The 472,172-nt window shown below is 37.4% G+C and overlaps 2 protein-coding genes across 7 annotated transcripts; one reads left to right on the top strand and one right to left on the bottom strand.

Annotated features, from left to right (window-relative positions):
* The first annotated feature begins 36,658 nt into the window (after positions 1–36,658).
* On the top strand, positions 36,659–435,554 carry CACNA2D3 (calcium voltage-gated channel auxiliary subunit alpha2delta 3). Of its 6 annotated transcripts, XM_032120749.1 has the most exons (39): positions 36,670–37,433; positions 38,040–38,121; positions 120,012–120,128; positions 158,217–158,276; positions 193,530–193,692; positions 211,323–211,454; positions 212,805–212,865; positions 212,952–213,102; positions 221,542–221,616; positions 232,501–232,590; positions 236,253–236,366; positions 285,835–285,913; positions 294,291–294,424; positions 316,232–316,249; positions 323,051–323,122; positions 323,881–323,961; positions 327,533–327,607; positions 338,062–338,145; positions 343,210–343,281; positions 343,511–343,572; positions 345,427–345,494; positions 347,229–347,274; positions 347,427–347,524; positions 348,351–348,444; positions 350,040–350,135; positions 351,287–351,408; positions 351,979–352,059; positions 388,987–389,091; positions 391,101–391,162; positions 392,717–392,761; positions 396,090–396,152; positions 398,701–398,771; positions 407,283–407,358; positions 410,820–410,872; positions 412,395–412,450; positions 415,805–415,916; positions 431,659–431,771; positions 432,521–432,603; positions 433,428–435,554. In XM_032120749.1, exons 1-39 carry the CDS (start codon positions 37,315–37,317, stop codon positions 433,518–433,520), a joined length of 3,378 nt encoding a protein of 1,125 aa, XP_031976640.1. In that variant the 5' UTR covers positions 36,670–37,314; the 3' UTR covers positions 433,521–435,554. The 6 variants fall into 6 exon arrangements, 5 of the variants coding, with proteins under 5 accessions (XP_031976644.1, XP_031976640.1, XP_031976641.1 ...); XM_032120750.1 differs by lacking the exon at positions 316,232–316,249; XM_032120751.1 differs by lacking the exon at positions 388,987–389,091 and having other exon boundaries at positions 36,672–37,433.
* LRTM1 (leucine rich repeats and transmembrane domains 1) lies at positions 364,508–370,348 on the bottom strand. Its single transcript, XM_032120754.1, has 3 exons — positions 369,887–370,348; positions 367,818–368,414; positions 364,508–365,038 (listed from the first exon to the last, which is right to left on the bottom strand). Exons 1-3 carry the CDS (start codon positions 369,891–369,893, stop codon positions 364,605–364,607), a joined length of 1,038 nt encoding a protein of 345 aa, XP_031976645.1. The 5' UTR covers positions 369,894–370,348; the 3' UTR covers positions 364,508–364,604.
* Positions 435,555–472,172: the final 36,618 nt, after the last annotated feature.

Genomic DNA, 472,172 nt, shown 5'->3' with positions numbered 1-472,172 from the left:
GTGCCTTGGTGGTGACGACTCAAAGCCAGAAATGGTGAGCCCTATACGTGTCTTGCCACAGGAGCAGTAAGTCAGACTCACAACTCTCCCTGACTGGGAGGATGCAAATGTGGTTGTGGATTCAGGGACAGGCTGCTACCAATAAATATAAGATCAACTGCTGCAGTAGATCTTCCTGGTACTTAATTCCACAGAGATGAAGAGACTTTCCAGATTTCATAATATTTGGTTTCCCCAAACCATGTCAAGATTGGGCTTGTAACATTTACATATGGATGTATGAAGGTCTATAGCAGGTATAACTACATTTGCAAATTCAGTCTAAAAACCGTAGACATAGTTATTTAAAAGTCAAATGTTATGACAGATCACCACAAAAAAAGCTCCATAGAAGTCAAAATCAAGGCTAAGAAGTATTTAATATTTGATATAAATAATGTTTATTTAATGTATTATAAACATTTGCTTTAATTTAATATATTATAAACATTTGCAAGAATTTTTTTGTGGCTTTAACAAAAATATTCTTGCAGGGCCATTCCCTAAATATCCATCACGAATCTTTATACTAATGAGAGTACATATGAGTAACTCTGTTCTCATTATCTTTGGTTATCATGCACTAATATTGCAAGTTGGAGGTGTAGACCCAAGCTCAGTTTTTAAGAGTATAATGACTACTATTTATATACAGTTGTACATACAATATCAGTTGCATTTAGACTCAAGCAAGATATGATTCTATGATCGAGACAAAGGCAATTATTTTGTTTTAGTGAAAAATTTAGAAGGCTGCCTTGAGCTGACTGGAATTCTTCTGTTTAAGATGCCAAAGAATTTTATCTAATTCTCTTCAAACAGCTTAGTTCTGCCCAGGTTAGAAACTAATTTACTATTTTGTTCAAACCTTGAAACTACAGTGGTTCTGTTTTGCACGTTCTTTTCCTTGCTTTTTTCCTCTTTCCTTTGAGGGATGGAAGTCTTTTCGTCTGCTGCTAAGCAATGAATGACACTGATAAAACTTGGCTATTTTCAATAAAGTAGAACAAGGACAATTTGAGTAAAGGATATCTTATGCTAGTCAAAATGCTCAAGGACAGCAGAGAAGGGGAAAGAAACTGGGTGATAGAAGGAATTCAGACTAAAAACACTGTTTTTAGGGGAAGTCCAATTCCTCTGCAAGTCTGAAATTAGAAATGTGTGTTGTACTGAGAAATTAGCAGTAAGAAAGGTGGACAATCTAACAAAACTGTAATAAAATGGTTTGACAAGGTCAAATATCTTGATTTAATGCTGCTTGAAATATCTCTAAAGTACTTAAGTGAAGCTGTGTGCAAATCTGAAATCACTTCAGTCCCACAGAGAAGGTTTTACAGTGAAATAAAGATCAGCCAGTGGGAGAAAGCACATCATGGAGAGCATGTATAGATCTCAGTTATGGATTTTTATGGCTGGAACATGTAGTAAGTGCTAAGAGGACTTGATAAAAAGGAACCCTGTCAATAGATGTTCTCAGTTCCCAAGCTGGTTTTGCACGACTGGCTCCAATGGCTATTACAGTCAAACACTTTCAGGTGTTTGGGCTGAACCTGAAATCCACTGATGCAGCACTTAACTGAATTCTGTCACAGGTGTTCATGCATTTAAATGCAGACCTTCACCCAACAGCTTCCACCTGTGTTCACTCCTGGGCCAGTCACTCTCTTTTTGTGCTTGTACAAAAGCTTAATGCTGTTACTGCATGTGTTTTTCATTCCAACATAAACATGAAATAATAAGTATTTTGCACTGTCATATGATTGTGCTCCCAAGAAATTTCAAAAAAATGTATTGAAATGGTTAATGTGTGTCTACCCTGAGCAGCAGAGTATAATGCTGTGAATGCCAGGCTGATAACTCTTTATTGAGCAGGACATAGCCAAGGTTTAGTTTCCACAATCTGAACTCCTTGTCAAGACCAACGACCTTGCAGCATGTCAGTAGAGCTGCATAAAAGACCTGGGGGACATCTCAGATGGTACTTTAGACTGGGAGTTGTTTCTCTGTCTGCCTGGTGCTCAGAATGCTTTGGATACTTGGGTTTCTCTTGGACAGTCCTGGGATTAAATCACAATATTGACGTGAGTAAGTAGACACAAATCCTTGTTTTGCCTAATTTGATGACAAGAAATTGTAAGAAATGTCAGATTGCGGTGTCTGTGTTTTCTTTCAGGATTTCCTTGCAAACAGAGGTAAACTGTGTAACCAAAAGAGAGGCTTTGGGGCTTGGTATCTTGGAAAGAGGAAAGTGTTTGTCTTTGGACACCTTAGTGCATAAAACTCAGAGGGATTTCTTCAGTTTAGGGTTTCCTCAAATACAAAAAGCTTCTTTCTCCAAGCTGGCCCCTCTTACCAATACTGTGTTTGCAAAGCAGTTGAAGGCATCTGTGCTAAATGCACCCCAGTTCTCAGCTCCTTCCAGGCCACCAAAGCAATTTGATTTTGATTCATTACTTCAGTGAAGACAATGCCCAATGACTTTGCCAATGTAATCCTGGTTTGCAACAGCAGAGGACATGAGTACTAAAATATACCAGTGTGAAAAAGAAGGGAAATGGATATAAAATAAACTCAACTATATATTTAACAAACATTACCTGTTGATTTGTGCCACTCATCTGGAGCACCTTTGGAATATCTTCCAAGTCTAGGGCTTGTAGAAATTATGAAATAAAAGCTGAAATGACTCTTAAGATCTGGTTGAATTAATTCCCATTTATGTTATTGTTTATCCTTCAAGGAGTTAGATTTTGGATACAAATGGAAATACCCTTGCTGCTATGCCTGACTAGATGCAGAAGGCAAACTAAAACTAAAATACATTAAAAAGAAGGAAGGATTTCCAAGATCTTCCCTCTCAGATGATTTACTGGCCAAAAGGAAGAGAAATAATATGGGAGATTTAATTCCTCAGTAACTTCTGTCTCTGCCTTCTGTCCTGTGACACGTGGTAGGTGTAGGCTTCTAACACTCTGGTCTGCAGTATCTCCTGAGGAACCAAAGACTACACAGCCTTCTGTCAGAAATTGAGGGTGGACTAGTGTAGCATGTGCACCCCTTTCATCTGGCTCAGATCAATCCCTCACTCATCCCTGAGTGTCTCTCTCTTTTCTTTGGTCAAATATTTTATCAGTGTTTACATCAAAGTACCTGAATATCATACTTTTACAAATATTTTCCAAGGATGGGTTTAAAATTATGGTCACTGATATTATAGGTCTCTTGTGTTTCATGAAGTGGGTAAGACTAACAGCGATTTAATCAGATCTTTCTTTCCTTCTGCATCAGTTTGCACAGAGATAGTTCCCATCTGTGCATCTTTTCTTTTTGCCTTAGGGAATTTAGCAGGAAACCTAGTGCACATTCAAACAGTGCAGCATAGTTTAGTGATTTGTATTCTGGTCACATCATAAATAATCCTCCCAATGCTTGTTCCAATATATAGTAAACACATTTGGGAAAAATACACACAACTGTGTTGAGTGGAGTTGATTTGGGATCACTAAAGTAGTATTAAACCAGCATGGTTTTAGTTCCTTCTTCTTGAAATTTTAACCATGTGAGAGATTGAGATTTCTAAAACTCTCTGATATAAATAATGAAAACTAATATTTCTTTTACTTGAATAGTCAATCATTGTTTTGGATAATGTAAATTAATTTAATGTCTTGTCTTTGTGCTTTGCAAGCACACACAGAAGCTGTACAATGAAACAGCAAAGCAGAATCAAATGCTTGAACACATTTAGAAAAGACAAATACCTTGTTCAGAACAACAGCCAGAGCTGAACAGTGAAATTCTCAGTACTTTTGAAAAGCAAGGCTGTTAACAAAGAATTTTAAATTTTTTTCCAGGAGCTTTAATTACAGGTAGGTGTTTTTGATGTCAAACATATTAGTTGAGCAGAGAGTAAAGTAAGTCAGAGGTGGTTAAATGAAGATTCCTTATGCTATCATGGGCCTAGCCAGCTAAACAGCTAAAATATCTGTACCTGAATATCTTGAGAGAAATGTGAAAGCTGCTGTAACCTAATTCCTTCCTTTCACATCCTGCTCCAGATGAAAGACTCAGTCATGTTTCCAATACCATGTACTTGTTACCAGCACAATGTGGCTTCCTATCTACTCACTTGCCCTGAACACTCTTTTACCCTTGTTCCTCTGAATATCTTGATTTATGAGGAATTTGCAAGGGTATAAAATCCCTGAAATGCCGAAGATGTTTTTCAGTTGCTGAAGGCTGCTTAGGCTCTTAGAAATCAACTTCTTACTTTAAAAAAAGCTGGGAAAATGTCTGTTACCTCCAAGGTATGTTGCAATTACGTGTGCTGTACATGGTAATTATTTTAATGCCTAATAAAAAATAGAAATGTAAATTAATATATGAAGAAGACAAGGCAGCATGGGGCAGACAGCAAGGCTGCTGCAAGACTGAGTAGTCCTGAATTCAAACCAAGGGTGGATGGAATCTCTGCTTTATAGACAAAAAAATTTTTTTTTTGAGTCAGAACATTACAAAAACATCTCATCTATGGTTCTGTTCAATGGATGAACAGTATTTTTGCACAGTCATTTTCAATATTTAAACTCCATTGGAAGTCCTTCTGTGCAGGGCAGGTCTCTTCTAAAATCCATGGCAAAATTTTGAAAAAAAAAACCCCAAAGAATCTTTAGAGCAAATATGTTGTTCTAAAACCAGACATCCATAGATATGTGTGGATACAAAAATGCTGCTAGCAAGGATTTTCTTGCTATTTTCTAAGCCTGTGAGAGACTTTTCTCTCTCACAGAAGAGGTAGCACAGTTATGGAAACAACCAAACACCTGCAACCTTGAAAAGTCTTGTTTATGGTACAGTAGAAAAGTATTTTGACAATGGATGTTTTAGGATTTTAGCCAATCACCCCAAGGGGTGGCTGATCCTTTGTCCAATTAGACTATGAAGAAAAAAGTCCATAAAAGAGTTTGTAAAATAATTAAATAAATCAATCTTGCTGCACAGTTCCTGCCTGCTGGATCTTCTCTCCTCCTCCCTACGGCTGCGGGACACGGTGAAATACCCTAGGGTTGCAGTAATAGTTGTGTTCCATTTTTGGTTAACTGACTTTTCATTAATAAAAGTTCCTCTAGCCTTTTTTAGTTTTTTTTAGTGTTTTACGTTTATTTGTTCACAGAATTATTTAATTTCTTAATTGTGCTACTTATTTGGGGTAGATTTCAAGGACGAGATTTCAGACTACACATCCAGGTGATTTCACTAACCCACCTTATCTGCTTAGTTTTCTCCATGGAATTATTTTTCTGGATGTATTTTAAGTGATGTGGAATTAAAAAGGGACTAAATAGCTCTTTGTTCTGGCATTGTATTGATCAAGTATACTTCTTTTTCCTCTGGGTCTTACCAAGGACTAAGCTGTAAATAATAATATATACTCATTTTAAGATGGCCATTACTGCCATGGAATTTGACATAATTTTGAATTTTATTTAGTTGGTTGAGGAATGAAAGGAGAACAAAGAAGAAGTAAAGAGGCTCAGGCTTGAATAACTCCCAATGCCTCTTGGCAGGTGAAATATTCAAGTGTGTAACAGAATCATAGAACAGTTCATAATGGAATGGACCTTTAAAGATCATCTAGTCCAAAGCCCCTGCCATGGGCAGAGCCATCTTTTAGTAGAGTAGATTGATAGATGTAAACACTTTTTGATGTTTAAGGTCTTGCTTTAGTGGTTCTGGCAGTTGCATTTGGAAGACTGAGCCTTATTATGGGTCATAGCCGTGGCTTTGGGCAGGTGATTGTTCTCTGACCTTTTCCTCACAGACATGCATCTCTCTAGATCTAAATAAACTAGTTAACTCTTGCATTTCCTTTACAATAAGCCTCAGAAAAAAAAGGAAACTTTTATTCTGTAAGGTGGCCAGCATTCACTAACACAATAAGAGAAGCTTGTTTTAATTAGGAGAGAACTGTGCAAGATTTAGGGTAAGAAATCCATGTAAACTTGTGCTTAGGCAACTGGTAAAGTTGCTTAACGTGCACATGTTGCACAGCAAGGCTGCTTATTCAAGACAGGAGACCTGAATGCTGCTGAAATATTAGGAGCTGTGTATTGTGTGTTTATACGGGGAATTCAGTGCTGGCAGCAATAATGGCTTCAGATATTTTAATTAGAACACCTGCAACAGAAAAAAAATTAGAATTTACTTAGTTTATTTGGACTTGATTTGTATTTATTATCCATTTTTAGCACTTCCTATTATCACCATTTCTTGTTGTGATAGTCCACGTTCTTGAGCTCAGAGTACTCGTGTCTGTGACAGTAGTGCCTAGGGACCAACACAAATCAAGGGTAATGGTAGAGATAATGTATTTTGATATTTTATCATACATAACAGTTGTCTGTCTCTGCTGCCAAAGCACCTCATCTGTCTCTTCTGTTAGATGTAAATTTTTTTTTTTAATAAAGAAATAGGAGTGATCTAATTCTGTGGGACAGTCAAATTACATTTCTCCAGAGTCATAAAATAAAGAACTATTAAAACAAAATCATCACCTAAAGAAAAAATAATATTAAAAAGGTTTTTTTAAACAATAACAATTTTGCATTGTTGTAGATCATGGAAACAGTAATTCCTGAAGGTTAATGGGTTATTTCTTGGGTACTTACAGTAGCACATTGACTTAACAAGGAGATATTTACATTAAGTTCAAGTGCACCTTACAGCAAAAATTGCAGAGATGAAATCTGTAGTAAATAACTCTAGATAAGTATGAACTAGTAAACCTTTTAACAAGTTTTATGCAGTTTAAAAAACACCACCACACGCACCTGGTCCTCATTGGGTTCATTGTTATTGTCCCCAGCTGGGACCAATCATGAGATTCAGGTGCTTTGGGAACACCAGCCCACATTATAAGAGATGAGGCTGGCTGTGAAGGAAGAGGTGGAAGGGAAGAAAAAGCTGGAGAGGAGAGAATGTGGAGTGCACTACTAAGGAGTTGTTGGAGTTCATCCTGTTAAGTCTTCTTACTATAAGACAGATGTGGGGCCTGTGAGTTGGGTAAGTAAAAGTTCTTATCCTTATCTGCAGTCCACCTGACTTCTGTTCATCTTGCTTTTGTGTTGTTTTTTTTTTCTAGTAAAACAGCTTTTCTTAAATTTTATTTGTCTTTCTTGCATGTGCCTTTATGTTCATTACCATCTCTAATATGCTTTGGAAAGCCATGGATAGGTATTATACCCATCACTTCCCCACAAAAGTGTACAAAAAATTTCTTGCTCATAATGTTATCGTGTAAAACAGAAATGTCTTAGGCCCATTTGGCTTGTAAATCTTGTCTGAGTTCTCTTGCAGCTCTCAGTAGTTTCTGCTCGTCAGGGTGCTCATGGTGGTATCACTGGCTAGTATTGCTCTGAATTTTAAGGGTCTGATTAACACTGCCTGGTAATTAAGGAATTGAGCAGTAAGGTTTTAATATGTGCTGGTTCAAGCCCATAAGTAGGATACTTTGAAAAGCAAATATGCTTTCTATGGGATTTTGTCCTATAAAGTTGAAGCTTTGCAAGTGTTTAAAAAAAATCCAAAAAACTTACTGAAAAAAAACCCCTCAAAACATAAGCCCCATGTGATCTCGTGGCAGAAGATGGTTCAACTGCAGTATAAGCAAGTTAGGATAGGCTAACAATCTTTGTTCCCTAATATTTCCATTCTGGTGCAGAAATTCTTATTTCTAAATTGAACAAACTCTATGTGGTTGTGTGCTATGAGAAACCTCCAGTAATGCATCTCTGCTGCATATAATGTCAAGGCTTTGTAATTTGCAGAACAGAACTGTAGGCTAGTGACAAGGGGAGGCATGGGAAGGTATTCTGAGTTTTCATAAATGCACAGAAATGCAGTCTTCTCACTTTAGCCACAAATCAGGTGTTACCCCCTAGGCTTCTCCTCTAGAATTACAGATAGACTGAGAATCTGTGGGCTGCTTTTAAAGGGTACGAAAAGTAACTCCTGTCAGTAAACTTGTATTTGCCATATGGGGACTCTAGTTGAAAACAGCTGAAAATGACTGATCTAAACAATAATGCGCTTGTGTGAGCTTCCTCTGTAACTTCATAACCTCTTGTGCACTGTCTGGCTTGGATCAGAATCCCGGAGGGGATTTTGTCCTTCTCCTTCTGTGTAACATTCGTGCTGAATCCTGTAAGTGTTTATTTTCTGACTTAGCAGTCAATGCCCTTCTGGTCTCCAAAATCAGTTGTGAGACCTTTTTGTTCCTCCTTTACAAGCTTTTGTATGGTACGTGTGCTCTGGAGGTCTAGGTGCCTATCCACGTGGTTATGTGGTTACTTCCTTGGAGTTCTGATATGAAAAGCTTGCCTTGCAATTAGTGGTAATGACTTTTGCACAGTGGCATCTTGCTTGAATACGTCACTCAAGATTTAAGAACTGAAGTTAAGCTTTGGTTGTTTACAGGAATCTCTCTTGCGCTGGTATGGAGATGAGCGTTTTTCACTCCCTTTTGTGATGTTTAGTAAGTTTGCAGTTGGATATGCAAATATCTGAATTCCAAGTGTTAGATAACTTCAGTGGTATAACAACTTCAAGTTCATAACAAGCCATCCAATTTAGCTGGTGCAGAAGCTCTTTTCTCCCCTCATCCCCATGCTAATTATGTCTCCTTCTAGAAAGATCTATTCTAGTTTGGGTCCTACTGATGTGGCAATTCAGCCTGGATTGCTGCATTATTGTTATGTTCAGTTAATATCTTCTAACTTTGTACTGCTGAATCACCCTAGCTCATCTTGGAGTGTCTTTGCTTGTGATCAGGTGGTTTAGTGACCTTGGTACCTACAAGACTCTGTGTAGCTGTAAGAAATACGATGTTAAATAGATGTTAAAGGTTCTTCAGAACAAAGCTGTAAAGCTGTGACTCACTGAGCAATACAGACTGGACAAAGAAAAGGTTTTGAAAACAAAGAAGATTTAATAATACCTTCTTTATGCCTGGCATTTCACTCCAGTCCTCAGATGAATACGACTTACCTTTGGCATCCCTTGCCCAGTCCTCTTGGGGCCCAAATTACAATCTGCTTGCTGCAGCCTCTGTGAGATTGCTGCAGCTGACAGCTGCAGAACTCAGCACTGGCCAGTGAGCCAACAGCAGTGAGTTTGCAGACGTGCTTGTGCTCTGCCTGTCTTATGCAAACTTAAAATAAAATTCTGTGGGCAGATGATACTGGTAGTGACTGAGTTTACACATATCTGCTTTTAGTATGTCAGGTAAATGCATCCATATGCAGATTTAATAATCTATTAAAAAAAAAAGTGATGCTGCTTGCGTCTTGTTTTCCCTTGCCCTTTTATTGTCATCTCTTTTATTTTCTGTTATATGAAAGAATAACTTGGGGGGATGATGTGGGGGAGACAAACAGGAAAAGTGTGAATTTTTTTTTAAGTTATGGCAATATCTTTAGGAGTACATGTTAACATATTTCACTGTCTTAATGTCAACAAAGAAAATGCCATGTACTGCTAGGACTGTAATGTAGGGCATGGAGACTCTGCTGTGTTTAATTTTAAGACTAGAAATAAAAGTAAAGATATTTTTTATTTGCTAGTGAAACCATCCAGTTCTGTTCAACAGTTAGGAAGTAACTGGTGAAAAGACATCTTCAAGACCTCTTAAGTACATGAAATTCTTGTCCACTATGTACAAGTGCTTATACACATCTGTGTTTGTGAAAACAGAATTTCATAATATAACTTGGTTTTTCTTTATAAATCTCATCATTTCATATCACAGGAAGTTTGGGGGAAGAAAAGCTTAAGGATATGGTAAGGTGGAAGTACTGATGGGACTCTAGTATGTATTCATCATAGTCATAGAAGGGTGTTTTTGGGTTTTTTGGTGAAACATCACTTTTTTTTTTCCCCCCCCTAAGTTATCTTAATTATTTTTGCTTTCTCTCCAAATTTTAGAGAAAAAATGATTGAATATAGTTAGATATGTATAGATGACATTTAATTTTTTAGAAATTAAATATTTCTTTACAAAGAGGGGTGGTTTAAAGAAGCCTTTTGGTGGTGCAGAAATATGCATTAATGATAGTGAAAGTCAAGGTTTATTCTTAATCTTTATTTCTATCCTTCCTCATCACTGTAGTACTTTCACCTAAAATGAGAAATTGATGTGTTTCTCATTTTGGTATCTTTGTAGATGTTACACAAAAAGTATATCTGTTCAAATACTTAATCTTTGGTGTATCTGGCTGTATATTCTTCAAAGCTTTGTTAGCTGCTCTTTTAAATGATTCAATAGTGTGTTATTTCTTTGTGTAGCAAAGCTTGTAGTAAAATGTCTGTTAATTTCAATCTAGAGCCTGTTTTGGACTCTTTAATTGGAGCCTAATTGGAACACTTTGGAAGCTGTATGCATTTTGAATGACACCCTTTCCTTGGTGCACTGACTCCTGTCCTACATGGAGCTTTTTCTTCTCCCTGCTGGTTAGACAATCTATACTGATGAATGGTTTCAGTCTTCATTTAAAAATAAGTAATTCCTGTCTGTTGCCTGTGTTTGGGTTTTCTGGGTTCTCTAAGTAATTTTTTGATGTATTTCTATTATACTGGAATTCTGTACTCAATTTCAAATGAGTCCAGAAGAACAAAGCCTAAAACAATCGAGTTTAATAAAAGAAAAACCCTCCTCATGGTGATCAGTAAAGCACAAAGGTGATGTTTATCTGTAGGAGCACCAGATGCATGGGCACTACTGATCAACTTTAAGGGTGGCTCATTCTTTTTTTGAAATATCATCTCCTTTTTTGATTGACCCTCTACTACTCAGAAACCAATGGTGACACTGGACATGTCTAAATTGTAGATAATAACCCACCTGGAGCATAACCAGCAATTCTAAGAATTAGATTGAATAATATGCTTCAAACCTATGGATTTTCTTGGATGACTGTATTGGGAAATTTATCAAGTCCTCTTTTTTAAGGTTGATCTTCAGTGCTTGTGATTCTGGAAATGTATAAACCACAGGCATCCCTGACTTTTCAATTACAAAGCAATAAAATACTTTTGTTCTACTTCAGGGCTTGAATATTGTGTGTGTGCTGAAAGCATGGCGAGCTGTTTTGTTGAAGGAACTTTTGGATTGCTTGAAAAGAAAACAGGAAATATTGATAAATGCAGTGAAACTTTGCCGACTGAATCTTTATATTTAAAAATAATGCAGCAAGCCCTGTAGTGGTGGAACCATTAGCTGGCCTTTTCATGAATCATCAGATTTTGTGGAGCAGGGTAATACTTTCCCAGGTGCAGAAATGACTAGCTAGTTTTATTCCATTGTTTCTAATTTTTTGCCATACAGAAAATACTCCTTAATTTTTAACTTTTTTTATAAGTGGTGGTCTATGGACCAATATTAACCATAGCTAAAAAATAATTTTAATGTTTTTCTTGAAATGGAAGAGGGAAAGTGTTATAAGCTGTAATTTTCTTTGAAAAGGAAGTAGGTTAAAAAGGTTACAATATGCTCTTTTATTGTCACTCATGAAAGCTAAGCTGTTACTGGTAGTTATGTGAGAAATCATGTTTTAGTTTGGCAAACATTATTATCAGTTTGTTGAGGCTTTGCAGAATTTTTTTCTGGGTCATAATTAACATCTTGGCAACCTTGAACATATATAGCTTCATTTTTATTTTTGTGCATATTTTTAAAATAAAAGTATCATCTGCAGTGCTGGTATCCTGCTTAGCTTTAATATAGACCTGGGAGGTGCACACAGACATCTCACATTTTGCTGGTGGGTAAATATCTTTGCTCTTACAGTACTTATGAGAAATTTCTCCTTGTTAGAGTTCTGTGACTAAAAGTTGGGGTTTACTTCCTTAACAAGGAATTGTAAGAAAAAGAATGAAGACAAAAAAGGCTGGGGAAAAGAATTAAGGCATTTCTTCTAATGTCTTTGGGGGATTTCTCAAGACTAATATGTGAAAATCACTTATAATAAACAGTGCCTTTTGTAAAGCTCTGTGCTCTTGGACCTGCAAGTATCAGCCCAGGTGTGCTTCCCATTCAGTTAAACAATGTGTGCTTGAAATGGCTCCTAATGCAGGGAGGAGAGCAACGGCCAAAAACTGTAATGCATTATTTCAGAGCTCCCATGGCTGCTGTTATTGATATAACTTTTACAAATTCTGCTATGTGTACAGCTTTATACTATTAACACCACCTACTCAATATTCCTGTTTATAATAAGTCTGTATACTGTGATAGGTGATAACAGGCCTGTGTTCCTTCACAGAAAGCAATTGTGAGGTGGTTTTGTCTGGGAAGATGTGCATCATTTATGTAATTGGTTAATATATGGAAACTACAGTCTTACACCAAGAACTGGATTGGTATAAGTTGAATTATGCAAGACCCCACGTCAATTAAATTAAGATAGTTAGATCTAAACTATAAATGGCCAGTACAAAACAAAAAAAATCCCAAACAAATATTATAGTAATATTTTATGCTAATTCCTTGGAACTAATGATTGAAAACAGAGTTTGCAGATGGCACTGAAACAGAAAGAACAAATATTGAGCAATGCAACTAGACATGAGGAGGTTTTTGTTCATAAGCACCATGTGTGAAGTGGACTGTTCATTTGATACAACTGCAAGAGCAGATGCTGAAAATGTCTCTCTATTATGGCATTATCACAATGAAACCATATTTTTAGTCTTGGTGTGTGCAAATGACTTGCATATTAATAATTATAATTTGTATCATGGTGAATTATTACAATACACAATCCTCATGTTCCTGCAGCACCCACAAATTTTTAGTTCTATTGGAAGTAATGTATTAGCCCTGCTTGAAATTTTACAAGGCAAAAAGCCCCTTGTCATTCGGAGAGATGATTCTAATTTGCATGAATTCTGTTCTTTAGTTCCATGTGTTATTTGTTCACATGTTGAAGTTTTATTTCTTAAATCCACAAAGACAAAGGAATTAAGGACTTTCAACCAATCAAAAAATTTTTAATATATTTTGTTTTGAGTGCAATTAAACTGTATAATTTGTGTTTAAGTGCCTGAGGATAAAAAAATCCTTGATCCACTCTGGGTATTTTCACTTGCTATAACTCAGTGGCATTGTGCAGATCTTCTGCTGGGTGGCTTTTTTGTTTAACTGCTTGATATAAGATAATCATTTATAAACTAACAGCTTCTGGAACTATCACTTGCTCGTCTGACTTCTTGAAGCTTGCCTATGTTTTCAAATTCTCGTATTGCTGTCACTCACAAAAACAGCAGAACTGATGTTGTCTATTAATTTTCTCTTTTGCATATACTACTATGTTCTATATAAAAATGCTATATAAAAATAGTCTTACTTATAGAACACTTGTTCTGTAAATAGCCATTTGTTCTTTGACTGGAATAGGTGCTGTTCCAAACTTTGCCAGTTCATTTGAGGTCTAGAGTAAGGCTTTAAGGTAAGCTGAATGACATCCTGAAATGCATCAGTGATTTCTATGTTAAATGTGCAAGGCAATATTAAAACAAGAGCTGGCACCTTCTGACCTCCCTTATGCAGCTGAATTAACAGTTTAAATGAAATAGATTTACCATTAGTGTCAGTCTTGGAGCTGGAGGCAATGGGTCACAACACTCTGTATCTGCCTTGCAGAAAGAGAGAGGAAAAACATTGATATTGAAAAATTGCATTTAAATTTCTGCATGTGGCAGTCTGAAAAGAACTAAACAAACTCAAACACAGTGTAAGTGCTGTGGGGCATAGGTTACCAAAGTGACTTTTTTTTGTCCATTACTTACACAGAAAATGAAGCCAAGGGAATTGGTTGCTTATCTTGTTTTTCTTCCAGCAGCAGTTTTGAGTTTCTCTTATGCCTGCCTTTGTTTTGTACTCTGTAGAGATTCTTCCCAAGTAAAATGGTTCTGAGTTTTCAATAAGGCTTGCCTCTGCTTCTGAGACTACTGCTGTTCAAAAATGAATGCACCTAGTAATTTTTATCACTACTGTCTTAAATCTGAACTCAAAGTTAACTGCTCTTAAATTAGTAATTCCACCACAGACTTGAAGAGTCTTTTTGGAGTTATGAATAAGTGAAAGTGGCAGGAGATGAAGTGTGGGTTTGTGTTTGGAGATAACAGCACTAACTTTATTTCTTGCACTCCCAGGTTTTGGGTCCTTGCTCCTAAATTCTGTTTCCCATTTTGCACAAATTGTAGACCTCTGTTCGGAGGTCTTTAAGTTGGTGATAAAAATTTCTGCCTGAATAAGATATCTGTGATATTTTCCCCCCACTGAGTGTTATGAGAATGTAATTGGGGCTATTAAAATAAATTAGATTGCATTTTCAATTAAAGTTTCTATTTTGAAAACTCAATAGCTCCAGTGTCCTTTTGAATGATTACAGAAGCTACTTGTTTGATGTTTCTTTAGTGGTATCAGCTGTAGGGAACAGTTCAGGATAAATCTCAACCACCTCCCTTGCCCAAGAAGGGGACACTAAGCCACCATTTGATGGAAAAATGAAGCATGTTGTGTTATGCAGTTGCTCTGTAACAACAGGAAGCATGTGCTGCTTCAGATACCGTTGAGGTGTGAAGCGATGTGACTTGTGCTGCCTGGTTTTGCCTTTCCCTGCTCCCTTTTTTAAATTTTGCCCTTGATTTTTAGTGGTATGTCACCTGTCCAGCAGGCACTAGTTCTCAGTTCAGTGACCTCTAATAGATTCTTGTTTTAGCAGCCCTATCTAAAATTAAGAAAAAGGTTTCAAAATATGGTGACAGTGCAAATGGAAAGTACTGATTTTTGTTTATATTTCTTAATGCTCTTTGTGATGAGGGTGCTGAAATATGTTAAAGAAACCCCAGTGACAAGCACATGTTAACAATACAGTGGATCACTAAGCTTTTTCTAATGGTACAGATTGTCAGTGATTACTGAATTTTCTGGCTCCTGCTGCTTTCAATGATTCCTGCTTTGTGTTATCAAGGGTCAGGAGAAAATGGTGGTGTTTCTTTTGTGTTGCTGAACAAATTGCCATGTTTCTTGACTTCTGAAATTAAATAGTTTTGAATTTGGTTATTTTTTTCTTCATCTCTTCTTATTCAACTTCTTTTGCACAGTAGTTTGAATTCCCATTAGAGAAAAGAACGTTCATAACAGGCTTTCAACTTCCCAGCGCTTGCAAGGCAATCATTAATGGAGGTATTCTGATATACTTCTTTCCATGACAGCCTTAAGCTGCAGCCACAAATGGCTTTTCAGATTTATTTGAACTCTTGTCTTTAGATTTCATGTTTTTGATGAATGGATGCAGCCTTTAGAGTTTCTAAATGTGTTGGGCATATGAAAACATATTCAAGGTCTCTTCTTAAGTGAAAAGAGAGTAAAGCCCATAAATAAACCATCAGAGCATTGCCTTCAGAGACATGTCACACCTGTTGTAGAATTAATATTCTGAAACTTCATAATGTCAGACTGTTTTTGGAAAGATTCTTCCTAATGAAGAGAAAAAAATAAAAGAAAAATAAGGAAGCAAAAAATATCACTTCAAAGGGCTCCTTGCCTGATTGAGTTGGGGTGAAAAAATGACTTGATGGCTTTGATCCTTCCATCAAATGAAACAACATGAGAAAGGAGGGGGGAGGGAAATGTGTGGCTTTGCAGAGTAATGTCATGCTATCAGCAAGGACCACTAAAGATGTTTATTGGCTTCAGCAGACGGTATCATAATACAAAAGAACTTTCAGTAACTGAAGGGCTACTGATTTCCTCTGCATTAAATTTTGGTGGCAGAGCATTAATAAATCAACTGTAGTTATCTAACCAACAGTAGGTGAGTGGAGATAGATTCAGCATTACTCTCCAAAGAATAAGGGCTGTCTACTATGCAAGGCTTATTTCCAGTATAAACAAACATTGTATTAAATAAATATAAACATATTTGTCTAAATATGCTGTGAATATTTTATGCATAGCTCCTACTGGGTAAGGAAAAAAAAAATCTATCAGACCTAAAGTCTGAATTTCATTCAAGAAAAATGCTACAATTTCCATATCTGCCACCAAATTTGAGCTAAGTTTTACTGAGAGCAAATGTGGGGGGAAAAGGGATTGAACTTGGACATCTGGCTGATCTTTTAGATCCTGTATTTACCATTTAGGATATTCATGAAACAATTGAGGGCTTTGAGGACGGATGGGTTGTAGGAAGGATAACAACATGAATTGGTTGGGAGAGGAACCCCTTGGTGCTGAGTGGTGTCAGGAGCTGGCAGCTGTCACAGGAGGGGTGTCAGCACAGGGTGTGAATGCTCAGAGCTCTGGCAAGAGAGCCACGGGCAGTGAGCAGGGAAAATGCTTCCTGTTGCTTAGTTCTTGCTGTCTTCAGGGAAATGGGACTTTCTACTGTCTCACTAAAGATGGGCAGGGTTGCATCAGGACATATTTGGCTCTGTCATCAGTTTTCCCTGGAAACAATCATCTCAGGATTCTGTACTTGTTCCTGGCCCAGGAAGAGTTATTTCTGTTCTCTGATGTTGTGATTGTGAGTTGCTTTTGAAGCCAAGCTTTGCAGCTGACCTTTCAAATTTGAAGTGCTATCTCCTGTAGCAGAATACAACACTCCATTTTCCAAGTAATACTGGAGCATTCAAGGTCTGCTTTTTCTATTTTGAGACTGTTTTTCTAACCTTCTTTTTAGTCTTCCATAAAGATGATAGAAAATGGGGGGAAAGAGAATAGTAGCAAATGCTTTTAAAAAATTCAAAGAAATAGCAATGCAGAATTCTTTTTTAATGCATAGTCAGATCTAGGCACAATTGCTTTCTTGTCATCTTTATTGTGAGGCTGTAATAAATAATAAAGTTGTATGCACTAATTCTGTACAGGTTGATGTAAAGTATAAACAGCTGCTGTTGGGTATTTCAATCTCATTTTACTTACTCCCTTTAGTGAAAATGCTGACCTAGAACTTGTTCTCTCTGACTGGAGCAGTGCTGCTTCTACTCCACTACCTACATCTGATAGTGATCAGTGGCAGCTGTGTTGGAAAAAAAGTGGGATAAAAAAGTCTATAGTGGGAATTTAGAGAACAGCTTTTGCATTTGGAGAACATTTCTGTATATGATGGTGTGGTAAGAAACAAAAGAAGACCCTTAGGGGGTCAAGTAGCAAAAATGTGGTCCCATGCCAAACAATAAAACATTGATTGGAAAACTAAAATAATTTGTGAAAGACCCGTTTCTCGGATGATGGTAAACTTTTTTTTTTACAATCCAGTTAATATTTAGCTAAAACTAATGCATAATTGGTACATTCTGCAATCAAAATTGGGGTATAATATCAAGAATCAATTCTTTAGCACTTTCAGAGGTTGGTCCTGGTAACATACCAATTTGACTCATTGTAAGTAAGGTAATAGTTATGTCGTTACCTGCTCTGGGAACATTTCACATGCTGACTCAGTTACTTGTCTGAAAGACATAAGAGTGAATAACTGTGTTTTCCTGCATTATGTGGGTACAGGATGTACAGGACATGCAGGCCTGCAAGCGTAGGCTGGTACAGTTTGTGGTTAGGGCTGTGAGTTGTGTTTTGAACATACAAAACACTTTCATTGATGTCAGGGTGTTGTTTTGGAAATGGGTATTGACTTTATAGCCTGTTACTGTAACACTTAAGATGAATTGAATGCGAATTATTACTCTATTGGGTCGGAAATGGTGGCGGCTGGTTTGGAGTGGAAAGCAATTGTAGCCAGTTCTCACCAAGTCAGGCATCTGAAGTGCTAGATGCTTTTGAAAACTCTAACAGATGTCTAGCTCTATTTTTAGATTCTTGAACAACATTCTGGAATCTGGTCTGAAAAAGCTGAAAACCTCCTGTAGATAGCACTAGGGTTTTCCTGGTAGGTTCAGGTACAAAGATTATCTGTTTTATTAACATATTTTCTGTGAGTGCTTTGTAAGAGTTGCAGGATGTTTTACTTGTGAGATCACCAGATACTTACTGTTCACTGAAAAAGGTCCTTTTTCATGGCATTGATGGGATATAAACACTCATTAAAGTGATTTCTGATTTTACATTCATTTTTACCTTTGGTGCCATCATCAACAGCTCTGGTTCCTCCTGCATGTTACCTGTCCAGGCTATGTGTACCTTCTTTGAGTAAAAAGTAGGTCTTTATTTTCATCATGATGGAAGTGTGAACCTTAGAGCCTCAGACAATTTTCTTCCCTTGTCAGCTCTTTCCGTGAGCATCGTGTGAGGCTTTTTGCATTCTTTTTTCTACAAGAAAAAATAACTAGGGTATATTCAGAAATGTTTATCTGAACTTGTTTTTAAAATTTAATCAAAATACACTTCAATCTAGGTTTTCTTAATATGCTAGAAACTTCAGATAGAATGTCTTATCATCTTTGTCCAGGACCAGAAAGATCTTGTTACAGAATCACAGAATACGCTGAGTTGGATGGGACCCACAAGGATCGTTGAGTCCAACTCCTGGCCCTGCACAGAACCATTCCCAAGAGTCACACCCTGTGCCTGAGAGTATTTTTCAAATGCTGTTTGAGCTTCGTCAGGCTTGGTGCTGTGACCACTGCTCTGGGGAGTCTGTTTCAGTGCCCAACCACCTCTGGGTTAAGAAACTTTCTCAAATATCCAACCTAAACTCCCCTGATACAACTTCAGACCATTCGCCTGGGTTCTGTCACTGGCCACTAGAAAAGAGTTGTGAGTCTGTTCACTTTCTGTATATTTTGGTCAGCAGAGATTTGAAGAGAAATTCTGGAATGAGGGTAAAAGTGCCAAGTATCCATAGTGTAAATGTAGGGGAGTGAGTATTTCAAACTGTGGTTGTAACTCCCAAGCCTTTTTACTTAACTCTATTATCTGCTTTCCTATTGAGAGTTTCTCAAAATAATTTCTGTACTTGATCTTCCCATAGATGCTCTTGGTTATGTTTAGGGACTAAGAGTCATTAGGTGACTGCTGTGAGACTTCTGTTGTTCTGGTGCAGGGGTGTTTTTCATTTTTCTCTTAATTCACGCAGAAAGTGGTAAGGAATAACTGAGGAAGTACTTACAGAATAATTTGGGAAGTGGTTTTTGCAGATACATTATTTGCTTCTTTTATTGAAACTCCTTTTTGGGACGTGAAAGAAGGCTTATCAGAGAAATGGAAAATTTCTGGGCCTTGGCATGTGGTGACTCTGACCTTTATGATGACATTGATTGATGTTCTGGATGACACTCTCCAGAACACTCTGCCAAGAAACCTTGGCCATTGTTCCCCAGAAGAAAAAGCCAGAAGAAAACGTGGGGGTTGGGTTGAAGCAGTGAGCTTGGTTAGCCAAGAGAATGCCCTGAAGCTGCTGCACACCTCTGTGTTGGGGGCTCAAAGTTTTGGGCCCTCAGTGATGTCTGTACTACAGTAATTATTTGTTTTAAGCTCTTTTGATGAGAGAATAACAAAATAATTATCTGTTTATCCAGACAGATCACTTGAGCATCTGTGGGGGGGATGAGGCCTTCAAGTGAGCTGCTCTTCAGCATCTGTTTCCATCTTATTGGCCCTACACGTTTACTTGTTAACTTGTTTAAATTCTATCCCACCACTACTGTTGGCCATTCAGATGTGCTGCTACCTGGGCTTCTTGTTCTGAGTAGAATAAGTGGTTTACCCATGGGGAATAAAGCCTGGATTAGTGCAACTTGTCTTGAGCATGGCCTGAGCTCTGGATGCAACTGTGGTGTTCTTACCAGGTTACCACCAAAGCACACTTCTAGGGATACCCCTGGCTGTTAATTCCCCATGATCTCTTGTAAAGCTGGTGCACAGTTGCATGGCCAGAAATTTGATGCCTTATTCAAAAAGAGCAGAGTTATTGTGTGATGTGGAGAAGGCATAGACAAATCTAAGGCAAATTGCCTGGCTGATGTGTTATCTGATGTTAGCAGGTTGCTCCTGAGCAGAAATCAAGAGTTAATGACTGTGCTACACACAGGTTTGTGGTATCAAGGTTTAAAGAGCTCTAGAACTCTTTTTTTTAGGAAGACATTTCCTTAACTGCAAATGATTCTTTATTAAAAGTAGCAGAGATTCTTCTTGTGTTTTGTTTTCAGTTTCTACTGGGTTTCTCTGTAGTGTTTGAAGCACTGTGTTGCTTGAGTGCTTTACTGTGGAGACAGTTTAATGGTTCAACTGCATTTTGGTTCTGTGGAAACGTGGGAGTCTGGGAAAAGGAAAAATCATTTAGTCCTATTAAAAGTGTTTTCCGTAAATGTTTACTGCATTGTACAAAAGCTGGCCTCCTCTAGTAAGAGACCAGGGCTTTTCTCTACCTTTACTTCTAATAATGCCAGGGGAATGTTGAGGCAGTCTTCATAAATAAAAATGGATTATGGTTACAGTAGATGGAGGTCCTTTTGAGTGTCCTTTGTTCAGCAGCTTTCAATAACATGAAGCCACAGTTTATGGTCCTAGCTTGTTTTTTTTTTTTAATAGAAATTCTGTCATTATACAGTTTAATAAAGCTAAATCAGAGTCCACAAAATGGCAAGTGAACCATTAGAATGAATATTATATATGGAAAAGTATGTATATAACCCAGTAAAACCCAAACTGGCTATATATCCTTAAAACCACAACAAGCTGGTGTCAAATAATCTGTACTCCTCCCCTTTGGCTTGCTCATTATGTAGGAAGAATCTGATTTACAAGCTGTGCTTTTAACCAGCTGATTTCTAAATGTCTTGCAGTGTAATATTTTATGCTTGTGACTGTTTGCAAGACTTACAGTGAATGAGAGTCTTTACAGGTTGTTAAAAGTATATAATGGATTTTGTGTTTCATATTTTAGAAGGAATTTTCCCAATATAGCATGTGAAACTAACAGCTTGGTAGTTAAATAATCTGTAAGGAGCTCAGTGTGTTGGGTGGTGATTTGTGGGCTGGGTTTTTTTGTAGCTGTAGTAAACAAAGAAGATCTGAAACAGACTGAAATGGGGAGGAGCATGTGGATGATAATGGATCAAAGCTTTTGCAAAATAGTGTTTATTTTCCAAATATGTTCTCTGAACACATCATCTCAGCAGAAAAGGGAAAAATGTACAATGTACAGCAGGAAAAAGTGACCAAAAGTGTAGGTCAAGGGCAGATTATTTGATAAGTTAAGTAGCACATAAGAAAAGCAGAGAAGAATCTTGCACCAAAAGAGGAGTGATGGATCCAGAGGTTAATAAAACAATCCGAGGCCTGACATGTAGGAAATCTGGTAGGAATGATGTAGTTGGTTTAGTGAAAACCAGAACTTTGAGCATGTCTTGTGCCGTGTGCTGAGCCAGGTGATGATATAGACTCACCCTGGCAGAAAGCATTTAAGTGAAGTTCAGCTGCTACTGGCTCTTGAGAGCTGCTGTTACTCTGTGTTGACTCCTTTCCCTCAATCCTGACAGGTTGTTCCTCTCTGCACGAGGAATTTGCAGAGAAGTGTGGAACTGTGTTTCGCTTCAATGCCCGGTGGTGGGGATTTTGTTGGGCAACTGGTCTAGTAAATATTTCTTAATCTGCCCAGTATACACCATCAGGAAAGAGAGATTTTTTGTGCACAAAAGCCAGACACGGCTCTCCAAACCAGCCTGTAGCACAGATGGGCACTTGGCATGGAGGCAGTGATGTTTAACGGGTGAATTCGTATCCTGGAGACTTGAATGCCCTTTCCCAAAAGGTTCATATGGTATAATTTTTTTGTTTTTTTTTTTTTTCCCCATGCTGGGAGGGGGGGATGGTCAGGGAACAGGCTGCGGTGCCTCCCTGAGGGCCTGTGTGCTACTGTTCTCTTGGTGCATTACTAGATCTACTGTGCAGGGATGGGTGCTGGCTGGAACATGGGTGTGCACTGCACTGTTCCTGTGTTTAACAGGATTGTCCTACACTGCACAGCATTTCCTTTCTCATTCACTCACAGAATAGGTGTGAAAACATCTACAAAGCATGCATTCTCTGAGTCTTCAGTCCCAAAAGTTTGAAATAAATCACAGGTAGTGTGAGGAAAGAATAACTTGTCTTTCTAGGCAAGTCCTGGAAGACTACTAATATCTCAGTTACAGAACAAATATAATGACAGGGCACAGACTAAAAGCTGAAATCCACTAAAAAGAATCAAATAGCTTTTTTTTTAGTGTGCTGTTTTGCTTGGATTTTTACCTTGTAATGGCAAGTTTTCCAGCAGTAAAGGTCTTTTCAGTTGGTGGCTTCAAAGCCTTGCAAGTTTTAAATAATATTTCCTTTTCATTGATATGTGAACTCCTGCTTGCACAATAATGTTTACCACAAGTAGCTGTGTATTGCTCTCCCACTCCTGGTTCATGTATTTAATGTGAACTGAGAGGTTATTCTATATCTTCTGTAGTCTCATTCTAGAATAATTCCATTCTGAAGGGACTCAGCTGTTGAAACTAGAAAGTACAGTCTATTTCTGACTAGTAAGTAATACGCTTCTCTTGATTTGAAGGTTTACCAGCCTGCTCCTTAGAGACTGACACATTTGATTCATCTCCTGTGAGCGTATAACTCTTCCTAGTACCACTGTTTGCCACTTTGAAATTTAATTAACTCATAGTTGCCAAGTTTTTTTTAAAGTAGCCTACGGCTTCGGCTAAGAAGCACGTAAAATATGCTCTGCTAATGCCACCTGCTGATGCTGAGAGTACATATCTGCCTGCAGTTTCAGTTTATGCAAAGTTTTTATATGCCATTCTGTATACATGTAATGAATAACTTCTCATGTGCTTTGCCAGAGTGTTATTTTAGATCCATAATAATGAATTATTTCTGGCTCTTACTCCTTTGTGTAGTAATTTCACTTTAGCTCTAGTCCGACTCATAAAATGTAGTTCTGGTTGCTAAAGCAAAGAAAAGGACCCAACTTAGTCCTTGTTCTCACTGTTCTGTACTAGTTCCATGCGCAGTTAAACTGCAGACCTAAAATAAGCCATTCCCTGCATTTTTATAAAACGTGTCTTACTGTCTCAAAAATTTCATGTGTCTGGGAAGGTACAAACTCTTGGGCTTGTGTGTGACACAGGGCAGCTGGGCTTCATTTTTCTGCCCCAACTTCTTTCCATCTTTCTCTGTTGCAGAGAACTCGTGTACAAAGTGACCCTGGTGATCAGGATCACAGGGGTGGTAAAAAAACCCCCTTGTGCTGGAAAAAGTCTTTACTTTTCTGACTGAGGGCAGGCAGGCCAGCCAACAGCACCAAGAGACAGGCTGCACTTACACTGCCCACTTTTTGAATGTGTTTAGCAGCAGATTATTTTTGTTTTAAGCCTTTTTGAGTTTGGTTTTCCCTCCTTGCACAGTTCAGTAGGATGCAAACAACTGAAATAATCGAGTGGTAGAATTACATTGTGTCAACCTGTACATAAACAGTAATTGAGTGGTTTTGAACGGGACTGTGCAAAAGCAGGGGAACACTTTGGAAGTTTAAGTTACTGAAAACCTGCTTTTCACATTGCCTTCCACTAAGCACATGGCTTGGGAGTTGGAGAGGGAGAATTGTGATAGACTAGAACATGTCAGGCATGAGCTTAAACTGCTCAAACAGAGCTAATACCACTTCAGGGGGAAAAAAAAAAAAGCTGAGCTATTAGCACCATTAATTTATTTCTACAGTAGCATCTCCTCAGGTCTGACAGAAAGCTCTGCCTGTTTTGCATCTGCTTGTTTCAGCCACAATCATTTCCTTCACCTTTATAATTATGGAGATAGCTGAAACAAGGTCTACTTCTTGTGTTTGGTGGGATTTAAAAATATTTGTTATTTATGGTTATTTTTTTCTCTGGTCAGTCTTGTGTGTTCTGTTCTTCCTCTCATAGGACTCATTTCTTTAGCTCATCTGATTCAAGTAGCTGTCATCAAAATAATAAACAATTTTATGTTTATATATCCTTTTTTTCACTGTGTGTTTTTACTCTGAGTTGCAAATGTCCCAAATTTCTCTTTACTCATAAGAGAAGAACTGATCTCGCTCTCTTTCTCTCTGTGTGGATGTTGGGGCAGATATCTTTGCCTGCCCTCAGGCACTGTGCTCCAGCCCTGTGGGGCAGTCCATTTATTGTTTTGACATCTTGGCTCTTATTTCCCATGGCTGCAACAAAATTCTGTTCCTGTAGAATGTAATTTCTTTTGATTGTTCTTCGTTGTTCTTGCTCCATGTTAGTTTTTTCACAATTTACAGTGACAAAAATATTTGGACTCCTGACTCTTCTTATACATTATCTCAGAAATACTTGTCTTATGGTTTAAAGTACAAAACTGAGTCAGGGCCTCTGCCTGGCATGGTACAAACCTCTTCATCAAATGCAATAGTCTCTCATATAGATGGCCTTCCTATGCAGAAAGGTGAGTTTATTTAAAAGGGATGTTGAAGCTTCTTGTATTATTCTTTGTGTACTTATGAAAGTGAAAAATATCACTGACCAAAAATGCGTCTTGAGCTTAATTTGTCTTTTCTTCTGTAAAATAGTAATTTACTTTGTCGGCTATTTTTTGAGAAAAATGGATTTTTTTTTTTTTTTAGCTGAAGATGTTAAGAACAAAAATGAACTTTTATGTTAGTAGACAAGTGCTTATCTGTAAGTTAAATTCTAAAGATCTCTTAATCCCTGAAAAAGGAGCAGCAAAGGAAAGAACGACTGATGAATTGAAGCTGTTTACCTTGTGTTTGCAGGGGATTTGAGAAGGTGATTCTGACGTATTTTAATTTTTTGAAATCGTTGCTGCAGCAATGTTTTTCTATTTTAGTTTTGGATGATGCATGTGTGCATAGAACCAAGAGCATAAGTTTCTGAGTTTAAAAGTCCCTGGTTGCAGCTGCTTGATCTCCACTTTGCTTTGGACTCTAGAACTTGTCTTAACTTGACAAGTGCTTAACTTGACAAGTGCTTAACTTGTCTACCTGCCTCTTATCCTCTTGTCCATCCCACATGCCTCTGAAGAGGACTGTGAAATGGTGTAGCAGCAGTTGAATATAGTTGTTAAAGGCAATGTAAAGAGAAAGACTCTTGCTTTAGCACAGCAGGAGTCTGTATGTTGTGCAGAGCTGCTGCACTCACATAACTACCATGCAAAGATCATGTCATTTTAAAACACCATCATAAAGGAAAACAGTCCTAAATGATGGACCTTGCTAATACTGAAATTAGTAGTAGAATTAAGAAATGTTACAAAAGGTCCAAATGTACCGGGTTTTGCTTTTGAGTCTAACAGGGGTTGATTACTGTTGTATTGGAGCACTTAGGAACAGTCTCATTCTGATGAGTCAAATGAAGGGGTTATGTAGTTTCCCAATATTTAATTTTAAGGAGCAAGGCTCAAAAATGTGGTACAGAGGAAACTATATCTGATCTGCAAGTACTCCCTAATGAATGATACTTTATGTATGAATGTGCTATCAGCTGTCCAAGATATAGTAAAAATGTGCATATCCCAATATGACAATGTTCAGATGTGTGGAAAAATCAATCCAATTCCTTCTAGTCCAGAAACCAGAGTCCAGTTTGCTGGCTGATTTTGCAGGCATTTTTGAATGCTGCATGCTTACCAACAGAAGGCTCACCCAGCCTTACTTAGCCCGTGAACTCTGAACTCAGTAAGTAGAGCAGACTTTTCGTCTGTCCAGTTCTCATTAAATTTTAAAATACATATGCAGATTTGTGGTGTCAGCGAAGAAAAGGATTTCTCCTGGCAGGATTCAACTTAAGGACTTTGTGCTCTAGGATAACCCTGCTTGAGCAGGGAGGTTGGACCACTGTGGTCCTTTCTAGCCTGACTCATTTTGTGGCTCCAGGACTTCAGTACCTGTGCTGGTAGATTGCTACTTCAACTCTGACTGTGGTGTTATTTATATAACACAATATCTATTAGCCAGGAGCTGAGGGCTCTGCTCCAGTGAAGGTGGATTTAAGTGTGTTCTTAATCTGTAAAGCTTATGATGATCATTGTCACAGCACTTTCAGCACAAAGGGTTTCCCTGCCCACAACAAAAAACTCTCAAGCTCATTGCACATCTCTTCCTAAACTCTTGCTGAGCCTTGACAGTCTGGCACAATGGCAGATTCTGCAGCTGGTTTCCTTTAATGAACTGGAAATGGCATTACACGGGTGCAGGCTCAGTGTTAACCCGTGATTGATGTGTTATTTCACCAGGTAACTTCCTCTGTGCGTGTGTTAGTGCAGAACAGACACATTCCACTGCACACAATGGGCTCATTCTTCACTAGATAAATATAATGTGAGTAATTGCAGTTCATTATGTAAATACCTCTGTATGAGACTTTTATGGAGTAGTAATGGATTTTGCAGAATATTTTTCTCCTACATAGAATGCTGTTTTTTAAAACAATGTAACAGTGACCGTCAGGAAGGAGGCTCTAAACCTGCAACTTTAGAACATTTTGTTATAACTTAGTCTAACTTGGATTGAAGAGAACAATCCTGAATATACAAACATCTTACTATGTACTACTGAAATATAAAAGGCTATTTGATGTGATAACTGTATTGTTATTTTTCTATTTATTAAGCATCTGCAACACAGAAGGTTAACGAGGGTGGAATTTAAAAGGAAATTAAATAAAGGGAAAGAGAAAGGAGGTTTAAGATGAAGAAGAGCGGAAATTGAGGTCTAAAGGCACGATTGCTTGTGGTAGTATTGGAAAAATGTCTAACACATAGGAAGCCTCTTCGTAAATCCTAAATTTATAGGGTTTATTTTAAATATTTATCTCCCTGCATGTGTGTATGTTAGTACTGGTACAGAGATAACAAATATTTCAATATAATAATAGAAGAGCATTCCAGTGTGAAAAATAGGAACAGATCTTCTGTTGGTGAAGGATCATTAAGAATGATTTCATTCATATTAAAGAACTAAAAGATATCCCTGTTAACCTGATATTATGTTTTTTGACAGTATCCCATCTTATATTTAACTGTAGCTTTCTGCCTAAATTTTGCATTCTGGCATGTAGAAAAAAGCCCCAGTCAAATGAAAAGAAGAACTGGCCACTCTTGTGCCTCAGATTGCAGTGGGGTTTTTTTTAATGAAGCTTTTCTACTTGGAATAATACAGAATGCCCCTTGTTTCAGGGCAATAAAAATGGAATGAGTGAAAATCTTATCTTTTATTTCTGTTGGATTACTCTGTTTTGTAAATGGAGGAGAGAGTCTTTGGTCCTTACATTGATGGATAACACCAAGATGCAGTCATGTCAGTCAGCTCTGTGAAAAAAGGTTGCCCAAGTTTGTGAAGACAGATCTTTCTGTCATGTCCTGGTGGATTCCAGCCAATACTGTAACATATCTGGAGGGCCCTGACAGGCTTCCAATCTAACAATGTCCCTAAAATATCGATGCATACAGAACGGAAGCCTTTGTGTGTTTCTGCTGTAGCTGAGTTCCCTGCATACTGAACAAAAACTGTTAATGGGGAAAATAGTTTCAACAGACTTAGGAAACCAGCTCAAGTCTATAAATGAGTGAAAGGAAAAGCCAGATAACGCAGCTGCTCTATGTAATGGCTAGCCTGTCTTCAAACAACTCAACTGTGAAATGATGCAAACCTTGAGATTATTACTTTTCCCCGTTGGCAATTTGTATTCTTGAACAGCGTGTGCTCTACTGTATTTCAGTCTCAGGATGGGGGTGGCAGGATGCTGGGGGGGTGCATACTGTGCTGGTTGTGGTAAATAAGGGTAATTAGGGCACTCGATTTTTGAAAATAAATCCCTAGTCCCTTCATCTACAATCCTTCAAAATGCATAACACCAGCTCTCTGGGTAGCACAGCTAAGGCAAGATGCCCAGAAAGATGACATGTGTTGTCTTCAACTGCTGCAGTTCCCTGGTCTAACTGCTTCAAGAAATATGTAACTGCTGCTCTAAAAAGTGCTCCTTGAAGTGTCGGCGGTTGTCAGATCTGGCTCTCGCTGCCAGCAGCCTGTGGGATCAGGTGGTACCTGGGGTGCAGTGAAAGAGCTCAGCTTGGCTAAAGGGCTGTAGTTGACTCTGTGCATCAGTAGGTTAAAGACTGGGCACGTACTGACTGTATCCAGAATAACGAAATGTTGTCTTGGGAAACTGAAGATTTTTATTTACTCGAATTGAGAGAGCTTATCTCTTCAGTGCTCTGCAGTTTCTCAGCTGTGTGTTATGACTGTCTTGCTTTGCCTGGGAGTAATTAGTTTGGTTCAGCAAACCTACCAGACTACTAGGACAAAACTGTTAGAAAGAAGTGCCACTGAACTGTTGCAGTTTTCCTTGGCAACAAAAACATCATAGTATTGCTTTCCCTTGATAACTATAAAAGGCCTGACTTTAGATTTTGAAGCTTGAAGCAAAGTAAGACGCTTCCTAGAGTAGCTGCTTGGGAGGAGGATTTTAAGCAGTGTGAGTAGAGACACCTCAGGTGCAGATTCCCTGGTGGGAAGTAATGCCCCAGGGGATCAGCAGTGCACTGGTGAGTGGGTCAGGGGGCTCAGGGGGTCATGGATGGCAGTGGTGCCCTCAGGGCTTGTGGCTGTGCCACTTGATTACGAGGCAAGTGTGACAGGAGCATGGGGCATCACTTCAGGAAGGCCTTTCATAGAGTTCCTGCTCTGGAGAGTGAGCAGCTTTTGCAGTTCAGGTTTATGGTAATTTGAGAGAGAACTGAGCACAAGCTGTGATTTAGGGGACTTTCTCTTCTCCAGCAACATGTAGGAATCAGAAGGGATGTCTAGGATGAAACAGCCTTCACTACATTGGTTTAGGATGAAATTTGTTTATTTAGGATGAAGGCATGGAATTTCAGGGTCCAAGTAGCTGGAAAGCTGTTTAGGAAATTTGTGTTTTTCATGAGAAAATGGGTGGTACTTTCTGTGGTTTGGAAAAGTGGGGCTTGCAATAGATAAAGGTGAGAACTGAAAATAGAAACACACAGCAGTGGAAAACAAAATGGTGGGGAAATAAATGTATTGGAGGAAAAATAAGGAGCCTTAGTTTACAAGTACCAAATTATATATCAGGTTGTATAATGCTCAGGGGAAGCTCTTGGGGTCCAATGTCTTTCCTATGTTCTTCTTGTCTATCTTTTTTGTAAGTATTGACAAGATGTCCTGTTGCTTGTTTTTTCCTCAGCAGTCCTCAGCTAATTCTGAAAAATACCAGTTTGAGAAAAGTTAAGAAGTTCTTCCGCTATTGAAATGGAGACAATTATTTCTAGTAATGGCTGAGAGATGGAAGCTGAGAACTGCACAAACTTTTATTCTTTTTGAGGTCATTGGTAAATGGACAAGTACAAGAAAAACCCCTTTGGATTAAGAGGTGGTGTCACTGGCCTTTGCTCAAACGTTGTATTGAATCTATTATCTAAATCTAGTTTATTGGTCTCAACTGAAGATTAAGAAAAAGTGTTTTCATGGCATAAAACAACCCTGAACCAAACCAACCTCCCAAAAAACCCCAGCCCTCAAACACACAAAATCTTGGAGTAGGAAAACATGTGGTAATAAGTTTGACTCAGAACTTTTCTTCATTTTCTGTATTTTTAAAATAAAATTCATCTAGTATAGTGTGCTTACAAGTAAAATTGTAGTATAAACTGGCATTTGGGTGGTGATTTTTTCCTTTTCTTTTTATGGATAGGAAGGATGACTATATTATGGCCTGAACCTGTTAGTATTAATGTTTAAAATGGAGTGATGCATTAAAAAGTAATAAGCACAGCAGTCTGAGTGTGTCTGTTGCAATGTTAGTGACACTATGATGGATTAACAGCCTGTAAAATAGAAATGCATGCTTTGGCAAATATTTTACCTAACACTTATTAGTATATTTATAGGTATCAATTTTGCTTTTACTTTGCATCTTTTAAGCATAATCATGCTTTAATATATTTTAAAAACCCACCATCCTATAAATTTGCTATTTTTCTGCAGGTGAAACTGTGAACTTTCCATGATATGTAATGTCAAGTTCTATTATTAAAGTAGAAGTAGAGTTTGAGCATTATACACAAGACAGAATTTGAAACACCAGAATAAGAGACTATCTTGTAGTTTTGGTGTTTTTTCTGGTGGTAGGGTATTTTGTGTGATATTGGAATCATTCATTGTGCCCAAGTCCACGTTTCCCCTTTATTACAGAAGTGCCCTAGTAATAGATTGTTTCATCTGTCTGCAGCAGCCAGGTTTCAATTAAAGCTCACCAGAACAAGCAGGCACTTGCACTGGTGGAAAAAAAATGCAATCTTAAATTTGGTTCTTACCCGAGGTGACAGTAACCACTTAAGAAGTGAAACTTGATTTGCATAAACCAGCAACTCTTAAAAAGGTTTTATCAGGTTGCTATTGTGACCTTAAGACAAATAATGACTTAAACTCTTCTTGAAGTTAAATCAATTTCAAACTCTGAAAAGTTAAGAAATTTATTTAGTACTTCCTCGTATTATTTTAGACCTTTTTGACACCTGTTTGCCTTTTGGTAGTTCCTGGTGGCCTTTCTCTGCAATTGTGATCAGATATGTAAATCTAATAACCTCACAGGACACTTTATTCTGTTGATGTGTATTATTTTTCCTTATGCAACATTTTAATGGAATTCAGTACCACAGTGTGTTACTTTTTAATACATACATAATTTCTAATCTGAGGTAACTTTCCTTTTGAGATAACTTTGATTTTCAGGATCAGTCAATGTTCACAATAAATGAAAAAGGCTCAACAAAGTGATAGAGCAGAGGTGGATCACAGGTTAGCAACTGCTGCCATGGAATTATACAAAATTCATTTTCTGTAACATCAAGAAGCAGCACTGTGGTGAATATCAGATCAAGAAACTGGCAGTTTAGTCAAGACTTCATAAAAGTCACATTCCCACCACAAAATTCATACTTGTGATGCAGGAATTAATTGGAGAGTGACAGAGTTATGGGCCTCTGAAGTACCTTATGGCTTTATGTTATCACCTGACATGGCACTGTTTCTTGGATCAAAAGTCATGCTATATTTTCCACTTGGCAATAAGGATATTATTTTGAAAAGAATTGAATGCCAGTCTAAAGTTTGCAGGTTCCTTTCAGCTGAGTGGTTGGAAACTTGACCTTCCTGATGACAGGGAGTCCACAGATGTCACTTCATCTCTTGCTGCAAAAGGTGCTCCTTTGACAGTGGTTGCTCAGCACCATTGCTTCTCCCTCCCCCCTAAAATACATAATTTTTGGCACTTAGTGTTTGTGTCACCAACCCTGCCAAGATCTGAAGTAAAGGCAATGCCTTTTCTGGCCCTTGAAGTCTACACTTAGGGTTGTAACAAGGGTCCCCTCACATTACAGATGTGACCGGGGGGCTCATTCAAGAGTGTAGACAGTAATAGATTCATGCTGAAATATGTTGTGACCTCTAGTCTTCCTTTTTTTTTTTTTTTTTTATTGTCAGAGAAAGAATGCTAAATAGGTTAGTTTCTATGGCATTCTGTCCATTATATCAGAGCTCTTAATTACAGTTTCTCATTTTTAAGTCCTATCTTCGGTTTGCAGGTATTTTGAATGTATTGAAAGCATTAGCATTTACAACCTAGCACCAGCTTTGGGAGTAAAAAAATGGTTTATTTGCTTAGAGAAGAGTTCATTTCCCAGCATGAAACACTTGAAAGAAACCAAAGGCAGACTTTGTGTTAATAGTTGAAAATTCAAAATAAATGAAGCTTATGTAAAATGGCAGTAACAGACTAGAGCTACAGTGGACTGCTGAAATTGGATTTGGGTAGCTATAAACATAATTAGCTTAAAGCATTCTAGCTTGCCATGCAGTGTGAGCTCTCATAGGCTGGGATGTGATAATGCTTTGCTCTTTTGCATTTTAGCTCCTTGTGGAGATTCAAAAGCCAGCTGATCTTGGGCTTTGTGGAAGCTAAATTAACCACGCGTTCCTTGGGGGGTTATGGCAAACTGTGAGGTTTATTGGGTGTTGAAGTGTACTAAAGACAACGTGACAGTAACCTAAAATGCTGTACTCCCAACATACTAATTAGGATTGTATATTAGTATTTTTAAAAATCTTTAGAGATTTGTATTTCTAGTCGTGTAAATGATTGATTATATGTAACCATTGGTTATGTATGCCCTTAATGCTCTCATGGATGAAATACTAGTGCTTGATTTGACCTGAACATATATAAAACAGAGATGATAATATTGCATATGAAATACTGATGTGGTTCAGAATTTCTGTAGCATTTTTGTTTCTCCAAAACACTAGCTCATGCCCATTATGTGGCGCTGAGTTCATTTAAGACAACGAGTAATGCTACTTGACCTCAATCTTTATTGGAAGTGGGTTGGAATCAGTCGATAACTTGGCATTCCCACACCAGTGGAACACTTAGATTTATACACACGAGACCTCCATAGAATTATAGGAATAAGTGTACACATGTTTAGCCTCTCCCAAACAGGCCTGATGTGCAGTCTCCTGCTCTTCCTCAGATGTACAGATCGCTTAAAACAAGTGGGCCTGTGTTCTCACAGCAGGCAAACACTACTTGACGAGTGCTTCCACTGTTGGGTTGTTTCCAAATAATAAATTCAGAACCTTCAGATTTTGCCTTTCATCTGACAATCTCAAGCTTGGCAAAGCTGAGATAGCTTTTGTTATGCCTCTACTTCTCCTGTTTCCATTTTCCATGTGTAAGTGTATGTGAAACATTGCACAGAAGTAAGAGAAAGTTGCATGCAGTTGTTAAAGGTTGGAAGGATTTTCACCATGGGACATTTCATTAAATTGTTTATTGTGTAAAGTGGCTCTACAACCTTTCTCTTCCCTCTTTATCCTCTCACGGCCTTTATTTAAGGGAAAATTTTTTAAATGAAGTATTTCAAACAAGGGGAGGAATGGACAATTTAGTCTGTTAAATAAAAAAAAATCACAGTGTAGAAAACATCTGAGGATTATAATCTTAGCATTTAGAATTGCAGAGGAGTACAGTACAAAGTAGGTATTAACACCACATCATGCAAAGTAGTTAAGACTTTTCTGTTTTTGCAGTATCTGAATCTTCTAATATATGTGGAATATAGATAAACTGACATAATTTCTTTCTTGTATTCTTTTTAAAATATTAATTTCCAGTGGAGGTGGCTTACATCTTCTTCATTTATTACTTCAGTTTAGAACTCATTGTAGATAAGCCCCCGAAAAAAGAAATGCAATAAACATTTGTGTTAATTATATAATTTCCTCCTACTCTTCTCCCCTGCACTGTATGTTCTCTTCTCTGTATGCCTCTCGATTGACTTTTATTAGGGTTTGGTACATGTCTAATCAGAGACCTCAAAGTACACTCTGGTGCAAATGTGGCCTTGTTTCTGTGCCCTTTCTTAAGTGTAAATATATCTGGAGGTAGAAGAAAGGAACAATGGGATGAATTCATCAGGTAGTTATTATGTGTATTTATATATGGGACTTTCCCCTAGTCTGTAGTCTCTGCTTTGGCCTTTGTGTCAAATCTCATATTACCCTTTGCCCTTGGCCTGGAATTTTTGTTTGTTTATTTGTGGGTTGGTTTGAGTGTTTTTTGGTTTTCCTCCAATCCCTTGGTTATTTTCTTCAATGTGGTCCTCCAAAAAACCTTTGGGGATTCATCAAGCTCCTCTGCCCTGTCTGTGACTTTCTATTACAACATTTGATTCACATATCCAAGTTTTATTTCTGCTTTCATGGGGAAAACAGCTTCTTTCACTTTCTGTGAGATACTGAAATGCACCATTGTGCTTGATCATCAAGGGCACAGCAGAAAATTAGTTGCCATTTTTATGCCTTAAAAATGGGAGGCCAGGAGCAGGGAGATGCAACTTAATACACCTGTATGGGGAGCTCTACTTCAGAGACCAGTGGCATGCGAGAAACTTACCTGTGCTTTCTGCTGAGATGCACTTTGGTTTCAGAATGTACATTTGCTATGTGCATAAATGCTTTCCTTCTCTGGTCAGTTATCTGTGCATACACTTTTCTAGTGGGACCAGAAATTATTCCAGATTCAGCAGTTGTCTATAACAGCATAAGGACATGATAGAAATGCCACATTACTTCCAAAAGATAAATTCATCACTATGCTTCTCTGAAGCTTGGCTTTCTTCTGCCTTTTCTCCAGGACATCACAAGGTTGTAGCAAATAATGAAACACATTTCTCTATCCCCAGTAAAAAGAACTGAAACCTTCAGCAGAACCTACCGCTTTTTTTCTCTGTATTTTCCTTGGTCCTTCCTTATGCATACCCACTTAGGGGAAGTTTCTGCATCCTTATGGGAACAACATGAGACAAATGCTAACATGAATTTTGAATCTGGTGTCAGGGCTGCAGTGATCTGCATACCAAGAATAGTCAGTAGCGGTCAGGCCAGGACACAGCTGCAGATAGATGGTGGTGTCACCTGTAGTGGTTTGTGTGTGTTATGGTTCAGGCTTGCTGTCCATTCACTGAATGGTCATGACGAGCTGATTTCCTGCATGGACATACCCACGGTGCATTAATGAAAGGTGCTGAAAGCACTCTGTGATGTAGTACAGACTTTTGTGTTATAAGTATTTGTTAACACAAAAGGAGCTTGTTCTTTCAAGCAAAAATTTCTTTTCCAAGTGAATTTAGTTTCTTAGACTAGCAATAGTACAAATACAATTTTTGTATTAGACAAATGGGAGTGCCCAGTTTTGCACACACCAGATGCATAAACTGTAGGTCTGATATAGTATTGAATGCATGATAAATGTCAACAAAGTCAGGGTTTGTTGAGTGACTTTATCATTATTGGTGGGCTGAATACACGTTAAATTTTGCTGGCCTCTCGAACACAGACATATTGTGTGTGCTTTCAAAAAGTTATTAGGGCTTTCACTAATGCTTTGAAAAATGAAGGCATTACCTGTTATCAGTGCACTGTGTTGGCTTGAAGCAGATAAGGATCTTTGTTAATGTAAGAACTGTTTGAATCTCACAAAATGAGCTTTTGAATTTACTGCCTGACAGTGTTTAGCATGTAAAAGGAAGTAAACAGCACAAGTATTAAGACAATCAACCACTTGTTTCATTCCTGGCTTTGGGAAGATGCCATTATTTATGTAATCTGTTCAAAGGAGCACATAATTGATGATATACTGTTAGTCAGCCATGCGCATTTTTACATTTCTGCCTGTAGGTAAGCTGAAAACCTGGTGACATGGAAGCACGTTTAAAACACTGTTTAGAAAATCCGCAGTAACAGCACAGATAACAGGACTTTCAAAACAATTGAGTAATACACATAATACACAAAATAGGTGTTCCTTTTGAACCTTTATTGCCTTTTATGAATGTAATAGTACAGAGAGAAATATGATCTATTTACTGTTCCCGGTGGGGATGGCTGGTGGGTGGTGAAAGTTGCAGGGTGCTGTGCCACTGTTCTGCACAGTTCCCCTGTTAGTCTTTCTATCTTTAAACTTCTTGTTTCTTCTGAGAAAGCAGGAAGCTTTTGTCAGCCAGGTATTGAATAGAGGTTTTGATATTTAAAGCAAACTGTTCAGTGCTCTTAGTGATGTTAATGGGGAAAGAAACACAGGTACTACATCTCAAGCTTTAAGACAGAAAATGTTAAGAACAGTGTACAAAGGCAGAGTGAATATTTTGAGGTGTTAATTCTAACTACAGAGAGAAGAAACTAGAATTCTGGAGCGGACACTGGAGCTATATTGTAGGATGCAAGGATGACTCAGCCCATGCTCAGATCATGGTCTTGCCATACTTATTTACATTAAAGTTCAGTTGCTATTTTAAGTCTGTGCATTTAGTGGAGAAGAAGGTGAGAAAAAAGCAGAGGGAGAAGAATAAAAGCAAAAGGAGGGGGAGGGTAGATTTTAAAATGCAACAACAACAAAAATACCTGGACCAATCCCTCCTACTCCGCACGCTGCTCTCTCAGTGGAGGAGCTTGTAATCCTATATTTCCTATATCAAGAGGATTCTTCTATGAGCACAAATTAATAATTTACTCATCGGCTGGAGTCAGCCCGCATTGATTTACTTATGCTGCATAGGTAAATCTTTTCATTCATAAGCCTTTGCTGGTCCTGAGCTCTCGGAGAGTGACTCGCTGCAGTGCTCCGGCGTGGGAGGAAGCAGCAAACGTGCCTTTATGCACAAGGACGTGCTCCCTATGACTCAATTAAATGTGTGCGAGCCTGACCTAAAGCCGGGGCTCGCTCCGGGAAGCCGCCGCTGCCGCTCCTGGGCGATGCTCCCTGGGCAGGGACCGCCGCTCTCCTCCCTCCGCCCGCCCCGGTGCGGCGCCGTGGCCGGGATGCTCCCGGCACCGCACAGCGCTGAGCTCCGAGCAGCCTTCGCCTCTCTGGGCTGTGTGACAGACAGATGCTTGTCATGCAGCGGTGCCCTGCCTGAATCGTTCTCCGGTGGGTGTGCACGGCCCCACGCCCCCGCCCCTGACAGCCCTGCCGAGCCCTCCCAAGCTCAGCCCCCGGCAATGTGCAGCGCTCTCTTCTCGCCTTCCTGGAAGGGCTCAACTCCACTTTCAGCTCCTCCAGACTTTCTCTGCTTTTGCCGTACCCTCCCTCTGGTCCAGCTCCTCCTGTGCCTGCCTCTCTGTCTCGGCGCTATCCCGTTAAAAGGCTGCTGCTCCTGCTCCGCTGAACCAATGCACTGGCTGGCTTGATCTGGGATGAAGGCTGGAGGTTATCGGCGAGGGAAAGGACAACTCTAGGCAGCTTTCCATTTGCAAAGTGAGCAGTAATTGCAAGAAGACAGCCTCCCCAGTTGGAATCAATAGTCTGCTTTCTTGCTGCTAAGGGCACTTTGGAGCAGCAGTAGGTCACTGAAGTAACTTCAGCACACTGCTGACTGCGGAGTTGTAAAGAACTACATGCAAGTGGCTGCAGTAGTGCTGGAAAACGCTTTGCTGTTACCAGGGACACAATAGTTTTCAAGTCATTAGAGCTTCGCTTCTGGTCCGCTCCTTCCATTACATAGAGAGGGTCATTCTTTGGAGGAATGAGGATGGAGCTGTGAATTTTTCTTTTCCAGTGTTGTTCTAGTGGAAGGGACTAAGAGTGGGGGAAAAGAGGCTTTTAGAAGCAAAACCCCACTGCTGCTGAACTCGGCTTCACTTGAATTTCCCCAAATCCTTCCAGGCACAGGGAGGCACAATGCCAGAGAACCTGAATCTTCTTCGGGCTTTTGGGGGTTTTTTCTTTATCTTCTGGACAGCTTTTAACACAGCCTTAGTGGATGTGGTTGGATCGGAGCAGCAGATCCCCTTGTCTGTGTAAGTGCTTTCATGCTATTCCTCTCAGGACCATGTTCAAGGATGAGAACTTGGCTGCTCAAGTTCTCCTGTTTTTGTATTGCCGATATTTGACTGTTCCAGGGCACCTTTGCTCCTCTGTTAGCTGTGTTTAAAGTGGTTGTCTCCAAGGCACCTGGCACTACTTTGATTTTATTGTGGGAGCATGTGTTGGTGGAGTGTGTAGCCACTGAGTTTTAAGTGCTTGTATTTACTGAAATTGATGCTGTTAACTCTTTCTCATGTGGGAATTTATCATTCAGAAGTGTTTTGCCATTTTATCTGCTGTTTTCCTTTCAATGCATATTTCATGTTGTGCCAAAGCATGTTCCTGTACAAGTTAATTCCTTAAATTTTAATGGTGCAGGTTGGTACTTTCATATCAGAGGCCTTACCTTAGCACAGGGTCTAGTTTGTGCTTATACTTGTACGGCTTCACTGATCTTTTGCTGTGCTTAGGTTCCTTAGTGAGCTCTCTAATGCAAAATTGCTCAGATCCTCCCGAGCAGCTGAAGCTGTTACAGTCTCTGTTGCTTGCTATGACATGTGTATTACATTTCTTCCTGTCTCTTTTTTTTTTCATCACAGTGTAAAGCTCTGGGCCTCAGCATTTGGTGGAGAGATCAAATCTATTGCAGCCAAATACTCAGGTTCCCAGCTCCTTCAGAAGGTAAGGATTTCTTCAGTTGTAGTAAGGAAGGTATTAGCAGAGAAAATGGAGGCAGATTTAATTTTTTAAATGAACAGGAAAGCAGTGCTGTATGTGCTTTTGTACAAGTTCTATTTTTGTATTGCATACTAGTCCCTGATGACTCTTTGCATTGCACTGCACTGTCTGTAGAGTCCTTGCTTAACCTGATATTTTTCTGTTTGGATGACTTTCTTTTTTCATTGGAAAGTAAACTCCAACACTTATTTCTTGTAGCCTAGGCTTCAGCCCAGGTTGCGGGTGTTTAGTCTGGTTGCTGCATTGTGATGATGATGATGATGTTTCTGTGCAGAAACAGCTGTTTCTTGTGAAAAATGTTAACTTCATTCGAGGAGCAGAATTAGTGCATATTGTATTATTTTCACCCTGGGCTGTATGTACACAATTCACTGTATCAGGAGAAGGTGGCTGTACTGTTGTTTGTCATCTCTGCAGTTTTTACAATCCCATTATTCCCCCAATCATCTCAACCCAGTGCTGAGATGTATTACATCATTACAGATAAAAGGAATGAATGTGGTTATCTTCTTGCTCAGCTGCACAGCTGGGTAATAAGGTAGTGAAGTATAGCAAAAACTTGAGAAATTGGTATAAGTCTACATAATTGGGGGAGAGGGTAATGAAAAAGCAGATTTGAGTGTTAGGCATATATCAAAGACTCTGTTTAATTTAAATATGCAACCTATAGTAAACTTCTGTATTGTAGACAATTTATTTTTACAACAGTTGCAGAAAAAAGACACTAAGAGGAATATCTTAGATTGAGACTTATTTTCGGGCATTTAGCATGTGATTCTCAAAATGCAATATGTAAATGGAAAAACATTGAGACATTTACTGATTAAAAGCACTCATTCAACCCATATATTAAATTTCTGCTGATTTTTGTAGACATGATTTTTAGTTCTGAGTAACACTAATTTTATTTTGTCTGTTTGTGAAGGAAATTATTCCTTGAGCTTGTAGCATTTATTTCAAAAGGCTTATATATGTGTGAAATTATATAACAGTACATGTAGCAGCTGAAATAAAAAGCTCGTGCTATCCTTTAAAATGAAAGCAACTGGATTTAGTAGTTACTAAAGACATACGAGTTCTTTAGCAGTTTCTGTCTTTTCAGATTTGTATACCCAGGACTGTAAAACACAGATTTCAATAAGTGAAAATACAGAGCTATTAAGAAAAAAATATTTGCAGTCTCTTACTAACTCTCAAGGCCTTTAAATGGCTCCACTTCAAGATGTTGGGCAAACTTTCATTTTATTCTGAAAATCTGAGCACTCAATATTTACTATATTTCCAGCTCTCATTCTTTAAAGTCTGTGTAGTCTTACATTCAGTGTTTTTTATGAACACCTTAAATTCATAAAGCAGATGGAGCTTTCAGTTTTGATTAGTTGGTAATCAAGTATTATTAAAAAGCTTTGCTTTTTTTTTACTTGTTTGTTAGGGCCTTATATCTTTATTTAACTTTGGAGCTGTTCCATGCGCAGCCATTTTTGCGCAAAAATGGCTTTAGAAATGAATCCTACCAGTACTGAGCCCAACTCTTGCTGGAAGAATATGGAATGTACCCTGTTTGGAATCATGCTAAAATCCACAAAGAATCACTATGGAATCCTTAATCCTCCTTCTCTTCCTCATAGTAGATGCTGCTGTCATCCCTTCTGTAATGTATTTTTTCCCTCTGAAGTAGCAAGATTGCTTCCTATTGGTTGTTATAATTGTAGGTAATTGGAAGCTATTCATTTTACCTTTTCATCAGCATCCTTTCTGTTTCACTAACCAGTCTGTGCTCCTGTTTTTGAAGGTGGACAGTGTATGTTCTTTCCAAGCTATTTTGTTTTTCTTTCTTGCTTATATTATGATATTATTGAATGAGAGAGAAAAGACAAAACGCAGGTTTGACAGGTATTTAGAGCACTTTTATTCCTCTGTCACATAGTCTATTGTTTTTTTTTCTTTTTTTCTTCCTTCTGGTTACAGTAGTTTTTATAATACGTCTGTTGCTTTTTCTTTTATTTGGAATTCCAAATGTCTCTGTCCATTTAAGCTTGCTATATCCTGGTGTTGATTGTGGCAAATAAGCCTGGATGACAGGACTTTAGCATGTATTTTTTTGTATTGTTATAAAGAATATTTTTTTCTGTTAGCTTTTGTGAATAGAAACATACCAAACTTCAAGATCTGCAAGTATTTTCAACACGCAAAGTCAGTGACAGAGGTTGTCACAGCAGTTAAGGAGGTGATAACACAGGAGGGCTCTAAGTACAAATGCCTTTTTTTCCCCACCCCCTCCCTCCCCACTAGTCAGGCATCAAGAATATATTTGGTATTTACTGTGAGCTCTGGGTGATCAGAATCCATGTCATTTTAAAGTCAAGATTCCACTTTTAGAAACAGTGAGACTTCTGATATTACCGGAGGAGCCCACATTTCCTGATTATGAATTAAGCATCCTTAAACAAGTGAAGATATAAAATGTGTGTATGATTATGGACCTGGACAGTATAGGTTCCTCAACTGTCAACTGCTTTGGAGTGCCACAGGCTTGCTACATGAAAAATTAATGTAAATGTTACTTGATTCATTTTGTCAGCACACACAGTGAGTGCAGCGTTCAAAGGGATGTGCTCGCAGTCTAGGCATGACTGATAGTCTCTACTGCCCAAATGTTTTGCACATTAAGAGTCATTTGACCCACACTAAAATTTCATTGAGGAAATTATTCATGTGAGATACTCAGTAAAGAAATTTTTTCCAGGTTACAGTTGTGAATATTGATGGAGTTATTGTGATTTTTAAGGTCTTGCAGTACTGTGAACATCAAAAGGGTGACCAGCACTGGTGTCCTCTTGAATTTGTAAAAGACGTTTAAGAATATTTCTGTTGCTTTTTGAAAGTATTTTTTTTTTAAAAAAAAACCCCCTCTGCTTCCCATATCTTAATTGAATGTTTCATTATTTTATTTCATTATGATAATCTTATCTAATTATTTTGTTTTGCCTCCTAGACATATCTGGGATATATGACTTTTCCCAAAACTGACTTTAGATGAAATACAGATGCTGCAAATTGCTTGGAAAATAATAGTTCAGTAAATAATTTCAGAAATTATGATAAGGTTTTAAGCAAAATTGGCACTTAAAAAATGTTCTACTCCTTGCTTTTAAAGGGGTGGAAGACCATTAAATGTACAAGAAAACATCCAGAAGCAAATAGGACAGCATTATTCCTAATCTGTCTGATTTCTGGCGGTTTTACAGTTGTCACATAGATTTGGAGAGGCTTCTTGATGCTGTAGAGATATTCATACTCTTCACCTACTTAGCAAATACTGTTGGGGCCTAAGAATTGACTCAGATTTTAATTCTCTCTTAGGTGTTGTTTTTTTTCCTTAGGCTGTCAAAAGACATCTGCCTTATTTGAATGTTGACATTTTAGCTATTTTTCTTTAGTAATCACTCTGCGTTTAGTGGGTCCTGTACTGAATGTGAGTGTAGCCCACTGGCAAAGCCAGGCTTCAAATATAGTTTGCAAAGCAAGGGTTAGGCGCCAGGAACATATTCACTTCAGCTGCTGCAATTAGAATTTTGGAGAACAGGCTTTGGGGAATGCTGTTGTTATACAGTAAAGCTCTTCTTAAATCAGTGCAGCGTGGTCTGTGCTTCCTCAGGGTCCTTTTGATGAGACTACTCTTTTTTTTTTAATATTCTGAGCTTTGATAATTCTTCATTTGCTCCTGAATGCAAATGTAGGAACGGTTTCCAGGTGAAAATATCCTTAATTTCTTGGTCCTTCCACAAAGGTTTCTTCCTGACAAGAAGCTTGTTTAAGGCTCCCTCAGAGTCTCCTTATGTAAGTTGTCTGCTGGAGCCCTCAGTGTTATGTAAGGCACTGCCTGCTTTGGTCTGAAGCAGTTTGGAGTCCGCATCTGCCTGCTCCTTTCAACAAATCCTTCATCGTGTTGGGAGTTCTCAAATCATTTTTTTTCTCAGAGCAGGGTTTTCAGTCAGGAAAGCATTCCTGTTTTTAAAGATGCAGAATTGCATTTTATCTCCCTGAAGAGGAGGGGGTGCTGTATCTTGGTAGTTTCTTGCAATTGTGGAAATGTCAGTGCAAAACTAATATAACGGGGTGATTTAGATCAATTAGCATTCAGCTGGTGGATCTGATTCATACAGTACATCTATCTTTAGTTTAAATTGTATAATAGTGACTTTAATCTCAGGCAAGTTTAGTCCAATCATCTTGACATTAATTGCCTTTCTTTTATTCAGCCTTATGTTGGTTTTGGTTTTTGTAGGCTGCTTCTTTGCTCGAGACACTGCAACCACTGCTTTGAAGGAAGGGTCAAGTAGGACTGAGACATGCAGGTTAAAGGATAGGCATAGACTGACTTTTTGGATATCAATTTAAAATTTTTTCAGCTGAGCAATCTTAGAACTGCAAAAATAATACTGGTTATTTTTTCCCATCAAAAATGGGGAAAAATTATCAATAAAATCTGTACACATGAGACTGTAAATCAAAAAAGACAAAAACCCAATCAAAAGAAATACTGCTGCCCCCTGCAAAAAAATCTAAACCAGCAGCAACAACCCCCTTCTTCCCACCAACCAAACCTGACACCTACCCCAAAGCCCAAATTTGAAACCCCACCAGCCAGGTAATGGTGCAGAGCTTACCAAAAACTGTATTCAGAGTTAATTCATTATAATTTGAACTCCTGAAGTCTGGTATTTGTAAAATGTGTCTCCTAGCACTGACTTGAAATCAAACCTTAGAAAAGAAATATACACCTGAGAATCTTAAACCAGTGTAATTCTGATGATTAAGGCAAACGATGTTTTGGAACTTGCAGAGCTTGAGTCTCCATCCCCTTTAATTCCTACAATCCTAGATATTTGGGATACATGAATGACGAGATTATTATCCATGCCAGACTAGGTACAGAGCATTTCAGTGTGTTTTGAAGTATTTGATGTTATCTGCAGACATAAAGATGTAAATTCTTCTGGATAGATACTTTAATTTTGTTCAAGAATAAAAAAATCAAACACATTGATATGCTACGAATGTATTTGGTGGGAAAACCTGCTGGGTCCCATACTAATTTTCAGATAGCATGTTGATCTGTAGAGGAAAAGATCAGTCTTATCAAACTTTGAATACTTTCTTCTCTCTTCGTCCATAACAAAAAATAGCTGGGCTTACTTTTTTTGTAATAAAGTTCTGCCTTTTCTGGAGGTATTGGAAAAGTTTTTTTCTCTTCAGTGAAGTTAGAACTGCACTTTGAATGATCTGTGATTTGTGCTCTCCTGTTTGAATGTTATGGCAGGAGTAATAATTTTTTTGGTGTTGGTAATGGTTTTAAAATGTAGTCAAATCAGCTTGTATATCAAACATCATGTTTTAGATGTCACTTGGTCTAAAAGGAGAAAGCCATGCTGAATTCATGTTTTGCTTCCATCAGCACTCTCTATTTTGCAGTATTTTTGGTATCTTTCTGGGTTTTGCAAGCAGAGTGTGGTCCTCTCACTTGTATTATTGAAAGTAAAAAAGTTCTGTTGTTAGCATGTAAGAGGCATATGAGATGGCTTTAGTAAGTTCATGATGTGTGCATCACACTTCCAGTAATGTCTTTTAAGACGGACATTTTTGTGCAGACAATTCACCTGGAAAACATCAGATCTTGAAAGGAAGAGAATGCTAATTCCCTTGCTAAATGCATTTATGGTTGTTTGTTTTCACATCCTGTATTGGAAAATGCTTACGTTTCAATGTTAAAGAAGCTGCTCTCCATGCAAATTATCTTGACAGTGAAGGTATGTAGAGCATGAATAGATGCTGTATTGTAGTGGTGATTCACTCTTAAGCAACTGTTAATCAATACTCCACACTTTCAAATGTCATTACTGTTCTGTAGGGGAGAGTTTTTCGTTGCGGATAATAAACGCTAACACATTTTACAACACAAATTATATATTGATAGGGTAGATGGTATTCTAGTTTCTGTAGAAGCTTCACTGACACATTTTAATGAAATACAATGATTAATGTGTTGTTCTTGTGAAGTTCCATTTTGCTTTTTTAACATATAATATTTTTGCAAAATTACATGGATGCTTTTTATGAGCCTGTTTAGCATCCACCAAGTTAATTTGTGTAAAGCTGAAGTACTTTTTTTGAGTGTATGATAAAATTATTGCAAGATTTGTATTTAAAAAGAAGTCTTGGCAAAAAAACTTCTTTTAAAATCATAGTTGTAAAGAAGTTGGTAAGAGTCTTGGTAGCCTTTCCAGAAGTGATTAATTCCAGAGACAGATAATTTCTGAAAATATCCTGCTCTCAGGTCTCCCAGGACATTCCAGGTGAAGTTTCACATGTAGTAAATGATAATCAGTGCACTGGCTTTAAACACAGTGATATAAGACGTGAGGGGATTGCTGTTGCTCAAGACACTCGTTCACATACGAGCGTGTGGATGCTGCATCCAGTGTATCAAAAAACAGGGCAATATAAATTCTTTCTTTATATCCATGGTAGATGAACAAGAACCAGGTTTTAAACACAAGCATTAACTTTTTTCCTAAAATCAATTAATTTTTAAAATTTTTTATTTTATTGAGAGAAAGCCCTGGCATAGTGTGGAACTCCTGCAGGTTCACTGTTCAGAACAGGTTCCTGGCCATTTGATAGACTTTGTTGAACTGCCTTATGTTAGGAAGATGAGCTACATCCTTTATTTTGGACTATCATCAGTAACAGTAATTGTACTTCTCTGATGTCTGTATCTATGCACTATTAATCTTTGTGCCTGCATCTCCTTAAGGCATAGCTGGGGTGTCCTTCAATTTTCACAGCAGAAACAGGTTATAAAACACAGTTGTCATTGCTGTACAGGGTAGCCAGGCTGGATGAAGACTTGCTGGTTTTCCTTTCTCCTTATAAGCACACAAGCAAATGATCTTATTAAAATATCATTATAGAGGAATAAATATATCAACTATAATAGACTAAACTTGTTGGAAAAAGATGTTGACTGCTCACATCATCTTTTGTTGGGCTTCAGGTCTGATAACCACATAAGATATCAGCAGGGTGAGGTTTTCAAGGTGTTCCAATGTTCTTATGTTAAGTGTAACTATGAAGTACATACTGGAACCTCAGTGGGCCTTGTAACATACTGGGATGTCCCGGTGAGAAAGAAGGAAAAGATCAGATGTAAACTCCTGGTTTATTCCTTGTGTACCTGCCACAGGTTCTAGTGCTTTGTTATCAAAAATTGTTGATACTTGTTGAAGTTTATTCTTTGCTGTTGTTATTCTTGAGAAGAATTTTCCTGAAGCATTACTTGCACAGAAGTTTTGCTTCTTTAGGTAGAGCCTGGTTGGTTGGTTGGATGGAGTCTTCAAAGCATATAGGTTCTTGCAGTAATTCTTCATGAAAAGAGAGTTTGACAGGTGATTTCTTCTAACCATGCTTTCTGTCATTTCCTGAAAGACCTGTAAAGAGTTAAACTAATACATTTCACTGAGGTGATAAAAAAAATTTATAAAGTCTTAGAAGGTGTTTTCTTTGTCAAAGTACCTGCTCCTACTCATGTGTTGCTTTTATTTTTCTTAACTTGACATATTTTATTGTTGTCTGTTTCTCTCCCTGTCTCTTTTTGAACCACCTTATTTATCTTTCATTTTAATCTTTGTTTTTAAATGGGCATATTTTCTAGAGAGAAATGTTTTCTTTTGAGCCTGATGCCAAATGTTTTGCATAAATAATTTTATAGTACAGGAGGCACTTAGAGATAGTTATTGCTATTTATCCTTCAAACTAGGTTGAGATCTTAGAGCACCAAGGTTAAGGAAGCAAAAGATGAAGGAAAAAGTTGTTCTCAGGTCCATTAACAAACCAAACTATAAGATGGCCTAATCTACGTCACAAGATTGGGGACATAAAGTGAGAAGTGTATGTATACAATTGATTCAGAATATCAGGGTTTAATGTGTGGATCCTGTTGACTGTTGATCAGTTAAGTTTCTCATATGTTTGACTGACAGTAACTACCTCAAAGCATTCCTATTAGTTTTTAGGAAAGGGTAGAAGAGCTTCTAATAGCCTCATAAAATATTTCTCCTTCCTGCACTCAAAATGTAGATTTGACAGGCTTCCCTGAATTTTGTGTGGGTGATGGGTTATATGTCCTGTTGACACCATTCCTCTACAATGTGCAAGTTGAGTGGATTTCCTTTGCTTAGTGGCGTTCTGAATACGGTGATACTGAATTAAAAAATTCTAATTATACTCTAAGGATTGAGACTTTTGTGTTTGACACTAATGACTCCACAAAACTGGTTCTGGAAAACAACACTCATCATCCCCTCTATAGAAAGTCTTCCTGTCTTCCACTGTGGAACTCTGTTTTTCATTATTTCTGGAATCAGGTAATGATTAATTCTGGAACAGGATTTAGAAGGTCTTTTAATTTGGATTCCTGTTCAAAGTGGGATCAAAGCTAAAAATCAGTGCAGATTTCTTGGGTCTTTGATCTTCAAAATCTTCAAGGACAGCAGTACCTTTTTGGTTCCAATGTTGTCTCTAGTCTGGACAAGAAATTACTTGAGCTGGAACTTCCCATTTCAATTTGACTGCTGAGTGTTGCTTCTACCTCCATAAACATCATTAGTTCATCATCTTCATAATCTCCTGGAAGGCAAGGAAAGGCACAGCACTTTGTCATGACAGGCATCTCTGAGGCCCTGGTCATAGTCAATATTGTGGAATTTTTTAGTTGCTTCATCAGGTCTCAACACTTTTTCTGACCTATTATTTTAAAATAGTTCTCAGCAGCTTTATAGACTCTTAAACTGAGCTCTCTGCTGTTTGATATTCAGGTGGGCTTTTTACCACTCACAATAGGAATATGTAACTGTTCTCATAATTATGAAGTCTCAAGAGTAATTTCCACTTAGCTGATTGCATGAATAGGAGAAGACTTTTTAATTTGTCATGGTAACACAGGAATTTATTTTCTAATCTAGGGCTAAGACAAGCCATTTAGCTCCCAGTTGCTCTATTAGCCATTTCTTTTACTATCTTTATCACCCCCAGTATCTTAAGTGAACTTAGTGTTGTACAGAAATAGTCTGTCAGCTGGCAGAAGGTTTTATGTCTTATTGTCTATTTTTACTTTATTCTACAGTAGCTGTCAAGGGATTTCTTTGTGCTTTTATACACAAACAAGGATTTGACTTGCTTTCCTAAAAAGCTGGAATCAAAATTATGCAGTCATAATATCTGCAGCCTGTTAGGTAAAAGCACTGTGAAAATGCTATTTGGAATGCATTATGAAAACCCTGGTCAGGCCCCCAGTGCTCCCATTGTTCCTCCAGGTCCCATTTTAATGTTTGGCTATTCAATATACTTTGAAGATTTTGTGTCAAGCCATCTGAAATTGCTAACTTTCAAAACACACACACACAAAAAAATTCTACATGCTATGGATATTAAAATTTGATGTGTTGGGAACACATCATTGGTCACAAAATTAGATAATTATCTTCTAAAGTAACAAAGCTTCAAAGATAAAAAGCAGGAACATTCAAACTTTGGCTTTACCTTGAAGCTAAATGTCTATCATCTTCTGACAGCTGTATGAAATGCATGAGTGCCGAGCTGTTTGGACACGATGCTATCATATTACATTAATAGCAATTTTCACTGATAATGAAAACTCGTAGGAGGCTAAAAGCAAAGCCTTAGATTATGACTTGCAGCCATTGACTATCTGCATCCAGCAGATTTATTACCCCCTACACACACTGTGCCTTTTATAATGTTTTCTGCCGTTTCTTCATCAAAGTACAACAAGAAAGCTATTATAGATGGCATGAAACAAAAAAATCTGGGTACTCACTTCACATTTCAGACTTCTACTCTCATTACAAACTGCAATGCAGTTTTGCAGTAAAAGTGGGGATGAATCCTGGCATTCCCCTGAAATTTCCCATGAAAACCTTTGGGAGTGGGAGAAGAGTGTGAATGCAAGAAAACTGGAGAATTTCTGTTGGTCAAATCTAATTTTCTATGTATAGATATATCTGGCTTTTATCCTGGGGCTGTGATAATCGTTTCTTGATGGTCTGCTTAAGTCCTGTAATCGTGGTGGCCAAAATCAGTGCAGTCCTTAAGCACAATGCTAATTTAACCTGTACTGTCTCACAGACAAATCTGGTGCAGGCAGTGGTGGTAGGATTTCACAGAGACTGCCAGAAACCTTAAACTGAAAATTAAAGCTGCAAGCAGAATTCCCCCCTCTCCCCAGCTGAGGCATCTTTTCCTAATTTTCTGTGTAAAATGGGCCTAGTAATAGTTTTTCTCTCAAATTTTAAAACTTTGAGATTAGTTAGAATTAGGAGCAATGTTTCATTCTAGAGTGTTTAGCATATAGAGAGCATTGGCTGGTGAAGAACACCCTTAGCATAAGGATATGGAAATAGTGGGAAGTGGAATGGAATGGATCAGCTCTGAGAGCTACAAAGCATTAATTTTAACACACTGTTTAAATATAACTTGCACTACTGAAAAGATAAATGGTTTCCTGTAACAGTCCTGAATAACTACAAAATTGATAGAAACTCGCTTATTCTTGTTGTTGATATTTGGTGTCTGTAGCTGGCAATAAATCTCCATATGGTATTGCACTGGCAAGTGAAATTGAACCCTTTTTTTGTCAGAGGATGAATCCCTCCTGTGCTTTGAATACAAGGTGATATGCTCTGCTGATATCAGAAAGTAATTTTCAAATTTGCAAACCTTTTCTTCTTTCCCTTATAACTTTTTCCATGCTGGTGCTTCCTTATTATCCACTTTCCGCATAACTACAGTTCTGCACTACTTTTTCCTGTCTATATCCTTCAGACTTTTTCTGACCTATTCTGGTTTTCTTCCAAGTAAGATCCAACCAATAAGATTCTCATTAGAGTCTAATTCACAATTATTAAATGCAGCTAAATTGGGAATTGAGCAATTTTATTTATCATTTTATGAGTATCTGATTATTTCTGTCTATATTTCAACTACCATAGAAATTTATTTTCATGTGTTCTTTGTCACTCTCTCCTTCTCTTTACTCCCACTTGTTTATAGCCATTGCTCTTTTCCTTTGGAAATTTTTGCCATTAATGTCATTTTTCTGTTCCTTTAGCAGCTGTAATCATAATGCTGGAGTAAGGATCTGGTCACCTGAGAAAATGGAGCAGAAATAAAATGAGTAATAGCTTAGTAATAGTTTTACACCTAAGAAGAGGGGAAGGTTATGTAAATACAGAGGTTGTTAAAATATTTTCATTAAATTATGAACCCTTAAAAGGAAGAATAAATAGGTTAAGATCTATTGGTGCCCTTTATTCATTGTGAATGTCTCTGGAAAGAGAGGGTGGTTATATCCCCAGTAAGAGCCAATGTACTTGGCTGTGCCTTGGCTGGTGTGTGTGGGAAATGGGGAGAGGTGGGGCAGAATTCTCTCAAAACCAAAGGGAGGTTCTGTCATTGAGGGGGGAGGCAAGTTTTGCAGAAAGGAGTCAGCATCAGGAAGCTACTGCAGGCTCAAAAACCAGCTAAAGGTGAGAACAGGGACACATAAAAGTGGTAGAATGAAGAGGAATAGAACACATTGGGAGCAAAGGAGCAGAACGACTGAAGAATGTTATTTTTTTTTCCTCTATATTTTAATACAGTTGGAGAATAAAGACATTTGTATGAAATGCAGGCAATATCTGTATTCTGGTGGTTATTTTTGACAAATCTATTAAATAGCATTCATAGTAAAAATATGTAAGTCACAGAAGGTCAAGCTTACTATTTTTGAAATGCATGAGTACCCCATGATTTAAAACTTGGCTAAGATCTTAATCTTAGCTAAGAACTAAAAATAAAAAGAAATTATGTGCTAAGAAATGTAAGTTTTAATTCAAGAAAGGCATCTGAAATTAAACTGAGTTTAGTAATGACATTATTCTGACTTTTCTATTTTGCTTTTCAGATGCTTAAAATTGGAATGCTTAAACATTTGAAAAAAAATTGCAGTTTGTTTTGCTGAAGTCCTTTATTCTGTACAACCCAAGTGTAATAGGAATATAGTTCAGCCACCTTCATAAATTGGCACTGCTTCTGTCCAGTCCACCTTAAGCACGTTATTAATATAGATATATAGTTGTTTGGTAGAACTTCCTCAGCATTGCAAGATGTCTAGGGAATTTTGTCTGAAAAAGGATGGCAGAACACAGCATTATATGAGGGATTGGGACCTATTCTTATGTGTTGGAATAATTCAAACATTAGTGTATAGAATTACTCATGTAGACCATATTAATCTGATAAGCATACTGCTTATTTATCTTGGTTTTTAAATATACAGGAGTTGAATTACTGAGAGCTCTAATTATTCTGAACATAATTTGTCAGACAAAACCAGCTGCTAACTCAGCTCTTCTCAGGAATCTTTAGTAAAATGCACGACCTGAATAATAGTGTCTTGAAAAGTACAGAATTCCCATTCTTCACACAAATCCTCTCTGCCTCTTGGGTATCTTCCTCTCCAGAGTATAGTAAAAGCCTAGGATTTTCTGATGTGACTGAAAGGACAACAAATCCAGGCAGACTCTGCTGTGGCTTGCATTACTTGAACTTCACTCATTCACAGCAAATTTCTCAACCTTACAGAACAACTCTAAGTTGGCAGAGATGATTCTTTCCTGTCTTGGCTGAAATGTTATGTTCATTGTCTAGTGCATTGAGCTGAATTAAATAATACTCCTGCTTTCAAAGCGTTCAAAAAACCTACAGTTCTAGTTTTCCCCTGACCTGGTGATTAACCTTATGCAATTCAGTTCTGATTTGTCTTCTTCCATGGGTATAAAGATGTGAAAAGTTTTGCTTTCTGTCTGCAGTCTAAAAAGGTTTTGATGGCAGCTTGCATGCAAAATTTGCTTCTGCAGGGTGTGTTTTGATAGGTGTGGTGCTCTTTGTTTTGTAAGTTTGGTTTTGTTTTAATAAAATGGGGTCAAATATCACAAGTAGATATGGATGAATGATTGATCTGGTTGACAGAACAGGTCAATTATCTGTAACTTGGCATATATAGCAATGATGTCAAGAAAAAGGACCATCTATATGGCATTTATAGCATCTGTTTCCAAAGGCTTTAGGAGCTTGAATGAAAACAAAGTGTGTGCAGGATTAATGTTATTATTTCAATCTCATTTGAAAGTAAACTAATTACCATAACATTTGAATGCACAACAGTTCAGGGTCGATTGAGGCAAATGCAGATGGGAGTCACTTCTCTTGCTGATGTGAGTGGCACCTCTGCAGCAGACTTGTGCCTGAAGTAAGGTCATTTTTTGGTAGCTTTTAATGAAAAGTTCTTGCCTAAAGTGTTGTGTAGCTCAATTATTGTCAAAGAATAGCAGATCCTCTGTTGAGGATCTAGAGCTAAAATCATCACTGCTGATGAGAAATGTTGTAAAGAAGAAAAGTGAACAAAAGAATTGCTGTTAACTGGCAGGTAGTTAAGGCAGAAAAAAATTTCCACATATATCTAGAATATATGAGCAGGTCTGTATCTACTGTGACTGTAGGCTGCCTTGCAAGCCTTTAAACCAGTTCTTGTAATGCTGACTATTGTATAAACTGCAAAAGGATTGGATGAGCAATCTGGTAGTTTTCTTTTATATTCACAATAGTCGTACACAGTAATGAGACTGTTATCTGTAATGAAACCATATTCTCTTGGAAAAGAAGTGGAGAAGGTTTGAGGGGGTAATGTTCTTTAGACTAGAAAAATGTTATGGTTTAAATATGAAGAATAATTATAAATCTTCTTGATGGCTTCACATTAAGTCAAGCTGTAATTTATTTTACTGCAAAAGTGTATGTACTTTGCTAATTTCTACTTTTTCTCCTTGGTGTGGGTAGGAGGTTAGAATGGAAAGATGGATTTTGTTTCTTTGTTTAGTTGTCTAAAAGTGACTGGAATAGAATCCCATTTCTTGTAGGGGAACAATAAAATAAGGTTCTCTCACCTACTGATTTCAGAATATGCACTTAGTTCTTCTGTTCATTGCCTCCCACAGGAGCTGGCAATCCTTCTTTGAGCCCAATCTTCTCTGTCCTTGTGTCACGTATAAGAAGTTGCTTTTTTCTCTTTTTAATGAGTGGCTTGATATACAACATAAATATCTTTGGCTTAAGCATTTATTTTTATTCTCCTTTCTACATGTAATTTCCTTCCCCTCACAAATCCTGTCCTTGCTTCTGACTTGTGATATTTGATAATTGGTTTTTTCATAGTACAGTTTGTTTAATCCTGTTTTCAGACTTACTCCTGTGTATTAACTTAAAATTTTTAATGTACATACACATCTAGTAAAGCTGTTAGTACCTTCTCAGCTGTTGGAAATATCCCAATACCTATCTCTGAAGAAGTATAAAAGCTCACCTTGAGGTACATAAAATTATAGAATCATTTAGATGGGAAAAGACCTTTAAGATCATGGAGTCCAACTGTTAATCCAGCACTGCCCAGTCCACCACTGACCCATGTCCCCAAGTGCCACATCCACATGGTTTTCAAATCCCTGCAGGGGTGATGACTCCACCACTTCCCTGGGCAGTCTGTTCCAGGGCTTGACCATCCTTTTGGTGAAGAAATTTTTCCTAATATCCAGTCTAAATCTCCCGTGGTGCAACTTGAGCTGTTTCCTTTTGCCCTGTCACTTATTAACGCAGACCTCCCTGTCTCTGCCAGTGTCATTCAGCCTCCTAAATGCCCCTTGGTTTTGACTGCATTTAGTCTAGAACTTCTCCTTGGCTGTAGGATGTGATTTTGTTTGGAAAGTGTAAATTATTCTCTGCTTGTTCATTGTGCATGGAACAGCTCAAGGTCGTGATTTGCTATAGTTGCAGAAAGAAACTGATCCAGTTGGCTGTTTTTTAAATGGCAACCACCTTCATTTAAAGAGAAAGTGTTTATAGGATTTTACAATTGCAGGCTAACTACTGTGCTAGAAAGGGATAACAATAGTATTTGTGTAGTTTTATGCCTCTTTTTTTGATTGCATGTTTAAAGTTCCGTTTTTAGGACTATTTACCTGTTCCACCTTTTCCTTCATTGCTCTTGATAGATTTTACAAGATATGTTATATATATTTATATACACATAATCATATGCCATCTTCAAAAAAAACTCCCCAAAAATCTCAGAAAACCTTGTATTACCTTTGACTGTATTATGTAGCTGTATGAAGCATTATGAGGTTAGGTAAAAAAAGATATAGAGCCATTTTAATACACCTTATTGTCTGAGATGGGGAAATTTATCACTGAGGAGTTACCTACTGTGTTGTCTGTTCTTTGTTTACTCTGTCTAAATAGTCCTTAAAAATCATATAGTAGAATTGTGATATAATTCCAAGTCTGGATAAGGTTTACAGGGTAAAGTTTTTTATTTTTTATAGCATGGTTATCCAGGAGAACAACAAAAAGGCTGATAAGGAAAAAAGCACCTGTACAAATTCCCTCTCTCCCCTGTATTTATTATACATTCAAAGGTTGCTCTACCTGTGCAGAGATAAAAATACCCAAGCATTGCAACAAGATGTTGTATTGCAGGTGGTGTTTGTCCAGGCATGAAAAAACCCTCCCTTACTCTGGTTTTCTGAACTGTGGAGAAGTTGCAAACAGAGATTTACTTTGTTGTGTTACATAAGTATTAGCAGTTGTCAATTATAAAATAGAGAGGTAAAGGAGGAAGACAGTAGGTGAAGTTGGGTACCATTGTTCATTGTCCTAAACAAACCAAGTCTCTTGTCTGATGATCTAAGAGCAAGATTTAATTGGATTTTTTTTGTTAAGATATCCTATGGATTCTTTCTTGACCTTTAAAAGAAAAAAATCTTTGACATATAAAAGTGTCTTTTGTGACTTCCTTACCATAAAGTTGTTGCATACTTGTAAATGAAAACCAAAAAAAATAAAAAGATAAGCAACACCCCCAAGGACATCTGATTTCCCTAGAGCATTCTGTGAATGAGATCTTAGCTTTACCTGGTTATTTTTTGGTGTGTGTTTATTTTGCTTGAGGTTTACTTTTGTTTTTACCCAAAGTTTTGTAAGCTATTGGAGGAAGTAGCAATTTGGTACTTAAACCAATGTAGAAGTGGTATTTTAGTAGTGCTTGGCTATTGTCTGGGAAACTGCATAGCCCAGAGCTGCTGCTATGTCAGGTGTCTAGGAGTAAAGAGCACTAATAAATATAAATCCTAAAAACAATCACTAGTGTATTTTGTGTGTCAGGGGGGTATAGGTATAAAAAGCTCTCACTTTTTTTGGTGCAGTTAAACAAATTCGAAGTAAACCAGAAAACTGTTAAGTGAACTTGACTTGTGGAATCACCTTACTGCTAAGGTTGGGTGTATAGCTGACCTCAGAGGAAAAGTAGTGGAAAGGAAAAGAGCTGGAAATGAAGGAGTTTGCACATTGGCCTGGGAGCCAGGTGTAGAGACAGGTGTATCATGGGTTACCATGTCTTGTCCTGAATCTGCTGAGCTGCCTTCTGAGGAGTCTCTGCTGCAAATGCTTTTGAAAAAGAATAGAAAGCAACTGCTCAAGGGGAAGTAATTATTGATTAAAACCTTAATAAAATTAAGATTAAAGTTTTAATCAAAGGGGGATTTTTTTATGATATATTCCCATATCCCATATTTTTTGATATGTGCTGCCTACTGTGTACCAGGCATGTAGACAAATGTGTTTCTGAAGATCAGTGTGGCTTGGGTGCTCATTCCCTCAGCTTTCCTTTTCTGGAACTGGGAATGGCAGCACAGTAAGACAACATGAGGTGTTTATCCCTTTGTCTAGGCATAATTCAATCCTTTTTTTTTTTTTTCTTCCACTCTCCAAAGGAAAATGTCTTCCTCTTGTAAACAGTTGGCTTTTAGTTAGTTGGCTGATACCAAAAGATAAACAGCAAAAGAGCCAGAGGGTATTGAGTCACACTGGGAATCCTGGTTGTACTGGCTAATAGTCCCAGCAAAGAATCTTTGGGGTACATCTCTGAATCCAGGCCACACTTTTTCTATGAGCATATCCTTGCCTAGACTTCATTGAGTTTAAGACTTCATACCTGGAATTGAATTGATGACAATCTCCTCCTCCCCCCACCCACTTCAGCCCTGCTTCTTTGTGGGTGAGCAGCCTGAAAAATTCCTGTATTCACATTCCACTCTCTTATGTGTTTTCCTACTGAACTTTTCTCATCTGGGTGGGATAATAAGCAATAAAGGGTTATTAACAAACAAATTAGAACAGTTGCAAATAGGCAGAATATTGCTTTGTACAGACTGATCAATATTTCATTTTTCTACCATCTTATTAATCTATTTGGGCTGTTCAGGACAATTTGTCCCCCTCCTCCTAGTATAAGAGGATGCAAATGATTCCACCCTTCAGAAGGTTCTGTTTAACCAGTGGCATGTGAAATTTTTAGCTGATCTATCTTGATCTTTTAAGAATACACCCTTCAGCGTTCCTGCAGTTGCCTAAACATGTTGCATCTATGCTATTGGGTTTTTTTTTTTCACACAATAAACATGGTCAACACAAAAAACCAACCCAAATCTCATGAAATTCTCTTACCTGTCTGGGATTTATTACCATCAGGAATAATTAAAACATGAGAACATTCAGGTAAGCTTTGACTTGCAGTAACTCTTTGTATGCTTCTGTCTTCAGGAGTGCTCAGCCTAAAGTGGGGATTTTCCAGTTCCATCTAATTTCATGTGTTATGGGTACTTTATTTCATCAAGTCAGGAGAAGCATTTTAATCTCCTGACACTCTGCCACAAGGGAAGGTGTTTCAGGGAAATGTTACCTGTTACACTGTTACAGCAGACAAAGAAAAAAATCATACTGGATCCATAATAAGGTTTTATTAGCTTGACCTATTTAGTAGTTTTTCTTCCTTTTTGTGACTATTTCTGTAATACAGATTAGGAGAAGTGTCAGTTTTTCACTGTGAAAATGGTAAAGCAATTACACAGACCTTTAAGGCATTGTATTTTGAAGTTTTATGTTTAATGCAAGACTTTCTTGTAAGCTTAAAAAAATGGGAAGGAATTTCAGAAGTATTTTGAGAATGGTCTGGGATTTTTCTGGGGAGCTTTTTTGTTGCGTTTACTGTTTTTTGTCACAGGATGGCAGCATGAGTAAGACCCTAAGAAGGTATAGCAGGGAGTCCTTTTTAATATATTTTAAAGATTTGTACAGGGTTAGATTTGGTGTCCTTCAAAGGGAGACATCAGCTATAATTTTGCATCCTAAAGACTGAGTAACTAAGTTTGCAATGCCAGTGCATCATCTTATGACCTGGAGAGCAAACTATGAAGGGATGAAGTGGAAAAGCTTCTCATTTGAAAGATAAAGTTTCCATTCAGATCAGGATTTTGAATAGTATAACTTTTATACATTGGCCTTTTATTTTCCGGATTAGAATCCAGGATTCATTTTTAGCAGGCTTGTATATGACTTGGAAATTTTTCCTTTTTGTTACTGGACTAACAACTTTTGGCTTGTCAGAGTATTTCATAAAACATATACCTGAGGCTAAACCAAATGCCTGGATCCCTAAACCCTGATGAATTTTAGCTATCAGAACTTTGTAGGCCAAACCCACTTTTAAAATGAGTTATTTGATCATTGGTTTAACCAGGTCCTGGGGAAGATCTCTGACAAAATGACTGCTTTTGCAAGACAGCTACTACTACCAGACATCCCCCTGTCAAGTGCAGTGCTTGTGTCTCAAAAATCTCATCTGGGAAAGCACCTGCTTTTCAGATTAAGTGGTTCTTGAACATGCACATGTGCTCTGATTTGTGCAAAATTATGGTTCAATTTTTCTTGTCACCCATTGCCTTTATTCTCAAAACTCTTTGCTTAAAAAGGTAGAATACAACAGGAGGAAACCCGACTTCTATTTGTGACCTAATGCTTTTACATTTTACTTCTGATGCTCAGATCTAAACTCTCCAAATTTTACAGCCTTAGTTTCCCCTGAATTATATTCTCTGATAGTTTTGTGTCCTGCTCCACTGTTATATTTAAGAGTTTTATAACTGAAGATTCAGACTTTCAATACTTGTTCCAACATTGAGAGAGATGAAGAAAAATCTTTTTTGCCTAAAAACTGTCTGCATGGTAGACTGAAGTCTTCACTCTCTTTCCATAGATTAATTCAGTATAAAGACCATAGGATGTATTTTCATGACCAAGGGCTAAGCCTTGGAGGTTTATGGCTCGGGTACAGAGAGCAGTCTGGGTTCAGATAAGAAGCAAGAAATTTCAGTCTGAAATAAACCCAGTATGAGCCATCATATTATTACAACTTATAGCTATTAGTAGTAAAGGTAGAATGGTGAGAGGCAATAGATGGACATCCACTTATTTAAGTTTTTTTCTGTAGGAAGAAGTATTGTTATTATAGGGCATGGTCAATAGAGGGGGGGATGTTAGCCCTCCTGTGAGGTTTGGGTGGTCCATGTGCTGTTGTGTCACTTGGTGTGATTCTGACTATGTAGTCTCTCTTTCCCTGTAGACTTCTTTCATATTGGATCTTAATTTGCCTCTGCAGATAATTCTGCTATAAACCACTTAGGGTTGTCATATCCTCTCACATAAAGCTACATCAACCACAAAGCCAACAATGTCTTTGATCGCTTCTGTGGTGTTTATTAGTCACTTTCCTTTCAGGAATTTCTGGGCCCTTTTGAAAGCTTCAAAGAATTCTACTCCAATCCTGCATCAAACCAAGACACCCTTCAGCTGAAGAGGGCTCTGTATTATCCCTCCAGATGCCATTGGTGCTGGTTCTGAGTCTACAGAGGAGCTCATGAACAGCAGTGTAGTGCTTTTCTGCTGCTGCTGGGGAGCTAAGCAAACTTATGCTGTAGTGCTCCCAGCTGCCAGTAATTTTAGAGGCTTTAAGTATAATGCTCACTATGCAGATTTACATTTACAAATTCTATTACTTTGTCCATTTTATTCTGTGAGTGGTTTGTGTCCTTCCTATTCATTTTTCTGTGTATCGAGTGTTATTTCAGCTCTAATTTGTTTGACATTCTTGCTAGTAGTATATTTGTATTCACAGAAAAGCATGTGAACAATTTCATCTATTGATGCTGTACAATGTGCCTATTAGATATACAAGTAGCAGTTGAATATATCCCCCGACCATTGTTAGGCCTCTTCAAATGATAATGTGCCCACGTTCCTCTGTGAGGCTGATGCAGCATAAGAATGAGTCTGCAATCTTCAAGAACCTGTATGTTGTGCTAGCAGTGACCAGAAATTGAAAGTAATTACTTCCATTACTTATGCAGTGAATAGCAGGGAATATGTGTAGTTTCATTATGTTCATTAGTTTTACTTGTAGATTGCAGCCATTAGCAAATCACAGCATTGCAGTTCACGCAGCTCAGTTGGGGAGCTCATCCCTTTCCTGTGGGCATCATGAGCAGAAATAGAGTGAAGAGTTTTTGGTCATTCCCCACATCTTTCTACATGAAGTGTGGAATCAGCCAGAGAGTGACTTTTAAAATCTCTAGTTATTCTACACCAGCTCCTTCACTAAATATGCCTTTGTAGAGTGATACTTACTATGCAATGATAAAAATACATACACAAATCTTCTTATTGGCCTCTTTTTACAGAGCTATTTCTGCATATTTGGAAGAAGTATCAGCATAAGGAGATTTGCTTTCAAAGCCCAGGAAAGAGAAATTATGCTTATTTTGTCCTTTTTGGTTAAAGGTTCTAATAGTAATAAGTGATATTACATAAAGGGATCTCAGTGTAGCATAACCAGAGAGCTGTCAAGTCCACGTTCTAAGATCCCCTTGAAGGCAAGAATTAAGAAAGACAACTTGTTAACATTTATTTCCTGAGCTGAATTTTAGGCAAGTCTATGTCTCTTACAGAAGTAACTGTACAGAGCAGTGAGCATGTGGGTGTTCTCAGCAGGATCACAGCAATCTCACCAAAAAATAGTAATGAAACAAGAAGGAAAACAAGTATCTGCTAGTAATGCATACCCTTGTGAATGAGCTGCTTGATATAAATAGCTCAAATGCATCACAGTTGCAAAATGGAGCAAGATCATCCTAAATGGAATGTTAATTGGGCAGCTTCTTTAGGCTTGTGTAGCTTCTCACTCTTCAGAGAGAACTGGGGAAATTCATGATGCAGAGTTCTTGAAATGTCTGCTTTGACGTGGTTCTGGCTTAATACATTCAATAGATAAGATAAACTTAATAGAGAAGGCAAGCTCATGGGTGGCTGAATATGAGACTTTGTCGTGCTATTTTGGTGTGACAGCATTTTTGAAGCGTTTGTGGACTTCAAGAAATAAAGTGAGTAGAAATCATGTGGCTTCTTTGCATCAGGCTTTTTAATTTTCTGTCAAACTCGGAATTTGCTTGAGCAAAATGTTATTTGGTTTGAATTACTGAAACAGCATGCTCAGCTAGTCATAAAAAGAAAAAGGTGCAGTAGGTCCTTGCTGTGTTGTTGAGAGTAGTAGCACATCCCTGTTAACTACTGGATAAATGATCTGAAGTGTAGAGGTGAATGCAAGTTCTGTGCATGAATAGAGTCTGTACTGAACATCTTTTATTCCAAAGGGCAAGCCCAAGGCTGGAAAAGTTGCTTCTTGGTACCATGTGTCTGTGTGTCCCAAGGACCCCTGGCAGGATTCTTTTATCATGTTTCTTCACCCATATATTCTATGAGGGATTGCAGCACTAAATTGTTATACTTTGCACTCAATGCTATTAATCTTAAGTGTGCTATCTAACTTATTCTGGGTTATTAGCTGTTAACCTTGAAAACCAGTGAATAAAAAAATGAAAAGTATCCTGATGCCAAGCATTCTTTCTTGAAAATGCAGTGCCTGGATTCAGTAAATGTCATTAACAACAGAAAGGAGGCAATACCAGTTAAAGCATTGGTTTAGATCACCTGTTATGTAGTAAACAATGTAAATGGTAATATCATACAATTTGGGAGCTTGAAGGATTATCTTCCCGGCTTTTTTTTGTTTCCTCATCCTCACTCACACACACCAAGATACTCTGGGGTTTAGTCAGCAGGTGGACCTCCCCCACACACTCACCATTCTCTTTGTTTATCATAGTATTGTAGCTGGGATTCTGGAAATTAAATGTCTACTGAATTCATCAGGCTGTTAGGAAAAGGACTATTGACTCTTATGTGTGTTGCTTAGTTGTGGGTACAGAAATAATTTAGCATTGTCATTATCAACCTTCACAATTTTCTTAGGAAAGAATGAATAAAGGTTATGTGCACCTGACTTGCCTACTGATTCAAAGTATGATGGGGTATTCTGATAAGATAATTGATTTCTTAATATGGCTGATAATTGAAAAGGGGAACTCTTCAAACAAGATGGGCTTTGCATTAAAAGAAGTGCTTTATTATGTATAATTTTAATTATTTTACACTTCTATCTTTTCAAAGTAACTTTTACTGAGGTTTTTATTTAAACCTAGAGGCTGCTTTTTTAAAACAAAGTTTAAATTTGGTGTTATGATTATTTTTGTTTTAAATTAAAATCTTGAATTTAAGAGGTCTTGTGTTTTCTCTATTTGTTGTTTAATTTCTGTCAAACTGTGTAATATCTTTTACATAATTTAAGTTCCGAAACTCATGATCGTGTGAGTCTTTCAGTTACAGGATGTGTAACTGTACTGGAATAACTGCATAATGGAATAGTAACTCTGAGCTTACAGTCTTTCAATATGTGAGAAAAAAGGAATGTTTGAAGGGCAGGGGGGTTTTGTTTCTCTACTTTGGAGGAGTAGGAAATGTGATATAAGAGGTTCAAGTACGGTGCTACATCCCACACCCCCATCCATTATTTCTGTCCCCTCATGAGAATGCACTTTCTTGGCTACTTCTTGTCATTCTGTATTCTGTCTCGAGACAGAAAAATAGCAAATCTCTTGGCTGGTGTTATGGCAGTGATTGCAGTTGGTGGACACCAGCTTCAGCTGGAAGGATTTTGTAACAGTTATTTATTTAGGGTTATTAAATTTTTTCCTTATCTGTTTTGTGGATATGGGCACACTAATGTTTATGAAGTACTTTCTGAAAATTGAGGGAAGGTGTTTGAAAAGCATAAAGCAGAGCCTTTCTCCTGTTCTCTGCCATAGTCTTCAAAAGGGATTAAATTTAAAAGCAGCCTGGTAGGATCAGTTCTGGGAAAGTAGCACGGGGTTTCAGCTCATTTCACATGGCTCAAAACTGGGGAGAGGCTTTTCAAATCAGTTGAATTTGCAGAGCCAGGCTTAGCCATATTTGTTTGCTGTCTTTTGTACCAGGCCATAAAGTTTTCTTTCACCACAGAGAGTTGACATTCTATTTCATATTTTGCAGTATACAGAAGGGTCTGTTACCACTAATAACTAAACTCCAACTTTTCGCACAATGTCATTCTCCTGGAAAGTTGTCTTTAATGGCTACCATTCCATTTCTGTAAAGCAATTTTTTTTGTTGTTTCTGAATACATTATATCCCCACAGAACAGCCTGATGGTGTGGGGGGCTGAGAAGCCCCCCAAGATGACCTGGGAGTTATTACTGTTTTGCCCTCTTTGGAAAGAAGCTTTTGGTGTGCTCTAGGCCTAGTATTGTGTACATTATAGAGGAAGTTAGTGGTTTAAGGTTTTTCAAGCAACAGCAGGACTAAATTTAGAGAACATTTTATGTAGAATATTATGGAAAGAAAACGGATTTTGAAGTACAGGGTTGGGATTTCTATAAATCGTGCCCCTCCTCCCCCACCCCAATTCTGGTGAGAGCTATGGGTCTGCTATAAAATGGTTTCTTTTGTAAGAAGGAAACTACTATTGCTCAGAAAGGTTTTTACCTTTCAGGATTCCTATTTGCCATGAAGTCAGAGCCCTTCCAGGATAGGCACTACAGGAGGAAAAGAGGTTTTCACTTAATAGTCATTGGTGAACCCAAGGAAAAGTGACTCTGCAGGGCAGAGTACAGGCTGTTCATTTGGCTTATCCTGTTTGTGGGTGTTCTTCACTTGCTAATGGAATCTATTCTTTCTGACAATATTTATATATTTTAATATAGGCAAAATATGTAATGATGTTATATATAAAGAAAGATGTTTGGACATCTGAGGAAAACATTGTAAGAATTACAGATAGTGCTGGACAAAATTTAATGCAAGCAACCTTTTGTATGGTACAGATAACTCTGCCAGGGATAAGTTTTCAAAGTATTTCTCTGGTTTCTCTTCAAGATGGAAAGAGCTTCAAAGGCACTTCTTTAGCAGGACTTCCTAAAATTTATCTTGCATCAATTGGGAACTTCCCCCCAAATATTATTCTTCTCCAAAATGTAGTTACACCACTTTATCCTATTTTTGTTCTTTGTGTTGTGTATTGGAAATGGATAAAGCTTGCAGTGTTTGATTAAAATGAGCAAATATGTGCTGGGGCAAAAGTTTTTTAAACTTTTAATGGTATGTGTGCAAGGAATGCTGCAGCTGAAACATCTGAGGGCTCTTACCAGGCCATCAGGTTGAGACTTTGAGAAGCCCTGCACAATTTTAGTAGTTCTTAGGACAATCACTTGTTACTTTGTTTTTGCCTTTCTTAAACCAAACTGTTTTCGTTTAAAAAAGAAAATGTGTTGATTTCCCTTTTTCCTAGTCACTTGAGGTAATGTTTTCATTTTTTTCTTAAATTTTAACATGTAATCTCTGTCAAAGAGCAGGGAAGTGTCCATGCTACTGAGACAGCAGCACAGCTTAAAGCAGCAGTTACCCAGAGCTGCTGTCTGTTTTCAGGCTTACATCTTCAGCTGTATCAGCCATTGAATTTGAGTGGTACCATGGAAATACAGGACTGCTTGCACAAATCAGACATTCTGTATTCAGTCACAATCACAGTGCTTTTGTCCTGTTCTGGTCCCAGCTTCATATTATCAGTTGTTCTTAGTTCTTTATTGTCTGCTCTAGAAGTGAGATCCATTCAGATGTTGACCATGTGCAGAAAAGAATCAGGCTTGTTTTATGTAATATTTTAAATCCTTTGCTATTTTTTCTGGATTCAAGATATGCCTCTATAGAAATGGAAATAAGGCCTAGCAACTGAGTGGTATTGTGGAGTGAGTTCCATCAGCTGCATGAGCAAGTAAATGAGAAGATGAAAGAATTTGAAATGAGCTTAAAAATATCTCTTCCTATTACTTTGTCCCTTCTAATTTTTGAAATCTTTCATATTTTATATTTAAAAATTGAATTGAAACAGTACTTTTCCTGAGGATGGTATACTTTAGTGGATTCTTAAATTTGAAAGATTTAAAAGGCAGATGTTTTTCTTTTGTGAGCTTAAGATTACTCTTGAAAGCAATAACTCCTTCAAGGAATATTGTTAAATGGATAATAGTCATGTGACCAGGAGCAATTTTAAATGTGCAGTTGGTTATATGCTTTACAATTGAAAAGGAGAATAATACAGAAATTTTGCAATCTGCCAATATATCCTAATGCATTCAGTATGACCTAATTCATATAGCTACAGTTTCTTAGAGTCCAGGAGTTTGATGAGAAATCAGAATTGCAGTTGTTTGGCGAAATCTCAGTGTTTGCTTTCTAACACCAAGTTGAATCTTGCAGGCTTTGTAATACAAACACTGCTGAGTTCAGCAAATGACACTGTCAGTCTTGATCTCTGCATTCTTATAAAAAAGCATATCTATTTTACAGCAAAACAGTGAGTTTGGTGGTGCAACTGGGTCCTGTAGAATTGTGCTTTGTGCAGAGTGGAAGTCAAAATTGAAAAAGAGGACAGTAGGAATTGCTGGGAATGGAAGAGAAAGAAACCAATTATTATGTTAGGCTATTAATGCATGTTGTACTAAAATCTTGATTAAAATATGCAGGGCTGATCTTCCATCCCAAAAAGGTTTCAGTAGGATGAGAAAAGGTAGACACAAATCTTTAATATGCTGAAATGTACAAGACACCTTTGCAGGGTGAAATTAAGACCAGCATACAAAAGAAGGGAAAGGAGAGAAAGAAGAGTTTGAAAGCTGTGTAAAATCACTGATGACAGGAAAGAAGTGATCAAGAAATTGTTCAGTTTCTTTTAACAAAGGAGTTGTTGAGCATCATATGAAATTCAGTTAAAAGTTTTGATATAAAGGAGGTGCTGTTTTCATTAGACATAGTTAATCTATGCAATTAATTGTCATGGGATATTATAAATGACAAAGTATAAATAAATTCAAAAAGCAATTGAGCAAGTGCACAGAGGAAAGGTTTACCAAAGAGCATTAAAAATTACATGGATGCAGATGTTACTTTTATCTTGAAGTTCTTACATCACAGATTTTTAATGCCTGGGAGAATATATGTGGTGCATATTAACACCTACTCCTTTCCTCTTTTATAGCATTTAAGCACCTGCTGCTGGACAATGTAGCAGTGAATATTGTGTTCATCCAGTGTGTCTATTCTTGTGTCTAAAATGATTATTGTAGGCTACATAAAGCATACCTTGTTCATTTATGCTAATTATGGGTGACAGCATAAATCGTGGTGGCTTCAGGGAGATGAAGTTTAGGCATAACTTCCTGTGCTGAACAGAAACCATTTCAGATGTGTCATTGGAGCTCTTGAGGATCACCTGGCTGTTTTGCTTTCCATTATAGTCGTGTTTTGTGTGTTATTTCCTTGTTGAATACAGTGTGTGGCTCCAGCTTGGTATTGTGAGTTTTGGTACCACTCTAGGAGAAGTAATCTCTGATCTCTGCACGCTAGGCTAAAGGAATGATTTATTTACAGTGTTTATTTCTTGAACTGGAGGTGGCATCTTTGGTACGCATAAAAGACAGACAATAAAACAGTTGACAACAATATCAACTACACCAAACTGTTTCTTACTGCTGGTTCCTCACGTAATTTGCTGTGTCACTGTAGATTATATTTGCTAGTTCAATCACTTTTACATTCCTTGATAAAATAATTTGTTAGTGTGACTATTTAGAAAGGTCAATTAAAATTACTTAGCCCAGAGAAATCAATTTACATCAGAAAAATTGTTTGAAGACACCATTAATTGCCTGATTCACTGACAAAACTGGATATGCAGTTAGATTTGAACTCCAGATTCAGGCACCTCCATCTACAATGAACTTGTACTTTTAAGTTATGAATGCTGAAGCATATGAAAGACTTAATGAGTTAGGAGTTCCATGGCTGAATGTTTGCTCTTGTGCCATTTCACTTCAGTTCCTTCTTATTTATTCCTTTCAGTTATTTTCTTTTGTTGTAAAACAGCTAAAAAGAAAATTAGAAACATAACATGTCATAATAAATAAATCTTTACTACATAGTCAGCATAACTTGCATTCTGTTGCTCTAAATAAACTGTTCAGCTGATTAGGTATCAGTGGCTTTGTGTTTTGTCTTTGCAGCTAAAATAGCAGAAATGGGCACAGCTAAAATTAATTTTAAAAGAATACTTTACAATATGTGCACCTCTGTCTCACCTCTTTTAGCCCTTGTTAATGGTGAAGAGCAGTAAATCAACTTGAAATTGGGCCGAACTGACACCTACAATACTTATGCCGTGCTTATTGTGTGAGAAACTAACTGTAGTATCATTAATCAAGCTGTCAGGTACAATGTGAAAGTCCTATGTTCATTACATAAAGAGGAACTCCACGAAGAAATGGAACCCCTGTGATGAATAGACACTGGACACCAATTATTGTGGTGCTATTAATCATTACAACCAAAGTTAACACCGACTGGGGACTGTGAACTTAAACCTCTGTGGGGAAGAAATGCACATATGCTCACATTCATATATATGATTTTGTGAGCTTTATAATGTTAAACATTCGTTTGATGAGATGAAAATTGAAGTGAATGTTGCCAAGTTAACTTAGAAACACTTCCAAAGGCAAGTATGATGGATGAGGAATGTTCTTGCCACGCATGCTCTGGGAGCACATGAATTACACTGACGGTCGCTGCCTCTCACTGTCTTCCTTGTGAGCTTGGATGTTATTTCTCGGAAAGATTTCTCCTATTTAACCTGAACAAGATTGTCTTGTTTCTGGAGTTGAAAAGTTTCTCATTGTATGAGAATATGAAAATGATACACTTGTGAAGGACAGGAATGGAGTGTAATACGTAAAGAACGTGTTCCCACTGATAGGAGGAGAAGTCCTTGCACATCTATGTAATGAATATCTGTGATTGAAGTATCTAAGAAATTTTTTCCTTGGAATGCAGACATCCTCCTTATTTACAATTTTTCCCATGAGTTTCTGTAAGTAGTTCTGTGGCAGGTACTTTCTGGGGGTCTTATTCCTACTTCCTGTAATTCCTGAAGCTTTCTGTCTGAAATCAAAGTGGCTTAATGAATTTGGTGCAAGTGGGAAAAAAGCAAACCCCAACACTGTCTGCAGTGGATCTCAAAGTAATTCACTGTAGCACCACTGCAAAGCAACATCTATTGTTGAAATGATGTGTAACATGGAAAGTGTATGCTCTACTTGAGGCTGCAAAAAATAATTCACAGTCAAGTTGAAGATTTTTCAGAACATGCTGTGAAACCATTAGTTTTTGTGGAAAATAGAGACTTTGCTATGGAGTAAAAACTGTACAAAATGGTTTTGATCCTATATGTATTTGAAAGCTCTTAATGACATTATTGACTTTCCAAAATAGTATTTCTTTTAGTGTTATGTCTTTTACTCCAGCATTAACTTTTGAAAGCCATTCTTTTGTGTTGATTCTCTTCTCTGGAATAATTTTCATTAATTTCAGGTGTTTTGAACACTAAATAGATGTAGTTATTTGGGTGATCAGTGGCACAAACTAAATAGTGAGATTTAAACTCTTCAGTTAATCTGCTTCATCCTTCTCTTCCATTTTCATAGGTAACTCTCTGAGCTGTGGCAGAAATCTGAAGTTCATTTTTACCCTGATGTGTAAGAGAACTGTACTCTGCTATTCTCTTTTTTTAAACAGGATTTGACTGGAAACCCTGTCTTCTGCTTTGCTTGGGCTTTTCAAATTATCACTTGAATGCTAAAGAGTTTTCAGAATTTTTTGTCCTTTTTCCAGGCTGCTGAGAGGAAATGATGCCATCTCAATGTTTCACTGCAGAGAGGAAATGAACTGCACGAGGCCACTTTCTGTACAATCATCACAGAACATTCAATCAGAATTAATTGCTAAAATTATATAATTATAGCTGCACTGAATGAGACTAGACCACAGCATCTGTTCCAGTCCCAACTGCATTTACTCTTGCTTTTGGGGGAAAAGTGCAAACTAGGATATAGCCTTTTCTGTGCCATTTTATGAATAGCTAAATAAAACAGTGGTTTGTTTAACGGGAGACTTTGAAGTGAAATAGATATTTTAAAACCACTGTATGGTAATAACATTAGCAAAAGAGGAGAACAATTATCACCTAAATAATTAATTAAATCCTGAAGGGCTTTTAGGTTTGGTTTTCTTACCTAATGGTAAACTATCTGAAGAATTGTCACAAAAGAAAACAGTAACTTACATGGAAATTCTCTGTATTGTGAGTCCAAGTAAATTAATATTGTGTTTATGATGGTATGAGAAACAGTAAGTTTATCTCTAAATATCAACCAATTGTTAGAAGGGAGAGATTTACTGCTTTTGACAAAGCAGGAAGAGGAACTGAAGCTTCAAAATACACAGTGAGAAAGGCAAAAGCCACATTTGAGTTCCTTGCTTGTGTGACTGATCTTGGCGTCCTGTCCATTGCATTTACTTCTAGGCTACTGCTAAGCAGTCAGGAAATATTTCCTTTTTTGCCAGTCCTAAGCCATCAAAACCAACAGTCCCCTTAAAACAAGAGATGGGCTTGAATAGAGAGAGAACCAGTACATTCCATCTCCTTGCTCCACTAGTTTTTAATCTTGAAGTTGACCAACTTTCAGAATTTACTCTAAAATCATGAAGTTGGTATAGATACTTTTTCATCAGAACTCAGTTTATATGTAATAACTTTTCCCCCAGAAAATAAGTCTTTAAAAAGGCATCAAACAGCGTGAGATTTGCAATTGTGAATAAGGAAATTTAGCAGACACTGTTCTGCTATGGAAATTCTAGGAGTTCAGGGTTATAACAGAGCATTTATTAAAGTTAATTTACTGTCAAACATTTCAGAAAACTTAGATACATCAAACTGACAAAGAAAATAAGAGTTATATTCCAAACTAAAAAGTATTTGTGTGTGTATTTCACAAACACACAATTCATAAATTTTGTTCCTTGGTATCTCATACTTTTTGAGAAATCTAGTAGCATGTCACTGAATGCTTGCTGTTCTGTTGAAGTCACTAGTTTTGAGCATGTTTTTTGCACATATTAGATTTGTTAATACAGTCTGATTTAAATGCTGTCTTCCCTAAAACAACCAGGCAGCATGTGTGAAGCTGTCATCTAACACAAAATATCAACTAAAAACTGCTGCATCAGTTCTGTAAGTTCATTTACTGCTCTGTCTTTTCTAAGAAGGCAGGGTTAGGGTTTTTTTTGTATTTCACACATATAATAAATGTTGACAATATTTATCAAAAACTTTTTATTAAATGAGACAGAGATAAAATTGGATTTTGTGATAAGAGGAGCACTCAAACAATCTCATTTAGAATGTATAGCCTTTTTTGCAGTGCCAGTCTGCAGAGCTGTTTGGTGATGAGTTCTGGTTATATGAACAAAATATTTTACTGACTGAATTGTTAATGTGCTTAATTTCCAGCAGCCTTTGCAGATGCATGGAAGCATATTGTGATAATTGCTAAAATGACATTTTAACATACTTTCTTGTTTCAAAATTCATTTTATGTTCAAGTGCTAACTTCTCTCTCCACTCTGAGTGAGACCACATTTATTTATGACCAGCTGTTGTTTTACAACAACACAAACTGAAGTCAGAAATTAATACCAAGGTGATGAATAAACCAGAGGTTTAATATAGTAATAATATTTCTATGTATTTCTTTCCTAGTTCTAACAAGTATACCTGGATATGTGTGTTTGGTTTCCATCTGAGGGATGAAGTCATATGAAATTGGATTTTATTTGGACTGGAAAAACCGACAGTAGGCATTTCTACTGGGAAAGTGATTCTTCAGGAAGCTGAAGATAGATGTAGGCCTTTGACTTTATAAAATGCCATGATGGAAAAATGCAATTTGTATTGTTTTACGTGTAGTAACTTAGGTGTTGGCAGTTTTATTTGGGTCATACGTAGGAGCTTCAGATGAAATATACAGATTACAGGAAGTATTTTCTGCATTGTGGATATTTAGTAGTTGAACTTCAGATGTAGCTTCTTAATTGACATTGACAATTAAAGGGAATACAAGCAAGGAAGTGTTAAGGAACTGCTTACAACTAACTGGGATTTTTGTGCTGGTTGAGATTCGTGGCTGAAAGATATTCCGATGAAAGCCCTGCTATGGCATTATGTGTGGTTAAATTACACAGTGTCAGCCAAGCAGTACTGCCTTCAACAGTATCCCTATAAATTACCTTTATGCTCTTTGCTCTGAGTGTCTTTGGAGCATCTGTATTTATATGCTGCTCTCTGCTCTCAAGGGCCCTTGCTTCATAATGAGGGTGCAGCTCTCTTCACATGGTATTTGATGTAGGCATGATTACAGACAGGATACAGAAGGTTCATATAATTTGCTTTATTTATTCTGCTGCTGAAGATACCTATTTCCATTTTAAAGGTATCCTTCTGTGGTTTCTTTATGGAGACTTAAAGACTTCAGTAAGAAAGTGTAATTACAATTTCTTTCCAATTCAAACAGTGGTTTTCCAGTTGGTGGGGGGGCTTTTTTCAACATTTGTGTCTGGTGGTTGTTACATGCCAACATTCCCATGTTTATATTTAACTGGGTTGAATTCAGGTCTCCTTGACCTGGGGTTTTAACCCACTGGAGATGGTGGCTTTAGCCTTAAAGAACTTTATTGGTTAACTTCAAAGGAAAAATTTACGGTGTTGAGTAGCAGGAAAAGTAGGAACAGGGAATGTCAGGATAATTAGCAGGCCATCCTTGTTCATGCATCCTTTTTGTAACCAGAACAGGTTGCGCAAGGAAGGTCTTCTCCATCCTGCTGAGCTGCTGCTGAGGCCTTGCCTTCTGTTGAGTTGCTGATCTGTCATTGGGGGGTTTGCTCAGCAACGTTCTGGTGCCCTGTTCTTTGCAGTCTGAGTTGTGTTAAAGTGACCTGTTTGCACTTAAGCTTGGAAGAAACTGAGATGAGAGTTGGAAAGCACTGGTATTTCACTTTTTCACGGTCTCTCAACATACAGGTAAATAGAAAAGAAAAATCTATTCTGACAATTTGCACTGGCTTTTTTTTTTAAAGCTAGTTTAGGTGGTTGGGCTAGTGATGTAAGGTGAAAGAAGCAGCAGTTCTTGAAATAGTTCTTGTAGGCTGTTCACTTCATAGGAGATATGTAAAGTGCTACTATTTGGAACACGAGTCTTAACAAAAGGATCACACAAGAAGATATGCTGTAATTAAAGTGAAACATTCTAACTACTTTTCACAACTAAAAACCTTTCTTTTGAAGGGTGAAAGGATGAAATAAGACTGAGGTGAGCGAACAAATATGTGGCTGTGGTGTGTATTGGTGTTTATTATACCTGCATAGGGAATAAAAGTAATCTAAACAAATTAACATAAATGTGCTTGAAAACGACAGAAAATCCTACTGAATGTGCTCCATGGTGTGCTCAATGTAAGCTTCTTGGAGATCTCAAAGATAGCACTTGTTAAGATGTGTGAAATTAGATCACTTAATTTAGCTGCCTAGTGCCCTTGATTTCTGTGACAAAGTATTGTCTTGATTTCAACTGAATCATTAATATAAAACTTTATATTTGAGTACATACATTCCACAATGTGGGAATTGTGTTAAAAAGTCCTGGGCATGTACAACCCTAAAAATCATATAAAGAGGTAAAGTGCTCAGTGTTTTGAAAGATTCTGCTTCTGTTATTTTGAGTATGTGTTAAACACATTGCAAAAGTTAAAAAAACCTCCCAAACAAACAGGGAAGTGAGCTGCAAAACACTAATCCTTGTTTTATGCACAGATTGTATACTGTATTCTGTATTCTTAGTGACAGGGAAGGCACAAGCTACAGGTGTGGCTGATTGGTTTGGTGTAGTTGTATTACAGTGTTTCTTAATTCTGGGGAGATGTATTTGTGATGAATTCAAGTTTTCTGTTATTAGAAAATGCACAAGTTTCAGAAGAGTTTAAGTAATTTCAGATTTAACAGGCAAAAATAGAAAATAATTGAAAGATTAGAGGGAAAACCATATTACCTGTCTTTGGCTGTGTGTATGCTGCCATTTATTGGGAATTGGGAGCTGCCAGTGTGGAAGGAAGGAGCTGGGACAGTGGTGATTCAAGTAAAGAAGCAAACAAAAGCACCCTGAGCCTGGACAACACCAGAACTCACATTTCTGCTGTGCCAAGGTAACTGTAGTGGTTTCACTGTAATGGTGGGTGATTTCTTGAAAATGTTAGCAAAGAGAACGCTTTTGAGATGTTAATTTGCTCTTATGCAAATTAACCTGTCAGTGGCACAGTGAGTGTGGAAGACCCAACTTCTTTTCCTAGAGTGGTTCCTATGGTTTCGGAGGTATGCTTGCTCAGTTGGGAAGATATGAATATTTATGCTATACAAAAACCCCTCATCTGTGTTGCAGTTTCTATGATTTTTATTTAATTTTACGTTAAAAGATGTCATTTCTATCCATTGCATAGGTAAATGACTTCATCAGCAGTCATTTTATGCGTGCAAGAGCTGGCCTGATTTACAGAATGCTAAACACAGATGGGTTTGTTCCTAATGCTCTCTAGTAGCTACTGTAGGAACGAGTGCACAGTATATGCCTAATACATTATTTACTGAAGATAAATGCCAGACATGATTATGGTAAATTAGACCTTTTGAATTATTTATGAGACTCAGTGCTAAATGTTTTTCTCCTCCTTGTGTTACTATAAAAGCTGTTATATAATTGTTGGTAAACACTTTTTTTGTTAATTATTCAAGATACAGGAAATAAAATGTTTGGTTAAGTGAATCTGTTACTCACTTAAAGCCATCTGTTGTTTTTTTGGTTTTTTTTCCAAATTTATTTCAACATTTATCTCTGCCTTCTGAGGTAAAAAATTAGTGTGTTATCAGATAACATTCCTTGTCGTCCTGTTGTCACCTAGATGGAGAAACTGAAAAGCAGAGTGCTTTTTAAATTATTATTACTTTTTTTAACCATCACACTTCACTTACTAGTACTTCCTAATACCTGAGTGGAAATATGTTCCATGATGAGTGGCTATTCTCAATTGAATGGATTTGTTCCTAAACTTGGGTATTATAGTTTGTGCCCTGACTTGTACAATGATTGCCCTCTTTTCTACTGAAATATTTGAGTTTCTGAGGAAAGCAGGTCTGTGCACTACTGGCATAACATTTGTATGTTCCAATCTCTAATTGCTTCATTACAAACACCAAATAAAAAAAAAAAAATCTGAACCTGAATTAAGTATTCTATACAAGGAATTCCTCCTCCAGCCATTTTAATGTTTGCAGAGTTCTTTTTTCTTTTTCTAATTATATTTTGAAATTGAAATTCTAAGATGCTGCTGTTCCCAAAGGCCAAATGAACATAATCTATTTGACAGCAGACTGGCTTTTGGCAGCAAGGAACACACTGAAAATGTGGCCATATACATATTTTTTCAGTTTTTATTTAGCATGCAAAATATATTTCCCGTGCTGTGAGAGTACTTCTGCACCAGTTTAAAGCTATGCTGGCAATTATGTGTTAAAGTCTCATTCTGCATTTTTCACAGAGAAAATGCCCACTTATTCCAACTGGAGCATCTTTGGAGCAATTCATATTTATTTTGATTTATTTTCTCTATTATTTTTTCACTCAGTTGGGATAGCAAAGCTCACTGTCTTGTAATTTGGGCATCACATTAGAATCTGCTGTGAAACAGCAGTTCTTAGATGTGGACATGTCATGTGGTTATGGGAGAATTAATTCCAGGAAGATTTTCTCCATGCTTTGTGTGTGCCTTATGAAATACCTCGTTGAACTGAGAGGTATGAATGGAGAAATGCTGAAAACATATTCAAGACTGTTCTGTAATATGTGCCCAGTTCCCACTCACCATATTTCTGAGTCTGGAAGAGAAAACAGTGAATTAGTGGAAGGTGGAGAAAGTTTGGTTAGGAAATTCTAGGGATAATACACTTCTGCCATCATGCATTTCTTACTAGTCTTTCTTATCACATTAAGAACCAGACAACTTTCTTATCAACTGGGGTATTTTAGAAAGCTGTTACCACTTCTTTCTTCCAGTGGATTAACTTTCTCCCCCCCCCATACTTCTCTCCTGGATTCAGCAAGAAAAATGAAATACTATTTTATGTAACATTTTACTGACAAGTATGTTTTGAATTGTTTCATTTCCCTCTATTTTTAAAGCATTACGAGAATAGTTGTTTGTGTTTGTTTTTTTTCTGGAAAGGTTATTCTTCTGTAAAAGGAGAATGGATAATTCAGACCCACATCTAAGCTATACATTTGTTTCAGGAAAGCTTTTGTAAGTAATGTTAATACACTTAATGCCTTTTCTTCCATTAAAGGGGTAAAGTGCCAAACGCTTAGCACTTAAATCTGGGAGGAAAAATGGAAATCAGAAGCTTTAATTTAAATTAATTTGGCTTTAAGATAAATTTCGACATGGGTCCAAATTCTGTTTGGTCTTTCCCCCTGTAAACTGACAAGTGAAAGGAAGCAGCTCCAGTGTGGTTTGGCCTAATCCTGTGTGCACATTTCTTCAGAGAGTGCTGTTCCATGAGTGAGTCAAGAGGAGCTGGTTGAATACATGCTGAGCAATGATTTATGTTTCTCCTCTACCCATTTACCAAAGGAATAGAAGAAGAACAGATAACGATTTGTCCATGCATATTCACATCACTTGACCTATTCAAATTTTTTCATTCCCTGTGATCTTTTCATAAATGCAGGAACTTGAATTTCAGATGTGATTAAAAAGAATAGTTATAAACCCTGAGTTAATATACAATAGAGAACAAAATACCTGCAAGGCTATAGAAAATATTTCATATCAATCCTGAAAAGCAAATTCAGCTAGTCAGGGTTAAAAGCTGGTGCTAGTGAGGTACTAATTAGCGTTAGTAAAAAAAAATGAATGCACTGTAATGGATAGAGCAGTGAATTTCAGTTTCAAATGGTGTAATGGCCTGTTTATTATCTCTAACATTGATAGGTATCAAAGTCTAAAGATTCTGTGCCAGCTTTTACATGCAATTTCTTAATTTCTATTTTCAAGCTAGATGTAACTGTGGGGCTGGTGTGGGTGCAAGTAGTGAAATAGGTGTCAGAAATTTCTGGTGATGACCTTTGAAGGAGATATATTGAAATGTTACTAAGATATAAAAAATGCAGCTGAATGCTATTGCCCCAAGTTTCTCTGAATTTCATGCCAGATGTGCTTAATTTACTGGAAAAAAATAAAAATGGGGTTTGCGGCTATTTGCTTTCCTCAGTTTGTGGCCTTTCTTTCTTAAACAAGAGTTTTGTGCAAAATCACTGTCTTTATAGTTTCACTGGTAGGTTCATAAAAAGTATGAATTCAAATGATTTCTAGATTTTCACTCTGCAGTTAGCTGTAGGAAAAAGCTGAAAAAAAATCCTGTTATAAATGAAATATTCTGAGCATTAAATCAGTTTAGAAATCCATACTGTATTTTAAGAGAATTAGTTACATTTCACTATTTGCTTATTAGAATTCATACTTTGTTATAAAAATTATTTTGGAAAATGTCCCCATTTGTTCTGTTTATATTTTGATCCTATGAAGAAAAGTTAAGTGTAACTTTTCATAACATTTTTTTCCCCTTTGCATTCTATCAAATGCAATTAAATATGGCCCCTCCGTTTTCTCCTAATTCACTGGCAGCCTGCAGTTTTCTGTTAAACAATTAGTGTAATGATTTATCTAGAGGGAAAGCTCAAATGTTTAGAAGGTACATTAGCTGGAAAATTATTTTAAAACTAAATGGTGAAGCAATGCATCCAGAGGGCATGAGGATTCAAAACACCACCAATGAATATTTACAGTGAGGTTTGTAAACTAAACAGCCATCAATATTTACAGGTTCAGACAAATGGTGATTTATTGTACATGGTTAACTTGTGCTTTAGCAGAAGCCCAGTTGCCAAGACCAAAAGTAACTCCATGCGCCATTTGTTTGAAATAAGACAAATTTTTGCGGCTGAAAATAACAGAAATGTCTTCAAGGAGCTGGATTGCCTGTCTCTAGCTTGAAAAAAACCAATCAACCAAACCCACCACATGCTAAAAAAACCTCCTAAAATGAAACAAACTCAAACTAACCAATCAACAACCCCAAAAGACCAAAACCCAGGAACTGTGTGTAGTGTGATACCGAGGATCACTCATGAGATGCTGATGATTCTCAACTTTCTTATATTTAACAAGATGCTGCAGGTACACCCAGCATGCTGTGTATTTGGAAACACAGGTATTAATGGCTAGCAACAGAATAACAAGAGTTTTAAATGGAAAAAATCATCACAGTGTAGTGGAATACTATTTACTTGGTAGTGGCAATCCTGCCTACCCCAAGGGGTTAACATCTTTACACCCCCAGCCCCCCTAGGAGTACATCAATAACGCACTTAAAATTCATTACTGGTAATTTTATCATTGGTAGCCATTTACTGTGCTTTAATGGGAGCGTTGATAAGAGCCTGCCTGCAGATGATAACAGACTTTCCCCTTTCCCATTCCCGTGGCCATAATCACGGCTGTGTTTGTTTACTTGCAGCTCGAGGAGTCTCAGCCGAATTAAGGAGCTGGCTGTGCCGTGCCCCTGGAGCTGAGCAGCAGCTCCCGCCCACAGCCCCAATCCAGCTGTTATTCCACAAGCTGACTGCAGGAATTAAGAGTTAGCTCTCAGTGTTCCCCAAATCCTAGGGAAAAAAAAATGGCTTTAGAAGCATCCTGTTAGCACAGAAATGATTTGGCAATGAGTGGAGCTGGGTACTTTAAAAAAAAAACCCGCTTTGCCAAGGGTGTTTTGCCTGTAGAGCAGCATAAAATTAATTTTATGAAAAAACCAAATTGTTTTGCTAGATATCTAATTTTTTTCCTAATGTGGTGATTTCCACCTGCTCAAGGAGACTGGCTCAGGCAGATGATAGCCTACAGAGTCACCAAAATCCCGAGTATCCCTTTGCTGACTGCAGGTGTGGTGCCCATTGGCTGCTGTGTAGGGAGGATGATGAGGGCTGCTGGAAGCACAGGTAGCAGCAGCTCTTTGTGTCCCTGGTGCTCCATCCATCTTTTCCTAAGGAAGGAATGAACTTCCTGCTTCCCTTGCAGTCCATGTAGCAAAACCTGTTCCTTGTCATATGGGGCCCTTCCTTGGCAGACAAATGACTGGCTTCTGCATTTTTGTGGTAGGCAGAAAAGGTGTTTAAGAAAGATGAGTTAGACACAGAGTTCTGCTTCAATAGTGGCTTCTGCTGGCTGTTGCAGGAAAAATTGTTCTGGGTCTTTTATTGCTCTGAGTCCTTAATGCCTCAAAGTTTTAAGCAAGTGCTACTGGATAGTGGACTCTGTTTAGCTCTGGAAAATACTGAGTTTTTCCTTATCTGATATTCAAGCACAAGCTTGGAACTGGCATCAAGAAGGGTGATTCCCATGCAGAGCCTGAGAACCCAGTAGAACTGAGGGCAGCCTGGTTGTGACTCTACTAACTCGCTGTTTCAGGACTTTTTTAGCTGCTCCCAGTGTATTTTTGTATGGTGGTAAAGCCTGCCTTTGGCTATTTTTGAGGGTTCATTTGTGTTTTGGCTATATCAGAGTATAAAGTATATGTCAGTATACTGTCAAAATTACTGCATGTATCATATATTATCTGATCTTGATTAATTTAATTTAGTGTGTCAAAGTGCCAGTGTAAACAAATCTCTAGATGTATTTGGAATGCTTCCTCTCTTCAATGAGAGGAAAATTGGGACTGCTGTGTATTAAATTCTGTTTCATAAGCAGTCATGGAAATGCACAATTTTCTGAACATAAACAGTCCCATTGGCCCCAGCAGAAATGTTTAAAGTGACTAAACTGATTAAGAGCTGACTGATGTAACTGGAAGGCTACAGTCACTACAAAGCTCTGTGCTTGGTCCCCAAAAACCTAGTGGCAAGCACGGTCAGCTCTGTGAGATCATCTGTTTTGGGCATCTGAAGCCATTACAGTATTAAGCAAATTGTAGATTAACCTAAATTCAAAAAATCTAAGATATTTGAAAAAAATATTTGTACTATAGAAACAGGGATCACTCTGACAAGACTCATCAAGTGCCCTGGAGTTGAATACTGATGAGAATATATGTGGAAAACGCGCACAGCCTATCATGAGGAACAGGAACACGAGAAAGAAGAGACAAGATCTTTCCTACTATGTCTTGAACTGATTCCAAAAAAATGAGCCTATTATAGAATTGCCTTTGGGGTTTATCAACTGTGTGTTTTAATGTCCATATAACTGTGGAAATGCAAAAGGAAAAAAATATAAAACCTGAATCTTTTTAGGAAGATCCATCTCAGGCTTCTCAGATTTCTTCAGTGTGCTCAGCTTTTCACAACTGATCAGTGGCCTGAGTGAAATTGGCTGTACATGCAGTACCAGAGCAATGCCAGACAGAACTGGGTCTCTGTACCAGTGGGCACTGCTGGACCTTTAACATCAGACAACTCTTGGAAGTGTTGTTATGGAGCAGGTTGAAACCTGCAGAAAGAAGCTGCTGGTGATAAAACACTATCTGCAAGGAGACTTGTAGGGAGAGTAGGATGAATAAAAAATACTATCATGTTCATGTAAAATGTGTTCAAATAGAAACACCACTGCCTTTTTTTTTTAAACTTAGATTTTCACTAAAACATTATCAGTGATGCAGTGGTAGCATTTGAAGATTCTCTAAAATGATGCTTGATATTTTTAGCAATGTGCAATGTTTTCCTTAATCCATTTTAATAGGATTTACAATCCTTTTTTTTGATAAGAAGCTTCAAGCCTTTCTGAATCTTCACTAAAGCAATAATTGTGGTTGTATGAATCTGGCTTACAGTCCCTTGATGCAATTTATATACATTCCTACCAAGGGAAATATCCCTACACAATATTTCTAGTATAGACCACATCTGTTGTAAATAAGTGGTCTTTTGTAGGGGTTTATAGTTAGCTCATTTTCTATATATTTGTCTTATTTCCTTAGAGAGTTGATTTAAGAACATTTTGAGATTCATCAGTATATAAAATTCATTTCCAGGGCTAAAACACCAGAACCGGATCCTGTTCAGACCTCTTTGTTGTGTCTCACATAATGAAGTGTTAGCCAAATATTTTCTTTAACCATTAACTTCTTTTTAATCTGCTTAATCTGGTGTGAGCACACAGTCTCCTTTCAACCCAGGTGACTGGACCACATCCAGACTCATCCCAGCAGTGAAATCAGATGAAATTGGACCAATTTAGAAATAAGGCACAGAATCAACAGTCCTGATGATCAGATTTGCACAGTACATAAACTGGCAATTGTTATATAGAGGTATTAGCACAAATATGCTCTCAGTATGATGGAAAACTATCCTAACCACCTGGTTATGTAAGTTGATCTCAGCACATTCCTTTTTACACAGTTTGCTTGGTGTAGAAAATAGGTTTTTTTAAGGAAGGATTAGTAGTAGTTATTATTTAAAGAAAAGATTTTGCACCTTTTTGCTCACAAAGAGGATTATATTTAAGATATCTGACTTGACCTGATTTTCCCACATGGGAAAAGCAAGCATTCTTTTCCTGAAATGCTGTGAAGGTGTCATTGGCCCTTCATCCACATAGGACAACCTTGGTCTAAATGATAAGTCCTGTAGAGTTTTGCATAGAGCCTGCTGGAATTATGTTTAGAATCTTGAATAGTATTCTCTTTATATGCTTATTTCTCCTTATCCCCTTAAATGTTTTTACCCTGTTCTATCTGAGAAAAACATAAAGTGCATCACAACTGAGCTTTCCTTATTAGCTGATTAAAATCTTAGGTTTTTGTTATTGTCTCTGTCAAAGTTGATCATTGATAGCATCAGAAGAGTAAAAGCAGAGAATTTATTACAACTATCTGCTTCCTCTGAAATGCACTAAGTAGCAGAGACAGAGGCTTTGGAACAGCAGTAGTGCAAGAAAAAGATATGGTAATTACAGTGGTGATATTTTATAAAACTACTTTCTGCTATTATTTTCTGCATATCCTTGGGCTCAAAAAGCACTGAGATGAATGTCATTAAAGACAGTGTATTCCCAGCTGTGCCAAGTACAGTGTTCAAGAAATTCCTCCTGTGCCTTTTGAAAAGTGTTTCAACTTGTATAAAATCTATTTACAGAAAGGATGAACCAGAAGAGAGAGTGGGGAAAATACTTTGGGGAAAAAAAGATTGTAAACAGAAATGAATACATGTTTTCCAAAGAATTTTGTAATATCTTCAAGGTAAATACAATAGTTCAGATAGAAAAGATTTCAGTGTCTACTCTGAAACCAGGGCTCTACTCTGTCCCCCTCACCCTATTTATCCATTTTATGGGAAAAGTTAAGTGGGTCATCACTGGGAGAGGTTTTTTTGATTCTGGAATCTGTAAAGTGCATTCTTGTATTGTAGGTCACTGAAAAAAAATAGAAATTTCCTGTGTACCCTTTGTCATATTCACTGTTGAGCTCTACTCACACAAATGTTGGGTACCTGAGATACAGTTTTTTTTTTAGTTTATGCCATGTTTAGGTTCTGGGATTGCCAGATGTCTGATATAAATGAATTTTATTGCACATTTAGGTAAATCCAGTCTCAGTATATTGTGAGGGTGCTTTAAAATATTTTTCTTACAGACTGTAGAAGAGACTACAGATGTTTGGCCTCATTAAATGTGTGTTAGTTGAGAATGGCCTGTGTGAATGGATAACCTGGCATTGTATTGTCTCAATAGAATTCCCTTTTTGCAAAGGAAGGAGTTCTAGATTGTCACTGCACAAAAGTTTCTAGTTTTCACAGTTATAATATTGTATATCAATTACTTTTTAATGTGCTATTTATCCACTTTGTAGAATTCTATAGTCAAATGATTTAATTCGCCATCCTGTTTAAAATTCACAAATTGAATAATTGCAGAATATAAACCAGTGTTGAATTGGATAAGTTTGGTTTAAAAGGTCTATCTCTATTTCGTACTCCCCACGATTACTGAAAAGTGTTTCAGAAAAGGTAAATGCCGAGAAATCCCAAATTTTGAAACAATAGAATTGCAGTCAATTCAGCGTCCATCCCCACCCCCATCCCAGAGCCAGAATAAACCTGAATAAATGGGATTGCAGGATTCTATTGGGAAGGCAATTAATCCCCTGAGAGAGAGAGGGAGATCTATTAATATGCAAATGAAGATCATGACACGGTCAGCATATTTTAAAGGGTTTTGTGTCACTGACAGGCGTTTCCATTGGAACAAAGCAATTTTCAAGAATTTACAGGAAAATGAAGTTCTGAAAAAAGGGGTTTATAGAGGATGATACTTTCAGAAGTGCCTCTTTGTCACTTGTTTTTGACTGAAGATGCAGCAGTACAGGCACCAAAGCAGGCAGTGCTGGCAGCTGGGGACACCTTCACCCCTGGACACTTCAGTACCCTGGCATTGGAGCTTAAATGTTTTCTCCAGGTGTCGTTTCTTTGTCCCTCACAAACAGACTGTCAAGGCAGGGCACAGATCATGCACTGTTCCTAGGGTCAGTGCATTTCTAGTCAGCTGTGGGAAGGAGGAGCCATCAGTGCAGAGATGCTCAAGACATTTGCAGTCCATGTAAGAGGCAGTGCAGCAGACAGGGCAGGCACCTGCTGAGGGTTTTGGCTGGCACTGGCATTGCCTTATTCCTCTGCTCTCTTCCATCCTCTCTGTGTTCTCTTCTGCCCTGGACTTTAGCTTCTCCTCCTGGATGATTCCTGCCCCATACCCTCTTTTTCTGTCTTTGCAGAGTGCCTTTCCTCTGTATTGCATGTCTTGCCCCTTATTTTCATCCAGACATTTTAGGCAAACATTCTTCTTCCCCCAAATATGTGAGCCAGAACATGGGCATCAACTGCCTTTAGAGAGTGTTTGACCCCCAGCTCTTGAGAACATCAGTGTTACTGTGAGTCTGTCTTCCAAAATCACCAAAATATTCTTAGTCTAGGCTGTTGTGAAGGGGCTCTGATGTATTCTGACAGTTCAACCTTCTCTTTACAAATTCCACTGAAGGGAAGTGGTCTCTCTGTGTTATTTTTGGTTAGGCTGGAGGCCACCAGCTCTTTGCTGAAACCGTCTCATGTCTCCCCTCTCTATCTCCTATGCAGTGAGGGTAGCAGAGGTGCTTTTAGCTGATGGCTTTCCTAAAAGGAGCCATCTCCTTTCTCCAGGATCTGGCTCCCAGCTGTTGGGAGGCTCAGTTGTGTTGGTCAAGGACCCACCCTGCTGGCACAATGCTGGAGTGTGGTGCTGGGGAGCGAGCACTGGCTGGAGAACCTGGGATTTAGAGGTAAATTTGGAATGTGCATTGGGAGTGCTGAACTAAAAATCATTGAGGAAGCATTCAAAATTATTTTAAAGTGCTGGATCTAATGCTTACAGACCAAGAGTCAGAGCAGGCCCTTTGATAGATAAGCGACCCTTATACCTTTACAAATAAGTGATACATACATAAGAGACCCTCTAAGGGTAGGAGAAAATAGAGTTACTAGTGGTCATTTAAAAGACTTTAACCTACTTAAAATCTTTGTGAAAACAAACACATAGTTGTGGGATGTTATATTTTTTTTTGTTTGTAAATTTATTTTATATTTATGGTTCCAAGCCACTTTCTGAAAAGCAAGGGAAAAATTTACTGTGTGCAGCTGAAGAGGTATGAAAGACATTATTTTTGTACAGAGAATCCCAGAGCTTCCAGGAAGCATGGTAAAGCAGGAAGTAATAGCATACGAAGGATTTTAAGTTGAGAGATTAAAGAAAATAGCCATTTTGTGCTGTGATACACAAGTAGTAATAGTTTTGCTCATAATAAAACACTTTTTGCTACAATAGCACTGGAAGAAACTCATTACATTTTAAATTCTTCAGAGAAAATGTCATGAGACAGTGAAATGTTGAGGTTGTGCAAATTAGCAGTGGAAAATAGTTTGTCAACCCAATTTTATGATTATAGTAGTTAAAAAAGATATTTTCATGATAGCCTGCAGCCTACATTGGGACTAGGGTCTCAAGAGAAAAGACACCAATATTTAAAATATCTCTGACTTTTTATCTTGAAAATAAGGGAGGTGCTGAGAAACTATTGGGTATCCAAAAGTGCTTGATCCAATATAATGGTCTGTGAATTTGTGTAAAATGCATTGGGCTAATTATTAGGGGCTTACAAAAATCTTGGGTGTGATACAACGTACTTAGTGTGCTTGTTTTGTAGGTAAGACATAGCATTTATTTTCAAATCCTCAGAAGTTGGAGAGCATCTTTGAAATGCTATTCATAAAAATCAGTTTTTAGGGGGAAAAAATTCTTCCCTGTGAGACTGGTGAGGCCCTGGCACAGGGTGCCCAGAGGAGCTGTGGCTGCCCCATCCCTGGAAGTGTCCAAGGCCAGGCTGGATGGGGCTTGGAGCCACCTGGGATAGTGGAAGGTGTCCCTGCCCATGGAATGGGCGTTGGAACAAGATTATCTTTAAGGTCCCTTTCAACCCAAACCATTCTATGATTTTTAAAACAATGCATGACAAATACAAAAGATTTTATTTTACTTCCCCTTAATGCTTGTCTTTCGATTTTTTTTTTTCTTTGCTTTGCTGTTTAACTCATATTTTGGTATGAAATGACAATTTTGTGACATAACATAGTTCAATAATATTCAGCCATATCTAGTTGAGGAATATCACTTATTTAATATGCTATTTAATGAACATTTGCCACTATTCCTATGTTTTATAAAAGGAGCAGAGGTATTTTAGTTTATCAAACAATGAAAATGTAAGAAGGAAGAAAAAGTCATTTGAATTATAATGAAGTGGTATAAAATTCACAGTACATTAGTTTTCATCTGTGGGATCTTATAATGAGTATTATTCTGCCAGGCTAGAAATTAATGTTGTGAGGAACTCCCCTCAAGTGCTTTGTGATATTTCATATCTTTTCACTGTGTTAACCATTGTAGGGTTTGACCCTGAGTTCCCAAATGTATCTCATTAACACAGAGATTTCTGCTTTAGTTTAAATAATAAAATCATTGTAGCTGATTTTCTCTATCAGTTTGTCAGTGGGATGGAAATCTCTAAACCTCTACTTTCTACAAAAGTACCTCGAGAGCACCAATACTTGCCAAAGAACCTTTTGTTGACGTTTTGTGTGGTATTGTACAAGTATAACAATTTCAAGTTGCATTTTTTGCAGTCCTATCAGCACAAAACTATTTCACAGAACTGGAAGACAGTACCCAGAAAACAAAGCACTGTCAGGTTGCACATTAAGTGTTGGATTTGAAGAGCACAGAGCCTTTTTTTGGCCACTTTTACATTCTCGGATTAGTTGTGCATGTTGTCTTTTGAAACTGAAGATACAACCCATTTACTTCTGTGCAGGTTGTTGAAGGCTCTTTTTGTGAAAGTCACAATTAATTGTGGGAGATGATCTCAGTGAGTAGAATCAAAACACTAAGCATTTCTTTTTCAAACCAAAGATGCAAAGGCAAGTGTTTTTAGGGGTGTATTTTCTTAAGAGGTTTATAGGAATGCATAGGATGCAGCTTTTGCTTTTATTCACACTAAGTTTCAGCTGTTGGAATTAGTGTCTGGTGTTCTGAGGTTGAGCTAATGATTCAGATCTACATCTGGAGTTATAAAATGTTGCTGCATCCATAGAAATGTTTCCTTGATGTAAAACATTAGAACTGAATAGAAATAAAATAGCAATTAAATATAATAATTTTGCATAAAAAGCATCATCACAATTGCAAAATTGCACATTTGAAACCTTAATTTGTGAGATTGAGAGACCATCCTGTGCACTGGAAGTCACTGATCTCATGAAGAAAGTTAAGTTTACATCATAAAGTGTTTGTATATGCAAGCTAAAATGCTTTTGCTTTCGAAACTGTAAATTGAGTTTCTCTTAGTTTACAAGTGCTTGAGTTTGTCAGATAAATTGTTTTTCTTAGCATAACTTGTCCATTTGTTATTTCCCTGAGGGTTTTTTTTTTTCTTAATTTTTAAAGACAAAACCTCAAACAGATTCTTGTGTTTCCAGTTGTAAACATCCTTGGGGGGGTGGGTGGATCTGAACAGTTGCTGCAGTTGTGAGCACTTTGTCTTTGGGGCTGATGGCGGTGGTCCATGGTTTGAGAGTGTGCTGAGACTAGAAAAACAGATAAATGGGATGTTGCCTGAGCATTAAAGCTACTGTGCTGCTTCTGCTGGGAGACTCTGGTCTCTGTCTGCCCTTCTTCAGCTGCCCTGGTCCCTCCCAAATCTTTCCATCCCCTTTCTGGCAGTGCTGATGCTGTTGGTAATGATCTCAGTAGCCACTACTTAAGAGCTCTGCAGTTTTCATCTTCCAGTGTAAACTTTGGTAAAGTAACAAAGTAAAATGCTTCTCATAATCCAAGAAAGTGAAAGGAGAAGCTCTTCCCATATTACTAACATGAAGTATCTCTGTGAAAACAAGCACACTACAGACTGTTTTCTTGTCCTTCAAGAATATCAACAGCTTTGACAGCAAACAATGGTTCTAATAGAAAAGATCAAGCTAAACATGGGGGTTGCTGTCTTTTTCTCCTACTCAGACTTGGATTTTGTTTCCTCTTTGTACCCAGGAGATTATTAATCCAGTAATGGTATAATGTCCTAAAAATGCAAAGTATTAAATTCTTGCATTTTCAGAATTTTTTTAAAGTTAAAATTCAAACTCTGAGCTGCTCCTGGACTCCACTTCTGTTTCCCAATTGGCATCTGTATTTCCTTTCCAAAATGAAAGGACAAGAAGGGCATAACTCCTCTTGACCCAAGCTATAGTAATTTATTTATCCACTGGACTGAGAAGTCTACTCTTTTTATAACTTCTGTAATATAAATAACAATACTGGCAACAAATCTGAGGGAGAATGAAAATCAAACTTTTCACACTGTGTGTGCTTTATTGAGCAATTTTTACTTCTTTGTTTTAGAACATCTCAGAGTTCAATTGTGTATAGTTACATGAGGGCAATGAAAAGACAATTGCAGCCCCAGAAGTCTGCAGTCTAAATATAGCAGGAGAGAGAACAGCTGGACACTGCAGCAGCACAGGCGCTCTAGGAACGAGGGAAATAATTGTGATTGCTGTAATAAGGGGTGGTCACAGCACACCAGCTGTCTCACCAACATGAAGCAAAGCTTCAACTGGATCAGGTATTCATGAGTTTAGCTTCTCTGGTTTACTGTCCTGAGGCTTGCAAGTGAATTTCTTACTTGTCAGAGGGGTAAATTTTTAGTGGCTGAAATAACTAGAGAATGTATCTTGGCGATGTGGTTGAGAAGAGACTGAAGATAAGAGGATGACAACAAACAAAACTGTTTGTGTGTCTTTAGAAGAGCTGTGACATTCTTCGAACTAGTTGAGTTAACCTTAATTTATGCTTCATGGTAACACGTGGTAAAAACTGGAACTGGAGAGATTTATAGTAAAATGTAAGGGAACAGCTTATTTGACATAACGCTCTGGGTATGGGAGGATTAAAAATGCTTTGCAGACAAAGCTTTCTTGCCATTCATGGTTCAGTTTGCAGTGCAGTGCTTACAGGTTCCTTGATTGACCATGTTCTATACAATTGATGCTGGAATAGAGTATATTTGTCTATGTCAGATGAAGGCTAAATTTAGTACTGAATTAGTCTGATTCTCTGTCTCCCCTGTCTGCTCTGCAAACATCCATATGTAATCAGAGTTAAATACATTGCAGAGCCATATCTTCTGTGTTATGCTGAGCAATTATTAGTTTTCTCTTTCACACTTTTTGAGGCAATTTTTGTATAGCAGATGAACAAGACTTGTACATCCAGTGTATAGCACCAGGTACACCTGCTAACTACTCCTGCTAGCGTTTACCTTTAAGCATGTTGTTTATTTACTATTAGTTTAGTAGTTTAATGACATCAATGAGTAAAATGCCTTAAATAGTATGATTGCATGTCTAATTAGGCATTTGGATGAAGAAATCTAGTAGCCTTTTGAAAGCACAGACACTTCAATCTCATGTCTGCAAATAGTGTTGCATACCCAGTCTTACAGAAGTATTATTTTCTTTCCTTTCAAATAACTCTGATTCAACATACAAGAAAAAAAAAATTTGTGGCAAGTGCACAGTGGAAGACAAATGGAATGTGAGGTGTTTATACATATATATATTTTGTATATATTTTTATATATAAGGACAAGATATTTCAGCTTTAAATCCTTGAATTCCTTCTGATAAGTCTCATGCCTTAAAAATGAACATTTGAAAATGATTTTATAAGTGTTAATAAATTATTTGTTTATTCTAATATTGTACAGGGAAAGGTGTAAGACATTAACATGAGTATTCACAGTATATATCCTGAATTACAATGTTTGCTTCTCTCGAACTAGAAACTGCAAAGACTTCATGTGACTGTAGGGATAAAAAGCAGAGCAGTTAACTGCTACAAGCTATTTCCACTGAAGACTTATTTTCCTCTTGTAAGTCAAAGCAAGCAGGACTGCAGATCCCAGTGAAGTGTGAATTCCACGGAATCTACAGCTTCCTAATGCACCTCTCCTTTAACCAAAAGGAGGAAAGTAGGAACATTGTGGTAAAGGACAAGATCTTGATGGACTGAGATTTCTCATGATGTGGCTGACTTTGGAGGGTAACGTGTTTCATTCCTAATACTTTTGACAAGTTTCATGAAAAAAACCATTGTTGTTAATATGGAATATCAGGCTATGACTGCTTGAGCATGTGTTACTGCTATCCTGAATTCTTAACTTTTTGTACTGATTGCAGTAAGAAAATGAATAAAGATAAGGCTTCTACTGTAAACTTTCAGGTGTTTTCAATTTTAATTTCACTGGGTTTGCTACTGAGTATTTTTCAATGAATTTCAAAGTGCTCTGGCATTTGAGAACAACTGGAGGAAAAAAGTATGTTGCCCTTTATTGCACAACAGTAATTCTGCACTTTTGCTTAGGTTTATATTTGCATTGAAAGAAATGTTAACGCTTGCATTAAAAGCTGGACCATTCTGAAACTGCAAATGCACTGTAAATAGGAGAGAAAGATTTTATAACTTAGACAGAAAAGGTAGAAATGGCTTTGAAATTGCAGATACACTGAAGAGGTGAAGCTTCCAAACTGAAATTGTATTGACATTTAGCAGTGGAGCAATGGGCTTGCATCATGATTTGTTTTTATATAAGCAAATTTTAAAATAATTTCTTGGAATCTTTCTTCTTAAGTTGGATTTTATGACTGCCTTATTCATAAAGTTTCTTAATAACTGAAAAGTAATTAATAGAATGAGCAGATCTGCCCAAACCTTATACAAAACTTCAGCAGGTCCAATGAAAATGTATGAACTGAGGCGATCATCTTTATTAGATGCTTGATTTATGAGGAAACTAACATCATCCTAGCAGGCAGTTTAAGAAGATAAAAATGTGTATTTTATGGTAATTCTTTTATTAAAACCCTAAAAATAATTTTTTGCCCCTCTTTATTGGTTTGGAAAAAAGTTGTTTCCCCCTAGTTTAATGTGCTGTCCTTAAAAAGGTAGAGGTTTCTGTTAGGATCGAGAGAAATGGAAAACTAGAGGATGGTGTTAATCATATTTCAGGGCAGAATAAAATATTGCACATCTTCATCATTTTTCTGCATAAAACTTTTAATAGGTTTCAGTCTCTTGTAACTGCGATCAATATCTGACAGCTGTATTTACTGCATGCACTTCTAATTCATTTTCATAGGGGTAGACTATAAAATCTGCATATCTCCTCCATTCAGCAGGTTTTTCCAACAAGGCTTGCTCCATGCATATGAAGCAAGAATCCTTGAAAAAAAACCACAAAAACATAACGTTCTTTGCACTTGTTAGTATAAATATACTTTAAAAAAAATGAGTGTCTTAAATTCTATTTTAAGTCTGCCAAAAGTGCATTAACCAGACTGACAGGAGCAGAGATGCTACAGAACTTAATGCTGGTTCCAATATTTGGCTAATCACGTGTGCAGCCTCAGCACCGGCAAATAGTTAAGAGAGTGGTTTGTATTTCCAATGCAATTATAGGTAGGTTTCTGTGCATGTACTATGTGTTACTTACACACAGAGTAGCTGCTCTGCCTTTCATCTCCGTGTTTCTGATAGAGAGAAACCTGGTTGCAATAGTAAATGTTTATGTAAAAACACATACTTGTTTGAATACAGTTCATTTTGCTGACTTTAATCGTGATTGTAGTGTAAAATGCTGGTGGCATTGCATTTTAGTATTGGTGTGTGTATGTTTAAATAATAAATTAGTTTTTTAATATTCAGGCTTTATATCTTACCTTGGTTCTTGGAATATTGGTCATCCATTCAAAATCTCTCTTGCCCCTTTGTCCCTCTCTGGTATACCTGGACATACGTAACAAGATCACGAAATATATTTTTACTATGATGTAGCAGGGTCACACTTGCTGAGCCAAGCATTTAAGCTTTTACCACAGCTTGGTTCTCATATAAGTGACATTTTATGTCCATTTTACAAGAGATTAAATTTGCTCTGCTTTCTGTCAGAGAACTGTTGGGTCTCACAGTGCTTGCAGTCGTAGTGCCAGCAAATTTCTCAGTTTTGAAAGTTGCTTATGCCATGGCTGAGCAGAGATGTGTCACACATCCTGCCTAGCTGTAACAACATGATGTGTTTATTACAACACAGAGTTGTGTTGTGTCTCCAGCCTCAAGGAAGCAGTTTTCACCAACGCCATTCTTGCAGTGATGTGGATTTTCTTCTGTATGTAATAGGCTGCTGTTTAGTCAGCATGAAATCCAAATCAGCAGTTGGTGTAAGTGTGCCTGTGTCCAGAGGGACTGTCATTAAACAAAGGTTAAATCAAAATGTTGTGGGAAGAGAAGACTGCAATGATTAAACATTGTCTGTTTTGTCCAAAGCAATAATACAAAACTGAATCTATATAACATGAAATTCATAGAACCAAGGCAATCAATTGGAATAATATTTCATCCAAAATGTCTAAGAATTCTTAAATAGTTTTCTGGCTATTTGTCACAAATTCTGCCTGTCTGTGCATAGACCATAGGTGAGAGTTTCTCAGAGCATATGCTTTGATATGTTACAGGAGACTTGAGAAAGCTCAGGAGTTTCTGTTGGTTTGGATTGCTCCATGTTGGTAAAATTTTCAGGTAGGAAAACATAAATAAGTTGTCTGTAACCTACTTAAAAGCCTTGTTTTAAGCTGAACTGCAGTCCAGCAGGAGGTTTTACCACTAGCAAATTGTCTCTAAGCATTAACTATCTATAGAGATTTCTGGCCCTTTGAAATGAGCCCAAACTGGAATCATCATAGCAGAAAGAGTTGCTTCAAATCTATAGAAACAAACTGAATTCCTTTGCCAGTTTTTAGTGAAGGTGGCTTATGATCATAGTAAAATGTTATGATAATTGCAAATTACTAAAACTGTCTCTCCTTGCTTGATGACATTTTCTGTCTTTATCAATAATAAATTCCACTGTCAACAGTCTAATGATTATTAATATGTAGTTTTAAATGATAGTGTTATAAACAATGCAGAGAAGTTAGATGTGAGTTTTTTCCCTTCAGTTTATCAAGCAACTATCTCACTGGCATTTTAAAATTCTTTTTTAAAGACATGATTTGTTGAAATAGAATGGACTAGTTCAGTGTTAATAGTGGCACACAGGCATCATTAGCTATTTCACAGTCAGCTATTTTCAGAGGGCAAGGGTTTTATGACATTTCATTCACCAGCTGTGCATAGCGTTTGCACAAGGAAGGTTTCTAAAACAGATAACATTATGATGAATTAAAATTATAAATTATGAAGACATAAGGATTTATGCCCTGAGCACAGAACATGCATTTGGTTTAGAGGCGATCTGCATCCATGGGAGTTTTTCTGTAGGTTCTAAGTGACTTATAATTTATAGTTATCTCACAAACGCTCTTTACTTTATTATTTTGAAAACATACTGTCATAAAAATTTACTTGCACTTTCAGAATACACAATTCTGTTTAGGCTGCTTTTATTCCTGGGCTTATAGTAGCTGGTACTGCTATACTCTGTACCCTTGGCACAGAATAAATATGTTTGTATAGAGAGCATGGCAGAAAACCACCTGTTCTCTAAAGATGTGTAATCTGCTTTGTCTGATTTTGTTTTCTGGGTTCCTGATGGTAGTTTTTTATCTTGATTTTTTTTAAGTTTTAGGCATACTACTTGGAGAAGATTTTTCCCAAGCTTTTCTGTTTTGAAGGCAGCAAGATGTACAGTAACAGTACAAACTGCTGGTCATTCATCCTTGTGATGGAAGGGTTAAAGTGTGTCAGTGCACGTTAGGAAGTTATTATTTATCAGAAGTGGTTTGGTAGTATCTGGCTGTTAAAATTCTTTTGTGATTAAACTTTACAGAACTGTGACAGTTGTAGTGTCAGGTGGCTCATGCACTAAGATTTCTTGAGCTTTAAGATGCTGCATTTGACAGACTTTGCCAGCTGTTAATCCAGGAAATGATTAAAGCATCTTGGATGAGTGTAGATAAACTTTCTGATGATATCATTAGTGTGGAAATGTAATCCCCTTGAGGAAAAGAACCATGGCAGCATTAGTGACATGGAATGATGTACTACACAGCTTAGAGGGTATAAATAGACAATATAGAGAAAAATGTTTAGCTATCTAAAGACTTAAAATATTTGATGTTCTCACTCTGTTGGTATTCATGGAGAGCCCTGGATTATAGAGCCTGATCCTAAACATAGGGTGGTAAAAAGGAAATTTTTTCTTGTCTTCAGTGGGATGTGAAACAGGTCATATATAAGCTCCTGGAGTTTCCTCGTTGCTGTCAATGACAGACTAAATATGGGCTCTTATTTAATACAATAATTGTTCCTTGTTGTTCTTACTCTGCAAAATTTCATTTCTTTTGCCCTAAGCATCCTTGCTTCAAAATGTTCCATATTATTAAGTCTGGTTCTGAGGCCTTCAAGGATTTGTAAAAGATACTCTTAGCAATTAAAACTAAATTGAAGCAATTTCACCCTGAAGTCAGAATTCAACCATGATGTTTTCAAGTTTTAGTTTACCTTTTCATCTGAGATACTCAAATATTTATGCTAACCTTATCAGGAAAATAATTTTAAAAAATTCTTCCAGACGACTGTTATTTCCTATGCTGCTGCTTTCCCCGTGAGGATACTGTGGCATTGAACTCAGCCTCTGTGTTTAGCCAGAGCAAAAGTGGAATGTTTAAGGTCGACTGCTGTATCAGGTTCTGGGAAATCTATTATCAGGCAGAACATTTCACACTTCAGTAAACTCCATATTAATTACGTTGATGGTACATGAATACCAAAAGAAAGTGAGCGTAATTAATGCTACTTCAGCAAACATCAGAGGAAATATTAGTGATTTCCAATTGATGATAATGTTAATGTATAAAAGTATTTTATTAGAAATGGTGTAATGCTGTCTCTTGCAATGCCTGTGTAATGGGCCAGTATATTAATTTAAACGTGTTTTTATTGGCACTTTAAGATTATGTCAGCATGCAAATGTATTTTAATATAGTCTTAATTACTTGCAGTTCCCTTGCAGGACAGTTTAGGTGTGAGGACAGACAAATCTGAAATGAAATAGGAACATGTGTGAAGATATTGGAAGACAGCAAATCTGCTACCTTAGACTTGTGGCGGGCAGACTTTGGCTTCTTTAGGAGACTGGCTGATACAGTTCCTTGGAAGGCATTCCTGAAGGGCAAGGAAGTCCAGGAAGGCTAGGCATTCTTCAAGAAGGAAATCTTAAAGGCACAGGAGCTGGCTGAGCCCATGTGCCAAAAGATGAGCAGGTGGGGAAGACTGTCCTGGTTGAACAGTGAGCTTTGGCTGGAATGTAGGAAAATAAATAGAGGGTTTATGACCTTTGGAAAATGGGGTAGGGAACTCAGGAAATCTGCAGGGATGTCATGAGGTTATGCAGGGAGAAAATTGATGGGTCAAATCCTAATCTGACTACTGTCATAAAGATAATTAAAGAATGTTTCTGTAAGGATGTTGATGACAAAAAGGGGAGCCTAAGGAGAATCTCCAACCTTTACTGGATGTGGGGAAAACCACGGTGACTAAGTATGAGGAAAAGGCTGAAGTACTGAATGTCTTCTTTGCCTGTCTTTAACAGTAAGACCAGTTGTTCTCCAGGTACCCAGACCCCTGAGCTGGAATGGAAGACTGGGGAACAGAGCGAAGCCCCCATAATCCAAGGGGAAATGGTCAGCAACCTCCCACACCACCGAAACAGGGTCCAGGTGAGACCCACCCAAGGGTATTGGGGAGCTTGTGGAAGCACTCATCGGGCCACTTTACATTACTTATCAGTGACTGGAGAGGGCCCAGTTGGCAAATGTGATGCCCATCTACAAGACAGGTAGGAGTGAGGATCCCAGGAAGGTCAGGCTTGTCAGTGTGACCTTGGAGCCAGGGTAGGTCATGGAGCAGATCATCTTAAGTGCCCCCACATGGCAGGTACAGGACAACCAGGGATCAGGCCCAATCAGTGTGGGTCAGTTTATGCAACACAACCTGATCTCCTTCTGTGACAAGGCAACCCCTTAGTGGATGAGGTAGTGGTTGTTGTCTGTCTGGACTTCAGGAAAGCCTTTGACACCATTTCCTGCAGAATTCTGGAGAAGCTGGCTGCTCTCGGCTAGGGGGGGTGTACTCTTTGCTGCGTGAAATACTGGCTGGGTTGCTGGGCCCGGAGAGTACTGGGGAATGGAGTTACATCCAGCTGGGGCTGGTCACCAGTGGTGTTCCCCTGGGATCTGTAGTGGGGCCAGTCATTTATCAGTGATCTAATGAGGGGGCTGATGGTAGCTCAGTCAGTTGCAGATGACTCCAGGATGCGTAGGAATGTTGTTTTTCTGGAGGACAGGAAGGCTCTGCAGAGGGGTCTGGTGAAAGGTCTGGAGCACAAATCTCATGAGGAGCAGCTGAGGGAGCTGGGGGTGTTTAGCCTGAAGAAAAGGAAACTCAGGGGGGACCTTATGGCTCTCTACAGCTACCTGACAGGAGGGTATAGCCCAGGGGGGGTTGTTATTTTATCTTCTCTCACGTAACTAGTGACAGGATGAGAGGAAATGCCTTTGAGTTGTGCCGTGGGAGGTTTAGAAGGGATATCAGGAAAAACTTCTTCACTAAAAGGGCTCCAAAGTTCCCTGGGAGCAGGCTGCCCAGGGAAAAGGTGGAGTCCCCATCCCCGGAGGTATTTATAAGATGGGTAGATGTGGTACTGAGGGACGTGGGCTTGTGGTGGATTGGACAGTGCTGGGTTAATGGTTGGACTTGATGACATTAAAGGTGTTTTCCAACCTAAACTATTCTATGATTCTCTGTCTTCTAGGGTTTATAGTGCAGCATTAAGAGCTGATGCTATTTCAAAACACCATCTGTAATTCAGTGACATTTACACAAAAATATGCCATTAATGGTATTATGCCTTCTATTGCTTACAATAGAAGCCATAATGAATTCCACCCTGCCTATTGTAGAGTACTGTAAGAGCAGCCACTGTAAAACAAGCTGTCGGTATCCAAAATGCAGTTTCTCACCCAGAAACAATGTAATAAGAAAAATAATTAGATTCTGTGATTAGCAGAACACAGTGAAATTATATAAGGTGGTTTTGAATCTTTTTGCAGATGTTAGCACTTTATAAATTTGCATTGGAATCTTATTTCAGCCAGTAAGACTGACTTTCAAGCAACAGTAAGCAGGGTATAGTTAACCACTGAAGCAGAAATCTAGAGTCAATGAGTAATTATTAAGAGCTTTCCAGAATATTAGCTGTTTCAGTAGCTGCAGTGATGGAATAGTCTATTAGATATTTCTGTTTCTGGCAACTCCTGAGAATTGATTCTGATACGAAACAATGAGCCATTTTGATCAATACTGTAATTACTCTTATTGATGGATTGTTTTACAATGATAGTCATCATTGCAATGTGTCTGCTCAGGAGGCATCAGGGCTGTCCGCTGCATGCAGTAATGCACCACAAATATCGGATTCAAATCAACACACTATTGAGACTGGGCTGACAAGCGTGAAATTAATTGTTCCACTTCATGTAAGGCCTGCATTCTTCTTTTGAGAGAGTAATTTGTTGCTGTGTGTAGCCTGGGAACAGTACAGCTTCGGTGCCATGTTAGGTGTGGCTTTCTTGGTCTTTGTCTTTTCCCTGCAAGATCAGTTCTTTTACCCTTTTTAAGCATAATCAAAGGAATTTGTGACTCAAGGGCTCTGACAAAGTTCATATTCTTTCAAGTTTTTGAGGATGGAGTTGCACACCTTGGTAAGAGAAAAATAGGCTTTATCATCCAAGCTATTGGAAGGTTTTAAAATACAGGAGTAGCACTGAGGCAAGGAAATTCACAATCATTGCATATGAAAGTATAGCAGAACAAGATAATGTTTAAAAACATTATCAAACTGGTTGGTTTTTTGGTGTTTATTTTCTTTTCATCTGAAATGTTGCATCATTACTACTGTGGTTTATTTAATGGATATTCATACTAAAAATGTTATCTTCAAAGTGCCTTAGTGGAAAAAGGGACTACGTTCAGGAGCGAAAACATTTAGAAACATAAATATAGATGTACTGTGCCACACCACTATGGTTTATTGATGGTTGGTTGGACAAATGGCTTATTAATTAATGGAGAGTAAGTAATTAATTTATTGCGATAATGAAGTGACAGTTATTAGTACAGTTCCCAAAATCCTGTTGCCCTTACGCTTGTGTGTTTCTACTTTGAGGATGTTAACTTTCAGCTTTAGGTTTCTTAAAAGAGTATCCATGCTGTTAAAATACTTAAAGGTTTTTAACTTTATCCTATTCTGCTTTGTCATTTTCTACTCTTTTGTGTAAGCTTTTCTCTCTCAAAGGAAAAGCCAGGGTTGTTTATTGCCAACTGGCATGGTGTGTGTGCACCCATGCATGTTTAATTTTACTGCATCTGTGTAAATTCTAACAAAATAAATTCATAGCTGGCATGAGTATACTGGTTTGAATATGGAAAATATAGAAATAGCTGTGGAAATCAATGGAAATTTCTCAATCTACTATTCTGTCTAATAGAGTCAGACTTAAATGTTTGAGGATGATGCTAATTATTTTTGTTTTGAACAGCTGAGAACAAACTTCTTGCAGGAGTGAAGAGCCCAGCACAGAGTCCCTGATTAATTTTCATAAATATAAAGGCTCCTGTCAGTTATTGAAAAATCCTGTGCCTAGAGCTGCTGTTCTCTCAGCAGCACAGGAGACTGTCAGTCTTTTAAAACTGCTTATCTGGTTGACCGTGGTGGGTTTTTCATGATGGCAATTTCAGGGCTTTAGAGATAGTTTGTGTAAAGTGATGGTGCTGAGAGGGTTTTACTTCTGAAGGGACATGTTCATTCTGTTCGTGTTACAACTGCTTTCTTACATTCTTCCCAGGGAATCTTTCAGTGATGGAACACTACCAACAGGTTTTTAGCATACCCTAAGCAGATGCACAGAAGATTTATTTTTCAAGAATATTGCTTAGCAGACAAACATTTGCTTCTTGCCCAAAAAAAGCTGTTGAAGGGCTCAAGTTATACTCTGACAGCTTTTATCACACTGATATCAGGCCTCAACCATGCCCCGTGTTTCACATTTGTGTCACATCTTAGAGAATCACAGAATGGTTTGGGTTGGAAGGAACCTTAAAAATCATTCAGTTCCAATGGCCTTGCCATGGGCAGGGACACCTCCCACTGGCCCAGGTTGCCCCAAGCACTGTCCAGCCTGGGCTGGCCTTGTGCTTTAGTGCTGAGCAGTGGCACAGTAACACACAGGGCTTGTCTCATCTATTGCCTATCAAAATTCTCAGGCACTGATAATCTCAGTATCATCTGTCCATTATCAGTATCAGCAAATGTCCCACATCCTGTGTCTTGCTGAACCACTCTGACCTCACCTTGTACCATTTAGGTGTTAGTAGTGCGTATCAGCAAGGCCAAAGAATTAAGTACTATTTAGAAGTGGAAAAAGTGGTTTGTTTAAATCTACTTTCCTACATGGAAAGAAATTTTTTGAGTTGTATAAAATAGCAGAAAAAAAAATTTCAAATCTTTAATGAAATATTTGGCTCAAGATTTGCCCTGTGCTAATTGAGAGGATTTTTTTTTAAACTTGTTTGGATGTTTGGTTCTTTTCTGCCTGAACCAGTTGAAGTTTATGCTGTCATCTGAATTTCAAATTGTATTTCCAGGATGCAGGCATGAATCAAACACACATGAAGGAAGCCCAGGGCCACTTGTGGCCCAACTCTAGCAAATACAAAAAGCCTGTCAGGGAGAGTGAGCCTTGTGCTCTCTTTTTCTCATGTATCTGTGCTGCAGTAGTCAGCAGGGAACTTATGCTTTTAAATATATCTTGAGACAAAACTTTTGAATTTCAATTGATTTTTAAATTTTATTATAAAATTCACATTTATATCTCTATCAAAAATCATGCACAGAAGTTTGCGCACAAAATTGATCAATGATAGTGGTTCTTCCATGAATTAAAAAGAAGGAAAACACCTTCCCCCTAAACACCAAACTTTTCTTTTTTTGAAATTCATTATTTTTTTTTTTGAGATTTGACTTGTTCTTTGAAATTGTTTTTTGCAATGAACTCACTGAAATCTAGCATTTATTTTTAATTCATCCCTAATCTAAACACACAACAAAGCTCTTTGCTGAAGATAGATCATGCCAGAAAAACTGAAATGTACCAGACAGTTCTCTAGGTCAGAAACTCAACTGCTACTTGCTTTTCAAAATATGACAGATATTTTATTGATCTGTGTCCTTCTTAATTACCATAATCCTGTCTGCTTTATTGCTATTAAGGTGTGTGATCTGTGATCACTCAAGTTTAATTTTATCTAGGGTATCAAATATAATACACCCTCAGCCACTTGCAGTTTTAAGATTGTTTCTACATGTATCAATTTTTGAGGTTGTTTTATTAAATTGCAAGGAGAAGAAATTCAAAAGCTTGCTTTCTTGATAGATGCTTAGTTTGATAGAAGTTTAGTTTCTTGTAGGATAGAAAGCAATACAAAGAAGTAAAAGACAATCAAAGTGCATTGTTTGCTTTTAGAGACAAAGGAGGGAGTACTGCAGGGCAGAATTGCAGGTAGGTCGGACCAGGCATCCTGAAGTGTGTTGCTGTTGCCCCACACATGTAGGTAACAGCTGCTTATCCTCACACTGGACAGCTTCACCTGAGCCAGAGATTTTCTGGGCAGAGAACATAATCCCCCTGCTTGAATGTCAAGTAATGCTTTCCATTTCTGAATGGCAGAAACGTATTTCTTTGTTGAAATTCTCTGAGATGCTCAATTTTGGTGGGTCTTGTACTTGAACAGTGTTCCACAGCTGGTTTGCTACTTCAGGTTTCTCTTTTGTGTAAGGTTTTGTGCTGGTGTGTGTGTGGAGCAGTTGAAACACCTAGGTGTTTTTTCAGTATTGTTTTAAAAATGAAAGATTGTATTAGCTTATGACTAAACATCCATATGTGCAATTTTAACAAAAACTGGTTATTTCTTTTCCAAAAATTAAAATCAAACCAAATTTAGATGAAAAAAACCAAAACTTATTTTTTGAGCCCTAGTAGGCAAATGTATTTACCTTCATGCTGATTTTTAAAAGGAAAAAAGTATTAAAATGTATTAAAGTATTAAAATTTCCATTTATTTAATGATGTTTGCTACGTAAAAATTCTGTTATAATTTGTAGCTAGGGTTAATGTAACAACTGTCAGGAAAATATTCACGCAAACTTTCATGTGATAAATCTCCCAATATTTTGTAGGCTTAACTAGTCATTGATCCTTTTTATTTGCTAACTTTTCATATCTATTCTATAGTGAAGTCTATGTATTTTTCTGCTTAACATTATAAGAACGAAAATATTACATGAAGCTGGAATTGTGAGAGGTTGTTTCATTTGTGTGATGTCCAAATCTTACCAATAATTTGAAGAAAAAAAGAAGGAAGGAAGAAAGCTCTGTCCAAGAGCTTTGCCAGGTGTACCTTGGTTTCTTTTCCCTCTGCATTGTTATACTGCAGCTGAAATCTATTTTGCACTTTGTTGCACAGTGGAAATTCATCCTTCTTGCATAAAAAATCTGCCTACTTGGAGCAGGTTGCCTTAAAAAAATAAAGGAAGGAAGCAGCTATGAAGAAAAACACACAGCTGAATACTTCTGAGTGAGAAATACTTGGACAGAGGGAGGTTTGTGGCTATTGACACCTTGGATCTGGTACAGTTATGAACCCGAGTGTGTTATTGAAACTGAACCAAATGCTGCCTTTAGAACCAGAAATTTGTCTCCATTCCCAACAGACACATTTGAAGTAGCCAGTGCTCAGTATATAAATGCTTTGATCGGATTAGCAGATTTGAGGATTAAGTTTGTTTCAGAACTGGAAATCACTTTTGCTAAAAAACACATATGCCTATATATGTATGCTAGTTTTCAGAAATTCTCATTTCTTTCCTTATTTAGACTTTAATCCTGGATAATATAAGTGTAGGCACATATAATGCATTGTATGATTAAAACCTGTGAGAAATATGGATAAAAATTCTGCTTTCATTCACTTGAGTCACCGGTCCTAAAACTGCCTCTCACAAGTACTAGTTATTCATCTGCCATGGTCACAAAATACCCCATGTCAGCTGACAATTGTCTGCCTAAAGCTTAGTCTATAAGTAGGAATTACTTCCCCTGCCCCCCCACCCTCTTTCTCTATGCATTTGGGGAATAAAGCTGAAGTGACTTAATTTCAAAAATCAGAAAATCTGGAGTGCTTGCTGAAAGCAATTGGGCACGTTAGCACTGTAAAATCTAATGGACACTGGAGTGTTCTGCTGGCATTTGGTCTGTCCACAGTAGGAATTAGTTTTTCTCCCTGTTTTGTTCCAGGGCTTTGTCCTTGGGCTCTCTCTAAGATGGGCTGTGGGCACTGGCATGCTGCAGATCCCAGCTGGGAGTACTTTTATCCTGTGTGCACCGTGCTGAGACCAAAGCCCTCAAAGGCATCAGTGCAGGTGGTGCGTGCCCAAAGCACTCAAGACAGACCCTCAGCTTTATGCTAGAAAGCTCCTGGATGGATTTTCTGAGTCAGAGCTAATAGATTGTATAACCTGTCAGGAGCAAAGGAGGTGGAGCACAACTGCAGGAGGGAGCTGCTGGGCAGCTGGGTCAGGTGTGAGCAGCCGGGGTGTGCTCGGATCTCTGCAGACTGACCAGGGGTGAGGGCTCCTTGCCTTGCTCTGACCCAGCAAGACAGCAGGGACAAAACTGTCTTAGCTGTCTTGCCACCATGAGAGCCCCCCAGCAGACCTGCCTGGAGTGCTCTCAGGGCTGCTTTTGGATGTGGGATGAACTCCTGCAGGTGGAACAGGTGCAGTTATGGTGAAGTGGAGCCCATTCAGCAGCTGTGAGAGCCTGGATAGAATGATAATTCTCTGTGCCCCAGAAGTATTTTGAGATTTTATATGTCTTTATTTTTATCCTCCTGCTTCAGTTTACCATTGAACATTCCTGAATCAGATTGATTTATATCTGGATAACTGAAGGAAAGGCATATAATCTACTGTTCTGCTCTATATCAGTTGAAAATCTTTAATTCCTTCATGGACTTAGTGTCAGACCTGAAAATAATAATGCAACAGGTTCTAGTGTGTGTGTATAAATATATATACTGCATTACGTATCTGTAGTTTCAAAAATAGCTCAAAACTGAGACTTCACCATTTCTCCTTTTTTGTGGGAGAGCATAAAGATTTAGTGCATGAAATGGACAATTTACACTGGAAGTTTGAGAAAAGAGATAAAAACTGTATGTGGAAATGACTCTGGTTGGTGTGGTTTGAAAAGCAGCCATTGTGCCTGTGCATGAATTTGTTTCCAACAAAAAAGTTTCAGTGGTAGGTTTATGGAGCAGGCATGGTAACCAAATTGTTGTGGTAAAGTGTAGTCACTCTGGATCTGGATCAGTACTCCACAGAGTAAATAGAGATGAATTTCTGTATACAGATGACTGAAATGTCAAGCTAGAATTTAAAGATTCTCTATTTTCAGTGGTTTTTCGAAGAGAAGATGGGTTTGGTGCACTTTCAGACTTGTAGCCCTCAAACAAAATTGAGAGGGCTGGAACCACTGTAGGAACTGGAGGCACAGTATCAGCTCCGAAAAAGGAACATGTTATTCAGTAGGGATTTTTAATTGTTGGGTGAATTCTTAAAATAGTACTAAAACTGATTTTTATGTTTTGATTAAATAGAACACAAATCTGAAATACATAGTTCAATGAAGGATTCTTACAGTATTGTATTTTTAGATTAATAGAAATTGATGACAGCATTTAAGTCAAATTACTGTCCTCTGGCTATAAGATTTTATAAGAAAACTGTGTTTTGAAACCTCTCACCTTTTTCATAAACTGCAGTAAGTAAAAGCTTCAGATGGGGTCAATTAAATTCTAAAGGTTTAGCAAATAAAACTAATATTAAATACTCCTGTTATCCCTTAGTGAAGTGCTATGAAATACTGTTTGCTGCAGTACTTCTGCAGGTTTGGGGCTTCATGTAGATCACTCACAGCATATATTTGGTTGCAGTAGCATTTTTCTCTTTGTATTATATTGCATTTGGATTGCATATAAGTCTGATTCTTGCTGCTGCTTGAATTACAGATTATTATATTTCATACTACTTTGACTGTTGTGGATTTTTTTTTTTTATTTCCTGCTGTCTACATAGGTTTTAAAGTGTAAGATCTTTCTCTGGCAACTGCTTCTCCTGTGATTACTGTTTGCACAAGCAGGAGCTGCACTGATGGCAGTTTGATCAAATAGGTGAAGGAGGGTTTCCAGGAATGTATCATGCACTGTACGCAAATTTCTTTTAGTTTAAAATTATTTAGAACACTTGCATACAATACATAAAGCAATTCCCCTCAGATTTATGGGGGAAAAAAAAGCCCTAAAAAAAGATTCATCCACTCCTACCTGAGGGTTTTTTTGGGCTAATTAAATGCCTTTTTTTCAGGTCCCTTCCCCTCTCCCCCCACATTAGCATTATGAAACAGGTTAGTAAGTCACGGTTTCTTTCAAGCTATTTTAATAACATTAACTTTACTTTGGTACCTCATTTTCACAGAGGTTTTTTGTTGTGGTTAATAAAAAAGTTTGATCTGTTGATATTGTGGCTTGATTTGGTAGATGATGTGAATATTTTGTCCCCTTTTGGTTTGTTTATTGTAACTTCCAAGAAACTGAATATAGACACTTTGTGTTTCTGAATGGGAAATTGAAGCAGAAGCAAATAGTTTGTGTGGAACTCTCTGTATTATTTTTGGACAAGAGAAATCTGACATACAAGAAAATTGCTTATGCAGTTAGATTTTGTTGTTTCTCCATTGGGATGGATTACACACTCAGCTTCAGAACAAAAGAAATGATGATTTATGCAGTACATAATGGTCCAGGGGTAATGAGTGTGTCAGTGCATGCTTTGTGAAAACGAAATTTAGGGAACCATAATGTATAGAATAAACAGTGACAACTGTGAATTTGAGACCCGTAATTCCACCGAGGAGTTCCGAGCATGACATAAACTTCAAATGTGAAGCTTGTCTGGTTTCTGGTGCTCCATCACTGGAGCTCAGAAGAAGAATTAATTCCCGTTCAAGGTCCTTAATTCCAAATTCATGTGATTTTCTTTTCCTGTTCAACACATGAACCTCACCTTCTTTACCATTTTAAGCAGAGTGTCCCCACGTCTTTCTATCATGACATCTGTCGTGCTCCTGGCATGTTCCTTCTTTCTTGCAAGCTTATGGATAGGCGCAATAACACCTTTCATTTTCTACTACTGCCTACTGACATCTCAGCTGTACATGGAATGGTTTTATTGTTGTCTTTTGTTTAAATGTCCAAAGTCGCTTATTAGTCAGGTTTAAAATCTATGACCTTGGGTTTGATAAAAGCTCTTAGCTTGATACATATATGCTTTTATGGAGTTTAAGGAGAGAATAAGTGTGTTGTGGTTCTAACTGCAATTAATTTCTTGGGGAGTTGTGCAGCTTTTAAATAAATAGTTGGAAAATATTTTTTTATGCAATTCATTTCTTAAGAGTTCCTTGGGGAAAATAAAAGGGGATTTATAAGGAAAACTGTTGTTTTTATTTTTAAGTGATATAAAGTACTTGTGATGCTTTATGATACACATTTATCATAGCCTGAAAAGTGGATAACTTTTGACAAATTGAATAAGAGATTCTGTGCATAAGCATTTCATGGAAGATAAAGATTTTGTTACATTTGTTTCAACGTCTCAGTTCTTCAGAATCACAGGTACTGTGTGCTTCTGCTACATAAAGAGTGGGGATTCTTAGGCTGTGTATGTTTCTCTTGCATGTGAATTATGAAAAGTACATTTTATTTCATCAGATTCAAGTCTTAATCAAAATTCTGTATTCTTTCAATTTTTTAAACATTTTATATACACAGAGTGTATGTGCTGAAACTATAGTAATGTATTAAAAAAAACCAAATACTTGTGCTTTTATATTAGGTTTGAAGATTGCTAGCTGTTTTTTAGCAATAAATGTAGTAAGCCTTTGTCTTTTATGCAGATACAGTACAGATGACACAAATATTATTGCTGGAATGGCATTACTATTGATTTTTTTATTACTGTAGTTCCTAGAATTTTTGGTGTTTGGGATCCCACAATGCAAACTGATGCCAAGGCTTCAGAACAGAAACTTAGTCCTGAAACAAATTGTTCTTGGGGCTGAACTACTGGGGCCTTTCACAGATTTTTGTTTTCTTCCTGATTTGCAAGACTAAGCCAGAGAGCAAGGTGAAGCTGACCATGGCAATATTGTTATCTGTGTTTAATACCTTGAGAAGAGAAGCACCAAGTAATTAAGTGACTAATTCAAGGTTATGCAAAACTCTGTGGCAAAGCTGGGATTTGAGCCCAGCTCTTTCAAGCCCAAGGTTAATATCTCAACCACCAGACCGTTCTTCCTCTAAGAGCGTAGCTTTCATTTTAACCCAAAATTTCACTTATGCTAATTTTACTGCAAAACCAAAATCCCTTTGACTTAAATTTTCCGTAGTTACTCTTAAGTAATGAGGGACTTAAAAACTGCTTCTGCAAAGCCTATTATTAAGGTGTATTTATTGGTAAAATGACTGATATTTGAAAACATGTTTAAGCTTAAATAGTAAGACTTTTTATGCTTTCTGTGAGTTTTTCTTTCCTTTGCCATCTAATATTATGGATCATTTTATTATTTACTGTAACTGTTGCTGGAAACTAGAGAGATTGTGTCTATCTCAGCAAGATTTCAACTACAAAGCAGAGTTTCGTTATATTTCTTCTCTCTCAATATATATTTATGAAATGGAAGCTGAATTCTGAAGGAATTATTAATAATGTGACAGTTCAATGTTCTAAAATTTCAAGCCACTCTAGAGGGACAATTGACATCAGACTTGATTTATATTGTAGCTCTCACTTTAAAGAATTAAAAGTATAGTATTCAAGACAAAAAAATGAAGTATGAGTGCATGCTGCCTGTCTCGAAGATGTTTTATCATAGAACAAAATGATGATTTCTTCTAATGCAGCTTGTGGGACTCCACCTGGAATAATATGGGAGTTGTTTTACAGTTTAGCCCTGAAAAAAAGGTGACAAGCCAGGACCAGTAACTGGAAGAACAGCAAATAATTAGGAGTGTAATCATGGGTGCTATAAATAATTGGGAAAGAAATGGAATATTAAAGAAGTCTGAAGTATATCTAATATGTGCTGCTTTAGGAGAAAAGTGAGCCTTTTATTTGCCAAAATATTTTCAAGGGAACTCAATTTTCAGATACAGCTTCAATGATCTGGTTTGTTAAGATACCAACAGGGCTAGAGATAAATGTAATGGTGCTTTTGGATATTTATTCATTCTTACTCAGTTTGCTCTGTGCTATATGCTAATACCTGGTCCTCTCAAACTAATTCAGAAGATCTTGTAAATATTTTAGTGAACAGACAAATAATGTATTTAAAATGTTTATACATCTTATCTATACAAAGATACTGAAGAACGATAACAATTTTGGTATCAAACTATTCCTGAAACACAAATTTAATTTATTTAATGAGTGAAGAAATGAAGACACAGACAAGTTAAAACAATTCCACCAGAAGGCTGCTGCAGTGCAGGGAAGACAGCTGCAGTGCTCAGGAGATTTGTGTTGTCTTCCCAATTGTCATTTAGCAAGTGCTTTGTTCTGACTCAGTGTACTGTGCAAAAAGAGGACCTATTTATCCTTTCTCCTGGTCCAGATATATAACCTTTAAACCCACCTCTACCTTCTTACACCGGAAGGGAATCATTGCATTTTTACGGAAAATATGCAAAACTAGGCTCTAAGAGTCATGGAATTGTATATATTTTCTAAATTTATTGATCCTCTCATATGCTGTTAACTGATGTTATTTAGAAATTGGATAACTGAAGAATTCCAAGGAAAGTCAGAGATGACCAGCTGATTATGACCTTTACTTATTTGTTGTTATAAAATTGGTAAAATGTTTCTACTTGTTACTGAAATTATTATCTGGAAACAAAGACTTCTTCTGGGCAGGGTTATAGCCACTGCATGCTAATTAATGGAACAAAGGGGTGAAGATTACAGAAGCAATAACAGTAACATATCCAGGAACAGTTGCACTGGGACATTATCTTCCTGTCAGCTGTGCTGCTGTGTGTGCTTTGGCACGTCTCCTCTTGTCATCCCACTGTAACCAGAGACTTTTACAAGGGCCTCACAGAAACACACCTCGTTCTGTCCATGTGGCTTTTCTCTTCCAGAAGAAATCCTACCCACTGGGTCAGCAGAAACAGATGAGGAGAAGAAAATAATCTAGTGCTGGTATTAGTGTGATGCCAATGGTTCACCAAGAGGGATAGAGGATGGGTGATTTCTTTAACCACTAATTGTGAAAGAAACATTTTAGGGTGAAGTGATTCACTCCTCAAAAATATATGGAGGCAATTTGAGTGTGCTCAATCTGTTCTGGCAGGAGATCCTAATGTAGAGAGGAGATATTTTATCAGCTATCAGGGTCATCAAAGAGTTCTAAATCCGGTAACTGATAGTCACTTTTTACTGGGAAGCATGGCAGTATGACAAATGGTTAGTTTGCTGAAGAATGTTTTAATTTCTAGTACTGAGTACCAGAGATCAGACATTCTTAGCATATTCTCTAGATATTCTGCATTTTCTTCAATTTCTACTCCACTGTTTTATTTAGCAATATTGTCTTGTCAGGGCTTCTGGTGGCTCTTTTTTAGTTTATCCTATCTCACACCTTGAGGCATCTAAAGCCTGGTTTTTAGACAGCTACTTAAGCAAATTGGGTTCATGTGATTTTGCTACTTGTTGTTTTGGGAATAAGTTTCTGCCACCCACAAATCTCTCCTAAAGTGATCACCAAACACTCCTCATTTGAACCAAGAATATAAACAGGCTGGGGTTTGATTGGAATATTCACATGCTTATTTCTTGACTTTTTTTCAAATGCAGTATTGACAGAAAATCTGTAAAACTGACAGGAATCAGTGGTGAGAGAGGAAGAGTCTTCTTCAGCTGGGGACTAGGAACCTCCTGAAACAGCAGCATGACTTAAATCTGAGGGCATTCTAACCAGCTCAGAGTTTTAGACAGCCTGTGGGTGCAGCTGCTCATCTGTAAAGTTTTGGACCTTATTCCTGAAATAAAAATTCATAAGGTATCATGGTTTTGAAAGCACGGTTGTGTTACTAAAATCAGATGGTTAAAAGGGAACTTTATTTTGAACGAATTAAAGGCAACCTTTTTTATTAATTCTTTAAAGGCACTGAAGAACAATCCTGATTTTGTCACTGAAACAAAACCGTTGATTTGCTTGATGATGGACACTAAAAGAGTGGGTGAATATAAAGTTGGTTTTATTATGCCATTGAGTTTTTAATTATCAGAACCCTTCCCTGTGATACTGTCACAGGAATACAAGCTTTTTCAGGGTCAGGAATTTCTATGCAGACATTGAAAGTAAATATAAAATAAATGAATAGCTCTATATAACAGGTTATGTGATGATGGTACAAGTTAGAATTCTAGAGCAAGAAAAAATGCGTGTAGTGCAACCCATGATTAAAATGGTCCTTGTGAATTGTTTTCAGACTGTGTTTAAAAAAAAATTGTAGGTGGTGCTCTATTAAAGTCTTTAAAGATATCTTGCATCTTTTGCCAGTGGCTATTATGCATCCAGGCACCTCAGGAACAAAGAAATGACAGAGAAATGGATGGCCTGGGTTTAACTAAGTAGGTGATGGTACAGATGAGGCCTGATAAGCTTAACACTCCATCTCTGTGCTGCCACCGTGGTTTGCAAGGAGATTAGAACTGTCTGACTGTGAGGAGGGCAAGCTCCACAAATTCACTCATACATGGCAGTTCTGTAATGAGGTGATACTTCATTCCTTAAACTACTGAACTAGAACTGCACAAACAGATGTGTGCCTCTGGCAGTGCTGTGCATGCGGCACAGGCTCCGTTGTGCCTCCAAATGCAAACACAATGATGTCCACTTGCCACAGTTATATTTTATTGCTCTGTACTGTTCTTTGTTTGTAATAATAAGGGACAAATTATGTTGTGAAAAAGGGAAAGTAAATTTAAGGGAGTTTGTAATGCAGGGTAGAGTTTGAAGAGGATCTAAATAATGATTATAATTTTCAGTAGGTTAACATGACAAAATTTGGTGTTGGAAATTTAGAACACCCTTCCCTTTGTTATTTGTATTATGTTGTTTCACAACAAAACTTCCAGAAAGCTCACAAGATGGAGATGTGGCCCCACTTTGAGTGTTTTACATAGGGAAGAGCTCAAGGTTAGCTCAGGCTCAGAACTCAGCTTTTCTGCGTTTGAGAGCAGCAATTTTGCAGAACTGCGGAGGGATGTGGAATGACCGCAGAGACCCTAATTCACACAGAGTTATCTCTGTGTGCTAACTTGTTCTGCCTGCTTCAATAGCACCACTTGTGATTTTAACTTCAGTGTACGTTAATTACTCTGCTGCTTAGAGGCCTGAATGCAGTTCACCAAGGTCATTGCTTTGTGGTGTGCACAGAGGAATTTATCAGTAAGTTGCCTCGCAGTGACCTGTGATTGTGGTGCCTTTGTTTGATGTTCTGAGGTTTAGTGAAATTGTGTATTTTTATTAAGCAATGAAACAGTAGCAATCTGCTGAAGGCATTTTGCTGAACATTGTCATGAAGAGTATATTTTAAAAATGAAAACTTTAATTTCCATATCTGTGAAAATGCACCATTAATTATAGCAGCCTAAGATTTACTTTGTACCAAAAATGGTACTTAGAAGAACTTTAAAATAATGAGTATTAAAAATTTGTTCTTTAGAAAACAACAGCACTCTCTTTAAAACCAGAGAACCAGGAACTTTATCACCTAGAAGCTTTCTGGTCCAGAGACAGTCCATCAGATTAACAGGGCCTCCAAATATTTTTTATTTCCTGAGAAGTGGATGCCTCTATTAGATGTTGATCACTTAAACCTTGTCTTTTTTTAATTGCAAAGAAAGGGCATTATTTAATTACCTAGTGGAGCTGAATCAAAAAAACTAAGCTGCAGCATAAGCAAAAGTAGTTTTCAGTGATAAGACTTTCCATTATGGCATATTGAACCATACAAGGCTTAGAACATTTCTACAGGTACATTCACTAGGAGAGTATTTGTGCTGCAGAAATGTAATTTCAGGCATTGATCATTTATACTAACGAACAACCCAACCAGAACAAGATCAAGAAGCAAACTTTCAAATTGCAGTACTTGAAAATATCAGCTGGTATGTGAATATGCTCCCAAAAACACAAGCTGTTTTCTCTGAATATGTGCAAACAAAGTAATATTTCTTTTTAGTGCTCTAAACATATGAACAGAAAAGATACAGTAAGGAGATAACAATATGTGTTCATTTTCTAATTAACAATTTCTATGTGATTACCGTGTTCTTCTGCTTGTTTCCTCTCATGTGTAAAGGGAGCAAAAGTAAATTAATTACCATTAGCCTGAAGGAGAGCACACTGTATTCTTTACAACTTCATTTTATCGATTTGGCTGTTATTCATGGCTTCTATTCTCTCCTATGCAAATTGATGCATCTTTAATTCATAGATACATTATCATTAATAGTGGTTTATTGACCAAGCAAAACAAAGCTGTTATTGGGTCCTTTCTAGTGCCAAAGCTCTGGACTTTTCCTGATAAATGTATTAGTTTGTGCAGTCTATTACAGACTCTGGAGTTAGATGGTTTATTCCTATACACTGTGGTGATGATCTGTTGTGGTGCTATAGGTAATATGCTTTTCTTTTTTTTGTGAGATGAACTCTGTTGTTAATGTAGTGAATTCCTAAATTACAGAAAACCCTTTCTGGTCCTTTTGAGAATCAGAAAAAAGCTGAATAAGCACCTCCATGTTTGTGTATGTATTTTCCAGCTAACCGAACATAAGAAACTCTCTAAGTAATAGAAAAAAGAATGTCCCCTGCATTTTAACTTGAAATAGGTTTGGTTCAGATTTAATTTGGGCAAATTTCTTTTAAGTTTTCAAAAACAGCACTAAACTGATGGTTTGTTGAAATGCTTCCAATCTGATCAGATACTGACATGTAGGTACACGAAAATCTACTTCAGCTTGGTAGCCAAATTATTTTATTTAGTTTTGTAGGATTTTTGAGAGAGGAATAAAAGGTTTGTAACATGAGCATGAGACTATACAAATTTCTGAGTAGAGGGTCTGAATTGGGTTTGTTTTTGATGATAGGTTTTGATGAAGGTGATATCATTAGACAGCTATGTACACTTAAAAAAAATGTCTTGTGTTTTCAGTTTCAGGGGGAAATAAGGACAGAGATTGGGGCTGCTGTAGTTCAGTCCTCTCTGCAACATTTTAAATTGTTTGGGGTTTATTTACTCTTTACAGTGATGTTTGGGAATACCTACGTGTGGGTACATTATGGTACAAAGGCTACTATTCTCTAGATTATTCATCCAATTTTCATAAAAAAACCCAAAACAACCAACTGAAACAAAACAAAAACCCCCCAAACAAACTAACAAAACGCCCTCTCCAAAAAGCCAAACTAAACTTAAAAAAAACCCAAAAAAAAGAAAGAGAAAACAAACTCAAGCAAGAGCTGCAAACAAAACTCTGGCGGGGATTCTGATGCACAGGACTTTTCCTTAATGAGATTTCAAGCATCATTTTTAAAAGTGTGAGAGATAAAAAACAGAGAGGGGAAAAACATATTTAGAGCCAGCATGCCAGAGGCCAATCCAAGACTATGTGCATCGTAGCTAAATGGTCCAAAGAGAAAAGGATCTGTGCAAGTTCTGCTGTGTACAGAGCATTAGTTTCTATCATATTCCAGTCTTTTGAAGGCAGTTATTAAATATTGGATTAAGGGTGGTTTGGCAGTTGAACTTTAACCCTGCACTTTTCCTTGCCTGTTCACCAGTTTGTTTTATGAAGCTTTGAAGGAAATCACGATGAAGATACCGCTCTCCATAAGTGTAGGAAAGGCCCTTCTATGCTCTTGTGAAGTTTTATAAGTGACTGGAAATCACATATGGAAGTGAAAAGCATTAGCTTGTGTGGCAAAACCACAAATATGTTTTCACACTACCAGGCAGTGCCAAATGCTATAGTTTGGTTTCCAAATCTTTTTTTTTTTTCTTTTTATGGGTAACTTGCTGAATTCTTCTCGAGACATCTGCACTCAGACCACATGCAGGTGGTCTGATTTTCAGAGAAGCTGAGAATAGACTGATGTTGCTGGCTTTGATGTGACTGAAGGGAGTTTAGATTTTTGAAGACATAATAATTTTTAGTATTCAGTGGTGAGATGAAGAATTGGGAGGCTAAATTTAGGTGCCCAAGTTCAGATATGCAGATGTTATGCTTTTTCTTGTTATTACAAGTCCCCTTTGATCAGCGTGTTCTGACACCTGTCTGAAACCCTAAATCAATATAAATACTTTCATCAGGTGTGTACAGAAAAGTGCAATGATGACACAGAACTGGAGGGATCAATGCCATGTCCTTCAGAGTGACAAACAATGAAATATGAAGCTCATTTAAGAGATAATGTTGATGGTACCATACAATGCAAAGGGTAAAGGTTTAGAGGAAGTATCCAAGCAGACAAATGTTCGTGATAGAGAACATTGCAAAACATAATTTGTGTCCTGAGAAGATTGTGGGTTTTTTCCTGAGGAAAAAACTCATTAACTATTCTTAAAAGCAGTGCTTTTGGACCTTCTCAAAAGGCACGGATATTGCTAAGCAAAGGTTTGTCTTGGAACACATTTCTTTTTTTTTCTTCCTACATTCCACTTTGTTTCAAGTTTTCTTGGCTGCTCATTTTATTTTATTGCTCATTTAGGGGAAACCATGAAGGATGGGAAGACAATTGTGAAATTTTTCTTCGATGGAAAATAAGTGATATCTAATAAAAATCTATAGAAATAACAAAACCCAGAGTAAGAGCTGGGTGTAAGGCAGGCATAGGTCGAGGGGGAACAATAAGGAGGGAAAAAGACATGCAGTGATAAGAGGAGTGTAAAGAAATAAAAAAACATTACCAGAATGTCTGATTGAAAAAATTAGGTTGTGATTGTATCCTGTGATCTTACAGCACAAAACAAGCTGTCTCTTTTGGTTGCTTTTGTTTCCAGTAACCATAGAGGCTTTTGAAGAAGACTAATGCAGTTTTGTGTACAAAAGCAAATGTTGTAGCATCTCATCCCTGCTGAGAATTGGTGATGGTAGTGAGTTGTCAGGTTCCCTAATTCTGAATTTTCAGTGGCTTATTCTAAGTGTCCAGGGCGAAAGGATTGCATTGTCAGATTCCTTCAGTGCTTTGTGAGGAGCAGATTAGTTGTATGTGCTTTTAATATACTTGCTTTCACCTGAAAATATAGTGATGGCTTTGCCTTGGATGAACATGCTCTCTGGGTCATGATTAATTCTGCAGATTTATGTTGATAGATGTTTTGTTCCTCATGTAAAGCAGTTCATGTGAAATACTGTAGTGAGTTTTCAAAAGTATCAAGAACAACCTTACGGAAAAAGGAGACTCCAGGGCAGTTCCAGAACGTTCTTTTTCAGTTTAAATGTGGGCTTTATGTTCCTTTCTAAAATAGAAGCAAAGGTATGCGTAATTGTATAGACAGCTTCTGTGAAATATATTTCCAAAGCAGCTTTTAATAGCCTTTGTTAACTGGCTCTTAAAACATCCTTGCTGGCCTGTGGGAGATGTTTCAGATGTCTAAGAGAATTTGCAAGACAATAGTTTGCTTTTTCAGCTATTTTGAATTATGATTAAGCTCATATTTGGGAAAGCTGGTGAGGTGACCCTCCTGTAAAAGGAGCCCCAAGTGCCCTCGGTCTCTGGAGGCAGCAGCCAGGCAAACCTTCCCAAACATTTGTTACTCTGGTTAGCCCTGAACAAAACAACTCTGGTAAAGATGGGAATGTATTCCCAACTTCTGTTTGCTTGGAATTAGGTTGCCTAACTAGTTATTTGGATCACCCACTTGTGGTGATTTTTTTTTTTTTCAACTAGCTACTTCGAGTAAAAATTACAATACTGAATTAATCTTAGAGAGCAAGCATTTAAACTTCCTGGCGTGTGTTTCCTTACATTTTATTTACTAGATGTTATAGTTTATGCATCATCAATGACACTGCTTTTTAAAAATTTTATTTGTGATGAAAAGTACTCTGTGGTAGAGTAGCTTTTATCTTTCCCCACTAGATCAGCTGTTTTAACCATGCTTGTATTGAAGACTCTTGCCATTAATGCTGTTTATGTGGTATCTCTGGTTATATAGATGTTATATATGTATATGGATAGATATATACATATCTAGTTGTGAAAGGTTCAAGGAGACACCCTGTGTGGCCTTTCACAGATGGGGCAGAGGAATATTGCTAAATCAGGAGTTGGGTTGTTTGGTTTTGGGTATCATTCAGCTTAATGCTTTAATGGATTTGGTTTTGTAGCATTTACATATAGCCATGAGGTAAAAATAGGTCAGAAGTAAATATTTTTGTAAAGATTAAATATGCTGGGGGTATAGTGCCCTTGCACTGATTTCAATGTGTAAATTATTTTGCAAGGAAAGCAGTAACTATCCTTGTCAAGTCTGCTGATGATAACTAATTTCCCAGGATCGCTGACCTTTGGCTATAATTTACCAGGTACAACACTGAGTAGCTAATCACAGTAAAGCAATATGCAAAAAATATTCGAATATTTTGTATTTTAAAGTGTATTTTGTGAACTAACCCAACTGGACTTTGAGGCAACAGAAGTTCCTCAGACACAAGTGTGTGCAGGAGTCAAATGTGACAGGCTAATCCAGAGCTCCTTGGAGTCATTTGATGAAGTGAGTGAGAATTTCTCTGCAGAAAATGAGTGTGCCATCACACTGGGCATTGCTGATGGCTTTCATCAACACAGAGAGGTTCAGGAAAGGTTAATAGGAGTGTGTAATGTGGTGTAACACAAACTCTCAATTACTAAGGAGTTCTCTAATGTCAAGGTGAGGAGAGGTGTGCTGTTGTGACTCATCTTGCCATGCAGATCAAGAGGAAGTTAACAAAGTTGGCTGTGGTTTATTGAGCAGGGTGTTGGAAGAATAACCAAGAGAGTTTATTCTCTTTGTACTTCTGAACTGTCGTGTGACATTGGGCACATCACTGAATTTAGGCATAGCCCAATATCCTCTTCTACATGGAGATTTTGATAGATACATGCTTTATAAAGTCTTTGAAGCTTTGTGGATGAAAAATTTTATACCAGGTCTGAACTAAAATAATTTTGTTCAACAACAGCAACAAAAAAATCATAGTTGTTTATTTTGTTAAGGGCTTTAAAGCAGCTCCACTAAATGAATGCATTTTAGTGCCAGGAGGACCAGATAACAGCATAACAGTGTCACTCTAATAAAACCACCCCACCACAGGGTCAGTGCAATAATGGGAAAATACAAAATCTTTTAGGGATAAGAGATTCACAGATGAGTCTGTTGAAGGAGTACACCATCTGTATTTGATATGTCTGCTGCAGTAGTGCCATCTGAGTACCCTTCTGCTCAATGGAAAAGCTCCGACTCCCACTCACACGCACATGTGATGCTGGAGAAGGCTTTTTATTTGGCTTCCAGTCAGGATTATTCCAGCAGTGCACACATAGTTAGTGACCCCTCAGCTCTAATGAAGCATTCAGAGGCTGTGCTGTATAATTTTAAATCTTCTACTGGGAATTGCTCTGCCATCTCCCACACGCACACGGGATGTGTGCTGGTAGAGTACAGCACTGCAAGAGCTCCTGCCACATAAAGTTCTAGCTGTCACTGGTTTTGTCCCATCAGTTTGAATGTGACTATTGTCTTATAAAATGCTGTGATAAATTTTCCAGATGAATAGTAATTAATAGTCTTTATTTTGATTTAAAAGCCCAAAGCCATATTTTGCTGTACTCTCTGCTCTGTGCATAGATGCTTTAATTTCAACACATCTGTTAACGGGGTAAGGCAGAAACTATGAGCAACAAATGAGACGTTTTCAGTTTGCTCCACGTATATTGCAGGTTTTGGGTTCTATAATTTAAAAAGCCCACAAAACATAAACCTATACAAAGTGCAAAGAGAAAGACGTGTTTTAAAAACACCCTGAATAAATTACATTTAAAAAAAAAAAATTTGCGGTTGTGCAAAAAAAATACATGTAAAAATAATTATCCATTAAGAGGAGCAAAGAGAAATGGAGAGCCTTAATGTTAGATTGCAATGAAGAACAGATTATTGAAAGAAAAAATAATTTCTTTATGCATAGAAAAGTAGTTTATTATCAACCCTCTGATCCCTACAATTTAAAAGAATTTGATGTAAAAATTCAAGGCTACTTAAATTAGGAAACTCAACTTGAGTGACAAAGTCATGCATTTAGGGGTAAAGAATTAAGTCAGAACTGTGGCATAACTTTTAACTGTAACTAAAGAAACTGCTTTAAGAGCTGCAAACTCTATCAGCTGCAAGCTTTTTGCAGCCTTGCAGTCTCATTCTTTGATTACATCTGATTGCTGGGGCATCTCAAATAGAGAATCAAAACGATTCTAAGTTTATTAACTCCTATGGCCCTTCAGTCTAGCACTTTCTCTCTGAAGGGAGTCACTGTTAGGACTTGTGTGGCAGAGGGAGTGAAGCAAGTCTGAACCGTTCAACCACTGCACAGCACAGCCTTTCTACTGGGCCAGAGATATTAATTGAAATCAAAAGTTTGTGATTTAATCAAAAGTGTATGTTTCTGCAATCTCATTTTACATGTGTAATGTTGAGGCTTGAACATCTGAAAGTGATTTTTTGAAAATGGCATAGAGTAAACATACTTTTTTTTTTCATGGAAACAATGGATAGATTGGATATTTGATCTGTCATTTGCATGCTGGTTCTGCTTTTCCATTATAAAACATAAAATGTATATATGCATATATAGTTTTAACATGACGAAACCTTTCAAGCAGCAACTTTTGTGAAGTGTGTGCACTACAGCTACAAAAGCACCTCAGAGGCAAGTAACAGTTCCAAATATACAACACTGAGAGATCACTTTTAAAGTATTTTAATATATAAATTCCTGTTGAATTCCTTTCTTTAATCAGGATGGTAGTGGTATTTACTGGCTCTGAAAATCCCAGGGAGTGGGAAGAAATTTCATCATAAATGGGTGTAGTGCTCTGCAGATGTGCAAAGCAACCAGAGCCTTGTCGAAAGACTGAGACTAAGGACTCTGTGCACACTTGTAAGTAACTTGAAATGTTTTTTTACACAGCATAAATGTGAATATCTTGATTTTGATAAAACTTGATAGAAGTAAATATAAGTAGGAACACAAAGACCATATTTCTCTTTAGCTTAAAAACAAGGAGAAAAAATTCAAGCTGTAGCTGACAGTCTTGTTTCAAGAGTGGACTTCTCCTGCCTTGGTCACTCAAACTCTGTGGGTTTTGGTGTGGTTTAACTTTGGTTTTGTTTGTTTGAGGGGGTTCTTTGGTATTTTTCTCTTAGCACTTTTTGGTTTGCGTGTGTTTGTGTTGCTCTTTCAGTGCCAAATATTTGGATTGCATTAAACACTTCTGACCTGAGTTTTGTACAGATTGCTTTTTGGTTTGTTATTTCTAGATGATCATTTACTAAGGAAAAACCCCTACACCTAAACCAGTGAAAAGCATTAAGAGTTCTGACAGTGAAATACTGTCTGTCTTTCCCCGGTGCTTATGTGAAATGATCTGGCAAAACAGATACTGAAGAAATAATGTATTTTTTTGTGGGCTTTCTCAAATGATAAATGGTCTTGTGTCTCTAGAGAATTTCTTACCAAATGCTGATTTTTGCAAGCAGACAGAATCAGCATTTCAAGTATTTTTTTTTATAATGCAGCAAATCGGAAGTTGTATCTGCTTCATCTTCTAGACAAGTGGAAATTCAATTATCAAAAGAAATTTCCAACTATGACTCTAGTATTTCATACTCTTTTTTATGAGTCAATTGTTTATAGCAAAGTTAGAGCTGTTTTCTCTCCTTTTAACAACTATACATATGTATAACTGCCTGTGTTAAAAATGATGAGAATTATCAGTATCTCTTAATGAAGTAAAATTATGGAATATTGAAAAAAACCTGAGGGTTGAATTTTTTTAATAAAACAAAACAACAACTTTATCATCAGCTTCATCATTTTTACAGGGAAGGGAAATGTCAGTTTTAGGCATTGCTTGTATGACCACCTTCATAGTAGCAGTACAACAAGGTAGTTTGCAAGTCTGGAGTATAAAGGTGAGCCTGGCCCAAGAGCTTGTTTTTTTCACCACTCTCTGATACCATTTTGTTTAACTGGAACAATAGTGCCATGCTGCTTTCTCAAGATTACATCAAAATAAAATAATTTCATTTAAAATCAAATTTATTTCAAATGGACTATGTCTTTGCTGTTTAATTTATTTAAACTAAACCCAAATTTAACATGTAAAAATGTAGTGGTGGGGAAATGATGAGGGCCTGGAGGTCAGACAGCTTCTGCAGTGGAAGGCAGAGAATGCAGTATTAATGATGGCCTTTGTTGTGGTTTTATTGTGGTTTTGTCTTTTTGCACTATCTCGTGTGATTCATGATATGTATCTAGCATTGATAGTTATTATAAAATCAGCTGCTTTCTAGATGGAATCTAAATCTCAAGCATCCTGCAGAGTGAGCACTGAGAGCAAGGGCACAGACACACCCAGGTTAGGCTGGCACCTCTCCCCTCCAGGCACAAGGAGAGCAAAAACAGCCGGAAGTTTTTTCCAACCACATAGTTTTCCTGTTTTGGAACATTCCAAAGATGGCTGAAAAAATGATAGAAGTGCTTTTTTTATGGCAATGAAATTCTGAGTATAAAATACATATTACATAAACCTCTTGGTTGTCAGGGTCTTGCAGACCAAGTAAGATCTCCTAGGTCTGTTGCAAATGTTCTTGAAGGTTTCCAGCAACTGAGTTGCACCATGCAAGATGTGAGGTCTTTTTAGGTAGATCTTAAATAATATCCTCTGTTTCCTCCAATTTATTCTTTTGAGTTGGAACTTTGGCATTTGAATTATGAAAAAATGAGTTTATTTACTATGAACAGGCATAATTATAAGATCATAAATTACAAGTTAAGAAATCATTCACATCTATTTTGAGTGCAAGTTATTTTTAATGTTCAAAAGCACCAGTTACTCAAAATTGAGAAGTGTGGCTTTTTAATATGCTTTCACAAGAGCCTAACAGACCATGTGGTAGGATTCTGTGTGCCTAGAAAATGATGTGGATTTCTACAGTGCCGTTCAGTTTTCCGGCAAACACAGTGAATAATTGCCTGGTTTTCTTCACTTGATGGCAAAGCTTAAATCAATAAATCTGATGACCTGAAAGCTGTCTCTTCAAGTGATGCATTTTAGAATACTTTCTAAGAACTCAAAGGTCAAGTCCAAAGGAAACATTTTTATCAGAGGGTGATATGTTGAACATGATCTGTGCAGCTGGAAAGAAGTTATTCCAATTTGTGATTGATTTGTTTTAAATTCTCCAAAGCTTCAAATCCCGTGGGATGTGGACAGACTTTGATATCATTAATTTAGTGGCAGTGTTTTCAATTTAATGATCATTAACTGCATTTTATCACGGTATTTGTTGCAATAGCATTTACCTCTCTTTTCTGTGTTCCTTGCTGTGTTCTTATATTTCTGTTGTTCTTATATTCCCTGCTCTCCAGTGAATAAAAAAGAAAAATGCATTTTTCTATTTTAGAAAAATCACTTTTATCTCTAGTAATGACATAAATGGACTTCAAGAGTTGAAATCAGAACTCTGTTGATGGTATCTAAGTGCAGATCAAAGAGGTGAAAAAACCCAAATCTCCTCTCCTGCCTTGAGGGAGCAAAGTGAAAGAGGTCTGTTTGAGGTTTCTTAGGTTGCTAGACTGTTATAAAGACTCAGACTAGAGACTTGTAACAGGAAATAGTGTGGAAAAATGAAATTAATTCTGAAGTTACATAATATTAAAAAATTGCCCTAAATATTTACTGACAACTTTGTATTTGTAACTTTGTTTTGAAATTGCCTGGAAATTATGTTTTAGTAAATATTGTTTCATTATCAAAACATTCACACAAGTTTTTGCAGACAAGTGTGAAGTTTAAAGGAAGTCCAAAGAGTCATTCTGCCTTGAAAATTAGTTTTGTTGGGGGAAATGGGTACAACATGTGCAGGCATTCTCTTAACAAAAGAGTGTTTTCTTGCATCACATGACAGGTCCTGACTTACTCACTGTTTTGAACATTTTAGTGTTCATCCAGGTGCTTCGAAACACTGTTTTTGATCATCTTATTCTTCATTGTCTCTCTGGAGTTATATAAGAATCATCATTCTGCAGGCAAATTTTCATGATTAATCTTTTTAATAATACCATTTCTCTGTATCGACTCAAATACCGTAGGTTGTCCCCAGAGTCTGCTGTAGAGGCTTGGAAGATATTTTTGGCACACGGGGCTAAAACTGGCAGGAGACAGGTGTCCTTTTCTCCTCCCTCACAGTGTCATGGAGGTGCAGGTCTGTGATTAAGTGAAGGGTTTGGTGATGGGCAGTGATTAGTTCAACACACCCGTGCATGTTTTAGAGGGGGAGAAGCAAACAATCACTGCAGTGAAAACCAACAGTTCTTAGAGTTCAGTGTGCAGTAGAATAACGTGGGAAAGAAGGATGTTCTCAGCATTAAATTCTTTCTAATAAATAATTCTTACAAAGCTTCCTTGTAAACACTGATAAGGAAAAAGGTATTGATACGCAGAAAATAGAGGATAAAAATTGTTTTGAATATATTTTTAGTGCTTAGGAATTCTGGGAGCTATTCACATTGTGAAACGAGGCAATGCTCGTCCATATTGGATAAAAGGTGCTTTTATGTTTGTGTTTGGATGAAGGCTCGTGTTCATGTGGTTTGTTTAGGCTTTTCTTTGCGTGAAAAGTTCAGCATGCCTAGATAAGCTTATAGAGTAAGTATTTAAAATGTAAGCATTGCAAAAAGCTTGTGAAATAGGCATCTACAGGAAGATCAGCTGAGGAGGAGATTTCTAGGTTGCTAAGGCACAGGGATTGCCAATCATAGTAGTGTTTTTACATGATTTTTGGAGGAGATACAAGGGTTTTTGGCTACTTTTTTTTGGCTCTTGTTTAGTTGTGGGGAGGAGTAATTTAAACCTTGTGAAAGGGAGTTATCGTTTTCCTACAGTGCATGAGATAAATATTTTTATTAGTTTTTAAATGGAGTTCTGGTTCTAATCCAGTTGTTCTCTCCCCATGACAGCATGTTGGCACAAAGCAGCCTGCTGTCACACAAATAAACATCAAATAAACGAAGAAAGTCAGCAAAAGTGTAATATAAAACGAATAATTAGTTGTCAAAATTTCAGTTGGTTCCCTGCAAGTAACTTTTCCCTATTTTCCTTTCCTTCCAGAAATACAAAGAATATGAGAAGGATGTTGCAATAGAAGAAATTGATGGCCTTCAACTTGTGAAAAAGTTAGCAAAGAATATGGAAGAAATGTTTCATAAGAAGTCTGAAGCCGTACGGGTAAGCAGCAGATCAATCTGCTATTTCCTCCTATGATGTAAAACTATGTAATTTAGGCTCTGCTCTGAAGGCTGTACTAGCAATTGAAGGTGCTGAAGTGGAAATGCTAAAGCATTCAGAAGTGTTTTAGGATCACTGTTCAAGAGAATAGATTTAAATTATTTATACCCTCAATAGATAAATGTAAGAGTGTGCAACAAGATTTGGACTACCAATTTCCAATATGAGTTTGTAAAGTATCACTTGTGTGCAGTAAAACCTAACTGCATATGGTTAAAATGTTAGATTTTAAATTATCCAACCAAAGCAGACTTAATTTCAGTGCTCGCTATTATAAAAATAGTATTGCAGGGAAATGTCTGAGTTCATTAACTGTCCTCTAGTTCAGAAAAAGATGCAAACTCTTCAAATGGGACTAAATCCATAATTCCTTCAATTGTGGTAAGTGCTACATCACTCTTCAGGCAGGCAGCTTATTAAGTAACTAGATCTGTACATCTGTAAGTTTTTGTGCTTTTTTCTCTTTTTTTTGTTTGTTTTTTCAATCTCCATTCTGATCCTCCTTTTGTAGTAGCTTTGGTGTCTATCAGACATACCATAAAACCAAGAAAAATTCAGACTTTCATGTTTCTTTTTATCAAACACGAGTTTGTTGTAACACGTGTGTTCTGAAGAATAACAAATCTGCCTGTTGTAGTTTTCCTTTTGCATTATTCTTTTCTAGAAAATGAGGTGACTGCCTGAAACAATATTTCCTTTTGCATCCCCTCTGTCAGCAAACTCACAGGACATTATGGTGATGCTGTTTACCATCAGCTGCTCTATTTCAGCCAGATTTATCTGCTCAATTGAGTTGAAGATCTTCATGTCTCCATTGCAGAGCTGGAGGTATCACCTGAGGACAGGGATTCCTTTTGTGTAATTGAGGATACAATTCCTCCTTCAGCCTTGTGCTATTTGTTATGGTGCAAAAGGAAGGAAAGAATTTGGCTACATTTTAGAGGTTGAATTTTCAGGGCTGGCAGTGAAGTAAAACATATTTCAGCTTGTAAAACTGAGCACACTTGGCAAGGAAGCGGAGAAAGACAATAAACATGGAACCCTGCAATGCTATTTTTACAGTGTGTTTTTCAGAGGAAAAACTACACTTTAATATGTGTGCAACAGCTTCCAGAAGCCTGAAGAATATTGACTTGGGGAAGGGGGAGGACTCTTTTCCTTGTTTCTTAGCAGAGGAAACTGCTCCCCTGGGATCATAATGTGAACAAAGCATTCTTGGAGCAGCACTTGTTTAGAACGAGAAGTGACCAGCGAGCTGCACACTTGGCTGGGGAGGGAATAGAATTCCATCAGTGAGGAGTGCTGGTGGGGAAGAGCAGTTTGTGTCTCAATTAGAGCTTCATAACAAATGTTTAGAACAGAGGTTTGGCCTCTTCATGCAGACTGTTTTTATCAAAGGAAGGAAAAATACAGGATCGATATAGACCACCATGCTCTGAGTAAAAACGAGCCCAAATTCTGTGAAGTTAAACCACGCATGTAATCTTGAGTGAATGGATTTTAGTGCTGGAAAAAGTGACTGAAATCCAGAGCCTTCTTTGGAAGGTTTCCATCTTTGGAAAGGAAGCTAAAAACATGGTTTGGACAGGGTTACTTCTCTTAAAAATTTATCTGTTTAGTGTACTTTCCAATGAAATCATTAATTTTTGCATAATTATATAAATTGGTCCATGCTAGAGATGTAATGAGTGACTTGTTCTGCTCTGGTAATAAGTAGTGCTTAGTAATTTGCATCCTGAGAAGTACAAAATCCTTTGGTACAGTGCAGGTTTTGCATAGGTTTCATCCTTGATATATCACAACTTATTTCCCCCTTATATCTGGAGAGGTGAGATGGGAATTAGAAAACTCCTGTGGACTTAAGACCTCTGTTCCATCCTGATACTGGATCATCTTGTCTCTAAAATAGTAGAATTTTGACATACGTTTTTGATGGAAACTTGTGCAAGATCACTGAAGCGTAGAATTCAGAGTAATATGTCAGATATATTGGTGGTAATGGTGGAGGAAGTACTAAATGAAGAATACCTTTCAAAATATCTCTTAGCCTTAGAAATAATGGGGACACGATCATGAGGGCTCAAATCCAAGGACTCAGAAAATGTGTTCCAATGTTATCTCAAATTGTTACTCTACACCAGTCCTTGAATTAGCCTTGAGTAGACATCAAAATCCATGGTTGATTAGAGTGTTTTATCCAAAAGCATTTTCAGTTAAACACGCTTCTTCAGGTTATAGCAGATGTAGCACTCTGTGACAAATGTTCAGAAATTCATAGTACAGAAAATGTTTGATTTGTAGAAAAGGCCAAGAAGACGACCTGGAATTATAAAAATAGGATGGTTTGGAAAGGCCTCTGGTTTTGCCTTTTTTTTTTTTCTTTTGTTGTTGTGGTTTTGCTTGATGCTTTCAAACATATGAACTTGTTTGAAGCTACTAATCACATTTGAACTGTCTTTTCCCTCCTCTCCCTTAATATTCTGGATGAATTTTTATCTTTCTCTCTCATCGCTTTTCATAGTGATTAGTTGGCTCAGTGTGATTTTTATCGTATTCATCCCCTGTTTGAATTACCATTCAGTATGCAATTATTCTATCACAGAATGTCCTATTTTTGTTCTGTCAGATACATAAGATAAATGGAAAACTGAAAGTACTAAACCAATTATATAACCTTTTGTCAACTACTCACTGATGGAAACCCTTGCAAGCAACATTTTTTCCCCCCTCCTTCTCCCCAGTGTTCACTATTTACCTTGGGTTTATATCAGTTCAGGGTATTCCTGTTAACTGTTTCCTTCCCAATGCTGCCCTTCTTGACTGAATTTCAGGCAGGCAACTTCATATTTTATTTTGAAGTATTTGTGGCATGAATCAACTTAAAATCCCTGAGCAGCGGTTTTGATTCAATGCTGCTGATGTTTTGTTTCTATCTGTGACAAAGGTAAATGTAACCATTTACTTTTAAGATTATGATGCTTGAGATGGAAAAAATCTTACTGCCCGTAAGGTGACAGACATGGAAGTGTTTCCTGCACTGTTCAGCGGTTGTTTTAATTTTTACAACCAAACACAAATAATCCCTTTGAGACCCTTGTGTGGTCTGCTGTCACTCGTGGTATTACTGCAGTTGTTTTTCCTGGACTTTTAGTGATTTCACTCATAAGAAGTTTGCTTGATCAGTCTTAATGTTACCCATGATTTTTTTAAATACAATTTTTAGAAGGTTTTCTGATATTTTAGTGACTCTACTAACTTGAAGCTGAACAGGCACAAAGCACTGTGACATAATGCTCAGTAAAAAATGACTGTGGCAACAAACTTGATACTGAGAAAGAGGTGGAGTTAAAATTGTTCATTTGGTTCTTTTACTTTTCCTAGTTACTGGCATAATGGGAAAAAATTCGAAGAAGCCTAGAGAGAAGTGAAAAAGAAAGCAAAATGAAAGATAAGCAAATTATTAGGGAATATTCAAAAAGCTATTATTATAACTTTAGCTGTGCACTAAAATTTCGATTTTTGTTAATATTTCTTTGCAAATAAAGAGATCCTATAAAAATGGTGGTTGATCCACTGGTAAGATGGCAAATCAAGTGTTAAGGATGGTTTTTCTTTAAGGCAACTACCCTTGCTGCAGTGGAAAATGCAAATAAGAGGCTTCTCTTTATTAACTTTTCCTACTATAGATACCTGGAGTTCATTGTGAAGCTGATTCTCATTATAACTGTACTGTGAAAAGTAATTGCTGTTATACAGTAATTCAATTTCAGTGCATTCATGCATCAGTAAACCAGTGGGGTTTATCTAGAGAAACCTGGGCCTCTAAAGCTTTTTATCATGAAATTCCACATGCAGACAAATGTTCTTCCAAGGAGTAGAATATCAGCATTTACATTTAACAAACATCTGCAGTGAAGAGAAATGGATTTTTTTCCACTGATGATTTTTACGCCAGTCTTTAAGCTTTTTTCAGATGCTATTAGGATGATACTGTTTATGCACAGTTAAAGTAATGTATGTGTTCGAAATGTTAGTGCTTGGTCATGTGCATACATGGTGGCACATTTTAGTATGCACGTGTATATTTGTGTGGGTACAGATTTTAGGTGTGTGTTTTGGGGTTTATATGTGCAATATCAACAGATGCAATTTCCTATTGTTTTTCTGCATGTATATGTACATATATACATAGGCAAAGTGTTAAACAGCACGTACTGCATTTAGATGTTTCCAAGCAAATACAGGTAAATTGGTGTCCTGATCAATACATTGATTTTTATTTAAAATGCTGTGTTAGTGAGTGCAAAATGAACTTGATTTGATGAACACAAAGATCGTGGCAAGTATTTCAAAGCTGAGAGTGAAAGTTCTCAAAGAGAGGAATTTTTTTTTTTTTATTTAGAGCACTACAGAATATTTCCATAGAGTGTATGAAATCTCAATTAAAAAATCATACTGAATGTTGTAGTCAATGATTGTAGCTTTAATTTACAAACCACCTCCAAATACTTTACTCTTTCCTTTAGTGTACTTGGAATTCAACTCATTTTTAGTGTGCAACTTAGTTCATCCCCATTCAAGGCAATAGTGAAGAATATTCCAGGTGAATCTTACACTGATTTCTTTTTTTTTTTTTTTTTTTTTTTTGAGACTGCTTTAAATATGCACTGGATTGTATGCCCACTGTGTATTTTATTGCACTTTATTTTCATTCTGATTTTCTATGACTTTTGTCAAGGCTAGATTGGGACTGGCATTCTTGAGAAGAGAAGCAAACAATCATCCATATTTTATATCCATATAATCTAACAGAAATAGATCTTAAATGTCAAAACTCATTACTTTTCTAGGCTCACTATTTCAAAGATAGCATAAACTAAGTTCCCTCATTGAGCTATTTGCATCTGCAGAATTAGAAGGAAAATGAATATCAATGTGCACTCTTTACTACTGCAGCTCAATGGGGACTGTACTGACCCCTGATTTTTTTTTTATAAATATAGTAAGAAAGGGTTTTTTTAAATCAGCAGATGGAAATGAAAAAAAAAAAAGAACCTCAGCATTAAATTTATAAAATTACTGAGGGAAAAAATTATAAATGGTTGTGGGTGGAAGGAAATTATGGTGAATCAACCCAGTATCACTATAAATAGTTTTAAATGACAGAATAAAGACATAATGAATAAAGGAGAGATGGCTACAGTTGTGTTAATTACTGCTAGCAAATTAAAGGTTTTCAGCAATATTTTTGTGTTCACATTTAGTATTTTAACTGTAACTGTTGCTAGTTAATTTTGCTGTCATTTAAACTTGCTCATAGTTTTACTCGTCTGCTTCTTGTGTCAGTAAAAATTTGTGTTCTTGAAAGCATTAAGAGCTTTATTTTTACTGTTTTGCAAATTAGAATACATTGGAAAATGAAAAGATGGTTAGCAATGCACTGACAGTGGAGTATTTAATAGCATAATGCATGACCTTGATAGTCATAATTTGGAGAATATTTAAAGGCACAGTAAATATTTTTCTTTATTGCCCTTGGGCTTGAGGATTGTTCTTGGTAAATGTGTAGAATTTAGGATATTCAACAAACGAAGAATTGGCAAACCTATTGTAGTGTGGATCAACTAGATACCACATTGCTGCTTTGCTTTTTAGTTCTTTGAGTTTGCCAAGAAATTTGTGCATTTATAAAGAGATACTGCTATGAATTCTGAAAGAGGGGAAAAAGTCTAATTTTATTGGAGTGTGGGTGAGCTTCTTTTCTCCTTAACCTTCATTCCCATCCCATAGCTGTGGTGAGAGAGCTCAGAGTGTTCTCAGGTGCATTTGCTGGTAAACAAGAGGAATGAATGAAAAAGGTACAAGCAGTTTACCTCATACCCACCCTGTGTGGGCAATGGAATAAATATGGAATAGATGGGTTTAATGGAAGTTTTTCTGTCTGTAGACCTCTCTGAATCATAGCATGGAGCCCAAGTGCGTTGATGAAATATTTAACTCTCATATGTCCTAAAACCCAGGTTAGCTGAGTTGTCAGGAAGCTGTCCTTTGAAACAGGTACTGGTAGGGGGGAAGAGGTGAAAGATGAAAAAACTCAGTGGGAGAGAATGAAAAGAAAACCAGTGAAAACTTCAGGGAGATGTTTCAGGTGATATGTGTTAGTCAAGATTTCCAGGGAGTCATGTGCAGCATCCAGGAGCTCTTGCCCCCCGATGCATCACTGCTGCAGCACACTCTGCTATGGCCTTGCAAACGTGGAGCTTTCGTTGTCTTGGTACATTTTGAAATAGATATTTACAAAAAAGTAAAGCAACTTGGACCATCCTTGTATTTATTCTGTCTTTAAAACTCTGGCATGTTTGCATGCTAAAAGAAAAAAAAAAGAGTCCATGGTCTAGTCAGTCTTAGGAAATTTAGTGAATTTCTTTAAGTTCAAATTTAGAAAAAAGGAAAAGTACCCATAAGACAAAAAGGAGGAACATTAAGACTTGTAGAGAAAGCTTCAAAGCATTTGCTGCTGGAGACAATTATGATGGTCTCATCTCCAGTGCCAAGAAAAGAAGTAAAAAGTATTTAAAGATAGTGCATTCAACTATAGAGCATTTATCTGAAAATACAGCGAGGAAATCCAGCCACTTCACAGATTAGTTCCTGTATGAGGCTTCATTGCAAAAGTATGTAACGTTCACTTTTTGCAATCAACATAAAATAGTTTTTCAGACAGCAGGAAGAAAACAGTAAAGTAGTGTTAGAAGAATGAAGTAGGATAAATTAGCCTAATTTATCCTTCTGTCTTATCAGTGTTTTAGGGTATTAACATATTTTAGTACTTTACATTAACATTAATTATTTTAACAAAATTAGTCATGTTGTCCAAATTTCTGCTCAATGTGGGATTTAAACTAGTCACTTCAAATAGTAATGTTTTAATTAAAACTTAATTTCAGTTGCACAACTATCATCTTCTCAATTTTCAATTATAATTCTGATCTCATGTTGTAAACACGTATCATCGAATCTATTTTTTTGAATTATAAAAATGAATACTTGTACTTTTATATCATACAGAAATGATAGATGTTCAGTGTAATATCAGTTTTAGAGGGTTTATTGATACCTATTTTTAAATGATTATAAATATTCTCATGAGAAAATGCACTATAACTTGCCGCTCATGTAACATTAGCCTGTTTTCCAAAACCTTGTGTTCATTTGATTTAATGCTTAGATAACAAAAAAAGGTCTCTTCCTTTAGAGAATGCTCAGCTTGCAGCCATGCAGAGCAGGTTTCCAAGCTGCTGCCTCCTTTTTCCATTCCATGAATGATGCCAGCCTCCTCTGTCTGTGGAGCGTGAGGGAGCACCAGGAGCAGCAGTGAGGAGGAGCCTGTTAATAGCTTTCTTGGAGGGATTTAATGAATGGTCATTTATCAATATTTTGAGGAGGAGAGAGACTATCATCTCTGTGTGATTCTTCATTTTGAAGTGCTCAGAAGCATTTCAATGAAAAGAGGTGTAGAGAGAATTCATTACTGTTTTTTACAAACATTAACTCTTCCCTCTACTCTGTGGTGGAGTTTCCAGTGGGGCTGTGTCAGGTGTGTTGGCTCAGCCTGACCTACCACTGGAGCACTGTTGCAAGAGAAAAGCCTCCTACACAGATAACTGAGGGCAAATACCCCATTTATCCTCTTCACTCCCACCTTCCTTGAGTTTGACTTTAGTGTAATTAGGTAGGAAGAGGCCTGCTTGATCTAAACCACTTCCAGCTTAGTTAATTTTTTATGTCTCTAACAGCTGATTGTGTATTCCAACATGCCCAGCACTGATCAGCATGTTTCCTTTCTCTCTCACCTTTTGGATTTTTAACACCTATTGGTTCAAAAGTTGTTCTGCCTCATCTTATTTTCTCTGGACACTACAGTTTCTTTTATCTTCTAATTTGAATAGAATTATACTTTATTGGTTTATACAATAAACCCGCCATGCTCCTTCTCCCAGATGAACAGTTTCTTTAATGCTGGAGAACTGCACAGACTCTAGCACTGTGCTTTTTAAACTCACAGGGCACTCTGATCTGAGCTGCTGATGAGGGTGGGGGTAAAGAAACTCTTCAGCAGCACTGAATTTCAGGCGGTCACAATTTCTGCTGGAGTTAAATCAGAACATCAAGATTATCACTACTTGGCGGTATGTGAAACAGTTTTGGGAGACAAAAGCAGACCAAGAGTGAGATAAGATGCTTCTGTTTTCTTTTTCCTGGGAAAGCAAGGGCTTGTTTTGAGAGTGAGTTAATAAAAAAAAATAGTTAATATGTTCTTGTTTTGAACTGTATTTTAACAACTGTCTGAAATACAACTTCAGTAAAACATCAGATTTGATGGTGTAACTAGAATTTCAAATGTTTAAAGCTAATCTTCCTCTTAATGAAAACCAAGAAAAGGGCTCAAGTTTCATTTGCTAAAGTTAGACTTCTGGATTGTCCTAGCCTGTACTTTTATGTGCTTGTAAGTTGGCCACGGCTCTTGGAGAGCTCTCCCTTCTGGCTTCCACAGGTGCTTCCTCCCCTCTCCTTTCTTTTTTACTTTTGCTCCACTGAGCTATGGCAAAGCTGTGCAGAATGGTCTGAGAATTTTAAGACCAAAGAATTATCTGGTGCAGAAACCCTAAAACAAAAAGCTAAGAGGCTTCCTTTCCCTTAGATTAATTAGGATCTTGCTCATTGCATGAAATGAAAAATACTTGCAATAGGGCCCAGGAAGGAGATGGGAGACAGGAATGAGTTAGACAATATGATGGACCCTGCTGTTTCTTATTTCCTCATGGGAGTGGAGGCGGTGACTTAGAACTATATCGAACCATCTTTGCATTTGGATGATTTTTAAACTCTGGTGACTGCAGCTGTTTAGGGAAATTGTCTAATTACTTACAGATCACTTTGGGTCTGATATTTTGTGTGGGCTAAATGTGCTCTGCTGTTGTGTAAATGTGCTGTGCAAGAGGGTGAGAATCTCCTCTCCTGCTTGTAGGTGATCAGTGCCTTATGTATGGTGACTGCAGAAAGCTGAGCTCCTGGCTCAAACCGTGGGTGTCTGAGCAAAAGGGTTTCAAATTAATGACCTGAATCTCTAGAGCTTCAGTAAAATATAAACAAGACTTTCATTTTCCTAGGGAATAAGGTGAGGTAGCTCACACATAGCACATATTGATGGATAGATTTGGGGCTTTTGCTGGGCAAAAGGACATCATCCCAGGAACAACATAAACCCACTGCAACCTGAGTCTCATAGTGCTCAAATCCTGTAGTGCTTCAGTCGGCGACACTGGTGATCAAGCAGCTTTAGGGCTGACAGGAGGGGTGGAAAGACTCTTACTAAAACAACATCCTTTGATCAATTTAACTGCCTGATCAAATTATGTTTAAAATTAAAATTTTAATGGATTTCAAATTACTTCCAAAGATGGACTCTGAATGTGAGGTATCACAAAAATGTCTAGGCACTGCTTTCCATGTACACAGCCAAAAGCATCTTAATGCACTTATGTTGCAGATTTAGGATTTGTGACAGGAACAGCTGAGGCCCACAACTCTGGCAAAAACTGCAGCGTGCTTGGGTGAGAGCAGGTGCAGAGCCTGACCCCTGGGCTGGAGTTTGCTTTTCAGTTTTGTGGAGACACAAAGTTCAAAACCGCAGGGGAGGGGAGCAGAAGTGTGAACTTTGATTTAGTCGTATTTTATGTGTGGAAGGAAGAATATTGTGTAGCTCATGTTGTCCTAATCACTGTGTCATTTGGTGCTGGGGCCAAGGTAGGAAAGAGTGCAGTCATTTATTTCCGGAGCATCTTGATTTTAGTGCCATGTAATTATGCCTTTGGTATGTTTTAAAATTAGTTGCAGTGAAGGGAACAAACAATAAATTATAGAGTACGCTTTTTAATTTCTTTTACCTCCATATAAATAGATACACAGCCATGTATTCTTGGTCCAATTGCATTTCTCTGTCATTTAAGCTAGCGCAGCATATCTTGGATGATTGCTTCTATCCGTGCTGTGCAAGTACTCCAGGAGGACAAATTGTTTGAGTAAATCATAACAAAAAAGGTGTTTCATGTAAGAAATAACCAGTTCCAAACTAATACTATAAATTGAAATTTTATTGATTAGTCTGGGGACTTTTTATTACAAAGTTTAAATTATAGCAATCATTGTGGCACAAAGCACTACAGAAATGCTACGTTATAGAAAAATCTTGTGCCCTGTATTTTCAATGGGTCATTTAAGAGCAATGGAAATATTATATGTAAGCAAAAAGGAAAGAACTGCTCTGTACCTGTGAGTCTTTGTTTTAAAAAGAAGCTGGAACTGGAGAAGCAAGGTATGCTGCAGCAAAAGGCACGAGCTGTGTGAAGAAACAGAGTTAGGGAGCATTTGGAGATTTCATGTTAGCCTCACATCACCCTTGCCAGGTGTATCAGAACATGGACTATACACTACAGCTTCCCCAGAAGGATTACAGGGCAACTTTCTATACATCAGAAAAAAATTGGGGACATTTGAAGTTAATTCTTAAGTGTAAGGATAAAACATTGTTTAAAACCACTGTAACTGGTAAACCTTTGGTACAGGTAGGGAGCATGTTAAGGGAGAACCCTGGTAAACATCTTTATTTGCTGGTTTATACCTCAGTTTCTTTCATCAGTGGAGTTTCTGGTTTTGATACTCTTGGGGCTAGCACAATGCAGGGATTGTCTCCTTTTTAACACACTGAGCAGCTAGAATAACATCTGCAATTAAAAAAGATTGGCTTATATTACAATTTTCCATTATATTGAAAAAAAAAAGAGTTTTGTCAGTAAAATCATACTTTTATCAGTCATTTCCCATAACTTGTAGTGAGACAGTAATTTAGCACTTTGTAAATGTGCCAGAAAATTAGTAATTCTTGAGTCATTAATTTTGTATTTATCTTAATTGTGTTACATCTATGGATAAATATCCATGGAGTTTCACTTTTTTCCACGGAAAAAAATATTACTATGGTGTTATTTTTGAGATGGGTTTAAGAAGAATAAATTGTTTTATTTTAATGCAAATATTTTTGCCATATAAAAATGGAAATTTTACCTTGATTTTTGAATTAAGCAACTTTCAATTAAATGTCATTATGAATTGTTTTAGAAATGGGGATACTTATTTTCCTTTTGCTTCTAGATAACTCCATGCTCATGATCTAGAAATTAAATCCCTAACCTCTTGATCTTTGTTTTTGATTGAAGTTCAATAAGGAATTGGGTAAATTCATAAAAGATGAGTCCATAGGTGGCCACTTAATATACTACCTTTAAATCAGGAAGCCCGTAAAACACTGATTGCCATAAGCTGAAATTGTTTACTGAGGAAACAGCCAAAGGCTTGTGTCCTATTTCTCAAGTTCTTTTCTCCAGCAATCACTGCTGGCCACTGCTGGAGAGAGGTTGGGAGCTCTCTTTTGTCTCTCTGCTGGTACTCATTGCTGAGATTCTATTAAGAACTCAAAGAGCTGAACTTAAAAAGTTATTGGATGCATGCCAGGTTTTTGAAAGACCAGGTAGTTTGAGCTTATGACACAGTTCCTTGGGTGTTGCTATATTCTTATTTTAAAAATGATATGTTATTTGAAAAAATGCTGCATGCTTATGGTTTTTTCTTCTCCTCATCTCTCCCCTTGTTTTCTGAGCTCGAAGAGTGAATCATGCAGGTGGCACTGGCCAGGCTGCTCTGTGCAAACCCAAAGCAACGTTCAGGAGAAACTCAGACCTTTGCATGATAAAAGTGAAACAAAAATCCCTCAGAACTAGATCAACACAACCCCAAAATATAAAAAAAATAATTAACAAAACCTCAGAGAGATGCCTTGGGTTTTATTTTCTGTCTTCTCTTTAGATGTTGAAACAGCTCTGTTACATGTGAATTTTGATGGACGTGAGCAGATAGAAAAGAGGAATATTTTACTGCAGTAATAATCAAATATTGTTCACTTCTTTCAGCCTCTACATCTCTGTGGGAACAGAGGCAGTATCCTACATTCTGTTCCCAGCTGCATGTGGCAGTTTTGAACTTTTCCCCAGTACCTCGTCCTCCACTGAAGGACACGATTAATTGGGAGAAATACATTTTATTACCTCATTTTTCTCCTGATGGTTATAATGCAATATATCAAATAAACACTCCAATGAATGGCTTGCCGTTTTTCATGGCTAAGGAGAAGGTCTGTGTGGTTGGGAAGCTGCAGCAATGGAGATTAGTTAATTATTTTAGGCAATTCCAAGTGACAGTGCGCACCAAAGGGATTATCAGTGCCTTGATAGACTTTTTGAAGTCAGAAGCTATTGTAACTCTTGCTTTTGGAGTTTCATTGAAATTATTTAATTACCTTGGTTCTTTCTTTTTTCTTTGTTTTTTTTTTTTAAAGCATATGTTCTCATTAAAAAATCCTATAACGTTCCTGATCACTGTTTTGTATCTTTTGTACTGAAATCTGAGGCAATTAATTTACTTGTTCCATGCTATATCAATACTGTCTGACACTTTCTTCCCATATCCTGTGTGGTCTGGCTGTCTCCCTGCCAACATTTGATACTTTTAAAAGAATTTCTCCTGCTTTTCTGATATTTTATTAGATGTTTTAATTTTGCTTCTTGGTTTTCTTCCCTCTTTAGATTCAGTCCTTTGTAAATTATGTTTCCTTGATGATGGTTAAGTCTGCTTTGCGCTGCTGGGTTACTCATCGTGTGGTGCTTCATCTTACATTCTGCTCTGTTTATCCACTGCCTTGCCCTGGAGATATTTTTAAACTATGATGGTGCTTTTTTTTCCTTTCACCCATAATTAAACAAATTATTTATCTTTGCCATTGTGAAATGAATGAAATCAACATTGACCTGGTTTCACCTTTCTACTGTACATTTATCAACGTAACCCATCTGATTAGACTTCATTGCAAGCATATAAGGAAAACACAAAGGGCTTATTTTGTGATTGACCTGAGGTGAAATTCCAGAAAAATTTTTCATTTCTCTCGTCTGAGTGTGCTAAAGAACTGATGGCTGAAAGCCTTTATGGTGCGCTCTGCTTTCAGTGCATGAGTTTGCAGGACAGGTACTTTTCCTTGGAAGAGACAAAGACAAGGGGAACTTTACAGCTGTCAAGAACAATGAAAGAGACAAAAGGTCACAAGATACATTGTGGGTATAAAGGAAGGATTTATTTTGAAGGTAAGGGTTTGAAACAAGACTTCTAATCTTTCAGAACACTAGAAATGATGACTGAAATGAAACCAGTTAAATTAATCAATAGTAGCTAAAGCTACTTGGATTTTCTTCTCCAAAATACTCAAGACAAAGGCATAGTAGTTTGGTTTAGTCTAATTTGGTAGAATTAGTTTTTAGAATTTAGTTAAATTTGGTAGGATTAGCTTTTATATTTTTTGATCCCCTAAAAGATCCACCAAGAAATTTGCAATGATTCCAGCCTCTCCTCCTATCTAGAACCAGGTTACTTTATTTTTGCATTCTATCAATACAAATTTTAAACATTAATAACTTAACAGCTGTGCTACCACATCTGAAAAGCTTTGGTGCAACAAGTCACTTATTATGAAGAAATATTAAGAATCACTGTGTTGTAGGAACTGAAGGAAGAGTAGAGGAGTTTATTAGAATATCTTAAAAGATTAATTAGCTAGTGACCAGATTTCAAGTCAGTTTTTTCATGCAGTTATAACCCAGATTGGGTTTTACAAGACTTCTTTATGTATATATATGCAATAAGAGTGGAAAAAGTGAGATAATGTAGTGGTGTCATCATAATCTCTGATGATACAATCAGGTGATGGCACAGAAAAGGATGTGGTTTTATTACAGTACCAGCAGAGATATACAGCATACTTTAAAAATGATTAAAAAGTAAAGTACAAAACAATGGCTTTTATATTATATGTTCTTAAAACGTTTTTATGGCACATATTATTGTGACAATCTGTAGGCATACATGTTTTTACTGCTAGTAGCTCATTAGAGTGTGGCAGGTAAAGGAGAAACATTATCTTCTGTAATTGCAAAATCGTGAAAGTCCAGCTGCCCCTGTTGAGGATTCCCCTAGTTAAAGGGATATAGGATATAGTCAATACAAACTCTAGGTTTCCTAAATGGCATAACTAAAATGCTTCATCTAACATGGCAGAGCTAAGACAAACATAGAAGCCTTTCATATATTGTGCATGAATGAATGAAGTCTTAAATAGCTTCGTTCTGCAGCAGAGAAGATGAGAATTGTGGTGTAATGTGTTGCTTCCTGCCATAGACACAAATTGATCTTGCATTATTCTGATTATGCTGTACAGAAGGACTCAGGAGGATGCTCAACATTTCAGGTGTAAATATATCGTTGTTCCAAAATTCAGAGACTTGGCATTTAGAAGTAGGCACAAACACTGTACATTTCTTCCAGGTGCAGGAAGTGCAGGGCGGATGCTTCATTGGCATACTCCTAAATTTCCTGTGCTCCCATACAAGATAAATCCATGCTGTTCATGCAAATCTTACAAGACTGGGACCCTTGTGGGTGCTGATGTGGATGCTATACTTGATTTCTGGTTAATTTTAATTTGTTGATGTCAAAGTCTTCCAAGGTAGTTACAGGGCAAGATAAACTTGTAGAGGTTCACTCATTGCAATCCTGTAAAAGTTTAAAGCTCTGATGTAGAAAAACTTGTGATGCCATATATAAAATTTAGTCAAATTAAAAAAAAGAAATTAAGTGTCTTTTCTTTATATCACATAAAATGCTTTTTTGTGATATCATTGTTGCTGGTATAAAGGAAAACACCTTGGAGAGTAAATTTGGCTGCTTCTCCTTTCAATCTATGTGTGTGGTGACAAAAATAATTTAGTGTAAAAACCTGTTTAATTCCCTGCATTCAGTCTGTCGGAGTTAACATTGACTGAGCCATTGCAGTATGGACCTTTGTCTAAACAGAAATTATTAGCACCAGCAACTGATTTCACGGAGGGCTTAGACCAGCCTGCAACATCACGTGAATTACTGCTAATGGGACTGAATTTAAGAAAGTGTTTTTCAGGAGAAATGTCTTCTTTGTCTGTTATAAATGTCTGTTATTTGTTTCCCCTTATTTGTGTTACAAAGCACTAATGCTTTAAAAAGTGAAATGAGTAAGTGCTATGGTGGTTTTTATTCCAGAAATTAATTGCACTGCAATCCACAGTGGCTGAACATTTAATTTCACACCAAAGTAAATGAACATAAAATTAAACCCTGGATGAAATTTTATTCAGTCTGATTTCAGTATTAGTTTCTTATAATGGTTTTTGGGATACAAACAAGTATAACCTACTGGCATGAAAAGTGCCTATAAAATTTAACAAAAACACAAAGTAGTTAATAGACTTTTTGTTGGTGTAAGATTTCATTTTGTTGTTGGTTTTATTTTATTTCAATTTTTCCTTCAAAAAGGGCATTTAAAACTTGATGTTTTCTCCTGTGCACTTCTGCTTCTTTTGAAAATACAGCCTTCCTTTACTAGTAGTTAACTTTTCTTATGCTGTTTATTTATGAAGAGTTGAGAAGAGAAAAATTAAGCATCACTTTTATTCCTCTCTCTAAATGCTGTAGTATTAGTCAGCTGGTTTAGACTTCATCATATATGAATTAGATGATGAAAATAATTTTAACATGTGTTTTTTTTGTGCAGTAATTGTAACGAAATTAAAATAGCTAGGAAAATGAACAATTGCTTGAACTAGAATAAAAAGAAAAATGTGAGTGAACACCTTTAATTTGCAATGTTGCATTTCACTTGCCTGCGCTCACTTTTACACAGCTGCCAATATCTTTCCAAATGTTTTACATATTATCACATTTATGGTTAAAAGCTGTGAAATTGTTCCCTTTTCCCTTTCTCTCACTGGGGAATTTGAGTACTCTGAGCCAAAATTAGCATTTGGGTCATTACAAAGACATTGCTGATATTGTATTTCATACTTAATGAATCTTTATTGGCATCTGGGTCTAACCTTGACTCTGCTTAGTGAATCATAACTTGGCAGTCTGAGTAGCTGCTCCACTGTCCTATCAAATTCCAGGAGAGATAATTTGGTCTTTCCCACAATTTCATGATAACACGCAGTATTGTGATTTTTAAAAAGAATAATCATAAAATAATACTGAACACAAAATAAAACTTCAATGTCAAATTTATGTTAGATTTAAACTTTGTAAACTTAATATGATCATATTGTTAGTAAAGGTAATGTTCTCATCTCTTGTAATGTTCTGCTAAAACCAAGCTTCTCCGTCTCATAATCCCTAAAGATCTCAAGGCTTGGTATGAACCTCAGAATTTTCAATCCATGCAATTATTTTTTAGGAGAAGAGAATAGAGAAATTCAAATGTCCCCTATGTGCAACAACTGAAAAGGAGCTCATTTCCGTGTCTTAACCTTTCGTATCTTAATGCAGATCTGGAGAGCTCCCCATCCCCCTTATGGGGCGTGGGAAGCCCTTTCAGTGCTTCAGGTGTCTTAACCAGAGCTCTCTCCTGTAGCTGCTTCTCCTCCTTGCCCAGGAATGCTAGATGGCACTTTCAGTATTTCTGTTCAAATTCCTTTTCATCTCAAATAGAAAAAAAAATTTGAAAAATGCTGGGATTCTGAATTAATAGATAGAAGAGTTAGATATGTTCTTAAAAGGTGAAAAACACTGAGAAAAATCACATTTTTATGTAAGTAGAAACTCAGAGAAGACATTTGGAACCCTAGAACACAGATTACTACTTTTTATCAGAAACCGTGTATGTTTCTAGCAGCTGAGGTCAAATGACATTGTGATGTGTAGTGACTGGGATCAGGAATTGTCATAAGCTTTCACTTGGTGGTGGCCAAGGTCTCATGGTCCAGGCAAGAGGTGCAGCAGGAGCAGCCACCTGGCTCAGGCTTTTACCCTTCAGGCTCCATCACATCCCATTTGAGACCCCAAAGCCTCACCCACAGTTTGGTAGCTGCATTCATGTTTATACTGAGGCTTTTCACCTTGTGCTTTTGGGTGTGATAAAGACCCCTGAGAACTCTCTCACTTCTGTGTGAGCTGTTTGCCAATACCATAATTCACAGCACAGCTGCAACTTCAGCAGTGCACGGTTCAGGTCTTAGGAAAGCAATAGGGGACTTTAAAAGCTCAGAGGAGAGAAGCAAAGGCAATTGCAGATTTGAATGTCTTTGTTGCAAGAGGATTCCATGCATGTGAATTTTTCATTCTTGAGAAAAAGCGAGCTGAGGGTGAGAGTCAGTAACACCACAAATGGTGGGGAGGATTGGACAGCGAGCAGCTGCTCTGTTTTCCAGTGCGGTGCCTAAGGGAGGCTGCTTAGCTCTTGTGAAGTCCCAGAGCTGCTGACTGGAAACTTGGCAGGGTTTCCTGGAGCTCCTGGAGCATTATCATATATACTGGGTGGTGACTTTGTACTTTACTTCCTTGGATTTTTTTCTTTTGGCCACTTCTGAGACTGAATTCTGGTCTAGATGGGCTCTGTGATCTGAATGCACACATCCGCTCCCAGGTGTAGGAAGGGAATTCCAGCCCAGCTCTGGAGTGGTTAGAGCATGAAAAGGACAGACTCAGCTTTCTGTGTAGAAGGGTAATTAAACTAAACTGAAGAACATTTCAGTGCTCAACAACTTCTCTTGCAGGGATGGTGTTTTTTAAGGTCAGCTCAAATCCAGAATTCATCTATCCAAATAAGAGTTTATGAATGCAGTTACCCAGATCTTTGTCTGTCGTGTATTCAGAGGTCTCTCTCACTTGTACCAGACATGGCCGCCTCTCCTTGCAAACACACACACAACAGCCTGACAAGTTTTAAATCTAGCTTTGAAATTTTTGAAAAACAGCTTTGTGCTTTTTGTTTCTATTTGAAATCAAGCTCTATTTCTAAACCTGAGGGCCATTTAATTTTTTTTAGTTTTGATGTATGTGCAGCTCTTGTACTGATAGTTTTGAGGGTTCATAAAGATCCATTTTTTCTTCCTCAGAAACTTGCCTTTGGCAAGAGACACTGTTGCAAAGTGGTCCCCAAGCAGTGTTTTGGATCTCTTTCTCATTTTAGCAGTTAATCTGAATTTTGCCATAGGGCATACCTAGTATTTCTGCTCTGTGGATGTTCTTCACAATTCAGAATATGTCATGATAGGTACAGTGTGATATAGGAAAAGGTTGAGAGCAAGAGATTTTGTGGGATGTAGGTGAAGTGTGGAACACTGCAATCGAGAGAGAATATTCAAATGTCTCACTTAAACTGTCAGGCAAAGTAGATATGCAGTGAATGCATATGTTCTGAGAATATCAAATCTGCTCATGTGCTACCTTCAAAGAGATACTTTGAAATAGGAATTGCAGCTGAAATTAATTCTGTATGGCACTTTCCCCATCTTCTGGAATTGGCATTAAATTTGCCTAAGAACAAGACAAAAACTAGGCAGACATATAGAGAGCTTCTGGAAATGGTAAAATTCTCACTGGAATTGTGAAACAGTAAAATTAGTAATAAGATTTGGTGTATCCTTTAATTTTAATACTTCTGTCTACTTTATCTGGAAGTCACTTAATTAAAAAAGAAGGAAAGGAACACCACGAAGGCATGTATTAATTTTGGGGTAAGCTATGTGAAATCTGTCAATCTGAGTTCACCATATCTCTGAGATTCATTTTCTTTGGATTTGAAAATAAACCTTAAACCTCAAGGATGAAGTGCCACTATGGCTCATTTCATTACTTCCAGCAGACAATAAACCAGCTCAGAATTGGCATTGCCCCCACAGCCGTGCCCCTTTCCCCAGTGGCCTTCTGTGGAGGGAGGCTTGTGAGCAGAGGTCTCTCTCATTCCTGTAGCCCTCTTATGCCCAGGAAGGATCTACAGATCTTTGCACTCGCTCTCTGGCTGGTCCCTGATAATTCCATGAATGCAAATACAGAGATGTACCTGGGATATTATTCTTCCTGCGTTTTAATAAGCAAAGCATGCTATTCCTAAACCTCCCTCCTCCCCAGTGCACTTTCTCTGACACCTGAAGGAGCAGCTTGTTTGATTTCGTTTTCCTCTCTCTGCAGTCAGGCTGTAGACACAGCAAGCTTTGTGGTTTTTCTCTTGGACTGAAGGACAGAATTAATTGGCTTTGAAGTTTCCAAATCTGTGTTTCTGAAGAAGAGATTTACAATGAGCGACTGTGAAAGGAAGCCTCTGTGGAAGCCAAATCGCTCTGAAACCAGAGCAGAGCTGGCTGGGTCAGATGCCTGCTCTAAAATCCTCTGTTAGCACTTGATGTGAAATTGAAATTGGAATGATTTCCGTGTCTCTGATGGAACTGGCTTCTCTCATGCTGCTCAAGCATCTGTGCAGATGATGATTTTGTCCTGGTATCTCTTAGAAAGTACTCTGAAATCTAAGAGTATTTATTTGCTTATTACCTTCTTAGGGAACCAAAATGAACGAAGCAACACCAACACCACTGAATTCTCCAAAAAGACTTAGCAGCAGTGGCTGTGCTCAGACCTGATCCCCTCGTGCCAGGAGCTGCCCAGCCCTGGTGATACAGAACTCTGCTGCACATCAGGAAAATTCCTTCCCTGTAACCCTACATAAGTTGGGAACTTGTAAAAACCGAAAATTTGAATAATTTTTGAGAAAGTGGTATTAAGTTTGGCTTTCTTGAGTGATGTTTAATCAGCAGGCAATATGAATAATGGCAAGGGACTTATTCTCTTGATCCCAGAGCAACAGGGTTCTTGGTGGTTTTGTCTAGTGGCCCCAAATTTCTAAATCTTGATTTACCAGAGGATGAGTTTGAACTTCTTGAATGAATGTGTGTTGTTGTTGACCACTTTCTACTTGCCCTCTAAACTCTTGGAATGGCAAAATCTGGGTTCTACTGGATACCATTCCCAAGATCCCTGACTGAATTCCTTACCTGGGGACCCTGGAAAAAATATCTTTCAAATTGCTGTGGGCGACTTGCAAATGGATGTGGATGAATATGTGATTCCATTGTGAAGAGCATCGTTAACGGCCTCATTTCCGTGGCGCAGTGGAACGTTCCCCGGTAAAAGCCTGTGGGAGGTAGGGTTATCTTTCACAGGAGTAGAATGGATTCTAACAGGAATGCACAGCAAATAACCTCAAAAAAATTTCCTTTTGGTCACCAAATGCAAAGCACGTTCCTTCTTTCTTGCTCTCTCCACTGTAAGCAATATAGGATAAAAAGTGTATGAATGACTGAAAAGTCACAATTAAAGATCAACACCTTCTCAGGTAACATTACTAAAATTAAAAAGCAATAGTGCATGTTTATCATCTTTTTGGACAAGGAAAGGCGTTTATTTGTGACAAGTTGGAGATTGGTGCACTGCTGACTCTCCTGTGTGGTGTCAGGTGTGGTAAAACACCCTGAGTCAGGTTTGAGGTGTTCAATTCAAGCTTATCCATAATGGAAAGCAAGCTAGCTTGCTAGTAATTAACACCTCTTGTAGTTTTGGGTTTTTTAAAGACAAATTAGTCAGTAGATGTAAAATTCTCATTCTTACAGTTGCTCAAAAATCTATGCTGTAATAATATTAACATATGGCTTGAAAATGCAAAGTTCCTCAGCATTTGAATTTTTAGAGTAAAGCTTTTTTAAAAAATTGCCTTAAAATCATGAGCAAAGACAAAGTAGACTGAAAAAAATAGACTTTCTGATTTCAAAATGGGAAGTGAGGTGAAGAATCTGTGGTGTTTCATAATGTAAATGTGTTAATTGCTAGATGCACGTTAGTTGGAAATGTTTCTAATATTTGATTTGGTTTTAACATGAAAGAATTTCAAAATTTATAATGTTTTAGACAATATTAATTGAAGTGGAAGCAAATCTTTGTAAAATCTGTTAAATGAGCTGAGAACTAAATGACTCCAAGCTATTTTGGGGATGTAAATAGTTAGACATCTCAACAGAGAAAACCACATATTTTTTCAAGGTTTGATCTTTATACGTAAACAATGTTTGAACATAGCTGTTGCCACACAGTATTCAAGAATTTAATACTGCAATGTAAGGTGGCTGAACAGCTCATTTTGTGCAGTATAACCAGAATACCTGCAGTAAACAATGAGCTGTCTTACAGTGTTAAGATCTCTTTTTTTAGCCTTTTAACTGTTGAACCTGAAACAAAACACTATCTATTTCAAAGAAGTGATACTTCCAAATAAATTTTAGCTCTAGATGTATTAAACCCAAAAGACAAAAAAAAAAGCCCCCAAAACTGAAGCTTATTTCTTAATTTCTGAGGCGAAGTAATGTAATGCAAAAAGAGAGGCTTTGCACTGTGTTTCAGGGAAGGTGACTATCCTACCAAGGTTATTAGAGAATTATGCATTTCACCTTTCAAGTGTTATCTGGCACTGCCACTATGGCTTATCATTAGCATATCCTTTGATACTTCCATGGTATCAGGAAAGACATAAACGTAAACCAAAATAGAGAAGGGACTCATAAACAAAACAATATTGTTACTATGTTGGCTCACTTAGGTAAATTTTTCTTTACTTTTTCTGCAGTCTCCTAAAATGGAGATAAAATTGTTTTAAGAACAGTCCAAACTTGTATCACAATGTAAATGATTTGGGAAATGAGCCCAAGCCAGTGTAGTCTGCATAAATGAAAGTGTCATCTGTGAAACTGCTTATGAGGGTGGGACAGACAATGGTCAGAAATAATAATATTGGGGTTTCTATTAGCTTCTAACCTAGCTGTCTTCTTCAAAACCATTATTTAAAGTAGGTTTGTTCCACTGATTCAGAAGTAGCTTTAAAGACAAAATAACTGCCTGGTGAAATCCTGTGGGACAGTAACTTTCTTCTTTTGGAGGTTGCCCTCTCTGTATGGGGCTGGAATAAACAGGGTAGGGCTGGAGTTGCAGTTTCCCCTGCGTGTTTCTTTGCAGATGGTAAAAGTGAATGTATACAACACATGTATAAAAAAATAAAATCAAGACATTGTGCTATTCTTCCATTTACCTTGCCTCAGCAGACAGCTAAGAGTGATGGTGGTCAGCACAACTTTTGTTCCAAAATGGGATCTGAATTAATCAATACCCATATTTATACATGGGAGTGTTCCGTTGCGGTACTTACAGCTACTGTACTATTTTATTACTCTACAAGGATTTATCCTCTGTTGCTTTGCTGTTTCTGTTAATGAGGAACTGAAATATTTTCCTAGATATATCAGTGGAGATCCCTGGGGTTCAATGCCTGCTTTTGGAAATCCCTACTGAATGTCTGAAGAAGAAAGCAATATCCCAACTTTTAAAAATTGAGGATTTAATTGCCATTTGCACGGTCTGCTACACATTCGTGTAATAAAATTGACCTTGCAAGTTTTATTGGTGTATGACTTAGCCATCATTCATACTTAAAGATTCACGGGAAACATCTTACACATTTTTATTTTAATATTGTTTGGCAAAGAGTTCAAACACCTATTGGAAAAAGACTTAACTTGAGCAGAGTAAGCAGCATATGCAAAACAACTCCTCAAAATCCCCAAACAACCATAATTTCCCCCTCCCTCCACCCCGAAAAATGTCTCCCAAAATTCAACACCAAAAGGAATTTAGAGTTGAGGCTGCCAAGACAATACTGCTTTACACCCCTAAGCCCAGCCTTTATACCTAAGAGTTCTAAAAAAATGTTTTTCTTTACTTCCTCAGTCAGTTGAAAACTATCAAGGCCGAGGGTATTGCAGACATTAACCCTGACCACCAGGACATGATTTTGAAAAGACTGGAAATGGCACATTCTTCAGCAAGCCGTGTAATACGTGCAGTGGGAGCATGGCAGTCCCCACATGGAAGTCCTGCTGACAGCAGCAAAATAGTTTTTTAAGCAGCATGTACTGTTATCCTGCTCCAAAGAGCTGTGAATTGTGTGGTGTGGAAGCCTGGAAGCCTGTACCATATCCCTCCTCCATCTGTGCAGGATGGCTATGGTGCCAGACAGGTAGTAGACTCTGCTGTGCTCTGCTACCCTTCATCTGCTTTCATGACTCCCACTAGTAAAAGCAGAATTATACTGCTGAAATTCAGTTAAATCAATGAAATTCCATATGGCACAGGGTTAGTCACTTGTTTTCAATGCAGCCTTTAAAGGGGGCGAGCTTTTAATTTTGATGATATTTAGGTTCTTAAAATCAAGAGTATAATGCAGTTGAAGTCCCTGGTTTTAATAGATTATATGTGTTTAATACAATTAAAAAGCTAGCAGCAACACAAAAAACAACAACAAAAAAACCCCTCTGACATTTGTAGAAGAAAGATGTGTTTTTGACATGCTGGAAATGTAACTGATTTTGAAAACAGCATTTTAAGGTAAAGTTTCAAAATTCTATTCTCCAGTGCAAGACTAGTTTTCTGTGAAACAAGATTACTTTTTAAAAATTTTTAATAGAGCATATACATTTTTTAATGTTTGAAAATTTTCTCCAAGCTCAAACCAACCAAATGCCCCTATAAAGCGTTTGACTTCCTTTCCCCGTCTTGTTCTTGGTAATTCAGTGCCAAGATTACTCACACCTGGTGCTTTTGTTTCTCCTTAGTATTCTGATTGCCTCTTGAAGCTCTTCACAGTTTCATTCTTCTACAAATGGCTCAGCTGTCTGGAAAAAGGCCGATTGCTTTTGTGAATTTCAGCATTGAGAAGCTCAGTAAAATACTCTTTTGATCTTTCTATAATTGTTTTAACAAAAATATATCTGCATTTCTGTGTTCATTCTTTAACTTAGATTTCTTCACGTATTGAAGTTGCAAATTAATCTTGCTCTATCAGTGTTATCTACGTTCGTCTTCTCAGCTGTTCTGCATGAGTTCTGGCTTTTACATTTTCTGGTGAAAATAAAAACTTGGATAATTTTTTTCCCCCCATGCTGCTGATGTACAAGCTTTTCTCAGGTCCTCTGTTGTCCTGTTTTGGCCCTTCCTTTGTCCTCTGTATTACTGATTACCTTTTGATCTCTCAGCATATTTCACACTCACGGCATGTTTCATTTGCCATGAGTATTTTCTGGAACCTCTAAGGAGTCTTCTAAAGCCTCAAACCATTCTTGAATTCTTCCCCAAGAGTTTCTGTCCATGTTTTAGGAGAATTCCACCTGTATGCTTTTGCGTTTCTCAGATGGAATCCAAGCATTCCATACTTTCTGTTAATTTATTTATTTCAGTAATTCTCTTGCCTTGCTCTATCAAGATGGTAGTTGTGACACACTGCTGGTTGGTGATTCCACCATCCCCGATTTTTTTTGCATCAGGTACACAGCCCAATATAAAAATCTTTCTGCTGAATCCCTGAGAGTATATCCTTTGTGCTGTATGATGGAATCCGGTTTTACTCCTTTTTATTTCAACTACTAAAGAAGCCCCAGCACTCAAAATATAATGAAAAATCCTCGTTTCCAAGGTTAACCATTGAAAAAATAGGATACTGGTTAAGGTTGGCAGTAGATTATTTATATTCTGATACAGTTTTAAACTATTTAATAATTTTTCTTTAGAACTTCTGACCTAATGAATAGAGCGGACTTGCTCAAAGGTTTAATCAGTGCTGCATGGGGAAATAAATTGTGCATTAAAAAAAAAAAATCATATTTTTATATTTTAAACAAACAAGTTTTCCTATGTAATATTCAACTTTATGTGCCAGGGCTATCTACTCAGAATGTCCTCCAGAAAAAAACCCCCTAGGTCTGATTTCTCTGATTCTATGCTAAGAAACCTTGTATGCAGCAATCCTAAAAGTTGGAATTTTTTCATGCTGGCTGAAGTTAAACCCAATGTTTTGTTCTTCACTTTGCTGGATATAAGATGCTAAAATAATGTAATAAAGATGTTCACTAGAATAGTATAATTTACATAAGAAAACTGTTTTTTTTTTTCTTTTGTTACAGACTATTGCCAAAAGGTGGCAGTCTTTGTCCCCAAAATCCTGCGCTCTCTAGGAAATGTTACGTATGGCAAACATAATTTATTCCTAGGTACACCAGATAATAAAAATTACTTTTTAAGTAGACACAGAGGGTAAAACCTCCTACACTTTGAAGTTTAAGTGGGACATAGCTATAGTTATATTTTATTTTGATAGTGGAATGTTAAATAACAAAGCTTGGAAGGGAGCAGTGATGGGGAAAGAGCACTTCACAAGTAGTCTGCTGAAGAGCAAGAACTGCTTAGGTCTCAGATTTGGTTAGTGCCTGAAGTGCTTCATCTTTTGGAGATGCTGTTAGGAGCTGATGCTTTAGATCAGTAGCTTGCTGTGCTCATCAATCAACCCGATGAAATTAATAGAAACAATCCACTTCCGTTTAAATTCACGTTCAAGTTGTTGATTTTTCTTTACAAGTGATTCAGTTAGATCCAAGCAAAGCACAGATTGCTTTCTTACAAATTAGCCTAAAAAAGGCAATTGATGATAAATGATAACCTTGCTAAATATATGCAAAAATTTGGCTGTACGTTTTTTTGTTTTAAATTGTAGTTCTTTTGTTGTTGTGGTTTATTTTTATAGTGAGAGTTGCTCAGGCTGTGGGGGGAGGATGGACTTTTTGGCAGGGCTCTGTTAGACCTGTAGTAAAGCAAGGGCTTCCTCTACTTAGCTGAGGAAATACCTGAGTAGTCCAGAAAGTGTTCAAAAGTTAATAACATGCCAAGATCTATTATTGAGTTAAAAGTGAGGAAAATTAAGTCATTTTAGGAGAACTTACCAGTGTTATACTTTGAATTCAGAAGTGTGGCAGGCAAATTTCTTGTCACCAATTGAAGAGCATGGAAGGAGTGTAAACTGAGCTGCACCTTGAGTTTATTATATATGCAATATCTCTCTATTACTCTCTGCCTAATTTTCTGAATCTCTCTCGTGAGGTTTTTCAGTCAATGGTTATCTCAGATCTTCTGCCAATAGTTACAATAGACTGAGACATTTTCAGATGAAAGAAGTCATTGCTCTGTCTTTTTAAAAAATTTATGGCTATTTATTGGTACTTACATTATTGAGGTCTTATATAATTTATATGGATTATGTGAGATATCAGAAATAGAAAAAATCCAGTTGGTGAGAACTCATTCTGAGCCATTTAAGTGTTACACAGAAGTGTTCTCCATTTCAATTTGCTCTTTATTTCTTCAAGGGCCTATGATGAAAGCCTAATTACTGAGCATGTTTGACTCATCTCTGTGTCCTGGTGTAGTGAAAACATTAATTATAAAGGTTTGGTCATAGAAAATACCTTTCATTTCATCTTCTTTTCACTAGAAATATAGAATGGTTTGGGTTGGAAGGAACATGAAAGATCATCTTGTTCTACCCCCTTCCATGGGCAGGGACACCTTCTACTATCCCAGGTTGCTCCCAGCCCCGTCCAACCTGGCCTTGGACTCTTCCAGGGATGCAGCAGCCCCAGCTTCTCTGGGCACCCTGTGCCAGGGCCTCACCATCCTCACAGAGAAATATTTCTTCTTGATATCTAATCTAAACTTGCTGCCTTTCAGTTTGAGGCCATTACCCCTTGTCCCATCACTATATGCCCTTGCACAAAATCTTTTTCCAGCTCTCCTGTAGCCCCTCTAGGTACTTTAGCATTACACGTTTTTCATGACAGATATTGCAAATCACTTTATTCAATTTATTACTTTGGAATGGGTTGTAACTGTTAAAAGGGCACAAAAGACCCTTTTAAAAAGCTAAATCTAATATATAAGTCTTTGAGAGGTTGCCCAACAGATTTAATAACCAATAGATGATGGATTTTAGAATCTAACGCTGCACAAACACACCAGGTCTATCATAAGCCCCTTTCAGTGGTACCAGTGGGGTTTCATGAAGGTCCGATCCAAGACTGGCCCTGAGTGTTTGTTTAAGGTATGTCCTGCTATCACCCCACAAACCCCTGGCTGGAGGAACAATCCCCCATTCTCATCCCTGCCTTTGGCCATGCTGTTGCCATGCCAAGGACAGATTTATTGAGGTGTGCAAAGTCAAGGTGTTCACAGAGGCTCCAGCCTGCAAAGTGAAGGCAGTTTCACAGAATAAGGATTTAATTAAAGGGAAGCCTAGTTCCATATGGATCCACAGAGTTAGCTTAGATCTTTCCATTCTCCTATTATTTCTGTGATTCTCCATTAGTGTGTGAGTTTTAGATTGAACAACCACAGAAGGCAAGGAGCATCAATGGCTATAGATCTTTATGGCCTCATGGTTTGTTCATGGAAAATTGGTGTTTTGCACATGTTTCTCAGGGTCGAGTCAACTGAGACTTAAAACTGCTTGTAGCAACCGTAATGATCTCAGCGTTCTGGTTTTTCCCCCTTTGTTAGCACTTGGAGCACATTTGCTGGTTGTAGATAAATGGATGGTGGGAGAACCTGTGGTGGTGGGTGAGGGATTTCAGCCAGTAGAGGAAGCCAGCAGTGGGGGTGGTTCACAATTCTCCTACAGTCCAAGATAATGGGAAACTATTGTTATAATTTACTCACTGCCTCTGCAAACTTAAGTGAATAGCTTTTTTTAAGCTTGGTTGCAATCTTGGTTGTTACTTTTTGAACCTGCAGGCGTTGGCTAGCTCTGTGAAGACTCTTATTGTTCCCAGGTGCATTTTAGAAGCACTTTGAGAGTCAAGAGAAAAAAATTAATAAAAAAATGAGAGTATTCTATGAAATTACTTCCCTAGGTCATACCAAAATCTAGAGGTGTGTCAAACTTAATGGAAAGTATGTGCTGCATTGCATATTTTACTTAGTTTTCCAAATAAATCTGCATACAATAATTAAATGGTGAATGTTTCAATTGATAAAAACTAATTAAGAGGTGAAAGTATAGCAATCTTTTAGTCACTAGGAGAATACAAGTTACAAGACTCTTCTTAATAAGGAACAAAACACCCCCTGGATTTGAACTCATTACCTTTACAAAGCAAAGCAGATAAGGTTTTGATTATGCAATGCAGCTTTTCCTTTGGGTTTGGGAATTTGCAATTTTCCATTAATTACAAGGACAGTTTAATATTGTTCTTAAATAGTTTGAAAAATAATATTATTACCAAAAAAAAAAAATTTATAAAAATAATTAATGAATAGATGGGATGGAGTCTATACACGAATACAGACTTGCCAATCTGTATATATCATCTGGGACTTCAGCATTAATCCATAGGGTACCAGCAAAACCTTTTAGATACATGGAACTGATGTCCAGTTACTAAGTCTGGACAAGTGTCCACACCGGAAAGTTTTTCCAAAATGTCCAAAACCAGAGAGTTTCAACATAGCCCATATTTCTTTTTTGTACTAGACTAGCCAGAATATACAAAACTATGAAAAGACTGAATTATCACTTAATCTGAAAGTTGATTTTATAATTATTTCCAACATTCTCAGAAACCAAGTCTCCAGAACTATAAAGTATGGTTCGGGAGACCAAAGAAGCTTGGAATTTTATCTTTGAACTTCATCTTTTTACAAGAGAGAAACCAGGGGAAATGCATTGGTTTACTCTTTTAAACATAATACTGATGTTCTTTTCATTAAGACTCTGTAGCACTTCTGTTCTTGGGAACCAGCTCTTGAAATTGGCAGGGCTGGGGCCTTGACACAAGGTTTTCTTTGAAATTCTGTTCCAGCTGGATCAAGTTTTTAGCATTTGGAAACTCCACACATGGAACTCCACACATATGGCCATTAGAAATGTATCACAGCAAGACTGTCTGCAAGTGAGATCCTTTAAAGTTCTTTACACTGTGAATTTTCAGTACTGGGTTGAACAAGACTTTCCCCCACCTGGATCATTACTTTCTTATTGCTTGAGCCAGCAGCAGGCAGGGGAAACTGTGTCTTTCTCTCCTGAGGCACTGTCAGTGCATCCATGTGCCTTCTGGACTCAGGAGAGAGTTTTCATCTCTCTGTGCTCACATTAGGGCACTGGAAAATGGGAGGGTCAGCAGCCAAGTGGATCTGTTGATGGGTTTAGGAGAGGCTGAGGAAGGTACTGCCCCAAAGAGCAGAGACTGGAGAAGAATGAGATGGTCTAAAGAGACAAAGGAAACAGAATTGGACTGTGTTATGCAAGATATTCTAGATGTGCTTAATGAGAGTGCAAAAGGAATAGGGAAAATTGGAAATGGAAGTTGGCAGAGCGAGGAATTGGTAGGGGCCTAGAAAAGACTGGTCATGAACGTGCTTGACAGTGTGAACACCAAAGCTATTTTGAAGAAAGAATAATTGGTAGGCACTACAGAAGAAGTGGAGAATATTATGAAAAATTTAAAAGTGGAGTTTGGGACACCTAATGTGATGTTAATAAGCTCAGAATATGGAGACAGGGGTAGGAAAGAAATAGGAGTGTAGGTCTAGGGCTGTGCTTAGTAAGGAAAGGAGCAGAACTAAGCCATGGCTATGTTTGAAGGCAGAATTTGGTATGTGCTAGTATTGAATCCATGCCTGTTTAAGCTGAAAGGTAACACTGGATTTCTAAGTCTTGGGTGAATGCTTGCAAAATCCACTACTGATCCATCTAGAAATGGATATCAGGAGCTTGCTACACATCTTCACAATAATGCTCTATTTGCCTCAATATCTATCCTAGAGAGTTCTACTTGCAAGAGGAAGTTGGGAAGGTTTTAGTCGAAAACTCAGTTTCATTTTCCTTTCAGTTTTTTAAAATTTTCCCTTTCAGTTAATCTATTGGCAATTGACATCCTGACCCTGTGAGAATTAAAAACCAGTTCAATGGAAATTGCATTTCTTGGTGTGAAAGAGAAGACAAGGCTCTGTGCCTTGTGATCAAGTGCTGGGCTAGACAATGGAAGTAAGTCCCTGCGAACTCTGGAACTGACCTTTGTTTTGAGTAATAAGTCTTCAGGGATTTTTCTGCTGTTATGTGACAGTAATCTGGTTGGAAACTGAAAGGAGGACAGTATATCATGACTGGTTTGGTTGAACAAGGCCACAAATTGCAAGATGAATTTGAATTAACTTGGGGGATTGAGCCTTAGTGCAGAGGTGAGGAAAAAGCTGAGTGAGGGAACAAAGCAAAGACAATTTATTGCACTTGGTCTGCCTAAATGTAAACAGAACAGAAACACCTCGACTTGTCCCAGGACTGCTGTCAGGAAAAAGCATTGCTTCAGGTGTCCTTTCCCTTATTGAGTGAACATGGGAATGTTTCCATTTCTCTTGAGCTCATTTGTTTTGTGCATACGGTGTGGGATTCGTGTCCCTTAGCTTCAACCACATAAATTTAAACATCTAGCAAAGAAATGAGTGAAGGAAAAGTTCCAAAGGTCTTGCTGTCTTTTATGAGCTATTTTAGAATGGGACATGCAGCACCTTTGGAGTTTTCTGCCTCTGCATATGAAGGGTGTTTAGGTAACTTCAGTGGAGAGGTGATTAACTTTGAAATAGATGAGGTTAGGTGAGAGAAATCCAACCAACAGAGAATTTTGCATTAAAAGAATTTACATGAAAACAGTTATCCCAAATGTTTCTCAAGTAAGATCTGCCAAGCATCCAGCAGTGGTGCTGAGAGCTGTCAGAGCTGAGGGAAGGCTATTTTTGCTCAACCATGTATGTCCTCACTGGCCTCAAATGCAGAACAGACAGTCTGTCATTATCCAAGCAGGAGAGTGATTGTGACAGTCAGGTAAAGAGTATGACCTGTGGCACCTTAAATGTGTGAAAAAGATTAATAAATCAGATGTTTTAATCTAGTGGTTTCCACATACAGGAGGGGAAAAAGGGTCATAATGACACATACAAGTTAGTGTTGACAATATATTTAAAGGTGTGTGTAAACAGGTGGGTGCTTGGACTCACAGGCCTGCTTCCCTTGCTTTTGAAAGGTGTTTTACAAAGTAACATTTTGATTAGATTTTAAAATTTATGTGGAAGAGAACAATGCACTGGTTGTGAATTATTCATTGAAAGCAGAACTTGACAAATTGTATTGCCATGTTGCAAGCGAAATTAAAAGGATGCATAAAGGTATTTCCAGAGAATTACACAACCTTGGGTGGATTCGTGGTTGGTGCAAAATGCAGAAGAATCTTCCTCTTGGCCCTGAGGCAGGAGAGGTGGTGGCTGAAGGAGCTGGTTGTTACTGTATCCCAGTCAGACAAATCACATTTTAAATATCCCTGGAACAGCTCTAAGTTGTGTCTGCAGCCGAACTGACTCCTTGATGTCTGGGACTTACAGAATTAAAAGTATGGAATAAAACCCTATCTAACACCTCATTCTGCTCTGTGCTAGACATAATAACATGGTAGGAGCAGATTTGATAATCTGCATATTTTATATCTGATATATTGGCTTTGTGCAGCCTTTTGAGCACTAAAGAACTTGGTACAAGACAAATGTGTTATCTTCTTCATATGGAGCCTTCCTTCCATGCCCTAGCAGTCTCCAGATGCCATAATTAAATATAGTGTTGGCCTAGTTAAGTAGAAATGCATCTAATTACTCCAGGATTGTCTCAGCCACTGTTAGGCAATGTGTGAATTTCATGTACTTTAATCCATTTACAGTTTCATTTCTGTTTGTCCAGCACTGTGCCAAGCTGAACTCTTGTTGCTTCAAAAAAACCAGCTAGCACTCTAACAACAATCAACCTGAATATCTGCCAGTTTTGAATGAATATAAGTGGATAATTGAAGTTATTTGCGATAATTGCATATGCTAAGCTTTTAATTTATTTTTATCCTTTATTTGTAATTTCTGCTTTGATTGTGCTTTGCTGCACTTAGTGTGGCTGAGCATTGTCTGGCTGGGTTGCAGTGGAATTTGATAGTAGTCCTAGAGCAGGCAGTTTTTGTATGGCATTAGTTGCAAGATTGATTTCTATCTTAAGCCACAAGCACTAGGAAATCGAATATCAAGATAACAGGCACTAAATAATTTTTGGTGCACCTTAGTCACAGCAACAGCAATTTTAGTGATAAAATTTCCTAGAAAATACCTCACAGCTGAGGAGAACAACCCAAGGAATAAAATATGCTGCTGGGCTTTCTGAAAAGAGGAAACTTCTGTGTGTTTGTGTGTCCCTGTGCTCAGGGATTAAACCAGCCAAACTGCCAGTCTGGTGTCATTGCCCTGTCAAAAACCTCGTGTGTTTCTGACAGGAGCAAATGTTCCTCCAAGGTCAGCATCTGTGTCTGATGCTTCTCCATGCATTGTGGCAAACACTTATGCAAAGCTTTTTGTGATAAAACACCGAGATTTGGAAGCCTGTTTGCACATTGGGCATTCATTGCTATCTGATGGGTATGGGCTTGGGAAATAACACTGAGACAGAGGAACAGCATCAAATACTCTCTCTTGGCTTCTTTGCCTTCTCCACTAAATGAGATGTGAAAGGAGCAAACCCCAGAACTCCGAGGGAAGTAAGGAGGACCTGCAGCAGAATTAGCACCATGCCAGAATATTACCTAAGCTCACTTAATGCTAATAAATCTTGTTCTTTCTCAAAACAGCCCGAACTTGTCAGAAGTTTTCAAGCACCTGCAGCCTTACAGATTTTCTGGAGAGGAAAACCCCTTTTTCACGTCAGAAATGAACCCCAAAATGGGGAAGTCATAGGAAGGTACCTGGGCAATGTTTCTAAAGTTTAGTGCCCTATTGCTGAGTGCTCCCACATGCATGGCGTGGGCTTCTCACAGAGAGGCCAGTGAAGAAAATTGCTCTGATAATGGAAACACAATCTCGTTTCTCTCCCAGGAATACTTTCAACTGCTGAACTATGTTTAAATAGTTATCTGGCAGCACTTTAGGGAATATTTTTGGCATGTTCACAGCTCAATTACTGTAAAATTTGATTGGAAATTAGGCATGCAAATCAATAGTAGGGTTATTAAAATTGCACTGAATATTTCACCTGAAGAAGGGTAACTATTTGTAGTTATAAGTATTTTCTGTATACAGAAAACTGATGTTTCAGTGTACAGAAGGCTGCTAGTTTTTGGTTGGTAATGTACTAGAAATCTTGCTACAAAATATGAAAGAAATAAAGTTTTAAAAACAGGCATAGGTTTTCCTTTCTTGTTATCTGCTGTTTTTCTTAACAAAGTTCATTATATTTGATTAAGATAGAAATCTTGGTTACAGTTCCATACATAGGAGTCAGAGGGACAAACCTGTTAAAGTTACACAAATTATTGTTACTATTTTTTCTTCCAAAACACATCTCAAATCAACCTCAAAGTCATATTCAATTTTTTTAGGAACCTCAAACAGATCTGATGCCAAGGCAAATAATGAGAAAGTTCTTTGGGGTTCAGGGCTATTTTTTGTAGTTAGTTGAATGCATTTGATGCTGGAATATAAGACCAGCCTACAGGTTTATCTACATTTCTTTAATAACTGTGATATCCCAGTGCCTTTTTTGAAATGAAAAGTTATTATATTGATATTATGGGACATACACTATTTATGTTTTGGACTGAGATGGTACCAGTACCTAGCTGACACTAGTTATAATTAAATTAGAGCCATCTTCTATCCTTTTTTTTGTGATTTGTAGCAGTCTGGTTTGCAGAAGAGCAATTTTGAGAAGTATTTCTGGTTTTATGTGTTGCAGTTGGTTCATCTTAGAAAAATAGAGAGGAAACAATGCAATATAAATTTTTCTTTAAGATTTCATAGCTAAAAAGAGAGAAGAGCATAACTTCACTCAGCATTTATGGATAAAGATTAGTAACCCTCCACAGTTTAGGAGTTCAGAAACTGTTTCAAATTTGGTTATGCTTATGAATTTATTTAATCTAACTTCAGAATGGGATTCTAATGAAAGAGAATCATTAAGAAGTAATCTAAAACCTTTAAAAAGTGCACGAAAAGAGAAAATATCTCAGAAGCTAAAATAACTACCCTATCCTCTGGATGTTTGTGTGATGTGTTTTTCTTAAAAATGTTATTTACATCTTTTATTTTCACCTTTCTTTCCATTTCTGTTCCTTTTCCCTCTTTTTGTTGGATTCTTTTTCCCCCTCACTCATTCTGTTTCACCTTTCCTTTGCTATCCCTATAACAACCTAACTTCAAAGAGAATTTATCTGGGAATATCAGTTCACTGAAATTATAATATAATTTGTCAAGAAAATTACCCAATTCAGAGATAGCTCAGTGATTTATTAAAAAAAATACTGTGAGGTAACAAACAAATTTTCATCTCTCAGCTTTTTCTATGTTGTTTGTGATATCAGTACCACTGAATATACCAAATATAGACCTTCTGGTTTGGTGAACATTTGAGGTTTTTTGTGGATATGTTATTTGTTCATCTTTTGCTTCATGCCCTGTTTTTATCCAGGTTCCATTGTGATATTCTGGGCCAGGCAGTTCACCTTTCTCATGTTTATGTGTATTGGGAAAGTTCTAAGGATTCGTTCCTTAACTGGGGGAACCTCAAGAGAGCTGTGTGTTAGAGCCTTATAATTGCTTTATCTAAAGATTATGTGCTGCCCTTGACCTGCCTGCCCATGTGCACATAGACAGTTTTCCACATTTAGGACTAAATTCTTCTGAAAACAATCTAGAATGGTGTAGTTGTACCAATTCTCACTCTGTGTTCATAATTCATTGCATGTAAGTACACGCAGAGAACTCACAATTCCCTTCAGGATAACCACAGCTTGGGAAGCATTTACTTGCTACAGCAAGGATTTGAGAGTGTGGTTACTCAAATGAAAATATATTGGCAATTGTATTAAGAGTGTCATTATGAACTGTTAAGCTAAAATTGCTAATCATGCTAATGTTGAGAATTATTGCTAGATAACTGCTCAATCATTAAAATATTTTAAAAGGGGTTTTTTGCCTCCATATAAAAATGTTGCAGTATTACATGTGGTTTTTATATTTTTGCCTGCAGAGTGCTAAGGAATTTTTTCCATCATGCTTCATCCCTTTGGGGACTTCTTTAAAAAAAAATCCAATCAAAAACTCCCCTCAAAACACAACAAAAACCCATGAAACATTTGCATTCAATTTCTTCATTCTGATATAATTTGTGTATATCCACTAATATGTCATTTTGTGGAGTTGGGCTTATTATTGGCTTCCCTTTTCTGTAACTGTCCCAGATTTCTCATGGTCTCCTTCATAATGGTGTTGAGATACTTAAAGCAAATTGTGGTTAAAGACTGATACATAGAAAATGCAGCATATGCTTGTATTGTTTTCATTTCATGTACCAAACGTTTAATTTTTTATTTAGCTTTGTGAGGGCAATGCATAAAATATGCTTACATATTTGCTCCTACAGCTTCAAGGAAAAATTCCTATCAGTAGACAGTTCACTTCTTTGTCATTGAGTTTCTTGTAGAGAATGTTGCTGAAACGTACATTAAAAAAAGTAACAAGTGAAATCTTAATGAATAATTCAATAAAATACCAAGCATTTTCATTTCTGAGCTGCCCTTGTTACCAGATGTTTCTACTATTACCCGTCTTATGCTTCTCTAGTTATTTCTTACATGTGCAGATAAATCTTAGTTTAGATTTATTTCACTGAGGCAAAAATGTAATTGAAACACATTGGGATCAATACAAACTATATAAGAAGCCATGAATTATTTTTCAGCCCGCCAGGTACTAATATCTAATATCACTGGTATCTCATGAAATACAATAATAATTTTTCTTTTGATGAGTAAGTAAATATTTCAGCACAGAAAGAAAAACCATGGTTTTCTTTTTCTTATGAAAAATTCTTTTCAGTATGAAGAATTTTTTTGATCTTTTACTTTTTTTCTCTCAAACTCATCAGTCATGAACTTTTGTATCAGGTGAGCACAGAGTAGTAATACACCTATGGCTTTATTATAAAGGACAACACATCTGCAGTAATGCATTGAATTAGAGTAGTTGTTCTACATAAAAGGCCTTTTCCATACTTGAAAAACAAGGGCTAAATTTGTAAAATCCTTTCAGCAGGCCACTAGCATGCTAAATAAAGATGGGCTTCTGAGAATGTTCAAATGTGTATGAATTTGTTTCAGCTTCTGTAAGGTTTCCCCCTCAGAGGAGTAAATTTGTGTTACTTCCCTTTCTAGGCTCTAAAGACAAAAATTTAGTGGCTCAAATGAACGTTCATTAATGTTTCACATTGCAAGGTCTGTTCTTAGTACTGTTCAAATAGTACAGGAGTAGTGGGAACAGCTGCACAGAAGTTCACTGTTTCCTCTGAAATATTTTTCCACGGATCCCCCTCCTGCAACAGATTGGGAAGCATTGTTATTGATGGGTTCTTTTACCCCTGTACGTGGGAAGGTGAGCTTGGACATTTTGCCAGTTCAGTTCTGGTTTGATTTGCCCAGCACTGGAACCGTCTCAGTTCAGTTCCAGTTTGGGTCAAAAGGGTTTGCTGTGACCAGCTGGGTTTTCATGGGACAAGATGTTTAAAGCTGGAACCAGTCAAATGTCAGGGATGTACTCCCAGCACAGGGCTCAGGGAAGGTGGCCCTTTGCTGGGCTTTGTCAGCCAAGGTATCAAGAGTGTTTCTAGTTTGTAATCTCATGTTTGAGATTGTAATTCTGCACCAAAGAAGAGGTCTGGAGAGCCTCCCCACAGGGTGTGCAGGGAGGGGCAGAAGCCCAGCAGAGGGCCCAGGGTTTTGGGGCTTGTGCTTGCTGTGGGTAGTGGAAGGTGGGATGGAGCAGTGAAGGAAGGCTGGGAATTGCCACTGCTCCTCAGACCCTGCTGAGCACAAACCCTCCCTGCAGCCCCTGTGGCTCTGCTTAAACTGTCAGTGTTCTGCTCAACCATTTTTCTGCATTGGCAACTAGAAATATTTTTCTTGGTTCAGTTTCCATTATAGTTCGAGCTGTATAGCAATCAATATGAATTCTGATTTCATTTTGATTTATATCCAAAGAGTTGATAAATGTGCAAACTGTTATGAAAAGGGGGAAAAAAATGTGTGCACGGCTGCCCACTCTGTGTATCGTTAATGAGAGTCTGGACCTCACTTTGTGATGTAAAATATTTGAAAAATATCTATGTGCACCAGTGCACATTCAGCAAAGAATATAAAAGTCATGTACAGAGTATTTGTTTGATTTTGGGATGTACATATATGAATGTTCAGGTAGATTAAATAAAAAGTAGGAGTTCCTCCCATGGCTAAAATACTCTGAAGTATAAAGAACCCTGAGTAAAACCTAAGAAAGGGTATAATGTCATTTCCCAACAGAATATCTGCAGCAAACCCCTCTACGAATTAAATGATTTGGGTAGCTGTGTTTTGGTGCAACCCTGTTTTTTTCCTGTCAGATGATAACGGTGGAGAACAATAACTACTACAGGGAACTCTGGATATTGCTAAGAGGGTAAAACCACTAGAGAATTGCTGCCATTGAGTAAATGTTACTTCTGTAATTGAAGAAAAATCTTGTGGTAATGTACCGTGTTAAGGTAGTATTTCATATGCTCAGTAAAAAAACCTAGTCTCTATTTTTCTTATCATTTATAGCTGATGTGTAATTTAGAAACTCATTTTTATGTCAGTTTCTTGAAATCAAGTGTGTTTGAAATACCTATTTTAATGTTAAGGAAGATTTGAAAAGGGCTGCTATATGCAAAATAAAGTCCAGCGTGAAATAAACTTTATTTTTTTCTCTCAAAAATCATTTCAGAATGGGAGCTGCAGGAAGCTGAGCACTGATGGGAAAAGTGACCTTTTTATTTCTTTATTTATTAATAGTTGAGCAGTTGTAACAGTTTTGTACCACCAGCTGTGGATACTGGGGCTTTAAGAAACTTTTTAAAAAAAAATCTGTATCATTTATTTGTATCCAATGAAGTATGAGAGCAGATGGATTGCACAATGCTCAAAAAAATCTCTGCTTTTGTACCAGGTTATAAAATTGTTATCCATTATTTCAAAAACACACCTTTTTTTATTTTTTTTCCAGCGCCTTGTTGAAGCTGCAGAAGATGCTTACCTGAAACATGAATTTGATGCTGACTTACAGGTAGTAAATAATTACTTTCGTGACTGTTTTTCATCAGAGTATATATAATGGTTTATACAATAGCTTGCTTGAAGAGCTGCTGTAGAAAGCCAAGCATGTGAGTAATAGAAGGATGCTGATTACAGAAAATGGAATTAATGAAGGCTGTCTCAGTATTTTGACAGGTTATGTACTTAGCGCTTGTGTGTTGGGACACCAAGCAGGTGGATTTTACTCTTTCAGAGATTTCATTTAAACTCCCTTGCATATTTGAGCAGGTCACAATTTTAAGCACAGCAGTTAGCCTCGTGTTGTGTCGCTGCAGTGTGCTGGTAAGGAATTGCTCTGCAGAGAGGCGAGTTTGCACATGGGGTGGGACCCACAGGGACGGGATTAAGTATGACCTTGATTTGTGCAAGTGCTCTGTGTTTGGATCTGTGTCTAGAGCAGACAATGGTTTTCCTCTTTCCTAGGAGCCCTTAGAGCTGCACCACTGTTGTGTGTTGCCTTTAGGAATAACACGGGAGGGAGCAGCACCGTGGCAGCTCACAGCTAAAAATGTTTAAAAGAAAAGCCTTTGCCTGAATAAGACGCATAATTTAAAAAAAAAAAAGGCTGATTTTAGAAACCGAGTAATTTAACCCGACATTGAAAGTTTAACAGAAAGTCTTACTCGGTGCTTAGATGAGTAAATACCTCCTTACCTTTAATTGAATTCCTATATCCGTGGTTCCTTGAATGCCATGTTAGGTGGAGTTTTGTCTACTTTGCCTCTACCTAGTTTTAATTTTAAAACTTTCTGTGAATGTTTGCCATAAGTCTATTTAAATTTTAAGCTTAAAGAATTAAAGGAAACAGAGGCTTTTTCCATAGATATTTTCCCATACGTGTATCTAAGAAATAAACAGATCTGTTAAGTTCTGTTTTCAGATTTTGCCATGGTTACTTCCTCGAATCAAAACCACTTTATTTTAATGAAAATATGATGCAAATTACTGATTTCTCTGCAGAAAGAAAAAATAGAGTAAACTTATCAGAGCCAAGCGTAAAAAAATTGAGTTTAGAAGGCTGTAATACTAAGATCTGTCAGCCCAGGTTCGAGTAAGGATGAAATGAGCACAGTGAAAATGATAATTCACATTATTGTTGTATATTCGAGGAGTGCTGGGTTCTGTATTCAAGTGCTTTAGAGTTCTATTACTCTCCAGCCTTGCAGAGGTGTGCTGTGTTTCATTTTGTTGAACTTTAAGCCTTGGAGAAATAGGAACTATTGTCTGAATAAATCAGAAATGCACTTCATAGAAGATGTTTTAGAGGGCTACTGTAAATGCTTCTTCACTGCAGGACAGTTCTCACTTTGACAAAGTCCTTTTTTTTTGCCGGGGCTCTGCGATATTAACACTTTCAGGAAGCCAGTTAAAAGCCATTTGTGTCAGCAGCATTAACAGGACAATCAAATCTTTGTGTGGAGCTCTGTTGTTTATTACTGTCACGGTCCATTAAAGCTAATCAATTGTTAATCTTGGTTTCAGCGACCCCTTTGCAACCCTTGCTGGGTGATTGTTGTTCTTTATCAAAAATCTCGTAATACCATCTGCTCAGTATAAAGTAATGGCCGGGATGATTTGATAGTGTACATTCAAGTGGAGGGGAACAGAAGGCTTATATAATGTACAGTGTATACAATTCTGCTATCAAAGAGGAATTTTTTGGCATTTGTATTGCTTAGGCTGACGTGTGGAAGATGGGATTAAATGCTTTCAATTAGTGATATGTGATATAGCACCAGCCTGTGGTCTTTGTGCTCAGATATTCTGGAAATTCAGAAAGCCCATAAAGGAAGTAGTTTTGCTTTTTTTTGTCCAACATCACCTTCTGTGTCTTGAGGACAGCATAGATAGTATTGTTTTAGTACATAAAAATGATAAAGGGGGGAAATAAAATTGTATTAATATTTTTATTGACTGTAGAAAAACACCAACTTAAAGAAAATAATAACTGTGAGGGTTCACCTTTCAGACTGCTGGTATTCTCTTCAGCAATGCTGAAACTGTATTACTTGGGTAGACTAGACTCGATCCCTTCTGGGGCATTTTTCTTAGTAACATTATTAGCTTTGTCCTTAGTTATCCAATAGGTATTCTAATCAATATACTGTAATTCTGTGTAATGGTCTAAGCACTCAACTATCTATCCCTGGACTGAATCTATTGGCACCACCAACCTTGTAGTTAAAAAATAAAATTCCAAGAGAATTGAAAGGAATAAATCAAAATGTTTGATGTGATGTTTAACTCATCAGCATCATACATTGCATATTTGAGTAATGGCCCAACTATGAATCAATGAAAACAGTCTTTAAAGATTTAACCTGCAATATTTGGGGTTTGGGTGATTCTTTTTTTTGTTTAGGGATATGAGGTTATAAGGTAATAACCATCTAAATGCTACTTACATTTGAGTCTCAGTCCAAGGTTTTCTTACCTCATGGATATGGGTGTAAGTCATTCTGTGTTATTAAATACTATTTTCAAGTTTATAAGTGGAATTTCTTTAGTCATGCCTAATGTATTTGGGGATGTAAACTAAGTTACCATTTGTATTACTGCAGCAAGTTGCCCTGTCACAATATATTCACAGGTGTAAAGAATTGCTCCTCTCACTTCTTCCTTTATGTGGGAATGTCTGTGCTCACCTTTGTTTAAAATGAAGCCATCTCCCTGATTTTGAGACTTTAACATGATGGAAAAGCCCCCGGCAAAGAGGTCAACTGCCAAACTCATATACCCAGCAGGAATATTGGCTGTTGCATGTTTTGAAGTGATCCTAAAATTATCCTTTAGTTTTCTTGGCATAGCTATTTGCCAGAGAAAAATTTTTGGAGAAAGATAATAAAGAGAGTGACATCTTCTGATAGGAGATGATCTTTAAAAAAAAAAAAAAAAAAAAAAATCAAGTAATTTATAATTATTGTGAACTGAAATTTGGCCTCCTAATCTTTTACTACCTCTGTGCTTGGGTGTGTGTTTCCTAAGATGTGAACTGCCTTGTTATGGCTCACAGAAACACTGTGGGGGATTTGGTGTTCAGACCCATGAAGAGGGTCTGAAGTGGAAACCTCTTCCCTGGATCTGTCATGTACCTAAAAATTTGTCACATATGCAGCTGATACAACCACAGAGGTGTTTAGAGGCTCTCTCCTCCCACCACTTTTCCTCAAACCACTGGAAACTGGACAGATTTTGAAGGGTAAAAATGCACCAATGTGGTAGGCAGCTGCTGCTCTCCTGCAGTGGGTGGCAAAGCACCCTCAGCCTGCAGCCACGGGGCTGGGGTGGCTCCTGAGCCCTGGGCACACTGTGCCATCCATGTGACTGTAACTGAGCTCTGTGCACACAAACCTGTGCTGTCACCAACTGGACAGAGGGAGGGAAGGATCCCTCTCACAGGGCCGGAGCATTTCTGGGTTTCCATAATCTCAGGAGGTGGGTGCTCAGCGGTGGAGCTGGTGCTGGAGTTCTCAATGCGGCAGTAAAAATAACTTGTGCTTTGTTTCTTATAAACAAAAAAACCCCATCAGTCTTAGAACAAAGATTTATAATACTTAGTTCCTATCCAGTTTTCATACTTCTGACCCCAATGACAGGAGGAAGTCATATAAAATTTTGTCATGACTACTTGTTCATTTGCTGACTGATTTCACTACAAATACACATCCACAGGGTTGTTCTTTTATTTTCTCTGTGTTAATTAAGTTCATTAGTTCATTTTCTTTATATTCCTGCTGAGTTTTCTCTGCATGTGTGTGATGTGATGATAAAAAACAAGGTTATTTCTTTCTACTAGAATCAAAGCTGGTGCACAGTTGATGCACTGGAATTACCAGGTTTTCTGATTGTTGTAGTTTTACTTCCTGCATAAGATAGGAGAGATTCAAGTGCCAATATGTTAAGATGTTTGACCTAATTTCAGTTTTATGTCCAAAGACTAGAAGAGGATTAATCAAATGGTTTTTAGGAAAAGATTACTTTCTTTTAAGAATACTCTTAAAGTTAATTTAGTGGGATAAAAAAGGAATACTGGTATAAGGCTGTTTTTCATTATTCATTTTTCTAAGATCTATACCATATGGCTGACCTGCAAGGAAAAGGTCTGCAAAACTATACCAGAATTAGGTACCTGTCTGCCAGATTTTGCTGTCTGTTAACTCCAAATTGCATTTTGTGTCCTTGAAAAATCACATCCTTACTCTCAGACTATGTGTGTTGGCTACATAAAAAATCTTGTGAAATCAGCAGATGGAGAGTTAAGGGGTTTCCAGTGGTTTACACATGTGAACAATGTACTTTTTAATGCATATTTTAAAAATCTACAAAAAGTAAGACTTCAGATGTTTAGGAGAAAGCACAAATAGTAAAAGAGGGCTGAGGAACACAATTAGTCCAGTTCATGGGGTTTACAGCTTCTGGGTCTAATCCAACTGTTACTATTACTCAATAGTTTATTGTTCAAGGAGAGCTACCTGACTTTTACTAACTGTGAAATTTAGCTGTTAGCTATAGGGCTTAAATATAGATATAAAATTATAACTTAAATTGCTGCTACTTTTAAAAAAATCTGACCTAACTATTTATTTAGTATAATGATACCAGGCAAAAAATTATAATGATGGATTGTTAAATGCTTAGTGATTGAATCAAAATTTAAACAAATAGATGATAATTACATTGACATCAGGTACTGGAAAATACAAGGAACAGCTATTCCACATAATCTTATTAAACTCCTATTATAACACACGCATTACTTTTATGTTAGTATTTCAGACAAGTCTGTTTGCGTATTTATTATCTCGCTAATATCGTATGAGGCACATGATAAATAGATTTACAGTCTGTTAACATTTTTCTGGTTGTTAGAATAATGTCTTCTATTCTGAAGTCAGCTCTTGAAGGGTCCTGAACATCCACAATGGGAAGGGAAGCCTGTTGGACTTCAAGCACTTGTAACCAATAATTGAAATTACTTTTTTTTAAAGTATATTTAAAATAACACTGCAGCGTCTGAAGGTTGATGTTCTTCATGGATTGTTTATCCAAGCTGCTTATTTTCTAAATCAGAAATCAGTCTGTCTAAACTCTGAGCCTGGAAACAGCCTGAATTCCTTTTTAGACTTTTGCTGGTCCAAGTGCTCTCAGCTCTGTTTGGGTGGAATGTGGACCCTGGAGCTGGAGCTTGAGATAAGGCAAGAGGAGAAAGAGTTCACACCAATCTAAACTGTAAACTTCTTGAGGCCCTGCACAACTCCTGTAGAAGTAGCTGCAGAGCACTACCATTCATTTATTTGTAAGATCTGCCTCTGGAGCTCTTTCCTGAGGTGCCTCACACAGGATCTGCTCTCAATGGGTTTGTCCCTATCTCACTTTGACACTCGGGGTCTCTGTGGTTTTGTTCATGCAGCTGGAGGCACAGTTTGGATGTAGGTAGGATGGAGAAATGCTGCCAGCACCTGCAGAGGTGTGGTTCTTATTCTGAATAGTTTGAATTTTTCCATACTGGTCAAAGGGGAGATCAAGGAAAGGCAGTAAGCATAGAATTCAGAATGTCCTTAAAAACCAACTGCATCACCAAAGGCCCAAACTGTTAAGAATTACAGTGCAGTTTGATGGCTAAAAGGAAAGAAAAAATGTACAGAAACCTGTGTCTAGTGAGCTAACGAACTACAAGGCACAACAGGCCACATTTAAATCATAAAAGCATCTGTTAGAGTTTTTATTTGGTGTTAGCTTTGCCTTTGGTATTTTTTTCTTTCATAAAATGCTTCAATTTTTTTTCTGAAAGAGATAAAAGCTTTGTCTTTGCGTTCTTAATTTTCTATTATTCTTGTTGATTTCTGTGATCTCAAATTAAGGACTTCTCAACTGCTCTAATATTGCAACAAATTGATTTTCAGATTTTTAGTCCTTTCAGTTCAGAGCATTTTAGCTTGTCTACTCTTTCTTATTTATTTGCTGAGATTGGCAGGAGGAAAACTGAAATGACTATGAAACTATCACGACATCAGTGAATTCAGATGTAACTGGTTAAAAAATGCAGTAGAAATCATGCACAAAGTAATCTTCAGAGGAAGACTTCCACTTGGCCTTCACTCTGCATGCATGGCAGGGATTAAGTATCAGAATGAGAGTACAGAGAAAGAGGGGCCATGAACCTTTTTGGTTATTTTAATTTCAAAGCTTTTATGTCTTCTGCCTCTGTTGCAAGTGAAAAGAAAAGGAGAAACAAGGTTCTGTGAAGCCAGGCTAGCAATATTTTAGCTCATCTTCTAATGATGAATGACTTCATTATTTTTTTGCACTTTGGAGTTTTGTAATTTGGGGTTTTTTGAGCACTGAGGGAATATTTTTTATGTTTTAAGACAATTATGATCAGTGGATAATTTCTATTACTTTTCCTTCCACACATTTATCTTGCTAAGAACGATGTTCTCTTACTACAAACAAATCAAATGTCAATAACTAGAGTGATTTTATTTTTGTTTGTTTGTAATTTCTGTTGACAAGGAGTGACTTTGAGCACAGAAGAGCGGAGTTTAACTTGCTATCTCAGAAGCAGAGATGCAGGAGAGATGATTCTTCAGCAATTTTGTAATTTTGGTGCTGCTTTGCCTTATATGAGGGACCCATCCAAAAAGAACAGTAATTCTCTGCCTGTCTGGTTCAATAGCTGCCCTGTCTACCCAGGGCTTGACAGCAGAGGAACCGGCAGCTCTGCTCTGAATTTGTTGCTGCAAATAACGTGCTTCTGCTTCTGAGGAACTTTGGCACAGATTTGTGGAGATTGCTTCTCCCTGCAGTTACAGGACTTGTCCTGTTGGTACCCTTAAGCCAGAAGTAGTTTCCAGACATTTCTGGATTTATTCTTGCCAGCTTCTCCCGTAACAGCAGTCTCTAACTGAAGCGTGTGAGGTGTGTGCTGAAGAACACTCTATAAATTCAGTTCTACCCATCAAATATGGACACAGTGTTTTTTGCCTGGTGATACCTGCTGTAAATAATTACAGAAATCTGAAACCTCGAGTTGTCAAAGAACTGTATGACTGGGCTGATAATGCTGTTTTCCTGAGGTTTTGGTATTTATGCATTTATTTGGCCCTTTATTATGTTTGCTTGCTACCAGAAATGAGAAGGAAATAGCTTTCTCATTCCATGAGTGTTTTCAAAATTTCAAGTTCTCTGATTAAACATTGAGATATCCCAAAGGTTTTCTTGAGCAAGAGAAACCTCAGCTTCGGAACAACTCATGATCACATAGGTGGGGCTCTCAGGATATGAGCAGCTTGTTCAAGTTGCTTCTCTAGTGAATATTAAATTATTTGTACTATGTGAAATAATTTAGCAGAAGAGTTAGTGAGACACTCAGCTCAGAAAAGCCTGATGGATGGGGCAGTCATTTTGGATCTCAGAGGCTCTAGTCTGAGTGTCTCTCCTACTTGATTCAGAGGATAGCTCTGAACTGCAGTATAAATCTTTTCCTCTCTGGCAGAATTCTGCAAAAAAGAAATGTGTTTTCCAAAACTAAGAAGATTAACAGGTCACATCTAACAGCACCAATGAGACGGAACAGAAAGTATTTACATACAGATAGTACCTCTACAGTTTTTCCTTTCCCGTTCTCAGGTCATTAGGTATCTCCTGGTTGCTTTTTTAAAGCTCTTTTTATGCATCTTATAAGTATTAGAGACATGTTTAAAAGAGCTAAAACTTAGATTCTTGCATATTCACACAACTCATGGGTTTTATAAATAAAACAAATTCTGTTTAGAATAGTGATAAAACAATTTGTTGTTTGCAACATGGAATTCTTTCATTTATTGTCTTTGCAAGGCAATTCTTTAGCTTATGCTGATAGAACAGACAGAGGAATAAACAGGTATTGTTCAAATAAGGGGATAATGATGTACCAGAAGAACCAGTCACATGAATACAGATATGTTCATTTTCAAGCAGGTGATAGGGAGGAAAAGAAAAAGGAGAGACCGTATGAAATGAACGTTTAGCAGAAAATCAATAACAGCCTTAAAACTAGAGTGAAATTTGTCATATCAAACTGGGAGGGAGTGTAAGCTTGCAAGAATTTTTACCTGAGATTCCAAAACAATTTACTCTTTCAAAATGCTCACCATTCCTTCCAAGATTGCCCAAACCAGAATAGCTCCTGCCAATGCTTTTGCCTTTCTACGCAGTCAGAATAGCCTGTGTACCATGCATGCCACAGTTTACAACTGAGCAGCTGGAGGCTTTCCTGCATTTCAAAGCAGACTGTCCTTTGGGAAGAGGTGATCCCACCCCACCCCAGGCCCCTGCTCCAGTAGGCGGAACAGGTTAAACGGCACAAACTTTGTTTTTTGAAAGAAAGGATGTGGAGGGTACAGAAGAAAGCAGAAACACTTCAGAAAAAGGTTAGGTGTCAGAAGACTGTAAAGTGCAGGGAAGAAGGCTGGAGAAGCAGAAATACCCAAATAATGTGTAAGGCAAAGCTGTTAAGTGTTAATATCTTAGTGTTTCAAGAGTCCTGACAGTAATCTTTTTGCAAGTCTCTCTAAGAGCCATTACCTTTGCTTATAGTGAGGCTAAAATGGAGAAACCATTTTCAACTGCTTAAAAAAAAAACCCTTTGGAGAGAGCAGAAGAGTAGGTAACATTCAAATAAAATTTTAAAACAAGTTTCGGAGAAGTCAAGCAAAACAAGTATGCACAGAGTGAGGGAGAAATGCTGCATAGATGAGGAAAAAAGATCACAAGGTTATTGAAAAACATACACTCCTTGAGATTGCTGTAAACCTTAGAGAACTTGGCTTATCGTTCTCAGAGCAGACAGAGATGATGTGTTTAATAACGTGTCTCTCGTAGATGTTTATGGGCCTATCAATTTCCAATTCTAACCAACCAAGAGAGCAGCTAAAGAGCCAGAGAAATGACACACAAGGTGAAGTTAGAGTTGCCAGTGCTTAATGTTTGGCATAGTGGTGGTAGCAGACAGGAATTTGGCATTGAAATTCATTTCATAGTAGGCAGTTTTTTGACTTCTTTTGTTCACACTTGTGGCCTTGAAAGTAGTGGACATTCCCCTCTCACAGAAAAAAAATAAAAACAGCTTGTCACCTTCTGAAAATGCTTTTTAATTAGCTTTTAGCTTTGTGCTGCAGACAAGGTCAGCAGAACTCAGCCGTGTGCCTTTGCCCTGCCCTCAGCACTGAGCAGGGTTCACACTGGGAGTCAGATTTACTCCTTCATTCCCAGTCCTGTCGAGATCTCAGAGAAGGTTTTAACAAAATGACTCTCCTTGGTTTAAGTGATGCCAAAGGCAAGTGACAGATCTGAGGAGTTTGATTCTATCAAAATTCATTTTGAAAAATGCTGCTCTGGCTTAGCTTTCCTTTCTCCATGGGTATTCAGTACATATCAGGCAGCACAAGGAGGAGGTGTGCACAGTGTCTGTTGTTTTCTGGTTTGTTAAGTCTTCTACAAAGGCACACAGAGGCTATCATCAAAGCTGTGTCTGAGATGTGTGCTCTGCCAGGATCATGTGTGTTCTGAGTTCTCTGGAAAGTATATTTAAAAAACAAGATCTATTAGAAGCCTCTATTTAATTCAGTATGTACTTGTAATTATATCAGAAATTAATGCAGGTACCAAATGTTGAAAGATGTTGAGGTGCTTAGGGGAACAGGCAGTGCTGGAGTTAATGCTTTTATTTATAAGGCTCATTGGTCAGTGATACTGAGCTCTCCTCCAGGAAAAAAAGATCCTTAATTCACTCTTACAAAATTCAATGCCCTATTGTTCTCACTTTTCTGAAGTCACTGTTTATAACACTGCTCTCCTCTCCCCTCTGAGGAATAATATAATTTATTGGAGCAGTTCATTCATAGTCTATGTGATATCTATCTTTTGGGACAGAGATACCTTTTGCATGATGTACACACTGTTAACTTCAAACTCTTCCTGTTTGCTTTATGTGCAAGGGTTCGTAATCAGGAATATTTATGCATCCTGGTACCCAGTTGTGCTGTGCTTGCTGTTTTCTGCTCTTCATAGAAAATTAAACTTTTTTTCTTTTTGGCTCACACCTACCTGAAAAGCAAAAGATTTGAGAATATTACCCAATGGATTTATGATTACTAGGCAGATAGCCAGTAATAAGCAGTGATATCTGATACTACAGCCCAGACATTCTCTGCTTTTTTCCACCTTTTTCCTATTATCTCTAGGTTTAATAAACTATAAATGGGAGACATAAATGGCAGACCATCTTTTCTCTTTTTGTGCCTTTTTTTTTTTTTTCTTTGGAGGTGCTTGGTGATGAGATTAAGTTAAGGGTCATATATTCTTCCAGCCTAGTATTTAGGAATAGGCAAATTATTGAAAAGGGTGGAAGTGATCTAGGCTTATTCATTTTTGTGGGAGAGCAGCTTTTTTTGCTGCACAACAATCATTTTAAATGGAAATAACAGTGTTATAGATAAAGATTTAATGAATATATATGAGAAAGGCACGATAGGAGTCACTAAGCAGTTCAGGGCTTCAGATGAGGTCACGTTTCTGACTCATGTAGTATGAAAGTGAGTAAATCTTAGATGATCATAGTAGAAATATTTCCAGGGTATTGTACATACTGCTTATTGTAGGAAAAAAAATTATTTTCTTGCCTCTGGCTTATAAGAAAGGTATTGAGTGAAAACCAGCTGCATTTGTACCTTAACGTTTCTATTGCATGTATTGTTTCTTTGTTTCTGGATCTCACATAATTGCTGACTACGAAATTAAAATACCAAGCTCATTATTTCAATCCTGAAATATAACTTGCTTTAGACTTATGCTTTTGTCTCTAATTGTAGTGTCCATGTGTTGAGCTTCATTAACTTGGAACAGAAGGAGCCCCCAATTTTGTGTTAAAGTTAATTAAACCTGGAAATGGTTATTGTTTGAAAATTTTCTGGGTTCAAGTAGGTTATTTTGCCTCTGTCTCTATTTTCATGCATCATTTAATCAGTTGTGGTTTGTCAATTCATAATATACAGGATTTTTCTGGTTTCAGTGAACTGTGGGGTATTTTAATCATAAAAATGTGCTTGCATGTTTAATTAATGGGTAGTTGGAAGCTTCTCTTTGTGAATAGTCACTGGTGACTTAAACTCAGATTTTTAAAAAATTATTTGGAAAAACAAAAGTAATTATTTTTCCATGAATAACAGGTGGCAGCACAACACACAATAGACACATTGATGTCAAGGGCCACAGTTAATGGCTTTCAGGTCTTTTTAATATAAAAATTGAAGATTTCAAAATTTGACAAATCTGTGATGTCTAAAACCTTCAGACTTAGAAACACAGCCTTCTGAGCTGTACTCCAGATAGACTTGTGACCATGACTGAGAGTATAAATTAAATATGGATATTTAAATGCATGTATAGTTCAGTACTTATGCTTTAATCATTTTGTTCAAAGTTCTGCAATTCAGCCTTAAGTATATTGTATAATGTGCACATCTTTATCACTGCTTTTGTGGGTTATGCTGTGGGAGATGTCCTCCTTAAAAAATACTCCAAAAAAGCCTCTTAGTGAGAGACCACGTATAAGATCGGGCCGTGGGTTTTGCTCAACAAAGGTCAATGGCTAAGTACATAAACAGATGAAATAAAAAATTGAAGATGTACTTTGGGAAAAGCTTGGAAAAAAGCCTTGAAAAATCCTTTCTCTTCCTTGAAAAATCATATGGCCAAGTTTAAATGAGTTTTGTTTGTGATTCATTAAAAAAGAAAAAAACCCCAAAACTTAAATAACAGTAGTTTTATTTAATGCTACTTTTCATTCCTTTTATACTTCAGATTTAAACTATCAGCTGTTTAGCTAAAGCTTTTGGACTATTCAGTTGAGATGTAAAAAACTCCAAGGATTTGAGATCTTATTCTGTGTCCAGTTAGCTGTTTGGAATGAGGAGCATGTGTTTGGAGAAATATTGCTGTGCCTCCAAAAGGTGCCAATCAGAGATACTAGTGAAAGGTTTAATGGGCATTCTGTGCTGTGTGAAGCTCCTGCTGACAAAGTCAGCTCAAGAGCTTTCAGCATCATATGCAGACCAGAATTTTGCAGCAACGAAGAGGTGAGTAGAGGAGGATGTGCAGTGTTGGAAGGGAGCCGTGGAGGTTTTGGGTGTAGGGCTGGCAAAGGCCCAGCTGGTTGACAGCAAGGTGAGGAGATTTGGCACAATTTTTATGGCTTGTGGAAGCTTATGCTGGATTTGTGGTGGGGTGTTTTTTTTGTTTGTTTGTTTGGTTTTTTTTTTTGTGTTTTTTTTTTTTTTTTTGTGTTTTTTTTTTTTTTTTTTTTTTTTTTTGTTGGTTTTTTTTCGGTTTTTTTTGCATGGAATTGTGATGAGGTTAAATGGTCTGGACAGAGGCCATCCGAGGTTATGTGGGAGGTTTTGGAGGCTGCCAGGTCTTTCCAAGCCTTTCTGCCCAGCCCAGTGGCCTTGCTGTCATTGCACAGTTCTGAACTGCTCTCCATGGTCTTCTCTCCTTTCAGTCACACTCCCTTCCTCACCAGGAGGTCTGGCTCAACTCCCCCCTCTCCTACTGCAAATTCTGCCCCATGGCAGAAGCAGCAGAGGGCTGGGCGAGGCAGGCTGGGGACCTGCTGTGGGAAGGTGCTGCCCTAACTCATCCTCACTGCCTTGCCACTGGAGCACAGTCGGCTGCCCTGGACTGTCTGGCCTGGATTCCACACAGCCCTGGCTGCTGATTGATCACATCTTACTCAGGACCTGGCACAGAAGGCCAGGCAACACTTCACGTCCCTGTGTCTTTCCCCATCACAAGTGTCACATCATCTAATGCAGCCATTTAGGAGCTGGGGATCCAGTTGTTTCCTGCACTTGGGAAATGAATAGTCCCACAGGTATCATGGTGTTGGTGCCACAGATTAATGCTGGGGTAGAGGTGTTCAAAGTTAAGTGCAAATCTCTCAGTAAAAGGGCAAATCCTACGTTGTGTTCTGAAAATTCCCCTCATTTTTACTGACATTCCCCTACTGGTAAATATCAATTGAGTTAGCCCTCTAAAACTCAAATGATTATTTTACTCCTAGAAAGACCTAAATTTCCAGGCTTTAACTACATGTAAAATGTCAATAATATGAAAAGGCACAGTAAGGAGGTGAAATACAAGATGATATTGTTGTGAGAAATTACTCAATTTCTATATCTGTTCCCATTCCCTACTCTGTTTCAGCTCTTAGAATTGCAATTTTCTGCAGATTTTATGGGACCTGTATTCATTGGGATCTATTACAGGTTACAGAATGAGAAATCTCTTAAAGATTAATTGAAATTCAGAAAATAAGGATGTGTAGTATGTACTATAAAACCGCTTGAATCCCCAAATATTTTTTCATTTTTGATCTAAGTTCTGCACTGAGCTCCTTACAATAGCAGCCCTAAAAGTACCCACACGAAACTCCATAGATAAATGAACTTCCTTTTTTAAAAATTTACTTCCTTGGTAAATATCTTGCTGTGTATTTCCTCCAAATCATTCCCAGTCCTTGACCTTTGTACATTCTGGCAGCACCAGTGTTCCTCTTGAGCAGGGGTTGCTGGGCTTGTGGAGAAATAGAACAACACAGATTTTCACCTCATCTTCCTGTTTTCCCTCTGTGTCTGAGAAGATAAAACTGAGAGGTGAGATTGTTGTCAAGGCTAAAGCATTAGGGAGATTCCTTGGAAAGAGAGCAATGACTGACACAAGGAGGAGACAGAGGGGTTTTAATCAAGGACCCCTTGCACTCCTGGCAATGCAGGTTTTACTTGCTGGCTTTCACTTTAACGTACAGCAGCACTGGGGACTGGTTGGAGTGAAAGCTGTTCAGCCTTGGTGGCTTTTTCTCCATTCATGGGTGAGCTTTCTTTCCTCCCACCCCTAATGTTTCAGCATTGTTCCATTCATGCTCTCCCAAGATTTTCAGCTCATCTTCCTGTTTTCCCCTCTGTGAGAAGACAAAACCAAGAGGTGGGATTGTTGTCCAGGCCAAAAGAGTTTGCTTGGATTCAGTTTTATCTTAGCTGGGTGACTCAACTGTGTCACTTGTGTAAACCAGGAGAGCCCCTGGTGTGTCAGGATAAATCAAGGGAGAGAGAGGAGGAGATACAAAGGATGTGGGATACAAAACTACTTCATTTCCTGCCTTGCCCTTACTTTTCGGACTGCAGCTCAGCTCTTCTTTGACTGATAAAGCATTTCTGCAGTCACAAATCCCCTGTGCACAGAGGATGTTCCTGATGGTTGCATCAGCTCTTGCCTTGGTTTCCTGGCTCCCCAGGAGCACTCAGCCGTGTGCAGGCACCTCTGCTTCGGTCTCCAGATAAGCCCTGACATTAACTGGTGAATTTGGGGAGCATTGCCTCAGGTGGTGTGTGAGGGAACTCCAGAAGGACAATATAAAACCTGTGTTTTCTGATTTGGACTTTACTGTGCCCTAAACAGTGACATCACTGTATATACACACAAATATATAATGATGAATCCAGCAAATGCAGTCTTGCTCGTTGGCTGGAAAATACATGCTCCAGGCCCAGATTTAATAGGAACTTTCATATTCCATTCTTGGAATATAAAGCCAGCATTTTTGTCTATTTTGACTTTTGCATTAATAAAATGAGGTCAGGAAATCTGTTAAAGTTTATCTTTAAAAATGTTTCCAACCCAGTCACCTTGTTTTAAAAATCATTTCCGTTTGTTATCTGCACATTTAAGTAGATTGTGTTTCCCCGTGATTGAGTCTCTGAAGGAAAGCACTAACAGATTCCTGTAATTGATTATACTTTAATGATACATAATGGCAAGTTCTGTTTTCCATTATTGTTACCCTACACGCTGAACTGTAACTGCTGCGATACCAGAATGTATATTGATATGCAATTGATTTAGTAACATTTTACCAGTTGAAATGTCCTGCATTAACTAAAACCATGTCTCCACTTCTTCAACAAAAGTGGCCATTCACACATCCAGGGCAGGTATTGTACAAATCTCTGCGGATGGTCAGTTCCTCCTCATTGCAGCTGGCAAAGGACAGCGCTGCTGGGGAGCGCTGCAATCACTGGCTCTGGCTTTCATGGGTGATTGCAGATGGGAGTTGGCTGCTCTTACGTTTCCAGTGTTTCACTAATTACATTCTTTTTGATTGTCCTTTTCCAACAAGTGATCCACCGCTTCTCCCTCCTCCTCCCACCCCCGCAAACTCTTGATGGCGAATAAAGCGATCGATGCTCCGAAAGTGTTGCTTATCTCCCTGATTGGTATTACCTAATTATTTATGGGTGTCCCCTGACTGTATAAATCTCCTCCCTTGTGTTTAGATGGAAAACTCCAGAGCAGGCATGACTTTGCACGCCTGCATGTGATGGTGTGTGCTGCACCCGAGCCCTGTTCCGCGACTCACACTCCTGCCAGCTGTTTGCTCGCACAAATAAATGGCGCAATTCTGTTGCCACTTAGCTGGACTGTAACCCTCGGGCATACGGCCTGTCCTAACAGAAAGGTCACAGGGAAGTTCTGCTGGGTGATCCAGCACACAGGGCTGGCTTATGTGGGAAAAACAAATTTTGAAAAGCTAGTTTAAATGTGGTGTTTTGCAGATGCTGCAAAAAGCCATAGAGCTTTTGGCTTCTCAATAATCACAGAATATGGAAACGTAATAGCTAGAACATTATAATGATGTAAAATTGGTGATGTTCAAAACACTGGATAGAAACACACAGGCAAGGTACTGACTGAGGCTTTGCTTTTGCCTTCATTTTTAATTTTCTTTACTGAGAAGAGGATGGTACTTAAAGCTTGCAATGCTGGCAAGTTGTGCCAACAAATCTCATTTATTTTATTGTTAGTCAACAGCTATATCACCAAAATACTTTATTTTCTAGGAATTTAAATCTTAGCTTTCCCATTTCACCATATTAAGCCAGTATGACCTTTGATAACCAAAATTCAGGGAAAAAAAAAGCCAAAAAACTCCTGTTTGGACTTGGTGAATGTCAATGTCTGGCAGAATCAAAGTACTTTCTAAAAATCTGCAATAATTTTTTATTTCAGTTTTACAAATGAAAATCTAGCTTTGAATTTTGCTTTAAATTTCACTTTTAATTCTGAAAACTAAAAAAAGAAAGTCACTCCTGAAATAAATAGACACTTTGGTAAATTGAGCTCAAACATAATGACTTGCCACCACACAGATTTTTTTGTTTATTCTCTGCTACATACATTTTGTAATGTTTTAAATTACATCACTGTGTATATATATATTAACATTCAACGCTTGGACTCTGTTAAATATGTTAAATATTAGTTTAATGGCATTGTGTCTGACACTGATTACAATTCAAATCCTCCTTGCATGCTGTTCTGCTGATAGTAATAGCAGCATTTGTAATGTTCAGTCATTGCCATTTGAGTCATAAACAATAATATCAATTAATATATACTTATGCTCGTGTCGTTACTCTGTGCAGGGATTAATAGAGAAATTATTTTTACTATCAGAAAACCATTTCAAAGAGATAAGAACTGCAAATGCAAAGCAGATTAGGTTACTGAAATGGCCTTTACAGCGGTGGTATTTGAAAGTTTGTAGTCTCTCACAGCAGTTTTGGAATATAATACACAATTTAATTTCCTGTATATTTATGTTGTAGAGGAACAGTTTTTGGACTGTGAAGGATAATTTATGCTCTACTGCAATGTATTCTTAGCTCAACCCCACATTGCAAAAGAAACCTCTACACATTTCTTTAATTTAAGAAGCATGAGCTCCTAATTAGTTATACATAGACAATGGTGGATTTTTCTAACTGCAAAATGATTAATAATACATAATTAAAATGGAACCTGGATCAAAAACTCATCAAGTCTCCCTAATGCCATAATACTGTACCCTTTCCCCAGGCAAGTGATCCTCCCTCAGGGGATCTGAATGACTCTCTGGAAATATGTTCCTGCAAATACACTGTCTACTCTCATAAAGAACTTTCAAAATTTTCAGTTGGGGAACTTCTTTTTGATGTTTTCGTATTAAAAATATGTAATTCATTAGAGTATTAAGTAAATTTTGGAAAATATGGCCAAACATGTATACAAGGTATGAATGGTCTCTGTTAATGTGCTTTGTAACTGGAAATCAGGGGTAAGTAAACAAGTACACATGAAGAACAAACCAGTATTAGTTCTGTAGCTTTACTGAACATTTTCTTATAGAGCCTACAATTTATTCCTGCCAGATTAAAACAAAAAATCCCACCTACTTGCCTCTAAGTAAAGTTGCTAACAAAGTGCCGATAAACCCAGAATAAAATCTCTTTACTTTATTCCTTTACGTGTTAACCTCCTCACCCCCCCCATTCCCCAATTTTGCTATCAAGGACTCACCAGATACTCAATTACAGCGCAGAGGGTTGGAATGAACACCTCAGAAAAGCAGGTGTGGGCTGTGTCCCAGCCGTTCAATGGAACAAGCACCGTAACGTTGGGAGCCACTAGATGCCACTCTTGTCTCATCCCAGTACAAGTCTGAGAGTATTTATGGTTGTTTAAAAAAACCCAACTGTGCCCTCTCACCTCCAAAGTCCCTTTAAAGATGTTTCTTTGGTATTTCAGATATTTTGCCTTTTTCTCCTTAATTAAAGTTACAATACGACCCTATTGTTTATAGTTTTCCTTCCCCCTGCTATAATGCTACATTTGTTTATAAATATTTTAAAGCTATCCCTAGACAATATTTTTGTTGCTGGACTCTTGCATAGCTGTGTTGTGCTATGTCTCATTTTTCTCTTTGGGTGGAATTCACAAACTTCTGACATAAGTATTCATCTATGTTTGATTGATTTCACAGCCACTTATGGTATAAGCTCTTTTTTTTTTAATTCTCCAAAGAACTTAACCTTTGAGGTTTTTTTTTTTTTCTATACCAGATGCAGTAGGAATCTCTTGAACTTGTACATTCAGATTTTGTCACTGATGACCTCTTTACTACATTTGTCATGGCATTTCCATGGGAGCTGCTTGACTGTAGATTCCCCAATTTTCAGGATGCTCTCAGCCAGGTAATTGATGAAGAATAGCTGTAAAAATGTTCAGGTTATGTAAGACAGTAGAGGAAAACAAACAAAAAAATAAAGTAATCCCTACAACCTTCAACATAACAAAATTGTAATGCTCTATCTGCACAGTAGTAAACTTAAATTTCTTCTGCTGGTAAGACTGAAACTGTTCTCTTGTTTGTATGAATTTGGTATAGACTTTGTGATTTTAATAATGTTTTCCATGCAGAATCAAATACTCTTATTCAGTTTTAAATGTACATATGAGATGACTTCTATGTACTGTAAACTACCTGTATGGCAGCCAGAGCTGATGAAGTCACTTGCCTGTAAGATAGTATATATTTGGTAAGTAGCCTGCAAAATCTTGTGAATAGCATGGCTGAATAATGATGAAAGACTATAGGCATATAAAGGCCTCCTGCACGTTCAATTAAGTTAGATTCAGATTTAGATCTGAGTATTTCCTTGCACACATGGAATGCTGTGTATTAATAGAAAAAGGCAGATGGATAGATCCATGGAGAAAGTCTTTTGTACCCTGCTTAGTTTCTTAGAGGTGAGGATTGTTGGTGAGGCTCTGTGGACAGAAATGTGATTTTGGAACATCAAAATGTGAGAATAGAGGGAAAAGATGTTTGTGCGTAAAAATGTGTCAGTAAGAAGGAGATTGGATTATTTAAATAAAGTAGAGCTACCTTTTTTGAGAGTTGATAGACTATACGCAGATAAAAACTATTATTCTGTTCTTTTTAAGAAAAACCCAAAACTATCAGTGGTTTATGGAATTAACAACCACACTACACGCAGACCAAAGTCCAGAGCTGAGGTTGCCTGTGGAACCTTATTGCTTCCATATCTCTGAATAATAACTGTGCAACTTGAAAGTTCCCTTTTTGTCATTTGCAATGGAATGATTTAATTTATTTAAGTTTCTGTGATGAACGCTTAATGCCTTACACATGTAGGGAAGGGTATAGTCCGTGACTCAGCGCCTGAGTCTGTAACTACAGCCTGTCTGCACTGCTGCAGACTGCTTTTTGTGGTCATTAGCAAAGGCTGACCACTCTGTTTGTATACAATGTCTTGACCATGCAATTGTTGAAGGGCAAGTTTAGGGATGTGGTTAAATTAGTCTGTAATTTTATTAACTCGCTTGGGACCATAGCAGTTATTTATTAAAGGTCCCTCTGTAGTTCTGTTCTCCTCTATCAGATCTTTCCTTTGTAATCTCTTCCCAATAAGCTTCCTATTACTTCCCTTTTCCTATGAATATTTAAGTGCTGGTGGTGAAAAGAGAGTCTTTGTACCAGCTTTTCTGAAGCACATCCTCATGTGGTGTATCTGGAGAATATAAACCCCTTACAGAGCTATATTGGCTCACAGAAATGGGAGGAAGCATTGAGTTTCCTTCTCCCCAGGGGACAATGGCTGGCAGTTCCCTTTGTCAAGAGTAATCCCATGCCCTTGCTTGGAGAGCTCCCTGTCAAGGGTTTGCAGATGCCAGTTTTGCTCAAGACCCACCACCTGAAGGAGCAGCAGCTCCTGGGATGTACACACACCCTCTCTCACCCCACGGCAGCTCCCTCACACCTCATCCATCTCACCTCTTGAGCTTCCTGAGGTGTCCAGCTCCCATGGGAGCCCTACACCCCACAGTGTCCATCGTCACCTCTCCCAGCAGCTGGAGCCCAAGGACAGCACACCTCTTGTGTCTGCTGTTGTCACTAAAATAAAGAAGTGTGACTATCCAGTACAGTTTTCCTCTCTGTGGTGATCTTCAAGTGATGTCTCCTCACCGTGATGTGGGCAAGTTGCCAATGTCAGGAAATGTCTTGTCACAGAAATGACCTTGCTCGTTCCACCTTTGGAGTAGCTACAAAGGAGAAGGGGCAGACTCTGCTATAGCTCTTCCAATCCTGTAATTGCATCACAACTCCTGCAATGGTTCTTGCAGTCTGGAGAAGTGCAGGCACAGGCTGGGCCTGGAAGCAGAACGAGTTGCCTGCAGGGCGGGGCTGGCTTGGTGGTGTTGAGCCTGGATCTGCAGCAGGGGCCTCGCCAGCGCTGGGGTGTTCCTCATGGGAAACCTCGGGCACAACTTGTATGGAGCCCCAGGGTGGGAGAAGACTGTGCCATACAGGGATGAAAGGATGTCTGTTGTCATAGTGGGGGCGCTGTGCATATTTTTCCCCCTAATTAACTAGGGCTTTTTCCCTCTCTTCCAATATTAAGTCAGGATGTTTTCCTCAGATGTAGAAGGGCAGACATTTTGAAGGAAATTAGTTTTAATCTAATAAAGTCTGTTCCAAGACAGACTTTGCAGTAAGCATAACCTTTTATAAATAAAGCTGAATATAGTACAAAACTCTGACTTGAAGAGAAGAAGGGAGAGTACATGAACGAATGGGTTTTTTTGAGTAAATACTGGGACAAGGAGGTTTAGTCCCCCATTAGTGGAGATATATAACTCAGAGGCCAGTAAGTGCCAGATAAATATGGACTAAAAATAAAAACAAGTTTGGTTAAGAGACAGATTTTATTTCCAGAGTTTTTACACCCCTTCGTATGTTGAACCTCGTTAAAAATAGTTACTACAGAATGAAAACAATAAAATAATTGATGAGCTTATGGATATAATCAGCGAGCTATATGTTTTTTAGCTGACACAAATAACCTAGCTAGAAAATGATTAGGGAGAATTTATATTAAAGTCAACACAATTATACTTACTATCAGAGTAGGAAGTTGTGATCAGAATTAGGAATGTGTTATGAGAACTTTTAGTGTTATGATATGTCATTTATAATATAATTTGTTTATTCATGGAGTTTTTTTCAGTTTTCAAGAAGAATGCTTCTTTTTATGGAATCACAGAGCAGCAAACTGCAGAAGAAATGGGTAGCTCAGGACAGTTTAATGGGAGCCTTGTAACTTACTATTGGGTAAAATGATCAGAAAAACCTGAGTCCAGTTTTTCTGGGACATCCTTTGTGGTGCTGTAAGGTGCTGTCTCCGAGGTCAGCCCCGGGGCCATGAGGAAGTTTTGGCTGGGGGTTTGATAGCAGGTGATCTGTGTAGGATAAGGCTGCCTCCAAAGTCATAGGCTCTCATCATAATAATTCTGATTAATTCAGGCACAGTCCTGTGTAGGCAAGGTAACACAACTTCCAGCTCACTTTTTCAGTCTCTGAATTAAGAGTTGCTACCCTGGGTTGTGCTGTACAGCATAGTTATCCTTAGTCACAGCAGAGGTCACACCAAATGTAAACATAAATGTAAGGTTTGAGAATGAGTCTTAAATATGTAAGTCACCCAGGCATTTATTTTTTCCATTTCACTTATCTTTTCAGGAGGTATGTGGAATTTTGGGCACAGTAGGACTAAATTGATAATTCCTTTTCCCATGTTTTATTCCCTATATCACGTTTTTCCTCTGTCATCTTGCTTTCACTTAATTTTAATTTTAGCATGGTGAAATATGCACCAAATTCAGAAACTGAGCATACACTAGGAATGTGTTATTCTTGCTTATTGCAGGTAAGTAAACACCAGTGAAGGCACATGCTTGCCAGCCCTTTGTAAACCTTATGCTAGAACTTGTGGAACCATGCCAAGCATTGATGGACTTCAGCTATCGTTAAAAGTTAAATTTCCATCAGATTTTTTCTAAGGTTCACAGAACTCTTCAAGCAAATTTGAGCCTTACGGCAGTAGTCTAAGGGTTGATTTATTGTTGTGTATCAAACTCTAAAATGGTTTGGGTTTCATGTTTTCAGCATTACAAGTAAACTTGGGAGCTCTGATCCTGATGCAGAGCTCGGTGCAAAGTCCAGAGTGAGCCAGAGTAGAAATCAAAACTGATTCTTCTCAAACCATGCAGATGAAACCTGCAGATTTTTTCCTAGAAGTCTGTACTATGTGCCTTTCAAAGGACTGATAATAGCTTGTTCTTATTTTACAAATATAGGCAGATAAGAGTTGGCAAACATTCTTGTGAGAATGAAATGGGAAAGAGAATGAAGGGAAATAGGTACGAAGAAGCTGTGAGCCAACCAGCCCCAGAACCCTACTGTGAAATGATATGACTAAAATATGTGCATGGTAAATAGTGTGACATTGAAAAATGAAACATTCAATACTGCAGCCAGAGGAGGAAAATGCCAGCTCCCAAAATTGAGTTCTGGCAGTATGTTCAGAGGGCTGAATAGGCATATGCTTGATTGCAGTTTGGGTGGAGAGAAAGGAGATTCACAGAGCTCTATTTCAGTTCTTTCTTTATTTTCCCACACTATGAATTAATCACATCTAATACTAATTATATACTTGCAACATTCTGAATTCCTGCATAAACTGGGGAAAAATGTGGGGATGTTTCCAAGACTGGAGCAGCCCTAACAATGAATCCCTCCATGTGCTTTTGCAACTGTTTGCTGTGCGTCATTTTCAAACCCAGTTATGTTCTGCAGATTTACTCTTCTGTACTTTGATGGTGATTTACGCTCCAAGGGAAGCAGTTGGGTGAAACCATGTCTCAGAAATATAGAAGCTTAATATAAATAAATTAAACACAGGCTCTTGATTTCAGTGAATCACAGCCTTTTGACGTTTATAATTTCAACACATGATTGTCCCCAGCTACTCAGCCTCTGTGACTCATGGTGATGCTTCAGCTATTGGCTTGATAGAAAATGTGAAATGTGAGGTTGGGGTTTTTTAGCTATTCTAGGATGCTAAAAGATCTGGATCCACACAAGTGGGATGAATGCAAACATAGTAACAGCATGTTAGTAAACTGTCTAATCACTCTGAATTAGTGATGCCCTGATTATCTTGCCTGCAACCTTTAGGTCAAACGAAGAGTTTTCTCCAGGCTTTGAGATACAGGCAGGTGATTATATTGTCACTGCTAAAAACAGAAGCACGGCCTGACTACAGAGGTGAAGTTATTTCAGGAGGTAAATCTGAGGGAGAGAAACTTTTCATGTTGCTAGTGTTGCTCTTGCCTGGAGTTAAAAGTGTTATGCAAGATACTGTGGGAAGGTTTCATCCAAAGGGAGCCTGTCAGGGAGCTGAAGAGGTGTGATCAGGAGGTGCAGGTGCTGCACCCAGGAATGGCAAGTTTGAACAGCTCAGTGTCACTGTGGCTGCTCAGGCAGGGACTCTGGAGTGCTGCTCTGTGTTGTTCAGGTGGGAAATGTCAGAGAGGGGATCTGAGGGCACAGAAGAACCAGTGATGCTTTGAGGGGCAGGTAACGCTGTGGGGAGATTTTCATCAGGCAGTTTCTGTTCTGCAGGTACGACAAATGTGATAATTCCCATCTTGCTGCTGAGGAATCAAGACTCATCTCTCTCTCATGAGAGATACACAGTGATGATTTTTGGTTTTTTTTCCTGCATTTTTAACAAAGTGATAAAGAACTGTATCTAATGAAAAATTGAATAAGTTTCAGCAATATTTTGTTGCAGAAATATGTAGATAAGCTTGAATTTCTGATTTGAAGTAAAAGAATTTGCTTTTGAGGGGAGGAAAGATTGAAGTGGGAGGAAAGATTTTGAGTTTCAGAAACAAGATTAAAATTTCCCAACTTCATTAACCTACTAAATTGCAGTTAATAGCAGAGACTGAATTAGTAAGACTCCAGTGAGGCTGGTGTAAGAATTAAAAGTAGGAATTTTATCATTTTTATCCAATTTTCTGAATTTCTTACCTCTAGTGGCCTAGAGATAGATATGTTTACTGCTTCAGTTTCATCTGCATTTTTTATAAGCCAGATTTAAGAAAAGCAGAAAAAGACAAAGAATGAATAGAATAAGAAAAAATGAAAGGTGAAGCTCCTCACCTGCCATCTTACAGCACTTCAGCAGGTCTGCCCAGTGTGGTGAGGTGTACAAAGGCTGTCTTTGGAAGTACTCTAGAGGTTTGAGAAATAAGAATATCAGGGCTAATCAGGAAAAAACATCAGTGAAATAATCTTGCTCCTTTCCATGGAGAACTGTAAAGCTGGCTGCATTTTCAGGACTGTTTTCTCTTTTGCTATTTGTTAATATTTGCTTGACAGAGTCTTGCCCTACAGAAATTACTATGAGGCTCAGGTAGGAGAAACCCCAACTTCACACCTGAACTTTGTCTGGACAATGCCAGTGTTGTGCATTAATACTTTGAGCTGGGAGCACAAGAAAATGTGTTGATTTTATGGGTCATGAACTCTCAGCACTCTGATCTCTTTCTGAATGTCCTTAGTGCAGACCTGGCAGGTGATTTGCTCTTTGGCCACTGCTCTCAAGAATGCCTGGGTGCTGAACTCTGCCAGAGCAACTGCTGTGGAGAAGCACTAAAAACCAGACTTATTTCACCTTCTCTGGCACAGTCATACACAGGATTTGGGGGTGGGTATTAAAATGTGCAGATGCAAACCCTCCTAATTCTTCTGTGCATAAAAGTGGTATTGTATAAGATTTACTTCTTAGTTATGTATATGCCCTAAGATAAAGGGACAGCTATTATTTTCAGCTGCAGCACCAACCATTCACATCAAAGTCTCTGCATAGCTGTAACAGAGGTGAGAAGCTTTTTTTAATTGAATACGTTCCTTCAAATATTTATGGCTTGTCACTGTCTAACTGAACCCAAGATGCTGACAAATATGCAAGTCATTTGTAAAGCAGTTAAAGTACAGGATATATATAAGTAGAGACATTCTTCTGATTAGAAAATAATCTTGTATTAATAATAAGTCTTCCTGTTGTAAAATTCTTTCTAAATACAGTAATATTCCAAATGGGAATTAGAGATATTTTAGGGATGACATTTCATTATTTCCAATCAGCTTTACTATAAACAAACCCTGCAAATTTTCAGTGTCAGCATATAGCTCAGGTAAAACTAAGCTCATATTTGTGCTCTGAGTACCTGAATGTTTGCTGAGGATTTATCCATGGCATATTTCTGTTTCAGGATGATGTGTGTTACATTAGGTGTTTGAAATGGCATCCATTAGCATAAGCCCTTCTGTGAAAATATTTTTGTCGCTAAAGTTTATAGGTCTGGTTTAGGTCTCTATGTTTGTTTAAACTACAGATCAGTAAAAGGCTGAGATGTGCATTATGTTTCAGGGTTTCTCCAGGATATGTTGTATGTATTGTTGTTCAGATCCTTGTGTGGTCCAGCCATGCCATATACTATTTCAAGAAAATAGCTAATGACAAGCTATTGCTTAATGAAGTGCTTTCATGGCACCTTATTTAGGAGGGAGGATCTTTTTTCTGGCAGTTGGACGCTTTTGTAACAATATCTACTGTAATTTTTCCCTTGGAATCCACACAGAGTAAGTCATCTGTGCAGCAAACTTATGTTGGGGAAGCCTGAATTAATAACCTCTGGGTCAGCTTCACGAATTTCTCATTATTCCAAATACCTTTTCCTGTTGGCTAAGCCTTTTGTTCAAGATGACACAGAATTGCAGTGGTTACAGATGGCTTATGACCTGGAAAAGGCTGTTGGTAATACAGGTACATTTTGTCGCACATTTAAAATGAAGCAAGCACGGAAGTAAAAGTCATTAAATGTAGTAATTATCCATGAAAATAACAATTAAAAACAGTAAATATGTTTATATTTTTATGAATATTGCTTTAGCATTGGCAATAAGCTCAGAGCCAACATATTCAAAACTGATAAATCTCTTTTATAAGGGAGTATGTTCTAGTAGCACTAATCTTTATTTCTACAATAAGCATTTAAAGGCAATGTAGGATTTTCCTGCCAATCATGATTAAGAAATTTCTATAATAGTTTTACATTCAACTCTTCTCCTTCAATGTGGACAAATGCAGTGGAATTTATATATCTCTATGTCATGTTTTCCATTGAGAAGATAGTAAAAATTAAGAAAAAGTGTTATTTGTCCTTAAAGATGCCATTCTTCAGATGATGTTCTGACAACAAAAGTTGCATGCTCTTAGATAAGCATCTGATAGGATTGAGGGATTCTTCATGCTTTTTGTTATATGAGCATTTCAGATTCATTCGTGTCTGAATGATACTGTGTTCTCTCTCATTATTTTCAATTTATCCTTTACCAGAGACACAGGAAGGGAGCAGTGAAATAGGAAATTAGGTTGTTTAGAGAAAGTAAGAGAGCTACAAAATGTTTTTTAAACTGTTTAGATGGCTAAGAGGCCCCTATGTGTGTGATCTTTCCTGCTGAGCTGAGGGGAATGCATAAATACAAGATGTACCCAGTCTGGACTGCTGCTGTCTGCTGGGGACTTCCTCAGCTCTCAGCAGATGCTTCACGCAAAGCCCATCCTAGGAATGTTTCTTGGATTCTTCGGAGTCTTTGGGAGATGTTATCTCTCTCCCTTCTTGAACCTGAACTTCCAGTCCTTGTAAACAAGACAGAGCAGCAAGCTGGATTGTTGGGGAGATGATTATAAAGCTACCAGTTATGCTGTCCCCCAGATGGGTTTCAAACTGGAAATTTGCTTCTGGTTGCCTTAATTTGCCTGATCTGCTTTTCTAAAAGTGTTTATCTGTTTTAATTTAGAATAGATAAAATTGTCACACGAACTAGAGCTGGAACATGGAAATGGTGGTAGTGTTTCTGAAAATCTGTCATTTCTTCAGCTGCATTCACAGAGTCTCACACTATGCTCTGGTTTGACCATAACTCTGTGTGTAGGATTCCAATAGCAACACAGTGCACAGCTCAGTGAGTGTCCCAGTAAATTGTTCTGTGAGTACCTGAGAATTTAATATAGTGAAGAAATAGTTGTCCAGACTCCAGATAGTTTCATGATGTTGCTCTGACAAGTTCAGTTTATGTAATGTGTTCTTCTATTGCTGCTGTTATATTTTTCATTGTTGGTCTGTCTTTGCTTGATGTGAAAAATAGGTAGAAGTTGAAAACATAAAAGAGACCGTTTTCATATTTCATGATCTTAACTGTTGGGCTCTACCACTCATTTATTCGCACAAATTCAGGATGGGAATAGTGTGCAGATGTTCATTTTACCCACACAGGTATTTTGCAATATCCAAGATCTTAACTTGCCCCTCTTTCCACCCTCCCTTGTCTCCCAGCTCTCTCCCAGGGCAAATAAAAACTAGTATTTGATGTAAACCTGCCTCAGCTGGTTTATGTGGATTCTGAGTTTCTGTATCTAGGACTCATGCTTGCTGAATAGAGTCAAGAAAAAACTTAGTGTGTGACATGAAAAAGTATTTTCTGTGTGTCTTTTTTTAAAACTTTATTTATGCAATTAATACAAAGCAAAATGGTAAAGAATAAGAGAAGTGTACATGCATACTCTTTGTGATACTCTGCGAGATGTTTTTAAACACTTCAGACTTATTTTATGAATAAAATAGATGCCATTGTCCTTCCCCCCTTACTCTAGAGACACATGTTTCTTTATTAAATTAACTCATCATCATGGTTTTGTTATTTCAACTGTGGGCTTAGTTGACCAAATTTCTATATTGCTTGAGAGAGTCATTAATCATTTGAAGAGGATTTGTATATGTTCGGTTGCTCAACATCTCATCTCTCACTTTTACTCCCAAATAAATTCAATAACGTTGCACGTGTTCTTTTGCTTTCCTTTTTGTAGTCAATAATATTAATTTAACCTCCTGTGTGTTAGTGGGTGGTTGGGAGTAACAAAACAAAGATGGGATTGTAGTGAGCACCATGAAATTCTGTTCTGTTCTAATTCTTCACCATTTAATTATTTTGATTATCCCCAGTTGGTCTGAAAAAAATAAATCTGGTAAAGTACATGTTTAATACATCATTCGGAGCCACGGTTAGTGTTCAGATGTTGCCTGCTGGATTCAAACTGCTTGTTGCTTTCTGTATTTTTGGGAACAGTTATTAACCCCCAGGCCAGCACAAGGTTATCCAGGTTGTCCTGTCCCTGAGCATGTCATGTCGGGGAGGCTGCACAGTCCTCGCTGAGCACAGAGCAGCAATATATGTGTGGTTTAGACTGAAGAGTCTGGGTTAAAGTTGCTTCTCATGGGAGACAGAGAAGATGCAGGGCTTCGGAAATATTTTTTTTCTTCCTGCTTGGAAGTAGGAATGAGGCACTTAGGGCATATGATTGTAGAAAGGCACAGAGAAGTCACATAACGTCTCCACCGATAATTAGAAGCAGCCTTGAGGTTGTCATCAACCTGAATGTGTCAGATGAGCTGAACATGCAAAGAACAGCACTGATTTCACTTTAAAAGTTTTTGTCTTATCTGTAGAATAGTTTGCTTTTCTATCTCTATAGCACGTTTTAAAATGTATGGATGGTGGTTTTTTAATGTTCTGCATAGAACACCATTCACTGGTTACCTTGTGGCAAAGTGAAAAACATCGGAATATATTAGTGCATTGATTTTGAAGCAAGTCTGCCATTTTGCTCTTCTCTTTTATAGTGTTATTTTGCAGAAGTTGTTGATCCTTCTTGTTCATTAGCTTGGTATTAGCCGTAGGGCTTTCAAGAGAAATGGAGAAATCCTGTGGTTCTAGCTAGTAATAAAAATGGTATTAAAATGAATTAAAATCTTGCAGATTTTTTGCATCTGTAATGATACCCATATGGTATAATTTGTTTAAGAAGGCCAGCCCCATAACACTGGTTTGGGGAATATTTGAGTTAGTGGAATTTAGAAGAAAGACATCCTGACAACCTGTTGGCGTGTGTTTTGCTCAAAGTATTCTGCGTCTCTGATTTGGCCACACTTATATCAGTGGGATACTACTTCAAATCTAAAAATAAAATCAGACATAGTAAAGGTTTTAATGCTCTGAAAATATTATGACTCTAATCATGGTTTACTGTATAATGTTTTTTCTTGGTTTTCCTAGTTTGAAAAGGAAGACTCAGCCCTGCCGCAGGATGGAAGTAATTGCAAACTTGATACAAATGTGTTCAAAAATGTTTTAACATCCCCAAGCCTTCAGAATTACCTATTAGTCTTCCCTTGTTTTCTTTGATCTTGCACAGTTTGTCCTTTTGGAGTGAAAAATTTTAGGCTAATTGCTGCTTCTTCCAAAGTATTGTTTACATAAAGCCCAACAAACCTCTCATGTTTATTAGTAAGAAAACGGAGCCTTTTAGTCGTGTATTTCTGAAATGGAAGCATAAGTGTAGAGCTCTCTTCCAAGGCCATCATGGCCAAGGGAGCTCTGCCTGTGCTGAGGCCAAAGTGGAAGAGCAAGGGGAGCTGAGAAGGGGCTGCCCCAGCCCCAGTAGTGTTCCTGTCATGCTCACACAGCAGTATGTGCAAGACATGATAAGCCTTATCAGAGTCACGCTACCATACTGGTAGATTTTCCAGGTTGGGGATTTTTGCCTTTTCACCCTTTCCCAGTGTTTGACTATAACTAGGGCACAGACTTTCTGGGATTGGGGGTAACTTTGTGGGTTTGAAATGCTCAACCTTCAAAAATGCACAGACTCTACAATTATTGTGTGCTGGTTGCAAGATGATTCGCTTAAACCATGAAAGTCTTGTTTAAAGTTGCTCTAGAAATTTTCAGTAAGTTGCTTCCGTGCTTTTCTGCATCTCTAGGAGCACAATCCATAGCTCTGAACCCGCTCATCCATGCAACTGGAATCTTTTTAACCTACACCCACTGGGAAATGGGAAAAATTATGATATCACCAGAGTAGGGATTTGTTGTGTTCTTTAGCAGGAAGTATTCCTTGGAGGTTTCTTATGGGTGTGAAAATGAACACACTGAGCATCTGCTCTTCTAGACCCAATAAAAGTGTTAGATATCCAGTAAGGCTTGTCAAGGTGTCCAAAATATTAAACTGAAAGCCTGTAACATAAGTGCTTTCTCCTTCCTTGTTTTATTTACTAAATTTGAGTGACCAAAGAGTTTTCATTCAGTCTTGTGACAAAGAGGAGACTCTTGAGAGCTTTTGCATGCAAAAGTAAATATTTTTGAAGTTATTTATCTGTAAAGTAAAAGGAGGCTTCATCTGAAACTTGTAACCTAAAGTGATGTTTTTTAACTTTAATGGATGATTTCAAATAGCCATCATAATTACTTTATACATTCAGTGAATCAGTTAATCCTTACAAGTCTGAGACCTTGATGTGTTATCAATTTACCGCTGTAATAGATTTTATACTATAATGAAGTATTATTTATTTATCCTCTTTTACAGCAATTTTAATAAGGTAATCATATTGGGAAGGAATGTATAGCCTGAGGAAAGGTCATCTTAATTTGATTGTGTAGATCAGTTGTTTTTTCAAGGATGCAAGTAATGTTTCTGTACTACTTCCATAATTAAAGGGGGACTGATGACAACTTTTCAAATCCCAGGTGTTTTTTGAGTCTTGCTGCTGAATAAAGACATAAAAAAGAGGGGGAAAAGGTGCTGGATGTTCCTACAGAGGAACAAGGAGGAACCTTCAGAAAATAACTGGAAATTATGAAGATTGTATCTTACGACAAGAGATGCTCTTTTCTCAAACTTAAAAGCTTTTCAAAATTCAGAAGTTTTTATTGAATGAGCCACTTTGCTTTTATGGCCTTTTATATTTACTTGCTAAACAGACCAAGTGATCAAATACAAGAGCTTTCATCATATGCTTCAAAACATAGATTCTCCTTACTGGACAACAGTCAGAAGAGATATTTTTGAGCCTTGGAAACAGACATGCACTCAGATGTTTGCCTCTTTCACACGAGTACCAGAAGGGGGACCAGTCTCCCCAGTGTGTTTGTAGTAGGACAGCCTCCCTCAGAGTGGATAACTTTTCTCATTTTACTTTTCACATGTCATGAATCTTTCTGTTTTCCTAAGGGATCTGTCCTATTTGTCAGTCTTGAGAAAATAAACTTCTTTTCTTTTTTGTTTAAACTCTGATGATAATAGCTATTTTGTGCAACTATTGTAGATGTTTCAAATATTGTGCATTTCTATCTGGCTGTGCTATTTCATGCTAGATTTTGCTTTCCCCTTAATTTTCCATGTTATTTGCTGCTACTTCATTTTCTCTCTGATGCTCTAGCATTTTTAGGCTCAATGTAAATGCCATAAACTTCCCTTAATTTAATATCTTTCAGATACATTTAACTTTCACTTTAGATGAGCTGCAAAGCTACAGAAACACTGTGAAAATCGTTCTTGAGTAGTTAGGAATTATCAGTGTAATCCCAATATTGTTCTAATGCTGGCTCCTTAGTGCAAATCATCTCCATTTGCACCTTCCTGGTCCTCATTTCTCTGTGAATGAGACTTTTTTTTGCTGTCTTGGTAAAAATAATTTCTATAGATTAGAAAAAAAAAGAATCAAACTAAAATTGTGGCTTGCATTCTTTCATGCTGGTAAAAACCAAAAGACTTCACCTTAAAATGCAATGAAAAAAACTGATACATGTTTACTCTTATGTGCCAAGTACTCTCTAAGTTGCAAAGGCAGTTTGCATTAGGCTGTATCTTTTAAGTTGAATAGTAAACATTTATATTTAAATAAATATGCTGTTTACATTCTTAACAAATATTTAATAAAATACTTAGGCATCACTAGATATCTATTTACAGAATGATAAATATAAAAGGCAATATAGAACATCAGTCTTGTACCACACTTTGTACAATATTACAATTATGCAAGATGCGTGCAATACTTTTCGATATTACACCTAAGGTACTGAAATTTTGTTTTAGATAAGTATCCATTGTAAGCAATGTCCTTGTTTAGCTGAGACATTGTGCCAAAATAAGTGGCTAAGCTGGAATAGAGAACTTTGAAGTTTCCTTCTTACCTTGCAGATCAGTTCTCGCCTCCAAACTACCCGTGTGGTTCTCATTGCAGGCCACAAAATTTGCACTTCTCCAGTTTTCCTATTATATATTTTGAACAAATTAATTTTTGTTGTAATTAACATACATCTTTGGCAGCTATCCTAAGCGATCACATAGCAGACACTTTTTTATTGTGGCTGAAAGTATCTTTTGTTTTAAAACAAACTTGCCTTTGCCTGTCAGCATGAATGAGGCTGTAAAGCAATTTTGTGATCAATTCTGTAACAGCCCCATAAGTCTGTCTCTGTCTCCTGTGATTACAGGGCATGGCAGAGCAGCCCAGGGTTCTGTGGACTGTCAACAATAGGATTCTTTGGGGTGTCTCAAATATGGTCAGCTCCTTGCTGGGGCAGAATGGTCCAGTTCTTGTTCTCTGGGCACTGATCCCTTTATATTGGCTTTCACTAGGAAAACCTTCTTTACAGGGATAAAACCAAAAACTGAGATTCCTATTTGCCTTATTGTCTGATTATTGTGCTACAGTGTAGGCTTTCAAAAGGTCAGATCAAACATACAGGATGATGCAGATACTGCAAAGGGATGTACAAACAAAAAACCCCAGTGTGTTTACTTGAGCAAATCTAAATGCACAAAAGTATAAAAGTTGATTTTTAGTTCTAACAACTCATATAACAGCTGACATGAAGATTTCCATGCTCACCTGCAGGTCTCTAGGTATGGCTGGAGTAAACTCATCTGTTGGACAAGTCGCAGTAGAGATGAGTCTACTCCTAATCTCGATAATTATCTTGTTTATTAGACTAATAACTTTCTGGCGTGTTATACTGTGTGCACTCAGAACTCACCTAGTTATATCAAAGACTGACCTCCACTGACAAGATTAAATTGAAGTCATTTTCTCTAAGAGCTTAGGTAGAGTATTTGTGTTGTCAGCAAACAGGACTTTATCCTTTTTCCCTTGGGCTTTATCTCAAATGCAGTGTTAGAATGCCAGATGGATTTACTTTAATATTTTTTCTCCAATTTTTAATATTCTTTCTATCACCTTTCAGCTGTCACACTCAATAATTTCCTTGGAAAGGAAAAGCCCAAAAGAAGCCATTGTATAACAGCTCGGCTTCAATGACGATCTTTTTCAGTTGTACTTTTGAGCTGCATAAATTACCTGATGTTTAATCCTTAGAACTTGCAGGACTGTCTTAAAAATACTACTTTTGTGGGCTTTTTGCTTGCAAAAAAGCCTTTAACAAACCCAAGCCAACTCCCCCTCCCCCCTGATCAAACAGAAAAAAAACCAAAACTAAACAGGAAAATATTAATCATCTGCAATAGCATAAGGACTACTTTATGCTACAATTGGCTTAACCCCCCCCCCAACATAAACCATATTATTGCGTATACACTGGTAGAACTGAGAAGAGAAAATACAGACTCAGACCAATAAATCAATGAATACTAAATCAACTGAAGAAACAATCAGTCCTAAATACCCTTAATTGCAAAATAAGTAGTTTCTTTTTTTCCTTTTTTTTTTTTTTTCCAATATAGCAGATTTTAGTACTTGGCTAGCTTTGCCACTTGCAGAACTTGATGAAAGAGGTTGCCTACTAATTAACTTTTTTGGGAAAGGAAAAAGCCCAATGAATGAAATGAAATAATGTTTTTTCAGAGTTGATTTCAAGTATATTCTGATATCCTTATTTGAAATTTGTCCATTTCTCCTTCCATTTACAAAGTATTATAAAAAACCATGGACAAGTAAAATTTACATCCTTGAATTCACTAAGTCTGGATGTGAGTTACCATAGAAATTATTGCATGATACATACCTTCAGTTCAAGAACAGTATCTTGCTGCATATTCTAGTACTGAATACTTTATCCTCAAATGTAATCTTTTACCTAAAGCATAATACTTGAATAAAACTTTTTTTTATCAAGTCAGATTAGTTTCTGTTAAGCTGCGTTTTAAATACTGACCTGCCTCAGTCTTTGTTATATGATTTATGGTATGTGGAACCCTGAGGTTGTCCGGATATTTTGGTTATACATGGAAGTTCCTCAAAACCCAACATGAGCTCCTTTTTATTCTACTTTCATTTAAAATCCAAACTGTGGGTTGGTCATTTTGAGAAACCAAAAGCTAAAAGTGCAGGACAAAGAAAGCTGCTCTCCAAGTAAGCTTCCATTGAAGGTACTGTTTGAATAATTAATCCTTTTAGTGGAAGTGTATAGGTTGTAAGATTTTAATGGGCTCTTGATTAGTAGAATGAGTTGCAGGTCACACTAAGAAGGAGTGCTTGTGAAAAGCCTTGGAAGTTTTTGTATTTGCTGGTCTGTTTTAGTTTTGCAAATAGTATAATATATTTTTTCTTGTACAAGTTGTGTAAACGTATACCACCTGTGAAAGCACAGATTTATGTTTAAATATTATGTGCATTTATTCTCAAATGGATATTAGGACAGGGGCTCACATTTAAATTAATGTGATTCTTCAAAGACACTAAACTTTGGCCTCTTCCAATTAGGAAACACATCACAAACTGTTGTCAAGGGTTAAGGTGTTTAAGAGGTTAAAAAGGAGTCTGTACTGTTTGTTGTTTTCAAAGCTTAGTAAAATTTCTGGTTAAACTAGGTCATAAAGAAATCAGTATTTTTATCTAAATTGCCTTTGCTTATCTGGTTATAGTTCTGTACAAAACAGGCCAATAGTCTTCAGGAATCTTTAACAGGCAGTCGATAATTTCTTGTTCAAAATAAGTCCCTGCTAAGTTTATATGTCCATATTAAAGTATGCATAATTTACAAGGCCAACTATGATGTACATTTCTAAAATTCAGTATAAAGCAAATAATTTTAGGAAATGTCAGTCAGTACATATCAAGTACACATCTACAGCTGTAGTTAATACTCCTGTGAAGAAAAACACTTAGTTTTTCAGGGATTAAGTTCAGCACTAATAGCAGTTCTTGATCTGGTGGAAATAAGCTAAAAAGAGATCATAATTAGGTAATCATCCAGAAAAATATTTAAATCTAGAAAGCTGTGTATTAAAAATAGTACATATACTGTTTATGATTAGGGCTTTTCTTGGACTTCCCTTAATATTTTCAGGGCAGTCAGAAACAAGAGGGGTTTTTCTTGAGATGTATTGATAAATCTGTTTTTATAAATGTACCTGTATGAAGAGTATAGAGGGAATCTGAGGGTAAAAATTTCTTGTTCTGCTCTTCTAGCTGGAGACGTTAATCAGTGGATTCATAGATGTGTTAAACCATTCAAACCCCATTTTTATGCTGAATGTGCATTCTGAATAGAGATTGTGGGTTTCTGTTGCAGTATGAATACTTCAACGCTGTGCTTATAAACGAACGAGATGAAGAAGGAAACTATCTAGAGCTGGGGAAGGAGTTCATTCTGGTGCCAAACGACCACTTCAATAACTTGCCTGTGAACATCAGTCTGAGTGATGTCCAGGTACCCACCAATATGTACAATAAGGGTAAGAAAAGAGCTGCTTTATTTTGTCATTCCATTGGTGAAACAAAAGCACACCCTTGCTTAAAAATGAAGCTGTTGATTAACTGTGTGGTATCTCTCTTTTCCAGTTGGCCATAACACTGAAATTTCTGTGGAAGAATGTTTTAAGTATGACAGTTCTGTAATATCTTTTGTTCTGTGGCAATTTAGCAGTTTAATGAGGTTAATGATTTGCATATGAGGCTTGCATGAGTTCTGCCATGGAGTATGGCAGAATATGCTTATTTTAGTGGATTATTTTCCAGAGTTTTCGAATCATTTGAACAGAGCTTACATTGTCACTTACTGGTTGTATTCCATCTTTGCTGAGATCTAGAATTGTCTTTGAAAGATATAGGAGAGTTGGAGGGGAATACTTTGTTAAATTTATTCTTTCAAACTCCTTTGTAGCAGTATATGTTCTATTCTAGCTCTATATGCACAAACTCTGCTGGGAGCTTTCAGACAATATTAAAAAGGAATATTTTCTACTCCCCTATTTGGCATAAGTGCTGCATAGATCATAGCACTAGCAACCAGCAACATTAGGTATTAGAAGTGATAGACTTCAGTCTAAAAATTGGGAATGTAAACTAAACTCAGATATACATTTACTCATTTTCCTTTTGCCATTTCCCTTTAATTAGACAGCAGAAATTTGTATTTTTCCAGTGCTTATGAAGCACCTATCTATTTATTTTTCTTAAGCCAGTAATAAAAGAAAAATTAAGAAGGAAAGCGCCAAAGTTTCCTAACAATGTCTACAGTATATTTGTCATTGGTCTGTAGAAAGCTGCCTAATCTCATTATCTGGTTCCTCTTCTGTGTTTTAACTATACTAAAAGACATCTAAAAGGACATTAAGTGCTTTCCTCTTAATACATTCCAGGCTAGCAATTGTGGTAATCATGCAAGGATATTGTGTAATCACAAATGCAAGGCAAATTAATTCAGATAAATTGGTCTGGTAAGAGAAGTAGTGAATATGAGAGCTTCTTTTCGAAGTTAGGATTCTGACTTGAGAATCCTGAGAAGCTGAAACTCCTACAATAAAGTCTTAAACTAGGGATGAAAAAATAAATCTTCCTAGAGAGTATTTGAAAGGCTGTGAAATTATTAATGCAGGATGTTTTGAAATACTTGGAAAATGCTTAAAACTTCTAAAGATACCAAAATGCTTTTTTTGTGCAAGTGCTGATATTTATTGAATCCAGCTTGTCTATAAATTAATTCATTTCAGAATTGCTAAGGAGGAAAAAGAAAAGGTTTGTGAAGGAATATAGAGGTCAGGCAACTGTGCTTTTCTGGAGAAGGAAATTATCCTGAGTAGTTAGTGACAGCAGTAGAACTAAAGAACCTTCAGGTATGTCATACATGCTACTACTGTGCATAGAATGCATTTTATATGCTGATTACTTATTGTTAGAAGCCAAAGTCAAAGGGCTTGCTGCATCTTGCTTTGGCTTCTCATACAGGGATTTTATATGCAGATGGGGAAGATAGAGCTCTGTGATGATTCCTGGTTTTACTTTGTCTAATTCAGGCCATACAAAATTGTCGCTTTATGCAGCTGCAGGAAAAAAACACATTTTTTAATCATTTAAATGTATTCCAACTGCAGAAATCTGGTTTGTTACTGGCATTTTCCTTGCACATGGACATAATAATCTTTGTTTGGAGTCTGTCAATGTCTGGAAGTGATCCTCTTGCCAAGAAGAGAAGTATACTTAAATTTTTTGTTGCCCAGTTCTGTAATGCAGAGGGGTGATAACAAGTTAATTAAATCCTAACCTGAGGGTACAGGCAGTAGATATTGATAGGTTTACAACCAAGTGTCTGCACAATACCATTTCTCTATAAAGGGCCTGTTGTTCATTTCCAGGTTATGTTTTATTTTATTGAATTACTAGGGAAATCCACAGCCCAAACTCACAGCTGAAAACAGACAAGTGTGATCACTGAATCGTTCAACACAGGACTCTTGAGTTGACATAGAAAAAAAGAACTCTATTTGTAAGCTAAAGCTAATTCTAAACTTTTTCCTTAATTTTGGTTTTTTTTTTTTTATTTGTACAGATATTGATAATTTGTAATGGGTTCAGAGAAGAGTCACAGGACTCATCAAAGAATCAACAAATGTGCCGTGGACTGAGACCACAGGAGCTCAGTTCATTTAGCTTATTCAAGAGATGATTAAAGGCTTAATTAGTTGTTCTGTAGTTAATTACTAATACCAGGCTCTATAATCTGGTTGCCAAAGATTGCAGAAATCCAGTGGCTGAGATCAGGTTCCATTATTTTGCAAATTGCACAACTGCCGGCTCAGTTAAGCTTTGGGAAAAGTTTTGGTCGGGAAAAGTTTTGGCCCAGCTGCAGAATCACTGATGTTCACAGTCCCTAACTGGGCACCAAATGAGATTGGCTTAAAAATTTTGGCACATAACCATATTGCTATTCTTTATATACCTTCTGGCTCTTTCAGCCTCTCCATAGAAAAGCTTAAAAATATTGATGGCAACAACAGGATTAAATCATTCTTGTTCTAAGGAAATCTTCAAGTTTGGAATCCGAAAATAAAGAGCAAAACCAAATTTCATTACAATTATGATGAAATCAAGAAAACTAAAATATAATAAATATCCAATCTATGATATTAAAATTTAGCATGGAAAATTTTGAAAAGGAAAATGAGAGCCAGTAAAAAAGTCTGCTGATCTAATTTGTAAGCATACACTAGTGCCATCTTGGAGTACAGAGTTCCTGCACCTACTATAATGTAGAGGGAAAGGCAAACTAATGAATTTAATAAAGAATCAAGCTTTGTAATTACAATACTCTTGATCATCACTGTAAAATATAAAAAGCTGATCTGGTTATTGATGTGCTTTTATACTTTTCATTCCCCTCTCCTGCACACCCTCGTTCCCTGCGTTCTCGATATCTTACAGTGGACAGCCATTAATGTTAAAAATATAAATATTACTGATCTTTGGACTATAAAGCCTATGCAATTCAGAAAAATAATATTTCGGTATTCTTATAATGTTCACACACTGAAGGAATTCAGAACAAAGAAAAATGGATGATTCTGCTTTACAGTTAAATGTATTTACCTGTGTGTCCGTAGAGCCCTCTCAGGTTTAGGACATTTTGTAGAAAAACTGGTGGTCTGTTTAAACTGCAGAACATTCTTCTGGAACTGGCCTCCTTCATTCTTCCTGAAAATGACTGCAGGTTATAATGTTTTACTTTTGAAATGTTTAAGCACACATTGGGAATCTAAATCTGTCACTGCATTCTATTTCTTCTCTTTGAACACAAAGTGTCCTCATTACCTACAGCCTCATTGCCCACAGCCACAGGATTTGCAAGGCAGTATCTTTTTAAACAATGAAGAATTAATCAATTAATTAATTGTTTTGTGATAACTGTCTTAGCAAGCAGTAGCTCTTCCATCCACAAACTTGGCAATTATCAACTGTGTATAGATTTCTGACAGAAAGAAGGGAAAATGTTCTTAGTGAGTTAGTCATATACAAATATTCACAGAGGGAAAAAGAAGGGGAGAATTAAGGTATGTCTTTCATGTTAGAAGGAAAGCTTAATTTTTGAATGTACAGAATCAATCTGAATCCAGTTTGGGCAATGCAAAGGCAGAAGTCCAGGTGTATATAAGGTACAGTCTCATTCAGCTGCTGGGGTCTTTTATTAAAAAAAATTTACATGGGTTATATAGATGAGAACAAAATGAGTTCTCACAGGTCTTGTTTTTATGTCTTCCTATTAATTTATAATGTAAATGATTTGGGATGTGCTCCTGTCTTGGACATGTCTTGCATATATACTTCCACAGCTACACATTCCTAAGAAACTCAGATATAACTTCTTACATGTCAATCAGATTATTTTAAACAACTATTGTGGAAGAGATTAGTAATAATAAAAACAAGATTAAAAATTTAAAGTTTGTATAGTTTCAGCATTTGATTTATTGCTTTCTGAGATGTCAGTAGTATATTTAGAAGAATCTAAGAACGTGACATATAATTAAAAAGTAGAACTTGGAATGTGGTCTAGGCTTTCTGGCAGCCATCCATGGCAAGCATGGCAGTAAGATTGCCACCAAGACTCTATAACAGATTTATGTACACAAGGAGATGATAAAAGAAGACTCAAAACTGATATTGCAGATGCTGACAGTATATAAAAGTAAAAGAAAACTAGAGTAGCATTTTACCTTTTGTCAGTATGAGAATATAGGTAGCCAAGATCCCACATTCTTTGTCCAAAGTATGTGCTCTATCTGGCATGAAGAACCTCCTCCAGTTGTTTTTGTTTTTTTCTTTTCCTAAATCTGTCACCTCATATTTATCCCTACTTGTGGACAGCAATGACATATTTTCTGCTATTGAGTTTTCACTCAGCAGTTTTTCTATGGAAGAGGCTTATGAATACCAGGATAAATGTGGTTTTCAGAGGAATGTAGATGAAAACCAAAGCCGAGGTGCAGGTCAATGTGTCTTGGTGAGCTGTGCTTAGACAGTTCTACGTTATGGCACCTGTTGAAAAGCAAAGCCTAGCATGGTACAGTACCAGAGGTGACACACAGCAGGATCTCATCCACTCATGGTAGCTTTGCATAAAATCTAGGAAACACATGAGGAAATATATTGTCTCAATATTAACTGAAAACAGCCCCAGGTTTTGAGAATTTGCAGTTGGTCTTTGTTTATATGACAAGGTAAGATTTACATTTGTAGAAAGGGGAGGAGCCCAGATTATCTTCTTTACAATGATTCAAAAATATCAGGATGCAAGCCCTTCTTGTCTTTTAACCTTTCTCAGTGTTATAGTTTCTTCACAGTAAGAAATTTAGAACTGAAGAGAGACTTCTGTGACTGAGAGCTTTTTCATGTATGAAATTATTATTTGTTTCTAAACCTCTTGTATTTCATAAAATCTTATGATAGCTCTGCTTCCATATTTGGTCTAAGATTGAGATTTTGGACTAAAATCTTACACATCCAAAGACAACCTTTCTCAGTGTTCTTAAACATAGAAACACCTTTTAGAATGAGCCAAGTTTGACTTTCCTCACTGGGTATTTTGATAGAAGTAGGGTAAGAGTGACCATATGTAAATCGGTCTAGCAGCCCTGGGCAGTATCTCTGAGGTGTGGTGGAGGAGGTAGAAAAATGCCAGTAGAGGTGGATTGGAGAAAGGATAATTTCTTTGTTTGGATCAGATCAGATGCAGCTTGAGAAGCATGTTTGATTTTGCCTTTAAAAAAAAACAACTGAGAGAACAAAGTGAAACAATTTATCTTGGCCATAGAAGGGAAGTAGGCTTATATAAGTTGATTTAAAGTAATGGGAGGTTTTTCCTTTGTTGTCATTTCTAGTTTACTGAATATATAATCTTGTTTTATTTGCTCAGTTTTATAATGGAGAAATAATTCCTAGAGGATAAACCTTCATCCCATTAACACAGCTGACAGTGCAATTAAGTGCATCCTACAGCTTTGCAAGACTTATTTATCCACTGAACTTTTTGTACTTATTAGAACTCATTGAGCAGAGAGTCCAAACTTAACTACTGGATAGAAAACCCTGGATTTTCCAATTTTAAATACTCTTAATTTTCTTAAGTGTATTTTTCTTTCATCATTAGTGAATGTCTGAGGAAAAGACGTATGTATATAGACATATATGAAAGTATATATCTTTATATCTAGATGTATATGTATGTATCTCCTGTGTGGTGGAGAGTGGTGCAGTCTGTTCTCACACCAAAGGATGTTGACATATATGTGTGATTCACTGCAGTATTGCAGGAAATATTATGGACATAAGATAGTTTTGTGACCACGGTTCTGCAACTAAGTTGTGAAGTCCTGCATCAGAAGAATTTTAATTTAAGCTGCAGCACAAGGTTAATGTCTCTATTTTCCTCCCCATGAAGAGACAGATGACAGCTCTACACTGCTGTCCATTTGTACAGCACACAGCAGTTCACTTCTGAGGGCCAGGATAATACTGTCACCAGTATTTTAGTGCTTGCCCGTTTTCCCAGTTAGTTTCTGCTGAGATTCCATTGTACAGCCTGAGGCACAGCTTCTCACTTTAAGCTCTGTGACTATTGAAGCGTTTCAGAGCTGGCTCAGCAGTCTGGTCTCTTCAGCACAGCCCCAAGTGCCACTGTCACACACAGAGTTACGTTTTCATGGTCCTGAAATTCAACACGTGCTCAGCTACTGTGCTCTGTGTGGGGGGATTGAAGCCTGAGCTTCTGGATTCTGTGGAACTGACATCTGTATCTTTTAGCTTGGGCTTTTTTGGGTGAATATCACAGAAGCTCTTAAATGCCAGTCAGAGGTGAACACACAGCAGTGCCACGCTGGTACAAATGAATAGACTTGTTCTGAACAGACTCAGTTTTGGAAATATTTCTTCCTGGGTTGATTTACAGTGATGTCAGTTCAAATTAGTTTGAACACTGAAACGTCCACTCCTGCCATGGAACTTTGTGAAAAGTATTGAATTCACTGTCTTTGAAGTGCCCAAGATGAAATGTTGATTGGTGTGTGGAAAAGTGGGATGTAGTGGGCAATGCACAAAAGGACCATATTAACTTGTCCATGTGCAGTGAGGTCTACAATAATAACTCTCTTTCATACATGGCTTTCTGAGTACCTTCCTGCTTTCCGTTGTTGTTCAAGCTGAATTGAAATACCAGTGTCTGGGCATGTGCAGAGGGTTATTCATGTGCATTTCCTCTTTTTAGAAACCTGATATTGATAACTGCCTCACCTAAAAGACATTAGACTGCTTCAGGGAGGATGTTTGCTCTCTGCAGGGAGAAGAAAATATGTTAGAATCAATTAGCGAATCTAATAATGATATGTCAAAATAAAGCATAAAATTTCCTCAGAAATGTTGGGTCTGGAAAGTTACTCTCCAGCTTTCATTATACTGGAGAATGGGGCTTATACTAATGAACAATGTTTCATTTTTTTCCTTATATGAATGCCTTTTAAACTCGGGAAGTTACATGAACTTTTAGCACAGTGCTTATACTGATTTCTTTTTAATGTTGACATGATTTATACTGAATACATTTCTCAGCATTTACCTACAACTTTTTCCAACATTTCATCATGTCTACTACTATAAATGAGTGAATCTTCACATCCTTTCTTACATCTAGCAAATTATATTTCATAGTACAGCCATGTGATTTGGAATTATGTTACGGATTTCATGTCATGTTTTTGTGAATTTTGTAATTGAGTCTTCATTCCCTACTATAATGTATTTCAGAGGGGAGCAACTGAACAATATGGCTTAAGTATAATCATAACTGACTGCTGAAAACCTCTCCTTAATGACAGTTCCCTCTTTCCTACCCCTGACATTAGAACGTGATCCGTGCATTCTGCCTGTTGCTGTTTTGGCACTAGGGAGGATTTTTCTTATCAGATTGGCTGTCTTTGGCAAAAACCTATCAGCAGCCCACTGGTTGGTTAGTTTATAAAATCTCTGCTATCATAAACTGCCAGGTGCCTCAGTAAATTACTTTTACATTTTTTCATCATTGGGCCTGGTTCTCTGTTAAGTTAGGAAATGCATTTATATTACAGGAAAGACTTTTTTTAAGGCAGCTGGAGAACAGTTTGTGCATTGTAAGGTGAAAAACTATTTGCTCCAAATCCTTTTTTTGATTGAGATTGAAAAAAGAAAAAAAAATCAAACAAAAAAACCACTGGATTACAGATTGTGAGGTATCTATCTACCCAGGTATATTTAGATAATGAAGTAGAAGCCTTCGTGCAAGATGTTGCTTTGTCTTTACTGACAGAACAGACAGAATCAAGACAGAAAATAAAATTTGATGATCAATTATACAGTCTGAAGTTAATCTGCTGCTTTGAAAAATAAAAGCAATAATATAAATTTTAACTTAGAGAAGTCTGTCTTAACTGTCTTCCGTTTGTTCTTCTCATCCTGATACTGTGATAGAGCTGCTGTTCTGGAGTTTTTGAAGTACAGGAAGCAATTTTATCAGTGCTTTCCATAACTGCAGAGTTTTTCAGTGATGGATGCTGAAGTCTCTGAATATTTTCAAGCGTTTCTGTCAACAGGAGATATGGTTTATGTCAACTCAACTAACAAACATAAGGCACACAATATGTTGCTGAGAGTCTCAAACTGTGTAAATCAAGCTGTAAAAATCTATGTTTGTAAAAACTGGTTCGGGACTGTAAAATACACTTTAAAGTTCAATAATAAGTAAAAAGATAAGTCTTCATTAATAATATTCTAAATGAATTTTTCCTTAATACCACACTTATACTAATTCCGTGTCAATGGATTTGGAATGCATTCAAATATTAACAAACATTTTGACTCTGTAGCCGTGATCACTCTGCATAAATATGGGTTTATAAAAAAAGTGATTAAAAAGTATCTTAGCTCTTAAGGTATATTTGGACTTCACTTATTTTGAAGACAAGATGACTATGAGTATTTTCCTATAGATTTAAATTCAATTCTTATCGTTGCTCTAGTTTCTACAACTCAGTTCCTTTCCTCAGGTTTCTTTACAAGGTTGCAATACTGTGTTGCAGAAAGAGGCTTTATCTTTTTGTCTTACAGCTTTGCTCATGACATGATTCTTTGCAGCACATGTGCACTGTTTTTTGTGCCTCTCTTTGTCTCTGTTATTTCACTGGCTGTTGAAAGTATAGATTTTTTCATGTGACTTAAACCTTTGTTTAAAAGCTCTCTGTTAGGATTATAGTTATTACTGCTTTGGGAAGTTGGCAATCAATTACTTTGTGCTCTTTTATTGTTTTGTGGATTGTAGATTGTGGCATAGTTTGGGTTGGAAGAGACCTTTAAAGGTCATCTACTCCAATTCCTATGCAATGAGCAGGGACAGTTTCACCCAGATCATGGTGCTCAGAGCCTGAGCTGGAATGTTTCCAGTGACAGGACATCAACAAACTCTGAGTAACCTGTTCCAGTGCCTCACCAACTTTATAAAAAATTTCTTCCTTGTATCTAGTCTGAACCCACTATCTTAACTTAAACCTTTTATCTCTTGTTCTATAGCAAGATAGTTGATATTTTCTTGCAATTACTTCCATCTTTCATCTCTTTCCACCTTTATAATCACCATTACTTTTAAAATTATTTACCAACAACATGAATGGAGTACAACTTTGAATAATTCTGAACTCAATGTCTTTAGTACAAAAGACATCAGGCATAGCCTATGCTTTTCTGCTTACCTTATTGGCTTCTTGAATGCTGAAAACATTGCAAAAGGAGACCTTGGACTTAAGACTTCACAAATATTCTTTAACTTTTGCTTGAACAGTTTAGAGACTGGTAAAGAATATTACCTGTGTCAAATGGCATTTCCATTGCATGATGCTCACTGCATGTTAAAAATGAGTTTATGCACTACAAGTCAATAAATGCAGACTCTAATCAAAAGTTTTGCTTGCACAGGAAAAAAATTCTGCTGCATGTAATAGAGCCTTCTCTAAGAGATATTGAAATGTGATGAACCACAACCGTTTTTTGATTAAGTGAGGTTTTTTCAATTTGATACTTAAAAAGAGCTATGAATATCATTCAGTCATACTTTCCTATCAATGCCTTCCAACTGGCTGCCAAAATCGAGATTACCTATTTTCTAGAATATTAGAACCAAAAAAAAAATCATTTCTCAAGTGATGCAGAACGATTATAATCTGCAGCTAGCACATGTGCAAAATCATTTTCCTGTAAGGTGTGAAATTAAGAAATAAAATATTGTCTGTCGCTGTCGTATATGATTTTATGGACTTTGCTTCTGAAAATTCAACATCCTGGAGTTATTATTTAAATAATCATGGTCACATACTGTCCTGGACCACATATTTATATTTTGAAATCATTCCCCTGGATTGTTTGTCTTCACATTTTAAGATCTTTAGGACAGGGTTTGCACTCTCTTCCTAACACTGGACATTGTTTAATTTAAAAGGAGCTTTCTTAGTCCAACTGATTTAATCAAGATTTCAGAGAATATCCTATCTTCCCATATTTCTTTGTTTTAACTCTTGTTGCCTGTTGGACAGAGATGCACAGACTTCTCTGCTTCTTCCATCTGGTTTTGCTTAAATTCTGCCTCAAATCTGATTGCCAGAGTTTACTCAGGCTGCTGCTTTGTTCTTGAAAAGGGCTTTAGCTTCACAGATTTTTTTTTTTTTTTTTAAATTTTATTTTCCCTCTCAAGCCTCTGTCTTTAATAGCAAGCCTTTTGGAAATGTTGGCATCGCCACACAAGATGTGCACTGTGCTTTATTTCTGCTGTGTTCTAGTCTGTCTCTGGCTGGGGATCTAATCTGTGTGTTTCTGATACATCCTCATCACCATGGCAACTCGATGTCAGATCCAGGCTACATGGAAACGTGCAGTATTTCCTTTCGAAAGCCCTACTCTCTCCCACTCTGGATCCAGCAGCTGTTGCTTAGTTACTCAGAGTTGGGCTTTGCCTTTTGACAAATGCAGGCCAATGAATGTTTGTTACTGAACGCTCTCTCAGGTACAACATTAAGAGGCTTTTTGACCTGGCACACCTCTGTCAATCATGATGCCATCCCTACTTCCTTGTTGCTTTTAAGGACAAGAAAGTGACAATAATCCTGGGTTTCTGAAAACATTTAGGAGTGAAAATGCATTAATTAAATGGGTGTCTGGCAAAGTAAAAACTGTAAGTTTACTATGTAGTGGAGAAGATTGACATTTGACAAAGAAAAATAGTAGTTTATCTAAAGATACATATTATTCATTTTGTCTACTGTTTTCAAATACTGTAATAATTTGTTTTTTCATACTGCTTCATAACACTGACCCTTTGATTTTTCTTGGGCATGTGTTGTGTGAAGAGGAGAAAAGGCAGCTTGCTTTTCTGGTTGAGCATTAGTGCGCTTGACTAGGATATAAACTCTTTCAAAATACTGTTTGGCTAAAAACTTACAAAGACATTTTCACACTATACTTTGTTTATTTAGGTGTCTTGCAGCTTTTATTTGGCACATTCCTGAAGGAGCAAATAGTGTTTAAGAATACATAGTGGATTTTGTAATGTACTCATCCCAAGTACATTTGTACATCTGCTCAATGTTTTTAGTACTATCTTAAGAGGCTTTCGAACCAGCTGAACATTTTCATATCTTGTATGAGTAAAACTTCCATTTTACTCAAATTTTGCAAACAGTCTTTTATGCAAGGAAGTGCTACACAAGGACTATAAAATCACAAGAGAAGTAAGGGTCTTGATTTGAGAGGATAAGAGCTGGTGACCTGCCACAGTAGTAGATAACTGTCCCATTATATCCACTACTTGTACGTTCATACTGTGTTGGTGCTCCCAGGAATGGAGCAGTAGAGGTTTCATTTATTATAGCCCAGTACAACTGTGATGCATTTTACCTGCTAAAACATTTTCTCTAAGTGTTCTCATGCCTCCATTTGCTGTATGCAAGAGGCATGGTGTGTTGCTAAACACAGGATGACTTTAGAACCTCCTGCAAGGCATTATTTGTTGGTCCCAACTGCACTGTGCAATTAAGTCAGCCTGCTTCTGAAACTCTGTGGCTCTGAATATCTGTGCAATAAGAATCAGATATTGTGAAATGCCAGTTAACAGGTTTTGTCTTGTGTTTCAAACAGCTTTTGTAAAGACTGGTGCACAGATCTGTCCCTGAGAAATTTCTGTAAGGATGACTGTTATTTCCAAGACTGTGCCTTGCCTTTGTCATACATCACTTTGGCAATAGCGCTGATAAAATTGTCCCTTTTGGTATGTTATGCATTAAATATTTTACAGCAAAGTTGGCTGGGTTTAGCAGCAGTCACATTTGCTTTCTTTTCCCCTAATTTGCAGTGTGTTCCACTGGCTTCTTCTACTGCTAGCTGTGACACTTTTCCTGCTCTGTCACTTGCCAGAGGTTTGAATTTCCTCACTGCTGGTAGTTACTCTTCCATCAAACTGTGCAGAAATTTCTCCTTGCCATGTGTCAGAACTGGCTCCTTTTTTTTTTTGCAGTACTCATGGCTAATTTTGCTTCTGTGATGAAAATGCAGTAGATGTAAGACCTCTGTTCAATTTGCTTAATTCCTACATTCTCAGAATTTGTTTTCTCTTTTCCACTTGGAAAGGCATTTCTATCAATGGTTTTTCATTTTGTTCACCCTTTCTCCCAGTCACACCCTGGCATTTTAGAGTTCTGTGGTGTGGTATTTTCTTACAATCCTTTCACATTTCACAGTCCTCAATTTGTATCATGCAAAAGTGTGGAAATGAGTATCTCTCACTGAAAATATCCTGCAGAAATATCCTGCTATCTGCAGTAATGTGAATTTATTTAGTCAGGATTACTTCAGGGTTTTGACTTCAGCTCTCAGCTCAAGGCAGTTGCTGGGTGGACAATCCCATTTGTTTAAAGCATGCTAGAGACAGGTCTGACTGCCCCATATACCTGCTCGTGGGACAACAGCTCTCCTAAAGCAGCATCTTTCTAGCTCATCCTGGGATGCCCTTGACTTCTGCTCTGAGTTACTCCTTTAATTTAAAACAGAAGGTAATATTCTCTTTTCATAGATGGTGCCTATTTGCTGTTTCCAGAGCTTTGCTCTAACCTGCCCACTGGTCAGCCCACACACTGGTTGTTCTAGCTGTTATGTCTAAGAAGTTAAGGAAAGTTCAGCCAGACCAGTACCAAATGGGTGAAGTGGGCTCAAGTCTTCACTGATTTGCTCTGGGACATTTTCTATAGCTAGCGAGATGGCAAACCTTTAGGAGAGAGAAATTAATCTCTATCCCAGAATGCTGCTAGTGAGGAGGTTGCAGCTGTAATTCTGGCTTTCAAAGGAACTAAAATTGAATCTCAGTCCATCTTGTTCATCCAAAAAAAAAAAAAAAATTACAAAAAAACCCCACAAAAAGAACACTATTCCCCCCCACCATAAAACAATGCAAAGCATCACCCAAATGGACTCATGAAACTCAGCATAAAAATAAACACATCTGGCCATACTCCAGTTTTTCTGCTGCCACTTCAAAGGAGAAGGGTAAAGTTATTAGGGAAATGTAAGATGAAGGCACTAAATGCCTATTGCTATACCTTTATACAGTCACGTTCTTGAAGTCTTTACCATCCCATATTCTTGCAAGGAGGGAATGGGATTTCTCACATTGGTGAACAGTTCCAGGCACATGAAGCAAAATGGACAAACACCTTCTTTTATGTCTGCAAATGGCCAGATGCTTTGATCTGTGAGCTGATGCATCCACATTACCCTGGAGTCAGAGAGAGGGGAAGAAAGAGAAAAAAGTGAAGGCAGTTGCCAAAACTGGCAACCAGCCCCAGCTCTTGAATACACTGGACCACCCTGAAAAGCATTCATATTAGTGTTGAGTAGTGTAATTATTAGATTGTTGGTATATGTCCCAGCAAAGTATGTGATTTTGTTATTCTTTAAAATATGACCAGACTAAATATGTTGTCAATGTCATAAAAACTAAGCTAATATTGTTGCTATCTCTGAGCCAGAAGAGTGCTGGATTTTGCATTCCTCTTCTGGTGCTTGGACCCGTAGGCTGTGCTTGCATTGCTTCATGGTATGACAGAACTGCTCTGCAATTTAGGGCTGCCCTCAAGGCTCTCAGATATTACAGGAAGGAAGATCATTTTCAATGCCAGCATCTTTGACAGCATTCAGGGGGAAAGTAATGATTATATCATAAAAGTAATAGAATAGGGGGAAAAGACTAAGGATCATTAATAACTTTTATTTTCTTGTTGATAAAGCAGAATATGGCAAGAAAGAGAAGTATTCCACACTTTCTTCATAGTTACTGAGTTCTCCGGTGCTTGCACTTATTTTATGTAAAAATTGCTGCAATAATTAGAATGCAAAATGGTTTGTGTAGGTATTAGTTTCATTCCACAGATTTAGCATACTCTAGATTCTTTGATGGATTCTGTGAAAAGTAATAAAAAAAAAATAGTTACCTTTGGCTGTTGCACATCTTTTCGTCTGTGCACCTTCCTTGCCTTTGTTGAGACTTCAGTCCTTTTCGGGCCAGCAGGATCTATGACAGCCACTTAACTGCTACATGCATTTCTGCTGGTCTTTGGCAATCCTGTTTCAGTTTCCTGTCACTGTACCTATTTTCCTGGAGGCTAGTTTTATGTTAAATGTCAGCAAAAACAGGTAACAGCTACACAAACAATGGCGGAGCAAAATCTCATATAATTGCAAGCCAGGCCATCTAAAAACAAGGGAAAGGGAATATTTTAATTATATTTCATCTACCAGGAAGCAAAAGAAGAAATTATTTTTCAAGAACTGTGGTGAAAGCTATTTACATTTATTATCTTTGAGCCCCATAGCATCACATGAATGATTTTGCATTTATATTAAGCTTTACCTTTTATTTTTTTTTTCCTCCCTCACCAAATTTCTTAATATTCACAAGGATTAATTTACCACTCCTGACATTTAACTATCTGGGGGATGCAGTTGACATTCACCAGTAATTGAAAAACTTAACAATACTGTTTCTAAATGAAGTACTGGGGGAATTTAAACAATTTAGTGTAATTACTAAAATTGGAAATTGCCCAGAACAACAAGTTTAACATACAGGTTATTAGATGATGAGAGTGTAAAATTTTAATGAGGACATGGGGTCAGAAACTCAGTTGTATTTGGGATAGTGCATGTGGACAGAGATGCACCCACATAGCAGAATTATAAAGTTCAGAACAAAGATCTCCAGTTTGAAATCCTTCTGCCTGAAGTACAGCAGCCAGTACAGACTCACCATTTCCAGGTCTGCTGCTTTATACTGTGGCTATATTTTTCCCTTACACCACTTTTCCTGGTATTCCGAGGACCAAAATGACCAAACTGTAGCCCTGTTTGCTTTTTTTATTAAGGTGGTTGATGCATAAATCATAACTTGATATACTGTGAAGAGAACAGCCAGCAATACAGACATGCAGGGTGTGGGAAGGCAGTGAATGGTCACCACCTTTTGTTTTGAAGGAACACAGTGAGCATAGGTCACATTTTAATTGTGACCTCTTATTAAAAATGCCTGCTTTTATGCTCCTTTCAGCTAAAAAAAAAAAAAAATCTCTTAGTTTCAGAGTCACTGGATTAATGTTTAGAGTGATCAGCAGTTGGATGATTAGTGTTGTCAGCCTCATGCAGAATATAGACTCTGCCAGTTTCATTCAGGGAAAATTTCCTGATTTTATTTCCATGGAGCTCTCTAGTCTGTAATACAGATATATAAACATGTAAAGTGGCTCTTCACAGATGGTCTAAAAAAAGTAATCCAAAATATCCATGGATATTTCAATATGATTTTTAAAAAGTGATTTATATCTGTATTTTTTGAATATACAAATATATTTTTTATATGCTACTGGAAGGACTTCAATTCAGAACTTAAGAGGTGAAAGACTAAAGTTTTTCCATGACCTTATGGAACTGGAATGTATATAGAATTCAAAGAAAATAGTCATTGGGTTGGGAGGTAGAGGGTTCTGCTCACATGAGTGGTATTAGAGCACAGATTCATTAGGAAAGGACATTAAAAATTAGGCTCTGAGGAATCTAGGATAGGAGACATCCAGTGAATCGATAAAACTGTAAAATATGAAGGTACAATGTGCAGCCTGGGAATGAGATCCAAATATAAGTTGCTAAGAAGCACTGCAGTTTATTTTAAATATAAATTAATATAGAATTATTCAGTTTGATTTGTTTGGCTTTTCACTAATCCTGATGACTGAAGGACATATAAGGAGCTTATAGCCCTCTAGAGGCTTGAGACATGGTTCCTTCTCTTTTCCTCTAAACAGACTTTTCTAGCAACACCAGGTAAAGTAAAAGAACAAAACCCAAAACCAACCCTCTGAACTTGGTTGCTCTTTTCAAAGATGAATTAAACTTATCACCTTATCTCAGGATGGTGATGCTGAGTCAACAGTGCCACTGCAATTTTTAGTGATTTGGATATTCCATATGCTTCCATCAATGAAGCACAGGAGCAGAATGTCTAAATGCTGAACAACGGGCTGATATTTTGGAGTGCTGAAATAGGAGCATATTTTTACAAACCGAGGATAGATCTCAGTCTTGAGAGTTGATTTGTGATGGTTTGGTCACAGCTCATTACTGGGGTAACTACAGACTGGGAAACAGTGGATTTTACCAGTTGGACAATGGATTTTGCCAGATAGGAAGAGCTGAAGTAGGAAGAAGCTGAAGCTCTTGGACCAGTGACATCAGTTTGTCTGATATGTGTCTGGTTGGGCAGATTTTAAGTGTATATTTCATCCTCCAGAGTAATAAGTAACTTCACGTATTTTAAAAACAGCATCTGTTTTGTTGACCTTGCTTTTTCAGCATTTCAACTATATAAAACTAAACATTTAGGTGAAAGCAATATGCAAAGTTGTGTAGCTGAGACATTTCCCTTTTGCTGCTGTTTTTCTTGATGAATGCAAGGGAAGATAACAATTTGCCTTTTTTCCACTCCATTAAAATCACATTTGAAGCAGTCTTCTGAAATCAGTAGAGCAACATTATTTTGCAAGCTAATGGCTGCTTTATTTCAAATGCTTGAGCAAATGTTACTGTGTATTCATGTATGCACACTTTTGCAAATTAAATAATACATCTGTGATTTCAGTTCTGTTTTTTCCTTTCTATTCTGCTGACTTCACATAAGACTGAACTGGGAGTATCCTGTATCTTAATTGTTTCTCATCTTTCAAAATTCACGGTTTGAAATCCAGTAACTTTCTAAGACGTGCTCATTGATTTCTCATTTCCCACTATTGAACCAATTCTGTAGCTTAAAAACATACTTGGGCAGCCTGGGGTTTTAGGGATTGATAGATGGGGATGTCTTAAACAGAACAGTTTCAACATCAAGGATTTGCTTCGTAGTTCTCTTTCTATTGGAGTAAAAATGGATTGGGTAATTGTTGTGGAATGTGGGTTCAATGTGTTCCAAGTAACAAGTAGTGGTATTTGTCATGAGATGTTGTGTTTTTATGCATATCATAATTCAAGTGTGAAATAAAAGGTATTTCACTTTTGTTCCAACATGAAAACTTCCAAACTTTACCAAGCTGAATGTTTAAAAAAAAAATAAACTGTTGCTATGAGATAGTCCATGCATTTACAAAAGGTACATTGAGTAAATAATCTACATTAGGTTGACTTATTTATGTTCTTCTGAATGAGCAATGTGGTGGTTCAAGATAGATGCTCTAAAGAGCAGTTTTAACTTATCTAAAAAGCTGTACCTGGTGTCTCTGCTCTAGTTTAGCCATACACCTGATATTTATGTGAACCATTTATTTTGGATCACTTATTTGACAAAGGAAACTAAAAACATTCTATGACAGTTTTCAGTCAATAGATTTTTGGGTATTAAATAAGATGAACATGATTGAGTTCATGGGATTCTCCTCAGATAAATCACTTTTAATTGTGTGTGTGTGTGTTCTTTTTTTTTTTTTTTTCCCAGATCCAGCTATTGTAAATGGAGTTTATTGGTCAGAATCTTTAAATAAGGTTTTTGTGGATAACTTTGATCGTGACCCTTCTCTCATCTGGCAGTACTTTGGAAGTGCAAAAGGATTTTTCAGGCAATATCCAGGTAGGAAGAACAGAAGTTCTTAAAATACAATGAAGACTGCATTGAATATTGTCACAAATCCTGGCTGCTACAGATACTTGCAGGTTTGGTTTCTCTTCATCTAGCTCTCAGAGAGATTTCCAATGAATATTTTGAAAATTTTGAGGTTCTTCTACCAATTGCCATTTCGAGGTGAAGCCCTCATGACAACTCACGTACTCATAAGTATTTCTATTCAGATAGACATATACACACGTGAAAAACAACTTTTAAACAGACTGTGAGGAAAGAGGGCAAAAGGATTAGGCCCTTCATATAGTAACAAGTTTAAATTATGTGCTCTATTTATGCACACAGTAAAACTTCATTATAATTTGTTGTTCTCTTCTTAAACTTCCACTTAACCTGGTATATTTACATTAAAAGATCTTAAAAACTTGTTTTAAAGTTTATTTTTACACCAGTTGTAATTAAATGCAAACACATCACTTGTATTATTTCTATAGAAATAGGTTAAAACATGTATTGCTGCCTATTAAGTTTTATGTTTAGTCCTATACCAAATTTACCACATTATAATAAACTGTGAAGTTAAATAAACTGATTCTCAGGTTCTGTAACTTTGAATCAGGCTCATAGTGGGTATTGTTCCTTTGGCTGATGTATTAACAACCCATGTTTTTCTAAGTCTTAAGTTTAAGCAAGTTCACTATAAGCCTGTATGTCTGAAAGTGGCTGAGAGTAATGGCTGCTACATCTGTGTTAGTTTTAGATTATATTTCAGTTCCCAAGCTCCATGATATTTCAAATATTAGTCCTTATTTTCAAGGCTGTGTCTTGTTTTGTGGTAGAAAACGAGTGTAAATAGCAGGAAGAATTTTTTTTTTTCTTGGAGATATTTTTGTCATATTTTTTCTGACCCACAACCAGGAGATATTATCTCTTCATAGTGATGTGAGTGAAAATTCAGAGTACGACCTGTGGGTGAAGCAGGTAGTGTAACAGGAGCTGCTGGAGGCGGCCGTGGGTAGGAAGTGCTCAGGGTTTGGAAGGGACTTTGCAAGATATGATAAAGCTTGCCAGCACCAGACCAAGTATGACAAGAGTTTTGTGAAAGTAGTAAAATGGACATAGTAGGCCTGAAGAGGTTTTCACCTTCAGTGAAAGGAGTGAGCGGAAAAAATTATTTCAGTTTTTCTATTTAATTAAAATTTTTTCCCCCCAGTATTTCCTATGTTATAATGGCAGTGCCTGTTAGATTAAAGACTTAAACCCCATTAACTGCTACTTAGCCCCAATATCATAGATACATTTCAAACAGGTATTGTGAAAATGTAATTTAATATTTTACTATCATTTTTTTTTAAACAGGAATTAAATGGGAACCTGATGAGAATGGAGTCATTGCATTTGACTGCAGAAACAGAAAGTGGTAGGCAACAGATGACTACCAGTGTTTAAGAAATTTGAAAGGATAAAAAATTCTGTATTTCAAAGAAGTTTTCTCTTTTGTCTCAGGTACATCCAGGCAGCAACTTCTCCAAAAGATGTGGTAATTTTAGTGGATGTCAGTGGCAGTATGAAAGGGCTCCGCTTGACTATTGCAAAACAGACAGTTTCATCTATTTTGGATACCCTTGGAGATGATGACTTCTTCAATATAATTGCCGTGAGCGATTCAAGATTTACTTTTTCTTACTACTATTTTTCTTCCATCATTTCTTGCTATCAGTCATGTTTTCTTTCACACAGGTAACTTGAAAAATGTTGCAGACAGGTGATGGATAAGATGACATCTGGTCCCATTGGACAGACACTCTGTTTTTTTGGTGCAAGGTTCTTCAAGTGTCAGAGATGTCAGACTGTTTGTCTATGACTTGCAATTTGAAACCCCTTAAACAAGTAGTCTTCGTTCTGGGGTTGCAAAAAGTAGTAATATGGTTTTGGTTTTTTTTTAGTTTGCTTGAACTTTCTAAATTATCTTAACTTTTAACTTTGGGATGTGTCTGCCTTCCCCCTGCCTTTCCCCCTCAGCTTCTGCAATACAGTGCAAATTGCAAAATGGGGAAAATAGAAGAATTAATAGATTCAGGTTTTAGCTTTTGCTGAGACTTGCATGGCATGCAAGACATAACTCCTCACAGTGCTGACATAACTGCTCAATGTGCATGTTTCCCTTAGTGGGGATCTGAAATCTATGTATGTTTAAGTTGTGTAGAGGGGTTGCTGGTGTTTACTAACAGTGAGAAATCAGATCATCAGGACTCCTCTTGTGCATGGTAGTGAGTTTTCCATGGTACAGGTACAAATTTTAAAGCTATTACGAGAAGCTGGTTTTACTATACTTGAAAGTAATGGGATTATTCTTGTAGCTAAGGAAGACTTCAGCAAGTCCAAAACTGACATCAGAGCTATGATTTGCAGGGGAAGAAAGGGAGGAGGAATTGCTTGTTATATAAATTTTCTTTTGCTGGTATTCTCTTGCTAATACTTTATAAATAAATGGCTTCCTCCAATGTTTAAATGTCTTCAACTTCTTGAATATAAGGAAGATTTTGGCCCTTTTTTTTACTACAAGTGAAGTGTCCTTTGTGTATTAAATTAAATGACCCCAGAGACACGAGCGAAAATCGAGATGGTGTAGAATATGAAGGTTTTGTGCATGAAATATATGTACATATACTGTATTTTTAACGTATGGAAACCAGTCTGGACTATCTTTCATATTAATCTCCTTGCATGATAATTGCATAATTAGCAGAAACTCACGTTATATATAGATATAATTACATACTGTATCAAAAAAAGATTTACTGTCCTTAAAAAAAAAGTGATTAACTGTAATCTAAATAACTTCTGGAAGTTGAAAGAATGTTTCAACTAGAGTAATTACTAAGATGCCTGACCAGCCAATTTTTGGTGTATAATCTCTCTTTGTCAGTAGTTGCAACAGTAACTGTGAATTACGTAGGAAATAAAAAGAAAAGTTGGCTTTTTAAGTGAAAATTTTACTTTGGGAAAATCAAAAGGCTCATCTATAACAAAAAATGTAAAAACATACATAGCTTGAATCCAAACTAATGATTTTGCCTAAGTAACACAGTGGAAATACTGTGCAAATACTTTTTAAAAAAGCAAGTATGAAAAAACTAATTGTCAATTTAAAGTTCATTTGAAAATGAACTGAGCTGTGGGTAAAACAGCATCGAGTCACAGAATTTTGGTCATAACTTTTTGCCAAATTACACAAGCTTCTGATCACTGATTTAGTGTTGAGAAAGGGAAAGACTCACCCACCTGAGCCGTCCCTCCCTGTTTCCCAGGAGGAACTTGTTTCCAGCACCTCCCTGGGGCCAGTCCCAGCACCTTTGCTGCCCTTCCAGTCGCTCCTCTCTCAGGCTGAGGAGCAGGAGCACCTGAGGTGGCCGAGCCAAGGGCTGGTTTCCAGCAGCAGCTCTGTCTTTGCAGCTTCTCACTGTCTCTCCTCACTGGTCCTCCTTGTTGTCCCTTCAGCCCGGGTCGCCCATGGCCACAGTCCCTCAGGGGTGTCCCCACCTCAGCCTGGCTCCCTCAGTGCTGTCCTCACCCCAGTGTGGGTCACCTGCAGCCCCTGGTGGCCAGCAGCACACTCCTTTCACCATGACATTTTCCCAGCTGTGTTTCCAGATGTTTCCAGCTGCTGATGGCTCCTTCCAGGTGCTGCCTGTGTGGGGGCATTGCAGCCCTCCTGCAGCGCTTGGCTAGTATCAGAAATTCTGAATTTTTAGAAACAAACTGAATCACTGTTGTAATTACAGCATTTGTCTGAGGTAATTTTTTGCTCTGTAGGTTCTCTCCTCTCTAGAACCTGTTTTAGGGTGGATATATGTGTGTTTGTTTAAATAAGTAGAACTAGCAATGGAGAATGTGTTTTTATGCTTACTAGCACAGCTGTTTGCTTTCATTAGGACATTGATGTGCAAATGTGAACCTGAAGGTATTCCCATTGAAAGAGGTACCACAGAAATGCAGGGGGAACAAGGAGAGCATGACAGGAGTGGCAGTGAGGGGGTAAAGCACTGTCCTGTTGCCTTGGAGTTCTCCTGCAGGAAGAGTTTGTGGGGAGTTGTTTTGTACTAAGACACAGAATCATAGAATGTGCTGAGTTAGAAGGGATCCATTGGCATCATCAAGTCCATTTCCTGGTCCTGCACAGGACACCACAAGAATCCCACCATGTGCCTGAGAATGTTGTCCAAATATTGCTTGAACTCTGTCAGGCTTGGTGTTGTGACCACTGCCCTAGGGAGCCTGTTCCACTCTTCAACCACCCTCTGGGTGAAAAACCTTTTCCTGGTATATAATCTAAACCTCCCATGAACCAGTTTTGTCTTGCTGTCCCACAAGGCAAAAAAAAATAACAATGTAAAGGAACAACAAAATTGTTTTCTTGAAAATGTAACAAACTAGCTAGAGAGACCTGTGCTGTGAAGAAGGGAGTGGGCCTTTCATTGAGGAATGGCACAGGTAGGCTGGGGCAGAACCATGAACTGCTTTCAAAATGTGGTGTGTGAAAGACACAGAGAGGGGACACGGTGAAGCCAGTCACTGTGATCTGCATTGTCTGCAGAAATTGCTCCCAAAGCATTGCTTTGACCAAGTGCCAGCAGGGCAAATGAAATTTGTCAAGAGCAGAGAAGATGTTTCAGTGATCAAAACATGAGACAACAAAGCCCACACAAGAGGCTGCTTGGTGTGAAAGCACTGAAAATCCCATACAGCTTTTATCTATAGACAAATGTTTGAGTGAGATTATATCTTCCTCTTTGTAATTCAGACACAGCCTGCCGATGTGACAGCAGTTTCATTTGAAGGTACATACACATATGTCAGTCCAAGAAATCCCCTTTGTAACACAGATCTGTGCTCGTACAGCAAACCTCTGTCTCCAGAGCTGTCCAGCTGTGCAGTGCATGCAAAAATAGACCTGCTGTGCTCACATGGTGGAGGCTGAACCTTCTCACAGCACACGGCTGATCCTGGCTCAGACCGACTGCTCTGAAAGGCAACTCCAAATTGTTTCTCTGTGAGGACTCCTGGGGATCTGGAAGTCTCAGACAAATGGTCAAGTACTTCCCTCTCTCCCCAGACCAAAATTTGAGGTGGAGTAGGAGCTTTATTTCTGTGGGAAATCTGGACAAACTATGTATACTTAGCATACTTAGATGAAGCAAAATTTTGAGCCTGAATGACTGTGACTGTCAGGAGGGCTTTATTATGCACAGTGATTAACAGAACGAATACACACATGTATTTCTGTATACCTTTATGTCTCTATATATTTATATATCAGAAAGCAGAATTCAGTGCAGGTTTTTCCAGAGAATAAACATAAAAGGATAATGTTAAAGATCGTTTTAGCTTTCATGGTTAGCTTGTTGCAATATCCATCTGAAATTGATGGACAAGATGATTGAATTGCAAAAAAATTATTGAAATATAAGAGCAATTATTATGTGCTGCCTGTGTTAAAATTTAAGGTCAGTTCACTGGTGCATGAACAGAGATATCTGCAATAATAAGAGAAAAGGCATATTTTTCCAATTCACTTTGAAGTACAATTCCAAGTCAAGCATTAAATTAACAATATTATCATAAAATGAGTACTAAATTTTCCAAATGCTGAAATTCTTTAAATGCTTTTATACAAACTCTACATGGAATTAGCAAAATATTAACAGAGCCAAGAATGTTAAATTAATTTTACTGCTTTAGACACACCCTTTTAGCAAAATTGATTAGAATAAAAATATTTTTTTATTCAAAAAAGCACAGTAGTATAGCTCCCTGTATTAATATGTAGAATTTTCCAATATGGTCTCCTCTTTTTTTTTTTTTTTTTTTTTTTTTTTTTTAATTCCTACAGAATAGAGCATGGATAAATTTACTTTTCAGCCTGCCTGAATAATCAGATTCTGTAGAGCTGATGTGTGAGCAGGCTGACAAAGAGAGGCAGCCAAAATGAACCTCCATGTGAAGTCTTGGAGCAGTGGGCTGTGCCTGTGCGCCACTTGTTGGGCACAGTAAACTATGGGAACATCAATTCCTTTGGTTCCTTTTCTGGATTGACTTCCTAGGCTGGGCTGAATTGGATATTTGAGTATGCTTTAATATAATGTGAAATATTTTACCTGTGTATTGTTGCACAATAGATTAAATTCACAAAATGTGAATTTAATCTATTTCTGTGGCCCTTGCTCCAGGCAGCTTTTTAAATATGACAAAGAGGAAATATGGCAAATGCTAAGGAAAATGTATACTACTGGTGTAGGTGTGCTTAAACCATATATATCTCATTTTCAGAATATGAATAGTATCTTATTATAGAATGTAGGCCAGCAGCTCTCTAAATAACTATATGGTTTCTCTAAGTCCACATTTTAGCCCACTTACATTTTTATGCCTGTTGTGCAAAGAAATAAGTAGAGGGACAAAATAATGTGAACTAATAAAACAGATAACTATAACTATGCAAATAAAATAATAAATATCAATGTAATTACATATTTAAATTACAACAGTAGACCAAGGTTTTCAAGGAGCTCAGAAAGGAAGGTAATTAATTTTTACCTCCCTTCCCTCAGCAAAACACAGGCTATTCCCAGCTGTTGTGCAGGTATCAGCTCTCCCAGCTGTCACAGCTATCACATGCAAAGATGTCACATGCCAGGGTACGGAGGAATGGGACTGTGTAACACTAGGAAATGTGAGAAAACAGTGTAATGCAAGAATTCTTGAAAAGCCAAAAGCAGGCTTTCACTGAGATAAATTAACAATATATCTATACTGGGCATTTCTGGTGAAGTCAGCAGTTGTTAATCAGATCAGGAAGTTATTTCACTAACTACAAAATTTTGAATGTCTGAAAAACTGCAGGACTAAGTCCAAATTACTGATGAGGTAGTGGGGACATGGAGGAGGGGAGAATTTCTCCACTTTTTGCACTTTCTTTTAACTGTGCCAGATCTTTAAAGGCATCGCCAATATCACTGTAAAACACCCTAGGACAAGGGCAAAGAAATCAAATAAATGCTATGAAGCACAAGTTAGGTGTTTTACTAGAAGGTGGCAGTTGTACTAAAGATCTTATCAAGTGGATCTGCAAATTTAATGCTCGAATTTATGCTTGAATGCTTTCACATGTTACATCAGAATTCCAGTTTTCATGGGTTTAGGCAGATGCTCTTTTAGGAATTTCATTAGGAACTGAAAGAATTCTATTCAGTAAGTTTCTCCATCTCTTTATATTTGAGATTTTAAAAAATGATTAGAAAGTGTATCCAATTAGGAAAGAGATAAAAACTAAAATAGATCCTTAAAATGCAGCCTTGGAAGAATTCAAACCATGAGAAACTTCTATACCTTGCCATATAAAGATTTTTCTTACTGTGCTTTCATTGTATCTGCACAGTAGATGCACAACACAGAGAACACTTCCAAGTTATGCCCCTTATCTTAGAATATCATTACATAAAATATTCCTTTAAGTGTGTTGGCACCATCCAGCTGCTTCTGCCATACATACCACATTGCTTAACATATTTTCTGATAGTAATAATCAGATTATTATCAGGGTGATTTATACGCCACAGTTGGAAATAGTGTCACAATGTGTCTGGGTTTCAGAAGGATCAATATCTACTTTTGCTATGCAATTGTTCTGTCTATGAGAGAATGAAAACTTTTAATTACACTGTTTTGAAGCAGGTTGCTTTAAAAGGTGAAGTGACTTGAAGCATGACCTCTGTGAAAGTGTGAGCATCCTTTATCCTTCACAGCTGTGTAACACTAAAGGCTTAGTGGGAAACTACTGGGAATCTCTCTGGCTTGTGAAGCAGCTGCAGTGTCTGTGAAGAGCCTGATGGCATGAGTTACTCAAAATAGCAGTTAAACCTTACAGAAATCTAGTGGACAGAAATTACAGCTATTTAGATGCAAGGTCTGATAGAGTAGGAAGTTGTTTCATCTCTTTGCTGGTGGCGGTAGACCTTTAAAAAAATGTGGTGGTACTGAAACATTAGGAAACCTTGAGTTTACTTTCACACAGGTGTTTGAGACATTGCCTGAGACAGGTAGGCTTTAGCATTTTACTGCACGTTGGCCAGTTGCAGACACTGTGCCTGCTATAGGGATGCATGCTCTTGTGGTTTTCAGTGACAGCTATAGAAACCAAGCTAAGAACAGGCTTAACTGGAAAGTATCTTGACTAAAAAACATATCGAGAAAAACCTGTGTACGAACAGGAAAAACCTTGGGAGTAGGGGCTGGTCTACCCCAGTCTGGTACAGATTTTCAGTATTTTATTTTTTAAAATAGAATGGAGTAGGGTCTTGACTTTGGACTATAATAAGAGATGCTGTGTAGATTTGGCATTATTATTTTGCAATGACTCTCAGGAGATAGATTGGAAAGCAGTCTGAAGAGAGAAACTACAGGGGAAAGTGCAACATTTGTCAGATCAATAAATGTTATGAGACTGAGATGCACATGAGACTCTCAGTGACTCTAAACTGTTCTAGAAGCCTCTGCCTTGTATTTTGTGTAACCTTTGGAACAGTACTAAAGTCCACTTGCTCTCATATATTGAAATAACATTGATAGCAATAAAATAATTAGGCAAGCTTGCAAATCTGCTGCAGAAATTGTGTAAATATCTTTCAAGCATTTTTGCTTGTTTCTATATAAACAGTTCCTATGTTGATGCTGATATAAATCATCTGTATATCCAGCAATAGTAAGTTACTCTGGATTTTTATTCCCTTATAGCTGAGGACTGAGTCTGGCAGAGTGCCTCAAGAATAACTTCATGCAGTTCAAATTAAATACTCTTCCCTATGCAAGAGTAATTATGTGGTGATGAATGTGTTGAGTGGTGCACTGCTGGAATGAATGGTGACGACAGGTGTCCGAACTGGATCACGTTGCAGGGGTCTGTGGTGTAGAGAAAGGCGTGGTGTTAAATTGAGGAGAGTAGAGCAAATTTGGAGCTACAGGCAGAGAGAGACAGTGAGAATTCACAGTGACAGAGACCCCGTCTAAGCTTTTTGTTATGAGTCATTCGTTGTAGGGCTTTCCTTATTCCCACTGAGGTGGAGGAAGAAAGGAGTAAATGCTTACATTAATTAAATGAAATGTTTACCCTGGTTGTTTTTGTGTTGTTTACCGTGGGTGTTTTGATTCACTTAATCCTTTATGGAAGGGTGAAACCACCTAAAGCCTAGATGCAAAGACCTCACAATTTGATCTGTGATAACTTGTAAAGTTATCTACTTCTAAAGTGGAATAAATTAGCAGGAGAAAGAATCAAGTTAAGGCTCTATCTAGACAACGATTTGTTGAAGGTACTGCTTTATTAATATGACCTGTATTGAAAGGTTTAAGAGATTTAAGCAAGTCCAAATTTCAATCAATCATCCATTAGTGTTCAAGTTCTACTGACTGCAGGTTAGACTTCATTGTTTTTAATGCTTAGGATGCTTCTGAATGTAGGACTGGGCAGTCTAACCTACACCTTGTGAGCAAAACAGATAATTCCTTCAAGATCTGTCACATATTCATGACTGTGTATAATAGCCACTCTGCTTGACTGAAATTTTGAAAATTGTCAGTCATTTACAGGACTGATTCAACTTACAGGTTTTTTTGGTATAGGTGTTCCAGTAGTAACCTTTTAAAATGTTACACAGTGCCACAAATATTTGTCAGGAATATTTTTATACCTAGCAAAGAATTGGGAGTTCTGTTTGTGATGTATGAAATATGATATCTTAATACTATCCAGATTTCAATTTGAGAGATATTTTTGCCAGCTAGTTGTATATAGTACCCTTAAATCCACCTGAGTTTTGGCATCCATTCAGTGCTCCTTTAGGAGTTTAAACCTCTGAAAAATTAAGAATCATGTAAAAGGAAAAGAAATACCACCGCTAGTTCTTAAAAATGAACAAAATGCTTTTGTTCTTGCTTTCTGTGCATGTTTCATTCACTGTAGTTCTAAGTCATTAAATTGACTTGTATCTTCCAAGCTTTTAATTAAATTTTTCATCATACTTTGTATTTCTCTCTGTAGTATAATGAAGAACTCCACTACGTAGAGCCGTGCCTGAATGGAACATTAGTTCAAGCAGACAGAGCCAACAAAGAGGTAAGGAATGAAAGTTACAAAACAGTGGAGAGCTGGGATGCAGTGGGTAACAATGTGCTATAATGATCTTTTCCTAGTACAATGCATTCCATTATTAAAATTTATTAATTATTCTACTCATGCCGGTTCAAAGGAATTTTATGTGACTCAGTGGAAAGAAAGAAATAATCTCCTAGTCAATTTGGTTGAATAAACTTAATGGAAAATTGCAGGAGTCATTGAAAATATACTAATTAGTTATTAACCGTTAATAAAGTTTGGTCATTATTTTAAGTAAAATATTTCAACCACTTTAAATTGAACCATGATTCTGTTAACAAAAATTACTGAGGAAGAGATTGCATTCTTAACTCAAAGTAACACTGAAGTTGAAACAAAATATCCAAGCTAATGTAATACTACAAGAAAGAAGAATTTAACGTTCCAGACAGGTCTGTCAATGTAATAATGCACTCATTTGAGAACATTTTGTGAAAATGTTCAGATTAGTTACATCCTGCTGGAATTTTTTAGGGAAAAACACTCATTACAGTGACTACAGTGCAAATTTTATTTGAAGAGAAATTGTGGTATGAATCTGCAGTGTGAAGTTTAGTTTATTGCCTGACAGTTTTCTGCAGTGGTTCTGTGCAGGCATTGCTCTAACACTCTTTAGGAGCTGAGGTAAGATTGTTTATGCTGTTATGAAATAAGGTGGTTGAACAGCCCCATGATTCTTGTAGAGGGGAAGACCTGTAGAGGGATTCTTGTAGAGGGAAAGCCACCTCTGTTATTGTAGAGCTTCCTCCTTGCTAAGGCTTCCTCTCTTCTTAAAGTGGTTTCTCCATCTGCCCTGAGTCTTGCCTGTGGCTGGAGAGGGCAGCAGTCATATGTCTTTCCTTAAGTAGTTCTCTGTTTTTACTGAAGGCAATCAGAGGAGTTTCAGCTCAGCCCTGAATTCTGCTTAACACCCAGTGTGATAGTTCATTTGTGCTCAAGTGGTCAACGATCTCTTGCAGGAAGTGGAAAATCCAGCTCTGAAAACACACTTTGAAGTGTGTCAGTGCTCGGTCTCTGTATGTTTACCAAGACAAAATTATTTCTGATCTTGTTATGCTGACCTCTACTCCACTGTATTACTCCCAAGAGTTCTTTGCATTTTATCTATGTCCTACAGAAATTATTCTTCATGGGCTGCTTCTTTGATATACTTGATATTTACCACTGTAGATATCTAAATATCATTTGGTTGCTATGTGGGCATGAATGGTTTTTAATAATTTGCTGTTGAAGTCCCTTATTTGTGAATTGTGATTTTCTAAATGAGCACTTTATTGTGGGTGCATCAAATGAGCCACATGAAATCTGTGCAAGTTCTAGATGCAGATCTGAAGATTCAAATGTATTGTCCAGATGTCCTGTCTGGAATTAATCCCACAGTTAACCTTTCCATCATTCTGCAACTGATCAAAATGCAGATTACCCCACATCCATATGTTACTTAATGTCAGATTTGTTTTAATTTAATTGATCAGAAAGGTTTTATGCCACCCAGATGATGCTCAGATTTTATGAACAGTGCTCAATTTTTCAAAATAGTTAAGTAGAAGTTCATATTCTGTTTTTCAGAATAAACATTGATATAATTTCTGGTTAACGAAATGATTTTATTTATTTATTTACAGAGTAATTTTGTACTTTGTCTATAAATTGAATAATATATGCAAAATTTGGGGAAATAATTAAATATTACCTTTTTTCTAGTTATTCATATAAGTGAGCTAGTTAATGTTCTTTCCTTGAAAGGCCAGAACTGGAGAAAAAACTTGAGATAAATAGCATGTAATAATTTGGTGCATTCGTATATACCATGACTTTGCCAATCTTCATTTCTTTCTTATATGTGAGCTTTTATGTTCTTATATCATTTTTCTAGATACTGTAATGAGGTTAAAAATTTATCTGCCTAAACACTAGAAGGCACAAAAGTTCCATTGTCCTGAATATAGCTCAGAGTACAAAGCAAAGATTGTCCAAGGAGGCGGGCAGCCACTTAATCTTACATGAGTAATTCAGTTATCATGGTCCTGAACTCAGTTAAAAGCAGCCTTCTGAAATATCTGATACTGTTCTAAGATGTGATACTGTGTGATTTCACTGTACTGACACAGCAAATTTACCTGGGAGCCTCATCAAAAACTCACTGAATCAATTGGAAAAGTTTCTTTTGAATTCATAGTTTTTTGGCCAGGCCCACAGAAAAAAGATGTCTTAAAATGCTGTTTGTGTGCACATTCCAAAAGTTGTCCAGAGAATTTAGCGGTTTTTGGAACTCATCATAAGTATTCAACCATTTGGGTTATAACTTTTATTTCTGTGAGTCTCACAGATACACCAGACTTCTCCTGTAGTTAATTTAATTTCTGTAATTGCCATGGGTCCATTGTAATATCAGAAAAAAAGTAGACAAAATTACACTTTCTCAACCATTCTTACAAGGGAAATACTCCTTTGCACGTTCACTGTTAATAATAACTTTTTCTTTTCTTTTTTTTTTTTAAATGATAAAAAACCCAAGAAAAATATCAAGACAAACACTGTGTTCTGTAGCTTCTCCAAGCAGTCATTATCAGCATGTGACCATGTTTCTGTACTGGTAAAGTAGAGCAGGAGATTGACAGGCAAAGTTTTGATATAATCTATTGTTTCAGTTTACATATGTCTGTCTACACATGCCTGATTTTTTGGAATTCCAACATAGGTCTGAAAAAGTAGCTATATACTTGGTTCAGAGCTTTCTATCCTTCATTTTCATGTCAAGTGTTCACCTCAGTTAAATGGGAGCAAGGATGACCACATCTGTTGCTACCAGTATAAGCTTGATTAGCAATAAAACAAACACAAGCATTCAAAAAAAGTTAGAATGCTTTTTTTCTTTGGCTGGGAAATATCTATTCCCAAATTATAACTTTGAATAGAAACAATTAAAATTTACTCTAATGGTATTCCATATTGCTATCGTTTTCTTTTATGTGGAAAGAGGAGATGTATGATGCTGATGATTGCAGGGACTGAGTTTTTAACTGTTCACTCCACCACTCTTATGTTTCTATTCATAATCCTGACCTTTCTTAAGACACCTATCACTTAATGTAGTGTTGTGGCTGGAAACATGCATGGAACCAGCTTTACCAAACTATCAGTTTATACTGAATAAACTTGAATCTCTACCATTTTGCCATTTTGGGAGTATATTTCTCTCTCTTTTTTTTTTTTTTTAACCATAATACATGAGTGTCAATATAAAAAATCCCATTAAATGACCATTAAGGAAAAAACATACATGATGTACACGGATGCACACCCCAGTTCTTTCTAACTGCATCTTGCTAGGTTCATCTGACATCACTTGTACCAAATAAAGACAGTTCTTAGAAGCAGAGATAAGAAATTACTTTGAGATATTTGGAGCTTTTATTCTCATGAGGAAAGCAGCTGTCTCCATAACTCTCCATAACAATTGCTCTCACAGGGTCAGTACCCCAGTCTATATTTTTCTTGAAAGTATTTATTGGAGAGCTACTTTGGTGTCTTTCTGCCGGGCTCAGATGTTTTCAAATGGAATCTTTCCACTCTGAGGGTGTTACTTAAACATGATGAATGTCATTCTTTGGATTGCGTTTAATCTCTAGACTTTAACAAAACAAAGAAGCAGAGAATCCAGAAGATTAGCTGTCCTTATCACTTGCACTTCTTTTGTAGTGAGCTAAAGGGCAAACCAGGCTTCTAAGCAGAATAAATAGGGTTAAATTATACTAACTTGGGGCAGCTGGGCTATGGCTGGGTGTGGGGAGAGACCAGGTCCTCTGTTTTAGGGAGAGATGAGTGTGATGTTTGCTCCTGCTGAAAGGGTTCTGTGGTGCCAGCACAAGAGGCTGCCCTGCTCATCCCGAGCCCCTGCCCAGCCACAGCCTTGGCTTTCCAAGGCTCAGGCATGAGTGGATCCTGAGTTTGCCACCCGCAGCAGCCTCCTGCCTCAGGCAGCTGGGCTATAGCCAGAGCTGCTCTGTTCCCATGCACAGCCTATCTAGGTAAGGCGAAACCTGGGAGCATCTTCAGGGAATGGAGAATAAGGATCTTTTTTGTAGGCTACAGGAAACAGCTTTAGCCTCAGGGCTTAGAGCAGCCTGGGAAATGAGTGCTTCTTAGTAGTGTTGGTGCTGAATATTCAGTGGGATTACGGGTAGCAAATGAACATGCTCTTTCTTTCACATTCAGCGATGTGTTGCAGGAACTCTTACCCATAATGTTCAGGGAATGTAAGGGGCTTCCACAGCGCCAGACTTTCAGAAAATTCAATTAGTCTTATAAAACAAGGAAAAAAGAAAAGCTGTCTGGTTTATACATTTTCTCATTGAAACACTTACTCTTGATCCCTTCCCCACCTCTTCTCTTTTTGGGACGGAAACAATATTGTAAACACAGTGTTAATTCCACACATTGGCTCTAGAGCACTTACCATTGTTTTCTGGACCACAGTGTGGGAACTACTCACCTAAAAAAAAAAAAAAAAAAAAACCACTCTCATTAAAGTATGAAAAAGCATTTAAAGCATTGTAGCTCTCTTATATCCTCTCCTTGGTGACACTCTCCTTTCAGTAATGTATCTTAGTTTCCTGTTGCAAGCACCAGGAAAGATATTATGAAGCCAATTCCTGTTTCATCCCCCTCCTTTCATTTTTCTCTGTCTTTCAGGTAAGAACATGTACCTGACATTAGAGTAAATCTGTACAAAATACACACAGAGGAAGGAAGCCGCCTTTCTCTTGGAATAACATCTCAGTTGTTACTGATGAAACTGCATGCTTTTCCTCTAGAATGTGCAGTCTTTATTCCATTTGCATCTTTACTTAAATTAAGAGTTAAGATTCAACTGGAATCTCTGAACTGAACTCTCTTATCACAGCTATTTTTAAGTAAGCAGTGAAAAGTCAGACTTCTTAATTTATATGATAATGGAGCTCAAGTTATCCAAAGATTCTTGATCCTGCATCGTTTTGTTAAGTAAAGAGAGCAGTCAGACAGAAAAGAAAATATAGCATGAGTACTTTTACCTTTGTAGTGTTCAGCCTTGCTAAATGAAGGTTTTGAAGACTGGTACAAGTTTCATAGTGATTGGTGTAGTGAAAGCAGAAATTTTTTTTGAACAAGCCTCATCATACCTGTTAGGGGTTACTCGATCAAGACCACTCCCTTGTTAAAGCACCAATAAATGTCCAGAGTATTACAGTAGCTTTTTGAGTGACATCAAACACATTTAGGATAATTAAGCATTTTAAAGTTTAACACATCCATGTGTTTTTGCGATGGGAAAGGAGAGAAGGTTGGAGAAAATAGGTTTTCAGCCCTGAATCTCTAGCATGTAACATGCTTTTCTTTAAGAAAGTGTGGAGATGCTTTGAAAGAAGTAATGGTTCTAAGCATCTAGACCTCTTCCCTGCCAGCTTAAAGAACAGCCAAGTAATGCAGTCTTGAGTTGGAAATCCTCATTTATTTTTTTTTGCTGCTAGCAACAACCTACAAGGAGGAGATGCTAGTACAATTTGTATAATATGTTTAGACATTTCCACATGATTTGAGCAAGTTGTTCTACTACTTTTTTGCAAAACTGCTCATTCTTTAAGTGCTTGTTTTTTGTAGCTTTCAGAGCAATGAAGATCTAATTGAACCATGAATTTCTGTCAGGTACGACTTCAGAAAACATTCTTCTTTTCAGAAACCTTATTCAATGGAGTTTGCTTGATGTATTTATAAAAGACAAAGTTACAGCTTCAAATATGACAGTGATGTGAGTGGTGTTAATATATGTGCCGCCAGTTTTACTAAGATACACAGTAAGCATCCCAGTACTAGATTTTTTCCAAGACAAAGTGTTTCAGCTTTCATTTTACAATAGAAGAATACAGTAATTTGTTTTAGGAATAATTATATTGTCAGGTGATATGGCAGGTGTCAGAGTGTCTCCACTTATTTCTAAAAGTTTTTACAGCCTAGCAATTGTCGTAAATTTTTGTGTTGGCACATACCTGCAGGGAAGTTCAGTTTAGATGTGTGGATATTTTAAGCTATCCCTAATTCGCGGAACTAGCTTTAAGTTTCGTTTATCACAAAATTTAAATCTGTAATTACATTGGGTAGCATAACTGAGGTTGAAATTAATCTGTGATCCTAAATGAGGTTTAATAATATAGAATATGCAAGGTATATTTGAATTTTACCAGACTATTTTATAATTTGGCATTAGAGTTAAACAGCTGCTACCTTGAAGTGTATCAATTTGCTATACACAAATTTAAAAAAGAGTGGGAAATAGTTCAGACACTATTCTGTCACCGTCTGCACTTTCTCCACAAATTACAAACATGTGGAACTGCCTATTTTAATACCAGTTTTCTTGGGCCAAGAGGTTTTCATCTTTGAGAAACTCCATGTTACAATTTACCTACCCCGAAGGAATCGGATGACAATCTGATTTAATGTAACTCCAGATCTGAAGTAACAATATTACAATATACATTCCTCTTTTATATGTTTTTTTAATGTGCTATATGTGGGTTGAGGACATTTCTCTGTAAATGTTTCCAGATGAAATATATCATCTTCTAGATGCGCAGATAGGCACAGTAACTCCAAACTAAATCAAGAACTTACCCCAGTGTAAATTCGAATGACAGAAATAGACAGATGTAGAGTATAACTTCCAAAAAGCTTTTATTTTTCTATGCAATTACCAGAAATTAAATAACCAGAAGACTGATTCAGCAAAGAAGCTGAGTGAAATTGCCAGTTAGAGGTTGGTAAATACGAATTTTGCATATTGAATTTTATTTAAGCAAATTACTTTTGCGTATTTATCTATCTATCTCTGTCAGATCTCAAAAAAAAAAAATTCAATTGCATTGCTTAGCTGTTAAAAACCCCAAAATAGTAAAGTCTTACTGAAGTCTACTCTTATTTTAAAACTGTCAAGCTGTTATAGACCCTCAAAATTTTCAGTAAGCCCCTGACCACTGAAATTTGGTCTGACATTTTCTATTGCAGTAACTAATTTACTTAAGAAGAAATTGGTTTTAATCTGAGTATATTGAATCTTGGGCTCTTTGTTCAGCATTGTTTTTATGATGATTTTTTTCCCAGAAAACCCCCTTTTCCAACATAACGTGTTGGGGGTTGGATAATCATCACCAGCAAGCTAACCTCTAAATGCCCTGACAAAGGGTTTGGAAGGGGGGGGGGGGGTGATGCCTAAATGCATTTTACGTTTACATTTATCTGTCAGTACGTGTGGGTAAACTTTCCCATGACACACAAGTGAACATCACTCTCCCACCTCACACAGGCCTTCTGATTGCTGCTTTTTCTTTCCTGGTTTGTGTGCTGATGTAGTCCATCTTCACAAATCTGATAAATCTTTGCCAAGTACGTCCCAGGACCATTTGGAGTTACAGCAAGTGTGGATAGGCAAGGGAAGTGATTCTAGAAGCAGCCAAGACTTGCAGTAAAGCTGACAAGGAAACCTAGAGGAATGCTGAACCCATTAATGATGCTTTTCTGTAGGAAGCTTAACCTTGTCAGACAACTAATAGTGAATATCATGCTTTTCCAGTGTAACTGTATAACCTCTGCTGCATGTATTTGTTGTGAACTCTTCCTTTTTGGAACCAGTGGAAAATGCTTTATTCATTGGCTTGAATCCATGGTCCTGTGCCCCGTCTAATTTGCATATTCCTACTCATCATAAGTGATACCTTATTTTCAGTAAACATAAGTAGGTTCTAATAAAATGTTTGTGCAGGGTACTGGGACTCCTGTGTGGCATATTGGCTTAACAAGAATGAAATAAAACTTTGTTGTTTGTAAAAAAAATTAAACTCAATTAACTAATTCTGAAGCCCTAAAGCAAAAACCAGTAATTTTTAAAATGGATTCTTTTTTTCTAGCTAAGTGGGAAGAGTGGAGATGGGGACTTGATTTGGTCACTTTACAACAGTAAGCTTGCTATTGGTTTCCTTCTATTTTGTCAGTGCCAGAGAGATATAATATAAAGGGAAACAGGTTTCCAGGACATCCAGGAGAGGGATCTTCTATAAACCATAGCAAGCTCAGCTTACTGAGTGATATATCTCTATTTGTGTGGATTTAGGTAGTGTTCTCATGTTAAAATGCATTAAAACACCCTGTGAGGTCTTGTAGACTGTGTGCCAATTAAAAGGTGAGCCAAGCTCACTGTTGTGACAAGCTTTATCATGATGCTGGGGAAAAAAACCATTGGTATAATTCTGCAGATGTTTGCTACAGTAAACACGGGTGCCAGGCATTTGGGATTGCCTTAGCTGGCAGCTTCTGTGATTTTTTTTGTGTTTGTCTGAGATGGGCTGATTGTTACAGCTCTTACCTGGCATTGGAGAATTGAAACTTGGTTCTCTGTGTTAATGTATCATTACCTGCTTTCAGATGTGTTTGTTTCCTCAGATGTCGAATGAAGATGGCTGCACTTTGGTTTTTTCCTTTTTTTTTTTTTTTCTTGTTTGGAAAGGATAAAACTTTGAGGGTTATGGGGTATTCCTATATTACTGTAAAGGAGGCCGAAGAATTTCCCTGATGGTTGTTCAGACACTGAACTCTGTTGTTTGCTTGGAAGGTGACCACTTTCCATTTGCTTCCAGAATATAAAAATTTGTTACCTTGTGATCATTTTCTAATCTCAATAAACCTTGTGAGGCCATTAGAACAGCCTCTAAGATAAGAGATCAGTAAAAGGAGTTGCCTTGAAATTTCCTGAGAATTGCCACCAAATTAGTAAATTATTCTTCAGGTTTTCTGTGGGCTAGATAAATCCGTGTCTCATTTTGGCTACAAGTTTGATAGCTTCTGCCATGAAGGAAAAATTCAGTTTCACAGTTTTCTGGCCTTCATCTTGGAAGAGTTTTTAAATTGCCTGCAATGACCTGAAATCAGGAAAGGAAAATCAAAATCAAATTCTTGCCTGCATTCAGATTGCCCCTCTACCTCCCTAACTTCTCCTGTGTTCTGAATCATGAAAGGTGCTCTGAATATGTGTCAACTCTCAAGCACAGATTTGCTGAAATAAATTTCTTAACTTGAATTATTTAAATTCAGTAACTTTTAAATCCTAGTAAATCAAAAGTAGGAAACTGAGAAAAGAGCAAAACGTGAGTTGCTACCATATTTTGAGACACAATTTTACCTGATCCCCAAAGTATGAAAACTGTAATCATCTAACCAAGTATGATCCCAAATCCTTACAATTGTTCCTTAAACTGTGAGACTAGAAAAGGGAAATACACCAGGTTGTACCAAAAATGCTTTCAACAACCTCATTATAAGAGAAATTCCAAGTTCAATCAGGATAATTGTTTATGGATTTATCCTCTTGTTCAGTTATGCCAAAGCCATATGCAACAGTGGTGTGATTTTAATGTGCTGTTACTTGAAGAGTAACTGTCCCATGACACGCAGAATATGAAGGACATAAAAACCATCCTGGGTTTCTTCTCATTAAAGTTCTGGAAGACTTCATCCTGATTTACCTGCACATGTGGATTTGTATCCTCATTCTCTTCAGCTCATGTCTTTCAGATTCTTCTGGATGATCACAGACACCTCCCCAGCTGACACACTTCCGTGCTTCCTCACACAACTTCAGTGGGGATCTGACCCTGTAATTTTGTAATCAGACATCAATGTCTGATTGTCATAATTGTGTGCCTAATTTGCATTCAGAATTACCAGGATTATGCATGTCAATTAGGTATATGAGTCTACAAATAGATATTGCATATTCTGGTATTTGCACACGGAAATTAAGCATACAGTTCCCCGGGAATGTTTGTGCACACAGTTGGACATATACCCAAGTCAAACCCTGGGAAATTCAGATATTAGTCTACAAGGGCTCCAAAATGATAGCAGGAAGAGACTGAGATAAACCAGTTTATTACTAAAAAGAGCTTTTTAAGTTGTAAAGGTGAAGTATGCTTTTTGAGTCACTAAGAGCAGGAGGCTCCTGCTTCTTGAGATGTTTGGTTTCTGAAAGTTATTGAAAGTGGAATTCAGGTGGTTTTTATCTCATTCTGAAATCACATATTCTTTTTTTTAAACTGATATTTCATTGGTATATTTCTTGCCCTGACATGTTTTTCTCTACTTGCTGGATTGAAATACCCTTTTCTGTTTTGTAGTGCTTTTGTGCTTTTTAGCCACTTGTGAAGACTGAAATAACACTTCACAAAAACACTGCCTCCCCTGCTATTTCCCACCACACAGATCTTCATTTTCTTCTTACAAATTAATAGGCCTGTATTCCTGTGTAGAATAGTTTTTTATAAATCTAATATTAGTATTGACACTGATAAACTGCATTTATACTGCAATGACCTAATGATTACAGTCTAGCATCTTCTAGAGCTATGTACTCTCAAGGCTAAATTTCAGAGAGAACTGGTTTTTTTTAAGTATCAGACACTAAAAACCTAGAGGGAACATAGTTACAAATTATATGAAATTACTATATGAAGTGAAAAGAAAACATGAAGATCTCTAAATAGAAAACAAACAAAAAACCAAAGCAAAATTATTTGATTGAATAAGTAGCCAAAAAGGTATCTTGTGATGCCTTTGCCTTATTATTGTACTAACACAATCTTAGTTTAGTGTTACTTAGAGACAAAAAGGATTAACTGGGAATTGCTTTTTTAATTTGTGTATGTGGTCATTTAAGTCTAAGAAATAAGTCTAAAGTATTCAGAAATCCTTAACCATTGACCTTGACATGTCTGTCGTAACAACATTCTGACAAATGAAACTTCCTTGTTCATATTTCAGCATTTCAGGGAACACCTTGACAAACTTTTTGCAAAAGGAATTGGAATGCTGGACATTGCTTTAAATGAAGCTTTCAACATGCTCAATGAAGTAAGTTCACACTTTCCAGCTTTTTTTTCTTTTTCACCTCCTTCTTGTTTTCCCTTTTTTCAACTGAGTTTATATTTGTGAAAATGTTTTAAAATGTTTCCTTAAGTCTAATCATTTATTTTGAGGAAAAAATATTAAAGTGTGTTAGTCTGCTGGAACATGAAAAAATCTCAACTAAATATCAAAGTGTCTTTTGATTGAAGGATGTACCTTGGAAATAAGAGCTCAAACCCAAATATTCTCCAAAAGTGTGTGACTTGACAAGTGCGCCTGCCTTTATGCTGTGTGATCATAGATTAATTAATGGTTTTAATTCCTGTGTATTCAACTTGAAGGGCAATATTGATTGATTCTTTTCCAGGCATAAAATCCTAAAATGAAAAAAGAAGTATCTTTTTCCACCCACTGCTCATGTGTTCAGTTAGACAGTGTGGAGCTAATGCCTTCATGTGGTGCATGCCAAAATTGACAATGGGAAAAGGTGCATGAAGCAAAGGACACTGTAGGCTGTTTGTAGAGGTTTTATTAAAAATTGTGGGCACCAAATAGAGTCTTGGGAACCAGAAGCACAGTATGAATGCCTCAGTGCAAGAGATGTTCTATGCTAGTCCTCCAAATCTATGTAAACTGAAAAAACCCCACACTGCAGGAATGAATGAGATCTGAAATGAGATCTGTTGCTTTGGTTTAAAATCTGTGAGGTAACTGAAGTTATAATGATGAATGTGGTATAAAAATCTCATTAGATAAACTGATAGTTTTGAGAATAAACGGGTCTGACATCCCATGTGCTGTATTGTACCCACAATGAGAGATCTGTAAGACCATGATGGACTATGCTACATGTATGTTCAGCTCTCTTTAAGGTGCTGCATTGATTGCTCTTATTTATACTTAAAAAGGAAGTGTAATAGGTTCAATCTTTCTTTCATATAAACTTCCAGAAATGCCAACATAAAAATCTTTTCCATTTTATATAGGCATATCTGCAAAGTCTCTGGGAGCTTCAATTAAGCAGCCTAGGCCAGAGAAAAAGCTGCTAAATCTCCCCTTAGGAGACTACAGCAAACCATTTTCCACTTTGCCTACAGGATGTGACCTTTATGTGCCAGAAGCCTATTCTTTGAATTATAGGTTAACTAAGGATGTCTTTTATACATTTAAAAAAAAAAAAAAAAGCGGGTGAATGGGGAGGGAGAAGGAGCGGGTGGTGTAGGAAAGGAAAAAAAATAGAGAAAGCTTTGTGTTACACAAATAGTCTGTTAAGATTCTGGTTGGATTTTAGAACGGTTCAGGGGTTGCACTAATTAAACTCAGTCAATTTTGCCTTGCAATTACTTTTCAGTATTTGCTATGGTTGTCAAGACTTGAAGATGGTTGATACTGATATCTTTGAAAAGCACGTTTAAAAATCCACTTCCAAATTCTTTCCAATCATCAATTTAGGCAGTGTACATTATACAGGGTAAGAATACAGAAGTGCTTGGTACAGTAGTTAGGCACCTACTGTGTCATGTGACAACTGCAATTAAATCTTTTGGTGACAAACGTGCTCTTTGCAGTGATTACCTTTAAAAAAAATCATAGCCAATTAAATAAAATTCTGTGACATTTCAAAGACTGTTAATCACAACCAAATGCTGTAAATGTCAGGATGCATTGAAATTTTTGCTGCTAACTGATGAATCACTGAGTTAATTGTAGTTCATCATAAACCCCTTGTCATTGTTATTATTATGGAAAACACTTTCATCACTCTTGCTATTCAATAAAATTAAAAGTTTTAGACAAATATGAGAAGATATTACTCATCAAAGTATTTGAATTTAATCTCATTCTTCAAAATATTCAGATAGCTATGTAGAATAATGCAGATGCATACAGAGTGGTATTTTAAAATAAATATACAAAGGCATTTCCCCTTCATTAATTTCTCTTTTAAGATACCTTGCCACTTTCAATATATATTGTCCATGTGAGGAAGATATCCCTAGACAAAGCAACTTCACCTTTATGAGAAAATACTGGCTCTAAGACCATGAATGAATCCAACTTTGATAGTTCTGGTTAAGACTGGAAAACCTGTCATGACTGGAGAATTTTAAGGACTGACTGCCTTGAAATTTCACAGGGAAGAGTTTTCACCCAGGCAGTGATCACAATACAGTTAACTCTGTAAATCCACATTAGCTGCCCTTTAAACAGAGTGTTTCTGTTAATGTTTGCTGAGTTTCCTCTTTGACGAAAAAGAAGCTGATCTTGAGGAGAGATGCAGGTGATAGAAATGGTTGTTGAAAGTGGGTGTGATTACTCAGATACAAAAATGTGAAGGCAGAAGAAACAGAGGACTTCTGGAACCCACCATCTACCCTTTTGTACTGCTGGCATTTCTATAAAGATGAAATTTTTAGGAGAACTTTTTTAGAAAAAGTGGGTTTTAGGGTTTTGGAAAAACAGTGAATAAGTAAGGGTGAATAGACTGTGGAAAGCACAAAAGACAGAGCTATTGCTAGTCCAAATCAAACCAGAATACTGCGAATAATTTTTCATGAATGCAGGACCTGTCAGCCTCCCTGCAAAGTAATTCACCTGTGAACGTAGGTACTGCTTTTTAAAAGGGACCACCCTATTCTGGGGCACAGCAAGGCTGCTGAGGTGGGACAAGGTAATTCTTGCTTGGCTTTTTCAGCATCAAGAGAGGGGTGATAGAATGGGCCTCGTCTGACCTTGAATTTGATAATGTAGATGAAAACTACAAGAAAATATTTGTAATATCCCATTTATTGACCTTTTCATAGATTTCTTTAAAGTGTTAGTACAGAGGAATTAAAAATCAAATAATTTTACAACTTTGCTTTTTTTTGCTAAAAGATGGATGTTTCACCAAAGTTCCTTGAATGTATAAGGTAATACACAGACAAGAACCTATTCTGCAACCAAAGCAAATGGAGACACATGGACTTAAAGTCAGAGCACCAACTCCAGAATAAAGAGATCAAAGCTCATATTATGACTCAGCCCAACGTGTTTGCTCTTTGACAGGAGAAAATTCCATTTGTGTAACAAAGCTTTCTTTGCATACACCAAAGGATTGCTGATTGCTGTCTGAGAACCTGTGCTCAAGTACTGCTCCTCAGCAGCTTGAATTGCTTATATGTACTCATTTTGGGTAATAGGAGAATCTCCGAATATATAAATACAAACTGGGTTCTCCCAGATAAATATTTTAAGGAAAATAGCATATAGAATGTAATCCTGAGTGAATATGAATGAATGCCCTATGAATAGTCATATGTCTCTCTATGAGTTGTGTATCTCCTGTGCTTCGCAGAAAAATCATCATTCATTACTTCTTTTTGTGTAACTTGTTCTTTTAAAATGATATTTAAATCAAAGCAAACCCCATAGATGCATCAATACTTATCATCTATCAAAACCAGGGGAATACCATTTCAATTTTAGTAGAACTATATTTATATATGTTTCTTATTTTTCAATTCACCAAGATCATAATATCTTTGATAAAATGCTTTCAGCCTGAATATTTTCGACTTCCTCTAAGGATGCTAGAGATTTGACAAAATCCATGTTTATCCAGTGTGATCCTATCTATCTTCATTTAACAGGAATGTGCTGTTTCTAATGATTGTTTCCTTTTGCAGTTCAATCACACAGGACAAGGAAGCATTTGCAGCCAAGCCATAATGTTGATCACTGATGGAGCTGTGGACACATATGACACAATATTTGCAAAATACAATTGGCCAGACAGAAAAGTAAGTATGTTATCACCTTTCCTGAATGGAAACCCCAAAGCTTTCATAAGGAGTCTAAAGTGTATGTCTACTGAAAAGTCAGTAACGATCTTGCTAATGATCTAAAGATGATTTTGGATCACTAATAGAAAAATGATGCTTATATGGTATTGCTTGAGGATAGGAGATGGTCTTTTACTGTGGTAATGAACTTAGGCTAATAAGATATAAAGGCATTATTTCCCTCCAGGTTACATTTTTGAGCATTATATAATCATTCCCCTGAGACACATCATTAAACATGAAAAAATTTTTCTTCTTTCTCCCAAAATACACAATAATAATTCAATGCTTTTTCAAGCTAAAGATAGGTGTTTGCTGCAGACGGTGAATGGCACACTATGACAGGAGAAAGAGCAGATGTAGTACTCAGTATTTTTAATTTCTTCATTTGGCAGAGTGAGGGATAGAGCTGGCAGTTGGTAAGATTTTATTAAAAATGTATTTGGCTCTATTGATCTGTATAAAGAAATTTGCCCAGAGTTAAATTACCTTGTTTCATAACACGTGGAAGTTTCACAGTAGGGCAGAAATGCCTGGAATTTTCCTGATGAGTAAGCTCTACTGGGCCTTGTGTCTGTATGCAAAATAACTTTCTTCTAAGTTTTTTCTTTTGCTAAAGCAAGTTTTGGGACTATTTTAGGAAGTTTTTGTTGTTCTTTGCCATGTTATATATGCCTGTGGAAGTAACAGCCACCCTTTTTGAAGTGCAATTTGAGCAAGTAATAGATTAACATGACTGTGTTGCATAGGGTTCTGTATTCTGTGGAAAAAAGTAGTTGTTTTAATTTGCAGCTTTTAGTCATGTTTCTTTATTATAAAATTCTGTTTTCTTAGTGACTTTGTTAGCTCTGTTTTATGCAAACATAGTATTGTTCCACTGGACAGAAGGCCTAAAAGCCAAAAGTTTTGTGGCCAGTCCTTCCTCTCTTACTCAATGGGATATCATCTAATTAAAGTTGTTGAGTCCTCAAATACTCCATGAGAACATTTTACTTCATCTAGCAAAAACTGGTGTCTAAGGAGATTCACAGAATCCCTGAGAAGGATGCGCCTCTGATGTGCTGTATTTTCCTATACTTTGGAGTTAGTTCCTCTCTTAAGGAGAAGAGACCGTGGGGAAACTCTTATCGTAAGAAATCAGCAAGGAAAGAATTCTCTGAAAGAGTCAGCTAAGTATTTTCACAAAAAAAAGTGTTGTATATCTTTCATGTGCCAATCCACAGCTCTATCTGAGATAACAATGCTCAGCACAGCTGTTGCAATAAGCAGAAGGTTTCCATTGAGAATAATTCTGTAAAGGCCTACATGAAGAGTCCTGCCTTGTTTAACAAGGATGTGGTGTCTGGGGAGTAGCTTTTAGTTAATATGCAATATCCTACTCAGTTCTTCTAAAACTATTTAGTGTAGCCTTGTAAATTTTATATTAAGAAACATGTATGGAAAAAAAAATCCAATTGGTTTTTCCTCTTTTCAGCCTGAAATGTGTATGAAAAATGTAAAAGATTTCCATATGTATGCTTTAATGCATTAGAGCTTTGAATGACTTTGTTGGATTTGTTATTCTAGAAAGGAACACTTATTGTAAATGCAATATCTTACATATTTGCAGTGTCAGTGTGCCTAGAAATTATGCATGCCATGCACTTGAAATTCACTGCCTTTGCATTACGCCATCTTTATTCTCTCCAAAGCTGTTTTTTACATTTATAAATAACACCTTTGAACTGCTTGATAGTTTTCTTTTCATGTGCATTTTTTGTTCCCTATTATCTATGCATTGCCCTGCCATTTTATAATTTATGTTTTTCCTGCATTTTCATACTGGGGTGGACAGTGATGGAAAAGGTAATCGCTCTAATTGAGGTAAATTCTGAAGTTTCTGTTTACTTCAATTACCTGATCAGCAAAGTACCAATTTCAGTTTTAGTTGATCTAATGTTAGATAATGGCAAATGGTTTGTAATTAGTTGCAGCAGAAACATCTTGTTCTCTTATAGAAAGGAAAAAAATTCTTCATACGACTGTGAAGACTTGAAAGGTTTGTCAATGAGAATCTGTAAAAATAGAGAGCAAAATACAAACTGCCAGGATGTAAACAATTCATATTTTCTTCCTTTTTCCAAACCATTTATATCTTTGCAAAAGATAGTCTTAAAAATATATATATACACTATATAAACAGGGAAAAGAGCACTTTATTATGTATTATTGGAGATATATTCTGTCTAACAGCTGATTAAAAACTCATCTTCCTTCTGATAATGCATTAAAATCAAATTGTGTTGCAATTATTAGGAAAGGGAATAAAATGGCTCCAATTAAATCCCCAAAGTAGCTTAAATTAAGCAATTGAATTTTTTGGGGGAAATCAGCCTGATTTTTTGTATGAACTAGGAAATTATGACCATCAAAAGACTATTAAAATTATCTTTTGGACTGTTTTCTTGAAAGAAGTAATGCTTTCATTTTACTGGGATTTTTTATGAGTCTCTATCTCCCTCAGAAAAAAAAAAAAAAAAAAAACAAAAACAAACCCCAAAACATTTCCAACATTTCCTCATGTTTACTTAATATCTTCTGCTACTTAAAATGTAAATCTAGTAGATGCTATTTTTATCACGCACTATATTTTATTATATGGCTAGTTGTTAACAACTATTTCCTTTTTTTTTATGAGGCCATACGTGCAACCTTGCACCTTAAGGAGCTGATTCTCACTCATTAGAAAAGAGTTTGTGCTATAGACATAATTTTTCTTGTTCATGAAACTTACATTCAGTACTTTCAATTTCCTGTAATTCATTCAAGGCAACTCTGCCATGTGAAGTACCAAAAAGGGAACAATTAATCTCCAAGGGTAAATAAATCTACACATCTCATATAAAAGCCCAGATTTTCATCACGTAGCAGAAATCAGTGTTTACAAGGAACAGTACCAAGGAAGTGTGTGTTTACAATGACAGATATAATTTAGTTGCAATAATTTTATTTTTTTTTAAGATACCCTATTTCAGGAGAAAGCCTTTTAAGTCTCAAAATATCTTTTTGATGTCCCTTGTACCAGAGTCATGCTTTTATTCTGCTATTGCTCCTACTATGAGATCCAAACGCATTACTGGAAACCAAGCAAAATACTGCACTTAGGTACCTATTTCTCTAGGTTCTTATTCTAATTCTACCCATGAAAAGCCATGGGTAGGGGAGGCAGGAAGACAGGTGTGACTACATGAAAAGATAACGCTTCAGGTCTGCTCCCAGAAGATAGTACCACTAATGACCTTTTCTTAAATAAAACTGTCCTACTTCCTTTCTACTGGAAAATTCCAACAATAACTAACAGAAAATTCCAGGAAGATTAATCTTGTAAATGTTGCTGAAATGTTTTAGCCCACCAAAAAATGAAATTATGATGAGATTAGAGATACTAACAGCGCTTCAAACTTTGTCAGGTTCTCAGCTGGAAGCCATTTTAGTCACTAATTGAAAATTAGTAATCTTGGAACAGAAAGTATCTACTTAAATATTATTGAACATATTTTGTCATTTAAAAATTACTATTCTCAGTATGTTGTGATATTGCAAAGGAAAATAAAGCAGTAAACTGTTTTGTATGAATGTGTGAGGAAAAAATTTTAAACCCTATTAACTCACTGGCAACTCCATGAAATCTCATGATGTTTTGTCCTCCACTGGCTAAAATGACCCAGTGCCTGCATATTTGAGGGTCTTTTTCTCTCCTCCACTTCCCTATTGTTTTTATGTGCCTGTCAAGTTCTATATTTCTACAAAACCTGTCTACTCATTGTTTTGGAGAAGTCCAAAAGCATTTCTTCCACAACCATGATTGAGAGCAGAGTCTAAAATCGCACTGAGATCAAAGGGAAATCTGCATTTCAGTTTGGATACAGAATTTTAGAATTTTTTTCTCATAGGGATTAATGCAGCACTCAGGTGGTCAAGGAAGATGTCAACTTTGTGACCTTTCATGACTTATGAGAGCCAGAAAGAGATATTCTGCTCCCTTGGCCTGAGAGGTCTTTGCTTCATGATATTGTAAATGAAAATGTAAAATCTGGAAAAGAAAGCAAAAGCATCATTGAATCATTTGAACTTTATCCTTCCCTTTGGGTGGGTCTTTGAGTCTGAAAATCATTTGCTTCCATAATTATCTGAAATACCTATATGCTATGGTAGATATATGCAAAACCAGAAGCACTAATTCCTAAGTCATGTCAAAAGGAAACCAAAATCCCACCTAAAGTTTCCTCATTTTCTAAAATCAAATCCAGCTAGAGATTCTGGGATAAAAATACCTCTGTATCCAGTTACCTTGTTAGTTATTCTGCAGCCTTTCTTTTTCTGGGCAAGTAACAGGGCATAGAACTTCATCTGTCTGTCTCCTGTTATTCTGAGGGCTCTGGGTAGAATTGGGTGGCACAGAAAATTTTTCATTATGCTTATGAACAATTACAACAAGGCAGAGATTTAAGATGGTTTCTATGACTGCTAAGACTTCAAGTGGGGTGAATATAAAGCATAATTGCGATAACATCTTTATTCCAATTGCTAAATGATTATGATGTAGAAATACCTAACAGCCAGTGCTACCCGTGTCTTAATGGAACTGTTGAAATTACAATATAAATAGTTCCATGACTTTTAAGTGTTTATACCTGCTCTTACATCTGCTTTATAGGAAAAAATTCACAGTCTGGCATGTCTGGACCTATATACAGTACTTAAAATTATAATTGAATCCAGAGAGCAGCACCTTAAATTTTGCTAGATTTAGATTTGATTTCATAATAGAATACTAGATTTGCAGACAGTAATAATCAGTCAACAGCTCCTTAGTTATGTGGCACTTTTATGCATACCTTTACAGGATCAATATTTATAGTAAATTTAATAATATACGGGTTTCTTAAATATTTAAGAAAACACCTGGTCATTCCTGGTGAGAACTGGTCACTTGGTCACTAAAGATCTTAATTTCAATCTGCTCATTTATGTTAGAGATCTGTGAAATAAATATTTACTTTTAATGGTTCTGCTTTTTTTGTTTTTTTTTTTTTTTGTTTTTTTTTTTTTTTAAACTATCAATCTATTTAGTGAGTTTATTTAGTGATCCAAAATCTATTGGCTTCAATTGCATATATGAAATAAATGTCTGAGCTTTGAGTATGTGTAAAATTCCCCAAACATTTAGATTCTGCCACAGGACAGGAAAGGAGGCTTGCCTTACCCTCCTTTAGAAAAGGAAGATGTAAACATGGCATGTTTTCATTTTCTTTGTCTGAAAACCATCCTAAAGAAATCAATGGGTGCTGTGAAAGGCTACAAGAGAACGGGCGGCTGCATCATGGCATCGCAGTGGTGGCAAATCATCTTTCTGTCCATGTCTGCCATCCACAAGGTTACAAACCTTTCTGCAAATCTTTAACCAAGTCTGTAGGAATGTGGCAGTGTTGGCAACACAGAACATCAGTACAGCAAATTGAATGTCTCGTGTGCAGTCCTGTCTGGATGTTATTAAATAGATTTTTTTTTCTGAAAAGTCTGACGTACTTTGGAGGCGGATGTCACGACTGCTGCACGAACCCGGTGCTTTATTACTGGTTATCTCAAGAACAAAAGACACTTTATAGGCCTTTCAAGTTATGACATAACTTACATGAATTACTTATCGTTTTAGGCACTCCTGTAGTATGATGAAAGATGGGGTATGAGATCAAACAGAAGTTTTTGATTTCAGGATAAAGAGAAACAACTCCTCACAGCTAGATTCCTGCCCCAAGTGTGATTTTATTTGGGAAAAAAAAAAGTTTAATGAAGGTTTTATTGCGCCTTATTACTTCTCCTCTTAGAGAGAAAAATAGGACCTGTTTCAGTGAATATTTCTTTTGGTCAAAACAAACATAATTTCTACAAGTTTGTCGCTAGTATTTTTACTTGAATTTTTAATATGACACTCAAAGCAGTTAAGATCTCTTTTTCAGTCTATTGTCGATTTAATTTGCCATGAAGAAACTTATCCTGCAGTGTTTAAACCGAAAAAATGGAGAGATGTTTTTTGTGAAGATAAGGGTAATTAAATATTATCCTCAGGGTATATGGGGACTGCCAGAGGAGGGATTACTACCTCTTGTGTACAGTCACTTGGCTAGAATCATGGAAGGGCTAATGCTTTCTGAATGTTTGAAGAATTTTAAATGGAATGATAATTTATACACAATGTAAATGCATGTTCAAAGTGCCCTTGCCATGCTAATATTTGTCATATAATCAGAAATAGATACAAAAGTAAATTAGCCATGAGTCATACAGAGCACCTTATAAGCAAGGGCCAGTCTAAATGGAGAATAATCCACAATCTGAAACAGGTTGACCAAAGCACTCTTTGGGAACTCATGGGTATCAATAACAAAAATCATTCCTTTTCCTTGTAAAAAAAGAAGTTAACTTTTATGTAGTATGTAGACAGAGAGAGATCCAAAAGTTGAGATAAAATAAGTGTCCATAAAAAGTGTCTAGATGACTACAAGTAATCACTATTTGCATCTGGCACAAAACTCCTTGACACTGAAATATATGTCTGGTGGCCATAGAGAGACTAAAATATAATAATTAAATATCATAATAAGAAGCTGATATATTATGGATTCTGCTTACTAAAAAAAAAACCAAACAACCAAATCTTCTCCTGATATTTTATGTGCTGTGAGCTCTTAGTTGTTAAAAACTAAGTTGTTATGCCAGAAGCAAGACAGTTAAAGTAGGCATGGTAATTGCACGAACATGCCTATTTTCTTCTGTGGACTATGTCTATTTTGAGGTAATGTTTTTTTGTGAAGAATTGTGTCATCTGCTTAAGGAAATGGTGAGATCATTTATTTCTTGAACTTCTTTAACAGCATAATAAAAACTGTATTTCAGTTTGTGTGGTTTAAACTGAGCAATGCTGCAGTTATCCTAAAAGCCAGGATCCAGTTTATAGACTGTTTTTAATTCTCTTTATAATGTATGCATCTTCTTAAACACTACAGACAGAAAAGAGATGTTGAAAGTTGTCAGAGCTGTTCTATTTTAGGTGAATATCAACAGTCTCTGTAAAATATCAGGAATGCATATTGTACTTGTGAGTGATCCAGCACCTAAAAGGTGACCATAGATGCATATATAAAACCCATTTGGTTGCATTTCACCATAAAGGGATAATACAGTACTCCAAACAATTATTTTGGATTAATATAATTTAAAAAATAAGTATAGATAGTAAAAGAAAGTTAAGGTTATGTTGGATTGAATGCCTTCTTAAATTACCTGTTTAAAGTATGCCTTTTAGAAAGAGTTGAAATAATGCGATTTTGTATTAAATGTAACATTACAGACAAGAGTCATGGTGAAAACTAAGTTGGTACAAGAGATAAAATGCAGGTTATGTTCACTCATCTCTGGTTCCTCCACCAATAGCCTGAAATAGGATATAATAGACCTACAAACTTGCTTAATAGGTACTTTCTGATCTGTAGAGCACAAGTTACTAAGTGAAAACTTTTCACTGACTTTACAAACAGGGAAGAGTGAAAATTTCACGTGTATTTTGGAGTAAGTTTTAAAAACTGTACTTGTGATGTTTTAGGCCTGTTATAACCCTATTTTTTTTTAAATAAAGGATTAAGTTTGAATCAAAACCAGTATGGTGTAGTGAACAAGAACTTTAATAGGATTAAAGACTTTTTTATGGTTAAGGGGAATGGCCTCAGTCTGGTGCAGAAGTACAAGTAGAGGAGACAGTGCAATTGTGAGGCTTAAACAGGAAAATGGGTTACTGCATCTTTTCCTAACCCATAGGTCAGATTCACTGCTAGTGTGGGTGAGGTATGGCAATTCCAACAGCCTGTATGCAATTGGCAAGTACTCTGGAAAACTGTGAACCACACAAAAAACCCCCCTGTTTTCAGATATTTTCATCTGAGTTCTGAACTATACTTCTACCTAGTTTTTATGATCAATTCTTAGTTCATTCCTGTATCACTTTTCCCTTAATGAAATCTTCATAAACTCCTATTTTCTATAACTCTCACTGTATTAAAATAAGCCATAGTGTGTTGTTTCACTACACAGGGAAACTTTAACTTCTGTTGGATATTTACATTAAGTTGAGAAGGTTGGTAAATTGCATGTTTAAATATCAAATCTCAGGAGATGTTTGGAAAGGGAATGTTACAAAGAGAGGAAGTTAAATGTTTGGTATAGTATTCTCTTGCTGGCATCCCATTACATACAGCAAAAGGTATTTCTTGCTCATTTCACTCTGAGAGGCCAAATTCTGCTGGTTTGGAAGTACAACAGACGTTGTTTATATGAAATTATTATTCATATATACTATTTTCCCAGAGTACCTCTGTTATCCTTCGTGGTGTCTGGCTGTAGAACAATCCCTCAATGCATGCACATATATCAAGGCAGTACGAAAGATTCCTTCCATGCAGGGGCTCATATATGTCTAGTTTAGTATTCATTTCAGTGAAACACTTACATATGTGAGTTATTACATCCCTGCTAACCAAAGCAATGGATTCAGGCATACATTAAAGTGCTTTACTGAATTAAGAACTAAACAAGTTATCCAAACAATCCCATCTTTAGAACTCTGTTGTGGGTCTGCTGATTCTTTCTGAGTGGTTGAATCTTTAACTTTGTTAGTGGTTATGAGTTTTATAGAGTATCCATTTAGAGAGCACTGTTTGTTTATCTCACTGTATTTATACCTACTTTTTCTAAACTGGCATAACAGCATTAACTGCATTTTGAGACTTCTGCGAAACATGGCAGCCTCCATAGACTTAACTTTTGTGTTCTGTTCCCATGTGCAGACATCTGCTACAAAACTGATAAAAAGCTATTCTTTTCCATGAGGTTCTAAATTCCATCATCCCATAATCCTCTCTACTACCCTTACCATAATTGTCTCTGTGCAGAACTGACAGAATGGGATTTGCACATCTGAATAAATATGTTCTCTTTCTGTGGGATATCATTTGTGCACTGATTTCAGTTCAGTCACAGAGGTTTCCCTTACGAGTTCTTGAAAGCTTTTTGCTGGATTTTAACACTGAAGCTGATTTTAGTGCATTGTTAGAAGACAGAAATCTTTATTCTTCCATCTTACATCATTAGACATATCTTGAAAAAAACATGAAGGATTTTGAATCATCTGGGACTTGATATTGAAGAAGGCTTTAAAATCCGTTGCAGTAGTAAAGTGTATATGCCAATGACTGCTGTTCAGCATGTTATTATGAAAATAGGAGCAGGTATAAATATTTATAAAACATTTTGAAATACATGTTATATGGAGGTTCATAAAATAGAACACCTACAGAGCCTGGACAATTCAAGGCAGGAGCCACTTAAGGGTTTGTTTTCATGGAAAATTGTTTCTCAAGTTTTACTGTCAAGTTCCTTAGCTCTTATGTTTCAATGGGATCTGGAAATATTCAGCAACTTCTGGAAACATTTTTATGTTCCTATCTCCTGTTTTAAAAATAAGCAGAAACGAGTTATCCCTGTATGAGGAAAAGCATTGCCACAAACCCCCTTAGAAGGACAACTACTCTCTGTTGTCACCATACCTAAAGGAAAATTTGGAAGTTTGCATCAATGGAGACAATAAACTAATCTGCTAGGAAAGCTGGGCAATCCTCTTGGCAAGAATAAAATATGATGGGGTTATAAAATAAAGTAATTTTTCTAAGAGTTTTCAATCAAATCATTCAGTATTTTTGCTTCTGATGAAGGAGAATTCTTTGGGTTTTTAATAATGTCTAAAGTAGTATCGGATATTGTCAGTTTCTCTGTTTTTTTAGCTGATTTAATAATACAAGATAGTAGTACAACCATGAAGAAGATTTCCTAAGTATAAAAAGCAAAAGATAGAACAATACTGGCCATTCTATAATCATATCTCAGTCTAAATCTTTAAATATTGCTAAAATAAAATCCTAGGCAGTTTGTCTACTGTATTAATTTAACCTCCAAGAGTGAAATTGAGTGTACGTTTATTGAGTTTGCTCTTACTGTGAAAAATAAATGGCTGAATTTTTCATAAAATGAGAGTTTTGTCTAAATACTGAAACATCTGTGGTAGGGATGGGTGAAAACTGTAAACATTTGCTTTGGCCAAGTTTACATCATGTTTAGGGAGTGAGTTTTCATAAAATATTCATGCCATCAGGTTTTATAGGCACAAAAATTCATGGAAGATGAAATTCAACCGGTGTGCAAAAGCGACACTGGTTAGCTATCTTTCTGCCCATCCAATTCTTGCCACTTGCAATTGAAAAATACTCCCTCATGAGTCCCCAGTTTGTGGGAGCACCACTCGTGCAGCCTTCTTGTGGTTGTACTGCTGGAAATTTTGAGTGGGAACCACAGAATATGTCTAGAGAATATGGTTAGTCTGAGATTCCCATTGATTCCTAGTGTAGAATTTGAGTCTGATCTTATCGTTTGTATTGTCCTGAAAAGGTGTAAACAACCCACCTTTCAGAAATTACTCTGGACTTTTACTGAGACTAAGTTCTGTTCCTGTGCTGTGCGGTCAGCACTGCTTGCATTTGTTCTGTGCCATGTTGGGAACACAGGCAGCAGCAGGGCCATGCCTGGTGATTCAGGCAGGGAATTACAAGGGTATAAACGTGTCTCCTCATAGATTTGGTGGGTTCTACTCATCAGAGGTGTTCAGAGTGCTTTAAGTACAGTGTTTCTGTGTCTGCTGGGCCCATATTTGGGACATCCAGTATCTGAGCTGGCTGTGCCTTGCCTTAGCAGCAGATCTGTGCTCTTGGCTGTGCTGTCTCGGGCACCACACACTGCCTGAGATTTGATCAATACATCAATACTGTGTGTTCAGCTCTCCTGGACGAACTTTTTAGAAAATAGCTCTAAGTAGAGATCAATAGTAATTGTCTTTTCTCTTTGTCTCCTACACAGGGGGCAATATTTGCCAAGACAAAAGCTCCTGTTAGCTGCCTTGTGAAATAAGTTTTCCTTTTCTTTGCTGGAGGTGGTTTATAGTACTGTCTTGTGCTATATTATTCAAAATAATGTCAAAATGGGAGTTATGTTCTATTCTGGGGCTATGTCCCTGACTTATCACTGATTCCATGATGAGAAGTACCTACAGTATTTATATGCAAATGGAACTGTTTAGAATTTTTTTGAAAAGGGTGACAGAACTGAGCCCATAATAGAAACTTACCAGTATTACTTACAAACGATTTTAACAAAAAATTACATCAGTATACTTCTAATAACTATGACAGTAATTTTCAAAAAAATATTTTGATACACTGAAGCAATCAAACCCAAGTATGTAGAAAATATTCAAATGTGTATACAAACAGCATGAGAAAAGTGTGAGTACAGTTTTTAGCACCATATCTGATAATACTGAATTTTTGGCTAAAAATTTTACTGGCTAAGTACATTTTGACATATGGCACCCCGTTTTGAAACTAACTGTTTTATTTAGGCTGACCTAAATTCTCCTTAAAAGGCCATGTATGGGAACCAGAGATGAGCCAGACATCTGAGGATGCCTTTGTGGTATGTCATGTTTGTGCCATTTCAGACAGAAAAATGCACTTGGCTCTGAATTTGTGTTCAGCAAGCAATAATTAATAAGCCATTGGACCATCAGTATAATTGGTGGGTGCTTCCCTATGGTTTTTACATATGTTATATACAATATTCAGTTGTATGCAAAGGTGAATATCAAAATGAGGTCTTTGTGCTCTGCTTGCATTAGCAATAGGAAATGATAAATAAAATTTTCAAAATCATTGCTTGGTTCATAATAAAATCCTCACATGCCTTCCCCAAGTTAGTAGACATGGCTAGACTGAGGTCAGGCCATTTTTGGTCACATAGCAGCAAGGATGTACAGAATGTCTTTTCATCCTGCTGCCCCTTCACAGCCTTCACAAAAGTAGCTGAAAATGGTGTCTCTTCTCCCAGGCCAGCAGATGACAGTCATTAATCATTGACAACCACTCTGAACATCCTTCTCAGTTGACAGATATTGAACCTTTAAGGGCATTAGTAAACTCCTTTTCTGAATCCCTCCATCAAGCTCCTGAATCCATAGAGAGTACTCTGGTAAGTATCGTGCCATTCTGCACCAGAACAACTTTTAGATGCGCTCTTCCAGAGACTCCCTTCCATAGCTACTCAGAATTACCTTTGATGATAACTGGTTAGCAGGGATGGACAGGATCTGTGCACAATGTAAACCACCAGGGGCTCTCAGGGAAAGGAGAGGAATTCAGCAGAAAAGTGCTCATGTTGTGTAAATAACCACACTGAGGAGGGGGGGCGGAAATTTGAACTTGAGTTCGGCTCTAAGGTTGTGACGTCGCCATCTCCCATGGATTTTCATAGCTCATTTTTCATTAGATACCTTTCCATCATTTAGTGAGAAATAGATGAGTACACCCCTGGTTTAGTTATGATTTAGTTTGCTGCTTTTTAAATGTTGGAACATTTAATAGCCATAAGAGAATATTAATGTAAACCAAGCCACATAAGTATGTTACAAATCCTACTAATGAACTTTATTTTTTCTACTGATGTACAGATTTAACCTTTCCAAAAGAAAGTGTCCTTTCCTCCTTTCTCCAAAGTGACTTATTAAAGGGTTGTTGAGTAGCAAACGAACCTGGAGTTGACTCCCACATTAATATTTAATCAAGTGTTAACAGCACTACAGTGTCTACATGATCCAGAGCTACTCACAGGAGTTGTGCCAGTATGAAGTGTACTTGCCCTCTGAGTGAGGCTGGGTTATGAAATTAGAAGCATAGGCAAGATTACCATGCCATCATAACCAGGTATCTTTGTACTTTTATTTTTCTCAATTAATTTTGCTGATTTAATAATGAAAAGTTCTATGTGGGTTCAGTTGTCTGAGTAGGACTGCTCAGATTGTGATATATTTCCCACTGGAGAAGTTTCTTTTGTGTCATAGCTCCTTGCAAAAAGTTTTCGGAAACAGCATTCTGAAAGGAGATTTTTAAAAATTAGTCTATACTGTGCATGTATGTCTCTAAGTTTTGGAAGAGGTACATGAAAAATTAATAAGATTTTAGAAGGAACTTTTGTACAACAGTGTAATTTTATAGCTAGATGTTTTCATTTGTTCCTCAATGTGTTGATTGAATGTAAACATAATGTGCTACATTCTTTCTGAACATGCAGAAGAGTCTTTACTATGGGTGCAGATCTGGACCCAGTTTTAAGTTGTGCCATGTTTTAGTTATTTTGTGTTTGTGTAATTTTGGGTTTTGTTATTGTTGTTAGGGGTTTTTGTTTTGGTTGTTGTTTGTTTCATTGATTTAAATATCTGAGGAATCTGTAACTGATAGAAACACAGGATCCTAGGGGCTGGACTGTGGAAGCCTCTCCAGCTCCTCGTGCCCACGTTTTAAGCCCTTTGTCAGTGGAATATTAAACTATTCCTGTGCTGCTGAAGTGCTCTTTACATGCTCTCAGTGTGGATTAAGTAGCTGGTGCATTCTGTTCAAATAATGCCTGTACTTCATGGCAGACACAAACAAGCAGTTCTAGTGCTTCTTTGACACATTTTTGTTGTCATAAACAGTTGTAATATTTTAGGAGTGTTGTACTGCCCTAATTACGAAAGCAGGCGAGATCCGTGATAAAAATGGAAGAGAATCTGGACTGCCTAACAAAATGCAGGGCTTAAAAAAATCTAGAACATTCTGCTGTTGGACAGGGAATTGTCTCCCTTCAAGGTAACTGGAATCTTAATTTCTTTATCCTTTAAGTATCTTTACCCTTTATTTATAAGTCTGGATCATAATGTCAACATTAAATAGAATCTGAGAGATGCTAATATTTTATCATATTTATCAATTCCACTGCATTTCACCTGTCAGCAATGTACAAATTTCAGGAAAAAATGGAAGAGATTCTTTTATGTCAACATGTCATTGGCAAATCTCTTACCTTTTTTTCCTACAACTGCCACACTCAGTGCTGCTTGTATGACAGAAGCTGTTAATAAATTAGGCCCCGAGCCTCTTGATGGCAGTGTATTTCCTTCTCGTGTTCATAGGCTTTACAGAACATTTATGTCTCATTACAGCCAGTACAGCAGTTTATGCCCTAATAAATCAAGGGAGCTTTGCAGAGATGATCTTGACAGTAATGAATCTTTCTGTTGGCATTTCCACTTCACAGACACAAATAATGAAGCAAAACTGCCCCATCTGGCCATTCAGTAAGAGTCAAATCACAGCGGGAAGCTGTTTTCTCAAGCATGACAAAGGTCATTGTGTGCAGCAGGAGTGAGTGATAGCAGGTTGTGCTGTGAGTGACAGTGTAGAATGAAGCCATTTGTGAGCTTTTATCATTATAATTAAATTTATTAGCTGTGCTGCCAAGACTCAACCCGCCCTTCTACCAAGTCTGTGTGCTCTTGCATCAAAAGCTGCCTTAACTGATTCCTACAGCTTATTTGGAGAGCTGTGGGTTGGTTATTGCTCAGGAATTGATTTCATCAGCTCAATCAGCCAGTGAAGTGGTATTGTTAAAGTCTCTCACAGTCATATTTTTTTTTATAAATTTCTGAAAATGTATTGCCTTGAAAGAGGAAAATCTGTCAAAATATGCTGTACACTAGTTGTAAATGAATAGACATACCAGGTTCACTCTGCTTTAGGAACATATGGTAGAAATGCAGGACATGTCATCTCAGATTGGCCAGTAGGCCCACTGAGCCTTCTGTGTAGCCTCTGGCAGTATGTGAGCAGGTGATCTTTCCACCTGTTCTAAAATCCTCAGTTCTTGGATCTGATATTGTTGTTATACTATTCATTTGTTAATAAAGTCATTGCAGCACAGAACTTGGATACACACCAAGAAACCTTGAAGGGTTTTTTCTGGGGCCCTTTACAGAGCATCGTCCCCATTCTGTTTTCCACAGCTCAACATTAAACAGTATCCCCCAGCATCTCTATTTTAAAGCATATTTCTCTCATTTTGATCTTTTCCTGCTTGATATCACTGTTAGGTCTGATTTCTTCCTTTGGTAAGATAAAGTACTTTGTCCTGAGTTAGTCTGGGTTTTTAACACTGCATCAAACAGAATTGAAAATAGGGTCTTCTGTCAGAGAGGATTTTGGGGCTGCTTTAACTAATTTTTTCTTTTTATTTATTTATTTCCCCCTTCTATTTCATGCCCTCTTCCTTCCTTTTCAGAGTGTGTTAGTCCTGCACACGTGGTGCGTGGTTGTGGCTTGCTGACATTCCCAGCAGAGCCACCACGCGTCACTGAGGAGATATTACCCAGTTCCCTGCATGGCTCGGTGCTCCTCGTGTTCTGGGTTTGCACAAGGAATAATTCAAGGGTCTGTAGGTGCATACAGTCACTGCTCTGCCTTGAATTTTTTTGAGTTCTGAAACGCTGTTGTTTCTGTAGGTGTAAGTCAGCAGGAAATTTGGTGTCAATTTACATGTGGCAATTCTCCACCTTCAGTACATGTTTGTACTGCGAACTACAGGTGTACTTACAGGCCACATATTTAGGGATTTCTCATCCTTTTCAGGAATGCAGGTATCCATTCTGTATTAACAACATGTCACAACAAGGATTTTTTATTTGGAAAGCCTAAAAGCTATTTTTTCCAGCTGATATTTTACAAGGGTTATGTTGCATGGTGAGAATGCAATACCCTGAGTACAAACCTGCCCAGAATATAGACACAGTCACAGGCTTGTGGGAAGTACCAAGTGTTTTGTAATAACCACATGCACTAACTTTTATTTTAAAGAATGTTAATAAGTAAATTGAAGGAATAATTACTTTTCAATGACATTGAGGTGCCAGGTGGATGACATTTGTCAGCAACGACATCTAAGAATGAGAAGGTAAGGTTTATATTTACAATTCAGACAGGAAATGCTAAATTCCCTTACAGAAGAAACTGAAATTTTAAAAGAATTTTTTTTTTTTTCAGTTGAGAGAAAAGTAGATGGGAATGAACATACAACAGCAAGTGCTGTAATCCTTCTCTAACTTGTGTTAAGACTCCTGGTGCAGGTGGTGAAATCAGTAATCTCTTTTGTGAAAGAGGAGCTGGTGTTCCAAGAAAATACTGGAGGTGGCATACTTGGTGTTATAGACTGAATAAGGTGCTGCACCAGTAATAATGTTGGAGATCTCTCTCCTTTCCACCTTTGGTTGCAAACTTTGCTGTGCCTTCATCACCTCTGTCCTGAGCTCTTTCATCCTGTTCTACCCCTGAACTCCCCAATGCCTGGGATTCTTCTCTTCCTGCTGCTGTGTGTTGGAATCTTGTTTCTACCTGGCACAATTGCACATTGGTGTTTCTCCCTGTCTCTCCTCATATTGTGTCTATTTGAGAAGTCTTTTCTGATTCAGGCCATCATTCTTTTTTTTTTTTTTTTTTTTTTTTTTTTTTTTGGCTAAAAATCTGTTGGTTTCTTGTTTGTTTTTCTTTTTCCCCAAAGACCTCCAACAATCATATCTCTATTCAGATTTATTCAAATTCATTCCAAAACAAAGTCATTATTTTGCTGTATAGAGGAAGATTAAGTGCTGAAGTTCCTCTTTATCAGCAGCATACAAATTTTCCCAATGGATACAAGCATTGAAAAGCTTCAGGCAACTTTCTTGCTCTTTAAGAACAAGAATCAAATGTACAAACCCTAGGCTATTTGTATGCTTTTCCTGTTCTATCCTTTCTTTTTTTTTTTTTTTTCCCTTTTCTTTCCATACATGAAGACTGACAAGTTAAAAGATTATAGCTTTCAACTGCAGTCTTGACAGATATTTATCTGTGGCTTTTATTTTATCTGTCTTGTGATGGGAGTCACTACAAAATTTCAATACCTTGCCAACATCTGTGAAATGCAGGGAAGGAAAAATACTTTTGCAGTTTTTGTGTCATAACAACAATTTTGATTGCTGTTATCCAAGCTACTTTTTGTACTACAGCATCACTTCAATCTACTTTTTCTTACATTCATGTGTTTTTATCCACTGAGTGCTAATGTGCTGGCCTGTGTGAAATGTATGGAATTGGTGCTGCTTCTTCCATCAGCTGTGATGGTTATGAAGTTTCTTTGTAAATTCAGTTATTCTTTTTCTTAGTTCTTCCACTTTCAAAGTTGAAAGGAAGCCTCAAAGAAAGAACATAAAATCAATGTTTCATCAATTCCTTTGGTTTATATCTTTTCTGGCTTTCACCAAAGTATTGCCATTTGTTGACTCGATTTCTGAGTGAGAAATGCATTTCCTTTAAAAAATGATGGGCTGGTACCTTAGAGAAAGGCATATTTCTAACTACAGCTTTTAAATTTTACTGTCTCTAAGAGTATTTCAAATCAAAGCACTTCTCCTTTTTATCTTTCATCATATTGTATCTTATAGTCAGTACAGATCTAGTTCAGCCGATCTGTCTCCAAGACTCACTGGCCTAGAATCAGAGATGAACATATTTTGCTTTCTCTGGTGTGATGTGGCAAGAATAAATTTGACCTCTGAAGATTTTACATTTTTAAATCTACACTTTTTATGTTTAGAGGGTTTTGCCACATGCCTGTGACTCTCAGCTATAATAGAGATCTCTTTAGCTACCATTCCATTTGCAGCTTAGACCAATCTAAGGCTATGGTGCCATTATTATGTGTACCACACAAGAATGTACAAATAATGCAGAGTACTTTGGGAGTCTAAAGTATAATGGATGCTCTTTATTATGTTGTTACTCATGGTGGTCTATGGTTTTGAAAAGAAAAATTGTCTACTGGTAAAGTAAATAATGTTCATGTTTGACTTAAGAAAATGTTATGTGTGGCTGTTGCACTAGGCTGCTTTCTGCTGTAAGACCTGAAAGTAAAAATAGTAAATTTTTTTTGTTACTGGGAGATATATTTTCAGATGTGTTAAAGGAACTGTTTGGGAATTGCCTAGTGAAGTAACTAAGAAATGGTAGAGTAAAATTAGCCAAAGCTGCAAGTGTTTTCAGGAATACATGAAAGTGATTGTGGGAGAGAGACTCACTAAATTTAGATTATTTGCTGTTCTGACCAGTTTCTGTCTTGGATGTTTTTAATTGACAGCGTCTAATTCCAGACCACGTATAGTCCCCTTTATTCCTCACAAGAGATACAGGAGATATATCCCTAGAAACACCCAGGTGCATTCAAGATCAGCTGTGAGGGTGCAAGTATGGTGCTCTCAGATGTTGGGAAAATGACACACTCACACCTGATTTTTCTGGGCATGTTTGGTAACGTGCCTCAAACTATGCTGAACATTAGTAGTAAATGCTAGACTAAATTTACATACTAACTGGAGTGCATACTGGTTTCACAAGCCAAATTGTTTTTCAGTTCAAAGATAATATTTCCATTTAAATTAGTAGGATTTGTACAATATGACCTTCTGAAAGAGGTTTATACCATACTAATCTCTGTTATGAAATGTTAGTCTTAATATTTTAGTTGTTTTAAATATGCATTGGTTTAAGTGGGTCTTTATTAGCAGTATTTATTCCAAGTTAGAAAAGTGGATGTCTAACAAAACTCTCACTGTGACAATGTTTGCAAATGTATGCAAAGATTTTCACAACAGCAGTGTATTTTTGTATATTCTATTTAAAGTGCCTGCTGGCAGGAAAACCTTTCTGGGAGATCAGGATGTCAGTTTTCCTTCCCTCAGCAACAAATACCCCATCGAAAAGTGCAACTAAAACATGCATTGGTATAACACAAGTTCTGAACATGGTTTGAGGATATTAGGTTAATCACACTGGATCGTGGAGAAATTTCCATGTTCAGAGGTCTTTTTAGTATATATTTGTGATGTTCTTTACATTATGGTGTACTTAAGACATCTAAAAAACCACAGTAGCTTCAATCAATTTTACTTTCCAGCTGGCAAGAAAATTAGTATTAGGAAAACAGTAATTGCAATTAAGCTAAGATCAAATTATGACTAATTTGAAATATTGGCAACCTAAAAATATTTCTCCCTTTCCATGTTTAAATGTCATGATATCTACATTATATGCTCTTCTTACAGTTCAATAATTTGTATTTCCTTGAGAAAAACTAAATTTATTTGCTTCTACTTCTTCTAGGATAGAGAAAATACAAATACAGAATCCTTGAGATGAGTGTAGATTTGGCAGTCTTGAAATGCAGAAATGTTCCATTAAATTTGTAAATTGAGTTTGGGCTGTGGAATCAAGTATCCAAATCATCAAGTATTAGTATATAATGCTGCTATTATAATTTCTCTGAAGTGGGATTTAGATTATTTGGGATATTTTTTCTCTTTTTACTGCATTTTTTTAAAAATTTCTTTTATATATTTTGTCAAGTCAAAGAGATTTCTTATGACTTTTAAAAATCCTTTTATCCCAAGAGAAATTATTAAAAAATCCTGAAAACCTCTCAAAATTCATGGAACATTAAATAATTCCCTCAGTATTATCAACAATTGAGTAAACTGTTACAGGTAGGAGGCTTGTGCTTCCTTTATGCCAGGTCCCATCTATCTGTGGGTGTTTTAGGTGTATTGCCTGATAGTTGGAGCAGATGGGGTACTCTGCTGGTTTGGTTTTTCATCCTACCACCCTACTTTAGCAAGTTTCTGCAAGCATCCAAGTCCTTTGTTTCCCATTTCTGACTGGCCCTGTATTCTCTGAGCTGTCACTTGAATATGCCCTCAGAGAGGTAAAGAGTTTTTGGAAAAATTGCCTGATCTGTAGAGCAATTCTACAAAGATACCTGGAATAAAAAGGAAGAGGATGCATGTCTTGTACTGTGGTATTCAGCTGAAAAAGCTTCCTTGGTGATTACCACTAGAATATTTCTGAAAGCAAACTTTATGCAGAACTGATGCTCATAATCTCTGGTTCAAAGCATATATTAAAATAACATTAATAGAAGTTAATACACTAAGGCAAATGCACGCTTGCATATCAGAGGGATTACTGCTGCATCTAATTAGAACAGCTTTTAAAAATTTTAATCTATTAATAAATTACTTTGCATGCACATTAAGATGTTAATATTCATATTTGATTTGATTTTCAGTTGTTAATACACATAAAGCTTTTTTTTTTTAAATTGATTGCAGGAGATGACTATGTCTGAATCTCACCATTAATTAATTAAAGCATTAGTTTAATTAATAGAAGTAAAATTGCTCTTGTTACCTATACAGGAAAACTTTCAGAGTGCTTTTTCACATCTGTTCTCTTGCGTGTTTTTTCAGACCAAACACTTTTGTTCCAGACTTCTTATTTTTAGGTGAGTTTTTTTTTTTGCTTTTCATTTATAGACCTTCATGATCACCAAGAGTGATGCGTGCTAAAGGGAAAAATTAAACTGAGCAATAAATAAGGCAGTATGTACATTAGAAGATCACACTAGCATATAAAATCCATCAGCCTTTCTTTTATGTGACCTGTAAATGGGTAATTCTCCCCTTGGGACCCAAGTGAAAATACTCAGGATGCAACCCAGGCAAGTCCTCTCAATAATGTAAAAGTATCTGCCATAACAGATGTGCAGGTTCTGCCATTTGTCCTCCTACATCAGAGTAAGTTGGAAATGTGATTGGATTAGTTCATATGAAAGGAAGGTGGATACTTGCCATCTCCTTTACCTGTTAGTGCAGGTGAGCATTTGTGAAGTCATTGCACTTTGTAGAGAGCAAGACTCTTAAGGCATTCTGTTGACGCTTCTCTTTGTAAGTGGTATCTTCTCATCTTATACAAGTTTAGGGAAAGTTTTATGCACAAAAAGTTTTGCACCTTAGTCCGCTTTTGTTGCAAACTGGTGTGGCTCCAATTTCTCTTGGATTACATCCCCTGCAAGAGACAGACATTTAATTTAACACTGGAATTATGACTGCAGTCATAAAACAAAATAAAGGAGGAACCCATCCCAGGCCCTTGAAACACAGTCCATTTGCTGTGAAATAACACATGGATACAGCATCCTTCTTGTATTAGATCTTTTCACACAAGAGCATTATCTTTTATCTTCCATCTGTAAGGCTCATGAAGAAATGCCTAAATAGGGAAGTCCTCAAACCCTTTCCATTTTCCTCAAGTTTTGGACCCGAGGGTGCACACAGGAGTGGTAACACCCACAGATGTCAGCAGGCTGAAGTGTCACTGTGCAGTGTGAGAATCTTGAATATGGCTTTGAGCACTGTTATGCAGTAAAAGCCAAGTCTGGAAAGCTGCTGGTTCTTAGTGCGTAGCCTTACCTTACATTTCGAACTGATTTCTACGATGCTTGGCTGGCTTTGGAATACAGAGCACAGGCTTAACCATAAAGTGTGTTCCCAATGTGCAAGGAAGGTCTTGAAAGAAAGTAAATAGAATTTTTTGATGTTTTTTTGTTGAGTATGCAAAGCTTCACTCCATGTAATGTAATTTATCAACAGCTGCACCTTACTGCTTCAAGTTTTGATCGGCTTTTTAAAACAGTTCAGATATCTCTGCATCTGTTTAGGAATCAGAAGCCAAAAGTACACCAGATAAGGCTGTGACACAGTGTTGACTTACCCTTATTCCTTTTTCCTAAAAAATTCACTTCCCTCTGCTGCATCAGAAAGGAGTGAGAGGAGTTTTCCCCACCAGCCTGTTGGAACCCTGGGCTAACATTACCCACAGACAGTCTTTCCCAGCTGTCCTGTGCAGAACAGTTAAGATGGTGTTTGGGAATTATGAATGCTTAACATGTCCACAGATGTGCACAGTGGCTAATTAGTCCTTTCATGTGCATTTAGTGGCATTTTTAAAAACTCTCAGGAATTCTACACAGTGGATACTGTTTTTGAGAGTCACAATGTCACTTATGTGTACCTTTAGGTACCTTTGGAAAGCAGTTCTTAATTCAGAGTGGGAAATCTTATTCTTCCATCTTTCTCTTGTAAATCAAATGAAAAAAACCCCTTTCTTTTCATAACATATAATTATGATACTGACGCATTTTTAACTACAAATATTTTGAATTTCTGCAGCTTCACAGTTTCTGCATACTTTAGAATTTTTTAGAACATAATGTATTAATTGACAGCAGTGCATTTTCTATTCTTTTTGCAAAATCATCAAACTACAGAGAAAAATCCTGTACCTTATGTCATGCTGTTTTAATAATATACATGTATTTGAATATTGAAAGTTTCTTTGGCTTGTGGGCTGGTTTGGTGTTTATCTCAATCTACTGTGTAGGAAGCTACACATTAAAATTAATAGTAAATATATGTGTGCCATTAGATGTGCTAGAAATTGACTGGAGTGGCAGTACAAAAGTTGAAAGGGAAGTGTTGAAATGTGAAAAGAGGGAGAGAAGAATCCAAAAAGGGGAATAAGAGAGTCATCATGACTATTAGGAAAGGATTGAACGTAGAGTCATCACTTTGTTGACAATGAGAGATCCAGGAAGGAATTCCACTCAAGCTGTCCCATCTGTGCAGCATTAACAAGAGAAAAGGCAAGAAACATAAAGGAAGATGCATTAAAAAAAAAGGACTTTTATTTTTACTTAAATGTGTGTGTTTCTGGGAAAATCAGTGCACTGCATGCCCTCTGTCCTCTGCCACTGCAGATTTCAGAGAGCAAAAGCAGTGCTTGAAAATGACTTTTTGTCCCTTTCTATGTGAAACCGAGCGTGAGCAAAAAGAAATGAGAGATCTCATAAAGTTTAAATAGTTTGGTGAGAGGGATGTGGTGTAGGGTACAGCTCCTTTTTATGTGTTTCTCAATAAGCATGAGGTTTGCAACAATAATATTATCAGTGCCAACAGCTTCAAAGAGCTCCCTTCTGCCTGTTCTCCATTTTACTGTGGCCAGACTTCACTTCATCCTGATGGAGAGCAAGCCATCAGTGTCTATTTTTTTCATCTATAAACTAGAGAATTATTTAAAGAAAATGGTACTAACTGGCCATTACTAAGCTACTATTCGTAGGCATTTATTAGAAATTGCTTGTTAGTAATTGTATTTGTTAATAATTAGCTGATATTTTTAAAGAAATTTGAGCAGTTTAAGGTTTGATAACATGTAAAGGACTTATTCTGTGGGGCAGCACAAATTTGTAGTTCTTCAAGGAAAACCTACTTGAATATTTACCTTTGTCTCACAGTTAGCTGGACTGTGTGGCATAGAATGGAAAGAGTTTTTTTACAGCTCAGTTCTTCCCTTTGGCAACGGAGGAGGTTAGAGTCACATTTTTTATTTGTGGATTCACATATTTTCCTATTCTTAATGGCAATTTTTCTTAGTAGGAGCAAAATGGAGCTTAAGTGAATAGCAGAAAAATGTTTTCCTGCATTGGCAAATATTATTTCTTCATTGATAAAGTAAAAAACCATTTATTTAATGCTATAGATTTAATAGCTTAGTTTTCCATGTAATGCTGTACTGTGACAAAGAAACAGAATTTGGTAACTTACAGTATTGCATTTACTTTGACATTGTCACGTTTCATTGAGTAATTTCTATAGAAACTGTTACATCCATAATGTATTAACTGTAGCTTTGCCATCTACTGAAAATGAGAATTTATTACTGTGTTCATTCTAGTCTTGCTGGAGCCTGGGGTGGGTATAAGCAAATAAAAAATGAGGTATCAGGAACTCAACAAATGGAACACCAGAGGAATACATAAATTATTTTCAATGGTTTCTTGTATTACAAATTCAAGAAGGGAGAAGTTAAATTTTGACACACACAGGTTTTGGGGACATGGGATAGACTCAAGGATGAGTCAGAACTTATCTTGCCTTTGGGAATACTGAAGGGAATGGCTGTCTTATCTAAAAAGAAGAGAATGCAACAGTATTTATCTGTTTTCATAATCTTTCTACTCACTTTATTGCTATATTTGCTGGTGAAATTTTGTCAAGGATCCCCAATCCTTCTAGTAATTTTTTGAGGATTTTACTTGTAATTTTTAATATACATAAAAAATTGAATATATATAAAAATATTCAAATATATAGATATGAAAAATATTTTTTATTTAGGAAATGCAAACCTTTTCTAGTTCTCCACAGCAGACAAATTTACTTGTTTCTCTAATACTTTTGTGTTGTTCCTAAGTTAAAATAATGCATTCAATTCTTGTGGTAGATATTGTTTTATTGTCATATACCGAAAAATAATATCAGGTTTACAACCATCCAAAAGCAGCATATTCTTGTCAGTAGCCTGATTTGAAGTGTCACACTGCAGCTGTTCCTGTATTAGCCTAAATTTGCTTAGTTTCATGAGTGAGGTGCTCAGAGTTGAAAGAACAGGCTGCTTGTTGCCTATGGATGCAAAGTTCCTCCTTTCTGTACAACACTTGGAACACTGCTCACTGTCAAAGAATTTCTCAATTTGTATTTGTTCTTCATTAGTTTATAGTGTTACAATTATATTCAGGGCAAACATATGTTGTATTTGGCCTACCATCATTCTTTGTCATGTTTCTGATTTTGTCTGTTTGATATATATGCAGTTTTATAAAGAGAAACATATTTATACTGATGGTAAAAATCAAATGCTTCAAATTTTAACAGGGATGTCAAAATTAAAACTAGAATGAAATGCTCTGGTTCTGAATGTCACATAGAAAATTGACTTCTTTAAAAGAGCACTGGAATTCATCAATTAAACCTATATTCTCTGTACAACTGAAGATTTGTGCATATTACACATTTTTATTAGAAGCATTTTTCTCTTTAGGCTTTTATGATAAACTTAACAAAATACATCTTCTAAATGTTCTAAAATATCTTCTAAATGTTTTGATTGCCATTGAAATTTTCATAGTTGACCAGATGATAGTGATAATAATGAATGTCTGTTCAGTTTTATGGACTGTTTGTATCTGAAGCCCTCAAAAAGCCTTTTTTTTTTTTTTTAAATTTCTGACTTATGGATAGAGAAAATACATTACAGAGAGTTAGTAATTCATGATGTTTAAAATTCATGAAGGGGCAATATAGCCAGGATCCCATTCCACTTGTAATGACTAGGCAATAATAGTAGAGGTAGAGGTACAACCCAGCTGCAGCTTTGGTTACAGAGCAAAGAAAACTCTCCAGGAGACAGTGTAGATGTTTAAGTGCATTACTCAGAAGTAGCTTCCTGGAACTCTTTGTACTTAAGTGGTTTTGATTATAAAGTTTGCTGAACCCTGCAGCCTAATGGACCCCCATTAACACTGGCAATTTCCAGTCCCAAGGGATCAGGCACATGCGCAAAAGTGATTCTCTGGTGGCCACAACAACAGTAGAGAGCAGAGAGAACACTCAGGAGGGATGGCATTCCCTCCTGAGTGGGATAACTTGGGATAGCTGCGGTTATGGAGGAACTCTGCTTAATTGCTGTCCTACCCAAGCAAGCCAGGTGCTCCTCTGACCCCTGAGAGAATGTGGCACTGCCTGCTGCAGCTACAGGTCACACATTTATCTTTATCTGCTGCTTCCCTGTCATGGCAACGACGCCGCTCCAAATCCTTGTGGCATGCCATGACATTTTCGAAGTTCAGGAGAGAACCTGGGGTGCTTTCTGAGGGTACAAGCAATGGCAACACTGCAGGCAGGCAGTGCAGGGCAGCTTGAAAGCCTCCTGCCCTGGCAGAGCTGGGAGTGTTACATCAGGTGTTGAAGAGTTGGTGCAGATCCCGTGGGGAGCCTGGGGCTGACTCAGCTGCTCTGCATTTGTACTTCTACAGTGTCTTTGCTATTACTGTGCTTTGACCCTGCTAGATTAAAAAGTACTGGAGTATTTCTGTATTTTCTGTTAGCTCCTTCTACTCTGCCTGAAGCATAAATCTGCCCTGATCCTTTCTTGACTGTTAGATTGACTTTTCACTGGAAAAGAAGGCAGCTGCAGTGGGTAGATGACAAAGAGATAGGTGACTTTCTGTTGACTTCTCAAAACCCAGTAACAGGTTCTGATTGAGCCCAAAGACTTTAATAGGGTATTCCTGTCAGTTTTCAGTATTTTGAATTTTCTGCAAAGCTTGATTTATTTTTATTTAATTGTTTAGGTTTTGAGGGTTCGTGTATTTTATTAATTTATAGCAGTAATGAGTTGGCGGCCAGAGCAGGCACAGGTCTCACTCCTTTAGCATGGAGTGTGGCACTGGGGTTCTCCCTGCCACAGCTGCATGCTGCTGCTCTCTCTAGCTGATTTATCTTCCATTCCTCTGCATTGCTTCAGCCCAGTCTGAGCCCATGTCAGTGAACAGGGTAAACTCGAGCAAGCCAGGCTTGTGAGGAGACTGTCAGGCATTTGATGATCAGCTCAGAATACCTTGTAATGCTCTCTGGTCAGCACCTTGTGTTCTTTCAGCAGCCTTGAGCATGTTCAGCTGCCAGGGTATTGATTGGGCAGTTTCCACTGGCTACTGTAAGTGCTGTGATATTGCAATTTCCAGCTTCTGTTTTTCTGCTGTCATTTAGAAAACTGCACATAGTCCAGATTGAGATTTTATGGTCTGCTGCCCCCTTGGACAGTTTATTTCTATTTTGATGGAGAAAACCTTTGAAAATGACTGTAATCTAGAAAGTATATAGTTGGTGCATGGCAATGATGCTATCACAGTAAGTGAAAAATTGTTAGGGGTCACTGCTCTCTTGATAATGGATAAAAATAATGCAAACTTGCACAGGGCAGAGGAAAAGCAAATATCCTGAACTGCATATAATAGATCAGAACATTTCACTGGTATGTTAATGCAGAGCTCAAGTTTTACATCACATGCTTGACATTTTGAAGGAGTAAGAGGGCAGAAGGAAGTGCCTGTGTTAGTCCTTATCAGTTGTTGATGGGGAGCCTTACCCTGCAAGAACTTTGCTCATAAAGGGTGGAGGGAGAACAGCCATTCTAGTGGCTCCCTGAAATACATGGACAGGAGACTGATTAAAAGGTTTATGTGATAATAAAATTATAGTAGGAGATTTTTCAAACCTAATGTTCTTGTGATTGGATGAAAAGTAGTTTTGGCTAATTCTTCAATCTGTAAATTGGTCAGCAGGTAAATATTGTCACTGAAACAAGCAGTGTTTTGTCACATTGGGAAGGCGGGATGAAGATGTGAAGGGGTTTACAGTGGTAAGAAGTGTTGTAAAGGCAGGTAATTTTCAACATTTGTGGGTTTGCTCATGCTGTTATGTACTAAGCTTTTACTCAGCCTTCAAATTATGTTTCTGTTTTGTTTTGTTTTTTTTTTTTTGCAAACTTCAAACTCTTTCTTATGTAAAGTTACAAAAAAAGAGGAAAAATAGTGGCTCTTTATCTTTCATGTGACTTTTACATACTTGGTTTTTAAACTTTTTTATTCATACTAGTTGTACTTAAGTAGTTATTAAATATTTACATATGTTTTTTGCTTAAAAGACATTATTCAGAAATTAAGAACCCTTTATACTAGATGTTATTCAAAAATCATGGCTCACTAATCCAAAATGAGCTGAAGATATATCTTAAAAGATACTGCTGCATTGCTGCAGTCAATGGAAGATCACCCAATGTTCACATATTAATGTCCACTGTAAATTTAATTAATTAGCAAGTAATTTGCAGAGAAATACAATTACTGTTCATTAATTACTCATGATTATGAACAACCATTATGCAGCATATATTAAATACAAACCCAGGTGCAGTTGCTGCAGTTTTAACTTTCCTTTTATTTATCTTTTGACATTGTTTCTGTTTTATGTCAGGATGCAGCTGTGATCCTGAAAAGGCTTCAGTATGGGCTCAGCTTTGTGCGCTGGGAGTATTCTGAGAGTCTTCTGTGAAAAGCATTTTAATTTGTGACCTTGTCTGTTTACGTGTATTTGAGTTTACCACTTCCATAAGTAATTTCACTGAGTCCTGACACCTTTTATCCTTACTGCCCTCATGAACTGCCTAAATTTTATTTGAGCTCAGGGTGCCTAGAAATCAAGTCTGGCACCACATACTCATGATGGAAGGACAGTAATAGGGGAAATAATTTGAATCTTCCACATTAAATAATTTTTAAAAGTAATATTGTGGCATTTACGAACCTTTTGGATAAAACTTTGTGTCAGGAGACTGTGAATTTCTCATTAGCTCATGTATCACTAGCAGTTTGACCTCATGATGGGATGAAGGCACTGGGAGATGTATCCCTCAGGATGCAGGGATTGCATCAGAAAGTGATGCAGGATCTGGGATCTTTTTCTGCTTCACCAGCTGCCCAGCATATGGAGTATCTGAGGCCATCTTAAGGCCTTTTTCTGCTTGTTCTTTGCAGGGAAAAATAAAATCAGAAAAGGGTATGTGTTGTTTCTGCCTAATTTTTGAAAGAGGGTGAAAAACCAGGCACATAGCAGGCATATATAGCTCAGTGGCCTTAAACTATGCCTGAAAAGTCTTCCTGGATGAAGAGACAGGAAGGACTAGGAGGTGAATTTGGGTTTGTACAATGTATTTGTGAAAAAATTCCAGGAGATTAAATGAAGTATTTGTCTATATCTGTGCAAAATCTCAGGACCCGTGTTTATGAATTCTGATATAAAGAACTGTTCCCACTGTGTCTAAAGAAAGCACTGTTAGTCAATATTTGGAATTAATTATTTGCTATAATAGATGTATTTGCCAACTAGAAAAGGAGTTTCTACTTTGCAGAAAGTTTCCTAGCTTTTTTTGTCTTTTAGTGATCCATTTCCTGCAAAAGATTCCGTGGAGATCTATCTATATATTTACCTAAACTTATCTGGGAACCTGCAACCACAACCTACAGATTTTTAGGGAAATATCTCATTCAGGTTCCCCTGTGATACACTGTGACTGTGATCTACCTTGTAAGGTCAAATAAAAAATTTATCAGGAGAGTTTGTGGTGAGGATCATGGTTCATGAAAAGCTTCACACCATTCACTTTATGTGTTCTGCTCTCTGGCTTCACCCAGAAGAGTTTTGTAAGTTTTGTGGATTGCAAACACTCTATACATTACATCTGCTCCACGCTTAAAACACAGAATATTTGAACAAATAAAAGGTATTGAATATCCTGGCTTAGAAATGAGATCTTCTGAATTCTCTTCCTGCCCTGTTTTCAGGGCAACAGACTGCTTAGAGACTTTGAGCTTTTGCATATCTTGGCTTTTTTTTTAAACGGAGGGATGAATAAATCCACAAAACTTGCACTTTTTTGCAGTTCTGTCTGCATAAATTCATTTTATTTAACTTCTTTGTACCCCAGTCGAATGGGCAGCATCTGCAGTGTCTGACCTGCTGCCCATGAAATGGCACATGCAGGCTGTGCCAGTGCAGCCAAAGTTTTGCATGCAAGTTTTAATATACTGTGGAAATGCATAAATAGTTGGCTGTAGAGTTTAGATTAGTGGCCCATTTGATTCTGAGATCTCTACAGCTACCAGAGACAAAAACCACCACAAAAAATAACAAAAATAAACCTGACACTGAATGGATAAACCTGAACAAAATGTCTTTGATTGGAGCATTTGGGATAGCTGCCAGGCTGGACTTTGAGATGTTTATAATGGGTTAGGTGTTGATTGAGGAGAGGAGCATGAAAGGTATGGTTTTAGCACCCCCAACCTATGCTAAAATATGCAAGGAGGTGGGGACTGCTGTTTGGACAGGGGACAGATCAATTAAATCTTTTAGGTCAGGATGCTTTAAAATGCAAGTTTGTAAGTTAAGATATAACCTAAACATTTTAATCACAGGAGATTCTGAAGTTTTATCCAGCTGGTGAGTTCTTGGTGGGGAGTCAACATTGAAACAGACTCTCCCAGATCTTCAGCAATTCATTTCTTTTCACCCTTGTAGCTTTTGAACAGGTTGAGTATTTAAAATTCTTTCTCCCCTGCTAATTAGAGACCATAAGGAGATGTGGTGATGAAGCTTTTCTTTCCATTTCAGATCAGACACAGTTTGATTTATTCAAAGACATTTTGAATCCTTTTAATAAAATAAATAAATCCTGACAAAATGTCACTGTTGAATTGTAATCTTAACTAAGAATACAATTTTACCATTCTGGTTTTCAAACTCCCAAACAAAATTAAAAGTTAAAAATGGCTTTTTATAGAAAGAAAGGTATAGACACTGACAAAGGAAAAACCAAGAGTAGATGCATTATTACTTGTAGCCCTTGGAGATGAACAAATTCCCTGTTTCAGTGGTTTTATCAAACAGTGAAACCTGGACTAAAAATCAGCTGTTACCCATTTTATTTGCAAGTGGCTCTGCTGTCAGTAAATTAAAGCAAGTTCTTAAATTAAACTTTTGACCAATGGATATTTTTATATGCAAATATTGCATGGTTTGCTAGATGGGAAAAGTGGCATGGAACAGGAGTGATGATTTTATTCCTGAAGAAATAAAGTAAAATTTGACATGAAAATGTACACTTGAAAAATTATTGCTTGCTTTGCTTTATCCTATCAGCATACTTTAAATTTTGATCATCTTGCTTTGGAATATCTTTTGGAAACTAAATTTCTTTTTTTGAGAATTGTAATTTTGGCTGCAAGTTTTATTCCTAAAAGACCTTAGGACATTTGAGTAGTTTTCTAATGTGAGACATATTGTACTGTTGTTATTTTCCTATTTAGAGGTTTGGTTTTTTCTGAAGTTTTGTGCTGTGCCATCCAGGTCAGCACAGCAAGCAATTAAGCAGATAAATAATTCTACTAAGTAGTCAAGAGCAGAAATATCATGAATGCCAACAGAGAGTTACCTCAGTGGAAAAAACAGGCTTCAGCAAGGTGAGACAATAGAGCTCGTGTAAAAACAGAGATGAAGAAAGGGTCTGTTCTGATAAACATAAATCAGAGTACAGCAATTGCTATTCTGTGTGGGTAAAAAGTGGTAATAATTTTAGTAGAATGGGCTGGACAGAAACAAAGTTGTAAAGCAGTGAGCAGGATGAGATTGAACAGTCTCCTTTGAGATCCTGGAAATAAACAAAAGACTGAAAAATGGGTGAAAAGTCAGTAGAATTAAGGATTTCTTTTTAAGAGTTTGGAATAAAAATGCCACATATTCATACAAACAGGTGGTAAGCTCAATTCTGCTTTATTAGACAGCTTAAAGGCTAAAATAGCCCTATAAAATTCAATGGAAATAAAATTTACCAGCTAAATTATCAATGCTGAAAACAAATTTCAGTAAGAAAGTAACATGTATCCATGACTGTTTGCTTAAAATAGCTGGCAAAACCATAGAACACACAATAATTTTAATTTTTATATAGCAAATTCACATATAGGTTCACTGGTCAGTACTGAGTACCAGCATCTAGGCACAGGTCAGGCAAAAATTCAAACACTGAAGTACTTTTCTCTTTTGATATTTTCATTTGCTTAAATCCTTTCAAGTGAAACTGTTTTTTAATTGTTCTGTGAAGAATGTTGGCATCTTAATTTAAAAAAAAATGGTTATTTAAAAAAACCCATTAGTTATTATTTTGGTTTTATTTAGCATGCATGAAAGTGGATCAATGTTAGCATGGAGTGAGCCAGAAATAGTACCAACTACTTAACATATATTTCTCTCTTGTAGTGTCATATACAGTAGTGTTCATACCACATGCTGCTCTGATAGTCACAAACATTCCTGGTAGACACAAATTCCGTTTTTTCATATCATTCTTTGTTTCTGTGGCGTTTAGTAAGAATGTGTATTCATATAAAAAGACATCCCCAAATGGGAAAATTAGCTCTTCACTTACTGAGTCACTGTGAATAGGATATTTGGCAGACCTGTGCAGACACTTTCTGTACATTACCAGCAGAAAAAGGAACAGATTTCAGGCCTTTGAATCCCAGATCCCTGCATTATTCTTTATTGTCTGGGTGTCAGTTTTCTGAGTGGTGTAAATTCAACCAGTATTTCCTGAGGCAAAATGTCGATGAATTCATCTATCCAATTATTGGGCCTTCTGTAAATTTGTTATTACATTTTTATTATATAGGTAATAGTAAAATGCCTTGGGCATCCTTGCACAAAATAGCTAAACCAATATTAAGCTGCCAGCAGAACAGCAAACTCTTTTCCTGTGTGTGTGTATTTGAGGAACTCGCTTTGCTCAAAGTCTCCGTAATAAGATGGCTCTTCTATTATGTTTTTATGAAGGTCATTGGTTCTGGACAATTTCCAAGAGATGGTGGAATAAGAGTTTCTAATGGAAAATGCTTTATTGCAAACCTCTTTTGAATTAAGGTCAGGGCAGCTTCAACACTCGTACAAGTGGAGTAATCCTAATGAGACTCTCAAGTAGACATTGTTCAAATTATTGGGATTGAAAGATTCAACCTTCATTTTGAAGTTAATGTAGAAACTATATTCTGTATTGCCCTGTACTGTTGAACTGAGTCAAGATACTTTTCTGTGTGGAATATGTTGCCATAACCTGATTTTGAGAAAATGAGCGATGGTAGGAAGGGTAACATCTGAGACAAATGCTTGCAATTCCCTGGCTAGTTGCCCAAGCAGAAAGCTTCTTGGGATCAGCTGCTGGTTCCAGGGCAGCTGGGGGTGTTGGTACAGCCCCTGTGTCAGTAATGTGTAAAACAAGCATAGGAATACACACTGCATGAGAAGGGAAGAGATCCTTTTCAGTACATAAGCTGAATTCTTCCTTGAAGTGTACTGGCATCATGTGAGTTTTCTCCTGATTCAACATCAGCCAGCAAACTGTCAGCCTTGTCCTAATCTCCCTCTGACAGTGGCCCAGATAATCAATAGCGCTGGCTGGCTGAGGAGAGACTTGAGACGGCTGACTGAGATTAATGGCTCCATATGCACAATCACAACAAATAAGGGAAAGTATTTTAGAAGTCCATGTGCAGCTCCCCTGCAGTACTAACATTTTCGGGATGTTTAGAGACCTCTTGTACATCTCTTGTCTTAGGAATGCATTGAATTTTGTTTTACACTTATATACTTATCTATTTCTAGTGATGCTTTCGGAAAAACGTTACTTGAGGAAATTTGCTGTTATGGGAAATTACAGAATTCTAGGAACATACCCCATCTTAGAAAATGTCTGACAGTGAATAACAGATACACCACACAACACTGAAAGATGAAGTTAAGAGTTAGGAACAGGAACACTGTAGGAGAAGGCACTTGGCAGTAAAAGCTCTTTAATAGTTTTCTAGGAAAAAAAAAAAAAGGTTTTGGAAAGGGCTTGCAGATTAGTGTGTGGCTTGTATTTGCAGTAAGTGTTACCTGAATATGGTGGGTGCTTCATGTCCTCTCTAAACTGCATCCATAGGGCTGTTGGGTTGATCTGAAAATGAAATCTAAAGTGTCAAAATTGGCAGCTATAAACTGAGGGATGACAGTGTGTGTGCTATCTGTCTCAAATGAATGCACTGTTATTTGAAAGTTGTATTTATTCTTCTGTGAGATTCCTGTACCTGAGTGAGCTTTATACGTGTTCTGGTTCAGAAAAATACCGTGCCTCTATCTCATTTATTGGATTTCAGCATGGTGGAGCTCTTGTAGGTAGCTTAAAAAGATATGAAGTTTTATTAAAGTGGATAATCTTCAAGTAAACTTTTTTTTTACTTTGAATAAATAAATAAAAATTAGTTGTCTAGAAAAATCTGAGAAAACAAATTCTGATTTCAGTGACTGTAATGGTACCATAATTATGTGCTTCACTTCAGCAGTATGGCTGACATCAGAGGAAATGTTACAAGGACTAAATAATAAAGGTGCTTTTCTGTCCAGGGCCTCCCTTCCTCTTTTTTCCAGGGAACATGTGGGGGAATTTGCAAGTATATCTCATACCTTTGTAGCACAGAGAGCACCACAGCCTAAGTGAGGCAGTATTGAGAAGTGTCTTTTAATAAGAATTTGAATGAGTTTTTTGGAATTTCACTTGCAGGTATTCTTATCCTCATACCTTCCAAGGAGATTAAACTGATAAGATCAGCATTTGTACTCGGAATTAAGTTTCTATGTATGGGTTTATGCAAGAATAGCTGTTGTTCTCAGTTCAGATATCTTTATTTCAGATCAGTGTTTAAATATAGCAGTCATCAAATGCTGTGCATGATGGTGACAGGGAACAGTACTCACACCAAATGTTTTTCCTGTGGTGGGAAAGGCAGTGGCCAACCCAAAGGAATTGTGGAGTTGGACACAAGAACAAGAAGGGGATGATGGACAGATTGGCAAGCAATTTTAATGGAGCTACATTTGTTTTCTTGCTCTGGCATCAGCCTGGATTCCTGGAGTTTCATTGCCCCCAGCTGGCCATTCCTTTTCCTCTGGTACCCACCCACATTTCTTGTCTCTCCGGGCTCAAGAAGGGTGCAGGATCCATCTTGGGGAATCCACCCTCCCTCTGTGCCAGCTGTCCCTACTGCAGGGCCCCTGGCACTGCTGGACCCTCAGGTTCAGCTGGGCAGAGATTTAATTCCATGTGTTCAATGTTGTCTGGCTTAATTAACCTAATTCTACCTTTGATTGAACAACCCCTTTTTCTCTTTTGACTGTCTCAATAAAAGGTTGAATAAAATCTGTCTTAATTTATTGCACACTAGTTTTCCCTTCCCAGAGGCACACTTTTTAGAGAAAGCTTGCGTGCCCACATGTTCTGTTCTCTCTTCCGTGTTTTTGTGTTTGCCTGTTGCTCTCATTTTATATGAAGTCATGTGTAGGTATGATGTATATATGTATAACATAGATAATAAAATATGATTTTAGGCTCATATCTTGACTTCCTAAGCTTTACTATTATTGCATTTCGTTTGTGTTTCAGTTGGACACTGTGTCCCTGTGTTGCCTGACATTGCATTAATTATGTTTATTCTTCTCTTCACACTAAGAGCTCTCAATGTCTCATTTTCAATCCAGTTTACAGTTTTTGCAACTGTGTCCTTTACAGTTCTCAGAAGTACTCTCTTCCTTCTGCTGTAAGATACTTTATTCTTTAATCTTGTCTTTGTCTTTTCTTCCAGCTTTGATTCTTTGTCTTCTCTTCTTGGCACTGAGGGCATTACTTTGTTCTTTTTGTCTTTACATTCCTACTCCAAGAGTCTCTTACTTTTTTTTCAGCACTAAGCACCTGCATATTAATGTTAATGTTAATATCAATATTAATATTAAAAAGTTACAGATTGATAAGGGGGTTTTTAGCTATTTTAAATGACTCCATGTGTTAAAAATGTTCTAGAGTTTGGAATTGCTGATTTGATTTTAGATTTTGTAATGGGCATTGTGATGGAGGCAGCAAAATGTCAGAATAGGGGGCTTTTTGAATAGATTCAGTTATTCTCCAGAAAGGATTACTGTAAGGAAAAATGAATATGTGTAGCATGTCAGGAAGATTTTTAAGAAATCACTTGGTGTCAAAAATCCTTCTGCAAAACAAATTCTTTTTATCCTTTAAATTTGTTCCCCATTTTTCACCACTAACTTAACTTTCCTGTGTTTCCTAATGTCAAATGCAAGTTCAATAGGAGTATGCTGATGCTCAGTGTCCTCATTTTGGTTCTCAGTTCTCCTTCTTCCCATGTTTCTCTAAAAGAAGGAGGAGGAAGCCCTTTGTTTAGGCTACATGTTTTAAGAATGAAGAGTGTTTATAGAGTATTCATCTGTTTTTTCTTCTCCATGATACATATGGTGACATCACTGCATACTTTTATATGGTGTGGACAATGCAAAACCAGCAGTGAAAATGGAGAGAGCAAACAGATCATGTTTTTATAATTAACTACAGGACTTAGAGCATAGCTTGTGAGTCACGTTAGAGAAAAAAGCTTACTTAGCTCTGAGCCCAGAGGAAGGACCTCGCTAGGCTGTTTTTCATATTTAGTGTCCACAGTAGTTCAAGTCTTCATCCTTTATTCTCTCTAATATCAGGTTTAAAAGAGTCAAAGTATTTCTTTGCAAACACCTCAACTGCTGTTGTTGATGTTTAACAAATATCAGAACAATGATGAATTCAAATTGACAGGTGAAACCCCTCGATGTTTTGTTAACCACAGTACCTGGAGTCACCACTAGGTAAAATCCTTAAATGAGTTGTTCAGGATGCAGTCAGAGAAGAACGATGAAGCAAACCTGCTTTTTGTATTCAACTAAGATACCCATTATGTTACAATGTCTGTAGCCTTATGTAAAATGTGTTTTATTGTTGGATGACATTCTCAGTGAAAGTGCTTTTAAATTTACCTAGGATAGCTAATGGTAAGTAGTAAAACCCCATTTCTTGTGTACATGCAGGGTTCCTGCTTTATCACAGACCTTTCTAACTGTCTCAGGCCCTGCACTACACACCAAGTCCAGCCATAGCTTTTTTCCATGTCTGCTTTTCACAGGTAGAGCTGAATAACCACCTCCCTTGCATTCACATCAAGTATGTATTGCCATTTCCTTCAGCCACATCCAGCAAGTGTTTGATATTTGCTGTTATTGCTGTATTTTGGCATTTTTGACCCACAGTGAATTTGTGATTCTATCAGAAATCTAAATCTTTTTCTGGTGCTCCACTAAGTTCTTCCTCATCTTTCATCCATGCATTAGAACTTTCCCTCCTAATGATAGACTTATTTGACACAAATTTAATCCTGTTAATTTCAGACTGTTTCCCTTGCTCCCAAATACTATTTTGAATCTAGTTCTGTATTCCAGGGGGAAGAATGACTTCCAGCTTCATGTCATTTGACAAACTTTTAAGGGTTCTCTTTAGTCAGTCATTTAAATCCTGAATCAAATTATTAAATTGCACTTTCTACTGGCCAGATCTTTTCCCCCTCTACCAAATTCTCTTCCTAACATGACAATAATAAATCCACTTTGAGAGCACAGCTGTCTGAGAAGTGCATTCACCTTATGTTCATTTCATTAGGCTTGGAGTCCTTAGAGGGAAACAACATCACTGAGCACATAATATGCTGTGGCATTTTTTTTATCAGGCCCAATTGGAAGCTCTTAGGGATGGTATGCTGCCTATGAGTCCAAGATTGGGGAGGATCACTGTACTTCTCCTAAAAAATACTTAGAGAATTTAATCAGGATATTTTTCTCCTCCTCTTTTCACCCACCTGAGTAGTACAAAAGGCACTTGTTTTTAAAGGAAATAAGATTGGTTAAACAGAATTACTCTTAAATTGATGTTGGCTGTTTCTTCCCACATTATTGTGTTGTATTTGATTGAATTAATTGTTTAATCACTTTTTCTAGTGTCTTTTTGGGTCGTAAAATCTGGGAAGTTATATTCAGATTTTTTCCTTGGTTTTGAAAATACTTAAAAATAAATTTTGCTTTTCTTGTCCTTGGTGTTTCCCTTGTTACCCACAGATCTTAAAAAATATTCACTGATATTTTAAAGATTAATTTGATTAGTTTCTCCAACACTTCAAGGAAAATTTTATCAGGCTTCATTGATTTAAACATGTATTACTTATCTACCATTTTTTTCCAAATATGACCTCAGCTCCTAATCCCACAGTTAAAAATGCTTGTGTCATAGTAACTACTCAAATTAAACTGTCTGGTGAAGGCTGAAATAAATAAACCTTTGACTAATTTAACCTTCTCTACAGTTGGGTTCTGTACAATTCTTGTTAGGATTTGCTTGCACACACATTTTGTTATGGCTTGGGCTTCACGTGTACTTCCTGACCAAAGCAAATGTTTTTGACTGTAAAAATTTGAATTTAGATTATGGTCCTAGATCCAAGGTGTCCTCTGGCCAAGTAGTCCTGATTAGTAAAGAGAAACTTGGCATTGGCCCCTATTATTCCAATGTATATATTCTACTGGCATGGTGCTTTTCAAGTCAGCTGGGTTACAGTCATGGTTTATAAACCATTTAAAAGTGTGGCCTATGAACCACAGCATCCTAGAGTATTTTAGAATACAGTTAACTCTTACAGAACACAGTTCTTATATGATTTAGTGTTTTAAAGATAACACCTAGTATCCTCAGTTTCTTGTGGAAGTGAGTTGGCAGCCTGCGTGGGTTAAGGCAAAAAATGTGATGGTCTCTTTTTGACTCTGCAAGTCTGTGTGAATTCTCTGCAAGCATAATTTTCAGTTCTGTTGCCTCAAATAGTGTGCTTAATGTCACACTGCACACTTTTGGAGAGCAGGAAATGCAGTTAAACTTTCTGCATTAAACTCAAGTAGAGTTGTTTCGAAAAATCCGCTGTCCTGTCTGTCGTGTGAATTCTCCTCTTTCATGTGATTCCTCTGAATTTACCTGCTTTGCAGAAGAAAATCAGAATTTTTCCAAGGTTAGACAAATTGGAAGAAATAAATCATAAGGTCAAAAGACCATGCACTTACCTTTAGCCTATAAATGATGCTGCAAATTTTCGTGACCTGGTTAAATTCAAGGGTTAAACAAAGTGCTGTACACTGTTTCTGTACACTGTCTTTACACATTTGTTCTGTATCCATGGACTTATTTTAATGTAAATAGTCACCTCGACAGCTGTGTCCCCTTAAGCACATTTTATTTAGCAGCTGGGTTTACACGTCACTTGGCAGCCACGGATTTTCAATTTTTCCCTGTGCCAAGGGGGCAGCTGGAATAATTTGAGTGCTCATTAATTTGGGAGAAATATGAGCTGCAAGTCAGACAACATGAGTCTTCTGTATGGTGTTGTACAAGGATAAGCGGATCAGGGTAGAAGCAATTTGCCCTGTCCCAAGGGGGTCTTCGTTTTTTAATAAGCTGGTTATGAAAATTCTATTTCTTTGCAGTTTAAAGAGTCTAATTAGAGCCTGTAATTTCTCTCGTATAACTGGAGTGGATGAAGGTTAACATTAGGCCTCCAGAGTCTTTTCACATTCATTTACAGACTTAAATCAGGTAATAGTTTGTAGCTAATTAGAATGGTGTATTAAATATTTAGTTTGACTTCGTTTAACTGTGAGAACACATGGATGCTGTAGGGCTACAAAAATTATAAATTAGAGGTACATTTAATTTTAATCAAAGATGAACTTAAAGGCATAGTGATTTTCATACTGACTGGTATACTGTGACAGTCTGAGCAGCAATTGCCTTCAGTTAGTTAAAATGTCAAGATAAAGGAATTTCACATCTATTTTATGTTCTTGCTGTAGCACTTTGAAGGTTCAAACAATTCATGGTATATATACATAGTGTCTGAAGGATTAAATATTTTTCGGCATAGAAGACAGTTTTTATGTAAAATCTCATTTATTTTTCTATCCACTAACTCAGATTTCAGGAAGATTTTCTTAAAGAAGTTGTAGTGTTTCTACTCACAGGAAGCCCAACAATAAACACACATTCCTACCAGAGTTTGCCAAACAGTGGGTCTGCTGTTCTATCAGAGCAGCATCTGCATTTACAGCTTCTTCTGCTTTTGGCTGATTTTGTATTTCAAGGAACAAGTAAAGTAATCTTAAATTCTATCCACAACCTTTTTCCTGTTCTTGTAAGTCTTCAGTTTTATTTTCAGGCACACGGTGTAAATCTTGGGGCTGTCCTGTGCAAGCCCAGGGGTTGGACTTTGATAATCCTTGTGGATCCCTTCCAACTCATATTCTATGGTTCTATTCTATCCACAATTTGCAAAACTCTTTGCATTCTCTGAGTAGACCTCATACAGTTTTCTGTGCTACATTATGACAATCTTCCTGTTGCAAGTTGGATTCTTAGGACCTGAACCTTTTGCCACTGAACTTAGTATAACACCTATCATAAAATTCAGCTGTACAGAACCAAATGTAGGCTTACAAAGTGGAGCTCAGCACCACACTGACTTCTACCTAAAACGGTTGGTTCACAGCACAGGCCAGGGGGATTTACATCTCCTTGTAGTGAAGGAAAACTTGCTCAGTTCAAGCTTGCATGAAAAAAGACAGATATCCTGAGTCAGGAAATACAGAAGCTCACTTCAATACAATTATGTGAAGCTTCTACAAAAAGGATCATATTTTATTAATTTTAGTAATGCCTCTTGGTCAGAGTGGCCATGGTTTGAATTTCTCTGGCTTTATTTTAATGATTTTTTTCTTTGTGTGAAATGTATTCTACAAAGAAATTTTGTTGATTAAATATAGAGCATCCAACTACTGCTACACACCTGCATGATGCAAAATGACATTGCACAGATATAGTTGTGATGTACTAGAGAGCCCAGAAGGAACTTACACCTTTTAAAATGATCCTTCTACACTCTGATGTCTACCAAACAGCACTTACATTCTGTTAACTTTTATCTGGTGAGATTTTTGATGCCTTTTTACCACTTTGCAGAACCCATACATATTTCCAGTGGGAACTGTGTGTGCTAGTTCCCTTGACTATGAGTACCTTGGTGCTACTGCCTGTTTGCTTGTGTGTTAATCCCATTGTAGTTTAGACTGGATCCTCAACTGCTCATCTTCCCAACCTTTCCCACAGTTCCAGTGAGCTGATTTCTTGTCCCATAAACTGAGTGCAGCTCCCTTTTTCTTGCCTGAAGGGTCACTTATATCCTCAGCAATTGGTCTGGAGAGCAGAGGAGTCCCTTGTTCATTTGTGAACACAGCTGTAGGTCTAAAACTGGAATACCAAAAGTGGTGAAATACTTCAAATTGAAAAGGGAAGAATCTTGATAAAGTGAAAAGGTGAAAAAATAAGTGAAACAAAATAAAGAAGAAATATATTGTATATTTTTCAGAGAAAAAAAGAGAAAGACAAAAGGTGTCTTTAACCTCAAAATAGTCAAACCTTTCTGACTATCAGCTTGTTCAGGCCTCAGATTCTTGGCCCATGATCTGTAGCTTTAATCTCGAGTTTCCTCTCCAGCATTTTTTGAATGCTAGAAACTCCATTACAGATTGGTAGAAAATCAGTGATAAAACTTCTAAATATCACCTTATTTTCTTACACTGCTTTCCCAGTTGCCAATTTTTATAAAATGGTTTATGACTGCAATAATCCCCTCAAAATCAGCTGTTATGGGAGATAATAGCTGGTTGTCAGAGCATTAACCACCCTTGACTTCACTTTGGGCCTTTATGTAACAAAAGAATGAACTGATGGTAAAGTTGCCAGGTGTATTAAATTATGTGATGAATTATAGAGACTCTGTAGTGGGGATTAGTGTCCAAAAGAGACTAGTGGAGATTGCCAAACCCATTATCTGATAGGACTGCAGGCTGGACAAAATCCCAAGGGTGAAAGGCCAGTGCTTTATCCATTATGTCATCTTATAATCTGTGTCTGCACCATGCACAGTGAAGTACACTATAAATGAGTTACCATTGTTCTATGTTACATCCTGGAACTGTGCAATAGCAGAAGTGGAGACGTTGGCAGTATTTGGTTACTTAGAATTTAGTCTGATTTTGATCTTTTCTCATGGATTCTTGCATAAAAAATTAGTTGATATGCAGGAAAGTTGAGTAGAGTAGTAGCAGAAATTGTATGAGCCTGCTTTTTTCACAGGAGCTTCAGTTAGATCCAAGAAAGTTGGTTATGTCATGGCTTCTGCTCTAATCCCTTCCCCTTCTCCTCATTCAGACAAATTAATTTGTTTAGGCTGCTATTTTGCATTTAAGGAAGAAAATGTATGTTCTACATTTCAGCAAATCCTCCAGGATTTTGAAGAACGTCAATATTAGGTATAGTTGAATTATGCTTGAGGAGTTCGTGTAGGCTTGGCTTGTTACACTTTTGTAATGACTGACCTGGAATCTCGCATATCAGGAAAGGAATCAAAGATTTCCTTTGCTTTTCAGATGATAGCATAGAATTTGTTCCTAGCTCCAATAAATCTCTTTCATTTTACTTTGAAAGATTAATATTGTTATGACAGAAAACTAATGTCAGGTAATTCTTGAAAAAAAGGGTGAGTTAAAATTTTCTTCTCCCTCTATACCCCATGTAGTTGAAGACATTGTACCATGGCTGGAGGTACCAGTGGAATGACATAAAAAGTAAAACTCAGGGAAATATTTCTAAAATAGTTCTTCAGTAATAATGTGTAGTATTTACACAATATTCGGTGGTGCTATATAAAGATTTTATTCACACTCTCTCTGTATATCTGAAATATTTATAGTACAACCCATCGGGCTCAAAGTAGTTTGTTATAGCTTGTACAGAAAGTAAAAGTTACATTGAAGGCAGCAAGTTGGTTTGGGATAATCTCAGGTTTTTGGGAGTTTTTGCAGTGTAGTCTTTGGGACATTTAATATTCACAAAATCTGTGAAAATTGTCTTTGCTGAATTAACTTGTTAAACTGCTGGGAAGAATGTAGTACGTTCAAGTTGCATGCTGTTGTATCACGCTTAGTACATCATTGGTTGCCTATTTGACATCATTTACAAGTGCAGCACACCAAGCAGGAAAGAGAACTAGAAAGTATTGGATGCTTATTAGACATTTTTGTGGGTTTTTTTGTTTTGCTTTTAAATACCATCTCTGAAGTGGTTATTTCATACAACCTATTTTCTCTGCCACAACTTTTTATATTGTTTATTGTTAAGCTGCTGCTGTGCTGTTTGTGCCACCTGTGAAGGAACTGATCTTATTCAGTGCTGTGTGACCAATAATCCAGGATGTGTAAAACAGCTACAACTTGTGCCCCATGTAAAAAAACCTGTCCTGTTTTTTCACAGCCATGTCAACCATCAGACCCTTGTAGGGAAACCATAAGCCCTGTGCTAATAAGCCTTGAGTTGGACACTTTCTCATCACCTGCTCTGTCCTTGCACAGTGTAAAACAGCATAATCCCATCTCTCCCTGCTAGCAATATTTCTTATGTATTGAGTGAATTTTCACAGTGGGAAATGATTCTTTGTAAATCGGCAAAGTATGTCAGCACATTTTCAGGGCTAGAAGAAATATCCTCACTTGATGTGTGACGTAAAACCTGTGGCTTGTTTGAATTTTCCAAATGCTCCTCACAGGTGAGTGTGACACAGTGCTGCTGTCCCCTGACCACAAGGGATTAACTGCAGCATCCATTTCCTTTTCTTCTCCATAAATTTTCTGAGGTAGGTCTATGCTAAGAGCTGTTGGGGATGTGGGTGTTTGGGGAAGCAGGGCTCAGCTTTTCCTTTGTTGCAGTTTTTGCTTACAACATCTTGTTTTCCAGTGAAGTAGACGTTTTAATTATTTGGGGTTGGTTTTTGCTAACTGTCCCATCAGTTTTTAGGGTACAACACATGGAGTTTCAATATCACTATAATACAAAATATTGTTATAAAATTGTCTGGGTACAGTGTGCAATTGCAGGAAGGAAAAAACACGAGGAAATGTATAAATGTAAACTTTCCCAAAAGAGGTATTTTGAATACTACAGGAGAAAAATTAACAATGAAGAACCTTTTACTGAGTAACTTAACATTTAAGGATTCAGTTTCATGAGGTAATGTCTTCAATTTCATGGCTTCCTTGCACTGAGTGAACTGTAAGTTGAGGCTTTCAGCACTTCACAGGGCAAAGGTCTCTAACAGGACAGAAGATATTGAGGTAGTGCTGTCTTTACATCACAAGGCTTTGCACCCCTTCATTTAGAGCATCATCTTCATGGAAATTCCAGACAACTTATCAATGCAAATAGATCCTCAAGTTGTTTGTTTTGGGGCTTTCTTTAATTACTTTATAATAAAAAATGCACTAAAGTAGAAAAAGCTATGAAGACATTTAGAGATGAAATTTCCAGAGTGACTTCATATTTCTCTTTTCCCATGCCTGTTCATTGCCCTGTATGTTATGCCCTTTGCAACAACCAGAAGCACTAAATACGCTTGGAATTCGTGTTTATTTTTGGATTGATCTGTGTGTGTATTGGTTAAAGTTAGAACCTATAATACATCTCACATTGATACGTTTCACAAGTTCAACATTTTTCCCTTTTCAGATTTGGTAAGGTTTCTTGTGCAAAGGCCTGGGGCCTGTTCAGATTTTTTTTATTGTGAATCTTACTGATTGTGATGAGTGAATCTGGTATGACTCTGAGAATCCTTTATGGCTGCATCCAGACTGCTCCTCACAGGCGAATATGGGGTTGGGCCATGTGCTTAACACAGGGACCAACTGCAGCATCAATTCCTCCTTTTCCCACTGTTGTCTTCTGAGGTGGGGTGTGCAAAAGGATTCTGGAGAGAGGGGACTAGGAGGATGAGATTATGTGAAGAGTGATATTGAAGACTAATCTGGAAGTGGTGACCAGCATGGTGTAATGTTGGGCAGGAAGCATGAGATGCCTAGGAAAAGCTATCTTGAGGGCTCTCACCTTGAGAGCCCTTGTAAGAGATTAATTATTTTTTGTGAGGCTGCTTAGGAGTTCAGACAATCACTCAGTCTCACGTTGATCCATTGTTCCCAGTTAGACCATTTGCTCCTCTATGCAGAGAATAGCTGAGGTGTTCCTGGACCACCACAGCTTATAACTATGCGAACTTGAATTTTGTCTCTATATCCCAGTTAAATCCCGTAGCTATTGCCACAGGACTATTTTTATTTCTTGCTGAGCCAGAAAGGAAAGACTATTTTGCTGAAGGTGTCCATGAAATAGTTTGCAGCTGCAAGCAGAAGTCCCATTTCCCCTCCCACACAGTATTTTAAGTTTCTGGAAATACTATTTTACCAGCTGTTTGGCATGAAGATATGAATTCACAGTTCCAATGTGTAGAATCTTGCAGATTGACTTGTCTTGCTTAACAGAGATGGAAGAAAGTCCCTATTCTCTTCCTACGCTGCCAGTTTAATGAAGTTTCAGAGGTGAGGACAGTTCAGGGACTGCAGATTAGCCCACACATAATGGATGAAACTGTTAAGTGGATATTTCAGATGAAGTGGTTAGCATTGAAATAGCTGTCATTTTAGTCATCATTCTTAGGTTTCCTCACTAATGGTTGAATGTACGCATCTCTGAGATTTTATATAAACCTTCTGTCTGGAGTTTAAAGGTTCAAACTTCAGAATATTCTCTGGCTGTAAAAGCAAGAAACTTACTAACAATACTCTTATTTTTCAAAATTTGAGGAGCTGCAACAAAGAGTAGATAGCAACCCCTTACATAGTCCAAACCATGATCTGTGCCTAGGTAAGGCAAGAAGAATTTGAAAAACCAGAGACTGGAAAACCAGAGAGAAAGCAAGATAAAAATATTGATAATGCCTGCAGTTGTATGTCTGCTTTTGATTTAGGTGTTTTACTCGGTGTAAGATTTGTGTCCAGTTTTGTCTGCACTACTGAGCTTGGAGGTTTGATGCCTTAATATTGGTTAACTCTGCTGTGTAGATGGGAATAGTTGCCAACAAAGCTTGCGACACCTGCTTGTGACCTGACTGCACAGTCGTGCACACAGAAGCTGGCCATCATAAAATGCACCATTGAAATTAGTTGGTTGCATATTATCAATTTGGTTCCACAGTTCAGAACCATTGGAGCTTATGCAATAATCTTTTAGTAAGAAGAGGAACTGAATGACATCCTTTCCAGGAAGTGACCCTTCCAGGTCAGGAATGGGGCATAACATAATGGTAACATATGGGAGGTTTCCACAGCTGCTGTTTTAAAGATAATTAAAATACATCAATCTCAAATGGTATTCTTTGCCATTCAACATTTGCTTCAGAAAAATATGAAGTGAGAAAGTCACAAGTTCTATTAAGTTTCTAGTTCCATTGTCCTTTCAGTTTCTTTGATATTGCTATGGAGCTCTCACTCCATATTCTGTGAACATTGGCTTAAAAATAGCAGTCTGTGGCACCTACTGTGCAGAAACAGCAAGTATAATTGAAAAGATTGAAGTTTTTGCTCTTGGAGTAAGCTTTCCTTTGTGTTCAGTGAGTCTGACATCTACAATTTTCAGTTTTGTAGATAGGATATAAAAATTCAAGACTAGTACATCTGCCTGAGAATATTTTCTTTCTCCACACCTAACAGTTCATGATAAGCCTTAATATAGTTGATATAATACTTTGCAGGTCAGGCACAGAAAATATTTTTATTTAGGTGTCTCTTTCAAGTATCTTGTAGAGCTTTAAAAATTACCCATCTCTTTCTGCCATACGTTTTTTGCCAGAGGTACTTACACCCTCTGATGCAGATTCCTTCTCTGATGGAAGTGGTCTCTTGATTCAATCACAGCACTCGGATATTCAAAGGTGTTTTTCTCATTTGGCTTATACTCAGTTAGCCAGAGCATATGTAGACTATGTAAATGTTGTTACTGGATCTTCTGGGATTGGCCCATAACAACTTTGAATTTATTCAGTCTGCCTTGACTGAAACATTCTCTCCATATGGATTCAAAGGAATTTTTAGGCCTAACATTATGCTGTACCATAAGATACCAACATAGGTGTATCAATGTGTGTCTATATAGTGTAAATACCTATTAAAGCTCATAATTTCTATTTTTTTATTTTCTTCAAGGTCAAATACAAACAGAATGAGACAGACACACCTTATACTTCCTCATCAATTATTAATTCTAGAGATTTCAATCATATGCCTCAATACTATACATATTTATCAGCAGACTACACAATATTAGTGTTATATGTGGGTTGTTTGAGTAAAATAAACATTTCATGCAATCATTTTGCAGAGCAGGACTGATTTGACACACTTTCCATTCAGTTACCTCACATAAAACAAGTAGAAAATTTGGTGGTCACTATTAACAGCTTTACCTACCAACATATATCTTGCCTGGGATCTGAGAATATGGGTTGTTATTAAATCTGGTCCCCAATGTCTAATCAATGTACAATGACAATTTCACTGGTTATTATGATGCTGTGTGTCCTGTTTTGCACCATACATAGCCCATCACTGCACAGGTCTCATCCATGGACAGCAGTTGAAGTAGTCTGAATTTATCTTCCCAAATTAATGTAATAGTTCTATAATACTGAGTTTGTTATATTTTTATGTATCTGGAGTAAACATATGGCCACAGTAACTTTTTTATTGGTGTTAAACATCCTGAATTATCACATAGAATACCTATGCAGAAGAACAAAAGTAGTATGAAAGGTGTGTAGAACCAAGCCTGTTCTGAAAAATGGGATTTAGAGTTTAGACTTATTCATGCAAGTTTCAGTCCTAATAATTTATTACCTAAGTCACTGCTGTGGTCTCTGAAAGCAGAAAATAATATGCCAAGCCTTTGTTTTATAAGAATGGGCTGCCCAGGGAGATGTGGAGTCACTGTCCCTGAGTGTTTAAGAAAAGACTGAATGTGGCACTCAGTGCCATGGTCTGATTGACAAGGTGGTGTCAGGTCATAGGTTGGACTCAGTGATCTCAAAGGTCTTTTCCAACCTAGTTAATTCTGTGATTCTGCCATACTTGTGCAGTGTATGGTTAATGCTTTTCACTACAAGCTCACAGTGAATTAAGTTTATGCTGATGGGTTCAATGAACTGAGCAAATGAAACTTTTGGAAGTAGAGAAATAATCAGAATTTTTTTCCATCAGAACTGATCTTGAGGATTTTTCTCAAAATTTTCAATGAAGTATTAAACAATATTTGAAACACCTATTAATGTGTCTCTAGGATCAGTGTAGAAGGAAAAATTTAAAGTATCAGTGGCTTTAATTTTAACTGAAATACCTTCCTGTGACCCTGTCATGGCTATTTTCTTACAATACTACTATAAATAATAAGTCACTCTATTGATTCATGAGAAATATAGAAAGGGTATTTTAAAATTATAATGTCACTTATATTTCACTGTATAAAAGACTTTTTACTTTATGCTGACAGTAGTAAACATAATTTGTATAACATGTACCATGGAAAGTGTGTAGAGAAAAATACTCAATGCCTTGGGACAGGGAAGGAAACAGCAGTTAATAAATTTGGATCACTCATCTTCTAGCTCTCTGTTTGATAGATTCCTTTATTTTTTCAAGTAATTACAATTATCAGTATTTTTATCATGATTAAAATATTTTCTAGCAAAACTGCTAGATAATAAGTAAACTAGATGTAGAAAGTATATTCAGTGTAAAATCATTAAAATCCTTACAATGGATATCACAGAGACAGCTCATTCCTCATGATGATCCATGTTACCAGTTTGCTGAAATTTTATTTTTTGTAGGCTATTTTGCTGCCTGTGCCTGTTATCATGCTTACTGCTCATCTGTTTAGATAAGGCTGGTCTCCTTTTATTAGGAACACAGTCTAGTTTGATTCTTTATAGATTAAAGCAGATCATTAAATATAAATCTCTCAGAGTATTCAGTCTCATCATAGGCTATTTTCAAGCATCATTTGCAGGAAGATAAAATGTGACATTGATTTATGCTGTATTTTGAGAGTATAAATCTCACTGTGCACTTTTATGTGTCTTTGCAGAATAAAGAATTTCTTTATTAATGCTTTTCATAGCAATCAACAAAATATTAAAGCACCATTCTTTTGTTTAATGTTGTGTTCTTTAGAGCCTTAGAGTGGGACTATGCAGACTGTTGGACTCAAACTTGCAACACTACACCATCACTGTGTAGACTTTTTAAACCATATAAATCATGATTCAGTTCTGTGTGTATTTTATGTTTGAGAGACTGGGAAAAGTTTTGTCACTGGAATCTGCTCTCTAGGCATGATGATACCACAAATGTATGTATGCCTAAAAACAGGATGTGGCCATTAAGAAAATGAGTAAAAGGGCAGTGAGAGAATATAGTGTCACAACTGGCAGTAAAGAGGGAGAGTTTCAGAGTGTTTTAAAACTACTTCTGTAGGGAACAAAAAAACCTTATGGGAGTTTAGTATAAAGTTGATTTATTCCACAAATAATATCATTTGTGAAGGAGGAAAAATGCTAATGGGAAAAATGATAAGGGTTTTTTTTTAAATTTGAAAATTAATTAAATGATATTAAAATGCTGCCTCTGGGTACCTGTGTCTGTGTTGACAATGACATTGCATCATATGAACCTTAAAAGCTGAGGGGAATTTGCTTGCCTGGTGTTGCAGATTCTTTATCTACAGGAGTATTTGCTAATTGAGTGCCTCTTCCCCAACATCATAGCAATTTTCTGAATTCATAAGTCCAGAATAGGTTTGTCTGAAATATACCATTTTGTACTCCAATGGTTTTAGTTTATTCTTAATTACACATTAACCATAACTGTAGTTAAAGGTCAGATATTAAACACATTCAAAAAGATCAACCATCCTATTACACAGAAAAAAAGCAACCTTTTTTTCAGGAAGACATTACTGGCAGAAATATTTTTTTTTAACCTACTGTGCTGCTTAACCAGTAATACTTTCTTAGAAGGGGTGTATCCTGTGAATTACATACCTGTATCTGAAGTTCCACTGGATATGTTTTAAATGCAGTATTAATTGATTTATCTTTTGCATTTTACTTTCAGGTCCGCATTTTTACCTATCTGATTGGAAGAGAAGCTGCATTTGCTGATAACCTGAAGTGGATGGCCTGTGCTAACAAAGGTTCGTTAACCTTCCTCTGTGGAAGCCTTGTTTCCAAAACCCCACTGCTGAGCCTTCCTGCACATCTGACCCTTCTACAGATATGGTGTTGCTGACAGCTACTCACCGAGGATGGGTCGTTTTCTTTTCCCCAGAAAATGAAAAGACTTAATTGTCTTGTAACATACAATTTAAAGAGCAAAAAACCCCAATTTGAAATTTTCTTCTTTAAAATATTTATGAAGCTTTTAAACTATGTGATCTTAAATTTTTGTTCAGAGAACAAACTAATTTCAAAGCACTTGTTCTCTTCTATCTGTTATTACTCAGAGTGAGTTTGGTTTCTAAGAACATTGGGTACAAGTTCTGTTGAGTTAGGCATGGTATGTAAAACACCAGACATCCTGTCCCTCGAGGAACTGACAGTGTAATTGAAAAAAACTGGTTTATATCCTTTAAGGAAAAGAGCATTAAAACATTTAAGATGCTGACTTGCTGGAGTAAAAGGATTGAGTAGTATAAGTAAGAATGATTCAGGAAAAAAACAGCCCCAAACTCCAATTAATCTTCAGGTTTTCCTTTTTCTTTCCTCTTGGAAAAAAAATAAAAGTTCTTTTTTCCATTGTGCCACATTACATTATGATGAATTGCATCAGGTGCTATCCATTTAGTCATTATTTCTCTAACTACTGTTATGTCCAGCTGATGGAAATTACTCAGTTTGAAGTCTTGTCTTAATCAGCTAACATTACACCATAATTTAGTTTAAATAATAGTATAAGAATCCTTTGAAGCATCTTTTTTGAAGACAATTTAATCAACAAAATCTTTTAACTTTTTAGCCCAGCTCCACAAATTCATAAAGATCTAAGTACAGCAACTCAGAAATTAGGACCAGGCAATGGAAGCTGCCTTAGCAGATCATCTGGTCCACGTCTTCCTTATTCCCAGAGGGGAAAAGTGGTCACCTTTGTCATTCTTCAGGACTACTTTGTTCTTTTCAGAGCCATGGTTCTTTGAGTCAAGAGTCTTACTCATATGAATCAACTAAACAGCTTAATGACTGTTACTTCTAAAAATTTATTTCCCTCTCAGTTTAATAGTTACAATACCTGCTCTCTGATAGCTTATAATGTAAAAATATTCTGCCACTAATCAGTAATTAAATATTTTTTTTTTAGCTTTGAAAATCACAATAGGAAACAGCATGTCATGGCCAGACAGTACAGATTTAGATTTTTCCTTCGAGTTTTCAGTTACAGCTTGTCCATTTTATTTCAGTGAAATGAGGGATTACAGCACAACAGATGAGGAGTGTAGTCAAGCTGGTCTAAAGATTGGCTGAATAGCAGGACTGTAGTTTACTCCTTGCATGGGTGGGCCGAAATATGTTGTTGTCACTGAGGGTGAATGACCCTAAAATCAATTTTCCTTGCAGTGATTTTCCTCTTGGAAGCACAACATAGATTAAGGCTATTTGCAGGGTTTCCAGCTGACTGGGCTGTGGACAGCAGCCCTTTCCTTCAAAATGGGTCACAGGGGAAATTCACACCACCTTGCAAAACTTCTTTAGCTTCTAGGTTCTGATTGTGAAACCTTGAAAAACCCCAAATATGTTTTTCTGTTACATTTTTCCATATAAGTAGGACATATCTAGAGGGAGTTTGCTTAATGAAGCAAAACAAACCATTTTAAATACATTAAAACATTCAAAATCCCCAAAATCCCTCCAGAGTGGTTTGTGAAGTTTGCAGTGATTTACTCTTCTGCATCATAAGCAAGTGCACATCAAGGAAAACAAGATATACTAAGATTGTGAAGTGAACAAAGGTGAAAATTTCCTGGTGACTAGTGTGCATGTGCCAGATGTCAGCAGTAACATCCTGAACTTAGAAGTGACAGGCACTACCTTTCCCTCAGCATCACTTCCAGCAGAAAGCTGTAGAGATAAAGATGGGAGTTAATGCATTACTGGCTAACAAAACAGCTGGGATTAATTTTTTTTTCCCCAGTAAAATTCACTGTTACATTAGTAATTTGACAGCTTCTGTTTTTCTTGCTTGGTTTTTTAAAACATTTTGTTATGGGTCATCACTGTGGTTGGCATATTATAAAATGAACAAAGGACTGGATTCATCAGTACAAAGGAGCAGAGGCTGAGAAAGCAACGCAGATAAAAATGCTTCGTGTATCAGAGAGCTGATAGTGGCTCCAGCTCAGGCAGAGGACAGATCAGCCCTGAGGCAGGTTGTGCCCCAGCTGGAGCAGTTGATAGACTATTGTATTAGCAGAGGAGAGTTCTGTGCAGGAAGCTCCCATCACATCCATTCCCATTATTAGCATGACCCCAGCCCCTCCTGCACTGGGGGCTCTGGGGTGGCAGGCAGCCAGTTACCGAGCCTGTTCACCTGCTCCAGAGGCCTCCTCTGTGGGGAAAGGGGGAAACCTCCATGGGAGTTTTACAGCTGCACTGAAACAATGAATTCACTCCTTAGTCCCTACCCAGAGGGTTTTTTAATTCTGATATTTCATTAGTTGCAAGAGTATTGCATCTCTTTTGCGCAGCGCCCAGGAAACGAAAGTACTGCACTCCGTGCAAAAATCAGTTTGGAGGCATTTTGAAAAGTTATCAGTCTAATGGTGGACATTTTAGAGAAAAACAAGCCATCCAGAAAGCATTGCAGGGACTGTGCAATGGGGAAAGACAGCCCACATGCAGAGCATAAGTGTCTGTCTTTTACCACATTATTATATATCTCTCATGCTTGTCATTACCAAATCTTACCCATTTCCTTCACAAACTTTTTCCTGCTGGGGAGGGGAAAAAGGTAGTGCTGACTGTGAGGGGGCTCTGAGGTGGCATAATTCACACACCAGGGAGCTGAGAAGCAGTGTTGCAGTGGGGATCCTGCAACACGCATATATCAAACCAGGAGTCCCGTGGAAAGGAAATATATATGGACAGACAGATTCTTGCTAGATGTTTCAGAGATGTTTATTTCTCCAGCCGCATGGCCGGAGCTCTGCCGAGGAACTGTTCCAGTCACGGGACCAAGGGTCCTTCTGCCCGCGCAGGGAACACAAACCAACCAATGGGAACGAGGCTGAGCAGGGACAGGGAAACCCCGTGTCTGTGCCCTCAGGGCCCCTCTCCCAGGACAACATGGCAGGGGAGGGACCCCAACACCTCACCCGTTTTATTTTAATAAAAGGAGAATGAAAACAACTGGATAAACATAACAAGAACAGTTTCAAAACAAAACAAGCCACCCTCCTGAGTCTTTAAATGTCCAAACAGATTCTCTGGAACATCTTAGGGCTGACAGAAGGGAGACAGAATTCTCTGAGCATGCTTTGTGGGGAAACTGAGGCAGGAGAGGGTTTAACTTCTTCCCTCCCCCTTTTCATCCCCCACTCGGCATTGGAAAGGGATTTTTGGGGAAACAACTGGCAAAAGCATGGTTTTGTGAGGGAAACCATGGATGAAAAAATGGATTGGGAATACACTGGGGGTAATAGGACATAGGGTAAAAGGGAAAGGTGGGATTAGGAAAGGGAAACTGTAGGGGGGGCTTACAATGGAGATATTGTCTAACATGACTACGATTTTTTGCATATATACTGCCTTTTACAGAAACACCATCAGGCCCAGTGACCTGCGATGCTTGTAACCCTTTTCTCCCTAGTACAATATTAAATTCCACCACCTCTCCATCTCCCAAGCTTGGGATGCATTTTTCAGGGTTATTCTTTTTAATAGCAGTTCTATGCATGAATATGTCTTGCTGGCTGTCACACCTTGTTATAAAACCATAATTTTGCTTAACATTATACCATTTTACTATCCCTAAGGTCTTAGTTACTATGATCTTTTTCCGAGTGGCTGCTGTTTTCTGTCTCGCTGCGTCTTTGCTCTCTCCTTCGGTCGCTCCCGTGTTGGAATTGTCGGGGCTGCTGGTGCCTGCGCGCTCTTCCCGGGGTCGCGTTCGGGGCTGCGCGGGCCGGGCCGGGCCGCGCCGCTCAGTTCTCCGTGCGTCGCCTCCTCTGGTCGCAGCTTCGCTGCCAATGCCGGGCGCTGCACCCACGTCTCGGCCGGGCCCCCGAGCGACGACCCCCCCCGCGCCCTGCTCCAGCGCGCGTCTCGGCTGGGCGCGGCTCCGCTCCACCGCCGCTGCCGCCCGCCGCCGCCCGCGCGCCTCCCCTCTCGGTCGGGCGTTCCCGGGGCTCGCTCCACCACGCGCTGCGCAGGACCGGGCGGGCACCGCCGGGTCCCGCCGCTCCTCGCTCCGCCACCGACACTGCGGCTCGCGTGGCTCCGCCCGCACGCGGGAACTGCCTCGCTGCTGCTCGCAGAGCGCTCGGCGCACGTGGCCTGGGCCGCACAGTCCCTGAGCCAGGCTTCCCTTCACCAGGACACAGCTGACATTGCTCAGCAGTCTCGGTAACTAAATAATATTCACGAAAATATTCTTCCATCGGCATATATTTTGACTCAAATATTAACTGTGTCCAAACGGTTTTCCAAAAGCCCTTGGTAAGAATTAAATCCCAAGAAACATAGAAAAAGTTCTTAAGCAACCATGCCAGGAAGTGTTTCAGTTCTTTCTGAGCTTGAATCAAGCTAAAATTTACAAATCGTTGTTCAAGAATCGTTTTAAGTTTAAGATAAATGTCCATATGCGGCTCTGAGAGCCAAGAGTCTTCCCACGGTTCCTCCATAGTTTAGATACGGAATAGCAAAGCAAAACCAAGAAGAGGAATCCAAAGTTTCCAGGGTTTACTCACACAAATCAGTCGCTTAGGGATCGGGGATCGTTCTGCCCGCATTCTCCACCATTTGTTGCAGTGGGGATCCTGCAACACGCATATATCAAACCAGGAGTCCCGTGGAAAGGAAATATATATGGACAGACAGATTCTTGCTAGATGTTTCAGAGATGTTTATTTCTCCAGCCGCATGGCCGGAGCTCTGCCGAGGAACTGTTCCAGTCACGGGACCAAGGGTCCTTCTGCCCGCGCAGGGAACACAAACCAACCCATGGGAACGAGGCTGAGCAGGGGCAGGGAAGCCCCGTGTCTGTGCCCTCAGGGCCCCTCTCCCAGGGCTACACGGCGGGGGAGGGACCTCAACAAAGCAGGTGTTGGAATGCAAAAATTTAAGCTTGGTTTATTGCTGCTATTGCTGACATGGCCCCAGCAGCTGCGCTCAAGGACTTCAGAGCAAGTCTTTATCTGGTGGTTAAACCTCGGTATAGGAACAGTAAGGGTTTTAATTCCATGGGGTATCTCTGCCCTCTAGATAAGAGATGTAAACTTAGCAGTGTAGGAAGGTAATTCTTGTGAGTTACATATAGCTGGAAATATGTGAATAGTCAAACCCCTTAAATTTAAAGTAAAAAATAACTAAAAGCATGTTACCTAATGTTGTTCCTAGCTATAATATAGTAAATTTGGCAGGGTTTTCCCATTAGGAGAAGATTGAAAAATATTTTCACTTGTCTTTGAAACCTTTATTTCTTTACTAAGTTTACACAAAATTAATTCATACTTACTGTCTCTTTTAGTCTTAGGAAATTAGGCTAAAAACTGTTTTTTTCTATTGTGCAGCTTAGAAATATGATTTGCAATACCACAACAAGGAACGAATCTTTTGTCTGTAACATGCTGCCTGGAGGCTTTTTCAATTGTGATATGGCAACATTCTCAGAATTGCTGCAAAGAGAAATACCTAAAGTAATACCTATCCATATGAAGAACAGTTACAAATAACTGCTCAGATGGGTGTCTCTGCTCAGGTTGACTGCACCTGGTCCACAGGGGTCTCTCCTGAAGGAATGAAAAGAAGAAAATTTGGCAGTACCAGTGTCTTGTAACATGTGCAAACTTGTATGGCACAACACTAAATTGTTTCAGATTGGATCCTGTTTTCTTTTTTTTCTTTTTTTTTTTCTTTTTTTTTTCTTTTTTTGAGTAATTTAGCTAAATTTTTTCACTTGAAATTGTGACATAAAAACATTTGTGGAGACAGTCAGAAAGAATGCTCATTGTACAGCAATGCATTTGTTATCTCAGAGGTAATTTATAGGCTGTGATTACAGAATTTTCCAGGCATAGACATCCAGAAGCTTCTTAAATGAGTCTTAAAGGTTTTGCTTTTAATGAAGTATGAAAATTAAAAGAGTTAACTGATTGTGGTTCTGAAGTGTATGGGTAACAAAGTACTGCTTGGTTAAAAAAGTTTTTTCTATCACCTTAGATACAATACAAAGTTTTTCAAGTAGTTAATCTCCTCTGACTTTGCAGACATTATAATATCACTTTATATATATATAAATTATATATATGACATAATATGCTCATATATATTAAGTATATGAGTGCAGGTGTGATCCTATTGTTCACTGGATGCTATTCAGTGCCAACAGATCTCTGCTTCAAATGTAATTCTGAAAAGAGCCATATCAAAATTCAGTCACTCGGAACTGCTTTGGAAAATGTTGGTCATACCTGTAAAATGGGTGATCCACACAGTTTTGCAGTATTTTGAATCCCTGATTAAAAGCCTTATAAACCACAGTGTGTATATATATAATTATTATATAAATTATATATATATGTGTATATATAAAATTTAGGAGGTTTTCTATGTGTATAGCTTATGTTGGCCAATAAACATATTTTGACGATGTATTGACATTTTCACTAAATTAAAAGGACCAAAGACTGAAGTGCTGCTCTTTACTCATATGACAGAAAAACCCATACTTTGGGGTCCTAAAATTGGAGCAAGCAGCATTTCAGAAAGAGTAATATATACATTGCTTTTCTCATGAGTATCCTACTGATTCAAGAAAGTAGACTATAGTTTGGAGGTTTTTTAACCATAAACATAGAATTCTGCTTCCTCAAGTACAGGTTTCCTAATTAAACTTATGTCAGTCCTTTTACTCTGTGGCTGAAAAAGCTTTCAGAACCACAAGACAAATAATAGCACTTTTCTGAAGCAGGAGGTAAACCTTAATAGTATGTGTAGTAGTCAATTAAAAGCCTCACAAAATACTGGACTTAATAAAAAAAATAAAATATCAAATAAATAAAATTCCTTAAGCAGAATATTGAATATATTAAGAGCATAATAATACTATATTATGAGTAAGAATGCTGTACTAAGAATATTTGAGAACATCTACATTCAGATTAGGTTAAAAAGCACAACCAACCCAGCACTTCTGCTTTTTATTTTTAAGTTGAAGATATGCATTAGGCTACTACTATGACTTGTTTCATTTTATAGATCTTTGCTATAAAGTCTCTTCTTTCACTGTGCCTTAATTTACACACAGATGAAACATGTGCAGAAACATCCATTTTGTAGTGTATGAATTATGAGCCAATGTATTGATTCAGAAAGTTCTAGATTCGGACAGACCACCCTTACAGTCTTGCCAAAATTGGCCCCATCTACAAAAATACAGCTCAAAAGTTCTTTGCAGCTGCCATGTTTTCTGCTGAAGCTTAATAAAGCTTAATATTCCAGCTCCACAGAAGTTGTGATCTTGTCAAATGATTAAAATTGTAGTGAGGCCTCTTTCATGTTGGTCTTTTCTCATTAATGCAAAGTAAATGAAGGCAAGTGATGCATTTAAATAAGGCCTGATGAAATTTTAGCCTTGAAATTTGTCAGTCCTTCATCACTCTTGCATGATGTTGGCTCCAGATGCCAAGTTTGTGATGTATAAAGATACTTGACATCTAAGCACTCCAAAGGGAGTGGTGACAGCTCAAATAGCTGAGGCCTCTGCTGCTCTCAGTGCTGTCAGGTTGGAGGAGATGCTTTAAAGGATTAAAAAGGCTGTGATCACCTAACCAAACAATTCTAGTTGTAGTCTATATTTTCTGTGACCTGTCATATTTGTAAATTACATAATGCCTTTTTTTTTAATCACATTCTGTAGGGATGAGTGTTTCAGAGCACACGCAACTACTGTTCTGTTACTGTGGTTCTACTCCATCACCTTTCTTGAAACTGGACAAAGTGGGTGAGATATAGGTGGACAAATACCAGTTCTAAATTTTAAAGCAGGCAGCATTAAAAGTAAAAAGCCCAAACCATTAAACAAAAAAAGTGGTCTGGAAATAAAAGCTTAGTAGAGACTGCAGTGGTTTGTAGTGATGTTGGAAACCCTGTCCTTGAGGGCTGGCCAAAGGTTTCACAGATGTCTGTTTTCACCAGTTATTACTGTTTGAGGCTGCTTCTGACGAAACATTCCTCTTTTACATTTTTTCTTTGGAAATAAGCAGAAAACATGAACAGACATAAACCACATCATACTCTTTCTTGAAAACTTCCTTAATTTGTTCTCTCTGGTTTATAACTTGGAACTGTGTGTTTTCACAGGGTTTTTTACTCAGATCTCTACCTTGGCTGATGTGCAAGAGAATGTTATGGAATATCTCCATGTTCTCAGCCGACCAAAGGTCATTGACCAGGAGCACGACGTAGTGTGGACTGAAGCATACATTGACAGCACTGTAAGTCTGCATGATAAAGTAAAAATACTGTGGTAGAAACACTCATTGCAAATCTTCTTTCTGTCACTGGAATGTGCTAACTCAGTGTAAGAATTGGGATTTTATACCTTTATGCTACAAGCAAATAATTCAACATTACTGAACTTCAGCAGATATTTATATATTGTGATTACATAGAAAATACTGAAACAAACTTAAGTTACAGAATAATTTTAAATTTTATGACTTCCAAACCTACATTTCTTTTATAAATAGAAAATGGGCATTGAAAATATATTGATTATATTGAGTAACCATTTTTTCTATATGTTTTAAAACATGTCAATGAATATATGGGTATAAACACATAGACTGACAACACTTTTAGTGTAGAAAGGTGAGTCAACTTCCAGGGGTCAACTGTGATATCTTGGGAAAGAATATTGAGAAGATTCTGCCTTTTAAAGTATATTGAATGGGTGATATGTTAAAATAATTGTCATAAATATCCAATTTAACTTGACATCCTTGTGAAGTATTTTGAGTTAAAGCACAATTTTCTATTATGCAGTGACTGAGCTCTTGTGATACTTCTGTAGCATGTGTGGCAAATCATCAGATTTGCAGGTAAAGGTTGTTCATTTTCATGGATTGGTCTAAACTAGAGTTTTATCTATTCTCTTTTTCTTGTTATATTTCCTTTGTTCTCATTAAAATATTTTGTTTAGCATATTATCCCTAGAGCAAGAGTTTGTACAAATGTCTGCCATTTAGTACAGGAGATGCCAAATATTCAATATAATGGATAGAAGATCACAAATTACTCATGACACAGATGTTTCTTTCTGTTTTAAAATTTTGCTTGATAGGCAGGGTGGGAGAATCTCACCAATTTCACTCTGATATTTGGTGGGTTTTGTTTGTTTTGAGTCTCTGTTGATTCTAGATGGTTCAGTCTTAAATCTATACAAAACCACCCTGGGAATAGAGCTTTTATTTAATTTTCACAATTGTTTAGGCCTTCTCTAGTCTTCAGTTGTGGCTATTGGTAATGTAAAATAAATACTTAAACTGCAGTTATAATGGAGAAACAAAAAATTAATTGCTTTAGAAGGAATTAACTTATCTCTGTTTCATTTTTAAAAATAATGTATTAATCCAGTCTCCTCTTTGTTGTCTTTTTTTTATTGAAACATAAGATGAGATGAACAGAAAATGTGTTATTACTGTGCTTTCTAGGCATCCCACTAAATGGGGAGGTGACCAGGAGAATCCTGTTCTCATTCACTTTTTTTTTTAAACACTTGAGGCAATCAGTGTTTGCATATTGAAGGGAGTTTGTGTAGTTGCTAGAGGAAGCTACTCAGGTAAGTGGTGTCTTAATGCAACTCTCTGCCTATGAATTGTTCGCTAAAAGTGTTTCAAACAAAATCTTCCTCCTTTCTCAACACCAAGTCATCCCCTTTACCCACCAACAAAGTACAAATTACTGTCTCAGATTTGATATGACACTTTACTCTTTCTTTCGCCTGTTAATCTATATTTATTTCCTCGATCTTTGCAGGGAGAGAAACACTCATAAAAGTTGGTCTAACTTTCAGTGATTCTCCTGTAGGTTATGGAAAGGCTAAGGAAAATTAACAGCTTAATGTTGTGTGAAATAGTAAGTGAGCCCAGCAGGGGCGACTAAATGCAAGGGAACTTAAGAACACTAGAGGGAGTGTGGAGAGGGAATCTTGAGAAAACCGGAAAATCAAAGACAATGGAAATGTTACAATCTTGAATAATAGAACTGCTTAAATCCAAACAAAAGGTCTTTTCATGCAGTCAAAATACTTCCAGGTTCTTCTCTTTATCTTCTCTTGTTTTCCTACTCTCTTGACTAAACTAATCAATGTCACTGTGCACACACAAATATACATATATATATATATATACACACACACACACGTGCACTCATGTACATAGATGCACACGTCTATTTTAAGTGTATGAAAACTTCATTCAGGACCCTAATGGGTGGGATTCTATAAGAAAAGATTGAAAAATAAAATACCGTGATCTGCTTAGTTTCAAACTACCTTTTTCCTCCCTCCTTGATCATTCTTCCTACAAAAAAAAAAAAAAACAAAAACCAAACCCAAACATGCAAAGGAACAAGATAAATTAGGGTAGTCACATACAAAACTTGAAAATATGAATGAAGGGAACATTTTACCAAACCAGGCTTGCTTCTGCCTCAGCTAAAGCTGCCTGAGTGTTATTTTCAGAGACAGATGCCCTGGCCATCTCTAGTGCTTTCAGACTGGAAGTGCTGTTAAAATAATCCTCTCCATCCCATAACTTGTTGATTTTCACAGTTGGTGCGGCTGCTGCTTGGATCTTTCCTGGCTAGAAACATCAGTGCATTTCCAGATAGTTTAAATGTTCTTATCACCAATGGTGTCTGAACAGCCAGGGTTAGATTCCCAGGGCTATATTTACAAAGTTGCACTCAGTGTCACTGTGCCCTAAAGGCATGGAATATAACCAAATATCAGAGCTAATTGGCCAGCTGTGCTGTTTCTGAGCAAGCAACATTAGGCTGGACCGTACTAAGATCCAGACAGAAAGAAGCTGGACAATAATAATCTTAGGACACAAAACATTTCCCCTGTTACCCCAGACTGTTCTCATCCAGTATTTGTCCAGGACAAAGTCATCTGTGAAAGCCAGAAGTTAGTTCATTAAGTGTTTGATACCATTTAGGAATATTCCTGGAAGAATTTTGCTGTTCAAACAAGTAATCTAATTCCTGCGTCTGTTCACCTTTCCTGTAAGAGGATGTCTGCAAAATGTTCATACAGCTGCCTCTTCAGCATGGCTTTGGCACTCCTGATGAGCTTCACATACCATTAGAAAAAACACTACCTTTATAGAAGTGGAAATCTCTGGCAAGATGTTATATGCAGAAAACATGACATGGAACAACCTGAATGTGTGTCAGGGCTGTGTGTCCTTTGGCACTGTCAGGATTGAGAGCTGATGTAAAGCAAGTGAGATGAGGCCTCTCTGGTGACTCCTTGGTTCCCTTTTGCCTGTCCCTAGACTTTTTTCTCTCCCCAGCATTTCGTGTCTGTCTGAAATGGTAACTAGTCAGCTCCATTTCTTTTACCCTTCATCAGAAAATCCGTCACATTTCCTTAAACCCAGGATTTCATGTTGGAAAGGTTATTATCACTGTGTAAAGCCTCCTTTCTTTCAAAACCAGGACTTTTGACATAGGAGTGATACAATCTTAAGTGTCACTGGCTGTCGGAGAAACAACAGATTTCTGAAATAATTTGAATTCAGATCTGTGGGGGACTGGAATGATTGTACTTGGTTCAGGCATTCACTTGGGAAACAGTCTTTAGAGGCTTATTATTATCTTGGGCTAATTCTAAAGCCAGCTTCACAATAGCTGGGAATGCTACTCCTGTAATAGTCCAGTAGCTTAAGTGCTGCCAATACCTTCAGGCTAAAATGTTGGAATTGAAGTATATGATATATACCAGCCAGCCTCTGAAACTTCTGGTTCAGAGTCCTCTGATTCCAAATTCCCCACCTTTCTTTAGACTTGTTCTCTTTTCCATTTGTACTTCTCTACTCAGCAGTCTGATACACACTACGAGTGGGTGAGCTTTGTTCAATCTGTGGAACTCTGTGAGAAAGGGTGTTTGGGCTGTCAAGAGTGAGGGGCCAGGTAGAATATTCTTAATTGTGGAGTTTAATAGGAGAAGAAACTGTCTTGCTGCCTGTTCCTGTTCAGCTGTGCAGCCCAGAGGTGCTGTAGGGAATAGCTCCAAAGGTTGCAGATGGGATACGTGGGCCCTAGACGGTGGGGTCTGGACATCACTGCAACAGAACATCCTCAGTATAACTTTTCTGCTCAAAAATGGGTCACATTTGGATCTGATATCACTCCTTCAACATTGCTAAGGCCCACAAGCATGTAATGATTCAGAAAATAAAATAACCTAATGGATGCTTAAAAAAGAAAAAAGAGATTTCTAAGTGACAGCTTTCAAATGTGAGCAGAAAAGAATTCTAGAACTATCATAGTATTTCAGGGAGGAAACAGTTTTAAAGTAGTCAACGACTTCTTTTAGCCATGTATGCATCTATAGGGAGTCAATAAAAGTGAGTATTTTGGAAGGAAAAGGAATACAGGCTGGGCATCAGAATATTAAAGTGCAGCAATGGATAGAGGTCATCTCTTGGTATTGCAGATTATCATCTGTAGACCACAGAAGCCTTTATCTCATTCTTATGGTCACATTTGGAATGTGACAAAACATTGCTTTTTTTTCCCTGCAGGAAATAAAAAAAGACTGGTCTGGCCCCTGAGTTCCCACTGTTTAAAAGCTTGTGATTGAGAGTTTGTTTATTGGTGTGTCCTATTTGGCCTACTTGGACCTTTGTTGAATCTTCCTGGTGGAATTTGTTTCTCATAAGTGTACCTGAATATATCCTCTGGATCTAATGTACCATTGAGTTCATCTCCCCCAGGCTGCTGGTCTCAAGCTGTGAGCAGGTTCAGACAAACACCACATTGGCTCTGTTCAGTTTCCAATCAGAGGAGTTCTTTGCTTAAAAAGAGCAAATTACTGTTTCACTGAATATTTTGAGATGACTGTCTGGTGCTCCAGAATTTAAGAGTTCTTTCAAAACAGCAGTGTTCTGAGTCATTACAGGTCATGATTTGTCATAATATGAATGGTGAGTGTTTTTGCTCTTTGTAATTTTCTTCCATGTTAAGAGTACCATCTGTTGATTCTTCATTTGCATTATCCCCACATTATCACAGACATACATTCCATTATGGATTTTAGTTCAATTCTAGTTCAGTTCTACAGCTGCTGCTGTATATATGTGTATTTATATATATATATATATATACACACTTAGGTTTTTGTCGTTTCTTTCTTTTTTTGAAGGAGGTATTTTTTTTGGAAGTATTTCCTGATCAAGAGACTGATGCTGTCCTAGGAAGGCAACCTGTCCAAGAACCTTATTTCTCCTAATGCAGCAGCAAATTGAGATAGCTCCACCGAAGTAAAGCCTTTAATAACTCTTTCTGAAAAGCTTATGATGGGTCTTACAACTACATTATTATATATATAATAAAAAAATTAAATTTATTCATCTTCATCCTTTAAAAAAAAAATCAAGTACTATGTAGGCATTCTTTTTAATTTGATCCAGATTCTTTGCAGAAATGCAGCAGGAACTATAGGAAGCTCGTGCCTCTCCGTTGTCACAACAGAATCCAAGTATTTTGTGTATGGAAATTTAAATTCTAGGATACATTTCTTCTGACAGAGGAGAATTATGAACCAGTTCCACAGAGGTAATATATATTTTATATATATGCACACACACACACACACAAATATATATATATATATATATATAATGGACAGAATTATAACAGAAGGTCCTCCAGACTGAAAGCTGTTATGCTGGCATATTTTTCTATTCAGGACTTTCTGGTGAGGCATTAAAATGCTGTTTAGTGCTTCTTCCACTCACACAGTTTTCTTCGTGTTCAATGCACAGAAGAGCTTTTATGAAGTAACAAAAATAAAATAGTACCCCATTTCCACTAGTTTCTATTCCCAGAGATATCTTCAAATACTTTTGGTGGCACAGGTTAATTGTGCTATTATTATAAGTGGATATATTTCGCATTTTTATCATGGTAAATTGTTCCCTGGGCCTCTATTTCAAAAAAGAAACTTCTAGATTGTATTACTGGTAGGCATTAAACTGCATCAGTGTGTTCAGAGTGTTCACATACATCTAAAGTAAGTAAATATTGGTAATCACTGCAGAGCTGAAAGTCAGCAAGTGTTATTAATCAGCAAAGAAAATTTGCACACAGTAATTTTAATTCTGTTTTTTTAATAAACCAAAAATAGAAATCTGTGTTCTTTTTTTCTCCAATCCCACTTTGGATTTGGTTACATGCTCTAACCTTCCCTTTGTGGCCAGCATCTCTTAATCTCTAAGAATTTACAACTCTTTATCAGAGAATGTCATCACCTCCAACTGCTTCTGAGGTTCCCATGGGAACTTCCTTTTCTTGCTTTGACATTTGAAAGAATTGGGTTAGGGAAGAAAAAATCCCATGCATGAATATCAGGCCTTCCATCAGGTAGGCTTGTTCATAAAACAAGGGTCTTCAAGCTCTGCTTTGTCTCCTACAGATCTCAGTGGTCTTTTGAAGGTTCTGATATGGGAGATAAGTAGAAAGTAGCCCAGGGAATGCCTTCCTATCAGCACTTCAGTTTGGATTCATTTCCCTGGAAGAGTAGAGCAGTTCTGACCATTTCACCTTGAAGCTTCCATGGGAGCACGACTGCAGTTCAGAGCTGCAGGAGTGACAGTGTCTGCACTGGGACCTCGTAGGTCTGGGACAGTGCTTGAGCCACTGACAGTGCTGATCACTGCAGCCACTTGTGCACACAGTAAAAGCAGGTTATGCACACATTTATAGGTAGGTGCAACATCTCTTTATGCTGATTATGATGATGATTAGTGCACTGTCTGTGAAAATCTTCACTGACAGTCTCGTAAAAAAAAAAAGAAAGCATTTGGGCTAAGGCTTTTATGAGTTCTGTGGCCCAAAATTTTCAGTTGCCATAATAAGCACTCTCATTTTCTGCCAAACAATTCTAATGTGTTTGTTTTACTGCTGGATCTTGAATAAATGAATTATCATGAAACACATGAGCTGTTTCAAATTCAGTAAGATCTCTGTCTACTGTCAAAACACAGTGAGTGCTGGAGATAGTCAATGAATGAACCTCTAAACTGAATAGAATTCATGCACTCCAATTGTCTTTCAGATGCAGCTCAAAACAACAATGGATGTTGTTCTTGAGTGTTAGAAAATGCGCATCTGATTTACTCCTGCTCAGCAGCAGGGTGCTCATCAATGCAGGGAATGTTGTGCCATTTATATTTGTGCTTAGATCCAACATTCACACACCAAGACAAGAGTCTGGGTGTAGTGTGTTCCAATAAAGCACAAAAAATCGAGACCCAGAAATCAAAACTGAGGCATGAACAGGAAAGTAAAGCCCATAAGGACCTAGTGGGTTTATGGATACTTAAAATAAGAATGATTAGTGCATTGTTCCATGCAAACACAGTACATGTAAATAAGGCTTCATCCCAGGGAGCACCTATGCATGTGCATGTATGGAAGAATGTGTATCTTTCTGCTTTTTGAAGGAAACTGCTTCTTTTGATAAATCACGTTTGTTTTCCTCCACTGCTAATGCTGGAACTTACAGTATTAGGGCAATTATCAATGATTGCATTAGGCAAAGACTATTACTACAGAGAGCTAATTGCTAGTTGTCAAAGTCACAGAAAAACTGTTGTAAGGAAATAGCAATACTTAATGAATTAACACTTTTCATGTGCATTGCTCTATATGGTATTTACACTGTAAAATGGTATATATGATACATCAAAAAGATGTTTAAAACATCAAAACCAAAAACAAAAGTCCTACACTTAAAGAGCAACATAAAATTTCCTGCTGGGGATGTGGAACATGGAATGCCATCTGTATTATATGGCACTGAGAAAACTGATTATGTTTGGACCTCTATTTCATAGCAGATGGGTTCATTAAATTTAATAGCCTCCAGAGCCTTTAGAAACAGTGTTAAAAACATGTGGAACATGCTGAGACACTTCACTTCTCGCCCCACAGTCATTATAACTCTGGCACAGACTATAAATATTGCACTACTTTATTTCCATTGAATCGGATTACTATTATAATTATTTTTCATAGTGTACATTTACATGAGAAATGCAGAATGCAAATTGTTCTTCTTCGAACTTTGAGATATGCAGTTGATGTCTTTAAATGCATTTTACAGTTCTTTGCACTTGCAGGCTTTTATACAGAACTTATTTTTATCTTCTTCCTGCGACATCAGCAAGCAGCTGTAATGCCACAGCAAAGCTGGGTCTTAAGCAGCTCTGCTCCCAGTGTGGTGCAAATAAGACAAGCATTAGGTTAAACCATTGAAGGGAAATCAGAGGAGTGTTACATCTTGGGTTTTAGCTATATATTGCTAAAATATTCTCTTTTCTAGTATTTTATTATTTTGTATGATAGGGTAACTACAGTTTGACCTTGGTCTCTGTTCATCTTTTATCACTGGATGAAAGAGAGATTAAATATCTATTTTTGAATCAGATTAGTTTCTACAAAAATATTGCTTTAAACAAAGTAAAACCTCATCTCTTTTTGAAATAGTCTCAGTATTTGATAGATAAAGGATTATTTTACTATTTAGTTATTTATTTTAAATAATACTTCCAGTGAGAACAAGGAAGTTTTACCATGCTTAAGTGCTTGGACACCTGTTGAACCTTATTCCACATCTTCATTTACTACACGTTCTGATGTTTAAGCTAAATTACGGTTGAAGAAATTGTCATCCTTGATCAGGATTTTTTTCAAAAAATAACTCAGTTTCCCAATAACCATATCAGCTTGTTCCTGTTCAATGTAATTATCTTCGCTTTCCACTTCCTTTCCTGCAGAATGCTGTGACTACCCACACTGTCTTTTACTGTTTTTCTAAGGTCACTCTTGTTTTTAGGTTGTATTGACTGTTTTAATGTGGATTTTCTCCTTCCTCATATCACTGACTTCAGCTCCAATTTTGCCACCGACCATTGCTGATATTATTATCATGACCTGGCAGTTTTAATAAATCACTAAAGCCCTACTGCAGTAGATGATGGATGATTACAGGATTAAATAATGATTGCTTCCTCATATCATTTATGTTTAAAGTAATAGGTAAGGATCACCAGTTGCTTAGAAAGGGCAGAGAGTGAAAGGACATAGGAAGACAGGGTAGGTCAATGCAATGATTGATTACTGGTCTTTCAAACTGCAGTGTCCACTTCTATGGATTTCCCACACAACTGCCTAGGTCTCAAGAATCATGGAGTTCTTGCTTGTGTTTGGTTGAACTTGATTTTATGTAATTCTATTAGGAAGAAATTTTCCTGCATATCCAATCTAAACCTTCCCAGGTCCAACATAAGGCTGTTTCCTCTTGTCCTGTTACTTGTTACCTGGGAGAAGAGCCCAACCCTCACCTGGCTACAATCTCCTTTCAGGTGTTGTAGAGCCATAAGGTCCCTCCTGAGCCTCCTTTTCTCCAGGCTAAACACCCCCAGCTACTCCCAAGGAGACTTGTGCTCCAGCCCCTTCCCCAGCTCTGCTGCCCTTCTCTGGACACACTTCAGCACCTCAGTGTCTTTTGTGTAGTGAGGGGCCCAAAACTGAACCCAGGGCTTGAGCTGTGGCCTCAACAGTGCCCATAACAGGGGAACAGTCACTGCCCTGATGCTACTGGCCACACTATTGCTGATACATCCAGGATGCCACTGGGCTTCTTGGCCACCTGGGCACATGCTGGCTCATGTTCAGCTTTTGACCAACACCGTGATGTCCTTTTCCACTGGGCAGCTTTCTAGCCCTTCTGCCCCAAGCCTAGAGTGCTGTGTGGGGTTTTTGTGGCCCAAGTGCAGGAATCAGCACTTGACCTTGTTGAACTTCACACAACTGGCCTCAGCCCATCAATCCATCCTGCCCAGATCCCTCTGCAGAGTCCTGCTGCCCTCCAGCAGATCAGTGCTCGCACCCAACCTGGTTTCACCTGCAAACTGACTGAGGGTGCCCTCAATCCCCTCACCCAGAGCATTGATAGAGACATTAAACAAGACTGGCCCTAGTACTGATCCCAGGGGAACACCACTGGTGACCAGCTGCCAGCTGGATGTAACTCCATGCCCCATCACTCCCTGGGCCCAGTCATCCAGCCAGCTTTTTACCCAGCAAACAGCACACCTGTCCAAGCCATGAGCAGCCAGCTTCTCCTGGAGCATGCTGCAGGAAACAGTGTCAAAGGCTTTCCCTCAGTGACCCTTGCTCCAGAGAGGTGTCATATTTTGTAACTTCCAGTCAACTGGGTCCTCCCTGGTTAGCCAGGACTGCTGATAAACGATTGAAACTGGCTTCTGATATGAAAACTGATTGGATGTACTTGGAAAAGAATCCTCAGGATTACAAAAGTCAGTAGGTTTCACCTGCTGGATGTTCTCCCACCAGTAACTATGTACAAATTACAAAGAATTGCTCTGCTGTTGAATTTGATTAACAGGCATATTCATGCCAAAAGGGTATTGGTCCCATTTGCAGACACCTGCACACTAGAGATAGAGCAGCTTGGGACTATTTCCAGCTGGGATCTGCCAAGGACTTACAGTGCCTTTGACTAAGAGGGCAGAAAATGCTTTTCATTTTCACCTTGTTTCACAGGGAATTTTCTGGTTTTCTTGTGACACGGAAATAAGATCAAAAGGTGACAAGTTACTAACTAGAGAAAAATTTGTTTCTACATCCCTACATGCTAGGGTGAACCCAGCATTTAGGAGGACATGTCTATCCTGAGTGGAAATATGTATTTAAAGACATTCACAACTGATAACTGTCCATTTTTGATCTTACTGCCTCTACTCTGAGTGAAATTGAGTTAATTATAAGGAAACTGTAGGTATTTTTGTTAGATATATTACATTTTTCCAGTATGTTTTTGGTTTTAGTTTTCACATAACAGATTTTTTAGGGTAAATGATAATGTAGGAAAGCAACAAATTTAGTACTAAGTTCCATCCTTTGATCTCATATTTATCATTCCTTGACTTTCTGGAAGAAAGAGGGCAGTGAAGATGAAATGTAATTTATCTGCACTGCTGGAGTAAAAAACCTGCAATAATAAGAAAGGCTTATTAAATTATTGGTGCTATTAGCTTTGCTGCAGTGGCAGAATTCAGTGCAGAAAAGGAGAAGAAGAACAGAGAATAAAAGGAAATAATCTCTTTTGTCTGTTGTACTGCAGATATGGAAGTCTTTAGTTATAGCTCTTCTTTTTGTATAATCGGGAGTTTTCACATACAACTCAATCATGTGCACAGTAAGTATAAACGTTAAAGTTCATGTTTATCACAGTCATTATGACTAATATTTTCTTTGAAGTTAGTAATTTGCACAGAAACTATTTAGAAATATACTCTATTCTACAAGGAACAACAGGATGTTTCTTACTGATGTTCTTACAGCTCGACAAGAAGTTATTCAGCCTTGGTCCACATCACTGTATTTTGTCAGATCAGATCTTTCCAAGCAGGCATTTCCATGTAAGATTAGTTTTAAGATGATCTATCTGGTTGGTAAATGATCTTCAGCAACATCAGTACCATCAGGAGGAAGTTTAGAACTCATAAATATTTTTTCTGGAATATTTTCTCTGGAATTCATAGCATCCATTTCACCTGCCCTGATGTCAGTTTTTTTGAGGGAGGAAAATGTATTCACCCTAAATATTAGTTTACATTTGCTAGTTCTAGGAAAATCATTTAAATGTGCAAGGACTCTCTAGTAAGAGTTGCCACGAGGACTCTGCATTGCATTTAAGGATTTTTACAGAATAGGATTTTTGGGTTTTTTTACGCTACCTTTTATTTAGTGGCACATCAATGCTACGACATCCCACACATTAGAAAGTGTATACTAATACCAAAAAACAGCACAACTTACAGAGCTTTCTAATATCTTTTTGTTCTGTTGCAGCCAATGAACTCTGAATAACAATAAAGGCCTCAGATTTCTATGTTGACAGGTTTATTCCAGAAAACTGTCCAAAAAAAGTAAAAGTAAACTACCTAAGTCAGATATATGATTCTATTCCATATGGGTTACATTTATTGATTATTATTCTTCCTTATTTTACTCTCTAGTAAATCAGTAGTATCTCTACTTATTTATCTGGTGTTACACTGATGTAAACCAGAACACATATTCATTGTGTCAGTTAAAAAATTTTAAAAGATCTTAGTTTAAGGTGCTTGGATTATACTTCTGTTGACTGAGGGAACATTCTAACATTTTGTATTAAAGCCTTAAAACCTCAGAAACTTGAGTTACAGTGAACAACAAACTGTGTTTATAGGAGAAACAAGTTAAACCTTCCTTGCCTCTTTCACCTCGTCCTTTCTGTGTTACAGATTTAGTTTAAGAAAATGAAGATCGAGTGAAATCTGCTTTTGCAATAATCAGGGGGTTTATGTTCATGAAATTTTTGTTGTGTACTGCAAGATGAGGATATTTATCCCATTTTAGGTTCCAGTATGTCTAAAAACTACCTAGTGTCTGCAAACAGCTCTAGCACTGAGACAGGTGAAAGAATTTTGAGATCTTTTCTAGAGAGTTCTTGTAGTGAAGTAGGAGTAAGGTTTTCCTGACCTGCTGGATAATGCAATAAGGGAGAAGAGTGGCAAAGGTGATGGGTAACTTTGTCTTGTGCCAAAACTCTTTCCTTGAACTAGATTTCACGTGTATTAAAAAATGAAAAACTGCATATTTGAATGTAACTTAGATCATCAAGAAACACTCTCAAATTTTTGATCTTCCAACAAATCAGAGCCTTATTATTGGCCATCAGGCCACATGGGCCTTTGAGAAGCTTAGAACTTTCAAGATGTGCAGAGTAACAACACAAAACTTCTCCCAAAACAAAACATCAAGAGAATTGCATCTCTTTCTACAGAGTGAGTGAATCTTTATAGAACCTGATGAATTCATCCTGCAGTATGAAGAGTTCATAAAATGCTCTGTGTCTGTTTCAATAAAATGTAGCTATAAAATCTCAGTGTGAAACTAGAATGGTGAGATGCATTAGCTATGTGCTTGTTAGAAGGGTATGAAGACAGAATCTAGTCCTCAAAACACAACGAGGGGACAGGATGCAGCCATTTTGTCATTTATAATGGTAGCACCAGCCACATCTGTGGCACCAACCTCCCCACAAGAGGATAGAAAAATTTCATAGAAAAAAGAATCTATTTTTAGATTAGGAGCTTATCCAACTAAGAGGTTTCACAATGTTAAATGATAGAGTATTTTCTAAGAATTCTTTTTCTTAATTCTTTGTTTTAGCATATGGTTTAAAAATAATGCTTTCAACAGTTAGAGACTTAAAACTGCCTCCTGATCTTGTACATCTCTTTAGATAATAAAATCAGTTGCTTTGCTTAGGTATGTGAACCTGAAACCACACGTTTCTAATTTGGAAACCACATCGTGGTTACCTTGCTACTAGAGCATAGTGTTTTAGCATAATGTTAATTTATTTCCAAACATATATTGCACATTTGATTTTCAAATTTTTATACAAAACCTTGACAAAAATTTTTATGGAGATTTGTTCCTGGATTTGGGGAGTATCCCTCTTCCCTGACAGAGCAGAACAGCACTTTAAACATCTACCTGAGCTCAGTGCCTGGGATTCATGTAGTACTTTTATGCAGTGGTATTGCATATAATTTGTTCCTTCTTTTTCTTTATGCTTCATCTGAACTGTTGCAGATGTGTCTTGAGATGAACTCATCAGTATTCACCCCTTCCAGAGGCAAATTGATAAACAAGAGAAAAGGCGATTGTCTTTGAAAGGGAATGAAACTTTTTGAAAGGTTTGAAACTTTTTATTTAATTGTTGTGCATAAGCTGCCTTTCCTGCTGGTTTCTGGTGCTCTTGATCTATTATCATATCTGTGGATTTCTTCTTCTCAGTAAATGAAATGATCCTAACATTTTTGTGCAGCCTTTCTTCCTTTGAAATCATCTCCTGTTGTTTATCAGCTCAAATGATCTTATGAGCGTATGGTGTCTATCTTGTTCTGCCCTCCAGCCTCCTGCTCCATACAGAGCAGTTCTGGGCCATTGCTTACTGACATTGCCTTCAAGGTGTTTCATGATAGCTAAATACAAAATCCATACAAAAGTTCTGCTCATTCAGAAGCGATTAATGGGCGAGAAATAAACCCCAGTAAAATCCAATAATTATTCTGAATGTATTTGTTAGGCAACTAAGAGGATTGTTCCCTCTAAAAATGTCCAATATTTTAGTTCTAAAAGATAATTGGTTCCAGTACTTAGAGCTCTGTACTGGTTCCAGCCTTTGCATCAAACATCTAGAAACAACTAGTTAATTTCAAAATATTTTTGGAAGGACTTGTTTTGAAGCAAGTAAGAGAAAAGAGTAAGTCCTGTTAATTACAACCTCCCCTCCTCCAAACCCAGCTCCATTTTCCTTTGCTTTGATATTCCTAGAATCTTTTGCAGCACAGATTCATTTCTTACAAGATCAATTTAGTAGTCCTCTAGTTATCAAAAGCAGATAGAGTACTTTAATTGTAGACACAGTCTTATTGATGAGATTCTCTGTGATTATTTTTTCCTCATGCCTTCTTCTGGTCATGTTCTTGTATGCTGAATTTCAGACACATGAAATCAATCATTTTTCTATTTTTCCCCATCTGTTGTGTGCTAGACATTTCATGGTGGTTTTGCAGGTGCCTTGTTTTGTCCTGGTATTAGCTAAAGCTTTCCTTTTTCAATTAATAAATCACTGATTTCATCATAAACTGAAAAAAACCCCAATAACTTCCACAATAAGAAGCTTAAATGAAGAGAATGGAAAGCAAAATCATATTGAATTCAATTTTGCATATAAGTTTTGTCAGTCCACTGATGTCAGGGCAACTTTTTACAGAATACAAATATTTTTCTCATTAACCTTGAATCCTTGACACAAAATTATGTGTGAACTTTAAAATGGGTCAGTTTTGTCTTGATATTTGTAAATAGTGTCCCCTGCAAACAAGAAAATATTTGCTTCTACAGGAGCTTGACATAAGTAGCTTCCTGTCTGTTTCGTCACTGCACATTTTGTGGTCATAGTCCAAAATGCTGTGAACTTGAAATGGTGCTGTATGCATGTGAATGTCAGCAAAAGATGCCTCTTTATTAAATGCAACACCCATGAGGTAAAACTGAATTTCTGGTATGAACTGTACTTGATTCAAAGTTTCAGTCATAAAAACCTTTTGTCACAGTAGAAACCTTCACTCCTGTGAGGTTGTGAACACCCACTACAGCAAAGGAGAAATGATCTTGGGTTTTTAAGAGCCCTAAAAGACACAGATTGTTTGTGACAGCAGGGGAGAGGGACAGAGAACAATGGAATAGAAAACAAGCCTTGATACACCTTCCACTGCCTCTGGCTGAGCAGTCACAGAAGAAATGGTATTATTTTGTGAAAAAAAGATGGAGAAAAACCAATGGTTTGGGATAATTTAACTATATATGTTCTTATAGCCATTCCCTTCTTAGACTGTGCTGGAGTATTGCAAAACAGAGTACAGAACAACACATCTCTTTAGACATTTAATACAATCAGAGTAACATGTTAGAAATCACAAACACAATTAGTAAATCTGATTTTTAGAAGATATTCTGGCTTGCTTAACATGTTCATTAGATCAAATACACTTTCAATTATCTTCAGAAAGGAGTTATCTTTAGATGTTGGTCTTACATTGATATGTAGAGCAAGTAAGATTCAATATAGTGCAAGATCAAAACTCCACTAAACTCATTGCAGGATCCTCATTGACTCTAACAGTTATTGTGTGATGCTCTTGTTTGGGTTGGTTTCGAGGCCAGTGTCAATTTTACTGTGAGAGAAAGAGGATGTGTGACTGGGTCCTAAGAGGATTTATGATCAAGAAATGATTTTTTGTTTCTAGGACTGCCAAAGAATCTGCCCTTTTTCCAAATGTGGAAGGGACTCTATGTGAGAATAGAAAAACAAATGAATGTGTGTATATGCACTTATCTTCTGAGGTTGATTCTTTTTTTTTCCTTCCTTCTCTTCCTCCCTTTCCTTTTTTTGTGAGAGTTAAAAAGACTAGATATACAAATTTTAGTATAAATTGTATCCCTTCGTGTCAGTGATGTGTATTTTACAACCATGAGTTTTGTTTAGAGTTGTCAATATTTAGAAAAATATTCTGATTCCATGCATGGATGTTTGCACAGTTTTTTATTAGGAAGGAAATATCTAATATGTAGCAGATAAGAGAACAGTTGTATCAGTAATTTATATAGGGAAATATAGATGTAGTAATGTTTATACAGAATGTATGTTTGCATATATAAGCAGAATTAACTATGGACAAATATTTTGTGTTTAGAAGTATTAAGTTAATGGTGTAATAATGAAAATAGGACTCTCTCCCTTTGCACACACAAGTATGAGACCAAAATTTTGATCATGGTGTGTGGAATGCTCATGAAGCGTCTGATTCATTAATTGGTTCTGCTACTTTGATTTGTAGCCATGTGGTTTATCCATACAATTAGCATAATTCTTAAAAAAAAAAAAAAAAAATAAAGTTCCCAACCAAACTTTGCATTTAAAGTCATTTGGGTTAATTTAAGTATAGCCTTCCCTGTAAATATTTTGTATTCATTAGAAAGGCAGAATGGCTTGTTTGTACGAATAAAAGAATCACAGGTACAGACTCACAGAATAAATGAGTATGGATTTCTTTTCTGTTAATTTCCACATGAAGTTCAGAGTGCAGATGCAGGCAGATATGACTTAAATAACTGTTTTAAAAGTTGAGAATATTTAGATCTTTTTTTGTGCTGATTCTCATTTTAAAAACATGATTACTAGGCTGCTTAAGGAATTTTTCAGTCATTAGCATTAATAAGCATTTAATGTATTTTAGAAAATGTGTCGAATCTTCAATGAGTGGAGCCATTTCATCACAAAGTTCTTAAGTGTCTGTAAATTTTTTTTTGCTATTTCTTAATTCCAATCCGATGCCTTTATAGCTGCTGTGTGTTCTCTTTTTCATATTTCACAGGAGCTAACTTCTTTCTTTTCTGTCAACTATAGGAATTCTTTTTAAAGAGAGAACTAGAATTGTAATTTTCATCTATGTTTTATGACTCTCTTCTCCATAGCAACATTTAAATTTCCTCTGATGAGTGTACTTTGCATGCGGAGCACAATCTATCCTTGACTAAAATGATGTAGTTACTGAAAAATATGTGGTAGCACAGTAAAACAATTATGTGAACAATGAAGGATTTGGTGTTAAATCCCTTGAAAAATCAAGTGCATTTCCTTAGAGATGTCATCCTAGTAAGCTGCAGGTTAATGTCACTCTTTTAATATTTATACTGAAATCTTAACGACAGGAATATCCTGGTAGGAGGCTGAATTTTATTTCTTCCTCTGTGTGTGCATGTAATTTTTTATGATGCCTGTAGTACTTAGTTGGGGGGGAACAAGTGCATAGATTGCAAAAGAAAAATCATCAAAATCATAAGATTTAAGTGCTGTATCTTATAGCAACTAAGTAGATTTTAAAGCAGAAAGTTTACCTTTTCTGCTCAAAACCAAGAATTGGAATATGCTTTCTATTCTTTCCCAAGTTTTTACTATTGGTGGGAAGAGCTGAGGAAACCTGCTAGCAAAGTATGAAATGCTTTGCATTTTCTACATGTTTGCCACAGCACTTGATATGTTTCCTGAAAAAGTACCTTTAAAAAGTGAAAGTTCTAATCCGTACACCCAATGTCAAATAAAGAGCCAGTATGTGACACGGATGGGATGACTCTGAACATTAAAAACACCATAACTTTAGGAATGCATTAAGGTTAAACTTAGTGCAGCCCAGAAAGTATTTATAGAAATACCTGTACCATCAAAACCATATCCAGACTTGCTGATTATTTACTGGCATGTTTGCAGTTATTTCCTATTGATTTGTATTGCATCTGATTTTGGAACAATCAAGTCAGTAGGGCTGTTTTTCTGCAACTGGTGACTTTTAAAAGCTTGGCAGGAGAAGAGGACTGTGGAAATGAGGTCAGTGAATGTAAAATAAGAGGGTTTTTTCACTTTTTTATGTTTTAACATACGTAAATTGCAATAGTATACTTTTTATAACAATAACTCCACTAAATCATTAGAAAAATAGAAATGGAAAGTTAATATAATAAATGTTATTTTTGTTTCTTTAGTAAGAGAAGCCATGGTTTTTGATGTAGTAAGAAACTACTAAATATAATTTACTCTTGCAGAAGATTTTTTTGCTATTCTTCAAACAAACGTAAGACTGAATTCGGATCCAACAGAACAAGAAGTTTATAATTCTACTGAGTTTTCCTTTAAAACTTCTAAACTCGGTTTCTTGGAAATCTAGGACATGCAGCTACATAATGTTTTGAATCAATTTGAAACAGCTCTAAAATATTTTAACAATGCATGACCTTTTTCTTTTCAATTATCATGACATCATTTACAAAATCATCTTTATGAACTTATTTTGATACGGGTGAAAGGAGATAGACTTTTATGGGGTACATATCAGAACTACTGGTCTTATAACTTTTTCCTTCTTCTTCTAAAGACAGTATTCCAGATCTCTGGGGTTTTGTTTGGTTCAATCATATTGGTCTCACAGGTATCTGATCCAAAAAATAGTGCACAATCCTTGATGTTGGATCCCTTTTCCTGTCTTGGGGTTTTCTACCACGTCAGTAGTGTCTAATTTTTCTTTTTCTGGTAATACCAAACACATTTCCATGAAGGGCTCAAAACAATGCTAGATTATTTGCAAATGTGGAAAGCATGACACTGTGTGCAACAACACTATTGAAAAACCTCCTGCAGTTATTTATTCTGTGTTACATTGTGTGATGGGACCCCAAGTTGACCTGCATCTAGAAGTGGAATTCTCAACATGTCTCACTGGCATCAAGCATATTGTGAACCTCAGGGGGCCTGCAGTTTCTGAGAGTAATTTTTTACAATACAAAATAGAATAAGAAAATGTGTTTAGTAAAGAATTTTTTTTTTGTTTTCTGGTTAAAAGGAGGTTGAAAAAAAAGTAATGCTACATTTTTTACCTGTGTTCTTGCAAGGCCCCATGCTTTAATCTTGCTCTTCAATCTAAGAATTTTTTTAGGTTGCAACGAAATCTGCATGGTTCCATCAGCATCCCTAAGACTGCTTTTGTACTTCAGAAAATCCTCTTAGGTTTCCCCTGATGCTTGCAGGCTCCTGTCCCTGTTGTAGCTGGCTGTACAGCAAAGGTCTCTTCCCAAGCAGTTTTGTGGAACAAGGTCCAATTTCCTTCAGAGGGCTCCTCCTGACCCACAACTGGATCAACCAGGAGCCAGCAAACGGCCAGGTGTCCTCCCTGCACTTCAGCCACAATAATTGTAACAAAAACTGCTTTACCCAGATGGCAAACCTGGAGCAAGTAAACCAGATCTATGCACTGTATCACACTAATCATGTGTATTGTTTAGGGACGAGCACATGGGGGAGGAAGAGACACTAATGGAAAACAAATAGGAACAGGAGGCACTTTGGTGTGGCTGGAGCTGAATGAAAGCACCAAAAGGGCACAGTTCACCAGGGGTGTGGGTAGAATAGGAATACCTGCAGTGCTGGAGGGCCAGGGAAAGATCACACAGTTTGCTGCAAAGCTGCCTCTTGGCAGGGTATGAAGCAAACCACAGGAATCAGAGGTACCTGTTGGCTTTTACACACAGACAGGCAGCTCTTACACTGTTCAATAAAGGGTCAGACCAGAGGGCTATCACTGCTAATGTTAGGAAAATTATTTCTTTCCTATGGCCTCCCAGAAGGGGTAATGTCAGACAAAACTCCACAGTTTGTTTCAAAGGAATTTGTAGCAAATATTAAACGGAATTGCTGACATATAGGACCTTGTAACAGGCAAGTGTCAAATCAGCAACAGGATGAAAATTTATCTGATGGGAAAAAGACAGATTTTTTTAATTTTTTTTTTTTTTTTTTTAAATTGAGTAAAGACCTTGAACCTGGATTTTTAAGCTTAGGTGAAATGTGTCAAGAATTCCAGCCCAGGAAAAAGCATTATGGTCTTGTCTGCTGACTTTATTATTCCTAAGCAGGGTTGTGACTGCTAATATTTAAGAGAATGGAAATATTCTTGATTTTATAAAAGGCTGTAAATTGGATTGACTAACTGAATTCAGCAGCAGATAATACAGAACTCTAGTTGGTAAATGGTTAGTAATGTACTCTTGACAATAATCTGAATAAAAGCAAAAGAGATCACTTTGTATATAAAAGTGCAAAGCATCTAGTTTGTGTGGCAGTTATTAATAAGTAATCCTCACTTCAATCCATCTGACTATAACTCCTTCACTTGGAAAAACTTGACCAAACTTCTGGCAAAACTTTTGGCAAATTTAAAAAAAAGTCATATTACAACTTTCTCCTCTTGTTTGAATGTAAAAAAGAAAATGTTTCCCCTTCTCAGAGTCAAAATAATTAACTAGTCAAAGACTAACAAGTAGTTAAACTTTCAGAAAGGCTTTAAACTGCTCTAACCTGTTATACACGATTTAGGTCATGTAGTTACAATTCACAGGTATACGCAATTTCTGCAGCAACCCTTTTATACTGTTCAATACAGTAATTTATTAAAAAAACCAGGCTTTTTTAGAAACACATACTTTAATATGATCTTGGTTTGTAGTTTGGTATTGGATCAGTGCAGTTTTAGGATGAAGGAATTTTACTTCCAGCAATTCTTTGTGCCATGAATTTTGTTATATTTTATGTTGTGGAAGTGGAGGAACTGTGGCTGCTTGCTCCCAATATTTGTGAATTAGAGATCATGTGACAGTTCTGTTCCATGACATATACCACGTGGATATCAGCTTTTAGCAGAGAACTGTGTGCAAGTTGTTGTTTTTCTTTTTCTATTTGTTTTCATTCAGAGGAAGGGCAAAAGGTCAGTCAGAAGCTCACTAGAAATCTTGAAGGTCTTTTTGCATTTGGCATCGATTCACCTGCCTGTTTCTGTGTTCTGCTGATGTCTTTAAAGAAAAAATTTGTGTTGGAGAAACAAATTTTCGGAGGCAGACTTAGCACAAGGCTAAACTGCTGCGTCAGTGAATTTCTCCACAAGTGTGGAGTAAGAGGAGAAGAATTCAGAAAAAGGGAAAACTGTATTGTGCCTGTAACAGTTTGGTTTTCTGACTTCCTCCACTACAATGGGTTTTCTTTTCTCTGAAGTGAAAACAGAACCCATCTTTCAACTCTTGATAAATAAGGTCTTTTATACGTGATGGAGTCTGCTGCCTGCTCTCAATGCCTTTATACGTGAGTTGTTGCTTACAGTAAATACTGTGCACACAACCAGGTATGGCTACTCTTGTCTAGTAACATCTGTGTGGTACAAATATGCATATATGCATAAACACTTGCATTTGATTTGCATATATGCACATATAATCATACTCGTGTTTACAGCACAGAAATGTATTGTTCTATGCATATATTATTGTATATTATGCATGTATTGTAATCTGTTTGCATAAGCAGTTACTAACTTTCTATTCCCATTTTGTTTTTCTTTCCTCTCTCATGGAGGATACAACCTTCTACTTTAGTATGATAATCTTCTCTTAATGTCAGTTTCATTTAAAACTAAAAGTGTCTTTATGTTGAATTATATTTGTGTACAGGAAGATGGAACTACTTCACAGTTCAGTTGTGATACCATATCTGATGAGAAAACAATCCCTTTCTTGGTGTGGTAGTATTTAACAAATTGCACGGTGCTTTTGTGATACCTAGTAGAGAAGATGTCAAATCATAAAGTCACTTAATAAGTCCTCAATAAGTTGAATCAATTGGCAATGTAAACCTAGTTCCTCTAGTTTCTTTCCTTTTCACTTTGTTTTTATATTATGTCTGTGCTTTTATTAATACGGCACCTAAAGTAGCAGTTCAAATTAATTTAATGTATAATTGCTTGTTCTGTTTTGTTGTTTTCCAGCTCCCTCAGGCACAAAAGGTAAAATATTTTAATCAAATCCTAGTCATTCCAAGTAGTCACCAGTGCTTCACGTTTCCATGGTGGTGTGAGTGCGGTACAGTTGGTGATCAGTGAAACTCTTCACTGTCACGGGGTCTCTGAGGCGGGCACAGGAAGGTACCTGGCTTTGAGCCCAGCTGAGGTACCTGCTGAGAGCAGCCCTTCAAACATATGAGCTATTTTAACATGCCAGGCATCTAGTAGCCTACAACTTGGAAACGACAGGGAGGCTATTTTGTCAACAATTTGAAATAATAGTAGGGATTAAAAAAAAACCCCACTCCATTACTCCATGTGAAATATTTTGGGATCTGTTGTAGAGACTGCAGAACCCATGGCATAGCTGGTACCCTTTCACTGCTCCCCACTGTATCTACCAACACACCCCTGAACGCATTCAACATTTGACTTCTCTAACAGGTTGCATACTTTTCATATAATGTGCTCTTGCCTTTAAACCACTTCTGCATCGATATGGTGTTACCAGAGCCAGCACTGCACATCAGGACAACACAGTCAGTGTGGCAAAGTTAAGAACTGCTTGATGCCTGTTGCATCATCCTTATATATTTCACAAACATAATCGAGGCTTCTAGAAACTAGAAAGTCTAGGTGGTGTTTTGTGCTTTTGGTAAAAAACTATTAAAATGATAAAAAGGAATAGAATGTGCTGGAAAATGGCAACACTCACTTGTCCAAGTCGTTCTTATTGTTCTTGGTAAAGCACCTTCAATAAGAAATGTCATAGCAACTAGTCAGTTTGACATCACTTTTATTCATGGATGATGATAAAAGTTCACTTTTTAATGAAAGCTATAAGTGAGGTGATCTTTCACTTAATAGTTTTTGAAGAATAGTGAGGGCATCCACAGAACTTAGAACTTCACTAATGTGTCTCAGCCACTTTTTAGTTTAAAAGCAAGAAATACGAGGATGGGAGGTTTTATTGTTATGATACTATGTGTATTTGAAATTTCCTTGCTCGTGGAGCTCGGAAAATTCTATTTCAAACCTGCAGGTAATATAACACTGCACTATATCCACAGTTTGTTCTTGCTTTGAGAGTTGCAGAACATGGTACCAAAAGACATCGGCTTTGTTTGGGTTTTTTTTTTTTTTTTCTTCTTGAAATAGATGGTTTCAAGAAATATTTTGTGTACAGCTTTCTGGAAAAGTAGAAGGACCAAAAGGCTAGACGAGCTAACTTTAGCTTTTTCATTTTCACCCGCTTGTCTAAACATTTGTGCCAAATGCTTCTCTTAACAGTTTGCAGAAAGAAGAGAGAGTTAAACCCTAATGTGCTGGTGCAGAAGGTACAACCAGTCAGGCTGTTTGTCAGGTTGTGCCATGTGGTACTATATTACCTGTTCTGATGGCCACAATTCTGAGCTATTAAATAATATTCTGGTAAAAATTACTCAAGTTTGAGGTTAGCAAAAAACAACACAATTTTCATAAATGGTCAAAATTGCCAATTTTCAGTGTGTTAGCCCCTACATCAAGCAAATGCAGTACTAAAGCCACATATTTTTATATGCATTCATAACTAACCACAGTCTAGTTGACTGTGTATTACTTTTGTACAGAGAAAGAAGAGAGGGGTGGGAAGGAAGGAATGAGATGGGGAGGGGGGACAGGTACAAATAATCCTCCAGGGATTTTGATAACTTCAGGCAAGAAATATGCCTTCTAATAAGCATGGCCTGACAGCTTATGAACAAACCAGGAGAATCTCTCTTGCTCTCTGCAAGGTGAAGGGAAGCAGCACAGGGCTGGTGCATGCCTTTATGAATGACTTAGTCACTGTTTTGCCATATGGTGTCTGAACTTGTACTGTATTTTTGTTGGAATCTGTGTATCATCTTGCAAATGTTTTCTCTATAAACATTTCAAACAGTCATGTCTCTCTAAACTTGTTCACTTTAATCTTTGAGTGATCTGAAAGAAAAATGTGGCATTTCAAGTTTACCTTTTTTATTTCATATCTATTATAAATAGTTCACCATCTTGATGAAATGTGTTTTCTCTTATATGTGGGACATTTTGACTTCAGACTTTTCAGTGTTTAGTCAGTGTTCCGTGGTGATTAGCTATTGATTTTGAAGACCTGTAGCTTTTCAACTGTCTACAGCAGTTAAATAGCAATTAAACCTGTTGCTCTTATGCTGTCCGCTCTTAGTCAAACTGGTGCAAATTCAGAATTGGAGAGCAGGTGAAATGAAGAACGATGAGTTTAAGGTGGATGTATCTGTTTCACCATGATATTTGTCTTGAAAAGATCCTTGTGATATACTCCATACTTAAATAGAAAATACCACAAAACCAAATCAAACCAACCGCCCACCCAACCAGCCAAAAAAAACCACCACCAAAAAAACTCACCTGAATTTCAGGCAACAGAGACACTGATTTAATATGGTTATGTTACTTTCAGAACCAAATAAGTCTAGGAAGAGTTAATGTGTCTAAAAGGAAGAACTACTGCCAGGCAAATGAAACAAATTCTTATGAATTTTACTTGTCCTCTGTGTTTCTTTTATGCATGTTTTTAGGTAGCAATCCCACAGGGCTGTGAAAATAGCACTAAGATAAAAAAATAACTCAAATTTACCACTTTTCAAATTTGTTCATTTTGATTTCCAAAATGACCTTTATCTTTGATACAGTTACATAAAATAGCTTTTTGTATGCATTGAAGAGCAAAAGCCATTTTTCCTTAATAGTTCAAAAAGGTGTTTTGTTTCCTAGTATGAAAGCTTTACTTGCTTTTTTGAGCAAACACAGCAGGATTCAAAAGCTTTTGCCTTACTCCTGCTGTGATGTTTTGTTCTACTTAGTTTGAGTGAAGAGGTAGAAGTGAATAAATTAGGCACACAAATCAGAAGCAGAGAGTTGTGTTTAGGAACACTTGAGAATTTTTTTTTAATGATTCTCTCATGAGTGGAACCATATTTCCTCCATACAGAAATTTTTTGATGATATTTTTTGCCCAAAAGTTCCCGATGGCTTTCTTCTCTCTTTCTCTGTTATCCTTAACTTCTGTAAGTAGTGCTGTGCCCTCCTTATATCTTGATGCTATTGTCTTTCAGCCTTTTGGGAGCATCATTTATCATTCCCTGCATCGTTTACCTTATACTTTGAAGGGTTGAATTAACTGTCACTAGGAACAGAAAATAGAAAATTTGCAAAGCTGCTGTTTCATTGAAGCATATGACTAGTGATTTTAGAACTTTTATGAAATTATGGTAGTTAAGTTGAATCTAATGGAGTACAAAATAGTCATAAACAGTTTGATTTAGCATTCCTTTGGATCTATTTCCTCCTCATGAGATGCTATTGTCTTTCATTTTTGTAATGAATATTTGATTTCCATTCAGAAAACCATGTTAAAATTTTCACTTACATGTTAATTGCAATCTTTAGTTTCCAAATTTCTCTCTCACATTCCTCAACATGCAAGCTGACTTTTAATGACATTTTTGAATCAGCAGTTTACAAACTCCAAGTAACTATTTTACAATATAGGGGGTTTTTTTCATTTACTTTATGTGCTAAACACAGAAATGCCTCTTTAACTTAAGACACACAGGTTCCTATATTGTCCCAGACCATAACTTGAGTCTATGCCAAGATAATAGCTATTCGTTATTATTTAGTCCATATAAAACACAAATTCCAATTCTCTGATGCTTCCAACCTGCCTCATTACATACATACATAAAAGTGCAGTGGTCACAGAAGACAACACGTTGTGAAGCAAATATACAGAGTGGGCAAAGGAAGAAGGTGGGTGGGTTGGGCAGGTGTGTCAGAAATTCTGGACTTCCTACTGTAACTCTTCTTGACAATACACTCCCAAGGAAGATATTCCAGGGATGTTTCTCAGATTCCTCTTTCCACAATGGAAGCACCTAAGAAAATGTTTTTACTCTTTCCTGTGTATGTGTGTCTGGTTTAATTCTGGAGCCTGCCTTGCTCTTTGCCCTGAGAGATGGATGCTAGTGCTGGATGCGAGGCTAAACTCAAAGTGGCTTGACTCTTAAGAGGATGGTTTTTTTTGTTGTTGTTTGGGAAGATCTGCTTGGGTTTGTTCTAAGGGGGGTAACTGTGTACAGTGAGGAATTAAAAGGCAAACTGTTGTAGTTAAGTTATTTCTTTAAAGGAGTTTCTCTCCAATTATAAATCTGTTATTGCTAGGCACTAGAGAGCTGTACCTTTTTCAGAGAGCAAGTTCTGTTTCTTTATTCTAAACAACCAAGAGACATTTAACCTGGAAATGCATTTTTTCCTCAGTCTTGAGGCTTATTTTCTTTTAAAGGTTTGTTATTTTTTGCTAAACATTTTATCAAACTGAGTGTCCATAGCCCTTGGGTAGTTTCCCACCTAAAACCGTTACCACCACGTCTTTTCAATAGAAAAACGTTCTGGGGCAAATCACTGATGCTGTCTCTTTCATTCATCATTCTACACTAGATAGTAACTACAGTCTGATGAGCAGTGACTCAGTAAAATGTTGCAAATATGAGTCCCTGCTCATCCAGTTATTTGCTGACTCCACTTATGGAAGTGGCCAACAACCTCTCCATCTGCCAAACAAATAAAAAATCAAACAGGCTGGATTATACAGTTGCAATTCTATAGAAATTATTGCAGCAGCCAACTCTAGTTGGTACTTGTAGATAACAAAATTACAGGGCAATCACTCTTGTCTACTTCCATAGTCAGTTTTGAGAGTTAATGAGCAGTTCTTTCAATATTTCCCAGGAATCCCAGACTGTGGAGGGTTTTTTTCTCCATGTAAAGAATTTCAAACACCCTAAAACTTTACTGAGAGTACCTTGGCTTTATCCTATCTATTAAATTATTTTTAGTAATATCTTGAGAGTGAGAAGACTCGTAAATTAATACTGTCCTGGTACCTGACAAAAACATGATGTCAGAGAACAGCTACCCTGGGCAATCATATAAAATCTCTAAGTGCTCCAAAATGTCACCTCGTAATCAGCAGAATTCTTTTCCACTTCCTGGGCTCCTCTCCACACAAATCATGTCAGTGTGCTTGACTCTACTACTCTGGCCAAGGAGCAGAAATTCCTACATTGGTTTGTCTGCATTTGAGTTTCAAGTGCAACCTTTGAACCCACAATGTTATGTCAAGTTTTTGGGTTTTTTTCTTGTTTGTTTAATAGCTTACTATTCCTTGATAGATCAAGGGTTATATTAGGGTTAGAATTATCTCTTCTTGCTAACAAGGAAAACAAACAAAAAAAAAGGAAATATGATCATGAGTTCGTTCCGCCTCATATCCCCAGTGATTCCTTATCAGATGTAAACCTTCTTGACTCTAAATCCCATTTGTGTTCCTGTTTAATGTCTGCAAACATTCCTTCTCACCGTGAGATAGTGCCATGCCTCAGGAAATATACTTGTTTGGGAAACTGAAAATCCTCCTGAAGAAGATTGGGAGCTGCAAGACATGTAATTATCTAGATTTTGTTTGTCTGATTTGTTAATGTGATATAGGCTTCATAAGTTATCTTTACTTTTCATAAAGTATCTTTTATAATGTAGGACTTGTTTTCTGAAAATGTGGCGAGCCAATTGCTATTGCTTCATTATAAGAAAACCTTTGTAAGCACAAACAAAACAAAAAAATAATTGCAAAAATTCTAAAAGGAGAAAAAAAAGGATTAGAAGTTCTACCTGAGTGCAGAAAACATGATACAGACGCCAGAGTGGTAGGAGAATGTCACAGTCACAACTGGGCACGACTGGCACCTACGGTATCGCTCAGCAAGATCACCCCTACTGCTGCATCCATTCGGCTGAACACAGAAAAGCAGAATTTGTGTTCTACAGCATCTCCCCTTGAGATCATAACTGTCTGTGTAACACTTCCAAATGTTGGATAAACTTCTTCAGCTTTAAACATCTGCCCCTGGGGACAGAAAAGGTTGAGCAGTAACTCTCCACCTCCTGCTTGAGTTGCCTTTCACACGTGGCGGGTGAAGATCTACAGGCACAGAGCAGTGCTGGTCTGGAGCACCCCAGTCAGTGTCTGCTCAGGGCAGAGGTTCAGTCTGGCCAGAGGGTGTGAACAGGGAGGAGACACAATCTGATCACTCTCACTGTCCTGTGGCCAGTGATAAACATCCTACATGTTTCTCTTCAATGGAACCAAGGTCAGGAGAGCTGTTTTCTCCCTAAACTGAAAAAATACATTGAAACCTGATGTGCAGAATCAAATAATGCTTCATGGCACCTCTTTGCCCAGCAAACTGGAACTGGCTGGAGCAAAGATGCTCCTGGGATCCTTGCTGGCTGCCATCCTTCGTGCCACTGTGTGAGCTGAGGAGATCTCAGTCTGGACCACAACAAAGTTCATACAGCTCGTGACCTCTTTCTCTTTTCTGGGAGAAAACAGCCCGAGGCAACTTCGGCAGAACTGACACTGGGAGGCATGTGGAGCAGAGCTCCAGCTGCTTTGCTGCTGCCCTTGCTGCTTCCACAGCCCACATCCCAGCCCCTTCTCTCTCCCGTGGCACACTGCAGTAGGAGTGAGGATGAGGGATCCTTCCTGGCACTGGAGGGGCTGGGATGGACAGAGCTGGTTCAGTTGACATGGGGCTGGGGCTGGGCTGAGCTGCACTGACTGCAGGTCCAACTACATCAGTGTCATTTGGATAAACTGCCTTATCTCATTTAAAATGGAAATAATGCAATTGTATGTCTGTAATGGTTCCTTAGTTCTCAGAGACAGTATTTCTTTTTCAAATGTAGCTTGCTGATGATCAGGGATTGGTGTTGATGACAACTGTTGCCATGCCAGTATTTAGTAAGCAAAATGAGACTGTAAGTACTCAGATTATTTCTGTCATGTGATAATGGTGTGACTGACGTGAAGTTGCTTTCAGGGATCTAATAACATTTTAGCCAACCCCCAAATTTTTTCTTCTCTTCCTGTTATGTTGTCTGCAGTCAGTATCCCTTTATTAGCACAAAAATGTGGACAGATAGTCCCAAATATCTATACTCTAGAAACCGTGGTAAAATGATGAAACCCTATATCTAAGAGAAAATCTTAGATGGCACTTGGCCTTAGGGCTTTCTTACTTCTGTATTACTTTTTTATAGCAAATAATCTATATAATTTTCCCCTTTGCACTGGTATAACTCAGAATTTAATTACTTTTATGTATATTATCTATATATGTGTTTATCTTTAATAATTTAACAGATTATTAAGGAAAGTTAAGTGTACTTTCCCCTTAATGCTTCATCTTTCTCTTTTGTTTATCAGGAGAAATTGGGAAAGAAGGGAGGAACATATTTTTAACAGTAGTTTTTAATTTAAAACATTTGCATGTGAAAGATTTCGGTAGAGGGACTCACCCTTTTCTAGGTGAACTGTAAATAAAGCAGAAAGGAGCAATGTTATTGATTTAATTACTGCTTGATCAGCTGACTTGTACCAGTGTCTGCCTTCCCCACTTTTAAAATAATTGGTGTGTTATCTATTCACTTCTGCAGTGTAGCTGCAAGGTGAAATAAGTGGTGAGAATGTTTATTATTATTGTGGTTCTGAGTGCATCTTTTATTGTTCTTTTCAGAGGTCTAAAGGGATTCTCCTGGGAGTAGTCGGCACAGATGTTCCAGTTAAAGAGCTTTTAAAAACTATTCCAAAATACAAGGTAATATACAGATGGTGTATATATATAATGTCTATTCAGTATAATGCCTAAAATATAACATAATTAATTTAATATGTTGTTATTGTTTGTACTTACATGGCTCCATTATTTCACCCATTTTCCTCAAGAATTTTAGCTCTGTAGTGTCTGAGATCAAGTGCCATTTTTAAAACCTAAGTTAAACTATGGCCTGATTTTCACGTTTTTGTTGATCAGTGTGGTCTAGAGGGTAATGTTAAATATTGTCCATATTAAAATGAATGAAGTTATGAAATCAATGAAGTTATCAGACCATGAAATACAGCCAGAACATGAGGCAAAATAACAAAAAAAATCGTGCTTAAAAATGGCATTGCTTTGCATGAAAACACTTTAGGCTTCCTGTTTGTGTATAATGCTTCCTGTTGCAGGTGACTCCACAGTGATATCAGAACACAGTGCCAGAGGCACTGCTGCTCAGGATAAGTTACAGGGAACACTCTTAGTGCACAAATCACCAAAGTTTACCAACAGCAACTTATATTATACTTTTGTGTACGCAGATATAATGAATCTGTAGAAGAAAGAGGAGAAAGGAGCAAAATTAGCTCCTTTGCAAAATTTGGAGCAATGGAAAAAATGTTTGGAGCTGCCTGTAAGGATCTGTGAGGAGAGCTGATGACTTAAGAGGCCTCCCAGAAACAAAGACTAGACAGGAGTAAAAGAATAAAAGTAGGTATTTATTTGAAAGGCCTTCAAAGATACACCCTGGGGACTCTGAAGCTATTCTGAAAATGGACCCCAAGATGGACCCCCGGTCACGAGTTCTTCACCCTTTTATAGGTTTGGTTCATTTGCATATCAGGGTCAGTTCTCCAGTTAAAGCCTCAGTTTTCCCCTCAGCTTATCCCCCCACCCCCTTAGCGGCTCTTTGGCTTATGCTTTTGGCCTAGGACACTCTTGGTGTCCTTGGAAAGCAGGGCCAGAGAGGCTTTGTTATGTCTACCTAGCATGAGAGAGCAGAAATTAACAGGCTACAAGAAACTTCAGAGTCACACACCAAGCAGTACGGAATTTGAAAAATATAAAGGTTAAAACCTAAGGCACCAGAGCAAGGTTCATTTGTAGTGAGAAGGAAGAACAATGTTGTGGTATCTGCAGAAATAAAAGCTTGGCTGTGCATGGCTGGATAGGAAAAGCCGAATAACAGTGATGTTACTCCTAAATAATCTGTAAGATTTGGACATAGTCTGAATATAAGAACCTGGAGAGAGTGGGAGGCCTGAATAACAGGCATTGCAACAGAGTGAGACTGACTCAGAAAAGGAGAAGTTTTTTTAAGAATTAGTTTTCTGTGGAATTAATATATGATCCTCCTGCTGAATATTAGACTTTTTATTTGAAGGTATGTTTTATATTGCAGGATGTACTGCAAGAGAGGATTATTACAGGAGGCACCAATATCATGCAATGCAGTTGGGTTAGTGAGATCACTTGAGTTATAACTTCCAGTCCCACATGCCATAAACAAAGCCTGTACAATTGCAAGACCATAATCACCCCTGGGACCCATTCCTGCAGAGGCAACACGTGACAAAAAATTCACACAGGGATATAAAATGATTGGTTGGAAATAGAAGTCTGCTGGCCTGGAATTCTTTCAGCTTGGATGAGGTGAATTTTATGCTGAGGAAGATGAATAATAGCAATAAGCTATTATCAGCTGTTGTTATCTTGGCTAAACTTCCCCAGATGTCAGTGGCAGTTTCTCCTGAATAAGGTAGGGTTGGATTTGGTAATACTTGACTTCCATGTGACGTTTTACAACAGCTAGAAAAAGGTGGGTTTTTTTCTGACTCTGTGATTTAGAGACAGAATTCAATGTTTAAAATGGCAGTGCTGCTGTAAGTGTCTCAGACACTGCAGAGACCATGCAATTTCCCACATCGCACAGAACATGATAAAATACTACCCTCGGATCTGTGTAGGCCTCAAACAGGCAAATGCTTTTTTCCTGTGAGTTATACCACCCACATTTGTTTCCTTACCTGACTTCCATTGCCTGGATGTCATTCTGCAGTTATCAACACAGGCAATTGTACTTGAGATCTGATATTTAGCCAACAGCTTGATTCCCTTGTCACGCTATAATAGTTAAAATGTGTCCACTGTTATTATTTTGGTTATCCCTCCTTTATGAAGAGATGCCAAGAATATATCACCTTCTATTGCTCTCACTGAAGTTTATTGCTATAGGAAGACCACTAATTTATGAAACCATCTCCTGTGTGGCAGCTATAGTTGACCATATACAATCATTCACACAGAGACACTATAAATTAGCCTGGAATGTTTTACCTGTGACTTTTCTGTAATATTGTTCTCTGGTTTATACTTACAGAAAATTAAAGAAGCCAAAAGACTTACTCTCCTTTTTGCCTCTTAGAAAGGATTCTGAATTTTCAGCTGTTCTCAAGTTACTTAGTGTCAGACAAATTCCTAAAGACCCACTTCAGCAAAGCATTTAAGAATGCACTCAAGTAAAATAAAAAGATTTATTAGTAAGAACTGTAAAGTAAATATCAAAGCAAGATAGTGTGAGAAAGTTCCATTTTTTTTTGTTTGGTATTTAATACCTCAGTGTATTGAGATGCTTAATAAAAATACACAGGATATTATATTGTCTGAAGAACTGAAAAAAATGGGTAAGGAAGGATAGGAAGATTTGCTCTGCATGGCAAAAGATACGTAGTAAACCTGTAGAAAAATCTACATTAGTAGCAAGTTTATGCTAAGAAGGGATGTTTGAATGACCACATCAAGGGTTTGGAGGTACATTTATTACATTCAGTGGATGCAATCAACTGTGTAATAAGCATATTGTTAAACAGACCAGTATTTCTATTTAAATAAGTACAATGCTAAATTTGGACACTCTCAGGCCTCATCAAGCATTTCATTGCTCTCATGGAATCTCCCACAGTTCCACTCGGTACAAAGATGTAAACTAAGAGGAAATTCCTTAGCAGAAATAGCTGCCTTCAGTGTCTCCAGCTGAACTGGAATTAACAGAGAGCCTTTAAGGTAGGAAGATGTAAATATCACATGTGACAGGTCACCGTTGCTTGCTGTAGCTGCCCTTTCCTTATCTTTAAGTGCTACTTTAACAACAAGTGAAGAAAGCTGTGCACTCCTGGGAATAGGGGAATTTATAAAATCCCAGTATCTCTTTGCCCTGGCACTTGTTCCGTGTATGCCACATGCTGTGGCATCTCGTATATAGGTATATTACATATGTGTGTATATATATATATATATATATATATTAACTCTAGCACACAAAGGAACAAATGCCCTGGATAGCAGAGTTGTGGGACAGTTTAAAACCATGCTGTATGCTGAATTCATCACAATGACAGCTTCTCATTTGCTCCAAATGTCAAGGATCTTTGCCTCTGTTATAGCAAAACACTGTGTGGATAAGGGCTGTGATTGCCAGCTGCCCTGGATAGCCAAATTATTGCCTGAGTTCTGTTTACAGATTTACTGGAGACCATGCTGATTAGTATTTCTTTCTCATTTACTTTTACAGTTAGGTATTCATGGATATGCTTTTGCAATTACAAACAATGGATATATTTTGACTCACCCAGAACTCAGGCCTTTGGTAAGAATGCTATTTATTGATCTATTTTATTTAGCTGTATGTGTTGCATTTGTTTTTTTCTTAGTGTGAATAAACTTCATTGAAAATTAAGTACAATAGACAAGATACGTTATATTGTTTCATAACCCATCCTAGTTCTTAGTAAATTTACCTCTAGAAGGAACACTTAGCATGAAAAAACCCCAAGGAAAATAAATATACATGTTGTTTCTACAAAAGATGCAGACCTCCATTACTGCAAAATAGCAAAGCCAAAAATTGCTATAATTATGTTCACTTTACATTGAAATGGAATTTTGGAATGCTCTAGTGCTGTGTAATAACCCCTATTTTTCATGCTAAAGTGTTAAGGTTAATTTAATATATGTGCAGAAATTTCAATAAAGCATATTTTTAAGCAAAATAGGAACACTAGGGATTTTCTGTACTAAAAGAGAAATAGCAGCAAATTTTACCTTTAGTTTCCCTTATCATCTTGTTTGCATTAATCACAGCAAGAAAAATAAAGTTACTGTTATGCAATTGTTTATCAAGTTAACACCCCAGAGGCCTGGTGCATTCCTGGTTGCATCATTGTTTAGGAACAGCACTTCCAAGTGTTCCATCACCACTGACTCCCAGCAAAGCACGGGTATTAATAGTTCCACTGCTGTATCCACATGGCTGCCACATGTGCTTCTCATGCAGGCACTCCAAGCAACGTCCAATTTCAACAATATTTCAGCAGAAATCAGAAATATTAACTGGGTGGATAATTTAATTTGAAAATAAAATTATTGACAAGCATGATTCATTAAGCCATTAGCATATCTGAAGCCTTCGTCCAGCAAAAGAATTTGTCTTTCCAAGGTTTGGGCTAGCAATTAGGCACTAAATCAACATTTGTATTTGCACTTAGTTCAGTTTTTAACTGGAGTAGAGCTTATGGTAAGTGCAACAAGGAAGCTTCAGTGGGTAAATCTGGCATCCCAGGTTTGCAAGCCATAGGAATATATTTGAAAGTTCTCTCTCTACATCGCAAGGATTTGATAACTCATGTCTTTTTGCTGTAGTGTCCCTTTCTCTTCTGGCAAATTACTTATTTCAAAATTATTAGTATTTATCCACTGTAAAATAAATATTTTATAAAACAGAAAGTGATGAAGTCCAGGAACTGTGGATAGCTCTAAGTTAGGCTGACAGAGGGTGTTACCCTCTTCCTAATTTCTGATGTTTTGCTCTGGTGAGGCAAAAGTGGTTTCCTCTTACTATCCCTCACCAAATGTACATCCTGAAGGCACTTACTTCATTACCTTATACAATAGACTCTCTTTTTTAAATCAAAATATTGGGCAGTAGCCCATAAGCTGTCAGCTAGGGGAACTCATTGCGATATACTCATGGTCTGTTCATTTCAGGTTTTTAGCAGAGTCATTTTTACCTCTGGGTTCTGTCAGTGGTGGGTAATGAGAGTCTCCTGTTGACTTCAGTGGAGTTTTTGAGAGTGAAGTGATTGCTGGCCTGGGCCCTTGGTTTAATATTACAGGCCAAATCCTGATACCATTGTAAGATTCCATGAAATTTGTGACAATAACTATGTGAAAATAGGCCTGTAGATCTGGAATTAGCCAATTCACTAAAGATACTAGCTAAAATTATTTGTGTCTTAGAGTTACAGTCAAGCCTCGTTGATTACTGACTTGATCCACGCTGGATTGTCCTGTTATTATATTTTCCAGCAGTGATGTAAAACTAGAATATTACTGAACTCCTGAGATCCTAACCCCATATCTATTAGTTCTGAAGCTGATGTACTGCTTTTTAAGGAATTGTCTTCTGGGACACAGAGCAGAGAGGCAGGATAGCAAACAGCACAGAATGCTTCCTGTTGCACCAGATTTCTATCTACCACCGAGCAGTGTATGTAATCATTAAGCTGGCTACATTTTTGTGCTGATTATTCTATTGGGTTTATATTTAAAAATGTTTTTCATGGAGATTTCATCTCTTGTTTCTTCTGCTGGCTTTTTGAGTAAACTTGGCTTTCGGTGAGGATGACAGGTTGGGTGGTCGTGGGACGGACTGCCGGAAGGAGAGGAAGGTGCACCCCGAATCCTCGGTGGGTGCTGGCAGAGGCTGCGGCTGTTGCTGGAGCAGCCCCCGGAGCGCAGCGCTGGCTGCGAGCTGGCCCCAGCCACTGTCCCACAGAGCGACCAGAAAGAACTTTTTGGTCCCGTTCTTTACAAGGCACTGGTAGGGCGATGAGTGCTGACAAACGAGTCCATGAAGCACGGCAGTGGGGAGCGAGGGGTCCCTCGGGAGCGGCTCCGGGAGGACGCGAGGCCGCTCCATGCGGGGCGCTCCCCCGCGGGGTCCGAGCGCCCGCGGCTGCAGCGCGGGGCCGTGGCCGGGAGGTGGCGCCGCAGCTCCGCCCAGGGGCGCGGGGGCGGCGCTGCCCCGGCCCCGCAGCGCATTCCCGGGAAAGCCGCGCCGCTCGCCCGCCTCGTGGGCTTCACAGCCTTTTTTTTTCCTTTCTATTTTCTTAATTTATTTTAATTCTTTTTCCCTTTTTTCCTTTTCCCCTCCTCCTCCCCCCCCCCTTTTTCTTTTGTCACATAGCTGAGGAGTACCCATTGCACACTTTTCTGTATTATGCCTTTTTTAAGTCTCCTTTCCTACCAAGAATACATCAGTGGGAACTCCAGATGGGAAAAATACTTTTTTTTTTTTTTTTTTTTTTTTTTTAATATTACCGTATCACAATGCTCCTATGGGCTGAGTTTGACTAAAAGTCTATATTTTTACAGAGCGGTATTTTATGTTCCAAGAGAAAACATTTTCAGCTGTATCATGTTATTTGGAATATTATATTCCGTTGAAAACCACTACCTACTTCCAATTAAAAAAAGAATCAATTGTTTGGGAGATCAAAAGTGGATTTTTAGATTTTTCCTAACTTGGTGTCTGAGGCTCCTTACCCATGTTGAAACATGGACATGAGGAACACAGTTTTCCTCTGTTGCGATTATGGCAGATTTAATCTGCTTTTCAGGAGCCTCTTAACACTTGTGGTGTGTGCCAGGTGTTACACCATTAGGTTTTAAAATGAAAATATGTCATGGTGATGATGTTACAGTTTGGCAAAGAAAAGAGTTTACTGAATGTAAAGGAAGAATGAGAAACAAGGGGTAAATACTTTTTTCCTGCCCTTAAAAACAACCACCACATTAATTGTGGCTGACTGTTCATTACTGTAACTGTCACTCTGCAGCCTGTTAAAGGTTGGTGCCAGAGGAAAATTGCTTTCTTAGGGAAGTGTAGTGGGATTGCAAAGAAATTAAGGAATGTCCCTGGAAGATGAGTGTCTGCCACAGTCACAGATCACCACCCTTGCAAACCTTGTCTGGTGTGTTAGGGGTTTGTGCTGCTGCCTCTCAGCCCTAATGTTTGTCTGGTTTTCAACAAATAATAGCAAGGTTGCTACCAGTTTTTGTGAAGTCTGTGGCTTTTTTGATTCATGGTTAGCAACAGGATTTGTATTTTTGTTCAGGGAGTGGAACAGGGGTGGTTTTTTTCAGTAATTACTAGGTTCATTTAGGGTAGAATACTCAGAGCTCCTGAACAAGGAGGCTGAGTTTCTTAATTAAAGAAAATATGCCTTTAAAGATAAATGCATATGTTCTGGAATAAAATTGCATCTTTTGTTTGCATTCTACCATTTTTTAAATAAATCAAGGTTAAAAATGTGTTCTGATTTATGAATTAATCTAATATCATCCCTGCTTACTATAGATTTTGTAGTGTTTCTGGGTTTAAATCAAAACCCACTATCTCTGAGAAGATTGAGACATTTATTCTTACTCTCAATATAAGCTCTGGAAGGCTTGTAATGTGGGGTTTATGAATGGCTGTTTGTGAATGCTCTTATCATTGTAAATGAATTCAATGAATGCCTTGTTTTCTATACAGGGATGTACATCTTTCATTTGATCAGGCTTGACTGGGAAAGTGACATCTAGAAATCAAAGCCTCTCATATTACAATGCCTTCCCCAAAATATATTGGTGGTTCAGGTGCCTGAGTAAGTTACCATTTCACCCTTAGAATGTGGACAGTCACCGTGCATTATATTAATCTAAACGACCTGGAGTGTTTGAAGATTCTAGATCAGTATTAAGTCTTTTGTAGCTGTAAATTTTGAGAAAATTTGTTTCTCTTCATATAGAAAAACACAGAAACCCAAGTGTCAGGGGAAACATTAATGCCCCACTTAAGCAGTGTTAGCCTTTCAGAAGCAGCAAATCTCATTTCTCTCTGGGGAGTCCTGCCTGGAACGTAAGATAACCTACACTTACCCTTGCTTTATTCATTGACTCCGTAAAACTCTACAGCTGTAGCTGACAGCAGAATATTTAAATGATTTGAACAGCGTAAATGCCTCACGTTCATTTAAATAACTGAAGAATTCAATCACTTGAATGCCAATGATTATTCCTATTGGAGTTTACATTTCAAAAAAGACAGCCCATCTGAATCCCTGTGAGAGCATTAAATTGCTATCTAATTAGAAGTGCAAAATTACATATATTTAAAAGATAATTAAAGGTTTGAAGGCTGTTGAATAACTGGTTGTACATATAAATGAATCACTGAAAATTTGTTAGCAATATGTGAAGCTTTCTTTCATTGTTTGCTTTTAGCTTTGAAGTTAGGTATAACTGAGCTCAAGGGTTTAAGTCTGGTAGTATTAAGATAAAGGCAGATGTTTTTAATTATTTCTACTCAAACCCCAAATAATTATAAGCAGCTGCCAGTTTTACATAATCCCAAATGATAAATCCTGAGAATGCAAATAAAATCCCAAATAGAGGGGTTGTTTTCTTCAGTGGAGTAAATCACATCCATGTTTCTGTGATAATTGACTGCAACCCACCTGAGAACGTGAGCTCAGCCCATGAACTCCTTGGCCAGGCTCAAGGTGTGGGAGTTAAAGCTGGTATTTTGTATCGACTTTTACTTCACCCTGTATATTTCCATATTGCTTTATCATTTTAAACATTACTGCACCATTTCAAAAGCAAACACATGTTAGGAGGGTAAGTAGTCAGAGTTAGTTAAATACATGTGGCAGAAGAACTATGTTCTATTGTTTTGCTAGAGGGTTCTCCTGTGTACATGGCACATCTAATAGTTCCTACTTTTTCTCTGCCTGGAAACTTAGAATTAAATTATTCTCTTTTTCCTAGCAAATGACATGGCTCCTGTTTTCAGCTTTTCTCTGCCGTATTTCTGCAAATTTTATGGTGCAGCAATTTTTCACTGCCATCTGGCATGGAGAATCAATCCAAAATAACTGGTTTCTACTACCAACCATGACCTAGGAACTTCTGGATTAACATCTTAAATATTAGGCTGGTCATGAAAATCTGTTTTCGGACAGGGAAGTTGTTTTTCCTAAGAGAATCAAGGTGTTACCTTTTTTAATATTAAACTAAGGAGGTGTGTATAGAGAGAAACCTTGTTTTTGACTGAGCACCTATTAGTGTTCTACAGATTCAAGGCTAAGTGTAGGTCAATAAGAGATCATTTGAGGTTGCAAACTGGATGGAAACTGTGAAATTAAAGTATCACAAATGACAAACCAGGATCATGTGAGCAGAGAAAAAAGTATTCCAAATGAAATAAAGAGCTTAAAGGCCAAGCAGTAGTGATTTAGATTAAGATGCTGCTTCTCACGTATCCCCAGGCAGAATGTTTTGGGGCTAAGCAGCACGTGGTGAATGAAAGCTCAGTCACTGGGGGTGATGTCATGTTATCAGGTTATTAGCAGGCAAAGCAGGGAAGGCGATTTTTCACTACTATTGTTGATTTGTTTGTTTGGGGGGTTTTTGTTGGTTTTGTATGTTTGTATTGGGTTTTTTATGTTTTGGGGTTTTTTTTTGTTGTTGTTTTCTTTTCTTGTTGTTGTATTTTGGTGGGGCTGTTTGTTTGTTTGTGTTTGGGGTTTTTTTTACATCAAGCTTTCCCCTTGCACAGTCCCCGCAGTGGGAGCAGTGGGACAGAGCAGCAGCTTGTGCTGGGAGGGCTGGTGAAGGTCTTGGAGGTTGCATTGACCATGGGAAGTCAGGTCCAAAGCAGTTTCCACCCCAAGAGCTGCAGGCTTTGCTTGACAGTCAAAGTCACCCCAGACAACAAATAAGTGGTAACTTTACTGTGCAGAGTCTGAGAGAAGAGAGGGAGCTGAATAACTGCCCAGACCAGGGAATTGCAATAAACACAGTGCACACAATCTCTGTCTATTTAAAACTGTGTGGAAAAAGGTGTTATTTTAGTTAATTATGCTTTTCCTCTGATATTTGTTCATTCAAGCTTTCCTATCAGACTTTGTAGATAAGAATACCTTTGCAGGATGGCTTAGTGCAAGCTACAGTTATAGAAACAATTATATTGTGTATTTTATTATGTAGAATTCAAGCTCAGCAAAATATATTTGCATATGTTCATTTGTCTCCTCTAAACAAAAGAAAAAGGGGTCATTCTCAAAGCCTGATGAGATTAATACCTTCTCCAAATTTTGAAGTGCTAATTCAAAACGATGAAACTTCATTGAATGATGCTATGTTTTAAATTAGGAGGAGTTTTTTCAGTACCTAATTCCTTACTTTTGCACATATTAGTAGTTTGGCAATGGAGAGCTATTCCTTGAAATGGTTTTACCTCTCTAGGTTTTGGTTGCTCTTTAGTAGGTACTTTCTTACTACAATATTTTCTCACAGATGATTCCACATTGTGGCCTGGAAAGTTCACTAAAATCTAGTGATGCTTCCAAGGCTGTTATCACAGCAACTTCCTCTCTCCTACCTCCCCGTTATCCAGACAGAGCACGTCTGAGAAATTCCAATCACCTTAGACCCAAGATTGCAGCTGTTAGGATGCAGCTTGCTCTGTCCTTGATCGGATTACTACACTCTGACTCTATAAACATGTGTCTGGTCATATTCAATGCAGATGGTTTGGGACTGCTTGTGTTAAAAAAAAAAAAAAATTAAAGCAAAGAGTTTAATAATGGCACATGTAAATGGTTGTGTACAGGGTGGTGAAAAAACATGGTTCAGTCTTTAAGCAACACACGTCACACGTTGTTTGAATCATCCAGTGCTGTAAGAGTCAGTCTCAAACAAAAGATACTGAGTGAGATAAAGCTCATTCTAATGGAAAAACCAAATCCTGTGTTTTTCTCACAAACAATAAGTTAGAACCATCCTGCTGTTTTGGGCGAACCAAAAGTTGCTTCTTTTGCAGTCCAGATATTTAACACTTTTCAGTATCATTTTTTTTCCCTCCCAGGGGTTAACTGCTATATAATATGACCTCACATTTTATACTAGCCAAAGATTAACAGCACACATTTTAAATCTAGCTCTTTTTCTCCTGTACTTAAATCAGAGTAATTTGGAAGAATTCCTAGTTTCTATCTTTCCCAATGGGTCCTTAATGATTTTTTTTCAATGCTTTATAGTAATCTCGCAGATGGGTTTGGCTTCAGGCTTCAATCAGTATTTTATACTTTACCCAGGAGCCTCAGAGATAAAAGGTTAGATTAGGTTTGCTACCAGGGAAGAAGATACAGATGAATGCAATTTTTAAAACCTGGGGCATTGCTTCAATGTCCAGGAATAACTTTTACTATGAAACTAATTAAGCAATAAAACTAGAAAGAAGCTAGAGAAGAATGGGCATTTCAAGATTACATTTATGAAGTATTTTGTATCTGATCTGCTTGCACTGACGTTTGATGCCCTGGTTACATAAGCATAATGTAAATTTACTGCTTGGAATAAGGTGATATCTTCATGAAGATTATGTACAAATAAGTTTTGTATCCCACCCTTCCTGCAGGTTGGTTTTGTTTTGTCTGCTGTCCTTTTCTGAACTATATCAATCTGTTCTTATTGAATTACTGTGCAGGCAGTTAAACAGTAGCCCCTAAAGTGTAATTGCTGAATAAGGGGTCAGACATCTCAATACCTTGTAAGTTCCTATCCTAAATACCTTTAAATACATTTGCAGCTCCTTTGAATCCTTATAGAGCCTAACTCTTGCTTGACCATTATGAATTTTTATGACATGAATGCTTCTGATTCTTTTCTGCAGAACTTTGGATTTTTATCCAGCCCTTCATTTGTTTGCTTTTGGTTTTTGCTCCCTGAGTGCAAGGTGTGGAATCCATATGATTAAAGTAAACCCTATAATCAGTATGATGCAAATGGTTTGCCTTGGGTTTGAAGCCTACTTCTGTCAGACACACAAGATCAACTTTTCTTGGCCTAAGCAAGGATTTGCACGTCTGAGAATGCAGTATAGCCCAGAAGCTCTTCAACATCTGTGAGGGAGGATGTAATTAAACATTGGAATCAGTACAGGAGCTGTTTGCTCTGCTCAGATGATGCCAGCTAATGTCTTTGCAACACTGTTCAGCTCTCAGTATTTCAGAGCTTGACTGTAACCATTTCTGTACTAGAATGACTGCATCAGATCAAAGATTTATTTCGTTAATTGGTGCAGCCACAGAGAATAGATGTAGTTATTCCCTGTAAAGATTAAAGATAATATTGATATAGCTGCAGCCATAATGAAAGGCTTGCAAAACACAGCTACAGAAATCAAGCCCTGGTAATGAATGGGATGTTATCCTCTCATATGTTCTTGTGAGATTTAATTATATTGGCTGCAATTTTTGTGCTTCAGTATTTGGGTACAGTTATGTCTCTGGCTGTCAGGGCTGACAGGTAGCAAGAATTAATTGTAGAACTGAGCTGCCAGAATTCAAAGTCCGGTGTATAGGCATGTACTGAAAGCAGAAGTTCTTTACATCTCCCTACCCATCTGTTGAATAGTTGTAGGTGAGAAGTAGACAACCCTCTTAAAAGAATAGTGGATTTTAGCAGAGGGCAAGAAAAGCACATGAAACACTTTTCAGTAGCATCTGCATCGCTTCTCAAAACTTACACCAACAGAGTTTCTGGGATTTTTTTTATTCAAAAGAATGAGAATTGACTCGGGATTTTATCCCACAGAATTTCCTAAAGGAACTGTCTGTAAGAAAAATTGGAGTATCCAATTTCTTCTGAGTAAAAATTAAAGAAGCTCAGTGAAGCCAATGCTAGGAGAAATTTTACAGTGCTACCAGTATCTCAGAATCTCTTTGTGTTTATGATGCTATACTCAATATTTTTAAAGGTTTTCTGTTCAGGAAGATTTATGTTGTTCCTATTTTTAAGTATTGTGGTTTACAAAAGCAACTGTGGGATTTATATGAGAATTTTTAATTCAGGGAGGGAAAAGTCAGGATGGGAGCAACCTTCTTAATGCTCAGACAGCAAGGTTTTCCCTTGGTCTTTCTGTACTCTGCAGAACATGATTGAAAGTGCCCACGCCACTGGTTGTGGTGATGAATTGCTTGTCTCAAACACTGACAGGTTTGGTTTATGGTGTAGGTGGTCCTGGCCTGAGCAATGAGAATCAACCATATCTATATTGCTTTGCAGGTACAGTTTGTCTCCTTCTCTGATGCTGCTGAGGAGTCACAAAAGCAATCTGGGGATATTTCACAGCATCCCAATATCTCCTGTCATACTTCATAAAAAGACTTGTGGTTTCTCTTGATAAAAGACCAGATTTCACCTTATGCTAATCCTCTCCCAATTTTAATTTTTTTTCAAATGTAGTTTCCTAATTTTACTTAACTGGTCAGGATCTTTCTTCACAGGTCTTCCTAAATACTTTTTTCTTCCCCAGAGCCAGGTTTGTGTGGTTACACTAATAGGCTGATTTTGAATGTTCAGCAGAGGGCAGAATTTCCCACGTTATAAACACCTCGGTGTCAAATTAATTTGTCACAAGAATGTTTATTTTAAATGTGCGATTTACAGCGTAACAGTGAGTAGTGATAAAATCCCCTACATTATCATTAGTAGTATGTTACTTTCCCCCTTGTAGATAAAATGAGGTATCAGCAAATGTTAACACCATACTTCCCAAAGACTTGCATCTTATCTTGTTTGAAGTGAAATGGGTAAACATTTTGTTGATAAGATTACAGTAAATATAACTTCCTGTACAGCTGAAAGAGCCAGTTGGAGCTATTTAACATAAACTGCAAGATCCAAGGTCTCATGTATTTTCCATATGAGAAGAAGAAGTTACGACAGCTGAGTTTGACCTCCCTGTGTGTCCATCAAGAAAAGCTCTGCATCATGGCAAGAGGTTATGCAAATAATCATGTGATGTAGGTTTTTAGTTCACAGGGAACACTGATGCAGCAGTATGGTGCGCTTTGTGTGAATTAAGCTACTTACAGCTGAGTGTATTGTTTACCGTCAGCATGCATTCAGAAACTTTTTAAATATTCTGATGCAAAAATTGTTGTGCAAATAAAACAGGATGTGCTAAATATTTCACCTTTTTTATACCAGTATGAAGAGGGGAAGAAACGAAGAAAGCCCAACTACAGTAGTGTGGATCTTTCTGAGGTTGAGTGGGAAGACAGAGATGATGTGGTAAGTGACGTGTTGCTTTAAAACCCTGTCAGAAGACATTGTTGCATCCCACTACTGTACCTGGAAACTGTTTAAGTAGTCATTAGAGAGGCCACCTGACTGCTCTCAGGAAGGGAAGGACAATAGTCCCTTTTATTTCGTTCAGAATTTTATAACTGTTTTGTATTGCTTCTTCCGTACATATGCCTATACCACAAACACAGACTCTTTGTATTTTTGGTAAAACTCATCACCTTTGCAGTCTCCATACATCCCATTGTGTATTTGTGCTGGATAGCAAATATAGCCCTAGAAACAGGAATATAATGTCTCCTTAGAGCTGGCCCAGACAACCGCTGAAACTCAGAAATGAGTTGATCTTCTTTCCATGACATCCTTCTTTCCTTAATGGAAGTAATGGGGGGTGTTTTACTTAATGTACAAAGTCAAAAAATGAATAAACAAAATTGGATTCTTTGACCTGTGTGCAGAGCAGAGTTTCACTCCAAACTCTAATTTCAGACACATGGGTAGCTGCAGGAGCATAAATTCTGTGTCTATCACACAATGCTTTCCATTAACCTCATTTTTCAGTACTCCATCTACCCTGTAGTTCACTCTTTATCTTACTCTTTCTTACCTTTCAGGCTTAGCCTTTTTGCAGTACTGTTTCAAAAGCTTTCCTTATGTCCATGGCTTAACCTTTGCCTGTTCTTTCTGTCACTTCCTCAATAAATCTGATTTGTTAGGCATGATTCGTTTTGTGTGAATCTGTGCTGACTGTCCCTAATTAAATCGTAACTTTCCAGGTGTTCGTCTTTCTGTCCCATAATTTAGTTTTTCCCATAAGGTCCTGCCTGCCAAAGTCACGACTAGCATGTCTGTATTTTTCATAGATGTCTCCTCGATCCCTTCTCAAATATCAGTCCTGTGTTAGCTTCTCTCAAGTCCCTCTACCTCTGCTTTTCCAGAGAGGTTTGAATACATCCACTGAAGGTTCCCATATTTACTTTGTCATGTCCTTCCGAAATCTGGGATGGATCACGTACAGCAGCCCCTGGAGTCTTGTCAGTCTTCAGATGTCCTAATTTCTTGATCCCTGTTCTGACATAAGTCTATATTTTCTTTCTCCCTTACAAAATATATATCTTGCATTCCTCTCTCTCTCCACCCCCTTTGTGAATAGTGAAACAGTTCATTTACGTTTTAAGCAACGTCTGTTTCACCAGGTGATAGATTGTCCTCAGCCTCTCCTCAGAGGCCATTTCACTTCCTAGGTTGAAGTTTTCTGTTGGAGTGCACACACAAACTTTTTCAACGTTTTTATAGCTTTGTGTCATTTTCCGTGCACACACTATTTAAGGTTTCCTCATAAGATTTTCATATATTGTAGCAGCTTTCTGCAGTCTTGGCAATCTCATTGGCCTCATGTTTTATACCCTGCTTTTCCTCTTATCTTTGATCAGTGTTACTCAACCAGTTTCTCTACTAATGACCTTTTAAAATTTCCTCTTTCCTTTCAAATGTTATTGCTGTGCTTACACACAGATTTTAAACCTTCATGATTTTTCTTCTTGTTATTTCTCTTTGGTTTGTCTTCTTTTTTTCTTTATATTTCTTCCATTATTTCTTCTGTTTGGTTTTCACATTTTTAATCCCTCGTTTTTAATCTTATATCTTAGTAGAAGTTAATCTTATAACTTAGTAGAAGTTCAGTGGTTTAGATAATGGAATATTGAGCTATCTTGGTGACATTGAAAATCAAGTTTTATTTGTAGTTGAGATCCTATCTGAGTACACATGAAAGTCCAGATTCAGCTCTCTCTAAGTACTGCCTTTGACTGACACCCCTAAGCTGCGTCACTTTTTCTGAAAATTTCTAACAAAAATTGAGTTTTGTCTGTCTTAAGGGTGCAAAATTTTTATTTCACATTTTGATGAAAATATATGCATACATTACATCTGAATCTTTTCCTTTCGCCTATAAAACACATTTCTTAAAAATGAATTTTTGATTGTAAAACAGAAACAAGCTACATGTGGCTCTGCTTCACCCAAGGCCTTGGATTTGATGTTCTTGATTTTTTCCAAGCTTGGGTAGTAAAGCATTGTTTATTCAACTGCAGAGCAAAAGAATTAATGTATTCATATGGCTGCTTTTAATAACATAGACTACTACTGGTATATTTTTCTCCCATGAAACACTTATGTAGAAGCTGATTAAGACATTTTCTTACTTTTTGCCACATTAATTTAATGGTTACATAGTTTTCCAAGAATATAGAATGATCTCATACTACAGCAGTGAAACTGAGTTGCTAGGAATTGATTGAAAGATATTTTGTTGAAGGAGCAATAATGCTTATTACTCTGAGAAGTGAAGACATAGGTTTTCTCCAGTGATCCAATAAGGAAAAGGTGGCCACACTAAGGTTAGAATTTTTTTCACCACGAAATATTGTTGTCATAAATATATCAGCTCATTTTCCAGGTTAACAATACCTGCTATCTTGCTGTTAAGACACTTTATTAGAAACAGAAATTTCAGCATGAGCTTGTTAAGTTAGCAGTGTCTTCCAGCAAAGTTTGCAAATACACAGTACCAAAGAGGAGGAGTTTCAATTTGGACAGAAACCTTTTTCTCATTAACTTACTTAAAATGGTTCTATTATAATTTCTAGCTGAATGAAATATTTTTTTCCCAAATAAAGAAAGACCATGAATGAAGGTTTTGGGGCTTCAAGCCAACTGAGGCAGTACCTATTTTATGCATTTGAGGAGGGAGAGGAAACTACAGAAGAGCTGAGAAACCGGATTACAAAGCCAAGAAATGCAATCACAGCAAGCAGAAAAAAAAAAAAAAAAAAAAAAAGACTAAAACTCTAAATCCTACATGCAGACTTGATCTTAAACACTACTGAGAATTTGGAGATCCTTTTAGTAAATCTATGACTTGCCTGAGGCTTGTGGGAGGAATGGGTCTTAGACAACTGCAGGCACCAATAGGAGAAAAATGAAAACCATGTTAAAGATAAATGGAACTGTTCTGTAAATGTTAGAAAGTAGATGGTTAATTAAGACCAGCTCTCCAAGTCCAAAACCACAAAACTTAAAATAGGAAACTATTTCCAGAATTGCCTATTATGTATTGTTAAAAAAAAATCTACAGTAAAATATATGGTTTATTTTATATATGCCTCCAGCTAAAAATTATTCTTTTACACTCATTGACAGAAGAGTAAAACTGTTAATTCAAATCTAGATGCCCTAGAATTAAATTTAAAGAGCTGCAAAGTTTGCAGTTTTTGATAGGTCAACCATGATCAACTTGTTTGTGAGATATTTCACTGGCAAGTTTGGTCATTCTCTTTTCCCTCCATACTGACTCAGGAAGCCTGCAGAGTGCACTGATATGTCTTGTCTTCACAAATTCTCATTAAACCTCGACTGAATTGCTCAATCTGGCATGAGGCACTGTAGAACAGGAGATGCTTATTCAGCAAGAACATGATGTTCAAAATTGTGTTCAGATAGATAAGCAATAGAAGAGGCATAAAAATCTCATTTTGTCAATATTTTCCAGCATTTTAAATGCTGCATTGATTAGTAACAGTGCAATTTTCAAATTGTAATAAGGATTACAGCTTCAAAAGATCTATAGGTGCTTTTTCCCATAACAAGTAAAATAACTCACCTCTTCCATTAGTAAATCTAAGAGTGTTCAAATGAAATATTTCCATTTATGGATGGTGTAACTGTTAAACAGCAACCTTTTTATTTCTTCCCTGAAGTCCTGAACTGATAGGTAGACAAAGTCAAAATCCTAAGGCTGAGGATTTCTCAAAAAACATATCTTGTCTTTCTTCAGTTTCAGCCCAGAGACCCTGACCTCAGACCAGTTGTGCTGGGGTGGCCTGTCCTCATCCCTGGGGACACTGCTGGTCATGTTGGCTTACAGACCCGGGAGATGGTTGTGGGGTTTATTACTCCTTTTTGTCATCATGGCACGTTCACCTAAGAGAGAGGCTGTGTGTCCTTTGGGAGGAAGACTCTTCTTTCCTAGGGAGCAACAAGGTGTGCTAGGGGAAGAGTTTTTAGGGATGATGGGCCAGGGACTTTGCAGCTCCCAGGTTTGGGAGTGTGTACCTCATGCAGAGAAAAAAGTGTTTGTGGTGATCTAAAAAGTAACAGATTTAACTTGCAGAGAAGCAGGTAAATCATTATGTATAAACCCTTTTCCATTTGTTTTCTGTTTTCCCTAGCTTCCCTGAATTTTTTGCTTATAAAGCAATGAAATATGTTTTTGAAGGGGATTTAAAATGTCTTTTGGACGACTCTGAGAGGGAGAGGTCCAGGCCAATTGTTAAAGTTGTGACTGACCTAGGGCTTGCACTACAGCGCTAAAGTTTATTACCTTGCAAAGGGTGCCTGGACACCAATGGGCAACCAGAGGGAATTGCAGAGCACTCTAGCTGTGTGTTTCCACTGAATTATGTTACTGATCAAATATCATTTGGGCTGTCATCTGGTTTTTGTGGGCTAATGTTAATTTTTGATGCAGTTAGGATGAAGTTTCTGGTGCTTGTTAAGGATGCAGTCCAATGTAGGTTCTTAAACAGAATAAATAGTGTAAGATAAGTGGGGTTTTCTCCTTTTTTTTTTCTTTCTTATTATCTGTGTCATAGTTGATGTATTTAAACACTGGGCCCTGGTCTAACCAGCTAAATCCAGCTGGGAGGCTAGTTCTTGCCTTCCCATGCAGGAACTGCGGAATAGTAGTCAGTTACACTGTTCATCCCAAATAAAATCCAGATTACTACACATAAAACTATTTTACTATGAAGGATGCTGAGAGCTCCTATCTTATGTACCTTAGCTTAAAATTGTATGGCAGGAGCCTTGGCCTATACAGAAACTAATAAAATCTGTGAATGAGTTCCTCAGTTTGTAGTAAAACTATGGAAAACGAAGAAATTAAGAAAATTGAGTACTACTTAGGCTAAATGGGTGTACTGGAGAGCTCAGAGATAAAAGGATTACAGAAAATGCAAATAAAGGAATTGACACACATTTCCTTCATTTCAGCTCCGAAATGCAATGGTGAACCGGAAAACAGGAAAATTCTCCATGGAAGTGAAGAAGACAGTGGACAAAGGGGTACAATGTCTAAAATATTATTCCAACTAAATTTAAAGCAAACAGATAATTTTTAAAATTATTTTTAAGGTTGCTATAAATATGGTTCCCTGCAGTATATATTTTTTCGCTCACTGGATGTAAACATTGCTTCTAATTTTGTCAGTGACTGACCACTTGATTTTTTTATACATTTCTTATAGCAAACTAACTTCTTCCCCTCTCCCTTTCTGACTTGTTCTGAATCTAGAAGCGGGTACTGGTGATGACAAATGACTACTATTACACAGACATCAAGGGTACTCCATTCAGGTAGAGCCGGCCATAATAAATGCATGTTTCATCTGACTCATTGGATTTGTGCTTATACAGAGCTTGTGAACTCATTAAAAGCTCATCAGCAAAAGCTGACAGTGAAATATCCCTGGACAATGCTGGAAACTGCAAGGAATAGGAGCCTACCAGCATTCCTTTCAGCTTTTCCAGGGATGGAAAGTTTGTGCAAGCTCACACAGGCAAACTCACAGTGTTTGTCATGGCTTACGTTTCATTGAAAAAATATTCAGTTGAGGTTTACATTGAACGAAAGGCTTTCGCAGGTACTTGGAGAGCTATAAATACTATAATCCATTTAAGTAACTGCATCTTGAGCCCCATTTTATTTTTTTTTTCCCCACAACAAGAATGTAATGTAAAATGAGATAGTATTTCACTTCCAATTTGAGGTTTGGATGTTTTCTTTCTCTGAACTACCTTCAGTGTATTTGTATAACTAAAACCGAGTAAGTCGGCAATTTTGGCATGCATATGAGGAGTAAAAAAAAAGAAAGGAAAAGAAAAACGGGTAGTCACTTTAAAAATGCTCATATTTGAACTAGAAATAACCCACTAACTGTACCTTGCACTTAAGGTAGGAGTTTGGCAGTTGTGATACTCAACTGAAATTTTCTTCAATGGAACAGTTTCACATAACCTGAGCTACATTACCCCACAGAGAAATTATAAGCACATTTCTCTGACCTCTAATGCATGTTAAAATTTACTCATGGGTGCTATTACTCAGTGGGTTTTTTGCTTGGTTTATATTTTGTGGAGTTTTTTGTGGTTGCTGTTTGTTTTTCTTGTTTGTTTGTTTATTTGTTTTTCTTTGGCACTGACACTCTTGCACTATTAAGAAAACAGAAATGGGGCTACATACATGCCTGTAGTGCCAGTTATGGTGCTAAGGACAGAAATATAGTTAGGAAAACAGTTCTGGTTTTTCCAACATGTTATGTATCTAGTTTTGGGTTGTTGTACAGGTTTAGGACAACTGCAGGGGTACCACTTATTAAAATATACAATGTAGTGTCAAAGATGTTTAGTGTTCAGCCCTTTCCCAGACTGAGCTGTTCATTGCAGCTTGTGTGCTCTTGGATTTGTTGCCTCTACGTGTCCTTCAAGTATCAGCCCATGCATTTGCAGTCTTGCTGATTGCCAGCAGATTCCTAGCCCAGGATAATCCCCTTCAATGAATGAGTGAATGCCACAAGGTATTCCACGTTTTTGTTCAATAGCAAGAGGCATGGGATCCCCCAGCCTCTTCATTAAACTTGGATGTTTTAAATGGTAGACTGAAAACCAGACCAAAACACAGCATATAACTGTTGAGAATTTATGAAACTGAAGTCAATACAAAAGAGCTATACTAACTAAAAATATGAAACACAGAAAAAATTTGTCCAGGAGGAGACACATTTGAAATTCTTTTCTTCTCAGTAGCTTCATCAATTCCCACATTTCTGTAGTTTCTCAACAGCTTAGCTGATTTACAAAAAATACCTCCTTCATTGTAAGGCCATGAACATGTTCAAGGCTCAGCTGAAGAAATCTCATGCTGGGTGAACAGCAGTGAGCTAAGAGGGGCTCATTTATTAGTTTGCCAGGGAATAATGGTTTACTGCACCTCTAAGCACACATAAATACAGCCAATTGTTGCAGGCACATCAGAACTGAGACATCATTGAAGCAACTAATTAAACAATAAATATAATTGGTGAGGGTTTGGAAACAAACAGTTTTAAGTTAATCATAGTACACGAGCTGGAAACGTTCAAAATGAAAATAGCTCTGAATGTCTGCTGTTTGTCTCACAGATTTCAAGGTCTGCTTTATTTCTCTGCACAGTTTAGGTGTGGCTCTCTCTAGAGGACATGGAAAATACTTCTTCAGAGGGAACGTAACTGTAGAAGAAGGTAAGGTACCTACCTTCTCATGTGGCTTACACAGTAGTTTTATTGTTGATTTGGTAGTTCCTAAAGCTTGTACATTAGTCTGCAGATTCCATAAGGGAATTAGATTTTTCTTTTTTTCTTTTTTCTTTAAAGATCTTTTGCTTCACAGGATTTTAAGCATACTCAGACTGTTTGTGAATCTTCTTTAAATGGAATCATCTTCCATCCTCCTCTCTCAATGTTCCAGAGAAAAACTCATGGCCAATGTTAATAATTTGTGGTGTTTTCTGAATGAAGTAACAACTAACACAGTAATGGCTATTGGTTTTGTTCACAGACTATACATTGTGAAATCTTTCACAGCACAACTGTTTTGTACATTATCTACAAGGATTTACATGTTTATAATAGCAGTAGAGGTACCCAGGGAATGACCTGTTCTTTGGTTTTGCTTAAATCCCCAACTAAATGAATGGAGGAGTCAACTGTGTGTGGTGATAAAATTGTTCAGCAAGAAAGTTTCTGAAGATGAAGGAAGTGTGGAGGCATTTCAGCAGGTTGAAGGGAGGGTTGAAAATTTTAGAAGCTGCTGAACAAAAGCTGTTTCAGTAGAGGAAAGCTTTCAGATTTTATGCTGAAGTCTCTATTTCTGGTTCTTCTTCTTGTTTTGTCAGTGATGTTAAGACAGTTAATTTGTTCAGGGCTTTGTTCCTTGGCTGTATTTTGGGGCATGAATATGTTCTTGTCCTCAGGAGAGGTATAAAAAGAAGTTCATTGAGGTTCAAGTACCTGCACAGCAAGTACAAAAAAGGGCACAGCATGAGGCTTGGAGCTACTCATTCCCTAGACTGTTCCAAACATACCTCTCACTGATGTTCTTTAATCCAGCCACACATCTCAGCCAGTCTGAGTCCCAGATGCAGCCCCAGAAATGTTAACATAACCATAACTAACTGTTCCTTCTCTCCCACTCTTACCTTCACTGATTCTCTCTCACTTCACCTCACTGTCCTCCCCAGGGACCACAGTTCTAATTCCTGTTTTGGCTTCCCTGCCTGCCTTAGTCACTGTTGCTCTGTCCTTGTTCGTTGTGTACTCTGGGGGGTTAAACCCAGATGCCTACTGAACCCTATTTGCTTATTGTCTATTGATAAATGTTTTAAGAGTTTTTAAAATTGCCAAAGTACATTTTTATTGTGCTATATAACTAATGATATAGTTCTTATTTACAGGCATTTGTGTGACCTGTTAGTACAAAAAACCTTTTCTGAATGATCCCATAAATTGCTGTTTGTGTTCATGGGCTGTGTGCTTAGGTTTTGAGGGAATTGTTCTTAATGATTTTTTTCTTTATTAGAGAAGGAGAACAACTCCCATGAAATGAAAAGTGTGTATTTTAGCATACAGAACTTTACTGGCCAAAGAGAATGAGGGAATATGAACAGGAGTCTGTTCCCATTTTGCATTTGTCTTTGCTCAAATTTCCTTCTAAACTTTAAATATATTATGTGAATAACTCATATAAGTTAAACATATCAGCACAAAAATTTTTTTCTTACCTTTTCAGTTTTAGATCTGATTAAACTAGTTTTGCTAGTCTGTTAGACCCTAAAGTATATTAAACAGTTTACTGTGATTTATTTCATTATGGTAATAATGCACTTTCCAAGAAGGGTTTATGTTATGGAGTGTATGCAAATAACCATCTGTTACCCAGACTTCTCCCTAAATAACCCATTATTATTCCTGTTACAGGTTTACATGATTTAGAACACCCTGATGTATCTTTAGCAGATGAATGGTAAGCCTTAAATAAAGCATGAAATTAGTGTCTATTACCCTTCTCGGTTTCATATTGTTTGTGCTTGCAGAGCCCAATCCTTTATGTTCAAAGACAAAGAGAGATCATGCTTGTACAGATAACTTTTTATTGTTTTGACAACGTGTTCACAGGTCCTATTGCAACACTGACTTACACCCTGAGCACCGGCAGATGACTCAGCTAGAAGCAATTAAACGCTACCTCACAGGAAAAGAGCCCCTGCTCCAATGCAAGTATTTTGTTAGACATGGATCTGCAGCCCAGCTAAAAACTGTCATACTTAACCTTCTACAAAATGCAAAGCTACTCAATTTAACCAGCGAGGATTTGAGATAGGATTGCTTAGCTGATGTTGCTTTGCAATTTCAATTGGTTTTGAGCTTTTTCCAGGGTATCAATAAAGATATTATTATTTATTAGTATTAATTATGCATTATTAGTAGTAGCAGTATTAATTATGATACAAATTTCCGACTTTTACAGTGAACTATGTGCCTGTACCAAACATTCAAGTTTCTGTTCAGATAATGTAGCTGTACTATGCAAAATTATCACTCCGTGAGGTTTTATAAAGTGAACAGGACTGATCTGAATCAATCCTCGGATCACACTTCTAAAGAATTTACCAGATATTTCATGGGTATTTTAGGGAGGATGTGTAGGCAATTAGCATTTCTGAACTGCAAAGCAGAATAAAAAATTCAGATAGGTGCATATTCTGTATGTTTGCAGAAATGCAGAGCTTTTTGTGAGTGTTACTAGATGTAACCTTATGGCACATGCAGACATGAGCATTAAATAGTATATTCATGAATGAGTTACATGAAGTGCAGGATCATTGTTTGATTTTTAATCTAGAATTGTTGCCAATGCAATGAAATTGTGGCGGAAAAACTGCATTGTGGTAAAATTCCATGTAATATAACATAGTAAACACTTCATAGTGCAAAATGTTTGAAAGCACATCACAGATAAAATATAGCAAAATGTAAGAAAAGCCTGCTGTTTGATCTTTATACGCCCATACATTTACTGCTTTTATTGTATTGTAATAGGTGATAAAGAATTGATCCAGGAAGTTTTGTTTGATGCAGTTGTGAGTGCACCAATTGAAGCCTATTGGACCAGTCTAGCATTGAATAAATCAGAGTAAGTGATCTTTGTGTCCATCATTATGTATCAGTCATGGGTGTATTTTTAATAGTTACATTAAGGAATTGGTGGAATGTTTAACAAATCCTGATATACATAAAAATATTATACTATCTCTTTGATGCTAAATACCACCAAGTTTGAGTTCAATCTGAAGTGTTTATCTTGCATTGTATGTCATGAGGATTAGCTGAAAGGTTACCCAATTTCCACACTAAAACCAGTGACATTGTACACTAACTGCAACTTACAGTTCTGTGTATTTTTAACAAAGGGTACTTGAAAAATTTAATGCAAAATTTACCAAAATTATTGATGCAATTGGTATTTTGCCTCAGAATAAGTTAAATATAGAAAAACTTGCACTGATAAATAATTTCTTTAATCCTCGATTTGTTTATTTTCCAGAACTACCTGGGATCTAGGTTTCTGTTAGGGAGAATCAGGACATTAACCAGTCCTTTTCAGAGTTTATATATACTTTACTAATTTATGCTATGATGTACTAACGTGTTAAGTAACAAGTTTTTATCCATGTTATACAGGTGTTAATCTTCACAGTTTGCATGAAATACTGTGGTTGAAAGGCAATTCTGGAGATTATCCTGTTTAGATTTTGCTAAATTTCAACCATTTTATAAAAGATGAACGAAAAATACGTTGCTGTACTGCATATACTCATATTGAATGAATAAAAGCAGCATGATAAGATCTGGTTCATCAAAGAGTTATCCAGCCTTCTCTGAGAAGATAATGATAAGAATTTGTTGCATGCTAACATACTGTGGACATCGAGAGGTGTAAGGTGTCTTTGAATCCTCCTACACAATGAAATAACAGATCCAGTAAACACAAGGACAGCTGTGGAATGATGCCAGTGGGAGACTTTTGATGCCCTTTCAGATTCTGACTTTGCTTCATTCTGTCTCATTAATGTGAAACAATAAAATGGCTTTTGTCCCTGGCTTTGTGGTAATGGGACTGAAGTTCTTGCAGTCACACAAGAATTAATTTTAAAATAGTTTGGTACTGATAACAGTGAAGCAGCAGAGTTCTGTCTGAGATATCTGGCACGTTTTTTTCTCGAGTTCTAAAGGCTAAAGCCTGTCCTAAGTTTGACTCTCAGCTACCTGTTTTAAATATGTTTGCTTACCTGAGCAATAGTAACACCTATGACTTGAAGCAAAAATATACCACAGAAATATTGCACGGACTGGGAGCAAGATCTGGAATTCCTGCCCATCTCAGAATCACTGTGTGTCAGTGGTTATTAAATAGTTTGTATATAGCTATGCCACACCTCTTTATTCTATGGCTTCTATGTAAACTCTCCCTAAAAATCCTGCAAAATTTATTGTGTTTGGCTTTTTAGGGATTCTCATTCTAAACAGCATTTTTACATTGCATACTATTCAAAACCCAGATGACTATAACTTAAAAAACAACATTTAAGAGTAAATCAATAAATAAGGAAACTATGCTCTCAATAATCTCTCAAAAACCTCTACCCTTGTGCTTTCTGTGACAGCAATGCAGCTTTATCTGTTTACTGTCTGAAGCATTATCTTTGCTTGTGTTCTGCACTGTTTCAGAAACTCTGACAAGGGAGTGGAAGTTGCCTTCCTTGGGACACGGACTGGACTCTCTCGTATCAACCTGTTTGTGGGCCCAGAGCAGCTGACAAACCAGTAAGTAACAAACTGTGCCTGACAGCCAGATAAGAAAAGAGAGAAAGAGTTGTTTGTTTTTATGCAGTCCATCTACTGTTTCTTCACACAGAACCAGTTAGAAAGATTTCCTAGGATTCCTTAAATTCTTTCTTTGACTGGAACTTTTGGAACAATGAACTATTTTACAACTGTAGCCCATAAATTTGCTTTCCCTGCACAGACACTCCCAGCCTCACATCTCTCTTATTCAGAGCAGAATTATGGATATGCTACACCTTTTACTACACCACCTGAAAACAAATACCTGTAGGCTTTTTCAGGGATTTTGCATCATTGTTGTGGAAAATATTTTTGGTGTTTAAAGAAAGCCAAGTGACAGAATTGGACTGGGTGAAAGAGTGACCAGGAGACCCCATCATATAAGAGTTTCCCATTTTCCTTGCAGAACATGTAGTCTAGTGGAGGTATTATGCTTGTGGAAGAGCATCCGTGTTTGATTTTTTTATGATAAACTAAGTTTATTGCATGAAAACCTCTATGGTGCTTATCTGAGGACAAATATTTTTGCACAAGTAGGTGACATCAACAGCACTACAGTTTGTTATCCAGACAGAAAACCAGAACAATAGTGTGGACACTGTATTTGCTCTTGGCATAAATTTTCCTCTGTCAACATTCCCTGAAATTACTAAGGAATAAAGAATTTAGTTGTCCACTACCACCCCCTACACAGTATTTTGAACTTAGGCTGTAAAATTACCCTTTTTTTCACTACTCAAGAGTGACTGCCAGTGGCAACAGACTACCAAATCTCCAGTGCCTTTTCCACCTTGTGCAGCTCACAGTTCTTATACTGTGCTGAAAGAAAAAGGCTTTTTAGACTAAGCATTTTTATTTGTACACATCAATAAAAACAATTTTAGTGGTACTTAGAGGTACTGGGTTTTAGTACTTTTAATGTCTTTCACAACAAAAGTTATTGTGTGTCACAAACAATTATTAGTGACTCGATTTAACTCTTTTGTTGAACAAACGGTATTAGAAAAATTGTCCCAAACCATTTTCTTTGTAAAAGGCTGCATTTTGTTTTGTCTTGTCTTTCAAAGCTAGAAACTATAGTGTGCCATGCAACAAAAAACAATTGTTTTCTTTCTCTCTCTTTTCTCAAGAGATTTCCTGACAGCTGAAGATAAGGAGAACATTTTTAATGCTGACCATTTTCCACTCTGGTACAGAAGAGCTGCTGAACAAATACCTGGGAGCTTTGTCTATTCAATACCATTCAGCACAGGTCTATAATTTTGTCATTCCCTAAATTCTGAGCCATGCATGGTGCTGAAAGGATTCCAAGTGTGCCAGTATGGAGTGAGCTTTGTAGCTAATCTCAAATATTGATCTGAAATAGGCGTTGAAATTTGCAGCTACTTCACTGGTCCTTTGACCAGGTGTGTCTTTTATGGGGCTGCAAGTAAAACCCCAAGATGTGGTGTAACACTTTTCATTTAATATTTGCACAGGAACAACTACATTTTAACAGATATTTTAAGCAAGGAAAGTCGAACAGAATAAATGTCCACGTTATTGAGAAGCCCTACCAGCTGTCACCTTTGCTGCCTTTTAGCAGAGGAGACAAAACCTGATGACTCATTTCAGTGTTTTAAGCTTGTTTTTGGGATGCTGGGGAATTTAAAATGGCGGTGCCAGTGTGTTCTGTGCATACATAGAGATCATGATGTTCCCTGTTTTGTTTTCTGAACACTGTATCCATATAGGCTGTTATCTAAAACCAGGGAAAAACCCTTCAATTTCCTCATTTTGCAATATATTGTTTCAATTTTTTTCCCCTTACTACACCCCACAGAAACTGCCAACAAGAGCAATGTGGTGACAGCCAGTACTGCTATTCAGCTTCTGGATGACAGGAAATCTCCAGTGGTTGCAGGTACAATTGTTGTTGTTTATTTGTTTTGTTAATTTTTTAAAATCAGTTTTTTAAAATCTTCACTTTCTCTTTTGGGTTAGTAGGTATTTAATGTAAATATCCAATCTTTTAAGAAGAGAGAGGGAAGGATGCAGTTGCACCTATAAGATATAATTGGATGACTAAGTGTGGAGAGCATTTAAAGCTTCCTCCCCCAAGAATTTGATCCTTTATTAATTGACTCTCAAACCTCTCTGTGAGCTACTGAGTTTGACTTTATGGAAATAACCATTTCCGTATGGCAATTTTGGTAGACACAATTCTATACTATCATAAATCAGATTGTATTATGACAAGGAAAAAGAAGTATAAGAAAGGACTATCTGATTTGTAAATGTTCCACCCAGGCTTCAACTTTGAAAATTCTGTGCTATAACAGGATTGTTTTATAACAGGATACAATGTGGTGATTTTTGTCTAGATTATCACAGATGTGATTTGTTCAGAGCATAGAAATTGAACAACAAAGCTCTGCTGTCTGTCAGCCAAGAGTATAACAGTACCTGAAGACTAAAAGGTGAAGTGTGACAACTACAGAATAGAGATAAAACCCAGAGATTTAAAAACGGGAGTAATTAATTTTGAAATTATTGGATGTTCCTCACTCAAGTTCAGATGCTTATCTGACCAGTTTTTCTCTGGTTCCCAGTGGTTACTGACTCTGAAGAAGGAAAGAATTTATTATGCCAGAAACCAAGCTCTCTTATCTCAGGAAAAATTAAATATCTGCCACACAAAGCAGGAACCACCTTATTTTTCTCATATTAAAAATACTATTAAAAATGCAGTGAATATAATACTGAGAGAGCAAGAATGTGCCAGAAAAATGGGAAATCTCAAATCTGTTTCCTCAAACACAGAATAGACACTGATAAAAAAAGATTTTAGGTCAATAGGAAAGCAGCTTTCTGACTCCAATCCACAAGATACATTCATCACAAATTATTGAACTCTTCTATATAACACGCCAGGAAATCCTAATTTTGACTTCATACTCCTGTTAAAGCATAAAATAACATTTATAAACTAATGTAAATGCAGACACCTGCAAATTGCTGAAGATGTAATTTAATTTTCACTACGATGAAGAAGTGAAGTGTCATGTTATTTCTAGAATGCTCTGTTGTTTGGAGTTAGCAAAAGGTTCATCACACAGTTTTCCATCATCTCTAAAATGCATAGGGTTAATAGACATCCTTATATTTATTCTTTTCTCACCAGTATTTGCAATTTTTTTTTTACTTTGAGAAGGTATGACACATAATTACTTCCAATACACTTTCAAAAAGCTTTGGGTTTTTTTGGTTTTTAGTAATTGTAAAAGAGAAAAGCAGGTGTTGCTTCCCTTCCCCCAATAATTCTGTTTAGTACTGAACATTTGAAATTGCTTGGATCCCATATTTTCTATCTAAAATAAACACAGGCTCTTGAAAGTTTTTAATGCCAAAGCACATAGAAGATTTCCATGGTATCTGTAAAAGCATTATGCCATGAAATATAAGAGCAGTGTAACTACTTCTGAAGCATATCGGTGGTTTTTTATTTCTATTTCTGTAAACTTTAAAAATGTTGTGATAGATATTTTGTTTACTGTATGAAACACTTTAAAGGGTTTTTTTCTTTTAAAGTATCACTCACCCAGCTACAGCCACTCAGAGACAAACAAGTATATGCACTGTTCTTGTTCTCCTTAAGTTTAAGATAATGAATGTGACTTGTCAGTCCTATTTTCTCTCAGAACACTTTCAAGAAAGCACCCAGCATCTGGTTCAATTTTTAGGTTTTGTTATAAGGCTGACAATATTCTGTGTTAAGCAAAATGGATTTGGAGGCAGAAACTGGAGCAGTGATAAATGGGAGAAGTTTGAAGTTTTTATTAGCCAGACTTAGGAGACTAAAGTAAGATTATGGGTAACGTTTTCAAATACCTCCACTGGAGTTCAAATTTGGCCAAAACATCTCATTTTAATTTGTGTGAAGTAAGTATTCCTTATCCCCATTTGGTCTGAGTAGATTACAGAAAGCAGCAGGACGGGATACACATTTCATGTTAAATCACTCTTTTCCCTAGAGGGATTTGACTGAAAACTAAGCTGTGCCAGAATGTTGTTTATTTCAGATCACTACAAGAGTTTAAATCTGGCACAAAGAAACTAGAACATTGTTATAAAATGTTATTTCTGCCCACAAGAGGGGAAAAAAGGAACAAAACCAGCTCTTACTGCAAAATTCTTAGACTGGGTTTGATTTTGTTTTGGGGTTGGGTTTTTTGTTGTTGTTTTTTTGTATGTAGTCAGATTTTTTTGTTTGTTGTTGGGGTTTTTGGGTTTCTTGTTTAGAAACCCATCACTTATAACAGATGTCATATAAAAGTCTAAGGCTTATTGAAAATAGCAAAGACTCAACTGTATAAAATAGGCAAAAAATCCTGAAGCCAGTAATTCTGCAGACTCTTACTACAGAATAATTCAGTGTGGCTGCTGTTTCACCATCTGTACCTACTAATACCAGTTCCCTGTCAGAATTCTTGGCAAAAAGCCCCTGTAATTTGTTTCTAAAACCTCTCCTGCTTCTTGCAATTGAGATTGTGATTTTTTGCTTGGTGGGTTTTTTTTTTTACTTGAATAAATGCAAATTTCTATAGAAGGTGTGTAGATAAATCTTTAATATAAGTGTAGTATTATCATATTTATTATTGTTTATACAGCATTCAGTTTAGTTGCAGGAGGGAAGTGACAGTAGTACTGCATCAGGATTTCCAGGATTGCCCCGGGATTATAGTAAGCACGAGATGTCACTGAGATGATTTGTTACTGAATCAGTCTCATGTTTATTGAAGGGTGAGACAGAAGAGTCATTACAAACAGCGTCTCTGATATCAAAGGCAGTAGTTACAGTAACAGAAGCAGTAGGCCGGTGTACTAGTTTGAAAACAAACCAGTGGGAGGCACCAAGTCAGAATAACAATTTAATGGGGAAATTAAAGAAAAGGAAAAAAAACTGAAAGAAAACACTGGTTCAAACTGACAGAGTCAAGATACAACCTGACTCCCTATTAGGCAGGGTGGTGGCTGCAGTCCTCTGAAGTGGTGCTCCCGTAGAAAGGGCCTGCTCTTCCTCAGAAGGTCCAGTGGTGGCTGTGTAGCTCCTGTCCTCTGGAAATCCAGTGGAAAGGGTTGTCTCTGGTGTTCAGAGTCTCAGATTATATCCACGATGGGATGCTTGGTTCCTCCCTCTGGGTGGAGCATCTCACAATGGGGTAATGAGTCATGAGGCCAAGTGTTGATTAGGCTCATTAACAGAAGATAGTCCGGAGGGAGTTATCTCTGAGTCAGGCGGCAGGACAATGATGGGCCATTAACAGAAAGATAGTCTGGGGGGAGGAGGCAAGGAAACACTGCCCCACCTGATATCAACAGCTCCTGAGGATGGTAATAGAATACACTGCAACCCAGGAGAGCCGGGCAGCTGCAGCAGGTACAGATACCAGGTAGCAGCAACTCAGAGAGGTAGCAACAGCTTGCTGGAGAAGCGGCAGCCTGCCTCGCTATGTGTCTACAAGGCTTTTTATAACTTTTTGAGCCAATAAGCAAATGCCACAAAGCTTGCTACACATTTGTACCAATCACCACTGAATAATTTTGCCGCAGTGTGTGCTTTCTTATCCAGTAAACACATTGCTATTATAGCCTATTGCACAAGCTTATACTAATACATCTTAACTTTCTAGGAAACTTTACTATAAACCCCAGTATTAAACTCAAAACTCTTTACTCTTTTATTTATCACTATTATTTCTTGTATAAAGTATATTTTTACTACATTTCTACTCTTATAAGGCCTATTTATTTCAAAACTACAAAACTGCGTTCACCAAGGCTGCAAATCGAAATATGTATCCATTTCTATCTACTCAAGCACAATGTCCTTTATGTATTCTGTCAGCACCTGTGGGCTCTCTGTGAGAGAGCTCCCTGCAGCTTCATTTCCCACAGTACTGCAGGCAGGGTTTTCTTTAGATTTGAACACATTTATGTTCAAAATTACCTTAGCTGCGTGTTTTCCGTGACTGTGTCTTCTAAATCAAGTTTACATTGAAATGATGAGCATCTTCAAACTGCCCCTGTTACAAAGTGGAGTAAAAGATGGAGTTTTTTTCTTCTCAACAAGATCTAAAAATAGGAGAATGATCCCCCACCCCAGTCTTGAAATTTAGTGAGATTCCTGGAATATGAGTATTCCTCTGGGTGACAAAGATGAAGCTAATATAGGATATCCAAAGTTAGATAGTGATCTAGCTATTAAAATTGAGGAAAGTTAAGATGGAACAGTCTCTTACAATGCTCATGTGAAGGGCAGTACATTTCTGCTAAATGTTGATAGAATTCAGCATTCCAGTCTTGTATTCTTTGAGTTAAATTATTTCAGCTCCTTTATTTGGATGTCGATTTTCAAGCAGCAAACATATGGGCATCTGGATAAGGGCAGGATAGGATTTCTATGTGCTATGTACATGTTTATTTCCATTTTTTGGCAAGAGATGATGGTTTCATCAGTATGATTTTGTCAAAAAAATTATTAAAGGTACTGCTCACCTAGACAGTTCTGAACAAGATATGGGGATGGAAGCAAGCAAACAAGAGCCATCATGGAGCAAAGCAGGGTCTAAAAACTGAAAACTTGCTCTCTCTTGAGATTTTGAGAGTGTTGACAAAATATGTGAACACTCATAAAGGCAATTCCGTGTAGGGGCATTTTAGTTCAAAAGCTGCAGTACAATATAGGACCTTAAAAACTCCTCTTGTTGAAAGAGACCATTGCAGTTCACAGAAAACATGAAAATTAGCCCCTTGGTATGCTTAATTAAAGATAACAGAACCGACATAATCTTCTTAGGGAAAAAAAATAGTAAAGAATGCTGAAGAAAATGTCTGATGAAAATTGCCCTGTCTTCTTAAGTTTTCTTCGTTGAACAAGCAGAACCTGGGTTTCAAGCCTCATTGGAAAAGTCCATAGCAGGGGTTAGTAAAAAGCTCTGGACACTGAGTCGGAGGAATGAAGGATTAAATCATACACAGGCAAAGTATTTAGTCTCACAGTCATTGGAAATTTAGAATTTGAAGGAGATGAGGAGAAATGGTCCATTTTTTTTTTCAATACAAGGCTGCTTAAAAAAGCTGAAATTATGTACAATTTTCCTTAATCCTTCTTTGCCTCTTTTTTTGTGCAGACTAGTCAAGTACATGAATTGTAGAGGCTGGAATTGATCTCTTAAGATCATCTAGTCCAATCCTACTGGAGTAGATCTTGAGAGAATCTGCACTAGAGCTGACTACCCAGAACTGTGTCCAGTCAGATCTTAAATGCTTCCCAAGTGGAGAGGCCATGTCCTCTCTGGGTGTGTTATATTAGATGTAAATAGATATAAAAATCAGGTGGGGTTTTTTACTGTTTCCACCAATTGTTGAAAATGTAGAATTGCAAAAAAGTTTTGTTTCTGTGGTACTTAAGTACAAGGAAGGAATATCTAAGAAGTATTCTCTGCCTTTTTTTTTTTAATATGGTCAGTTTTGTGTTGGACTTCCTATTTATCAAAGTTGAAATTAGAAAATAGAAAACACTAAATGAGCCCTCCTTGCACATGCTCTTCTGTGACCTGTCAAATCAAATCAAGTAATAGCTTAATTTGTTTGTTTTAAAAAGATAAAAATCTTTACCAGTACATCAGACCTGTAGTTTCTGAAAACAAGCATGTCCTCAATGCTTTATGTCAGCATAACTGGAACAGTAGAGTAAGAGAAGCTCACTGTAGCTAAATTATTGAGAAACGAAAGTACTCCTGTTCTGTGAAGATGAAGGCATGTTTACAGTCATTTTCTATCAAAGAAGGATGATTGTCTGGCATGTGCATTCAAGTGTTGCCATAGCTCTGTGAATCTACCCTGACTCAGTCTTTCTGCTTAAGCTGCACTAATTTATATATATATATATTTAACTATACATATAGTTAAACATATATATAGCTAAATATAAACTGAAATATATTTAAAATATAATAAGCAATCTTTTATATCCAGGTGTAGGAGGTGTTACTGAAACTGAAGCAAAGGCAGTCCTCTTCTGTTCACTGACAGTGGGATTTTAAATGTTCTTACCAAAAATACTCATTATGCAAACAAGAACACTATGTTTTATTCTCCCAAAGAAATTTTTCCAAGTAGTGCCATGATCCAGTATTTAACTTGTCCAGTATTTAACTTTTCAAACTTGATCCTTTATTTTTATAACCAGCCCATCTACAAATCCAAGGATTTTTCTCCAAACCCTGGTTAAAGAGATATTTTTTACAAGTTACCTCATCCATCATTTTCTTTGTTCTCCCTTTTATATAACTTTAGAACCCAACTTTAGTATAACAATACTCACTTATTTCATGTTAAATATTCCTAGCCAGGATGCTAAAAGGCCTCAGATAATTTGAATGACACAGCTTTAAGGTTTAGCATCTCCTTCTAGTTTTGTATCCATAAGCTAAGCTAAGGAATAGTAAGGACTCAATCACTGATTTGTTAAAAATGGCACACAATTTTGAATGCCTCTATTCTGGCCAGAGGAAAGTGGCCCTGATGATCCTGCTGTTTGATATTCAAACTGTGCCTTGAAATTAGGAAAGATCCAAAATCTCATCACTTTTGAAATACAAATCAGTCATATTGAGGTTGGTCACACTTCAGGTTTTCATTCTTCCTGTTTAGATCAAACTCTACAGAACAACAATTTAAAAGGAAAATTTGTGAATATATCAGTTTTCAAGTAAGTGAGACTTCTGCTGAGCTAGGCTCTAAGGAAGATGCTTTTAAAATTTCATGGAGGGAAATGTGCACCTTGTAGCTGAAAATATGTGCCTTTGTGACACAAAAATTATGGTTTTCACCCATTTTCCCTTTTTTTTGGTGTGTTAATGTTTGTATAAATGTGACCTCAACATTTCATCCAGGGTTTTCTTTAGATGAATTTAAATGGGGTTTGCATGCGCATCTCTTTTTTAACAAAGAGACTCTCAGTTCCTTAATCAAAAGTAATTTGAACTATTAGTATTTCTAGAAGTGGCACATACTGTAAAAGTTTTACAAATACTGAAATCTGCTGATGTTACAGTCATGCATAGAGCAAATACATCTGCTCTATACTTCTTGGACTTTTTTTTTTCCCATTTTTTCTCACAGGTATTGCTTTCATATTATTATTTTTGTTAAGAACATTCAGGCAAATGTCAATGCCATATACTGTCCTTAAAATTTATGATGCCATCTGTAAAATTGCAATTTAATATGAAGGCCTAAGGGAAAATGAATATGTCCTCATGATGACACACCAACCAAATTTTTGAGGGATTCTAAAACAGATGTTTTCCTTGTCAGGCAAGAGAGTGATTTACCTAATCTTTACTCCCCATTATAAGCCACAGAATATTATATTCAACAGTAGCATTTAGCAAATCCCTCAAAATGTTTTTCATGCTTTGGTAGAAAATGACAGCTTTATGTTTTTCCAGAGTTTCTTGTTTACTTTGAATATTGTTTTTGTGTTCATAAATCTAATATTGGTATACAGACTAATGTTTTCATCTTTAGAAAAACTGAGATGTGTATTTGTAGAGTCTAACACTAAGCAGCTCACATGGAGCCATTGCTTGGGAAAGATGGTTTGCAGGGAAGGTGTGGAGAGAGGTAAACTCCTCCCCAGAATGCTTTGGAGCATATGGTGTAAGTCCTGTCCCTTTCTTTTGGCTGAACAGGGAAGCTGAAATTAGTGACATATTCACAATGCAGACATTTACATTCATTTCCATTTGCTCTCAGTTCATTTCACCATACAGAATCAGCGTGTGGAACAGTTGAATAGTGGTTTTGGTTTTTTTGAGGTAGTTTTCTGCTAGTGTTGAGAATTTAACCTCTATTTATCTAATTCTTGGCTGTCCTCACCACTTGTTCTTAGAGAATCTAGGACTTTGACAGATGTATTACAAGAGTATCCCAACATGTTTAGTATCAATATGTGTAGTAAATGGCACAGAGCGTCTGCTCTTTGCTTCTGCACTTCTGCCTTGCTGTGGGGATTTGTTGGTTGGTTGGTCGGGTTTAATACTATGTAATTTGTGGAGGAGGAAGATCCTTGTGATCTAATACCAGCCAGATTCCAGGGGCATTTTGCTAAATAATTCTGCTGCCAGCAAAAAAAAATCCCTGATTGCAGAACAAGGCAGCAGATGAGCTGTTGGGTCCTTTGGATAACTTCAAATAATGTTGTGCAAGGATGAAGCTGCAATCATATATATGATTAAATTGCTATCATTTTAAGTACTGAGGATTGACTAATTTATTTTCCCTCCAGTAGACTACATTTCCAAATATTAGCAGTGTTTTCTCATGTGTTGTATCTTGAAATGAGGATGACAGCCTTTGCAAAACAGTTGAGCACATAGAGTACATAGCCCTAAAACATTGAGGGATCCCTCTTCAATCAGTACGAGAGAGCAACCACAGCTTCCACTGGAGAGAGATGTGAAGTTTGTAGTTGTTGGTTTCTTTATTCTGACCTTCTAATTCCTACACTTTCTCCCCTGTTGTGCTTTATTGTGACTGGTGTTGCTGCCTGTTTCCCCCCTGATCTGGGGAACATTCAGCCACACTTCAGGTAATATAAACTCAGGACATACCAAGACTCTGAAGATTCTTGTTACTGTGCCACTTTTGGCCAAATTAAAAGATCCAGGTTGTAAAAGTAGGCATCCTTTCTGGATGCTTGACTAAAGCCTGTGTGTCCTTGACTCCTGGACAGCAAAGGTAGATTGTTGTAACGGTCATCATTTTCCTGTTAATTGTTAATGATAGAAAAGCTATGTGTAGTGTCATTAATTGTGCTACTTTGATATTCAAGAAGAGGGATCCATATTTTGTTAGGACATTGTATTACTAGAGAATAATGAAGCTGACTTTTGACTTTTTGCAAGCTCTGAATGGAAAGACAAATATGGCAAGCAATTATGTTTCAGTTTAAACTTCATGTTTTTCAATATAAATGCTATTGGTCATTTTCTGTAAAGAACATGGGTGTCCTGTAGTATTCAATTTTTGTCCTAAAATGAAATTTTAGAAAGTTTTTCTGGAACAAAACAATATAGCAAGCCTATATATGAAAGACAGGAATGCAGCAATATATGTGCTTTCCCTGTCTTTATAAATGCCTTGCAGACTAGTGCGTCCTCATATTTTGTTGACTTTGAGGAGGAAGAGTGTTTTTCACAGAGATTAGAAAAAAAATACTGTGCTTACTTTAATACTCTCATGAGATTGATGGAAGGACAACAAAGCTTTCTCAGGAACATTTATCTGAAAAATAAATCTGTGCAGACAAATAATTTCAGTGGCAGATGGCCATTGCTAAGCTTTATAAATTAAGGGCAGTACTGTGGGGATTCCCTATATTCAGTCTTCCACTTGTTGTCAATAATTTTTATAGAAAACAAATTGGAGCTTTTATCTCTGTTTTCAGTAATTGAGAATTCTGTTTCCTCTGCTGAAAAATAAATATTTTACCTTTATTAAGTAATTGAATCAATACTTTTCTCTGTTCCTTTTCTGCTATTACCTTATCATCAGAAATGACTGGAATTTGTTAATTGCAAACACTTTTACCATGGTAACCGTGATATAACCGTCTTATAAACCTTAAATGAAAAATTTCCCTGGGATTTTTGGGGTGGTTTTTTTTTTTTCCTTTGGCAAACAGCAAGTTAGAAAGTATAGAAATAGATTTTGTATGGATTGGCTCGCTCTGTTCCCACAGCAGAGGGAAGTAATGGAAATAATTAATACTTTGCTTTCTGGCAGAACTTTATATCAATTTACAGCCTTGTGTGTGCATGAAAATCCCTAAAGCATCTTCAATGTGACTCAGAATGAGTTTCTTTAAATGTTGTTGTGCCCTTCATTGGCTCTTCCTCACCTTTTTCTTTTTTCCTTCTTCTTCTTTTATTTTTTTTAAAATTTATATATGAATAATGATACAATGAGGAAAGCCTGGAAGGTTTTTGGTGCTACGACTGTTTTTTTAAGGACTAGGAAGATGTTCTGGGTTATTCCTGACTAGGAAATATCAAGTCAATTCTTGTTTTTCTTTTGCTTGAAAATATCAGAAGTGTGAAGTGACTTGTGATGGGAGCTGCGCTGCTGTGTCTGAGCCTGTTAGAAACACTGTGGGTGAAATCTCTCTTGAAGCTGAAGGTTTATTAACTTCCCTCTCACAATCTACACTTTGAGTACAACTGCGCTCAGTTTAGGTTGTCACTGTGGAAAGACAGTGATTTGGCATGGCCCCAAACTCATTTTTGGGCCCATGGGCAACAAGATCCAATCCTGTTTTACTTCAGTCTTCTGTATCTGAAAAACTGTGTTTTGCTTTGCAAAATATTATGGCAGTAAGTGGATAAAAGAGTAAAAAATGTAGATTGACATATTTAAATGACTTAGTTCTGAAAGTAGATTAGGTTATTCATTAAGCTTCACCAAATATTTACAAGGAAAAAAAAGTAAACATCAAGAGATCAAAGAGCCTGAATACAAATATTCTACATATTAGGATATTTTAAAAAATATAAATATTCTAAAAATGTTGTGCTGATGATGTCTCAGCTGAAGCAATGTGCCTAGTCTAGGGTACAGCATTTTAAACAAAATGTAAAGAACTGAAAATGTTCCAGGGAATGCAGAAGGAAAAAAAGTCTGGAGAATGTGGTCTTGCAGGAAGAATTTGAAACAGCTTGGTTTATTTAGTTCAGGACAGAGAAGAATGAACAGAGCCTAATAATGATATGAAGTACTTAGCAGTTGAAAAAAAAAAAAGAAAAAAAAAGAACAGACAGTAATTGATTGTTTTCAATGTCTGCTAGATTTAGATTAAGACTGAGATGCTTAATTTTCTCTGGACATGAAAGCAACTGCAGATGCAGGAATGAGCTTTAATATTTGGGTTGCAATTATTACTAAGTAGATAAGAGCAGGGGTTAGGTGACTCCTGCCATAGAGCCCATTACTCAGTTGAGGCTGTTATTGGAACAGCTACAGAGCTTGATCTCGGAATCCATCTGTTGGAAGGAGAGTGCAGGTCTCCAAATGCCACAACACAGCTTCCCCTTTCCCTTACTGCAGATTGTTCCATGGACTTTTTCCTCAAGACTATAAAAATTGGTGATTTCTGCATTGGCTACCTGGACAGGTCTTTATCCCCGTCACTGGAGAGAGTTAGGGGACACATGAGACATCTGTTCAAAATAGCCAAAAATTTATTTTATCTAGTCTTGGGAAAGGTGAATAGAGTTCCTGATCTCTGTTGGTTGCCTTAAAATAATTTCTAAGAACCATTAAAAGACCTACCTCTGCACACTCAAAATATTCTTTGAATTCTAAACTTAGGATATTCAAATGGTTCTGGCCCTGATTTCCTCTGACGGCAAAACAGCTCTGCAGAGAGTAAGGATGGACCCTTGAGTGAATCTAGCTGAATGTTCCCTCTGTTTTTATCCTCCTACTGAAGGGCAGCACTGTGATGGGAGCTGCATCTGCAGTCATGGCATTTGCAAAATGGGGCACTTTGTGTGAGGATTTGGGAATAAGTGGCTACAGAAAAGTGTGTAGCAAGCCTGTAAGCCAGCAGGATATCAGGTAGTGTCTTCAGATATGCTCTGTGTAATCCTTTCAGGGCCTCTATCCAAAGCAGTGTAGCATTTCTTCCTTCAGCATTTTCTCAGCTCTCTTCTTTCTTCCCTACTAAGTAATTAAAAAATTATATACAGTAGTTAACAAGGTGCTTCCTACTTTCTAAATTAGGAAATGAATGGAATGTTTAATTGCCACTTCCTAGGACATATTGGAAGATTGAAAATACATTTTTGGAAATGCTTTTAACACATTTATGTTATCAGGGGCAGTGCATAGACTGGCTGGTCTGAAAATTGCTTGTGAATTGTGTACATCTTAGATAGTAATTTGTACTCTCTAATTTAAGAGAGTACAAATTTAGATAAACTAATTTAGATGACTCTTTTCTGTTTTTCTTTGCAGAACATCACTCCTGTCAGCCACTGACTGTAGGTGCACCATAGGTCATATCTTGGTCTAATACTGCATCAAGAATTAGTAAAGGCTGGTAAAACACTTTAAAGTGGCTACATCATGATTTCGTGATCTCAAACGCTCAGCCCTAGATAGTGGTTTTGGAATACACATGCATAAAATATAAATAAACTTATGTTCTATATAAAGTCTTAGTAGATATTCCAAGCAATATATATATATTTACATTTTTAAAAGTATGAAAAAGGAAAAAAAAAAAATAAGAGAGACAGAAGAACCCCAGTAAGTTCTATTAAAACAATGCTATTTAGATTCCAGGCTTTTCAACTGCGGTGAGGGCTTTATTTTCAAGAAGCCAAAGACAGAAGCAACTCAAGCCAAGGAAGTCTCAAAAGGCTCTTTTTCCTCGGGAATCCCAGGCTGCCTGACCGGGGCCAAATGTTCTTTGTGGCATTTGGCCGTAATTGCAGCATAAGCACAGCCATAAACAGCAGCTGCCAGCATCATCAGACACACGATTCCACACACGACCCCGGTGATGACCACGGTGGCGATGGCGTGGCGCAAGCTGACGGGCCTTGGCTTGGGCTTGGGCTCGCAGCTGGCACGGCCACTGTCCCCAAACTCAGCGTGGTGGCTGTGCTTCAGTGAGCTCCGGTGCTCGAAGCCGTGGTGGTGGCTGCTGGACAGGGGCACGTGAGCTGTCCTCAGAGGACAGGCCCCAAAGAGCTCGTAGGGAACTTTGAGGAGGTCCTTCCCCTTCCGAATCCCTGGTGCTGAGCAGATAATGCCATCGCTTATTCCTCCTGGAAGAAAAGAAATTGTCTCAATATTTGACAGTTTCAGAATTACTTTAATGTAAAATTAACATTAGCCTGAAGTAAATTTATCATCAGTTTCAACTTCATACTTTTAAAGATTTGTAACTATATTTTAAATGCTTTTGTTCATTTAGGTGAGTGGTGAGATTATTACACTTCAAAACTCACATAAGAGCGTTTTCAAGAAGCAGTTCATCAGGAATTAGGTTATCTATGTTTTTACGGGTGTGAGAGTGAAAAACAATGGTGGTAGAAAAAGAAGAACTGTCATAGATAAAGAAAGAGGTATTGTTGACAGCAAATTCAGTTTGTTCAAATTCCTACCACTGCTAACTTTTATAGAGAGAAATGGAAACCATGTATTTAGAAAACGTTTTGCACTTGATTGAAATATCCCATGAAATCATCATTGTTCTGACATCATACGTTAACTGTAGCAGGGCAAAGAGAAAGCTCAGTAAATTGTACGTACCCATGAGTGGTCTTTTGAAGCAAGGCTTGCAGGAAGAAAATATACAGAGGTATAAAGGAGTTGAGATTAATCAATCTATTACTCTGCTGGATTTCAAGATTGCTTAGAGCCAGCTTCCCAAAGGAGGTTTTTAGTACAATGGGAAGAGAAGCAGGAATCCACAGGCCTGGTAAATCACATGGTTGTTCCTCAGTGTGTAGGGGAAAATACACCAAACATAGCCTTTCAGGTACCTGACTAGTCAGAGCACAGGGCTTTAGGGGTGTGGTGTGTCAAGGAGTCCACAAGGCCAAAATCAATGTTTACATATTTTAAAATATTAACTAATCAAATCAACTGAATTTTCTTTCTCTTCTCTATCCAAAATAATTCACCTTTCAGCTAAATCCAGGCACAGAAATTTTCATCCTGAAAAGACTTTGAGGGAGTAGTGGATACAGACAGAGCCAAGCTGAAATCTGGAGACTACTCCACAAATAATGTTGACATTCCAAGACAGATTTGAGCATAGCAGGTCTCTTGGTCTTTAACAGTGAAACCTGAAGCATGGTTCCAGACATCTTCAATGTGTTGTTTTGAATATGGATATAGATAAAACCTCCAAATCCTTCAACTCTTATTGTTTCATGGTTTTAAGTAACTAAATGTGTGTGCTTGGAATAGAACCCTGGTGTTCCTCCTGAACTGAAGCATTCTCTGCAATTTTCTGTGAGTATGCATGAAATGTCAGTTGTCTGAGATGGATTCAGCTAACAATACTCAAATATTTTGGACTTATATTGCTTTGTTATGACATGCAAGAAATACCTGCAGCCACTCAAAAGTTTCATCATATGTGTGTCATATGAGTAGTGGGAAACATTAATGTGCAATTTAACTAGTTTTTCTTCATGTGATTCAGGCAAGTAATTTTAGGGAAATACAAACACAGAACAGAACATAGTACTTGGGCTTTCTTTAAAGCTTGTTGCTAAAATGAATTTGTAAGTTCCATGTCACTTCATTTAATTAATCTGTACAATGTTCAGTAAGATGGAAGGGCATCACTGAACAACATTGTTTTTTGAAATAAATGACATTATTTATGCTGCTGGCAGAGTAAATAAGACAATCTGATATGTTTATCTTGGATCATTACATTCTTCTGCACAGAGAAGTCAACCCCTGCTGAATTTCCAGCATAATAGAAAACCTGTGGTAAAATGATATTTTACCTGTTCAAGTTATTAAGATTTTATTGTTAACCTTTTGTCTTTTCTAAAAGGTGGCTTATAGTAGTGAATTTACCTCACCCAAAGATTACACCAGGACTAATTGTGTCCCTGCATGGCCAGTATGGTTTTCCAGCTGGCCTGCAAAGTTCTGATCCCTGCAAAAGGCAGTCCATCAGTCGTAGGCCACACGGATCATCTCCACATCTCCTCTGCTGCAACAGGCTCCACACCACTTTGGTACACAGACAGGTAATCAGTAGTTTGGTCACATGCAAGCATCAAAGCCTGATTTAGAAAAAAGAAAATTGCTGTTTCGAATTCTCAGTCTGAATATACCTCCTGGGAGAAATAAATTAATTTCTTTTTATACTTAATTCCTTTAGAATTAAATCATGTTATCTTTCTCACAGCATAACTCATGAATATATTTAAAACCAGCTGTGACCAAAATACTGAGACTACTAATTATAAATTTCACTTTTGCATATGTGATGCCATTAGACATTTCTGTCAGGAAATTGCCAATGAATTGAGTACCTCCTCTGGTTAACAACAAATTAGGAAGTGATACTAGTTATTCTGAAAATATTAAAGTGATAATTGATAGAAAAACAAGAATCCTGAGTTCTCTAAAGTTTAATCAGTGCGGATATCTGTCTTGTTGTTTGCCATCATGCAACAGGTAAAAAGCTTTTAAACAGCAGGTTGGTTTCCAGCAAAAACGTATTGGTAGAATTAAAACAAGGGTACGTGCAAAAGTGTACTTGTTTTACATATAGAAGTGGGTATATATGAATCCACACACTACAGAACACACCTATACCTGCTGTATGGTTGTGTGTGTGTCCTTGCTCTTTCTCTGGGCACTAATATGAAGCCCCTCTCTGATTCCAGTTTGTCACCTGTGTTTATAGAAGCACTTACATTCTGACCTATGCATAAGAATATAGTTTACTGTGTTTGTTTGAGGAAGTGACCTACGGTGTGGGGTAAATTTTTAAGCCATAGAAGTGAAGATCAGTTAGATGCTGGGTAAATGTTCTCACGTACACTAGATGTAATGAGAAAAATTCCTTACCTCTGTATAGAAAACTCTCCAGCCACAGTTTCAGGCCAAAGATATTACAATTGCATTGCCAGGGATTATCTTTGAAGAGAACCACTTTCAGGTTTGGAAGTGACTCCAGCAGAATTCTTTCCATTTTCTGAAGTTTGTTATGCTTCACAGAGAGCAATGTTATATTCCCTGTGCTGTTTCCAAACGTCTCAGGCAAACGAATAATGCTGTTGGATGACAAGTCCAGTTCTTTTAGGTGAGGGAGGAAACTGAAAGTCTTGTTTTCTATATAATGCATCAAATTTCTGGTTAGGTTTAAAACCTGCAGATATCGTAGTTTTTGGAAAGCACCAGGTGCCACACTTGAGAGAGAATTATTGGACAAGTCTAAGATTTTGAGCAGCGGTGTTGCAGTGAATGCATTTTGGTTGATTCTCCAGATACGGTTATTCTGCAACTGTAGTATCTGAATTTCAGGAGGTAAATGGGCAGGAATTTCAGTAAATCCTCTATTCTTGCAGTCTGCAGTCTTTGAAGCTGTGTGGCAGAGGCATTTGTTGGGGCAGCCATGAGCTGTGTGTGCCAAGGAGATGACACTCCAAGCCAAAAGCCAGTTACCTGTGTCACAAGTGAAAGAAGATTTAAAATTAGTTTAAAATGTTTGGGTTTTGGCAATATACAGGCCACAAACACAGCCAGAAGGTACACAGCTCTTTATAATGATAAACATTAATGTAGATACCACAGAGTGAATTTCTTTTATAATAAGTTAGTAAATTACAGATACTGTTGAGGTACTTCTGTAATGCAGAATGAAGATAATGCTACCATGGTCTTAAAATGAAGTACTTCCCATAGCTTTATCTTAAGTACAAATGGTTTTCAGGAGGAATTGCCATCAGCAGAGCGGTGATGTTTGAAGGGAATGTGACAGTTTCTAAAATTATTAAATTGAAATGTCTCTCTTTCTGTGGTAGTAACAACTTTAAGACATCCTTTGTCAGAAGAATTACAAGCAGAACTTCTATTTTACTAATATTACTGCCTAGAAGAACTGAGTCAATGTACCATCAAAAGAATTACAAGCTTCACAGACATAGCTATAAAAGCTATTAGCAGTACTGTTTTAGCAATCCAGATTCTGTAAGTTTCTCCTTTAAAATATCTGTTTATTCTTTTTGCTTTAATTCCCTTCTCTGCATGCCAGCTGTACTTCCCATAGATACAGGTTTCTACACAATCAACAGACATTTATCAACAAGATTCTGAAAATATAAATTAGCTGACAGGAGTCTAATTAGTTACTTAGTAATATTTAGTATTTATAATTATCTGCTACTCCCTGATGTTCAGGTGGTTTTAAATGAAAAAAAATAATATTTTTTACCTTTTATGTCTTGCTAATCTTTTATCTTTTATGTCTTGAAAACAAGGTACTACGTAAAAGCTATGCTTATATAAGCTGTGCTTATATGCATATAATGAATTTTTTTTTTTTAATTGGATGGTGTTGAATAATTAGATTTTCTTTGACTAGAGAGAGTCAGAATGATGAATCCTCTTATTATTGCTTTTGAGATGCCTGAAATAATTTTTACTATTTACTTTTTCAAAATGCAAAACATTTTAGTTAGCTGTTACTTGAAACCTTTGGAAAATAAAGTACTTGCTGTTTATTGACTTACAGAGATTGAATGTGAATTACTGACAGTGAATACCATATTGATGGAATAATGTATGATTATAGTATGAAATATGATAAATGCATAAAAGAAAGTTGTATTTTGAGACTACAGTCTAAGGCACAAGCTGTTCTATAATTTTCACTCAGAAATGAAATATTTATATTAAAATTATACATAACCTTCTGCAATACTGAATTTTGCATCATAGAATTCACTTGAAAGAATCCAGCATTCCTGCAAGCAAGGTAAGCAATACTTTCAGTTCATTACACTGTTCTGCAACAGTTGGCTTCAGAAACTGAGGCACAGCTTCCAATGTAGAGGTAAAATAAACACTTGCTTGGCAAGGAAATGCTTCTCAAACAGAAAAATGGCATTATTAATCTGAATGGTTCAGTATCTCACCTTTCATTCTGCTTTGTTTGTTCTTCCCCTGGCAGAAGATTCAGTTCAGATTTCTGATGTAGAACAGTAACAGACACTGTTCTGATTCCCACTTCAGATCTGTAATGTGCTCATCCAGCTTCCTTTTTTTGAGTTTTTTTTCAGGTGGTATCTGTGACTTATGTAAAAGTTTCTACTCAGTTATTCTATCAGCCTTTGATATTTTGCTTAATCACAATCTTCTCCCCTCTCCCTCCTTTATGACTCTCAGAGACTAACTCTGCCTCTTAATCACTCAACAAGGCTTGCAAGCAGTGTCTGTCCAGCTCTGACTGGACAGCTGTAACATACAAATAATGACCTGAGAGCGTCGCCTCTTCAATATATTTAATCTCCAACAAAAGCAAAGCACAAAAATAAAGCTGCCTTTTTTATATCCAGCATGGTTTCTGAATTCTGCTGGATTATTAGCCGGGCTGTGTCAATTTTTGCAAGATCTGAACATGGATTTTGATTATCCTGGGCTGTGACTGGAGGCAGTGGAGTGTATAATATCACCACAAATAGTCCTGTGGGTTGATGACATGGTTTTGACAGTGCCCTTGTTTGCTCTTCTAAGCTTATTCATCTGATATCCATTAGTTGTGCTGACAGGATTTTATTGCATGGGAATACAGGACTAGTGGCTCCTTCCATGAAAATGGCACTCATCCTGGTATAGTCACCATGAGTATTGAACAAATTAATTTATTTTCAAAGATATTGGAAAGATGTAGCAGATGATACTGAAATCGTACTTTGTGTGCGTGGTGCCTTGACTTGTTTCTTTGTTATTTCTTCGGTAGAACTCATACTGTGCTATATACACTAATAAAAGGATTAATGACTTGTGACTGTGAAGGAACTCAAAGGTGTTGAAAGGAATGAGAGATCTGGTATATAATTGAGTCTTTCCAGGCTATATGATCACTCCATCTGTGAGCTGTCCTATGGAGAGGGAAGTTGTGCATTCAAAATCTTTCAGACCTAAAATACAGCTTTCTTGTGTACAAATTCTGCTTTTAGGAGCTTTTGAAAAGATCACATAAAGTTCACTTTCTAGCTCAAAATTTGTATGCTATAGGCAATGCTATAAAAGGAGTACTAGAAAAATCAGATCATAAGGTCTAAACTGCTGTTGAAAGCAGGGTCTTTACCAGAGGGTATCCAGTGTCAAGTTGAGACTTTGATATTTCCAGTAACAGAGATTCCATCACTTCTCTGGGCAACCTTCTCCAACGTGTTACTGTCCTCAGAATCAATATTTTTTTCTTGCATCCAGTTAGTGTTTTCCTTGGAGCAGCTGGTGTCCTTCACCTCTTGTCCTGTCACTGTGAGTCCTTGTGAAAAGAGTAACCCCATCTTCTCCATAGGTACCTTTCGGTTTCCAAAAGTCTGTGCTGAGCTCTCTGCCCCCTTGGCTCACAGGGGAGAGCTGTGCCTGTCAGTATCATGTGCTTCTCTCAGTTGTTTCTGACACCAGTCAGGATACCCAAAGGAACAGTGGATACTTGTGAACAGTGAAGGAGAACGTAGGAAAACTGTCATTCTGTAAAGTAAACATGATTGTTCATCTTGAGGATCCCAGGATTACTGCTGTGAGTGGCAGACCTTACTACCCTTGACATTGTCCTGATAAGGGATAAGGCCTGGGATTTAGTGTAGAGGAACACTACAGATGAAGATAACCTGGTTCCACAGTCATCCTGGTTAACCCCAACTTTACAAAAAAGGGGAGAGAAGCTTAAAGATCATCTGTACTGTACTTTAAGTTAATGTCAGGTTAAGGCAAAAAGCTTTTTTAACTTTTGTAGCTTGATACATTTATTTGCTATTTCAATGACACGTCTTAAATAATACCTGTGAATCATTTTAGTGAAGACACAACTAAATATAAAAAAGGGCTGTTATAAAATAGCATCTTCCTTAGAAGTTGTAGCCACCTTAGCTATGGATACTCTTGCAAAGAATAAAGTTAGGTCAGGTACTGGTTGCTTGAGATGACATCCCTCTCCCCTTGCAGTATCTCATCCCTTGTATCAGTGGCAGCTTTTTTCATGACTCTTGATTTTGTTGCAGGAGGTAATAGCTATTAGATCATTGTTTTGTTGTAAGATGTTTTTAAATTCTGTTTGGTATCTAAAATTTTATTTTGACTTATGAATTCAAAATGTTTCTTTTTTAAGTTATTTTTCCATTTTAACTAATATTTGCTGACCAGATGGGTATGCAAGATCCCACTGCAGTTTATTTCATGTAACAGTGGGCTTAAAGAATGTGTTTTATCTGACTCTCCTGTTTTAGGTAAGTCTTTGCAACTATAATTGTATTATTTTTAGTATGCACCCTGTTTCAGAGATGTTCATAGGAGAAGGTCACTAAAGTTAAGCACTGTGGGAGGTTCAGTTCCAGCAATAATGCAGAGGTTGTTTTATTTATTCAGAATCATGAATAAGAAGTTACTACTTTTTAAAAAAATCTTCATGCTGGGTTCAGATTTGGAAACATATGATTAAATCTATCAATTTGCTTTTCATGTAGATGTGGCTATTTTTTCCCTATATTGAGAACTCTGAATGAACATGTTTTGTAAACAGAAGTTTCCCCAACCTATAATCCATGTCCCATTCCCATTTATTCAGAATAATACTTTGGTTGTGACAGAGAAGTCTGATGTGGTGAAAATTATAGTCATGTCACAGGTAGAGATTTGCCAGAAACAGGATAACCATGAAACCTACTCTACTTCTGGCCTTTTGAACCACCAGCAGGATTCTTTTCAGTTGTCTGATGTGGTGCAGCAACTGTTATTGCAGCCTCTTAAATTAGCCTCTGCCTTGTTGTAGCAAGGTATGTTTCCCATTGCAAATAGCAAGAGAGCTCCATGAACTAATATCTGATCCCTGTTGGCTGAGGGGGGGCAGGTCTGTCTTTGCTTTGCCAGCAAGCTCTTTGTTGCAGCAATTACTGCCATCTGCTTTAAAGGAGTTGTATGTGTAAGAATCATCTCTTTTACAAAAGAGCATTATGTTAATTAAACTCTAGCAGAATGGAAACAATTTAAATATTTCAAATATTTAAAAGCTACAGGATTTGGATTCCACTGCGTTGTATATCGAGTCCAGGCAGACATGATTATATTAAAAAATGTTCCCAAGACCACAGCAGACAAATCCTATACATACTCTTTATTAGATTTATTTTCCTTATGCTTTTAAATGGGAAGGAATTAAAACTGAGATACTTTCAGGGAAATGGCATGTGCTTTCTCTTTGCTAATGTGTGTCTTCAGATTGGTAAAACACCTAAGCTCTTGCTCAAGACCCTAGATGGAACTTCGGGCAATGCAAACTCCTCTTCATTTGGTTCAGGACAAAGAAAAAAATTCATATTTGTTGGTGAAACAGCCCATACCTCTGTTTGTTAAAATTCTTCCCCTTTAACTGGCACTAAAAAAGTACAGTAGTGCATGGTGGAGAAAGGTTGTGCTCTTTCCCATGAGTCACAATGTAGTGCAAACAAAGGTGACAGAGCCAAAGAGACCCTGGAGTTCCCCATGCTTTTCTGTTTACAAGGGCATTCCTTGTTCTCTGAGAGCTCAGGGCTCCCTCAACTTTTTCCTGGCAGGGTACTAGGTTTTCAAAAGTTGACAAATCTTAGAGGAAGGCCCTGGATCCTACTTCTGCCTGCTTTTCACAATAGAAGTGTAAGCCAATGGAGCAAACTAAATTTGACTCGAGGAAGATTTATACCTTAAAAAGCTGGCCGTATTTTCCAGAGAAGTGGGCTTACAGGTTTCTTCAGACATCCTTTGCTTAGATAGGATGAGAAGAGAGTAATATCAGCTAGAAATTAATAATATCAAATGCTGGTTATGACACAGCATAAGGAGGCACCATTATTTCCATAATTTTCTTTGTGTCTGAGTTGTTATGAGTTAGTTGACGGTGTCCCTTTCAGGAGGGAAGTAACATTGTGCAGCTCTAGAAACAAGAAACCAGTCAGAGAGTTGTGATTTTGTACAGGGGAAGACCCCAGTTTTCTTTTTTCCAGTGGCTTGTTTTGCCTTACTTGGATACATCTGGTACTTGTTTGTGCAGTCTGTAATTAATCTATGAAATGCATTGTTGGAAGTTATCCTTGGGCCAGAAGATTAGTAGGATTCATATATAATCTGGAGCCATAGTTACCTCATGGGGCAAAAAAAAATAATTTAGGAGGGATATAAACTTTCACTCTTAAGGGCTTTAATCAACCACTAATGACACAACTTAATGGAGAAAAACCTTTCCCTGTGGGCAGTTTTTTTCCATAATTGTTATTTATGGGAATTTTTACACCTTCCTCTGACACCTCTAGGAGAGGCCAGTGTATGAGATGTAAAAGTAGATGAGATGAACTGGAACATGCTGCATTCCAGGTGGAGATTTACAGTGGGGGAAGGGATGGCTGGACAGCCTGGCAGTGGCAGGAAGCTGCTGGCTGGGGAGGTGTGAGCTGCTGTGTCCCAAGCCCCATGGGAGAGCCAGGCTGAGCACCTTCTCTGTCTATCCCCACACTACCATTCTGATCTGGACTGGAAAATTCTTTCAATATTCATATCCAGGTCTGGATCCAGGTCTGTTCATAATCTATAAACAACTATTTGTGTCAGTCCTTTGTCCGCAGTTTGTTTCTTATTTTTTTTCCTTTTCAAAGAAGTGATGCAAGATTTTCAATCCACTGGGTTGTGCAGTCAGCAATTTATTGTGGTATTACAACTCTAATATAATGCTGTTAGAAGTTAGTGTGGCATGTACTCTTTTCACCATAACTAAATGACAAGAAATATATGAAGGTGAGAAGGCTTAGTTGGAAAATGCTGGAACATCAGCCTTACAGAGTGCTTTGGTAGAAAAATTACCAGGATGGATGCAAAGCCTTCAGAGTGAGGAGAAGCACAGGGAGTAAAGATGCTGGACCTCTTTACCTTGATTGCAAGTTAGATGAAGTTATAGCAAGGATAAGATTAAGTGTCAGCAGAGTATTTGTTCCATTACAAATAGCAGTGGGGGGTGCAGAGTCAATTTTCAATCATTTCCTAACTAATGTCAACCACCTGTTATACATGCTGAGCATCTATAGATAGAATGTATCTCTAGTAAGAGTAAATTAATGAACTCATTGTGCCATTACTGCAAATAGAAAAAAGAAATCTCTTGACATCAAGTTAAGAGAAATGAAAGAAATAAAACAGGCGAGAAAAAACACATGTAAAAATAAGGACAGGTGTACTCTTTGCTTTATCTTGACACTTTAGATGCTTTTTGTCCTCTCTGAAGCATGTTAAAATACTATCTATTATTGCTATTTTTCTAGATAGCTTATTCTTCAACAAAGTTTTTTCTAAGCTTTTACTTAGTGATTTTGTTTCCTTTTTATATTTAATGAGAATTTCTGTTCATGGTCACAGCTCACCCTGGACTCAAACGTAAGACCAGAATATAAATCTCCTGTGCATTCAGAGTGGTTGATTTACTAGGGCAGCTCTTGTTAGAATTGGAAGGATTTTTTTGAACAACATCTGTAAAAGGGTTTTGAAATGTTCACAGTGTATGAAGAAATATTTTAAAGTGCAGTAAATGTTTCTTAAACTGCTGCTCACCAATTGTGCTACAACGTAGAACTCCTACTTCATTGATTCCTTTTGTGCTTTTAAGGCAAATTGTAGCAGTTCAGTAAAACTCACTGTTAAATGTTGGGAACTCCTGTGTTTATGGGCTCAAAAGGACTCTTTCTCTTTGCCCTAGTAGTTGCTTGAACACAGAAACTTGCAGAAGCAGTGATGACATTTGCTGCAGTAAAAAATCAAATAGTTAAACCTCTGTAATTCTTGCAACACTTTGGAAATATCCACAGGAGGCTTTTTTGGCTATTTTTTTTTCATTAATTTAGCAAGATACTAAATAACCTGACATTAAAATTACGCAGCTGATAAACATTAAATACATAATTTTGGTGGATTTAAACAATCAGTAGAAATAGAAGTATTGTGTTGGATTGGGAGCAACGTGCTCAGTAGGTTTGGATTCAGGCTGTGATGGACCATTTCCCTTGGGTGATGTTTTGCTACAAGAGAAAAGAGCTGTAACTCCTGAAAGGATCACAATTGTCATGCAGCAGGTGGAGTGTGAAGGACCAGCTCCACTAAAATGTGCACATTCCCATACTGTGCTCTCCCCAGTACTGGTGTAGCAGCTGTAACCAGCAGAGCTCTGAGCAGGATCGATGAATGTCCCTGTTTGTTGCTTACATTTCACAGGTGGAGTAGGGATATTGTAAACTTTTCCCATATGGCTCCAGTGAGCAAGAGCGACCCAAATACCTTTACCTGCTTCCACTGTTCTTCCTTTCAGTAGCAGATAGGTTTTACAAAGCAGTGCATGGTTTGCTGCTTTTCCAGTCTTTTGTTCTCTCTGGATTTCTGTGTCATCTCTACTGCTTGAACTGCTGCAGCTGCAGGCACCAACAGTCCTCTGACAGCATCCTAGAGATTCCATAGCATGGTGTTATCCTTTTCTCCCCCTCCACTTTTTAATCTGTCAGCAGGTTTTAAACACCAAGGATGTTTTAAAAATACCTTTTTTCTCCACAGAGTGTTTTAAATGAAGTAACAGGGTAAGTCAGGTATATAGATAGACTTCTCATCCCTCAGGTTTAGTTAGTTCTGCTGTTTTCAGACATGGTAAATCCCTGGGAAACTTAGCTGCTATACAGGATGATGCTTCTGTTTAGAATTTGTAAAATAGGCCACTGAGAGGACTTTTGTTTAAAAAATAAAAAGAAAATACTCTTTCAGAGGGAATTTTATTAATGAGAATTACAATACTGGAAAATCTGCTATAGATTAGTGAAGATCAGTAACAGTGTATCCAAATGGAACTGGTTGGATAATTAGATTCATTTAATAGGTACTGAAATTTAAACCTCTTGATCCCTCTGACGTAAACATAACTCTTAAAAGTTGTGGAACTTGATTCTAAAAGTTTAATGTGGGAGAGAAACACTGGGACAATGACTACAGGTTTCAGATACGCTGGGAGGAAACGTATTCAGGAGTTAAACAACAGGCATTCAAATAAAGAAAAAAAATAAGAAAAAGAACAAGCCCCAAAAGTGTAGCTATGACATATAAAAAGAAGCTTTAATAAAACCCTGATTATGTAGGTGGCAGCTTATGTGAGCAGTATTGAAGCAACATGACTGGGATAACCAAGTGACAAGTAAGGGATAGTAAAGACTGAAATCATTAAGGAACATCATGTTTTCACTATTCTTACACTCTTTTTACCTGTTCTGTATCATGTCTGTTTTGGCTATCTGTTCTTCTGTATGCCTGTTTTGGTTTCTTATTTTCATGCTGAGAATCCCCAAAGATCCTCATTTTATGATTTCTCCTCTCATTAATAGAATTTTTTTTTTCAATACTGATTGAAATTTATAAGGTATATGCAGTGTATGATTGTCTTTTCTTGATTTGGTGAAAAGGAAAATTATTTACCGAGTTTTAACACATCTTTTAGGAGGATCATACTAAATGGCTGACAGGCTGTCTGCTAAGTAAGAAAGAAAATTTTTAGTAAGATTGGTATAAATTATGAGGTCCTGACAGTCTTAACACTGAGCTGTGCCTCGTTTTTGTTTGTACTACCTAAAGTTATTGCTAAACTTTTAACTGTGCCTTCTGTTTTACTGTCCCCTAAAGTGCTGAAGGATGAACTTTTTCTCAAGCATGTGCACTAGTTGAGAGGATAAAAATTTTAAAACATTTGGAGTGCTTGTGAGAAAATAAATTTTAAAAAAGTACAGCATAAAAGTAGATTATTATCTCTAAGTTTCAGACAATATTTAAATGTTGATCTCATCTTTTTGTCTTTCATGTTTATATCTCACTTCTGTATCAACACTGGGTGATGCTGAAGTATAGAGATAATGCTTATTATCATTTGATACAATGCCTTTTAATCCAAAACCACTTCTATTTTACTATTCTTTAATTTATGGTGGGATCTCAAAAGTACTCAACTTAGATGAGCTTTCTATGTCCATAAAGCTATAGCTGTCTTAAGCAAAAAGGGCGTGTTTTCATCTTTATTTGCTTTTATTTCCTTCTGCAGTCTGTTTTTTCAGAGCATAATGGCAGGCCTGAGCTTGGTTACTCATATACTGGCAGAGATTTTTTATCCTTTTCCCTTTTCAAAATGACAGTGTCCATTTTCTCTCGTCTCTGTGTTTCAGCAGAGTTAGAATAGATTAATTCAAAGAACAGCACTTTTGAGTTCTCTCTTCTTAAAGTGCTCTTTGGGAGACATGGGCTAGCTGCTTTTAGGAGGTGAAGTTATGCATCATGTGCCTACTTTAGTAAAATAATAATTCCATACCTTGAGTTTTTTTGGTGTCATTAAGATCTTAAATGGTTTTCACTAGTTACTGCTACAAGCTTCTGTTCTATAAACTGGTTAGAAAGAAGGAAGAGCAGAACACTCTGTAATTTGTAGTTTGTGATGATTTGGAGATGTTATGTTCAAACATGGGCACTTAAGTGAACATTTGTATTTCAAGCAATTGTAGTACAGGCTTTTCCTTGGATTCTAAACACTCTCTACTTTTCTACGTGCCATCAGCTGGTCATACTTTTATGTAGTCCCTTTCTTAGCTTTGGAGTTAAGGGATACCTGTTTTAGAACTTCTGCAGACTTTCTTAAGTTGAAAATGTGAAAAAGTTTTGTGAAAGAATTGAGTTACCTAATGCTTGATTTTCTGTAATACTTTGTCCAAATGGAACTTGGGGTGAAATAAGTCATGTAGAACCACATTTCGGTTGTCATAGTACAGTGCAGATTTAAATTTAAAAAGTAAAAAGCCCTGTTTATCTCCAGTCCTCTTCACTGTATTGTCACAGCACTTTTGCTAAGGTGTCTCTTGCAGCTTTAAGTATTCCTAATTAGGATTTTGGGCCTGGTTCTTCTCCTAAAATCTTAGGGAAATGTATGATTAAACTCAGCAGAGATAAGATCAAGTACAATTTCCCCCTTTCCATCAACAAAGGATTTGAACTGCAAGTGTGAGCACAGCACATCCTTTCTGGTGTTCTGAATAAGAATATTATAAAATGGTGAACAAAATAGATGACTCAAAGTTTCAAAACCTTTTACACCTTTTTGGACAGATAATGGCACCTTGTCAGACTTGGGTTTCTAGTGCTCTTGTTAGGTTAAACTTGTGGGGAAAAAAGTCACTCTGAAGAGTTTAGTTCCTATTTATAGGGTATCTTTAGACCAGGAACAGCCCTAAGCCTTCAGTGCTTCAGACCCTGGACCCACCTTGTCTTCATAGGCAGATGTTCTCTGATGGAAGTGTTACAGAAGTCCAGATTCCGTGGGATAATTTCCTTATATATTAATATTATAAAACATGAGCAATGTTGTCATTTTATAAAGGAGATTATTTTATGCATAGAAGACCAGTTAACACATTTTAAGCAATGGTAGTGCTGATATTTCCTGTCTTTCAGAGATGGGCTGAACAATGGAGGGTTTCCCATGGTAGAAGCATTGCTGTAAACATTTCTTCTGGTAATGTAATTAGGAAGTATTGGCTCCAGTTAATGTAACTTAAACAAAACCTGTTGTCCTCGGCAAACCTGTTAAACAGGCATAGCCTTGTCTTAAAAGAAAAGAGGGACATATAATGTTTCCGTGGAAACTCAGTTAAAATTCTGATTTGTGGATATGAGCATAATCAGCACTACAATCTAAACTCATTGAATTAAATGAAAAAGAGTCTTAGTTGTGAAGTCAACACAGTATAAAATATCTCTACACATGCAAGAGCCAGAGCCTCCCACCCCTATAGATGCTTTCTATTTGCACTTTAAAAAAAAGTAAAGCAGGGAAATTTGTGCAAGGCCCTTCTCTTTTTGCCTTCTATGGCCATTTGTGCAATTTTTAACACAAAAATGGATATAAGAATATAAAATAAATCTGTTTAAATATACTTTATTGGAGTTTGTTATAATTTGCTGTATCGCTAATGTGTGGTTTTGATTTCCTTTTCTTTTAAATGAAAGTAAGAAGAGTTGTTCCTTTAGTGTAGGACATATCAGCCCTGTACTGTGAGAGAATGGAGAATATACTGTTTGCTTCCATTATAGATGTGCTGAGAAGATTTATAAATTCTGGAAAAAACCTCTAGCATCCCTTTGTAAAACAGCAGAAAAACATGGAATTGATTGAATTGGTGCTAATTAGAAAATTAAATATGTTTTATAAATGTGTTATAGCAGAACTTCCAGGAGAACCTTCGCCATTTAGAAATGTCTACATTTTGGAAAGTGGTATTTCAAAGTTATTTTGATGCCTAGGAAGGTGATAGAGACTTCAGAATAACATTTACTGGTGGCAGTGTGAAATAAGTGCTTCTGGAAAGCCCATCAGAGTCAGCGTGAACAGCTATAAAAACTTTCCTTGTAAGTCAATAATAGGCTTGACTCTACAACAGCACAATCTCTGGAAAGTCCTGCCAAAAGTCCTCTCTTTGAGCAGAGTTTTGAGGGGTTTTTTTGTGTTCTCCAGAGCTCCATTCTGGAAGGGGCTTCATGTTCTTTTCCTGTGCTGGGCATCCCTTAACTCTCACAGACTCCAGTGAGCACTCAGCAGTGCTCAACACCTTCCAGGGAAAAGCCTCAGCTGAATTTGCACCTACAAGGCAATGTATTAGAAAAAGAAGCTATTTTGCGTGATAAATCCTTAGTTTAATGTATAATCAGACAGCTCTCTTTGAGAAACCTTCCCGATTCATTTCAAAGTTATTACATTAAAGAGGATTACATTTGGTGCCCATTATATTGATTTCACCTCAAAACTTACCAATTTATACTTCTAAAATATGCCTTAAGGCTGTACTGACAGCTAAATCCTACTAATCATTAGTATATAAATTGTAATAGACTACTTGTTGAAGCATCTGGATAGCAGTTTATATGAAGTAAGTATGGTCCATTTGTACTTTTATTGTGAAAATCACATCAGCACTTACACTATTTCCAGAAGTTAATAACTCACCCAGAGAAGTTCACTTATGGCCATAAATTGGCACACAGATCTCAGGCAATGCAGACGTTTTATTAAAAAGTTTAAAAGTCTGACAGTGCCTTTTAATTTTATCAGTCTCAACATTTTTTGAAAGCCTTATTTCTTTGGGTTTTTTTTTTTTCTTGATGTATCAATTAAAAACATTTATTAAGTTTGTATTTGGTCATAAGTTAGTCAATATCTTGTTCTTTGTATTTTGTGGCTTTAAGGAGGTGATTTCATCTCTGTCTAATGAAGCAAATAAGCTCTTGGCTAATTTTCAGCAACATGAAAACACCTCTTAATACGTGAATAGTCACCAGATCAGACCTTAGCAACCATTCCTGCTGACACCTCTGCAGGCTTATGTAGCAATTCTGAAGATGTTGACTTCTTATTTTTCCTGAAATCTGGTAAGTAGACAAGTAAAATAGAAAGCTGTCACCCCACCTCTGATTGCTTGGCCTCTTGGATGACATTAGCTGTTTTTCAGTTCATGGGCATGAACTTCTGCACATTAGATGAGGCAAAAGATAAATTATTCTCCCCAATACAGGTCATTGCTAAGAGGTATAGTTAACATTTCTTGGCAATCTTTCAAAATCGTGGCAATAAAATGTTCTTATGAAATAAAGTTAAGTAAACGTGAAAATGTTCAGATTACAGCCACTGTTAACCCATAGTTTCAGAAACTGACTTTCAAGTGAAATGTATGTAATACACTGCGCACATCTTGAAAGATGGTATTTCTTTTTACTTAAGACATAAAAATTAGAGTATGAAAAAGAAGAAAATTGCTATTTCAGTACACTGAAAAATCTCAGTGTTATTAATTTAAGATTGCTTTCTATTCCTGACATGGTTTAAACCTCCAGTTCAGGAGATTCCAAGAATGCTAGTTTATAGCTCAAATGCTAGCTCCTACTTTTGTAGAACAAATAGGCAACTGTGTTCTTTTCTACACAGAAAAGAATTAAATTTTATTAAATTTTATTTAAGAAAAATACATTTTTGATCCAAAAATGGAAAAAAGCAGACAAATCTGGTTTCGCAGATAATACTCTTCATGGAAAAGTAAAAGCAGACAAATCTGGTTTTGCAGATAATACTCTTCATGGAAAAGTTTAACATCTGTATCTTTTGCTCTTACTGTTTTTTTAAATTGTTCAGTAAAAGACACAAAAATAAATCAGTTTGCAAGTCCACCAGTGCTATTTTCCTTGTACTTGCAACTGCAGAATACCATGGTACTACTCAATATCAAACACATAAAAATATGGGCACTGAGTGTTTCAGACACGTAACTCTTTTGTTACTTTTCTAAAACTATAGATTACCACCATGTGGTTAAACAGCAAAATCATGGTTAAATAAAGTATCTTAGAAAAATAAAAACATGAGAACTATTTTGGAGCATTACAGCAAACATTTGACTTATAAATCATCCAGCAGATATGGTGTTGAAAGGCTGGAGACTTTTATTTGTTATGAGGCCCTTCTGATGTATTATTTGACTTCAAGTACATGACTCGAATTTTCAGTAATTCAAAGTAATTTGCTAATCACAGTATAGCACAAAGAGTTTGTAGAGATTGTCACTATTATTATGATTATTACTCAGTAAATAAGAGATCCAAGACATATTTCCAGTTGATGTGGTTTGATAAAATGTCACGGTTTCCTCATTTGATGTCCCAAGCCCAGTTTGACTGATGGGATTTCATATATCCATAGACCTTGTATGGACACAGGTCCCCCATGACAGCAGGAGAGAGGGAGTGGCTGGTGGTCAGTGTGTTCTGTAGGCAGGAAGAGTTGGATTCAGCCAGTTCCCTCTCCCTGCAAGGATTGGTACCAGCAGAATCTGCATGTCTTGGGCCCCAGGTCTGTGGTAGGGGGCGTTGAACTGTCAGGAGACAAACTGGACAGAGAAATCCCTCATCAGTTCATTTTGCAGTGGATGCCATAATATTTATCTTTAATGTCTTGTCCAAAGTATTCTGTGTCTGGAAGTAGGAACGCTTGTACCCATTCTGCTATGACAGGATTTCAGTTTGGGAGGTGCAAGCCACTTTGGGAATAGTGAGAGGAGCTTTGCCCATGTCTGAGATCAGCCTTCTCACAATGCTGAGAAATACAGAAACAGATTTTTTTTTTTTTTTTGCTAGTATGCTTAGGTAGTAGCCAGAATCAAGTCTGCAAATAAAATATGATCAAGGCTTGAACGTGTTGTGTTTTAGTTACAAGTGGAAGCAGAAAGTCTTATATATCCTAAGAGAATCTGGTCACAGTTTCTAAGAGTTCAGACAAATATCCTAATTTCTGGCTGTTTGTCTGGACTTTGAGCCTCTTAGGGTTCCTTAATTGCCAACTTGAAACCACAGCCTCTTGGCTGAGATGGAAAGGTGCTCTGGCTATGCTGCTCTAAACTAGGACCTCAGCTGTGAGAAGTAAGGCTTTTTCTGAGAACTTGACAAATCCTGGATCTTCCCTAAAGATTTATAAAAGTGTTTACAAATACATACTGTTCCTACTTTTCGTTTCAGTCATGGGTTGTACTTGAATAGCAAGAAAACCCTATGAAACTAAAAAATGGTTAGGGAGTTATAAAAATACTCTCACTGCTTCATTATTTCAGCATTACTGTGGTCAGGTTTCAATCTTCACATGCTTCCTATACCATTGGAATTCAGCATTATTTGTCATTGCTGTGGCCATGCTAGGAGGTGCTGGAAGAAAGTTGAAGGCTAATAGGAATTCATAAAAGTTCTGCCACCAGCACAGTTTCCTCTGTGATGGTTCTTGCCTTCTTTCTGCAGGCTGCTGAAGCTTCCTGAGGCTAAAAGTAGTACTACTCAGCTTTCTTCTTTTTTTTTTCTTTTTAATTTTTTTTAGATTCCTTTCTTTTTGTTTTTGGTAATGGAATGAGCCAGGTGTCAGGCATTTTCTAAGAGTCACAGGGAGGATCCTCCAGACACCAGACAGGGCTGAGCTGTGCCCTGCCTCACCCTCTTCAAACTGGGCCATCTAAGCCACTCCTTTATGCTATCAATGTACTCCTTGTACTCCTCAGGAACAAGGCACCTATCTTTCCAGCAAAGTGCACTTATTGTAATTTGGCATGCCAAGGGGTTACCTTCCTCCAGGCTTATGGGAGGTTTGTTTTAGGGTTTTTGGGGTTTTTTTTTAAAGTTACAGATGGATTTTCAAGTACCTCCCTCAAGCTGTTCTCCTGGTACACAGAGTTTATCACGGGGTAAATGAGCAGAATTCTGTGGAGCCCTTTGTCACAGTGTTGGCAGCACATCAGCTGCTGTCCTGCAAAGTTTGGAACACAGGATGATGATCTGAACAATAATTTACAGATAACCTGTTTCCCTCCAAGATCCTCTCTGAAGACTCCTGAAAAGGCAATGGACTTCCAGTCACCAGTGTCTATGTTTTTTTATGTTTTCACTCAATTTATATCTTTTTTGCGTTTCCTCCTGCTCCTGCTGCTACTTCATTAGTCCTCCAGAAGGAGGATGTGTGTCAGGGAGTCAGAGGCAGTCTGGTTTATGATGATGTTCACAGACTGCCCTCCACAGTTCAGTTTGTCAGGGCTTGGCTGCAAACCAAGCCCTTCAGCTTTCCCTGGTGGTTTGAGTTTGGATGAACTTCGGCCTCCCAGCAATCATCATCCTGCTCCCCTTTCAGCTTGGCCTCACATCAAGTTCCCAGCATCTCCTCCCTTTCTGCTTGAGCTTGGCCTCCAGGAAACATCATTTGCCACTGCCTTCCCTCTGTCTTGGGAGTTTCCATGCACACAACATCTTTCCCCACTAATTCTAAAAATCTTCTGGAAGACAGTAGCAGGTTTGAGGTTCAGGAGTAAAGAGGCAGAATTTCAGCTTTCCACCACCCATTTAAGAAGAATTCACTCTTTCACATTCTGCATCACAATAGCTCTGATGAAGGAAGCAGTCTTTGTCTTGCTAAATCTTATGACATGTTCAAACTCCCATAAAAACCCAATCATTAAATAGGACTTAAAAATATCTGTGTATGGGCAGTCATTCCACTTATTCGATGACAAAAAGAGAAAGGTAAGATACCATAAATAATACAAGATGTTTTTTCCTGGTTATTGTCCAGAATCCAAAACCAGATGATATTTTCCACTTTGAGATATTATTTTACATTATATCGGGCTCTGCAGCTCAAACTGAGGTAGAAAAGGTAAGTGCACATTTACATGGATTTCAAAGGATTTAATAATAAAATATTTGTAAAGTATTAAAATCATTGAAGAGTACTTAAATATGCAATAGACATACTGTGGAGTTAAGCAAGAATGTTCCATGTCAGGAAAACAAAAAAGAAAGTTGTCAGAATATTAGAAATTGTCCCTGAGTTAAATAATAAGCTGTAAGGAAACCACAACACAAGACAACACATTGCAGAGGACAGTTCCTGAAAAATAATAACATCTTATCAAAATGCATAACAGATACCTTATTTTTGCTGGAGTAGGAATTAGGCTTTATCATAAGAAAACCAGAAGAAAGTGCATAACTGCTCAATAGTTTGTCCCATCTTTTTGTCAATTTTGCTCTTTTACCGTAGGCTGCCAACAACAGCTCATTATGAGGATGGCTGGTATCACCACCCAGGATTGAGACTGCCTGATGCTTTCAAGCATAAGCTTGTATTTTCAGTATATAAGAAAAATAGCCACACTTAAACAGTTAGGATAATTGGGGTTTTTTGGGATGTTTCCATCAGGGTCAGTCATTCCAGGTGATAAAATCAATAATTTTTTCATGTTCTAATGTAATTCTGAAGATATTGTCTTTGAAGAGAGGAACTGAAAACAACAACCAGCAGTGAGAGGAGGAAGGTATAGATAAAAGGGGAAAGATCACTGAGAAGGAAACTGAATGAAGTGTGAAGTTTGGAAAGGTGAGACTGCATTTTACTGTGTGAGTGAACTGAACCAGGGATTAGAAGCAGTTTGGGAAGTGCCCAATTCACAAGTGCTCGTTCACATTTTTATACATCCTGCATGTGATTTGAGAATGACTGTCACTGAGAGTACAGCTATGTTGGGGGATACCAGAGCATAACTTTGTTACTTATTACCTAAAGATATTATTGGCAGAAAGTTCCTGTTGGAATACCTCTAATTTGTTAGCTAAGAGTTCTTGGAATTGAGGGAAGAAAAATACCTAGATTTTATTCTTAATCATTCTACATAAAACACCTATTTTTATAATTTTTTTATCATCTTTAGTGGTGGGATTCTTGTATTAATCTGTATTGGCTGTTCTTTACAGTTATGGTGTTTACATCTCAGGGTTGTGCACTGGGGTGTAGCAGAGTCAGTGTCTCCTTCTTTGCCTGAGCTAAACACTGAAGACAGATTTTGAACTGAAACAGATTTAGTGTATAAATAGAAGTGCAAACAACTTTTTAAAAAGTATTAAAGTGTGTTCTGGATAGCATGTAGTTGTATTTTAAAAGATGATAAATCAGAGTTAATACTAGTAGGGAAAAAGAAGAGCATCTTAAAGAGCCTGAGCTCAATACACAGAGGTGATACAGATTGAAAAATAATCCTGCTACAAGTCTCTATCCAAGATTTCTTATTTTGAAGCCAAGTTAAACCTCATTTAAGATAATTCCATCGGAAACAGGAGGCCAAAATGTCCTTAAGATTTTAGGCATCTTTTATGTATGTGAAAGAGCCTTAACCTCTACTGTATTCTGTGGGAAAAGGAATGGAGACCTTAAGGCATTTTTGTAACCTTGTTGATCTAGTGTTTATTATATACAGTGTCATAGTGTATAGATATTTCAGAGAATGGAAATCCCTTTAGCTTTTGCTGCTTTTTCCTATAATTGTGTATTGGGAATCCATTTGTCAGGTTTATAGGGAGACTCAGCTCCTCTCTTGCCTGAAATAAATCAGTCTAATCTATTTTCCTCTCTCAAATTTTAAGTAGGAAATTATTCTTTTTACTTAGAACCTAAGAAGGATTCTAATTCTTTGCACAGAAGTAATTTGTTGAGGAAGGATTTCCTTATCTTTCTGTCTATTTACTTAACCATGGAGATTGAAATGAACATAAGCAATCCTGATCTATTCCGAGTAGTGATTTGTTTTCCTTCATGTTTGCCTCGATACTAAGCAGCCCTGAGCCATGTAGCATTTGAGAACTGCCCAATACTTCCATCCTGAAAGCAACCCACTGAGAGAGTAAAATATTACCTTCAGCCATGGAATCGATGCATAAGGAAATTACTTATTTAGCAATAATTATCACTGAGCCAAGAGTTTAACTTTGTCGTTCTCAACCATCTGTTATTTCACAGGGTCTGCACTACAAAAATAGCAGCCACTTTATTAAACAGAGGGAGGAAATCTCAGGGAGTTAATAACTGTTTTCCATAGGCAGAATTAAAGGTATTTATTTGAATCACCTAAGTAAATTTGCTGATGTGATTAAAACAAAAAATTGGATTTGCAACATTTGTTTGAAGTGACACATTTTGTGTTACATAACACAAAATACCCCTCCATCAGTTCCCATCAATTCTTCTCCTGCCTGCCCTCCTGCAGCTCCAGCCCATTCTCCTCTGTGACATTAGAGAAAAGGCAGCAGTGAACACAAAACTCATTTTTTCCTGGCTGAAGACAAACAATTTTTACCCTTTGGCCATTTTGGTTGAACCAAGCCTGGAAATGTGGAAGAATACCTTATACTTTGAAATGTATGTTCCACACAAAGCTCAGTTAGAGTTTTTGTTATTTGTGGCAGTTACCTGGGTACTTTCCTGACCAATATGTAGAAAAATTTCAGTGCAATTATAGCTTTTTAATCTAAACCTCTGTGGTAGCTGTTACACCCAGAAGGCTAAACTATGAATTAGTGACATGGGAGACATAATTTTGAAATTCTCCTGTTTCCTTTTCCCCCCACATGTAGCCAGTTTGTAAAACATAGATTTAAATATTGGGTGGCTTGGAGCACAGATATTTTATTCTGAAGTTCTCTAGTGCTGAAGGATTAGGGATTGCTCAGGAGAATATATAGGCTCAAAAACCTTTTGAAGTATATTTGAATAGCTCTTATGGCATTAAATGATCAGACAAAAAAAAAAGTCATCTTCTAGTCACAAAGTTCTTGAAAAGCTCAGGAGGGAAAAGCCTGCAAAAGTGCTTTAGAATCACATGAGGGGTTGAAAAGAAAATTATTTTCCTATACATTAACAGTTAATTCTTTCAAATCTAGAGGCGTTCAAACAATTTTTAGCTGAATTTTAGGAACTATTAGTAATTTTCATTTAGGAATATATTTTGTAGAATACAGAATATTTAGAAGCTACTCATTCTGTGACAGGGAAGAATTCTGCAGGGAACAATGTGTAAATAAGACAAAACTGTGAGATTAATATCTCATATTAAGATAGAAGTCTCAAAAAAATTGCCTCATTCTAAAACTGCCTTCATGATGCCATGTTTATGAGATGTATTCTCTTCTCCTATCCTGCAAGCACAGGTACAGATCATAGAATCATGTAGATGGGAAAAGACCCTTTAGATCATCAAGCCCAACTGTAAATCAAGTCCAGCCATCATGTAGTTGACATCATGTAGTAGTTCATTATTTAATCCTAAGTAAAAGGATTTCAGAACTCTAATTGAGGAATTACTTCACAATGGAAATACATTAAAATGTTGCTGTTGTAACATTGTATTGCCTTTTACCCTCTTCAATGGCATTGTACCTCAGAGATTAAAGATACAGCTCTTTACAAAGTTAGAGAAATAAACTGGTTTGGTTTTGTTTTGTTTTTTAAAGGTAGGTAATAACTAAATTGATAATGCCTGGACCTTCACTTTCTGCACAAATTACTGCTGAAACTGTGGAATCTGCTCAAGCGGGAGCAAGCCCAATATTCCTCTCTGTCTTTTACTTTCCCTCACAGTCTGTCCAAGAAAGCATCAAAATCTTAGAGCTGGTACTCTGAAACCAAGCCTGCAGCTGCCTCTCCTCATCCTCATGAAGAGGGATGCTCTGCTTTTCATAGAAAGTAATCTCAGCATTTCATCTCTTGTTATGCTGCAGCATTCCGTTGTGACTCAGTGAACATGGAATCTTTTGCAGATCAACTTTGCTGTAATTATCTTGTTACTGATTCAGATTGTGATGTGTGGTAGGTTTTGTACAGGACACAGAAAACTTTCAGTGCATATTGACTTTCTATGTCTGTAAGGAGGGTTCTGAGCTGTAAAGTTACTGCTTTTCTACAAAACATTTACACTTAAATCAGAATCATAAGACAATTTAGAGTGGGAGGGACCTCCTGAGCTCATCTAGTCCAAAATCCTGCTCAAATTTGTATACACATATTATTTTGTTGGAGGATAACAAGAGTTTTAACATTTTAATTAATGTTTATGATACTTTCATTAATTGTCATTAACAGTTTTCAAGAACAATAGTTTTCTGGGTGGTGCTGTCTCTAACAGTGTGAACCCCAAAGGGCTGACCTTACCAGGACCTTAAATGAACAATATCTAAGTACAGTCCACACATCTCTGCCTGTTACAAGCACACGAGATTGGCCTTTCCCATGCTGACACAGCATCCAGAAGTGGTGTGGTTTCCTTGTGGAAAGTTCCTGAAAGCCTGTGTGTGTTTTGCCTGCATTTCCGAAAAAGCAGGCAGGATGTGCTAGGAATGAACCCAAAGGCAAGCAATAGATGAAGCAAACTTGTGCTGCATGGCTGTCAGAGAGCATTTTCTTATGGACGCTCATATTAATTCCTAGATAATAAAATGTATCTGGAGACAGTCTCCTCTGGTGTTCATTCAGAAGGAAAGCTGGATTTCTCTACTTTCATAAGCACACAATCCATAAGTTAGAGATAGCAGAAAAATATTTATAGCCTGCTCTATTAAGAAAATTCTTTATGTAATTTCACATCCCTCTGTATCAGTTCATTACACATTTCATTTCACATACTTTTCTCTACCTGCTAACACAAAATGAAATATGTGCATGACATCAGTGTGTGTGCATTTGCAAAAGCAAGTACCAATAATGTAAATGTAAATATGTTTTTAAACTATTCCTGCTGTAGACCCTAGAGGAGGAATGAAGAAATGAAATTTTATTCAGTTTTCCAAAACAACTTTTTTTTTTTTTTTTGAGGCTTTGTTTTTTAAAGAAACATGATTTTGCTAGGCATTAGATCTTCAGACTTTTAAAGCTTTTTGAATTCTCTCTGTTTAGGAAGATGAAACCAGAAGAATCAACTGCTTTTGGATCTTCTGCAAACCTCAGTGCATTATGTTGCTCTTCAATAGAAACAGTGATAGGAACATCAGACTAGGCTGGAAGAAAGGTTCACTGATATTTGGAAAAACATAATCCCACCTGAGATTATGATAAATATATAATTTAAACCAGTAGTATCTTGAATAATTATTTCATAAAATTGCAATCCATTATAATAATATAATTTTTAAAAAAAAATTATACCCAGTAATATTTGCCAGATATTTTCCTTTAACAGAATTATACATAATACTCTTACCTTCGATTTTTTCAAATACATTTTTAATGCTTCTTGTGTTCCACTGATAATTTATGGATTAAATGACCTCAAAATAGTCATCACTTGAAATGTTAACCAACATTTTCATGTTGTTTCAGCAAATCTTCATGGGTTTCAGCAGAAAACACATTGTGAGGGTTCCCTACAGCTGTTATATTGGTTCTAGGAAAACATAAATGAGATTGGTGTGAACATAAATATGTTCAGCTTGTGGTTCTTTGATATTAATTATGGAGACATGCAATTTGGATGATTTTTTCTTTTTTTGCCATGTGTATTCTTCACATTATACAAGCAGCATCTTTCTGTTTAAATGGTTTAAAATATGACTGTGGTTTCATCAGTTTAGTTAGTTGTGGTTTTTTATTTTAGGGCTTAACTTTTCATTATGAAACCTTTTCTTTCTGACTAATTTTAAAGAATTATTTTGAAGGAATTAAGCTTGTTGAGTTTATTTATTTATATTTTCCTTTCCCAGCTGTAGGTATCCAGATGAAACTTGAATTTTTCCAGCGGAAATTTTGGACTGCAAGCAGACAGGTATATTTTAAACTGAATTTTTCTTTATCATTGAATCCACAACAGATTTTTAACTGGGGAAGTGATGATCTTGTCACAAGCAAACCATTGTAAAGAAATAATGTATTGGAAGACATGTTCTGGTTTTACATTCAGGTTCACCATTACAGAAAAGGAGAATTCAGTGGTGAACAAGAGTTGCTTGATTTTTGGAAATGTGCTGGTTTGGCCAAATTTAGAAATATATCCTGTGAGCGAAGGCAGGGTACAAACCATCCCTCCCCCACCAGGTTCGGGAAAAAATCTTCTTCCTCGCAGGAAAGTGAAAGAGATAAAAACTATTTCTTTAACAAACACAAAGGAAAAGGAAAATAATGCTAAATAATAAAATCTCTCACTGTGGAGAAAAACCTGGGAAAATGTTAGAGTTGTACCTTTGTCTCCCTCCTCCTTGGAGCTGGGGCTTGGCCCAGGGCCAGGCCCTCTGTGCTTGGTGGAAAGTCCTCCCGATGTGTTCTGATGTTGAAACAGTCCAGCAGAGAAGAAGGGAAAAAAATCAGAGTCCCAGGAAAACCAAGTTCAACTCTCCTGAGGAAAAGGAGCTGAAAAACCTGGCCCAAAGCTGCCTGGAAAGCAGCAAGCCAGGTGCTTCCCTCCGCTCTCCCTCTCCTGCCCCGGCTGGATGCCAAGAGCCGTCTCTGTCTCTGTGTCCTCGAAAAACACAAAAACAAACTGCAAAACTGTTTTGAAAGTTTTGTTGGGTTTTTTCTCTCCCCCCTCTCAGCCTCAGTTTAAAGGGATAGAAAGGCATAAAACTAATTTCTGGGCATAGGGCAGCAATGGGGAATACAACAGCAAGTCACCCCAAGACAGGAAAAAATTAAAAAGTTTATTAATTTTAGGCCCCAATACATAAAGAGTTAATTTGCTGGCATGTGGTTTTTCTCTCTTATAAAAAGTGTAATCAGTAAAAAAAAGTGTGGTATTTGTTTCCAGTGATAGCAGAATCATGACTTTTCACTCAGGTTTTCTCTCTAACACTCAGTAACTGTGGGATCACATAGATTAATTAACAAAATCACATTACTGAATCATGGTTGGCACTCACAGTCTTCAATAAACTTAACCTAAACCATTCAGGGATAGAATTTTTACTCACTGAAGAGGATAATAAGGTACTCTCTAAAGATTAGGAGATGCCATCCCCAGTCTGAGAATCGATTGGAACTGTGCTATTACAGAGAATAAACCCTGACCCCACCCCTATTGGAGAATCACCTCTCATCCATGAATGGTCTCAAAGATTCTAGAGTATGAAGGAGATTGTGCAACTTAAAGCAGTGGAAATTGTCACAGTGTGAATGAACCCTTTCTCTGCCAAGAGGAACAGAACATGTTTGGTGAACAATTCAAAAGTTTGCTAGTCATTTTTAGAATTAATTTAGATAAAGATGTAATCAATATCAACTCCTTTAAAATTTTGCTCATATGAATTTATAAAATGTTTTATTTTGTAATCATCAAATGAGGACTGAAAGCTTTTTATTGATTTTTTTTTTTTTGTATCATCTTTAGTGTGCATCTCTCGATGGCAGATGTGCTATAAGTTGTGATGATGAAGTAAGTAATTAACAGGTTTTTTTCCCATGTATACCTCTACTGCAGTAGAAGATAAAGTTGATGAATTTAATTTCTACATTATGATCTTTCGATGTAATTTGGAATCACCTTGTAAATATTACACTATTTAGATAGTGAGACTTTTGTTATGCCTGTCACAGATACCCACTGAATTACAAGGTTGACTCCAGTACCTCAAACACGTGTTGCAATAATTTCTGCTTTGTGAGTCCAGTTTGGGAAATAATTTGAAGACGTGCCAAGGCATTTGTTTACCACTTTATTGTTAATGACAAAAAAAAAAAAAAAACCCACTAGCAGTTTAAAGTCTTCAGCTGGACACCAGCAGGAGCCATATAACCATATGTAGAAATTTAGTAAGAGCATGAACACTGCTGATTTAGAGATTCCAGACTTTCTCTTAATGACAAAACACATTGTTGGTAGGATTCAAACAAATATCACAGCTCCTCTGGTGAGTCTGTTAACTTTCACAGCTTCTCTCAATGGCAAGGAAATATCTGCTGAACGTTTATGGTATAAATTAAAAGTAAACACGAAGACATTAATGTCAATTGAATGGCACAATAGTCAATAAATATTAATGACTACTAATAGTAATATATTAATTGTAAGTATAATTAATTAAAAATAAAGGGAATTAATTAATGAGTGTGTGATATCTTTGATCCTATAATAGAGACAACCTATTAATTGAAAATACTTTCTTTTCTTGAGAGCTTTGAATTTGCTTATTTTTTCTTGTTTTTCTGATGCCTCACATTTTATTTTAATGTTCTGTTTTCTTTCTTTTTCATTTTTGGTTTCTTAACCCAAGTTACATTCCATTACTGTTATTGAATACTGGAGCTGTGAAAAATACATAAAGGACTTGAACTGGATCAAAGTTACTGTAATTCAGATGTGTTCTCAGACCTCAGTTAACATTCTTGCTGTGTTTATTCTGGACTTCATGCCTACGGTTTTACAAGCTCAGGGACCCTCCACCTATGGAACGTTCCCCTTGAAATCTGAAATTCACTGAACTTGAACCTTTGGCCAAACGTGAGCATAGTTCACTTCCAATACCTGTGAAACATTGTGAATTAGACCTCTTTTATACAGCTCTAGCCTATGCAAATGCTATTATCCCACGCATTAATCTTGTATCAGAAATCTGTTTGAGATTTGCTAATAGCGAGTGAATGCACCCTGCTGCCCTTTGTCAGTGCTAGAGATAAATTACAAGCTGTTTCTTTAGCACAGTGATGAATACTGAAGGTTATTTATCTTGCTGGCAAGTGGTGAATGAACAGTCCTGAATGAATATTTTTTTTTCCTAGTTAATATTTCTGAAATGGATTGAAATAGAAACCCTCTTATCTTCACATTCCACAAAAAGTATATAGATTCCATTTATTGCATTATGCCTGTTTCCAATAGCATTGCTAAAAAATCAGTAACTTTTAAAGTTCTGAACCATGCTAGGGAATGACTAAATCTTAGAGATTTGAGACGTGGCCACTAATTCTTGAATCGAGCCAGTATTTTCCCAACAGCATATAAGCCATAAACTATGAAATTAAGCCTACATTTTTTCTTGTCCAGCATGACTTCTTCTATTTATTTTCTATTCTATGGAGAAATATTGTTTCTAAAGGAGTATCTTTAGATTAATCTTTCATGCATGAGGACTGCAAATATGTATCCTCGAAAGATCTCTGTGTTGACTTAGTTCCTCTCCTCATCCAGTCAGTGGGAGGTTTCTGGTTGGCTTTGGGGAGAGCAGTGTTGTGCTGTTAGAGCCTCCTTCTGAAATTCCATCCTTCACACACCATTGAGGTTAAGGAGCTGCCTCTTTTGAGTGCATCAGCTCTGCTCAGTTCTTTGCCAGCATCATCAGCTTTTCACATTGCATTTGCCAACTTTGGGCTTTCTAGCAGATCAAAGGTTGAAAATGAGTTGTTTCAACTTCCTTTTTGACAGGTTTTCTGTCACTGAGGGTGCTTGTAGCTTGGGTTCTCCTATTAGAATGAATATCCTGCATTTGCATTAGGGAATGATGATCATTCTGAACTTTTGCCTGATTTCAGCTTTTTTTTTTTTTTAAAAAATCTACTTCAAGCCAGCATTTGTGCAAATCTCTCCTCTTCTTTGGCCCCACAGAACTGTACTAATATGTGGTCAGAATGAGAATCAGGCACATCTAAGCATCTTGGGAAATATCAGACTGCATTTTTGCCTCTTGCACAGCTACTACTGTATGGGGCTGATTTCCTCCCTAAAACAGCACAGAGATTTTGCTGGATGTGTAGTGTAGCAGAAAGCATCTTTTGTCATATTTCTGTACAACCCATTTGCAGCAGGAAGGGTTTCAAATTAAAAACAAAGCCTGGAGGATTCCTATATTGGCAGACATTCCACTTATTTTTTCCTTTTTCACAAATGTCATCAAAAATTCAATAAGCAAGAGTAAAAATGTTTGCTGATTTAGACCAAAAATAGAAACACAATAAAGATTTAACACTGAGATAGGTATTTGGCAATACTGAGGAGAAACTGAGTTATATCAGGGTTTCAGGGTTTGAGTTGAACCTTATGTTTAAACTCTGAAGTGCAGTAATTAAAACTTTGCCTGTAGCAAGTAATTCCATGAGGTTAAAACGGTGCATGTGTGTGTGGAGGGAAGCACTGATTTGGCTTTACCTTGTTTTATACAGTTCAGACGTCTGACCTACGAAAAGCTAACAGTCCTACCTCTAAATCCAGTTCCCAATTAAAAATACAATTTGAAAAGCTTTAGGAGACCTGTGGGGCCTCTTTTACAGAAGTTTCTGGTCCCATCCCCCAACGAACAAATTAAAAAATATTACCTGGTCCCCTGTTGGTTCTGCAGGCTGACACTGTGTTTTCATTAATACATCGTTAGGGTAATGACATTGTGCTGATGTTTTGCTCCAAACACAGGAGAAGCCATCAGGAACACCAAAGTTCTGTGCCTTTGCAAACTTTGTTATAAGGAAAACCTTTAAGAACAGATTATAAAAACACAGGCTCTTGTTTTTTATGTTTGTTTTTAATTGTCTTGTTAGTAATTATCCTCCTATTCTGTACACATCTTTGTTTTGTTTTGCATGAAAAAAATGCATACAAATTAAATTGGATAATATCCCATAAGTCAAGTCTGCACTCACTTAGAATTTATGTAAAACCCTATAACAACCTGAAGCTTTTACCCATTTAGAATTGTCTTAGAAGTAAAGTATATAATTAACTTATTGCTGTATCTTAACATCAAAAATTAAAATAGCTTTTTATTATTTTTCAGACAATCAACTGTTACCTAATAGATAACAATGGATTTATTTTAGTATCTGAAGACTATCAACAGGTAAGATTTTTCTTGAGTCTTCTCATGTAATATCTTAATCTAAAATTACTTTTTTTTAAAATAGGCCACCATCTGAAAATGGTAAGGAATTAGAAACACAAAATTTTAAAAAAAATTCCTTCTACAAAGAATATAATTTTTTTTCTCACAAGAGCTCAGTTTCTGTCTCCCATTGGAGCAGTGTCTATTCTTAAACTCATAAACGTTCTCTTAAAGACCTTTCTCACTACAGAAGTGTCTGTCTTCTGTAAGAGGTTTTTACTCCAAGAAAAAAAATTTCTCTGTGCCATTTTTATCATATGGAAAGTTTGGGAAGGGAGGAGGGGAGGACCCAGAGCTTTTACATTCAATCTTGAGATAATGAGATTTTACAGAGATGTTGGCTGAGAAGTTTGTTTTCTGAAGGGGATTACAGTCATTGAAGGACTAAAACTAAGCACTCAGCATCACAATGGAGAGGACAAGAAATAAGATTATCACAGAATCACAGAATGTTTTTCTTAGTCCTGCAAACCTTATGAAGGAGCCATCACCATTCTCACTAACTGTTGCCTGAAAACTGCTGGGATGGTGCCCCAGTCATGCCAGAATTGTCTGAAGTTGAATTGTTTTTATGTGTTGGGATTGTGAAGCCACACTCCTACTTAGCCCTATCTGAATTAGATAGGATTGGCATTACCAAAGAAATACACTCGTTATGGAATGATCTTGATGCACTTAAAACGTTTGTCTCATTGTTTCCCCTTTTGTTGTTGTTACTATTTACAGGTGCAGAGCTGTGATTTGTGTCAGTGATTTGTGTCAGTGATTTGCTGGTTCATATCTGGCTATGGCCAATAAATATTAGGAAGAGATGTTTCTTTTTGTAGTTACCTGATAGAAGCCTTTACATATACCTGTGAATAGTTTGGACAACTGTTGCACCAGAACTAGGCTAGAAATGTGTTCTGACCTGTTTTGTTAGTTAAATGAATCTAAGAGGGACAGCAGAGAAGTCTCTAGGGTTATATAAATCTATGATAAGTTTACAATAGTATATGTCTATTTTATACATGTAGTGTGTATACAGTCTATTGTGGATAGAGAAGGGGTAGGGAAGTGGGATGATGCCTTATCAATTCCTGACCTATCTGGGGTTGATTCTGCACTGTTTTTATATCAGCTTTCCAAACATGACCTGAGCTGCTCCAAGAATCAGGCTTTTGGGGCAAAGTAATTCTTCTGAATTGCAACTAAATCCTTATGTACTAAAAAGCCAACGATAACCCGGGTGTGACTGCTTTGGGGGAGAACTAGCATTTACAAAGGGAGCTTTTGTGGAGAGAACTGTCACTGAAATGTCTTCATAAGACTGGTGCACAACTTGATAAATCAGATTTATTACTATCTAAGGTTATATGAGGCATTTATGGTTTGGAATTTCTTGATGTTGCCTGCCTCTCCAATCATTAGGGTAATCTTTCTTCATCAGTCAGCCATGGCTATTGAAGCTGGTATTTTTATTCATGTTCCTTGTGTTTCTAGGAGACTCAACATACCCATATGTTTTGGAAAATGTTCCAAGATTCCCCTGAGGAAAGAAAAAAAAAAAAGGCAGTACTTGCCTTTTAGGTGAAGGAATGCCTTTTTTTAGCTAGGGCTGTAACTTTTCTGCCTGCAAACTCCCAGGTGCATACTTGAGGTCAGCTAAGTTCCTTGTAATGGAATTGGGGTTTAGTTCTTACAAAACCTATGGAATCCATGCAATTTGAGAGTGTAGTGCCCTTTCCCCCTCATAAATTGTGGGATTTCTCCCTTTAAACAATGAAGAGAAATATTCAATCCTTCTGGGAGCTGAGGATCTAAAATAAAACAGGTCTTCCCAAGGTAGAAAAGTGCTGTACTTGCAAGATTTTCCACTGTCACATGAATGGCTGCAGATGACAGAGCCACTTCCATCCTGCGGACCAAATTCATAACAGCAATGTTTGTTTCCTCAACAGAGATTTATTTTTATTAGTCCACAAGTACTGAATAGGGACAAAATGAGTAATTCATCAGGCTGAGTGGTTTTAAGCATGAAATGACTCTGAATGGAGTTAAAATTTATAGGATTGATGAAATGTACTGTTCCAGCTCCTTAAACAGGTCATGCAGGAATTATAAACAACGCTTTTTAATGACTGTTTATGAAATCCTCTCACAACCTGTTTATATATTTTTTGAGAAACATTTTAATCACAAGAGTTTGTGATCAGATTAGTGTGTTTTCTTTACAAGCTTTAGTTTTGAATGGCTTTTGTTTTTCTGATATTAGATGTTATATAAGGTACCTCAATATATTGTTTAAGCTCTCACATCTGCTCAGGGGTAATAATATAATCCCAACAACTTGCCCTTACTGGGAAGTCCTCTTCAGATTTTATGTAGTAGCAGTCCTGAAAACCTGTCTATGTAACTGTCAAAGCCACTCATCAGATCCTAGAATACGCCAGTTTAAATTGCATCCAGTGTTTTTTTTTTGCATGTATCTACGCTTTTGGTAATTCCTTGCATTTTCCCCTTACAGACTGGTTACTTTTTTGGGGAGGTTGAAGGGGCTGTAATGAACAAGTTACTAACAATGGGCTCTTTTAAGAGGTAAGAATTAACATTTTATCTCTTAAAAATGTTTTAACAAAAAAATTAAAGTCATGTAGAAGAAAGCCAAGAGTGGTGGTGTGGCTGGATTGTCATCTGTGCCTCTTTTCTGTACACTCTGACTGTAACTTGGTTCCACACACAGCAAATATTGACAGTATTGGAGTCAGCCTACCGTGAGTTTCTTATTAAAAGAATGGTTTATTTGACTACAATGTTAAAATTGAGTCCCTTTCCTCTTCCCACTGGGCTCAGGTGGAGAAGGGATTGGGCCACATCCACTACTGAGCAGTTTTAAACAGCTCTAAAGCAAGACATAGATGCCACATTATCATTTTGACCTGTAAAAAGTTGGAGATTGCTCGACCTAGACAGTGCAAAATGCCCTGCTGTTGAAGGGAAAGTGTGTTCTCCCAGTAATCCATCTCCATTCACATGCTAACTTATCTTTGAACATTATCTTTGTGACTATTGGCCTGGTCTTAGTTATCACAATGACATTAAAAAATAACCGTGATTTTATGTGTTATCCTTTGAAATAAATTATGCCATCTGGGGAATTAAGAAAAATCTTTTCCCTTTAATCTATAACTCACCACTGGAGTCTTCATGGCTTTCATGTGGTCTAAGAACTGTTCTGTACCTCTTTGTCCACCTACAGAACAAGAAAACTGCTGATAATATATTTTATACTTTTGCTTTTTATTTTTCTGTGCATTTCTAGTATGAATAAAAAGACATATTACTGATATAAATTTATTACTAAATAAACCATTAATCAAGGTTTATTTATTACCTGTGAGGGTGTGTACAGAGGCTCCCTGAACAGGTGGTTCATGGGCTTGCTTGGTAAATCAGCTCCCTTAAAGGCAGAAAGCTTTCTGTGCTGCTTCTGTGCATGATAGCTGAGTACTGCTCCCAGTAAATGACTGACCTGAAATGTAAGGATCTACCACTCATGCAATCATCCCCAATCCTAGTTTTCCAAAGGTGGCAACTTTTTTGCATTTAGCACCACATTTTTAACATATGCTGTAGAAGGAATTAAAGCAATACCTGTTTATGGACTGGGTTTGGCAATGAAAGGATCTGCTTATACAAGAGATGAAGCATTTTATTTAATCCAAAGGACAACACACAGTCACAACGAAGACATAATGTTTTAACTTGTTCCAATTTGTTTTGTTCTGCCCAGCAAAGAATTTCAAACAGAACTTCTACTCAGTGATTGACAGTGGTGGGCACCACCAGTGAGAAAACAGGCATAGCTTGAGAGTTCCATCTAAAATGCAGTGGGTGGCTCTTTGGAGTGGGCCATTGGTAAGGATTTTGCTGGTCTTGGACTTCGTGATTAGAGATAATAAGCTCAGTACAACTGAGCTGCATACTAAGGGAAGTGTAAACACGAGTCAGTTATTCAACCGTGATAAACTGACCACTGCAAATCAGTTAAAGATGGGAGAGGATCAAAGTGGAGTAATTGCAAGTGAGCAACTTCCTGTACAGCAGATAGCAGCAGCAAAAAAACCCTATCTTTGAGCTGTGTTAGATGAAGCCTTTAAATAAATTATTCCAACAATATGAAGAAGAAGTCTTTGCTGGTTCTCATGAAAAATAATCAGGCACTTTTACAATATTTTTAAGATTATTTATTTGTCTGGGTGGGGGTTGTGTTTTGTTTTTCCAAAATTTATTTATATGAAATAAGAAGAAAATAAAAAGAGTGCTTGCTGCAGTGGTGAGGTCTGTCACCAGGACCATTTCCCTGAGAGCACAGTGTGGGCATTGCATACATTGCACTTGTCATTGCTGCTCTTACCACGGAGACAAAGCAGAGAGCGAGCTCTGTTCATTGCATTTCATTCTGATAATACCCAGAGCCAGCCTTTCTTGCAATTTGCTTCTTACATGGCATGCACTGTCCAACAGGTGAATTTTATGACCCTGCCCTGTTTGAGCTGGTCGGGCTCCCTTTTTGGTGAGTTTAGAAGGTTCTGTGGCGCCTGATCTTCCCTGCAGAAGAGTTTGCTGGCAACTCCAGTGGAGATGGGAGTCTGCTCTTCCAGTGATCTGAGTGGCAGTGGCAGTATGTGCTCTCACCTCATGATTCCTGCCAGCTTCCAGGCTCTGCATCCACAAAAGGAATGAAATAACTCTTTGACTGTTCTCCCAACTACCACAAATTTGGAGTGATATAGAAGTGCTTTGTAGGATTGAGATGGAAGTGCTAAACAAAAGGGGGCTGTTTGCTGCTGACTATATTTCTTTTCAACCTGCAGCAGGATGAAATTCAATTTTTGTGTTCGCTGTTTATTTTTTAAAGGGAACTTAAATACCTCCTTCCCTCCTCAATTTCTTTAAACTCAGTACTTCTTTTGAATAATGTGTGCATATGTATGTATGTATATTTTCTTAGTTTATGGGGTTTATAATTAGGGAGAAAAATTATATCAGTGCCTGCACAGCAACGTGACATGCTCTATGATTTCATTTAGCAAAATTATGTTTATCTTATACCTTAAGTATTGCACACAGTTAAATAATTTAAATATGATTTAAATGTATTATTAAATAAATTAGGATGTGCTTACGGAAAAGTATCTGCTTCACATAACTTAGAAAAGTTTCTTTATGGTTTTCTCGGCACTTTGTTTATATAAAAACAGTGAAAAAAAATCAACAGCTCAAACCATGAAAATCTAAAAAGCCAACACTAACATCAGGAAAATTAAGGGCTATCAAAGCAATGAGATCCCTAAAGAAATAAACATAATAAATCTGTAAGAGAAAATGAAACATCTCTTGCCTTCAAAACAGTTTCACCCTTTCCAGTAGGAGGAAAACTAAGCAATCTATATGACAAATACGGAAGCAGCATCATTTCCATTTCCTCTTACAGTTCTCTTTCCACCAGGCATCCTCTTGCATAGAAGAGTCTAGGCATTGGTATTTAGTATTTAGTAATTTTGTAATTATGGTATTTGGCAATATTGGTATTTGATCATGCTGTCAGGATGTATGACTGAAGTGGCACACCCCTGAAATGCAGCTCTCCCAGGTGCTAAGGTTCACTCTGTCAAGTTCTTGTTGTTCTGAGAGTTTCTCTTGTTTCTCATTTTCTTGTAGTGCAGATCCTTCACCTGTGCTCTCCACATGGACACAGAGGCAGACTTTCATCTCTCTGTCTTGATTTGGTTCATAAGCAAAACCTAGCAAGTGTTTTGCCCCCAGGTTATGTGTATAAAAGAAATTCAGAATTTTGTTCTTCTCCTAGCAAGTAGTTTAGTAAATTCCTAAAGCCAAACCATGAGAACAGTAACTAGTTGCTCAACAACGAGACACAATTTTCACTGAGGCAGATCAGCCTCCAAATGAAGGATATTTTTCTATTTTGGCCAGTCTTTCTTATTTAAACATTTTATTAAGATATTCCTAAAATTTGTTTGTGCTAACAAGATTTAAAATTTGTGTTTATTTTCATGTGGATTTTTACACTCTTGGACTTGGCTGCCTATTAATTGGGCATACTGTACGTGTATGCTTTGGAGAAGATCAGTGATAGCCTAAAAGAACATTTGAAATTGCAGTTATTGGACTTGGTTTTGGACAAATTGTCATTACCAACAAGTTTTTGGGCTTCTTTTTGGCATTTACTAAATGTGCATCTGGTACCTGCACACTAAAACTCCCACATTGCTGTGGGGTATGTTTGCTGCTCCTATTTTGTTTGTGTGATATCTAAAATTAATGTGTTAAATCTGAGTTTTAGGCATTGCTTGACTTTATGACTCTGTAAATATTACTTTTAATGCAGTGTATTCATATACAGAATCAGTTTATACACTTAAGGAGAAACACAGGCATATGTGCTACATAAATGAGTTCTCATTCCATAGTCTGTAAATACAGGTTGAGTTGTAGTTTTTATACGTGTTATTCCTTGAGAATCTTGGCAATTGGGAGTAGCTGAGCAATAAAAGCAAAGATATGTGATGACAAGTTTGTTTTGTCAAAATGTTGTAATTTATTTTTATTCTTTCCATTGATTTTGGTGAAAGGTATTATCCTGGCAGCTTCTGGACACTAATAATCTATCTGTCAGTGCAGGTGTGAGAGCCAGAGCAGCAACAGTCTGGGGTTTCTCACAGTGTCCTGCTACCTCCCCACAGGAACCTCTCTAGACTTAGAAACTGGTTTGCTCTTCACACCATTCAACACTGTCCCTCTTTCCCCTCCTTGTGAGAATGCCAGATAGGCTGCACATCTTCTGTCTGAGTTAATGAACATCTTTCCACCACAAGTGAGCTGTAGTCACCACTAACTTTTCCACAGACTACTGAATAAGCATAGTGTCAGTAATTAGGACTTCTGTATCACTGGCTTCCTTTGCTCAGCTCTTTAGAGCATTTCTTTTCCTATGGACTTGACATTTACTTCCGTGGTAAAAAGCTTATTATTCCCACACATTATTTGAAAACCACCAGACCTTGAACTGGTGACAAAACTTTTGAAATTTTATGCATTGAAGACCTCTCAGCTGCTACAGTTATCAGTGGTGGTATTTTATACTACCAAGTAGAAATCCATGGGTGTGATGAAAACCTGGCTGAAAGCAGTAGAGTATATCTGGCAATATATCCTGTGCTTCTGGTAGGTCTTGGAAGTTTAATTTTCTTGAACCAGATTCGTACTCAATTGTAAGTACATTGCAAAGTAGGAGTGGAATTTACTGTATCAGGAAATTGACAATAGGAGGGTTTTCACTAAGATGTGTTTGACCCCTGAAGTTACATAAACTGACAATGCACATTTTGGTTGTGCTAAGTTATTTTCCATCAGTTTAAGGTGGTTGCTCATAGCGTTTGTCCTACAGCTGATGCTGAACACAATTGCTCTGTGGACTTCAGGAGTGGAAGTTGACAGCGTGGTGGTGTCAGAAAGTCTTGGGAATGTCATCTGTAGCAAGAGCAAAGCTCCCCTGGGAGGTGCTGTGATACAGAGCATGGATTTGGGCACCTAGATGGGTGTAGGAAGTTGTGTTCCCTGACTATGATCAGCTGGTCAGGATATGGTCAGCTGCAAACAGTTACTTAAAGCTGAAATAAAATCACTTCAGAACCGGTGATATGGAAGCCTTTCTTCTGCAACACTGGATTGAGTTTTTCTGAGTGAGAAAAAAGCCTATTTTCTAAAATCTCAGGAAGACTTTAGCAATAAAACAACACTGGGGAAATGACACCTGAGCACAGAAACACCACAGTGTCTTAGGCAACTGCTTTGGCTACAAACGCTCTAGTACATTTTATAGGGAATAGAGCCGGACGGCTTTTGCTTTCCTATTACATTCATAAGAATGAAACCAAAACGACTGGATTTGAAGTTGTGAATGCCTTGGAACCCATATAGTAGCATTCACAGTAACAGAGAATCAAGAATTGGTTCACTATGTTGCAGTGTTCAGATTTCAACGTGGTTATCAGCTTCACCCACTGATCTTTTAAGCGGGTTACAAAATTCCCATTTGTTTCTAGCACAAAATAATCAGGTCTTTTAACATCGTTTTGCAGTAAGGCTTTTACTGATATATTTTGCACATCCTGTGCTATAGTTGTTTGAATCATCTTTAGAAACTTTGAGCTAGGTGTTGAACTGCCCCTTTGAAAGTTACTGAAATGGCAACACATTGTTCTAAACCCAAAAACTCATTCCAGACTTTTGTTCAGAAATCTGTCTGTGTACCTTTCTAAGGATTTGCTGCTTATGTTTTCTCTTTTTCTTTTTTTTTTTTTTTTTTTTTTTACCTGGTACACTAGCTGATTTGTCATTTTGTCCTGAGCCAGAATCTTCACACTGGAAGATTCAATTATATTTACTCAAACTAAACACATCTACCTAAAACCAATAGCATCCGCAGATGATATCAAGCCTTTCCAAATAACAGTTCTGTAGTGTTCTATATGATTTTGAGGTTGTTTATTAAAACTCTTCCCTTCTGCCATCACTCTAAAATTTAGTAAATTTTTTCCCTGTTAAATGAAGGGAGTTTAAACTACATTTATTTATTGGTTTTCTTTCTCTTAAACCATAATTCAACCTTAGGTTGTTGTATACTCCCTACAAAAAATATAACCTAGCATGTTGGGGTGCAATATGAATTGTATTTCTGAATATTTGTGTGAGTGCATACTTCAGTATTGTAATACATTTTTATCTTTGGGCATTTAAAGAAACCACTGAATCTATCATAATGTAATAATTACATAAGAAATGCAATTCAAGTACAGATTCTGAAGGGGGAAAGGCTTTGATCAATATTAAAAATTGAGTTCCAATTTTAATAGATCTTTCACATGACATCATAATAGTATATATATTCTATATATAGAATAGTATACAGTATGCATATATACATACTAGTGTACATATATAATAGTATTATAATTGTATTTGATTACCACTGCTTAGCAGAATAATGAAGTCCTCTGATTGACCAGGAAGTTCTGCTGTATGAAAGTGAAAGTTGAGACATCGATTACACTTTCTAACATGAACCAGTCACTAAAGTTAATTAATATATTGAAAAAACATCACATTTAAGACATACAATGTATTCTACTTCTAAGACTAGATATTAAATGAAGCAGGATGGGACTCTTTCATCTATATAGAATTTCTTGATACTCTGCAGAGAGCACCATAACATCTGTAAACTGCCCTTGTCCATGCATTTATCTCTTGCCTCCATCACTGGGTGGTCCAAGTGCACACACAACAACGCTGTGCTTGGATCCCGAGGAATAAAATACTTGAGCCAACCAAGGCTGGACAGGCTGAGCTCTAGAAATTCCTGTCCAGAGGCTGGATTCTGACCATGGTTAAAGGATAAAAAAAAAAAAGGAAGGGAAAAGCTAGGGGAAGTGGTGTATTACTGCATGCCACAGAGGCAGCACAGCTTACACCATGTACTGCTCTGTTTGTCTTGGCAGATCTGGGTGCGCGGATCTGGCTGTGGGCGGGATTCTGCCAAGGATGGTCAGTGTTCAACTCACACCATGTTTAGGTCTCTAGTTATGCGTTTGTCTCCCATGTGCCTCTCTCTGCCAGTCCACAAAACAATGGCTTCCTAGGCATTTCTATTCTCAACACAAGAGAAAAATAATAATGTAAGCAGTACGACCATGTGCTAAATGTTTAGTTGAAGCTACAACATCCAATATATTAGAGATTTTGCCTGTAAGCCAGAAAGAAAATATAGACATAATAAAGAAGCTTTTAGTGATGATTGCTGTCACAAAATTAGATCAGAAAAAAAAGTAGTTTCTGCCACAATGGAATACAACATTTTATTGGTACAGGTTGCAAGGTTTCATGGCATGCAGTGCAGAATGCCTCATGGTGATGCTGAATGCATTTCATGACCTGGTTTTGGCAGCTTCTGGGACATTCTTTTCATAGCTGAATTTGTGTGCTCTCCTTTCCTCTTCACTTGGAAGCAAGGCACACATTGCAAAACATTGAAGTCCCATCTCATATCTCTATTAACCGTCTCTGTTCAGTTGTGTTCCTTTGTCTCTCTGATGATGCAACAGTCAAATGGAAATGTTCAAATAATAGTGAGTTTTATATATTTACACTTGTTGCAAATTATCAGCTAAAGATTCTTTACATCTGTTATAGATTTTAAATGTTTTGTTTATGTGGATGGATAAAGTTAATTGATTGTTCTATGGACAGACAGATTTAGAGAAATAATCACAGTAATTCCATGTACTAGCTCTGAGTTCTGGAATTTACATTTAGATCTCTGAAGTGTTTCAATGATGAATAAGATTGCAAGCATAAGTAAATTTCCCTGTTTGCTATGCATCTGAGGAGGCTTCTAGCATAATTTGATTACAGCAGGTACCTGGAATATTTTGCCTTCATAAAAAGAAGCAAAGACAAACCCATCCTGCTTCAAATATCTGTACTGTCAATGCACTGAAATTCCACCTCTCTCTCCTTCAGAAGCAATGCCATGTTACAAATCAGTTGTGCACTGAGATGCTGGGACTGCAGAAGTGCGTTTCTGCTTTTATTGAAGTTCGAGTGGTCTGTTGTGAGAAGCCTCTCAAATGCATAGGCTCTTTCACTTTCTGGGGCTAAATGTGCTGATCTTAGTCCAGAACCAATTGTTTAAGCATTGTGTTGGATGTGTATTCTCCTCCTCCTCCTCCTCACATTGTTTATGCCATTGTGTGTTACACTCTCTGTGTCTCTTCCCTGGCTCCTCCCAGTTACGCTTTTGCTTTGTTCTGTAGTTTGCCAAAATCCTTACAAAATTTTCACAGTATTTCTTATGCTCTTTTGTGTAACCTCTATTTTAATGATCTCATTCCCTCTTTCCTCCCCACCCCGATGTTACAGTTTTTATTTTCCTGTCCACTTTGTGAGCAGACTGTTCCATATCGTCACTTTTATCCCACTGTGTTTTCTTCTTTTAGTCAAGCAGTTTTCTGTTCTTCCCTGTAGAGTTACACTTTATGACTACCAGGCCATGTGTAGGACAAACAAAGAGAGTAGCGACAGTGCCCATAGCTTACTGGACGTAAGTACTGCACATTTTATGAGCGTCTTTCCATGCAATCATCAAAGAAAATTTTTGCAAATACCTCATGGCCTTTGTAAGCCCATTATTTTGATTTGGAATGCCTACAGCTCCTCGAAGGGTGGTTCATTATAAACTAATGTAAATTGTTCAGTTTTCAATCATTTTAATGCTGGGCCACCATTTCTGAGGTTCTGTCAGAACGTTCTTTGCACTGTATGAATCTGCCTTCTTAGGAATTTGTAAATTTGGCAATAGATTGTGTTTTGTCTGGGGGACCAGAATCACATATGCCTTTTCTATGTGTAAACATGTAATTCAAATTAAAAGTTGAGGGGTTTTTATATGAAAGGAATGGTTCATTGACAAGGCATGAAAGTCAGTGATTTTAATATTTTCTTTTTCTTAACATTTAAACGTGTCTCTTAAAGTAGGATTTCAATGCATTTAAACTCTTGTGTTGCAATTTGAATACAAACCCTGTCCCTCTGCAAGGCTTGAGTAGAGACAATCTGGGTTTTGCCAGGGCAACACTTCCTTGTTGCTAAATTCTATATCAGGGTAATAACCCCAAGGACACTTTATAACCATGCATCTGTTTTACTGATTGCTATAATAATCTATCAGAACTGATCAGGTTCTGACAGAGGTTTTGCACGTTAAAAAGCTACTGTTTTCACAAATAGATGACAGTAATAGCATGAAAAATTCCTATGTAAAGGGAACAGCAGCAAAACACTAGCAGTTTTGCCAGCCTGGAAAAATTACCTGATAGTATTTTTAAATGCACATCTAACTAGAAAAATGCAGATCTAACTAGAAAAAAACCTCCACCCTTTAATAATTTTGTACATTTGGGGATGTTTTCATTTACATATTTACATGACTCTGTTTTTCAAATATCTGGACTTCTAGCATTTATCAGTTTGTTATCCACTAAAGTCTAAACCTAAAAAAAAATACTGTCTTGACATCATAAATACTAGACTGCAATGAGACCTAAATTATTCGTGAAATAGAACAGGATGCTGTGAAGCATATTTGCAGGGAAAGTCTTAAAATATTTTACAACTCTTAACAAACATCTTTTATCCAAAGGCTTGGGCTTCAGTTCAGTTTGCCTAAGCACTCAGCATGTAGAACTGAAGCATTATCCCTTAAAAAGTGGGCTCTAATCCAAAATATTTTTTTTTAATTCCAAATTTTGTCCAAGAGAAAAAACCCACATCTGCTGTGGGATCAACTAAGACATATCAAGGATTTTTTTTATTTAAATATTTATTTATTTTATTATTCATTGTCTTTAAACCTCAAATGAGTTTTGGTGATCCTCAGTATGAAAAACTAATGGAGTTTTAGGTTATTTTATTATTTTCTTGTTGATTCAATCACTTCTATCAGCCATGACTATTAATAAAGACAACTTGAATTAAAGACAGGTGGTGCTAATTCCTCGTTTTTCTTGTTTTTTGTGCCCAGTTTTTTACATATCAGGTTACTAAGCAGTATTCAGTGTAACTTCTGCTGAAGCAAAAGGTTTGCTCACAAATGTTTATATTTCCTTTTAATAAATATGGTTTTATAAATACAAGAATAGAGACAGGGACAAGATGGAAACTCCCTAAAAAGTTCCTATTCTAAGCAGCATAAAAGTGGAGAAGAGGCATCAGAAACTCTACCCCAACCTTTTATACTGTGAGAGTAAGACAATAAATTAGGGATGGACTAGACTTATAGATCACCTTGTCCATTTCTTTATCAGAATAGTATTGCTGCTTAAAAGCTATCCAGAGACTTTGTTATTTAGCACTTTTTTGTTTTAATTGGTTCAAGATCTACATGATTCTTCAGAGAACCATTTTGTTGCAAATGTAGCAGTGCCATGGGAGTCACAGAACCAAATTCTTCTGGCTCTCAGTTGTGGTTTAAATATGTGGAGAGAATAAAACTCCTGCAGTTTTTGCTGCAGTTTTTGAAGAAGGAACCGTCTGTGAGTGGAAAAGGCTCTCAAGTAAAATCACATTTCATGAGAATGAATTTATATCAATGTAATGACAAGTTTTTTCCACCAGAATTACAAAACAAAATATTTTTTTTTCATTTTCTGTACACATTAATGAATTTTTTTCTGGTAGATTGGGTTTTTAAATTTTAGTTTAGTTCTAGTATTAAAATAGTTACTTAAACAAATGGTATATTTTACACTAAATAGGTATTTTTCATAAGTAAAATAATGCATTATTTTACACTAAATTTGCCATTATGCAAACAAAAGTATACAGCAAATTTAGTTACTTGGGCATGAAATTTCAGGTTTTCTGATTTGAAATGAAAATAAATGAGATGTCCCACAGGGTTGGCATTTTATTTTCTTTCCCCTCTGGGAAAGTCTTGTAGCTCTTTCTCTTTTCCTATAAGACAGGGCTCCACAGGTGAAAATCGTTCCTGCCTCAGATGTTGTGCATTCTGCTGGGTTGTGGTTTCAGCCTTCCATGGCACTGACTGAGTTCTTTGAGTCTGTGAGTCCTCAGCTCTGCACAGAAACTTTCTCTGTGGCCCCTGAAAATTTTAAATGCCCTGTTATTGTTCTGCCAAACAGCACTGCTTCAGTGAGTGCTGATTCGGGGTGGTTAAGCGTGATTTTAGATATCTGAGGAGTCCTGTCATTATGACTTCTCTATGGGTTAAAATACTTTGTTTGTATCTAAGAGAGTCTGCAGAATTTTGTGCAACTAGGACACCCTAACAAAGACAAGGGAGACAAGGAGAAATTCCAAATTTCTGGAAACTGACTTTTCTGCCTTTCTTTCATAAAAGATTAATCCTATTAATAGTCTTTTCAAAAATGAAATATTCAGAATGTATTAGAAGTACTGTAAACAGAGGATTTTCAAAGGATTTGCTATATTTGTTATAATCCAGAAAAACAGAGGGAGGAGGGAAATAACTACTTAAAGTGCTTAGACCTGGACTGTCAAATGACACAGATAAACATTTAGGTAAATTCAGACTTCAGAAGCTTTTCTGAGCCTAATGAGACAGGCAATGAATAGAGATTTGCATTATAGAGAGGCAAGCCTGTGAATTGCAGCCCAAGAAAACCTCATATTATCTACCCGAGCTGCTCCTCCAGCAATAGCCTGGGAAATAGGAACCCCTAGAGGTTAAAGATTTAAGAATCATTTGCAAAAACTTTCCTTTTCCCACTGATAATCTGTGTATGTGACCAAGTATGATAAAAAGGAAATTTCATTGCTATACACTTTAATAATCAGTATTAAATCAGTATAACAATATCAGTATATAATCAGTATAACAATATTTCTTGTTCATAAAAAAAAGGGTTTCTTCTGCTCCCCATGCATTTGAATATCCATAGCATTTTTTATACATGAAGAATTCAGTTAGGATGTAAATGCTGCATATTTTACCTTTTTATTAAATGAGTTGCTTCTCTTCAGCCTTATAATGCCTTCTTTGCTGCAGTAAAGTGGATTATGACTGAACTTGTCTTGTAAGTAGATTTTATCAAGAACTTAATGAATATTTCTATGAGTTATTGAATATTTGTACTTTTGAATATTAATATTTGTACCTTTTGCATTTTGCCTGCATTGTGCTACTTTTATTACATGATTTCAAATATAGTAATATTTGTCAATTTTTTTTCCAATTTTGCATTTTTAAAATCTGACAAAATTTTGGCTTTTTAAATGCAGTTCCACTTACATTGTATTATCCATGGTCTTCACTTATATCTGCAGGTCTCTGTTTAGCAGATCACAATATACAGCCCAAATTTCTTTTTTGTGGTTACTGTTAAATTTTAGATACATGATTGGCTGTTTGTGATGCTGCTTGGGTGGGCTGCTGACAGAAGAGAAATCTGTTACCCTGATTCACTGTATTGTTTGTCACTTCATAAAATTCTGTAAGATGGACCCTTTACAGTGCCAGATAAGGTGTACTTGGATGTTGCTGAATTTTTCTATCTCTATTAATTCTTCTAAAATTCTCCATTAATTCATAATGATCATTATCTTTAAGAGAAGGTGCCTAAGAAATAACAATATCATATGGAGAAGAGGAAGCCTTAAAATGTGTCGTGTTATTAAGCTTTATGATTTATTATTGTTCTTATCTGAAAGCAGAGATGCAGATTTGAGTGAATTTTATCTTTACTGACATAGAACTGATTTTTTTCTTGCAGTCATTTTGTTTAATTGTAAATTGTATGAGCTTTTTTCAAAGTTCAGAATAAGAGTTAAGGAGAATTAACTGAATGGCTACTGCCAGAGGGCGGAGACTGATCTGAAATGCAGCTTTCAAAGTGAATATAAGGGAAAGAAATTGTGTTAAAATGAGATTGATGCTACATGTAACAGCTTTGAAAATGTCAAAAAGCCTTCTATGTTTAAAAGTGTTGTAGATTCATGGGCGTGTGATGAACTGGATGTTGGTTTCACATTCTTTACTCTTACAACAGTTGATTGGCTGACACCTTTCAGTTCATTCTTCCAAGTAAATCATGATATATTTTAGTGGGAAAATATGTTCTTTACAATTTAGTTAGAGTTGATTAGACAGTGGTTAATCTTTTCTGCTCTTAGAAATAAAACAGCTTTATTATTTCAGTTTGAGAATTAATAAAAGAATTTTATGTGTACTTCTGTATTGTGGCCAGGACAGTTATAATTCCATGGCATTTTACAAGAGTCATGCTTTGACTCTTGTAAATCATGTTTTGAATTTAATGGAAATTTCAAATACAATCAATACTTTAAATTAAAAATGGGCAGATCTATGATTTATTGATGGGGTTAATTTAAGAATAAGTTTTCAGAAGTAAAAGAAAAAAAAAACCAGTTAAAATAGGAAAATAGCAGTAGTTGCTAATCCCAGAGTTATGCCAGTAACTTGAATTTCAGTTCTGTGTTAGCTTTTATTTAAAATAGGATTAATGTTATCAAGCTACTGCCAGCTTAGTGTTTTGAAAACATTCTGTGGGGTAATATGAAAACTAATAATTTCTCTAGGTTCCTTGTGGAATTCAATCTATGCAGTTGGTGGCACTCTGATCTAACAGCTAAAGGTAAGTGTAATTTTTTTCCTGGCATAATGGCAGAAATGTCTGGAGTAAATTGGACTTTGGGAATTCAGATGTGTGTACACTGTTTTAGATTAAATAATAAACATCTGATAATAGTTTTTTTCCCATGCCAGTATCCTCTTATTTGCTAATGTTTCCTAAAACACAAGACAATTAGGATCTTCTATGAATAACCACAAAGTGCTTGTGTGCACTCTAGGAACACAGTACACTACTATAACAGAAAAGTTAAAATAGTAGATAACGATTAAATATGTTTTTAAAAACTTTTCCCTTCATTCCAAAACAGCCATTGTGAATAAAGCAATTGCACTGACCTTTTTCTGTTATACAACCTTTTTTTTCCTAGAGCTGCTATAAAATGTAGTGGGATTATTGTGCTGGAAAATGCCATTTCAAGAAAATTGTACAGAAATAGGACCATCTTGATATTATTTCATACAAAAATAATTTTTAAAGCTTAAGAGAGTACATTTTATGCTAAGCAAGGCTGATTAAATCTGCATTTTTTTATAATTCCATTCAAAATAGGCATTTAAATGAATTAAAATTCAATTTACTCAAAATAATTTTTTAAAATGCAGAAGATTATTTGAAATAATGGAAATTTTTAATAGTTCCACTAAGAATGGGAAGTTTTCAGTGTAAGTTATCTGTTTATATTTTAGCAGACTTTTTATGGCATTTTCAGAAGTGTTGCTCAAAAGTAAAGGGCCACTTTACAAGAGCACTGCTCTTCAAGTGACAATTTAATAGGCAAATTGTGCTGTGTGTCATTGACTGGTGTAAGGATTTACACTGAATTCTTCATATTTGCATATTTCTTAGCAAAGCAGGGGATAAAATTGCTGCTTTAGGCTTCATTTAATATTTGCATTGCCTGGGTACTAGGCTGTCTTTATGCCAAAATAATGTCCTGTCTGAAGCTAAGGTATCAGTCAGGCCCCTAAAAACCAAGACCCACTGTCCAGTGATTTCCTTAAGCATGAAGAGAACCATCTCCAGCACTGAGGCTGTGAAGGACAGTGAGGTTTGCCCAGAAAATGCAAAACTGTTCCTCGAGGAATGGCAGCTGTGCCAGTCCCAGTCCTTGGTTTCTGCAGAGCAGCCAAAGCAGCCAGAGTAGGAAATAAATAATTGTTTATCAAGTGTACTGTACAGCTATGCCTTAATATATCCTGACATGAAACATCCCGTGGCACTTACATTGTATGTTAGATAAAACATCTTCCAGAGCATCCCTCTTCATCTCATGGAAATGAATGTCTGATTTGTATTTTAAGAGTGCACTAACTACAGAAGAGGCAATAATAACTTACAAGCTTCCTTTTCTTAAAAATAGAACTATTAGTGCAGCACTTTAATGAACCAGTATTATTGAGGAATTTCCATTCATGTTTTAGTTGACAGTGAAGTTTTAATTGCACAAGTCACTTGCTCCATTTCTTTGATGAGTTAAGGGTGTTGGAAATACCCCCTCATCACACTCATTGAAATGTCATAATTTTATGGTAGTGCTTGCCCAGATCATATCTGGTTAGGTAGCAAGGGATGGTAGTTTGGAGCCAGCATATTTTAGGAAGCAAAAGCAGAAGATATTTCACAAGACAGCAGGAGAGAAAACCACATGCTTAAGTATGTTCTTCTGGAGATGCTATGTTACCACTAAGAGCTGTAATTATGACTGCACTTAATGAAATTAAAATTAATAAACTTGCACACTTATTTTTTACTTAAAAATAATTAAGAAAGCTCAGGAAAAAAAAAAATCCGTTCCCCGAGTAGAGAAATTGCTTCCCACTCAAATTGTGACATTAATAGAATATAACATACTGTGAAGATGCTGGAGGGTCCACACACACCTGCCCATTTGCCAAAACCTACTATGGAAAATACTTCTGCCCAAGGTCTTGTAATCTCAATCACATTTAATAAATGAGTGAAAAGAAATCCTAAACCTTGGACAATCCCATCATCTTCTGGACTCTAGTGAGGTGCAGGGAGTCTGAGACCAGTGAACCTTTGTCAGTCCCTGTTACACAAGCTGTATGTTGGTACAAGTGAGGGTAGACTCAAAACTCAGGTGATAAATTCCAGTCATTCTTGACAACAGATAAGGAGAACAGAAGAGAAAGGGAAGAGGTGCAGTAGAGCTAGTCAGGCAATTTTCTAAAAAATACTGAATGATTAAATACGTCGCAGCCATAATGAAAACATCAGAAATAACAAAACTTTTCTGACCAGCTTTAGTGCCTCCTTTGAGATCTGTGAATTTGGTGGAATATTGGGTTTTTTTATTATATACAAAAACTGTGAACAGTTCAGCAATGCATGTCCTGGTGTGTGATTGGAAATGCAGATGTGCTCGCTCCCCGGCACTGCTCAGTGGATGCACCACTCACTCTGAAACAGATCATCTCCAGGGGAAGGTCTGTCGAGACCAAGAGCCTGTTCAGTGTAATCTATTTTTGTCATACCTCATCTTGTTTTCTCACTTAGCAATTAGTTTAAGATAGGGTTAACATTTGTGCTGATGTGCAAAGTATATCTCTGTGTGAAGGAAAAATGAAGGGGTGGGGAGGTAAAAGAAAGGGAATGAGGGAGAGACATTGTGTGACAGATACTTCAGTGTGAGAGTCAGAAGAGCTGCTGTCCTGTAGTTTGACCTTGAACCAGCCCCACTGCTTCCTGGTACCTCAGTTTCCCAATCTTTAAGATGGAAATAGTGACTCTTTTTCCTTGCATTGCAAGGACTTCAGATTAAAGGTGTTATGGAGCCGTAATTATTACTATTTTGGGAAGCAGATAACAAGCATTGTTGTTGGATAAAGTAACTCTTCTGCCTCTCCCACCCACGGAGTTATTTTAACTGATGAAACCCTCCAAAGATTCCCAAGCTAATAATACAAAATAGATGTTTAGGCTTCAGTAAAATATAGCACAATTTACATATCAAATAAATGTAAACTCTCATGAATAAAAGTTAGGGATGCACAGCACCACTGAGATAAAAATGACAGTAAATCCAGCTTGAATCTGCACAGAAAGAAAAAAAACTCATGCATAAATGTAAATTAGGTTGGCAATGGCTAAACCATTAATAACTACTTTAACAGTGATGTCTTGTAAAATTACATTCCATGGATAAACTTTTTTTTTTATTATTTAATTGAAAAAATAGTGTTATGCACTGCCTAGGAAATCTCACAGGGTGGCAGAAGCTGAGTAACATTTCCGTTCTCCACGAGCTCTGTAGCACAGCATCTCATGTTGTTCACAATTTTGTGTGCTGTTCTTCTCATGTTAACATCAAGATGTTTTTTCCTGTGCCTATAGCGCAGAGGTTGAAACAAACCCTAGAGCCCTGTGATACTGAATATCCAGCCTTTGTTTCCGAGCGCACTATAAAGGAGACCATGGGGAATATTGCTTGCGATGACTGTTTCAAGTAAGCCCTTTCAATTTTTTTTTTATACAACTGTTTGTGACAAAGCAATAAAACTGAATTATTCAAGGCTATGTTGAAGAACGTGCAAGTCTGTTGTGTTTTATCCTATGTACTGACCTCTGTCAGGGTGTCATTTCTCCTGTTACAGGGGTCACTTAAAAGTTTGATGCTCTTAAAGCTGTGCCAATTATTTTCTACCAAAAAATGTCAAAGCAGTAGAGGCTTATGTTAATTTCAAATAGTGAATGCTCTAATACTTTTCTTAAATGCAGGCAGCGTTCTAACGGCATAGTCTGTAAGATTTAGATTCAAAAAGGTAAGTGCTGTTCAGTCTCCTGTCCAGGAGTGAAACCCTGCTGGATAGGTTAGGAATTCCCTTGGGGTACAGTGAGATCTGGTTGTTTTACTGGAATGCCAAACAGAGTTTCCTTCTTAGAACTGTTAGTCTGAAAGAGTGGGAGAGGATTAAATCTATTCTCCAAACTTTCAGTGCTGGGAAGCTGAGTTAATAATAACAAATCTCACATGACAGTGCTGTAATGTCAGTTCTACCAGTGCTGCCGTAAACTTGTCCGTTATAGAGCTTAAAGAAGAGGAAGACTTCAGTCTAGCTTTCCTCTTTCACAATGAAAATGTGTTTTCTCTGCATCTGGTGCCCATGTGCTGTGACATTTTGACTGTAGTGCTGGTACCTTTTAATTGTGGAATTGCACAGGCATTGTTTATGCAAATTTCTGTATTTTGATAAGTCTCTTAATTGGATTTCCTTTATGCTGAGAGGTTGTCATCACCAGTGATATTAGTATTTACAGCAATAATTAGTCTATCAATATAAATTTCAGGAAGAATTTATAAGTTAAACAAAAATTGTTACAACTCTTCCTTTCCAGGCTAAATTATTTGCAATTAGCAAATAAAGGTGAAAACTTCACTTTGAAGTCAATAAGTGTGCTTCTAGACTTACTCCTAAATTTTCTCCTTGATATTTTCATTCATTACTTTAAAACAGGAAATAGGAGTAAGTACACTGGAGATAAATTTTAAGTGCTAATATTCACTTTTCATTTGCTACTGACCAGCTTTCAAGTAGAAAGAAATTGTTAATGTCTAGTATGAATAATTGGTTTTATATGGCTTTGTGGAATAGAAGTATGAGAGTGCTTTGTAAATTGATGCTCTGGAACCCTTTAAGTGCAACAATAGGTCCCACTGCCTAAAAAGTACAAACTCAACAAAATCAAGCCGTGATTTTTCCACTTGACATATCAAATACAATGAAGGTTACACTGCTGTGAGTGCTTTGTGCCAGCATTGTAGAATTTAAGCAGCCTTATTTTATGATAATTTAACAGAAGGTTACTGAGAAGTTGTGCAACAAATTATCATGCAGCCCTGGAGGTGTTCAAGGCCAGGTTGGATGGGGTTTTTCAGCACCCTGGTCTAGTGGAAGGTGTCCCAGCCACGGCAGGGGGGCTGGAACCAGATGGTCTTTAAGGTCCCTCCAAACCCTAACCATTGTATGATTCTGTTTAAATATTGCAAACAGACATGATTCCATGCAAAGAAGATTAATTTAACAGGACTAGGTTTTCTCAAAGGAATGCAGATTTTTAGTCTGTGTTCCTAGGTAACTTCAGGTCAAAGGAAGTAAGTTTCAAAAATAATAAAATTCTGCAATACTTGGAAAGCACCAAGCTGGAAACTGAGTTTAGCGAAAATTATAGTATTTCAAAAATAATGCACTAAGATCTTTTTCATAGAAAAACATTTTGTGTTCCACAGTGGAAAAAAAAATAAAAGAAAACCCTGCAAGTTGCAAACTGATCTCAAGGCACCCATTATTTTTCTCCACAAGCAATGGCAAAACCTAAAGAAATAATCCAGAAGAACTATTAGATTCTCATGGGAAAGTTGTTCGTTACACCATTTACCCACTGTCATTAACAATCTACAAATTGCATCTAAGATTGCAGACTGCATTCGATTCCAAATATTTTTGTTATAACCCAGGACACTTTCCCGCAGAGCAGCTAAGGAATTTGACCCAAAGTCCTTTGTAGACCTACATCTTCTGACCCAGTTTTCTGTTTCATGGCCTCAGTACCAATAAATATTTTTACAAGCAAGTGTATTGCTTAATATTTGTAATTTAAGAATGATGGGCTCAATCAGAATTTTGATTCAGTCTTTTATAAAGTAAGTCTGGAACTGGCACTCTGTCCAGTGCTTAACCTGTGCAGCATCACCTTGAGACTGTGGGATTATTTTCTGTGTCGTCCTTGAATCTTGTTATAGGTTAATCTGTGACATATAATTACAAACATTTATTGCAAATAGAAAAAGATGCTTGTAAATATTTACCTGATTATGCACCCCGTGGAATATTGAAAAACTTTGAAAGACTCTAGAAAAGTTGATATATTATGAAGGGGTTTGCAAACAAAAGTTGTGCAAATGCTCTGCTTTAAGCAAGTTTGTGTCAAAAGTTACTCCAGTCCCTGACTTTTGTTCCTGCAGTGTCAGGCACTACTATAGAGCCCTTGTCTGCAAAAGGAGACTAAAAACAGTCTCTTAGTAGAAGTAAAAATGATGACTGATGTTAATTGAAACCATATAATATTACTTAGATAAGACTTTGGGGCACAAATACTGTGTTTTTGCTAACAAAGTCACAGTCATAGCCAGCAAGGTCACAGGGTGAGGGGCAGAGGCTCAGTTTTATTCTGTCCTGGGTGTGCTGTTTCTGATCTTACAGAAATACTCTGCCCATGCTAAGGGGGACAGTTAGCAACTACAGTAATGAAAATTCATAAACATTTCCAATCATAAATTTAATCATGGGTGCTTGGATTTAAATTAAAGTAAATCACACAGTAGAAAGGATTACCTGCTAATTACTTTGTTAATGGCTGGCTCACGTTTTCAGCAATCTCTGGGATCTCATTCAACGGAAGGACACCTATACACTTAAGCAGGCTTTGAGTCAGGCACTAAATATATACAGACATATAAAATGCACTCCCTATACGTAAACTTATCTCATACAAGCAAAAAATAAATGCTACTTTGGGATAAATTGCAATGTTTAAAAACGATTTTCAAAAATATAGTTTTTTTTAAGAAAGCAGGAGCCCAAAAGAAAATAAGAATTAACATAAGAATGTCATTAGGGTCAGGGTTTGGCTGTCCCACCCCATAATTTGTTGTTATTCAATATCCCAATGATTATTAAATTAATCTGTTATTTAAACAGCAATCAAAACCAAGTCAACCCACATTTTCTAAGCACTGTCAACAAGACAGGCAGACTGGGATTTTTTGAAAAATCTGAAATGGTTTCATATTTTCCAGTAAGCTATTCCCTTTTATAGCAAAAAATCTAAAAAACTAAACCCCATTACTTCTGAAAACTCATATGATAGACTGTTCTATCACAGCCTCAATGTTTAAAGTAATTAATTGCTAAAGAGAAATATTTTTTTCTTTATCACTCTCAACTGGCACTCTTTCTGTGGTCGGAACTATACTAGTGACAGATGTACTTGGTATGGGCTTTAAAGGTGTTGTGCTGCTCAGAAATGAGTTTTTGATTAGATATCAAGTTTGAAATTTCAGGCTACATAAGCATCTCAGTGCTGCTTGTAGTGTTATGAAGTATTGCCCCAATACTTTAGCCAATTTTAAATATAAGTGTGCCAACCAATGTTCTTCAGCAATGTTCACTGGGTACCTCACCAGTTTTTGCCTCCTGGGGTAACAAAATTTAGTTGCACTAAAAATGTCTCAGGAAAGCATCCTTAGAATGTCAAAGTTGTTATGAATTAGAAAGGATAATGGCTGTTATGATATTTGATCAGAAACTGTTTGCCAATCTATTTAGTATATCCTCTCATCTCTTTGGGGAACAAACAAAAAAGGTTTTGTCTAATTGCTAATCTCATTTATGAATGAAAATTCAGATGTTTTCATTAAGATTGGTTTAGGAAAATACCATTAATTTCAGTTATAACTCGGGCTACTCCAAGCGTGGGTATCGCAATTTAGTCAAATGACTATTTATACTTGAAGCATGTATGTTAAAATTTCAAAGTTGTAAGGAGCCAGTTGAGTGCATAGTTGCCAAATTTGTGTGTTTGCTGTAGAAACTGTGGGTATACAGATTAGGCATCAGTTGCACAGCCAAATGCTTAAAAATCTGCCCTTTTAACCTCTTCTGTTCATGTGTGATGACATATTGGACTTGGATGAAGATCAAAAATCTGGCCTTACTTCCAAAAAATCCCCCTTCTCTTTTAATTGCAGCACTCATGGGTCCACAAGGTCAATACCAAAACCCCAAAGAAACTGTTTTGTTTCCAGTTGGTTCTTTGTTCACAATCTTAAGACACAAAACAAAGAGAAAAGGAAATATAAGAAAGCCATATTCCCACCAGGGAAGCAAGGAAGTATGTAGGTACAATCACCCTAACCCTGGGAAAGATTTATGTGTATTTTAATTATGCAAGATATGAAAGATGAATGTGTTTACTTTACCTTGTTGGGCATCACATGTAAATTGCCTGTTAAAATGTATAGGAACTACATATTTGAATAAACACTGTCCTGTGTATCATCTATTTGTCCCAATAGAGTGTTAGAAAGCAGACATTAGTTAACAAGGAAAGTCATCAATAAACCAAATTGCTTCTTTTGCTTTCTCATAGACTGGGAATTGAATGCTGTTTATTGTCAGCAAAAGAGGTAAATGGCAATGGAAGTGTAGTTCAGGATGACAGTGAACGCTTCATGTGGATTTATAATGGCTAATTTCAGACTTGTCCACTAAGTGCACAGATTTAGCAGTAACACATAAATAACAACACAAATTAGATGCAGAGTGCTCAGGGCATGAGTGCATCAGTGTCAGGAATAGTGCAATCTTGCAGACATTAAAATGGTAATGGTTTTGAAAACCCACTTAATTCCGAGACATACTGCCATTTGCTAAAATACTTCCGCATTTCTTTCTCGGTAGAAGCTTGCCAAACTGCTGTACTCGATCATGTTTAAAATGTGTAAATAAATACACAGTTCCATTTCCCATGAAATAAATAATCATTTGCCTTTTCAGATGTAGTTATTTTGCTTCTAAACAAACCAGCTTGCCACATAAAACAGTCAAAGCATCAAGGGCCAATTTCTTCTCTTTCGGAGCTCTATCGATGTGTATCAGAAAGTCCTTGCATATGTCCTGGAGCTGTTAGGGCAGTAAATTATAGGCAGTCTTCTAAAAGATGTTTTGGGTTGTATTCTTTTTACTGTGTCCATCTTTTATGATCCTGAGGAAAATGCTCTCTCTATTTGCCCACCCTTTGTTTAGCCCATACCTTTTTGCACCATTGCTTTTGCAGCAGCTGTGCCAAGTACCCCCGTGAAAATGTGCACATGAATGGTTTTGACCCGTGCCCATGTTGGGTCACAGGTGTGCTGCAGTCAAACTGCTCAGGACTGGTCTTTAAAATGTTGAACAAGCCTTAATTTATGAGAACTTGCTAACATATGCATGGAAGTAAAGGAATATCTTCAAGGGAAACTGTATTTTGCATGCCTCAGTGGTTCAGTGTTGAAGTCTCAAGGATCAAAATCTAAGTATATGGAATTATCTGGTACCTCTGTTTTGAAAAGCAGATCTTCCGGACTTTCAGAATACTTACAGCTGTTAAAAAGTCTTTACATTTGAGGCAACAGCAGTATTTCTAGAAACTTATTTTAGCCAAAACCCCAAAACTCCAGAAGGTCCAAAAATATTTTTTTCCCTGTTCTTTCCTTGTAAAAAGTATCAAATTATGCAATTTAAACTGCTAGAATTGTTTATTAAAGGTCTTTATACTTAGCTTAAAATGTTATATTGTGTGTTACCCACACTTCTCCACTTGCAGGCTGAGTAACTTTCTCTTCACTTCAAAGGCACCAGTGATTATAATGTTTGTCATGCAGGTGTAATTTAAAGTCACTGTATGGGCAATTTAACTCTACCCTTTGATAATGTATATTTTGAATGACCAGTTCAGGAAACACTGTAAATTACTATTTTCGCTTAAGAAAAAAGGTATATAAAATAATAGGGCAAGACATATCTAAGTTACCAGGCAGGTCTGTGCCTGCCAGTCATTAGTTTAACAATCCCTGGGACAGTTTTCAAGGCTGGGGAACTTCTGTTTGCTTGGGGTTTTTGTTTTTAAACAGACATCTTCAGTACTGCTTTTCTTTTTCTTCTTTTTTTGTTTCAGAACTTTTTTAGTATGCTTGTTGAATTCTGGGGCATTTTAGTTGTTTATGCACAGAATGTCACCCTGTGTCTCCCTCTGTAAGCACTGTAAAATCTTGTAGATACCTGGGCCTGTTTCCTACCAACTGAGTGTGTTAATGTCTGAAGTTTTGCTATAGGTTTTCTTCTCGCCAGTAGGATGAGATGTGCACTCTTTCTCTTACCTCACCACTTCTGATAAAACCTCTGCAGGGGAAGATGATGAAGATCTGCACCCATTCACTGTTCATAATAAAATCAGTACTCCATTAAAATACAAATAATAATCTACTTAAAAGTTAGCTTAATTTTATATTTTGAACAAGTATTAATAAATATTAACAAAATGATATATAGTAGCCGATGCAATGAAAGGATGTTTTGTAATGACAGGGGATTAAAAAAGTTGTATGAATGCCATAATATATAGAGCTGAGTAGTAATATATATTATTTTTGTTAACAATGGCTTGGGATAGAAAAAATTAATTGAAATTGAGAAATGATGCGATGAATTTTTAAAGCCAGGCACACTTGTGAATAATTGCTAATGCTAGAACATTAGTTTGTAATATATTCATGTTATTGGCAGATGAAAAACAAAGCAAACATGGCTTAGACATCTTCACATGGAGCACTTTCCTTTTTAAAGGGTTTGGGAGAGCTTAAAGGATGTTTAAAAGCCTTTAAGTTAGAAGAACGACATGAATATTAAGATTTGAGAGCCATGCAAGGAACATTTGTATATTACGTAAGATAATATAGAATTTTAGCTGGCTATGGAAAAGATGGCATATAGTGTGCTTTTGTCTTTCAGATGTGGCCTTCTCATTTATTGCTAAAGTTTATGTTAACAGAAAGAAATTAACAACACCCTTGAAAAACACACTGTAGACACATCCAATGAGCAGTTCTATTCTAGGATTTATTATACTTTTAATGTGAATCTCCTTGTTGTTTCTGCTTTTTATACTTCTGTTTCTGTTGTGTAGCACCTCGCTAGAGTCATATTGTAGATGAGACTTGACCTAAATCTGTGGAAAAGAGTAATTACCAATTCAAAAGTTACTTTCACAATGTCATATGATATCTGTGAGCCTTTGTAAACCAGAATATATCAACTGGCTTTTTAATCTTAAAGTTATATTTAGAACCTTCCTTAGAAATCATATAGTATTTTAAAAAACACAATCTGAGATGTCTCTCAATACAAACCACAACTACTTGAGTAGAGCTGAAGAACTCTGCTGAAAAACACATATTTGCTAACATGCTCTAGTGGAGCAGCATTTTTCAGCCTGGATATCTTCTCTGACCTCTCTGTTGTGGCCTTGTTAACCAGGTGTCACTGTCAAAAGAAAAAAATCTTTAAGAGACCTCTGATGTGATTTGCTTTGTGCCAATTACTGTGTCTCCTCTGTTGGTCACTGTGAGCACAGAACCAGGTACCCACTCTGCTTGTGGAGACCCACTTACGTCCACAGAGCTCGGGTTTATTCAGGGGTATGACTGTTGACTAATATTTAAAGTTTGTGGGATTCCTGGCCTCAATTTCTTTGAAAAAAAATTGCCAGTACATTTTAACCCTGGAGGTTGGAAACTCTCCATTATCCTGCATCCTCAAATGGAAGGGTGGCTGCACTTATGAACAGCCCAATGCCTCCTTACACTAAGGATCTTCTGTCATCCTAAAGGCTGCACACTCTAAGTTTTTGGATGTTTGCAGCATTCCTAATGTGCAGTTGGTCAAGTACTCTTGTCTGAGCATCAGTTATTTGAGAAGCATCCCCTGGTGGGCAGTGAGCGAGAATGGGCACTTCTGGGGGACCCTGTCTGAAGCCAAGGGGTTTCCAGCCATGGCACAGCTCTGTGGGGCTCTGAGCACTCAGCAGGCACAGGAATGGTGAGGATGACACTGCTCACCTAAATCCTTAGTTCTAAACTTTGCTATAAGTATGTTTGCACTGATACCAAATTGTACTACAGGCAGTCAGGCTCTATGTGGTGGAAATATTTTGCTAGCATGAGGTCAGGATCTGATTACAAGCCTGAGGCTGTGAGTTTATCTGCCTCTTTTCATGTGAGAGAGCCACTAGCTGATTTCTTGTATACTGCTTCAGCTCTCAGAAATGTTGTTATTGGCATATATGTTATTTTTATAAATTGCATTAAAGATATTTCATTCTCTATCATCATTTATTTGGAAAAAAACCCCCGAGAAAACAAAAAACAAGTAGCCCAACTTGACTGCGATATAAACATTTCATTCATTCACTGCAAAAAATGTGATAAGTGAGAGAAATGTGGGTTGGAAATGTGGCCAGCAGCCTGGAAAGCACATGATAGGAGTTGGGAAACAGCAAAGTGGATATCTGCACTTCAGTTGAATGCTTAAAGTTTGTTCCAGGCCATAAGGGTTGAACGTTTGCAACCAACAGTTATGTGAGTAACGCGTATTTGAGTGCAGCGTGCACAATATTTTCCATTTACTCTACCCTGATGCTGGTATTTTTTCTTTCTCTAAAAAATAGGAAAGATCACATTTGACAGATATGAAATGTAATCCCAAAGTTACAACTCATCTTAATCCAAAATACTCCAAGTTCATTAATGGAGGTTTGCATGCAAGAAACACACTGAAAGGCCCAGAGGGAAATGGCTGAGTTTACAGTGATGCTCAGGAGCCAGAGTGGCCAGTGAGGGCTATCTAACTTGAGTACATGGAAATCGAGACACTTCCTCACATCTATGTGCATGTGTTTAGGTTGCCAATTTGAAAATATTGCCCTACGTTTATTTCCGTTCAAACTACTCACAGTGAAATTCTACCACCCTTTGTAGGATTGGCATGCCTGAGCAAAACAAGTGGTATTTAAAAGATCTTTTCTATTGTCACCTAAAAATGATTGATTTGATGATGTATGTGCAGGAGTGACATTTGTCAACACAATACTCTGATATTCTACTCATAATTTGATTTTAAGTCCCACAGTCATCACTGTGACATTAGACGACAGTAAGAGTGTTCCAATGGTCATTAAGGAAACAAATGGAAAATACATACAAGGATTTTTTTGCCCTTAACTCAGGCTGCTAAACCTGAGCATGGAATTAAAAGTGAATCCAAACAGTCAATTAAATATTTATATTACTAGAATCCTGCCTAAGACATATGTTTGTTGTGACCACATATTCTACTGCAGAATGTTCTTATAAGCACAGATATAATGGCAGGGTATTTTTGTAAAATTAAAAGAGAATACTGATTGTAAAATACAGTTTATAGATCAGCAATTATTACTTATGAACAAGGCTTTTTAAAGCAAAGTGCAATAGTGAAGTGTTTCTGTGAGAAAACAAGAAATAATTTTTAACAAGAAACACACAGCATTGTTTTTGGACAAGTTGAATTGCTTATAATGTTGTTGTGTTCAAATCCTCCCCAAATTACAAAGAAATATCTTCCATTCTTCAGGATAATAGGAAGATATTTTGTCTAAATGTTCTGGTCCCACAAGCATAGTTTTATCCTGTAAGTGTCTTCTGAGTTCCATGCTGTTTGACATTAGTTCTGTTCCCTCTAATAATTTTCAGCCTTTGCAGCTGTTTGAAGAAAATAGGGAGCCATGGATCTGAAAATCAGAGATTTCTGAATGCTCTCAGGAGGTTCCCTGACATTCTTTTTTGCTGAAACAATCTTGTAGCAGTGTCAGTAGCCACCAGCTAATGGCAGCAGGGCTGCAGGGCAGGAAAAGGAAAATAGTTCAGTACAAATGACCAAGAAATGATGGTCTTTGGGATGCTCAGTCCGAACAACCCAGTATCGCTGTGTCGACTCTTACAGCTGCCTGGCCCACTCTCAGGCCATACAAAATATGCTGTGTTGAACAAGTTTCCTTAAGTTTCACTGTGTCTCGGGCTATGGAAATAGCTGCTTATTAGTATGGAAACCTCACCCCTGTGCTCAGTTTATATCCCATCCGAAGATTAACACCAGTGGACAAGAAAATGGATTACCTCTCCTGCATGGAAACACAGAGACTAAGCTGCTCAACTGTAATATCGATCTCCTTTAATAGCAGATGTTGTAGTCAAATAGTGGAGAGTAAACAACTTAAAGGTTAGGTTTGCTTAGCTGGACGAGACACATCTCTGGCACGTCTGAAGTAGAATTACCTTAGCTTTGCCTGCTATTGATCTAGGAAAGGAAAGGTGAAGCCAACAGCATTTCAGAGACAAGATGTTAAGCCTACCACATATAGATTTTGTACCATATGATTGAGGTATTTGTAGTGAAGCAATGACCTGCATTAAGAAGGGAAATCAGTGACTCACAGAAGTGTGTGATCTTCAAGTTGGCCAGTAAGCTGGACGTGGTCTGCCAGAAGAAACAGCAGCCAGGAAGTAAGAAGGGCACAGCTCTGCTGTGGTCCTGCTGAGCCTTTTTCCATCAATATGAGAAATGCTCCAAAATCTCTAAGGAGACAGACTGCAGAGGCCTCATGGCAAAGCCTCCTCCTGCAGCAGTTGATAACCAGCTTCCCTATATCCTTTCCCACAAGGCACTGTCACTGCTTGTCCTGTCATCCCTGTCCTTTCCTCCACCTTGGAACATCTTCCTCCTTTTCCAGAGAGGTTTGTCCCTCTCCCAGTTGCCTCACTAAAACTTTACCTCCCCAGAAGTCCAGAGGTGGAAAGATGAAAGAAAGAGAAAGAAGCACAGTGTGGAGAGAAGGCAGTGCTGCAAGGCTGGTGTCAGCTCAGTCCCTGCTCCTGCACTGTATATATTCTAATTATTTCTACTTACAGAAGAAAGCAATTCTTATGAAAAATAAGTGACATTTTGGGAATTAGGTTGGGGGTTTTGGTTTGTTTGGTTGTTTTGGTTTATTTTTAACATAGTCTGGGAAGGAATTATTATAACAATAGAATATATATTATGACTCTTTAAAGACTTTTACATATACAAATTAAAGGGAGAGTTTCCATTTAAATTTAAATAAAACAACACAACAACAACAACAAAAGGAAACAAAAAAAACCCCAACCAATCAGGTTTGAGTGTAATGTGCTGTCTCTCTCAGAACAGGTGTTGTAGCCCACACTTAGCTTTAGGGATTATGCTTCACCCTCTTTAGGATGCATTCCTCTGCAGGATTACTGTTCATCCATTAGAGAGAAGGACCCTCCTCCAGAGGATGACTCAGATCCCCAAAGCCAAGCTCCTGCCCCAAATTATTCTCGAATGGTTTGTCCAGACAGTCTGAATGGCATGTCCAGAGCTGGAGGTGATCACCCTTCTAATGTAGGAACCTGAGTTATGTTCTTAAAGGCAGCAGGTGTGATTGCACTCCAGCATTTGCACTACAGTGCTGTTGTGAAGCTTTCAGAGTTGTAGGCTGTCTAAAGGAGTTAGAAGGAACTGATCTTCTATGGGAAGAGTCATTCAGATACCAGACACACATTAAAAGTGTGCTTTCTTATCACGCCTTCAGAAGCATGACTACCAAATATAATTATGAATGCAGCAGTACTTGAATTCCAAGTCTCTTCCTATTTAATTCCACAATGAATAATTAATTTCAAGGAGCAGATCAATAGGTATTGCATTTCGAGCAAATATTTACTGTTTCCAATTAAAACATGAAGATTTTTTTTCTCAAATTAATTTGCACTTTATTTGTACACGTCTCTATATGGACCAATACCAAAACAGGTTAAAAAGAAACAGATATTCTGTGTGCAACGTGAAAAAATTGACATGTAATGCTGTGACTCAAAATACAAAGTTTCCTGCAGATTTACTCTCTGTTGTTATTTTTAATTCATTAACAAAATAGTTTGGCATAACTAGATTTTCTTCCTCCCTCTCTGTCTACCCCTTTCAAGTAGTAAATTCCTTCCTTCCTCACCTTCCCCACAAAGTCAAGAAGCAGTTTTTTTTCAGGTCTGTTTAAACCCTCTGAACCTGCACATCAAATAAACCAAGCTAGTTCCTCAGTGGATGAAAGATAGAGGAGAAATTATTAATGGGCTTCTTATTGACTCAATGTGGCTTCAACAGGAACCCCAACAGTTTATTCTATTTGGAGATATATGCAAGCCTACTCCTGTGCTGCCCCTATCAAATGATGGTGATGCTACTGCAGTAAAGGAAAATGATTCAAATCAAAAGATTTACACTATTTAAAACAAAAAGAGCTTTGCCCTTTAAATGTGAAACATTCTTCATAATACTAAGGCACTTAAACACAGACTTTCTTTTGGTTGTTAAAACAGCAATGAAGTTCAGCCAAACTCCTTACTCAGTCCTTGAGAGCTGGTTTCCATATTACCAGGGACACAAATGCCAGCTTTAGCCAGCAGGTGTTCAGAAATGGTTATTGTAAGAGAAACTTTAGAGGCTCACAGTGGATCTTACAAAGAGATAATACCATTTTCCCTACTTTGTCAGCTACTTTATTTCTCACTGCAGCCATGGAAGCTGTTTGCTGGAGGTTTTTCTCCCTTGCAACAGAACCTTGGCATATACAGTGAAGTATTTTGGTGGAATGTCTCAGTCTCTGAAAGGCTTTGGTCTGACTGTGTTCATACACCTTTTGTTTTCTCTGAATGTTTGGTTTCTGAGACTTACTGGCATGAATGTTCAAAATGAATTTCAAAGATGCATATGCATGTCACCATGGGAACTGAAGGCTGATCACAAACAGCAGAGCTGCTGCTGGGATGATTGCGTGCTTTATCCAGTTTGGGCATGGAAGCAGTGCCATGTGAATTATCTGAATAGTCACACAGCAACTGTGGTGGTTACGATTGGCACAAACTGCTTTGCCACTGATCTGCTGAGGGTAAGAATATCTCATGACTGTGAAATGATCTTAAATTACAGCGGCTGAAAGAAGTATAATTTGTTTGTGCAAACTATTATTAGAAAAGAAAGCGAAAATGGACATTTTTTGCCCTTATTTATTTGCTCAGCTCAGTCTCGGTCTTGAATCCTCTGTCTTCACTTGTTGATATGTTGGCTTTACAACTTCATTTCCAGATTATGCTTGAGAATTGTGTAAGAGAAAACATCCATATACTGCTTGATGGAAGAAAACATGTTCTTCTTAATTTACTTTTAGTGGGAGGATGAGAAGCCAGTTGTTTCACTTTTCAAGATATTAGTTAAGTTGTTATTGTGCACTATGGGAAAAAAATGCCAGGATGAGCCAAAAATTTCATTGTTTTATGGTTCTTTATAGCAGTCCCATGCTCTGTGGCAGCCACCATAAGCTCAGACACTTCACAAACTTCTGTACTAGTTAAACAGACTGTAGATTTGTAAGAATAGTCACTGTTTCCTAAACAGAGTCAGTGTGATTAGTTGATACCTATGATATAATTCCTAAGGTAGCAAAGAGGATTTTTTACTTAACTAATATATGGTTCTTTGAGCTTCCTTTAGTTCATATTTTCCATCAATCAATGCATGTACATTGCATACATTCCCCAAATTGATGAAGTCAAAAATTATGAAGGCTTGGCGTAATAAAGCAATACAGAACATCTTGCTAGACTCCGTAGTGTAGCTGTGTAGTAATTTTTTCAGCATCATAGTTCTGTAATTGAAACATTTTTCTGGATTAAGTGCTTTCTTCCCAGCTAGGTGAAGTGATAGGAACTTTTCTCCCCCTCTCTAGTTTGGGGAAGGAATAGCATTAAACTACACAGCCTTTATGGCACCTCAAAGAATTGGGTGAAAAAAGAAACAGAATGGGAAATTGTCTGGCTTTCGTGAACTGGCACCTTTAAGCCTGCATGGGTGGTACTTGCTTTCCGTAGGCTTCAGTGTTCACAAAAAGATGCATCACAAAAGGGCCTGAAGTTAGGCACACCATAGGTAAAACAGAAGAGTAATTACTCCCTTCTCAGCAAAAAGAGAACTTACTCATTTAGTATCCAATTAATTGTTAAAGCACTTTATGCCCGCCAGGTTCTCTTCTGAGCTAGTTTCAAAGATACAATAAATATAAGTTTCAGACTGCACAAAATGCAAATCATGCCAATTTCTGGGAATAAAAATAATGTTTTTTCTATCCTTTACTGTTTGATTTATTCCTAGCTGTTTTGAGAAGTTCATGCAGTTTTGGTGCTCTTGCCTGCTAAAGATTTTCCCTCCTTTCCTTTATTGGCCCCATTTCTCCCACACACAAATCCACAAAGCCACAGATGCTCCATTACAATGATGTCAGTCTTGCTACATGCTCCAGCTGTTTGATAGGTACATTTATAAAGTTCAGCCTTTTACATTATGCCATAAATGTATATTTCATGTATAAACATAAAGTTAACATATTGCAGATCACTCTAAGTGTAATTTTAATGGAGGTCCAGTAAGTTTAAAAAATACTGAAAAGCATTTAATCTTTCCGTTGGCAACATTTTTATAGTAAGTTTTCCAAACTTTTTTTTCTTAGGCTAGGTTTAAATATTCCCTGCCCTCTCTGCTATTTCATCTTCTGTGATCTTTGGAAAAAGCAGGGAGTTATTATAGTAAGACAATATGTATTTAAAGAAAGATGTCTGAGGAAAAATATGTTTCTCTCCACAACTTCTTGGTGCTCAAACCCTCACTCAATGTTCTGTACATTTACCAGCAAACCACGCTGCAAAACACCTAATTCTTGGATTTGCCAGATTTCAGTGATATTCGAAATGGCCGATACGCTGCTGATAGGATGTATAAATTCTAATAGATTGTTTTAAAATTTCACTAAGAATTGGGTCTGAGCCTTAAAGCCATTCTTTGTGTTGTGTCCTGAATTTCAAAGGAACAGCTAAATAGTGCCTATTTGGCTCTGCCCTCTACCCCTTTTCTCTTTGGTATGTGCTTAAGGGTTCAGCTCATTGAAACTCTGTGCATCATTGACTGGTACCCACAGGATCCTTCCCTTGTCTCCCCTGGGTGCTTTCCTTCTTACAAAAAATGTCTTTATTTTTCACTCTCTCTTTGAGTTGCCTACTTTGTCTTCATTTGGATGTGGTGCTGAGTTATCACCATATTTGTACCAGATAGTCATTATTATTCTAAAATAAATCTCTTCGCTTAGAAAGATTTTGAGGCCTAATCTCTGTTTTGCTGGCTCAGTAATGAAACGACTCTCAAGAGGACAGATGAAAGCTGAGATCAGCAGCTGGGGTTGCTTCAAGCAACATCCAGAACACACAAAGTCCCTAACACAACTGTAGAGACTCAAGTTTGGGACTGTGAGCTGTGTGGCTGCAGAAGAACCTTCATCAGTGCTGTGGATCTGTTTCATTCCAGACCATAAATAAGTAGCTGGGTAGTCAGAATGGAGTGGAATTCAGTACTGAAATCTGAAAAAGAAAAATATGATAAATTCCTAGCAAGACCCAGTGACTCAGAAATGCTGATAATGTCACCATTATTTGTTTTCTTTTTAATTTTCAGGTCTTTTGTTATCCAGCAGATCCCAAGTAGCAACCTCTTCATGGTGGTAGTAGATAATGAATGCTTCTGTGATTCTGTCCCACCAATTACCATGGCACCTATAGAAATAAGGTATATCCTTTTATTTACAAGCTGGTCAGAAAGAGGTTCAAGATGCAAACATTGAAAATTTTCTTATCATGGGAAACTTGCATTGCATGACATCGTCACCCATTATATTTGCTGTTTGAAATGTGTTCTCACTATTTTTTCAGTGAGAATTCACTTTTTTTTTTTTTTTTAATATGAATTAAGCAAGCACATGTGGATCTTTAAGTAGCATAAGGTCATGGTCATCTTTAGATGAACATCTTTCGAATTATGCACTATGCAATTTTCTCATGAGGCTGGAACTCATGATATTGAAACTTATAGAACTTCTTATAATATAGATATCTCTTTCTTTTTAAGGTATGACTGGAGCATTGAAAATGTTTCAGAATCCTGCTTTCCAAAAATACAAAAATGTAGCAAAGTAAATATATCACTTGATTTTTAATTTCCCCACTTCCTAGTTTTTGCTGGTCTGTAGTTCAGGTAGTTCAGGATTAGTCTTTTCCCATAAGTTGGAATTTGTCAAAAGCAGCCTGCAGTGTGCTTTTATTGCCAACTTATGGAAAGACAGGTCAGCAGTGTAAGTGCACACGTGCTGTTGAAAACACAGATCATGGAGAGGAAAGCACTCGAATCACTTTTTCTTGTGGTGACCACACATATCACCTGGGGGTTTTGATGGAGAGGAAGAAAGGAGCTGAAAGATTTTCTCTGTATTCATTTCAAAACACTCCCATGAGAATACAATCTCTCCTTAACTGCCTCATACATAATGAATCTCTTAAATGTGAACGGTTAAAATCTCAGAAGATAAGAAGACGCCCAGAATCTTGTCATGGATTTCACCCTGAAGTAAGTTTCTATCTACCTTTCCTTTCTTTCAGACTCTGGTAAATTTTTTATTTCTTTAAAAACAGTAAATAGGAAAACTATCTTCCAAGATGAAATGTTGGGAAATATACAGAAAACTCTGTAGTAAGGGAAGTGTGCTACAAGTCTTTTTTGTGCTCATGTAGACAATGTCCTGAGTTGCTGCTTTTGCAGACTGGTTTGTATCACGTAAGAGAACTTGGTAGGATGTGAGCACTGGCAGCCAGAAATATCTGAGAACTCTGGCTCAAGCACTGACCACAGGATTCGTTGTTAGAGATGGCCGAGAACTTTGTGCTGCTAACGTTTGCTTCAGTAATTAGCTCCAGTATCATACCTGTCATGCCACAGTCATTGTGCTTACACATAATATTGCTCAGGAGGGGTAGTGACCCCTCCACTGTATATATTTACTGCTCTGTGCACTGCATAATACTCTTGTACAGTGCCAAGGAGAGCTGATAGAGACCAGGATGTGGTTACAGTGGCTCGTACAGGATAGGTTCATATACATCCTTTTTACTCTGGAGTAGCTTTACTTCTGCCTCTGATGGGGTAATGCAATGTAGAACAAGACCTAAAGTATAAGGTGGAGGGGATCACTTGTTCATGCTCACTTTCAGTCTACAACATAAACATGTCCAACTCAAAACATGTTCTTGTATTACTTCCTGAGTCTATTTAGTTAATGGGCTTTGTTGTTTGCACCAGTGCTCTTATGCCTATGTTTGCTAAATAATCATGTGTCATAATTGAATGTAGTGGCTTGTGTTTATTTTCCTTTGTTGTTGTTTTATTTTCTTTAGGAAAATGCAAGAGAATGTGGCGGTGTCTCAGGCCTTAGTGCTAAACCTTCTCTTGTTCTCCTTCCTCTGCTATTGACGATTTTCTCCAGGTGACATCGACTGATGTGTTCAACTGGCATGCTAAAACATGGATAAACTGTGAACTGGGAAATGGTGCAACATAGAGGACATGAAATATAGTCAGAGCATCAGCATTTCATGATTTTAAACTGTTGGTGATATAAATTCTTAAAGATATGTTGAAAAAAGATTTATCTTTTTACTTTGCAAGTCATGCAGATGTGAATTTGGCATATGGTAGTTGTGATTCGTCAAAAAAGGACTTGGTAGATAGAGGTGACCATTGCTTTGTCCCATTGAAAACAATTTAAACTGTGTACTTTTTTCAATAAAGTATATTAAAATCACAGTTTCAGAGTGTATTTTAAGTATGCTAATATATTTGTTCAAATAATGAATGATGGGAAGAAAATAAAATAAATGGATGATATTTTATTATGCATTTAGCCTCTTTCTGAAAAGATTCAGGGAAGAAAATGGGGAGTTGGCTTTTACAATAAGGCAGAATAGCTTTTATTAACAACTTTAGGAAACACCTGTGTGCGTATGAAGCTGAGCAGGTAATATATGGTGCTGAATTATAGTGAAAGTTTGGTTCCTGGAAATAGCTATAAAATATCTGCATTTAGAAAGTGAGTCAAAGCCTTATTAAAGCCTTGGTTCTAACTTGGGCAAGCTTTGGATCAAACTGTTTGATTTGGCTGCAGATGGCAAAATTGAGCACTTTTCATCTAAAGGAGTAGGAAGACATGTAGAATAGCCCATATCAAAGGGTGACACTGTTCTGTTGGTGTTCTGCCCTCGAGATCTCATGGCAGACTGGAGCAGCTCATTATGACGAAAGTCATAAGCAGAGAAAGTCTGACTTGCAACACATCTGCGTCAGCAGAACCCATTATTGGTTTTCATTGAGTGTGCCTGTTGGTAGGCAAAGATCTAGACCACTGTTTTCATTCCAGGCCTTTGTAAGGGAAATGAGGTAATAGAGATGAGCATATTCCTTTTGCAATTGGCAGCGAAGTCCCTGCTGTGGCTATATTTGCTGAAGATCTTGATCTTTGAACTGTGTTAGTCTCAATTAATCTTTGGAGTTTTACGCAAAGTAGAACTCTATCAAAGGAGAACGCGTCCTACCAGCAATATAATACATCAAATACAAAATAATGAAATAAAAAATATACTGTTCTGAATCTGGTACTTGGAGATTGCAGTTTCCTGGTTGGGTGTAAGTTTGCTTTCAGCCTTGGATAAAGGCTAAGCAGATTTTCTCTGTATCTTGGTTGGAAATAGGGAGCATGGCCACTGAGAGGGGCTTTGTTTTAAAGAATACTATCCAGCTTGTAAGAGGAAGAACTAGTAAAGTAAAATTTCCTCTCCAGTGCTTTCATGGGTTCAGATGCACTGGTATGTCCTCTGATTCTGAAGCCATACAAGTCTTTGGACTCATAATTTTCTTTTCCTCACCTCTTTTTTTTTCTTTTATTGGAGGTTTTTCCTACAGACTTCACTGTCCTTGCTTGTTGGTCTCAAAACTACTCACTATGGAATAATTTTCCAGCTGACATTTAGTCAAACTGTTGTCCTAGTGACATGCTCTGTTTACTGAGCAAATTGGGAACTCAAGGCATTTTCTCCACTTGGGCTGACATGGATATCCTGCTGTTCTTTTCTTGGTTTTTCACTGAGCACCATTCCCCCTTACCCTCTATCATCTCGCAAAAACTAATGTCAAGACTTTATAAATAAAGTATTTTAGTTTCTGATTCTCCTTCTGAGTTTTCAGAATTCACAACATTGCAGTCTCATAATGCTTTTGTATGTCTGATGCTTGTTCTTCTGTAATGCTATTTAATGTTTATAGCCAATATAATACAGGTGATTTTCCTTGTTAGTAGAAAGTGGAAAAAAGCATCTTTCTCATTAGAGCTATTGAAAAGCTCTGCACACAACTATCTGATGTGTTAATCATCAATGCTTATGAAGAAAGGAAATACATTAATGGAGAAAGTTTATTTCTACAGAAGTTAGATGAAAATCCGTAATAAAATTCATTGTTCATTTTGGAAAGAGGTGGGCATTTTTTTAATTGCAAAGAGCCAGGGAGTGACAAGAGAGATTAAAGCATGACAGCCTCACTTAATATTGAGAAAGATATTAAAATATGGGTATGTGAATGAATATTGCTCAGAGAAATGTGACAGTTCATTTTCAGATACTAAGGCAAAGTTATGAAGGCAGAACGCATTGGTGTACACAAACAAGTCACTGCGTGAAACAGAGTAATCCAAGTCAATTGCTAAGTGTAAAAACATTTTTATGAGTTGCCATTTCTCTGCTATTGAAGCCATCTTTTTATTTTTGTATCTATTCCTTTAGAAGTTTCTGGTGCAGTGTGAATCCAGGTTGATAAAGCCAGTCAGGAAAAATGGACACGAGGCCAAGGGACTTGGTGGTGAGTGTGCACCAGTAAGTCCCTTCTCCAGAGGGAATGGCTACAACAGGAACAGCCTGGTCTGAACAGGAAAATGATGGTTATGAGTTTCATGGCACAGAGTTCACTGACAGGACTGAAATCCAGAGGCTGGTTGAAAGAGATTTCCAGAAAAGCTGCTCTCCTGCTAATGGAGAGGAATGTTCCTGACTGTGTTTGAGTTTGCTGGTCTGTGTGTCATTAGCTCTGAAGGTGTGAAGACACTATACCATGAAGGGGGTCTGTGCTGTCATTCCATAACCTGCAGCAGGTCACAGAAGGTTATGGAATTCAATTCGATTACCTCACTAATCTGAGATGCTATTCCTCTTAAATCCTAAAATTATTATGCAAGTTCTCATGCAAAGTCAATTGCAGTAAATAGCAAAACAAGTATGTGTGCATATGTATACATACAGCTGCATATGTGTAAGCTACATACATTTTTAATAAACAGGAAGTTCAGACATCTTCTGTATCTTTTATCTCCCTGAATCTGAAGGCAAATCCAAGGAGAACTGGGACAACTGTACAATCAGTTTCAGCACAGCAAGAGGCAGAGCTAAAAGCTTTAGCTTTTTCAGGGCTTGGATCTTTTTCTTCTTTACTCTCTGCTAATGGCATTGATTTGCAACTTATTAGCCCCAGCTGCCTCATCTTCCTTTAATCTTGATAAAGTAAAAGCTGTCTGGGGGCTCAGGCTGGCCATGGACACACCATTTTTTAATGGGTTTGTGTGGGAAAACTGTCCATAACTGTCAGTGCTGCAAACTCTCCTTTAAAATCCTGTAAGCCACAAAGCCTCAGGCAGGTTTCCACAGCTGTGCTATCTCCTCTCATTGTTTTTGTGACACTGAGACTGCCTGACCCACTGTGTTTTGCTGCCAGGGCCAACTCTGCAATATGTGTGTTCGGCGACACAGGTGGTTGCCCGGGGCAGGAAGATATTAAAAGCAGCAGTAATTGTTTCATTGCCTAAATGGCTTCAAGAGACTGTTACAGTTTTCTTCTGATAGCAGGAGCCCCAGAACAAGGCACTGGCCTGTTTAGCCCTTTGGGTTCACTAGGCAAAATAGAAGTTTGGCTCAGAAGGTTTGTGGCTGGAAGATTCCAGTTATTTCCATGTGTTTCCTGAGCCCTTTATGGCCCCCAAGGACTTTTATATCTTGGGACTTTCTGTGCCTCAGAAATTCCAGCTCGAACAGATTTAACGTAAATAGGCACTCAAAATTGGAAACTTTTCTGCAGAAGAGTGCATCAAAACCTTTCACCCATGGAAAATATTTTTATTTAATTTTCCTATTTGATTATTCTTTTCCCTGAACAGCTCCAGATACTCCCAATAATATGCAGCCTTTTTTTCTACTCGTTCAAGTCCTTCCCCATGTGTTTGATTTGCAATTTATCTGGTGTACAGCAACATATTCCCTGTGACAGGACCAGCTGCCAGGTATCTATTGAGAGAAATGGTTCCCATGTCCAGAGTCCAGAAGGTCTCACTGGAGTTTATCACAATCCAGTCTCAAGACAATTTTCTTCTCTTGTCCTTAGCCTTTGGCCCTTAAGCTCAGATCATATTTCTTCCAATATAATAATATTCTTGCCACAGTTCCTTGGGAGGATTTACATCCTCTTCAAGATTCCATTCTATGTTTCTTCCCAAGAACAGTTTTTGGAACTGGATGTTTGGATATACCAAGTCAGGGTCTATCCTTGTGATGCTCTGAGTGGAAGGATATGTCTCCAACTCTTCCAGACTTTTTTCCCTTCTTCCCATGGTAACTGGGGAAATGCTATTTTATTGTTTGCACTTCAGTACAAATTATTTTTGAAGTCCACAGTTCTGCCAAGCAGATGCTTTGAAGAATTTCAAAGCACAGTGTTAATTTAGGAAGGACTCATTGATTTTCCTTGCATTAGACATTTTTGATTTTTTTCTCCTAAGTCTGACGGTGTTTTAATTAAGAGTAGTCAGGCATTGATTGATCCAGCCATCCATGTGATGAGAGGCTGAAACCTCAAGACAATTTCCTTTTCAACAGTTTTAGCAGATTTGATTGCTCATCATTGTGGCAGGAATAACCAGGTAATTGTGTTTGTGTCACACTACCCTCTAACACCTCACCAGGTGTCAAAAGCTCATGTTTGTGCTCTGCTCTGCTGCTAACAGTTTCTGGAAGTAAATGGGGTGTGTTGACTATGTAGAAATTTGTAGGTAATTCACACAAAATCAACAAAATAGTATTGAGAAATATCAATGCAGTATCACAATAAGTGGTGCGAAAGCAACTGTGTTCCCTGTTTCCATTATTAATTGCAAGTCCTTTGTTATCTTTAAATGGAATTGAGGCTGAATTTCCAGTTAGTCATGTCAAAGTGCTGTAAAATCCAAGATGCTTTTGAAGAGTTGAGCTCTAGTTCATTCAAGTAGTGCAGAGTTTGGTTATCTTTTACTTGAATTCTTTTATCAAGAGGTTATAAGGAGTTGACAGCTAGTAGAGCCTCTGTAAGATCAAGATGGAAAGCTGTTTTTTTCATTCCAGATGTGGTCTTGAACTGCACTTACATGTGTTTAAAGCAGCCTTGTAAGAAAAGGTTACACTTGACAATTCTGAGTCAAATTTGAACCTTAGCACCAGAAGTTCAAGTGGTTAATGCTGGGTTTGTTTGACTATTTTAGGATTTAGTTTGCAACTTTAACATGCTGGGTATTTCACTTCCAGGAGAAAGGGAAGATCAGATTTCAGTTCGTGGTGAGAAGTGCTTTGAGTCAGCTATTTAAATGTTTTAGGCAGAGTGCTAAATGTTTAATAGAGGAAGCTAGTCGGGACTAGCTGGGATAGCTGAACTAACTGAGAATGCTTGGGGCACACATGCAAATGTGCAGATGAATCCTGAAAGAGGAAATAAAGAATTGTTTGGGTTTTTTTCTTTGTTATTCATTTGGCATTGGTCAGTTGGGTTTAACTGGAAAAATGAAATACTATTTTTCATTTGCCCATGTTGTTTGGGGGGGGGGGGGGGGGGGGGGAGAGAATTAATTTAGAAGCAGTCAGATGCATTCCTGGATTCTTCTAATGCTTCCTCTGAGATATTACTGTGATAAGTGCAATAGTTAAGGGAGAATCCCGAGTTTCTGACAATATTTTTTTATCTGTTATAGTTAATGAAGCTGTTTAGGTACATCTGTTTCATGTCTACAGATGTGAGTGAAATAATTAGGGGAAAAAAGTAATCTATTTACATTGCTAGTTACTAAGCATCAAAAACAAACCAGAGCAACAATTAATTTGCAATTCCATTATCTCTAACATATTAAAAAGCAGGACATGAAACCTGCTCATAAAGACTCTAATGGAGACTTGTGATTTCCCATCATCAGATCTTTGTGGGTTTCAGAAAGGCATTGTCCTTTAAAGCAGACATTCTTCCTGCTCTTTCTTCTTTGGTCTTTCAAAGTCTAAACCCTGAGAATTTCAAGGACTCCCAGGAAATCTGTCCTCTGGAGAAACAGTAAACAGAGTATTTTGAATTCTGCTTAAAACCTGGAGTTATTGTGATACACATGAATTCATACAAGTATGGACTCAATAAAGAATATCTAGTTAATATCCTTTAGGTCCACTAGTAATGATATAAACAGAGATCTCTGTAGGAAGATGAATATTTTGTAAGATATAGGAAGGTCAAGAATTTTTATTTTCCACTGATAAAAGTTTTCTTGGCAGAAAACCTCCAGATTTTATTTAAAAGAAAAAGCACTTTAAAAACTTGGGTTTATGAGAACTCAGAGGGGCATTGTTTAAGTCCAGTTTTTAACCATGAAATCATTTTGACATATGGCAGTCATTATGTATTTGCATCTGTCTATCTTGGAGGATTTTTTCTAATAGAAGATACTTAAAAGTTCCACAGTTAACATAGTTTTCAATAAACACTTGAGAACTTCTTAACAGTAAACAATGATCTTAAACTGCCTTGCCAAGTATGTAAATGATCTACAGCTTCTAATACACCAAGATTGTTGCATATTTTCAGCCCTGCATTTGGGACCTCTAGGCAATGCTGTTTCAGATTAGGACAAACCATGAATCTCTTAACTGTTTCACTTGAGAGAAGAAGGCTTTATCGTTGTGATACTCATGGCAGAAAACCTGGAAATTTGTCCTGCCCATTCCTTTCCAAATACCGCAACCCTAAGTTCATTAGCATCTGACAGATTTAAGATTGGTGGAGGATACCCTAATTCAAAAAAATTAAATACTCCGAGTGAAATAAACAGGAAAACCCCCTCTATGTTTTATACTGCTTTCCCATCTGTCCAGCTCTTGCCTCAGTCTTACAGAAGAAGAAAACTCCCTTGTAGTGTGGCAAGCATAGAGAGGAAAGATTATGGCCTCTTGAAAGGGCAGACTGACACATTTTTCCCCCTGTCCTGTTGTAGCTATCAATAGAAATATTCATGCTACATTCTTGGAAATATTCTTCCTTTCATGTAGTCCTACTGGTAAAGCTGGCTATGAACAGGGAGGGCATACAAGATTCAGCTTTTTTATGTTTTAGAGAGTGAAATTAAATTTTTTTTTTGGACAACATTTTCATGGCTTCAGTGTACAGCTGTTCTTATGAAAAAAAGATACAACCATACATTATTGCAGGCAGGGCCTCAGAAATAACTTGCAGAAAAGGCAACTTGGTGCATATTTGTGTCTGTGACAAGGCAGCTGATCAGGAGCCACGTTTGCTGTTTAAGAGTGGGCACAAGCAAGGACAGCACAGCCTGAAAGCTGAGGCAGTTGAAGACAAGGGAACAGGGAGGGAAGCTGATTTCAAGTAAATTCTGAAAAATGGGGAAAAAAAAGACAAGTTACCCACTGAGCTTGGTTTGCTCTTGATTCAACAGAGATTTCCTCTGGAATTCTTCTACCATATTGTCCTCTTTTTACAGTTTGGGGGATGAAAATGCAGAGAGCTCAGGATGTGAATCCTTTGAGATTTTGCATTTGTGTTTCAATCAGGAAGTAAGAGTAGTCTGGTGCTTGACCTGACTGGGCTGTAAATACTTTGCCCCAGAACTGCTATATTGATCAAATCAGGAAATAAAACTGAGGAGCTCAGGTTTCAGTCAGTTGTGTGCAAGCAATGTGAAGATATGGCTCCAAAGAATTTCACCTATCAGCTGCATGTTCAGCCTATTAAACTGCAGTGTCTTGAGAGAAGATCATTTAAATCAATACAGAATAAAAAATCAAGTGTAAAATCTCCTATATGTCACAAATGCTGGTAGAGTCTCATCCATTTTTAATGGAAATAACAGCATTATAGGTGCAGGTATCTTTTCCATATCTTCAGTGAATTTTGGCTGGAGTATATAAAGTCCTTCATCTAAAGTATCTGTTGTTTTAAAGTCAGTGCTATAAGTAAAGAAGCTGATTTGAAAAATAGTTCTTAAAGTATGTACATTTATCATGCTTATCAGAAGTCTCATTTTCTCTCAAAGAGAGAAATCTTGAATGGTGCCTGTAAGCCCTGAAGTGTAATATCCTAAAAAGTCTGCTTTCTGGAAGAAGAGAGTATTAAACTAATCTTAAAGCCTTAACATAAGTAAGTAACTGTGAAACATTGCAAAATACTCCCAAAAAGCCTCTTGGCCCATTTGTTACTGAACTTCTAGAGACATAAATTTCTATTACCAGCACTGTCTTCTGGAAGACATTTGCAGCTCATATAAATGAAAAAACAGGCGCTTATCAAACAGACAACGCTTTAACATATCAGTAGATCAGGTTTTGGTTTTTTTTTAGTGGCTGAATAATCACTGAAGAAGCACAATCACAGTATTCATGAAGAAGAAAAGAGAAAGCAAATGGATATAAAATTGATCTATCATTCTTTGTTCCAGTCTTTAGAGACTGCTGGACTCCACATCTGTTTCTTCTCCATAGTTTTATCATGATGGATCATTTCTGCTTATAGGGCTCTAGGTCCTTTTAAATCCTTCCATTTTGTGTTTCTATTCCTACTTATTTTTTTCCATGAGTTTTGAAAAACAATCCTAAAACACCCAACAAACCACCAAACTCTATTATCAAATGGAAGAAGAAAAAGATCTAAGTGCATCTTTTCTGAGTTTTCATATAATCTGCTGCCATTAGAACCAGAAGGTTCAATTTAATACTACTATAGGGGGTGTGTGTATATATGTATTTGTATGCATTATAGTTCTGGGAAATGGTTGTGCTGTAAGGAGCATTATTTTCCTCATGCAGGTATTGATAAGCAACATGTCATCCAAGCACATCCTTACCTTCTGGTTCTGATTACACCCTCTTAACCCAGCCTATACCTATGCACCAGAGTGCCATAACTCACGGGATATTATGGGCCATGTATATTTCATGCTGGCTTCTCAAGTGACAGAATAACTCTTTTGAATCTCCTGGTCCAGTCTTCAACAGAGAATGTAAATCCTTGTCTCCTGATGAGTTTGAAGACTGTGGCAGCATTCCCTCTGTCCATGCACTGCACAATAACACTCCCTACACTTCATTCCATCTCTGCTCCCTGCTGCCTCTGAAGTGTCTAACGTATGGGCTGGGGGCTAGAACTAGGAAAGAAAATCTGTTGAGAAGCCTCAAATGACAGCATTTTTTTCCAGCTCTCTTTGCTTTCACTTGATGTTTTTCAAAGATTTGTTGGGGAGAGTTAGCTTCACTTCGTGTTTATACATTACATAATGTGTCTTTTAGCACCTGTGCCCTACTTTAAGTGGATTGGCAGGACCATTCAAAAGTAATTGAATTCCACGGTGCACTTTAAAATTATCTTCTTGAATGCAACACAGAGTGCAGTACTTTATCTCTCAATTAATCTTTCCTTTCGTTTCAGGGAAAGAAAAGACATGGGTTTTATTTTGAGGCTTGACTTGAACAAAATGCTATTTTTCCTTCTGTTTCTCCTGAGTTTCCTGGAAGCTGGATTGGAAAGGACCCATGGCACCTACTTAGAGCAATCTGAGCAGGGAATAAAAGTACATATGGGTCTGATTCTGTGATCCACTGCAAGCATTGCGTGATTGAAGTGGCCACTGGTGACTGGAACATCGTTTCTGGGTTTCTGCAACTTAGAGTTTGGGGGTTTTTAGCAGGGTTTTAAATCGTGCCTTATTCTCTTGGCTGTTCTTAAGATCTGCAGTCCTGTGCAGACTTCTTCAGCTGCAGTGAATTTAACCTCTTGGTTAGCACAATTGCAAGAGAAATGCTGTGTATATCTGTGCTGCTGCTGTGTTTTCGCCCTTTTTCACCTATACTGTTCTCAAAGCTGACAGTTCTTAAAAGGATTGGAGAACATCATTATTCTTTTTTTTTATTCAGTTGTCTCAGGTTAATAAATGACCTTTTACCTTTACTGAGGAATTTCCCCATCTGTCTGCTCAAAGAATTTCCTTGGATGATTCTCTGTGGATTTCATTCCATGTTTTGTAGAAGTGAATTATGATTGGATTAGAAAGGCGTAAATCTTCCTGAGTTTTCGGGAGATTATTTCCTGGATTTCCAAAGTTAGCAGTATGTCATTCTATCTTCACCCATGCCATGGGCCCTGTATCCCTGTTCCAGGTGGAATTGGTTTCTGTCTGGCTGAAATTAATTTGCTCTAAGTCGGAGTTCTTAAATTTTAGCAATCAAGAGCAACTGAGATCAAGCAAATATAAGCAAATGGCTTTTGAACACAACTGTTAAAGCTATTCAGAAAACTCAGTGCTGAGAAAACATAGCCTGGCTAATTTTCTGTCTGTAGAGAGCAGCTCTCTGTCAGGTGAGATCTATTTGATCCAGTGGAATACAGTGAAACATCCAGAGCTTAAGCAAAATATTTGACAGCAAATCATATATATATATATTTTTTAACCTTTAATGTGAAAGGCTTATAAGGTATTTCATGTTGCTTTTTTTATCAATTCCTTATAAAGAAATATGTATATTTTTCAAAATTCTCTTGAAAGTATAGCAATTATTTCTGGTTATTTTTCTATTAAGAAAAATAATAGATATTGCCCAGTGAAACGTTAGGTTAAAAATGTTTCTCTAAAAATTGAAATGAATAGTCTCATAAGTTTTTCAGTATTCAATGAATTCAAAAAGATTCCAGTTTCTGTGCACCTCTGCCAAAGTGAAGAGCAACATTAATTGCACCTGGAGGGTCCTGTCAGTACATAAGATCTGAGACATCAGGAATGTATTAGTGAAAGAAACGAATATTAGAGATGCCAGGTTCACACTGCAGATGCTTCCTAATTTGAGGAAGTCAAATATTAGAGCTGCTTCCTAAGTAAACCCTATTTTTACACGAGTGTCCCCAAGGAGCACTGGGCAGCTGGCACATTTCCCTGCCCTGAGCAAATGCTGGGCAGCTGTTCCAAGTGCTGCTATTTCACTAGGAGTGAGTAGAGCTCTTGATCAATTCTGATTGAAAGCTGGCATTTTGCACAAGTAAATTTTTTTCAACTTAAAATATTTGTAGCTGGTGCTAGCTGTATCACCCACTGTCATTTTAAATATCACCTCCATTCTCAGTCATCATCCCCTGCTGCACAATCTCAGTTAGTCTGAAGGGCATTTCCTCATGAAGATGTCTGTCCAGTGGAAGTCCAGGAGCTTCCTTCTGCTTTCTTATGCTGTTAACCTGTACCTGAGTCTGCTGGGAAGGGCTGTGTGGAGGGAACACTCGTTGGCTGGGTTATACCGGTACACTTATATCAGTTGTAACTACACCAGCCCGGCCAGTAAAACTCCCCTTGTGGATATATTTAGTATAAAGCAAAGACCTCTTTTTCTCCTCAAGCAGCTTTCATAGTGACATAAACTAAACCAGACATAAGCACTCAGAGTCCTTATATGAATGTAGAAATAGAGATTTATATTTATATCTCAATTATAACAGTTATAATTAAGCCACTATAGCTATGCTGGTAAATTTCCCAGTGTAGTGAAGCCCTTAATTAGGAAGTAGAGTCTGAAAGGTTTGCAGTTGGCTGATGCCACCCAGGTCTAAAACAACACCGTGTCCAATTCAGCCAGCAGCCTAGTTCAGTGTGGGGTAAGTCTGAGGTCAGAGGGGGACCTTTATGGGCTGCAATGTTTTCCTAATATAAATGAAAATAGAGCCGTAGATTGAAGCAGGGGCGAGTGGAGGATTGGAGGGGAAAGAGATGATTTTGCCAACCTGGTGTTTCCCCACCTTTTAAAGAAATGCTTAGTCAGGAATTTTTTGGTCAGATTTGTGCCCAGCAAGGAGCTTAATTATTTCTGATGTGGACCAGGAGCCTTTGCCTCTTCCAGATAAGGTGGCTGCAGTTCAGCTTTGATTAGGCCAGAGCTCCAGCAGAACAGACTGATAAAGAAGGATGTCTCCTGGTTAATAGATGCTGGTGCAATAGCACAAGGCCCTGCTGCTTTGTAATCTACAGCTATTAACTCCAGACTGAATTTAAAAGGACAATAGTTTTGATTTAGAAAGCTCCAAACAGCTTTGGACTATCCTGTATGCTAGAATGACTTCCCAAGTGTAACACTTTTGTAGTTAAAATGAGCACAAGCATCCCCTTTCACTTTAAAGAGAGGAGACAGGTCTCTATAAACCCTTTGTTAATGTCATGCCTTACTAGAAAAGCCTCAGGGTGCTGACTGATCTTCAGGACATTTTGCAAAATACATCCTTTTCTATTAATTTTAGAGGTCATGTGTTATGATGGTAACTGGAGCTCTCTGAAGGTGGAGGAGTTTACCACAAGCCTAATCCCTGGTTGTTAAGGAAGGATGTGAATATTTAAATCTTGTCTGGGTAGTTTAGAAGGTACAGAAAGATTTTGGGTAAGTGCTCATTCTTTGTGACAATTTCTATAAATATTTAAACACATACTGTCAGATACACTGATAACCTTTGCCCTCAGAATTGTTTATATTTTAATTGTACATAGAATAGTTTAATAAACTGTATATATAAATTATATACACTTAGAGAGCTAGCTGTTATGGGAAACACCCTCTGATTTTTTCATAGTAACCTATCAATCTCTGTTCAGGAACAAACATTGTACTAAGCATAGAAAAATTGCTGGAGGTCTTGGATAGTTTTGGAACTCTAATCCTGATTTTCTAACATTAGATTTTGGCCACTGAAAGTACTGCAATATATCCACAGAGCTTTGTTCTCTATAGAGAATCCAAAAAAAGGTGAATAAAACTTCTAAATTACTGGACATATTCAGAAGAGAAGGACTTCTAAACACATTTCAGCTACTGCTGCAGACAACAAGTACTCAGAAATCAGAAATCAGATAGAAACTATAGCAACACTTGTAGATAAAATCTGGAGCTGATGAACAGGCACACGCACACCTTGTGCTGATTCAGAGAGAAGCATGCCATTGATGAGCTACTGGGGTTGATGCAAAAGCTTTCATTGAACTCTCTCTTGCGTTCTCAGCTCCTGAGGTGAGCAGTGTCAGGCAGTGGGTGAGCAGTGTCTGCCCTGAGCATTTCTGCAGGGGAGACTCTGGCAGTGCTGTGCCTGCCCTGTGCTGCTCTGCAGAGACAACGTGCTCGGTTCCATTCTCCAGCCACAGGTTCAGAGCTGCTTTCTCATCCTTCCATCCTTCCTCACTAAAAGCAGGGCCCAATTCTGACTGCCTTTGCAAAGGGAAGGAAAGCTGAAGGTAGGAGAAATTTGGCTGCTGTGATACAGTATAGAGTTAGTCTGATATCTTTTTAAAGTGCTTCAGAATCCCTTGGGATGAGATGGGCTATATAACTTTCAATTATTATGTTTTAAACTGTTCATTTAAAAATGCCTGCTTAAGGTTTTGGCACAGTGAGGCAGGACCTGTTGAACCTAAGTTGCAGACCTGTGGAAAAGCAAAAGCAAGAGGTTGTAATGAAGTTCTCCCAAGGCTCAACAGCTTGAAGAGGTTCTTAGAGAAATGTGCACTGCCAGGCTGGTTTTTTTCCCAAGCCCTTACAGCTCTAGTAATATGGTTTGAAATGAAAATAAAATACAGAAGCTTAGTTAATGTATGCCACTTCCTTTGCTGTGTTTAACACACAGGCTGAGTCCTGAACTTACTTGGTCATTTTGATGATTGGCCAATTATGTATAATACACGGTACACTTTGGCTTTTTATTTCCTGTTTAATTCTGGAAAAACAATTACAGTACCTCTCTAAGAAGCAATTGTAGTCTTTTTAAATGTCACGGCATATTAAACATGCTTTTATTTTGGCAATTGCCACAATGCAGTACTGCTTAAAAAATAATTTATGCACATTACAGATAAAAGACACAATAGATTTTGAGGAAAGACTTCATGCCACAGAAATAAGTGATGGCAGTTGTGCAACAATATGGGTAGCTGTTAAATTGTATTAAGATGTGGTTAACATTTTTGGACAAAACATTTTAGTATGGTTTTGTTGTAACCTTTTGCTTTCCATGGAAAATATTTTTTCCTTGAGGAGAATAAACCAACATCCTTTTCTAAAAAAAGAAAAATAATTTAAAATCTAAACATGCTTGCTTTGAACTGACATTATGAAACAAAATGAGCAGTTGCTGTTCTGTTTAAAGTGTGTAGTTCTGAAATCAATGTAAAATGTTTATTAGGATGGAAAATGCTGTCTTTTTGTTGACTACCTGTTCTCCTATTTTTTCTTACTTGAGAACTGTAAAGCTACATAAAGTTTTAAGTGTATATAAATAGCATCATGTTTCAATAGGGAAATATAATTCAGATCTGCCTGATTGTTAACATTGGGAAAAGCAGATGAGGAATGAGACATTTTCCTGAAAGAAAATGCTGTCTCTGCTCAGTAAGTTTTCCCCTTCATATTGCAGTGTAGCAGTCAGTGGCCCTGATCCAACAGGCACTAAACTAGGTTTGCCCAGATTCTTATACAGCTCCATCAGCTTTGGTAGAAAAGCTTTTTTGCTAAAAATTAAGCACATGCATAAATGTCTCCTGGAGCAAAGCCGAACTTAGCAAGGGGCTTTACCCCCTGGCAGGGCAGTGCTGCGCAAGCCCAGCTCTGAAGCTGTTTGCACAATGTATTCCAGAGCCTCTCATGTATCCTTTGACTTCAATATGGGCTCGTTTGGGATTCTTTGTTCCAAAATGTGGATTTGAATACAAATGAGCCTGAACAAAAGCCAACGGAGGAACCTCTGTCTGTCTCAAACTATTAAATGTCTAAACATCTTCAATTAAAAAAAACTAAACAAGGGACCTGACACACACTGACTGGAGCTGTAAAAGTCATGTGCTTCTGTGGTTTTATTTATTTTTCACATGTGTGTAATTGAGCACTATCAAAGCAAGCCCAAAACAAAATACAGTGGGACGTCAGCATTAACATCTGTCTGCCCCATGCTGCTCAGCAGAGGCAGACAAAGCCCCTTTTCCCCCACTCTCTCTTACACTCTCCTCTCCTCCTAAGGGAAGAAAGTGGGTATGGGTTGGGCTTTGGCCATCATGCTCCTGGTTCAAGTAAGGTACAGAGTCCTCATGCAGGGTGTGCTTTCAGCTAATCTGCTCAGACAGACACCCGTGTGATTTGTGTGTCCTGCCTGATCCAGAATCCCAGATCAAAGGGAAAGGCAGGCTGGTAATGTCAAAGCACACAGCTCCCAGACTGTGGAAGTGAAGAACAGCACCTTGAGCTGCAGCTGTAAAGGGAATCTGCCATAAATCCTGCTGTGGCGTTAGAGCAGGGTAGGTGAAAGCCACCCACTGTGTTTGGCTTGTAGCTGCCACTTGGCTTTTAAGAAGCCTGTTCACCTTTCTTTTTAAGATACTTTGGAGGTCTCTGTTATAGTACCATGTGGTTCTGTACTCTTATAAAACCAGTGACTTGCATGCTTTTTGCTGGAAGCTGAGAATTTTTGATGACATGCACATTTATGTCAGGGGAGTGACAAGCATTAGTGGCAGTAGCCAGGACTTTCAGTCAAGAAAGGGACAAGCTCATTTCCATTCCAAAGCCTGGTGCATTATTTAGGCCTTGTGACTGGACCAAAATCCTGGCAAACCATAGGTAAGTGGAAAAACACTCAATAATCAGGATTAGGTAATAAAATTGAAATAATTTAAGGGATATTGGTGGGTCCTGGGTGTGGAGACAAATTTCCCTCCCAATTTCCATTGAATTAAAGCATCTCAGAAAAGAGGCCGAGTGCCTGAATGAAGATAGAATTATGGAGAAAGCAGTAAATGTTGGCCCGAGGGAAGCTGGTCAGTGAGCCTGTACTGTCAGAGCAGTGCTCAGCAGGGAATGCCTGTCTTCAGAAACTGGAAATTTTGGCAACAAGGATATAACTCTGTAGGAAGGAGGTGTAAGCTTACCATGCTACAGCCTGCATCCCTTTGGTAGGAAAATCTTTGCTCATGCTGCAAGAGATCTCCTCAGTGTGGAGCTGAGGCAGCCTGAGTTATCTCCTCTGGAAATTTCTGCATCCTCTCCCCTGCCTAAAATCCCACATGAATTTTGCTTGGGAGAGAGGAGGTAGACAAGAAGAAGACAAGAATGTTTCTACTGGAAAAAGTTATGCTGGAAGTAGGCTGAAACAAGCCAACATCTTGATCCTTGAAGTCCTTTCAGCTTTGCATTAGCCACAAGGAGGAGTGGTTATTTAGCTCTACAGTCGAGTGAATGAAGTGGCACCTGTTGCTCTGGGGAGTCTATTTGGTGTCTTAGTGACTTTCCTTGTGGGATCATCACAGGCATTTTCTGGAATCCCAGAGATGTAGCCGGACCATCAGTCAGTCAGGTGGCAGAAAGGAACCCGAATGCTGGAAGGTGGGGTGGACTCCAAACAGTTTCAATGGTGCCTTGGACAAGAAGCTCTTAAGCTTGGGATAGTTGGGACCTTTCAGAAATGAAATGAGTGGAGACAGTTCCTGCAGGAATTGCCACGCTGCAGTGACTTGGTTAAACAATGGAAACAGACAGGCTTTTGTTGTGGGTGCTTTGTAACAGATAATATTCAAATGATTAATGAGTTACTGGAGCACCAGTAAGGACCTAACTCTCAATCTGAGTGGCATTCATGAACTGCCTGGACATGGCTCTTTGGCTGGAGAAAAACTCAAAAGTCAGAGCTTTGGAAAGCCAAAGCACATAAAAATATGACACTGTTTTGTGTCTCCAGGAAGCACATAGTGATGTGAAACATCTACCACATGTTTAAGTTGTGTAGGCTCATTTATATATGTGGGTGTGTGTGTATTTATAGGGGGAGAGAGAGAGAAATAGAACTATGTGATTCTACTGTTTTAAAGCTGTTTGCAGCTATTCTACAGCATTTTTGTAAAAGGAATGTCTATAATGAAAGAAATGAAACCCCAAAGATATAAAAAAAATAAGTAAATCAGATTGTCAGATATCACGCTGGTCTAAAAACTCAATCTACAAGAATTAATTGAGGAACTGGACCATGAAAGCCAAGAAATTGGGCCTGAAAATAAACTTGATTAAGAAGATAGTGCTCAAGACACACAAAGGAAGACTGATTAGCATAGACGAGAACATCAGTGAACAAGCAGAGGAATAAATCTCACATAGACAGCTGCTCAGATCAGATCAGAACATATTTAAAAGATGAAAGACAATATAAGGAGCAATTTCTCATTTAGACCAGAGAGGAAGGCCTCCAACTGATCTATTCCTTCTATAAATGACTTTTGGCCAAGACACAAAGCTCCGTCCACAAGAAAATATGGTAGTTGGTTTCCTTTTATCCTGAAAATCTGTAGACACACCATGACAGGAATTCCATTATGAGAGAGGAACACAAATGATGAATAAAACAAGCTTAATCAAAAAATACATTTAAAAGCAGCATAGGTAATAGATTTGGGGCATGAGGGTGGGAATGAAGTTATGACTGATAGCTTATGCACATGTGAAGTAAATGCCCCCTAAATCTCAAAGTAAAGCTCTACTGGTATTTATTTTTTTTGTAGTGAAAAGGCCTTCAACAAGCTGTGGAAGAATCACTGAAGTGCAGACTGCTGCTGTTTATTAACTCTTGTGATGAGGGTATAAAAGTGAGAGGAAGTCTCTATACGATGGGTCATTCTGCCAAAAAACTGAAATACACCTTCTCTGCTCTGAAAGACAAGAACAAGACCAGAAGAAGGGTGTCAGATACATAAACTACAAGTACATAAGATACGGAGAGAGCTAGCTACAAGAGCATTTTATTTTATTTTATTTTTTTTTATTTCATTTCATTTCATTTCATTTTTTAATGGACAATAGAGGCTTAGAGGAAGAGAAAGAAGTGACCTGAATCTGCATTTTTCCCAGGGTAAGTAAACACATATATTTTTGTCCCGAGAGGAAGGAACAAGGAGATATGGAAGATCTAATTTGTCTAATGCCCTGTTTTCATTGTTATACAGCATTTTCGTGAGTCTAAGTCCAGAGGGACACTGCCATAGCGTGGCCTCACAAGCCTGATGTGCCTGGAGACGTGCACGGCTGGGTATTTTCGGTCAGGCACAGGCAGTCACAGCTGTTGCTATTTTTGCCCTGACTCCTCTCTAATCACTCAACACATTTTAAAGCAAGATATAATGATAGACTATGTTGCCAGGACAGAAAATCAACAGAGTATCTAAGGGAATATGAAAAGAAATGAAAATTCAAAATGTATCTGGAAGAGAAATATAACGGACAAAAAAACTTTTGATAAAGGTTGTTCTACAAACTTGGCAATGTCTCTGCTATAAGTAAATATGACTGCCTGCCTGCCTTGCTTTATGTTCAATATGTCCAAAATTGGGGGTGTGTGGAGGAAATACAAGGAAGTCTGTTCTCTTGGTGTAGCCAGCTGAGTTTCCAGGCCTAATCCATTCTGAAATTTAAATTAGCTCAAATGGTTGGATTCTATCAGGAAGCTTAAAATGGAGAATTTCCTTCATAAATATGGATAAGAAGAAGACAACTTTTTGGATGTTCTACACAGTGACTTCCATTAGAAAAATAAAAATATCTCTCTCTTCTCCCATCAGTTTCTCACAGAATTTCAGATATTATTTTATACATTATTTAAGCTAGAATTCCCTGCTGCTACTGATGAAGTACCTGTGGATTTATAGTGGTATTTTTAGAGGTAACCATTGAATCTGCTCATATGGCAGCCAAGGACAAAATTGCATTTTCTTAAGCACTGCTGAATCAAACGTGAGAAGTAGTGGAACACCTTTGGTCCAAACAAGTTAGGAAACACCTTAATTTAGCACTCCCCTTCTGAGGAATAAAATCCCCAGTCCAAACCGACATAGGTAGAACAACTTGTATTTCTGATATCAAAGTGATTTTGTTGTGACTGCAAATCATGGTGAGTTAGGAATAATCAAGCTATGCTTCTCTGTCTGTCATTGTAAATACTGTCTGTCCATCTCCACTGGGGGGTGGAATTTGTATTTTTATTATTATTTTTGATAAATAGTAGTATTTAGAATACTTAAGAATGTTTTCTGGCAAAGAAATTGCATTGGGATGGCAAAAAATAAATCTCCTACTGAATCCAGTACTCCATCTACCAAGAATTCTGGAAGATAAAATAAGTGACTTTCTGGAAACAAACTACTGGTAATTAGTAAAACTTCATCATTTTTGTTTGGAAAACATATACTGCATCTACATTAGGAAGCCATTTGCTCAGCAGGACAAAGTCTGTACCTGCAGAGCTCCTCACATCCCAAGGATCACCTGCCAGCAGCTCCAGTGCTTTACTGGGGCTTCCCAGTCCCTTTGAGGGTCACACAGAGCCTGGGTTCCTCCACAGCCTCAGGTGAGCCCAGCCAAGCAAGTGGGGGGGGGGTCACATCAACAGGTGCCTATTTGATCCTCAACAAGTGCCAAAGTGAGGGCACACAAAACAGCTCTCTTTGCTGCCAGTGTTGCTGCTAGACTTTAAAATAGTTTCTGAAGACAAAACTGTAGTGTAAAATATATCTGTGGATGTTACTTGCCAGAGTTCCTCATGAATAAACTGCACTTCCTCTGTTTGAATTACAAATTGCTATAACATAATAGAGGAGATCGATGGATTACACTGAAACTATGTGAAAAAGGAGAAAAGGCTGTGGTTTACAAACTGTGTAGGAGGTCCATACTAAGTCAACATGGAAGCTCTTAAATTTTATATGTAGGATTTCATAACCAATATATCAGATTGTTTCAAGTGATGCAATCAGAATTGTTTTGCTTCAAACCCACCTGATTTACTAATAGTGACTGAACTAGTGACACAACTGCATTTCAAACTGGATTTTTCAGATGACGTTGATTTTGGATGTTATTCTGGGAACTTCAAAATTTTACCATTAGCCAAAGTACCTTTTTTAGATCCGCCTGAATATATCATGTGAATTATGCTTTCCATGGCTTGGCTGATGCAGGGGTAAAATGTGGGGGTGTTTCCCAGTAAATGCAATTAACAGCCTCCTTTTTGGCACAAATGATGATGGCAAAACCCAGGCAATTTGTACAGCTTTGCGTATTCAGTGTATTCATTTCCTTAAAAAACTTCTCTGGTTCATCATAGTACCAGCTAAGCTTTAATCTCAGGACTGTCTTTTTGATTTCTTTGTTTAACAAAAAGGTATGTATAAAGAAATAATAATAGCAGTAACTCTTATCACACCTCTAATATTGAAAAAGAGCTTTTAAAGAGGAGACTCAGTTGCCAAAGATACTTTTAATACTGGGAAGTACATCCTGAAAGCTGTTTCTTTAAAAACAAATACATAACAAACCTCTCTTGTACCTGTGAACCCAGTGATAACCACTATCAGCAAATTAATATAATTAAATCTAAGTAATATAATTAAATCTAATGTTATTGAGACTAAACATAGGTAAATAGTTCACACTCTTAACTGTGACATCTCTACTCTCCCCTAGGTCCCACCATTTAGCAGCTGCAGGACAGAACAGGGACAATCTCCTGATCCTGTTTCACTGTTGGGATTTCTTAGCTGTGTTTTAGCTCGGGCATCGAGGGTCTTCCATTGACTGGGAAGAATAACTCTTAAGTGGGCACACATATGAAGAGTTTTATAGGGTGAAAAATGTTTAACTGATTTATCCTAAAAACTGGGTAAAGACCCACAAGGCCACTGGGATGCAAATTTCAAGTTAACAACCTTCTGAAGATCTTAGAGGTAAGGGGGACAAAAGTACTGATGTAAAGTCAAATATCTCTACATAAAAGTGAAGTTTATAGGGGTATTCACTGTGGTCATTTTTTCAGTCTTATTCTAGATCTTGTGCTTTATTTTCCTACGTAGATTGCTTTTTAAAGTGCCATGTTGAAATATTTCTGCTAAGTGTAAGGGGATTAGATTAGTTTCTTTAACTGCATCATGTATTTGTTTCCACTTGAAACAAGAACACTAAGTGACTAAAATTCCAGTACCTAGTATGCACCTACATCTTGTTGTGCAAAATCATCCTCAGGTAATACCTGTGCTCATATAAAAAAATAGAAGTTAAGGCAAAAAGGAAAAAAGTATGTAAAACAGCAACAGCATGTGATACCAATTATGTTACAGCCAAAAATAATACTTTTTGGCATGTTATGCTTAAGCTATATTCTGTTAATGTTCCTTGGATATAGGCAGAGTTCGATTTACACTTGGAAATATTGGAAATATTTCTATTCGAGAACTATTAGGAAAATATTTTGAAATTACAATTTGAAAGCATGTGGAATGGGTTACCTCCCACAGTTATGTGAACTACTGTATAGCAGAGCTGCATTAGCTTCCCTGCAACTAATGAACCATGTCATTAATTACAGACATTCAAAATAAAAAATTACTCCAAAGCAAGACTAATATTTACTATAAATAAAAGGGTCAAGAATTACAAAGTATCCATTTTATTCTAAACCAATTGTATTTAATTTTTATGCTCTTTCCCCTCAAATTTAATTTGAAGCACATTAACTTGATTTCATATGTCAAATCTGACAGCTGTAGGTGTACCCACAATGAGAGTTCCATCAGGGACCAGGATCACTGGAAGATTTTCAGTGAAAGTGTTAACTATATTTAAAGATGTGTTTATTAAACTCACATGACTTGTTCTCAGGATAGGTTTCTCTTAGAAATACCTAGGAGGATTATTTCCAAAGGTTTCCCTTTGGTTGTCTCACTGGCAAAACCACCTTCAACTTCCAACATTGGGCTGATCAGTCACTGCTGCCCCTCAGATGCCAGAGAAGTGGGAGAAGGAGCTGCTGACTCTTTCTCCTCACCTACTGCAGTAAATGGGTCCCAGCAGCTGTCTGACATCTGTAAAAAGCTGCTTCCCACCACTGCCCTGGTGTCAAAGTCCAGCAAAATACAGCACAAATCTTAGAAATTCAGCTAGGGCCAGAAGCTGAGTGCTGCTGTTGGGTTTGGTTGAAGGTGCTGGGGTGGAACATTCACAGAGCTCCCTTTGGTGCATCAGACAGAGCCTGGCTGTGGCTCAGTGCTGGTTGCTGCAGCTATAAAAGCCACAATTCTCATCCTGCCTTCAGGAAACAGGTACCAAAGACATTTCTTTTCTTCCTCATTTCGTGTTGCTGCTTGGCTGCTGTGTCTGGCTCGGTGGCAGAGTGGGGCAAATCAGTAACACTTTCATATAAATCTTGCTGTGGAGGAGAGTTTTCCTTGCCAGGCCCTAAAGGGAAGCTCTCCCAAGACCCCATCCTGCAGGGAGAGCAGTGGCTGTTGAAGATGAGGGCACTCTAACTTGGAGCTTCTACCCAGGGCTAAGCTCTCTTCACTGCCACCCTACTAATATTCTGCTTGTATGTCTACTATTTTGAATAAGGTGATTTTTCCTTGGTTTGGGTGATATACTTAATTTTTTAGCAGATAATATACAGTCCTAAACAACACAACAGTATTTTCTTCTGTGAACTTGTTATAATGGTTTGTGTCAGTCACATGATGTTACATTATTGCTAGTTACATCACTGAATATTTTTATTAAGCATAATAAAAAATATTTGCCCTCTACTTTCTTTTCTTTTTCCTCTTTGAATCACGTCGTTACCTCTCCAAAAGTCAGGCATGAGGGTAGACAGATGCACTGACCATATAGATAGCAAGCAAGAAGATTCCTCAATTAAACAGCCACATAAAAGTTCTCCTAACATCCACCCCCATGTTTGTAACCAGAGTGTTTGGCATAATAAAGATAAGAGCAGTAGATAAGTAGTTTATCTACATATATTGCCAAGAACAAAAGAGGATGATAAAGCATTGCTGCTATCAGGAATCCAGAAAGTGCCACAGTTCAACCAGGTTCTGTATAATTTTGAGTCAGCCTCAGTTATGTTCACAGGGATTTTTAACAAAAATGTGAAGAACAAGAAGAGGAATTGAGTGGAAGAAAATAGCTCAAGTAGGTTTTTCTGGAATGTGGGAAAGTTGATAGAAGTCATATTAAAATCAACAAAAGTATTCAATACATGTCTTGGAGAAAAAGGTTGTGTTTAACAGAAAGGGTCAGCTGTTAAAAAAAATATTTGAGACATATGAAAAATTACAAATCTTTTCATCAATAATTTGGGGCTGAATGCATGAGAGTGTACAGACCTAACAGTGACAACTTTTACAGCTGAACAATGCTTTTGCAATGGAATCCTGGCTCCATTCAAATCAATGGCAAAAGTCCCATCCGCTTCAACGGAGCCAGAATTTCATGTGTATCTGTCTTTTTTCATTCTTTCTTGATATTTGTATCCCAACTCTCTGGCAGACTATTGTCTGTACAGGTCAAAATTAAAGCTTTTTATTCATGTGTCAGAGTTACTGTCTGTTTTCTCACCAAAAGAAAAAAAGGATGAAAAAGTGTGGCACATACTTGCAGTGCTGTATCACTCACTTCATTGCTCACAGTACAGAGAATTGTTTTGCTGCATCTGCTAGGAGGACAAAATTTCAGTGAAAAAGCTAAATGCTGCCTGTGTGTAATTCCTAACTCCAAGGGTTTTAAAGAGCTCTTATTTTCAGCTCTACATGTATTAAATTTCGGATATGGGTATCACGGGATTTAAGCAGAGGCAGAATTACCTCAATGCTGTCTCCTCTTAAAAATGCTTCCTGAATATGGAAAAGTATTGCATGGGCAGGAAGGAAGGTGACTTTCATCAAACAAATCTGTCATGCAGTGAGACTATTTAACTCATCAAGCAAACCCTGGTATTTGTGCCTCTGAATATAAGCATTAACCCAGAAAAATGAGAGAGATTAATGAAAATTCAAATTGAGAGAATGAAAATAGGAGATAAACTGCTGCTTTGCAGATGAATGAATTTTTAAAATTGCTTAAATCCACAGAGCTCGTCAAAATGCACCAAGAAGTGCCCTGGTAAGTGAGAAATGACACAGAGATGGTAATAAATGTGAATGGGGAGTTTTGTGTTCCCCCAGTGCAATATTTGTACACCACAAAAGCTTTAAAAGAATTGTAATTCTACACTCACTGTTGCTTAACTTGGGGAAAATACATACAGCCTGCAAAGTGGCTGTGTCTATTCTGCTTTAAAGCCCATCTGAGAGCACATGGACATTGCAAACAAGGGCATTTAACAAATATAATGGGGAGCCTTGGAAAAGCAAGGATATATTCAGACAAGTGACATTCCCTTAACCATAGTCAAAGCAAGTTAGGAAAGAGACAATAAATCAGCTGACTTTAGTTTGTGGATGGTGTGATGGTAGATGAAACCAATACCCATGGTAGATAAAATATACATGGTAATACATGTGTACCTATAAAAGACAAAGGAATATGTCAATAGTGAGTGAATCCCACATCAGAAAATGATGATTATGTAGTAGTGATCTCCAGAAAGAATTCAGCTCCAGGCTAGATACAGAGTGAATCCAAGAACAGACCAGTTTTGTACAGTCAGTGAATAAGGACATGTTCATAGTTGCGACATCCTCCAGCCTCTTAACTCTTCTTGTTGCTGTTATCCCAGACAGAGCAGATGAAGTTACATCAGAAACATTGCTGTGCCATTAACTGACTGGACAGCTGATCTGATAAAATATAATTAAAATAAATATGCACACAAATTCTCAGTTTGGTCATAGTTAAATCTTGCACATCCATGACACAGAGGTTACACAGTCCATCCTTCTTGGAGGGCTGCACAAGCATGGCATTTCCTCTGCAAGTGCTGTTGGAAATACTTGTGAGCACGTCGTCAATCTTCAACGGCCAGTGGTCATTTCTGAAGCTGCATCAGCAAATACTTCTGCTAGCAGTGTCTTTCTGCAGCATATTAGCATAAATTTAACCCACTTGGGAAGTGCAAACAGCAGGGTTGATGAGCCTGGGATCAGTGCCAGGTTAATGCAGCTACACAGCTTTTGCACCAGCTCATATCCTATGAGCTTTGTAAGGAGTGAAGGAGAATGCATCCCTCCATGCAAGGGATACTTGAACATAGCCAGAACACTGAAGCAAACATCATAATTGTTGATGGTAAAGGATGCCAAATGTAGCATCTATACTCTCTTCTCAGCCAGCCAGTGGAAGAGAAATACAAATCCTTCCACAGTTGAAAAATTCATCCTGCATTTCTCTCTTCAGTTCTTCAAGTTCTCTTTCTCCTGATTCGTCTTTCTCAAAGGGATGCTGAATTGTGCTTTTCTTACTGCAAATATGGATCAGGGAACTGTCCTTTTTCCTTTGGTACATTTGTTAATTTTCTTAGATTTATATCTCTTGGTAATGATTAGAATCGTTTTAAACCTAGAACCTTAAACTCACAGAGAAAAAGTGCAACAAACTTTGGAAGCTTGCTGTGAATCTCCTTGACTGCACAAATTTAATCTGGAAGCCACAGAGAGGCAATAAACCCAGTAACCCCTGTTGCCAATTAATTTGTTGCTTTTAGAAGTACAATACAATCACAGCTTAATTTGGTTTATCTCAAGAATCTCTTTGTGATATTTCCATGAAATTCAAGACCATGAAAGTTAGTAATTCTGGTTTAGGAGCACAAGTTACTGGTTGTTGCCAAAAAATTGTGTGCTGCTTAATTGAGTTTTGATGTTCTTGCTGCTATCTACAAACCCAAGTTTTCCACATGACTTTGTGATGAGATCTAAATCTCTGTATCAAATGCTAAAACCCTTGGCACCTGCAAAACAGAAAGATTTATGTAATTAGCAGTGGCTGAGGAAAATAAGGTTATTCTCACTAGGGAAAGGAGATATTTTTGTTATCAAATTGATGCTTTTCCTCATGCAGAAGACTGATAAAATTTACCTAGACAAAATTTTCCCACCATCAAAAACACAAAACTGAGATGACATAATGCATATCCTAGGAAATTAGGAGTGGAAACTTAAGAGGAAACTACTGTATTTCATCCAAAGGTAAATAAACATACTGAACAGATTATAAGAAATGTCCTTTAAGAGTGGCAAAATGAATTCTTTTAAGTGATAGTTAAAGAAACTGTAGAAAGAAATGATTGAAGAGCATTGGAAAAGGAAGTATCTTTAAATGGAGGAAGAGGCAAAAGGATTTGTTCCTTTGGTTTCCATGTACTTTGAATTTCTGGTTTTAAAAAGACACTAGTTCAGAAAAACAAAAGCAGGGAATTATGTACTGAGATATTTCAAGTCTAACATCCCAACTCTGAAATGCACCATTTTGCTCCAATTATACACAAATACATTCAATAGGTATGGGACCTATATGGTCCTTTCATGTAGGGAAAGCCAGCCTCCAACTGGAACAGAACAGGAGTTCTAACCACTTTCAGATGATAGAGTCCTTCTTGGAACTCAGAGCTACAGAGGTACAGAGAGCCCATTTAAAGGTGGTGAAAGTGTGACCCTGGAAATAAAATTCCTGCTGTTCCTCAATTCTGATTTTTAATCAGGTTGGAATCTATTGAAGGTAATCTGGATATTTTGACTAGTTTAATCAGGTAAAAAGGAAGTTCATTCGACTTAAATGTTTTTATGACCATGAATCTTTCTTCCAGCTCTAAAGATACATGTTTGTAACCACTGCTAACAGGTGAATTAGATTAGAAGGACTGTGTACATAATGAATAACAATTTAGCAGTTTATCATCTCTATTCCCTGACAAAATACTGCACCAAGTCTTTCTGAAATCGAGGTTGATAAGTGTGCTTTAATTGTGTCCTTGTCCAAAGGCATTGCTTCAGTATTGCAAGGAATTTATATGCATCCATGCAATTATACCCTTCCTCCTAGAAATGGAACTTTGCTAGAGATGCCTGGTGAGAAGGCACTGTGCAGCAAGGGAAAGGGAAGAAATCTCTAGCTTGAAGAAGAACTTGAAAATAGCCGAGAATCTGGAAGGATAAATTGTGTATCTATTTTCCATTGCTGAGTTGAGCCTTTGTGCTACTTTTTGGTTATTTTCATTTCCCTCCACTGTCCAATGCCTCTGAGAAGGAGAACTGTAGAGTTTGTCTTTTGAAGCAGCACCACTGGGCATCCATTGGGCCCAGGACAGGGAGAAGGCCAGCCACCAAGAATGCCATGTCCCCTTTCCCAAAGTACCTGTGTGCTATGCACTGGAGTATCTGGGCAAAACACATCTCAAGAGGCAAGAATGAGGTAAAGGAGCATCACTGCTGCCTGTTCAGATCAAAGGGAGTAGATTAGAGACCATCCAATGGTTCCTTCCCATTCTAACAATTGGGAGTTTACTGGACATGGAGGACTAAATTTACAAAGAGAAGCATATGCTTCCTTGCTTCTCTGGCTGAATCAGAGCCTAAGTACCTGAAGCAATAGGATATGCTGCAAAAGCTGACTCTTTCTTGCCTTTTCTGTATCTACTTGTGGATACAGTGTGGTAATACCTGCAATTAACTACAGGAAATTAAAAAGAAGGTCACACCCCTAAGAAGAAAATATTTCACCTTCTTACTCTGTGTTAAGTCTTCCCTGGCAAGGAATTCTGTTTTTCTGCTGTTCTGGCAGATTATTTGACACTGAGCAACTGCATTAGCACTTCTGGAACAAGGAATAAGAGCTGAGAGTGTGAAAAAGTCTTGTGGAAGCCTTCCTGCTTGAGACATTTAAAAATGAAATGATGGAAGCTTTTAGAAATTTAGTGTAATAGACTGATGCCTAACTAACAGGGAAATAAAGCAGATTGCCTCAGAGCAATTTTTAAGTTTCAGTTTTTTCATGCCCTACTGCTGGCTTGGGCATTTGGCTGAGCTGTTCCCAGGTAAATGACTCTGTTCCTGCTTCTAAGAGGGCTCCAGGCAGGAACTGGCAGGAAGAGGAGGCAAGAAAAGGACGTAGAGGGCACAGTGACTTAGAGGGCACAGTCCTCTGAAGGAATGAGTTCAGCTGGTTTCTGGGGGACAGTGAAGGAATGAGCTCAGCTGGTTCCTGGGGGATGGGGATCAGCAGAGAGCAGCACTCCAGCCACCAAATGGTGCAATCGAGCTTTGAGCCACAAGAGACTGGGTTTATAAAGGCTGGCAGAAATTGAACCTTCTCCCTTTCCCCAATCTTCTTAGCACAGAAAGGAAGGTAAAATAGAAAAAGTATCTGCTTAATATGCCACAGTGCAGGAGGAATCAGTCCCCTGAGAGCCTCTGGGGCGAGGTCCAGCACAGCTCTGTGACACAGCCAAGGGCCAGGCTGCAGATGGTCAGGAGCAGGAGAGGTCAAGTGTCTTCTGGAGGCACTGGAGACCTTCAGCTCTATTAACATTTTCAATTAACATAAATCTCCATATTTCAAAATCAATTTCTTAAGGATTCCAATATAACCACATACTCAGGCCTTGGACATTGCTCATGACAGTCATGTTTTGAGGAGTGACAAGTAAACCTTCACCCTGCTTTTAGCCTCATCTGCTGTGTCTTGCCTTGTCTTGTCTGTGCATCTGAGCCAACAATGAGGGAACTTTCTTTCCTGCTTAAGCAGATGTTTACCTTTCAGCACCTAAGACAACCTTTTGACTTGGGCCTGAAATTCTGGCCCTGCTGAGATGGGTGGAAGTTTTGGCACTGATTTTGACAGAGCCAGTATTTCATTCCAGGTGCTTTGCTCAATAAAGCATATAAAATTACAAAACATGGGCCTTCCCTCTTGCTCAACCTCTCAGTCATCCCAGGTATCACTGAGTGATAAACACAGAAACCTGGAGGAAACAAAATGGCATCTAAGAGAAAGGCTCCTACATGAATAATTAAAATACCTTTCAATATATATAATAGGTACACCTATACACACAAGCACACACATATAGAAGATGTCAATGGGATCAAAGCTTTTCTCCAGCACTTTAATAGGTGGCATGCACCCTCACTTATCTGCTAAAATCAAAACCTGTACATGCACGTGCAGGTGCTGGGAGTTGTTTTTTCATATTGTTGGCACAGGGCCACATAGTAGAGCCATGCTCCTTCATTTTTTAACAAGCCTGTGTTTTCTCAGGTGTTCATTTATCTCTGTGAAGAAGTTTCTCAGACCTGTAACCTCAAGTTTAGCATGCTAATAGGGAGAGGTGCTCTTGTTGCCAATAAACAGGCCTTACTCTTGGATCCAAGGATACAACAAGAGATTTTTTTATTATTACTTATAAATAGTCTTTGCAAATATAGCGATCATGAGCATGGAACTGTAACAACTGGCATTTGAAACAGACTGACAAGGGATGTGGTAAGTTTTCTACCACTGTGAGTTCAAATTTGGATGAATTTCTAAAAGATAAGTTTAGGTTGAATCTGCAAAATGCAGTTCCAGAGGCGTGAACCACTGTATGAAAAATACGGTCTGTGTTGTAAGGCTCTTTTTAGCTTTAAAAATCCAGGAGTCCATGCTGGTTTTGGTAACAGAGATACCATGAACAAAGGCAGAAAGCAATTAAGGATTATTTTCTTGGGAAAAAATATTGCTTTGAACAATGAGCTAAGGAAGGTGCAAATAACTATCCACGTGATTGACATAAACTCTCTGCTCCACAGTGTAACAGCCTTTTAATTCACTGTTAAGTTTTAAAATTGCAGCATGGATTGAATTATTGTGTGAGTGATTGAATTGTTTATATTGAATATCTTTTTGGCAGTTTAGGAAATGACTCTGTTCTTACTACTTAAGCCCCATTAGAACACTTGTGATTTTTCTGCAGGCAATATTGTCACTTCCCATTTCTCTCAGTTCTCTGCAGTTTGACAGCAATGAGTCAAATTATGGATTTTTTTCATTGTCTGAAAGGCTTTTGCTTTTCTGCAGTTGTCTACTTCAAGGCGTTCATTTCTTCTCCTTTGCAGTCTGTAGAGTTTTATTGTTGCTTCTCACAGGCTAGAAACAGGGCTCTGGTTTTTCTTTTGTGCATCTATTTGATCCAAAGAGCTGACTATTATTATCGAAACCAAAAGTCACTTTCTCATCCATTAGTAATTTTATGTTAAAGATCAAAAGTTTCAGGGATTTGTTATTGATCCTAATCTCCCAACATTTTTCTTTATTTACTGTTCTTGTAGATTCTGAGTTTGAGAATTTGCAAAACTTGCTTTCTATGTCAACATTTGAGTACTTCCCATAAATAAAAAAGCTGGAGTCACTTAAAATAGTTCCAAAGACTTCCCCACACAATCTCAGATGGAACAGCCCATAGTTTCCTGCTATTAATCCATGTTCTTATCTTACATTGTAGTATTATGTTGCCACTTGTTTTTTCTAGTTCTTTTGGGTCACTGCTGAAATGTGTAAGGTTATGAAAAGAATTTCAAAGAATTTAAATCTTTAAAGAATTCCAAAAACTTTCTAATTCCTGCTTACTTTTATGGGTACTCTGGAAGATGTGCTGCTTTCAGATTTTATTAGAATCAAAAATGCTCAGCTCCTACCCACTTCAGAGTTTCCTGACTGAGCCTGAAAAAAAACAAAGAAAAAACAAAAAAGATTACTTAAAACTTTATCTTATTCTAAGTTCTAAAATAAGAATAGCTCAAAGAGGGGGAGGACATATGACAGAAAGAGGCTTTGGGGAAGGAAACAGGAGCATTCAGGTAGCCAGGCATAGCCCAGCATGCTGGGGACGAGTTAACATCACTCGTGTGCACTGCAGGGAGCAGCAGGAGCCATGGAAATCACCTGGGGAGTGGCCCCCCCCGGGCCAGCTAAGCCAGCACTGCTGGAGCTGCCTCAGGCAGGGCCTGGAATGTTGCTCTTGGCTCCCTGGCTGCCGTTGTCCTGCTGCTGCTCCTGGGGATGCTGCTGCATCACCTGCAGCAAGTGGTACCCACAGGCACAGGGAGGGACTAGGGACACTTCTCCAAAGGTTTCCTGCAACTGGCACTGCAGGTCACCCATGGCCCCTACTCCTGTTTCTCCCAGGCCATCTCTCCTGCAGGGATTACTCTCCAGTCTCCAGTAAGGATTACTTTGTCCAAAGTCCACTTTTCTCCCAGAATACTCTTTGAGTAAAGCAAGGTGAATAGTCCATGAGAAAGGATTTGAGTAATTCTGCTGGTTTATTTTGGTGTTTGCAACCAGGTACTTTCTTGAAATTTTCACAAAAGAGATTTAGAAATTATTAATATTAATTAATTATTTTGGGCATAGGGATAAAAAGAAAAAAGACTGTAAATATGTTCTAGGCAAAATATTTGCACTGCAATTCCACAGCTGGTTATTTTGGATACAGTATCTGAATTAGGTGCTCTCTAGTCTGGGAAGGGACTGATAACATGGGGGTCAAGTGGACAGTAATTATCACACACAAGTGTGTGAAATATTGCCCATTGCCAGCAGCTTTTCAACAGTCCCTGAGGTGGGTTATACTTTCATTGAGCTAAGAGGGGATTTTTAAGTAAATGCTTTTGTAAAAAGTGCTGAAGTTAAATTGAAAAGAGTTTGTTAACCAGGGGGGCTGTGACTGTCATTTGAAACATCAGTCAGGAATAACTAGCCAAGGTCTAGTTTTTATGGTTTTTAAGTCCTGATATAGGCAAGCTTCATTTCTACAGAGGAATTTTCATTTAATCCTCTTTAAACTTCCCATGAATTTTGTTTATGTGCTGGTTTGGGCTGGGGTAGAGTTAATTTTCTTCACAGAAGCTGGTATGGGGCTGTGTTTTGAACCATCTATTTGTATTTTTCAGGTAGTGCCTTTACAACATGCTTTATTCTTTCACTGATGTGTGTCCCTCCACAGTAAAAACCACAAAGCAAACTAGATTTCAAAATGCATGTCCTCTGAAACACTTTCCTAGGAATTTTGCTGAGCTTAAATGTCTTCACTGTGCGTGAAAAAGTAAATATACATGTAAAAAAGAATTCTTCCTTCCCTGGGCAAGAGTGTGTTCTAGCAGGGAAAAAACATTATTCTTGGCATGATAATTAAAAAGAAATAACACATTTGAATAATACCAGCCCAAAAAATCCAGGGATTACAGCTGGCAAGGCAAATAACAGCATTCTAGGATGACATTTCTTTTCCACTATTGTAGCAGTTACATGAGTGTTGTGTCTGGAGCCTTTGGCTTTGGTTAGTTTCTGTAGTAACATTAATACAAGTCAAACCATAAAATTTTATTTTACATATTAATTCTGCAGAAGTAATTTTCTTCTCATTTAACTGGACAGTAACAAGTGAAGTACACAAATACCTAATCCAGAATAATTTAATGTAATAATTTAGTAACATTGTATATGTGTATATACATATAAAATAATAATTGAATGTCTATTTTTTTCTATATTTTTATATGAGATTTCTTATAACGACCCCAGAAAATTAGAGATAATATGTTTATGCATTTTCTTTCTTTGTCCTTCTTTCTCACTTTGTACCACAGGAAGGCTTGTCCAGGTTCCTCCTCTCCTCCCAGGCAGAATGGCCCTGGCTGCAGATACCATTCTGAGCACTGAAGTATCTGCCACTTTCAGGGGTAATTTGCACTTTTATTAAAGATCCATAAAAAAACTGAGAATTTAGAATCCTTCAAGTTAAACACGGAGCCTTGGGGAATCTGTGAAGCTCTGAAACCAAATGTTTGGGGTTTTTTCTTCCTTTTTTTTCTGAGCAGTGGATTTGCACAATGGCCTCAGTACTGGCACATGGGTAAATACCAGAATCTTGCTTTAAGAAGCTCTATCCCCAGAGAGCACAGTCAGTACCAAGGGCCTTATGCAGGGAACCTGTTGAGGGAATGGAGCAGTACCACTGCCAGAAACAGCCAAGGGTGCCCCAGCCTCTGTACTTTTCTACTTTTTCTGCACTACATTCTCATGTTCCCTGAATACAAGTGTGATCAAAATATCCCCCTAATGGAAAAATCTATTACAGAAAGGAAGAGGAAAATATTGCAACTCAAATTCATTAATTTCAGAGTGCCTTCTCTTCTTCCAGCAGTGGCCGGGAGCTGGGATGTCTCAATGGGCACACTGGGGAGGGGAGACTGGCAAGGACATTCCCCAGGTGCTCTGGAATGAGTATCTGGAAGGAGGGACCTGGCCACACCTGCCAGCAGCCTTAGGAGAGGCTCAGTTCTCCCTGCTGGCAAGGTGAGGGCTCTTCCTGCACTACACTGACATTGTGTCTCCCACAACTCTTTATTGCAAGTAGTCCATAAAACAAGAAAGACCAACATGAAGCCCTTCTGGTGAGGTAAAAAGTGTAAAAATATTCTTCCCTGCTCCATTATATAACAGTTTAGTGTGTTGCTAAGCATGCCAGGAGTACTGGGAGCAGGAGGAGAGGAAGCTCATGTCACTGCCCCGTGCAATCTTTCTCCTCCACCACAGGCAGGATGAGCTGGGCTCACAGCAGCTGCACGAGGGCTCAGGACTTTCAAGAAGAGGAAACCTGCAGAGGGATAATATGTGATGGAAACCTGAGGGAGCCTCTGCATCTGCAGATCGTGTAAGGGCTGCTGTTTCCCCATGTGCACCAGGTATGCACGAGGCTGGTGGGTTCCTTGGGGACCAAGAGCCTTTTGCAGGTCACAGTGCATTTTAGAAGGTTTGCTTTTGACATCATGTGGCCAGAGTCATTTGGAGCCCAATCATGCACTAAAAGAACATGTCAGGAAACCACAACGCATAATTTCTCTGTGTGGCAATAATCTGCAGGGAGCCTGGATAGCTGTAATGGTACATTGCTGCTTGCTTTAAGTCTGCCTCTGCATTAACTCTTCAATTTGCTTGCTTTGGCTTCCCTGACTCTTAAATACATACACACAGGATCACTTTGACATAGTAAAAATTCAGTTTCTGGACTTGGCTCCTTAGTTTCCAAAGCATGGAACTCCTCGTGCCAGTCCTGCTCCCACAAGCTGCATGGGGTAAGTCTCCATCTCACCTTCCCTTCCTAATTTGCTGTGACATTGACTAATTCCAAAGGTACTGGTAACGAGCTAGGGATTTTCATCTGAATGAAATTTACTATAAAATTTACAGGGACTATTTTTAACTGATATCAAATGAAAAATAGTTTTTAAAAGATCTCTCTCTACCACTCCTGGCTTTTCTGTGCCAAACTCCAGCAAGCAGGGGACAGCTGGCTTTTAAACCCTTTTTATAGTTTTCTACTTTTACAATCCACTTCTACTAATGCAGAAGCTTTGGCCTTCCTGCCAGGCCTGGAGTGTTCCCCTCCACATTTCCCTAGTTCTCTCTTTTGATCATTTAGATTTAAAGAGACTGGACAAAATCAGGTGGATGAAACACCCAAAATCTGTCTTCAGAAGAGAGGTTTGTTGTCCTCCTCTCCACACAAATCAGGATGATGCTTGCAAGGCTGCAGAAGCACCGTTTCTTGTCTCATCCCCAGCAATTTTAGATAATAGGGTCTCTCAGGCCCAAGAGAAGCAAAATGTATTGACCTGGGAAATAAGATCCCCATGAGCTTATGGTACTGAAGAAGACAGTGAGTAGCTGTTGCTCAATCTAGTGTTTGTTAGAATTTACTGCTGCTTTTATTTAAGAAAGTGTACTTTGTGTACTTTACATTCCTTTCATCTAGTAAAAACAACCAAAATTGTATTTGATAAAAACAGCCTGTTATTTGAAATACATTTTTCTTCAATGACTATCATCAAAAATGAACTTCAAAAAAATTAATTCTGTACTTTTCCATACTGAAACCATCCAACCTCAGATTTATGCTCTCTGTGACTTTAAAATTAGATTGAAGAGAAGCAGGCAAAGATGAACCAAATATTAACAGCAGCAGGAAAAGAAACCAAGTGTCTGGCAGAGAGCACAACAGATAAACACCTTCCTACCTAACCTGCTGTTTCACCTCCACTCATAAAACAGGGACTGGCCTGAGAGCTGGGGGACCTGCAGATACAGAAAGACATAGCATGGAACAAAAAAAAAAAAGAATCAGGGCAGCAATGTAGCTACGTATGGCTGAAAATATTTGGCTTGGCTGGAGTGTCAGCTTAAGCATTTCTTGATTTTTGTTCAGGTTGGTTTCCGCACCATTAACAAGGACTGTACTCTAGTTAGCTCAGTCACACAGAAGCTGCTCCCAGGATCTCAATATTTTGAACTATGCTGAAGGTACAAGTCAGAATAAATAGATGATGTTTATAATTTATACTTGAAGTGAATAACGCTGCATTGTCAAATCTCAATTAGCCGTGGTTGCTTATTTGGGCTAAGGATTATCTTTGCCATGGACCCTGAGATCTTGGATTTGGCAGATTTCTTAACTGTTGTGCAAACAGGGCTCCCCTGCCCTCCGGGCCAGCCCAGCTCTGGGAACAGCTCATCCTGCTGGGTCTGGCCTGAGGGTCCTGCTCTGGGCAGGCATCGACCCTCGCCCTCACCCCCACTCCCACCCTGCTGCCACACAGCTCCCCCGAGCCTCCTGCCCCGGGGGAAGGCTGGGAGTTCACCAGTCCTTATTTTGTCTTCCACCAGGACAATGTTCTTTGAAAATCTTTGCAATTTTGGGTCTGATTCTTCGTAATTCTACTCCTTAGAGATTTTTCTCCCAGTTCCTTATGAAAACATGAATGAGGATGAAATAATGATTGGCAATTATTGTTTTATTATTGGGGAATGAGGCAATATATCTCATGAGTGATAAATTACTCTCCTTGTCATGATCTGTCAGGGTTAGAGGATACACAGGGAGCTGCAGAGCACCCTGGCAGGCATCATCCCAGATTTATGTATGGCACAACGTGTTGTTACTCACACAACAAGGGTCTCTGTACAATATGAAGGTTTGCAACTAAAGATGTGCAACACACATTAGAAATCCACATCACCTTAGCGTATGAGAGAAAAGGTTTTCCCTTGTAAACAGGCACCTGAATTAGAAGTTTAAAATGCCTGTTGTAAAATACTGTCAAAACATAAATGCTTTCCTTCAGATAGTGCAGATGCTTTAAGACTGATTAAAAACAAAACAAATGCAAACAAAAACTCCAGATGAAAGCAATCCAACAACATTTTAAAAAGCCCTTTCTTGAATTCTTTGGACAGGTATAATAATAAATAATGTTTCTACAGTGAGGGCAGGTTAAGCAAGCTCAGCTCTGATGGCTCTATTTACAGCTCCAATAAAATATTCCAGTGTGTCTTGCAAAAGATCCTATAAATGTGAATACAGAAAAACTGAACATTCTTTTACACAGGCAGGTCTTTTCCTCAAGCATAAATATTCTTAGTCTGTTTTTTGGAGATAAAGACTGTATCATTACCAGACCAATGGCTGGAATTTCTTTGAAAAGAAATCTTTGTAAATGCAGCGTCTCTGAAGCCAAATGCTCTTAACTTCCAGTGAAAATTTCACTGAATATTCCATACAAAGAGCAGATCACACTAACTAGGACCTTTCAAAGTTTATACAAAGTTAATATTATATAATGTTGAAAAAAGAGAAGTTATAAAGCTATTTTCTGGGTAAATAATTTTGACTATTCATGAATACATAAATGCAAGTCCCTTCAAGATTTTTGAAATTATTTATGCACCTAAATCCCATTGAAATTAGGATCATAAAAATAAATATTTATTTTTATTCCATATTTTAAATTTCAATCTGGACATTTTTAGAATTTTTTTAATTAATTCAACTTTTTTTAATTTAAAAGGAGAAAAGTGACTATGCAAGCAATCGTGCATAAAAACAAATCCACCAGCTAAAATTTCATTAAAAGAAAGTCAGCACTATAGCATATTACTATCATGTAAAACATACAAGAATATCTTATAGTTGCTTTAGAAGATTATTTTCAACCAGCACTGGGCTTTAAACTACATAGGAAAATAAATAAAAATTCCATTCGATCTGAATTTTTTTAAGTTGTTTGTTTGAAGATGTTTGGCTTGAGTTAAAGGGCTTTAAGATATGCTCTCCCTTTTCTTATGACAAGTAACATAAAAAAATAAAAGATTTCCCCATATAACAGTAGCCGCTGGTGTCCTGTGTCAGGGTATTAACCTTTTTAACCTTGTCAGTTGGCTGGGGCCAGGAAATATGGACTAGTCTTTTACTACCCTTCTGTGTGTCACAACTTTATTATGCATCACATTTTTCCTCTTCTGAAGTGTCTATAGCACTAAAAAAAAATAGTCTTGTAAAGAGAATGCAGTGTTCCAAGGCTGGAAAGGTATATAGAACTGAATATCATATATTTTATCAAAGAGATGTCCCTCTTCATCCAGAGCACATTATTGTTGCTCTGTAAAACCTTAACATCAAAGAAAGACTCAGGGTTCTGTTTCATGTTTTGTAAAGGTGATCTCAGAGCATTTCTAGTTGAGTTATCCAATAGTTTGCTGTATATCATTTTGCTGATGACAAGAAAGCTGTCTCCTACCCTTACTTGTGTCTGTGCAGAGCTGGCTTGTCTTTCAAGTTACTGTAAAGCCATATAGAGCTGATTTGCAATAAATATTTCAACTGCTTATAAAGAAATATTAGTTCCTACAGGCACTATTATTGTTATTGTTATTCCTTATACAGACTATAATCTTTTCAGAGAGCTTGTACACATCCTCCATTAAGAATAATACTGAAAATTATACAAGCACTTAAAAATCTCATCAAGGCAAGATGGCATCATATTGTGAGGAGAATCAAAGACACTCTTTAATTCATAGACATCCATAAACTTTGCTTTATCTCTTAATTGTAAATCTTCAGAGATTTGCACATTATTTTCAGCCATCCAGATGCTGGTAGAAGAATGTTATCTTCCACTAAGTATCACTTTGTTAAATACATAAGAGCTTTGGTCATTAATGGCAAGCTGCATCCAATTCTCTCCTCATTGCTGGGGTTACAGCTGATGTAATAACTTGGCTCCCTGCTCCCTCCTCACATCTCCATTTTTTTCCCACCCATAATTTACTATTCACTCCTATGCACAAGGTTCACCTCCAAGCACTATTTCCTCTGACAGCCATGCCAGCAGCTGGTTGCAGTGACTTGGAGAGAATGTACTCGAACCATAGCAGTATCTGCCTGCAGGGGCACAGCATTCCTGGGAAAGGAGTCCTTTCTCCTGCTTGGACACTGACCCTGTGGGGCAGGCAGGTGTCCCCAGCGTCACCCTTGACTAGGGAGAGCTGCCCTCCTGCCTGAACTTCCATTGTATCCCTGCCTTTGATTGCACCTCTGTCACTGCTCTCCTCCCTTGGAGCTGGAAATGAGCAAGGATCCAATCCATCTCTGGCACAAAGTTCGTGCTCTTTGATGGAATAACCTGACCAAGCCACAGGTGAGCTTCCACTTCCCAGGCCAGACATTTTTTTTCCCGGTGTCTGTGGGTGTGTTTCTGCCTCAGCAGCCTCCTTTGACTTCATTCCAGTGTCACACAGATAACCTGAGGGAGCTGTGACATTTATTCCCTGTACCTCTGTCATCCTCCACAGCAGGGTATTGCTGATGGGAAACTTAAATATGATCCAGGAAGCATTCAAATGAGATTTCACCACAATTAAATGGAATTTTGTTCCCAAAATCACTCTGTTTCTCCTTAGCAACTTTAGTCCTTTAGAAAACAGTGGCAAGGACTGTGGCAACCCTCCCTGCAAGGCAGCTTTGTGTGCTACGGTGGGATTTTGGCTTCATTCCAAACCCTCTGTGCACCTCTGGCAGCCTTTGGTAGACAGCTTTTTGGGCCAGGGAAGCTTTGGGGATGAATTCCATCAGGA

This window comes from Corvus moneduloides, chromosome 11 (genome assembly GCF_009650955.1).
Source record: "Corvus moneduloides isolate bCorMon1 chromosome 11, bCorMon1.pri, whole genome shotgun sequence".
Classification (NCBI taxonomy): domain Eukaryota; kingdom Metazoa; phylum Chordata; class Aves; order Passeriformes; family Corvidae; genus Corvus; species Corvus moneduloides.
This window is presented reverse-complemented; position numbering and strand designations above follow the sequence as displayed.

Bases quoted from the DNA above. Each gene is read 5' to 3' on its own strand.
- CACNA2D3 (XM_032120749.1), top strand. From the start codon at position 37,315: ATGCCAGAGAACCTGAATCTTCTTCGGGCTTTTGGGGGTTTTTTCTTT. The intron at 38,122-120,011 runs GTAAGGATTTCT...CTTTCCTTCCAG, and splicing joins GTTCCCAGCTCCTTCAGAAG to AAATACAAAGAATATGAGAA. The intron at 323,123-323,880 runs GTAAGTACTCAG...TGTTCTTTTCAG, and splicing joins TTAGTAAGCAAAATGAGACT to AGGTCTAAAGGGATTCTCCT.
- LRTM1 (XM_032120754.1), bottom strand. The intron at 365,039-367,817 runs GTAAGGAATTTT...CTTTTCTTCCAG, and splicing joins GGAGAGTTTTCTATACAGAG to GAGGAATAAGCGATGGCATT.